At 42.8% G+C, this 480,662-nt stretch overlaps 8 protein-coding genes and 1 long non-coding RNA gene across 28 annotated transcripts; 4 read left to right on the top strand and 5 right to left on the bottom strand.

Annotated features, from left to right (window-relative positions):
* Positions 1-10,104: 10,104 nt before the first annotated feature.
* On the top strand, positions 10,105-90,477 carry fer1l6 (fer-1 like family member 6; the record flags this gene model as incomplete). Its single annotated transcript, XM_080903106.1, has 44 exons — positions 10,105-10,226; positions 11,611-11,665; positions 11,839-11,970; positions 12,084-12,146; positions 12,255-12,333; positions 41,571-41,727; positions 49,201-49,387; positions 49,674-49,775; positions 49,919-50,009; positions 50,103-50,220; positions 50,387-50,609; positions 52,813-52,921; positions 53,067-53,313; positions 54,407-54,527; positions 55,829-55,929; positions 59,862-59,964; positions 60,303-60,422; positions 60,698-60,850; positions 60,949-61,120; positions 64,461-64,585; positions 65,519-65,653; positions 65,761-65,910; positions 65,987-66,094; positions 66,200-66,262; positions 66,388-66,486; positions 73,755-73,980; positions 74,534-74,682; positions 74,772-74,894; positions 74,994-75,036; positions 81,236-81,280; positions 81,780-81,871; positions 82,010-82,138; positions 82,231-82,371; positions 84,256-84,383; positions 84,458-84,628; positions 84,864-85,018; positions 85,410-85,552; positions 85,668-85,756; positions 85,842-85,940; positions 86,248-86,368; positions 86,476-86,596; positions 87,776-87,933; positions 88,028-88,128; positions 89,071-90,477. The coding sequence occupies 44 exons, from the start codon at positions 10,105-10,107 to the stop codon at positions 89,249-89,251; spliced, it is 5,550 nt and encodes a 1,849-aa protein (XP_080759232.1). The 3' UTR covers positions 89,252-90,477.
* LOC308410033 (uncharacterized protein) lies at positions 32,494-40,884 on the bottom strand. 13 transcript variants are annotated; one of them, XR_013974102.1, is made up of 6 exons: positions 40,700-40,884; positions 37,365-40,027; positions 36,070-37,130; positions 35,832-35,987; positions 34,717-34,809; positions 32,494-33,712 (listed from the first exon to the last, which is right to left on the bottom strand). XR_013974102.1 is itself a non-coding variant. In XM_080903108.1 (6 exons), the coding sequence occupies exons 3-6, from the start codon at positions 37,099-37,101 to the stop codon at positions 33,395-33,397; spliced, it is 1,599 nt and encodes a 532-aa protein (XP_080759234.1). In that variant the 5' UTR covers positions 37,102-37,130; positions 39,955-40,027; positions 40,700-40,858; the 3' UTR covers positions 32,494-33,394. The 13 variants fall into 13 exon arrangements, 7 of the variants coding, with proteins under 7 accessions (XP_080759234.1, XP_080759235.1, XP_080759236.1 ...); XR_013974106.1 differs by lacking the exon at positions 40,700-40,884 and adding an exon at positions 40,564-40,688; XR_013974107.1 differs by lacking the exon at positions 40,700-40,884 and adding an exon at positions 40,342-40,530.
* A 153-nt stretch (positions 90,478-90,630) lies between the features above and the next one.
* Positions 90,631-101,132, bottom strand: LOC308410036 (uncharacterized protein). Of its 3 annotated transcripts, none has more exons than XM_080903116.1 (10): positions 100,887-101,132; positions 99,732-100,221; positions 99,513-99,662; positions 98,780-99,009; positions 97,460-97,591; positions 94,213-94,297; positions 93,735-93,922; positions 93,531-93,617; positions 91,496-91,571; positions 90,631-91,031 (listed from the first exon to the last, which is right to left on the bottom strand). In XM_080903116.1, exons 2-10 carry the CDS (start codon positions 100,168-100,170, stop codon positions 90,841-90,843), a joined length of 1,578 nt encoding a protein of 525 aa, XP_080759242.1. In that variant the 5' UTR covers positions 100,171-100,221; positions 100,887-101,132; the 3' UTR covers positions 90,631-90,840. The 3 variants fall into 3 exon arrangements, with proteins under 3 accessions (XP_080759242.1, XP_080759243.1, XP_080759244.1); XM_080903117.1 differs by having other exon boundaries at positions 98,780-98,919; XM_080903118.1 differs by having other exon boundaries at positions 98,780-98,829.
* Positions 101,133-115,615: 14,483 nt separating this feature from the next.
* On the bottom strand, positions 115,616-333,877 carry ttn.2 (titin, tandem duplicate 2). Its single transcript, XM_080904000.1, has 247 exons — positions 333,662-333,877; positions 327,866-327,969; positions 327,590-327,793; positions 326,332-326,619; positions 326,082-326,161; positions 325,623-325,834; positions 325,463-325,538; positions 324,711-324,866; positions 323,179-323,412; positions 322,974-323,087; positions 322,218-322,457; positions 321,859-321,918; positions 320,876-321,134; positions 320,574-320,640; positions 320,283-320,480; positions 319,489-319,628; positions 319,235-319,383; positions 318,925-319,152; positions 318,398-318,639; positions 317,872-318,104; positions 317,609-317,773; positions 317,355-317,523; positions 315,572-317,268; positions 315,200-315,481; positions 314,850-315,116; positions 314,422-314,694; positions 314,063-314,326; positions 312,241-312,501; positions 310,856-311,116; positions 308,699-308,962; positions 308,338-308,598; positions 307,818-308,078; positions 307,306-307,566; positions 307,081-307,225; positions 306,784-306,952; positions 305,827-306,058; positions 304,376-304,660; positions 303,576-303,701; positions 303,038-303,226; positions 301,088-301,138; positions 284,535-284,813; positions 283,687-284,250; positions 283,170-283,451; positions 282,800-283,078; positions 282,436-282,717; positions 282,063-282,341; positions 281,555-281,842; positions 281,173-281,451; positions 280,775-281,056; positions 280,408-280,686; positions 279,960-280,238; positions 278,072-278,350; positions 277,698-277,985; positions 277,321-277,599; positions 276,749-277,030; positions 276,235-276,513; positions 275,872-276,150; positions 275,513-275,791; positions 275,138-275,425; positions 274,771-275,049; positions 274,179-274,460; positions 272,057-272,335; positions 271,660-271,941; positions 271,280-271,558; positions 270,768-271,055; positions 266,981-267,259; positions 266,415-266,696; positions 265,543-265,821; positions 265,162-265,449; positions 264,498-264,785; positions 264,073-264,363; positions 263,422-263,709; positions 263,163-263,273; positions 262,788-263,073; positions 262,485-262,668; positions 262,323-262,406; positions 259,189-259,456; positions 258,687-258,947; positions 258,113-258,322; positions 257,922-257,999; positions 257,791-257,817; positions 254,398-254,454; positions 254,189-254,227; positions 252,625-252,696; positions 252,408-252,455; positions 252,165-252,242; positions 252,000-252,071; positions 251,515-251,766; positions 251,086-251,358; positions 250,678-250,803; positions 250,335-250,433; positions 245,329-245,400; positions 244,982-245,089; positions 244,803-244,898; positions 244,337-244,381; positions 240,390-240,440; positions 238,489-238,884; positions 238,112-238,390; positions 237,506-237,775; positions 237,244-237,383; positions 237,020-237,146; positions 235,805-236,071; positions 235,409-235,675; positions 234,890-235,153; positions 234,201-234,340; positions 233,913-234,039; positions 233,549-233,815; positions 233,147-233,413; positions 232,661-232,927; positions 232,050-232,189; positions 231,810-231,936; positions 229,757-229,899; positions 227,551-227,674; positions 225,740-226,006; positions 223,584-223,681; positions 223,310-223,478; positions 222,526-222,795; positions 221,868-222,134; positions 221,165-221,443; positions 220,412-220,820; positions 218,825-218,949; positions 218,456-218,722; positions 218,013-218,282; positions 217,075-217,374; positions 216,109-216,411; positions 215,664-215,851; positions 215,242-215,356; positions 214,846-215,136; positions 214,594-214,745; positions 214,088-214,235; positions 213,607-213,906; positions 213,113-213,400; positions 212,736-213,032; positions 211,900-212,086; positions 210,051-210,166; positions 209,670-209,969; positions 208,422-208,721; positions 208,208-208,313; positions 207,776-207,972; positions 207,224-207,529; positions 206,986-207,139; positions 205,466-205,590; positions 205,252-205,370; positions 204,968-205,148; positions 200,257-200,559; positions 199,631-200,155; positions 199,219-199,521; positions 198,794-198,950; positions 198,525-198,667; positions 197,142-197,260; positions 196,852-197,029; positions 196,402-196,686; positions 196,024-196,317; positions 195,616-195,915; positions 195,149-195,457; positions 194,786-195,012; positions 194,371-194,685; positions 194,143-194,257; positions 193,700-194,008; positions 193,429-193,610; positions 193,109-193,238; positions 192,848-192,999; positions 192,458-192,605; positions 192,143-192,363; positions 190,579-190,675; positions 190,075-190,371; positions 189,291-189,590; positions 188,611-188,925; positions 188,225-188,373; positions 185,859-186,009; positions 185,490-185,771; positions 185,049-185,351; positions 184,258-184,563; positions 183,000-183,281; positions 181,400-181,587; positions 181,068-181,179; positions 180,823-180,961; positions 179,859-180,022; positions 179,621-179,772; positions 179,303-179,459; positions 178,908-179,189; positions 178,373-178,672; positions 177,818-178,111; positions 175,500-177,504; positions 174,679-175,366; positions 174,289-174,553; positions 173,780-174,106; positions 173,383-173,667; positions 172,959-173,258; positions 172,577-172,879; positions 172,161-172,436; positions 171,758-172,057; positions 171,371-171,673; positions 170,121-170,420; positions 169,748-170,035; positions 169,346-169,648; positions 168,761-169,063; positions 168,374-168,679; positions 165,806-166,093; positions 165,065-165,355; positions 164,640-164,927; positions 163,968-164,555; positions 163,537-163,641; positions 163,251-163,448; positions 162,811-163,107; positions 162,017-162,604; positions 161,351-161,653; positions 144,097-161,190; positions 143,707-144,003; positions 143,017-143,604; positions 142,595-142,897; positions 142,204-142,500; positions 141,786-142,073; positions 141,397-141,696; positions 141,063-141,214; positions 140,812-140,962; positions 140,424-140,723; positions 138,543-140,309; positions 138,101-138,394; positions 137,700-137,987; positions 137,268-137,567; positions 136,777-137,111; positions 134,870-136,601; positions 134,435-134,737; positions 133,735-134,046; positions 133,177-133,467; positions 132,793-133,092; positions 132,510-132,651; positions 132,244-132,407; positions 130,834-131,136; positions 130,458-130,739; positions 129,736-130,329; positions 129,348-129,638; positions 128,896-129,195; positions 128,269-128,571; positions 127,858-128,160; positions 127,468-127,736; positions 127,031-127,346; positions 126,576-126,881; positions 125,794-126,093; positions 124,925-125,500; positions 124,457-124,762; positions 123,847-124,229; positions 123,509-123,719; positions 117,604-123,381; positions 117,188-117,478; positions 115,616-116,947 (listed from the first exon to the last, which is right to left on the bottom strand). Exons 2-247 carry the CDS (start codon positions 327,954-327,956, stop codon positions 116,655-116,657), a joined length of 87,852 nt encoding a protein of 29,283 aa, XP_080760126.1. The 5' UTR covers positions 327,957-327,969; positions 333,662-333,877; the 3' UTR covers positions 115,616-116,654.
* Positions 333,878-342,058: 8,181 nt separating this feature from the next.
* LOC308410589 lies at positions 342,059-343,827 on the top strand. The gene is made up of 3 exons (XR_013974206.1): positions 342,059-342,705; positions 342,782-342,894; positions 342,980-343,827. It is a non-coding gene; the product is annotated as an uncharacterized lncRNA (long non-coding RNA).
* A 7,265-nt stretch (positions 343,828-351,092) lies between these two features.
* On the bottom strand, positions 351,093-376,615 carry LOC308410491 (uncharacterized protein). Of its 6 annotated transcripts, none has more exons than XM_080903831.1 (25): positions 375,286-375,335; positions 374,032-374,174; positions 373,463-373,621; positions 373,245-373,382; positions 373,082-373,159; positions 372,911-372,969; positions 370,866-371,031; positions 370,670-370,776; positions 370,100-370,471; positions 369,891-370,017; positions 367,694-367,831; positions 362,139-362,287; positions 361,866-362,015; positions 361,713-361,791; positions 361,165-361,242; positions 360,917-361,063; positions 360,726-360,835; positions 360,332-360,628; positions 360,124-360,251; positions 357,151-359,231; positions 355,143-355,262; positions 354,895-355,044; positions 354,327-354,377; positions 354,125-354,187; positions 351,101-354,046 (listed from the first exon to the last, which is right to left on the bottom strand). In XM_080903831.1, exons 3-25 carry the CDS (start codon positions 373,601-373,603, stop codon positions 353,819-353,821), a joined length of 5,157 nt encoding a protein of 1,718 aa, XP_080759957.1. In that variant the 5' UTR covers positions 373,604-373,621; positions 374,032-374,174; positions 375,286-375,335; the 3' UTR covers positions 351,101-353,818. The 6 variants fall into 6 exon arrangements, with proteins under 6 accessions (XP_080759954.1, XP_080759958.1, XP_080759959.1 ...); XM_080903829.1 differs by having other exon boundaries at positions 375,189-375,286; XM_080903830.1 differs by lacking the exon at positions 375,286-375,335 and adding an exon at positions 375,002-375,141.
* A 30,952-nt stretch (positions 376,616-407,567) lies between these two features.
* On the top strand, positions 407,568-409,486 carry LOC308409575 (uncharacterized protein). Its single transcript, XM_080902420.1, has 2 exons — positions 407,568-408,022; positions 408,974-409,486. Exons 1-2 carry the CDS (start codon positions 407,709-407,711, stop codon positions 409,356-409,358), a joined length of 699 nt encoding a protein of 232 aa, XP_080758546.1. The 5' UTR covers positions 407,568-407,708; the 3' UTR covers positions 409,359-409,486.
* A 21,157-nt stretch (positions 409,487-430,643) lies between these two features.
* sctr (secretin receptor) lies at positions 430,644-466,125 on the top strand (the record flags this gene model as incomplete). The annotated part of the gene is made up of 14 exons (XM_080902854.1): positions 430,644-430,677; positions 430,771-430,811; positions 430,948-431,056; positions 451,651-451,746; positions 452,438-452,538; positions 453,191-453,300; positions 455,549-455,681; positions 458,719-458,872; positions 459,028-459,088; positions 460,942-461,011; positions 461,699-461,790; positions 463,849-463,987; positions 464,251-464,292; positions 465,952-466,125. 14 exons carry the CDS (start codon positions 430,644-430,646, stop codon positions 466,123-466,125), a joined length of 1,356 nt encoding a protein of 451 aa, XP_080758980.1.
* A 9,934-nt stretch (positions 466,126-476,059) lies between these two features.
* On the bottom strand, positions 476,060-479,392 carry dbi (diazepam binding inhibitor (GABA receptor modulator, acyl-CoA binding protein)). Its single transcript, XM_080903156.1, has 4 exons — positions 479,258-479,392; positions 477,479-477,596; positions 477,036-477,098; positions 476,060-476,407 (listed from the first exon to the last, which is right to left on the bottom strand). Exons 1-4 carry the CDS (start codon positions 479,270-479,272, stop codon positions 476,334-476,336), a joined length of 270 nt encoding a protein of 89 aa, XP_080759282.1. The 5' UTR covers positions 479,273-479,392; the 3' UTR covers positions 476,060-476,333.
* Positions 479,393-480,662: the final 1,270 nt, after the last annotated feature.

The raw sequence follows: 480,662 nt of genomic DNA, 5'->3' as shown, positions 1-480,662 counted from the left end.
GAACCATCTAGGGTGAGGGGGAGGCTACCCTCTTCCTGACCAAGAATGTTTGACCCTTTGATCAGCAGTCCCCACACACACACACACACACACACACACACACAAACAAAGAGTACCTTGCCTGTGTGTGTATGTAGACGTCGTATGTTAATGAACCTATGCATATTCATGTAACCTCAATAAAAGGACAGTGATACGGGAGAACGGACGAGACCAACTGGAGTCAAGCGGTTGTCCGGTTCTCTCCCGTGCACGAGTAACATGAAGAAGTTTGCCTACTTGTGTCTTGCTTAGCAGTGTAATTATATTGTCTTAACGTTCCAGCGAATAGGTTCAAGCTACAAACCTAACAGTTAGTAGCTCCATTATGAGGGATATTATAGACACTCAGATTCATCCTATCAGTGATCATGCACCAGTGTCTATCTCCGGTGTCTGTCCTAGGAGGTGGAAATTTAATACATCATTCATCATCATGCATCAATTTCTGATGCAAAGGCTCCATTTTGGAGAACTTTGAACACACTCCTACATACACATTCACACTCACTCGCTCACACATGCACACACCCACACACTAAAAAACATTGTTGATTTATGTACCTGTGCATTTTTGAACTTTTGCGTTCCAGGTGCTAGAACTTTTTTTTTAGTAACTAAAATAACATGAATAGAAATGAAGTATTAAACAGGGCCATCTGCTGCGACTGACTGGAGTGAGGAAAAGGAGACAGGATAAAGACATGCTGTGGAAGAACTGATCTTGGAAAAGCCAAATGTGTTTGGCACAACAGTGCATTCACATCATAATTCAGACTCCAAAAGCTGCCAAACAGGACAAGATTATAGAAGGGAAAACAAGATATCTGTAATCTGCTTGTGGCAGGCAAAACCAATTAGACAAGAGTTTAGGAAGAGAAAAACTTGCAATTCACAATGAACGTCAGAAAAAATAAAACAGCACAATGTAATACCTCAATGAACATCACTGTGATAAAACTGCTATGAGGCTTAGATAAATGCAAGGGCATGAAAACATAAAGTGCTTCGTCCAGTAAGTTTGAACTGGCAGAAGTTTGGCACTTTCAGGACTCTTCATGTCAGCCAACAATGTTATAGATTGTCACTGTAATAATGCAGCTCCAAGTGGACCTGAAGAAAGGACAACAGAAATGAATGCATGTCAGCGGTACCACACTGTCCATCTGAGTCGATGACAAGGTCTATTAGGACAGTAAAATTCTGTCCTAATAGACACCAAGAAGTCTCCACCAGTAAGAGCTGAAACACTACATATGGTGACGCCTTTTGTTTTTCAAAGCTCAGTCTGCTCACATTCATTTCAAAGTCTTTAGTCATGTCATAGCCAAAAGAAGCCAAATGAAAACTCCATTTCTGTCCGTTTTTCAGACATTTATAACCACTGTGATGGAAACTTATTTTGCATTAGTGTATTGATCATGTGCTTTGACAATAGTATACAAATAGATGTATTAGGTTAGATATAAAAGATAGCATCATATATTTGTTTTATATTTTGTTCTGTTAAATTTCCCAATTCTTTCATCTTTGGGCTGAAGGAAGAACAACACTCGGTGTATAAATGCTCAATCAACAATCTCTTTATTCCATATTCCATACAACACTTAAAAAACGTCTAGATGGGAGATGTGGACAGGAGAGTGTCTCAAAGTGTCTGAGCGTTTCTCACATTCTTATAGCTTCAGCCGCCCTCCAAAGTCATAAAACCTAAACATCCACATTCTTTCTCTCTCAGTGAGCCTGAGTTCTGACCTCGGCTTCCTGTGCAGTATGTTCTGTTCTTTCTAATCAGACAAATAAGGCCATGATTCTCTGAAAACAGCATTTCTTATAAATCAACAGTATAATGCATCATAAAACTCATTCACAATAAATCAGCAGTCCAATGTAATACAAATCAGTCTAATAAATCTAATAGTTATCACCTTCTTCTAAGTAAGGAGTATAATGCAAACTAAAACTACATAATGATTTCCCAATCTTTACTCCAAGGCATAATGTGGCCTATAGCCATATAATGATTCAACAATTCTTTGATTAGAAGTATAGGGTGGCATAAAATAGTGTAATAATCTCACAGTTCCACACACAGTTATGTATTGTAAGTTAGATGTAGACTGGCACACCCAGGCACCATTAGATAGTAGAGATGTTAGGCAGATAGCGAGACCCCTCTCTAACCCTCAGGGAGGAGGGGGCCTCTGAAGCTAAATCTACATCTGACTCTTAAGAGGAAAACAAGGCTGTAGCTCGCTCTTATTGAGGTTGAGGCGCTGAGCTGGGAAAGTTGGGGAATGTTCTTTGTTTCTCACTTTGTATATAAGGAGCGACTGCAAGAGCTACTGTGCAGAGTGCAAGCTAGTCAGCAGCAACTCCATGTTTGGACCCAACAAGGTGACTGGAATTCGGTTAGCTTTGCTGGTGCTTTAACAATTGTGAGAAACGGAAAGCCATTCACAGATGAGGGGTATGCCAAAACATTCGTGCTTGATGTTGAACTTTAGAAATACAGTCTTATCCCTCCAACAAGCAGTTTGCGTTTGAAAACAAACTCTTCGTCGCCAACATTACAACAGGTCATTTATTACACTTTGAAAAACTGGGAGAGTTTAAAGAGGCATGCACAGCAAATGACCCTGCTCAACATCTTAATCGTCAGCAGCTAGCAGGCTTCACATTTAATCTCCTGCAGTCATTCAAAGTGTGCTTTGGAGAATTTTGTGAGCGCACTCGTCTTTTTAAGTGCATCACCCATCCACACAAGTGTGCAGTGGACAGCAAAGACCTGAGTTACATCCCCGGTGTCTCCGTCAGAGATTTTGAGCTACATGCTGCTGACCTGAAGGCCTCGACATGTGGGTGAATAAGTTCAAGTCACTTAATGAAGATTTGGAAACACTTGCACGACAGCAAGCAGAGTTGGCGAGCAAACACAAGTGGGGAGAAATGAAAAAACTTCAGCCAGCTGAATGTCAAAACTTGGAACGCGCTTCCCGTCACCACACACTGCAGCATGTGAGTATTGCTGTACTGACAATGTTTGGCTCTTCATATGCATGTGAGCAGTCGTTCTCACATCTAAAGAACATTAAGACCAACCTACAATCGTGTTTAATGGATGGAACTCTCAACGCCTGCATGAAGCTTAACCTCACCACGTATCAACCAGACTACAAAGCCATCAGCAAAACCATGCAGCGCCAGAGGTCGCATTAATGGTAAGAAGTACTTTATTCATCTTTGGGTAGCTGAACGGGACAGGCAAAAAGAAAAGAAAAAATTAAAAATTAGTACATCTGTTGGCTGAGCAGATTTACTAAGCTTAATAAATGTTTTTGCTAATACTTCATGTGTCACGGTCTGGCAGGCAGACCGTGGGGGTGTAGGGAAGGAGGACCCAGGCACGGTGCTCTGTGTGCGAACAGTGCGTTTATTTACAGTGTATGGTGCAAAACAACAATAAATCCCCGTGTTTCCCAAGACTCCCGTGTCGTGTCCTCCTTGTGCTCTCTGCTCCGTGTCTGCACTCCCGGTGCTCGCTGCCCTTCGGGCCTCCCACGCTCCTCCTGCGGGAAACAATAGCGGCAGCTGTCAGGACACGTAACAATAGCAGGCATGCACTAAACGACTAAACCTAAACTGGGTGACTAACGTGGAGTCTCACGCAATGATCCCGCGTCGGTGGGAGCTCCAAGACTCTCCTAAGTAGCTCTCCCGACGAGCCCTGATCAGCGGCAGGTGTATGGCTTCGGGTGTGGCCAGTCCGCCAACAGGGCCACACCCACCAGGCCTGAAGGCGCCCGCAAATCGGTGTTTGCAGAAACACCAGCATCCGTACACATACACACACACACACACACACACACACACACACACACACACACACACACACACACACACACACACACACACACACACACAGTGGCAGCAACACCAAACATACATATACAATACATATAATATGTATTGTCTAGACTGGGTCTAGACTGGGTCTAGAGAGTATTTTAAATTCAGGGAATTTAAAATAGAAAGTAGCTCGTCCACAGAAGGACTGGTAGCTCCCCTTACGATAAGGGTTCAGATCGCGCGAACAGGTGTGAAATGTGTGTGTTTAGTTAGTTTGTTTGTTTGCTTGTTTTAATCAATTTTAAATCATGCTTTTTATTTGTTTTTGTTTCTAATGTCTCTGTAAAGCACTTTGAATCACCTTGTTGTTGAATTGTGCTATACAAATAAATTTGCCTTTCCTTGCCTTGCCTAATATAACATAAGTCCATAGCTGCTCAGAGCTCCTGGGTCGCTCAGACCCAGGACCCTGACATCATCTTCATGAGAAACTGACCTCACTTGTTCTGTCAGTGGTGCTGGTTTCAGTCATTATGCAAATGCACTGTTTCTAAGGTTGGAAACCTGCAGTCAGCTGAGACGGAAGAAGAGTGAAAACGCCACGTCCAGAGGAACAGAATCAAATTTTGGGATTTCTTTTCCTGGATGATTGAGCATGCATCAAGACAACACTTCATCTTGAATTTTCATTTTTAATTCATTTTTAATATGTCCCTGTTAATATAAATATGTCACATAATACTCAAGTTAGCTATGTCCCATAGTGTTAAGGCTTTTTAATTTTATTCTTATGTAATTATATTATACTTTTTGAGATATTTGTGGTAATGCATAGGATGCATTACAGTAGATCAAAATAAGTTTAAATGAAATGGGTAAAATAATGATAATGGGAAATTTTCTAACTATATGTAATAATAGAAAAACATACTTTTATTTAGTGTATTTAAATGGGTAAAATTTTTCACATATAAGCACAGATCATATTAAAATGAGCAGACATTTGTTTCCCTAAAATCTGATGTTCTATTTAATAAAAGGCCACAGTGTAGAACATACATAACAACTACAAGGATTTCTTTGGCATCCAATATAAACGCACACATGCAAAATGTAAATAAAATGTGCTCAATTAGCATTTAGCTTAGTCCGAAATGCTCCAGCTGATATGTAAAAACATGACATGAGCATCTGTCATCATCTGGATGATTGCACTGACAGGGTGTGAGTTCCTCTGTTTACCATGGGTGGGTTTGTTAACTCTCCAAATATCATACATCCTGGTCACATGATTACAAGGTTCAGGATAAGCACACACATACAGTGCTAGATAAACAGCTTTGCTTATGTATTAATTTATTAGCCTCAAATTAGAGACAGTAACTTATTTTCAGGTGACCAGCAGATTAGATTATTTGACATCCAATGACAGATAAATAGAAAAAACAAATATTAGCACTGCTGTCAATAATACTACTACTGCACCTTTACTAGCAGTAAACTAGCATTAGTTTTGCTACAGCTTCAGGTACTTGTAGCACGATGTACGAGGTACATCTGCTAGCATTACTATTTAATGTAAAAACACAAATATTAGACCAAAGAAATTGGTAGGAGGATGCTTCTAAACTTTCATACAGGCCACCAAGGAAAACAGGATAATTCCTGTTTTCCTTGGTGGCCTGTATGAAGGGTTGGTGCGTGCATGAACCACATGCTCCCTCAGTTTTACAACAGAACTTTTTGAACAAACATTTCAACCACCAATCACATAATCGGGCTGCTATTCAATGCGTTGCTTCAACAGCTCTGACTCTGAGTCACCGAAAGCATATAACATGCAGTCTTGCGTGTCCAACTGACAAAAGTGAAGAGTGCGGTCTTGTGACTAACACTGGATCCCAAACAAAGGTAGGAAACTTCTCACTGCTGCGATGTTTAGCTTATTTGTCTTATTTGAAATTATGAAGCTTATTCTTGAAAATGGAGAGGATGTCTCTCCTGATCCATAGTAGATGGGCGTGAGAGCTAAAGCTCACATTCTAGTTTTGGACTAGGTCTATGGTTAAACCTCTGTTTCTATGATTATATATTTACTATATGCAAAGGAGTTAAACAGGCAACGATTTTTGCCTTGAAAGTTTGAGTTTAAATGACTTTTTTTTTCAGTGAAGCCACATTAAGCAAACACATCAAAGAGCAGTTTAATAGAAATGAATGATAGTTTACATATTTCAGCTTCTCGTGCTGCAGGAAAGACATCAAGCCTATGCTCATCAGTGGCTAAAAACAGATCTTAAAACTGAGTTATTTTACTCAATAAATTAACAATAACATACAATTATATGTTGCCAGTGACCTGTTGGATGTTAAAAGGTTAAAAAAAGGGATCAGACACAAAGATGTATCTGGCTTTTCCTTTGTCTGTGCTCTCATGTTTATTAGCTGACCTGCATTTCAACATAAAGATAAAGCTGATAAGGGTAAAAATAAGTCCTGACTACATGAAAGGTCTACTCTCCTGTGAGCAGAAATCCCAAAAAAATGTTTGGCCTGAAAGTGAAGAAGAAGAAGAAGAAAGACAATGAAGATCTGGTTCTGGCAAACAGGGGAGCCACAGGTAAGGCCTGCAACACACACACACACACACACACACACACACACACACACACACACACACACACACACACACACACACACACACACACACACACTGCCTCAAACACACAACATCCTTAAAAATATGATGTCGTGCTGTAGATGACCTTACATTAACATATATAAAGCATATAAACATCTTAGTGATATTAATGCAAAGTTTCATAAAACTAATAAATACTTAAAAACTGTTGAATGAAGAACTTTTCATGCTCATTATACTTTTTACTTGAAATCATGAATCCAGAGCCAGTTTGGTCCTAATGGGCTCCCTCACTCAAGTTACTTATATAGTAATTAGTTACTAATTACTTATTATTTCTCAAAGGAAGTAATCCTGCTACTTTACTGACTACTTGTTTTCAAAATTAATTAGTTATATTATTAAATAGTTACTTTTTAAAAACACGATACACATCCTGAATGTTATAAAGCAACCTTTAGCACAATTCTATTTATCAAGGTTTGCTGTGTGGCAGGCAGAGGTTGGACCCAAACAGCTTTTATTCACTGGCAAAAGCAAACTGAGAAACACAGCACACGAGCAGTAGAAATAAAACAAAAACTCAAACTAGGAAAAATGACCTAAAAAGTGAGGATATGACATGACATGATAAAACATGATGAGCGAGGAACACACAGCTAATGAGGATGTGACAAGAAACGGGGGAAGACTGAGGACTTAAATACACCGGATAACCAGACGATAGGGAACAGATAGAAACACCGCTGGGACTAATTGGACATAACAGGACAAAGGGGAAGCAAAACTTACATTCACCCAATGTATATACTACATATATATATATATATATATATATATATATATATATATATATATATATATATACATACATATATATATATATATATATATATATATATATATATATATATATATATATATATATAATGTTTTTCCTCTACACCCCCCCCCCCAGACAGAGGGTTTGAAAGAGGAGTGAAAGAAGCATCTATGTCCACTGTGAGCGACCATCTTTGAACAGAGGGCGGGGCTTATGACACCAACTGTCTGCCATCTATAATCCAGTTTTGAGATCCCTCCCCAGACGCCTTAACGCCCACTCACATCCTGGGCCATCTGACCTCAGGAATTCGCATGATAAGGTGGGGCCAGGTTTCACAATGAACTCACCCGAAACTCTGGCTGATTGTGACCCACACCCAGTTTCCCACCTTGGCTCAGGCGATTAGAGGATCATCAGGGGTCCTTTTGTCCCTCTGTGGGGGGAAACTCCCACTAGGTTTATATCTGGGACTCTCCACCATTTGACCTTAGAACTGAAGAAGCTTCTTGGATGAGAGGTGAAACGTCTTCAAGCAACTTAAAGAAGTCCAAACGCTTTTCTTTGCAAGCTCCTTTGACTACGATGACCTGGATGAGTCTTCACAGACTTTAAGGCTGTACACCACAAAAATATTTAAGGAAAGTAACTCTGAATTAGTGTGCAGACATTTTAACTTTGTAACTTTGTTATCAGCAAAGTCCTTAATGGGTGTAATACCTGCACCTTTGTAAGGTGACCATCAGAGTTCAAAGTAGAGGAAGGCAACGAATGATGATCTTGACTGGTGTAAAAGTCTCTCACAGCTGACACACGGACCCTGCTTGACAGGCTGCACTCATCTGGCATGGGGTTAGCAACTAGCCTTCACTCAGCGACTGAGTTTTCACTGTAGCAGTCCCCCAGACCAAGGAATATTTCCACTTCAAGATTCATTCAGAATCTAACAGTGCTGAGGTGTGCCAATACACCGTGAAAACTAAACAGAAATACAAAATACATCTTTTAGTTCCAAGGGCTGCAATGTGTTAATGTCGCGATAGTTCGGTATCACGCTGCTTCACGCTTCATTGAGAGCTGCCTACCGGCACATGTGCACCACAAAATGCGGTCTGAGCTTGAAGTGCAGCTTGCCACTAACTAAGCGACAGAGCCCTCTACTGGACACTAGCTGTAGCTGTACAGGCTTATATCAATAAACGAAAAACAGACCTTTACACATATTCCATTCAAGGCCATAACCTGCTGATATTTTTTATAAACTGTTTGATTAACACACATCTGAACATCACATTGTAAACACACTCACACGCAGAGAGACAGAGCTCAATAATTAAAAACGTGTGCAGCAGCTTTTGGTCTTTTATAAATAAAACAGATGCACAAACTCCGTTTAGGTTTCAAATTAACAATCAAATAAAATCCATCTCAAAACATGTTTCTTGTCTATTTCAGTACCATGACAGGCAGCTTTAAACTCAGTAAGTAGGGAGTTGAATTACTATAACAAATCTAGTGTTATGGTTTTTAACTCATTCACTGCCATTGACGTCTATAGCCGTCAATTGCAGTGAATGAGTCAATGGGTTTAACTCATTCACTGCCAATGGCTGGCAGTGAATGAGTTAATTATGAGGTTTTTTTTCTCCTAAATTCCTTTTTAAAAAGTAGTTGTCACATTCATGTTTCAGTTTCAGAATTAACTGTGTGTTACAAGTGGTTTGAGGAGGATTTCATTATCATCTGCTCTTCACAGTATATATCTCAGCTATAAATAAGACACATACACAAGCCAACATTACAGTGACTGATGTGTATGGTAGCACTACAATAACCACTGTCTGATGTTTACTCTCTTCTACTTGGAAATTCTTGTACTACTGTGACTTTTATGTGCGTATCTTTCCTGTCATCTTGCGTGCGTTAAAGATGGGTGATGGCTGCCTTCTTGATCCAGCATTAAAAAGAATAGAAAAGAAATATACTCACTTCACCTTTAGGAAAATCTAAATTATCTAATGAATCGTGGTACTGAGCTAATCCAAAAGTAATAGATTGAGTTCAAAATTTAAATTATTTTAAAATTAATTTAAAATTTGCACAATGACATGTCATTTTTCTTTGCCTCATATTCCTTCATTTCTTTGCCCTTTTCAGTTACATGCCTTTCACGATAGCTGGATCTCGCTCCTTGTTGCTCTGAGTCGTCAGCTTCTTCAGCAGGGTTACACATTTAGTTACTGTAATGTGTATGTTGCTCTATGTGATAACGTCTGGACTTAAATTTAAGTGAGTGTTACTTTAACTTTTGGAAACAATGCTCACATCAGACGTTTACACCATGTAAATAAACAGATTAGCACAACGTTACTTTCAAGAAGAATAAACCCATTTTAATTTTTTCACTTACATTTTGAACAGATGCAAAACTTGAAAACCTGAGACGTTTAAGATCCACAAATGAATTACAAAAATAAGAAGGAGTTGAAAATACCAAGAGGAGCTTTAGGGTTATTTTTGAAAAAGACTAAATTAATTGAATAATAGGCAGCAGAACTGAATCAAATTAAAGCATTACAATAAACTAATAAAGACATGTGGCCAGAGACAAAGGGGATGGGGGCACTCATGCAAAAACAGTATATGCGCATGGTTGCGCATTTTTCATGTACACACAATTCCACCAAACTATCACTACTGACTGGCCTTTAAGATCTTTTCAGTCAGGAAAGAATCCTGAAATTGTTTGTTTATGCTTATAGACAGTGAGGTGGAGGCCGCTCCTGAAGCTTCTCTCCTACTGGAGGGAGAAAACACTGACGATAAACCAAAACAATCTGCAGCAAGAACCAGAACAATCCCGAACACTAACAGGTACGAGTTTTCATGCTTACAGTACCAATCAGATTATCTCTGTCTACACAGGTGTTTCCATGGTAACACTTCTAGGAAAATATTATGCGTCAGTGGTGACTGGTGGTAACAACATTTTGGGGTTGGAACTGGGTCAATAAAAGAAGATGTTATGAACCCGACAATGGGGGAAATAATCCTTTCCTCTCCCAGTGAATTGATAAGTTAGCTCTCTGAGAAAGAAACGAACAGTCTCTAATTTTATGGTAGTTTCATTGTATAACATAAAAGTTATAAATTGTTGGTATGCACAGCGGTACAGTGTTTCTTGTAGTTGGTCACCAGGTTTGCATCCATCTCAGGAGGGGTTTTAGCCGACTCCTCGCTCTACAGATACTCTCTCCTGTAGACGTCTTGAAAGCTGCTGGACTGGACAACATTGCCCTCTCTAGCACCGCTGTTGGAGAGTCCAGCTCCACACTCCAAAGGGTTACTGTCCTTAAGGATCCGTTTTTTTGAGTATCTTAGTGACCCTCAATGTGCTGCCCAGCTTGCAACAGCACAGAGGATAACACTGGAGTCTTTTAGCCTCCATTTCAAGATTGATCAAAGACGTCCTACCAACAGTTAATCTTAAATATGATCAGCCTGTCTATGCTATCAGCTACGTACCACGGGCTTTCAAGCTGGCGGTAGTTAAACCATTACCTAAAAACCCATCGCTGGACTCAGGTCCATCCATCCATCCATTCGCGTCCGCTTATCCTTTTCAGGGTCGCGGGGGGCGCTGGAGCCTATCCCAGCTGTCATAGGGCGAGAGGCGGGGTACACCCTGGACAGGTCGCCAGTCTGTCGCAGGGCTAACACACAGTGACAGACAACCATTCGCACTCACATTCACTCGCACATTCACACCTATGGGCAATTTGGATTATCCAATTAACCTATCCCCACTAAGTGCATATCTTTGGACAGTGGGAGGAAGCCGGAGTACCCGGAGAGAACCCACGCAAACACGGGGAGAACATGCAAACTCCTCACAGAAAGACCCCGGCCTGATGGTGGAATTGAACTCAGGACCTTCTTGCTGTGCGGCAACAGTGCTAACCACTGTGCCACCGTGCTCTTAGCTAATTATAGTCTTACTTTACATTTATTTTTTTGGAGTTTTGGTTGATGTCCTTCTCCATCAAAATGAAAATACTATAAAAATTGAAAATTTTTAAGTTTTTGGAAGTAAGCCAACTTAAAAATTCAGCAGGTGATCAAATAATTATTTCCTTCACTGTAATATTTAATTGTAGAAACAATAGCCAACTAGAGAAGTAACCGTGTGCCTAAATACACCTGAACTGTGTTTCTCTACTAGCAATAACCTCATTTGTCTCTGACTCTCTTTCCATAGGTCCAAACTGAATACTCGCATTCAGGACAGTGAAGCGAAACCCCAGAGCTTCCAGGTAATCGCATCCACAATTCGCTGGTAGTCTACTAGATGTGTTTCTTTTAATGTACTGAGAAATGTGAGTGCTGGTATTTCATATTTTCAGTTGTATGTAAACTGGACAATTGTCTTAACCCTGATGGGAACACATGCTCTAATAACACATGCTATTGTTTATCTGGCTCATAGATTGCCATTAATATCACAGAGGCCAGACAGCTTGTGGGGGAAAACATTGACCCGAGCATAGTGATAGAGATTGGTGATGAGAAGAAACAGACATCAGTCAAGGAAGGAACCAATGCTCCTTTTTACAATGAGGTAAAAATAAAAATAAACAAAAAGAACCCATTTGAACCAGCTGTGCATCAGTACAATAGTTTACTGTGCATTAACACAATCTGTCACCCTGTCCTGTCATTTCTTTCCATCAGTATTTCGTGTTTGACTTTTTTGCCCTCAAAGATGTCTTCTTCGACAAAGTGATCAAGCTGACGGTGGGTAAAGACTGCAGCGAAACGTTTCTGGCATCCCTAAACGATTGGTTCAAAAATCCACAGTTTAGCTTTTAAGTAATTTTAATTCTGCCTTCATTCTCTCTCCAGGTTTTACACTCTAAAATGCTGAGGAGTTTCTCTGTCGGATCCTTTAAGTTAGATGTGTGGACAGTCTACAAACAGCCAGGTATCCTAAATTTTTAATATGCAATATGTTGCCAAACGTATCATACACACCAGTCCAAATAACGGAATTCAGTTATCAGCATGGAGACTACAAACATTAGAAAACAACTTAGAACAACCCGTTCTCAGTAAATTCCAGTGTGAGATGTGATTATCAATATTACTTAATTAATGTTATTTAAGAAAGTATTAATGTACAATATTAACACAAATGTTGCTGTTCAGTGCATTTTACCAAAGTTAGCTAAAGCTAATTTGCATCAGTATAGTCCCTTGTGAGGTCAGGTGATAGGATGCTACCTGTGCTACAAGTCCAGTCATGAAATTTCCTCACTACTAAATATTCCACAATTAACTTCAATTCAATTTTATTTATATAGCGCCAAATCACAACAAAAGTCGCCTCAAGGCGCTTCATAGATACAGAGAAAAACCCAACAATCATATGACCCCCTATGAGCAGCACTTTGGCAACAGTGGGAAGGAAAAACTCCCTTTTAACAGGAAGAAACCTAATAGGGTGATATGGTACTACAAGGTCATTAAGATAAGATGGGGCCTGATTATTTAAGACCTTGTATGTGAGGAGCAGGATTTTGAATTCTGGATTTAACAGGAAGCCAGTGAAGTGAAGCCAAAACAGGAGCAATCTGCTCTCTCTTTCTAGTCCCTGTCAGGACTCTTGCTGCAGCATTTTGGATTAGCTGAAGGCTTTTCAGGGAGTTTTTAGGACTTCCTGATAATAATGAATTACAGTAGTCCAGCCTGGAAGTAATAAATGCATGAACTAGTTTTTCAGCGTCACTCTGAGACAGGATATTTCTAACATTAGAGATGTTGCACAAATGGAAGAAAGCAGTCTTACATATTTGTTTAATATGTGCATTGAAGGACATGTCCTGGTCAAAAATGACTCCAAGGTTCCTCACAGCGTTACTGGAGGCCAAGGTAATGCCATCCAGAGTAAGAATCTGGTTAGATACCATATTTCTAAGATTTTCAGGGCTGAGTACAATAACCTCAGTTTTATCTGAATTAAGAAGCAGAAAGTTAGCGGCCATCCAGGTCTTTATGTCTTTAAGACATTCCTGCAGTTTAACTCATTGGTGTGTGTTATCTGGCTTCATGGACAGATAGAGCTGGGTGTCATCTGCATAGCAGTGTAAATGTATGCTATGTCTTCTAATGATGCTGCCTAAGGGAAGCATGTATAATGTAAACAGAATTGGTCCTAGCACTGAACCCTGTGGAACTCCATAATTAACCTCAGTGTGTGAAGAGGACTCTCCATTTACATGCACAAACTGGAGTCTATTAGATAGATATGATACAAACCACTGCAGTGCAGTACATATGGTAATACCTACAGCATGTTCTAACGCTCTAATAGGATATTATGGTCAACAGTATCCGCATGGTACGTGGCAGCTTGAGGCGAACGGACACAGGGTTGACAATGGAGTCTACGGGAAAGGGGCCAATGAACTGAGGTGACAGCTTCCTAGACTCTGTCCGTAACGGCACAAAACGGGTAGACAGCCATACCTGTTGACCGACGGAGTATTCAGGGGCCGGTGTCCGGTGGCGGTCAGCGAGGGCTTTGTTGCGCTCCTTAGTGCGGAGTAGAGCGGCCCGAGTAGCACGCCAGGCCCGGCGGCACCTGCGGAGGTGAGCCTGAACAGAGGGGACAGAGTGCTCACCTTCGACAGCTGGGAGCAGGGGTGGTTGGTAGCCCAGGGATGCCTCAAAGGGTGACCTGCCCGTGGCGGCGGAGGTGTGGCTGTTGTGGGCGTATTCAATCCATGGCAGCTGTTCACTCCAGGTTGATTGATTGTGGGAGGCAACACACCGGAGGGCAGCTTCCAACTCCTGGTTAGCCCGTTCGGACTGTCCGTTGCTCTGCGGGTGGAAACCGGAAGAGAGGCTGACCTTGGCTCCCAGCGCGGTGCAAAATTCCTTCCATACTCGGGAAGTGAATTGTGGTCCTCTGTCCGAGACGATGTCCTCAGGGATCCCGTGGAGCCTGAACACATGTGAGGTGAGGAGCCGAGCCGTCTCCAGAGCAGTAGGGAGTTTAGGAAGGGCGACAAAGTGTGCGGCCTTAGAGAAACGGTCGATGATAGTTAGTATAGCGGTGTAACCTGCAGAGGGAGGCAGTCCAGTGATGAAGTCTAGAGCGATGTGTGACCATGGTCGGGCCGGCGTAGGGAGAGGCAGAAGACGGCCCGACGGCGGTTGGTTTGACCGCTTGTTCTGGGCGCAGGTCGGACAGGCGGACACAAACTCCCTGACGTCCCTCGCCATGGTGGGCCACCAGAAGTAGCGTCGAAGGAAGGACAGGGTGCGGAGGACCCCGGGGTGACATGAGAAACGAGCAGTGTGAGCCCACTGGAGTACCTGGGAGTGGACCGCCGAGGGGACGAAGAGGCGGCCAGTCGGGCCAGTACCAGGATCCGGTTCAGTCTCTTGTGCCTCCTGAATGAGGGATTCAATCTCCCAGGAAACGGCTCCAACCACCCAGGCCGCCGGCAGAATGGGTTCGGGGTCCGACTCCTCCTCCGTGGTGGAAAACTGCCGGGACAGGGCGTCTGGCTTCACGTTGCGAGATCCTGGCCTGTAGGTGGTGGTGAAATCAAAGCGAGCAAAGAACAATGCCCACCTGGCTTGCCGAGAACTGAGACGTCTGGCCGAACGGATGTACTCCAGGTTCTTGTGATCCGTCCAAACAATGAACGGGTGAGCAGCTCCCTCCAGCCAATGTCTCCATTCCTCCAGGGCGAGTTTTATGGCCAAGAGTTCCCGATCCCGGACGTTGTAATTGCTTTCTGCGGGCGAGAGACGGCGAGAGAAGAAAGCACACGGGTGAAGCTTACCGTCCTCTTGTTGCGAGAGAACCGCCCCCACCCCGGAGTCAGAAGCGTCGACTTCCACCACAAACTGCCGTGTGAGGTCCGGTTGCCGGAGGATGGGTGCCGAGGAAAACCTCTCCTTGAGCTGGGCGAAGGCTCGCTGAGTGGCAGGATCCCGCTGAAAAGGAACCTTCGGAGAGGTGAGTTTAGTGAGAGGGAGGGAGATCCTACTAAAATCGCGAATGAATCTCCTGTAGAAATTAGCGAATCCCAGAAAACGTTGCAGTTGGCGGCGATCAGGAGGAACAGGCCATTCAACCACCACACGCACCTTTCCAGGGTCAGTCCGTAGATTTCCCCTCGCAACTATATAGCCCAGGAAAGCTACTGCAGGCACGTGGAACTCACTTCTCCCCCTTCACAAACAGCCGGTTCTCCAAGAGGCGTTGCAGGACCTGTCTCACATGCACCTGATGTTCCGCGAGCGTCTTAGAAAAGATGAGAATATCATCCAAGTACACAAAGACACAGCGATTAACAAAGTCACGAAGCACCTCGTTCACCATGGTTTGAAAAACCGCGGGAGCGTTGGTGAGGCCGAAGGGCATAACAAGGTACTTAAAGTGCCCCTGGTGAGTATTGAAGGCCGTCTTCCACTCATCCCCCTCCCTGATGCGAACCAGGTGGTAGGCGTTGCGCAGGTCCAGCTTAGTAAAAACAGTCATGCCCTGGAGCAGCTCAAAAGCAGAGGAAAGCAGCGGCAAAGGATACCTGTTCCTGACAGTGATCAGATTAAGGCCCCGATAATCGATACACGGGCGCAACGAACCATCCTTCTTGTCCACGAAGAAGAACCCAGCCGCAACCGGGGAGGAGGAGGGACGGATCAAGCCCGCAGCAAGCGACTCAGAGATGTAACGTTCCATAGCGACCCGCTCCGGCTGGGAGAGGCTGTACAGGCGGCTAGACGGCAACGGAGCCCCCGGAAGGAGATCGATAGCGCAGTCATACGGGCGGTGGGGGGGAAGGGACCGCGCCCGATCCTTGCAGAACACGCCTCGCAAGTCATGATAGACCCGCGGGACCGCCGAAAGATCCGGGGGGTCGGACGGCGAACCAGAGGGCAGAAGCGGAACGGGTGACGTGGCCGCCCGAAGGCAAGACATGTGACAATTCACACTCCAACCTAGGATGTCACCTTTCTCCCAGTCAATGTGCGGGTTATGGAGCACCAGCCAGGGGTGACCGAGAACCAGCGGGGTGAGCGGAGCCGTGAATGCAAAGAAACAAATCCTCTCCATGTGATTGTCCGAGAGAGACAGCGAAAGGAATTCCGAGACATGAGTGATATCGGGCAGGCGGTGACCAGAGAGCGCGTGCACGCGGAGAGGGCACGACAAGGGCTCCAAGGCGATGTTCAGTTTGGCAGCGAGCGAGGTGTCAATAAAGTTCTGCTCAGCCCCAGAGTCAATGAGTACTGAAAGCGAGTGAAAAACAGATTGTACTCGAAGTTTGGCTGGTAAGAGAAGTCTGGGGAGAGGGTTTTTACTAGACAGATCGCCCACCAGCACCCTCTCAATCACTGGTGAGCGCGCCCTTTTGCCAGCGTCGGGCACGAGGAGACAGAGTGACCCTTACAGCTGCAATAGACGCACTCACCGGCGGCCAGACGGCGCTGGCGCTCTGCAGGCGTCAGCCGCGAGCGTCCAAGCTGCATGGGCTCCTCCTCATCACAGGTGTCGGAGTCGCGCGGCCCGCGGCCGGCAGGAGAGGCCCCGTGATACTCCAGTGATTCCTGTCCCGTCCGTGTGTGTGCGCTCCGGTGTGCGCGCACGCGGTCATCCAACCGGACGCACAGAGTCATAAGCGCGTCTAGGGAAGAAGGCAGTTCACGAAGCATCAGTTCTTTCTTTATTTCTTCGTTAACATTAGAAAGCAAAGTGCTCTTAGGAGCCTCCTCCCCCCACATTGTCTGTTCAGCCAAGGTGAGGAAGTCAATAGAGAAATCAGCCACACTCCGCTTGCCTTGTTTGAGCGCGAGCAGGCGCTGGCCGGCTGTGAGCATGGTGGATTTTCTGTCGAAGACGCCTTTGAACTTATCCAGAAAGTCAGAATACGTTATTTCAGGGTTGGCGTGAAGCACAGCTTGAGCCCAAATCAGAGCCCGATCCTGGAGTAGCTGAAATATACAGTGGGGCAAAAAAGTATTTAGTCAGCCACCGATTGTGCAAGTTCCCCCACCTAAAATGATGACAGAGGTCAGTAATTTGCACCAGAGGTACACTTCAACTGTGAGAGACAGAATGTGAAAAAAAAAATCCATGAATCCACATGGTAGGATTTGTAAAGAATTTATTCGTAAATCAGGGTGGAAAATAAGTATTTGGTCACCTCAAACAAGGAAAATCTCTGGCTCTCACAGACCTGTAACGTCTTCTGTAAGAAGCTTTTCTGTCCCCCACTCGTTACCTGTATAAATGGCACCTGTTTGAACTCATCATCTGTATAAAAGACACCTGTCCACAGCCTCAAACAGTCAGACTCCAAACTCCGCCATGGCCAAGACCAAAGAGCTTTCGAAGGACACCAGGAAAAGTATTGTAGACCTGCACCAGACTGGGAAGAGTGAATCTACAATAGGCAAGCAGCTTGGTGTGAAAAAATCAACTGTGGGAGCAATCATCAGAAAATGGAAGACATACAAGACCACTGATAATCTCCCTCCATCTGGGGCTCCACGCAAGATCTCATCCCGTGGGGTCAAAATGATCATGAGAACGGTGAGCAAAGATCCCAGAACCACACGGGGGGACCTGGTGAATGACCTGCAGAGAGCTGGGACCAAAGTAACAAAGGTCACCATCAGTAACACACTACAACGGCAGGGAATCAAATCCCGCAGTGCCAGACGTGTTCCGCTGCTGAAGCCAGTGCATGTCCAGGCCCGTCTGAAGTTTGCCAGAGAGCACATGGATGATGCAGCAGAGGATTTGGAGAATGGTTTCATCTGACCACATGACAAAGTAGAACTTTTTGGTATAAACTCAACTCGTCGTGTTTGGAGGAAGAAGAATACTGAGTTGCATCCCAAGAACACCATACCTACTGTGAAGCATGGGGGTGGAAACATCATGCTATGGGGCTGTTTTTCTGCCAAGGGGACAGGACGACTGATCCGTGTTAAGGACAGAATGAATGGGGCCATGTATCGTGAGATTTTGAGCCAAAACCTCCTTCCATCAGTGAGAACTTTGAAGATGAAACGAGGCTGGGTCTTCCAACATGACAATGATCCAAAACACACCGCCCGGGCAACAAAGGAGTGGCTCCGTAAGAAGCATTTGAAAGTCCTGGAGTGGCCTAGCCAGTCTCCAGACCTCAACCCCATAGAAAAGTTGAAAGTCCGTGTTGCTCGGCGACAGCCCCAAAACATCACTGCTCTCGAGAAGATCTGCATGGAGGAATGGGCCAAAATAGCAGCTACTGTGTGTGCAAACCTGGTAAAGACCTATAGTAAACGTTTGACCTCTGTTATTGCCAACAAAGGTTATGTTACAAAGTATTGAGTTGTATTTTTGTTATTGACCAAATACTTATTTTCCACCCTGATTTACGAATAAATTCTTTACAAATCCTACCATGTGGATTCATGGATTTTTTTTTCACATTCTGTCTCTCACAGTTGAAGTGTACCTCTGGTGCAAATTACTGACCTCTGTCATCATTTTAAGTGGGGGAACTTGCACAATCGGTGGCTGACTAAATACTTTTTTGCCCCACTGTATATGCAATCTTATCACCATCATTAGCGAAAGCTTGCGGTTGCTGACGAAACTGAAGGGCACATTGAGTGAGGAAGCCAGCACACTTATCAATTTCTCCGGAGAAAGCTTTCGGTGTGGGTAGAAATCTGTTAGATTGGATAAGTGAAGAAGCAGGAGGTGTGGCACTTACTGCGGAGGCCGAGGCTTCCTGGAGAGGAGCGACGGCAGGTGGAGTTGCCGGCAGGGGTGTTCGTTGGGCCACAGCCTGAGTGAGAGCAGCGATCTCGCCACGGAGATGAACAAACATCTGCTCGTGTCGCTCCAGCATAGCTGCCAGGGTGGCGAGAGTGGGAGTGGAGGCCGCCGAGTCTGCTGAGTCCATTTCCTGGCTGGATGATTCTGTCACAAACTGAAAGCAGGGACTCAAGCGCAGAGCAGGTTGACGTATCAGAACACGATTTATTTACACACCAGTGCAATACTATATACAGTGACGGGGAAAGTCCAGGGTTCCAGGGGATTAGGGGAAGGCTCTCTCTCTCACGCTCGCTCACGTCCTCACATCCGACTCACACACGTCCGTACCGCGGGGAGGTCACAGGTCCGGGAAGATAAACTGGAATAGGGAAGGGAGAAATCACTCACAAATCACGAAGGTAGGGCGTAAAGGTATAAGACCAAAAGAAAGACTAACGTCAGTAGCTCAATCATCCAGCGATGAGAGGATCTGTGACCCAGCCTCAAATAGTAGATCGGTAATCAGCCGATCGCCAACAGCTGTGTGAGCCAAGGGTGGGAGCCAGCTGTGAGCTCCGCCCAGGCAGAGAGGTAGGGGAGAGAGAGAAAAAGCAAAAACACAAGTGTAGCCTTGTGAGGCCGGCTGGGCAGGCACAGGGACCATGACAAATCAGGCCCCATCTTATCTTAATGACCTTGTAGTACCATATCACCCTATTAGAGCACTTCGCTCTCGCTCTGCAGGCCTACTTGTTGTTCCTAGAGTATTTAAAAGTAGAATGGGAGGCAGAGCCTTCAGTTTTCAGGCCCCTCTTCTGTGGAACCAGCTTCCAGTTTGGATTCAGGAGACAGAATCAGAATACTTTATTCATGGAAAAAATCCAGGAAAAAACAACGAAAATACACTACATGAGGTAAGAGGAGGAGAAAAAAAAACTCCACTCAGACTGAGCTCCTAGTGGGAGAACAGTTTGATAACTGAAAAAACACCTCAGCACAAAGCACATGACTATCAATACACCATAGAAACACAAGACAAGCAACAGGGGCGGGTAAAGGGTAAGAGAGAGCCGGTGTAGACAGCGCATCCGGTCCTGCAGCATCTGTGCTGGTCCAGTTGACTGCTATCTTCCCCGGTAGGGCACAAGCATCGAAGGCGTTTGGAAAGGGAGGGGGGATGAGTGAGTGCTTATCAGTGTAAGTGTGTGTGTGTGCGCGTGTCCATAGTTTAGCTGAGACAGTGTCCTTTGGCCTATCAGGCTAAGTAAACAGTCCTCCAGCCAATCCAGGTGTCCTTGCATGGGATGGGAAGAATAGCCGTAACACAGTCATTATCAGGGAGTGATTGTTCGGCTCCAGCCTTGGGCCTGCAGCTGGCGCCGTGATGGGGATCCGCAATGTTTATGTTGGTTTTGTTAATTTCATGCGAGCAGCCCAGGAGAATTTTTCAGGCTGCTCTTTAACACTCCGACACTGGCCTCTCGATCTCCCGTTGGAGAGTCGCGAGCCTCCCCATGATGGTATCAAACTTCTGTTCCATGGTGTTATCGTTCTTTTGATTCTGAGACCTCACAACTGCAGTGATCCGTTCCGCGATGTTTTCCAACTGTCGCTCAAGGGTCTCATTTTGAGCAGGCCTTTCTCTGATGTTTCCCCTCATACGCTCAATGGTGTTGTTTTGAGCCTTCACAGCAGCTGCAAGCGTCTCCAAGGTGTTGACCATATTACGTTCGTTGTGAGAGGTTGCGCCTCGTTCCATTTCGATCCCAGACAGACACTATCTCTACTTTTAAGATTAGGCTTCAAACTTTCCTTTTTGCTAAAGCATATAGTTAGGGCTGGACCAGGTGACCCTGAATCCTCCCTTAGTTATGCTGCAATAGGTGTAGGCTGCCGGGGATTCCCATGATGCATTGAGTTTTTCCTTTCCAGTCACCTTTCTCACTCACTATGTGTTAACAGACCTCTCTGCATTGAATCATATCTGTTATTAATCTCTGTCTCTCTTCCACAGCATGTCTTTTATCCCGTCTTCCTTCTTTCACCCCAACCGGTCGCAGCAGATGGCCCCGCCCCTCACTGAGCCTGGTTCTGCCGGAGGTTTCTTCCTGTTAAAAGGGAGTTTTTCCTTCCCACTGTTGCCAAAGTGCTTGCGCATAAGGGGTCATATGATTGTTGGGTTTTTCTCTGTATCTATGAAGCGCCTTGAGGCGACTTATGTTGTGATTTGGCGCTATATAAATAAAATTGAATTGAATTGAAGTATTACAACATTATAAAATATAAGAAATAGCTCTAATATATACAAGTAGCTCAATTATAAATATCCAGAATATTACAGAGATTAAATATGTATGATTCATATTTTTTTTTTATAAATTTTATTTTCAGTCACAGCAGCATGTTAACAACAAAACATTGAACATACAGTAGTTTGCTGTTCAGTATTTACAATACCCCAAAAGATAACAGAAATAGAGAAGGAAAAAACAAACAAACAAACCAAAGAAACCCCTACAAAACAACAAAAAACAAACAAACAACAACAAACAAATAGAAAAATAAAATGTATAAGGGACATTCAGCGTACAGTTAGCTATGATAGCGATATAGAGATATGGTATCTGGTCATGATAAGGTGGTCATTTTAAATGTTTCCATGTACATCAAGAATGGCTGCCATGCCCTAAGAAATTTGGTGGTTGAACCTGCCAGTGTATATCTCATCTTTTCTAAATGTAAAAACCTCATGAGCTCCGCAAGCCACTGTTCATGTGTGGGAGGAGCTTCCTGCTTCCATCTTAAAAGTATAAGGCGCCTTGCGATAAGTGAAGCAAAGGCAATAGAATTCGAATAGCATTTTGGCAAAGTGATGTCTTGAGGTATCACCCCAAAGATAGCCGTTAGAGCAGAAGGATCATATTTAACGTTATACATCTCTGACACAGTGTTAAATATAGACACCCAATAGATATGAAGATTGGGGCATGTCCAAAAGGTATGAAGGAGCGAACCTGTTTCTGCTTTACATCTGTTACACAGAGGGTCAGCTCCTGGATAGAACTTGGCTAACTTTTCCTTGGAGATATGTAATCGGTGTAGGACCTTAAATTGAAGGAGCCCATGCCTGGCACATATCGAAGAAGAGTGTACCCTCTGGAGAAAAGATTGCCAGAGCTCATCTGTTATAGTCATCCCAAGGTCTTTCTCCCACTGTGCTTTAAGGATGGAGAGAGAAGGAGATTGAAGATCTAATAGTATAGCATAGATTTCTTTAATCGCCCCTCTCTTATGAACGTTTATATTAATAATTTTATCCAAAGAAGTTTCCTCAGGTAGTTAACGTTAAATTGAAAACCTGAAAATGAAATCTTTCTGGCTATAGAGTTGACACAGAGAAGTTCACTTTTATGCAGATTCAACTTGTAACCTGAAATATTACCAAAACATTCAAAAATGGCAAGAGCACGGGGAAGAGAGCATAAAGGCTCTGACATATACAGCAGGAGGTCGTCAGCATATAAGGATATTTTGTGCTCCTGGTCACCTCTGAAGATGCCCTTAATGCAACTGTCAGCTCGCAGTTTAATCGCCAGTGGTTCAATTGATAATGCAAAAAGAAGAGGGGATAAGGGACAACCTTGTCTCGTACCACGGAGAAGTGGGAAATAAGAAGAGAATAACGAATTTGTTCTAACACGTGCCATAGGTGAGGAGTAAAGTAACTGAATCCATGAAATGAAATTAGGGCCAAATCCAAATTTATGCAGAGTATAAAACAGATAATCCCACTCCACCCGGTCAAATGCCTTCTAAGCATCGAGTAATAAGGCAATTTCAGGGGTTGTAGTTGACTTGGTGTGTAATATGTTTAAAAACCTGCGCAGGTTGAAAAAACCATGCCTACCCTTCACGAAACCTGTCTGATTTGGAGAAATTAACAATGGTAGATATTGCTCTAGCCTGAGAGCAAGTGTTTTTGACAGTATTTTTAAATCTACATTTAAGAGTGATATAGGACGATATGATGAACACTCTAATGGATCCTTATTTGGCATGCAATAGGAGTGAGATGGTCGCTTGTCGAAGCGTTAGGGGAAGACATTTTGAAACCAATGACTCAATGAACATGTCTCGTAATAAAGGTGATAAACTGTCTTTAAAGGTCTTGTAAAATTCAACCGGATACCCATCCGGACCCGGGGATTTGCCATTCTGCATTGAGCTAATCGCCAATTTAATTTCTTCCACTGTAATTTGCTCCTCCAATTGGTCTCTGAATGCCGAGGTTAAAGTCGGAACTGTCATTCCATCAAAAAAAGCCTCAAACAGTCCAGGCGTGTTTAAAGATTCAGAATCATAGAGACTGGAATAGAATACTTTGAAACTCTCATTTATTTTTTGTGGTGTAGTGGTGACATGTCCAGATTCAGTCCTAATTTCAGGGATTATACGAGTTGCTTCTGATTTACGAAGCTGATGTGCTAAAATTTTAGATGCTTTTTCTCCGTGCTCATACCATCTTCCTCTAGATTTAAGAATCATAGACTCTGACTGCTGGGTTGAGATTAAATTAAATTCAGTCTGTAACGTTAGTCTTTGTTTATACAAAACTGGAGAGGGGGTTGTAGAGTGTTGCTCATCCAATTGCGAAATAAGGTGTATCAATTCAGAAAGACGTTTCTGTTTCTGTTTTCTAGTATATGAACAGTATGATATAATATGGCCCCGTAAGAATGCTTTTAAGCTTTCCCAAACCGTACTATAGGCCATGCCAGGCGTAATGTTTGTTCGTATAAAGATATCAATTTGTTTGGAAAGATATTCCACAAACTCCTTATCCGACAAAGAAAGAGGATTGAGTCTCCAGGAGTACACAAAGGGTTCATCCGGGAAGCCGAGTTCCAAAACAAGTGGACTGTGATCAGATATTACTATGCTATTGTATTTACAAGTCTTGATATTGGGAAGCAATTTTTTGTCAACAAAAAAGTAGTCTATACGAGAATACGTTTGATGCACTGCAGAAAAAAAGGAATATTGTTTAGTGGAGGGGTAGAGAAATCGCCACGCATCAACAGCCCCATAGGTTTGTAAATAAGACTGTAACACTAATGAGGATTTAGGGAGTGGAAGTCTTTTATCTGAGGAGCGATCTAGTACTGGATCCATAACAGTATTCATGTCACCTCCAAGGATCAATTGGTGTGTATTGATCTGTGGAAGGGAATTAAGAAAGTCATTGAAAAAAGTTGAGTCATTCCAATTCGGAGCATAGACGTTTGCTAAAATAAGTGAAGTATTAAACAGGGACCCTGTCACAACTACATAGCGACCATTTGGGTCAGCTATTGTGTGAGAGACTATAAACGGAGTATTCTTATTAATCAAAATTGCTGCACCTTTGGCTTTACCATTGAATTTGGAATGAAAAATTTGTCCAACCCAATTTCGTCTTAATCTGGCATGATCTGTATGCTTAAGGTGTGTTTCTTGAAGAAACGCTACATGTACTTTAAGATAAAGAAGATGAGAGAGTACCTTATTTCGTTTCACTGGGTGGTTCAATCCCTTCACATTCCAACTAATAAAGTTAACATGGCAGCCATTACTCACAGCAGTTGAAGTGTCATCAACAGAAGTCATCACCATATAAGTACATGATGAAAAAGGCGGTTCCAAACGCAAGTACCAATCCTATCATGGGTGCACACTGAAATGTTGTTGTTAACAATAATCTGAGCAAATAATATACAACAAAAAAAAAAAAAAAAAAAAAAAGGAAAAGAAAAAGTAGATAAGTCCCTCCCACCCACCACCCCGTGTTCAGTGTTGTCCCCAAACGACACACACCAATTTCCCAAAGCTCCCCTGCTTCTATTAAGAGTCCCAATCACCTTATTCATAACCACAGCCCCACATGAGCAGAAGCATCTGAACTATGAATCACACATGTAGTCCAAAACATATTCAAATTAGAAAGTCACAAAGTCCAACACAATAGAGTAAAATAATTAAGAGAAGGAAAGAGAAAAACTCCCACGTCGCATTTACCCGTAACCGAAAAACGGACCTGTTTCACTTCTCATCAAAGCTGACCCCGGAGTCCCTTTTAAGTGACAAGTACTGGAATATAGTTAACCTCCCAGGAAACAAGGGCAAACTCACCAACATCTGAGATTTCTAAATGAACATTGAACATGAAACTAAGCTAAACCAAAGATCGTCCGTTTATTGATTGACAAAAATATAGTCACGATGGTATGAAAGTCCCGGTGGTTCTTATGAAATGTCATTCGGGAGATGACTCAAACTTGGAGTCAATGAAATCTTTCACTGCTTTAGGAGAGTCGAATACCTGTGTTTCTCCATTAAACGAGATCCGAAGCCGGGCAGGATAAAGAAGACCGTAGCGAACTCCGTCTTTTTTCCGTAGTAGTCCCTTCACCTCGCTGAAAGCAGCCCGGCGTCTGGCCAGGTCTGCGCTGTAGTCAGGAAAGATGAAGATCTGCTTCCCTTGAAACTCCAGCCGGCCTTTCTGTCTGGCTAAGCGCTGTATCCGCTCCTTTTCCTGGTAGTAATGAATGCGAACAATGAACGGCCGCGGTCGCCCTCCCTCCGTGGGCAGCGCAACCGCCGCCCGGTGAGCTCTGTCCAGGATCGGAGCCTGCTCCAAACCGCCGGGACCACCCAGTACAACGTGCAACAGATCAGCAACAAATTTAGTGGGATTCCCTTGTTCGGCTCCCTCCAGCACTCCTAATATACGCAAGTTGCATCGTCTTCCCCGATTCTCCAAGTCGTCAGTTTTCAGCAGCAACTTCTTGTATTGGTTACTCAGATCTGCGAAACATGTCTCCATAACTTCTAGCCGCTTGTCCAGATTATTCAAGCCTTCTTCGTGTTCGCCCAACTTCTCAGTACATTCGTCAAGAGTGGTTTGGATGGGCGAAATGGCTCGTTTAATTTCGTCCCGTAGGTTGTCATTTTCCTCTTGAATCACTTCTTTGACAATGTCGCGGAAAGCTAGCAGTGTCGCTGGGTCAACGGTAGTTTTGCTAGCGGTCCCTGAGCAGCTAGCCTGCACTCCTTTAGCAGACTGCTTAGGAGGCATTTCACTTCGAGATAAGGCAAAAAGACGGAAAGAACAACAGCTAAAACAATGCTGACTTTCTTAATAGAGCTTAAGAAATCTCTGAATTGGGCCACAATAGGTGAACCATAAAGTAATTTAACAGATAAATGGGACCTCGTGGTTTGCGCGTCTACTCCATAACGCGCCCCCTAGCAGACCCCCCTGTATGATTCATATTTTACTATAAAGTGTAAAACCTAATGAAAAAACATCATGGAGTAGGTGCGAGGCACTCTCCAGCACCTGGACAACATCCGCCTCTCCAACACCGCCTTAAAGGAGTCCAGCTCCATGCTCACAACATTACTGGCCCTGTGGATTAGTTTATTGAGTCTGTTAGCAACTGTAACCCTCAACACTCCTAAACCCTGTGGAAAGCTTTCTTACAAGAGTTGAAGCTATTGTAGCTGGAAAGGTTGAGCAACATCCTATTAACCCCTGTGGACTAAGAGTGAAATGTGCTTCTGGAAGAATGTTCCAGAAAATTCACACAAACACATTTCTTCTGGAAAGCCTTCCCAGAAGAGCTGAAGCTGTTACAGCTGTAAATCAAATCAAATCAAATCAAATCAAATCACTTTTATTGTCACATCACATGTGCAGGCACACTGGCACAGCACATGCGAGTGAAATTCTTGTGTGCGAGCTCCACAAGCAGCAGAGATGTGCAAACACAACAACACAAACGAGCAAAATACAAGAATGGCCAACCTGAAACTAATAAATATATGTACAATATATAATAGTGTATGCATTTCTGGATGTGTATACTAAATATTTTCCTACGTGTGTGTGTGTGTGTGTGTGTGTGTGTGTATACACATTTTTACAAATTAAATAGTAAAAAAAAATAAATAAATAAAAAAAATAATAATAATAAAATATATAAAATATACAGAGTTGAATATGTGCAGAACAAGTGGCATTTATATACAGTGTGGAGTGCATAATGTTGAAGTTCCAGTAGTGAAGCTGAGGTGTCTATGACGTGTTCAGCAGTCTGATGGCCTGATGGAAAAAGCTGTCTCTCAGTCTGCTGGTACGGGACCGGATGCTGCAGAACCTCCTTCCTGATGGAAGCAGTCTGAACAGTTTATGGCTGGGGTGACTGGAGTCCTTGATGATCCTCCCCGCTTTCCTCAGGCAGCGCTTCCTGTAGATGTCTTGGAGGGAGGGAAGCTCACATCCAATTATCCAATCAGAGCACCGCACTACTCGCTGGAGAGCTTTGCAGTTGTAGGCGGTGCTGTTGCCATACCAGGTGGTGATGCATCCAGTGAGGATGCTCTCAATGGCACAGTGATAGAAGGTCCTGAGGATGCGGGGGCTCATGCCGAATCTTTTCAGTCTCCTGAGAAAGAAGAGGCGCTGCTGCGCCTTCTTCACTGTTTTGTTTGTGTGTACTGACCACGTAAGATCCTCAGCCAGATGTACTCCAAGGAACCGGAAGCTGCTCACTCTCTCCACAGCAGCGCCGTTGATGGTGATGGGGGTGTGTACTTCTCTGCACCTCCGGAAGTCCACTATCAACTCCTTTGTCTTTGCGACGTTGAGGGTGAGATGGTTGTCTTGACACCAGTGGGTCAGGGCGCTGACCTCCTCCCTGTAAGCCGTCTCATCACCGTTGGTGATAAGACCCACCACTGTAGTGTCGTCCGCAAACTTCACAATGATGTTGGAGCTTTTAGTGGCTGTGCAGTCGTAGGTGTAGAGTGAGTACAGGAGAGGGCTCAGTACACACCCCTGTGGAGCACCAGTGTTCAGTGTGATGGGGGATGAGGTGATGCTGCCCAGTCTGACCACCTGGCGTCTGTCAGACAGGAAGCTAAGGATCCAGCTGCAGAGGGAGCTGCTCAGTCCTAGATCCTGCAGTTTCCTGTCCAGCTTCGAGGGAACGATGGTATTGAATGCTGAGCTGTAATCTACAAACAGCATCCTCACATACGTGTCTCTCTTCTCCAGGTGTGACAGGGCAGTGTGTAGTGTCAGGGCTATGGCATCATCAGTGGACCTGTTGTGGCGGTATGCAAACTGTAGAGGGTCCAGTGAGTCGGGTAGTGCAGAGCAGATGAAGTCCCTGACCAGCTTCTCGAAGCATTTGCTTACGATGGGGGTCAGGGCTACAGGTCGCCAGTTGTTCAATGAGGAGATGGTGGAGGATTTGGATTTGGATTTTCCCTCTAAAGTCTGTGATCGTGTTTAGTCCCTGCCACATACTCCGAGGGTTGTCAAACTGTTGCTCCACCCTGTCCCTGTACTCACGTTTGGCTGCTTTGATCGTCTTCCGGAGTTGGTAATGTGCGTGTTTGTAGTCCGATGTGTTCGCGGAGGCAAAGGCGGTGTTCCGTGCCACCAGTGCCGCGCGAACATCCCCGTTAATCCAGGGTTTTTGATTTGGGAAGGATTTGACTGTACTGGATGGGACGACATCTTCCACGCATTTCCTGATAAATCCACAGACTGAGTCTGTGTATTCATCAATGTCTCTGGCGGCCACGTGAAACATTTCCCAGTCCGCGTGATCAAAACAGTCCCGCAGCGCAGACTCCGATTGGTCCGTCCAACAGTGCACCGCCCTCCGGGTTGGAGCTTCCTGTTTCAGCTTCTGCCTGTAGGCGGGCAGGAGCAGGATGGAGCAGTGCTCTGATTGGCCGAATGGGGCGCGGGGGAGGGCTTTGTACGCATCCCGGAAAGAGGTGTAACAGTGGTCGAGTAGCCGATCTCCACGAGTGTTAAAATGGATGTGTTGGTGGAGTTTGGGTGAGACTTTCTTCAGGTTTCCCTTATTAAAGTCTCCGGCTGTGATAAACGCTGCCTCTGGGTGTGCGGTTTCCTCGCTGCTGATCGCGCTGTACAGTTCCCTGAGTGCACGGTCAGTGTCGGCTTGTGGGGGAATGTAAACAGCCGTAATAATCACTGCTGTAAATTCCCTCGGTAGCCAGAATGGCCGGCACTTAATCATCAGGTACTCCAGGTCCGGTGAGCAGAAGGATTTGACCGGGTGCACGTTCGCATAATCACACCAGCTGTTGTTGATCATGAAACACACACCACCGCCTCTGCTTTTCCCAGTAAGATCCTGTGACCTGTCTGCGCGGTGCACAGAGAACCCCGGCAGTTGTATTGCGGAGTCCGGTACTTTGTCCGATAGCCAGGTTTCTGTGAGGCAGATCACGCAGCAGTCCCGCATCTCTCGCTGGAATGAGATCCGTGCCCGAAGCTCGCACAGCTTGTTCTCCAGAGACTGCATATTAGCCAGTAATAAACTGGGTAACGGTGGTCTGTAAGTGCGCCGTCTCAGTCGAACCAGAACGCCAGATCTTCTCCCTCTGCGTCGGCGTTTGCGGCCTCCAGGGCCAGAGAACAAAGGCGTCTCAGGTGAGATGAATGGGGGGTCTGCAAACGGAGGGTCCGTGTTGCAAAACTTGAACTCCGGAAAGTTATAAGAAGACCGTCTTTTATGTCCAGTAAGGTTTGTCGGTCGTACACAAGGAGACAAGTGCTGCTCGTGAAAAAATAAAGGAAAAGTAAAATTAAACACAGAAGAAAGCCGTTGCTTGGGGGAGCTCGCGACGAGGCTGCCATACTCGGCGCCATCTTGAACGTACAACGTAAATGCTGGGCCAACACCACATTAAGCCCTGTGGTTTTAGAATGGCATGTCTCTCACTTTAGGGTGGATGTAGCTCACGCGGTAGCACAGATGATTGACTTTAGGGAAGGGTGGTGTTTCATTCACTGGCTGCTCAGGTCTTCATGCCAAATATCCTTGGGAACGATACTAACACCAAGTTGCTCAGTGTGTGCGGATGTTAGATAGAAAGCACTTCAGCACAGAAAAAAGTGCTTGTATGAATGGGTGAAAAACACATGATGTGTAAAGCTCTTGGAGTGCTCCGAGAGAGCAGGAAAGAGCCATATAATAATCAGCAGAGGTGTGGACTCGAGTCACATGACTTGGACTCGAGTCAGACTCGAGTCATTAATTTTATGACTTTAGACTTGAAAAAATGTTCTAAGACTTGTGACTTGACTTGGACTTTTACACCAATGACTTGGGACTTGAATTGGACTTGAACCGGTTTACTTGAAAAGACTTGATATTTCACCCCAAATATAAAATTTAACATGCATATTATATAGAGATTGAAAATGTGACGTCATTCACGGGTAGAACCGCAAAGGATTCTGGGAACTTGTGGCAAGCGGTACTAGCGCATGCAGGCTTTCAATTGAAATCAGTCACACAGCGATAAAAAGAAACACAAAAATGGCAAGAAGCTGTTGTATTATTAACTGCAATAGCTGGTCGCATGACAGCCACGGGAAGCCGACGGGTAAAGAGATCGGTTGTTATCGGATTACGTCGCTGAAGAGAAATTGTTCAGCCATGTTTCCGAAGTAACAAAGACGCGACGGATGGCCTGGATTGCAGCCATTCAAAGATCAAATATAACGTCCCAGAACACTCCAGCTCACAGGTTAGTCTGCTCCAAGCATTTACACGAAGGTCAGTGTTTTTTAGTAGTTAATACGTCATTTTCATAACATAATTAGTGATATAGGTTACAAGCAAGTCTGGCGCTGAACAGAAATTGTCGCGCTATGCTCCTTTGTTTATTGTGTTTATTGTGCATAAATAGTGAATTGTCCTGACACAATATTGTGTTTCGCTTCTGTTATTATGGTACATTGACAAAAACATATACGTTTATTCACAGGATAAAACAGGTTTTTTGTATCACTAATTGCCCAGTACGATTACAGCATACAGTATTATTGTCACTGCTACATTTCTGTGATGGGTACCAGAAATTATTTCCACTACTAATTAATTACCGTTGAGCTCAAAGGTCCTATTAATAAACGGTTAAGGAATGTGTATTTATGACGACAATTTGTGAGACTGGTAAACTTATGATACGTACGATGGTCTTTCGTTCTACACGGTGCATTTCAAGGTCCTGTACCCATCCGTCGGTAAACTGTACCTGGGCTTGTTGCAGTGACCTGAAGTTACTAAACTTCATGAGTGTGTGCACTCACTCCAAGAACCGTATAATTATAAATATGCATATAAATATGCTAAGATGAGATAGCTGACTTCATCTAACTAGCAAATGTTGTCCAGGCTACGTTGGTGATACAGTTTTTTTTAATGTGTATGATATTTTTGTCATGCGATTTTAAAGCTGGTCCTACAACCGCATCCAAGAATAACATGCAGCTTACCTCAGAACTGTCGGTGAAAATTATTCTTGGAGCTAGGTTTAATTGAGCTGCATTTTATAGAGGTGCAATTTCACAATTTGTGTATATTTTCTAAGTTCACTATTTTGTCATGTGTTGAGAAAAACACAGATTTTAAAATTACATGGTCTAATATTTACATTTAGCATATAACTGCAACATTATTTTTTCGTTTTTTTTTTTTTAAAGACTCGAAAGGACTTGAAATTCAAAGTTTCAGACTTGTGACTTGACTCGGACTTTTACACCAGTGACTTGAGACTCGACTCTGACTTGCCTGACATTACTTGAGACTTGACTTGAGACTTGAGGATAAAGACTTGAGACTTACTTGAGACTTGCAAAACAATGACTTGGTCCCACCTCTGATAATCAGACCATTTACTCAAGTTCATACACTCAAAAAAATAAAACATTAGATTTACTTAAAAAAGTTATGTCAAGTGGTTCCACACAACTGCTTTAAGTAACTTTTAAGAAATGTTGTTACTTAGTTTGAACTCAATACTGTTAAGTTAGATTTACGTAAGTGTATTGGCTAAATGTAACTTAATTGCAATGCTTAGCTGATACTTATCTTTGTTGCTTTAAGCCTACATAACTTGTTTAGGCAATATCTTTGTAATACTGTTACTTAGCTGGTACATAACTTTTCTGCTTTAGAAGGACATAACCTGGTTAGGTAGTATCTTTGTAAAACTGTTATGTAGCTGCTACATAACTTTGTTACTTTTGAATTATATAAAATTGTTAAGTAATTTCTATTCAATACAATTACAAATAAATCATTTACACTGGTTACTTCCATACAAAATAGCAAAGTTTCTTAAAAGTTACTTAAAGCAGTTATGTGGAACCACTTGACATAACATTTTTAAGTAAATCTTAGGGAGATCTTTTAGGAAGAAATGAAGACAGCACCCAAATTATCAAACACAATCCTGCCTTTAATAAGCACATTCAGTGCATATAAAATACTTTTTTCCAAGCACAACAGCTTAACACAAAGTGCAATCAATGCAACTTGTTACAAATTCCAAGTGAATATTTTGTGCAGAAAATGTAGATCAGTATAAAGTGCTAACCAACTTGTCGTCAAACTAAAATGATTAAAAAAAATGATCCAACAAAGTCCTGTCTTTACTAAGCACATTCAGTGCATATTAAATACTTGTTGACAGACCGAAAAGACTGTAGAGCCGTAGCTTAACACAAAGTGCAATCAATGCAGACAACTTGTTACAACTTTAACTAAATACTTTGTGCATAAAACAATATTTTACTTCAAAGATCAGTGAAGTGCTAACCAACTTGTCTTTCAACTGGTCCAGAAAGCATCCAAATTATCAAAAAAAAATCCTACATTTTACAGGACGTTTCAGGAATTATTTTCAAACACTGATAAGCATGAAAGAGCAAACTAAACTCATTTAAAACAGTGAAAATTGGCTGTTTTGTTCAAAAACTGTACTGTAAAACAGTGCTACTCAGTTTTTCAAGTTATGGTTACATCCCAAGTTGCAGACAGCTGCCAAATGTCACATTCTTTGAAATATCAAATCACAGCGGCCTAACCGCTAGAACTTTTTAAAATGTCTGTCATTTTCTGTATGTTGTCAAGTAGCAGTAGAAGAAGTGCAACACCAATTTTTTAAGTAACAGTATTTTGCTAAAATGCAAATGAACATTATTGTTCTCTAAAACTGGTGAATGTTCCCAAGAAACAGTACTGACAATGAAAAAAAGTGTTTATGAACAACTTAACTATACCTGAACGTAAAGCATTCAAACTAAGTTAAGCAATAAGGGCCTCCCGCTTCCTCCTCTTTATTCAAGGAGTTTGTTTCTGAGCACTTGAACTTTGTTTGATAGCTTCTTAGCATCAAGTCCCATCAGTACTTTCTGAAAAAACTCAAAAGTGTACCTGAGGTTGGATGGGTAGCTCATGTTTAAAGTGTAGATCAGGCCGAACAACAACACAACAGCAGTGGCAACATCAGGAAGATCTCTGAGCACAGCGACACCCTCAATTATGATACCAATGTCTTCTGCCGGGTCAAGGTCACGCTCTCCTTCTGTTTTGATGACGTAGATGCCAATGAGCGTCTTCTCCATTTCACTTTCGGCCTCATGGAAGTCCACATCCTAAAAAAATTAATAAGTAAATAAACATAATACAAGTTGCAGGGTTTCATATCAATTAAAGGGATATTCCACCCAAAGTGGAAATTTGTCTATTACCATAAATTGCCAAGAGTTAGATAAGTGAGAAAAAAGCATTTTGTAACCAGCACAGTACATTTCTGATCTTATACCCATTGTTCCTGGTGAGCTCAATAATCATGTCGACTGCAAATGAAAAGTAAAAAGTAACACGACGGATTTGCAGGAGGAGGCGATTTAGACTTGGGCCTACATTACGGTTACGCCAAAGCACCCTGTAACCCGCCATGGCATAGCACTTGGATACAACAACAGTGGTTGAAAAAGCCTCTGGTTTCCATAAATAAACACATATTCGAATATCCATGCACCATGCAGCGGCGGCTTACAGTGTTGTATGTGGTAACCATAATGTATTCCCAAGTCTAAATCTACTCCTCCAAATCCTTCAAGTTACTTATTACTTTTCATTTAAAGTCGACATGATTATTGAGCTCACCAGGAATAATTCGTACCATTAAAGAGTCATTTGCAACCAAAATGCTTATAGTTCCCATTCACTCCATTTTTTAAATGCTAGGCAAAAGCAAATAGACTGCTGCCGGATCAGGAGAATTATTGCACTGGTTACAAAATTATTTTTTCTCACTTATCTTACTCTGGGTAATATGGTAATAGACCAATTTTCACTTTGGGGTGGAATATCCCTTTAAGCTGCAAAACAGTAGACAGCTCAGAGCGAGATGAGAGGTGTTGGTCCATCATCTGAGTACACGGCAGAACAACAAAGCAGAAAGACAGTACACTCAGCCCACATTACACCCCAACTGTAATGGCAAGGGTCACTCCCGCATAAGCTTGTGCTTTTATATCTCCAATAATGTTCTAATTTTAACTTTTTGTTATAATCTAATGAATGTGTGTGAGGAAAAATTACCGTCAGTTAAATTTTTATTACTGGAAATTGTTTCTATTTGATTACTTGCCTGATATTCTTTGATCAAGCTGTTCGGATCTTCATTGAGGTAGACTGCAAGTCCTTTCAGCGTACACACTCTTCTCATTGCAACTGTGTCGTTCTGTAAAACATAAAAGCAAATTTTACTTAGCTAAACTTTAAAGACATTTTCAGTTAACTTCAGCAAAATAAATGTATATAATGCTTTGAGAAAAAAAGTCCATGACACACTACAGAAGAACAACAAAATTTAAAATAAAAAAAATTAAGGAAAGAAGGAACATTATCATTTGAAAAAATGTGACGAGCAAAAAAAGGTAACCACAGGATCCCAAAAAAAACAGAAACCAGACCAAAAACAGCAGCATGAAGAATCCAGTGAGGAAGAGGATGAACAAGAGGTCACACCAAAGCCAGCCTGAACAGAGGATTTTTTTTTTAAAGTAAACCACTGAGTCCACTGATCTAAGGCTTAGGAGGAGAGTTCCAGAGTTTGGGGGCCACAGCAGCAATGATCTGTCACTTTTGGTCTTTAGACTGTTGTGCACTACCAGGCTTTGATCACTGGACCTCAGGGACCTGCTGGGGGTGTTGGGACTGAGAAGATCTCCATTGTATGATGGTGCTTGTCCATGTAAGGCCCTAAGGACCAGAACCAGGATCTTGAAATGAACCTTGAAGTTGACCAGCAGCCAGTGACGCTGGAAGAGAAGCGGGGTGACGTGGGTGTGTTTGGAGGACTTGAACAGGAGGTTTTGCAAGGACAAATGAAAAAACAGTTGTAGTACTAAGCTCAGAGACCTCCCTTTATCCCGTCTTGGTTTGAAAGGTGCCTGATGGCAGTTTATTCTAGCTTCAGCTTTTCTACTGTAAATGCCAAAATTCTCCCCAGGGAGCCGCGGCAAATCCCGTTTTGGAAACGCTACTGTCCTGTAAAAACAGCTTTTAATTCTGGCAATTTTTTTTTATAAAGTATCCAAATCAACTTAAAACTTTATTACTGTGACAACACTATCATGAAAAAGACAAAGAATAAACAATCCCATAATACCAACATTAAACTTTACCTTACAATAGAAGGAGACAACAAAATCATATGTATTAAAAGAGGGAATGAAGCATTGAAAAAAATTAATTCCAAACCTCATCAATTGCAGCCATGATTTCTGTGATCTTGCGTCCAGATGTTCCTCCCTTGTTTCTGAAGACTTTGGTCAGTTTGGTTGTGTTGTTGTCCAGCTGTGCCATAAATGTGGATGTTAGCGGGATCGTAGTGATGCGCTGGAATTCAGCATTTATCTGTAAAATAAACAAATGTTTAGCGTGATGGGTTTAAAATATTGCATGTGGAGTGCATTTGCAGATCAACTGATTCAGTTACCTCACGTGGAGAAAAAAGAGCTGGCCATCGGCTTTTAAAGTCAGCTACGAAGGGCATGTCCTGAAGAATTTCTTGCCTCCGGTGAGGAAAGGTTTGGGCCATTTTTGCTTTGATGGTTTCATTGTTGTTCTTCTTCTTGAACTCTGAAAGCAGCACCAACCTTTCTTCTTCCTGACTCTCTCGGGTTTCTCCAGCTGGATAATCAGGGCAGAAATTCACCTCTGCTCTCCTGGGTTTCTTGACTTGGTTGGGATGCACATTACTGTTCCCTCTTCTTTTGAGAGAATTGATGACCAACTCACTACACCCTAAGTTCTTCAGTTTTCCACGATAGTTTGACATTTTATACTTCAAACTGATCTTCCATGCAGAAAATCCAGTTTCTGAACCCTTCTCTTTCAAGCATGGATGCTTTACAACCAAAGCTTGGCAAACATCACTAAGATTGCTGTCTGAAGGGTAAGCTTTGTACTTCATAATTTCTGAAGACAAGCTCTCTAAAATGTCAGACTTGAGCTTTGGTTTTAGGGTTAAAAGTGTTCCATTGGCTTGGAATTCCTGGTTGCCTTTTGTCAATTGCAGCTCTACATCGAAGCTAAACTCAGGTATGCGAAAGTCCAGTGGCCAGGCTTCTGATCGCAGCGTGGAGTTTGCTGAGCTCGAGGAGCTTGATGACCTGGATTCTGGCGATGACAGTATATCTGTGTCATAATCAGGGTTGTGGCCAGAGCAGGGGCTACCCAAGTTAAATGAGGACACACTGCTTTCATTACTACCAGTGGATGTTTCTGGAACACCTGTTTTAATCACTTTTATTTTGTCCATGTCTTTTAGATCAAATGTGGATGTCATGTTAAGGAACTGATTAAAATCTGTGTCCATGTACTGCAATCTGAACTGTTCAGAAACTCCGCACTGATTTTCAATCTCCGCTTTGAGCTCGTTAACATTCTTTGGTATCCCCAAAGGAAGGGTTAACTTGAGTGCGTTGTTCTCCCCCAGGATTATCAGAAGCTTTGTTGGGGCTGTCATTTCTGATGTCCCAATCTCCAACTGTTACTCTAAAAAATAAGTGCAAGAACATGAGCAGGTGGTTCCCAAACTTCAGTACATGTTACATTTTTTTAGTGGTATTCAGAATTTTGCAGCACAATTTTTTTTCTAGTATTTTTACAAGGCTTGAAACATATCCGAGTAGATTTAAGTTCTGGTCCAACTATTTTTAAGAACCAAACTTTGAGAAGTACTGCTATACAGCACAAAAATTAAATCGGCAACATGGACATTAAAATTACCTGAACAGTGTATGTATCTCTTTAATGTAACCATGCGAGAAGCTCCGACTTGGTAGTCACAAAGTGGATAACAATCCACCAGATCCTCATGTGCAACAAGAGAAATTTCCTTTGGAGATGGGTCAATTTTGAAGGATCCATAGTGTTCAGTGTACCACGAGCTCAGTTTTTTTTACTATAAACACCAACGAATCTGCCAAAATACACATCTGCAGGATTTCAGCAAACTCTGGCAGACCCCCCAGTGATCCATGTACTATTAACATGCCCTTCCTGTAGTAGATGCCTGCAACAGACACACTCTGGGCAAGGCTAACTACAGCTGTGTCAGGGTACTTTTCAGCAAGACAATGTGCAATTTCACGTTTGAGAAGTTCTACTGGGACTGCCGAGACTCGTGAAACCTCAAAAGTGGCTTTGCTACAGCCTGATGAATGCATGTAATGGCCAATCATGAGCTGGTGTTTGGTTGACAAAGACAGGGTTATGTTTTTGAAGCAGTTTGTGTGTCTAGCAACTTTTTTAAAAAAATGTGTGCTTTGCCTCGAATCTGATTGTCCATAATAAGGCAAGTGGACCAAAATGGCGAATTATTGAGGGATAATGAGCCAGAAAGTGATGTTTTGGCAATGGTCTTCTATCTGGGCATACTTCTTTGTACCTTTGATGGTGGTCTAAAATCTTACTCTCCAGGTATGCAACTGAGTCACTGTTATGAACAGGACACACAACAAGCTCAACAATATCCTTCAAATCTAGTAGAAGTTCCCAAGCTGGTTCGTTTTCAGGTATGTGTTGTCCAATAATAAGTGGCAGAAGTCTTAGTAAACACCAATTTTCATGTGCATTGCCACCAACAGTTTTTTTACTAAGAAAATTGTGAGGCAATTTCTGAGGGCGATTAGTCTGATCCCCTCCTTTGTAGGGAAATGACTGAACAAGTCTATTTAGATTTTCAAAAGTGATGTACTTCTTGCCTATTAGTATTCGAAGGCACTCAGCTATCTCAAAAGGCACAATACCTTCAAAAAGGTCATGTGCAAGATCAGGGGGGAATCCTGCAGTGACCTTGAAGAAAGACAGACTGTCTGCCAAGACACACGAGCTTTTCACACCACAACAAGCTACCCCTGTCTCACGTGCAGTTGCTATGTGTACACGATGGAGCTCCTCAGTTCTCAGAGAAAAGTCACTATTTGTAGCTTTTGATTCAATTTCTGAGCGTGTAGCAGTACAAAACCTGCAAAAGTAATCTCCAGAAAAACTTTCCACAAAACCGGCCAATCCATGAGCTCCGAGGCTGTCTGCCACTACATATTGGACAGTGCCTTTAAAGTTGACCCCTAAATTGTCAATGAACACTCCCTGCTGCTCTAAAATGACAAGGTCTTGCAAAAGTGGCTCAAATATTTTTGAATAGCCAAAGGTCCTAAGGTCCTCACTTTTGCACAAGAGAGCCAAATAAATAGAAGAGAGGGATGAATGACTACCTGGTGGCAAGTTACCTAAAATCCAGTAAACTGAGCAAAGTTTATGCTTTTTCCGTGATGTCCCCAATGGATTGCAAATTTCGAAATCATCAACATAAAGACAAATAGAGATTCTTAGTTCACCGCCTGAGAAAAACTCATTATTTTGAAAATGTAGACCATCTTTATATGATGTATACTTTTCCTTATTTACAAAAGGATTCTGATTGTGGCTAGTGACAAATTTGTTCAGTATGTTTTCTTGTTTAAATATCTGCTGTAATGATTTTAGAATAGGAATATACTGAAAGGTCCTCTTGCTTTGGGAGTCGAGAATGTATTCAATTGGATCAATTACTTCAAAATGTTTTCTGTAATACTGTCTGCGTTTGAAGGCAGTGGCAAGTGTGCCGTCCTTTTCTATGGCTTTTAACAAAGGGTTAAAAGAAACTGCCTTTGTCAGTTCTTCAATAACAGGCTGGTCTAGACAAAGGTTATGATTCTTGAGTATGTCTACAATTACTTGATTTGTCAAAGGCACTGATGCACAGCTTATCAGGTAGTGCAATTCTGAAAGCAACTCGTCAATTGCTATGCTGGGAACATGAAAATAGTTTTCCAACTTAAGTAAAAGAGATGCAAAATTAAGTTCTATTACATTTGCCAAATCTTCAGTCTCACTTGTAGTTGTATCGTGATCAATATTTGCACTTATGTCCTCTTCTACAATAGTGTCTGTACTGTCATCAGCTGATGTTTGGCCTACAATAGTGTTAGCAATACCGATTTTGAAGTCTTTTAAGGTATAAGGATTGTGTTTCCTATTTCGATGAGACTTGAATGTACCATAGATATTTGTTTTGAAAGAACAACCCTCAAACATGCAATGCACAGTCTCGTTACATTTTAGATGGTTGTTAATGTGAGAAAAATACTCCTGCTCCGAAGCTATGTTGCAGCAGGAACACAAATGGCAGTTAAATGTTGCCAAACTCACAGACTTGTCTAGAGTTCTTTGGGTATGTGATCTGCTTAAGTGGCTATGTAGAGCATTCCATGTTTTGAAAACACAGACACAATCAGAATAGGCACATGGATACTGCTGTCTACTATGAACTAACCTGTAGTGTTTTAATAACAGAGCTCGTGATGACACCACTTTTTTGCACAATTTGCACTGCCACATCAACGTATCTGGGGGAGAAGCACAAAAGACATTTTCATTACACTGTCCCTGAAAAAACTAAATAATTTGCACATTGTTAATGTTTCATATTAATCAGTTTTATTTTTAATATTGTATGCTACAACAATGAATTTATTGATCTACATCATCACCACTGCATATTGTGTAAATGTGTGTGTAATCTGACATTAAAAGTCGAGTGAGAAATCCCATGGACATTGTACAACATTAATGCAGTTCATCTTACACCAGCTTACTAAATGCTTTCTGCAAGCTACATCAAAACGTAAGCTGAAATATTAGACAGAAAATACACCCTAACCTGTCTGCTAGCGAGGAGCGCTTCTCCACTGTTGTTGGCTAAAGTGCAACGCAGTCAGGCGTCCGAGTATAAACTTGGCGCGAAAGTGCGTGCCGGACCGAATGCGCTGCCTGTACCGACGCGTACCGACGCATACCGACGCTAGCGCTACACTACATTTGGGCTGAAAACAGAGCTTTGCTATTGCAATGGAGTCCCCTCCAAAATCATTTGGAAACTCACGTGCAGCAAGTCCACGTTAGCAAACCTTTACCGGGCAAAACCCTGCCTGTACTCTTTTCTTAGTAGCACTTGCGACATTAACTGACGTGTGAACATATATATGTAGACGGGCTTTACAAGAAAAATGACTTCTTACCTGATTTTTGGACAAAAATGCGGCTGAACCAGTCCACATGGCGAAGAAATAGCAAGCTTGAGAAAGAGGGTGGTGCGCATGCGCATTGGCCCTTATTTAGGCGGGCTCTGCACGCAGCAGTATGTGCAGAGGGACAAACCTGTGAATTTACTCAACAATGTTACGTTGACACAGTTCAATGACTTTGTGTAACAACAAAAAGTAACAACATTTCATTAAATTTGCACAAACACTTTAAGGATTTTTGCAAAATCGAGTTTATTAAGAACAAACAACAAAATCTACTTTAGTAAAAGCAGAGATAGGCTGAGTTCATTTTTTTGAGTGTAGGTGTGTGAAGACAGACGAGGGAATAATTTTGGCAACATAGCGTATGTAAAGTAGCTTTTCTAGTGGAGAGTTTTAGCAGATTGGTCAAGATAAAGGCAAAGCAGCCTTTGAAAACTGTTTGCTTTGTGACGAACTCTGACCTGTTTGACTGTCACAAAAAACAAACCAACAACAAGACTCAGTGCCAAATTCTAATGAAGTGATCTTCTACAGAAATGTGTTTGTGCCAACTTGGCACAGACTCATGTCTGGTTATAGTTCGGGGCGATTGTGGCTCAAGAGTTGGGAGTTCGCCTTGTAATCGGAAGGTTGCCGGTTCGAGCCCCGGCTCGGACAGTCTCGGTCGTTGAGTCCTTGGGCAAGACACTTCACCCGTTGCCTACTGGTGGTGGTCAGAGGGTCCGGTGGCTTTGGGGTCCTTAGGGACTAGAAAAGCACTATACAAATACAGACCATTTATTTCTCAGATTATTGATTTAATTTCATTTATTGAATTTACCTGTTCATAAATCACACTAGTGTCTCTTCCTTACTCCTGTAGGTCACCAGTTCATCAATAAGTGGGCAATGCTAACCGAAGGTGGTGACATTAGCACTGGGGTCAAAGGTTATATCAAGTGTGACATCAGCCTTTCATCGAAGGGAGATACCATGCAGCCAGGACAAAAAGCAAGTGATGCCGAGGAGCAGATAGACAAGTATGAACCATCTTTTTAATGTCATTCATAATTTAACTGACCCGATGTTTTTGTAGATTTCGTAGAAAGAAACATAAATTGTCTGTTTGTTTGTTTTCAGTCTAGGATCCAGTTTTCAAGATATCATTTTCAATATGTCTGTGAAGGTTCTCAGTCATCCAGGTCACGGTAGTCTAAGGAGCTTGGAAAGAAAAGTCAGGACTTTTTAAAATAATAATGCACATAATTATTTTAGATTTCCATATCACTCCCATAGGGCTTACAGTTTTTTCTGATTGCTTAAGCACATTTTTTGTAACTATTGGCTAATTTTGCAAAACTCTTCACACAAATAAGAAAACCTGTCACCCAATCATCAAAACATTGTAGTTCTCTTGCAAAAGCAAACACAGCTAGATTAACTCTTCACACCTTCATAAAAATGGTGTTTCCGTATCAAACAGTACACACAAGCCATCATCTACTAAGCACACAATGCGCCAACTGCACACTGATGGTATGAATACAAAACACATCTGGCTTTTGCTTTCTCTGTGCACAAGGTAGGCTATGTCAGTTTGAGCTCATACTTCTGTCATAGATCCATAAGCATAGAGGGATCCAAACTTCAAGTACTGGTGTTTATTCACACACATCAAAACAAACACAAGTGTTTATTTCCAAGTATAGGATTATTTGCAATCGCCATAATGACTATATGGGTTACTTGGTCTGCAGTGAACATGCTTCCTCTGCCCCCAGCATCTGGTCATCTAGCAACTCTGTAAAGTAACAATTTCAGTATTTTTACATCAATGGTATTGGTGTGTTTCTCATCAGCATACGGCAGTGCTACAAATCTTTGTGCGAAGTGACTGTACTAACCGATTCTTATTTCAAGATGTCCTTATGGTGCTTGCTACAGTGTAGCGGCTCGAGTTAGGCTGGACCCGTTGGCCAGCTTCCCTCAGGGTCATTCCACGGTTGATGACATGGTCCACTATTGTAGCTCTGATGTCATCAGCAATTCTATTTCTTACTCTTCCTACCCTTCCTCTCCCCCCTCCTCATCTTCCTCTCCCTCCTCCTCGTCTTCCTCTTGCTCCTCCTTGTCCTTGTCGTCCTCTTCATCCTACTTCTTCACCTCCACGTCCTCTTCCTCGGCCTCCTCTACTTCTCACTCTTCCTGCTCCCTCCATTGTACTCCGCACACACAGCTTACCTGTATTATAGTGCTTAGGCTGATTGCAAAGTGAACTGATTATCTAAAAAAGTTTTCACATGTGAAAGTGTGCCAGACAGTTGGCAAATTAGTGTTAATGATAGCCATACATGTGTATACTTTTGCTAGGAGTGTGTTGGAAATTTGGTAATTGAGTGTTGTGCAGTGAATTGTGCCTACAGTTTTGCAAAGTGTGTGTTACAAAATTGCAAACTGAGTGCAAAGCAGTTTTTGTGCTTTTAGTTTTGCAAACTCAGTGAGTGGTTTTGCTATAAGTCTGAATGGTTTTAGAGATTGTGCTACAGGAATCACAGTTAGGGTTTAAGCATTCAGAAAAAACTGTAAATCTGGGACTCTCCACCATTTGACCTTAGAACTGAAGAAGCTTCTCGGATGAGAGGTGAAACATCTTCAAGCAACTTAAAGAAGTCCAGACGCTTTTCTTTCCAAGCTCCTTAGACTATCATTTTCAAATTTTGTGTGATGGTAGATGCCAGTACCAGCTCGAACTGATTAAATTTTTCTGAAAACCAGGTTAATGTCAAGGCCACCAAAGATTTTACATTACCCACAATTTTTATGAACATCAAAACAATATACTATGTTTTGATGTACATGAGTACCATTGGTTGGCAAAGCATTTGATCTTCACCTTTATTATAAATGCTAAAAGTCAAAGTAGACCTATATTGAATAATATATCACATGACAGGGCATGGAGAAAGCTGCAAAACACCTCCCAGTTCATTGTTCCTTCAGTGGGCTGGTTTCAGTCATTATGCAAATGTACTAAGATTGAAACCTGCAGTCAGCTGAGACTGAAGACGTCACCTGATGATGACGAAACGTTTCTCCCACAAAACGCTACGTCCAGATGAACAGAACCAACTTTTGGAGATTTACTTTCCTGGATGATTGAGATGCATCAACACACTTTTTTTCAGTACAAAGCCCTACAATGTTACAAAATTCCATGAATATATCTTAAAGTCTAAAGTTTTTACTGCTTATAGAAGCTAAAGATTTCATTCAAGTTGCTCCGATCATATGAGTAAAAAATGACACCTGTTTCATTTTCATTTTAGAATGTAACGCTTCAAAGTCATAGGTAGAAGCTCCAGGTCAGACGAATTAGGAAAATCTTTCTCTTGAATCATTTCCAAACGTTAGAGCAATATATTTATCATTAAGGGACACATTTTTTCAATACAACATTATTTAACATTATTATTTGACTTCATAATGACAATTAATTGATATATTACTCTAAATGTCCATGTTAACAATGTTTCAGTTTCAGTTTTCAGGTTTTTTTTGTCATATGCAAGTTAGCACAGGGTCAACATTGCAATGAAATGTGTTTATGTGTTATGTTGACATCACCTGATCTATGAAAATAATGCACATCATTATTGGAGATTTCCATATCACTAATACTTACATCAGCATAAAACATCAAGGTCTTAGTATAGTTGTTGTATAGTATAGCACTTCTTATCCTCCCGTACTTTCCCGTATTGAGACACATTTTTTAATGTCATTTATGTAAATAAATCAGTCAAGGAGATGCTGTGAGCACCACTGTGCTTACGTGAAAAACAAACTTGACTGTTGTCCACATCACAATGAAAAGAAATATTGTTCTTCTGGAAAATAGTGCCAAGTGGCACCTGGTACAAAGACAAAAGGTGGTCCAAGAATGGAAACTTATGTTACTCCTCAAGGGAGGGAAGCAGAGGTGCAGCTAAAACTATCAGTGCTGACACAGAAACTTATCAGAGAGGAAGGACCTAAACCATTGGAGAGCTGAGGCAGTGATGCCCACCCACCAGTCATGATCCACAGTGTCAAAGGCATCAGTAACATGCAGTGGCATGCAAAAGTATTCGGCCCCCTTGAACTTTTCCACATTTTGTCACATTACAGCCACAAACATGAATCAATTTTATTGGAATTCCAGGTGAAAGATGTTACGAAATCAGTTTCACCCGGTTCTTTTTATTCCTCGAAGCATCCAGAGATGGCACCGGAACTCAGTAGTCATTCCACAAAACCTTTATTCATCTTCATTTAAGCATGCATCTTCTAGAAGGGAAGACGTGCCAGGCCGGTGTCCCTCTGCAGAATCTTCCACCTCTTTGTTAGTTACAGCCAGCTTTATAGAAGTGACCCCATCATGAAACCCCCATGGTGCGCTGCAAACCCTGTGTGTCTGTGTTTATGCACGAGCATGTGAGTGCCTGTGTGTGTGCATACCCGCGTGTCTATGTGAGTGCACGTGAGTGACTGTGTGCGCGTACCTGTGTGTATGTGTGTGTACGTGAGTGAGTGAGTGTGCATGTAGGTGTGGGTGTGTCGTAACAGTTAAAGCACTGTGTGTGTCTCTGCATACGTGACTTCCTGGGGGTCATAAAAGTAATCTCCTCACCCAAGCTACACCAAATTCCTCTACACAACATAGAAAACAGAGTTAACATATTATAAACACTGAGACCCCCACTCTGCATCCACTGGGTCGTTGGCCTCTTGTTGTCTTACATTTACAGATAAGCATGTGGAGAGTCTCCTGCAAACCTACTTCTAAGTTTATAACAATTATGAGTTTTTATTAAAGGTACAAGCATCAGCATCAGCAACCCCCAACTGTAGCTTCCTGTCTCCTGGCAGGCAGGCAGACCCCCAGTGTCCATAAATTCCTTTCTCTCTAAACAATTACACTCTCAGGCTACAGCTAAGCCAAACTGAAACACAGACCAATCCCTCCTTATTCCTCTGATCTAAACAAATTTAACACATCATATTATAATAATTATTTTCTTGTACTCCCAAAGACCAACACAAAGTGGTGTACACGTGAGAAGTCATACATGACTCCAAACATGTTTTACAAATAAATAACTGCAGAGTGGGGTGTGTGTAATTATTCAGCCCCCTGAGTCAATACTCTGTAGAACCAGCTTTTGCTGCAGTTCCAGCTGCCAGTCTTTTAGGGTCTGTCTCTACCAGCTTTGCACATCTACAGACTGAAATCTTTGCCCATTCTTCTTTGCAAAACAGCTCCAGCTCAGTCAGATTAGATGGGCAGCGTTTGTGAACAGCAGTTTTCAGATCTTGCCACAGATTCTGGATTGGATTTAGATCTGGACTTTGACTGGGCCAGTCTAACACATGGATATGTTTTGTTTTAAACCATTGCATTGTTGCCCTGGCTTTATGTTTAGGGTCGTTGTGAACCTCCGCCCCAGTCTCAAGTCTTTTGCAGACTCTAAGAGGTTTTCTTCCAAGACTGCCCTGTATTTGGCTCCATCCGTCGTCCCATCAACTCTGACCAGCTTCCCTGTCCCTGCTGAAGAGAAGCCCCCCCAGAGCATGATGCTGCCACCACCATATCTGACAGTGGGGATGGTGTGTTCAGAGTGATGTGCAGTGTTAGTTTTCTGCCACACATAGCGTTTTGCATTTTAGCCACTAAGTTCCATTTTGGTCTCATCTGACCAGAGCAGCTTCTTCCACATGTTTGCTGTGTCCCCACATGGCTTGTGGCAAACTGCAAACGGGACTTCTTCTGGTTTTCTGTTAACAATGGCTTTCTTCTTGCCACCATAAAATGGTAAATTACCATAAAGGCCAACTTTGTGCAGTGCACGACTAATAGTTGTCCTATGGACAGATTCCCCCAGCTTCACTGGGTGAATGGGTTAAATGCAGAGGAACTATTTCCCTATGGGGACTAACACGCACACTTTTTTTATGAGCTGTAGATCTCTGCAGCTCGTCCAGAGTCACCATGGGCCTCTTGGCTGCATTTCTGATCAGCGCTCTCCTTGTTGGGCCTGTGAGTTTAGGTGGACGGCCTTGTCTTGGTAGGTTTACAGTTGTGCCATACTCCTTCCATTTCTGAATGATCGCTTGAACAGTGCTCCGTGGGATGTTCAAGGCACACTCAGTGCTGTGGTGAGTATTAAATATCACTTTGTATTAGTTCTGCTGGGTTATGCAACATGATATCCGGAGGCAGTGCCGCTGTGCAGCATTTCTGCAAAGAGTGTGGCCCAGGTGCTGTTTCAGGTCATCTCCCGAGTCGTTATCCCGAAAGAGGTACTAGTTGACCAGAACACATTGTTCATTGTCACACTAAAAGAGCTGTACGAATTATTGAGTAGTAAATATGTTCGGACCAGCGTCTGCCACCCTCAAGCTGACAGGTTGGGGGAGCGGCTGAATAAGACTATAAAATCCATGATTAGTAAGTTCTTTCATTTGGATGGACACAATTGGGATCGCTGGTTAGACCCTCTGTTGTTTGCAGTGCAGGAGGTGATCCAGGCGTCCACGGGATTTTCTCCTCTTGAAATGAACATCTTTGAGCCAGTCCAAGGGCTGCTCGAATCAGAGATATCAGTACAGGGAGTGCAGAATTATTAGGCAAATGAGTATTTTGTCCACATCATCCTCTTCATGCATGTTGTCTTACTCCAAGCTGGAAAAGCATTTGCAGAGCGGCTTGGATTATAAAGAATTAATAAACCACTGAAGGTTGTATCGGGGGAGCTCAAGCTTCAATCGAGATTCATGTTACTCATGCTCAGTGCTACAGACAGATGATGTACAGGGAGTGCAGAATTATTAGGCAAATGAGTATTTTGTCCACATCATCCTCTTCATGCATGTTGTCTTACTCCAAGCTGTATAGGCTCGAAAGCCTGCTACCAATTAAGCATATTAGGTGATGTGCATCTCTGTAATGAGAAGGGGTGTGGTCTAATGACATCAACACCCTATATCAGGTGTGCATAATTATTAGGCAACGTCCTTTCCTTTGGCAAAATGGGTCAAAAGAAGGAGTTGACAGGCTCAGAAAAGTCAAAAATAGTGAGATATCTTGCAGAGGGATGCAGCAGTCTCAAAATTGCAAAGCTTCTGAAGCGTGATCATCGACCAATCAAGCGTTTCATTCAAAATAGTCAACAGGGTCGCAAGAAGCGTGTGGAAAAACCAAGGCGCAAAATAACTGCCCATGAACTGAGAAAAGTCAAGCGTGCAGCTGCCAAGATGCCACTTGCCACCAGTTTGGCCATATTTCAGAGCTGCAACATCACTGGAGTGCCCAAAAGCACAAGGTGTGCAATACTCAGAGACATGGCCAAGGTAAGAAAGGCTGAAAGACGACCACCACTGAACAAGACACACAAGCTGAAATGTCAAGACTGGGCCAAGAAATATCTCAAGACTGGTTTTTCTAAGGTTTTATGGACTGATGAAATGAGAGTGAGTCTTGATGGGCCAGATGGATGGGCCCGTGGCTGGATTGGTAAAGGGCAGAGAGCTCCAGTCCGACTCAGCAAGGTGGAGGTGGAGTACTGGTTTGGGCTGGTATCATCAAAGATGAGCTTGTGGGGCCTTTTCGGGTTGAGGATGGAGTCAAGCTCAACTCCCAGTCCTACTGCCAGTTTCTGGAAGACACCTTCTTCAAGCAGTGGTACAGGAAGAAGTCTGCATCCTTCAAGAAAAACATGATTTTCATGCAGGACAATGCTCCATCACACGCGTCCAAGTACTCCACAGCGTGGCTGGCAAGAAAGGGTATAAAAGAAGAAAAACTAATGACATGGCCTCCTTGTTCACCTGATCTGAACCCCATTGAGAACCTGTGGTCCATCATCAAATGTGAGATTTACAAGGAGGGAAAACAGTACACCTCTCTGAACAGTGTCTGGGAGGCTGTGGTTGCTGCTGCACGCAATGTTGATGGTGAACAGATCAAAACACTGACAGAATCCATGGATGGCAGGCTTTTGAGTGTCCTTGCAAAGAAAGGTGGCTATATTGGTCGCTGATTTGTTTTTGTTTTGTTTTTGAATGTCAGAAATGTATATTTGTGAATGTGGAGATGTTATATTGGTGTCACTGGTAAAAATAAATAATTGAAATGGGTATATATTTGTTTTTTGTTAAGTTGCCTAATAATTATGCACAGTAATAGTCACCTGCACACACAGATATCCCCCTAAAATAGCTAAAACTAAAAACAAACTAAAAACTACTTCCAAAAACATTCAGCTTTGATATTAATGAGTTTTTTGGGTTCATTGAGAACATGGTCGTTGTTCAATAATAAAATTATTCCTCAAAAATACAACTTGCCTAATAATTCTGCACTCCCTGTATATGCAAAAGCTTAAGCTATTATGAGACTTGCCTTTGTGCTGCTCATCCCTCCACTTGTTGCTCATAATTCGTAGCAAAAGTGTATGGTTTATTGTCATCCTCAGGAACCTGTTGATTCCAGAGGGGTTTCCTTCTGAACGACCATGGGCTCGTTTCTGTGTGAAGGTGTATCGAGCTGAAGGCCTTCCCCGCAACAACTCCAGCATCATGGCTAATGTCACCAAGGCCTTCATAGGAGAAAACACAGCACTCATAGACCCATATGTTGTGGTCAGCTTCTTCAAACAAGTGGTTGGTTAAATGTCATTTATTAGCAGATAAGTCTGATCATTTATATTTAGAAATTAAACATAAAAGCTACTTTTCACTGCCTCCTTGTTCTGAGGGTCACTGGGGCTGGTATCTCTGCAGGTGATTTGGGAGGCTTTTACACTAGAGTGTAAAATTATACATTTATACAGTGTTTTACTATTTACATCATAAGCACTTTGCACCAGGAGCCCCCTCGCAGTGAAGTGGCAGTACTCGCCACTGTGCAAATCAATATCACGTTCTAATCATTTACTCGTCCCTTCAGGGTCGGACGTCAACACAAAAGTCGACAGCAGATCCAGTGTGGAATGAGCAGATTGTCTTCACTGAAATGTTTCCTCCTCTGTGTCAGAGACTGAAGATCCAGGTATGAACGCAGAAGTGCTCACTTCATGTTTGTATGTAGTTTCACTGTAATTTACACTTAGAAAGAGTCATGTTTTAAGTCCATAATCACTGACCTCATATCAAACTAATGTTTCTAGAATTCTGGCTTCTCTTTCCTCGTAGGTTTGGGATGAGGGAAGCATGAACGACGTTGCCATTGGAACCCATTACTTTGACCTGAGATGCATCTCCAATGAACAGGATGGTGACAGAGGTAGGAAACAAAGTCCATGACACAAGAATTACTGAGGAACTGTTAGTTGATCTGTGGTGACTTTTATATCTCTTGTTTTTATTATTTCTCCAGGGTTTTTACCAACATTTGGCCCTGCTTGGATCAACCTGTATGGGTCTGCTCGAAATTTTTCTTTGGGTGATGACACAGGGGAGCTTAATGAGGGCATTGGAGAAGGTGTGTCGTACAGGTAATATTAAAAGTTCATTCTGAGAAAAACTTATTTTGGGGTCTTTACCTTACAACATAAAGTGTCTGTTGTTGTGATTTGGCACTATGTAAGTAAAACTGAATTGAATGGAAAGGAACTGAATTAAACTGAAACCAATGAGCTGCCCGATTTCTGTTGGTATCAGGGGCCGACTCTACATGGAGCTGGCTGTTGAGATTCTGTCGGGAGGGACAGGGTCAGACTCCAAACTTAGCCGTATTATGAAGCCAATAAAAGATGCTAAAGCAGGAAAAGCTGGAGGGAAAGATGGGAAAACCCCTGCAGGAGGAGCAGGCACAGGTGGAGCTGCTGATGATGACAAAGGAAGAGCTGCAGCAGAGGTCCTGCCTGTGGATCCTCCTCCTGTGGTAAGAGGAGTGTGTGTGTGTGTGTGTGTGTGTGTGTGTGTGTGTGTGTGTGTGTGTGTGTGTGTGTGTGTGTGTGTGTGTGTGTGTGTTCCAGTATTTTATCAGTATTTACACACTGAGGTTAATTATGGAGTTCCACAGGGTTCAGTGCTAGGACCAATTCTGTTTACATTATACATGCTTCCCTTAGGCAGCATCATTAGAAGACATAGCATACATTTACACTGCTATGCAGATGACACCCAGCTCTATCTGTCCATGAAGCCAGATAACACACACCAATGAGTTAAACTGCAGGAATGTCTTAAAGACATAAAGACCTGGATGGCCGCTAACTTTCTGCTTCTTAATTCAGATAAAACTGAGGTTATTGTACTTTAGCAATGGGTGCCATTTAGCTCAGTGCATTGAACAGGCAACCACATGTCGTACAACTGAAAGTGGCCAGCCCAGGTGTGAGTCCAACCTGCCGCCCTTTACTGCATGTCTTCCCCTCTTTCTTTTCCTCTGCTTTCCTGCCATTTCTTCACTGTATCTGTCAATAAAGTTGTAAAAGGCCCCAAATAAAAAATACAAAAAAACCCAGCAATATGATATACAACCAGGTGCCTACTCAGCATGGCATTACCTTGGCCTCCAGTAACACTGTGAGGAACCTTGGAGTCATTTTTGACCAGGATATGTCCTTCAATGCACATATTAAACAAAGAATTCAAAATCCTGCTCCTCACATACAAGGTCTTAAATAATCAGGCCCCATCTTATCTTAATGACCTTGTAGTACCATATCACCCTATTAGAGCACTTCGCTCTCCCTCTGCAGGCCTACTTGTTGTTCCTAGAGTATTTAAAAGTAGAATGGGAGGCAGAGCCTTCAGTTTTCAGGCCCCTCTTCTGTGGAACCAGCTTCCAGTTTGGATTCAGGAGACAGACACTATCTCTACTTTCAAGATTAGGCTTCAAACTTTCCTTTTTGCTAAAGCACATAGTTAGGGCTGGACCAGGTGACCCTGAATCCTCCCTTAGTTATGCTGCAATAGACGTAGACTGCCGGGGATTCCCATGATGCACTGGGTTTTTCCTTTCCAGTCACCTTTCTCACTCACTATGTGTTAACAGACCTCTCTGCATTGAATCATGAGTTGTTATTAACCTCTGTCTCTCTTCCACAGCATGTCTTTATCCTGTCTTCCTTCTCTCACCCCAACCAATCACAGCAGATGGCCCCGCCCCTCCCTGAACCTGGTTCTGCTGAAGGTTTCTTCCTGTTAAACGGGAGTTTTTCCTTCCCACTGTCGCCAGAGCACTTGCTCATATAGGGTCATATGATTGTTTTGTCTGTATTATTGTAGGGTCTACCTTACAATATAAAGCACCTTGAGGCTACTGTTGCTGTGATTTGGCAGTATACAAGTACAATTGAGTTGAATTGAACCTAATTCTGAGAGCTTCCACCAAAGCTAAATATATCAATTACACAAAAGATTTTTCTAACTGGGAACCATAAAACCATTGCGTTAACAACATGCTGAAAAAGCATCTAATGGGGCAACATCATGCTGCCTTTTTCTAAAGTCAGATAAAATTCCAGGACTTTTGGCAGGACTTGCAAACAGTTCATGATTTTAGTAGTTTTACTGACCTGCAATGTCTCCCTCTGGATGAGAGCATAGTGAAGCGTAAGAATGCATTTAGTAAAGTAATTAAGTATGGTTGAAATGTAGTCATACTTTAAATATTTCAATTTTATGCTGCTTTCTAGTTTTCTTCATTATTGTACTTCAAACCACTTTTTAATTGTTTAGATTTCTCCTTTCATGCAGATTTTAAAATATGGTTCTAGTGATTCTCTTTTGTGTCTGGGGATTCAAAGCGCTTTATGCAACATGCAGCATCCTAATAAATAGCCTAATAGCATCTAATTATGATTAAAAAGTGTAAATACATGTTTTACCATTTGTACAGTGCCACTTTTCATCTATTTTTCTATACAAAGGCACATGAGCTTGAAAATTAAACACAGGTTTCACATTTTTCTACACGCTTGTACCTGGTACTTGGTCCCTCGTGTATCACCTCACTGAAAAATTCTGGAAACCTCCGTGTCTCCAGATGGATAATTACTTTCTCCATTTAGGTTGTGCAAAAAGAGTATTGTGCAAATTTCAGAGAAATGAATACATGAAGATGTTTCTGTGTCCAGCTTAATGCAGACGACAATGAGAGCTTCCTGCTGTTTGGTGCGTTGTTTGAGGCCACCATGATTGACAGGAAAATTGGAGACAGGCCTATCAGCTTTGAGTTCTCTCTCGGTAAGTGGATGTGTGGAGTGTTAAGGAGTTTAGTGTCCTGCTAATCATTTAGTCACATAATCCAAACATGAAGAATAATACCAGTCTTGCATTTATGTGGTTAATATATAATGAAACTATCATTTACTATTCCTCCCACTATCAGGTAACTATGGTAACACCTTAGAGTCTGCCCCTCAGCCCACTATCAGTTTCACCAGTCCTGCAGTCCCTCGGAGGATGCCAAGAGTGCTGGATTTCCCAGACACTAGTGATGTGTTCGGCTCGTTCTCTCTCAGCACCTCCCCTAACAGTCCTACTTCCCCCCTGCTACCCAGAGAAACTCAAGACGCTGCCATGACTTCAAAATCCACCACATCTCCAGAAAAACCAATCATTGTGGAAGGAAACAGGTTGAGTCACTTTGCTGATCCTTTGAAAAACATTAAAGTTCTTGTGGATGTCAGAAACTCTGTTCTATGCACCAAAGACAGCACGTTTAATTTTCATTGGACAGTCATTGCAAACCGTGGATTTCTTTTTAAAATTTGCAATAAAACATAAACAGTGCCTTTATTAGAAAGCACAGATAGACAGATGGAAAGAGAGCGGGTGAGTGACATGCAGCAAAGGTTCAGCCAACAGGAAGTCACGCATCATAAGCTGTCAGTGTACTAGTCGAGCTACGTCCCTACCATTACCTAGGCTCACGAGCTTTGTGCAGGGACTAAAAGAACAAGATTTCCTATACAAGTAATGGTAATGGATTGGATATGTATAGCGCTTTTCAAGGCACCCAAAGCGCTTTACAATGCCACTATTCATTCACTCTCACATTCACACACTGGTAGAGGCAAGCTACAGTTGTAGCCTCAGCTGCCCTGACAGAGGCGAGGCTGCCATATCGCGCCATCGGCCCCTCTGGCCATCACCAGTAGGGTAAAGTGTCTTGCCCAAAGACACAACGACCAGGACAGAGAGCCTGGGGACCGAACCGGCGACCTTCCGGTTACAGATGCGCTTCCCAACCCCCTGAGCCACGGTCGCCCCCCCAAGTATCCGAAATGAGCTTTCTCCTGGCCTCTCACTTACTGACAGGGTGAGGAGTTCAGCTTAGAGTAGAGCTGCTACTCCTCCACATTGAAAGGAGCCAGTTGAGGTGATTCAGGCATCTGATTTGACCTCCTGGTGAGGTGTTCTGGGCGTGTCAGCAGGCCTTTTATCGCCTCTGTGATTCCTCACATAAGCTGGAGGAGGTGGCTGGGGGGGGATGGAGGTCTGGGCTTCTCCCCTGTTGTTGAATAAGAGGTTGCATGGATGGATGGATGGATTAGGTTACTGGTGCTAATGATGTTAATAAAGGAGAGTCAATAATATTTAATAATAATAAATCACTCCTAGCCAAACCTATTGATATTAACAAATCATTAACAGTAGTGGACTGAAACAGTATCATTTTTTTTCTTTTTGTAAAGTTTCAAGTTTACAGTGTGTGTGTGTGTGTAGGTACTACATGTACTTGCCTCTGGAGAAGCAGAAGCCATGTATTAATGTGCTGAGTCACTGGGAAGAAAGAACCTACCGAATGCACAACTCAAACATGCTGGACAACATAGCAGTTCTTCTTGTATGTATACACACACACACACACACACACACACACACACACACACACACACACACACACACACACACACACACACACACACACACACACACAGAGCGAAACACATCTCATCTCTTTCAGTGTTAGTTCCATGATTGTTAGTATGCAAATTCTTATTCTTGGGATGTAGGCAGTGACAGTTTCTGTATATTCCTGAAAGTCTGTGGTGTTGTCGTGTGTGGCGGCCTGTGGTGGAAAAGCAGTGCCTCTGAGGACCCTTCTGGCCACACCTGTACCTGCTTACGAACTGGTTTGGTGACTTTGACCAGGGGCCTGTGGGAACCCATGGCACACCTAGATTTCTGCCTGTACTGACCCTTATGCAAAATAGGTGGAATTAAGACACAGTTCCAAAAGCAAACACAACTGATCAGTGCTGAGAGTGGTCCTGTTGCTGAGGTTGGGATGATCCTGTAATCTCTTATGAACGACCTCCAACGCTTCTATGACTGGGATGCAAGTGAAGACAGATGTAACATCTCTCACTGTACATGTACTGTTTATAAAATTAGGGAAACATAACCTGCACAAACAAAATAATTTGCAGGACAAATGGTTGACATCAATTTTGTTCGATTTGAAGAAGGTAGGGGGGGCAACTTCACTCACATGTGTTTATAAGGTTGGGGAAACCTACAGTCAGCTGAGACTGAAGAAGTCACTTGGATGAGTGACGAAACGTTTCTCCAACTGAAAATGTCCAGATGAACAGAATCAACCTTTTGGGATTTACTTACCTGGATGATTAAGCACGCATCAAGACGTTATTTTATTAAACATTTTAAAATGTTAGCAGCACAAACAAACATTTTTGCAGCACAAACCAGCACAAATGTTTGACATCAATTTTGTTTGATTCCATTAATATGGGGGGGCTAGTTGACCTCTAGAAATTTTTGTTAATATCTTTAAAATAATAGCGGCACAAACAAAAATTTCTGCAGCACAAACCAGCACAAACCAGCACAAACGTAGCACAAATGTTTGATACCACTTTTGTTGGATTTGAAGAAGGTGGGGGGGGGGGGCAACTTCACTCACATCATATCTTAAAGAAATGGACTGTCAACAACTGATGTGTGTTGATGAGTGTGTTAAAACTTCATTCTACTGTATATTAAGACACAGTGACACTTGATACATTTGTTAAAGTGAAAAAGTGACTTGGCTTTGACTGACCTGATAACTGTGTCAACATATCACCTACACTCACCTACACTCACCTACACTCGTGAGAGAAACTTCATCTTCATGTCTTGCAGGAGGAGGGGGTGACAAATGCATGGGAGCTCCACAGAAAGTCAGATCCTGCAGCCGAGCTGCTGATGAAATCTGTCCTCCAGGACTTTTGTGCAGATGCCAGGTAATCACAGCAACTCTTTACAGTTTTTACCGAATGCCTAAACACTAACTGTGAATCCTGTAGCACAATTTCTAAAACTAGTCAGACTTATAGCAAAACCACTCACTGAGTGTGCAAAACTAAAAGCACAAAAACTGCTTTGCACTCAGTTTGCAATTTTGTAACACACACTTTGCAAGACTGTAGGCACAATTCACTGCACAACACTCAACTTCCAAATTTCCAACACACTCCTAGCAAAAGTATACACATGTATGGCTATCATTAACACTAATTTGCCAACTGTCTGGCACACTTTCACATGTGAAAACTTTCTTAGATAATTCGTTCACTTTGCAATCAGCCTAAGCACTATAATACAGGTAAGCTGTGTGTGCGGAGTACAATGGTGGGAGCAGAAAGAGTGAGAAGTAGAGGAGGCCGAGGAAGAGGACGTGGAGGTGAAGAAGTAGGATGAAGAGGATGACAAGGACAAGGAGGAGCAAGAGGAAGACGAGGAGGAAGCATGTTCACTGCAGACCAAGTAACCCATATAGTCATTATGGCGATTGCAAATAATCCTATACTTGGAAATGAACACTTGTGTTTGTTTTGATGTGTTTGAATAAACACCAGTGCTTGAAGTTTGGATCCCTCTATGCTTATGGATCTATGACAGAAGTATGAGCTCAAACTGACATAGCCTACCTTGTGCACAGAGAAAGCAAAAGCCAGATGTGTTTTGTATTCATACCATCAGTGTGCAGTTGGCGCATTGTGTGCTTAGTAGATGATGGCTTGTGTGTACTGTTTGATACGGAAACACCATTTTTACGAAGGTGTGAAGAGTTAATCTAGCTGTGTTTGCTTTTGCAAGAGAACTACAATGTTTTGATTATTGGGTGACAGGTTTTCTTATTTGTGTGAAGAGTTTTGCAAAATTAGCCAATAGTTACAAAAAATGTGCTTAAGCAATCAGAAAAAACTGTAATGCTACTTTGTGAGCTAACTGTCTCACGTGGTTCACTTCCTGGGAAAATAAAGGCCAAACAATCAACTTAAATAATTAATTTAAATTTGAATAAAAATGTATTATTTTATAGCACAGAGCATAGCAGCAAATGTGATCTGACATTACAAGTCAATAAATACTGAGAACAGAACTCCTACAGCAAAAACAGTTTACTTAATAGTTGTCATTGTTCTAATTTTAGACATTCAAACTCCATTGTCACATTTTAAGCCATGACAGACTTAACAGACATTAACTTTGTCCATGGAATTGAAGCTTAGAATGTCTTCATAATGACACCATCCTTCCATGCTGGAGACCAAACTCCTGCAACGCTTGTACGGGGACTAAATGGCCCATAACCCCAAATTCCTGAAACACACAGGGGGAACGTCATCCACCCCAGGGGCCTGGCCACCAAGGAGTTGTTTAACTAACTCAGTGACCTCATCCCCAGTGATGGGCAGTGATAGACGAATCAGCCCACTCCACTCATCTCCAAGTTCTGCTTCCTCTACAGAAAGGATTAAGGAGTTCCTCGAAGCATTCCTGCCTATATAAATTGCATTTATTACTTCTAGGCTGGACAACTGTGGGCTGGACACTTAGACAGTATGGGAGGAATTACTAGAAATTAACGAACAGAATATCCAATTCGTACATTTGAAGCAGGATTTTTATCCACTGGAGCTACAACAGATGGAAGAGATTTTCACCATTTCCCCTCTGTGGCTCCAGAGACGGAGGAGACACCGCAGTGAGAAGTGAGGCAAGCGGAGCGCCTTACGTGCTAGCTAACAAGCTAACCCATACAGACCATCTCTCCCCATCCTTTTTGTCGCCAATACCAGGACCCGCGCTAACAAGCCAGACCAGATCCAGCTGAACAGTTGTGTTGTGATTGTCACCGAGATAACAACATCCCCGACACTGTGGTGGAGCTTGAGAGCTGCTCTCTGTTTGATTACCTGGATACCATGGATCAGGGACTTTCTCACCAACCAGCCTCAGGTGGTGAGAGTAGAACAGAACATCATCCACCCTGGTCCTGAATAGGACCTCACTTGCACAAGTACTTTTACAGAGCTGTGATCAAGAGCATACTCTGCCACGGCACGACTGTGGGGTACGGCAGCCGCACAGCCCAGGACAAAAAAGACTTGGCCTGGTCAAAATGCCCAGTGGATTGTGGGGGGACAGTTAACAGACCTCAGTTCAGTGTCTTGATACATGCTCAATCATCCTGGTAACCTCCGTTACTGGTAATGGGCACAAACACGCTCTCAGAATGGTTGACTGGTTCACCAGCTGACATTCCAGATAGGATATCCACCACCTCCCTGTGGATGCCTGGCTAAGACAATCGGGCCAGGACTGGATCCGGAGTTTCGTCATATCCCATGTGACCAGACATCAGGTTATAATGAGCCAACTGGAAAAAAGTTTCCCAGCAGACTTTTGACATAACTGGGTGTGCTCTTTCTGTGTAGTGGTGTCTCAATACAGTCTTTCCCTAATAAACACAAAATGTGAAAATGTCAGGGTTATGTCAGTGCACATCATTTGACCATCAATTTTCATCGCTTGATCGAAGGCTGAGCTTAGAGTGTCGTCACAAGACCGTTCTAGTGGGAAATCTTTTCTGGAGCGAATCATCGCTTTTCATCCTCCACAAGGTCGGTGTCGGACAAGCTCACATCACCGGTGAGAGCAACACAAAGGTCTGATCCCTCGGTCCCATTTCCAGAACTGATGGCAGTGGTCTTCAGGTGAGGCACAGCTGGTCCAGGGCTGCCCAACAGACATCCGGGAATCACTTCCTTGCTGTCAGGCTTGCTGAGTGCTGACACCTGGGTCTCCCCTGACAGCTGCCACAGCGACCATTCCCCCACAGGACACCGGCTTTCCTGTGCCGTGACCGAAACCATTCTTGGAATGACTGGGGCAGGTGTTATCTCCTTCCCCCATCTTGTGGAGCCTCACTGCAGAGCCTGGGTGAAGTGGTGGCACTGCTAGAGACCCAGCATGAACAATTAAATTTTCCAGAATTTCTGTCTGGCATTTGGCCTGGTCCAGCTGCTGCTGGTGCTCCTCCACCTACTCCTGATACATGGCAGGCAGCTCCACCATCATCTGCGCCAGCACCTTTAATCCGCTGCTTCTGACGTCTTTATTAATTCAGGCTACCAAGTACAGCAGTTGAATCTAAAGTGGATGTACAATAGAGGTTAAAGTCACTAGCACATCCAGAAACTATTCACAGTGCTTCACTTATTTCACATTTTGTCACATTACAGCGTTATTCTAAAATTGATTCACATCCAGCACCCCAGCCATACTGGTCACATGTAGGTGGCATCTATTTTTACTGTGACTCGGGAGGTAGAGCAGGTCATCTGCTTATCAGAAGGTTGGTGGTTTGATCCTTGACTGCTTCAGTCTGTATGGCAAATGTCCTTGGGCAACATACTAACCCCAGGTTTCTCGCCAGTGGATCTGAGTATGAATGTGTGTGAATGTTAGACAGGAACTACTTGCATAGAGCAGATAAATGCTAAATAAGAACCAGTCCATTTACCATTCACCCTATGGTTCTGTTTTTGTTGTCCTACCTTGACCAGTTTTTTGACTGGGGAAATAACAGCAATGTTTCAGGCAGGTTTTCCAAGTTTACCACCTTATTAAACAAAATGCAAACGATACGATCCTGAGCTTTTTGAACTACGGTCTCTTTGAGAAACTTGAGATCTTCATTACAGACTTTTCTCTTCCTGTCAGCACAAATGTTCTTTTCTTTATTTTACTTTAGTTTTGAAAGCTCAGTAATTGTTAACATTTTGCAGCAGTCTTAGTCAACACTGCAAACTAGAGAGGGCTGGAAAAAATTTGGAAAAAGAATTTTATTCTGTTTGTGCTAAATATGTTTTTGGCTGTTTGTCAGGAGTTTCATTGAAGCAGCGGAGGCTAAGTTGAAGGCTGAGCTGAAGTCGACTTATCTAACACAGCTGGACAAGAAACGCCTGACCATGTGTAAACAGGAGCTGGTAGGAAAACTAAGTACAATTCTTATCACATTCCTTTACATCTCAATTAACTTTTGTCTGCTTTTACCTCAGTACCTATGCAAAATGAACAACAAGCCTCACAGACCACCAATTATAATACATTTCAATCACATTGCAGACTTAAACTGTTTTGGATATTGATGTTTGTTGGCAAAAATGTCCAGTATGTAAGATATTTATTTACAACTCCTGGGCAGGTGCGACCAGATTTGCAGTTTAGTATTCCATATGCATAATGTGCATTACACAATCTTAACAACAGCATACACAGCATTTATACAACACCGCATACAATAATGGATGTATGTGTATTGCAGGAAAGTATGATAGGGGAGGCACAGTCCCTGGTAGGGAGGAAGAAAAATGCTGGTGGTGTGAAAGAAATGCTACAGGACGCAGCAAAACTCACACATAAACTCCGCTTTCTTGTGGAGGAGGTTTGTATCTGTTAGTTGTCACAGGGATTCGTCTGATGGTTCTGGTTCTCTCACTGACATTGCAGAGTGTTTGTCTTGTGATATAAGGAAACTTCAGATGACTGATGCTGTGAAGTTGTATTACTGTATATAAGTAAAATAAATGGAAAAATCGAAGTCAAAATTGGGATGCAGGCACAGGAAAAAGTGTGAATTTTGAAATGTCATTTTTTTTTAATTTGCCTTATATATGACAACTTTTCTCATTCACACATGTACATCCTCACAATCTCTAGCCCCAGCACACAGTTCCAGACATGTTTGTGTGGCTGCTGAGCAACAACAAGCGTGTTGCATACGCCCGGGTTCGAACCAGAGACCTGCTGTACTCCAGCAGGCAGGAGGCCCGAGGAATTAACTGTGGCAAGGTCATAACCCTGTTTCTCAAGGTAAACTCACATACGCAGAACATGTCTTATCCATAGGAAGGCTTCCAGATGAAAAATAATCTCTGTGTGTGGATGTGTGTGTGTCTGTGTGCACGCAGCCTCCAGGTAAGCGTGTTGCAGGCTTATCAGTCCAAGCGAAACTGGATGTGTATCTGTGGTTTGGAGCTTGCAGGGACTCTAGCCACATGCTGGATAACCTGCCTGCAGGATTCACTCCAGCTACAGGGGGCGCTGATGCCAACAGCCCTCCCACACACTTGCACTGCGAAGGTGAGACTGAAGCTAACTTTTGCAGTGTCTATTTACCTTGTTTTATCTATTGTGCTTTTGCAGTGTACAGGCTTTCCATTTCTTTTGATCACTACCTAGAACCAGAAATCAGTCCATACTGACAAGACAGTTTCCTGCGTTATGATATGTAGAGACATGGAAAATATGTACATAGTTTCCAGGTCTAAAACGTGAAACCAGTGTTTCAAATGGCTCATAGAATTCATTAAAAACACAACCCTATAATTGTCACGGACTCAACTCAACTTAAATAAAAGTGCTTAGGTGTAGAAACAAACACACTGATAAGTCACACCAGTCAGCTCAGGGCAGCCCCATGACTCACCAAGGGCTACTGGGCCCTTGAACAGCAAATACACATCATACCCCAAAACTTTCTGTTGTACTAGGACAAGGACATCTCATCTTGCATATGAAGCAGAGGAATAAGCTTGGCAGCTAAGAGACCATGGCCATAATGATGACAACTTGGTCACACCTAAGAAACTGGTACTATGATATGACTATATTTCAGTTCCCTGACAGGAGATTAGTCGACACAGAGTCTGAGTCAAGACTCAGCAGTAAGTCCAGGTCTACACAGCTGGTGGTTAGGTACTTCTTCTTGCGCCTATGTTGATGGTGAAGGGACTGAAGCAATCAGCACGAAGACCAGAGCTGTTTTGTCCAGTAGGCAACACTTCACCCGTTGCCTACTGGTGGTGGTCAGAGGGCCCGGTGGCGCCAGTGTCCGGCAGCCTCGCCTCTGTCAGTGCGCCCCAGGGTGGCTGTGGCTACAACGTAGCTGCCATCACCAGTGTGTGAATGTGTGTGTGAATGGGTGGATGACTGGTTGTGTAAAGCGCTTTGGGGTCCTTAGGGACTAGTAAAGTGCTATACAAACACAGGCCATTTACCATTTACCATGAATTTCAGTAATTCAAGTTTCAACAAAGACTTTTTAACAGCAGGACTCAGACCAAACCAGCACAACAGTATAATCGGTCTGCAGTGGTACCATGAGCTCACTTTTGAGAGTCTTAGCCACCTGTATTCCAGTCAGAGCAGCACCGAGCCCGAGAAGACAACTTCGTTTGAGATGACGGAGACACGGGATCTGGCCATCACGGGTGAAGTGTGAATATTTCCATGGAAACATGTGATCCTCAGATAAGTTACAGATTCATTAGTTTTTTCTGTGTCACAGAACACATGCACCTCAAAAGTGAGAGTTGGTGACTCTGTAACTCGTGGCATATTTCACCTTGGTAAGGTAGGTCCTGTCGGCTCCTTCTTCTACTCTGTTCAAGTGGCAAGAAGGGTACTGTGAGAGGTTCATCCCAGCTAGTGTGGCCACACTGGCATGGTGTAGAAGACTGGGCAATGGTTATAACCCAAGGTATCATTGGGACAATCACTGCGTAGCCCAAGCATTGACTTTCATCATTGGCTTGATTAAAGAGTCAGCCGGAGCTAATGTGGTTGTAGGCAGGAAGTTGAGCCACAGGAAGTTGAGCAAAGGTCTTCACATACCTTACACCTAGGAATGAAGGCTAAGTGTACTGCCTGGTAGTAGGAGGCCATTTAGGGGAGTCATGGTGAGTCACATGGTGAGGTTTGAAACAACTCCTACTAGTCTACCACTCGATACTGGTTAGCACTCTAACTAAACTGGAAAGATTTAAAGTAAATTTGGGATGAAATATGGCAGAGAAGCTAACCCTAGAAGCTAACGGTATAACGAGTCAAGTGGGCTCACTGCCCCCTGAGTCGGCTGCACCAACCCACCACGCCATGCTTTTTGACCCGGTAAGTAGTCCTGTGACGACACATCGTTTATTCAGTTCTTTGGTCTGATGCAGAGCAGCCTGTGTTGCCCTCCAAAGTCATTGACACCTGCAGAGATGGTGTTCAACAGAAGGTACAAAGAACTCACCTTCAACAGTTGAAAACAAAGGCGGCTGATACCCCAGGGAAGCCTTGAACGATGAGAGCCCTGCAGCTAGCTGGGAAGGATTGGAGGACACCACACACCAGCTCGCTGCTGGTCTGCAGGGAAAACCAGAGGAAAGACTAGCCAGGGGTCCCGGGACAGTGCAAAACTCTTTCCATATACTGGAGGTGAACTGGGGACCACAATCCGACACGATATCGATGGTTGTTGGTGTGAGACAATCATTTATCGTCTGGATCTTTGCTGGGTCAGCCCTAATTTGTCCTTTCTCAACAATGTAGCTTAAAAAGGAGACGGAGTCAACGTGAAACTTTCTCTCCCTCCACAGATAGGTTATCTAGGAGATGCTGCAGCACCAAACGGATATGTGACTCGTGTAAAGAAAGAGATTTGGGAAAAATCAGAATGTCATCTAAATAAATGAAAACAAACCTATTGAGGTAGTGTCTTAGCACGTCGTTGAGCAGGGCTTGGAAAACACTCACCAGCTGAGCTTCCTGTTGGACAAGAGAGTGCTGAACGGAGTCCAAGCACTCTGTCATAACCTTTGAGCAGACGGACTCAAAAGCGAGACCCAGGATGCCAGTTCAGCGAATTTATTTACAGTGAAGTGCAGGTACTATTTACAGTGTCTATCAAAAGGGGAAAAATCCACAGTCTCTATTTACAATAGTCCGGTAGATTTATCCTCCGTCTTCAAACAGGACCGTGAAACGGGATCCTCTCCTCTGAACAGAACCGTCCACGAGACAAACATATCAGTCTCCTGGACAGAAGAAAGGATGGATGAGGAAAAGGGAACATGGAAATAGGTAAACAGACTTACAGATTGGAGGTGAGTATCTACTGCAGTTGGTTTAACGCTCAAGCGATGGCTGAAAGAACGTCCTCTGTATTTAAAGGAACGTCAGATGAGGAACAGGTGAGTTGATTACTGCAGGTGTGTCACTGGTCAGAGGGAGGAGACCCAGGGGGATCGTGCCCCTGGAAGATGTGGTGTGGTTATCGCATACACGCACATACACAGAGAGAAAAGAGAGAGCCGAGGGAGAATCAGAATCAGAATCAGAATACTTTATTGATCCCTGGGGGAAATTATTTTTTGTTACAGTGGGAGAGATGGCAGGAGTACCAGGAGGAATGCATGATCATGACAACTCAACTGCATTGAATTAAATGTTTCCTTCTGAAAGCAAAACTCTTGTAATACACATGGAAATAATTCAACTACAGCAATTTATGTGTACCCACCATTTAGAGACAACGTTGACATTGCACCTGTAGTAAACCCTAACAATAACTTTTTAACAAACTTTCAGTTTTGTTCTGGACCAGGCAGTTCATCCTTAAGGTTTTACATTTCCAGCTGTGTCTGTGTGTCTGCAGAGCAGCATCAGTTCCAGTTGAGGTGCCACATGTATCAGGCTCGTGGCCTGATCGCTGCTGACAACACTGGCTTGTCAGATCCCTTTGCTCGAGTCACCTTTCTGTCACACAGTCAAACCACCAATGTAAGTGTGTGTGTGTGTGTGTGTGTGTGTGTGTGTGTGTGTGTGTGTGTGTGTGTGTGTGTGTGTGTGTGTGTGTGTGTGTGTGTGTGTGTGTGTGTGTGTGTGTGTAAAAAAAATTAAAGGAACACTTAGAAAAAAGATCTCCGCAGGGAAAAATAATGTGGTATCTACACTAATATGCACTGAGTAATGTGTTAGTAACAGCAAGATGCCACGACCTACAGAGGGCTGATTTCAAAGACCCCAAACACCAAAGTAATAAAAGGAAATCAAAACGATGCAACAGTTCTGTAAAGGTTCTCAATCATGCAGGTCGTGGCGATCTAAAGAGCTTGGAAAGAAAAGCGACCAGACTTCTTTAAGTTTCTTGAAGATGTTCACCTGTCATCCGAGAAGCTTCTTCAGTTCTAAGAGCAATTGGTAGAGCGTCCCAGATTTGGCACCATGAAGCCCCAGAGGCATTTGCTGTTTGCATCTAGAGACTGATTAAAAAGTATTCCTTTAATATTTTTGAGCAGTATATTTTGTCTGTTTATAACATGTGTTTCCATTTGTGGAAAGATGATAATTAGGTAATAGATGATAACATGGTTCATTATAATATGTCCAAATGGTGGTCAGACGGTTAAAAGTTTAAAATGGACACACAGTGCTTTACAGATGTGTATGGGACTATGTAGCCATAAATACTCCTTCATGGCAGCAATATGTCCTGGTTGGCTTCGTTCGGTAGGTTAATGTGCCCTGCCAAATTGTAAATGTCAAATTCAAGTACCCCAGTCTGACTCAACATTTGAGGATATGCTGGAAAAGCAGTTCTGTTCCATGAAGGTCCAACTTGGACCTTCCTGGACTTCCAGAATTTGCTGCTTTTGTTTGCTTTCAAGCTGGTCGTGTCCAAGTCTGATTTGCTTGGTGATACTGTGTTGTCAGATTATCAGTCAGACTCTCAGTCCTACATGGAATCAGTGTTTGCCAATGAGCCATCTGCTGCTGAGTGGAGATTTGCAGTATATCCAGCGAGAGCCACCACATATCCTCATAGAGGTGTATGATGACGACGCATTGGTAATCCCTAATTCAAATAAAAGACTCAATCAAGTTATTTGAACTATTATTTTTAGCTATGTTCCTGCCTGACTCTCCCCTCTCTGAGCTCACTCTGGTGTGTGCAGGGAAAGGCTGAGTATCTGGGTGCCACAGTGGCAGTGCCCGAGGTCTGTCTGTCCTCTGCTCCCTACACACCTCCAACTCTCCAGTACAACGCTCTGCACTGTGGCAGCCAGCCAGGGGGAGAATTGCTGGCTGCATTTGAATTGCTGCAGGTCAGTCTTTTAAATAACCATACATGCTCCATCATAATATTGCATGAGTGACTCCTGACTTATTATGATTGTGTAGATCTCACACTCTGAACAGCAGAGTCTGCCAGACTTAGAGGAACAAGATGGAGGCATCTACACAGTTCCTGCATATATCAGGCCTGTCCTCAGCACCTACAGACTAGAGGTTTGAGTACATGAATGTGTGCACGTGTCTGGATTTGAGACTAGTAACCCTATCTTTTTTCTCACCCCCCCAAATAAATATATAAAAACTGTATTTTTTCAATAGGTATTATTCTGGGGTCTGAGGGAACTGAAGAAAGTCCAACTTCTGTCTGTGGATAGGCCACAGGTACAAACACAATCTTTACAATGTACCTGTGTTCTCTCTAGGACCTGATATGCTGGTGTCCAGGATCACAATATGCTTAATTAATATCTGCCAGATATTAATACTTAATATCTGCCTTTCTCTAGGTCATTATAGAGTGTGCTGGTAAGACGTTACGCTCTTCTGTTATTCAGAAGTACAAGTCCAACCCAAACTTCACCACACTCGTTGATGCCATCGAGCTGGTAAGACAAACAGATCTCTAACATTTTAAAACTGGAGCCCAGCCATTACCCAGGGCTGCTACTGATTTTCATTTTGCATCAATGATTTTCAAATAATCAAGATGTGATTGAAGTTCAGACTTTCAGTATTATTCAGTAAACTAATTAGGAATTCGATCCATTTTAAACAGTACAGTGTAGTGTGGGTTATAGTATCTCAGTTTATATCAGCAAATATAGCACAAGATACAAAACTGTTTGACGTCATTACTACACAACATGATCTGGTTGACTGCTGTCCATTTAATATCATATTGTTTTACTCACTGCTTACTTTATTTTTTTAAATAACTCTGTAATTACTTAACGTGCATTACTACCTTCACAGTAAACACAGGTGAGACCCAAGTGCTGCTACCAATGCCACAGTCAGAAAGTAGTTCAGCTGGAAGGTCAAGTTTGTGACCTCTACCGAATCCTGGAGAATTAACTTCTGACAGATTCATTCTTCATTTCGAAGCAAGTCGTGTTATTTCCGTTCACAAAGAGGACACATGGTCCAAGTTTTGGAGCCAAGTCTCGAGTGCACACCTGTACCATGCAAACACTTTTTCTGTAACATTTTTTCTAAAATCAGAACACAATTTGGTAAAAAAGTTATTTCATTTAGTAACCATCAACAGCTCTTTAGAGACTGGCATTTTTCTCTGAAATGTACTAAAATCACTCGACTACTCAAGAACAAATAATGTAGTCGTAGTTATAAACTTTTTTTTCCAAAATATTTGGACAAAATATATAACTGAATTAATACTTAATAATCAACTGACTGTACTTGTGATACGTAACCATCTCAGGACCTGTCATGCAGTCATTGAGACTTTCAGTCTTAGTTCTACTCGATCTCACGGCTACTTTTAATTTCTATCACAGAATTCCACAACATTTCTTTATTTAGCACATGACCCTTTAAAGTCTTTAAAGTCTTGCAAAAACTAAAAGGGAAATGCGACACATATGGCACGATCCTGGGTCTTATGACCCAGCGGTTTTTCTTGTGTTTTGTCATTTTGTATTGAGTCCACCTTGTCAGTTTACAGTCCTTGTCCCTCGGTGGATATGTTTAGCTTTTGGTTGTTAGATCTCCCTGTGTCTTTGCTCCTGTATCTTCCTCTGTGTATCTGTGTTCATATAGCTCTGAGTTCCTGCGCCTTGTTTCCCCTCGTGTTTTATTCCATGTTTCCCCAGCCGTTATCTCTGTGCCCTCTCTCTCTGCATCTCTGTGTTCTTCCTGTGCTACGTTTAAGGTCCACGTACTGGGTCAGTATTTTCAGTTCCGTGTCCTTCCTGTCTCGTTGTGCGTAATTGTCCTCAGCTGTGCTCGCCGTGTGTTCCCACATCCCTCATTACCTTCTGTGTATTTATGTCAGAATCTCCCTCTGTTCTGAGTCGCGTCGTCCCTCGGTGTTGTGTGCATTTCCCCGTGGTTTACCCGTGCCTCCTTGTGAGTTAGTTTTAGTTTGTCCCAGTATAGTTTCGTATTGCCCTTTGCCTCTCTGTTAATAAAGTTTTGTTTTCCGTTTACGAGTTCAGCGTTTAGGTCCAATCCTGCCTGCCTGACAATATACACTGATACATAGGAACATTTACCCATATCTAAGAACATAACAACCAAGCCGTTATCAACCGTCATATATTCATGTTCAAGCTGTCTTCAAGTGAATCCATGATCATTTTCAAGTTTTATAGCTGCAGCTTTTTGAAATTCTAACATCCTAGAAATCACAAGACTTTCCACATTCACTGCATCAGGACAAATTCAAGATTTCATACAAAATGGAAATCAACTTGTTTTCCGCAGACACCCACATGTTCTTATTAACCCTCTCGAAGCAGTAGTTAAAAACTAACAACCTGATTACCCCACATACATAATGTATGAGTGTTTTTTTACTCAGAAGTACCACTTCAGGACTTGGTTGTGTATTAGCAACAAAAAGTTTAATTTGAGCCTGAGAGGGTTAAACATATTCTCTGTTATATCGAGATCCCTCCACCCTGTTACATATTCCGTATGTATGGGGTAGGACCCCCCCTGGGTCCTGGCATGTGGATACTTCTTTAAGACACTCTGGCTGGCCTGGCCACGCCCACAGCTTACCTATAAAACAGCTGTGCGACCTGAAACCGGTGATCATTTGATCTGCACTTATCCCATACACATGGAATATGTAGGAGTGAAGCCTCTGTTACTCAGTGAACCAAGGTTACAGAGTAACCGTACGTTCTCAGGTATCTGTGATTATTTCCACATGATGTGGCTGTATGACTAATATGCCCTGCTGTATATGTAGCCCTCAATGTAGCCACATACATAGCTAATAATAACAATAATACTAAAAATAATATTATTATAAGATTTTTTAGTAATAGGATTAAATTTGGAGCCTCTATTCTAAAGAGTTTTCTTTTTATTGTTGTGTTTTTAGAAAAAACAAATTAGACAGATTCAGATAGGATCAGGCCCAGAGTTTATTTCCCAGCTCATGCTGTCTGGATCTGTTCATAATCGCTTCATTTTTCCAGACACAGTCTGCTTACTACACTAAAAATGTCTCATCCTCCCAAAACTAAAATCTAATGTTTAAGATCTCTAAAACCTAAGACATGTCTCAGGCTCATGTCTCATGGCTTCACTGATTAACAGAGGGGGCAAAATTAAAGCCATAGTGTACTTAAGAAGAAGTACAAATACTTGTGTTTCTTAAATAACTAATCATTTGATTCAGGTGTGTTGACCCAGGGTAATGTCTAAATCCTGCAGGACACCGGCACTCGAGGCCTGGAGTTGCCCACCCCTGCTTTATGTAATGTAACTCTGACCACGAACACCACAGACACAATAAAGATGGGTCTAAAAATCTATATTATTTATTTATTACTGATGCTCATTAGGGAAACAAAGACAGTAGACACTATTAGAAACCTTTCGTACAGAAAACTCAGGGTTAACGCTGAAGTAGCTCAGAAAGAGAAGATACGAGATGACGTTGGAGGAGCAGAATCCAAAAGAGGCTGAACAAACCTGTTGTCAACTAAGCAAGGAGTTAAAGGCACATCCATCCATCCATCCATCTTCATCCGCTTTATCCGAGGCCGGGTCGCGGGGGCAGCAGCCTAAGCAGAGAAGCCCAGGACTCCTCCTCCCCAGCCACCTCCTCCAGCTTATCCGGGGGAATACCAAGGCGTTCCCAGGCCAGCCGAGAGATATAATCTCTCCAGCGTGTCCTGGGTCTGCCCCGGGGCCTCCTCCCGGTGGGACATGCCTGGAACACCTCACCCAGGAGGCGCCCAGGAGGCATCCTTGTCAGATGTCCGAACCACCTCAGCTGGCTCCTTTCGATGTGGAGCAGCAGCTGCTCTACTCTGAGCCCCTCCCGGATGGCCGAACTTCTCACCCTATCTCTAAGGGAGAGGCCAGCCACCCTTCAGAGGAAGCTCATTTCTGCCGCTTGTATCCGCGATCTCGTTCTTTCGGTCACTACCCACAGCTCGTGGCCATAGGTGAGGGTAGAGACGTAGATCGACCGGTAAAATTTTTATTTTTTTTTTATTTTTTGTGTCCCGTTTGGATCTTTAGCCATCAGAATTGTTGTCTTAAGGCCAAGAAAGATGCCAAGCGGATTTATTTTACCAAGTGGATCATCATGGCCTTGCCATATTGGTCCATTTGATTGACCTTTATTATAATTATGAATTTATTTTATTTTCAGTTGCTACAAACGGGACAGACATGACTGGGGGATAGGACAGGGAGAAAGAATGAAAGAAAGAGAGGGAGAGAAAGAAAACCAAAGGGGAGAAGAGACGGTGAGAAGGGGGGGAAGAAAGAAAAAAAACAAACAAACAACAACAAAAAAACAAACACCTGGGTCACCTGTATGGAGAAAAAAAACAGAAGAGAAAGCAAACAACAAAGAGCAACATAATAAAAAACACGGCACCATCACAATAGACTAGCTAGCAGTAGATATCAGTAGATGCTAAGTAATAAACGATATTGTGCAGCACGCAAGATAGACAGCGTACAATGTGCTTTGAGGCAGCAGCCAAGAAAGCTGTAGTCCGCGTCTGTGAAGACCCGTGTGTACACCTGTGTGGATCAGCATGCTTGCATTCCACAGGTTTCTCCATGTAATGATCTGCTAGGGAGTGTGGGGGAGCCACAGCCCCGTCCTCCAGGGCATGAAGCAGGTATGGAGGAGATCAAAACTCCAGACATCCAGAGGCCCCCAGAACACAAGAGACCAAGGAAGACCAACAGAGGGGCAGCCGCGCCACTGTCCCAGAAAGAGCTGAGGAGAGTCCCAGATGAGGGCTCACTCAGCAGCCGCGGAGCAGAAGGCAGGGGGAGTTGCAGTGACGCGCCCGTGAGCTCCGCCGGCAGCCAGCCGTGCCTGAGTAACTGAGCCCCAGGCCGAGAGGCCGGGGGCACCCCACCTCCGAAGTGGCCCGAGCGAGCCCCAGGCTCCAGGCCCCGATAAGCGGCCGCCAAGGAGTGAGCCGGTGTGTACCCGGACGCCCACCCCCAGACACAAAGAACCACCAACGCACCGACACCTGAGGGAGTCCGCCACTGGCAGGGGAAGTGGTGGTGGGTGGAGATAGGCCTCCAAACCTTGGAGGGCCTGAGATGTCCCCAGAGAGGTGGCGTCTGACACCCAACCTGACATATAGACACAGACATACAGGCACACACAGACACAAACATCCATTCCCACCCTCATGCTCTCATATGCACTTACTCCACACTCAACCAACGTGGAGACAGACATAAAGAGACGCTGTACACACGATCACACTCCCCAAGCGTACTCTACAAACCGGGTCTAGGTACCCTTGCCCCTGGAGGGGGGAACTGCACCCAGACCCAGGTGGTGTTACCCTTTTCCCTGCAGTGGGGAGAGGCAGACCGCCCCGACTCCGCAGCAGCAGGGAGGCCCCACACTCCAGACCGCAGTCGGACGGCCAACTCCTCCTCCTAGCCCCCCCGCTCCAGCAGGCCGCAGAGAACGGGGGTGAGAGAAGACTCCAAACCTCCCTCCACCCGCTCATTGTAGTGTTGATGCATGTGTGTTCTAAGGTGCATTTAAAACCCAGGAGGGCATGGAGCTACCTGCCAGAGAGCAGCAGGTGAGCGCATAGTCCCTCCTGCTAGCCCTCAATGTCTACGTGTATTCAAAATTGAGAGGTGGGCAACGACGCCAGGGGTGAGGTGTACACCCTGATGGTAATTTGGATTCCGTGCATCGTGCCCACCCCCAAGATCCTATATGTATGTGTAATGAGAGTGTGAGTAATGTGAATGTCTAAGTTGTGGGATAAAATTGAGGCAGAGGCAGCCAGAAGGGGACAGAGGGGGGGGGGGGGGGGGTAGCCTCCTCTGCACCCTGGTGACATACCCCTACTCCAAGGTCCTGCATGTGTGGGTGGTTGTGGTGGAGCGGGAGGAGGGAGGCAGCTGGAGATGGGGAGGGAAGGAAGGGAGGGGCAGGTGACCCCTCCCTGGGGCCAGCTCCCCCGCTGACCCCAGTAGGCACTCCCATACTCCGCGACCCGCCAGGGAAAGGGGGCCCGGTAAATTGAGAGCTTCGCTTTTACACTCAGCTCCCTCTTCACCACGACGGACCGGTGCAGCGTCTGCATTACTGCAGCTGCAGCCCCAATCCGTCTGTCGATCTCCCTTCTCCCATCACTCGCAAACAAGACCCCGAGATACTTGAACTCCTCCACTTGGGGCAGGAACTCATCCCTGACCTGGAGTGGGCACTCCACCCTTTTCCGGCTGAGAACCATGGCCTCAGATTTGGAGGTGCTGATCCTCATTCCCGCTGCTTCACACTCGGCTGTGAACCATTCCAGTGCGAGCTGGAGGCCCTCACCCGATGAAGCCAACAGAACCACATCATCTGCAAAAATCAGAGATGAGATTCTGAGGCCACCAAAGCGAAAGCCCTCCGCCACTTGGCTGCGCCTATAAATCCTGTCCATAAAAATTATGAACAGAACCGGAGACAAAGGGCAGCCCTGGCGGAGCCCATCACCCACCGGGAACGAGTCCGACTTATTGCCGGCAATGCGAACCAAGCTCTTGCAACAGTTGTATAGGGATCGAATGGCCCGTAGCAATGGGCCAGATACCCCATATTCCCGCAACACCTCCCACAGGACACCCCGAGGGACACGGTCGAATGCCTTCTCCAAGTCCACAAAACACATGTAGACTGGCTGGGCAAACTCCCATGCACCCTCAAGTATCCTCGAGAGGATAAAGAGCTGGTCCAGTGTTCCACGACCAGGACGAAAACCGCATTGTTCCCCCTGTATCCGAGGTTCGACTAACGGACGAACTCTCCTTTCCAGCACCCTGGCATAGACTTTCCCAGGGAGGCTGAGCAGTGTGATCCCCCTGTAGTTGGAACACACCCTCCGGTCCCCCTTCTTAAAGATGGGGACCACCACCCCGGTCTGCCAGTCCACAGGTACTGCCCCTGATCTCCACGCAACATTGCAGAGGCGTGTCAACCAGGACAGCCCTACAACATCCAGAGCCTTCAGGAACTCGGGGCGGACCTCATCAACACCAGGGGCTCTGCCACCAAGGAGTTGTTTAACTGGCTCAGTGACCTCGCCCCCGGAAATTGGCGGGTCATTCCCCTCATCCCCAGACTCTGCTTCCTCCTCGGAAGACGTGTCAGTGGGATTAAGGAGGTCCTCGAAGTATTCCTTCCACCGCCTGACAATTTTCTCAGTCGACGTCAGCAAATTAAAGTTAAAGGCACAAATACAAGGAATTCAATTCAGTTTTATTTATGTTATGTATATAACAATAATCCCATCAAGGCACTTTTATTGTAAGGAAAGAAACTACACAATAGAGTGAAAACCCCAACAAATGACTCCCTATGAGCAAGCACATAAACACAAGGTTAAATTTCAACAGCACATAGTAAAGAACCACAATGGTCTAAAATACAGAAGAAACCTCAAATCTCAAAACCTGGAGCCAGAGAGCACGACAGGACTGTTGGGTTTTCTCTCTATTGTTGAAGGGTATTTACCAATATAAAGTGTCTTGAGGTGACAGGTGGTGTGACTTGGTGGTCTGTAAATTGAATCAGCTATGATGAGGAAATACTGACCTATTTCTGCATCGACTGAATTTGTGAAAAACACAACCGTGTAACTGTGTACAACTTAAAAACCTGCACTCTGTTACTGTTCTGTAGGAGTTACCAGAAAATGAACATCTCCATCCTCCGCTCAGTATCACGGTTGTTGACTGGCGTGCTTTTGGTCGCAGTACGCTTGTTGGGAACCACATCATCAACAACCTCAAAGCTTTCAAACCGATTCCACTTCCAGCCCTTCCTGCACCCATACAGACACACAAACCACCCAAAGACATCAGCACCCCTGGACCTGCCATGACAGTAGAGCCACACAGTGCTGAGGGTAATGCTAGTGTGTGTATTTGTTCATTACATAATTATTGGTTATGACATGCATATTAATTCAACTAGTTATGATCCATATGCATTATGGAGAACAGTGGCAGTCTTGCAGAGGATGGTATTTTGCTGAGACTTTGGAAAAGATCACCTGACACAAAAGTACATAAAGAATACAAATGAACCACAAAATGACTATAAAGAGGTAAAAACAACAACAACAACAATGCAATTATTTCCACTGATGGCTGCAGAGGGTCAAAAGCAGCCACTACATTTTCCTGTAGAACTGACCATTCTTGTACAAAGCACGCATTGTGCTAGATTAACAACTTGCTTAATGAATAATTACTTAATTCATATTTAATTAAAGGACAATTAGACTGTGGTTCACGTAATAGAAATACCCTTTTTGGTCAACCTAGACAGACTGAATTACCTGATGTGTCCATGTGCCGTTTGTCCGATTCCCTCCTTCCACAAAGATTTTCTTTTGAGGATATTTCCAATAGTAGGTTCACATGACAGCATCCTAAAAGCTGCCTCTTGTCCACCAGGACGGTCACAGGATTCTCCAGAGACTAGTTCGGCTGTAGCAGTGGCTAACCAAGATTTCCGGATCACTGTAGAGGATGAACCCCTACCACCCGCTCCACCACCTGCTCCACCCATTCCTAAGCAAGAAGCCAGGAAGAAGAAGATGATAGTTAGTTCACACAATAAAAAATGTTTCTGTCAGTCACATAAACTGCTCTCTATACATTTTTCAAATATGTATACATGTTTTAAATCCAGGAGAGCAAGGCAAAGTCCACCCGTAGTCGTTCCACCAAACGCAGGAAGCGGACTATCGCAGATGAATCAGCTGAGAGTGTCATCGACTGGTGGTCCAAATACTACGCCTCAGTAGAGAGAGAGGTATCTAAGATTGCTGGGCTGTTGTCTAAAAAGATCAAACAATTATTTAAGTAATTTTAAAATGTGATGTGAACATATGCTTCCCTGATTATGTTCCAGATCAAACGACGGGACAACTCTCCATTTTCTGAGGTCTCCAAAGGTACATATGATCAGTGCTTTTTGAGCAGCTGCTTGTGTTTTGTTCAGGGTCAAGGGTCAGTATTAGAGGACCGGCTCCCTATTTTGCAAGGTGTGAGTGACACAGTTTACAAAATTTGGGAAAATTGAAAAATCTGAAATTATCAAATTGGGTAAAAACTCAATCTTATAAGATACCTCTCCTCTCTCCCAGTTTGGATTCAGGATAATGGTATCCAGATTTTGCATAAAAAGCTTATAGTTGGGGTCTGATCACTCTTTTCACTTTGCACATGTTTACAGACAACTTCTGGACGTTTACATCGATATTAGTAATTATTAAACTGTCTCTCTCCCATAGTGTGCCTTTTGTCCTGCCTCCCTCTGCTGTCTTCTCTTTCCCCTCATCCCAACCGGTCGCAGAACAGAGCTGCCCCTCCCAAAGTTCTATCAGTGCTTCCTTCCTGTTGAAAAGGAGTTTCTCCATCGTTGCTAAGTACTTGCTCATAGTTGATCGTCTGAGTGTTCAGGTTTTCCCTGGAGTATTGTAGGATCTTTACCCTACAATAGACGAGGAACAATTTCAGAAATGTGCCTTGTGTGAACTGAATAATGTGCAGAAAATAGCCTCTAACCACTCTCAGTCATTCTTCTTGTGATTTGATTGTGAGAAAAAGTATTTTTGACCCACCATCTTAAGTGTCTGGACCATATATAAAAAATGAGAACACAAAATTGAAGCCAACATTTTCAGTTTCTAGGTGCTACCATGTTGCATTTTTGGAGTCTGCACAGTGGGGACTTGAGGTGGAGTCGTGGAACTCTTTATGTAGCCTGGTTACTCCGTTTCCAGTTTAATCTCAATTTAAATTTGTAATGCCTCAAAAATCCTAAAAGTTCTAACAAAATATGACTATCAAATTCAAATTCAAATTCAAATTTTATTTGTCACACACACACAACCATACACAGTATGACATGGGGGTGAAATGCTTGTAGCTGTACAATGCCCGACCATTAAATGACAGAAGAAAAGTTTTACAATATTTACAATTTACAGTTTACTACAAAAATTTACAAATTAACTTAGGAATTTACAGTAAAAAATGTGCAAATAGCAGAAGAGATTATAAAGATAAGGATTATAAATTATAGGAATTATAGGATTATAGGAAATGTGTGGTGGTGCGTGTGGTGATGTGTGGGAGAGTCCAGTCCTACACCTGGTTCAGGCCCCGAATAGCCTGGGGGAAGAAGCTCCTCCTCATTCTCTCTGTTTTGGCCTTAAGGGAGCGGAAGCGCTTCCCAGACCTCAACAGTGAGAAGAGTCCATTGTTGGGATGGGAGAGGTCCATCATAATCTTCCTAGCTTTGGACTTGCACCGCTTGGTGTAGATGGACAGCAGGTCAGGGAGCTCTGATTGAATGATGCGTTCTGCCGAGCGCACCACCCTTTGCAGATCTCGTCTGTCCTGCTTGGTGCTGTTCCCAAACCAGGTGCAGATGTTTGCCGTCAGGACGCTCTCGATGGTGCAGGAGTAGAAGTTCTTGAGCACCTTCAGTGGCAGATGGAAGTCTCTAAGTCTTCTGAGGAAGAAGAGACGCTGACGGGCTTTCTTAACCAGGGTGTTGATGTGACAGGACCATGACAGGTCCTGAGTGATGTGGACACCCAGGTATCGGAAACTGTCCACTCTCTCCACTGGCGTGCCACTGATGATGAGGGGTTTGTAATTCCTCGCCTGCTTTGTAGTGAAGTCCACGATCAGCTCCTTAGTCTTGCTGACGTTTAGGAGGAGGTTATTCTCCTGGCACCAGGTCTCCAGGTTCCTAATGTCCTCCAGGTAGGCCGTCTCGATGTTGTCGGAGATCAGGCCCACAACAGCAGTGTCGTCAGCAAACTTGACAATGGAGGTGGTGTCGGATGTGGCTACACAGTCATAAGTGTACAGTGAGTACAGCAGGGGGCTTAAAACACAGCCCTGAGGCACTCCAGTGCTGAGTGAGATGGAGGGGGAGACTTGTTTTCCCACCCTCACTGATTGGGGTCTGTCTGTGAGGAAGTTGAGGATCCACTGACACAGTGATGAGCTGAGTCCTAGATCCGTCAACTTGGTGAAAAGCTTAGAGGGAATTATTGTGTTGAATGCTGAACTGTAGTCCACGAACAGCATCCTAACATAATTCCCTCTGCCAGTGTCCAGGTGACTCAGGGATGTGTGGAGCAGGTGAGATATGGCATCGTCTGTGGAACGATTAGTCCGGTAAGCAAACTGAAGTGAGTCGATGGTGGGAGGAAGTGAAGAAGTGATGTGATCTCTCATCAGTCTTTCAAAACACTTCATCACAATTGAAGTCAGTGCTACTGGACGGTAGTCATTGTGGCAAGCGGGCTGTTGTTTCTTTGGAACAGGGACAATAATGGACCGTTTGAAGCACGCGGGAACCACAGCTTGGGCCAGGGAGAGGTTGAAGATCTCCGTGAACACCGGTGCTAGCTGGTCAGCGCAGGCTCTAAGGACCCGGCCAGGGATTGCATCTGGTCCTGCTGCCTTCCTGGTGTTCACCCTCCTGAAGGTGTTCCTCACGGCATGCTCTGTGATGACGAATGCATTTTCTTCACTGGTGCACTCCGAGCGCGCGCAGCCGTTTGTTGTTTTAATTGCTGCGGCGTCGAAGCGAGCATAAAACGTGTTCAGCTCATCAGCCAGTGAAGCATCTGCATTCATCATTGAAGAAGCTGGTCGTTTATAGTCCGTTATAGTCCGCAGTCCTTTCCACAGGCTCCTAGAGTCGCACTGTCGTAGCTGTGACTCTAATTTTTCCCCGTAGTTCCGCTTTGCCTTTCGGACCGCGCTGCGCACGTTGTAGGACGCAGCCTTGTATAGGTCCATATTACCGGAGACAAGCCCTTCATTGTAGGCAGCGGTGCGTGATCTCAGAGCGTCGCGGATGTTTTTATCCACCCACGGCTTCTGGTTGGGAAACGTTCGGATGATAGTTCTTTCTGCTGTGTCGTCCGCTAGTTTCCCGATAAATCCCACAACCGCTTCCGTAAACATGTTGATGTCATCAGAGCTGCGCCGAAACATGTCCCAGTCTGCGTCATCCAGTGCGTCCTGCAGCGCGGCCACCGATTGGTCCGTCCAGCGAGCGACCTCCCTCCTGATTGGTGGTTGCTGCTTTAGCTTTTGTTTGTAAGCAGGCATGAGGAAGATGGCAGAATGGTCCTATTTCCAAATGCCGGCAGGGGCTGAGCCTTGTAACAGTTCTTGAACGGGGTGTAGCAGTGGTCTAATGTCCTCGTGCCCCGGGTGGGGCAGTTGATGTGCTGGTGAAGGTTGTGAAATGTCCGTTTGAGATTCACTCTGTTAAAATCTCCCATAACAATGAGTGCGGCATCTTGGTGAAGTGTTTGTTGATGTGTGAGAGCCTCATGTAGCTCACATAAGGCAGTGTCCGAGTCCGCGTGAGGCGGAATGTAAACAGTGCAGGCAATGACCGCGGTGAATTCCCGAGGGAGATAGAAAGGGCGACACTTAACGATCAAAAGCTCCAGATTGGGCGAGCAAGAGCGTGTGAGTGGGGAGATGTTTGTGCTGTCGCACCATCTGTTGTTCACCATCAAACACACTCCACCACCTCTTTTCTTCCCCTACTCCATTGTCCTGTCCATGCGGTAAACCGAAAAGAACCCCGTCGGCTGCACGGCGTGGTCTGGTATCGCTGGGTTCAGCCAAGTCTCAGTGAAGCAGAGGAGGTTGCAGTCCCGAATGTCTCTCTGGAACTGTCATGGACCCGGGCCATGTGGGCCCGGTATTCTCGGTTTTTGTATGTTTTGTATTTCATCCCCTAGTCATGCCTTGGTTCCTAGGTTCTTCTGTTAAGATGTTCCTTATTTGGTTACCTCCTGTGTGCCCCTGTGTAACTGTGAGCCCTCGTGTTTTATTCCATGTCTTCCTCAGCCCGTTATGTCTGTGTTTTTCCCCGTGCTCTCTCTCCTCCTGTTTGAACCTCTGTACTTCCTGTTTGACTCTGCCTGTCTCCCGTCAGTGTTATGTTCACCCCGCCCTGTCTCGTTATGGTTATCTGTGTCAGCTGTGTTCCCCGTGTGTTCCCACTTTCCTCGTTAACCCTCTGTGTATTTCTGTCTGCGTCTCCCTCTGTTCGGAGTCGCGTTCTCCCTCATGTTGTGTGTGTTCCTCCCTGTGTTTCTTGGCGAGCTTTGTATTTAGTTTTCCCAGTTTAGTTTCGTATTTCCTACGTTCTGCCTCTCCAGCATTAAAGCTGTAATTTTTGAGTTCATCCCCGTGTCTGTGAGTTTTGCATTTTGGGTCCTCCTCCTGCCTGCCACACAGCGATACATGACAGGAACTTGATTCTGGCTTTGAGGTCATCAAGCTTGTTGTCGATGGATTGAACATTGGCTAGCAGGATACTGGGCATGGGTGCGCGGTGTGCGCGAGCCCGTAGCCTGTTCCTGATGCCGGCTCTTTTACCTCGAGGCCGTCGCTTAGGGCCGCGTCCTTTGTTCTCTCTCAGGATCTCCTTTGGCCAGTTTGGGTCCGGAGTTAAACATGGTGAAATGTTCACGTATTGCAGACCAATAGAAACCAGAATGTCTCTACTGTAGCGGATTTGTGTGTTTTGCATGATGCCCATGCAAGATTATCGCAGATATAGCAAAAAGTGACGAAAAACTGCAAAAAGTGGAGAAGTTAGGGCAGAGCATCCAGCACGGCAGCCGACCTCACCGGCGCCATTTTACAAGTAGACCATTATAGCAAATGGTCCACTTGGGAAAGTAAATCTGTTGGGCATTTTTTGACCTTCAGACAACAATTCTGACACATTTCCGGACAGGAGAGGGGAAAAAACCCAGCAGCTGTGCAGGCGAGGAACCAGACCACGTGAGGTTTGCCAACACTTCTGTTCGACGTGATGCCTAGTCCAGCAGTTTCTCCAGCTCCCTGCACCTGCTCCACCATCTGTGCCTCCATCATGCCAAGACCAAACGCTCAGCAGTTAGAGAGCAGTTAGAGAGCATTTTGACATGATATCTCCCAGTAATAACTTACATCTTCTCAAATCAACCTCAGAGAGGAGGGTTAGGCTCTTGTCTTTACCAGGTTTAGGTAACAGAGTCATGATACCTTGTTTCATGGTTGACATCAAATTAATGTTTTCTATACTTTCATTTAGGGCATTAAATAGTAGTTTTTTTAATGTCCTGAATTTATTTTTATTTTTTTAATTTGAGGTTAAACAAATTAAACTCATAGAATCACTGAGATCTGTTGACTGTTAATGAACCATGTATAATGCAAAAGTGCACCTTCGTCTTCATCTTTGTTGCTTCCTGCATCTGAGACCACAGAGCTTCTCTGGCTTGTTTATCTGCCATGGTAAGATCTTCCAAAGACCAAAGTCAGGATTCCTAACACTTCCAAATCTTCACCCCTGTATTGTTGACAAACTGGATGGTGATCTGACAGGTTTCTTTTCTCCTCTTTCTTCCCAACTCGGTGTCCACTACCATCTTGAAGCAGTATGTGCTACAGTCGGTCTGTGGGCCGCTCTTGTTCCTAATGTTGTTGGTCCGTGAGCCAGCCATCATGAAGAGAACGAAGTTATACCATACTAAGAGCTGAAGTGAAACAAAATATTAAAAACAATGAAACGTGTGAACTGCAGCTAAGCTGCTGACACTGATTTTGACTGATTTTAAGCTGTGTGCCTTTTTAAAAATAGTTGCGATAAAACCAATAGCAGAAATCATTAAAACTGGAGCAGCCAGGCAGGGGCAGGGGTTGTGTTTGCAGTTACGTCCGCTGGGTGGGAGTTCAACACAGCAACTCCACCTCAAGTCACTAGTGGACAGACTCTGGCTCCAAAAGTGTAACACGGTTGGCCCCATAAACTGCCTGTGCTTCAGGGGCAGAAGCTTATCTTTGTATCAGCATTAGCTAAATTCTCCCAGCAGCTGAGAACTGTTCACATTCCAGCTTAAGCCATGAGACCGGGATCGCTTTGTGATACTTTATAATAACATAAAAAGAGACAAATAAATGATAATGTGTCAAAGACTTGGTGTCAAAGTATTGTTTTCTGCGATAACCTAAATATCATGAAATTGGGAAATATCAATTGGTACGCACTGGTTTTAGAAATAATCACCCCTTTTCTCCCCACTGACCCACACACACTGTTGTGCATTGCAGCTTTGTTGTACCACAGCTTGCTCAGCGATGGAATAGAATCTTTGGGTAAGGATTAAGATCTGCAAAAAAAGAGACAAAAAGATTTGAAAAAAGATACAACGCCGTGTCATTGAGGGTCATTTTTACTTTCTGGGAGTTGAGGTTCTGGGAACTGTCTGGTTTTGGTGCTACGATCCTGCAGACAGGTTTTAGCAGCTGTGTTTTGGCTAGTTTATGATGTTACTGGATGTGGTCCTCTCACTGCATGATCTGATTGGTATGACTGGATATTTAAGATGGCAGCATTTGAAAGATTTGACAAGTTCTTCTGAAAAACCCTGCAAGAGAATGACTGCAAATGTCGTTAAATAACAGACAACTTTTGAACTGTTGCTTCTGGTGAATAGGACAGTTCTGAGCTCAGGGCATGGCACTTCTTAACTAAGCTCGGTGGCTCACTTTGTTACCTGCTGTTAAATACTGTAGTCACATTTTCAATATGATTTCTGCTGTGTTTGGGCCTTTAGTTTTCACATTTGAAAATAACCCTTGTCTATTTCATCAGTCAGCAGCCAGTCCGATGGAGATAAGAAGAAGAGGCAACAGAAAGTAAAGGGAACGAGCATCAGCCCTCATACCAAATTAGCTACACTCAAGGTAATTTTTTTCAGAGATGATACAATTCTTGTACAGGTTTACTGGGCCCTGTTATGCTTTTACTGTCCAACCAAAGAATAAAAGGGGTACCATATGCTAGAAAGAAAAGCTTGAGTGAGTCTGATCTTGGCTCTGCAGCTGTACAACAAGGAGTTGGAGTCAGAGTTTGGGTCCTTTGATGACTGGGTGAAAACATACGAGTTGTTCCGAGGGAAAGCCAGTGAGGAAGAGGGATCAAATGAGGAGAGGTTTGTTGGAAAATTTAAGGTGAGATACTAAGTAATGTTCTTTGCGGGTACTACTTTGGTACTGCTCAACAACTAGCATATCTACACATAAATCTTCATGCTGTCTCTTAGGGTCGATTCTGCCTCTATAAGCTCGCTGAGGAGGAGGAGGAGGACTGGCATGAAGCAATAGACGCTGGGAGCTTTAGAGTCAACAGAGGAATCCCTCCCAACAGCTCAGTCCAAGTTCTCATACGGGTTTACATTGTCTGTGTGAGTCCTGCTCACATGGGAATTTTCTGCTGAGTTCTCTTTGGAATGTTTTACTTGAAAGTTGTAGAATAGTTTTCCATTGTACTGAGAAACAAAAAGAGCAGCGTTTAGTGAGGCTGACGTGATACAGCAGTTAGTACATCGCCTAACACCAACGTTAGAGGTTTAAACTGGTCTAGCTCCTTCCTGTGTGGACCTGATTGAAAGCACTTCCTGGATGTGTAGTTACACGTCTGCCTTCGCTCTCAAAGTGCTTCTGCAGACTTAACTATGTCAAAAGTCGCATGCAAGAAAAAACATAATGACAAGCAAATTATTATTAGTATTGGTCAAGTTACTTAGAAATAGTAATTACTTACTAATTACTTCTCCAAAAGGTATTCCCATTACTTTACTGATAACTCATTTTCAAAAGTAATTAGTTACTTAGTTACTTTTAAAAAACATGATACACAACCCGAATACGTAATAAAGCAACAGACCTTTCAGCCCAATTCTATTTTTCTGCATAATCCATCGTTTGCAATGTAATCCAATGAAAAAGTCTCCTTTTAAAAATTGTTTCATGAGTTTTAATCTTTTACCTTTATGCACATTGCATCAAGCAAAAATGTAATTATATGCAACAGTCTTTGACTTGAAGAAATTTTCTAACATGTAAACCTATTTTCTGCATATTCCAAAAAATAATTTTTTGTGTTTACACTCTTTCAAATAGATGCAAGTAAAACACAGCAAAAATAAACCAATTCAAACATTCAGCAGCTCTTAAATCTATTGTCTATTGGGGTGGGTGGAGGCTTGCCAACAGCGGTCATGTCAGTGGGGGGGTCCGGGGGTTTCTCTGTGAATGTCACATTCCCGTGGCAGCGTGCTCGCTGCTCGCTCAGATTTGAAGTTTAATTTTTCTCTGTAGAAGGAAGTTTTCTTCCCACACAGAGTGAACATTACCTGAGAAAAGTAATCAGACTGCCCATCTCTGATTGCCACACAATTAAATTTAACTTCCTGGAGAACTCAGCAGCCTGAGTTTTCAAGGAAGCCATCACACATGTGAGAGCCTGCTGTGCGAGTGATGCCAGAGATTCAGGCTCTCACATCAGCTCTGTTCTCAAAGCTTCATTTTTCAAACAAATGCAGTTTAAAACAGCGCCTATGTTACTCCTGCAGCCTAACTCCATTTAACACTGAACCCGTCCATCACAGAGCCTGTGGTGTCACTGTTTTGAAAGTGACCAATCACATTAGGACCTCTATTCCTTTAGGCTCATTGACTAGCTGCACCACTCTGTGATGGAAACTGGTATTACACAAAAGTACCTTCGTTAAAACTGTCACCACATTTGTTAAACCCATCTGGTCTCATATTCAGAGGCCAAATAACATTCAGCACCAAGCTCATTAAAAGCTGTAGCAAAGCACTTAATTACATTTCAAACGGAGCTTTTCGTAAGCAACCAGTACTTTAATATAGGCTGTCCTTACAGCCCAAACAAGCACTGCAACACTTGACAACCACAAAAGCCCGACTGTGAACACCACAGCGAGGGCGGGAGGATGTCTCGCACAGTCTTCCTCAAGATTTACACTCAGACAAAAGGTCAATCCCTGATTCCCAGTCCCTTGTTACCTAAAGGAGGACTGTACTCTCCCCTTCCTGTGCATGAACATCTCTTACACTTGCCTGTTGATCACGCTTTGGTGACCTCTAAAAGGAGCAGCTGAAATAATAACATTAAGCAGTAGACATCTTGAACTATAGCATATTTTATAATGGAAGGTTTTAAAAAAAAGTAAACAGAATAATTTACAAATAGTGCCGTTAAAAGTACTAGTTTTAGTCCTTGTTTGTGAGTTCTTTTATGATACCCCTTCTCTTTCCAGGCCTCTAACCTGCACCCAGCTGACCCGGATGGGAAGGCGGACCCTTACATTGTTCTACGACTTGGCAAAAATGAAATCAAAGACAGAGACAACTACATTCCCAAACAGCTAAACCCTGTTTTTGGAAGGTAAATAACTGGTAAAGCTTCTCAGGAATTGTCTCACATTTTAAATATGACTTCTTCTATTCTCCTTCTTCCAGATCTTTTGAGATGCAGGCAACACTTCCTCAGGAGTCTCTGCTGTCAGTGTTCATCTATGACCACGACCTGGTGGGAGGGGACGATCTGATTGGAGAGACCCGCATTGACCTTGAGAACCGATATTACAGCAAACACAGAGGCACCTGTGGACTCCCTGCTGAGTATAGTCTGTAAGCCTGGACGTTTGAACTCTTTCAGATCAAAGTCCGAGTTATTTATTCCATTTGGTCACTTCAATAAATTACTATCCTACCTCATAGTTACATTACTTTTTTTCTATTACATTAAACTACCAAATTCAACTAAAGGAGTAGAAATTCCAGGCATTTATATCCATCTACAACTCTGCATTCTATGAATCCCTCGCACTGAAGCGTTTCCTGTTCCTTCCTTGTTGTCTGTCAGTGAGGGTTACAATGCCTGGAGAGACTGTTTGAAGCCATCAGAGCTGTTGGCAAAGATGTGCAGAGAGAGCGGTTTGGACGGTCCTCACTTCAGTCCAGGACGCATCATTGTGTCAGAGAAGGTTTTCACTGGCAAAACGCTCTTCATGCATGAAGGTAGATATAGGGCATTCTAGATCAGCTGCATGATTATTTTTTTAACTTAACATTTAGAAACAGTATTCAGACATTTACTGCATGAGTCCACGTGATACCTTTTAATCAGGTGCAATTCCATCTTTGTAGTCTAAAGCACTTGTCTGTCAGTATGAGTAGGAAAAGCGCTATATAAAATGTAAGTACAACACAATGTGAGAACAGTTGCATAAGTAATAAATATCCCCATCAGTAGCTGGAGATGTCATTTCAGTTTTAGAGAGAACACCAACAATCACTCGATCCCTATGATCCAACACTGTGGGGAAAGATAGTATAGATCAAGAAAATATGCTGGAGCTAGAACATGTATATAGGAGTCTGATTTGTCATTGTCGTGTGTATCCCTCAGACGAGCCAGTGGAGTCCTATGAACACTTGTCACTGAAGATCCTACACCGCTGGGCTGAGATCCCAGGTGTAGGATGCACACTGGTACCAGAGCACATTGAGACCAGAACTCTGTTTAATAAGGCCCGGCCTGGAATGGACCAGGTATGTTTGAGTTTAGTATTCTGGTAAAAAATAATCGTTATTCATGCATTTACAACCTTTAAGCTTTTTGGGTTTTCTGGGTCAACTGCCTACATCTGTGTGCATGTACATGTAGGGTCAGGTCCAGATGTGGGTAGACATGTTTCCAATGGACCTGCCACATCCAGGACCTCCAGTGGACATTTCACCTCGAAAACCAAAAGGGTGAGACTTACCAAAACGTAATAAAACAATGTCTGTCAACGTTGTTTTGGCATGCGGTCATTCAAACTCAGATGTGTTTGTGCAGATACGAGCTGCGTATTATCATCTGGAACACAGAGGACGTCATTTTGGAGGACAGCCACTTCCTCACTGGTCAACAGTTCAGTGATATTTACATCAAGGGGTAAAAAAATCTATTTGTTCCTGGTATTTTTTGGCAATATAAATATTTTTTTTAGCTTTGGAAATAATAATTCCAAAACTAAAGTGACGTTTGCTGTCTGTTGTGTAAGCTTGGCTGATTCCTTATTGAACAGCACATTGAATGTACTGAATATATCTCTGTTAGCGAGTTAACGTGGATCGTGTGAGGGCTGCACGGTGTCAACACGTTAGCGCCTTGCAGCCCAAAAAGCTAAACTAGCTAGCTAAACCTTTATATAAAAAGCACTGCTAGAAAATCTCTCACCTTACCAAATCTACCGTTGTAGCTGGCTGAAAGGTTTAGAAGATGACCGACAAGAAACTGATGTGCATTACAACTCTCTGACTGGAGAAGGAAACTTCAACTGGCGCTTCGTGTTCCCCTTCAGCTACCTGCCTGCTGAAAAGGTACTCATATTTGTGTGATCTTTGGTCCTAGGAGCTCCGGCTCCAAGCCTGATGTAGATAAAATAGCTGCTACAGAATCACATCGTTACCAACTTTACCTCTGACAGGTAGTGGTGGTGAGGAAGAGAGAGAGTATTTTCTCTCTAGATAAAACAGAGCAGAAGATTCCTGCTATCCTCATTCTGCAGGTCTGGGACTTTGAGACACTCTCCTCTGACGACTTTCTAGGTGGGTATGCATAAGTGCCTATTCACACGGAGAGGCAATTATACACACACATTTCACTGATGAACATAAAATACTAAGGTGATACAGTGGTTAGCACTGTTGCGTCACAAAAAAGGTCCAGAGTTTGACTTCACTATGCTAAACGGACTGGTTATTGGACAGATAGGAGAGAAGAAGACAAGAAAGAGCCTGCAGTAAGGTTCAAGGCCGCGAAAAGGCTGAAAGTTGCGAGTCTCCCTGTGGTCGTCACAAAGCACCTCCCACACAGTAGACTCAAAACAATCTTCTAGAGCCTCCTCGCTCTCCTCCGACTATCTCTGCACTGTGCGGGTGGCTGGTGGCTCCCTGTGCACCAGGTTGTGATCAGATCTTTCCAGGGGTGGCAGAAGTGATAAACTGTATGCCTCTTTTGCGTTGGCATACAGTAAGTCCAATGTTTTATTGTCTCTGGTGGGCCATGTCACATACTGGGTGAAGGTGGGCAGTGTTGAGTCCAGTGATGCAATATAGTCCCCAGATGTTCAAAAAGGGCTCTCAGAGATTGCGTTTGCAGTCTGCTGACCACAGAGCGGAGTAAGAGGCTGCATCCGCATTGGCTGAGGGGGGGCTACGCTGTTATCGCGATAACATGCGAGAATTCCCGGGGCAGGTAGTACAGACACATTTTAACGGCTAACAGCTCAATGTCTCTGCTGCAGAGCTGTTCTTTCACAGTGATGTGCCCCGATGCACCTTTAGTTCACAATCACTGAAGAATAGAAAGTGTTACTGCATTGTGTTCAGGGAAATGCTGCTATAATGGCATTAAATACAGGGACATATTGCCAATTTGAACGTATAAGGAGCATGCTTGAATCATTCCTGTGGAGGACAGGAAACAGCAGAAATTCAGGAAGACTACTCCTGCTAACTATTAACAATTACCCCCAAAACCTGAAGATGGTGCTAAATGTTTAAAGCACTGAAAGCAGAAGAAACATGAAGACATGACAAACCTTCTAAGACAATCTTTAATGGCAAAAAGTATTAGAAGTCGCACTGGAGAGTCAGGATGAATAATGGAGATAAAATGTGCATGACTTGAATGAAGGCAAAAACAACTTGACAAAAGAGATTCAGAGATTCTGGTGTTGGCTGCATAAAACACGGCAGTGCACCTGACTGACTGTGTGTCTGCAGGCACACTAGAATTAGACCTCCATGGATTTACTCGGGGAGCTAAAACAGCCAAGTTGTGTAAGGCGGACATGCTGACAGATGGGACTGAGAGAATCTCCATCTTTCAGCAGAAGAGAGCACGAGGCTGGTGGCCCTTCACCAAGTCAGGAGAGTTGACCGTAAGTACACAGTAACACACACATGCAGTGTATAAACAAATGTAAAAATAAAGTCAGGCAAATACAGATCATCAAACAATCGATCTTCCTCCAGGGGAAAGTGGAAGCAGAGTTCCATCTTGTGACAGCTGAGGAGTCGGAGAAAAATCCTGTTGGCCGTGCCCGCAAGGAGCCAGAGCCACTACCAAAACCAAAGTAACCATAACCACACAAGGCTCTGTTTATCTGTCAGAATACAATCTAATTTATGTACGAAAAATGCGTCAAAGGAATACAGGGACATTTCTGTAAATCTGAGGTATATTTACACATTTTCAATAACAATATTTGGGTAGCCTGGGGGTCCTTACTGGATACAGAGTCAACCCCCCAACCTGGAGCTATATCTATGTGTGCATCAATGCACACATAGATATAGAGAGAATAAACGGCCTGTTCCCAAAGATCAATCCAGGTGTAATCTCATTTACAAGAGAACAATAACACACGGCCAGACGCTCCCAGACCAGAGACTGCACAACACTAGATCCACATTTTACTCATTTACTTTTTGGTGCAGTTGAGGATATCATATTACTTTCTCTTATGTATTCTATTCTTTTCTATTCTATACTTTTTGATGCTCGAGTCATTTATCTTTTTAGTAATTTTTGCTCGGGTTTGTTTGGTTTTTTTATTGTCTGGGAGCAGACACGATGTCTGTGAGGCTGTTATGGTGGGAGAGAAGCTGCAGAGAGGTTTCTGGTCCAAATGAAGTCATGTGTTCAGGGGTTCACAGTTTGGTTTCTATAAATGAGAGCTGCTCCATTCAAAGTTTTAGTCTTATTACTCATATGCTTTAATTTTCAGACACAGGAGATTCACTGGTTTAATGTGCCAGAATAAAATCCCTCTCCCACTTGAGCTGTTCCATTTAACCTTAGTATTTAATATGAAAATGCCGTCAGTTTATAATGCACATCATCTGGATGCACCAGGACGCCGTTATGATTTCTGGAATCACGTTTTTAATGTCGTAACATTAGACACTTTCTCAGGTGACCCATTCAGGGTTGCTAAAGCATCGTAATCATCTCAGCCTGTAAGAATCTGTAATGAACTAAACCACTTCATTTGCTTTTCTCCTCTTTCCCGCAGTCGTCCAGACACCTCCTTCTCGTGGTTCGTTAACCCTTTCAAATGTTTCTTTCACTTGGTGTGGCGAAGCTACAAGAAGTACATCATCATCGGCATCATTCTGCTGATCACAGCGCTGTTCCTTGCCCTGCTCTTCTACACACTACCCGGAGCCATCTCCAACAAGATTATCAGCGGCTAAACGGATAAACTATGTGTGTGTATGCTGCAGCTCTACAGCTTTTCCAAATGATCAAAGTCTCCATTTTTTGAATATTGAAGTTGTGTAGATGTTTGGTCTCACTTTTTAAAACAGTCATTTACATCAACGGGAATAAGAATGAAGGCTGGCCATTTGCTTTTAATTCGTTCTGTGTCTGAATAAATGTTTTCCAAATGTTACTAACCAGTGAAAGTTAACATATTAACATTTTAAGATGATGAAAATGGAAAACAAAATCTGTTTAACCAGAATAAATAAATGTGAGTCAATAACACGTCTGGATTTCATACCTTCATTTATCAGGCACACGTCATTCAGCAAAGACCGAGTACAAACACATTATTACTTACAGTAATTACTTCTGTAATTACTTTACATGTCTTTGAAGTCCTACCATTAACTAAAGCTTCAATACTGTTGACCATGATATATTATTACAGTGATAAGAGCATGCTTTGGGAATTAAAATACTGTGCTGCGGTGGTTTGAATCATATCTAACAGACTCCAGTTTGTCCATATAAATAGGGAATCCTATACAGACTCCACAGGGTTCTGTACAAGGACCAATTCTGTTTAAGTTATATATGCTTAACCTAGGCCGTATCATTAGAAGACATATTTTCACTATGCAAATGATACTCAGCTTTATCTGTCCATGAAGACAGATAACACACAACAATTAGTTAAACTACAGGAATGTCTTAAAGTAATTAAACACGTGGATAACCTCCAATTTCCTGTTTCTAAATTCAGTTAAAACAAGGTTATTGTCCTCTGTCCTAAATAGGATGTTTAAAAGAAGAATGGGATCAGGCTTCAGCTTTCAGGCGCCTCTTCTGTGGAACCAGCTTCCAGTTTGGATTCAGGAGATGGACACCCTCTCTACTATTAAGATTAGGCTTCAGACTTTCAGTTTAGATAAAGCACGTATTTTGGGTTGATCAGGTGACCCTGAGTCCTCTTAGTTATGCTGCAATAGGCCTAAATGTTTCTTCTTCACTCACTTTTTGGCATTGATACGCCACTTTGCATTTAATCATTACTTATTAATCTCTGGCTCTCTTCCACAGCATGTCCTTTGTCCCGTCTTCCTCTTTTCTTCCCAAACTGGTCGCAGCAGATGGCTGCCCACCCTGAGCCTCATTTCCTCCTATTAGAGTGGTTGCTTAAAGGGATCATCCTACTGTTGAGGTTACAGTATTTGCCTTACACTATAAACACTGTTGTGATTTGGCAGTCTTGTATCAGTTGGCATGATCCAGTCTAGCTGCACGTTCAGTATTGATATGTTAAAGGATACAGTGAAGGTTTGTACATATAAACACAGAGATTTGATGAAAATAACAATAGTCCTCGTGAAGGGTATGGCAAATGTTTATTGTGTATTTAACTGTGTGATGGATGTTAGTTTAAGGATTTGGGGCTTTCTGATACTGACAGTACCGGATTACAACATTTAAGACAAAATGATCCATAGTGGCCGCTGCAAACGCTGACCCGAAACCTTGGTTTCCTTACGTGTCGAGTAAAGATAAACCTGAGTTCTGTGAATGGAGCAGTGTTAGCTCACTGTAAGATAGTGTCTGTCAGAGAGAGTCTCTGTGGAGAGATGTTGCCATGGGGGTAGGAAAGTGCCACAGCGTGCTCATGTGGAGCCATGTTGGGGCCTTTCAGAACCAGGGTGGAAGTGGATGTAGACATCCGTGGGATGTTATTCGATGCCGAGCTCTGTCTCTGCTGAGTGCTGGAGGTGGAAGCTGAAACACAACATAGAGCAGCTGGTTGAAGTGACAAACGAAAAGTGTAGCACCACCTGCTGAGCCTCACTGAGCAGACAGTGAGCTTTACTGGACTTATATACGGCTGGCTTAGAAAGTTTTCTCTGTGAACATGACTTCTTTTACAGTTTCCATCTGGCAAAGTAAAAGGAAGGGTTGACCATCCAGGCTCCAGTGTGCAGTACATCTGGAAAGTATTTGGAGATTCAACAGTTCCCATTTAGTCATACTGCCTTATTCCAAAATGGAGAAAAATTCTCACAAGTCTATAAACGATACCTCATAATTACTGTAATTCCTGCAAATTTATTTAAAATAAAAAGGAAAAATATAACATGAACATTAAATATTCACAGTTTGGAACTTGAGCTCCAAAGTGTGTTTTTGAGGAGCAGCAGGCAGTTTGAAAAGATGTGTGAAAAGTCATCTGAGCCACAACTTACCACAAGCTGATCTGGGCTGCTGCTGACTGCTGATGGCAAAGCCAGTCTGAGAAAGACCTTGAGTGTCTCCAAAGGCCTGACAGGGAACAAAGCAGCAAAGGCGTGGCTGATTGGTAAGCAGCTTAATTATTCAACTTTAAACAGACAGAGAGAATGGGTGTGAATTTCAATTTGCCAAAGAAGGTTTCTAACAGATCTACAACTACAGGTCAATAACCAGCGAGACTGAGAGGCTCTCTGAGGGTTACAGTTACAGAAGGACAAAGAATAACAATTAACTGCATGTCTTTGGACTGTGGAATCGAACTCAGGACCTTCTTGCTGTGAGGCTAATCGCTGCACCACTGAACTTCTAATGTGAATTACAAAGTGCCTGATTCTCCTTTTGCTTTCGACTGAGGAGAAACGTTGAAACTGGAGTTAACAGCAGAGGTGGAGGCCACTCCTGTTAGTCTCACGCTCCTATATTCAATTCTGAAAATATCATAGATATACATATAAATAATAAAATAAACTATATCTCTACACATACATCTCTCTCTAACCACATACATACATGATGTAGAGAGAGATGTATGTATACATCTACATCTATATCTATAGCAGACAAAGATTTTAGTATCAGAATAATGTGATGGAAACCGGGTGGAGACAAGAGTCTGTGAGGCAGGCAGAGACACTGTGTGGACACAATCAAGAACAAATATATGCAGATCACACAGATGATCAAATCAAACAGCTGGCTACGTTTTCTCGGCACACCTGTTAAGGCAGCCACAAACTGATAAAATGATGATAATCTCCAAAACATGAACGGACAGGTCGTCAGATATGGACTTGAGTTTGTGTTGCTGAATGTCTCTGTGCCATCTTTGTTGTCCGTTGAAAAACAATGCAATGAAAACAGAAAACACTCCCTTTGAATCCAGGAATCCAAAGCAGGTTGTGTTTCCCACGGTACAGCCCTCACATTCTCACTTACACTACTTTATGTTAGCAGCTCCAGTATGACAGATGAAAGATGGATTATGCAGAAAAAACAGAATTGGGCTGAAAGGTCTGTTGCTTTATTACGTCTTCAGGTTGTGTAACACATTCATAAAAAGTAATGAAACTAATTACTTTTGAAAATAAGTAATCAGTAAAGTACCGGGATTACTTTCTTGGAGAAGTAATCAGTAACTAATTACTTACTAACTTGAGCAACACTGGATATCACAGACACTAACACTCATCACTGTCAGTGATCACGCAGCGGTGTGTCGCTGACACAGACAACAGTCACACGACCAACTCGAGATTTAATACCTGCCAGGAATGTATGTTCGATGGCAGGGTCTCAAACTCCGGTCCTCGAGGGCCGCTGTCCTGAAACTTTTCCATGTGTCCTTGTTACAATTAGCATGTCATTAGCAAGACTCTATAGCACTTGGCTGCATGCTGAGGTGGCGACCCCTAACCCTACTCAAGTAAGTTGAAGTAAGTGTTTGGAAAAATGTCCTTCTAAAAGCACTTTTATTGTTCATTCACACATGAGCTGCTGTAACATGAATCAAATGGCTGAGCTGCCACCTCAGCGTGCAGTCAAGTTCTATAGAGTCTTGCTAATGACCTGCTAATTGTATTCAGGTGTAGAAAGTTGCACGACACCGGAGCTCGAGGACCGGGGTCCGAGACCTCTGCTCTACACTGAATAGTTGTGAACAGTCCACACCCACTGAGGTAAACAATACTCTGGCAGCTACCAGAGAAATGCCTCCCAAAGCATTCAAGGTAACTTTGGGTAAAAATGAAAAATATTGTGAAATTTCTTTTTGATTGTCATATACACGTTTTAAATTCTTGATATTACTGAAATACGTCAAAAATAGTTTGCAAAAATGTTTTTATTCACTGACCACCAAAATCTCCATGCAAATGTTTTTAATCAATTTCCACCTTAAGCCCTGAGAGATGGAGATCTCATTCATGAGAAAGAAACAGACCATTTCCAAAAGAAATGTCTGAGTGCAGAGACTGTGGTGGAATCACCGACCTGCATCTGGTTAAGGCAGGCCTGGAGTTTCCGTTTTGCCCTCCACCTGGCTACCCTCAGTCTGGTCTTCTCTCGACGCTCCCGCACCTTCAACACAAAATCACCTTTATTTTTCAGGTTCACTTGATGCCTTTATAAATGAGGCACTTTTTTAACGTAAATATGCAGAAACCTTCTGTCCTCAATAATTTGAGGTGGACTGACCAGATCTGCCAGCAGCGGTTGAGGTAACGATTTCTCCAGTTCTCTGCGCTTTGTCATGTTTCGGCGACGAAGCTCACTCCTCCGCATTTTGTATTCTTCATAAAGACTAAGGTCTTTAGCCCAGGGTCGCACGGCTTGGCGAGGTGGGACGCCAGGTGGCAAGATGGCAGCTGACTGAGGTGCTGAATCTGAGAGTGCACACACAGAAAGCGCCCACTCTAAGTTCCAGTTGTGAGGCTATATTAAGCCACGTCACAGCGATAAACCTCCTTCATCACTTTGTTCTCGAGCTATAGCAACCAAAAACTCGAGTGTCAACATCACCTGGAAACCCAGCAGGGTGACGATACCATCCCGAAAGCCTTTTACAGCTGAGGGATAAAAGGTTTTAGGACAAGTCCCAGAACTTTTTATCATATCTAGTAAAATTAGACTAGAAGCATACAGACATGGTCGACAGTTATTCACATCAACTCACGGGTGCTTCGTCCAGCTGAGCTGAAGGCTGTAGTATTTCTTTGGCTTCCTGCAGCACTTGGGCACTCTGTCACTGACGGTTGAGGCTGAGCACAGAGATGAAAGCATTCATTGTATTCGATAGTCTGCAATAACAGGATTCCACGAGAGTTTTCCAAAACTGTCCTTCAGTCTGTTGTTGAGCTTACAACCATTTGTTCAGTCCAATGACATGCACGTGCAACTGGTAATGCTAAAATGGCCGTAGCTGTGGATATGTCATAAAGTAACAGTGGCACGTGCCTGAGTCAAAGTGTTTTGTAGTGTAAACTGCTTTAAATGGTCAGACACACAAAAAGAAGTACAGTGGTGTGAAAAAGAGTTTTTTTGAATGTTTGTCACAGTAAAATGTTTCAGATCATCAAACAAATGTAAATATTAGACAAAAATATCAGAACTAAACACAAAATGCAGTTTCTAAATGAAGGGGGAAAAATCCAAACCTACACGATCCTGTGTGAAAAACTTACTGCCCCCTAAACATAATAATTAGTTGGACGACTCTTAGCAATCAAACATTTGCAATAACTGGCAAAGAGGTTTTTTACAGCGCTGTGGAGGAATCTTGTTTGTGATTCAGTCACGTAGCAGAGTGAACAGCCTCACATCCCAGCACCTCAGGCAGATTCAGGTCAGGACCAGGCTCCTCAAACGTCTTTATTTTGTTTTTCTTAAGGCAGCAAAACAGCCAGAGACCACCACACTACCACCACCACAGGTTGCTGTGATGTTTCTTTTCTGTGCTAGCCACGTGTAATGCGACTCAAACTGAACAAAAAGTTCAGCTTTTGTCTCGTCAGTCCGCAGAGTATTTTCCCAAAAGTCCGGGGCATCATCAAGATGTTTTCTGACAAATGTGAGATGAGCTTTTGTGTGTAGCAGAGGCTTTTTCCTTCAACTCTCCCATGTAGGCCATTTTTGCCCAGACTCCTTATCAGAATCAGAATCAGAATCAGAATACTTTATTGATCCCTGGGGGAAATTATTTTTTGTTACAGTGCTCCATTTTAAACCAACATTAAGACAAGACAGACAATACGCTAACTAAGAATAGTACAATATATACATATATATACATACATACATACATACATAAGTCACTTATAAATAAATATTTGGAAAAGAAACATGTGTAGTTGTAGCAGCAAACAGTGTGTTAAGTGGATGCGTTGTACAGGGAGCCACAGGCAGGAATGATTTCCTGTGTCGTTCAGTGGTGCTTTTCGGTAATCTCAGTCTCTCACTGAACGAGCTCCTGTGACTGACCAGCATGTCATGGAGTGGGTGGGAGGTGTTATCCAACATTGTCTTTATCTTGGACAGCATCCGCCTCTCCGACACCACCTTGAGGGAGTCCAGCTCCATCCCCACAACATTGCTGGCCTTACGGATCAGTTTATTAAGTCTGTTGGCATCTGCGACCCTCAGCCTGCTCCCCCAGCATGCAACAGCATAGAGGATCGCACTGGCCACCACAGACTCATAGAAAATCCTCAGCATTTTCTGGCAGATGTTGAAGGACCTCAGTCGCCTCAAAAAATAGAGACGACTCTGGCCCTTCCTGTAAAGTGCTGTGGTGTTTTTAGCCCAGTCCAGTTTATTGTCAATGTGTACTCCAAGGTATTTATAGTCCTCCACAATGTCAACACTGACCCCATGGATTGAAACAGGGGTCAAGTGTTTCCTGGTCTTCCTGAAGTCCACGATCAGTTCCTTGGTCTTTGCCACGTTGAGCTGCAGATGATTCTGCTCACACCACGTGACAAAGGAGTCGACCACAGCCCGGTACTCTGTCTCATCATCCCTGCTGATGCATCCAACCACCGCAGAGTCATCAGAAAACTTCTGAAGATGGAGGTCTCTGTGCAGTGGCTGAAGTCTGTGGTGTAGAGGGTGAAGAGGAAGGGGGAGAGGACAGTCCCCTGTGGTGCCCCTGTGTTGCTAATCACCTTGTCAGACACACACTGTGGGAGACGTACATATTGTGGTCTTCCTGTCAGGTAATCAACAATCCAGGACACCAGAGAAGCATCCACCTGCATCGCTGCTAACTTATCACCCAGGAGGGTCGGCCTGATGGTGTTGAAAGCACTGGAAAAGTCAAAAAACATGACCCTCACAGTGCTCGCCGGCTGGTCCAGATGGGTGTAGACACGATTGAGCAGGTAGATGATGGCGTCCTCTGTTCCGAGACGAGGCTGATAAGCGAACTGAAGGGGATCCAGATGTGGTCTTACTATGGGTCGCAGCTGGTCCAGGATGAGCCTTTCCAGGGTCATTGTTGAATCATTATTGTTGAATCATGAACTCTGACCTTAACTGAGACACGTAAAGCCTGCGGTTCGTTAATGTTTGGTAGGCCGGCCGCACTCCTGGGAAGCTTCACCACATTTGTGTTTAATGGCTCCCAGTGTGGTTCAACAATGCATTTGTAACCTTTTCAGATGTCAGTGACTTTGTTTCTCAGGTGTTTCTTAGATCTCGGCATGATGTGTGGCTTTTGAGATGAAACATGTAGAGTCAGGAAGGGGGCAAACAGTTTTTAACACCACTTCATATAAATGTCAGTGCACTCGCTCAATGTTTGGTCCTTTGACGTTTCCTTATCTTTTTTGTTTGACCATCTTTCAACGTCATGAATTCCAGCAAAGCTGTGAACGAGCGTTTACTAAGAATCCTTTAAAAGACCTGGAGCGCTCAGACAATCCAGCTTATAGAAGACTTCTTCACAGCGTGGTGTCAGATAACGGCTGGGATTAAACTACAATGGTGCAAAGACTGACATCCAAATGCTCATCGTCCAGGATGCAACTTATGGAGGAGAAAAAAAAAAAAAAGGAGGGGGAGATGATCTTTCCCCCAAGAAAATGTCCCATGCATTCTGTCTTTGTCTCTGCTTCATGCAAGCTCTTTAGATAAGGACATCCTAGCTAAAAATAAATATTTAAAGTTAGAACATCTTTAAGGTTGAATAAAGTGGCTGTCACTTTGAGATTAGCAGCTGTTTATCAATATATTCTCTTTGGTCTTTGACAGTAGATGGAGAAAAGGAAGAACCACTTGTTAAACCTTTAAAACAAATAGAGACTTGACCACGATGGGACATGTACTCCCCGAGTGCCCTACAGCTCTTAGATTAAATAAAAGTTACAGTGAACACAAATGTAACTTATGTTCTTGAAAATTGTGCCCCACAACTGTAACCTCACCTCTGACTCTGGCTGATGACCCTGCTGTTCGTGGCAGTCAAGCAGCAGGGTGGCCATCACCTCTTGCTCTTCCTCTGGCTCCTCTTTTATATAGATCACCTCCTTCTCTTCTTCCTGTGCCTCATGCTTCACCTAGTTTGAAACAGGAGACAAACTGGAATTTACAAGTGCATTAGCTTGGAAATTGAAAATAAAAGAGCCTGTACTTTATTAAAATACCTACATAAGGCTTAATAAAACTGAACTGAAAAGAAAGTCTAAATATTTCTGTGTTAGAATGTAAAAATACAGTTTTAGGAACTGTATTCATTTCAGGTCATTTACACATGCATTCATTTCTGTAGCGCATTGTCTCATACGATATAAACCTTGCCAGCAGGATGAGATCGAGCCCTGAGGCAAATGTTTTGACTCTGTGCCATTACACTTTTCTGCTTCCATGCTTCCTGACAAGCTTCAGTGTAGGGCTGTGCGATATGACCAAACTCTCATATCCCGATATAAAACATCTATCGTCCCGATAACAATATAAATCACAAAAAATTTAACATTTTCTGTAAATTCTGTGAATCTCGGGCAGGTGAAGTGTTTCCAGCTGGGTGTCGTGTAGCTGGAGTCGAGTGTTTTAACGATGCATTTTTAGACAGAAGTTGTAACGGCGTCGTTTCCTTTGTGAGTATTTCTTACACGGCGTGCTGCGGGGAGAAGCCTGTTCTAACGTTGGAGTCTAAGGTTTATTTTTTAGCACCTGGCGGCTCTTTTTTACTTCTCATCCGTAAATACTCTGCATACTTTTTCATGTGATTCCATTTATTTTGAAAAGTCTCAACAGGATCTAGAGCTTTATTGTGAAAGGTTTATGTGGAAAATAAACAAGCGGACATGCGATGGTTTTACTGTGGTTGTTGCTAACGACAACGCATAAAAACAGGCGCTTGTCCGTCCGTAGTGTGGTGATATTAAATATAAGAGAAAGAGAGAACTTTAAGAAATTAATAATAACTACAGTGACATCAGAACCATGAAAAAAATATTGCTGTAAACAGTTTATTTTGCGACACCACAAAACAAACGATAGCGTAAAATGAAACGATAGACGTTTCTATATCGTCATCCGATATATATCGTTATATCGAACAGCCCTACTTCAGTGACTCCTGACAATATATCCCTGGTTTCCTTTTTACCTACCAGGATTTCCTTTAATACTCCAAAAACACGTTTTATCAGGGTTTTTTTTTAAAGAAATGTAAATTAAAAAACAAAACAAAACCTTGTGATATATCAAATCTGGAAAACTTGATTTGAATGAGCTGTTACCTCTGGAACAGAGAAGAGCAGCGTGGAGCTAGCTGCATAGGTGGCGCCATCTGGAGACAGAGAGGAATCCCCTGACTGCTGCCCATCATCTAAATTCGGAGCCGGGGCAGGAGACGAGGCTATGGCACTATCCATGCCTTCTGTATTAGAGTGCAGAATGGCCCATTCACACTCATCCACCTCTTCAACTTTCTTACACTGAACTGGGTCTGAGCTAGGACAGAACAACACTGTAGAAACAACATGTACTTAGTCTAACATATCAGTGTAAGGCAGTGGTTCTTAACCTGGGTTCGATCGAACCCTAGGGGTTCGGTGAGTCTGTCTCAGGGGTTCGGCAGAGCCTCAGCCGTGATATGCAAGGCTCATTTTGTGCACCAGTAAAAAATATATGTATGTCTTGAATTTGAAAAAAATCCTATTTTATTTTTCACTAAAGAGGGGTTCAGTGAATGCACATATGAAACTGGTGGGGTTCTGTACCCCCAACAAGGTTAAGAACCACTGGTGTAAGGCTACATTGTGTCACAACATGCCAACCTACATTAAGCTCATTGCCTAAGGGCTTGCTACTCTCCTAAGTAGCAACACCCGCCTTGAGTAAACTGCTGCTGTGATGCAGTGCTATATAAATAAAAAATAAAGTAATAGTAAAACTACGGTAATGTTCATCTAAAGATTTAGTGATGTTCTCAGTGATGAGAGAGAAAACATGTACGCACGCACTGTGTACCTGTACTGCTGTCCAGAGATTCTCCAGCCACATTCAAAGTGAGTGAAGCAGGAAGCAGCAGATCAGATGAGTCAGCGTGGGCCACGTTTGAAGGGCAGGACACTCTGACTTTTTGCCTGTTCATGCTGTTTGGTGAGGTGCATTCTGGGACTAGAAACATAAGAAAGAGTACAGTCAGCACAAGAGAAACCAGGACTCAAGCATTTCATTGGTACGTACTGTTGCTGTTCCTCATCAACGCTCCCTCAGCAGTCCTGGCCTGAACTGAGAACGATGACAGGGTCTTTGTTGGGGAAATGCCAGATCTGCTTCTCTGTGTTCGTGTTAGAGTTGGTGGCTGAATCCAGACTAGGGTAGAAGCAGAGGCTCTCTGCTGCAGCTCCTCCTCCACTCCTTGCCTGTAGTACTTTAGCTTCAGCTCCGTGTAACGCAGCTTGGCCCGAATGTTATCGTTCTCCTTCTCTTTTTGAGCCTTCTCACTCTGCAGCGTCATCATGTCCCTCTTCATCTGCACCACTTGAGCCTTTAACTCCTCAAATTTGACTCCGACCACTTTAAGCATCTCGGCCAGCACCGTCTCGACCGCTCCATTTACTGCTCGCTCGACTACGGTCCCCATCTGGCCTCGAATTAGTGATACAGCAATGCTGACATCCATTGAGAATGAGTTCGGACCGAGAAACTGCAGGAGATGGTTCGTGCGTTTTACCTGCATGCACAGAAGCAGTTTAAACACGTATATTACGTTACGTTACAATAGTCACGTCCACATTTACGCAAACGTTTTCACAGATAATTTAGCTCAGGTTACAGTACACTTTGAAATAATACTGTTAACACTCAAAAAAGCCCCTTGAATGCAAGAATGCAAGAGTCAATAAGACCCTGAACTCAAAGCTGGGTAATCGGAATTACAGACACGAGAAGCATGGACAAAACAAACAAACAAACAAACACTACTTCATCTGACCATACCACATAAATGCAAAAGGAGGTGCTGGATGTCTCAACCATGGACCAACTTGTTTAGTTTCAGAGACTTTATGCCGACATATACCAGTGACTGTAGCATTAAAGACTACAAGAGAACGACGTTGTACTTTACAGCAACTTTAATAAGGTGACTATGAATGGGTTCGAAAGAAAGACAGTGTACAAATGTTCAGTTAAGTTTTAGTTGCGTTGTATTGACATAGACGCCACACTGTGTATGGGAAACAACATCGAACTTGACAGATTCTGGTAACATTAACCGCCGCTATAAAGACTATTTCTCTGTATCCGAGGCTCCTTTCATTGATAAAAGCGCTGATTTGGGCGTTAAATAATTCTATTTAACGCCCAAATCAGATGGGAGACAAACACACCACTTACCGTTTACTCTCGCTATTAGCCCGGTTAGATGACCGTTCAGTTATCTTAGCTGCTATCAGAACTTATACGAGTAGACAGCTAACTAGCTTAGGTTATCGTTAGATTTCTTAAATGGCTGTTAATGCTAACTTCCAGTTAAAGCTTAACAGACAAACAGTGTAACAGAAGAAGGTTAAACTTGTAAGACCTGGCATGCTCTGAACATTTTTTATGTGTAGCATAATTTTAGCAACAGAAGCGGATGCACTTTTGTTTCTGGCAAGTAGCATTATCGCCACCTAGTGCTATGGAGTGTGAATGCCAATAGTGGTATTTGGAGCATTCAAAAATTAAAACAGTCAAACGCAAACAATTGAGTCCAAGATGCTGCAATATAACTTCTTAACAGTGAAGGTATGGGTTTTATTACATACTTGATATCTATATATTATTTTCTAAAATCCAGTCTTTGTAAAAGGACTAATCAGCTGTTGGGTTTCCAGTTGTCCGTGTATATGTCCACAACGGAGCCTAATCAAAGCACATGAAACACTCTGACGACAGACTTTTCCAGCTTTCCTGCTGAGCTTTATCTGCAGTGGATTGCTCATTTTATTCCTATATCTGTTAATCTTTTTACAGGGAACATGGCGACCCAGTTCATTTACTGTATTATTGTGAGGTCTTTATCTCAGAATATAAAGCACCTAGAGGCAAATTGAATTGAATTAAATTAAGATCAGCAGCATACTTTTGAGACTGAGAGTCGTCAAATATGTGAAAATGAACCAGCTCTGTAATGTGTTTGACATCATCATACAGGCCACCAAAACTAGTTACAGCATGAGTGCAAAAACTGAAAAAGATGTTGACATTATTTCTAAGTGAACCAGAGGTTTAGTGCTTACAAAGCAAGAACTACAGATCTTATTATTGCAGTAAGAGAATGAAATTTATCTGGCTTTATTTGAAAACAAAAAAAACTACTTTGGTTACTATATAGTTCTAAACAAACACTCACACTATGTGTTTGCCAATTGCACAGAGTCTGTTTCTTAAGAAAAAAAGAAACACTTTTAAGCTATTTATGTTCATGCAGTCTACATCTAAGTTCTGACTCATTTGTTGCAGGGTGAACTCGTCAGAGTGTTATGTATCACTTAAGTATCACTTCTCTGTTCCAGATGTCAGCATCATACACTCTGGGATTGAATTAGTTAGGTCTGAAGTCACTTAGTTCTATGACATAAAGAACAATTTTCTGTCAAGATTTTTTTTTATAAATACTTGATAAATACTTGATAAAGAGATAGTAGAAAATACTTCTTAACAAAAAATTGTTTTTTATCTTGTTAGAAAGTCTAACAAAAAGATCTGAAGAGTTACTGTAAGTGTAACATATGTTAACCATTCCTCGCCGTCAGTCCCCTGACCGTGGTCGGGAGACACGAGGGGAGATGCTTCCTCCAGGGCCGAAGTTTGTCCTCCTTCGGGGTTAACTCCCTTCACTTTTGTGGAGTAGTGAGGCAGACAGAAATCAGCCGAGGCACCGGAGAGTACTGAAGAGATGAGGCTTTAATAACAGTACTGCACACTTCGGAAACACACTGCATAGCCTGTAGCCCGTTAGAACGCTGCTCCCGGTCGCCCTCTCTACCCATGACACACTCTCTCACTCTCTTTTCCCTCTTTCGCTCCCCGCGTTTCCTTCACGCGCATGCTCACACACACATTACATACACTCCTTACTGCACCCAGTCACACACAAGACAGCAATTCCCGCAACACTACCCCCACTCTGGATGGCAATTAAACAATAATTCCACTCCAGCATTGTAATGCATAAAACTGGTACACAATCCCCTTTACCACTTGGAGCCCACAGGAGATAAAAGTGTTAGCCATTACCGCATAAAAGGTGAGGTATAGTATCAACGAGTGCACTTCAGTGACAAAGAGGTTGGCTCAAGTAAGGTGTACATACATGTGCAAAATAAGGCACAAATACAAATGGATAAGTGCATGTAGATAACCCCGTAGGTCCTTCAGATACTTTTTTTTAAATGTAAACACTGGAACAATGAAAAAAATATAACTCTTTTAAACCATTGTAGCTAACAGTATAGGAGGCTGAAACGATTTAAACTTGAACCGAATCTTCAGTCCTACTTGGAACTGTCCATGGTAGGTAAACCAAGTTAAGTGATCCACACTCCATACCGGTCTGGAGCTCTGCGCCGACGAGTTGGTCGCTGAAACTGCTGGCCCGGGTGGTCTGGCTCACCCACCACACCCCCACCATTCTCATGGTCTACATGGGAAGGGGACGATGGGACAACCACAACCAGAGCGGGATCAGCTGCAACTGAGACAGAAGGCTGAGAGGAGTACTGCCAGTTGCAGTAGAGAACAGACTGTGCAGACCCAGATCACGGTCTGCTGGGTCATCTTCTAAAGCTGGTGGTGGGACCTCTGTAGGGGACCACTGATGAGCCTGATCAAGGACCCAGGTATTGTCCAGTGGCTCGCGGCAGCGATAATGCTTTAGCTGGTCATGGTGGACAACTTTCACTTTAGACCTTGGGTTCTTCTGGATCCGATAAACTAGGTCATCCAATTGTCCCAGGACAAAGAATGGTCCTTCATACGATGGGAGGAACTTTCTGACCTTGTTCTTGACGTGACGTGTTCCTTTGATGAGATACCACACAGGATCTCCAGTCTTATACTGTGTGTGGCAACAGTTCTTGTCATATTGCCTTTTTGCGCGCTTGACTGACTCACCCAGGGCTTCCCTGGCGATGAGGTGGGCCAGCTCCAGCCGCTCACGCATTTGCTGCACATACTCTGGAACTGAGGGTTGGTTGCCTGGATCAGGAGGTAGACCTGCGACAAGGTCCACTGGCTCACTCAGTTCTCGGCCAAACATCATGAAGTTCGGGGTGAAACCTGTAGCACTGTGTTTGGTCGCCCTGTAGGCCATAACAGCGTACGGGATCATCAGGTCCCAGTCCCAATGACAACGCTCTGCTGTGGAGGCCAGGATCTTCTGGAGAGTGGCATTGAAACGTTCAACCTGGCCATCTGACTGGGGTTGGAATGGCGTGGTATGAGTCTTATCTATGCCAAACAAACTGCACACCCCTTGGAACACATCAGATTCAAAATTGCGTCCCTGGTCACTGTGTAGTGCTTGAGGTATCCCGTAGCGGCACACCCACTCAGATGCAACGACCTCGGCAACGGTTGCAGCCCGTTCATCTGGGATAGGAAAGGCTTCAGTCCACTTTGTAAAGTAGTCTTGTATCACAAGCACATATCGGTTTCTGCGCTCTGTCTCATTCAGTGGTCCCATAATGTTCAGCGCAACGCGCTCCATTGGGGCTCCTACCCGGACAGTTCCCATCAGAGCTTGCGGTGTCTTCTGGGGTCGGGCCCTGGATGCACAGCTGGTACAAGTATGGCACCAAAGAGCGACGTCTTCCCTCATGTGATACCAATAGAATCGGGTTCGTAGTCTGGCCACAGTCCTCTCGACACCAAAATGTCCACCCACTGGCCCTTCATGCATCTGGCCCATCACTTCTGGTTGTAGCTTGCGTGGCAGTACGATTTGGGGATAGAACTGGGTCTCGTCAAGGCAGTAGAAGCGACGGACCAGAACTCCATCTCTGAGGTAGAGCCGTTTCCATTGAGCCCAGTATGTCTTAGTGGCTGGGCTGCATGGTGAAACGATAGTCCATGGGGGGCGCTCACTGCTGGCCTCCATCCAGGCGCGTATGGGTGCAATGTCTGCATCAGCGTCCTGGGCTTGGCTCAGCTTCCCCATGGTCCAGCCATGAAACAGAGAAGCAGTATCTTATCTTATCTTATCATATTATATACATTTGTACTTATGTAAATATGTATATTTTTTATAGTTTTTTCCTTTCTCTTAGTTTAGGTAAAAGTTTTTCTAGTATGTTTCTCACAGTCGGGGGGAGTATTTTTTAGCCAGGAAAAACATTTCACTGTATGTTGTACTAGCTATAACTACATGTGACAAATAAATAAAGAATGAATGAATGAATCTTCAGTATCAAGGGTTTTAGCCACATATACTTTCTCGGTCAGCTTTACAGTGTGTGTATTAGTGGACATGTTCTGGTGTGATATGTCTGTTCTAGTGTGAATTGTCTGTTCTGAGATGTCTGTGTTGATAGGAGTGTTTTGACATGAAATGTCTGACTTTGTAAGAGCAGTTTGGTCTAAAGTCTTTGTTTCTGGTGTGGTGGTGTTATGACTTATCCCCACTAGACACACCGCTGTAGTAGCCGGTTGTCCCTCCACCCTCACCGGACTCAGCAACAGGGAGCTGGTGTCAGAGTCCAACTCGCATTGAACTGCCTGATGACTGGTCCCCCCGAGATGCTTGGGGGGGTTCTGCACTCTGCATGGACAGGACTGGCGACAGGGTCTTCTGGAGAGGCTATCAGCATTGGTGTGCACTCGACCTGGACGGTGGATGATCTCAAAGTTGTACTCGGCAAGCTTCTCGAGCCATCGAGCTAATTGTCCCTCTGGCTCTTTCATTTTTGTTAGCCACCGTAGACTGCTGTGGTCTGTGCGCACTTTGAAAGGCCGTCCAAGGAGGTACTGGCGAAAATGTATGGGCAGAAGTCTGTGCCATCAGAAACTGAATTTGAATAAGTTAAATTTGAATTTGAATTGCTTAGATTGAATCTGAATTGTAACTTGAATAAATGCTTTTGAAAACTGAATTTGAATTAGTCTAATTTGAAATTGAATTTATGGTTTGAAAATGATCATCACTAAATTGAAATTGAATTTTATATTTTGAAAATGAATTGATTTGCTTTGAAACTGCATTTTATCCTTTAAAAATTCAGCTCTCGAATAATTTCGGTTTCACTTCTCACCATTCAATTTCAGTTCCAAAATTCAGTTTTTTGGAACTTACATCCGGTTCCGGTTCAAGCGCAGATTAATAGAACTACGTTTTACTAGCTGACCGAAATTGTTACCGACGGGAATCTACAGCGTCTTGAGCTGAATTAAGACTTCAGAAGTCATTCGTCATGTCGAATGACCAGCGGATAAACTCTCAGGATGGTAATAAATGTATTACATGTATAAGAACAAGCGTCATGTTAACAAATGATAGCCGTAAGGTAACTTTTATGCTTATTGTAGCTGTTAGCTAAAAACGCTAATTTAGCATAGTTTGCCCTGGATTCAGCTTTGACAAATATGATCGACTGTTTCTAGTAGAATTCCTAAGTTGTCATCTTAGACCCTCTCAGAGTACCCCCTCTGTATGCTTGCAGAGACCCCTACAGTAGGGAAACATGCAAAACGGTGTCCAAACCTTTGTGTTTTAGCTTTATTTATGTCTTACACAGCATCCCAACTCTGTAGCTAACTTAATAACTTTAGCTAAAGTGAATAGTTAGTCTAATTCATTAGTGCAGCATTACTGGGTCACCTCTGTTTGAAGTGATATAATATGATATACAACTATCAGTGTTTAACTACCATAATAATTCTTAGGGTACTGAGTGCATGCTTAATTAGATTTTTTTTTAAAGCATACTGCTCCATTACTATGTTTGACAGGGTGAAATTATAAGAATGTGTTATTTTGCAAAGTGCTCTCTAGGGTTCCTAAATAAAATATGGCATTGAGGTCATTTCTTTTGAATTAATCCCTTCTTCTGAAATATAAGAACCTCTCCTGGTTTTAATGGCACTTTGGATTTCCTTACTTTCTGTTCCACTTCCAAACCCAAATAGATGCTGACAAGCTGACACAGTAACATGGAAGAGGGAAAGAAGTTGGAAAGGACTAGTACAAATAAACCCAATGCCTAACAATGAAAAATGTAAAATAAGAACAATAATAATAATAATAATAAAGATAAAAGATGAAGTAACAAGTTTTTAGTTTTGTTTATTCCAAATGATCATCCAGATGTCTGTGACATGTGATGACAAACACCGTAATGGAAGGCCTTAGTCATCACATGCTTAAACTCATCATATATTTTTGCATATGCTGAACAGGCAGTCAGACATGCTGTAACTGTGGGGTGGAAAACAGCATGAACACCATACGGCAGGGGTCTCAAACTCCAGTCCTCGAGGGCATGGAAAAGTTGCATGACACTTTGACCCTTGAGGACTGGAGTTTGAGACCCCTGTCATATGGAATATGACAGGTGTGGTTGAACTGCATGAAGACTCTGAAGTTTCTCTTCTCTTCTGGCAGGACAGGAATGTGGCCTTGTCCTGTGAGCCACTGTAAGGATGTACTTAGAGTAGAACTGGACTGTCACCGGCCTCAGGCTCTTCACCCTTTTCAAAGACAAAGCAGTCATTTAGATAAAATATTAGATATTGTTTACCTGTAAATGCACAAAGAGAATTTAGAAATGTAATTATTGTCAAGAATGAACAAGCACTGATAGTGTAATCTACAGCTGTGGCCAAATGTTTAGAGAATGAGAAGTGTTGTTTGCTTATTTACAAAGTTTGCTGTTTCAGTGATATTTGTATATCACATTATACCACTTCAAACAGAGGTGATCCAGTAATGCTGCACTAATGAATTAGACTAACTATTCACTTTAGCTAAAGTTATTAAGTTAGCTAAAGAGTTGGGATGCTGTGTAAGACATAAATAAAGCTAAAACACAAAGGTTTGGACACCGTTTTGCATGTTTCCCTACTGTAGGGGTCTCTGCAAGCATACAGAGGGGGTACTCTGAGAGGGTCTAAGATGACAACTTAGGAATTCTACTAGAAACAGTCGATCATATTTGTCAAAGCTGAATCCAGGGCAAACTATGCTAAATTAGCGTTTTTAGCTAACAGCTACAATAAGCATAAAAGTTACCTTACGGCTATCATTTGTTAACATGACGCTTGTTCTTATACATGTAATACATTTATTACCAACCTGAGAGTTTATCCGCTGGTCATTCGACATGACGAATGACTTCTGAAGTCTTAATTCAGCTCAAGACGCTGTAGATTCCCATCGGTAACAATTTCGGTCAGCTAGTAAAACGTAGTTCTATTAATCTGCGCTTGAACCGGAACCGGATGTAAGTTCCAAAAAACTGAATTTTGGAACTGAAATTGAATGGTGAGAAGTGAAACCGAAATTATTCGAGAGCTGAATTTTTAAAGGATAAAATGCAGTTTCAAAGCAAATCAATTCATTTTCAAAATATAAAATTCAATTTCAATTTAGTGATGATCATTTTCAAACCATAAATTCAATTTCAAATTAGACTAATTCAAATTCAGTTTTCAAAAGCATTTATTCAAGTTACAATTCAGATTCAATCTAAGCAATTCAAATTCAAATTTAACTTATTCAAATTCAGTTTCTGATGGCACAGACTTCTGCCCATAAAAATGGGACGTGAAATCCACGACGGCTAGTAGTTCACGTCGTGTGGTGCAGTAGTTTTGTTCAGTTCTTGATAGCTTACGACTGCCATATCCCAGCACACGTTCCACGCCCTGTTGCACCTGTGACAGCACCGCGCCGATGCCAGTGTCGCTGGCATCAGTGTCTAGTGTCATTTCTCCATGGTCAAGTGGATAGCCAAGAACAGGGGCAGAGGTGAGTCGACACTTCAGCTTGTCGAAAGCTGCTTGGTGCTCAGCATGCCACTGAAAATGTGCATTCTTCTTCGTCAGGTTGTGCAGGGGTTCGGCTATAGAGGCAAAATCTTTCACAAACCGGCGGTAATATGAGGCCAGGCCGATGAAGCGTCTGACCTCCTGGATGGACGTAGGTGTGGGCCACATCTGAACCTTTTGAACTTTGCTGGGGTCGGTAGCCACACCATGCTCCGATACCACATGGCCAAGATAAGCAACTTCGCGGCGAAAGAGGCAGCATTTGGCAGGTTTCAGTTTCAAGTTAGCTTGTTGAAGTCTATAGAATACCTGGCCAAGCCGTTGCAGCATCCCCGACACGTCCTTAGCCAGCACGATGATGTCGTCTAAGTAGACCAGGCAGGTCTCCCACTGCATACCAGCCAGGACGCGGTCCATCAGCCGCTGGAACGTTGCCGGGGCATTGCATAGTCCAAATGGCATGACGTTCCACTCAAAGAGGCCTGTCCTAGTGCAGAAAGTGGCGGCCCTGCCTGCTCTAGGCGTCAGCTCAACCTGCCAGTAGCCAGATGCGAGGTCTAATGTGCTGAACCATCTGGCAGTTGAGAGTGTGTCCAGCGTGTCCTGGATGCGGGGCAGCGGGTAGGCGTCTGTTATGGTGCGGTCGTTGAGAGCCCTGTAGTCAATGCAGAGACGGTATGTCCCATCTTTCTTACGCACCATAACGATGGGCAAGGCCCAGCTGCTGCAGCTGCGTTGGGCGAGACCGCTCTGTAGACTGTTGTAGATCTGCTGATCAGCATTTTGCTGCTTTTCCCCTGCCATTCTTCGCGGATTTTGTTTGACTGGGGCACCAGGACGGGTTATGATGTCATGCTGCACCAGGCTGGTTCGGCCCAGGTCAGCAGGCCCTGTAGAAAACACATGTCCATAAGTGCAAAGCAAGCGTTTCAGTTGGAGCTGTTCATAGTCATTGAGGTCTGTGGAGCTCTGGGCATAGAGCTCCTGCAGGTGCAGAGGAACCACAGGAGGGCTGGTCAGAGAGTCTGCAGCTGGAGAGACCATGGAGGGTTCCACGGCCTCAGCTGGCTGGAGGAGCCCGGCAATGGATCCCGCCTTAATTGTTACTGCTTTATTGCCAAGGTTAAAAAGGCGAAGTGGGACAGCTTTAGAAGGCTGTGCGTTGACTAGGACTCTGGCGATAAGTACTTTGTGCTTCTCAACAAAACCTTTGGTGGGACTAAGCATCATGTCACCTCGAGCTGCTGCACCAGGATGCACGTTTCCTTTCACCATATACTCTTGCCCCGGTTCCACCACCACAGTTCTAGCTATTCTCACTGCGTGTGACTTTGTACTGGCTTCGGTTTGGTAGTAGAGCACCTCTTCACCGAAAAGGATGATGCGGCATTTGCCGAAATCAAGACGTGCTTCAGCTTGAGTGAGGAAGGGATGCCCAAGCAGCACCTCATTTCCTGCTATATCTGCCACCAAGAAATCAACATCCACCTGTCGATTGTTGATATTGACAGGTATCTGGGCTTCACCAACACCGGCACGTCCCCAGGTCCCACACCAAGCAAGGTCTCAACAACTGAGGGCTGTAGTGGTGGTCTCACGTCTGGGTGGATGGAGTTGTAGTAGGGCAGCGGCAGCACGCTCCTCCGGGCTCCACTGTCCAAAACAGCACATACCTCCACTTCGTAGAGGCGCATGGGGATACTCATTTCTTGGCTTTGGCACTTAAGGTGGAGTACAGTGGGTTTTGGGCTGTCCCAAGGGCTACTGTTCAGTGTTAAGGCCTTGGTGGTTTTGTGAGGGGAAGGGCACTGCTTTTGGACATGGCCCCAACCTTGACAGTTATGGCAGCAAACCCCACTCCTTTTGAAGTTTCTGTGATTGTTCGGTGTTGTCGAGGGTGTGTGTGGGGCAAAACGATTCGGTGAGGGGCTAGCTGCAGGTGCATGCTCATGCTCAGCAACAGTCTCATCTTTGTCTTTTTCTCTGACGACGGCAGCTCGGGGCCGGCGTTCAGCTGCGTTACGGGCTCCTTGCTGCATGGCACTGGTTACATAAGATGCAGCCCTTTTAGTGGTTTCGTGTCGGTGGGCTATTTCGTATGCACAGGTGAGTGTGGCTGGGTGCCTCTCTAGCAACTTCTGTACTATTTCTGCATCACCCAGCCCATTGGTGAAAACTTCAACAGCTATAGAGTCTTGTTCAATCTCTGCTCTATTACCATATGCAACAGCCACTTTTCCATAAATGTCATCTCTGAAAACATGCAGGGCCTCACCAGGTTTACGCACTCGCTGCCTCAGTTCTACAGCAACAGCAGCTGCATGGTCAGAAGAAGGGCCATATGCAGTTTCCAGTTCGTCCACCAGGCGGCGGTAATCCCATTTGGATGAGCGGGGATTTCTGTGGATAATGGCCCCTGCTGCTCCAACTAGGCAGAATTTAAGCTGAGTTGTCATTGTTTTTTCTGACCAATAGTTAGCTTCAGCGCAGCTCTCAAACCTGTGCAGAAATTCCTTCCGTCATATTGGCCCGGACGTAGGGTGGGGACTCTCTCTCTAGGATCACTGTCCTCTTCACTGTCAGATGGGGGCTGACGGGGCACACAGCGGGTCTTGCCTGGTTTCGAGCGGGGTTTATGCTGTGCAGTGGTTTGCCCATAGCTTATGGCTTCATTAAGGCTACTGGAAGGCATACATTGCATGGGTGTATTTAACATTGCGTTAAATTGAGCCGGTGTGCTGTGTACAAAACTGTCCATGTGAGCGGAGGAAAATGGGTTTGAGTCTGGATAGTGGATTTTCATTTGGGGAGTAGGGACTGGATAATAGTTCATGCTGCTGCCAGTGTTTCTCTCACGGCCGTAGCTGCGGCATTCAGCATCAACGAAGGGATTCGTGCGGGAAAACTGCGGCTGGGCAGGACCATCGGGCGGCGCGAATACACCCTCTCCATTAGCATGCGTGTTAGCACAACTTTCGGCACACAGGAATGGGTTCATATATTCACATTTAGTCACAGCTCTGTCTCTGTTAGCTTCCCTAATGCTCGCGGCACCCTCGGAGACACTGGTCAGCGACATGAACGGGTTGGAGTAATTGGTCTCAAGTCCGTACTTTTCGGGAGAATGGCGAGCAGCGGCCATCGCGAATTAGCTTAGCTGCGGGCTAATACACTTGTAATTACAGTCACTCGGCTTTATCGTTAGCCGCTTTAGCCTGTCGGTTTTTCTCTGTGCTCACCACTTCTTTAACAACGTGAGAGGGTCCCTTCGTGGTCGCCAGTGTTAACCATTCCTCGCCGTCAGTCCCCTGACCGTGGTCGGGAGACACGAGGGGAGATGCTTCCTCCAGGGCCGAAGTTTGTCCTCCTTCGGAGTTAACTCCCTTCACTTTTGTGGAGTAGTGAGGCAGACAGAAATCAGCCGAGGCACCGGAGAGTACTGAGGAGATGAGGCTTTAATAACAGTACTGCACACTTCGGAAACACACTGCATAGCCTGTAGCCCGTTAGAACGCTGCTCCCGGTCGCCCTCTCTACCCATGACACACTCTCTCACTCTCTTTTCCCTCTTTCGCTCCCCGCGTTTCCTTCACGCGCATGCTCACACACACATTACATACACTCCTTACTGCACCCAGTCACACACAAGACAGCAATTCCCGCAACACATAGTTTAAAAAGGTTCAAGTTAATCCCACTAAATGGGACAATAGCACCACCTACTGTCACAAATGTCACCCTACATTGACTAAGAAGGGCAAAGAATTGTGGGTAATCCTCAGAGTAATGGAGGATTCATGCTGGTTGTCCACGAAAATTAACCATTCTATGTTGTTGCCTTATAAAAGGGGTTGTTGGTACAAAAGAAATTTAAAAACTGGATTATAGATGGCAGACAGTTGGTGTCATAAGCCCCGCCCTCTGTTCAAAGATGGTCGCCCACAGTGGACATAGATGCTTCTTTCACTCCTCTTTCAAACCATCTGTCCTCTCTGTCCAAAAATGTGAACATTGGCATCCTCGAAAGAGTGTCCTTTATCCTTAAGATGCAGATGGACTGCTGAGTCTTGTCCTGTGGAGGTGGCTCTTCTGTGTTGTGCCATGCGCTTGTGAAGTGGCTGTTTGGTCTCTCCAATGTAGAGGTCTGAGCATTCCTCGCTGCACTGTACAGCAAACACCACATTGTTAAGTTTGTGTTTTGAAGTTTTGTCTTTGGGATGAACCAGGTTGTGTCTGAGCGTGTTGCTGGGTCTGAAGTAAACTGGGATGTCGTGCTTGGAGAAAACTCTCCTGAGTTTTTCTGAACACCGGCTACATAGGGGATGACAATGTTGTTGCGTTTGTCTTTCTTTTCCTCCCTCGCTGGTGTCTGATCTTCTTTTCTGTGCCTCTTTGCTGACTTGATGAAAGCCCAATTAAGATAACCGTTAAGATAAGCGTTTCCTTTACATGTGTGTGTTCCTTCTTTTTTCCTTCAGGCTTAGAGGGAACATTTTCTGCCCAGTGATGCAAGGTGGTGGGAGTAAAAGAGGTGGTACTGGTCCATGTGTGTGGGCTTCTGGTAAACTTCAGTGTTGACGTTTCCATTCTCCTCAATGTGCACAGCACAGTCCAGGAATAGCAAACAGTTATCCTTTGTGTCTTCCGTGGTGAACTTTGTTTTTATCCACAGCATTGATGTGAGCAGTGAGGGATTCCACTTCTTGTGTCTTGATTTTGACCCAGGTGTCGTCTACATATCTGTACCAGTAGCTGGGTACTCTCCCTTTGAAAGAGCCAAGAGCCATTCTTTCCACTTCCTCCAATGGCATGTCCTTTCTTGGCCTTGTTGGCGATAGAATGAGGAGTGTTCCCCACAAGGGGCGCTAGGATGGTGGCAAGGTGTTTGGAAATGTTGTAGGTGGCTGAGTTTATACTGCTATCAATGGGTCTGAGTGGGACTGTGGATCTTTGGAAGATTTTACAAAATACAGCGTATAGATGATGGTATGTTGAGCAGTCAATGACTTTATCCTTTTTAAGTTCTTGTAGGCAACTGATAACTTTCTTTTTGTTGATATGGTGATGTTATAGTCTTTGCTCAGGGATGTAACGGCCTTCTTTTCTTGTATTGTGATGTTAGACGGGGTAACTTCAAGAAACTTAAAGAAGTCCAGACGCTTTTCTTTCCAAGCTCAGACTACAATGACCTGGATGACTGAGAACCTTCACAGATGCTGAAGAGTTACCTCAACAGTATGTTGGCCTAATAGTCACAGTTTTGGTTCGGCTTTCAAAATTCTAGGACTAGAAATTTTTTTAAAATGCCACCCGATGATTGTACAGTGTTAAAATATTTGTTGGGAGGTTCCATTTGGTTGTTAGGACATTAGGATTAATCTTTTATCACAAAAGTGCTTCTGCTCCTAAGAAAATAGGTGGATGGGTGGACAGATGGGTATTAAAATATAGGCAAAAAAATCATAGGTAAGTCGTGAGGACTAAGGGACATGGTTAACTGTCAACAGGGGGATTAAAAATATTAATGAAAAATGAATACATGATATATTAGCAAAACAGCTGGTTGAACTTTGCACATTTGGTCAGATTTCAAAGAGAAGTGGTAGTGGTTGAGCCTGCAACTGATCCACATGTATTTATTTAAAGATTGGATTTGACATTCCTCTACATCATCAATGCTTTCTGTGTCAAAGGTGTTATTGAAAACTCTTCCACACTGCAGGAGAAAACTTATCTGTTATAATGACACAGGCATGTCTGTTTTGCCCTGTTTCCACATAAAGTGCATCTCCTAACTGATTAGTTAAAAGCATAACCAGTGTTAGCTTATCCAGCTAATCTCCCATCATTCTCTCATCAAAAGAGTGGAGGTTTATCCACATTCCACAGGCTGGAAGCTTTATGACAGAACACTGTTTGATATGAAAAGAGAGATCACTTTCACTTTGGTACAGTTTAAATTAGATATGAAAAGTAGACACCTATTAATGCTAATTTACACCATGGAGCCCCACTGTAAAACAAAACTGTCATAGATTTAACACTGTTATGAAGCTGGATTTAAGAAGTGTTTAAAGTTTTTAGACACAACTTTGTTCCAGTACAGAATGTGGAACTCTCTAGACTGGCTGGTTGGTGGTTGCAGTTAATAGACTTACATTAGTCTATGTTAGCCAGCTAGTGACAGAACTAGTAACTCAGTGAATATGGAAACTAAAACTAAAGAGCAGAACATTTTAAAATACCTTAAATGATACCATGAAAGATCAAATGGCAACCTGTGATGAACCTAAAAGCTTGGAGGAAATTATAACTTTGGCCATTTTGGCCAATACATAGGGAAAGACACTACAAGTCCCGACCAACTTCCAGTTATAGCCCCATTTCTGCTTCCAGTGGTTGATTCTTCTCATCTTTTTGTTGTTGTTGTTTTTTTACAGTCCCCCAGCTGCTAACACTGAAGAGCCAAAGCAGTTGGGGAGAGCTAACTTAAAATCAGAGGAACTGATTATATTTGCGTATATTGTGGTTAGCCACCAGCCTGCATCCCAATAATTAAAGATGGGGAAACTGGCAGGCAGGGTCAAAACTTCCCCACATTCAACGTTCTGTCAACATAGGGCATGATAATTTGAGGCCTGAACAAAACTGTCTGGACAAACAACTAATTCACCAGCTTAGAATTGCCCTCGAACCTCTGGATTTACCCATGGTTGTCACAGCACATAATGGTCAATATTTTACCACCAGAACTCACCAGAGAGTGCCAGCTCAGCTGATTCCTTCACCTAACCACTATAAAGTGATCAGATTCTTTGTGTTCTTTGTTCTACCCACAATCCCAATTTTCTGTGGCTCTCATGGTTAGAAAAATCCTCACATAAACTGAGCAAAAAGTCACAATTACAGATGGAGTCACTTCTGTTTCTCACATTGCGTGCAGCCTACCTCGCCACCTACTCAGTGTGCTGTTGAGCCACATGTCATATAACTCAGACACTTGCCCCTGAATAACAGGTTAATTCCTGAAAATAGAAACCTAAATGTGTTCAACGATGTGTTTTAATGTGACGAATAACCACAGCAGAAACATACTGTAGTGCTGATAATCATGCTTTATTAAAGAAATAACTGGAGGAAAGACTCAAGGAGGGTGCGAAAATAGTCAAAACTACAACTCAAACTTCAATCAAACCCTTAAACTGCAGGGCGACATGTGGGACTTGTTGTTGAACGCAGCAGTAGGTGGTTTCATACATCTGCTTTGCCGCACCCACCTTGACTGACAGGTGAACTTCTAAAAACTAGCACACAAACACACTGCATACCTCCGAGAGACAGCTCTGTTTCTGCAAACAAGCACAGGAGGGACTCTTATTTAAAGTGATTGGCCAGGTTGGTGGTACAAGTGAAAAGTCTCATCAGTGGTTGTTTGCCAGATGCAGAGCACAAAATATAAAAGAAACACTTGTGCTCAGGGAGTGCAGGCCGCTTGCACTCTGAGCACGTCAGTGAAATAGCAGTACGACAGAATCAGTCGGAGTGCGAGGTCCAGTCATCCTGCTTACATGAGGGTAAATGCAAACAGCATTCAGGATCTCACACTGCTTTCACAATGCTAATGCACTGCTCTCTAAAGCAGTGTATTCATAGTTTTGTCTCTGATTGAGTTAACATCAACAGGGAGCCTCTCTACCTGTTGAGGCAATCTTAAGACTTCAACTTATCGTTGAGGCACAAAGTTTAGTTTCTTAGTTTAACAGAGTATTCGTTCCTGTTGGAACTTTCTCCTGTTAAACCATATACAGTTTCATTTTGTTTTAGTTAATATTATTGTCATAAATAACAATGCATACACTTCCCATAACCGGTAAATTCGGCTATATACATTATGTACATGTCACAGAATAATGGATCAAAAATCCTAAGTCACAGTTATCCAATATGGTACATTTTATAACACCTTTAGACTTTAGTCTAGTTTGGCAAAAATTAATGTCAAGATAGTTACAAAAATAGTTCATATTTACAAGAACAGAAATCCAGATCTTTATCAAGTAGATTCTTTTGCTTGATTAAATAAAAACGCATGAGAAAAGGAAAAAGGGGAAGTTTTGAAGAGTTGTTTTTTTTTCCTTACACCGATCGAATACTAATGTGAACAGTTGCTGTATCAGATCCCAGCTCATTTGACAGTTTGAGGGTGTAGCTTCCAGCATCCTCCTTCTTCACCCCAGTGATAATGAGCGTGGTCAAGTCCTCAGTGGTCTCAATATGGAAGCGTCCGGCAGCAGTCAACTCAATCCTTTTGCCGTCGTGCGACCACTCAATGTGTCTGGCATCACCAGAGAAGGCACAGGCGACTGTCAGGACTTTGCCAGGCTCAATGCTGATGTCCTCTGGCAGAGCTTCAATCCTTGGAGCAGAACCTGGAACCCATGATATATGCACAGAACAAGAACCTTTTTTTCATTTAGAGTAAGGCAGGCACACAATTTCACAACAGACACAAACAAAAAAATGTTATGACAAAAAAGCATGTTTTGCTAATTGAGCTTAATTCAGCATCTTTATGAGGTTTCATTTCAAAAGAAGGATAATTGTGTTGCTGGTGGATGCAAGGAAGCTAAGTACAGTTTTACAGATTACCAAGAGTCTTATGATCTTACCAAGAGCTCTAAGTGATCCCTCCATGTGGGAGGCCATCTCCATGAGGCTACTGGAGCTCATGGCATATGCCTCAGATGACACGGAGGACATGCTGGACATGGACATGGTCTCAAACTTCATTTCAGCTGCCATGCTGCTGAAGGAGCGGGAATCCGTCATGGATGACATCACTGCCTGCTGGGAAGTAGAAGAAAAGGCAGACGACTCCTCCATTGTATGGATTTCTTTCTTCATCATCACCGATGAACTCAAGGATGACGATGACTCCTTTTGACTCATCAATACTGATTCTGGCAGAAGAAACGATAACACACATGTCATTGTTAAGAATGACTTCAATGTTAGGGCTCTGTTATAATTTCTTTAAAGCATTAAACTGGATCAGATTTTCTGGATGGTGATAGAAAAAGCCTACCTTGAAGTCCCAGCTGCTGTTCACAATAAGCTGTAATCTTCTTGCGAATTGACTGAAACACTTGTCCAGTGAAGTTGAAAGAAGACTTGGATACTCCTCCTTCTGATTTCATCTCACAGATGTACTCTCCCTGATCACTGTCTGTTAAATTATGGATCAAAAGGCTGCAAGAACCCTCAGAATAGTGCATCTCTAGGCGACTGCTTTGTGAAAGCCTCCTCCCATTCACATACCATACCACCTCTCTGACGGAGCTCTCACAAACACAGGACATCCTCACTGACCCCTCACAGGCTTCTGCTGTTAGCTGACTCATGACCTTGGGGGGTTTTGGGATTGGGGATTTTACGGTGGGTGGAGATACAACTCTCTTGGGGGACATGGTGGGAGGAGGAGACTTCATTCTAGGAGGTGATTTGATCCCTTCAGGTTCAGGGGACTTCAGTGCCCTTGGTGATTTGATGCCTGCTGGTTCTGGGGACTTGATGCCTTTTGGTGTTTTGAGTCCAGGAGGTTCTGGGGACTTGACACCTCTTGGCATTTTGATTCCTGTAGGTTCTGGAGATTTGATACCCCGGGGTGATTTTACTTCCTCAGATTCCAGTGACTTTCCAGTCCCCAGGGTCTTAGTTGGCGGTGGTGACTTGAGTCGTGGCTCAGGAGATTTTAGACCTCGTGGTGACTTAGGTCCCTCAGGCTCAGGAGATTTGACACCTGGAGTCGGTGATTTTAAGCTCGGTGCAGGAGAAGGTGCAGTTGGTTCAGGAGACTTTATGGTCTTAGGAGACTTAATCCCCTCGGGTTCAGGAGACTTCACACTTGGTGTTGGGGACTTCACACTTGGAGCAGGAGATGTTGCACTTGGTTCAGGAGATTTTATACTTGAAGCTGGTGATGTAACTGAAGGCTCGATGGATTTGGTGCTAGGTTCTGGTGACTTCACACTGGGAACAGCAGAGGTTGTGGAGGGAATAGGGGATGTGGCTGAAGGTGCAGGTGACTTTACACTGGGAGTGGGTGACTTCACGGATGGCTCAGGGGGTTTGACTATTTTAACTTCCTGCTTGGGGGTTGCTCTATGGATGGTTAAAGTAAAATGAGCTTCCTGTCTGCCTTCTGAATTCTCTACCACTACTGTGTAACTGCCCTCATGGGAGGCTGTCACAGAGGAGATTTCCAAACTGGATTTATACTGAGTTGTGGTGACCTGAATGTGGTGGGATGAGACAATGGTTCTGCTCTCATGTATCCATGTCACAGTGGGTGCAGGCTCACCATCAATATCACAGGTAAATCTGACAGTCTCTCCCTCCTCAACTGTCACAGACTGAGGCTTAGTGAGGATTCTAGCTGGAAGAGAAAGTTTTGCCTTCTGGACAGAAACTTCCTCATCACCAGCAGTGGTAGAGGATTTCAGTTTAGCTTCAGATATGGTGTGTTTCCCACTCAGAGAAAATTTGTCAGATGAATAAGAGGAACTAGATGACAGGTATTCAGCAGAAGCATACTTGATAGATGAGTCATACCTCTCAGCAGAGGAGTACCTTTCAGAGGAGGCGCCATATCTCTCATGTGTGAATACCTCATGTGTTTCGGTTAACTTAGATTTGGTTTCTTCTACCTCAAAGTGGGTCTGTGAAGCATAGCCAGCTTTGAAGTGGGAGATGTGGTAGTGGTCTGTTCGAGTGACTTCAGGGACATATGCTTTGGGAGCTTCCTCATCCTTGCGGCGAGAAGAGAAAGTTGTGTAGCTACCACCTGACACCTCCAGGGTAGCATAGTCTGAAGCCTCTCCCTTAGAGTTGGAACATACACAGCGATACGTGCCACTATCCTCTTCCTGACAGTCCAGAATAGTGATGGTCAAGACACCAGTCATGTTGGTAAAGATGAATTTCTCACTGGATTCAGAGATCGCAGTTCCATTGTGGAACCACGTGACCTCAGCCTCTGGTTTAGCTTGTACATTTAGGGTGAATTTTGTATCTTGACCAACTGGGATACGATGAGAACGCATCCTAACAGTGACACGCGGGGCATGGTCCAAACTGAAAGGTGTCTGACTGACCAACTGATACTTCCTTTCAGATTTCAGAGCAGCCTTTCTGGCCTCGTAACGGGACATGATATCAAAACGGGCAGACCGCTCAAACCTCGAGGAGGAGCGTGAAGACCTTTCAACTGACTTGATGGGGCTGGGGGAACGTGGTCGGGTCCTCTCTGGGGTAGGGGACCTCCTCCCCACAATCTCTCCCTCTACTTCCACAGGATGCCTAGCATGTGGTTGTCTTATCAGTTCTGAAACTGGACGCATTAGCTCAATGTAAGTGGGTGACAGTGACCTTCTCCTCCTCATATACTGAGAGATGGTACGTTTCTTCTTTGTCTCAGCAACCTCAACGGTTTCATGTCTACCTTCCTGCCTTCTTTCTTCATGCTCCATGGCACGTCGCTCAATGCGTACAGGGCTGCCAGCAGGTGAGGCAGAAAAGCCAAGCTCCAGTTCATCCTCCAACATCATTCCTTCTTCTTCCTCTGTTCTCATCAGCTCCTCATCGCTAAGGTCTCCCAGAGATCTCCTCCTAGATCTGAACAACGCCTCTGACACAGGACTGGGAGAGCGGCGTGCAGGTCTGACAGTCTCCAGATCATCTAGAGTGAGTTTTGGAATACGCCATCTTGGCCTATACTGGTCAGTGATTCTAGGAAGGGGCATGACGTAGAACTGTTCCCATCTGGACAAACGAATACGTTTCTGTCTCTTCTGCACAATCCTCTCCATCCTCTCTGAAATCTCATATTGATCTTTTAGCTTTCTGTACCACTTCATATCTGACAGAGGTACAAACAGTTTGATACCTTTGTTCTCATCAAGAACTCTGGGATCATGAACCACAGGCTCAGGAATTTCATAGGGCATGAAGATCCTCCTCTCCTCCTCCAACTTCTTGGTCTCTGACTTCTCCTCTTTGATGTCAAACTCACCCTCGACATTCTTCGTGCTCACTGCTGGCTTGTAAATCTCTGCAGCATATTTGAGAGCTTCTTGAGCAGTGGGATTAAGCGGTACAAGCTCCTCAGTAGCAACGATTTTCTGAGCCATCTTGTTGGTCTTTTCAATTTGTTTCCTTATGTGCATGTATTTCTCTTCCTCACTCCTATATTCTCTCCTTGTATAGGTAAGGCGGTCCACCTTCAATGTTGCCTGACAGCTGGCGGTGCCAGCAGAGTTGGTTGCAGTAACTTTGTAAACACCGGAGTCCTCAAGTAGAGTCTCTCTAATGTGAAGGACATGAGAGTCAACGTCCTCCTGTATGACAACCACCTTGGGACCAAACTGTAGTGGATGACCATCCTTTTGCCATTTAAGAGTAGGAGGTGGTACACCTGAGACTCTGAGCTCAAAATGGACACTCTGTCCCTCCATGCACTCAACATTAGCCAGCAGGCGTTTGAACATGGGCTTCATAGTTTCTTCTGTCACAGGATGTGGTGCCACAGTGAGACGGGCCTTGCAGCTGTCTTCTCCAAACTTGTTGTGGGCCATAACGGTGTATTCAGCATCATCAGTCATGTCCAGGTTATGGATCATGAGCTGGTATAGACCCTTATCACTGGTGAACGTGTACTTGCTGTCATTATCACCTGGCTTGATTTTTTCACCATTCTTAAGCCAAATTATGCAAGGCTCTGGATGCACAGTAACAGTAACACCAAAACGCACATCTTCGCCAATGAAAGCGGTGCGGTTGTAGAGAGGCAAAGTGAACTCTGGTGGTCTCTGCAGAAGCTTAGTCTTGTCAACTCTCCTCCTTAATTTCTTGATGGAGCGGCTAAGATAGTACTCTTTGATACTCCTCACTGTCTCGACAAAAAGCTCTCCATAAGCACTGTCTTCTCCATCATCACTCAGCACTTTGCATCTGTACACACCATCATCACTTTCTTCAATGTCCTTTACGTAGATACTGGCAAAGCCATTACTATAAGTAATCTCATACTTGTGGCTTGTGTGTAGCTGGCAGTTACCAAAGTACCATGACACCTGTGTACTCTTGTCATGCTTGGCAATGCTGCAAGTGAATCTTGCATAACCACCTTCTTCAGCTGAGGCATGCATGACTGGGCCAGCACGGAAGCCATGGCACTCAGTTCCAATCTTCACTTTACCAACAGCCAATCCCCTCTGGTTCTTGAAAGCACCACCATAGGCCACACGAGCTGCTGATACAATAGTATCAACCCTCTTTACCAGAGTCTGATAGTACCTTCTGTGTCTCAGTGTCCTGATAGCCTTGTTGCTAATATGCTCTATTTTCATCTTGAGCCATGGGTGCTCCAGAGCCTCATGGGCTGTCATACGAAGCTTCCTGTCCTTGACAAGAAGTCTGTCAACAAAGTCCATAGCCTCCAGGCTGATATCCTTAAATGCTTCACTGTCGAAGACATACTCACAGTTGGTGATATTCTCAATCATCTTTGTGGTAGACTCTGCTGCAAATGGATTAAGGCCACTGAGTAGAACATAGGCCATAACACCAACAGACCACATATCTGTGGCCGTTGTGACCAAATCATGGCGGTGGACCTCTGGGGCGCAGTACTCCGGTGCTGAAAAGAGCATTCTGATGTTTTCTCCCGGCACCAGAAGCCTAGCCTGGCCCATCTCAATGATCTTTATGTTGGTACTTTTCCTTGTAGTGTACACAATGTTGTCTGGGCGGATATCAAAGTGGCCAAAGTTGTGGGAATGCAGGAACTTGAGAGTAGAGCAGACTTGTCTAAGGTACTTGACAATCTCCTGCTCTGTAAGCTCAAAGTTGCTGGTGCCAAGCCGCTCAAAGATGTCAACTCCAGAAATGAATTCAAAGATAAGGATGATCTCCTCCATGCTTTCAAAGTATTCATGCAAGTAGATGATATTCTTATGCCTTCCCACATTAAGAGCTTCAATTTCCCTCAAAACCAACTCACGATCAGTTCCTTTGACTTTGATAAACTTGGCCATGTAGGTTTTCTTTGTGGCAATCTCAATACAACGGTGAACCACACCAAACTGGCAGTGAGCAAGCTCCTCAGAGATAATGTACTTTGAGGACAGCTCCTTCACCTTGTAGAAAAGAGCCTCCTCTTTAGTAATTTCTCTTGTTTCGTCCACTTCCTCATCATAGTTCCTAATTACAGACTTGTCTTCCTTTGTGGTGATAGGCTCAGTTGGTTCAGATGGTGGGCTCAGACCAAACTGGTTCTCTGCAATAACACGGAACTGGTATTTGGCCTTTCCAAATATGTTGATGATAGTGATACTACAGTCAGTCGTTTGTCCAGCACGAATCCACCTATCACTGGTGGTGGGGCACTTCTCCACAATGTAGTTAATAATGTTGCTTCCACCATCACTGACAGGGGGCTCCCAGACAAGAGTGATAGAATCCCTTGCAATTTCACTAACCACAAGGCCTTTTGGAGCTTCAGGAATGTCGGCCACATTCACCTCGATGGTTTGCTTGTCCATTCCAAACCTGTTCTTTGCAGTAATAATGTAGTAGCCAGTATCTTTCCTCTGGACTCCCTTCTGGAATACCAGGGATGTGAAAGACCTTGTGGTGATGACTTGGTGATAAGGAGAGTTGGAGAGGATCTCCTGACCTTTCTGCCAAGTGATTGTTGGCTCAGGTTTGCCAGAGATGGGGATCTTGATGGTGATGTGATCACCACGGACAGCATGGACTGCGCCCATTCCTTGGAGCTCTTGAGGCAGATAGATCTTAGCAGGAACTACAATAAAAATGACCAAAATCATGACTTATTCTCATGAATGTGGGCTTTTTTAAAATCAGGAATTGGAAAGAAGATATCATGCATTTAGTGCATTCTAGAAAATATTTGGAAATTATGATATTACCTTCCACCTCCAAGTTGGCTGTGGTAGAGATGGATCCTGAGGAATTAGTTGCTCTGACTTGGTAAACTGTGGCATCATTCTCATCAGCAGAAGTGATGACAAGCTGATAGTAGCCTCCCTTGAACTCCAGCGCTTTGATCTTAGTTCCATCTGCCAGGATCTCCTTTCCACTACGGTACCATTTCACAACAGGCTTTGGATAGCCCAACACCTTGTTGGAGGAAAAAGAGACAAAATAAATAACTGGTGTCCACTGAACAATGATGTTATGATTGTATTTTTGACTTAAAAACTGAGAGATTTTAAAGGAATAAGCAATGTAGTTTTAAAAAAGGTACCTTAGTGACAAATGTTGCACTGGCATGGTATTTGACAGTCATGTCTCTGATCTCCTCCCTGAATGTGGGAGTGCGAGGAGGCTGGTCAGACTTGGGGATGATGGGTTCAGAAATCTCACTCCATTCGCTCTCACCGCCCATGTTCTCACATTTGACACGGAACTCATACTCGAAGCCTTCAATCAAGCCTGTGACCTCATAGTTGGTCTCTGCAATCTTCTTGGTAGTTACTGACATCCACTTGTTCTGTTTCTTCTCACGTTTCTCCAGGTAGTAGTTTGTGATTTTAGCTCCACCATCGCTGCTTGGAGGCTTCCAACAGACAACACAAGAGTCCTTTGTGGAGCTGATAATGAAAGGCTGCTGTGGGATGCCAGGTTTTTCTGAAAAACAAATAGGAAAGTTACTATAGTGCAGAAGTCCCATATTCTATGCAGTGGCAGATCTTGAAAACTAAATACGCTCCTTACAAAATGAACACATTTAAGTTTCTAGATGGTACTCTATAACTTATGCAAATAGGAGACGGTCGAGTAGAAGCTGTGGTTGATTTGAGACAGAATAAGCCATCTGTGAAGAGGACACCAAAATAAAATATAAATAAACTTACCAAATGGACTCTTGATTATAACCACTGATGGGATCTCTAGAGGCTCGCTGACTCCATATTGATTCTGAGCTGAAACCCTGAAGTAGTAGCCAGCATTCTCCGTCAGATTGAGGACACGGCAGGTGGTTCCAGACAAAGAGGAGGACACCAGGTACCACTGTTCCCCTTCTTTGGCCTCCCGTTTCTCCACAATGTAGTTGGTAATCATTGATCCTCCATCATCCTTGGGAGCCTTCCAGCTGATGACAACTGAGCTCTTAAGCAGGGCTTCAACAATTAGGGGCCCCTCAGGCATGCATGGCTTGTCTAGAAACACACACACACGCGCATATATATATGAAAGATTTGTAGACTGAAACTGAAAACTCATGCAAAGGGCTTTCATTTGTAACTTTGATTTTAAATTTATGGATAGATGGATGGATGGATGTGGAGCCCTTAAGCAATTTGTTTATAGTTTGATCTCACCTTGGATTTCTACACGAAGCACAGTGTCAATAGTTCCAAAGAAATTGCTGAGCTGCACCTTATAGCGACCAGCGTTGGTCTTTCTCTGAACATTCCTCACCACGAGGTGGGTGTAGCTCTCTGTGTTTTCAATGATCACATTTTCAGATGGATTCAGAGGCTTCTTGCCATAGAACCACATGATCTGTGGGATGGGACGGCCAATGTATACGACATGAAGGCGGAGACTGGTGCCAGCCCCAGCAAAGTATTTTTCCTTCAGGGGAAAGCCAGGGTGAAACTGGGGAGCTGCCTGTAAACGCAGTTTACCACTGCTCTCGATCTCTCCAGCCTCATTGATTGCCCTACAGGTGTACAGGCCCTCATCTTCCTGTTCATCTGTTAGAATGCTGAGGGAGTGGTTTCGACCATCTGAGCTCATTTTGTACTTGCGGCTCTGGATCAGTTCCTTGCCAAAGCGGTACCACTTAATCTCAGGCAGAGGTCTGCCAATAATGCCACAGGTCAGAGTGCCAGACTCGCCAAGTTTAGTTGTTACATCTTGGATGTCTTCTGTCAAAGCTGGAGCCTCACCAACTGCAGAAAGACAGCAATGTTTAATCACACTAAATGTATTTAATTTTTACTTTTTGTTGTAAATTGAAAGGAATTACAAATAAATTGGTTGTCTTTCCCTTTAAACATTAGATTTTACATGATTTTGACTTTAACATTAAATCTTGGTCAAAATTTGGTTCTAAGATATATTTTTCTGTTGTCAGTTAAACAACATTTGTATTGAACTTGCCAGATATGTTATACATTGAATGTCAAATTCTACTGCAACGAGGTCATTTGTTTTGATAGACCTCAATCCTGCAACAGCTTACCACTCAATTTGGTCTTGATGCCCATAGGTGTGCGACGAGGTCGGCTGAGTCCAGTCTCGTTCTCAGCAAAGACTCTAAACTCATACTCAGTGGCTTCCATTAAGCCACCCATGGTGAACTGACGATCCTTCGAGCGCTCCTTATTGCATTTTTTCCAGGCACTCTCTCCAGCCTGCCTGAACTCAATCCAGTAACCTAGGATCTCCTTGCCACCATCATGCTCAGGCCTGAGCCAGTGGATGGTGATACAGTCTTTAGTGACAGAGACAATGTCAATCTCTCCTGGTTGGTTAGGTTTGTCTACAGGAAAACAGAAAGGAAAAGGGTCAATAATCTTGGATAAATTCATTCTAACATCAATACATTCTAAAAGTATTTTAGAATGTATTGATCTCATACGTTTCCCTTATCAGCACAGACTGATTTAGATTGATTGCAATGAGTTGGCAATCTGTCTGCATTTATAAATTAGATAGCAGTTATTTGCAAAATTTCATCAGTATCTCTTAAAGTAATTGCAGTCACTCTGAGTTGGACTGTGACTGTTTGGAGGTGGTGTCACCTCCTACCAGGCGACCTGTGCAATCACCTTGCAGTCAAAAGTGGTGACACAGAGGTTGAGGGTGTTACACGTTCAATCTCTGGGTGACTAGTCACCGTTACTACATGCAAATGGTTGACAAATGCCAGTAACTTAAAAATTAACAGTCACTAAGTAAAGGAAGAGTTGCAAGGAGGTTGTTGCCCTATTTGTACTCTAGTGTGACTGAGCCATAACTCACCAAATGGATCTTTGCAGACTACAGATTCAGAAGCAGGACCAGGTTCGCTCTGTCCAATGTCATTTTGTGCGACAACTCTGAACATGTACTCTGCATCAGGGATGAGACCAGTGGCATTGAACATGGTGGTGGTGATGTGGGTCTTGTTGTGGCGGACCCACTTCTCTGTTGAAACCTCCCTTCTCTCAACATAATATCCAGTGACACGAGAGCCTCCATCGTCGCGGGGCCTGGCCCAGGAGAGAGAAACTGTGGACTTGGTAACATCCATGATCTCTGGTGGGTTGCTGGGAGGTTCAGGTGGGCCTGTGATAAAGGATGGTTTTACAAATTAAATTATCAGAGTTACAGTATGTTCAGAGTGTATGATTATCACAACAATAGGTTTATTAAATACAAAATTTTCCCAGTTCAACTGAGAAAGTTGGACTAATAACAAATATATCACTACTCACAAAGTGGAGTCTTTGGTGTGACAGACTCTTCAGATTTTAAAGCTCTGCTGACACCAAACTGATTCTCAGCAGCAACCCTGAAGTGGTACTCCACATTCTCCTTTAGGCCCTTCACCACTAGAGAGTTCCCAATTACTCGAGCATCCACTGTATACCAGGCAGCCTTGGGTACCTCCCGCCTTTCCACTATGTATCCCAGGATGTCTGCTCCACCGTCATCTGATGGTGGCCTCCAACTGACTCTTACTGATCGGGCCTGAATGTCGTCAAATTCCAGAGGCCCTTCTGGGACATCTGGGCGACCAATCACTTTCACCTACAGAGAGGAGGTACAGAGAGTTCGTTTTTAAGGCTGCAAATATTATTAGATTTTATACAATATATGTTTTCATTTCATTAGCCATTCTTTAATAAAGTCTTTCAGACACGCTCCCCACCTTAATATAAACAGCCTTCCTGCCACATTTGTTTTCCAGCACCAAGTCGTAGGTACCAGTGTCATCTTTATGCGCCTCTTTGATGACCAGCTCAGTGATGTCATCATGCGTAGCAATCATGGCCCGATGGGAGATGTCACGACCATCCTTGGTCCACTTGCATGTAGGGATGGGTTTACCCTTAATGGGTACAGACAGGTGGATGACACCACCTTGTCTGACCACATAGCCCTCTTCATATTTAGGATCCAGCTCATAGTCAGGATAATCTGAAGAAGACAGAGGTTTGATTTTTTTTTTAACTAAAGCTAAAAATGCCAGGATGCTATATGCCATGCCACCAAAAAACTGAAGTAAAGGATTTATAAATATTTCAAATTCTTTCTTTACCAAGCATCTCCTGGACTTTAACCACTCCAGGAATCTCAGCAGCTTCTCCACAACCACCAGCATTGCAGGCGATGATCCTAAATTTGTATTCAGCCCCCTGTGGCATGTGGGTGATGATGTACTCGCACATCTTCGTGGGAGTTGTGTTACACAGTGTCCATTCCAGCTGGTCTACCTTCTGCATTTCAATAAAGTAGCCAGTAATGACAGAACCACCCTCCTCTTCTGGTGGAAGCCAAGCTAGAGAAACAGAAGTCCTGGTAGTGTCTGTGACTCTGGCCTGAACTGGAGGACCTGGAGGTTCTGTTTAATAACAGAGAGAATAGGTAAAGATAGTGACCCCACAGTGGTATGGCTAATTTAAAACAGAAAAGCAGTACAACTGTTACAGTGATCTTTTGCGGGACATACCAATGGGGTCTAAAGCGATGGTAATGACAGAACTCTCGCTGGGTTTCCCAGCCCCTCTAGAGTTAATGGCTGTGATACGGTGTTCATACTCCAGGCCCTCAATCAGTCCGGAGGAACGGTACCTGGTCATAGTAACAGGGTTTTTGTTGATCCTCAACCACCTGTCAGAATGGGCCTCTTTCCGTTCTATGATATAGCCCGCAATAGTGGAGCCACCATTGTCCTCAGGTGGTTTCCAGGTCAGGGTCATGCCCTCATGGGTGACATCAAGCACTTCTGGCCTGCTTGGGGGTCCGGGGATGGCTACATAGAAAAGAAAAACAATCAGAGATGAATAACAAACAAGACATAGTACCATATAGTTCAGTGAGAATAAACAATCCACAGTTTAATAGGATTTTTAAGTTTATATATCAAATCAGAACCTGTCTACTTGTAATTGTATACAGTGACCACCAATAACAGTGTGAAACTGAAACTGTAAAAAAATGCTTCAGAAAGAAGTTGGACTTGTGGGCTTGAAAAGAACAAGAAGAAGGTTTTCAAAGCAACAGTGCAAGTTATCAAAGGCAGCACAATTCTCATTGAAGGTGCATATGAAGAACATCTTATGGAAAGAGAACTTACTCTTGGCGCTCTTGCATTCCACCACATCAGACTGCAGGAAGCCACCAATGCCAAAACGATTCATGGCTGCAACACGGAACACGTACTCAGTTCCTTCAGAGAGCCTAGTGAATTTAAAGCAAGGCCTTGTCACAGACTCGGAGATGGTGGTCCAGCCAGGCCGGTGGGCATCACGCTGCTCAACAACATATCCGCTGACATTGGCACCACCATCATTCTCTGGAGGTAGCCAACTAACTGTCACTGAAACACCGTCGACTTCCTCGATCTTTACTGGACCCATAGGAATACTCGGTTTGTCTGAACAGAAACAACAAGGCAGCTATTTAGGAAGACAGTTTTTGTCTTTTTTATTTCTTTGTCTTTTGATTTTTCTCTGAAGGAAAAATACACCTTACTAAATAAAAACTGAAAATATAAAACATTCAGTTTAGTAAAGAATGTCTGCTTACCCAGGATGATAACCTTGATAACTTCAGTTGCCATGCCTATGGTATTCTTCACCTCTAGTGTGTAGTCTCCTGTGTCAGAGATGGTCGTCTCACGGATGACGAGATGGGTATATTTGCTGGTGCTGTCAATCTTGATGCGGTCCAGGGTGTCCTTCAGCTTCACACCACCAAAGTACCACGAGCAGACTGGCTGTGGTCTGCCCCTTATTGGGATGTTGAGGTCAATGGGTTTGCCGCAATTCACATGAACTATCTTCTGAGGGATACTTGTCATGTCAATCTTGGGCATAACTGCAGTAAACACAAAATTTTTCATATGACTTATGAAAGCTTTTCACAGCTTAGTAAAAACAGAAATGATGTGATGATTTGTGTTTTGATATCTTACCCTTGATCTCTTGGATGATCACTGGAGTGACAATGTCAGTGGATTCACTGGCTCCCCTGCTGTTCGTGGCGCGGATTCTGAACAGATACTGGTCATTTTCTGTCAGAGACTGGATGGTGTGCTGGGATACTGAGGCCTTAACTGTCGCCACAGCACTCCATCTGTCGGAGCCTACTTTGCAGGCCTCAATAATGTAGCCTGTCAATCTGCTGCCACCATCATGCAAAGGCTTCTCCCAGTGCAGGGTGACAGAAGATTTGGAAACATCAACAATCTCAAGCTTCACAGGCACTGAGGGCACTTCACACACCAGCACAGCCTCCGCTGTCTCACAGGGCTCACCGACACCATAGATATTCTCTGGCAGGACTCTGAAAAAGTAGTACACACCCTCCTCCAGTCCACTGATTCTGTACAGTGTTTTCCTACACTCAGTGGTAACAGTCTTATAGGACTTCATGTTGGCCTCACGCTTCTCTATAATATAGTTGCTGACATGAGCACCACCATCAATGCTTGGGACATCCCAGGTGATCACAACAGATTCCTTGGTGTAGTCCTTCACTTTCACTGAACCTGGAGGACCAGGAGTGTCTGACAAAGAGAGGCAAGTAAAAAGATCATATTTCGAAACTATATTACTTTACTAACTGTATGGTGACTGTACATATTTGATATCCAAAATCTTTTAACAAACTCTGTGGAAACTTTGGTTGACATACCATAGACTTTAACAAGGATGATGGCAGTCTTTTTTCCAGATGGGTTCTCTGCCTCTACAATGTATTTTCCAGAGTCGTAGCGATCAACCTTCTCTACTACCAGTGATGTGTACTTGTCAGTAGTCTCAATATAACCACGGCTCTGTAGTTCCACCCCCGTCTTCCTCCAGGCCACTACTGGCGTCGGACGACCAGTGACAGACACAAATAGGCGCAGAGTACCTCCAGCGCGGAGGCACACTGTTTTCTTTAGGTCATCAGCCAGCTCCAAATCGGGTATTTCTGAGTGGATGGAGCATAGTTTACATAGAACATTAAAAAGTTCAGATGTAGTTCAAATATTGATTTTTTTCAACAGAAATCTACACCTACTTACCAATTTTCTCAAGTGGTTCGATTTCAGCACTTGGTTCACTGAACTCTCCAGTCCCATTGCTGTTAATGGCAGCAACCCTGAATCTGTACTTCTTATTGGCAGCCAAACCAGCAGCCACATACTCATTAGTCTTGAGGGCTTTGGCAGTGGCACGGTACCACTGCTCAGAACCCTCCTCTAGGATCTCCACAATGTAGCCGGTGACATCTGATCCACCATCATACATGGGCCTGGTCCAAGTCATGGTGATGCTGTGTTTCGTTGTGTCTGTGATGCGAGGCACTGATGGAGGAGCTGGGGTGTCTGTAGATGAAATGGAATTTTTGAAAATGTATTTTGTCTAAACAAATATGTTGTAAAATATGTTTGGGGTGGTGCTTTCAGCATTGGTATCACTTCCTCATCCTGTTGCAAAGCACAGTGTGTGCCACTTGATTAACAACAAACATAGTGACTTCATCTGTTCACCTGTTAAATCCAGAATTCAAAATTCTGCTCCTCACATACAAGGTCTTAAATAATCAGGCCCATCTTATCTTAATACACTCTAAAGCCAGGATTTAGAGTGTATCACAATATAAATATATCACTAGTGAAGGTTACAGATGATCAAATGGCCTCTGTCAGTACTTATCTTGCTGTGCAACTACACCACAATGTGGGGTTCAATAGCACTGTGCTATGTGCATGTAAATGGGGAGTTTTCTTCGCACAAAAAGGTTAATTATGAAGTTCCACAACTAGTTAAACCAAAGGCATGTCTTAAAGACACGAGACCTGAAATACCTCTAATTTACTACTTTGTTCATTTACTAATTTCAGAGAAAACAGGGCTTGATGTACTCAGGCCTAAAACAACATGGTGGAGACATCGAAACATGGTGTCTAACCAGATACTTACCTTGGCCTCCAATAACACTGAAGAATCTTGGAGTCTTTTTTAATCAGCATATGTCCACATTAACACTGTATGTTGGACAGCCTTCATTGCCTACTGTATTAAATCTTTAGTAAATATTAAACTCTGCCTATCCTTTAGTTTGCCTTTTTCCGGTATCTTTCTCCTCTCTTTCCCCTTACTCCCAGCTGTTCGTGGGGATTGCTGCTCTTCCCCTGAACCTGGTTCTGATGGAGGTTTCTTCCTGTTAAAAGTTTCCTTCCCATTGTTGCCAAGTGCTTGCTATTAGTGGTTAGTATGATTGTTGTGTTTCTTTCCATCATTTTAGCATTTTTACCTTACAATATAAAACACCTTATGGTGACTTCTGCTGTGAATTGGTGCTATATAAATAAAAGTGAACTGAATGGAACTGAAAAATATTAAATAATATCACTTTTCTCTTGGCATTAAAAGGACAATGTCTACAGTTTTCTTTCTTTCTTTCTTTTTTTTAAGTAAAAATGTCTTACATGTGGGGTCTTTACAGAGGATGTATACTGAGGTGTCACTTGGCTGGCTGTATCCAGCAGAGTTGACTGCTGTAACTCTGAACTGGTACTCGCTTCCCTCCAGTAGGCCTGTGATCTTCAGGCGGGTGTCATAGATGGTGTAGGTCTTATTCACTCGAGTCCACCTGGTCCAAACAACAAAACAACATCATGAAAGAGAAGGATAAGTATCTTTATTTAAGAAATGATGTCTCAACATCTTCAGTGAATCCAGAATTTGTTCTGACCTGCTACTGTTCTTCTCTCGTTTTTCAACGATGTAGTTTTTGAGCTCGCTTCCTCCATCACTCTCAGGCTTCAGCCACTCGATGATAACGTGCTCCTTACCCACTGCAGTCGCCTCTGGTGTGCCTGGCTGGGAGGGGATTGCTGTGGAAGAGTGGGAACAGGTCAGAGTCACGCAAACACATCTACATTACGTTTTCCCTTTCATAAGATGTAATATAATCCATAACACCTAAATCCAAAATTGAAATTGTAAGTAAGACTTGGAAAAATGCTGCAGCTTACTGTAAGCGTTTCTGGCGATGATGGGATCAGATTCCAAAGGAACTCCAGCCCCATACTTATTGACACCTCTAACCCTAAAGATGTACTCATTGTTCTTGATCAACCTAGTGCTGACACATGACAGGGTCTTGCACTCAGTCTCCATGATGACCCAGTTGAGGCGGCTGGTCTCACGACGTTCCACAATGTAATGGGTGACAGAGTCTCCACCATCCTCCAGAGGTATCTTCCAAGACACTGTACATTTTTCCTCTGTGACTCTGCTGATTACAATCCTATCAGCTGGAGCTCCAGGAGTGTCTAACAGACAGAAAGCAACATTTCAATCAGAAAGTTCAAACTATTACGACACACTAATTAATTAGTGTCCTTTTGGCTGCTCACCTAGAACTTTAACGCTGACAGCTGCCGTCTTAATTCCACTGGCATTCTTGACAGTTAGAATGTATCTACCTGTGTCGTATCTGTCACAGCTCTTGATGACAGCCATGGCTCTAGTGGCAGTGTAGGTCAGTGAATATTTTTCTCCAAGTTCTAAAATCTTGTCACCCTTTGACCAGTACACTGTAGGCTCTGGTTTACCACCCACAGCACCGTCCAAGACAAGGTCAGAACCAGCAGTAACAGTGACAGTCTCACCTATCAGTTTGCTGTCAAGTTCAGCTTTGGGAGGAGCTGCAAAAAGTAAGGGATGATTAGTGTTACATTAAAAAATAACAACATATACCAGTATAATGAACTGAACCCTGAAAACAATCTTTGTTTTAGTCATTTTTATTGATATTCTGCCTGGTACACCAAGCAGGGGAGCTTTTTTTTCTTTAAAGTTACATTCATTCATAGTTATTTATTGTTTCTAAAATAACAGGAAATGTAGATTAACTTATTTAAATACTATCAAGGTAAAAAAAAAACAAACCCAAACAAAACCCTTGAACTTACAATATTCATCCTTGCATGTGACTGGTCCAGTGGTCTCTGAAGGGACACTTTGAACACCTGCAGCATTCTTGGCAACGACACGGTATTCATAGGTCTCTCCTTCACCTAGGTTTGTGATGGTGAAGTAGTTCTCTGTGATTGTGGTATAGTTGCACTTGAGCCAGCGGTTGTCATCCCACTCATCTGTGCTGTAGACTTTTCTCTCCACCACATAACCAATGATCTTACTGCCACCATCATTGAAGGGCACTGTCCAGCACAATGACACAGAAGAGCGGGTGATGTCTGTCACCTCGGGTTTGCCAGGAGGATCTGGAGGGTAGAAATGATCATAAAACATTTATATAAGTTTATTCACACAACGTCAGATATTGTTAAAATTTGTGTAGGTTCTCAGTCATTCAGGTCAGAGTAGTCCTAAGGGCTTGAGTTGAAAAGAAGTTCTTGAAGATGTTTTATCTATCATCCAAAAGTGTTCTCTAGCTTCAGAAGTTCAGAAAAAAGAAGTACAATTGACTTCAACTCAAACACTTCCGACTATGCTCTTAAAGTCTCCATTATGCATTTTAGTTGGGCAATATCAACAGTAATAACAATAGATCTGTTTTTAGGACCTTAAGCAAAATTGAGTATTGACCATCTGTCATTTCATAATACATCTTCATAGTTAGGATGAATGTGAATGTGAATATTTTCTTACCAACAGGATTGAGTGCCACTACAGGTCTGGAGGCTTCGCTGGCTTTGCTGAGCCCAGCAAGGTTCATGGCATACACCCTGAACTGATACTCTAGCCCCTCAATCAGGTTCGAGACCTTGTATTGGCAATCCAGGCAGGGTAGCTTGTTCTCCCTCACCCACAGGATCGTGTTCCTCTCCTTTTTCTCAATCCAGTAGCCTGTCACCTTGCTGCCACCATCAGCATATGGAACATCCCATTTGATGCTAATGGCATTGGCAGATATAGATATCACATCTGGGCGAGTTGGAGGACTTGGTGGAACTATGAAAATCAAGTGGAGATGAGAATATGGTTTGTTTAGAAGAAATCCAAAGCATTAAAAAACAAAACCAATGTTGGCACACACATATATAAAATCAGGATCAGATATTTAAACTGTTGGACAGCACCTACCAAATGGATGCTCAATGACAACAGGGGCAGACTCAACGGACTTGCTGACTCCAAACTTGTTCTCAGCACAGACTCTAAATGTGTACTCCATGTATTTGGTGAGATGTGTGACTTTGATGGTGGTTCTCTTCACACTGGAGTTCACCACTTGCCAAGAAGCAGAGCCAGATTCCCGTTTTTCTACAATGTAGTTGCTGATGTCAGTACCACCATCATCAGCTGGCTCAGACCAAGAAAGGGTGCAGGACTCTGAAGAGATTCCAGAAATTTCTACTGGTCCTGTGGGTGGACTTGGTCTGCCAACTATGACCACAGTCACTGTGAATGTCTTCACACCAGCAGCATTCTCCAGTGTCAGGTAGTACTTGCCACTGTCGCTTCTCTTGCTGTCTTTCACTACCAAAATGGTTCTTTCCTTTGAGGTCTTAATGGAGACTCTGTCAGTCTCCTTCAGCTTCATCTCTTCCAGTTTCCAGGTAACTTTAGGTGCAGGTCTGCCACTGATAGGGACATCAATTGTGAAGGTGTTGGAAGTCTTGCAAGTGATGAGCTGGTTGGTGATGCTGCTGAGATCAGCAGTTGGTTCTATGCAAGGCTCCTTTATGACCACAGAGCTAAAGGTGCCCTGAGGTTCGCTAATTCCAGCATCATTCTTGGCTTTAACTCTAAAGTCATATTCTGTGTTCTCAATCAGACCCTCTACCAACATCTTCTGAGACTTAGTCTCTCCACTAACAACCCAGTGGTCAGTGCCCTTAGCCCTGAATTCAACAATATAGCCTCTAATGCGGCTGCCTCCATCATGCTCGGGTTTTAGCCATACCAGTGAGGCTGTGGAATTGGTTGTGTCAACAACATCCAATCTCTTGGGTGGCGCAGGTTCTTCTGTGGCAATTATAGGCTCAGTCATCTCTTTTGGTTCTCCCTGGCCATAATGGTTAACGGCAATCACTCTGAACAAATACGGTACACCAATTTCCAGACCAGTTACTCTGATCATCTGCCGTGAGCACTTGGTGCTGACTTCTTGCCAGGCAAGGCGGCTTGCTTCACGCTTATCCACAATGTAGTGGTGGATTCGGGATCCACCGTCAGTGGCAGGAGCGTCCCACATCACTGTCAAGGCTCCGCGAGTAATATCTTTGAAGGTTATGGCTCCTGGAGGTCCAGGAGTATCCAGTACTTTAACAGTGAATGTGATGGATTTGCGCCCACTGTTGTTCTCCAGGGACAGGGTGTATTTGCCTGCCTCATACCTGGTGCAGTTCTCTATGGTCAGAGTGGAAAATGAATCTGTGGTGTTGATATCAGCCATTATCGGAAGCTCACTGTCTAATTTAGACCACGTGGCTAGAGGAGCTGGCTTTCCTCGGAAAGCAATATGTAGGGTTATAGTGCCTCCATTCTTCACAATATGAGTTTGCTTGAAGTCAGGACCAAGATCAATTTCAGGAGATGTAAGTCTGTCCAAAGACTGAACAGGGTTTGGCATCACTGATGCTTCGCCCTCTCCTGATCCATTTACAGCACTGACTCTGAACTTGTAGAGTTCTCCAGGTACTAGACCTGTGACAGTATACCTGGTGTGAATACAAATCTGTCTGTTGACTCTGTGCCACTCCTCCAGACTGGCCTTACACATATCTATATTGTAGCCAATTATTTCCATGCCACCATCAAAGACTGGCTTGGTCCATTCCAGGGTGACAGAGGACTTAGTGGAGTCAATGACCTGATGAACAAAAAGCATAGTTACAATTTTTTTAATGCGTTTTGTTTCTACAATCTAATATTGAGTTGAACTCAGCGTTCTTCACTACAATGCTGCACCTGTTTTGTATCCAAATTGCCTCTTGTGTATGAATATGAAACATGTATAATTCAATGAGTGTTACCACAAGATCTACCTTGATTACAGTGGGAGCACTGGGAGCACTTGTTGGTTCTCTGCATCTGAAGAGCCTGGAGGTGCTGCTGGCTGGTCCAACACCAGCACCATTTTCAGCCATAACACGGAACTCATACTCATTGCCCTCAGTAAGTTTGGTCACACGGTGCCTTAACTCTGTAATGGGCCTCTTGGAGGAGACCTTAACCCAGCGCAAGCTCTTCTTCTCTCTCCTCTCTAGGATGTAGCATTTAATCTCATTGCCTCCGTCTGACCGTGGCCTGGTCCAACACAGCGTTATGCTGTCTCCAGTAACATGGGTGGCATCTGGTGTACCAGGGGCATCAGGAACAGCTGAGTAACAGAACAAAAATATAATTTTTTTAAAGTAATATCTTTGAATGGTGGAAAGCATTTCTTCCATTAGTGCTTATGTTCAATAGAAAATTCAGATTACTTTTAAGAGTTTCCCAACAAGTCAGACAGACAGCACTGAGTAACTTTACTTACTGTATTGCATCTTCGCAATTATAGGATCAGAGTCCAGTGGTTTTCCGACACCAAACTTGTTGACAGCAGAGATTCTGAACTGGTACTCATTGCCTTTGATGAGGTTGGTGGCATTATAAGAGCAAGCTTCACACTTGGAGGTGACCAAGGCCCAAGTGATCCTGGATGTCTCCCTTTTCTCCACCACATAGTGAGAAATGGCAGCACAGCCATCGTTCTCTGGTGGGCTCCACCACACAGTGCACTTCTCAGCTGTGATGCCTGTGAAACGGATTGGGCCCTCGACGGGTCCAGGGGTATCTGCAAGGAAACAGTTGATTGAGGAGACTTGTTACGGTAAAAACATTTGTATCACTTGTGTCAACAGAAACAGATTTGTCTAAAACAGTGTTTTTTAACAGATATTATAACAAATTGCACACATTTACAAACCTTGGACTCTAACGTTAATGTCAGCTTTCCTGGTTCCAGAGCTATTTTTGGCCTCTACAGTGTAAATTCCACGGTGGTTCCTGTTAGAATCGCGAATAAACAGACTACTGGTGCCAATGCCAGTAGTAATCTCAATGTCAATCATAGTCCTCTTGTCGATCTCTTTACCCTCCTTGTACCAAAGAACCTGTGGGACTGGACGTCCGGTGATTTTGCAGCTGAGACTGATGTTATCTCCAGCCCTCAGGGTGAGCACCTGGTCTGGAGACCACTCAATCTCAGGAGCAACTGGAGATGCAGACAAAAAAAATTATGAATCAGCATCAAGTAAGATGTGATTAATTAAAAAACAATCAACGATTTGCGTTCTTCTAACATGTTTTTATATTAAAAATACTTACTGCTCTCATCCTTGGTCATTATGTATCCAGAGGAGTTGGATGGTGGGCTGACTGTGCCAACAGCATTCCTGGCAATCACTCTGAACTCAATTCTTTCTCCAGGTGAGAGACCAGTTACAGTGAACTGGGTCTCACTGATATCAGTGAAGTTGCACCGTAGCCATTTGCCTCTGCCTTGACGCCTCTCCACACTATAGGCTACAATTTTGCTTCCACCATCCCTCTTGGGAATGTCCCATTGGAGGGTGACTGAGTCTCTGGTTACATCAATGCAGACTGGGGTACCAGGTGGATCTAATTGAGGGAAGAAAGCAATTAATCCATAATAATTTAGATGTAAAGAGTAACTAAATAGGACAAAATGAAAGAATCATAATGTCTAAACAGTAAATACAAAACAACTCCTAAATATAGACCGATGTACTGAGCAACGTCTACTTACCAACAGGGGAGATAGCGAGTGCATGTTTGCTCTGCTCACTGCAAGGGCTGAGTCCGGCATTGTTCTCTGCATAGACTCTAAAGGAGTACTCCAGACCCTCCACAAGACCAATTATCCTGTACTCTCTGTTAGAGATGGTTGTGGAATTCACTTTCTGCCATAAGAGGCTGTTCCTGTCCTTCTTCTCGACATGATAACCTAAGACTGGGGAACCCCCGTCAAAATCTGGGGCATCCCACTTTATTGACATACCATCACTGGTGATGTTGTAGGCAACTGGTTTTCCTGGAGGACCTGGAGGTTTGTACTGGTGCTGGGCAACAACATCTGAAGAGATGAGTGGCTCACTGACCCCATACTTATTTTCTGCACGGACTCTGAACTGGTACTGAGTTCCTTTGACCAGGTTAGGAATCTTAAAGGTAGTCCTGACAACACTGGAGCAGACCATCTTCCAGTTGGCCTGGGAGGTTTCACGTTTCTCCACACTGTAGCAGGTGATCTCGCCACCTCCATCTTCCTTCGGCTCATCCCAGGAGATAATAATACTCTGAGCTTTTATCTCATCAAAACGGATGGGGCCAGTAGGGACTGAAGGGGGTCCCAGAGTGATCACATTGATGTCAAAGTAGTTCTTAATGACTCTGTTATCCAGAACCAAGGTGTATTGTCCAGCATGTTCTTTCTTAACCCCTCTGACTGTAACTGAAGTCTTGTTGTCAGTGGTCCTAAAGCGAATCTTCTCACTTTCCTTTAGTGGGAAATTATCCTTTAGCCAGCTGATTGTAGGTCTTGGTTTTCCCTTGAATGGTAACTCAATATGGATGTTTTGACCTATACGAACAGCAAGCTCTCCATTGGGATAATCATTCAGTTTGGCTTCAGGTGGAATGATGAGGTCCATCACTGTGATCGGACCAATTTGGGAGAAGTCACTGTTGCCTTTCTCATTCTTTGCAAACACTCTGAAATCCAGGATAGCATTTTCCTTGAGTCCCGTCACTTCACAGCTGCACCGCTTGCATTTAGCAGCTAAAGTCCATTTGACTTCATCCTGGGCTCTCTTCTCAATGATGTAGTCAGTGATGTGGCTGCCACCATCGTGGTCAGGTCTGCTCCACTGAAGGGTGACAGAGTTCTTTGTGGAGTCCACCATTATTAGGTCTTTAACAGCTCCTGGAGTTTCAGTTGCTCGGACAGCATCAGTGGTTTCACAAGGGTCACCCACACCAAACTCATTTTGAGCAGACACACGGAAGAAGTAAGCTATATCTTCCTCCAGCCCTGACACCTTGTAACTTGTATTTAAACACTCATCAGTAATCACTTGATAAGCTTTCATAGTGGAGGCCTTCTTTTCGACAATGTAATTAGTCACAGGGGAGCCACCATCTATGAGCGGAGGCTCCCAGCTTAGTGTCAGCTTTCCTCTTGTGACATTCTTTATCATCAGTTTCTGGCAGGTGGATGGACTGTCCAGAACCTTGAGGGAAACAGTAACTATCTTAGGTTCTCCAACACCATTCTCAATTTCCAGCACATACTTTCCACAGTCATCACGGGTGACCTTGGGGATGAGGAGTGTGGTAGCTCTTTCAGTGCTTGTGACTGTGTAGCGGTTATCACCAGCCATGTTACGGTCACCACGGCGCCAGGTGACATTTGGTGTAGGACGACCCTTCAGGGGGATAAAGACTTCCACATCACGGCCAGCCTTTGCTGTGTATTGAGTTGTCATAGCAACATCCAAGTCCAGATCAGCCTCCTCTGTTGGACACAAATGTCATACAAAGATGGAAAAGAATATTAATTTTGATTTTATTATTGATTCGTCTCAAGACTAATATCTTGTACTATAAAGGGAACTATATCAATACTAACCTAAAATATCTTTGGCTTGCACAGGCTGGTACATTTTGATGTCTTCTCCTTTGCCTTTACAGTTGACAGCAGATACTCTGAAGAAGTAGTAGATGCCAGGTTTGAGGTGGGACACGACATACTCACATGTCTTGACTTGTGGGTTGGTAATCACCCATTCTTTGTCCTCTGTATTCATCTGCTCTAAAATATAGTGTGTAATTTCGCTGCCACCATCATAGACGGGCTTCTCCCATCCAAGTGTGATAGATGTCTTTGTAGAGTCAACCACACGCAGCTTAGTGGGTTCACCTGGTAGATCTGGAGAAGAAAAAAGGAAAATGTAAACAATAAAGGAATTCCTCAAATGCTGACGAGATGAGGATAACTGCAAATTAAAGTCATATACCTATTGGGTCATAGGCTTTATAGAGCTCAGAAGGTTCAGAGTAGTTCCCTGCTCCAGCCTTGTTGACAGCACACACTCTGTACTGGTACTCATTGTTCTCCACCAGGTTAGCCACTTTCTGCCTGGTGTCTCTGATAGTGCCCTTCACCACCTTGATAAAAAAAAAATGGATGTATTAAAGCTAACATCTCCTATTCATTGGTAGATTTTCTTTATGCTTGAACTTTTTAGATTTGGGGCAGCAAACAAACCTTGAACCATTGCAGACTCCTCTTCTCCCTTTTCTCTAGATAGTAGCCATCAATATCACTGCCTCCGTCCAATGCTGGTCTTTCCCAGATCACTGTCATGGTAGACTTAGTGATCATAGTAACTTTAGGCTTAGATGGCTCGCTGGGAGGTACTGTGCAAAATAAAAACGATAAGGTTAAAGCTTTTAAGTTTACCATTGTAATTTACCACTGTCTATAATGAAAGTTGATATATTTTCAAACATGAGAGCAAGAGAGAGAGAGAGAGGGAGAGATACACCTCATCAGTCACATATGGGGTGACTGATGAGGTGACTTTATTCTATTTGCTTACCAAATGCATTCTTGGCAATAATGGGCTCAGACTCCAGTGGCTCTCCAATGCCATACTTGTTGACTCCACGGACTCTAAAGATGTACTCATTGCCCATTATGAGTCTGGGCACATTCACAATGCAGTCAACCAGTTTCTCTGAGACAATCGACCACATTACCCTGCTGGTCTCCCGCTTTTCTACAATGTAATGTGTCACCATGGCACCACCTTCATCAGCAGGTGGTGACCACATGATGGTGATGTTGTCAGCTGTCACCTTCTTAAACTGAATCTCTCCAGCAGGTGGGCCTGGCTTATCTGATTAGACAAGGAAAACATTTGACTCAGGGTGTATACTGCATATATGATACATGTTATACAATGAAAAATAAATATTAAATAAATACCTTGAATGAGCAGCCTGACAATGGCACATGAAGATCCGAGGGAGTTCTTCACCTTGACTTCATAGGTTCCAGAGTTAAGACGAGTTGTTTCCTTCACGAACACACTTGTGGACTCGAAAGTGTGTTTAAAAGAGAGCTGAGAAGTAGGCTTAAGCTCTCTGCCATCTTTAAACCACTCAATACTGGGAGCAGGTTTGGCTCTTATATTAAATTTGAGTTCCACATTAGAGCCAGCCTTGTGCTTGACCTCATTAAGATACTCCTGAGGTATTTCAATCTCTGGGGCACCTGGACCAGAGATGGTAAAACAAGTCAGGATGTAGAATATGTAGGGTGTGGAATAAATATCTTAGAATACAAGACAATGCATAATTGCAGAAAAAAATACACAAATATAACCCAACATGAAAAGACCTACCATAAGTGTCCACACATGTGGCTGGCCCCACAGTGATAGACGGATTGCTCACTGAACCAACTGCATTCTTTGCCATGACTCGGAACTCATATGTTTCATCCTGGGTGAGGCCAGTAACAATGAAGCGGGTGTCTGTGATATTGGTGAGGTTAGCTTTAGACCATTTGGGGCTAACACCCTCTCTCTTCTCAATGATGTAACCAGTTATTGGGGATCCACCATCATAGTCAGGCTTCTGCCAGGCCAGACTAATGGAGTTCTTAGTGATGTCAGTTATACGCAAGTATAGGGGTGGCTCTATAGGAAGATACAGTGAGGATGATTTTAATAAATATTGCAGAAAATCTTAAGTCAAAGAATTTTTCATGCATTTTATCGACTATAAACTCACCGCAGGCATCAATAGCCAATACAGCATCAGAAATCTTGCTGAAGGCACTAATTCCAGCAGAGTTTTCTGCTGCTACCTTGAACTCATAAATAAGTCCAGCATTTATGTTGGTGACTTTAAAGTGTGTGGCACGGATCACTGTTTTGTTGACTCGCTGCCAAAGGATGCTGTTTTTGTCTTTCATTTGGAGATGGTAACCAAACACATGGCTGCCTCCATCTGACTTTGGCTCCTTCCATGCAACGGTAATGCTTTCCCTGGTTACAGCAGTAATTTCTGGAGTTGATGGCACATCTGGTATAGCTGGAGGACAAGAGGCAGAGTTTGAGAATTTTGGCATGCTCACATAGTGAAGGTGTAAAGAATGAGTAGCAAAATTATTATGTTTATGTATAATAATAAGAAAAGCAAAAACTTCTTACTGTAAGGAAGACTGACAGCGACAGCTGGGGAGTCAATATGTTCACTGATTCCATATCTGTTCTCTGCCCTAATTCTGAATTGGTACTCCAGGCCAGTGGTCAGCTTCATAATTTTCATGGTGCAACGGGCCACAGCTGAAGACACGTCCATCCAGTTGGCTGTAGTTGTCTCTCGCTTCTGGATGATGTAGTTGGTGATGGGACTGCCACCATCATATGCTGGTGGGAGCCACTTTAAGCTTACACTGTCTTCTGTGACATCATACAGCTCCACTGGTCCAAGTGGGACACTGGGGCGGTCAAGAACCACAATATTTACAAAGGACTTGGTGGTTCCACTGGAGTTGGAGGCAATAATATCATAGCGGCCTGAGTCTCCTGCAATGCTCTCACGCACACTAATCTTGATACTGTCAGGAGTGACTTCTGAGTTAAACCTCATTGTTGATTTGAGCAGCACATTATCCTTGGACAGAGTCACTTTAGGTAAAGGCCGGCCTGTCAATGGAATCTCACATTTTAGGGTAGATCCAGCTCTAACATATACTGTATTGTGGGGGAAGTCCTTCATGTTGATCTCAGGAGATTCTAGAACAGAAAAGTACCAAAGAGTTACAACAGGAGAAATTAGGTGTAGTCTCTACTAATTGCATGGCATGTTCTGATTATTATAACAAGCTTGTAGTTTACCAAGCTGGTCTTTGACCACTACAGGAGTAATCATTTCCTTAGCATCACTGAATCCAGCATAGTTCTCAGCTCTGATTCTGAAGAAGTACTCCGCATTCTCCCTCAGACCAGACACTGTGAAGTGGATGGACTTTGTTGTACCACATTTAACCCACTTCTCTTGTCCATTCTCCAGTGCTTCTACTAGGTAGCTAGTAATTCTGCTGCCTCCATCATGTTCTGGCTTGGCCCATGCCAAGGACACACTTTCCTTGGTCACATCCGTTACACCCAGTTTTGGTGGTGAACTTGGTTTTTCTGGAGAAAGAAAATATGTCTTTCAATTAAAACAAATTTTGATATATATTTTCTGTAAAAATTAAAAAAAAATACCAACTCAGGATTTAATACCTGTGATCTTGGTCCCCTCTTTGGTCTCAGCAGGAACACCAATACCATATTCATTCTCGCCTGTCACTCTGAAGTAGTAGACTTCTCCCTCCTGCAGGTCTGCCACCTTGTATGTCAGTCTGTGGCATGTGTCAGTCAATCTAGTCCAGCCTTTCTTGCTAGCCTCACGGTAATCAATAAGGTAATTCTTGACTGGTCCTCCTCCCTCAATCTCAGGAGTATCCCAGGTTATAGTAGCAGAGGTCTTTGTGACTTCCTTGACCTCTATATGACTAGGAGGCCCAGGTGAGTCCAAAACACGGACAGTGAGCGTCAAGGAGGAGGTACCAGCTACACTGGATAGAGTGACAGTGTATTTTCCAGAGTCATTTCGAGTTGCTTTTTCTAAGGTGATGGAAGTAAAGGTATCTGTGGTGTCAATTACAGCACGAACTCTAAGGTCTACATCAGGCTTAGCCCAAGTAACACTAGGGATGGGTTTGCCTTTGAAAGGAACTTTCATTGTGAAAGAGCTTCCATCCTTTACAATAAGAGTCTTTCTCATTTCATTGCTAACATCAAAGGTTGGCTCCTCCTCTCTTTCTTTGGCAACTTGTTTGTCTGACTCAGGACTGGGCTCACTCACTCCAATCTTGTTAATGGATTTGACAACAAACACATATTCAGTTCCAGGTGATAATCCCACCACTGTAAATTCTGTGTTTTTGGTGTTCTGTACTCCAACAATCCATTCATCATCTAATGTCTTCCTGTATTCTACTCTGTAACCAGTCACAGGTGCTCCACCATCAAAAAGTGGCTTATTCCATGACAGGGTGACTGTAGTCTTTGTGGAGTCAATTATCCTAGGCTTAGCTGGAGGTGAGGGTAAAAACTGTGGGTCTTCTGCCCTGGTGAGTGGGCAAGGAGTGCTAGGAGCACTGAGGCCAGCAGTATTCTCTGCAAAAACTCTGTATTCGTACTCACAGCCCTCGCGAAGGTGTGAAGCTTTCACTCTAAGGTCATAAACAGGTTTCTTGTTGACACGGCACCAGCGGAGGCCAGTCTTCTCTCGCTTCTCAATTACATAGCCAGCAATACTGCTGCCACCATCAGAAACAGGTCTTTCCCAGCAAATGGTCATTGCCTCACTTGTAACAGAGGTGACCTGGACATTAGTGGGAGCTGAAGGGACAGTGAATGGATCAGTGGCCTTTGTTGGCTCACTCTCCAGGCTTTCACCATCTCCATATTTGTTGACTCCCCTAACTCGGAAGATGTACTCATTTCCTTTGAGCAGTTTAGTCACTTTGCAGGTAGTTGCCTTCATGTCACCATAGACAAGAGTCCAGGCAAGACGACTGGTCTCACGTTTCTCAACAATGTAGTGCATAATTTCAGCACCACCATTTTCCTGAGGTGGTCCCCATGACAGGGTGCATTTCTCTGCTGTGAGACCAGAAACTGTTAAAGGTCCTGATGCAGGTCCAGGTCTGTCCAGAACCTTACAGTTGATAGCCACAGATCTGGTTCCAGCTACATTGTGCAGAGTAAGAACATACTGTCCAGAGTCCCTTCTGATAGCATCTTTGACAATGAGCGTGGTTGTGAAGTTAGTGGATGTGATTTCACATCTAGCCTTGGCCTCAATCTCCTTACCATCCTTAGACCATGAAACAACTGGGAGTGGACGCCCAGTAATTTCGGCATCAATTCTAATGATTTCTCCAGCCTTAATGACAACCAACTGTCTGAATTTATCTTCCAGTATAATGGTGGGAGGATCTACATCATCTTTGACAGTGACGGGTCCAGTGCTTTCTGAAGGAGCACTCAATTGCTCTGCAGAATTTTTAGCAATAACACGGAAATCATACCGGACATCTTCTGTGAGACCAGTGACATCGAAGTAAGTGTCTTGAACATTGGTGAAGTTGCATTTCAGCCAGCGACCATTGGGAAGCTCTTGACGCTCAACAATGTAGCCAGTAATTTTTGCACTGCCATCATATTCAGGTCTTTCCCAAAAAAGAGAAACTGAATTTCTAGTGATGTTTGTGACTCTAAGGTTATGTGGAGATTCACATGGATCCCTGGCTGCCACAGGGTCACTTGCCCTAGTGCATGGACCAATTCCAGCAATATTCTCAGCATACACTCTGAACTGATACAACAGACCTTCTTCCATTCCTGTCATCTTAAACTGGTTCTCAGTCACCAGACCTCTGTTGACCTTGGTCCACAAGATGCTGCTTTGGTCTTTGCTTTCAATGTGATAACCAATAACAGGACTTCCACCATCACTTGCAGGTCTGCCCCATACCACGAGCATCCCAGTTTTGGTGGCATGGACAACATGAAGTTGGGTTGGAGGGCCAGGAGGCTCAAATGGATACTGAGCAACAACAGGAGCAGAATCTATGGCAGGACTCTTCCCATAACGGTTCTCAGCTGCAATGCGGAACTGGTACTCTGTCCCCTGAGTAAGTCGAGAAACCTTTATTGATGTTCTGGCCACTGTGGCTGACACGATTTGCCATGTTGTAGTAGTAGTGTCTCTCTTCTCAACTACATAGTTGTTAATCTGACAACCACCATCATAGGTTGGAGGATCCCAAGACAGAGAAATAAAGTCAGCGCTCACCTCATCAACCTTAATGTTACTAGGTGGTCCAGGTTTATCCAGGATTATAACAGAGATTTCAGCTGACTTGGTACCAACTGAGTTAGTCAGGGTAATCACATACTTCCCTACATCCTCCTTCGTGGCATCCTTGATGACAATCTTAGATGAGGTTTTTGAATTGAGAACATTTACCCTGGTTGTCTGCTTAAGCACTTGGCCATCCTTCTTCCAGCACACCTCAGGCTGTGGTCTGCTTTTGAAGGGAACGTCAATCTTCAAATCATCTCCTGCTTTTACACTGTATGTGGTGAATAACAGGTTGATGATGGGCTCCATCGTGATGTCCCTTACCACCACAGGAGTAGCCAGAGGCTTAGCATCGCTTCTACCCTTATCATTCACAGCAGTTACCCTGAAGGAGTATTCCTCTCCAGTTGTGAGTCCATCAATGGTAGCTTCAAGTGCTTTGACTTCACTGCACACCGTCCATTTGTCATCTCCCTTGGGCTGCATCTCCACAATATAGTTTGTAATCTTACTGCCTCCATCATGATCAGGTTTCTCCCAAGAGAGTGTAACAGCATGACGAGTAATGTCAACAACCACAATCTTACCAGGAGGCAGAGGAGGCTCAGACACCTTAACTTGATCTGTGGATGCAGGCAGACCTACTCCGAGTTCATTCACAGCTAACACACGGAAATAGTATCGGCCTCCTTCCTGCAGGTCTGAAATAATGTAGGAGTTTCTGACGCAGTTAGTGCAAACACTGGTGAAAGCCATTCTCTTCTGTTCTCTCTTCTCCACTATATAATGTGATATCTTAGCCCCACCATCAATTAGAGGAGGCTCCCAGGAGAGAGAGACAGAATTTCTTTTAACATCCTTAACTCCGAGGTTAGTAGGAGCACTAGGAGAATCCAGAACTCTGACATTGATAAAGGCTGATTTAGAGCCACTGAGGTTTTCAAGGGTCAGCACATATTTGCCAGTGTCAAATCTGTCAACATTCTCAATCACCAGCATTGTGTAAGAGCTTGTGACTTCTATCTGGGCACGTTCATTTAGAGTGCCATCAGCCTTTGACCATCTGACTTCAGGCTCAGGCTTCCCTCTGGTTGTCACAAACAGACGCAAGGTAGCAGAGGCACGGACGTTGACCATCTTTCTTAGGTCACAATCTAGTTCAATTTCAGGAGCCTCCAGCTTCTCTGCAGCAATCACAGAACAAGGCAAATCTACATGTTCTCCTACTCCCTCACAATTAACAGCACTTATGCGGAAGTTGTATTCCGCATTCTCCTTAAGTTTCTTTACTGTGTAGTTAGTGGCTTGGACGCCAGTGTGTGGTGTGCTAATGATCCATTCATCATCTGTTGCCTCTTTCATTTCAATAATATACCCAGTGATCTGTGCACCACCATCATATATAGGCCTGGACCATGAAAGGGAAACTGTGGTACTTGAATGGTCAGTGACCTTTGGATTATTTGGGGGTCCAGGTGGATAAGTGGCATCACAGGCCTTGATGTACGGAGTTGGTGCACTAGGCTTTCCTACACCAGCAGCATTTTCAGCCGAAACCCTGAATTCATATGAGTGGCCCTCTGTGAGACCAGTGCATCTGAATCGCAGGTCATTCAGCCTCTTCTTGTTGCATTTACTCCATCTGATACCATCTTTATCACGTTTTTCAAGGACATATCCCTCAATCTCTGCACCTCCATTATCATTGGGCCTCTCCCAGGAAAGCACCATGGAGTCCCTAGTGATGGCACCGACCTCAAGGTTTGAGGGGGCACTGGGAGTGGTGAAAGGGTTACGAGCAACAACAGCTTCTGATTCTAAAGGCTCGCCAACACCATATTTATTTACAGCAGTAACTCGAAAGATATATTCATTGCCAGGCAATAGTTTTGTGATTTTGTGGCTGATTGCCTGAATCTTGGGCTCAACCATAGTCCATGACAAACGACTAGTCTCTCTCTTCTCAATGATATAGTGAGAGATGCCAGCTCCTCCGTCATGTGAGGGATGATTCCAATGCAGATAACATTTCTCAGCTGTGACCCCTTTGACTTCTAGAGGTCCATCTGGAGGCCCAGGTCTATCCAGAACTTTGACATTAACTGGGATCATCTTGACTCCTCCCACATTAATAAGCTTGAGGACAAAGTGGCCACCATCCACTCTGATGCAATCCTTGACTGTCAGGATGGTACGTGTAAGGGTAGTCTTGATTTCCATTCTTGGTGTGGCTTTGTCAATCTCTTTTCCATCCTTTAACCAAATGACCTCAGGCAAAGGTTTTCCAGTATAGTCAGCATCAATGACAAATGTCTCACCTGCGTGAACAATAGTCATATCCTTGAATTTCGAATCCATGGTGGCTGCTGGAGCCTCAATTTCATCTTTGGCAGTAATTTCCCCTGTGCTCTGAGAGGGTTGGCTCAAAATCCCAGCACCATTTCTGGCAATGACCCTGAACTCATACACACAGTCTTCAGTCAGACCAGTAAGTGTAAATTGTGTATCAATGATGTTAGTGAAGCTGGCCTTCATCCAGCGGGTGTCTGGGTGCTTCCTTCTCTCAATCACATAGCCAGTAATTACACTCCCTCCATCATACTGGGGCTTGGTCCACTGGAGTGTCACATGGTTTCTGGTGATTTCAATAGGCTCAGGAGTTCCTGGTGAGTCACAAGGGTCCCTTGCTACTGTGCTCTCAGACAGCTTGCTAGCTGGGCTGAGACCAGCAACGTTTTCAGCATAAACCCTGAATTCATACTCAATACCTTCTTCAAGTTCTGTAGTTCTGAAACGTGTGTCTGGGATTAGAAGCTTGTTTAATTTAGTCCACAAGAGGCTATTCTTTTCTTTTCTCTCAAGGTGATAGCCAAGAATTGGACTGCCCCCATTGTTGGTAGGAGGTTTCCACTCAACGACCATGCTATCCTTGGTTACAGAAGAAATGACTGGTGTTCCTGGGGCCACAGGCTCACTAAATGGATACTGAGCAATAACAGCAGGAGAGACAATTGCAGAACTCTTCCCGTATCTATTTTCAGCTGACACTCTGAATTGATATTCAACACCAGTCTTCAACTTGGTGACTTTGATGGTTGTCCTGGCAATAGTAGCAGAAACAATCTGCCATGCTGTGGTGGTAGTATCTCTCTTCTCCACGATGTAATTATTGATGGGACAGCCTCCGGTATACTCTGGTGGCTCCCAAGAGAGAGTGACATAATTAGAGCTCACCTCTTCTATCTTTACAGGGCCCGTGGGTGGCCCAGGCTTATCAAGAATAATAACAGTAATCTCCTCTGTAGCTGTTCCAATGCTACTGGTGGCTGTGACAGTGTATTTGCCAGAGTCGTCCTTATTTGCATCTTTGATGTACAGCTTAGTGCATGACAATGTGCTGGAAACATTAATTCTTGTTGTCTCTTTAAGAGCTTGTCCATCCTTCTTCCATTCAACCTTGGGAACAGGTCGTCCAATCACTGGAATCTCAATCTTCAAATCCTCACCGTGCTGTAAACTATAAGTGTTAAATTGAATCTTGAATTTGGGTTCAATGGTTATATCTTTAGCAGTGACTGGCGCAGCCAAAGGTCTAGGGTCACTCTTGCCCTTCTCATTGAAGGCTAAGATTCGAAATAGGTACTCATGTCCTGCACTGAGGCCTGTGACAGTGCCTTCACAAGTTTTGCATGTGGCAGCTACCACCCATTCCTCTGAGCCAACAGGCTGCATCTCAATGTAGTAACCAATTATTCTGCTACCTCCATCATGATCTGGCTTCTCCCAGGAGAGTGAAGCAGTTGTTTTTGTCACTTCGGTCAATGTGACCTTACCCACAGGCAGGGGGGGCTCAGATGTTTTTACTGATTCTTCTGTCTCAGCTGGCTGTCCCACACCAAACTCATTCTCTGCTAAGACTCTGAAATAATATATAGTTCCCTCTGTCAGGCCAGTTATACGATAGCTTGTCTTTGTGCACTTGTTGTCCACATTAGAGTAAACCTTCCTTGTGGACTCCCTCTTTTCAACAAGGTAATTCTTGATTCTTGCACCACCATCAATAAGAGGAGGCTCCCAGGTCAGAGTCACACTTTCCCTCTTGATGTCTGTTACTGTTAGGTTTAAAGGAGCCCCTGGAGTGTCTAGCACCTTAACGGAAACAAAAGCTGATTTGGTGCCAGCACTGTTTTCTAAATTGAGCACGTACTTTCCAGCATCATATTTGTCACAGATTTCAATTGAGAGCTGTGTGTAATCTTCACCAGTCTCAACCTGAACTTTACTGGGTAACTCTCCATCCTCTTTGGCCCAGTTTATCTCAGGAGTAGGACGGCCTTTGAATGGAATGCAGACTCTCATCGAGCCTCCTGCACGGACAACTATTCCCTTCCTGAGCTCTGAATCCAGAATCACTTCTGGAGGGTCAATTTTATCCATAGGTTTGACGACTCCCTGAATCTCAGTGGGCTCACCAACACCCACCTTGTTGATGGCACAAATGCGGACTTTGTATTCTTGGTGTTCAATCAACTTTTTGATAGTAAACTTGGTAGCATTGACTCCACAAGGTGGGGTGCATATGGCCCATTCCTCCTCATCAGCCTTGGTTATTTCCACAGCGTAGCCTTGAATCTCACAGCCACCATCATAGATAGGTCTGTGCCAAGCCAGACAAATGGAGTCTCTAGTAGTGTCTACCACATGGACATTGGTGGGACAGCCTGGCTCGAAGGTGGGGTCACATGCTTTAAGATAGGTTGTCGATGGACTTGGCTGGCCCACTCCAGCTGCATTCTCAGCAGATATCCTGAATTCATATTCATGGTCCTCAGTCAGTCCTGTTACTCTGAAACGCAAGTCTGTCACTCTGCGTTTGTTGCACTTGGTCCACCTCACTCCTGCTCTGTCTCTCTTCTCAACAATGTAGCCAACAATGTCACTGCCTCCTGATGTCTCAGGACGGTTCCAACATACAGTCATAGAATCCCTGGTGATATTTGTGATCTCAAGATCCTGAGGTGCTCCAGGTGGAACAAATGGATTTCTCATGATAACTGGTGCTGATTCAAGCGGCTCACCTGTGCCATATTTGTTGACAGCCATGACTCTGAAGATGTACTCATTTCCCTTCAGTAGTTTTGTAACTTTAAACATGGTAGCTTTACAATCACTGCAGACCACAGTCCATGCCAAGCGGCTAGTTTCTCTTTTCTGAATGATGTAGTGAGAAATGCTGGCGCCTCCGTCATGCCTGGGTGGCAGCCACGACAGTGAGCATTTTTCCTCAGTAACATTGCTGATAGTAAGAGGTCCTTCTGAAGGCCCTGGTCTGTCCAGAACCTTCACACTGAAGGGGATAGTCTTACTTCCTGCCACATTTGTGAGAACCAGAGTATACTGTCCACCATCAACTCTGATAGCATCCTTTACAACAAGCAAAGCTTTAAAATCTGTGTTTCTGATCTCCGCTCTTGCTGAGTTTTCAACTTCAAGATTCCCCTTGAACCACTGAGCAGTTGGAATAGGCTTTCCTTCCACACTGGCCTCAAGATTGAATGTCTCTCCTGCATTTATAACAATGGTCTGGTTGTACATAGGATCTGTCTCACTCTTAGGTGGTACAACTTCATCCTTAGCAGTTATGGATCCTGTGCTCTCAGAGGGCTTGCTAACGGCACCTGCAGCATTCTTTGCAATTACTCTGAAGTCATATTTGCTATCTTCTGTGAGGCCAGTAACTGTGAATTCGTGTTCAATGATGTTTGTGAAGCTAGCCTTCATCCATTTTCCTTCAGGAAGATCACGTTTCTCTACTAGATAACCTGTAACTAAACTCCCACCATCGTACGCCGGGGGGTTCCACTTGAGTTTCACTGAGTGCCTGGTCACAATCACAGCCTCAGGACGGCTAGGAGGATCACATGGATCACGGGCAACATAAACCTCAGACACTTTGCTACATTCACCAATGCCAACAATGTTCTCTGCATAGACTCTATACTCATACTCAATGCCTTCCTCGAGTGGAGTAGATTTGAATCTACAATCTTGGATGAGCATTCTGTTTATCTTTGTCCAGAGGATACTGTTCCTTTCTTTTCTTTCCAGATGGTAGCCCAAGATGGCACTGCCACCATCACTTGGGGGTTTATGCCACTCAACTACCATGTAGTCTTTAGTGTATGAAGAAACAAATGGTGTTCCTGGTGGTCCTGGCTCCTGGAATGGATACTGTGCCACAACAGGCTGTGAATCAATTGCATAGCTCTTTCCATATCTATTTTCAGCATAGATTCTGAACTGGTACTCAGTGCCTGTCTTCAGATTGCTGACTTTTAGAGTGGTTCTAGCCACAGTGGCAGACACAACCGACCAGTTTGTTGTGGTTGTGTCTTTCTTCTCCACCACATAGTTTGAGATTGGACAACCACCTGTGTATGTAGGAGGTTCCCAGCTGAGGGTGATGCTCTCAGCACTGATATCCTCCAACTTTACAGGGCCTGTGGGTGGGCCTGGTTTGTCCAAGGTGATCACCTCTACAGTGGCATCCTTTGAACCAAGGTCATTGGAGACACCGATAGTGTACATACCTCCATCTTCTCTGGTAGCATCCTTTATGGTAAGAGTGGTAGTTTGTGCTGAGTCGGTGACATTGACTCTGGTAGTCTGCTTAAGGGCTACGCCATCTTTGGTCCAGGTGATAATTGGTTTAGGGTGACCAGCGACCGGGACCTCTAACTTGAGGTCATACCCCACCTGGACACTGTAAGAACTTGCCTTGGGTCTAACAGCAGGTTCAATAACAAGGTCCTTTGCTACAACAGAATGAGCCAACTGTCGTGGGTCACTTTTGCCCTTGTCATTTACAGCAACAACTCTGAACTGGTACTCCTCTCCCTTGAGAAGGTTTGTCACTAATGTTTCCAGTGCTTTCACACTAGCACATATAGACCAAGCTTCACTGTCCTTGGGAGCTAGTTCAACTTCATAGTGGGTGATTCTACTACCACCGTCATGCAGAGGCTTTTCCCAAGTTAAAGTTACAGTGCTGTGAGTAACATCAACAACACTGACCTTGCCAGGTGGCTGAGGTTTCTCAGATATCTTAACTGGTTCTATAGTTTTAGCAGGGAGACCCACACCATATTCATTCTCAGCCAATACTCTAAAGAAAAAGATTCCACCCTCTGGAAGAGGTTCAACTTTCCATGACATCTTGTTGCATGTCGTGATGGGAGAGTACACTTTCCTGGTGCTCTCACGCTTTTCAACAATATAGTGCTTAATCTTTGAGCCACCATCCAGATGTGGAGGCTCCCATGTGAGAGTGACAGAATTCTTGGTAATCTCTTTCACCACGAAGTTAGTTGGTGGACTAGGGGAGTCCAGCACTCTGACACTTATGAAGACTGATTTTACTCCACTAGCATTCTCAGCAGTCAGGGTGTACTTGCCACTATCAAATCTGTCAACATTCTCAATGACAAGTGATGCATAGTTGCCTGTATTGTCAATCTGAGCAGTCTCCTTAATCTCACCATCAGCCTTGCCCCATTTCACCTCTGGAGCTGGACGACCCCTTACAGGAACAAACAATCTGAGCGTACTTGCTGCTCTGATGTTGATCATCTTTCTCATATCTGCATCAAGATCAAGATCAGGTGCTTCAAGTTTCTCCTCCAAAAGAATTTTTCCAGGAACATCAGCATGCTCACCAACACCAACCTTGTTGATTGCACACACTCTAAATTGGTACTCATGCTTTTCCAGAAGTTTTTTCACAGTATATTTTGTGTCCATGATTCCAGTTGGTGGAGTACACATAAACCACTCATCAGATGCACCATTACATGCCTCTACAATGTAAGACTGAACCTCGCAGCCACCGTCATAGATGGGTTTGCCCCATGTTAGAGAAACAGTGGATCTAGATGTGTCTACCACCTTGGGGTTGTTTGGTGGGCCTGGTTTGAAGACAGGATCCAGTGCTTTGTAGTACACTGTTGGTGCACTAGGCATGCCAACACCTGCAGCATTCTCAGCAGCAACTCTGAATTCATAGCTATGGTTTTCAAGAAGCCCGGTAACTCTAAAGCGCAGCTCACTAATATTGCGCTTGTTGCATCTAGTCCATCGCACACCATCCTTGTCACGTTTCTCAACAATGTATCCCTGGATTGGGCTGCCACCATCATTAGTTGGTCTCTCCCAGGTCACCACCATAGAGTCTTTGGTGATTGTGGAAACTTCCACATTTGTTGGTGGGTTGGGAGTGACAAATGGATTCCTGGCAACCATTGGCTCAGATTCCAGTGGCTCTCCAACTCCATATTTGTTAACAGGAATCACTCTGAAAATATATTCATTACCAGGAAGTAATTTGGTGATCTTCAAGTTCAGTGTCTGAACTTTTGGTTCAACTACAGTCCAAACCAATCTGCTGGTTTCCCTCCTCTCAACAATATAATGGGAAACATCACTTCCTCCGTCTTGCAAGGGAGGTTTCCAGGAAATTGAGCATTTTTCATTAGTGACACCATAAATGGATATAGGGCCTTCGGGTGCACCAGGTCTATCTAAAACCTTAACATTAATGTTAACAGATTTCTCTCCTCCAACATTCTTTACTAGAAGTATGTACTGACCTCCATCAACACGGATGGCTTCTTTAACAACAAGACAAGCTGTAAAATCTGTGTTCTTAAGCTCTAAGCGAGCTGCTTCGGTGATCTCCTGGCCCTCTTTCAGCCAATGAATTGTGGGTACAGGTTTACCGTAAACAGCAGCCTCAAGTTTAAATGTCTCTCCAGCATTAACTACCACAGTTTGGGAGTATTTAACTTCCAAGTCAATTTTGGGTGGATCCACCTCATCCTTGGCAGTGATGGCTCCAGTAGAATCAGATGGCTGGCTAAAAACACCTGCTGCATTTTTGGCAATGACACGGAATTCATAAGTCTGATTCTCAATAAGTCCTGTGACAACAAATTCTGTTTCAGTGATGTTAGTGAAACTGGCCTTCATCCAGCGACCAGCTCCCTCCTTCTTCTCAATAACATAACCTGTGATCTTGATTCCACCATCATATTGGGGTTTTGTCCATCTTAGTGTCACTTGGTTCCGTGTTACAATGACAGCTTCTGGTTTTCCTGGTCTGTCACAAGGATCTCGGGCAACTTGTATTTCACTCACTTTGCTGGCTTTGCTGAGGCCAACAATGTTCTCAGCATAAACTCTGAACTCATATTCAATACCCTCCTCCAGGCCAATAACCTTGAATCTAGTTTCTGGGACAAGTTGTTTGTTCTGTTTCACCCACAATATATTGTTTCTCTCTTTTAGCTCTAAATGGTATCCCAAAATCTTGCTTCCACCATCATTGCTGGGTTTTTCCCATACAACCACCATACTTTCCTTGGTGGTTGACTGAACGGTAACAGAACGTGGTGAACTAGGAACCTCAAAAGGATACTGAGCAACAATAGTATCAGATAACAGGGCTGAAGATTTGCCATATCTGTTCTCTGCAGCAATCCTGAATTGGTACTCAGATCCAGTTTTCAGACGTGCTGCCTTGATAGTGGTTCTGGCTACTGTAGCTGACACAATCTGCCAGTTAGTGGTAGATGTGTCTCTCTTCTCAACGATGTAATTATTGATGGCACAACCGCCATCATACTGAGGTGGATCCCAGGACAGGATCACGCTATCAGCAGTGACCTCATCTAGCTTAATTGGGCCAGTTGGAGGGCCAGGCTTATCTAAAACAATAACACTGATATCTGTAGATGCCTCTCCAGCTGTGTTAGTAAGTTTGACAGTATATGTTCCCACATCATCTCTGCAAGCCTCCTTAATAACCAGGAGAAGATTTTTGTCTGTGGCATCTGCATTCACTCTTGTCGTCTCTTTGAGAGCAACACCATCTTTGAGCCAAGTTGCTGTAGCCTTGGGATGGGCAGCATATGGTACATCTATTTTCAGATCATCCCCTGCTAGCACACTAAATGTGCTGAAAAGAAGTTTGAAGGTTGGTGAGATGACCAGATCCTTGGCAACCACAGGCACATTGAGAGGGCGGGGGTCACTGACTCCCTTTTCATTAATGGATGAAATACGGAATGTATACTCCTCTCCCTGTGTAAGGCCAGTAACATGAGCTTCATTGCTTTTTACAACCATAACCTGGGTCCACTTCTCACTGCCTTTTCCCTGCATCTCAACTATATAGCCAGTGATTCTGCTTCCACCGTCATGGTCAGGCTTTTCCCAACTTAATGTGACACTTTTGCTGGTAACTTCACGGAGAGACACTTTGCCTGGGGGAAGAGGCCTCTCTGATGCTTTAATTGGTTCAAGAGTCTCTACTGGGAGGCCAATGCCATATTCATTCTCAGCCAAAATTCTAAAGAAGTACATCTTTCCCTCCTCTAGGTCTCCAACTTTCCAACTTGACTTATGGCAGCTGGCACACACAGTTGAATAAGCCTTTCTGGTTGATTCACGCTTCTCCACGATGTAATTGCGGACTCTGGAACCACCATCAATGACAGGAGCATCCCAAGCAAGAGAAACTGAATCTCTAGTGACCTCCCTGACAATCAGATTCTGAGGTGCTCCAGGACTGTCTAGCACTCTGACATTAACAAAGGCTGTCTTACTTCCTGAGGCATTCTCTACAGTCACAATGTATTTACCCCCATCAAATCTGTCAACATTCTCTACCTGAAGAGTGGTGAATGATGAGGTGATTTCAATGTTAGCTTTATCTAGAGATTCCCCATGCTCTCTAGACCATTTTATTTCAGGTGCTGGTCTTCCCTTGATAGGGACAAAAAGTCTGAGTGTGCTGCAGGCTCTGATGCAGACCACCTTACGTAGTTCTGCTCCAAGTTCAATTTCTGGAGGAACTAGTCTGTCTTCAGACTTGGGTGTTCCAGGAACAGCTGCAGGCTCTCCCACTCCTTCACAATTAGTTGCAGAAATATTGATTTTATACTCTTGGTTTTCCCTCAAATTGGTGATGGTGAAAGAAGTGGCAGTCCAACCATTCTTGGGAGTGTGAATTGTCCATTCATCCTCCTCAGGCAGGCAGGTCTCCACTATGTAACCAGTGATTTCTGAACCACCATCATAGACAGGCTTGTTCCATGCAAGTGTGATAGAAGACTTGGTTGTGTCCAGCACTCTGGGGTTCCCTGGGGGTCCAGGTTGGAAGATGGTGTCAATGGCTTTGTAGAATGGACTGGAAGGACTGGGCTGACTTAGCCCAGCATTATTCTCAGCAAGAACTCTGAATTCATATTCATGCCCTGGTGTGAGGCCTGAGACTTTGAATCGCAAGTCAGTTACAGTCCTCTTGTTGCACTTCACCCAGCGCAGGCCAGTTTTGTCCCGTCTTTCAATTATGTATGTGTTTATTCTACTGCCACCATCATGTTCAGGGCGATCCCAGCAGACAACCATAGAGTCCTTGGTGATTATGGTGACTTCAGGTTGCTGTGGTGGGTCACTGGGTACATAGGGGTTGGCACAGATGACAGGTTCCGACTCCACAGGTTCACCCACACCATACTTGTTAACAGCCATAACTCTGAAAATGTATTCATTGCCCTTTAGAAGCTTGGTGACCTTGAACCTATTAGCTTGAAGGTCTGTGGCCACATTTGTCCAAGCCAACCTGCTGGTCTCTCGTCTCTGAATGATAAAGTACTCAATCTTGGCACCACCATCATGTGTTGGATGGAGCCAATTAAGGACACATTTCTCAGCAGTGACATCTGTTACAGTGAGGGAGTTGGGAGGTCCTGGTCTATCTAACACCTTGACATTGTATATGAACTTAGCAAAGCCACCAGGATTGCTGGCAATCAAAGTGAAAGCACCACCATCCCTCCTGAGCGAATCTTTGTTTGTTAAAGTTGTGTGGAACTCGGATGTTTTTATCTCAATTTTGGCTGTATCCTCAAGCTCCTTTCCTTCTTTGGTCCATACCAGAGATGGGATTGGCCTTCCAGTTACACTGGCTTCCAGCTTGAATACCTCTCCTGCCATGACAACAACAGTGCTGCTATATGATGCATCTACATCAAGCCGGGGCTCTTCAATGTCATCTCTGCACAAGATTGCTTCAGATGACTGGGATGGAGCACTAACAGCACCAGCTGAGTTCCTAGCAAACACACGGAATTCATAGGTTGCATCTTCAGTTAGACCACTGACTGTGTAGATAGTTTCCAGAATGTTGTTGAAGTTTGCTTTGAGCCAACGTCCATTGGGCATCTCCCTCCTCTCTACGGTGTATCCAGTAATAGAAAATCCTCCATCTCCCTCTGGCTTGGTCCATGACAAGGTCACTTCATGCCTAGTAATATTTAGTGCTACTGGCCTGCCTGGTGGATCAACTGGGTCCAAAGCATACATGGGCTCAGAGGGTTTGCTGGCTTTGCTGAGACCAGCCATATTTTCAGCAATAACACGGTGTTCATATGCAATTCCATCAATAAGGCCCGTTGATTTAAACAGATTTCCAACAACAAGGGCTTTGCTGATCCTCTGCCACAGAATACTGTTTTTCTCTTTCCTTTCCACATGATAGCCCAGAATGGCACTACCTCCATCAGAGGATGGCTCATTCCAACTAAGGGTCATAGCATCCTTGTTGAAAGAGGTGACCACGGGAGTGCCAGGCTGGCTTGGTACATCAAATGGATAGACAGCTACCACTGGTTCAGAGATAATGCTTGGTCCAATCCCATATCTGTTCTGGGCCTTGATGCGGAACTGATACTGAGTTCCTGTAGTGAGTCTGGCTGCCTTAAATGTGGTGCGGATGACTGTAGCTGCCAGCTCTACCCATGAAGTACCAGTGGTCTCCCGCATCTCAACAATATAGTTGTTAATAGGAACACCTCCATCATTTTCTGGTGGGTCCCAGGACATCAGCACATAATCACATGAAATTTCTTCCAGCTTAATAGGACCAGTTGGAGGTCCAGGAATGTCATGAACCAGGATTGTGATTGTCTCTGTCATTGCCCCCAGCATGTTTTTACCAGTCATAGAATACTGGCCTCCATCTTTCTTTTTTATCTCATTGATGTTGAGAATAGTTGATGTTGGTGTGGTTTCAATGTTGAGTCTTTGTGTCTCCTTGAGCACTGTATCTCCTTTCTTCCATGAAACCACAGGCCTTGGTTTGCCCAACACTGGAATCTCCACCTTCAACCGATCTCCTGCCTTAGCAATGATCGTTTTCTGGTAGACCCCACGCAGGTCAAATGAAGGAGCAGAAGTCTGCTCTTTGATAACAGCTGGTCTGCTCTCACGGGGATCACTCCTGCCTGATGCATTGACTGCCATTATACGGAAGGTATATTCAGCACCCTCAATTAGATCTGTAACAGTATAATCCAGAGCCTTAATGGTGGCCACATGGACCCACTGATCAGTGTCCTTCTTTTGAGCCTCAATGACATACCCAGTGATCAAGCTGCCACCATCATGCAAAGGCTTGGTCCATGCAAGGCTGGCACTATCAGAGGTAACATCGGTGACATACAAATTTTCTGGGGCAGAGGGGGCCTGGGATACCCTGATTGGCTCTGGGGTTTCAGCTGGCTCACCCACACCCAGGTCATTCTCAGCTGAGACACGGAAATAGTAGTAAGCTCCCTCCTCGAGGTCTGGAATCTTGAAGGAACACTTCTGCCATGTGGTGCTAAGCACTGTGTAGGCCTTCTTAGTGGCTGCTCTTTTCTCAATAATGTAGTTACGAATCTTAGAACCACCGTCAATAATGGGAATTTCCCACTGTAGGGTGATGCTGTTCTTCGTGATCTCTCTAGGTTTGAGATTGACTGGTGGTCCCGGTGTATCCAGAACTTTCACATTAACAAACCCAGTCTTCTTTCCAGCAACATTCTCTAGAGAAAGGTGGTATTTTCCAGCATCATATCTTGTGCAGTCAGGAATAACCAGAAGAGTGTACGACTCTGTGTTGTCAATATGTGCACGTGTTTTCAGGTTAGCATCATCTTTACTCCATGTGACTTCAGGGACAGGACGACCCTTGATAGGAACAAACATACGGATTGAAGCACGAACTCTAACTACCAGAGTTCTTCTGAGTTCAGCATCCAGCTCAAAGTCTGGCAACATCTCCTGGTCCACCAATTCAGTCACTTTCTCAACCTCTGCAGGCTCGCCTATTCCCTCAGAGTTTACAGCACTAACCCTGAAGTGGTATTTGCCTCCTTTTTGTAGTTTACCAATCACGTATTCTGAAGCTTTCAGTGGGTACTGTGTCTCTGTCTCCCAATCATCATGTCCTTCCTTTTTATATTCAACAATGTAGCCCTCTACTTCAAGACCACCATCATAGTGGGGTCGGCCCCAGGTGAATGTGGCTGAGGTTTTGGTGGTTTCTGTAATTCTAGGGTTGGATGGGGGACCGGGTGGATCTAATAAACACAAAAACAAAATATGGTAACAAAGTTAATATAGGTAATTATGTATTTGACAAAGCTTGATTTGTATTTTCTAACTCTCCTGCATTGCAGTTTTACAGTTTTAAAATACAATTCACATTGCCGTGAGAACATTGCTGTGAGTTTTACTTACACACAATATCTTTTGTCATGACAGGGCGCGATGGTTCACTTGGCTCCCCAAATCCAGCCTTGTTCTCAGCAGTGACTCTAAACTCGTACTCTACTCCCTCACTCAGGCCTTGCACCTTAAACCGCAGGTCAGGGATAGTCCGCTTACAGGCTCTGACCCATCTCAGTCCTTTTCTCTCTTTCCTCTCAACACAGTATCCCCTAATGTCACTTCCCCCATCTCGTACTGGTCTCTTCCATGAAATGGTGACAGCATTCCTACTAACATTATCAATCTCTGGGGTTGAGGGCGGACCTGGTGGTGCTGGGGAAACAGAAACAGGAAGGACAAATCAAATCAAATCAAATCAAATCACTTTGACTGTCACATCACATGTGCAGGTACATTGGTACAGCACATGCGAGCTTCACAAGCAACAGAGTTGTGCAAAATACAATAACATAAACAGGCAAAATATATGAATGGCTAAATCTGAAACTAATAAATATGTGTACAATATATAATAGTATATGTAAAAAAAAAATTTCTGGATGTGTACACTACTATTAGACATGTCTATTAGCTATATTTTTATTTTAAAGGATCTGCAAGATCCTATAGCTAAGTTGCTTTTATTGTTTAATTATTAATACACAGATATAAACCACATAAAAAATATAAACTTACAGAAACTATCAACCATTTTGACTGGAGCAGACTGGGTTGAATCTCCTGTGCCATACTGGTTCACAGCAGACACTCTGAAAATGTATTCATTGCCTTTAATCAGTTTGCTGACTACGTGTCTGCAATCCATGACATTTTCAGCTAGCTTGGTCCACTGTAGTCGGCTGGTTTCTCTCTTCTCAAGGATGTAGGATTTGATAGTAGAGCCTCCATCCTCCTCTGGTGGAAGCCAGGTCAGGGTACACTTTTCGGCTGAAATGTTACTGGCTTCAACTGGGCCTGGAGGTCCAGGAACATCTAAGACCTTCACCTTAACATGTTCTTCCTTAATGCCAAAGGGGTTGCTGGCAGTGATAGTGTACTCCCCTGTGTTCTTCCGACTTGCGTACTTAATAGCCAGAGTAGAGGAGGTTGGGGTACTGGTGATGGTGACAATGTCAGAAGTCTTCAACTCACGTCCTCCCTTGGACCACGCTGCAGTAGGTGGAGGTTTGCCCACAATTTTAGAAGCTGAGATTACAATTGTGTCTCCTGCTCTGATGGCTATACCATCTTTCATTTCTGGGTCAATAGTGATGGTTGGGGGCTCTGTAGAGATGACAAAAAAAAAGTTGTATTTTGCATTGTAGACAGTTGTTGACATTTTAAACGTTCAACAACTCAAAATTTCAAACTTTTGACAAATATTTTTAAGTCCTAACTGTACATATATACATAAAAGGGGGGGGGGGGGGGGGAATCAATAATCTACAGTCAACTCCAAAACGAGTCAAACTGTTTACTACTTAGCTCACCATATTCATCCTTGCAGGTCAAAAGCGGAGTAGGCTCTGAAGGAATACTGATGGCACCTGCAGCATTCCTAGCTCTGACTCTAAATTCATACTGGGATCCTTCAGTCAGGTCAGTGACGGTAAAAGCACAGCCCTGAATGTTGACATGATTTGCTTTCATCCAGGCCTTACCACTGGCCTCAAGTTTCTCTATGATATAACCAGTAAGCTTGTAGCCACCGTCATATTTGGGAGCTGTCCACATCAGAGTGACTGTGCTCCTGGTGACACTGATTACTTCAGGCTTGCCAGGAGGATCTGACATGACACAAAAGAGAAGACGGTTGTAAAACATTTCAAAAAGAGACATGGTTGCCATAGCTCAGGTAACAAGTACTGTAAACAGTACATAGTTGAATAAGATTAGAGCAAAAAAAAGATTCCAGTAACAGTGGACTCACCAATAGGATCCAGAGCAACCACGGCCTCAGTTACTTTGCTAGCCTTTCCCAGGCCAGCCATGTTCATGGCCATTACCCTGAACTCATATTCTAATCCTTCTGTCAGTCCAGTGACTCTACATTCTTTTACTCTCAGAGGAGTATTACTCGCCCGTTTCCACATCAGACTGTTCTTTTCCTTATACTCTATGTGATATCCTAGGGAAAACACAAAATTACTTGATCAGACTGATTGTTATTTGCTGTTTGCTCATACTTAGCATGTACATTGATCACTGTTTGTTACCAGTAACTGGGGCACCACCAGTGTCCTTTGGATCAACCCAAGTCAGGATGGCTGATTCATGCCTGATGCTCACAATTTCTGGTGGAGCAGGTGCCCCGGGAACATCTGGAGGAAGAAGAGAAAGCGAGAGGAAGACATTAATATGTGTAATAAAATCAGTTCAGTATAATGCAGATGATGTCATTACACGAGAAAGACTGATTTAAAAAATCCCTAAACAAAGCTATAGTTTCATTTCATTTACTAGTATTTTAAAAGTACATTTGTAAAACAAATACATCAGGTCTTATAATGAGCACTAAATGTTATTACTAGAGATAATTTTGCCCTTTTTCAAAAAAAAATTAGAGACAATGTCTTGACAAGACAAAAAGATCTGAAGTATAATCAGTTATAAATTAACAGTGGTAGTAGACAATGGCCATACTTACTGAAAGGATGCTGGGCAACGACTGGGTCAGACCTCAGATGTTCTCCAACCCCATACTTGTTCTCAGCAAACACTCTAAAGATGTATTCTATCCCGTCATGGAGTCTGATCACTCTCATGGTGGTCTTCTGGATGGCAGAAGCCACTGTAGTCCACTTGTTATCTGTTGTTCTCCTCTTCTCCACAATGTAATTAGACACCTCTGCACCACCATCATCTTTGGGTGGTCCCCACTCTAGTGTGATGGCATCGGCAGTTATCTCATCAAACGTAATGGGTCCAGTGCAAATACCGGGTTTGCCAACCACCTTCAGCTGGAACTTGCAGTCCTTTGAGCCAGCACTGTTCCTGACATTTATAGTGTAGGTGTCAGCATCTCCTCTCTGGCAGTCTCTAATCAGTAAGGTGGTGATGCCCTGAGATGCTTCAACACACATCCGGCCAGTATCACCCACTCCCATATCGCCCTTCTTCCAGGTAGCAGTGGGGTTTGGAACTCCAGTGATGGGGATGTTAATGCGTGTTGTGCTGCCCTCCTTAACCACACAGCAGCCATCGTGCAGATCACTTAAGTTGCAGTCGGGTAGCACTGAAGTTCAAAAGGATAATCATCATTAAAAAGTTCAACATTATAATTTTAGTATAACTAAGAATAGCATGAAGGCATTTTTACCAAATTGGTCCTTTGCAACAGCAGTGAGCTCAGTGGGTGGTCCCTCTCCAGACTCGTTGAGTGCCTTGACCCTGAAAGAATACTCCTTGCCTTCTGTCAGTTCTCCAATAGTGTGTGAGGTATTCTTGCCTTTCAGGATCTGCTTCCACTTCTCCTCGCCTTCACCCTGCTCCAAGATGTATGCAGTAATAAAACTCCCACCATCATTGATGGGCTTCTTCCAGGACAGGGTGATAGAGTTCTTTGTAGTCTTCTGAGCTTTGAAGTCTGTCACTGGACCAGGTTGCTCTGCACAGGAAGGACAAATGGACGAAGGTTGAACGTTTGTGTTTTTTTAGCTACATATATAGTGTCTGAGCTCATGAATGCAGTGGCTATACAGCATGAGTATATTTAAATTTAAGTATCAAATATCTTGTAACTACCAGAGGCCCTGATGCTGCCTGGGGTCTCACAGCCTTCTCCAATGCCGTATGCATTTTCAGCTAGAACTCTGAAGCAGTAGGCCTGTCCTGCCTCCAGGTTGGTGATCCTGAAGGAAATCTTAGGACAATCTGCTGACACACAGGTCCAGGCTTTCCTCTCAGCCAAACGTTTCTCTACGATGTAGTTCTTAACTGGACTACCACCATCAATCAGTGGGGCATCCCAGGTGATGCAGGCATGGGTTCTGGAGGTTTCCTTCACAGTCAGGTTTAAGGGTGGGCCCGGAGAATCTAAGTGGGCAAGAGAAGCAATTTCTTTGCCTTATAGCTTTCAGAAAGTTATACAAGCACGAGTACAAATGCATGTCTGAAGTGAAAGCACACATTAGGCCTATGTGTGCACTCTATATTTATTTAAAAAAAAACATTTTCTTTCTTCATGCTGATATTTCTGATATATCTTATATAATCATATATATGTTCTACTTTTTTACACATTTTAAGGTGAAAACTAGGTTCGACTCCATTTAATACATTTAATGTTTAATTTTTAAAACCACCATTTCAAGAATTGTATTTCAGCTCGATGCAGGTTAAGAAAAACCTCTTGATAGATTTGAACTATAAATCAGTGAAAAGGTTTTTCACTTACTTGGTTTCATTTACATGTCTACATTGCATGTGACAGTACAACTCACTGGAGTGTGTGTACTCAACATTTTATATGCCAGAAATTCTTACCAAGGACCTTTACTACGATGGTGTAGCTCTTAGAGCCGCTGCTGTTCTCCAGTGACAGAACATATTTGCCAGAATCACATCTGTTAACATCCTCAATCATCAGTAGGGTGTCCCAGTCCGATGTCTTGATCAGTAGTCCTTGCCTTTCCTTCAAATTAGCATCAACTTTAGTCCATGTCACCTTCGGTGCTGGGCGTCCTCTCAGTGGTACATAGAGCCTCATGGTTACTCCAGCTCGCAGAACCAAAGCTTTTCTCAGGTCAGCGTCAAGCTCAGCATCAGGAGCAACTGGAGGAAACAAAGGGTGGGTCATTAACAGTGTTGGATAAGTTACTTTGAAAAGGTAATTAATTATAGTTACTAGTTACTTCTTCAAAAAAGTAATTGAGTTAGTAACTGAGTTACAAGATTCTAAAAGTAATAATTACTTGAAAAGTAACTATTGTGTTACTTTAAAAAAATCCAGGGTATAATTGGCCATTTTAACTACTTTTGATGTTTCCTCCACATTTCACCTTTAAAAACTATTTACTTTGTTTGGTCTCATCCTTTTCAGCACAACCTCACGTGTCTGAATTTACAGTCATGTTTTCATTTTGACAAACTGTATTAACACAATTGATCTAAAATCAGACAAAAAACATAAAATCAGAGTAGAAAAAGTTATATTTTTACTGTAACAACCACAAACATGTTTAATGAATCATATTTCATAACTTTAAATGCAAATATAAATTGTCAATGTTTAAATCATATGCACATGTTTTACAAATAAAGTTATTTGCATCCATTTACCTTTTACCCTCTTTTTAATAACCATTTCAAACTATTTACAGAACAATCAGCTGTTCTTCAATAAGATGCCACAAATTATTTGTGCCACTGCAAAAACAACATTTCTGTCTACTATAAAGGAAACATCACAGCCTGATACCTGCAGGTCTGACAGCAGCAGGTGTATCACTCCTGTTTTACCTGGAGACAGCAGTCGCCTCATTGTTCTGACACACAACACAAAACTACACACTAACTACACAAGACAACACATTAACTACACACTCCAAACACGCTAAACGTCATAAATCTCTCACATCTCAAAACTCTCTCTCTCTCTCTCTCTCTCTCGCCGTCACTCCTGAAACTTCCGCCTCTTCCTAAACAACCAAATGTCATGTTGCCATATCATTTTTTCATTGGTCCACATGGTGCATTTTCCCACCAACACAAACGGGCAGTTTTTGTTTTGTTTTTCTTATTGTTTGCTCATAAGCAGAGAGTGTTCGTTGTGCTGTCCTTAGACAGTAAACGTGACAAAAGTATTGAGGAAAAAACGCTGCGTATATATAGTTTATCATGACTCTGGTTTTACGTGGCCTTGTCACCTTGTTGCTTTGTCTTTAAGTGGTCATGTGATTGACCACGACTACTTTATTCTTCCTCAGTCAAACAGCAGCACTCATGCCATTGTTTTGCCCCCTGTGCTCCAGGTGTTGTGCCAGACAGTGATCGTGATCACCATCCGCGGAAGCGCAGCTGCTTAAAGCTGCAGCGCCCAGATTACTTACAGCTACTTCCTGCAGCTGATATAAGATGCGGTAAACTGAACACAGCTTCAACCGTCTGTTTGTTGAAATAGTAACGGACCGCATTTTCTTGTTAGTAACGGTAACGGCGTTGTAACGATAGGAATAGTAATTAGTTAGATTACTCGTTACTGAAAAAAGTAACGCCGTTACTTGTAACGCCGTTACTTGTAACGCCGTTATTCCCATCACTGGTCATTAATCACAGTGACTAACTTAACTGTTATGTCGTCTGTTAGTTGCCATTATTTCTTCTGTTAATCTGTCTTGCCCATTTGGCAGTACTCTCTTTTTGCTAATTTGTCCTCCTGAAAATATTAAGTGTTAATTTTGGCTAATACCAAGAAAGTCTTAGTTTATCAAGTTCACCAAGAATGATACTAATTATTGATAATATGTTTAATTAATAAAGTTAATTCGCTAGCGGAAACAAGTAATATAATATATAGATTAAAAAGATAACCACAAAGGCCAGACCAGCAATTTCAATTACGCTAGCAAATTGCTGGTTGGTCAAATTTTTCTAATAGTTGGACTTGATATGAGAAATTCTATGTTGGATTAGGTAAATGGTTATTTCATTTTCTTCGATTACCACTGAGCCAGTTAGTAGTCATACAATCTGATCTCCATAATGTCATATGCACTAAAGTTATTTAATGAAATTGAGTTCCTCTTTCACAGTGATAAACTGTGATATAGTAATGAGAGATAAGGTGTACTACTGTATTTGCTGACACAGTCTCTCCTTCAAAGCCAAGCTAACTTGATTGATTTTTATATTGCCTCTTGATTTAATTCTTTTTTCTTTTAGAGATTCAGCAATAGCCACACGTATTCATAACAATGATTTAGACATAAGCTGTTGATCTCCAGTGGAAACACCCCACAGAAAACCATTAAATTAAACCAGTAAACTAAACAATTTTCCTTTTGGAAATTATTTATCTAAATAGTGTTGAATCAGAGACAGCTGGGAACATACTTAGAATATCCTTAGGCATGTAGTTTCCAGGCACCTCGCTGGGCTCACTGTAGCCAATCTTGTTAACAGCCGTGACTCTGAACTGGTACTCAGTGTTGTCCATCAGGCCTGTCAGCAGGAATTTCGTGGCCTGGAGTTTCTTCGGCACATTGCATCTTGTCCAGCTCTCTGCATCAACTCGCTTGCACTCAACCAAGTATCCAATGATCTCACAGCCACCATCGTATGCTGGTTTGGTCCAGCTAAGGCTAACTGACGTCTTGGTAGAGTCCACCACCTTGGGGAAGGCAGGTGGCCCGGGAGGATCTAAATAATTATTTATGAATAATTAGTTGTCTGAAGCGTTTTACTTTCATTTAGAAAGTGTGTTTTAAAGCAGATACTCACAGACAGGGTCAATAGCCAGGGCACCATTTGAAGCGTCGCTGGGTTTCCCAAGACCAGCCTTGTTTATAGCAATTACTCTGAACTCATACTCAGAGCCCTCAGTCAGTTGAATGGCCTTGATGGTCCTATCAATGACTGGTCGGCGGTTAACCTTAGCCCAGCTCAGCTCAGTGGCCTCACGTTTCTCCACCATGTAGCCAAGGATGGGAGACTTGCCATCATTGGCTGGGGCCTTCCAGCTGACTGTCATGGAGTTCTGTGTGATGTTGGTGATGACAGGTGGCTCACATGGACCAGGAACATCTGACAAGAGATAATGTTTTAATTCTCTGATGGGCTACACCAACTTTGATCAACATGGTGTTATAAAGGAATAAAAAACTTACACATTAGCCATGTCACACAATTCACAATTTGAAAAATTGAATTTAAGCAAAAAAATGTCAAGATATATATCAAATCACAGTAATTTTAATGATTTAAACATGGTCAAGCTAATATGAGACTTTATGCAGTCAGTAAAACATGCATGCTTTCATTTTTTCATTTCATTCTCCTCAAGTAGAATACAGTGAGTTTTCTTACCATACGGATTCTTGACCGTGACGGCATCAGTCATAATGGGATCTCCCACACCATACTGGTTCTCAGCACTGACTCGGAACTGATATTCGTGTCCTTCAATAAGTTTCTCCACTGAACAGTCAGTGATGTGTCCATGGATGTTTGAGGTGACCAATGCCCAGTTGGCCCTGCTAGTCTCACGCTTCTCAATGATGTAGTTAGTGATTTCAGAACCGCCATCTGCAAGTGGTGGCACCCATCGCAGCTTAACACGGTCAGCAAACACCTTAGAAATTTTCACTGAGGCTGGAGGGCCTGGTTTGTCTGTGGTAGAAAAAACACAAGGATAAGCTTTTTTCTCTCAAAACATGAAACGCTAGCTTAAGCACTACAATAAAATGAACTAACATAACTTTAGCTTACCGAGTACTTTGACCTTTATGGTGGCGTACTTGGTGCCATTGACATTTTCAGCTGTGATAGTGTAGTCCCCAGTCTCTTTCCTGGTGACAGAGTATAGCTCCAGCAGATGAAGATGTTTCTTTTGGGACATCTTCATTCCCTCAGCAAGGACCAGAGGTACTCCATCCTTCTTCCAGCTCACTTTGGGAAGTGGTTTGCCAAAGACCTCAGCATCCAGGAAGACATTTTCTCCAGCTTTCACCACAATCAGGTTCTTCATGTTAACACCTAATTCCACACGAGGAGCAACTGCATAGAAGAGGAAAAAACCCCTCATGATTATTTGTATATGACTGTATTTGTGTATCACTTTCGTTACTATGCAGAGTTGTACCATTCTCTGCGATGACAGGAATAGGGTCAGACAGCTCAGATGGAAGGCTGCTGTTAATTGCGGTCTTGGCGATGACTCTAAACTGGTATTGTTGACCCTCCTGTAGGTTAGTCACCACATAGTTCTCTGTCTGGATGTTCATGCAGTTGGCATTGCAGCGAGTCCACTTCTCTTCTGGAAGCTTTGTATATTCCACGTAGTAGCCAATCAACTTGCTGCCACCGTCATGCTTTGGACGGCCCCACACTAATGATACAGTGCTCTTGGTCACATCCATGGGCTCGGGTTTTCCTGGTGGGTCTAGATAGAAACAAAACCCCCCACAAATGAACAGTTGTAGACGATACAGTTTAAATAACAAAGAATGAACTTGAATGCAAAAGAGTGCAAATATATATAGCAATATATCCTGAAATTAAAAAGAAAATATATTAACCAGAAAAAGTAGAATTTGAATCATTCTGATATGAGTCAAAGACGATTGTGAGTGGGGAGTATTGTGTAGGTGATTTTGACATGGAATAATTAAACTACTGATTTTATCATTGAATTGCAGCATCTGTAATCATTTAATTGCTTTCTCCTCAGTTTTTGTGGGTATTAAATCAACTACAGCATGTTTATTTAAAGGAAGGGTTCCCTAGCTTTACTGTTATATACTTTACTATATTACTGTTGAGTTGACATTGATTGATTGATAATTAAAAAAAAAATGTAACTGATTGATCAACTGATAGACAGAAAAATAGAATTCACCACTTTAATGTTAGGGCTAAAATGGGCTTCTGTATTTCAGATGTGTTTGGTTAGTTAACTTGTAACGGAAGTAGGTATTTTAAAAATAAATTTCCTTATCTTTTTGTTTGACATGTATTAAAGGGCCTGGGGCTGCTGAACTGAATCACTATTAAATATTTAGCCTTGGTACATGGAGCACGTTATCTAAAAGGGGAGATACATTTTTATTCCGTGGTTAAAAATAATTTTTAAAAAATCAAATGTTTGCTAGCTTCAACAAACTGATCGGGAAATGTTAAAAACAACAGAGGGCATACATAAAATGATGTATATGATATTTTTTCCAGTTAATAAAAACATGAATGACATAAAAGTGCAGTTGTGTTGTGAAGAGCTCTTTGAATTTAAAGTTGTCATTTTTGTGCTATTGGTTTTAACTGAAATTTACCAACAATATGGTGAAATGGTGAGAAAAATTATGATGTTTTTCTAGTTATAAGAAGTGTTCATACCGACAGCAGTCCTGGCAGTGATGAAGTCTGTCTGTTTACAAGGTTTGCCCTGTCCGGCCTGGTTTTGTGCTGACACCCTGAAGGTGTACTCCAGGCCATCGATCAGGCCTGTGCAGGTGTACTGAGTGGCTTTGACCAGAGTCTCATTAGCCTTCACCCACAGAAGGCTATTCCTCTCCTTCTTTTCAATGCAATATCCACTGATGGGGCTCCCACCATCAGAGCTGGGACGCTCCCATGATAGGATGACGAAATCCTTGTTGATCTTGTTTATCTGCAGGTTTCTGGGTTCACTCGGAGGATCTTTGTGGAAAAAAGCCATTAACACATAATGTTATTCTTGTAATGTTGGGAAGCTATGATACATATTAGAATACAAATGCTCACCAAATGGATATCTGGCAATCATCTTCTCAGAGTAGGTAGGCCCAGAGACGCCAAACCTGTTTTCAGCACGAACACGGAAGCTGTACTCTTTGCCAGGTGTCAGTTTGGTCATTCTGAAGCTCGTCTTTGTGCAAGATGTAGAAACGGTGATCCAATCACCCTGGCTAACATCACACTTCTCTACAATGTAGTTGGTGATGTTGCTACCACCATCCTCCTGTGGCGAGTTCCAGAGCAGTGTGCACGCATCCATGTCCAGTTCAGTGATCTCCAAAGGAGCTTCAGGGGGTCCAGGGATGTCTGAGACACAGACAGCACACATGTTGATAATGGAAGGCAGGGCAAAGCACTGCTGATGTGTTTACAAGAACCAGCGGTGTAAAAAGTCTCCGTTCTAACTTACCCATGACGATGACTTTGAGGATCTGATTAATCTTGGCAGTACTGTTCTCAGCTGACAGGCTGTAGTAACCACTATCCTTTCTTGTGACATTCTTTATAATAAGTGAAGTAGTTGTCAGCGTCTTTACAATGGACAGGCGATCAGAGGTTAGCACATCCTCATTGCCCTGCTTCCACTTGCAGACAGGAGCAGGTTTACCTGCCACAATAGCCTCAATCGTCATCTTGGATCCAGCTCTGACTGTCACAATGTCAGGCATGATTATCTTCGGAGCCACTGAGAGGAAGACAAAATATCAATAGTTACTTCTGTATTTCATGATGATTTAAACTTTTTGATTGACCTACATAAATGACAGTGTCTCAGTTACTATTATCCATACTAGTATGAGGAAATGTTTAAACTTGTCTACTCACTGAGCTGCTCCTTAACTTCAAACATTCCCTCAGCCTCTCGAGCCAAACTGACTCCCACTGAGTTCCTAGCAGCCACTCTGAACTTATACTTCTTTCCTTCTTTCAGACCAACTACCACGATAGTCAGGTCTTTGACCACAGAATATGGTGTCCATTTGTCCTCAGGTGCACCCTCCTCCTGGTAATCCACCACATAACCATTGATTTTGGCACCTCCATCCCTGAGTGGTTTTAGCCAGCCCAGTGTAGCACTATTCTTGGTGATCTCTAACACGTCCATCTTCTTTGGAGGGTCTGGCTCACCTGAATCCAAAACAAAGCAGGGATTAGGAACAATTAACAAAACAGACTAAATTCAGAGTCAGAAGAACACGGAACTTACTGATTGGGTCAACAGCCAAGTAGGACCTGGGTGAGTCCTGAGGAACTCCAATGCCATACTTGTTGCAGGCCATGACTCTGAAGTAATACTCAATGCCAGGTGTAAGGTTGGTGACCTTAAAGCTAGTCTTCTTCAGGTCCTCTGTGCACTTGGTCCAGGTCTTCCTATCAACCTCTCGTTTCTCCACAACGTAATTGAGGATGGGGCTGCCTCCGTCATTCTCTGGTGGCAACCAGGAGAGTTGAGCTGTTGTTTTGGTGATGTCAGTGGCATCCAGGCTGCCAACCGGACCAGGTGTGTCTGTGGACAAAATTTTTTAAATCAAAGACATGACAGCCTCCTCATTAGTGACCAGTCTTTTTAAACGGGTTTAAAAGTTATTAAAAGAAAATACACCATTTGACATTCGTTTTTTGTTTCTCACCAAGGACTTTGACACGGACAAATATTGCTTTCTCTCCAGCTGAGTTGGACAGAGTGAGTGAATATTTTCCAGAATCCTCTCTGGTGCTCTCAGGGATAACAAGGAAGGACATGGTGTCAACCTGGTCCACGTGACCTCGGCGGATTACATTGTCCACACCCAACCGCTTCCACGTAACCTTGGGGGCAGGCCTTCCTCTGATCACGGCGAAAAGCCTTATAGGACAACCAGCCCTCACAGAAAGGCCTTTCCTCAGACTGGCATCCAGCTCAATTTCTGGAGCCTCTGTTTTACATGAAAAACAAATGAATGTTTAGTGTCATCAGCTTTTGGAAAATTTACAAGACTACTGTACTATAAAACATTTATTGAGGCACAGAATCTGATGACTTCTTACCCAGGATCTCCTTGGGAGACACTGCCTCCTTCAAATAAGCATGGCGTCCCCAGCCCACCTGGTTTTGGGCTGACACCTTGAACTCATACTCCTGCTTTTCATCAAGCTGGCCAATAGTAAATTCTGTGAGCACCAGTGGTCCATGAGTATCAATTCTCTTCCAGCCCACTGTGGGATTCTCAGGGTCCGCCTCACTTTTCAGCCTCATGTCCAAGCTATAGCCAATAATGGGGGCGCCACCGTCATAGACAGGTTTAGACCAGGACAGAGTGATAGAGGTTTTTGTGCTGTCGGCCACCTTCAGGGCTGCAGGGGGACCAGGTGGCTCTGTAGGTGGAGACAGTGAAACAAAACTTATTATGAATGCAGAAATAAAAGACGAAGCTTGTCAAATCTTAAACCCCATTGTCTGGCATTTTACATGTTCTTCAGCTCTACCACAAAAAAACAAAACAAAACAACCCCCCCACTTGAACTTCTTAATAGTAAAGTTGTGACAGCAAACTCACCAATAGGATCTTTGGCTGCAACTGGTCTGCAGGGTTTACTGGGATCTCCCAGACCGACATCATTCTCAGCTCTCACTCTGAACTGGTACTCATGGTTTGGAATCAGGTTGGTTACTTTCATGCGTCTCTCAGAGATTGGGCTCTTAGTGCAGGGCACCCAGCGCACTGCCCTCTTCTCCTTCCTTTCAAGGATGTAGCCAGTGATTGACTTTCCTCCATCATTCTCAGGAGGAGCCCAGACCACAGTCATCTCATCTTTGCTCACCTTTAATCACAACCAATTATTATAGCTATGTTAATTACTATGTTATAAAAGCTTGAAGATGTTGAAATGTTTTCCACGAGACACAATTTGAAATAAAACCGAGTAGAGAGTATACAAAAATTTACCTTGGTGACTTCAGGGGCATCAGGGGGTCCAGGTTTGTTGAACTGAGTCTTGACAGTTATAGGCTTACTGTCCATGGCAGGGCCAGTTCCCATCTTGTTTTCTGCCCGCACTCTGAATATGTATTCATTGCCCTCCACCAAACGAGTGACGTTGCAGTATGGTGTGACCACAGAGGCTGAATATGTGGACCAAACCATCCTCCTGGTTTCACATTTCTCTAGAATGTAGCTGTCCACCTCACAACCTCCATCATCCTCTGGAGCATCCCAAACCACTCTGCACTTGTCAGCTCCAATGCCAGTAATCCTCAGGTCTCTCACTGGGCCGGGAACGTCCAGGACATTAACATTGGCATATGCTGTGAAAGTCCCACCCGAGTTGGTGGCAGTGATAATGTATTTTCCTGTGTCACTACGCTTGGACTTAGTCATCAGAAATTTTGAGTAGTCTGGGCCAGTTTCATAGCTTATTCTGGGATTGTCTCCAGTAGCCTTATCTTTCATCCATTTAACCTCAGGCTGGGGCTTTCCTCTCAGAGCAGCCTCCATCCTGACTGACTCTCCAGCTTTTACTGTCAGTGTTCCAGCCAACTTCAGGTCAATGACAGGCTTCTGGATCTCCTCCCTCACCAGAATATCTGCAAGTTTTACCCAGGCACTCTCACCTCCTTCACTGACAGTCTGCACTCTGGATAACAAATTGTAAAAATAAAGGTAAATAAAGGTAGATAGCTGGATAACCCTTACAGAACACAATTTCTGATCAGATAAACACCCAACAAAACAATCAGTAATTACAAATTAGAAATGAAGTAACCTACCTGAAGGTGTACGTCTGATTTTCCACACATTTATCAGCCAAAAAGAAGGTGTCTGTGAGAGTAGTGGTGTTGAGTTTTTCCCACTCCTCCGCATCTTTAGTTTTACACTCCAGGTTGTAGGAGAGATGGGGGCTTCCACCATCATAGTCAGGCTTCCGCCACCTCAAATTGACATAGTTCTTACCAATGTCAATTGCTCTGAAGTTCTCAGGCTCGCCGGGCTTGTCAATAGGGTCCATGGCCAATGTAGGAGTTTTGATCTCCACGGAGGGTCCTGGTCCTATTTTGTTCTCAGCACAGACACGGAACAGGTACTCATGGCCTTCCATCAGCTTTGCCTTGATCTTACGATTAGTGCAGTGGGAAGAGATCATAGACCACATGCTAATACTAGGCTCTCTGCACTCCACAATGTAGTTGGTGATCTCGGATCCACCATTGTCCTTAGGGCTCTCCCAGTTGATCATGCATGAGCCCTTAGTGACATAGGTCACATTCAGATTCTGGCAGTGGCTGGGTCGGTCTAGAACATTAACTGTGATTGTGCGGGAAGCCTCACCACCTTCATTTGAAGCTTTCAGAATATATTTGCCATGGTCATTCCTTGTAGCTTCCTTGATCTTTAGGTGGACTAAAGGAAGATTCTGCAGGATGGTAACACGTTTGCTGTTCTCTAGAATAGTCTCTTCTTTTGACCAAAAAACTTCAGGATCAGGGCGAGCCTTGATGTAACCAATGATGTTGATGTTGTGTCCAACACGCACAGTAACACAATCTCGACAAGTGGCCTCCATCTCAATCTCTGGAGGTATAAGAATATCCTGAGCAGTGACTGATTCTGGGATTTCTCTTGGCTCCCCGTCTCCAATCATGTTTGAAGCAAAGACTCTGAATCTATAGGTCACACCCTCTTCCAGACCCTTCACCCTGTAGGCACACTGCTTGATCAAGTCATCCAGGTTGACTTTTTTCCATTCTTCAGCGCTAGCTTTCTTCATCTCCACAGTGTAACCAAGGATTGGGCTGCCTCCATCTTTGGTAGGTTTGGTCCACACCAGGTCAGCAGTGGCCCTGCTGTAATCTTTAACTTTAGGATTGACAGGGGGACTCGGGACAGTGATGGGCCTGCAGGGCTTGCAGGGGTCGGAGACTGGGGAGGGGCCACTAAATCCAGCAATATTTTCAGCAAACACTCTGAACTCATACTCGCTGCCCTCGTAGAGGCCCAGGACTCGGTACCTCAGGTCCTTGCAAGGTGTCTTGTTGACACGGATCCACTTTCCTCCCTTGTGTCTGCGCTCAATGATGTAGCCAGTGATCTGACTGCCACCATCAGTTAGGGGCATAGTCCAGCCAAGTGTAACAGCATCCTCTGAGGTATCATAGGATTGTGGCTTACCAGGTGCACTAGGGGGCATGAATGAGTGCTCAGCAACAGTGGGCTTGCTCTCCAGAGGAGCACCAATGCCCATCTTGTTCTCAGCACGAATGCGGACTACATATTCTACTCCTTTCTGAAGGCGAGCGATCCGGAGCTGCGTTGCAAGACTACCAGAACTCACACCTCCCCATGTCTCTTTGTTGGACTCTCTTTTCTCCACAATGTAATTGGTTATAGGGCTCCCACCATCATCTTTAGGAGGACGCCATTCAATTGTCATGGAATCTGGCATGACCTCCAATATGTTGACAGGTCCAATCGGAGCAGCTGGAACATCGAGTACAGTGACATTTAAGGCCACCGTCTTGGTTCCTGCTGGGTTGGACACAGTGAGCAGGTAGGTTCCAGTGTGGTTTCTGGTGCACTCATTAATGCTGAGAATAGTGGAGAAATTATCAGTGTCAATCTTAATGTTGCCCTGGCTGGTGATCTCCTCTCCTTCGATGGACCACTTGGCAGTTGGGACAGGGATTCCTCTCATTATAGCTGGCAGTCTGATGGTAGTCCCGGCCTTCACAATGATGCCTTCAGTGAGTTTAACATCAACTTCAACAATTGGGGGCACTGTGCAAAAAGAGGTCACCTCACATTACTAGACTCATATGAAACAAATATGAAACAAAGTTAAATTATTCAAACTTTACCAGTTTACCAGCCTTATCAACAGTTTCTTTTTTTCATTAAGATCATCTGCCTCCTCTAATTCTAAGTACTCACTCGAGACACTATCATGGAACACACATCTGCACCACAATTCCTACACTATTAAGTAAATATCTAATTTCAGGTGAAAACAAACAACTGGAACACTAATTTCATGCTATTAGTTATATGTGAAATCCAATAGGGGTCATGCAAATACTGTCTTCTGCCCTACCTAGTTTCTCCTGGCAGAGGATAGGCACTGTGGTATCAGGTCTGCTGAGGCCAATGGCATTCTCAGCCCTCACTCTGAAGCGGTAGGTTTTTCCTTCCTCCAGACCAGTCACATGACTCTCAGGGATGCTGACAGTTTTCCATTCATACCACTCTTTCTCTCCCTCTTCCTGGTACTCAACCAGAAAGCCTATGATTTCACTTCCTCCATTGCGATCAGGCCAGTTCCATGCTAACCATACCTCAGTCTTGTCCACATCAACATGATGCAGGTCTTTGGGAGGACCAGGAGGGACTGGAGGGATGAAAGCAAAATGAGAGCGATTCAGGCTTCAACTACTCACTCTTTGTGCAACACAGTTTTCTTTGGTGCTTAAGGAAATTTATTTTTAGTATCCCAGAAAGTTGATTCTGTTCATAATCTGGGAATAGCATCGCCAGAAAACCCTACGCCAGGTAAGATTTTGGATGATTAAACAAGCATCTGTGGAATTTTCCAACACCAAAATAATATAGATGAATTTGAAGGATAAATAGTCACTGTGTTGTTACTCACAGAGTGGGTTCATTGCCTTGATGGCCTTTGGTGTCTCGACATATTCGCTGCGGCCGAACTGGTTTTCAGCGGCAACTCTAAACGAGTAGGACGTGCCCTCCATCAGGTGCTTCAACATCATACTGCGTTTCTTTGATGTAGAGCAGACAGGGACCCACTGAGTGGAAGCTGTGTCTTTCTTCTCTACCACAAAGTTAGTGATGCGAGTACCACCATTATCCTCTGGATCTTTCCAGGACAGGTAGGCAGAGTCACTCCTGACATCAGACACACGGAGGTGCTGTACAGGACCAGGTTTGTCTGAAGAAACATACAAAGAACATCACTAAAGTCTGATCCTTCATTAGGGGAAGACACAAAAATGAAACTGACTTTGTATCACAGGGGTGATGGCTCACAAAAATAAAATGTGCTTAATCACAGTCACTTTTTCAAAATTAAAAACCACACAGATGATTCAGCTCCAGATGTGTCCCTTCAAACCACCACTGAATTTTAGTTAATAATCCAATTCTACAAATAATTCCGTACTTACCAAGAACTAGCACAGTGCAGGTGACAGTCTTGGTTCCTGCTGGATTCTCCACAGTTAGGGTGTAATCTCCACAGTCACCACGATGGCAGAACCTCATCTCCAGCTTGGTGCCTGTCTGGTTGGTTTCGATATCTGCCCGAGGGGGAACTTCTGCGTCATTCTTCTTCCAGGTGACAGTGGGAAATGGGACACCTTTGATGCCGGCTATCAGAGCAATATGAGTGCCAGCCATGGCTTTAATTTCTCGGGTCATTCCGGCATCCAGAATCAACTCTGGAGGCTCTGAAAGATGTAGAAGAAGGAAGTGAGAGAATTAATGACTACAAACACTATAGTACCTCAACACACATATGTAGCATTATGTAGCATTCTATGATACTGAAATAACAACTCACCAAGTCTGTCCTGTACTCTAATCGGCTCAGTAAGGTTGGCTGGGTTGGACTCCCCAGCAGCGTTGACAGCCATGACTCTGAAGCGGTACAAAACACCATCTTCCAAGTTGATAACCTTAAACTTGGTTTCTTTGCAGGAGTCTGGAGTCTGGTTCACCTGTTGTCCAAATTGACAAAATTCAGTGAAATAAAAAAGAAAGAAAGAAAGAAAGAAAGAACATTAGAATTGAAATGAAGAAATTAAAAGGTTAAATGTAGTTGTAGGGGTGGTCTACATGTTATATCTCTCGCCTCAATGGCTCAAGGTAACTTCCTCACCTTGAGCCATTCCTCCTTTCCAGCTGCCTGGAACTCCAGCAAGTATCCAAAGATTTTTCCTCTGCCAGTGTCGGTGGGTGGCTCCCATGACAGGGTAACTGACTCTTTGGTAAAGTCGATAGCCTTTAGATTCACTGGCGGACTAGGTTTCACTAGGGAAAAGAAGAAGGAATATTCTTGTGCTGCATTTACATCCACTAATAATAACATGGAGTGTAATTGTAAGAGAACAACTCACCAATGGGATCTTTGGCAAAGACCGGTTTAGATGGTGGGCTTGGGTCTCCAGCTCCCACTTCATTCTCAGCACTGACCCTGAACTCATACTCGCAGCCTTTCAGGAGGTTGGTCACCCAATACTCCACCTTAGGATGGATTCTTTCTGTGTTGCAGCGAACCCACCTGAGAAGAGAAACATAAAGGCTGATGTCTTGATGCATGTCAGCTAAGTAAATTCCAGAAAGTTGATTTTGTTCATCTTGACGATGCGTTTTCAGTTGGAGAAATATTTCCTTGCTCATCAACGTGACTTCTTGGATGAGTTTCTCCCACTGAAAACGCTGAAATCGAATGGAATGAAATGAAAATTCAGATGAAGTCTAACAATTTGTTTGTAAGAATGCATTTATATAAATATAAATAACATAAATTTTTTTAACTTGAGGAATAAAGGAAGCCAGAGTACTCAGAAAAAAACAACAACACATGGTTTGCATGAGAACATGCAAACTCCACATAGAAAGACAAGGCAGGCAAATAAACTCAAACCTGGGTCCTTCTTGCTCTGGGGTGACAGAGCTAACTACCACACTGCTGTGTTGCAACAGGTTTAATCTCAGTTTTCTAAAAAAGTTTGATTTATTAGGCATTGGGCTGACTGTGGCATCAGAGTTTGTGAGGCCACACACACACTGGAAGAAAGAGTTTGACATAGCTCCCACAGACTGGTGCCCACCACACAAGACCAGTGGTAAAACATTACACACTCACAGAGCAGTAGTTACATTATCAGCAACTAAAACAAATAACTTTAACAACTAGCTGAAATGTGCTGTTAATAATTCATAAGCGTGTTACAAGTCTGGATTGTGTACTTTGACATGCCAGTCATGGCTGTGTAAGTACACGAAAAAGCAATTAGAAGAAAAGCCTACAAACATTGCCTGGGCCCTAAATTATTAGTGTTATATGTATTTATGAACCTGTTGGCCATGGTCTCCTTCCTCTCCACAATGTAGCCTGTGATTGGTTTCCCTCCATCAGCAGGTGGCTCCCAGCTGATTAGGGCAGAGTCATGGTAAACTTCCTTCACCAGAGGCTGCTTGGGAGCATCTGGTGTCTCTGTAATAGACACAATGAAATGCAATTACATGCTGTTTTTACTTTATAAACACAAAAGCGGATTGCTTGCTGGCTTTGTGTGTCGTTCTCTGTGAATATCACTTACTGAAAATGTCTCTAGCTTTAGTCTCTGTAGACAGAAGAGGGTCACTGATGCCATAGATGTTTTGAGCCATTATACGAATGATGTACTCCCGGCCCTCGATTAGCTTTGGCACCTGAAAGGATATTAGTAATCAAAGCCTTTGTACTATTGTCTTGATAACAAAAGAATAAAAAAACAGAATGGTAAAAATTCAGGCATTTCAAACAAACTTTTTTATCAAAGATTTTCACAGGATCTTCTTACATATAAGGTGCATACTAAAAGTCTGGCCCAGATTTGCACTTCTCGTCACTGTTTCCAACATTTTCTGTGCTTAAAATATCTCTACTCACTCTGCAGGTGGTTCTGGTACAGGATGAGGTGACAGGCATCCATAGGTCTCTGTTGGTATCTCTCTTCTCAATGATGTAGTTGGAGACAGCACAGCCTCCGTCATCCAGAGGCGGCTTCCAGGTGATTACCATGTAATTCCTGTAGACTTCGTTGAACTCTACGGGTCCCTCTGGTGGCTGAGGACGGTCTGACAGGAAAATAATTTACAGCGATCAGCAACATGAAAATCTTCATTTATTTTCACGCCTTGGCTTATAAAAGGTTATAATACTGGGATACTCAAATGTAACATTTATTACACATTTAAACAGTTACTTGTTCAACATGCTAAGTAAAGGAAAATATCTAAAGTCTAAAGCATTAGTATTTCTGCAGTATAGAAACATTCTGTTTCAGAGTAATTCTAAAAAACAAGTTCAAGCCTTTTTTACTTCTAGGCTCAGTTACTGTAGTTATCAGGTTGTTCTAAGTTCCCCCAAAAGCCTTCGCTTGATCCAAAATAATGCAGCAAAAGAAACGAGAAAAGAAAACTAGAAAAAGAGGCTATAATGTTCTCATATTAGCTTCTCATCAGTGGCTCCCTGTTAACCCCAGAATCAAATAAAAAACTTTCCTCCTTATATACAAGTTCTCGAAAAAACCAGGCCTCTTCTTATCTTGAATATGTTGCACATTGCCCAAACAGTACGTCACCCTCAGATTGCTTATTTTTGTTTCCTATAGTATTTAAAAAGAGAGAGCCTTTCAGGCCCCTCATATGTGGATCTGTCACTCATTTTTCCTGATAATATACCATAAATCTCTCTTATGGTCCATATTGCAGCTCCAGTATACTTACTACTCTAATTTTCTGTCTGATTTTGATGTGTTGTGTATCCAAGTAGTCTAAAAAATCTTGACTTTTTCCAGACTACACGTGGCCATTCGGTCTTAAATGCTCAGACCAGAGCGTTCTCACTCCCGAGGCGTAACATGTCGACGTTTTGTCACGTCCCGCGGCGTTCCTGAGGAACGTGAAAGGAGACCTTCGGCGTTCTTATGGTACGCGGCAGGTTATGGCTGGAATCCAGTGCAATGACGCTCCCGCGGTAGTAGACGTTCCAGCCCTGTATTCCAGCCCTAAACCTAACCTTATCCCTAGCCCTGACCATAACCTTATTCCTGACCTTAACCAGGACTTTAATGATGTTAAATAGCGTGTTTCTAAGCGATTTGAAGAAAAAGAGCGAACATGTGTAGGTTCAGTCCAGACGGTTCTCATATTTCCTCTTTTTCCGAGGTCGTCATTTAGGAACGTGGTGGGTAGCCGAAAACGTAATATGGTGACGATTTGTCACCTAGCGTAAAATGTTACGCTTTGGGAGTGAGAACGGGTTGCTCAGACAGACAGAGGCACTGTTTTAAGTGCCTTTTCTGAATTTTAGTTTTTAAACCTCTGATTTGATTTTGAGTCATGTACAAGCAGCTGATTACTCATCTCGATACATCCATTAACATATCCTTCATTTCTGGTGTTAGGTGTTGGTTCGGATCAATGCTACTTTTGTGTTGTGTTAGTTCCACAGCTGGTCAGGTCATTAGCTCTTTGCTGTGACTCACCGACCACAGTGATGGTGCAGATTCCCGAGCGAGTGCCAGCAGCATTCTCCACGCTGACACAATAGCGGCCGCTGTGTTCTCTCTTGGCCTTGCTGATGTTGAGGCTGAGGTGGTGGGTGGTGCTGTGGAGGCTGATTTCCTCATCTGCCTTCAGGTCCTCATCATTCTTTGCCCAGGTGATAGCAGGGGCCGGTTTGCCACTGTAGCGTCCCGACAGCATGCAGGTGTCTCCCACCTTTACCATGAGCTTTTCCCTGAAGTCCAGGTCCAGAGTCGGTGGCTCTGCAGGGGTAACAGTTAAGCTAGTTATTATATCAGCTGAAAATCTTCCCCTAGATCATTTTCTCTGATTTAAAAGACCATTTCCACACCTACAACAGTTATAATGGCACATTTTGTCACATTTTCTTACTTCATATCAAATTATTTAATCCTGTTTATTGTATTTCCACAACAACCACGAAGATCAAGTTCCAGTCCATGTGTGTTGAAAATCATACAACAGATGCATTGAAGCCTTTAAAAATAACTTAAAATAAAAATATATTTACAGTTATTCTGTATGAACAAACATAGGCAACAGGAATGTTCACACATACTGTAGCTTAAACCCCACAATCTGTACACATGAAGGTGGGGTTCAAAAATGAGTGAATGTCATCAGTTCAGTATCTAACCATATTTGGACTTCCCTTCATTTGCTCAAATACGACCTAGAAGAACCTGACCTAAAAATGTATTTTTACACATGAATATGACCTTTTGAATATAAAATGTCATAATTTTGTCTTTTCACATTATTTGGAGAAGCAGGGTTAACACAAGACTTCCACACACACTACGGTGAGACTCTGCCATTTAGATATTTGTATTAAATTTTCTCATAATTAGCAAATAACATATTGGCCAAAAGTATGTTTAGTGAGATTAAGGTAACCGTGATCTTTGACAATCAGAATCTAATCAGTTTATCCGTGAGACCAGGAAAACTCAAGTTATCTCCATTATCAGAATAGAACGGCTGAATAAAAACATACAAGCTCTGGCCTTTGCTGACAACTGAAGCATTAAAACATCTCTTTATGCCATTACATGGCAAAACACTGACAAACCTCGAATTACATCCCAAAACCAACTTGCTGAAACAACTGTTATACCTCATAAGCAATGTTGAATCATAGTTACCATCCTTGGTTTTCACATTGGTGAGTCACTAGTTTTTATGATAAAATTAATGTTGTCATGTTGTGTCACTTACCAAGTTCATCCTTGCACTGCACAGGTTTGGTGGCAAAAGATGGTTTGCCTTGTCCCACCTGGTTGACAGCTGAGACTCTGAACTCATGGCTTGAGCCTTCCTTCAGCCCAGTTAGTGTGAACCGTCTGTCCATCAGCTTGTCCTCTCCGCCTACTCTCACAAAGCTGTCATGGCCTATCATTCGGGACTCAAGGACATAGCTGGTCACATCTGCACCACCATCATATTTGGGTGGTCTCCAGGTGATGGAGATGGAGTCTTTGGTAATAGCTGTGATGATTAGATCCTCAGGACGCTCTGGGACAGCTGCAGAAGATACAAACACAGAGTGCCAGCAGTTTTTTTTTGTTCTACCCAAATGACTGTCAAAGGGTTTCGTGCCTCACGAGCGGTTGTTGTTGTTTTCCTGTAGATATTCTGCACAAATTGTGAGGAGTTGACTTGTAAAAAAGATTTACTTCCAGGTTATAATTAACATTCAAATTATTGAAAGTATATAATTGAAAAACTATTTTTGCGCTTCCATAGATTTAAAACAAATTTGTAATAATTAATTGATGAATTAATTAATTTTTAAAACGACATAAAATCAGCGTCTTCTAGATTTCATGCCTAATAGTTGCAAATTTGAAATGAGGATTTAAGAAAAAACTTTGTATATAACAATTCAGTAATAACTCCTATTATGTTTTTTCTAGTTTGGTGATTACCCTTAAAATTGTAAAGAAGTTACAACTAAAATGTTAAATAAGGGACTCTTTTCCTTTCAGGTTACTACATGTTGGACTTACAGATGGGATCTTTGATGAGAACCATCTTGTCGGTCTCGACGAAAGGTCCCATGCCTATGATGTTCTCAGCTGCAATCCTGAAGAAGTAGCCCTTGCCATCGATGAGTCCTTGTACTACAGCATTGTTTCTTGTCACTGTGTAAGATACAGAGGTCCAACCCATGCGGTCTGACTCTCTCTTCTCAATAATATAGTTGGTAATGGCTGAGCCGCCATCATCCTCAGGGGAGTACCAGGTCAGCTTGCAGGAGTCATTGGTCAGGTTCTCTCCAGCGAAGGGAAGACCAACTGGTCCAGGAACGTCTGTAGAGATAAGGACGGAGTCAGACTCTGCACATAAAGCTTCCATATTCTACTTGGATACGCGGTTAAGAAAGTGGATGGGACAGCTCTTTATGCATCAGCATGTTCAAATTGTTTGAGGTGAATGTGATTACCCACCCAGGACCTCAACAATGACCGCCTTCTTCCTCTCTCCGCCCTCGTTCTTTGCACTTAGTGTATAAATGCCCTGGTGTTGGCGTCTGCAGTTCTTAATGACCAGTGAATTAGAGATGCCTGTCGTCTCCACCACGGCCTCTTTGGGCACCTCACTGTCATCCCGGCACCAAGTGATCTGTGGGGCAGGTTTGCCGGACACGTAGGCGATAATGCGGATGGTGCCACCGGCATGGACTACGATTTTCTCCTTCACTGAGGCGTCAAGATCCATCTCAGGAGGAACTGCACGAGACGGGGACAATTTTTACGTTTGTGTTATTAACAAAAAATATTGCTTTGCCAGATGTTAAAGTTGGATCTGTATCTTACTTGTTCTGTCTTTGACCTCAATTAGCTCAGACACTAATCCAGGGTCTCCTACTCCAGCAGCATTCACAGCTCGGACTCTGAAGCGGTACAGACCACCTTCCTTAAGGCCAGCCACCACAAATTTAGTTCCTCTGATCTCAGTGTCCTTTGCCTGGGCAGAGGCGAAATGCAAATTAACGTTCATTTAATCATGTTAAAAACACTACATACTGGATCTTCATTGGCTTTGTGGAGATGTCTCAAATCCTGAAGTCAACATTACAACATTAAAGATGAGTTCAGAGCAACTGATGTCACTCTGTAAAGTAAAGATGTGGGTGGCTGTAGCTCAGGTGGCAGAGCAGGTCAGCCACTAATCAGAAGGTCGGTGGTTCGATCCCAGGCTGCATCCTGGCTGCATGCCAAATATCCTTGGGCAAGATACTAACCCCATGTTTGCCTACTGGTGGTGGTCAGAGGGCCCGGTGGCGCCAGTGTCCGGCAGCCTCGCCTCTGTCAGTGCGCCCCAGGGCAGCTGTGGCTACAATGTAGCTTGCCATCGCCAGTGTGTGAATGTGTGTGTGAATGGGTGAATGACTGAATGTAGTGTAAAGCGCTTTGGGGTCCTATGGACTAGAAAAGCGCTATACAAATGCAGGCCATTTACCATTTACATATATACACAGATTACATTATTTTACTGCATCATTACAACCATAGTGCTCTATCTCTTCATAGATTTAATGCATTGGTGTCTTATGTTAGTCTTTTCCTCTTTCTCTCTCGCTCTACCGCCCTCGCTCTCTCCTGCGCAACTAGGTTAATTGGGAACCCTCCTGCATATTGATTGCAGGGTGCTGTCAGCCCGTATAAAGCTAAGCCGGTGTTTTTCTGGATCGTTCCTCCCGTGCGTTTGGCGCAAAGCAGCAGTAAATGCTGGCACACCGCGACGGATTGATCAGCAAGCGAGTAGATCATATGACAGCTACAGGTAGTGATGGTGAGATGAACTGAAGCTTCCATCCAACCGGTCGACTCATGGTTCGAAGCATTGTGATGCTTCATTTGCTCTACTGCGCCATCAAGTGGACGATTCAAGTGAAACGGGCTCTGTGATTATAATGATGTGATGTGTAAACCTCTAAACTGAATAAATTGTTTTCATGGTTATTTATCCTGAATATTGTCTCAGTATCTCTGATACAAAAGAGAAAGTGGAAACTATCAGGACAGAGTCTTGGTATGACTGTGTAACTGTTAGCCTCAGACACTCAGTCAATAGTATAATTCAGATCATAGATCAGTACATTTACATATTTTTATAACCATAAAAAGGAAGCTGACACTTTCGAGACTTTATCTAAGGTGTGAGCATCACAGCAGATGCCTTTGTGTCAACGTAGCTGAGGCTAAAACAGAAAAACGATTTTACAAAAATATTCTGCAGTAGATCAAAAAAGAAGGAAGAAAACTATTAATCAATAAATGAACATTACCTGATGCTGCTGAACTGAAGCAGAGCAAATTACAGAGGTTTTATTAGAGACACAGCTGAGCGTTTTGCAATTTTGCATAATGTTAAAAAGTTTACATTTGTTCAGAAGCCTATTGAACTGCAGAAATTAGGTTTTCTTTTCGGAAGTAAGTAGTAGTAAGTGGGAAATCAGCTGTGTTTTGCTGCCCATTTTATTTTGAACCTGGACAATTACCACCAGCACGAGTTGTAGTTTGACTCGTGGGGCGCAAGCCTTCCAGTTTGGTGTGTGTGTGTGTGTGTCTTTTATTAAAGTAATCACAGTTGGTTTTAGTTTTTATGATCTGTAGCGAGCCTGACGCTCAGTGTCCTTTTATTCTTTTAACGTATTGCTCTGTGTTGTATTTCAGTGGACGGAGGACGTGCCAGTGGCCCTGGGACCTCAGGTGGGGGGTCGTTTTCACACTTTCTTTTGCACAGCACCGGGTGGGCTGTAGTGATTTTCTTTTTGTGTGATTTTCTTTTGGGTCCACGGCTGCTGGTAAGTCCAAGTTCCATGATTGTTTTATTTTTAACTTGAGGACACTGTCAACAACGACGCTACCTTTTGCTTTCTAATATTTTATTTATTTTAACCGTAAATAAAACTGTATTAATATTGGAGCCAACCTGCCTCGGTGTGCATCCTCGAATCTGTGCGGCCTCTTTTTATTCCTTTTATCTATTTTTCTTAAATGTATATTTCCTGGGGGTGAAATTCCCCTAGGTGGCGTTGTCATTTTTCGATTTCTTTTATAACCCCGCCGAACACCTGGTCACAATCTGTTTCTCTTTTTACCTTCTCCCAGGCCTCTTCAGTTTCTGTTTCCTTCTCCTCTTCAGCTACACTCAGGAGTAGCCTCCTCTGAGCTTTCTTCTCCTCTTCCTCCTTGTTCACCTCCTTGAACTCCACAATGTAGCCTGTGACTTTTGACCCTCCGTCCACCAGAGGCGGTATCCACTCGAGCTCAACTGTAGACTTTGTCCAGTCTGTTACCTTTGGAGTGGGCGGTCCAGGAGGCTCTGCATGCACAAATTGAAATACTGTAAAGCTCCAGTTTCTGCTAAATCACAAATGTGATTAGAAGCATACACAATGGTAAAACATGTTTCAGCACCAACACAATTTGCTGTCTGGAGTTTGACATTTCATTTGGGATCATTTATTTTAGTTTTGCTCGAGAATCATTTAACAGGATCTAATCTCTGTTGCAATGTTGCTGCTAACATGCTTTAACACAATAATAGCTTCTGTCTTACTGATGGGGTCTCTGCAGAGTATGGGGTCAGAAGGTATACTGGGCAGTCCACAGCCAGCAGCATTGACAGCAATGACCCTGAACTGGTATAGGGCCCCTTCCAGTAGCCCAGTGACATCCCAGTTGTTGCCCAGTGGCAGTGCCCTAATGGGCTCACGGTTGACACGGATCCAGCGCTTGGCAGTGGTCTCCTTCTTCTCGATGATGTAGCCAGTGACGGGGGACCCGCCATCGTACTTGGGTTCTTCCCAGTTGACAGTCATTGACTCCAGACAGACTTCGGTCACAGTGGGCTTCTCACACCGACCGGGGACAGCTGCAAGAGGACAGGGCTGTTATCCACGATCCACCCATAATCAATACATCATTTGTCTATGAATTACCAGACAGACAGATCAGAATCCTCTAGAGCTGTGGGTGTTAGTGACACAGTGTAATATGTAATATTGTCTATGTTTGGCCTGTTAAAGGCCAATTTCTTTTTTTAATGTATCCTGATATATAAAACCATAGAACTGACAGTAGTTTTTTTAATATTAGAAAATGATGACGGTAAGTTATGCAGTAAGTGGACCGTAAATAAATAATTTAACATGTAATAGATAATATTAACAAAGTGTAATACAAGTTATTTGTCCTCATTTGTGTAATGAGGGTGAAGACGTGATGGTCTAAACTCACTGAAGAGATTTCTGGCCTTCTCTGGATCACTGACCAGTGGTGGGCCTACTCCAAACTTGTTTTGAGCCATGACTCTGAACTCATACTCATGGTTCTCGGTCAGCCGGGTTACCACATAGGTACACTCTTTGGGATCATTGGAGACATGGACCCACGATTTCCTGTTCTCCTCACGCTTCTCAACCACGTAGTTGGTGATCTTAGATCCACCGTCATCGATGGGAGGGTTCCAGGCGAGGCCTATTCTTTCTGCAAACACCTCCGTGAACTTGACTGGTCCGACTGGGGGACCGGGAGGCCCTACATAGGGAGGGAGGCTGAGTCATATATGTATATCTGAAGAGACCTGGAAATCACTTCAACCAGTGATCAAACCTGCTATCACCTGATAATTAAACTGCTACGAGACTTTTAACCTTGATTTGAGAACATCACACAATTTGAATAAACTGAGTCTCTGTTTCAAAATACAAGTGGACAAAATGACATTCTCATTCTCTCTGAAGATTGCTGTTTTTAATTGAACATTACAAACTTTTTTAGACAAAGAACTTTGGATACTGCAAAGGCTTTGAGTCGGGCATAGCGCTGTTGATTTGAAGGTGACACAGCGCTCTGCCAGGCCAAGCGTCTGGTAATGAAACTTGTACTGCTGTTGCCTTTAAATTAAATTATCTGATGAGAAATATGGTTTGCTGTGATTCAGCTTTGTTGAGAAATAAAATCCAAATATTTTTTAAGAGTTGAAAAGACACATGTAACATCTTTAGGTTGAATTTCTTACCAAACACTGAGAGCTTGATGCCCTTGCAAACAGTGCCCAGACTATTAGTGGCGGTCAGGCTGTAGAGTGAGCTGTCATGCCTGCTGGCTTGCTGTATTAGAAGGGTGCACTTATCCTGGGTTACTAGTTTGTTGATGTGTTGGTCATACTGAATGGCAGACTTCTCCTCAGGTTTGTCCAGACTGGCTTTGTGCCAAACGAGGCTGGGGAACGGACAGCCGCTAACTTTTGCGACAATGCTGATGTCACAGCCCTCCTCTCCCTCCATAGCCTCACGTAGTTCAATAGTGGGCGGACCTGCAGAGAGATGATCCGTTTGTTATGATCGACAAAACAAACTGTTTGTTAATCACCATCATAAAGTTAACTGAATGCAACATTCTCAGGCACCCACAGATGTTCGTGAAACAGCCCCTATGAATATTTGACTGAAAAAACAAACGTGCTGGTCAAATAGAGTGGAATATGAGTAGCCTGTCATTGGCTGAAGAGGCTGTTGCTCACATGTCTGATCCTTGATGACCATGGGTCCAATGGTGGCAGAGGGTCGGCTGGGTCCAGCAGCATTTACAGCTTTTACTCTGAACTCATATTCTCCTCCCTGTAGATTAACAAGACAGTCAACACAAAGTTTGGGTAAAATTCCAGTAGAAATTCCCAAATCACTGTGGAAAGTGGGCTGAAAGCTCAGGTTTTATCCTCTCCTGTTATTTTTTGTTGTTAGTTTTTTTTGTAAAAAATATAGATGTCCTTCAGAAGCAACTCTCTCTGCAGGATACATTTTGGCTTAATTCTCAAATTTTGTGTTGGAGAAATACAAGTTAAAATGACAGTAACATCGCAAAGAGATAGAGTGGGTTAAAGATTATGCACTAAATATTAATCATCTTAAAAAACTTTAAAGTAAAAGAAGCAATCTTTATTGCATTATATCTTAATGCATCCTTGATCATCCAGCTAAGGAAATCCCAAAAAGCTGATTCTGTTCATCTGGAGGTAACGTTTTCAGTGGGAGAAGAGTTTTGCCAAAAATTGGTCCACCCCAAGGATCGGGTCCCCCGACACAAACAGAGTAACATAGTGTACGCTGTTACGTGCCAGGAGGAATGCCAGGATTTATACATCAGGGAAAACAAACAACCTCTGGCTAAGACAGGGGTGGGCAATTCCAGGCCGGTGTCCCTGGAGGTTTTAGATGTGTCCTTGAACCAACACAGCTGATTTAAATGGCTAAATTAGCTCTTCAACATGTCCTGAAGTTCTCCAGAGGCCTGGTAACGAACTAATCATGTGATTCAGGTGTGTTGACCCAAGGTGAGATCTAAAACCTGCAGGACACCGGCCCTTGGGGCCTGGAATTGCCCACCCCTGGGCTAAGTGGATGGCACAACACAGAAGAGCCACCTCGTCAGGCCAGGACTCTGCAGTCTATTTACACCTACAGGCCAGTGGACACTCTTTCAAGGATGAGGATGTAACATCCTGGACAGGGAGGGACGCTGGTTTGAGGGCGGAGTCAAGGAGGCCATTTACGTGAAAAGGGAAAGACCATCTCTGAATCGAGGAGGGGGCCTAAGGGTACATCTGTCACCATCTTACAATGCTGTGATTGCAGCCATTCCCCAACTCTCTGTGAATGGGACTCATGGCCATTGATCAGTGGTCATGAGAATTTGCATATTAATGATCTTGAAACTGACCATTTTTCACTGGTGGTGCTTGTTTCAGTTATTGGGCAAATTTCCTGTTTATAAGGTGGGAAACCTGCAGTCAGCTGAGACTGAAGACGTCAGCTGGATGAGTGACGAAACGTTTCTCCCACTGAAAACGCTACACCCCGATGAACAGAATCAACTTTTATTGCATTACATTTTCATCAGTTATCAGTTTGAGTTTTCTAGAAATCATCTTAAATAACTTCCAGAAAGAAAATGATCAATCTTAAAACTAGGACAAAAAGTGACATTTAAAATATGCCTTTCTCCAGCCATGTATTCATAAATGTGATTCTAATTAATACAGGAAACAAGCAGTACATGGAGGAATACTTTGAAGAGGAAAGCCTGACCTCTTTGAGATCCTCCACCACGAAGGTGAGCTCTTCCACATCTCTCTTGTTGCACTGTTTCCAGGTCTCTTTCTCCTTGCCGGTGGTGTCCCAGCTCAATCGTTCAATGATGTAATGCTTCACAGGAGAGCCACCATTATTTTTGGGAGCCTCCCAGCTCAAGGTGACAGTGTTCTTTGTCACCAGGTTAACCTTCAGCTTGGTGGGGGGGTCAGGTGGGTCTGAGAAAGAGGATGGTTAATGTTAGGGCAATTCATATAAACTTTGGAAGTATGTGCTGCATATCTGGAGCTGAAATTCCAAACAAGTCCTCACAGATGGGGTCTCTGGCCCGGACAGGTTCAGTGGTGACAGTGAACGGGCCGAATCCCAATCGGTTCTCTGCTCGCACTCTGAACAGGTAGTCCTGACCCTCTAGCAGTCCTGGCACCACGTAGGCCTGGCTAGCACAGGCTACATTAACCTGATAACAAAGCAAAAAACGCAGCTAATCAATCACAAACAGCAGAATCTTAAAGTTAAACTTAGCTGTTATATCTAGTGCTTCTGAGTCATGGACATATTAGAATCATAGAAGCAGCTTACTATTTAGCCTGGGAGTCTCTATCCATTCCTGCAACATCTAATCAAAGGGACTATTTCCATACATTACTTTTGAAACTTAGCAAAATAGAATAGAGAAACTGACAACAAGGTGATGTTTACCTTGGTCCAGGCCTTGTCGGTCACAGATTTCTTCTCAATAAAGTAACTCTTGATTCGCTCTCCTCCATCTGTATTGGGGAGCTTCCAGATCAGCCTCATGGTTGATCGGGTGATGTCAGTAATCTTTAAGTCCTTTGGAGGTCCGGGAACATCTGCAGGCACAAGCACAGTAAAACATTTAGGACACAGGAAAAAGATGCCACTCTGCCATTGCTAGTCATCTATAAGTATGCTTCTCTTAAAAAAAAGTCACAAACATACCGAGGACAATGACCCTGATGTTGAGGTGTTTCTGTCCAGACTTGTTCTTGGCTGTGATGGTGTAACGTCCAGAGTGAGTCCTCAGACTGACAGGTATAGTCACAACAGAAGTGGTGTCTGTGGACTCCACCTGAACAAGCAAAACAAAAAAATATTTAAAGAATTGTCTTATGTATTTTGTAAGATATACAAACACAAACATAATAATGCAATGGTTTCATAAAATTGTAACAGACAAGTGAAAAATAAGGGAAAGAAGGGCAAGAACTCTTCAGAAAGGTGATTTTTTTTTTCCTGAAAATGTGGTATTAAGGTCTCACCTCAGAGTCCACAGGCAGTGTGTGGAGTTTGTTTTTCTTGTGCGACTTGGCTTTGCCGTCAAAGTCCCAGGTTACCTTAGGAGTGGGCCGGCCTTTGATGGTGGTGGGGATTCTAATGGGATCTCCAGCACGGATGGAAACCAGGTCATCTGCCATCACATCAAGTGTGATTGAAGGTGGAACTGTTGAGTAGGAATTGATAAACACATCAGTGGATGAAATACACAGTATCTACTTATTGTAGGGAAAATTACTTTAAATTCAGACATACGTTGGACATCCTCAATAAGAACTTCACTAGTGCGGGGGCTGGGATCAGACTCTCCAATGTCATTGACAGCAATGATCCTGAACCGGTAGCGCTTCAGCTCGCGGAGGCTTGGCACTGTAAACTCAGTAGTGGGGTGCAGGGTTTCAGGATCATTTACTCTCACCCAGTCTGATGTCCCCTCATCCTGTATCTGGATAATGTAGCCCTTGATGGGACTGCCACCATCACTCTCTGGTGGTTTCCAGGAGAGTGTGACATTGTGTTTTGTCTTATCGGCCACCTCGGGAGCAGCAGGCATGCTTGGAGGAGCTGCAGGGAAAAGCAACAGAATGTGAAAAAAGTATCCAAATTCTATCATTCATCATCCCCCTGAATCTGGTGGCCAACACCAGACTTAAGTAAGCTGGTGGGTTTTAAAAAGACATGCATTGTCCTTTACTTACTGAGAGGGTCAACAGCAAAGGCAGAGTCAGATGGTCCACTGAAAGGTCCGGTTCCTGCTGAATTACAGGCTGCGACCCTAAACTCGTACTCTGTTCCTTCAAACAGACGTGTCACCTGAGAGACACATAATGCAACAGTATTCAATTTCTAAACAAGGAGTTGTACACACCGAGGCAGTGCTTTCCTTAAAATAAATGCTAAAATTACTAGAAAGCCCCACAGCTCACCTGGTACTCCCAGCCTTTCATGCCCCTCTTTGTGATGGGCATCTTATTGACTTTAGCCCAGTAAGCAGTACCTTTCTCTCTTTTTTCCAGCCAGTAACCAATAATCGTGGAGCCTCCATTATCTCTGGGAGGTTCCCAGGTTAGAGTCATGGAGGTCTTGCAGTACTCTGCAATTGTTGGTTTCTCTGGAGGGCCAGGAAGGCCGAAGGGGTCTATAATTTGAACTTCCTCAGTTGTGCAGGGATCAGATTTACCGTAGCGGTTCTCAGCCCGTACCCGGAAAAGGTAGGTCTTTTTGTCTTCCAGGTTCCAGACCTTCAAAAGATGTAGGTGATGTTACCATTGGAAACCAATTGGACTACATTTATTATTATTAATATAACTTGTAGTTGGTGCTACTATTATAAAGACATACCCCATATTTTCTCTCAATTATACTATTTGTAACCTCCTCCCACTGCGGTTCAGGTGGAGCTTCCTGTCCCTCTTCCACCTCAGGCACCTCTGTTACCACTTCCTTCTTCTCAATGATGTAGTTGGTCAGTTCACTTCCGCCATTATCAAGTGGTGCGTCCCAGTTGAGGTAGCAGGACTCACCTCTGATATTGGTTACTGTCACATTCCTTGGTGGAGTTGGTCGGTCTGAAGAGAAGAGCATGAGTTCAGTCAGGACACTGTCAGCTGGTTACTCTGATACAAACAGAACTAGCATAACTAATAACATAACACCATATTTTATGTTATAAAGTACCACCACAGTGACATGATTTCAACTCACCAAGCACCATGACATAGACCGTGTGCGTGGCTGAACCCATGTTGTTGGAGGCAGCCACAGTGTAACTGCCACGGTCCCTCCTGTTGGCTGCTGGGATGGACAGCATGGTCTTGCAATTCATTCTGCCAGTCACATTTGTCTCCATCAGTAGAGTCTCAGTAGGCTTCTCGATCACTACGTCATCCTTAGACCACTCAATCTTAGGGATGGGGAGTCCCAGGACATCAGCTGGGATCTCGATGGATTCACCCTTCTTCACAGTAATGGTGTCCCCTTTGAACTGCTTCAGCATGTGAATCTCAGGAGACACTGAGAAAGGCAAGACAGAAATCAACCAAATCAGAATGCATGAGCCATGAGCCAAGTTATTAGCGTCCACCAGGGTTGACCTCTTTATTTTATATACATTTCTCTGGAGAAAACTCTTCCATCCATTACTTGAACAAGTAGAAGTTTTCAGGCTTTACCTTCATCATCTTGGATAACCACAGTCAGTGGGATGGATGGCTCACTCTCTCCAATAAGGTTGGCACACTTGATTCTGAACTCGTACATCCAGGCATCATCCAGGCCCTCCACAGTCATAGTCATGTTGGGACAGATCTCAGTGTTGCAGGGCTCAAAGGCCTGCTGGTCCTGCCTCTTTTTCTCAACAAAGTAACCAATGATAGGGCTGCCGCCATCATTACGTGGTGGTTTCCAGGCGAACGTGATGGAGTTCTTTGTGCGTTCAGTGTAGTGGAACTTCTCAGGATATGATGGCGGGCCTGCAAAACCACACAAGAAACTTGTTTCAAATACACTTCCACATTTCACACTGCTTCTAAACACAAAATCCCCAACATCCATAGAATGAAAATAAACGTAGCACTCACCCTGTGGGTCTACAGCCTTGATGGGTCCTAGCTCAACAGGTGGGCCCAGGCCATATTTGTTCTTGGCGATGACACGGAACAGGTATTCTTGTCCCTCCATAATGCCCACACACTCACACTTGGACGAGGCGGTTTCAACAGGTTGCCTCCATGTGTGCATCTTGGGATCTCTTCGCTCCACGAGGAAGCCGGTCAAGTCACTGCCTCCATCGTCTTCAGGGTCATCCCAGTTCAGAAAGATCATCTTACGAGTGACAACAACAGGCTTCAGGTCTGTGACAGGTCCCGGGACATCTGAAAATAAAACAATATTATCCTGTTTGATCATTTGTTCAACTAATTACAAGTTCAGACTGAATTCTAACGTCCTGGACTCACCCATGACCTCCACTCTGGTCCATGCAGACTTGATGCCACTGGGGTTGCAAGCGGAGATTTGATATTTTCCGCAGTCTTTCCTCTGGACATTCTTGACTGAAAAGATGCTGTTGTTGTCCTCAGTGAGGATCTCCGCACGGTCTTTGTCGGGTTTGCCATCATCCTTGGTCCAGGTGATGGCTGGGTAGGGTTTACCTGTGACTGTAGCAGGTATAAGGAGGTTTTCTCCAGCTCTGATCACGACGCCATTCTTGACAGACAGATCCAATTCAATTACTGGGATCTCTGTTAGTGATGACCAGCAAAGAAGCAAAGAATGAAAAACAAACAAATAAAATACAAGAAGAAGAAGATATACATCAATACGAAATTAAACAAGATTTGATCTAATTGAACACTGGTTCAAATTTCTACATTTTTAAAAAAAAATTTCTGAGTTTTTCAGCTAACCTGCAGGATTTCTGACGAATACAGACTCTGTGAATCCTGGTGTTCCCTCTCCAGCAGCATTACAGGCAATGACTCTGACCGTGTACTTTGCTCCCTCTCTGACTCCATAAACAGTGAAGTTCCGAGTCTTCCACGGACGTTCCGTAGATCTTGACCAGTCCTTGGTACCAGCCATAGCCTGAATAACACCACAAAACAAACAAGAACATCCATCAGGACTGAAATCAACTTCTAACATGACAGAATCTCAAAAACAAAGTTAAAAACCTATGAGAAGTAACTTTTTTCACCTTATCCACATGATATCCCAGGATTTCCCCACCTCCATTGTCAGCAGGCGGGTCCCACTCAACTTCGATGGAGTGGTCAGTAGTTGCTGCCACTCGGGCAACTGGAGGACCTGGAGGCACTGTAGGGTCAAAGTAAACACAGATGAATCTCACCCTATGATTGACTATATTTCAGTGAGAATAACTATACCCAGATGAGGTAGGAAGTAATTCAGTTCGAATATTATACTAAAACAAAAAAACACTTGGAAATCATCTAATCTAATGTTTTAGATCATCAAACAAATTGTATTTAACAAAGACAACATAAGTAAATAGAAAATGCTGTTTTTTTCATGATGATTTCATTTAGTACAAGAATCCAAACCTACCTGGCCCTATATGAAAAAGTGAACCTAACAGCTGGTTCTACCACCTCTCGCAGAAAGAACTGCAATCAGGTGTTTGCAATAACTGGCAATGAATCTTTTATATTGGTGTGGAAGAATTTTGGTCTACTCTTCTTTGCAGATATGTTTGAATTCAGCCATATTGCCCTGTTTGAAGTCATGTCAATCCATTTCTATATGTTTTAAGTCTGGAGTTACTCTTGGCTACTCCTAAACCTTCAGTTGGGCTTTTTAGGCCATCCAAACGTGAACTTGCTGGTGTGTTTTGTATCATCGTACTGCTCCATAACCTGGGTGCGCTTGAGCTTCAGGGCACAAAGTGATGGCTGAATATTCTCTTTCAGGATTTTCTAGTAGAGAAGAGAATTCATGGTTCCATTCATTTGCTCATTTTATGCCAGATGCAACAGGACTCTTCAAAATGTTAAACTGTAACCCTTTCCCTCCACGGCGGCGATGTCTCATTCGAATGCTTGCCATATTAACTTTCGATGGCACTTTATCTGCCTGCCATGTTTGACCACAGATAATGGGGAATCAGGGTTCGATTCCAGAGAGAACCTGACAAACGACTACCACATCCAAGGAAGGCAGCACACGCACCAATGATCCCCTCCCGACTCAGGGAGGTAGTGATGAAAAATAACAATACAGGACTCTTTCGAGGCCCTGTAATGTGAATGTGAATGAAATAATCTTTTAAAAAATATTTTCTATTTACTCAGGTTACCAATTTCTAATATTAAAATTTGTTTGAAATTTTATCTGAAACATATAAATGTGACAAGTATTAAAAAAACCCAAAAGAAAATCTTAAAAGGAGCAAATAATTTTACCATAACTTTTTCTTCTTCATACTTCTAAATTCTAAAAATTGCCAGTTGCTCATTTTTCAAATATTAAATAAATGTTATAGATGGATATAACTAAGAATAAAACATTTAGTGACAACTCACAGTTCTGTCGAACAAAGGATTTAGAACAGTTTACGTACAAATTGCTGGCTGGGCAGTCTTGGGTTCAGAGGGAACACTGAACTTTCCAGGGCCGGCCTGGTTTTCGGCAGCAACTCTAAAGATGTAAGTCAGCCCCTCGATCAGACCTTCAACATTTAGCTCAGGGACAGGGATGATGTTCCTGAAGACCAAAGGTACCATGAAGGCTTTGTTATTACCCTCACACAAGCCAATATGCACTTTCATGTGTCTTGTTGCAAATTGGAAAAGAAAGAAAGAAAATGGTTACATTGTATGGTTTTCTCACCTATTTACACGTGCCCAGTGTGAGCTGTTGATCTCACGGCGCTCCACCCAGTATCCCAAGATGGGGCTGCCATTATCATTTGGTTCATTCCATGTGACCAGCATGCTATTGGCTGTGATGTCATCAACTTGTGGTTTATCAGGTGCTTCGGGAGGTTCTAAGGACATACCGAGATGAAATAGCAGAACAAAAATAAGTGGTATGTTACTATTGTTTATATACCTTTAAGTTCATTAATAGCACAGTTATCTGTTAATTAATCTACATAATGACATATATTTAATTTCAGTTGACCTTTAATCAGTTACAAACATTTTTGTGCTTTAAAACTTTACAAACCAAGCTGAAAAAAACAACAAACAAATAAAACAAAACCAAAAACTAGCTTACAGCATAGACCAGAATAATAATAAATGCACCCATACCAAAAGGATTCTTGGCAATGACCGGTTTGGAGACACAGGGTGGGCCTGCACCATACTTGTTCTCAGCCACGACCCTAAAGATGTACTCCTTCTTTTCAATGAGTTTGGGCACCAAGTAACGACATCCTTTCAATATTGCGGTAACGGTGCTCCAACCAATCTCCAGCTTGGAGTTGTCTTTCTGTTCCAGGGTGTAGTTGAGAATCTCGCTGCCACCATCATCCAGAGGGGGATCCCACTTGCAGATCACAGAGTTCTTCCTCACCTCCTCGAATCTAAAGTTTACGGGAGGCCCGGGAGTATCTGTAGACAGAATAAATGTTCAGATTTGAACTTTTTGTATCTTTTTTTAACACATGATTAGCTTTAAAGTATAAAGCTTTGGTTATAGAAAACACAAAAGAACTCGCACCGAGTATGTTGACCTCGCAGGTTGCCGAGGCAATGCCATGGTCGTTCTCCACCTTCACCATGTAGACACCATGATCAGGGCGAATCGAGTCCCTGATAACGATAGAGGATACACCCTTGTGGCTATTGTCGATGGCCAGGCGTTCATTTATGGTGGGGTAGTCTGGCTCCTCGACCTCTGGTTGTGGAACTTCCTCCTCCTTTTTCACCTCGCCTTCTTTTTTCACCTCGCCTTCTTTTTCCTCAGGTTCTTTCACCTCTCCCTCCTTCTCCTCTTTCTTCTCAGCTGTCCCCTCTTCTTTCTCCTTTTCCTCCTTCTTTTCCTCTTCCTTCTTTTCCACCTTCTTCTTCAGGGGTTTTTCAGGTCTCTTCCGGAGTGGCTCAGGCTGAATTGATTGGTTGTTCCAGTACCAGGTGATCTGAGGGTACGGAGATCCTGAAATGTTGGCATCCAGGCAGATCTCGTAGCCTCGCTTCACGGCGAGACCAGACTGCAAGCTGCCACTCAGGAAAACCTTTGGAGGATCTAAGAGAGAAATAAAATCAGACAAACCGAAATGCGTACCTAGAAATAAAGAAAGTGAGAGATAGATCGAGAGAGAACGAGACCACACAGCTGATACATACCAATGGTATCAGCGGCCTTGATAAATGGCGTGTTGCGTGATGGCTCACTGATCCCAGCAGCATTTTCAGCTCTGACTCTAAAGGTGAAGTTCTTTCCTTCAATCAATCCTCTGACGGTGTAGGATACTACAGGCACCAGGAAGTCATTGCACCTCTCCCACTTGTCCTCTCCTTTCTGCTGCTTCTCTAGGATGTAGCCCATGATTTTGGAGCCACCATCATACATGGGAGGCTTCCAGGTTAGAGTAACAGTACTGGATGTTGGGTTGTGGGTTTCCACATCCACTGGTGGGTCAGGAGCATCTGGAACAAGATTTTGCATTCAGTTAGATTTCTCTTGGAAGCAAAATGTCAAACATTGAAAACTTAGGAAAACTAAATATTCATTTTCATACCAACACCAACTAGAATCTTGATATAAATGAGTAACAGTAGGTGGACATTAGGTAAGGCTGCACTTTTTGCAGCGATCTCGTATAGAAAACTATTCTGCGCATATATAAAACAGGTCCGTGGCTCCGAACTGTAGTACAGGGACCTCTGGCTGATACGTCGGGTTCGTGTCGGGCTCGTAGCTGAAAACGAGCTTTACTTTGTTGTCTGGGTCAAGTTTCAGACAGAGAGGCGTTGAAAGGCTGCTCCAACAGAACTTATTGTTTCAGAGGAAAACAGGAACACGGTGTACAGTCGAGTCTTAATAGCTTACTTACAGCTGGGCTCGTCAGGCTGCAGTGGTTATTATTATTATTAACGGGCAACCGTGGCTCAGGGGGTTGGGAATCGCATCTGTAACCGGAAGGTCGCCGGTTCGATCCCTGGGCTCTCTGTCCGGGTCGTTGTGTCCTTGGGCAAGACACTTTACCCTACTTGCCTACTGGTGTTGGCCAGAGGGGCCGATGGCGCGATATGGCAGCCTCGCTTCTGTCAGTCTGCCCCAGGGCAGCTGTGGCTACAACCGTAGCTTGCCTCCACCAGTGTGTGAATGTGAGAGTGAATGAATAGTGGAATTGTAAAGCGCTTTGAGGTTCTCGAAAAAGCGCTATATAAATGCAATCCATTATTATTATTATTATTATTATTATTATTATATTTACATGCTTCCAGCTTCCGTTTCTGCTCGGTGACAAGCTGAAGAGGAGACATGGGCCCATCCTCCCGCAGGCCCACCACCCGCAGGAGGCGCCATAGGGGTCGGGTGCATTGTGTGCCGGGTGGCGGCCAGGAGCGGAGGCCCTGGCGGACTGACCTCCGGCTGCCAAGACTGGCAATAGGGACATGGAATGTCACCTCTCTGGTGGGGAAGGAGCCTGAGTTAGTGCGTGAGGTTGAGAGGTACCGGCTAGATATAGTCGGGCTCACCTCTACACATGGCTTGGGCTCTGGAACCAGTCTCCTGGAGAGGGGCTGGACTCTGTCTCAGTCTGGAGTTGCCCCTGGTGAGAGGCGGCGGGCTGGGGTGGGTATTCTAATATCTCCTCGGCTTGCTGCCGGTACTTTGGGGTTTTTCCCGGTGGACGAGAGGGTTTGTTCCCTGCGCCTTAGGGTCGGGGAACGGGTCCTGACTGTCATCTGCGCTTATGCGCCGAGTGGCAGTTCGGAGTACCCAGCCTTCTTAGAGTCCCTGGGGGGGGGGGTGCTGGAAGGTGCTCCATCTGGAGACTCTGTTGTCCTGCTGGGACACTTCAATGCTCACGTGGGTAACGACAGCGAGACCTGGAGGGGCGTGATTGGGAGGAACGGCCTCCCTGATCTGAACCCGAGCGGTGCTTTGTTATTGGACTTCTGTGCTAATCACAGTTTGGCCATAACGAACACCCTGTTCGAACATAAGAGTGTCCATAAGTGCACGTGGCACCAGGACGCTCTAGGCCGTAGGTCGATGATCGATTTTGTAATCGTATCACCAGACCTGCGACCATATGTTCTGGACACTCGGGTAAAGAGAGGGGCTGAGCTGTCAACTGATCACCACCTGGTGGTGAGTTGGATCAGGTGGCGGGGGAGGACGCTGGACAGACCTGGTGCACCTAAACGCGTAGTGAGGGTGTGCTGGGAACGTCTAGCAGAGGCCCCAGTCCACGAGGTCTTCAACGCACACCTCCGGCAGAGCTTCAACAGCATTCCGAGGGAGACTGGGGAAATTCAGTCCGAATGGACCATGTTCAGCGTCTCCATTGCCGAAGCTGCTGCATTGAGCTGCGGCCGCAAGGTGGTTGGTGCCTGCCGTGGTGGTAATCCCCGAACCAAATGGTGGACACCTGAGGTGAAGGGAGCCACCAGGCTGAAGAAGGAGTCCTATCGGGCTTGGTTAGCCTGTGGGACTCCGGAGGCAGCTGACAGGTATCGACAGGCCAAGCGGAATGCGGCTCGGGCAGTGGCTGAAGCAAAAACTCGGGTGTGGGAGGAGTTCGGAGAGGCCATGGAAAAAGACTTTCGGACTGTCTCGAAGAGATTCTGGCAAACCGTCAGGCGTCTCAGGAGGGGAAAGCGGTGCTCTACCTGCACTGTGTATAGTGCTGGCGGAGCGCTGCTGACGTCGGCTGAGAAAATTGTCAGGTGGTGGAAGGAATACTTTGAGGACCTCCTTAATCCCACTGACATGTCTTCCGAGGAGGAAGCAGAGTCTGGGGATGAGGGGAATGACCCGCCAATTTCCGGGGGCGAGGTCACTGAGGCAGTTAAACAACTCCTTGGTGGCAGAGCCCCTGGTGTTGATGAGGTCCGCCCCGAGTTCCTGAAGGCTCTGGATGTTGTAGGGCTGTCCTGGTTGACACACCTCTGCAATGTTGCGTGGAGATCAGGGGCAGTACCTGTGGACTGGCAGACTGGGGTGGTGGTCCCCATCTTTAAGAAGGGGGACCGGAGGGTGGGGATCACACTCCTCAGCCTCCCTGGGAAAATCTATGCCAGGGTGCTGGAAAGGAGAGTTCGTCCGCTAGTCGAACCTCGGATACAGGAGGAACAATGCGGTTTTCGTCCTGGTCGCGGAACACTGGACCAGCTCTTTATCCTCTCGAGGATACTTGAGGGTGCATGGGAGTTTGCCCAACCAGTCTACATGTGTTTTGTGGACTTGGAGAAGGCATTCGACCGTGTCCCTCGGGGTGTCCTGTGGGAGGTGTTGCGGGAGTATGGGGTGTCTGGCCCATTGCTACGGGCCATTCGATCCCTATACAACCGTTGCAAGAGCTTGGTTCGCATTGCCGGCAATAAGTCGGACTCGTTCCCGGTGGGTGATGGGCTCCGCCAGGGCTGCCCTTTGTCTCCGGTTCTGTTCATAATTTTTATTGACAGGATTTATAGGCGCAGCCAAGTGGCGGAGGGCTTTCGCTTTGGTGGCCTCAGAATTCATCTCTGATTTTTGTGGATGATGTGGTTCTGTTGGCTTCATCGGGGGCGGGCCTCCAGCTCGCACTGGAACGGTTCGCAGCCGAGTGTGAAGCAGCGGGAGTGAGGATCAGCACCTCCAAATCTGAGGCCATGGTTCTCAGCCGGAAAAGGGTGGAGTGCCCACTCCGGGTCGGGGATGAGTTCCTGCCCCAAGTGGAGGAGTTCAAGTATCTCGGGGTCTTGTTCGCGAGTGATGGGAGAAGGGAGCCAGAGATCAACAGACGGATTGGGGCTGCAGCTGCAGTAATGCAGACGCTGCACCGGTCCGTCGTGGTGAAGAGGGAGCTCAGTGTAAAAGCGAAGCTCTCAATTTACCGGTCGATCTATGTCCCTACCCTCACCTATGGCCACGAGCTGTGGGTAGTGACCGAAAGAACGAGATCGTGGATACAAGCGGCAGAAATGAGCTTCCTCCGAAGGGTGGCTGGCCTCTCCCTTAGAGATAGGGTGAGAAGTTCGGCCATCCGGGAGGGGCTCAGAGTAGAGCAGCTGCTGCTCCACATCAAAAGGAGTCAGCTGAGGTGGTTCGGGCATCTGACAAGGATGCCCCCTGGGCGCCTCCTGGGTGAGGTGTTCCAGGCATGTCCCATCGGGAGGAGGCCCCAGGGCAGACCCAGGACACGCTGGAGAGATTATATCTCTCGGCTGGCCTGGGAACGCCTTGGTATTCCCCCGGATAAGCTGGAGGAGGTGGCTGGGGAGAGGGAGGTCTGGGCCTCTTTGCTTAGGCTGCTGCCCCCGCGACCCGGCCTCGGATAAAGCGGATGAAGATGGATGGATGGTAATAATTAAAAAAAATATTTCTTCATGTCATTATGCAACTAGGGGTGACATGGGCCGCGAGATTGAGACAAAGACATTAGAGCCTCCTAATGCGTGTTTTGTTTGGGTTTCCATCGGCGTGGAATCACCAAAATAGAGAGGGCATAGCCTAACATATGAAACAGGAAAAAAACGCTGTGTAATCCCTTTACTTCAACAAAGTAACTGTATTCTAAATACCACCTTTTTAAACAGTAACTGTAATGGAATACAGTTACTCATATTTTGTATTTTAAATACGTAACGCTGGTACATGTACTCCGTTACTCCCCAACACTGAGTACAAGTGCTATAAAACTTTAAGAAATAATAATCAATCTTAAACTGGGAAAATCACACAGTATCATCTGTGCTGACTCCTGCTGCTATCCCTCGAATGGTTAAGGGTGAATACTTTAGCTAATCTCCATCTCCATCCCAAGTGATCATATTCTCTACTGGCATTCTCACAGCAGGAAGTATAATCCTTGTATGACATCACCAGATTCGATTTCCTTACGTTTCTGGTCCTCGGCGATGACTGGGTTGCGGAGCTCGATGAACTCTCCTCCTCCAATCTTGTTAACGGCCTGGACCCTGAAGTAGTACTCTCCATTGTGGATGAGATCTTTGACCACCCAGCTCACCTTGCACTCTCCTGACATTATGTTGACGTATGTCCTCCTGCCGGCCTCACGCCGCTGTGCGGCACCACAAAAGGAACAAATGAAAAAACACATGAGCATTTTATTTTCACTGTCAGATTTCTAACGTGATCAGTAAAAACACGCTGCCATCTCAGACCTGCAAGACATAGTGAAGAATTGGACTACCACCATCATAATCTGGTGGATCCCATGAAACTTTACAGGAGCTCTTTGTGATCTCAGAAGCCACAATTTCCTTGCAAGGACCAGGAAGCCCTGAACACAAAGACATAGAGACATGAAAAAACATCGGCTCCAGGTTCAGTGTGTCTCTCCAGTGATGTACAAACTGGCCATGTGTGTTTAAATACCGATGACTTTGACATTGATGGTGGCACTGGCACTTCCCAGCTTGTTTTCTAGTGTCACTTTGTACACTCCAGCATCGGCATGAAGACTGCTGTCAATCTCCAGGTGACAGGAGGTATACTCCTTCCTGTTGAGCACCAACCAAGAAAGAAAAGACACAAAGCCATTTTAATGGAGCTCATGTTGGGCTTTTTCCCAGCAAAAAAAGATCAGTTTTCTACTGTTTGTTTGAAGAGTAATTTCAATATAGTATTCTTTAAAGAATATGTTCTTCTATTATATCAGTCATTCCATCTCAAATCAGTACATCCATGAGGGTCTGAAAGGCGTCTATAAATAAAATGTATTATTATTATTATTTTATTACATGTTTGGTAACATTTCTACTTAAACAACTCCAATTTTCTTAAATGTTTTATGGTCCAAAGTTTACCCATATATAGTGAGTGCTGTGAAATTTTAGTTTTATACATTAGAATTAGTGCTGTCAGAGTTACTCTCGTTATAATGACGTTAACGTCATAACCGCATTCACGCGGCAGATCTCTGTTAGCACGGATTGGCCCATGTTAGGGGCTGCACGGCACTAACGCGCTAACAGGCTAACCGTGCTAACACTTTGACGCTGTGCAACCCTAAAACATGAAATTTTAGTTTTTGACATTAAAATTAAAAAAGAAATATTTTTTAAATGGTCACTTTCAGACCATTGTTTTGCTAACTGAAATATAAATATATGTGTCAAAAACTAATAAAAACTGGTCTTTCTAACAGCTGAAATAGATCAATTTGGGACAGATACGCACATAAAAAAATTGCCTACTAACCCCTCTGACCCTAAATCCCTAATCTATCCCTAACCCAACCCTAAACCTGGCATGACTTCTACAGGTAAGCAGAGATCAGGCATGTAAATACATATAAATTCCCCATTCTTTATATTCCCAGATCGGGTGCTAGTAGAGGCTGGGAGTTTGAGGGTGCTGCTCAGTTTCTTGGACAGCACTCTTCTACCTCTTAGTATATTTTAAACTTAATTTTAAATATCAGACTGAATGCATTAAGTCTCAAACTGTTGGGTAGAGCAAGTGTCAAAAATGAAAACTATGAATATGTTTTAACAACATTATTTTTCAGTTATCACAAAAAGCAATACCTGGATACGCTAGAATTTTTTTCTATATTTTTCTTACCTTAACTTGCCACTACTCAGACATTTACACATCGGTCCCAAATTAAGGATCTTGATGCATTTTGATGGTAAGAAAAATGAAAATTTTAGACTCAAATATTCATGTTCAAACTTTTCCTCACATTTAAATGTGTGAAAAATGGCTTGAAAGTGGGTGGATTGTAGATTTTTATTTATTTTTTTGTTTGTTATATTAGGATTAAATTTCACAGCAAGCATAAAGTTTTTATGCAAATCAGAGATGGATGAGTGTAAGGCCTGTGCTGGTGTGAAATGAAATAACCGATATGACAAAAGTTCTAGATGAAAGGATTCGCACAGAACACTCACCTAAAGCCAAGGCGTTCATCCGCCTTCAGCTCTTTGCCATCTTTGTGCCAGGTGATTTTAGGTAAGGGGACTGCTCTAAAGGGAACTGGGATGTGCAGCTTTTCTGTTTCCACAACAACTAGATCCAGAGTCTGGAATTCCAGAGTTGGGTTGCCTGAAAACACAGAAAAACAAAATCTTTCTCAGCCACAAATGAAGGGCACCGGTGACTCTCAGAAACAAATATGAAGATTCTTACAGTCAGAGTCTTTGGCAAAGACATTTTCAGAGATGTCCGACGGTTCGCTCTCTCCGATAGCATTAACGGCCCTCACTCTCAGAATGTACTCCTTTTCAGGGGTCACACCCTCCTCTACACGGTACTTGAGCTCCTTCACTGGACGGGAGTTCACCCTCATCCACTTCTCAGTTCCAGCCTCGCACATCTCAATGTGGTATCCTCTGACAGGGGCACCGCCATCTGTTTGTGGAGGTTTCCAGGCAATTGCCAGGAAGTCTCGGCTGGCTCCAGTCACGTGTAATTCAATGGGTGGTGATGGGATGCCTGGAGGGGAGAATATAAACTCAGACTCTCCGCACTTTAAATTGTTTTTACTGTTACAATATAATTATTAATGAATTGAAAGCCTTTATTGTCATTATACATAGTATAACGAGATTAGAAACAGCTCTATAAAAGTGCACACATGCTTATAGCATTTTATAAAAACTATACAATAATTTAACTATACACTTACTGTAAATATATGAAGCTTATTTATTTATTTTTTTATCTATTTCCTGAGCTGACCTGTTGGATCTTCTATGGTGAGAATCTCGGTGGGTTCACTTGGGTGTCCACTGCCAGCCTCGTTCTCAGCTCGGACCTGGAACTGAACCTCTGTTCCCTCAATGACGTCTGTTACCCTGTACTTACAGTCTGGACCCGAGGTCTTCCCACATTTCACCCAGCGAGTTCCAAGCTTCTCTTTTTTCTCAATGGAATACCTGAACAGCCAATGGAATACAAGGGAAATAGACCTTTATACATACTAGGTCGAGGAAACAAATCTGCTGCTTCTGCTGCAGGTGCCATTTACATGGTGATCTACTAAGTGCCTATCCTGCATGAGAAACGTAAGGAAATCAGTTTTGCAGAAATGTTTAAGTTGCACGGGACTTAAGTTGTGCAATGTCACATACAGGGTACAAGATAAAATGTGATAAAATGGTAAAATGTAACCTGAGGATGGGTCTTCCACCATCGTTTTTCGGTGCCTCCCACTGCAAGTCCACATATCTTTTGGTCACAGCACTGACAGCGAGAGCGTAGGGTGGGCCAGGAGTACCTGGAAATGAGGAAACATTATCGTCGTTCTTTGACAGATCAGCAGTGAGGATTTTCATTGCCTTCAAATTGAAATGATTTGTGCGACTGCGCATCCTTTCTAACTTACTGAAAGTGTCTTTTGCCAGCACAGAGTCCTCCATCTCACAGAAGGGTCCGACACCCACAGCGTTCTCAGCAGCAACACGGAACACATAAAGCGACCCTTCATTGAGCGGTTTCACGTCGCACTTCAGCTCTTTGACTGTGGTGTCCACAGTCTGCCAACCTTTACGCCTCACATCACGTTTCTCCACAATGTAGTTGGTGATGGCTGAACCTCCATTGCGCTCAGGAACCGCCCATTTCAGCTCAGCACTGTTCCTGCTGATGTTGACAACCTCTAACCAGCGTGGAGCTGAGGGAGGGTCTGGGGAAAGGAAGACAAACCACAGTTTTAATCTGTCGGTGTGACCTGGCCAGCTTCAGAGCACCAGCTGTCGGATGTGTCGCCCATATACCATAGTGTACCACGCTTATTCTCTACCAGTTTGTCTTACAGGGAAATGTTTTGACTGTTTAAAACTTCAAATATTCCAACAATTAAAACTAAATTTAAACAATTAAACTCAATTTAAGAAAATGCGAAACTGTGCTTTACATGTCACATCATTCGTCTTTTCCAGATGAAAAACACATTTCATCTAAAAAACCTGTTTAATTCAGGGTGAACGTACTCAGAGTTTGAACACTGATCAGCTGTCCTACAACAGTAAATGCTGAGCTGCCAGTCTGAGAGGTCAGCTGTTGAACGGCCCTCCTGTCTTGTACTCCCCACATAGACGTTTTCCCGAGGGCGTTCCATTTTTACCAATTATCCAAGCGTGCATTTAAGTTTTGGTTTTCAGTTTTGGTACTGAAGCAATGATATATCCCACTGTACTGATGCTCATGATTGGACATAGATTTAAAAAACAAAAAAACCCACCCTGAATAAATGCAAAATTTTAACCTTATTTTGAACATAAAAAATAATAATCAACCCACCTCTGTGTATTTTTATGGCAGTTTTATTAGCACTCTGAGAGGCTTATGTGGGAACCTTTCTCAGAGAACCCCACGTATGCTTATTGTACAGTTAACCGTTTGTGTTCTGGACATTTGTTTTTATTTCATGTTTGTCTAAATTGTCTGACAGCACCTGTGTTATAGAACCACACACACTAAATATCTATGTTTATTTGTGTGTGTGTTATAAATTGCACATTTTTTTAAGCTCACCCCTCTTGTATTATGTGGCAGTCAGTGCAGAACAGATCATTGATCTATGTTTTACTCCAGTATGTTTTTCTGTTTTTAGATCATGAGTTATTCTTACTGAGTCTCTCTTTGCAGAGCACTGGGTCACTGGGTTCACTGGGTTCGCTCTCTCCAGCCACGTTAACAGCTCGCACTCTGAACGAGTACTCCTGCTTCTCCATCAGGCCCTTTAGGAAATATTCCAGCATGGGGATGTTCTCTGCCACACGGATCCAGTCCGTGGTGCCGGTCTTTAGCATCTCAATGACATAGCTATCAATCTTTGCTCCGCCATCATGCTCTGGTTTGGTCCACATTAGGAAGCATGACGTCTTAGCTACGTCCTTCACTGTGGGTTTGCCAGGGGGCCATGGAGGGTCTGGTAGGAAAAACAACCGTGACATATTTATCTATTCTAAACAGATTTAAAGTGCTTATAGAAGTAAGGGAAATTTAGTACCAATAGGATCTTTAACAAGGATTGGATCTGTCTCCTTGCTGGGTTTCCCAGTTCCGGCCAGATTCTCAGCAAGGACTCGGAACTTATACTTCTTCCTGGTTGGAAGACCTTTGACCCTAATGAAGAAAAGTACACTGTAATCTACCAAAGAAGCTTAATGCAAGAGTCAGTTTTGAAATTCGACAGCAGAGTAGCTAGGCTAACCTTTTTTGTGTCTTTGACTGGTCAAAAAAGTTATAGCATATGAAAGTTCTCTTTTTACCTGCATTTTAATGCAAATATAAAAAACTTCAATAACGTTTTGTTTTTCAGTTTATACTGTTGCCTCATTTCCATTGTCAGATGTTGAATAATAGAGATGATGCATAATCTTAGTTTCCCATATGCTTTTACACAAATCAATTGTTTTTAACTTTGGGAACCATCACAAGTTGCAGTGCATTTCGGATGAAGACTCAGTGGCCAGTATCAACACTGCTGTGTTGCTGCTGTAGTGTTGCAAATGTGAACGATGGAGATTGTTGTGGAAGTTTTCCATTAAGTAAAGCCTGCAGACGAGCGGTGAGCGGTAGCTAACATTCTTTAAAAAAAAAAAAGCTAACATTCTTTAATCACAAACAAAGAACAGAAAACCAAGCTTGGTGGAGCCTGCATGATCGTGGGGCAGACTCAGCTAAATACCGTCTCCAGGAACTAAAGGCAGTACACAGCTGTTTCACAGCTTAAGGTTCGCACTCCCTTGCTACCTCCCAGAGTCCTCGAAGAGACAAAAGACTCTTCCTGTGGAGTTGTCTGCTTGTCTGCTTCCCCCCAACTTCCTTACCAGACCCCCACCATTTGTCTAAGTAAGTAAGTAAAATTTATTTATATAGCACATTTCACAGATAAAAATCACAAAGTGCTTTACAATAAGATCAGACATACAAGTTTAAATTAATTAAAAGCCTGTTTGTATAAAAAATGTCTTCAGCTGCTTTTTAAAGGAGTCAGTAGAGTCTAGACAGCGTAAAGACAACGGCAGAGAGTTCCACAGCCTCGGTGCCTGAAAAGCCCGATCCCCACGTGTTTTAAACCTAGTACGTGGGACCACCAGTAGCCTCTGACTTGAAGACCTAAGTGCTCGGGATGAAACATGAGGTTTCAACAGGTCAGAGATATACTGGGGAGCTTCACCGTGCAGAGCTCTAAAAGTTACACCTAAAATTTTAAAATGAACCCTAAACTGCATGCTAAAGAGACATGCTAAAATCCAGGGATTTAATTCATCAGATCTATTTGCCAGACAATTTTTCAGCTCGGTGTAAGAGACTGAAGCACAGCTGTGACGGCTGTATGAATTGATTGCTTCAGTCAGCCTTTGTCTGTTGGAATCAAAATCACTGAATTAACTTTTTTTCTAATAGGTTAACTTATGGGACAGGTGCTTTGTGAAAACAACAAAAGTAACCAGATCAGTTCAGTCAGTTTCAGTCTGGTGTTACTAAACCACACATTTGTCCGTGTACAGGGGTCGCTCATAAATTAAGTCTAAAGTTCTTATCTCCAAAAATGGATTTGATCCAGAGAGTCCTGGATAGAAGGTGAACCTGGTAACAGTGAAAACCTTTTAGATGCTATAACTTGTTTTGACCAGCCACCTATCCCACGTAGTTGTACTGTGTTTTTATAGTTAAGAACACATTTCATTTCAGTGAAGTATCAGAGAAAACAGAAAACATCAGGAGCACCAGTACTTTTTCTAATATTCCTGAGTTTAAACTTTTCTGTTGGAAATGTACATCAGCACACTAATCTACCAAAGAAGCTCAATGTGTAAACATCAGTTCTGAAATGTGACAGCTAGGCTCACCTGTAGTTTGTGTCTTTGACTGGCAGCTTGTTGCATCTTATCCACTTGTCATGGTCAGCTTCGTATCTCTCCACCCAGTATCCAGTAATTGGGCTTCCTCCATCCTCATCGGGCTCATACCAGTTCAGATTCAGAGAGTCCTTTGCAATATCTGAAGCCTCCAGCTTGTAAGGAGCCCCGGGAGTATCTGAGGACAAGATCAGATGCATCAGGTTAGTCCAAGTCATGAAGACTTGATGTACTTGACCAACTAGGGACCTGAAAGTAAAAACGCCTGATTATGATAAATGTTCCACACTAAACTCTTCAGTTAGCTGAGAATCAACAAGAACAAGAATCTCTCACAGGATCTTATAAAAAAAAACCTGTACGATTAAGCTGTTTTTCCATCTTAACCTCCTAAGACCCGAACTCTTCCACGGCAGCATTTTTAATTTCTCTTTGATATTTGGGCTGATTGGGACCTGATGAATGTAAAAACAAAGAATTACCAGATTATTTTTTTTACCTGATTTTTGTTTCTAAGAAAAATGAGAGCCACAAATGAGGATATTCGTTTAAAATTTCATTAGAACAGTAGCAGGATAATGTCCTCGTAAGTGGATATCAGGCCCTTGTAGAGCAAAATTGAGTATTATGGTCTAAATAACCCAAAATGTGATGTCCACATATGTGGACGCAGGTCCTAGGAGGTTAATGCTGCATCAGACATTTCAATCCAAACAAACAGAAAAAATACTACTGTATATGAATCTATACATAAAAGAAAACTGGAAATGGACTCATCTACAAATGGAAATTTCTGTTTCTAAGATATTAGATGTAAGGTAGCCTACCAAAGGGGTATTTAGCAGTGATTGATGGGTGTTCAGCAGCTGGACCAACACCAAACTGGTTTTCAGCAAATACTCTGAAGATATAGTCCTTGAACTTGATCAGACTGGTAGCTTTGTATGTGGTCAGCTTCACAGTGGAGGACAGTCTGTGCCAGATCTCACTATCAGCAGCTCGCCGTTCAACAATATAGTTGGTAACTTTGGAGCCACCATCATCACGTGGAGGGTTCCAAGCCAGAAAGCAGGACTCATTGGTGATTTCAGAAATGTCAAAAGCAGCAGGGGGACCAGGCTTATCTGTTTTGAAGAGCAGATTTAAAATTGTAATCAGCAGAAACGGAGAATCTGTACCTTTCTCGGTCGTTAATTGATCTTACCAAGGATGTTGACATCCACAGTGGCAGTGGCACGACCGCTGCTGTTGGTGGCTTCGATGATATAAGTGGAACTGTCATCTCTCTTTGTCTTGGCGATGGTAACCATGGAGTGTCCTGGCTTGGTGTCGATGGACACCCTGTCGTCTGGTTTGAGGACCAGGTCGGCTTTGGTCCACTTGACTCGTGGCTCAGGCTTACCTGTCACATCAGCAGGAAGTTCAATCTTGCTGCCAGCCTTAGCAGTCAGACCAGCCAGAAGCTTGGCATCCAGCTGGATCTCTGGAGGCTCTGCATAGAAATTAAGGACAAGAAGTCAGTCAGTAGGTGGGCATTGAGATGCCATAGTCACAATAGAGTAAAGAGGACAGCAAGCTCAGTGTGACCACATAAAACTAATGGCTTGCTTATACGGAGTTTATACGAGGGAATAACTTGTAACGTTGGATTACACCATATGAAATTTCATGGTCCTAAGAGGACTACATCACAAGTACCTTTAGGATCAACAGCCTGGATCTCATCAGTGGCTTTGCAGGGCCGGCTGGCTCCAAGTCGGTTCAGGGCTCTGATTCTGTAAGAGTACCACTGACCCTCAATAAGATTCGTCACCTGGCACTTCAGCTCAGGTACCAAGTCCCCACAGGGCTCCCACTTATCCGTTCCTCTCTGACAGCGTTCAACATTGTAGCCCCGGATGCCGCTTCCGCCATCATACTTTGGCGGCTCCCAGGTCAGGAAGATGCCACTGGCTGACTTGTCCCTCCACCTCAGGTTTTCTGGAGGGTCGGGGACAGCTGGAGAAAAAAAACAGTTGGAGCGCTTAGAAAGTTTCTCAGAAGCAGTTTAATCGAAAGGAAGTCTCGTGTTGTTCTGACTCTACGTGTACGAAGAATGTGTTTAAGTATTTTGATTAATAGAGACAGCCAGTATTGTCATTAACATCAATGTTACACATTGAACACTGCCTTTACTCACTTGCAGGAGAGGAGACGTTAACTGGCTCGTCAATATACGCTGGCTCTCCCGGTCCACATTTGTTGCAGGCGGTGACTCTGAACAAATACTCCTTCCCTTCAACCACGTCAGTAACGGTGAACTCCAGATCCTGGATCCCTGTGGTCACCTTAGAGAAAGAAGAATTAACATCAGGCTTAACTGGTCCTTCATCACCATGTGCAGTCCAGCTAAACATTTCTTCATGACAGGCTGGGGCCATGGAAATAGTATGAGGGGAGATATTATTGAGTGGGTGATAATACTGGAAATGCACTATACGAGTGCCAGTCAGCAGGTGTTGTTACGATTCGGCTGTTACTTGTTCATGAATACCCAGAGCCAGCTAATTACAGAGCACTCTCTCTCTTACACGTGTGTGTGTTTTAAAATATAAAATTACACTTTTTTAATTTAAATATTAGATGACACATTATGTAGTGATCAGCTGGTTCAGCACACTCTGAAAGCCGATGTCACTGTTGTACCTTGACCCAGGTCTTGCGGGACACGTCTCGTTTCTCCACCTGGTAGCCAATCAGAGGACTTCCTCCATCATGCTCTGGAGCCTCCCAGCTCAGGTGGACATGCTGCCGAGTCACCTCAAGGACCTTGAAGTCCTTTGGAGCACTGGGTGCAGCTGGAGACACAAACAGAAATCCGATGACACAATTTTAACAAAAATGTAACATTTGTCAAGGCTCTGCTCAGTTTTTTTAGGGAAGATTTTTAAGGTGTACCAATAACATTGACTTCAATCTCTCCAGAGACCGATGTGACATCATTCTCCAGATGTAGCGTGTAGATGCCTTTGTCTGGACGGACACTCGGAGTGACCATTAGTTCTGTAAATGTTGACTTTGTCATGAGGAAAACCCGCTCATCATGCACGCTGGATAGCTCCTTCTCTCCGAAGGTCCACTTAGCAACAGGTATTGGATATCCAGTTATGGGGACTCTGATGGTGAGAGGCTGGGGAACAATCACTTCCAGGCCATCTTTAAAAGCACTCAGGTCAAAGCTTGGACCAACTGGAGAAGAGACAGAGGTTTTAACGTGCCTGCCTTTGCCAAGGATTTTACTATGAAGGAATAGCATATGAATAAAATAACTATGAACTAATTCATTAATCTCACCATGTGGGTCGTCAGCTAGCAGAGGTCCGATGATGTTTGAAGGCTCAGAGACTCCGGCAGCGTTTTCAGCAAACACTCTGTAGTTGTACTTAGTCCCATATTTCAGACCTGACACCTGAGGCAAACGTCAGTGAGGGATTACAACAAAGAAATGTCAAACTTTTAAAAAACCTTTTATTTAAAAGACTTTAAAAGACAGTTTTGGGAGGTTTTTACTTTGAAATAACTGGTATGCCTTTTTTAAATGACAGGTTTTTTTAAACCCTCGCTGGAAGGCTTGTTTTGTCAATTATCTAATGACACGCTTTTAGCCCGAAGCAGCTGATAAAGGGCTTTTACTCAAAGGTTGTTTTTGGTCACAAGACACTGAACATCAACGAAACAGCTACTCAGGTTTGCAGATGATTTTCTTTGATTTGTACCTTGTAGAAGAGGTCAGGGCAGAGACGGGCGTTGCAGCGGAGCCACTTGTCAGAACCGTCCTCACAGCGTTCAATGATGTATCCGGTGATCATGCTGCCTCCGTTCTTCAGTGGAGTCTCCCAGGTGAGCTGCACTGAGCTCTTGTTCTGGTCCTGCCAGGACAGGTTCAGAGGGGGGCTGGGACGCTCTGCAGGTGATCAGAAAACACCAATTTTAAACCTGTTAAGTTAGAAGTATCCTAGGGTAAACCAGTGTGTGTGTTACGTTTTACCAGGCAAGAAAGGTTGACACTGAACTAGTTAAGTTGCTTTGGAGTGCTAGCTTCTTTCTGTTCAATATTGATTTTCCCTGATTTTGAGGGACAGACTAACCTTATCTAACCATTAGATAATCATTTTCTTACTTGAAAGGGTAACCAATCATCTTTCCATGAGCCAAACTCACCGATTGGATCCATGATTTTGACGGGCTGTGAGGCAGCACTGGGTTTGCCGACACCGGCTCTGTTCTCAGCTTTCACTCTAAAAATGTACTCTTTATTCTCAATGACATCATTAATGATGGCACTGAGGTCATCAGGTTTGGCCACCAGGACAGGAGACCACTTCACTGACGTCCTGTCGCGGAGCTCAATGATATAAGAGGTAATGGGAGAGCCTCCATCTGATGTGGGAGGCTCCCAAGACAGAGTGCAGCCAAACTTGGTGACGTTTCCCACGATCACATTCAGAGGAGCTTCAGGAACATCTACAGAGATAAACAAAATATATTTTAGTGAACATGTGTTCAAGCATCCAAGTATTAAAGTATATATCAAGTTAAATTTGCACCTCAAAGATCTTGAACTTGGAAGTTTGGGCTACTTTTGTCCACTTAACTAGACTGTTTAATTTCCTTTCATCAAAATATCAATGCTTCTGTTTAATCTGAAACATCCTGTGGCTCATAAAGAAGCTAAGAGAAAGTTGGTGGCTGTGTAAAGGAACAGTTTAAAATAAAATATCATGGGTTATTTTGAACTCTAACAGAGTAAAGATTTTAAAAAAGAAACAAGGATATGAGCAGAACAGGTCAACTTAACTTCAAAGATTTGGCATGTTTGTTATATTAACACCATACTCACCATATTCAGATAATTTGATTTAGCCTCCGTCTAATTCAGTTACGAGAACAATAAGCTAAGATATCAGTTCATGCACTACAAATTTTTATCAGTATTTTGCAATATAAAGTCTCTATATTTATAAAGTTAAACTATTGTTTGTTTTTATTTTACCTAAAAAAGTAACATCTCTTCAACTTAGTTTTATATCTTTTTTGTTACCTTAAAGTGAAGCTTACTGTCTAACATCAGAACTACTTTACATCATTATTTAAATGTGTGCAAAAGATAAATACAGTAAATCTCACCAAACTTGTTCTTAGCTTGCACAGCTTCGTCAGTCTCCACAGTGGGTCCGCTGCCAACCCGGTTTCGGGCACAGACTCTGAATAGGTACTTGGACTCCTTCTGGAGGCCGGTCACTGTGTACTCAGGACTTTCGGCATGGTCGGTGGCCAGTGTCCAGGTCTTACGTTTCTCATCACGTCTCTCCACTATGTAGCCGATGACTTTACTGCCGCCATCGCTCTCAGGCTCCTCCCATGCGAGGCTGATCTCACCATCTGCAGTGTCAGTCACCTGGAGGTTCTTCACAGGTCCTGGGACATCTGGAAAAAGAAAATCACATTATAGGATAAGATAAGCAGCCTATGGACATCTACACTACAGTATCAGCTCTGAATGAAGAGAAACCCGTTCTAAAGTTTATTCTTAATCACAGAAACAGCAGATGTGAAAATACCACACGACACCCATTATTTTGTTGTTTTAAGTATGACTGGTGCTTTTAAAGTTCACTCGTTATTATGGGATTTGAGAATTTTTATGCTTTTCTTTTTGACAATTAAAAATAATGTTTTGCACCTTTTCATGCTGCTTCAGCTACTTTTGAAGGAAACAACCTGCAGATTTAAGTAACATTCATTATGTATGGGGTGAGAAATACTGAGGCACTATGTATCATCTGAATTAGATTAATATAGCAGAACACAGCTTTTGACGACGTGTTGTCCAGATTTGGCTTCACATTTAACATTAATGATCCCAATAGTGGTCAGACTATTTAAAAAAACTAGCTTGTACTAGTAACTATTTTATCTCTAATATCACACGTAATTACTATAAAATCCTTGTGGAAGCTGCAGTTCAGTGTAATTTTAATTGTAAACTGTCTTAACACTAATTTAGTATAATTTTGTTTACTTGTAGTTAACCAGCTGCTTCTACATAACAAAGGAGACCTTACCAATGACATTCAGGTTGATGAAAGCTTCTCCCGCTCCATGTTTGTTTTTGATGATGATCTTGTAGGAGCCCTCGTCGACCTTCTTGGGGTTCTTTAATCGGTACTCTGTGTGCTCAGCTGAGGTGTAGATGTTGTCTTTTTGCAGACTCAGGTTGTTGTACAGCCAGTCAGCTTCAGCTTGTGGATAGGCACTGTAGGGGACGACCATGATAACAGGCTTTCCAACATCTGTGACGTAGTTCTGGTCAGTGGTCTTTATCTGAGGCACAGCTGCAAGAGGTGAGGAATATCATCAGTAGCACATGTAGCAGGTACAATAACTACTGAACACAACACTGATTTTTCTAAGTAACCCATGGCTCACTGGACAATGCCTTGGACTTGGACTGCAGTAGCAGTGACTGCAGTGACAGTTATTGTATTTTTTGTGTCTGCACTCTCACCTGCCAGTTCCAGCCTGGCCTTTGCATCTTTATCCTTGGCAATGACTCTGTACTCTCCCTGGTCCCGAGGTCTGATCTCACAGACCTGCAATCTGTGGACTTTACCCTCGCTCATCATCTGGTATTTGTCTCCCTGGACAACGGTCATATTGTTCCTCAACCACTTCACCTCCACTCTGTCTTTGTTGAGCTCCACCTCAAATACAACGTCCGAGCCTGGAGGTTCAAACACGTTCTGCGGGGGTCTGATGATTTCCACTGGGGTCTCTGCAGGACAAAATAACATTTTTAAAGCGGTCACACCAAGCAGGAACAGAAGAGGAACTACATTCTACTGAAAACTCTTGGAGGCAACACTGAGGATTTCACCTTCAACAAAAAGCCTGGCCCTGGATTTCTTCTCCTCCACACCACAGGCATATTCACATTCATCATCAGGTCTGCATTCCTTGATGCGCAAAGTGCAAATCTTTCCATCTCGTTCAAATATGTATCTGAGACAAAATAGTGAATTGTTTAAAAGTAAAGAAGGAGACAGATTCCAAAACAGTAAAGTGTAAAAACGGAGGACACTGTTCATCAGGAAGAATTCTGTGTGGATACAAAAATAAACTTTTGTTTTTTCTCCTTTGTAAATGTGTAAAGTCATTAAGTCTGGGAGTTACTGCAGTTTGTGATTTGGGGGTGCAGTGTAGCTGGCCATGCTAATTTGTCCTGCTCCGATTACGGCTGCTAACTGAGAGTAATTGTGCAGGAACGTGTGTTCAAAAACAGTGAAATTACTGAGGGCAACTTCTCCCTTTGTTTTTGTTGATTAATTTGTATTTATACAGTACCATGCAAAAGACTCAGCCACCCCTCATTTCTTTATCTTTTGTTATGACAGTGGGAAACAGGTGTGGTGATTTATTAAAACACGTGCACACATGTATGGATTACAGTATGAGGAAAAAAGCTTCCCTAAGGACTGGAGGTCCCTACATATGTATGTCTAAAAGTTCACTGAACTTGGATCTGCACAGAACGTTTTCCTTCATTGTGTGGTTGAACCTGGCATAGCTGTAGGCTTCATTTCTATTGGCTGAGCAAAGGCAAGTCACAGGGTGCAGCGGTCAACTGGTTTGAACTGGGTTTTTTTGGCCTTTTTATTGGCTAGACGGAGAGGCTGAAGGGAAAGCAGATTGAAAGAGGGAACATACAGTAAAGGGCGGCAGGTTGGACTCAAACCCGGGCCAGCCACACAGCATATGGTTGCCTGCTCATCCCAGTGAGCTAAACCAGCGTCCAACTTGCTTAAACTTTGGCCGTGGCATGCAGGAGTACTCCTTGATGGCGTGCATGTGCTTTGCCTTTCTCTGCAAAGTGGTAAACCGTTATTGTGTGGTGCAAGTAATAGAAATGATTGCAGCACTAAATGGGACGTGCTGTAAAGGATGCCCCCCTGGGTGAAGTGTTTCGGGCATGTCCGACTAGAACGAGGCCTGGTGAAGACCCAGCACACGCCAGAGAGGTGACATCTCTGTGAACTCCTTGACATTCCACTTATTCAGGGTTTACCCGGCCCCGGATAAGCAGAAGAAAATGGATAGATGGACAGATGGAAAATGGACTGGGCTGAAAGTGAGTAAAAAAAAGCAGCCAGTGCTCAAACACAAACAATAAAAAACCTTCAGAAGGCCTGGAGATCTATTGCTCAGGACTACTTCGAACAATAGGACATAGTATGGCTCCTTGGAACCAAAGTATGAAGAAATAAGGGGCGGCTCGAGACCTTTGCACAGTACAGTATATATTTAGTACTCTGTATTTACTTATAATATAAATATAATAAGGTTCTATAATGAAATATATTAACAGTGAAATCAGTTTGGTCTTTGTTGTGTTGGTCACAGTTTAAAATTAAATGAACAGAGTGTGTTCACATCATTCACAGAGAAAAAGAAACGTTTCACACACCTGGGTCCTTCTCTGATCTCTCGGCCATTTCTGTACCACTTGACTTCAGCTTTCTCTTTGGTCAACTTGCATGTAAATTCTGCGTCCTCGAACTCGGTGATTGTTTGGTCTTTTAGGTGCACGTTGAAATCCGTCGGTGCCTCGCTGATGATGAGCTCTGCTGTGGCTTTGTCATCTCCGGCTACAGCTGTGTATTCACCCTCATCGGCCAGGGTGCAGTCTTTGATGGTAAGAGTATGCTTGTCTTTGTCAACTCTGTAGACAATGCGTTTGCTGAGGGTAATCTCCTCACCGGCCTTCATCCACTTCAGAGTAGCATTGGGCCTGTTGACCTTACAAGAGAAGCTGATGGTCTTCTTCTCCTGAGTGTCAATGTCCTCCGGGGGAACCACTATTCTTAGACTCTCCTCTGAAAAACACAAAGTACAGTCATATTTCAGACATTAATACTGTAGGTACTTTGGTACTTTGCATTTATATACTTTGCTAATAATACATTGGACATCCTACAATTCTCCTTCTCATGCCAAAGGTGATCTACTGGACCAAGTCTGAGGACTGTTGTTTGGTGAACCCATCATCATGTTAGAGATGATGTGAGTCTTATAATGTGATACATTAAGTGCTCAAAGTAGAAATCATCAAGTGATGTACATGTTCAGCAACAATACTCGGTGATGTTTCACTTTATGTGACAGTGGGACTGCAAACACAACAAAACATGCAGCCATGCTGCTGCCAGGAACCACTCACCCCTGATGGTCAGGCTGCAGTTGCTCTTGGCATGCTCTCCTCTCTGATTGGTCAAGTTGATGCTGTAGTTGGATTCGTCTCCCTTCTGGACATCTTTGATTCTCAGGGAGAAGACATTGTCTCTCTGGGTTATTACGTACTTGCTGCTCTCAAATATGGTGTCGTCGTTCTTCAGCCACTTGGCCTTTGCTCCCTCTGTGTTGACCTCACAGTTCAGGACGACCTCCTGACCTTCTTTGCCCTCTGTGTCTTTTAGAGGAGTGATGATTTTCAGTCTCTCTGCAGAAAATAATAGAGCAGACACCAATGAGAATATTTCTGGGTCATCTGGACAAAAGACTTTAATTTCAAACGGCTGAACTCCTTGAGCCGGGGAAGAAACAAAACCCAAAAATGACACCTTCCTGCACTGCAAGTACTTCTAGCTAATATTACGTTTCAGAATGTGTTGCCAAAAATATTATTAATAAAAAAAGATATACATTCAATATGAAAAAGAAATTTTACTTCAATAAATTCCTATATTTTGCTTCATGCTGCCAATGTTGAACAAGACTGATCTCGAATGTAAATTGTTAAATACAGATTCAGGGAAAATGCTTAGTGTACTTGAAAAACAAACTAATTTAAAACTTCATTTGGTCTCCCGGGAGCAGGTTTTCTTCCCATTAACTGAGATAAACTTAAAGTGGGCAGGGCTTACCGAGCACAGTAAGGTCGGCGCTGGCTCTAGTTGGTCCAATCATAACTATGTATCCACCCTCATCTTTAAGTTCACAGTCCTTGATTTCAAGGATTCGTTTCTTGCCATCGGTGACTATCTGGTATTTCTCTCCGGCCTCAAGCTCCACGTCATCCTTCATCCATTTGACTTCATAGGTCTCCTTGGATACGGAGCACGTGAACGCTGCCTTCTCTCCTTCCACCACTTCTAGGCTTTGTGGCCTTGAGATGAATTCAGCAGCTAATTCTGCAACACAGGAAGCATTTCAGAGCTTAGAGATGGGTTTATTTCAGTGAGACTAAGGCTTAGAATCGGGTTTCTTTTAGCCACATGCTAAAAACGAACATTTCCTAGAGGCTGTCACATTTCAAATCAAGTCAAATCAATCAAGTTATCTGAGAAAAGGTTTGTATTTAGGTGCTTCAAATTGTAAAATATCCTATAACAATGGCCTGAAATTAACCAAAACCTAACCTTTACCCAAGATGGGTTGCAAATGGAGTGATATATGTTGAAAGGTAAGGGTTTAAAATAATAAATCCTGATTTTAGATTTATTTCTCTGCATTTTCTTTGTTGTGTGTGTTACTGCTCTCGCTGTTACTTTGTTCCAAGTGCCTTTAACATTTTTTGCGTACCATTAATCTTGAGGTTTCCTGAAGTTTTGTTGCTGGAACTTAGCCTGCAGTTGTACTCTCCAGCATCAGACATGTTCAGATCCTTGATCAGGAGTATCCTTCTCTTCCCATCTACAATTTGCTCATAGCGGCCACCCTCTGGCAGCTCCGTGTCTCCTTTGTACCAGATAACGTCTGCGCTGGGTTTGGAGACTTCACAAATAAGTTTTACACTGTCAGTCTCAGTTCCCTCCACATTGAACAGGTTCTTGGTGAACCTTGTCTCCTCCTCTGCAATGAAAGGAATCCTCCATTAGTTGCTTAAAACCTTTTAATACATTTTTAACAACATATATTTTAGCAGTAAACTGCCATAACTGCTATCATGCTCACATCATTTATATCTAATTCATAAAACTCATTCAGCTTCAGCAAAATTATGTTAAATTATCAAATCAATCTGTCCACTTCTGCTTATCCAACTCATATTCTAATTTCACTGACTGATCTCCAAATCACAAACATTTATTGGTCACACAAATGTAAAATGTGCTGTTTTCCTTGATTTATTTAATTTAATCCAACTAAACCAAACTGAAGAAAATTGTAATTTTCTGTTCTTGTGATGGTTCAAATATCTGAGAAAAACTTTACTTTGAGCATCAGAAATTGTCAAATATTATCTTTAGCTTTGAAGAACTGAACAATTACATCTAACGTTAAATAATAAAATCAAGTAACCAAACACATTAATACGTGTATGAAGAAAGAGGCTGTGATCGAAGAAGAACTTCTTGATTCTTACCAACGACAGTGAGCATGCCAGAGGACTTTGAGGTCTTTGCATCACATTCGTATTCAGCCTCATCGTCAAACACAGACTTGTGGATGATGAGGATGTGCTGGCGACCTTGTGCAATAATTTCGTATTTCTTTCCCTTTCTGATTTCATTTCCGTCCTTAAACCAGCGGACCTGTGAGATGTGAAGGAAGAGGTCACTGAGAGCAAGATCAGTCCAAAGAAAACATGAAATGTAACCTTTACTGTAAGCTCATCTGGCAAAAGCGTGTGTTCTCACTTTGACGTCTTCTCTGGACACTTCACATTCAAACCTGGCTGATTCCTTCTCTACAACCTCGACGTCGTGGAGTGGCTTTGAGAACTCAATGTGTGGAGCTATTCAGACAAAGAGAAGAGACTCGTTAATACACTCAGTTTACCACCTCCTGGAGGGGAGGTTACCTTAATAGAAGAGCAAGGCCAATGTATCCTCTGGGCTTCATGTGGAAGTTTCTTTACTGTTTTAAAAGGCACTTTAACTTTTGTGGGGAGTTTGTGATTTGTGATTTGACAAATGAGTATGTATACAGGCATGCTAAAAGTAATTTGATTTTAATTTGGACCAGCCGGCGAGCACTGTGAGGGTCATGTTTTTTGACTTTTCCAGTGCTTTCAACACCATCAGGCCGACCCTCCTGGGTGATAAGTTAGCAGCGATGCAGGTGGATGCTTCTCTGGTGTCCTGGATTGTTGATTACCTGACAGGAAGACCACAATATGTACATCTCCCACAGTGTGTGTCTGACAAGGTGATTAGCAACACAGGGGCACCACAGGGGACTGTCCTCTCCCCCTTCCTCTTCACCCTCTACACCACAGACTTCAGCCACTGCACAGAGACCTCCATCTTCAGAAGTTTTCTGATGACTCTGCGGTGGTTGGATGCATCAGCAGGGATGATGAGACAGAGTACCGGGCTGTGGTCGACTCCTTTGTCACGTGGTGTGGGCAGAATCATCTGCAGCTCAACGTGGCAAAGACCAAGGAACTGATCGTGGACTTCAGGAAGACCAGGAAACACTTGACCCCTGTTTCAATCCAGGGGGTCAGTGTTGACATTGTGGAGGACTATAAATACCTTGGAGTACACATTGACAATAAACTGGACTGGGCTAAAAACACCACAGCACTTTACAGGAAGGGCCAGAGTTGTCTCTATTTTTTGAGGCGACTGAGGTCCTTCAACATCTGCCAGAAAATGCTGAGGATTTTCTATGAGTCTGTGGTGGCCAGTGCGATCCTCTATGCTGTTGCATGCTGGGGGAGCAGGCTGAGGGTCGCAGATGCCAACAGACTTAATAAACTGATCCGTAAGGCCAGCAATGTTGTGGGGATGGAGCTGGACTCCCTCAAGGTGGTGTCGGAGAGGCGGATGCTGTCCAAGATAAAGACAATGTTGGATAACACCTCCCACCCACTCCATGACATGTTGGTCAGTCACAGGAGCTCGTTCAGTGAGAGACTGAGATTACCGAAAAGCACCACTGAACGACACAGGAAATCATTCCTGCCTGTGGCTCCCTGTACAACGCATCCACTTAACACACTGTTTGCTGCTACAACTACACATGTTTCTTTTCCAAATATTTATTTATAAGTGACTTATGTATGTATGTATGTATATATATGTATATATTGTACTATTCTTAGTTAGCGTATTGTCTGTCTTGTCTTAATGTTGGTTTAAAATGGAGCACTGTAACAAAAAATAATTTCCCCCAGGGATCAATAAAGTATTCTGATTCTGATTCTGATTCTGATAAAATCACAAATCTCAGAGTGCCATCTATCTCTTAAAAAGGGTTCCTTAACAAAAACAGAGACTGTTTCCTTAATGACCAACACTACTGGGCCACACCTCTTAATCTTTGAAATCCGGTGCTTTCAGTCCCATTGCCACAGCTGTATAAAATCAAGGACCCACCTTTACCAACATTTGTGAAACAATGGGTTGTTTTGACGCACCCACAGATTTCAAGTCAAAGGCTCTCACTGACTGAAACTATAAATGGTATTTTTGCAAAGTGGAAGAAACACTGCAACTCAGCCATAAAGTGACAGAATGGGGCTGCTCAGTGCTGAGATTCAAATTTATGAGCATTCAGCTCAAAACCTGTGGCTTTCCAAATCTCTGCCAGGATTAATATCAGCACAGATCTGGAGAGTCATAGGATGGGTTTTTATGACGAAACAGTTCCTTGAAGGCATAGAGACAGTCGGCAGCTGGCCCAGTACTTCTGTCCCATTTTGGGCCCATTAGTTACCGTGGGGACCCCTTCTCATTGAGAGGGTTGTTTTAGGCCAATAAGGGGTGAGTCACAGTCTAATTGGGGTTCCTTTTCATGCCTAATAACTTCTAACTTAATTTTCTTCCCATTTCACAACTATACTTACGTTCAACATTGAGGAAGCATGAGGTTTTGAAGTCTTTAGCATCACAAGCATATGTTTTTGAGTCGTCCAAAGTGCAGTCGTGGATGACCAGCGCTCGCTTGCAGCCGTCAACGATCATCTCATATTTCTTTGTCTTGCGGATCTCCTGTCCATCCCTGAACCATCGCACTTCTGCATTTTCCCTGGAAACTTCACATTCGAGTGTGGCCGTGGCCTCCTCTTCCACTGTCTGGTCCTCCAGAGGCTTAGTGAACTCCACTGGTGGTTCTGGATGAACAAAGAAACAGAGAAGACAGCAGTTTGAATTTCAGTGAAGTAGAAACTGAACACTAAAGATCAGTTTATTTTTCGTGGGATTTCATCCTGGCCAATAAAATAAGGCTGCAGTGATAGTCACATATTGTGGTTGATTTATCAGTGCAACGTTTCACCTCTTCTAGTCTTAAAATGCCCACAGAAAAATGTAAGTTAACAATGTAAAGTCTCAGTAAGCTGCAGTAAGAGAGTAGCTGCGGTCCAAGCCAATTGTGTTTTTTGGCGTTAGATGGGTAAGTGCAAAATAATCTTGGGGATTTGATAATACACCTGTGCAGCCTCCACAAGTAAAGTTTATACATTCATAATGACCTTTTTAAATAACCTTTTTTTTCATATCTCACAGTATAAAGTTTTCTTTTTTCTGTGAGATATGTACCTACCCAAATTACAGACCTAAGTAAAACAATCAGCAATACAAATGATAAGGACCTGTGCCAGTGAGCTGTCTGTGATCCTGAGTCATGTTTACAATCTGAAACAGAAAACTTACCATTGTAGTGGAAACTACTTGGACCATGCACTGACAAAGTCCCTCCCTGAGCCTGGTTCTGCCGGAGGTTTCTTCCTGTTAAAAGGGAGTTTTTCCTTCCCACTGTCGCCAAACTGCTTGCTCGTAGGATCATAGGGTCATATGATTGTTGGGTTTTTCTCTCTATATATCATTGTAGGGTCTACCCTACAATATAAAGCACCTTGAGGTGACTGTTGTTGTGATTTTGCGCTATATGAATTAAATTGAATTGAATATCTTAAGTGCATTTAACAGTATCCATCCACATTGACAAACAAACAAATTGAACTGGAAGACCAACCAACACAACCACTGCATGCTCGATTTTATAAAGACACCAAGATATATCAACTTGCAGAGTAAAATGCTGGAGATTTTCTATCAGTCAGCTGTGGCAAGTGCAGTGTTCATTGCTGTTGTCTTCTAGAAGGACACTAAAAAAGCTGGTGACATCAATTCAATTTAATTCAATTCCATTTTGTTTATATAGCGCCAAATCACAACAACAGTCGTCTCAAGCGGCTTAACATTGTGAGGTAAAGAGCCAACCATAATACAGAGAATCCCCAACAATCATATGACCCCTGTGAGCAAGCGCTTTGGCAACAGTGGGAAGGAAAACCTCCCTTTTAGCGACGAGGAACCAGCAGAACCAGGCTCAGGGAGGGGCGGGGCCATCTGCTGCCACCAGTTGGAGGTGAGGGGAGGGAAACAAGATAAAAGACATGCTGTGGAAGTGAGCCAGAGATTAATAATAACTCATAATTAAATCTGGAGTGGCCTATGAACACAAAAGGGATGAGAGGAGAAACAGTCAGTGCATCAATGGAAGGCACCAGCAGCCTAAGTCTATTGCAGCATAACCAGGGTGGATTCAGGGTCACCTGATCCAGTCCTGACTATAAGTTTTAAGCCTAATCTTAAAAGTAGAGAGGGTGTCTGGAATTAAGTTAAAAATCCTGAAATAGTGTTGTTGGGTTACCTTTGACAGTAAGACTGGCCTCAGTCTGGAAGTCTTTGGCTGCGAGTTTGATTTGTCCGGCTTCGTTTTGCTCGACATTGCGTAGAGTCAGGGTGTGGACTTTACCCTCTGCCTTCAACACCACCTGCAACAGAGTCGATAATCACAGGGTTTAATCTGTCCTGTATACTTCCTGTCAGGTTGATAGATTCATTCATATTTAGTATTTTCCTGCCCTGAATGTCACAACATGTCACAGGTTTTAACTTCTCTGAAGATCTTATATCAAGTTTAGAGATTCAGTTTTTGTCTGTATAAATCTTATCTCACTAAACCAACTCACTAATTTCCAATCTAATTTGGATTTTTCTGTTTTTTTTCCCAGACTATGAATGAATATATGACATTAAACCTCATTGCTGCAAGGATTAGGTATTGCAGTGTCACTGAACATTGCCCGTGAGGTTCAAACCCTGGTCCTCCTCCTCCTGTTAGCAAAGCAATAATTGCTAATGGTAAGACAGGTTTATATGTGATCAACAGTCTTTGTTCTTTGGAGGTTCCTTTGTTTCTCCACATCTACAGAATGTGAAGCACAGAGATTTTCTCGGTTAAGCCTGGACGGCCAAAATGAATATAGGCACCCCTCCCCCTCCACCCCTCCCCATTTTCCCAATTTAAACTACACGACCTATAACACCCAACAGCTGCTTTTACCACTGTGTCCTGCATGTGACAGAGCTGCCTCACAACACACTCACAAATGAAACGTGCAGCATTTCTTTATCAGACTAACAAAATAAGCACAACTGAAATTTATGTGACATCAAATGAACTTGGTTCGATTTTTCATTCCTAACAATGATATTTGTCAGAACCGTTTAAGATGAAGGTACAATGATATTTTTCTGTGCTGTGTGCATGAAAAGACACATCAGCTGTCAACAAGTAGACAGTACATTCATGTGTGGAGGATAAAGTGGCCTATTAGTGTCATAGTTAAAATGCTGCTTGATCAGAAAAACACTTTTGCTGATAAGCAGAAATGTGACAGAAAAAGTAAAAACAAGACAAACTGATAATAAAGTTTATTTAGCTCTATAAAAAAACTTTATTTGTAACATCTTCAGCTGAAAACCTGCATATTTTTTCTTCAACATAAAAGATAAGATTAGATTAATTGGGTTGTCATGTGAGGCCTGAAGTACTTTTCTATAAGAAGAAAGACAAACTGCTGCTTTTTTATCAATTTTACTTTAAACTCTTTGTGAGTTTATATCTGCCATAACGCTGTAACATTTGCTTTGACCAACTCTAAACCTAGATTTTTTTGGGGGTGTTTCTTCCTTTGGTTTTAATTTAGAAAGTTACATGTTTGCCCTTCATACTGACACTTTTATGAATCTTAACTGAACTCGAGGAAGTGCAGTTCTTCATAATCTGCTACCACATGTACCAACGACACTCTTCTGTTTGTTTGTATTTAAATGCGCTGCTGAACAAATCAGCCACTTTTGGTATTACCCAAGAAAAACACGCGCTGAGATGGAAAAGCTATTCATTGAGCCCAAGGAAACATTCAGCTTTACATTCTTCTGTGCTTCAGCTACTACTGTGGCTGAAACCTCCACCTATGCTAAACATGCAACATGCAGTGCAACCGAGAAGGAGGGAACGATTCATAAGGACCACGCCGTTCTCGGGTTACTTCAAACTTTAAACACTTGGATCTGGATATGACTCGATTTCATTTCAGGGCCTGGACTATTCACTGTTCAACTCTGAATTACAATGTGGAAACAGCAAGTGCATCAGCTCAAGCAAAACACTTATAGCAGTCCATGTGTTTTGTACCTGTAGCTGTCATAGCTCTGCTGCCACTTGCCCTGCACCTCAGCCTCCTTCAGCTGTTAAAAATAACCCTGCAGAAACGCTTGTGGGGCAGAAAAGCCTTCCTGCCTATGTTATCTCAAAACCAGGAATCCCAAACCCACACCAGCAGAGCCTTATATGAAGCCGGAGCAGTTCATTGGACACAAAAAACGAACATTGTGTACAAATGGAAAGGGAAATTCTGGCTGTGGGACACAATCATGAGGCCTGGACTTCTGTAGTGGTTTGTAACTGAATGTTAATGGGTCTTGTGTTTCAGGAAGCGAATCTCCTAGTGATCCTGTCCGCAGTAAAGAAACATTGCGTGGGCTCAGTCAGATGTGTTGAGACTTACTCTATCGCTTGGCTCCAGCTTTGTACCCCCCAGGAACCACTCAACAGCGATGCCTTCGTATGACAGCTCGCACTCAAAGGTGGCAGTCTCCCCAGCAGTCACGGTGACATCCTTCAGAGGCCTCTGGAGGCCAATCACTCGGGCTTTAGATTGGGAAGAAAACATGGTTAGTGCCCCTGACCGAAAAACAGGTCAATGAAAACCAAAAAACGCCCAGAGAGACATGGCTAATCCTCAGTGGCTATTCCTCATGGTGTTTTGAGCTGAAGGCTGCTGGTGCAAGACCTTGGACAACTGAAACAAGCTGCCCTGAGACTTGGCATTAGGTGTCCAAGCTCATTAGCATGAATCCTACTGTCAGATGTAAACGGCAGGCAGAGCCAGTGAGAGTTGGGGTTCTACCCTTCCCCCCTGCCAATCACTGCAACCCTTCTCTAGATAAGGAATGTGGCTTCAAAAATAACTAAGGAGCCTGATAGGCTGAGAGCCCACATCTGCCAAATCCATTGAGGGAAGCCGGTCTGCTCCTGTCAATCACAAGATTGCAATTTCCCAGGAAAAGGAGAATGTGAATGTCCTCACAGGAGTTACCCAACGTCACACTACTGGGGAGTTTGGTAACATGGGACATACAGAGCTCTAGGAAGTCAGTGTGGATTAACAAGCCACATCAATTATTTATAACAGGCTTCTTCACATGCCTGAATTAAGGCCCCTTTACAACCTGTTGAAATGCACTCTGGCAGCATGACAGCTCATGCAATCAGAAAGCTGTCAGTCTGAAGAGTTTGCAGTCTCACCATCAAAATGACTCATCTATTAAAGTTAATTCACATTTAAATCCCTACACTCTGAACAAGAATGACTGTTTATGATTGTGTAGCTGGACTGCTGAACTTTCTTTTATTTCTGAACATTTACTGATTTGATAAATCTAAAAGTGAGAGAGAAGCAAAATATGAAATAGTTTTTAATTCTAGAAACTTGTAAGCCTGCGCCATTATAGGAGCTTTCAATCAGTCGCTGAGTTATTTAAATATTGCACTGAATTAAATTCTAGTTCAGAGACAAGTTGGAACAAGATCAATCAAAATGAATCATGTGAAGGGAAATATTATTAAAACAACTGCATCACTAACTTTTAATTATTTATTGAATTATTAAAAACAACAAATTATCATCTGATCAAATAGTGCTCCTTGTGTTAATTCTATTACTGAAGAGGATCACGGGATGGGTTGATAACTCAAATCAAGAGGAGGAATTTCAGGAAATTTTAGGCTACGTTCACACTGCAGGCGAACGCGCATCAAATCCGACTTTTCTGACCCTATGCGACCATCTATCTGATCATGGTGTGACAGTGTGAACGGCACAAATCCGATATTTTCAAATCCGATCTGGGTCACTTTCGTATGTGGTGCTGAATCTGATACATATCTGATGTTTCAGAAAGCGACTGCTGTTTGACGGTCAGGTCGCATTAAATCCGCCTTTTACGTCACCGACACAAGACAGACGCCAATTATCAGCGCCGCAGAAGACGTCGCGAACACTTCCTGACCATCCAGTGTAGATGTCAGTGAAACTGTTGGGAAGACAACGTGAACATTTTATTTGTCCTGTATAATCTGCAGATTCTGACAGAAATCTGCTGCTATCCTTTGAAGCAGCGCTCCTCTAAAACAGCAATAAGGATCATTATTACATTATTATGTAAATAACAAATAACAAAATAACTTAAAGCAAAAATTGGGAAACGTAAAGTCTGAAGTCTTTATATTAAGGGCCATCAGTCAAACAATAGTTTGGTCTGGGTCTAAACAGAGCGCGTTGTGTCTGACATCTTCTTTTGCGCATGCGGCCGCTTTGAGCGTTCACACTAGAGCGCGTTTGCTGTCGCATTTTATTTGTAGTGTGAACAAGCAGACAAAAAAATCGGAATTGAGCATCAAGACCTGCAGTGTGAACGTAGCCTTAGTTTCATACTAGCAAATGTTATCACAGACATTTCAAAAATCGCTGTGATTGACTTCAGACTTGTTTCAGTCACCTTTGACCCTGAGCTGAGCTGAGGATTTGGCATTCGCTGCTGCAAAGTCAACACTTCCAGCCATGTCCATTTTGCAGTTATAGAGGATCAATAAGTGCCGGGTTCCTTCCTCCTTGATCTCCACATTCTGAGAACAAACAATGTGCAAACCAACAAGAGATGAATGTGCCAGTTCAAAACATTTTCATGGAATTTCCAACAAATGTGTTGAAATTATATTTTATAGGTGTAAAATCTTACAGCAGACGGATGAAGTGTCTCGCCCTTCAGTTTCCAGGTGGCATGAAGGTCCTCCTCAGAAATCTCTGTCTCAAACTTTGCCATCTCGGTCTCTGTAACTTCCACGCTGTACAGTGGGCGGACGACCTTGATGTCACGTTCTGTAAAGTTTGTTAAAATATGTTAGCGAGACTTACAAGTGAAGGGAAGCGAACGGAAACGTATTAGACGACATCTGTGAAAAGAGTTTCCCATTGTCAGATACAGTGTAACAGATGAACTAAACATAGGACAAGACGGGAGAGTTAAAATCAGAAGACAAGCTTACAATTTGTGTAAAAACAGAAGTTGAGGAACGCTTGAGAATAATTAACCCCATAAAACATTTCAAAGTATATCCACATCTACACATCTACAGATCCATAATACCATGCACTGTAAGATGTGCAAGGTTGAATTATTCTCAAGTATTATAATGATAACTTTTACAAGCATTTAGAAATAAAGTGGAAGCTGCAGTAGTGCAGGACAAATGGAGATAACAGGAGGCGGGGTTTGGTGAATGCTGGTGGGCGGGGCCTGTCTCTGCAGTCCCGGTGGAGTCTGAGGGGCTGGATCACCACAGGTATTACCTTCGATGTTAAGGTCAGCGGTAGTTTTGTCAGTTCCACAGTCGCAGCTGTAAGCGCCCATGTTGCTCTTTGCTGCCTTCTTGATGACCAGCATATGTTTCTTGCCATCAGATTTGAAGGAAATGTTCTTGGAGGGAAAGATTTCTTCGCCATCTTTGAACCATTTGACCTCAGCAGCGGCCTTACTCAACTCGCAGGACAAAATCACCTCATCTTTCTCAACAGCGGTGTAATTCTGGAGCTTCACTGTGAAGTACAGGTCGCCCTCTGTGGGCAGACACCAGGATTATATCAGCTGAAAACATTCACTGGCTAAAGTCATGGCAAGTGCAGCGTATACATTCACCCAAAAATGTCACACGTTAATTCCATTTTAATACAGTAAGGGGAAGATGCAGTTTTTTCATGGCAACAAGTACACGAGTCCTGCACTCAGTACATTCTTTATGGAAATCTGGATGCATCCCTCTGCGGGACGATACTAACCGAGAACGGTGAGCATGGCCTCTGAAGTCTTGGCCATCGCCTCCACTTTGATCATAGACGTGTCATCAATTGTGACCTCCTTGAAGGCCAGCGTGTGCACTTTTCCTTCCTCGGACATGTGCACCACTTTGCTGGGGTGCAAACGGACGTCATTTTTGTACCAGACGACTGGGATTTTTTCATGAGAGAGTTCAACGCTGAACTCTGCAGTTTCACGTTCCTTTACGGTCACATCTCTTATTGGCTTGATAAATGCAAGGCGAATACCTGACAAGAAATGTGGCGTTTGTCGTTAAAAGGCTTTTGGCATACAAAGTTTAGCGAGCACGCAAAAGAAGAATTCAGCCACGTACCCAAACAAATCTTCTCCTAAAAACACTAAAGAGATCCAACTTTGTTTACCTTTGATAATCAACTTTCCGGATGTCCTCTTATCTTCAGCCTCGAACATGTATTTACCTTCATCTTCATATCTGGCAGATTTTACAAAAAGACTGTGTCTCTTTCCTTCCACGTGGAGTTCAAACTTGTCATCTGTTGACAACTCTTGAGATCCCTTCAGCCAACGGAAGCTTTTGGGCTCCCGGGAAATTTCTAGTTCAAATTTCGCTTCATCCTTTTCATACACATGTACATCAGCCAGAGGTGTAATGAATGACACTGGGACCTCTGTTGATTCAGACAGATAGTTAATAAAAAAATCAAAATATCTGAGTGGGCAGAGACTTTCCACGCTGACTCAAAAAAAGGAAGGTGGAAAGCTCACCCTTCACTTTCAGGTTAGCAGAACATTTGGCATTAGCAGCAGTGAACATGACCTCGCCGGTCTGAGGTACTCTGCAGTTGTACAAGACCAGAGTATGTTTGGCACCGTCCTCCACGATTTCAACATCCTGCAGATGGCCAACAAACGTTTTCAGCAAAATTGTGAGAGTGAAAGAAACGTGATGAGGACACAACTGCGGTTTATCTCTACTAGTGTATCGACATCTAGATTTAAGTAAAAGAATGAAACCACAGATAAATGAATATCTGCTGAGATGCAGTGACATACAGTGGATGGACTGAGGAGTTCCCCATTCAGTTTCCACTGGCCATGGACATCGTCTTCACTGAGCTCAACCTCAAATCGAGCTGTCTCTCCGTCAAACACCTCAGCGCCATACATCGGCCGAACCACCTTTATGTGACGAGCTGACGTTTTGAAGAGGGGACAAAGAAATCATAAACATATAAACATATACAAACATGTACACACAATGTACACACAAAAACAAGTCAACATCAGACAGACACACATACAGAAACCAGTGCCTCGTGGTCCCGGTAATAAAATGTTGTGATGATTTGATCCAGTTTGAAACTGTGTGATTACTAAAGTGACAAAGTGCTTCAAAAGACAATAAGTGATGTGTTTTGAAAAGGAAATCTCATAACCAGAAGTCAGCGACATGACAACGACACCACAGGACTGACACATAGATTCGAATACAGTTTAGCTTCTTGGAAACTTTAAATCTTTTAGTTTTTAGTCTTCCAGTTTCTGCTGTTAATGGAGAGAGACGGAAAAAAAAACAGTAAACGCTGATTGGAAAGTGAAGTGCTTCAAGTAAAAAATTGCAAAAAAGAGTGAGCGATAGGACGCGATGCACGGGCTGTGCAAGTGAAGACGAGTATCAAGAAGGGAAGGAAGCTGCCTCAAAATGACCGAATATCAAAATCAAGAGATTTCTGGGTCTTTACCTTCAATGTGAAGAGTCGCTGTCGTCTTGTCTGTTCCACAGTCACATAGGTACTGTCCTTTGTCTTTGTCCCCAACTCTCTTGATTATGAGGACTCTGCGTTTGCCTTCAGCTTTAATGTTCACCGTCTTAGAAGCTTTGATCTCGGCCTCATTGTGGTACCACATGACATCGACATCTTTGCTGAGCTCGCAATCTAGAACCACCTCATCTTTCTCCACTGCAGTATAGTCCTGCAGCTTAACTGTGAAGTACGGATCTCCCTCTAGAATGGGAATATTTTTGGGTAATTCCACAATACACCACAAATATACAGTGCACAAAACACGACAGTGAAGACACACGAGAAACACAAATGAAAACCACAAAAAATGATTTCGTATATATCACAGAGACAAGGATACAGTACTTTTGTAGACCCAGACAGACACAACAATGGACAAAGTGTACACAAAGCTGTGGGAAGGACGACACACTTGACAATAAGGACAGAAAGGACAGGTCGTTATTCTTGGATTACCTATAACTGTCAGGTTGGCCATGGAAAGAATTCCTTTGGCCTCAGCCTTAATTTGGCAGATATCATCTAGAGTCACTTCTCTCATTTCTAGTGCGTGCTTCTTTCCATCCACGTGAATGACAACAGTTCTGCTCGGATGAATTTTGTTGTCGTTCTTGTACCAGGTGATGGGGATGTTCTCGTGAGAAAGCTCCAGCTCAAAGCGAGCTGTTTTGCCTTCCTTTACAGTTTGATCCTTTATTGGTGAGATAAATTTCAGCCTGATACCTACAATTACATTAATAAAACAGGGTCATATGAGTTAGCTCATATGATGGTGGGGTAACCAAGACAATGAATGCAGTGAAAACAATCGTGTTCTGGCCTTTTTTCCAGTAAACGTGGACCATTACTTACCCTCCACTGTGAGTCTAGCTTTTGAGGTTTTGCCTAAAACTTCAATCATGTATTCGTCCTCGTCATCAAACTCACAGCAGTTTATAATCAGCATGTGCTTCTTTCCGTCGTCGATGATGTCATATTTTTGGTCTTGGGTGATGATGTCAGCCCCTTTATACCACATGACTTTAAAAACATCTTTTGTGATGGTGCATTCAAACTTAGCTTGTTTCTTTTCTGGCACAGAAACATCCTTCAGCGGGACAACAAAGTCCATTTCGACTTCTGAGATAAAAAGTGACATAGGCACAATATGTCAACAGCAGAACACAACAACAGGACTGGAGTCTACAGCCTGAGGTCGCTGTACCTTCTGTATCTCTTTAAATGTCCCTCTAGCTGTATAATTACCCCGAATCAGGAAGCACGTAGTATCAGGGACTATTAAAACACTAAGTTACTTCTTGCTATTGACTAAACTGAAGATCACTCCAAAGTGCTTAAAATGGTCAGTAAGACAACAAAGGTGCTGTTGCCAGCTCACAGTGTTCTTCCCATCTTGAACTACATCAGTCCTCTTTCTCACAAGGTGTTGAAGGACCTCCTATATTGAAGTTATTATTAAGGAACACCATGTTGTTAGTAACAAGAATTCAAAATATTCACATTCAAGTTTTGCCACAGGGTAGAAAAAACATCTTCTGAACATAGTTCCCAGAGAAGGCAAATAAGAGGTGTCTTCTGTCCACTTCTTAAAGTCTGCACTCCAGCAGATGTTTGCCAGGGAAAATCAATGATTTGTTGCAGAACTCCACTGCTGTTGTTAAAACCAAGTCCCTTTCAAATTGAGTCCCGTAACACATTCACTAACATGTGCTAACTAATAAACTGTCCATGTCCACAGATTTAACATAGAACATTTAATCATAAAAGATACAAATAAACTTTAGAGGGAGACAAAATCTGACACATTTATACTTTATATTTTCCAGTACAAGACTTTACAACAACAACAGATACAGCACACCAATTCAACCAGTGAAAATAGCTAAGATCCCACACCAGACTGATATAGTGGCACAAATGATCAAGTTGAGTTGTCGATCCTTTTCAGTAAAGGTGTAAGGTCCACTCTCACAGGACGCCTCGGTTAAGACCTCACACCTTTATTTTTACAGGACACTTTTACAGCACACAGAATTTGCAGTTCTTGGTTACAGGAGTTCCCCTTACCTTTGACATTAAGCATGGCGCTGGTTATGGCGTTCAGAGCCGTGTAGGTCACTTCTCCCGCCTGGTCCAGCTGGCAGTTTTTTAGCTTGAGTCTACGCACTGTACCCTCCATTTGGATGTCGCATGTCTAGTGAAAACATTACAATATACTCGCGAATAAAGAGTGAACATACAAATTAAAGACTACATGTGCAGCAATATAAGACAAGCCCTTTGTGCCTCACCGGGGATCTGGTCAAAACCTCTCCTTTGAGCTTCCATTCCCCAGGAATGTCGTCCTCAGAAATCTCAGTCTCAAACATGGCATCTTCCTTCTCAACCACCTCGACGCTGACCAAAGGCTTTAGGATCTCAGCCTCCCGCTCTGTGAACACATTATTAGAAATTAGTACTCAATATTAAATCTTATGCATCAGCAACAGAAAACTATTGCAATGATTTAAATGATTACAGTTACTATGGATATAAGTAAGTAAATGGATGAACCTCCAAGTGTTAGCTTGGCAGTGTAGATGCGTCCTTCCACCTCCAGCGCATATTCTGCTACGTCATCAGGCTGGCAGTTCTTAATGACAAGCGTCAGCTCCTTTCCTTCCTTCTTGATCTCAATCTTGTCAGATGGCTGGACTTCATTCTCTCCTTTGAGCCACTTCCAGTTGGGAGTTTCCTTGAAAAGCTCGCATTTAAATGTTGCAGCAGCCTTTGGTTTTACATGCTGATCTCTCAGTGGTTTCACTATCCAGTCTTTGACAATTTCTGTTGAATTTTGAGAGTCAATGACAATCATATGTTTCAGAATTTGCACAAATAAAACATTGCATGACAAAATCAGCTCAGTCTTAACGTGGTTAAAATTTTAAGCGATACTCAGTTTGAAAATTCCAAGGATCTCTATTTAATGTCCAAGCTGTGGAAATAAATCACATTTAGCTGCAGGACACTTTGCGGCAATCTTTTTCAATAGGATATAAAGATGCATAATAATGTTATGATATTTATGTTTGTTTAGGCAAACTACAAACAAGCCACAAAATTTGATAAAAATGTGTACTGAGACATGTAGGAGCGTGCAGCACGTCTCATTCTGCTTACCAATCACTTTGACGTTTGTTGTAGTCTTAACGTCTTCCTGTCCAGCCACTTCACATGAGAAAACACCGGCGTCCTCCTCCGTGGAGTTCTGGATGGTCACCGCGTGCTGCATACCAATGATATTGATCTGAATCTTGCCCTCCTTTTTCTTGAGGACCTCACCATTCTTCTTCCATATCACATCCCTCTCTTTGTTCAGCTCGCAGGTCATATACAGAGGCTGACCCTTGATTGCTGATGTCTCCTCTCCCAGTTCTTTGATCCATTTCACAGGTAGCTCTTTAACATGACAAAATAGCAGAGACATCACACATTATTTGAGGGGATTCCAATGGTTACATTTTGTGCATCTCAGGACTGCCAAAACATTATTATACCTTCAACGATAAGCTTGGCGGTGCAAGATATCTCTTTGCCAGCGTTCTTGGCCACGCACGTATATTCCCCAGTGTCAGACAGCTGGACATCAATGATGTTCAATTTGCGATCTTTGCCATCCGAAGTGAACTTGTGCTTGGGGCTCTCACGGAGATTGCTACCATCTTTCATCCAAGAAGTAACAGCAGTGGAAGGTGAGACCTCACATTCAAAGACAGCAGATGAGCCGATAGACTCGGCTTCCTGCAGAACAATGTTCTGAAGCTTTTTGATAAACTTCAGCGGGACAGCTTTGAGCTTGAACCCTGCAAAAGGTTCCTCTGGTGGTGGTGGTCCTTTCCCACCAGGCCTCAGCCCCCGACCCCTGCCCTCTCCAGGAGATGGGGTCTGCTTAGCTGAATAAACAAATTGAAGACCATCAATTCACATTTCATTTGAAAATAGAATGGCATGCTCACGTCATCATATCTGTATCTGCATCAGTAAAGTATTCACAGCGCTTTACTTGTCCCACATTTTGTGATGTTACAGCAAAATGGATCCATTTTTTTTTCACCTCAAGGTTTGACACAGAATAACCCACAAAACTGGCAAACTGACAAAAGCTAGAAACTTTTCTCAAGTTTCTTAAAAACCCCCAACAATTTACATCAAAGTATTTATGCTCAATACTTTGTTGAAGCACCTTTAACAGCAAATACAGGCTCAAGGTTTTTTGAGTATGATGCTACAAGCTTGGTACACCGATTTTTGGGCAGTTTCTCCCATTCTTCAGGTTACTTGGGTGGTTCACAGCCATTTTCAGATCTCTCCAGGTGTGTTGTCCTGTTGGAACATGAACCTTTGCTGCAGAGGTCCGGAGCGCTCTGCAGCGAACTGTCATCAAGGATGTCTCTGTACTGTCTTTCCTGACTAGGCTCCTGCTGCTGAAAAACATCCCCCAGCATGATGCTACCACCACCATGCTTTACTGTAGTGATGGCATTGGCCAGGTGATGAGGGATACCTAGCTTCCTCTAGACATGACACTTGGCATTCAGGCCAAATAGTTTAAAGTCTGGTTCACCAGACCAGAGAATTTTGTTTCTCGTGGTCTGACAGCACTTCAGGTGGCTTTTAGCAAACTCCAGGTGGGCTGTCATGTGCTACCATCTACCATGCAGGCCCAGTTGTTCTTCTGGAAGTGGTAAGAAACATCTGGGAGGTGGTCAGGATGCACCTAAGCTCAAGTCTGAGTGCCATGGCAAAGGCTCTGAATACTTATGTACATGTTTTTGTTTTTCAATCTGAATCAAATGGGAATAATTCAAAGCAACCTTTTTTACTTTGTCACTATTGGGTACTATGTGTCAAATTTTAAGGTAACAAATTAATTTAATTTATTTTGACAAAGGCAAAACAAGAGCACAAAGACATTCTTCTCAAAGAAAACACTGAAAATGTAACAGTGCATTTAGCAGGGCTAAATACCGATTATTTATGCACAACTCATTAAGTTTAGCTTCACGAATTGAATCAATTTCTCTTTCAAAAAGTTTGCTGTGCATACAGATGTCTAAAACGACACATAACGTCTCACGTGCTCACTTACCAAACCTTAACTTTGAGTGCATGAATAGCCTGATGCACACAGATTACGTTGCATGTCCACGTGAGGTTTTGAGACAAATTGCAGGCTGCCAGCAGTGTTTCAATGTCCCAGTGTAAAGCTGGGACATCTGGGCTTTGTCATTAAAGTGTACTGGGTTCAGATTTTTAAGTGAACAATGAATTTAATCCATTTTTGAATAATGCTGTCATGTGACAAATTGTGAACAAATGAAGCGCTGTGAATCCTTTCTGGATAAACGGTAACATTGGTTTTGCTGGAACACCATTGTTTTATCAAGGTAAAACTTACGTTTCAGCCCTCTACCTCTACCTCTTCCTGCTTCCTCTGTTGGTTGTCCCTCTGTTCAGGAAGAATATAAATTATTTTATGCTCACAGGCTAATCATACATACTTATCATGCTAAACATGCCAGGGTAAGGAAATCCAGTGTAGTGAATGGACTGGGGATTATGAAATGGTTCTGATGGTAAGTTTATGAAGTATTGACACTCACATGGGGGTCGACAAAAACACGATGAGGAAGACGATACATTAAAATTAAAATAAATGGAAGAACAAAGACGAATGCAATGAGTGGGGACAATACATAATGGAGAATGGTCAAATAGCAGAAACATAAACGACATAACAAAAATGAAACAAAGTGGTAAACGTGACCGGCAGTCGGACACGGAATGATTACACAAGTCTAAGGAAAAGATGAAGAAATCGCATCACACTTAAAATACGATGGAGGGAAAATGAGGTTATGGAAGCGAAGATGAGTGGATATTATTGATGGCAGGGAGGCAGGGTTTTTTCTTTTTTGGTTGTCACCGAAGATGCCACCATCTCACCTCTCCTGGCCACCCCTGGAACCTTCACAGCACCTTCCTCTGCTTCACCTTCCCAGTCCTCTAGCTCGTAACTCTCCTCTGGAACCAGCTCCCAGCCCCATGCCTCCTCTCCCTCTGGCACAGCCTCATTCTCAGCTTCAAACTCCTCTTCAAATACTTCCTCCTCTGCCTGAGTGGCAACCTTCTTCATCTCCACGGCTCCAGGAGAGACTTCCTTTACCAAGGGAAGCTTTCCTTCATCAGGCTTTGCCGGTTCCTTAACCTTGGCTTCCTCTTGCAAAGGCTTCTTTGGGACTTTTTTTAGAATCACATCCTCAATAGATTCTTTGGGTGAAACAGTTTTAGGAAGCTTTTTGAGTTTGTCAAGACTTGGCCTTCTCTCAGCTGCAACTGTCTCTGCTTCTTTAAGTTTCTCAACTTTCGGGGAGGGAGTCTTTTTGAGCTCTACCTTCTTGAGTTGCTCTACAGGTTTTAGAGATACTTCCTCTTTTTCCTTTGATAACACTTTTTTCTTCACTTGCAGAGGTTTTTTCTCCTCGAGAACCTTTTCAGGTTTCTCAGCGGGGGCTGGAACAGGAAGTATGGTCTTTTCCAACGGAGCTACATCTACCTTCTCCGGTTTCACCGGCTTCTTCTCTGGAGCTTCTGGGATCTCAGGTTTCTTTGGTTTAGCCTGTTGTTTCCGTTCTTCAGGGGTCTCAGCTGGACTTGTGTGACGTTTTGGCAGATCATCAGTTGGCCTCCTTTCTTTCTCCTCTGCGGGTTTCTTCTCAGGCTCTGTAGCCTGTTTGGCCAGCCTGTCAAAGGGCTTCAACTTGACTGTTTCTATCTCTGGTTCCACTGTTGGAATCTTCTTCACCTTTTTTGGCCTTTTGTCCTCTTCAGGCTCCTTCTCTGGAGATTTCTTTTGGTCTCCTGGTTTTGGCACCTTGGCTGGTGGCTCTTTTACTTCAACAGGTTCTTTCTCAGATTGCTTTGGAGGTTCTGTGGTTTCCACCTGTCTGGGAAGCCTTTCCCCCTTCTGAAAAGGTGACGTGTCCTTCTCTGGCCTCTCCTTCTTGTCTTTCTCTGGATCCTCTGCTGGTTTAAGAGGCTTCTCGAAGGGTTTCAGTTTGACTACTTCTGGTTCCACTTCATCCAAAGGCAATTTTTTAACTTTCTTTAGGGCTGTACTGGGTGGGGCACTTTCCTCCTCCTTAGGTGTCTTGGGAGTTTTCTTCAGAGAAATGGTATCTTTGGGTTTCTCATCTTTTGGGCCAGGCTTCTGCCGGGTCCACGCATCTTTAGGAGTCTCTTTTTGTTCCTTTGCTTCTTTAGGTTGAATAACTTTTGGCTTTTTCACCACATCTGCTTTCTCTTTTAGCTTCTTCTCCTCCTCATATCTCGTGGTGACAAACATAATCTCAGCAGCTTCTTCTTTATGTACCATCTCCTCAACATTAACAACTGTGGTCTTGGTGACCAGAGGTAATTCCTCTTGTTCAGGCTCTTTTTGTGGAACTGATGGGATCTTCTTCAATATGATAATCTCTTGTTCTTCTTCCACCTCTCTCATGACCCTGGTTGTCTTTCTCAACGTGGGGATCTCAAACGTCACATCCTCTTCCAATTTGACCTTTTGACCTTTTTTGTGTAGAACTGTTTCTGAGGCATCAAACGTTTCATATTACTTGGTTAAACATCGGCTGTATGTATAATACAGTTTAGTGTCAGTAAACTAAACTCATATCACAATTTGTACAAACAAAGAAAATAGCAACTCGTGAAAAAGAGTATAAATAAATAAATATTAATATACAAGGGATAAAAATGTAATCAGGGATTTTAGGAAGATAACTTTGAATGATTTAAGAACAACAAACAAAAGATGACAGGGACATTTCCAGTTTCTCCAACAAAGGACAGAAAGTTTAATGTTGCATTTAGTAGAGCTAATAGGAAATTTGCAAATTAGTGATCAGCTTAATTAAAAAAAACAGTGTTGGACTGATGACTGAAAAGTTACAGATATAGGAGGTATACATGCATGGTTATATACGTGCATTTGGAGACAGGTTTCAAAAAAGGCTACAAATGCTAACTTTTGAGACCTCATGCGAGCATGCTTCAATCCACAAATACAAAGCAATTTGACCACACCTCCAACTATTTTACAAATGCCTGCACCCAAACCTGAATAAATACTGATCATTTACGTTGTGATTACGTTTTGCTTCACAAATTGGATCATTTTCTCTTTCAAAAGCTCTCTGTGCACACAAACATCTAAAACTAGACATATCCTCTCACTTGCGCACTTACCAAACCTTAAATTTGAGTGCATGAATCGCCTGATACGCAAAGATCATGTTGCATGCCCACGTGAGGTTTTGAGATAAATTTCAGGCTGCCAGCTTCTCACAGATCGTTCAGACGTCCCAGTGCAAAACTGGGACGTCTGGGTTTCCTCTGTATTACTTGAAGTGGGTGTTTCTTTTCTAAATAAACAGAACAACTCATCACTAATTACAGACACAACGCAGTAACCTATAAAAGGTAATATATCACTTAAATAAGCTGCTGCTACATCCTGAAAAGTTAAGAATGAGTCATTAAGCTAACATTAATGTTAACCTACTGTTATTAGAGAATGGTAGGATTAACATGAAAGTGTTATTCCACATTACCTGGATTATATGATTATTTAAAATATACAGAGATTATTTAGCACATACTCACTCCAGAGAATGATCCACAGTGATGTACAACCATGATGTCCCCCCATCTGCAGCTGAGCACTGAATGAGTCTTCCCAGCAGATTGTCCAGCATGTAGCAGCAGCTTATTTAAACTATTAATATTTACAGGCTACGCTGTGTTATCTGTAATCTATGTTTGCTAGCAGAGGGGTGACAAGTTGTTCTGTTTATTTAGAAGAACAATGACCACTCCATTTGAAAAAAAGAACAAAAAGGACTATAGAGGATGTCCCTGTTTTACACCAGCACGTTGACAGCGCTTGTGTTTGTGGATCCATGTGAAGCTGGCAGCCCACATAGGCATGCGGCGTGATCTGTGCATATCAGGTGATTCGTGCACTCCTACTTAAGGTTTTGTACGAGTGGGAGCTTTATGAAAGACAAACGTATCCAATTTATGAAGCTGAACTTAATAAACTGCATGCAGATCATTACATTTATCCAGGCTTGTGTATTTGAATTTGTGTTTTTGATGTGTGTTCAAATTGTTTTGTACGTGTGTGGACTGAAGCACACACTTGTGAGTCCTAAAGAGTTACACACAAATAATTGTACACATTTATACATTTAAGTGTAAGCTTGTGGATCACACCATTTGTAACCCTTTTGAGACATGTTTACTCCATACATGCTAGTAGCTCTATACTGAGTGTACTCCTACCTTTCTTGACTCCTCCTGGTGCTTGGACTGGCCCCTTGGATTCATCTAATATAAAAACATAGTTCAAAAAGTTGTAACTTAATGTGGAGGAGACACAAACACAGATGTGACTCATGTGCAGAGCAAAGAATTCACTGTGCTATCATTTAGATGAAGAGCAACAGAAAAGAAATAACACCGTAAATAAACACAAAGAATGAAATGAAGTTAGGCTGAGTACAAGGACACAGTAGCTTATGTTGAATTCAATCACCAACAGACACAAACACTGCAACAACAGACAGAGAGGCTTTACTTTGGCTAAGGGTCCTATCCTCCAACATAAGAAAGACTCATAGCAACACCAGTACACATACACAGTGGAGTATAAATAAAATTGCTGTTATCAAACAAGAAGTTTAAAAAAAGAAACTGGAACAGACTAAAGACCTTAAACAAAGAGAACATTTCCATCTCAATCCTCTACCTGTTCCAGGTGATATCTTTTTTGTTAGTGGTTTTTCCTCCTCTGCAATCATCTTAGTTGGTTCTTCAGCCGCCATAACGGGCTTTGTCACGACCACTTTAAGTATAAAAAAGAAAGAATTGATGTATAATCACCAAAGCACGTAATATTTCTCAAAGCTGGAATCACTGTCTGAATACCTGGCTTTTCTTCTGGTGGAGTAATTGTCTTTTTCAACTTGGCATTATCAGTGACTTCAGGCTTTTTGGCAGCTTCTTGATCTTTAACAGCAGCTTGTGGTTTGCTCACTTAAAGTAAAAAGTATACAGGAATTTCAGCAACAGTGCTCTATCTAATCTACATCATCCTACACAAAGAGAACCAGAAGTTCATGTTGCATTTTTTCTATAAACACCTTGTTTTTGTCTATTTTGTTTCAAGACACAGTCAAAGATTTATATCTGCATAAGAGTGGCATTCTTTTCTGAATGCCTTAATAAACCCTCCACAGAAACACAGAAAGAGCTTTAAAGAAGTGGCTGGGTACCTTTTTGTGGAGCAGCTGGCTTTACCAGTGATTCTTTGATTTCTGGCACCAACTCCTTCTCCTTTACAAGTACTTGAAAATGAAATCACAAGACAATTAGCGCCTCACAAAGACAGATGTGGGAAGCATGAGACCATTTAAAGACTAAAACCACGTGACACTGCATAGAAAGCTGGATGACTGAGTTTCAACTCCATATGACAGCTGGACATTTGACCTCACCGTCCAAAACTATTGATAAAGAAATATTCACTTCAAATACAGAACTAGAAGTAACTGAAACAGCATTCAGTAGAAACCTTTTGTGATTTAACTGTAGTGATAAGAAAGCAAACAGCATGACGAGCAGTTTGTGCCCAGATGAAATGGCTAATATGATGAAGACGAGGAGTTATGAGTTCAAAGTCTTTTAAGAATCAAAACAATGACTGGCTCTCATATCAAGAGTGTTTCTTTTTGCCTCGATACCTCTGGAAATTTCCTGAAGGAAGAGTTTCTTTTCTCTCTTCTATTTCCAGTGTCAAATCCATTTGTCTGTAATGGAGTGAATCATTCGAGCTTCTCCCTTCTTTCTGGTGATGGCTTGAAGTTCATGAGGAGACATGCGTCTAGCAAGCGGGACTTCCTGCTTACATTCTGCTTACATCTTCTTCACGTCTTTTTTAGCTGACATACTTGTTTGCAATGACTTTTTCTTTGAGTGATTCCATTTTCACATATTTTTCAGGCCTGTCATCTGCTACATGTGATTGCTAAGACAACACCGGCGTAACTTTGGCTTTGCTTTCAGTGTCTTCTTCACTTTGACTGAATTTCTCCTATTATTACCTTTGATTTATCATTTTCACCAGATTTCTGCTGTTCATCTTCTGTAGATTTGCCTTTCATATAAAACTCACTTTTACAGTATCATCTGGGAAAATATATTTTACTAGAGGCTCTAATAAAAACTCGTGCTCCTCTGCAGTTAATTGTTTTGCAGATCCATTGCAGGGATCATTGAACCCTTTCTTTCCGTTTGTTGCTGCTTTGTATTAATGGTGATAAAATTGTCTTTTCACATTCAGTTTAGACTGGATGTCTTTGCTGTCCTCGGTCTTTCAAAGAATCTGGTTTCTTTGAAGATGTATTGAACTTCATTCTTAGACTTCGTCTTCCATTAAAGGCCTAAACATGAGGTTTCTCTCAGTGTGTTTCTTTGTTGAACTGGTCTTCTTCAAGTTTAATTCCTCTAATTCTGTCCTGTTTTTCATTGAAAACATAGAAAAAATATCTTCTGTTGTTTCAGTTTATTGAGATTTTGCAGATGTTTCACTAATTCCAGCCTGTAACGTTTTCTCTCCTTGGTCATGTGATCTTTTCTGGAGATGGACTTTTTATTAACTGACAATTTTCTTGTATTTTTCACCTTTTCCTTAGTTTTAAGAATAACTTAATTTGTCTTCAAACCATTAGTGACAGAAATGTTACCATGACATTTATTTTATTACCCTGACACTTTGTTGGGTTCTTGTATAGTTCTTAAAATCTCCTCTTGCCGTACAGAAACAATATCCTTGCCTACAGTGTCGTCATTATCTTTGTGGTTTGTTGCTTCCTCTTCTCTTCTTTGTAGAAGATGTTTTCTCGCATTGACATTGAGAAATTTAAATGGCGTGAAGTGTAGTGGTGCAAAGAGATCACAGTAAAAAATACAGACACAAACATTTTTAGTTAAGTAAGACAGACGCTGCTGTAAAAAGGAATATCAGGAGCTGAAAAAAGATGTGAAATGTGCTGCGACTTTACCTCTCTCTATTCTTTCTGTTTTAGCTGCAACTTGTGTTTCAGGCGACAAAGCATCAGGAGCAGCAGTGAGAATCGTGTCTTCTGTTTCTTTAAAAAAGAATCAGTTCTTATTCAAAGGAAGGCACGAGTAGATTTTAGTAGAATAACAAAGGGCAGGAAAAAAGATTTTAAGAGGAATGAAAAAGACCAACTATGAACACGTGACATGAAGAGAGGTTTACAAACTGAGGTTGATGATGAACTCAGTCCGAACACACACCAGAACAAAGACTGCAAACATGGAGTCGAATGACACAGGTACAGATTAACAATGCAATAAGAACGGTACGTTTGGTACCTCTGGAAGACTTTTTTGAAGGAATCCTTTTCTCGTCTGGCTTTAATGGCACTGAAGGAACTGTCTGAAGAGGATCCTCGGATAAAGATTCTTTTGTTTCCTTTGTCGTCTTGTATTTGAGTTCAGTTTTTGCAGAAACAGATTCAAATTCCAACCCCTGTTTGATCATTTTTGTCACGTCAGTATCTGTTACTGAGGGTTTTACAGCAACAATCTCTGTTTCTGCATAAAACATTTCCTCAGATTTCATCTTTTTCTCCGTTTTCTTTTCAAACACTTTGTGTGCACTTTGCTCACGTTCAGGGGTGACAAGTGCTTCCTGTTTTCTCTTTTCTTCCATTTTCACTGCAGTGGGAACCATTGTTGCTTCTTTACCTTTAACTGTGTCTTCCCTCAGCACTCTTGTCATCTCTGAAACTTCATTGCTGTGTTTTTCATGTGGAGTCACTGATACGTCACGATCAACTGCTTCCTTAAAGGTGACTTCAGCTAAAGCCTTTGTTTCAGCTTCCAGGTTTTCAGTCAGTTTTCTTGCTTCTGTGGTGATCACAACCGAGGAAGGTTTGGTTTCATCTGCCTTTGTCACCACCGTGACGTCTTTCAGTGTTTCCTTCTCTTTGAATGAAGTAGGCTCCTCGGATTTTTCTTTCGCGCGTCTCTCTTTGCTTTCTGTTTCAGTGCTCTTCGCTCTCTTTTTAGGTTCAAAGCTGGCTTCGTGTATGGCGATAGCTTTTTTGTCTTGTTGGTGGCTAACAGATGCACTGTCTTTCCTTTCATCTGTAATTTCTTTGCTTGGTGACTCAACTGCTTTGACAAAATACTCTGTTTTTTCTTTTGAAGGTTTATCTTGTAGTATTGCGAGCTTCGATTCAGAGTCCTGGGCTAAAACTACAGCTTGGGGTTTTTTCGGGCTGATTCTTTGTTTAGCCACGCTGCTTTCCTTCCTCTTTGAAGTATCAGTAGCAGATAGCTCACCTCTCACTTCAGACCTGTTATCTTGTTGGCTCTGTGTTTCTGTTGTACTTAACACATCTGTTTCTACCAATACCACCACTGCCCTGTCCAGTGGAGCCACATCTTCATACCAGACTTCAGCATGTTCTTCTACTACTTGTTCACGCTCCCAGACAGCTTCTGTAAAAGGTACTTGTTCTGTCACATAATACATTTCCTGTATCTCCTGAGCTCCTTTCCTTTCCCATTGTTCTTCTTCAGTCTTCTCAAAACTTGCAGCTGTGAGATGATTTAAGAGGTGTAGAAGAAGAGGCGTCATGTGGCGGCGCCAAGATTTGACAGCAAAACACAAAGACAATCATCAGTGTTAGGAGACAACACAGAAATGAAGAACCACATGCTTTAGGTGACAATCCACTTGTTTCAAGCATTAAAGAATAAGATGTGTTTAAGATCCATGTAGTACCTTTTTTAGTAGCATAAATTTTTATATCCTGTTCAATCTCTGTGTGCAGAATCCTCTCAATCTTCTTAGCTTCGGTTTCTTTTAAGCAATGAATCAAAATTGATTCCAAGATGGTGTGTGGTGAAGAAAACAATTTGGAAAGAGAAAAATGTAGACAGTCAACAAACACATGTCAAATAACACAAACAAGCCAAGAGATGGAAGATGTTGACAAAACCTTGTGGCAGCAGTTCAGTCTGAACTCAATGCACACATTTAGTCAGCTGGAATTTCTTACCACCAATATTTGATGACACATCGATAGATGTCACATTTACTGATTCTCCTCACCACTGAGGCCAAATGAATTCAGCTCTGATAGCATTTTGTTATCTTGTTGCATTAAAGACGGAAATGTAACAAAGAAAAAATAATTTCTTTGCACTGAAAACTTTAAGTGATAATTAAGAACAATAAAGAGATTTCTTTTTACGTGATCAAAAGTTTTTGAATATTAAACACTCAAATAAAAGAGCATCATTTGATAACATTTAAGTGATTGTTGAGATTCTGGCTTCAGTTCAAATCTTGGCAGTCCTCATGCTCAAACATGCATGATGAAGATACAAAGAAAGACAAAAACAGCTGAAGTCTGCTGTACCTTTAGGAAGAATTTCTTCTACCTCTTGTTTAGGCTTGGCCTTAGATACAATATCAGGTATTGCATCAGGGGCCTTTACGTGAACTGTTTTCTCTACAGAGATCTTCTCTGTTTGCTTCTTTGAAATGAGCTCAACTTTGATTTCCTCAGTGCTTACAGATGTCTGCTTCTCAGTAATCAAAGCTTCTTCAACCACCTTCTGAGGAACCTTTACAGGCTTCCTCTTAGGAAGAGCCTCCTCTGGGACTTTTTCCTCACGTGGTTTTTCTGGTACTTTCTCAGGTAATTTTTCTGGCTCCAGCTTTGGAATTTCCTTCATGGCTTTCTCGGGTTTCAGCACTTTCTCCAAGCGTCTCTCGGGTACTGATTCAGATATTTTCTCAGGAAGCTTCACAGGTTCAGGCTCCAACACAGCAACCTCATCAAACACCTTCTGATAGCTTTTTTCAGGTACAGGTTTAGGTTCGAGCTTCAAAGCTTTAAGAGGGTGTGACACAAGAACATGCAAAAGACATGACAATAAAGAACACAAATGTGCTTTCACACAAGAAACAAATCCTTTATAAGTTCATGAAGTCATTTAGACACAAAAGGGTCACCCTGTGGAGAATAATATATGACTATGTGTTAAAAAGGAAATCTCATAGAGTAAAGACATTGAAAGGCACCTCTAAATGTACATTTTGGATATAAAATGAATAATTTGAGCTGGGTATGAGTATATATCATCATAGCATTTCTTTACTTAAAGAGACTCAAAAGACAGTGAATGAAGTCTGCCCCTGTATTAAAGAAACTTCATATGTGAAATAGAAATGTACCTTTCTCTTTCCTTGTTGGTTCTTCCTTTGGTGGAACGACAGCAGGCTCTGCTTTCTTGGCTGCTTTTGGAAGCTCAGTTATTTTTTCCTCCACAGGAACTTTAAAGAGTATTATTGGCATATATTAAAAGTCTTTTAGCAAATTCAAGTTGAAGAGTTTCATTAGAGAACAATGAAACACTCTATCGAGTGCAAGACAAGAACAATCACAACATGCAGCAACAAAATGAGAGAGGTTAGCCATTATAAAATAATATGCCACAGAACCTGAAGAGTTTAGGGTTAGTATGAGAGTTTTGGTTTTAGTTAGAAGTTTCCGGATGACTGAATTAGCTTCAGGTACCTTTAACTGCCACAGGTTTCTTCTGTGGCACTTGTTCCCCTGTCTCAAACTTTTCTGGTTGTGCAAGTGAAGGTTGGGGTGGTTGGATTGGAGCTGAAACCTCCTTCTTTGCTGGTTCTTCTGATGCTTCAAAATAAAATTCCGTTTACTATCATTATTATAATAATAATAATAATTATTATTATTATAGTTAGGTAAATATGCAGTCGGCAGATATCAACATCAAAATGTACTCACAGATAAATCCCTGAAAAGAATCTGTGGTACTCAAAGGTTAATACGAGATTTGTTCGCACTACCATCAAAAACACTAATGTGAAGACACCTCAGATGAGTTAAGGTTGGACAGTGGAGTTAAGAAGATTAAAGAAAAAACACCACATTAAGAAAAACTCCACAGCCATTTACCTTTTTTTGCAGGTTCCTTTGGTGCAGGAGTTGGTTCTGGTTTGGTCACTGGGGGTTCCGGTTTTGGCACCACAGGCTTTGGTGCTGTTATTTCTGCTGATTTTTTCACCACAGGTTCAGGCTTGGGAACCACTGCAGGTTCTTTTGGTTCTGGTTTTGTTAGAGAAGGCTCGGGTTTATGAGCTTCTGGTTTAGGTTTGTCTGGTTCTAGCCTGGTTTCAGCTGGCTTGCGCCTGGTCTTTGATGGATCTGGTTTTGCAGCTTCTTCAGGGACTAGCAACATTTAGATTTGTTTAGATAAACAAAGACAAAGACTTCGCTTCCACTCTTGAAGCTAAATGAACAGTTTGAAGATCTTAATACTAAAGACAGAAGCATACACAGTAGACTACAAACTCAACACAAACATCCAAACAAAACAGGAAATACCTTTGGATGGTGGCGTCACCATTTTCTTTACTGGTACTGGTTTAGCTTCAGGCTCCTGCTCGGGGATTTGTTCAGGTTTAACCTTGGGTTCTGCTTTGGGTGTAGGCACTGGCTTTGCTTCTGGTTCCGCTTTGGGTGTAGGCACTGGCTTTGCTTCTGGTTCTGCTTTGGGTTTGGGCTTGGGCTCAGCTTCAGGCTTAGCTTCAGGGGCCACTACTTTGGAGTCTGCTGGCACCTGAGGCTTGGGTTCATCTTTAAATGGGTAAAAACATTCTTTGTTAGGATTACGCAGCAGGAGAATCTATAATTTTGCAAGAAGTGCTTCAGAGAATGAGAAAATCACCAGAATCGTATATAGAAACAGCATGACATATAAAACAGATAAAGGTTTCAATGAAGCCAGACTGACTCAGCGTGGTGGGAAACTGTATAGTGTGGCACACAGTTGATAAGACATCAAAGAAACATTAAGCAACATGAAGTACCTTTCTTTGGCACTCCAGGCTTCTCAGTAGGTGGAGGTGGGGAAGCAGTCGGCCTTTTAACTTCCTCTGTTTCTTTTAAGGAAATATTCAAACATATAATAATCAAATGAGACAACAGATTGCCCTTAGCAAAGATGTTCTAAAGACATTTGTAGGAATCCCTACCTCTGGGAACAGGAACATCCTTTTCTGGGACTGAAACCACAGCAATCTTTTCCTCCACTTGCTTTCTGGCTTCAGGCTCTTCAAATGTGCAGTTAAATTAAGTGAAGGTCAAGCAACATTAAAGAGGTTTAGGAAGTAAAAGATCAAACAAACACAAAGTATAGTTGAGATAACAGTAAAAACAAAAGAAGCTAGAAATGTAATTAATAAATTTACGTGTCAACATCAACAGTTTGTCAGTACCTCTCTGTGGTGATGCTGGTGTTGGTTTCTCTTCAGGCCTTTCCTCAACTTTGGGAAATTAAAAAAAAACACAATTAGGTGAAGAAGAGAAGTGCAGCAGAATACACGGCGCCATTTTAAAAACTGAAAACGCCACTACAGTAGATAATGTAATAAAAGAACAAAAAGACACAGTTGTAGGATGAGGGAAAGCAGAATATGCTCAGCTCTGCTGTACCTTTTGTTGGGATTTCCTCTCTCATTTGAACTTGTTTGGTCTCCATTGTCTCCTCAATGGCAACTCTTACAACTGCTGGAAAAACACATGCACAAAGGAACACATCCAAGATCGAAGGTAAGTGTCATAAAACATAAACATTCTTAAGTCTTCATAAGTCAAACATGGAATCCAACACTTTTAATTATTTTTTTTTCTTTTAAGCTCATAATTTCTAGATAAGCTTTTTAAGCATTTGAACATAAGTCAGTACAATCTAAAGCATTTGGTCATTAGTGTGTGGTGTGTTTTAGACGGGACAAGAGAGGTCAAAAGATCAGTGCAAACCTAAACTGTGCAAAGCACTCTGATAGGAGCCAGAATGATAATGCAGAACAATGTATTTGTGATAAGAAACTAAAAGATTCAGAAGCTCGACAGTAAGCAAAACCAGATCATCAGATATTAGGCTGTTACTGAACCAAAAGTGGTTATTAAAAAAACAAGCACACAAAGGCTGGTAGTGAAATGAGGGATAAAAAAGAGAGACGTATGCAAGCACAAATATATAAGATAAGAAAAAACATACATTTAAAAAAAGACAAATGTCAAGATAGACATGAGTAATGTGGCTCAAACGCACACAGGTATTGCTGTGCATGCTCTCGACATTGTGCTGACAAGAGCATGATGAGCACATCATACAAAACTGCTGGCCAGTCAAAGGCCTCAAGCCCGGGCCAATCAATACCCTAACACCTGTACAGTCTGATGTTAAAGAAAAAAAGAGATAAAGCCGCACATCTTTGAGATGCAGGACAAAAATCTACATTTTATTTGTCCTCGTTTAAAAACAGAAGTTGAACTTCTTAAAATCTTCAAACTGGAACGACTTTTTTAAAAAGCTCTATTCTTAGTGATCCATTACACACCAAACACCATTTACAGGCATAGAAAAAGCTAATACAAATGTGTGTGTGGAGAGGGTCCATATATACTTGTTGTTGTTCAGCTGGTGGAGATAGAACTCTTACCTAATATTGTACTTTTCTTACTAAGCCTAGCCAAAATCCAAAAAGTGTAAAAGCAAGAGTGCAAAATGTATTTTAGTGTGCTTAAACCTAATGGAACAGAACTGAACACAACGTATTTTATGTAATAAATCTCATCCCTAAAACCAGACTCACACACTTTTAATGTTAAATGTTGGTCAGAGGGCCCGGACACTGGCCCGGTGGCGCCAGTGTCCGGCAGCCTCGCCTCTGTCAGTGCGCCCCAGGGTGGCTGTGGCTACAATGTAGCTGCCATCACCAGTGTGTGAATGGGTGGATGACTGGATATGTAAAGCGCTTTGGGGTCCTTAGGGACTAGTAAAGCGCTATATAAATACAGGCCATTTACCATTAAATGGCAAAACATAAGTAAAAGTTAGTGAGTGTGGCATCAAGATGGAAAACTGGATTAAAGTTACAAAGTGACAACAAAACACATTCAGAACATTAGGCACAAAGAAAGAAAGAAGAACAGATACAAATTAACAGGAAAAAAGACAAAACGCAGGAGCATAAAAACAAATAGTAAATACCTTCAATCTCTTCTTCATAATGATAGAATTCATAAGATTCTTTAAAAGACAAAAAACATTTTTATTCCATTTCATTGTTAAATTCAGGTAAACATTGTCTTAATTCTATGTGGGCCACAAAACTACTATGAAATTTCTATAACAGAAACTGCTCTGTAAATTCCCTGATGTAATAAATGGAACAAAGTGAGCTGCTTATGATGCCTTACCTTGAATTGCAACTGACGTAGGCACTTCAGGCCTCTGAACAGAGGAATCTGGCATATCTACAGAGTATGGTACCAAAAGTTCTGTTTTGGTTAAGTGGTTAACTATTGGTTAACTATTAAAAACAAAACAAAACCACTGTGTGAGTAGAAGTGTAGGACATTTTGGAAAATCCTCTTGCTTGGTAGCATTTGCCAGTTACAAGATAAAAAGTATAGATAGGCATATTTCAACCATAACATCAATTAAGTACAACCAGCTAGCGTAGTCCTGTAGTAACACAGGCTAGTGGGTACCATACCTAACCACCTAACTTGAAACTAGTAACTCCATATCCGGCCCTTTAGGCCTGGAGCTTAAGTTCAACATTTTAACAGCTTCCCAAAAATAAGCTAATTGGTTTCACTTTTATAAAATCATAGATAATAGTGTTATAGGTAATGGAAAAATGCATCTGGTCCTAGAAGGTCTTAAATTTGGTCAAATACAACCTCAGATGAACAACAATATACATTGTGTCATTACATATTTAACAAACACTGAGCAAAAAGGCAGACACAGTATGAAATACCCCTACTTCCTTTATAGGAATAAAGCATGTAAGTAACAGAAAGTTGCTGCTGCTCACATTCAATAGATTAAATGATGATCGACACAAGTGTGTCTACAACTGTAAAAGCAGAAGTGTTAGCAGTTTGCTAATCTGATGCATTGAGGTGGAATTGGAAAGCAAGTGGAAAATCCCATGAGTGGACATCAAATTCCCCTCAAGGACAAATGACAAATGGCAATGACATCCACCCACTGATCCATCCATGCCCAGACAAGCCCAGAGACTCCTTAGCCACCACCTCCAACTCTTCGGGTGGGTGACTGAGGCGTCTTAAAGACAGGCAATTTGTCCTTGGTCTTCCGCCAAGGTCTCCTTCCTGTGGTAAATGGCCAGGAGACCTAATATAGCAGGCAGGAGGTATCCTACTCACATGCCTGAGCCACCTCGCCTGGTTCCTGTGTGCAGAAGTTGCCACAGCTTCTCTGAGCAGAGCTGCTCTTTTGAGTCCCTCACCCTGTCTCTAAAGAAGGGCCGAGCTACCCTTTGAAGAAAGCTCATTACCATCATTCGTTATTTAAGTCACTACTCAGAACTGCAATAGGTGAGGGCAGTAACATAAATTACTAGTCAACACCTTCAGCTCTCAGTTCACCACAACAAATTGGTAATGACTCCTAATAACTGCTGCCACGCCACTCGTTTCTCGGTTACTGTAGGAACACGACCCTGAGACAGACCCTTTCTACTTGGGACAGGAACTCACAGTTTTCCAGATAAGAAAAACCTGTAGGTTGTAATTCTCATTCCCACATCTTCAGACTCTCCTGTAAAACAGCTCAGTGCAGGCTGGAAACGACCATGTGATGAAGCCAAGAGAATCTCATCATGCAGAGAAACATAGATGAGTCCCTGAGGCCACTGAAGTCAAAATTTGCTTCTTAGCTATGTCTACAAATTTTGTCCACAAACATTATGTACAAAATCACTGAAAAACCACTAACAGAGTCCAACAGCCAGTGGGGACAGGTCTGACTCATTACTGACAATACAGACCTTATGTCATGGTCCCCGTGTCTCGCCGGCTGACTCCGTGTCAGGGGACATGTTTGTTTTTGTTTTGCTCTCTCTCCCTCTTCCCTCCGCCGGGGTGGTGCTCACTGCAGGCTCCCGCCCTGGGCCCACGCACCTGCACTTGTCATCACACCTGCTGCCACGCACCTGCACTTGTCATCACACCTGCTGCCGATTCCAGTGGATTAAAGCAGTACTTAAGATGGCGGACCTTTGCTATTCTTGGTTTGTTGGGCTATCGGCATCATCCCTGAACCCGTTTGTGACTGTGTTTGGACGAGTGAGATAGAGGAGCGGCGAAAGAGAGGTGTTGGACTTTCTGGAGAGAGAGAGGAGCGTTTTTGACTCATCCTCTGTGTCCCTGTGGACCCTGGAGCCCCGGACTCCTTTCCCCTGGCACTCTGTATATATATATTCACCTGGTGTTTCCTTCACTGTAAATAAACGCACTGTTTTCTTGCCAAAGAAATCCCTGGTCTGCGCCTGAGTCCGTTTAAGGAACCTTGCTCAGGGAACCATCGCTCTAGTCTTCTAATCTAGAGGCATCACCCCACAGTGCCATGCAAAGTTGCAGAAGCGTGTCAATCAGTGTAGTGCCACAACATCCAAAGCCTTAAGGAACAAGGCAAATCTCCACCCTGGGGGTCTTACCACTTACAAGAAGCTGTCTTATCCCAGTAAACTCACCTCTAGTGATTGCAAATCATCCACCTCATCCCCAGACTCTGCTTCCTCTATGAGGAGTATTTGTGACGCCACAGGCTAACCAAGTCCACTAGGAGTCCCTCTAACAGCTCTCTTTAGCTCCAGTGTCCACCATCTGCTATGCTTGCCCCAATGGCTCAATGCCCTCAGTCTCTCTCGGAATGTATTCAAAGTTATGCCAGAAGTGGAAATTGACCAGGGCTTCGGCTAGATGCTCCCAATGCACCTTCCCCATATATCTGGGCGTGCATGGCCAGCATCCTTTGCTCTCACCTCATCCAACTCACTACCAGGTGGTGATCAGTTGACAGCTAAACTCATGACACAGATATGAAATTAATCACCAACCTGCAACCTAGCGTGTCCTGGTGTCACCTCCACCTAGGAACACCCTTATACTTGAACATGTGTTCGTTATGGACACACTGTGATTATCATAGAAGTCCAATAACAGAACACCACTTTAGATTGGGCAGCCTTTTCCTCCTAGTCAAACCACACCCGGTCTACCAAATCAAAGCCAAACACATCATATCAGAAGCCGTGATCATTGTTTGGCGCTAACAGGACTTGGGCACCTGGCAGCCATGTGAGTTTAACATAGACTCCATGATTAATGGTGGCTCAAATGAACACAGGCATTGCACACAGATATTGTCAAATGTAAAGCCATTTGGCTAAAATTGGGTCATGCAACAGGAGATTCACCCAGAACAATGTGAGAAAATAGTTCAAAAAAGTGGTTCTACACGCTAGTGAATCACAGTGTGGGCTTATTTTTTCACACATTGGTCCTAAATTTTGCCTTAAATCTTTTAAATACATTATGACATGATGTAATATGTCATGTGATGCTATTCCTCTGAGGTTGCATTTGCCTAGTTTTAGAACCTGGTAAGAGTCAGATCATTTTTGATTGTGTCTGAATTCGTAAAAACCTGCAGTGGTGAACTAGAGTGGTGGACTGTGTCCATATCTGACTGTGATAAAGAGGGCAGAAAGAGGTTTTCCAAAGATGTTCCTGAATGATTAAAGTCATCGAGGGTCTTGAAAATAAAATACCTACCAATGGGGACCATTGCTAATTCAATTTCTGTAAAAAAAAAAAGAAAAAGAAAATATAGAATAAACAGAGTGTTAAACACTTCGATAAAAGGTGAGCAGAAGCATAAAAAGTGTTGCCTGACTGAACTGTACCTTTGCCAGACAAATAAAGCTCAGCTGTGCTCTTAGCCTCTCCCCTGGGTTCCAACCTCACAATTACTGAGTACACGCCTATAAGGAATTAGTAATGAAGATCTTTTACACTCAGGTCTCAACAAACAACGAGGAAAAAAATCTACAGGACTTTGTGACGAGCCTTTGTAGCTTGATGGCACACTACACACCTTCGTCTTCAACGGTCACGTTTTGAATGACCATGAAATGTCTTCGGCCCTCGCTTCTGAAGTTGTACTTAGGGCTCTCTTTCAGTTCCCAGGTGTCTTTGTACCATGAAACAATGGCATTGTCAAAGGACACTTCACACTCAAAGGTGGCTGACTGTCGCTCATTGACTTCGATGTTGTGGATGCGTTTGGTGAAATGAATTTGTTCAGCTAAAAAAAAGATAAAGACGGGAATGGGTAAATGGCATCACAATTGGGAGTGTATGACAATAGCTAAATGGTCATTTTTCATCAAAATATCATCTAGATGGTTAAAAATGATGATCATCGTTTATGGGACAGTTATCAAAATGCATGTAAAAATACAACAAGTGGGACAATGGGGCATGCTTTTGGAACACGATCATGAAGAAAGTTACGAAAGAGAAGGACAAAATCAAAGAGGAAAAAAGAGGGCAATCTTCAAATTGCCAACATTATTTTAAGAGTTTGATAATGGAAGTCAAAGAGGTTAGTAACTGGGAACTACGTAAAACATGTCTATAAGTTTGCAGGATGGGTTCCAGGTACAAACCTTCCACCCAGAGGTCTGCTGAAGACTCCAGCTGTTGGTACTTGCAGGTGTATCTTCCTTGGTCTTCAGGCTTCAGGTCTCTGATCAGTAGCTTCTGAACCTTGTGTTTCACCTCAGATGTGTACCTGTCCTTCATTTCTAACTGCTTTCCATTTTTAAACCACTGAGCCTCTACATTAGGGATGGACATCTGACAAGACATAGTACATGACTGGCCTTCCTTACCCATTGTGTCCTGTAGATGTTTCTCAACCTCCACCTCTAAAGGACAAAACACATAAAAACAAAAATGAAGTCAAAAGAAAATAGTTTATTTAAGATAATCGAGTTTTTACTGTAAGGAGGCTTTGTTCTCAATCAGCCAAGAAGACAGAACATTTACAACCACTTAAAAGCTAAAGCCTCTAAGCTAAACTAGACAACTGCCGAGGTGAAATGCTAATTACCCTTTATCAAACAACAGATACTTTTTAACAGATGCAGTAAAGCTGTCAGTACTGACCCATGACACTGAGCTTGGCACTGGATATGTGGGGCCCGCACACCACCCTGTAGTTGCCCTGGTCAGATGACTGGCAGTTCTTGATCCTGAGCAGATGGCGGTCGCCGCTGATGGTGATATTGTACTTGTCGCTAGTATCAAGTTTCTGTGTGCCTTTGTACCAGGACAGCGTGATCTCTAGGTAGTTGATCTTGATCTCACACTCGAACACTGCTTCTTCATTAATGAAGACAGATTGATTGGAAATGTCCTTCACCACAGTGACAGGCTGCAATAATGACAAAGAGCATTATGAAGTACATGCCAGACAAACAGTTTTTCATCGTTGTGATTATTTCTATTAAGTGTACACTGCAGTAAAGGAAAGATTCTCTGATGGCTCAACAGCTTTTTCTAATAATGTTTATGTGCACAACATATGTTAAGGACCAAAGAAAATAAACTGGGTCTATGGCTACAACGTAATTGATCACTTGCAATGTTGACCCTGTACCAACATTAGTTTTGTTAATTCAGCAAAAAAGACCATTGCAACGATTTCAGAATAAAGTTGGACTGATATAAATGCTAATGCATCCTATAACTGTTGACTGACAAAAACACATCAACGGCACATCAACCACTGGTCTTATCATTAATAACAAAGCCAATTATCCTTTAAATATGCTTTGAGGATTTTTAGCCTTCAGCTGTAAAAGGCTTATAAGGTATTGTCGCCCCACCCGCACACCCTGCCGGGCATGTGGGTGTGTCACGTGGATACCCAAGTTTGTCAATGCAAAACCTGAGAACAAAACAAGGCGTAGGATTTACAAATTAATACCACAGGTGTATCTACTATCGCTGATGAGTTCAAAACTCAGTGACCTTGACCTCAAGGTCTGAGGTCATAGGTGAAGTTTTCTGAAAATCTTGTGCTTGTGATAATTCTAGAAGGAAGTCCATTGATTTTCTTCCGCTTATCTAGGACTGGGTTGCTGGGGCTTCAGCCTAAGCAGAAAAGCCCAGACCTCCCTCACCCTAGCCAGCCAAGATATATAATGTCCTTAGCTTGTCCTGGGTCTGTCCCGGGGCTTCTTCCTGGTGGGACTTGTCTAGAACACTTCACCCGGATGGCTGAACTCCTTCCGTCGCTTGTATCCATGATTTCAGCCACTACCCAGAGGTCATGACCGTTGGTAAGGGTAAGGGTGTACATTGGCCGGTAAATTAAGAGTTTTGCTTTTACGCTTAGCTCTCTCTTTACCACAACGGACTGGTACAGCGACGAGATTCTGAGACCATCAAAGTGGAAACCTTCCACCACTTGGTTACTCCTAGAAATCCTTGGTGGCAGGTCCTCTAGGGCAGCGGTCCCCAACCCCCGGGCCTCGGACCGGTACCGGTCCGTGAGTCGTTTGGTACCGGGCCGCGAGAGTTGAGGCTCAGGTATGAAATGTATGGTTTTCAGAGTTTTTATCGGTTTTCAGCGTTATTTTGTTATCGTTTTTATCGTTAACTCGGTTTTCCTGGGTCTTTTCACGTGTGTTATGAATAAATCTTCTCTTTTTCGGTACCGGTACTAGTTTTATTTTGTTCTATTTATCCGCAACACCTTAAAGGCCGGTCCATGAAAATATTGTCAGGCATAAACCGGTCCGAGGCGCAAAAAAGGTTGGAGACCTCTGCTCTAGGGTGTGTGAGGTTCACCATGAGTTCTTGAAGGCTCTGGAAGTTGTAGGGCTGTCTTGGTTGACCTGAACGTCAGAGGTCAGGTTTTCTGAAAATTGTGTGGCTGTAATAACTTGAGATGGAAGTCACCTTTGAAATTGGTGAATATGCTAAAAATATCAGATGAGTTCAAATGGGGCGTTCGTGGCTCAAGAGTTGGGCGTTCGTCTTGTAATCGGAAGGTTGCCGGTTCGAGCCCCGGCTCCGACAGTCTCGGTCGTTGTGTCCTTGGGCAAGACACTTCACCCGTTGCCTACTGGTGGTGGTCAGAGGGCCCAGTGGCGCCAGTGTCCGGCAGCCTCCCCTCTGTCAGTGCGCCCCAGGGTGGCTGTGGCTACATGTAGCTGCCATCACCAGTGTGTGTGTGTGTGTGTGTGTGTGTGTGTGTGTGTGTGTGTGTGTGTGTGTGTGTGTGTGTGTGTGTGTGAGAATGGGTGGATGATTGTGTATAGTGTAAAGCGCTTTGGGGTACTTAGGACCAAGTAAAGCGCTATACAAATACAGACCATTTATCAAATCTCAGTGACCTTGACCTCAAGGTCAAAGGTCAGAAGTCAAGTTTTCTGAAAAACTTGTAAATGTGATCATTTGAGAACAAGGCAACGTAGGATTTTGAAATCGATACCATAGGTGTATCTACTAAAAGGCTCAGGGGAGTAAAAAGAAGTTAGCTGACTAACAAAGAAATCAGTGAGAGATTTCTAATTGCTGCTGGAAAACACTTTAGAGAGCTGTAGACACCCAGTTCACGATCACGATCAATAAGCAACTCTTTCCGACCGTTGCAAGTAAAAGCTTTACTCAATAAAGTTAAATATTAATTGTACTGTGATTCAACTAAAACAAAATGTAAAACTTTGGATTCTACTGTGGGCCTAAGAGTATTACGGTGGCCCAAGGAGGGCAAACGGATTTAAGAAAACACCAGCAAATAGGAAAACGCTGCAAAAGCACACAATACACAATGGAAACAGAAAAAAGACAACGGGAATGAAAGAAACATGACAAAAACTACAAAAACAAAATCAGAAAGGAAAACAGAAGTGTTTCAGGGGACACAATAACTTGACGGAAACATTTCCGTTTTCTTTCTGATTGTTTTCTGTATTTTCTTTATTGTCTTTTTGTCTGTTTGTGTTTTGTGTGTGCTTTTGCAGATGCTTTCAGTCCGTTTGGCCTCTCAGGGCCACCGTAAGATTCAGCTTCAGAAAGATTTTGTAAATTGATGTTATTGGTGAATAAATCTCCTTTATTTTTATTTTTATACTGATGACCTGCACAAACAAAAGTTATATTTACCTTACTGCATCTTCCTCTCTGAAATCCATTTCTAAATTCTTTACAAACATTATGAAACGATGAATTTCAAGTTGCATTAACAGTAAAGCTTTGGTTTTCAAAACGGACTTTGCACATGTCCTGACCTCAGTCCGTTCCATCCTCTTCTGCAGGTCAGCCACCAGCCTGGCCATGTCCTCATCAGACTCTCTGTCTCCACGGTCTACCTCCTGTCAGCAACACAAACAAGTGCATTAGACATCCACAGATTCAAAATCATCGGACCAAGTGATTGTGGAGACCCTTACTTGTCTTCCACTTTCTTCAGCTCTCTCTTTTTTGAGCTGCTCAATTGCATGCAGTAGACCTCGGTAGTCAGTGATACCGTACATCCGGGCGTATTTCTCATACTCTTTCGGGTCCACGTTTCTCAACAGCTCAACTATGTCAATGTCTTTTTCCTCCTGTGGGCTCTTTTGCTTTGATGGAGTTCTGAGAACAAGGAGATGTCATACATTTTTAAAGATAAACAAAATGACAATGACAAATTGAACGACATTTAAACAACATTTCAGTCTGAATGATTCTGTGTTGTCAGATTCTAAACTCACTTCTTCAGTTTAGCGCGGAGGTCTCCCTCAAGCATCACTACGTCCTTCTTTTCCTCTACGTGCATGTCAGTACTGCACTCGATCTCGCCATGTTTGTTGGAGGCGACACACCTGTACTGACCAGAGTCCGATTTCGTCACTTCTTTGATCTCCAGTTTGGCCTCTTGGCCCTTCTGTTCAATGGAGATCCGGCCACCATGGGTCACTTGCCTCCACTTCCCTTTCATCCACTTCACACTGGGAATGGGGTCACCACCCACCTTTGCGATGAAGGTGGCGGTTCCCTCTGTGAGCAACAGGTAGAGGAGTTAGATCAGAAATGCCTACGTTTTTACACATTTGGATTGTGCATTGTGCAAATGTTGAGACCCTCACTCTCGGTAACGTGTGCAGTTTTAGGCTCTTCAATGAAGAACAGATTGTCCAGTTTTTTGGATGGAGAAGCTGCTGGAGCTTCAGCAGGAGACAGAGCTGCTCCAGGTTTCTCTGCAAGATGACAAACTACAAATGAAAGATTCTCAAAAGCAACAAAAATCTGAATTTTTCAACTTTTGAGAAATAAAAACAATTACAAATAAATAAAATCTTAGAGTACAGATCTGAGGGGATTTAACCTTTTTTTTTTTTTTTTTACCTTTGACAGTGACTTTGGCTTTGCAGAATTCGCTGCCAGCCTCATTGGTAGCCTTGCAGAGGTAGTCACCAGCATTGAGTTTAGAGACTGTGCTGATCTCCAGACATGCTGTGCCATCAGAAAAGCTGATTCTAGTGCTGCTGGATGGTGTCAACTCCTTCCTGTCCTTCATCCACTGGATCTTCAGAGGGGAAGATCCACAGACATGGCACCTGAGAATTAGCTTTTCGCCGTCATCCACAGTTGCTGGTTTGAGAGGTACGTCAAACACTGGGGGCTTCTTGGCCTCTGAAAGAGAGATAAGCCAGTCTGATTTATCTGACTGTACTGCTGTCAGTGCTCAGATTCAGATTCATAAACACATCTGAAGACCTTTAAACAAAGACTTCAAAGTAAATTCGAATAACAGGGTTAAAAAGCAAATATACATGAAGAGAAAAAGTCTGACTTGAAGCCTTCATTAGTTGACAATTTAAGCAAGATGTTTAACCAACAGTCCAAATCATCAAAGATTATAACAATGGAATAAAGAAAACCAGAGACTTCGATAAACATACCAAACCACTAAATAAGCTCCGTCATTTTTTAATCATTCCTGCTAGCTGTCATTCTGTGAGCATCAATTATGCTTCGACTTTAAATCAAACATACCTGAGATGCCAACAGTGACATCACAGGAGGCTTTCCCAGCTTCATTAGAGGCCTGGCACGAGTACCTTCCGCTGTCAATCACTTGGCTGTTTTTAATGCACAGCACTGCCACATTACTCTTAAAGCTGATGTCATACTTGTCAGAACTCTGTATCTCCATGTCATCTTTGAACCAGCTGACTGAAATGGGCTGCGACCCGGAGACTCGGCCCTCAATCTTCACCAGTTTGCCCTCCATGTCCTCGATGTGCTCTGAGGGCTTTTTGGTGAACACTGGAGGATTTTTGCGCTCTGAAATCAAGACAAGAAAGTAAGAATGATGAGAAGGGGAGCAGCTTTCAAAGACAAAACAATGTCCTTCGAGAGACGTGAATGCTTTAGAAGAGAGAGCCGAGATGGCATGAGTGTGCCCCAGGTTCAAATACCTTTGACAGTGATATCAGAGGAACAAGAGTCCTTCCCCATGTCATTAGAGGCGTGGCAGAAGTACCTCCCTGTATCTGATTTATCTGCCTTCAGAATGGTCAGGTGAGGTGTATTATCCACACAGCTAATCTTATAATTCCCCCCAGAGCGAATATCTTTGTGGTCTTTGGACCAAGTGACTTTAATGGGGGTAGAACCAGTCATGTGACATTCCAGCTCAATGCTGTCACCCACTGTCACCTCCTGTAGTGACAATTTCCTGTCAAATACCGGAGGGTATCTGGGTTCTGCAGAGTGGCGAATGAATGAAAGGAAGATAAAAGAACAAATCTTTAGATGGACACGATTAAACAGTTTGGGGCCTTAAACAGCCCAGCACCATCTGACCAAAGTGCTGTCAAAAATAATAAACAAAAGACATTTAGAACGTCTAGAACGTGAAAGAGAAAGGTGGTTAAGTACAACAGAGTGGGGCATTTTCAGAAACGTGAGGAGCAGTGACCAGAAGTCATGAGGTCTCCTAACACAGTTTCACAATAAATAGAAGACTCGTTTTTGTCTAGTCAGAATCAGTAGGTGACGGTGAGATATCTAAACGTTACACTGTTTGCTTCATAAGCATCCAGTATTAATGAATCAACCATCCAATCATGCGTCACACACCTTGCAGAGTGAGCTTGGCTCTGCATGAAGCTGAGCCCACACTGTTGGTGGCCACACAAGTGTACTCCCCAGAGTGCCTCATCTCACTGTTGTTGATCTGCAGAACAGCTGTGTTATCATCGTACAGCATGGAAAACTCCTCCCCCTGACTCAGAGGTTTGCCGTCTTTCAGCCAGGACACCTCGATGGGCAATGAGCCAGCCACGCGGCACTCAAAGCGCACTGGCTGGCCCTCAGTTTGCTGCAGGCTGGTGATCTTCTTTGGGAATGATGGTGGCGTTTTAGCTTCTGTAAAAGATAAACACATGGCAGACATTAGTCTGAAAAGCCAGTGATTTTTACAAAGGTATAAATTCAGTAATCTGGAAAACTAGGTTTTACCTTGCACATTGAGTCTGCAGCTGGAGGAAGCAGAGCCAATCCTGTTCTCTGCCTTGCAGGTGTACTCTCCGATATCGGACTTGGTGGCTTTACTTAGCTTCAAACAGGCAACACCCTTTGTGTACTCCAGCTTGCAGGTGGGGCTAGACCTGACTTTGCCATCAGCCTTGAACCAGGACACCTTGATCTCAGGTGTGCCTGCAACCTGACATTTCAGACAGACAGCATCTCCAGCTGTCACCTCCATGGGCTCCAGTGACTCAGTAAAATATGGTGGCTCTGTGTGTGCAAACGCCAGAAAACATAGGGACACACTGTAAATTAAATCAGATCTGCAGGCTTTGGGACAGCTACACATATAATAAGTCTTGCTTTGAGTGTGGTTGTATGTATTATTGCTTATAGATTAACCTATCAGGCTTTTCCTCATCATATAGTCTTATATGCAATTTTACTGAATAAAAGTGGGCGACTGTAACATCCATAATGCAAAACCTCTGGCTTCTGTATGTTTGAGGTTTCCATATTTTTATACCTTTGCAATGTGCTGATATCAGTTTGTTACTTATTACTGCAGGTTTACAACCACTGCACACTGCTTCTAAGTAGAGTCTCCTGATTTGCCTAATCAGAAGGAAAGACTTTGTTGAGGTGGTCGGCTCTGAAGAGAGTATAAAGTTTGACTCTCGATTATTACCTAATAAGGGGCATTTTTCATTCTTTTAACTATTCAGTTTGTGTTGCTCTTTCTATCTAACATTCACACACATTTGTACTCTGGTGGATGCATCGGACGCTTGCCCAAGAATATTTTGCAGGAACAAATCAACAAATGAACCCAAACAGAGTGGGTTCAGTGATCTTGTACTAACCGAGGATAGAAACCACTGCCTCACACGTGTCTTTCCCAGCATCGTTGCACACTTGGCAGCAGTATTTTCCTGCAGCCTCCTTGTCATCAGTGCTGAGACACTCTAAGATACAGGAGCTTTCTGTTGTGGTAATGTTGTATTTGTATGAAGCAAAGATCTGCTGGCCATCTTTGTACCAGCTCACAGTGATCATGGGGGTGCCCGTGTATGTACACTCCAGGGTTAATGGTTTGCCCTTCTCAACTGATATGTCCTTCAGCTTCTTTGAGAAAGTTGCTGGCTCTGAAAAACACAATATGTTATTAAAATGATTGCGTTAGAAGAAATTTATAGACAAGAAAAACCTAAAGTCGATTGCATTTAACTAATTAATGTTGCTAGCAGAAAGGTGTGTGGTGCCACTGAAAAGATATTTGCCCCTTTCCTGATCTTAAAATATCTGTCACATGTACGTGTTTTAATATTAACCAAAGGTAACAAAGTTACCCAAACCTTACCTGGGATTAACCACATTTTAAAAATATATATTTTTTAGTGAAATAAGAAATAAGTTCTTTCTGGCCAACCTTTGACAGTGAGATTCACTGGATAGCTTTCTTTTCCTGCGTCATTAATGATCTGACAGGTGTACTCTCCAGCATGAGATTTGTCCACGTTGTAAAGCTCTAATAGAACTTTGTTATCATCCAGGGAGAAATCGTAGCCATGTCCAGCTACGATCTCTTTCGTCCCTCTGAACCACTTGAGTTTGAGAGGGGCGCTGCCTTTCACCATGGCTGAGAACGTCACATTAGAGCCTGGCATGGCCTCCACTGGCTGCGGTGGCACCACAAACGTTGGAGGTTCTGGGTCCAAACAGAAATATCAAACATTTCTATCAGACATAGAATTGTCAGGGCAATAACAGAACGGGCTAAAACGATAAGATGACTGCATTACAATCTGAATTGTTGCCAAAAACTGTGATTTTTGCCTCAGTGAATAATAAAGGATTCTGATTCTACTTCTATCTTAACTGTTTAATAAAGGTATTGGGGGGCAGGAGGTGGGGCCCGTCACATGTGTGGGCACCACAGAGGACAGGTGGTCTCCTGTGGGGTGCTTGTATCTTTTCCCAACCTGGTTGGTACAGTGGTCCAGACAAGTCAAACACCTTGCAACCAAAGAAAACATCAGCAAGTAGAAAACTGCAAATTAATGTTCACAGTGGAATAAAACAAAACCTCACAAAAACAATATTGATTTAAAGGAGACAATAATGTGACGGAACAGCTGAGAAGGTGACTGATAGCAAATGTGTATCTACAGGATTGCATGAATCATGTGTTGAGCACACACATTACTCCAACACTTCTTTCAATCCACAGCTCTTGTCTCGCCTAAATAATTTTTAATGTAATTATATTTCCGTTTGTTTTGTGTGCTTTTGCTGCAATTGTCTATTTGCTGGTGTTTTCTTAGGTTGCAGTGCATTTGAACCTGCAGAGCCACTGGGAGTGGGGTCTGCCAGTAGTGAACACTATATTTTAGGGTCTTTACCTTACAATATAAAGCACCTTGAGGCAACTGTTGTTATAATTTGGTGCTTTATGAATAAATAAAATTTTATTGAATTCTGTTATTGTGAATTTTGATATAAAACACCACCTGTTACGCCTGAAACCGTTTTCTAACATTCTAACAACAGTCAAAATCCAAGAATATATCAGATACATTCTGCATAAATATAGATTTTTACAAGTTTATCAGTTCACTATTTTTAACACATTTTTTATGATTAGTTGTCATAAGTACAAAGACAGTAATCAAAGAACATTGTCACTTTAGATTTGATTTGTGATGTTGCAGAGCTCTGTGTGCATACTCTGATGAGAACAGACACAGATGGTTTTGTGCATGGACTGTAGGATTTATTTGTCACAGAACTGTTTTTCATTGTAAATGGTAAATGGCCTGTATTTGTATAGTGCTTTATTTAGTCCCTGTGGACCCCAAAGCGCTTTACAGTCAGTCATTCACACACTGGTGATGGCAAGCTACATTGTAGCCACAGCTGCCCAGGGGCGCACTGACAGAGGCGAGGCTGCCGGAAACTGGCGCCACCGGGCCCTCTGACCCGTAGGTAACGGTGAAGTGTCTTGCCCAGGGACACAACGACCGAGACTGTCGGTAAAGTGTGTTGGAGATAACCTCACAGGTGACACACTTGGCGTTTTTTTTGCTGGCTTGTCGGTAGCAGCTCCTGAAACGCAAGTGTGGCACACATCTGTTCGACCAAATCCAGTTAATCTAAGCGCCAGTTAACCTGGAACAGCGGCCGCCGGTCCGAGTGTCAGGTGAACTGAACTTCAGGTAAGAAGTTATGACCTGCAGTCTATCTGGGTCAGATATCAACCAAGTTTAGGTGGAGTTCATTTTCCTTGTGCTGACTCTTTACAGTCAGTTACAATAACTCGTACTGCGTGCTAGCTAGCATGACAAACTTTTTATACAGCTGGGTGGGTGCTATGATGTTACTGATAGTGAACTTTATTCATAAGGTTAGTTAGTAGAGTTGCCAACCGTCCTGTAAAAATGAAATGGTCCCGCATTCAGAGAAAATGTTACGCGTTTCGTATTGAGCTGAGAAGAGACACAGTTTTTTTCAGCTATAATGAAAAAAAGACACAAAGTTGGATTTATTCTGTCTTTATGCTGCACAGCTGCCTCTTCTTCTCTCATTCTCTCCCCCGCCCTCTCCTGTTCCTACTTCAATCATGAAACTGATCAATGATCAGCTGATCGGCTTTTCTCTCTTGTTTGTTTATCGCCCACTTTGCGCCAGAAAGAGGAAACCAGCGGATGTCGCGCTAAACAACAGCAGCACGTTTAAGCTTGATCAGCTGTTGTTAGAATGTGTTTAATATTAATTTCTAGTATCAGCTGATGTTTGCTGGAGCCACAGCTGTAAAGCTGCTGGTCATGATGTCGGTTTGGATATCCTAAATGGTCCGTATTTGTATAGCACTTTACTAGTCCCTAAGGACCCCAAAGCGCTTTACACATCCAGTCATCCACCCATTCACACACACATTCACACACTGGTGATGGCAGCTACATTGTAGCCACAGCCACCCTAATGAGAGGGAAACATGAAGGTGAAACCAGGAGATGTCCTTACTGAATCATCAGAGCTGAGCAGGTGATGGTTTACCTTTTAGGTGACAGGAATGAGTTGAAGGGAAGTTATGAACTGTTTCTGAGAGACAAATAACACCAGGATCCTTTTCTAAGCAGCTGACAGCTGGTAACTGCGCAGGGGCGGGTCTAGCAAAGTTTTGCCAGGGGGCCAGGTAGGGCATTAACAGGGAGAGGGGGGCACAAAGAAATACTTTTCTTTCTTATTCTCATTTAAAATGTCTAGCTTTTATTAAATAATTATCTGAATCTTGTGAACAAAGTTTTTATCTGACGTAAAATGTATAGAAATCATACATATACCAAAAAGATATCAAGTGTACATCACTGTCACCACAACGTTTGTTTTCAGTCAAAGGCTTTATGGCTTTAATACCTGGTGGGTCGGTCTGTAGTGAAAATGCCCAATTTTTTTGTCCCAGTCCAGCCCTGCAGGTTAATACTGGCAGTGTCACCATGCCAGCTGACTGTATTTCATCATCAGCCAGTGTTGTTCTTGATCAATATTACCAAAGTTTACCATAAGGCAGCATAGAAAGTATTTACTTGCTTTCAGGTTTTATTCAAATGTTAGTCTTTTCATTTGTTTCCCCACTTTTTTCCTGTTTCAAAATCAAACATCAGTTTGTGAGAAGATTATCTTCTGTTTCTAATAAGCAGATAAAGTTTTGCATTGGCCAATATGCCAATTGTTTGTTACAAATGTTCGTATTTTAATATTCAAAAATGTTTTTGCCCAAAACATATGTGCACTATATGTCAGTAAAACTACTATGCAAATATTGCTGTCCTTGAATGCTGAGTAAGCACTGACAAAGCACTGATTGTATCTCTTGTACTTTATCAACGCAGTATCTAAAAACTTTGCACCGTAGTGGTTAAAATCTCATTCTAATAACAGTTAAAAGCACATTCGGATTTTTAGGTTTACAGGGTTATTGAATTATGGTTAATGGTTGGTAGACATTTTTTTTAACATTATCTGCCAATTACATCTGCCACCCTTCTCCAAATATGTGCCCCTTCTTGGCCCCCCCAACAAAAATTTTCTAGACACGCCACTGCTTTTCACTGAATTAATTGGAGGCAGCTCAGAGAAACGGGTGCTGAAACATTCAACAGACAGCAGCAACATAAAGACTTCTTTGACTGGGATACTGGGATTGGGATACTGACCTCGAACAACCAGGAAGGCTGTAGTTTCTGTGGTTCCCGCCTTGTTGACAGCCTTACATTTGTATGCTCCAGAGTCAGCCAGCTTCAGCGTGAGCACCCTTAGTGTACAGTTGTTGTCACTGAATGAAATCTCATAATTTGGCCCACTCTTTATCTCCTCGTCATTGTGGTACCATGAAATGGTAAAAGGAGATGAGCCTGACACTTTGCACTCCATTTCTAAAGGTGTTCCAACAACAGTGGTACAGTCTTTAAGTTTCCGTGAGAATGTTGGAGGAATCGTCTTATCTGTTTCAGAGGGAAACAAACAATGCTGTTAAAGAGTATCCATTTGTCAAGAAAAGTACCGTAATTTTTGGACTATAAGGCGCACTTAAAATCTCCAAAATCGACAGTGCGCCTTATAGTCTGAAAAATACGATACTAGGGTAAAAGTACTTTCAATGAATCCTCTTCCCTCATGAACACACTGATCAGCATATTCCAGCTCAAGGTACGAAGACGTTACCTACCTAAAACCGTGAGATTGATTTTACTCAGGTCCTTCCCAACTTCATTCATAATCTCAAATGTGTATTCTCCAGAGTCAACTTTCTCAGCAGACAGCACATTCAGGCTCGAAATCATCCGGGAAAATGAGATTTTGTATTTTCTCCCAGAAGCCAGCTCAGCACCATCTTTGAACCACTTGGGTATGAGCTCTGGGGTTCCACACACTTTGACCTCCAGGGCAGCCATATCACCTGCCGTCACACTCAGAGCATCCGGCTTGTCCACTATTTTAGCAGGCTCTGGAGTCAACAGAGAGGGAGCAGAAAATACTTAAAATCACACATTCAGGCTCCAGGTAGAAAAACAAAACAGAAAGAGAGAGAATTATATGATTACAAACCTAGAACAGTCAAGTTAGCGAAACACTCCACACTCCCAGCATCGTTTCTGAGTTGGCAGGTATATTTGCCTGCCGTAGTTGCATCAGCGTTAAAGATTTTAACTGCCACCTGGTTGTTTTCATAGGTGATTTTCCTGTTGTCACTGTCCCTGAGAATGTGATCCTTGTCTTGAACCCAGGACACAGTAATGGGTTCAGAGCCTTTAACAGTGGCCACAAGGGTCACCTCCCCTCCCAGTATCACTGTAATGTTTGACAGTCTCTTCACAAATGATGGTGGCTCTGAAGAGAGGAGAAAAACAGCGCAAAGGCAAAGTCAGCAAGGTGACAAAGTCATTTGAAAATCTAATTTTATTTTATACTATTTTAATTTAATGCTATCGCGATTTCTACTGACCTCTGAGTTTAATTGATGTCTGGCAGGTATCGCTTCCTACACTGTTTGACACTTTGCACTCGTATTCGCCGGCGTCTGAGGGCTCTATTCCAATGACATGCAGTGTGGCTGAGCTGCCCTCGCTCACCAGCTTAAACTTCCTGCTCTCCATGAGAGGTTTTCTGTCTTTAAACCAGGTGATCTGGAATGGAGCTGTACCACTGATCTCGCAGTACAAACTTACGTCCTTACCCTTCAGCCCTTCAACAGGCTGGGGTATTTTGACAAAAGATGGGGGGTCTATAGAAAGATGATGGAACCGTTAAAGAGGAATACACGAGGGAAACAATTCATATCTAGATCTTAAAACTGGAATCCATAACTGTTGAATGAAGCTCAAAGCTGCCAGTGTTGAAAACGTTACTATAGATTAACGGGTGGAATTTTTGTAAGAACATTAAGTCTTAGAAAAGATTGTATATTTCATGTGGAAATTTTATGGAACAATTTGTCATGGTCCGTCAGTCCTCGCTGGTCGAACTGCTTTTAATGTTATGTCATTTGTATGGTTTGTTTTTAGTCCCCTGTTTCTGTACTGTACTGTATTTATTCTTATTGTATTCTAATTTTTGCTTCATAACTTTTGCACTGTCCACTTCCTGCTGTGACAAAACAAATTTCCCACGTGTGGGACTAATAAAGGTTATCTTATCTTGTCTTATCTTTCCCTCTGTGTGCGTTTGTGTGTGTGGCCAGTGTGCCGGTTCTCGGGCAACACCAGGCTGGTGGCGTTCCCGGGCTAAGAACAGCCACACCTGCTCTTCAATCAGGATCCATCTGCTGCCAGCGATCCTCATCAACTGTCTGCTATTTAACAGTGTGGCTGGGCTTCGATCAACGCTCTATCGCTGAGTGGCAAAGTTAGCACAAGCCCGGCTCGCGGAAACTGAAAGCTGTCTCAGGCCATCGTCTGGTGAAAACGTTTACTAAATCGTTACGTCTTGTTTTGTCAGGTAATCACGGGAATTTTGGAAATCCCACTGTTTTGAACACTTTTTGCTTCTCACTGTTTATTCTAATACTGTAAATAAATTCACAGTCGCTACCAGGAAAGTCCTGAGTTTGGGTCATGTTCCTAACACAAAATTGGAATGTGGAATTTTGCTGGGGTCTTAGAATTTGTTGGAACTGCAATTAGAATAGCAGATCTCTAAGAAATGTGGAAAATGAAGTTGGAAGTTGTAGTGACAGCAAATGCGTAATTTAAGTGTGGTTTAAGTTCAGTGGAAATTTTGGAATTGTTGAAATTTGTTACGGAACTTGGAATTTTTCTAAACTGGTGTGGAATTTTGGGGAAAGTGAATTTGAACTATGATGCAGATGAGCTGTTAGAGTTGTAAACACATATTTGGTATGCTGCTGCGCAGTCTGCTGGAAATACATCTGAGACTGTGTCATTTTTGTTCTATCGTTAATTAAAATAAGGGCTTGTACGAACTACTGCATTCTGTTTTTATTGACATTTTACACAGTGTCTTATCTTTGATGGAACTGGAGTCGGAGTTTAGAAATGTACCTTCAAATATTTTTATACCAAAACGGTTGATCTAAGTACAAATGGACACAGTTGTAAGACTATTGAGATGTGTAGAGATGTTATGTTATCTTGCACTGCAGCTAAGATCATGGAATGATAGAAATGTATCAGAAACTACAACAAGCCAGCACGTTTGTGGAAAAAAACCTATTTGTTGTACTGCAGACAGGATGGTGAATTCCTTTAGAGTTGTAGAAGTTCAAGCATATGTTGCTGGAGCTACAGGTAGAATGGCTTGGATTTTAACAAAGAGCATTACAGTTAACTTAAACGGTTCCATCTCGGTAAGCGTGAAGCGTTATGTAAAATGTATTGGCTCAAGTGAAATGATCTGTTTTGACTTGCAGATTAACATTTTCAGCGGTACAAGAAAGGGAAAAGCCTCAGATGACCCTCGACCATACTGGATTGTTAAATAAAGTAGTGCAATCAGTTATGGATACCAGCTTTAAGCAGTGGAACACAGCTATATAACCCACCAATACACTGAACAGCCACTGTGATCAGAATAATAAAATATATTTCAGAAGTCCACGGGATGCTAACCTTTAATGGTAAGTGTAGTGCTGCAGCTCACACTGCCAGCATCATTCTGAGCCTCACAGGTGTAAACTCCATCATCCTCAAAACTAGTGGAGACCAGTGCTAGCACTGCTACTGAGTCAACAAACGACGTCCTGTAGTTGCCACCGTCTGTAACTTTGGTGTCGTTTTTGTACCAGGTAATTTTCAGAGGGACTGTGCCACTGACTTTGCACTCCAGGCGGAGTGACTCACCCTGCTTCAAAAACTTATTGGCAGGGAGTTTCAGTAGAAATTCAGGTGGTTCTGGAAAGCCAAAACACAGATATGTTATCAGCTGAGGAAACACTCACCATTTAACATGGTTAAGATGGGCAGGAGATGAGCAGATGAGATAAGCCAAGAATGACGGGTTAGAAGGAAAAGCAAAATGGCTGCGTGAATGCCATACAAATGCTAAATATATTGCTTCATAGAAAACGCAGCAGTGGAAAAGCTGTACATAATAAACAAAATGCTGCAAAGCTACACAAAATGTAACTGAAGGATTGCCAGCGATGAAGAAATGAGATAAATACATCTCTGCAAGGATTGATTTAAAACATGTAAATCCAACCTTTTACTGTCAGGTTTGCACTACAGTGTACGGAGCCAGCATCATTGCTGACTTGGCAAGAGTAGACTCCACTCTGTGTGACGCCCACTGAATAGAGCTCTAAGAAACAGGACAGCCCATCAAGCCCTATTAAACAAGTAGGCCCAGTCATAAGCTCTGTGTCGTCCTTAAACCATTTGACTGTGAAGGGAGGAGTTCCCTTAAAAGTGCCTTTGAAGCGTGCAGTGGCTTTGGGTAGAGCTGTCTGCGACTCGGGCACTGTCACAAAGCTTGGAGGTTCTGAACACAAGATGAACAAGGTTAAAGATGTACTCACCTTTGGTTTAGGATCATATGACCAATCATGTTAAAAAAAGCAGTGTCTGACCTTTGACCACGATGGACCCACTGCATTCACAGCTTCCTGCTGCGTTAGTCAGTTTGCAAGAGTATAACCCTGCGTCAGCTCTCTCTAGCTGTTCAATTTCAATGGACACAGAGTTGTCCTGCTGAATGAGCTTGTGCTTTAGACCACTAGAGATTTTGGTTCCATCTTTCTTCCATTCCACAGAGATGGGTAGAGAACCAGATATTTTGCAACATATCTGAACAAAGGACCCCAATATCTCGTGCATGTCTACCAGGGGTTTGATGAAGCTTGGGGCAATTACTTGCTCTGTTGCCAAGAGAACACCAAGACACAAGTTAGACTTTGTGAACATATTATTATGTATAGCAGCAGCGGCGTGTTTTTGAAACTAACCTAATACAATTAGCTTGACTTTGCAGGTACAGCTACTGATGTAGTTTACCACCTCAAAGACATACTCTCCTTCATCCTCTGTCTGCGCAGCCTGAATCTTTAAGCTGCTGATATTGTTCTCAAAGATCAGCTTGTGCTGCCTGATGGACTTAAGCTCCCTGCCATCTTTCATCCATTTCACCCTGAGTTCAGGGGAGCCTGTAACCTTACAGTCCAGACTGACTGGATCTCCAACTGTAACCTTTACCACCTCAGGTTTCTCTGTGATCTGCGGAGGCACTAAAATCCCAAGCAAAGTCAACAATTCAGAACGTTTCTGAGCCAGAGTGTAAAAAGATTTTATAGCTGCAACTAGTTACCTTGCACTGTGAGGGCGGCAAAACACTTATCCTGCCCAGCCTCATTTACCACCTGGCAGGTGTATTTGCCACTGTGTATCGCCTCACAGGCAGGGATCCGGAGTGTAGCCACATTGCTTTCAAATGTTCTCTGAATCTTTGGATCCTCCAATATCCAATTCTCATCTTTTTTCCACTGTACAGAGGTGATGGGAGAGCCTTTCACAATGCACTGAAACTCTGCCATTTTACCCAGAACAGTAGCAGTGTTCTCAATTGTCTTGATGAATGTTGGTGGTTCTATTAGGAAAGAATGAAATATTAAAGTTTAAAGACCTCACCTCAAATGAAAATATGCAGAATTATTCTTCTGCTTAGACCAACCTTTGAGGCTTAGTGTAGTCTTACAAGTACAGCTTTCCACCTCGTTAGCAACAGTGCATTGATATTCACCAATATCTACAGCATCACATTTGTGCACTTCAAGACACACAGTGTCATTTAACTGAGAGAAGGCATGTTTAGCACTGGGTTTGAGCTCCTTTCCATCTTTGTGCCATGTTATCTCAAAGGGACCCGTCCCAGCAACTTGACACTCTAACATGGCAGTGGAGCCCTTCACAACATCAGCTCGAGCCAGTTCTCTAATAAATGATGGCGGTTCTGAAATGAGGGAGAGCAAACGGTCATGAACCTATTCTACTCCAGCAGGTCCATACTTGCTGGTCCAGAGGTTTACAGTTCATATAGGTAAAAATATTGGATAGCCCTGTTGTTTATTTTATGTTTAACTTAAATCAGATCAGTCTAGCTCTTTGTTTGAGGGAAACCACTGCTTTGAATTCAATGCTGTTGTAATTCTAGCACAATGAACATCGTGTACTTTGATTCAACACACCTTTGACCTTCAACTCCATGCTGCAGCTCTCACTGCCAGCTTCATTACGAGCTTCGCAGTAGTAAAGCCCACTATGTTTAACTTCAGCCCCACAGACTTCCAGTGTTGCCACAGAGTTGACAAAGGCCATCTTATAGTGATCAGTGGGGCTGATTTCAGAGCCTTCTTTGAACCAGTAGATGTCAATCTCAGGTGTGCCGGTCACCTGGCACTCAAAAACCTTACTCTGACCAGGACAAACTACAGACACACGGGCTGGGATGTGTGTAAACTTTGGAGGCACTAAGGAATAAAAGAGAGTGACTGATAAACCATCAGATGAACAACATGGGGGACACATTCACAAAGTGCATGTTTCCATCCAAGTGTTGATAACATTTTAAGCAAACTCATAGCAAGTTTTGGGAACTTGCAAGGGGGGTGTTTTGGAAAATTTAGGTACGAATTATCAGTCGAAAGTGGAGATTTAATGTGAATCAAAGGGAAAAGGTCAAATATAATGTGAGAAAAATGTCTCCAACAGATGGCTGGAGGCATACTTGGCAACTCAGTTTCACATAAAGCTTAATAACCTTTGACAAAGAGTGTTGCTTGGCATGAAGCGGAGCCAACATCGTTCTGTATTTGGCAGACATAGTCTCCAGAATCTGTGGTTTTTGCGAAGAAGAGTTCCAGTGTGCTCGAGGTGTTATCTTTGATCACTGACCAGTCAGCACTGGACAGGATCTCTTTACTGCTTTTAAACCATTTGGTGGTGAGTGGTGGTGTGCCAGAGAACAGTACACTAAATTGGACTTTTGAGCCAGGCAAAACATTTATGGATTCAGGTTTTTCAAGAATGCACGGGGATTCTGAAAGACAGAGACAAAGCAATTCTGGGTAAAAATGCTTCTAACTATATTTCTTTGTACACATCCATCTGCTCAATGGTACAAAAATGTGTTCAGACCTTTCACAAATAAGACTCCAGAGCACTGGACCGTTCCTGCTTTATTTGTAGCAATGCAGGTATAATTGCCACTGTCTTTAGTGTCAAGATTGGAGATTTCTAGAAACGGAACATTTTCAAAGAATGTGCATTTGTGTTTGTCATCGGTCTGGATCTCTTTCTCATCTTTGTACCACTGTATGGTTATTGGAAGAGAACCAGACACGAGACACTCCAGATGTGCAAATGATCCTTTGACACCCTCTGTCTGTTTCAGTTTTCTTGTAAAAGACGGAGGAATTATTTGATCTAACATGGACAAAAGAAAAAGGCGAGTGAGAAACAAAGCAAGATTAAATTAAACAAAACTAAGGTGACAGACATTAAGAACAGACCGAGAATGGTGAGTGTGGCATCACACGAACTTTGTCCAACATCGTTTGAAACCTCAAAGACATATTCACCACCATCACTTTTCTGAGTTTTAATAATCTTCAACACAGAACTGGTATCTTTGCTCTGTACTTTATATCTCTGGCCTGAGGTCAGCTCCTTGCCAGCCTTTAGCCATCTGACCTTCAGGGGTTTTGTGCCTGAGAACCTGGCTTCCAGAGTAGCCGGATCCCCCTGAGTCACACTGATAGACTTTACCTCTTCTGTGATTTTTGCTGGTTCTGGGGTGTCCCAAAAAAAGAAAAACAGTCAGCAAAGATCTTAAAGCTTCCTATATTACAACACATCAATTACAAACCTCAACCTGAGCCTCCAGAACACTAAAGATTCTACACTTTGGTTCTTGTCAGCTTACAAGGTCACATTCATGTAATTTCAAGCATGAATGAGTATAAAAGTCATCAATGTTTCAGTCAAATCTCATTGTCTTGAGTGAAACTTCCTGCTAATATATTCAGATTTTAGAAAGCCATGTGAAAAAAAGTACACCTTCATTCTAAGGTTCCACATATCAGGACATTCTCGCTTAACTCAGTTTACTGATGTTTGCCAGCATTTGTTTATGCATAACTTTCTTAATGTCCCACCAAACTATTTATATCAGATTCCTGTTTCTGCTTTACAGTAGAATCTGTGTGACAATCACTTTGAAGTCTCTGTGTGCCGAGTTTCTTTTTTGCTTTTATTGTCAGCGTTGTGTGTTCATTTCTGAAGGAAAGAGCGTATGTTTGCTCTCATTAGGACAGAAATGTGTGTTGGTGTGTGGAACTTTAGCCCGATTTTTATATTCTTAACTGGCATTAATGAGACATTTCAGGGCATTTTACGAGGCAACAAGAAAGTAATGGAAAGAGTTGTGTAACGAATGACTTTCTCCGGTGAGTAATTAAGTAATGTGATGTCTCTGATATGCTATTTAGTGACGAGAGCCAATGAGAGCGAAGCAAGAATCGAAGAGAATCAAATTGAAATGTGAAGAAGATTGATAAGTGATATCACTAAATTCTTATCTTCTGATTTCTGGACTTTGACTAAGCCTTTGCAATACCTTTATTTTCTTTTTCGGCCATGATGTTGTAGTTTTGCTGGTGTACTTGGGAATACTGACCCTTATTTACTAATATGTGCATGGAAATGTTCCTACTTTGTGCAAAAAGTCTACATGCAAAATCACAGATGATGATATAAGTAATTTTTAATTTAAGACCATTTAAAATAAGGAATACTGTTATATGTTTAGATTAAAAGGTAAAAGCCTGCATCCTTACCTTGAATATTTTATATGCTTTACATGTATTTTTTTTAATCTAATTGTAATTCTGAGCACTTTGTGTCTTATGGTGTTTGAAAAAAACTGACTGATGACCAATAATTACATTATAATCATTATAATAATAATTAATATTATTCAAAGTGTGACATGGACACGCTTGCAAAAGTTGCAATATGTTGCAGTAAGCTGCCATGCCAGCAGAGGGAGACATTTTTTGCAAGCCAACATAATGATCACAGGAACACGTTTACATTTAAATATATATTTGCTGCTTAAATTAATAATTTCTGCCAATTAGGGACCCTGTAATGCATTCATACCTTCCTTCCTGACTGCTATTTACCCCGGTAATTCCTATGGTAATTCCTAATTTTAAGACCTACTAAGGGCCAGTTACATTTTTATTATGTCCAAATATGTGGACTCTTAGAATTGAAGGAGGGTGCACTTCCCATTTTACAGGACTGCAAGAAAACAGTCAAGTTTATCAACCTGTGAAGGCATACAAAGATTTTAATAAGGGTGCAAACAAAGTTGAGTTTAATATCTTAACCAACCTTTGACTGTCAGCACAGCAGAGCATGTCTGGCTGCCAGCCTGATTCTGCACCTGGCAAGAGTATTTACCACAGTGACTGCTCTGTAAGTTGGTGATCTGCAGTAGAGCAGTCTTGTTCTCATATGTAATCTGAATGTTTTCAGCCTCTTTGAGCTCATGGTTGTCTTTTAGCCAGGCCACAGTTATGGGCTCAGAACCTTTCAGACTGCAAATCAGAGAAACCTCGCTGCCAGCCAATGAGCTGAGGTTCTCCAGCTTTCGAACAAATGATGGTGGTTCTGCAAAGAAAAATGTAAAAAGCTGAGCAATCTCAAGTAAATTCCTTCTGAACAAAAAGAGAACTGTGCTTGCTAAGATTTCAAAAATATGATACAGATTAAAATGCAGCCTTTTGAAATGTAAGGAGAAGAGCTTACGGCAGCTAACAACAAAAGCACCTAAACTAACCTTTTAGCGTTACGTGACAATCACAGGAGGCCTTTCCCACTTCATTCTCAACACTACACTGGTACAAACCAACATCTCCTGTTTCTACTACCAGAACCTGAAGTGCTAGCAGGTCATCTTTCACAGTAATCCTGTGTCTTTTGTCGTTCCGAATCAATTTGGAGTTTTTATGAAATGACACAGTAAAAGGAGCAGAACCAGAGACTTGGCACTCTAGCATCAGCTCAGAACCTTTCACCACGTCCCTGTGCTCCAAGCTACGCAGAAACAATGGCGGTTCTACAACAAAACAACAGACATGTAATATAAATAGTTACATCACCAAGAAAAGAAGAAGTAAAATCGTTAAAACTAACACTAAACCAACCTTTGACTATAACTGTGCAGGTGCAACGGTCACTTCCAGCCTCACTTGATGCCACACACACATAATCTCCAGTGTCCTCTACTGTACAATTAGCTATTTCTAGAGTTGCCATCAAGTCGATCAAGCTCATTGTGTATTTAGTACTGGCACTGATCTCCATTTCATCCTTGAACCATTTGAAACCGATGACTGGGCTGCCAGTTACTTTGCACTCCAGCCTGGCAGAGTCACCACTGGTGATGAGCTTGGTTGCCTCGGGTTTCCTCACAAACACGGGAGGTTCTGATAGAAGAGGTTAATATTCAGTATGAGACAGAAGAGATTTATGGTTAATATCATATCAGTGGCATAATCTGAAGTCAGGTTTATGAAGTTGCACATGATACTAAAGACTGCACCTTTCACAAAGAGGACTACCGTGCAGTCTACCTTCCCAGCATCGTTGGATACTTCGCACGTGTATTTCGAGGTATCAGTGGGCTTTACAGAGTGAAGCTCCAAAGAGCTTGAAGAGGCATCTTTTTTAATGAAATAAGTGCCTCCTGTAATTATGTCTTTTTCTTCCCTGAACCACTTCACAGTTAAAGGAGCTGTTCCAGTGAATGCTGTTCTTAAGGAAACTGTAGTTCCTGGAATAACATCCTGGTCGTGTGGTTTCACTGTGAACGCTGGCGGTTCTGGAGGCCAATAACACAAATTTACATTTTACGTTAGTATGAAATGATTCAGAGATTACACGTAAAAAAACCAAATGCATAAGATAAGCCAAGCCTTCGTGACCTTTCACATAGAGCGTGCCACTGGTTTCTTTAAAGCCAGCTGAGTTGGTGGCTCTGCATTTGTAAACACCAGAGTCAGCCTTTTCTAGCCACATGATTCTCAGTATAGCAGAGCTGTCTTTAAATTCAGGCTGGAATTTGTCTCCAGAAACAATCTCCTGGTCGTCTTTGAACCAAGTCACGGTCATGGGCTGTGACCCAGACACCTTGCAATCCATGGAGACAGGATTATCAATGTTACCGTCAACTCTTTTCAGCGACTTGGTGAAAGCTGGAGGCATTATCCGATCTGGACGTTAAAGAAGAAAAATCATTTATTTGCAGTTTCACACTGACAGGAACCACTGAGCAAAATCCAAAAGCAAATAACATTGTACACACAACATTTTAGGGCTATAGCATAATGCATTTCCCAAAATGTATGAATACAATGTGTTTTCCGTGTAAACACACACAGCTAAAACAAAGGTTTTAAGAAATTTCAGAAGTAGCTGAAACCAGCAGCCAACCTAAGACAGTGACTGAGCATGTGCACTGGTCTGTCGCGACTTTATTTGCCACTTCCATTTTATACTCTGAAGTATCTCCTTTTTCTGCAGTAAGAATTTTCAGGGTGGCAATATTATCCTTCAGAGTCATCTTATATTTACGGCCACTAATGATCTCCTTCCCATCTTTAAACCATTTCACTTTGAGATCTGGGCTTCCAGAGACCGTGCACTCCAATGCGGCTGAGTCCCCTGCCGTCACACTAATGGACTCTGCAGGTTCTACAATCCTGGCAGGTTCTGGGATAAGACAGTTTTTAAGACAAAGAGTTTAGACATAAAAACCTGTATTACAATATGTAAAGGCATCGCTGCATCAAAGATGCTATCTGACCTTGCACAGTCAAGATCGCTTCACACTTTTGTTGCCCAGCCTCGTTCTCCGCTTGGCATGAATACTTGCCACCATGGCTGATGGCAACTGTTGTTATCGACAAACTCACAACACCGTTCTCAAAAACCATCTTGATATTTGGATCATCATCTCTTAGCATCTTGGAGTCTTTCATCCATTTCACAGTGATGGGAGTTGAACCTTTAATCATTCCTTGTAGTTTTACTGTATTTCCCAAGACTGCTGTAACACTCTCAACCCTTTTTGAGAAAGTTGGTGGATCTACAGAAACACATTACAAGTTAAAAATGGACAGAATTAAATCTGATTCCGCAACTGCTGTGATGGGCTTGAGTTTACTAACCTTTAAGTTTAGCCATAGCCTTAGTGGTGACTTTTCCCACATCATTTGATATGACACACTGATAATCTCCAATATCTGTAGTGTCAAATGTTTGAATCTCCAGCCTTGCTATTGAGTCTTGGGAAATCAATTTATATTTCTGATCACTGGTGATGGGTTTCTTATTTTTTACCCAAGTGATTTCAAAAGGAGCTGTTCCTGTGACCTCGCACTCCAGGTGAGCAGCTGCTCCCTTCACTGCCTCTACTGTCTGCAGGTCTTTTCTAATGCACGGTGGCTCTATGCATCATAGGTAAAGTAAATGCAGTTAATGCCAAAGTTTGTTTTTTGTCTGAACTGAAGTAAATGTAAAGTAAATCCTTGGACAAACCTTTAACAGCTAAAAGAGTACTGCAGCTTTCACTCCCAGCATTATTTGACACCTCACAGGTGTATCTGCCACTGTCTGTGACCAGAAGGTTCATGATCTCCACAGTAGCAACTCCACTCTTGAAAGATATTTTATATTTGTCTCCATTATTCAGCTCTCTTTCATTCCAGAACCAGTGGATGTGAAGTTCAGGCGATCCTTTGATTGTGCACTGTAAGCGTGCAGCTATGCCCTGTTTCCACGTGAGCTTAGATTCCATTTTCTTCACAAAGGCAGGGGGCTCTGAAAGAGTGTTTTGTTCAAAAACACTAAGACTTTTTATACATTGGTGAAATATAGAAAAAAGTCAACCAAGACATAAGAAAGCAAAAAAGAATGCAAAAAAGGCATAAGACAGCAGCACAGTATTAGTATCAGCTTGGAGCTAGCTAAAAACTCTTGTCAACATTGACCTCACTTCAGGTAAATGCATAGGTTTTCATCACAGCAAATGGAAAGATCACCGTTACGATCTTACCTTGAACTGTTACCACAGCCTCACAGGAGGAGCTGCCAGCCTCGTTTGCAGCTGTGCACACATATTTCCCAGAGTCCTTTAGTTTGGACTTGGGGATCTCCAGAACAGCGACCTTGTCCTCAAAGGACAGTTTACTCTCCATACTCTGGTGGACTTTTTTGCCATCCCTGGTCCAGGTGACAGCCACACCAGTGTCCTCATTCACGTGGCACTCCAGCCTCAGTGGGTCATTAACAGCTGCAGATACTGGCTCAATGACCGTAACAAACCGGGGCTTGTCAATAACCTTGAGCTCTACTGCAAAAGTAGCTACACCAACACTGTTGGAAGCCTTGCACAGGTACACTCCCTGATCAGTCAGTTCAAGACTTTTAATGTGAAGGGAATACTTGTTCTTTTCACATTTCATGACATAGTTCCCTTCAGAGGAAATTGTTATGTTGTCCTTGTGCCAGACAACTTCCATAGGCGAGGATCCAGTAAGTGAGCACTGGAACACAGCTTGTTTTCCCACATATAAAGTCATTGGGTCTGGTTTTGATACAAATACTGGTGGGTACATCTCTATGGAGAGCAGGCAGAGCACACAAAAAGTTCAACAGGTTTAAAAAACCACCATTAAAAATAAACCTGTGCAACTCAGTGATCAATATGACATGGCAACATTTTGCTTCTTAATAGTGATATACTGCCAAATAATACAGCAGCTTAGCGCTATAAACTAAGCATACCTTCCACACTTGACCTTGATAATTCACAGTACAACACAGTGTTTGTATATAATTCTCTCTCTCTCAAACACATATATGCATAGCGATAATTTAAATGAGGTCCTTTTGGGATCTTACCGGTGACAATGAGCGAGGCAGTGCAGCTGTCTGTGCCGTGTTGATTTGAAGCTTTGCAGGTGTATTCTCCACTATCAGCTTTGACAGGGTTCAGGAGCTCTAAAGAGGAACTAGTGTGGCGGCTGACGATCCGATACTTTTCACTCTGTCTGATTTCGGTGCCAGATTTGTACCATTTGAACGCCACGTCCGGAGCTTCTTCAATCTCACATTCAAACTTGGTGTGACTGCCGACATTTATCTCCAGAGGTGTGATTTTCTGCCTAAAGACAGGGGGCACTGTTGCAGACACAGACAAAAAAAGCACATTTTAGTAATGAAATTTACTGCTACTCTTTAGGTAAAAACAAACAAACAAAAGATTAGGAAAAGGAATGGTGGAATGTACAATAATGGTGGATGGCAAGCCAAGGTGACTGTGGAGAAAAACAAAACCAAAAAAATGCCAGAACATTAGCCCCATGGTTTTACCAAAAGCAGCCTGAAAGAAGATGATATCAGTGTACGTGATTTTCTTGGTTTGTGAAAGATGAGGCAATCTGAAGCCCTTAAAACATGCAGAGAGACATTGTGGACGTGGAGAATGGCGACAGATCATGGGAAAACACGTTTAAAACAAAGCAGTCTGGTGCCACTTGCATGCCAATGTAAACATCCTAATGGCCAGATCATGACAAACATTATAGCAAGAAGCTTATGCACTTCAGAAATAAAATTACATTACGACTGCGATGGTTCTGGCCTTTAAGGAAATACTGACCAAGATGATGTGGAAAAAAGAAGAGAGTGAGTTAGTACCATCCAGTGCCCTGCTTAGACTGCTCATGCCAAGCTATGAAATGAATAGAGGAACCAAGGTGACAAATGCATATATTCATGTGAAGACAAAGGTTTGGAATGATCCACTGAATGATTAGTTGCTGTCAAAGAAAATGAATTGGATGAATGAGTGAATGATACATAGATTTGTCCTGTTATCAAACCTCTTGAGACCACAGTGAGCCTTGAAGATGTTGTTGTCCTGCCGGCTTCATTCTCAGCCTCACAAACATATTCTCCTTGATGCCTCTCCTTGACAACTTTGTTGATAACCATTGTGTACGTGTCATGGTCTTTGGAACACTTGAACTCTTTGCCAGATTGCACCAATTGCCCATTGAAAAACCAGTTAACCTTTGTGACGTACTTAATGGTAGTGCTGAAGGTTACTCTACTATCTTCTTCTATCAGTATGTCATTGAGAGAATTAACAATTACAGGATATTCTCTCGGTTCTGGTCTGGATACTTCGATGCCCTCTTTGGAAATGCTGACATCCACTGCCTGCTCAGTGGTAGTAGAAGTGGTAATGATAGACACTTCTACATCTTTTTCTTGACTTGTAATGATTGTTGACCTCACCTCCTGTCTTGAAACTTGCTCTGACTGCTCAGAAGCTATGTGAGCTTCAGTTTGACTTTTGATATGGGATGACCGTTTTACCTTTGTGTCCATGGATTCCTGCACTACAACCTGTTCCTCCAATGTAGCATGCTCAACTGCCATTTTAGACTCAGTTTGAAGCGATGCAGAATGAGATTTAACAGCAGTAAAATCCGCTGTGCTCTCTGTCACGCTCACAGTCTTTACCATGGATGACACTGTTTCGCTAGAGCGAGCTGAGGTGGCTTGTGCCCTCTGAGGTTTGTCTAGTTGCATAGTACCTTGCTGTTCTGAAGTAAGAACATGGGCCTCCTGATACACCATGGAGTGAAATGCTGCCTGAACCTCAGTCCTGAGGTCAGCTGTCTGAGGGTATTCACCCTCAAAAGCTAGAGTGATCTCCACAGGGGCACCTGTTGTTGTGATCAGATATGTGAACATGGCCCACTTGGGCTCTCTTTGAACCTTGACTTCCTGTACTTCTACAGCGTTTAGGTATCCTACAACGTCAGCCAGTAACACTGGCTGTTCACTGGCTACAGCAGACTGAAGAGCATCTCTGAGCTGACGCTGTATATTTGAAGTGGATGATTTAGGGATCTGGATCACAAATGTCATCTCTTTAGGCAGAGCTGTAATATCTTTAGATTCTGGTGCCAAAAGGGACAACTTTTGCTGTGCATTAACAGCAACTTTGGTGGTCTCAGACTTGGTGATCTCTTGAGAGAATTCACCTGTCAGCACTCGCTTCTCGTCCATCATTACTGACTGCCTGACTGACTGACCCTCTTGGATCTGAACAGCAAAGTCCTGTTCTGCTGCCTTTAGAAAGACGCTACTCTCAGTGGAGATCTCTTTCTCCTCAATCTGGATTGGCTCAGTGGGTACTTTTGGCTCTACTGTTGTCTGACATGTGAATCTGTCTATAGCTGTTAAATGATCTGTGTGGCCCTCCTCCAAAGCCTGTTCATCTGTCACAGAAGTGACATGCATCACGTTCCAGCGATCCTCCTTCTGTAGTAGAGCTCGCTGATGCTTGCACTCTGTGCTAACTGGTGTCTCTTTTGACAACTGCACAGGCTGGTAGCACAGTTGGAGGATACTTTGTGGCTTGGGCTCAGTTCGAGACTGAGACTGAACTCCAGACAAGGACAAATCCAGTTCTGAGTAAAAATCAGCTGTGAGCTCTGGTTTCTCTTCTGAAAGAGCTGCATGGCTTCTTGCCTTTTCTTGTTTCTGCATTGCCACCAGCTGGTCAGGCTTCTCAACTGTGAGAATGCCCTCTTTGGGTAGGACCTCCACAGGCTGGGTTGACTGGAGATGCAGCAGGGTAGGGGCCTCTTTCTGGTGCTCTATGGTTATAGTGTCTGCCTTGGAGTCAAACTCTGATGTAGCCTCACAAACTACTGTTCTCTGCTCATCCTGACTAACAGTATGTAGCAAAGTGGGACTCTTTCTGGTCCCTGCGTGCTCTGGTGTTGGTTTTTCATATGTTAGTCTTTTCTCAGATGGAAGGAGGTCCTGTTCTGTTATAACCTGCAGGTGTAGCAACTGCTTTCCTTCTATCTGGGACTTAATGGACATGGCACTGTCTAGATTAGGAAGCAACTGTGTGGACTCACCCTGCAGCATTCGTGTCTCTTCAGCAGTTAGAGCTGCTTTCATCATCGTATCTTTACAGGTATGGGCTGCTTCCTCAGCAGGCCTCTGAATAGAGAATTCTGACTCCTTGCAAAGAGTTTGCTTAGACTCGTTCACTAAAGCTGTGACAGGTGGCTTATGTTCTTTTCTAATTGCAGACTTAACAGCAGATTCTGCTGTTGCTAACTCAGTTGTGTGACCCTCTGCAAGCACCTGCTTTTCTGTGGACTGGGCCGAATATAAAATCTTAATACCTTCCTTAACCTTATAACCCATCTCTTCCTGTGGTTTGGGGATCTCTTGAGACTCCTCCTTCAGGATTGACAGTTGTGTTTTCACTTGATGACCACTGACTAGATGTTTAGGTTCTGAAGTGATTTTAACAGTAGCAGACTTCCTGTCACCCAGTGGCTCTGTGCTAACAGCAGAAAGTGGTGTGAGCTCCTCGACAACTGCTAACTTCTGTTTTGACTTTTTTTCACTGACTGCCTGAAGCTCAATGAGATCTGGCCTTTGAATGTCATCACAGTGCTGCTCTGTGAGGTCCTGACTCTCTTCAACAGACGATGTGAATGCTGCCATGTGAAGCTGTTTCGCAGGAACAGCTGACACTTGGTCTGGGTGAGTAGGAACCACAGACACCCGTTCCTCTGTCTCATGTGCCTGAAGTATTGCTGCCTGGTGGGTAACCCTCTCACAGTACACGGTGGCAGTGGAGACATCTACTTCTCTAAGGGAGCTCACTTGCTCGCTGGGAATGATCTGCCGATCTTCTGTGCCGATGGTGTAAACCATCTGATCTGACTTAGCTTTATCCTGGCCTGGGAGGCTGACCTGGTACAAGCGTGACTCTGTTGCTTGTTCTGTCACTAAAACCTTGTAACTTTTCTTCTGAACGGCTGTCTCCTGTTTGTGAGAAGCAGAGACTGATTCTTTGAATACAACAAGCTCTGCACTACAAGCGGTCTCACCAAATTGGTTGGAGGCTTTACATGTGTATAAGCCACTGTCCTGTTGTTTGACATTCTTAATAATGATGAAACCAGATCCATCTGAATTGGTTCTAATGGTACAGTTTCTACTGGGCTGGATCTGGAAAGGCCCCTTGAACCACTTTATATCAGGGACCGGATCACCACTGACTTTGTAATTAAAAGAAGCCTCTGTTCCTTCTGAGCACCTCACGGGTTGTATCTGAAGTGTGAAACTAGCAGGCTGACCTGTGAGCTTAAACATCTTCTCAACCCATTTCTCTGCCTGGCTGGCTTCAGGCTTTTTCACCTCCAGGTATGTGGTGCATGTCGTCTGGCCAAATCTATTCGTGGCAGTGCACGAGTACTTGCCCTCATATTCAGACGTGACTTGGGTGATAACCAGTGTGTACTCATCCTTCTCCTCTATCAGCTTGTATACAGAAGAGCTCTTTACAACCTTTCCATTGTGAGACCATTGCACAGTTGGCTTTGGAAAGCCAGATACTCTAACTGTAAACCTGGCGGTTTCCCCCGTGTTTACAGCTGCTCCGGAGAGCTGAGTAAGGAAAACGGGCTTTTCTTTTCTTTTCTCTAAAGTGGAAGAGTAAAGTTTAGAATCTGGCTTGAGTTCAAGTGTTTTAGCTTTTTGTGGTAACTGGACACCAGTGTAGTAGGTTTCCTCTTGTTCTTCCACAGTGGTGATGGTGGTTTCCTCTGTCAGGAAATATTGAGCAGGACATTGGATAATAATATCCAAAGACAGCAGCTATGGTTTTAGCACTTCATTCACAAAATCAGATATTAGGACTGTCCTCATGTAAAACAAATCTCAGCAGAGAGGACTTTTGCAGTCAGTTGTTGAGTTCAATCCGTATTTTGCTTTGTAAAAGTGAAAGCAAACATATCTTTATATTTAAATTACAATAATGAAAAGTCTTATAATAATGTCTCAGTTTAAAAACATTAAAATTTTGCTTTAGCTGCTGAAGTAATTATGAGGACAATCCTAGGACATGTGACAAAACTACAATAAGCACATTAACTATTAACAATTACATGAAACACAAACGCTCTGACCATTCTGGTTTGTTTTTGACTTCCGACCCATTTACAGTGTTAATTTATCAGATCACCACCTAGTGCAAGAATTGTGTCACAGCTGCCCTTAATTAGCAGAACTAGTATCAATTTTTTATAATTCTGAAATTTGTTTTATGTCTAAAATTTCTTCTACGTATATTCCGTATATATTTTATTTTCTTTGATAATTGATATTCTTTTTCTCTTTTAGCTTTTGTTTTTTAACCACTTATTCCACACTAAATTCTGCTCTGCATGGTGTGCACACAGTGAAGGTTGGGGAGGGCCTGGTTGCATTAAGAGATTTGATTGGGCAATGCAGTATCAGTAATGAAAATAAATGAATGGTCAAGTCAGTACTTGTACGGCTGGTTAGTAGCGGCCCTTTAATTGACCCATCGGCTCAAAAGTGCACGGCCCATTGGGAAAATACCCAATATTTCAGATTACCAGTTAAGCCCCAGTAATGCTTGATTAATGTCTGATTTCTCACGTAAGTCCAGTGTGCAGCTTGAATTTGGGAATAAAAATATTAACTCAGTGCATTGAATTCAGTAAGTTTTTTAAATACTTTCTTTGATTTTTATTGACAATTAGTCTGTATATAATTATCATCTGTTACATTCTTATTCATGACATATAAGGCAACTGTATTTCATGCATTTATATTTTCTTGAATATTTTTGTCTTTCATTCTGGAATGTTGCACAGAATAAAGACTGTTTGGTATGACTCCCAGAATCAGGAATTTTCAGCAAACTTTTCTACAAAACATCACTTTTAATGACTTAATTTTCTCTTTTAATGTTCATAGTGATAAATCATCCATTTGAAAGCTGGTTTAAAAAAGCAAGCTCAGACTGCATCAGAAATTTTATTATATAAACTGAGACAAACCAAGATGACAGCTGTACATATAAATGAAAGATTTCAACCTTAATATCAGAATCTTGCATTTTACTGGGTAAACATTCATACACCCCTAAAATTACACATATTTACAAGATGCCAAACTTATATTTTGTTTTTAAAAGGTTTTTCACAGTATTATCTATTTTTAAAATAAGTTATCAAGTTGCTCTTCTGTGACATTTAAAAATGCTTCAAAAAGCCATAAATTTCATTTAGAAACAGCAAGAACTTAGAATCACACAAAATCCACAAAAAGAAAAACTCTGCTAGAAAAACTTCTGTCTCATCCAAACTAAAGAGCTTCAAGTTTCCAAATTGATTTGTGATAAGATCACTGCTTAAAATGTGTTGTCTTAGCGTTGTTAGGGCTGGGACGAACTCACCGATGCACATCAGTAATATTTTGAAGATGATGTTTTATTTGTTAGTTATTCATAGGTGCTGCCTTTGAGCAAACACACAGGTTTTTGTATTTGTGATATTTGCCTGATAAAAAGAATTTGCCTAATACAAATAATAGTGTTGTTGCTATCATCTCCATTAGTGCAAATTTCTCTTAACACCAAAATAACAAAAAAAAACAGGCTGCTAACATTTTTAGATTTTGGATGCAACACTTTGTCACTGAATTGTAAAGACATTATGGCAATAATGTTGCTTTCAAAGAGTTACCGGAAAATAGAGAAACACATAAAGCCATGTTTTTTGAACAAAAGTGTAAAGTATCACATTACCGTCACTGACACGCTAAAAGAAACATTTACTACATACATACTCAGTTATTTGAGCGCTAGCTTTGTTCTTAGACATGTCCTATATGTACGACAGGTAACCATATTATTGTTAGCCACAATCCTAAACCAGTAAGAAAATTTTAAGAAACTAGTTAGTATGAAAACATTCTCTTTTCAGAGAAATATGACATTTTTATGCTCTCTATAAAAGCTCTCTATAAAAATAATGTTTCTCCTTCATCCAACCTCTATCCAGTCTTATCTGGAAACTTCTAGAAAACTTACGCCTCATGTACTATATATATATATATATATATATATATAGTATAGTATAGATAAATTGCACAGACGGTCTCTTTGAATATAAGCTTTTCCTTCACACTCTGTTTTTCATTCATTCATCTTTTTCCTCCCCAAATCAAAATCTAATTCTACTGTGAAAGCAAAATTTAGATACAACACAAAATATGAATATATGACCTGTCCCAGCACCTTTACCCCTAAAACACCTTCAGCAGTGCTGCAGTTTCAATGCAGCCAGCTGTGTTTTGGATTATGCACTTGTATTCACCAGCATCACTCTGGGTCACGTTAGTAATGAGCAGATTGAAGTGGCCTGCAGTTTTCACCTGGATTATATACCTGCTATCTGTGATACGGTCTCCGTCTTTGTACCATTCAGCAGTGGGGTTTGGCTTACCATTAACCAGACACTGGAGAATGACAGGTGTCCCTACTGCTGCCGTTACATCAGTCAATGGTATGATACATTTCGGGGGTGTCTCAGTCACCTGAAACTGGAAGCTACACATATCACTGGACTTACCTTTAAATTCTATCTTTTCATCTTTTGCTGTGTCAGCAAATACATCAAAGTCAATGCTGACATATTTCTCTCCCTCTTCACTTGTTTTATTGTCAGTGTTGGCCACCAACCTGACTGCCCGCTGTGACTCATCAGCTTCTTGTTCAAAATCAAACTCCAGCTCAATTTCTGACACCTGTTCACCATCAAATGATGTGTTGCCAACCATCAAGTCAAACCTCTGGGGCTGGACTTTGGCACTGCCGAGGGACACAGCGGTCAGCTCCCTGCCCCTGGTCTTTCCCGAGAAATCCTTGGCACTTAACACCACTAGGGAAGCCCTACATAGAGTCTCTCCGACAATGTTGATTGCCCTGCAGGTATACACGCCACTATCCTGTGTTGTGACTTTGCAAATCTTCAGGAAATGATTGTCACTATCAGAAAAGTGCAAGTATTTTTTGTTATTTTGAGGAATTTTTCTATCACCTTTGAACCAGGATACGATGGGAGATGGAATTCCCATAAGTGAGCACTCAAACATTACAGTGGTGCCTTCTGGGTTTTCCATGTCACAGATTGGATTGATGAACCGTGGGGGCATCTCGGTGACCTCAAATGCTATTTTCAAGTCATCGTGCTCCTGGGTGACAAAGTCCACAGCACCCTCCTCATAAATACTTGGTAACACATTCAGAGATATGATCATACTCTTATTGTCAGCTGTGTATTCAGGTATGGTGATGATCTTCACCTGTTTCTCAAATTCTTTGACTTCATTTTCATCCAGCTCTACTTCAAGCAGAATCTCTTGAGGAGATGGTGAACGAGAAGAGTCATCTTCCTCCACATCAAATTTCATGACGTGCTGATGGGAGACAGCAGGTGGGATGGGTGTAAACCTTACTTCCTGTGATACAACGATCACTACAGCAACACTTCTGGCTTCGCCAACATAATTCACAGCTTCGCAAATATACTCCCCCTGATCAGCTCTAGTGACATTTTGAATTGTTAGTGAGATGCTGTCACCATCCCGCTCTATAGTAACTCTGTCATCCGCTACCAGCTGGGTTTTGTTGCGGAACCAATTCACCTGGGGGGAAGGTAGGCCAAACACCTCAGCATAAAATGTTAATGTGTCGTTCTCAAACACGTTTTTCTTCATGAGAGGTTTTAGGAAGGCCGGAGGGATCCCCTGCACTTTCTCCTGCAGGGTTGACAACCCCAAAGACCCTCTGGCCTGGCTGAGGATTTGATTTTCTTCCACATTCATTCCAGATAGAGTTTTTTCGATGCCCTCGTCAGTAGGAGAGGTTAGGAATTGAACAGGTGAGAAGAACCTCTCACTTGAGTCTTCTGTTGATGGTCTTTTGTATTCTACAGGGGAGAATGGATATTCCTGAGGGGTCTTAAACCCACCAGATTCATCAGAACTTGGAGTATGAAAGAACACGGGAGACTTCGGAGTGTGAAAGGACTGTGCAATTGGTTGTGAGACTTCAGTAGAGGAGCCTGGGGTGTAGAACCTCTCAGCTACCTCAACTATGTCTTCACTCACAGTGCTGCCAATCTCTATGGACATCTCAGACTCAGGGGACAGCGGCCTCCCCCAGTCTGGAGGAGGACTATAGTAGTTGTACACTGCACCAAAAGTGACCTCCTCTTCCTCTATGGAGCCAGCTGCTGCTGCTCCCCCAGCTTGATCTGCTGAGTCTCTTTCCATACTATCTCCTTCCTTTCCACGGTCAGCAGCAGCTCTAGACCGACCAAGTGGGTTTGCTGTTGTGAGTACTTTAGGCTTGACAATAAATGTTTCTGGTTCTGACTTCAAGCGAACCTCAATTTTCTCATATTCACCCTTAATTTGTGTAGGAGACTCAATTAGATCATCAGCCACTGTGTTTTCTGATACTTCTCTCTTGTCATCCTGGGATTCTAGCATACTACCAAAAACACCGCTGTCAATAGATACTTCTGGGAATGAAATCAGCTCCTCATTATGAGCTTTGTCCTTAGTGGGCTCCTGTATGGAAATAAGCTTATCGCCAGAAAGTTCACCCTCCTTATGCACATACTCTAACATTAAATCAAATTCCTCTTCTAATCCTTTCACATCACGCTTCACATGTTTTTCTACTTCTTCTAAAACCCCCCCAACACTAGTATGGTCAGAATAATTTGCCGTACGTGAGATTTTAGCCTCACTTTCTACAGAGCAAACCCTTGGAACTGCACTTTGGCTTGCTGGTTTTAGAGATTTAGAAATTTGTTTGGGCTTAACAGTTCCTTCAGGTTGAGAAGAAAGTGTGGGAAGGCAGCTTCCTGCAGGTACTTTCTCAGACTCGAAAGCAATGTGGCTGCCAGTTTTGTCAAATGTTTCCCATCTAAATCTCTCCGCTTCACCCGCCTCAGTGTGTTGAGGGAGTAGGCCAAGTTCCTGTGACCCTGGTCTCACCACCTCTGGAGACTCCCGCATTTCCTCAAGAAACTGTTTAACTGCACCACAACTTACTCCTGAAATAACTTCCTTACTGACATCAGTGACCTGGGAGGTTTCAAAAGAGACGGGCTTGTTGGATTCTACTGGAGCATGAGAGGCTTTGTAAGAACTTTCACTTCTGGTTGTAGGTGAAGCAAGCTGAACACAGCTCTCTGTATGCATAGTATCAGGTTTATGTGGCATTACCTCTTCCTGCTGGTTAAGAGACATGGTAACAGACGGTATAAACTCCTCTGGGAACAGTGTTTTCTTTCTTTCCTCTTCCAGAGAAAGATTTTCCGTTAATCTAATTGGTGATGTTGATTCGAAAGTCTGTTTAATCTGAGAAACTTTAATTACAGCAGCAGAACCTTGCAGACCACAGCCGGATATAACCTGAGGCTCTCTAGAGAGACTGGGTCTGGATACAGTAGTTTTGACAGGCACGTCTGTTGGAGCTTGTGAACTCGGAGGTTTAACTTTTGGCAGCACAACACTATCCTGAGCTTTTTGGAAGATGTCAGGTTTCTTGAAATCCTCAGTTAAGCCATAAGGAGACTTCCTCTCTGTCTGCGATGGGGTGAAATCAACACCTGAAAACTTCTTAGGTTTTTCAACTTGATAGGAGACTTCAGAGATACTGGTTACCTCTCCCAACTTATTTCTAGCAACACATTTGTACAGTCCAGCATCAGGGTATGTAAAATTGCTGATATACAGCATGTACATTTTATCATGTATCTCAGTACTATATTTTCCAACAGTGGCTTCAAGGCAAATATGGTCATGATACCATGTGACGTCTGGAGCAGGTTCACCAGTTATAACACACTTCAAGACAGCTGTTTCACCCTCGGAACAGGTTATATTCTCTAATTCAGTGACCACACAGGGAGCTTCACCAACCACATCAAATGAGAAAGTAAATTTGTGTCTGACGGTCTGGGATGCTGCTTCACTACTCGGTCCAGATGACATTCCCTCTGTAAAAACCTGAGGTTTGTCCACACGAATATCCTCAGCCATCTCAGGGATGGGGGTGGCAGCTGTAATTCGAATTTCCACGGGTGAGGTGCTAAAAGATTCGTCTGAGCTGCGGCGTTTAATGATCTCCATCCGAGGCACCTTTAACGTTACCTTTCCTGAATCAGTGTAGGTCTGAAACTGCTCCTCAATCAGACTCTCCTGGTTTTCCTCCTTCATTGGTGCTTGTATTTTTACCACATCCGGTGTGACTCCTGACACTTTTGGCACCTTTTTGTTAGAGATTTCAAGAGTAGCACTGCAGATGGATTTGCCATGTTTATTGGTTATGATACAGTCATATGTGCCCTCGTGATCTGTTGTTGGATAGAATATGGTGAGCTTTGAGTTGTTAGATTTCTGTATGATATCATAGTCAGGATTGTGGTCGAGTGGATGGCCGTCTTTGAGCCAGTTCACAGTAGGTGGAGGATCACCTTGGAACTGGCAGATAAACTCAGACATCTCGCCAACTTTTACTTTAAGTGAAGATATTTCTTTAACAAATACTGGATGTGAGCCTCCCAGACTTCCAAGATCTTTTATGTTTAACTCCACATTTTCAACTCTTCTCTCTTCCTTCTTTATAGCACCTATTTCAGTACTCATCTCCTTACCCTGTGTAGATCTCAGATTTCTCAAATCTCCACTTCTTTCATCCCTCTGTTGTTTCCATTCAGTGTTTTCTCTTGCAGTTCCCATCTCCTTTTCCATAGCTCTCTCTTCTCTTACTTCTGACTGGAAGTGTTGCCTGCTGGATTTATCAACATGCATAGCATGCTTCTCCCTTCTAAACCTCACCACTCCCTCTCTTTCTGAATCATCCTGTCGACTAAGGGATGGGGAGCTTCTCCTGACTGGGGAAGGCTCACGATGGCTTTCATAAGAGGCAGAGGTAAGTTCATATTCCTCATAAGGACGCCCAGTGAGCTGGGTTGGAGAGTATTTCTGGACTGATGAAGCCTGAGAGTCCTTTTGATATCTTACAGGGGCATCAGGTGCACCCACATGGTGTAGCAAACTAGCATCTGCAGCAGGGTGCCTGGCCATAGAAGCCTCAAAAGGAGGTGACAGGTCACACTTTGCAATGGGCTGAAAAACTGACGGTTTTTCTGCTGAAAATAAATGTGGAGGCGGGGGTTCACTGGGGTGGGCTTCATGAGACATGCCACTATGATGGGGCTCACAATAAGTCAGGGGCAGTTGGGGCCACTCAGACTCAAGCTCAGCTGTATCCTCTTGTTCTACTGCATCCTGTTGCCATTTTAATATGCGCTGAGCCAGTGCTTCTTCCTCACTTACAAAGTACTCACTGTCCCTCTGCAGCCTTGTCACACGGCCCTCTGTTGGCAGTTCACCAGCCAGAGGCCACTGCAGAGTTTCACCCTCCTGGTCTTGGAAACCAGCAGGAGCAGACTCACTAGAAACACATTTCTCTCTGACTGTGTTTGCCAATTCTAAAGCAGAGGCCTCTGCGAGATTTGTTCCTGCCTCAGTGGTCTTCCCTGCCTGGAAAGGTGAGTAACCTTGAAGTTCTGCAGTCTGCTCTTGTTCCAGTAAAACATCCTGTTGCCACTTTCTTATTCGCTGAGTCAAAGCCTCCTCTTCACTAATAAACTTCTCACTCTCACTCTTCAGGTCTGAGATGTTTTCCCTCGACAGCTGGAGCTCCTTTTCTGCTCTCGTCTTCTCAAACAGCATCTTCTCTGCTCTAGCTTTTCTTTCAGATCTAGACTCATATTCAGCTTCTGCTGCTTTAGCTTTAAATCTCTGCAATTTTTGTTTCTCATGTTCCAGTTCTTCTACTTTTGTTTTCATTTGTCCTTTGACCAACTGGGCAGATGTTTCAAGCTGCTCTGCTACACCTTTGACTTTAGGTGCCATAGGCATTGGCACAGGAGCTATCTTTTTCTCCATTACTTCTTGTGGGGTGTGAATGTGCTTCTCACTCTCCTTGTACTGTGTGCCTGCTGGAATAGGCAGATCGGTTTCTGAGTTAAATGTCTCCTCTTCTGATATTCTCATGCCTTCCTGCCTGATCCCTAAGGGAAGGCGTTTCTCTTCGCATTCAGTTCCTCCAGTTTCTAGCTTCTTCTCATACGGAGCTCTAAAAAACTTGCCTGCAAACTGATCACATGGCTCAACCTGTTTTTCCCCTTTGCTGTCTGGTGTTTGTTTTTCACTAATAAATCTCTCTGAAATTCTGAATCTGTCCTCTGGCCTTGGTCTTGTTCTTGGTGACTTTTGGGACTTTTGCATCAGTGTCTGTGGTGCTGTGTCTTCTTCTAGCCCAATTGTCACTGTGGAAGCTTTTGTACCCACAGAGGCAGACCTTTCCACCTCTCTGCTTCTCATCTTTATTGTAGATGTGGGTGTTGATTGAGCCATTCCTTCAGGATTATCTTCCCATGCCTCTTTTTTGAGTGATTCATGAAAAGAGGAGTGCATGGCCTCAGTTTCCACAGTTGCTCTTTTCTCCTGCTGGTTGTAAATGTGCCCTGTGGGCTCTGTGGACTTTGCCTCAGGGACAATGGGCAGATCAGTTTCAGGATCATATGTCTCCTCTCCTGACATCCTACTCCCTTGCTGCCATTTCCTGATCCTCAGGGCAAGGAGTTTCTCCTCACAAGCTATTCGTTCAGCTTCCAGGCTCTTCTCGTAACAAGCCCTCAAATCCTCCCCAGCAAATGCTTCTTTACACAGATCAGCTGTTTCTGTTGCTGCTGTGTCTTCTCTAAGAAACCTCTCTCTGGTAGATGTGACTGACTTTGGCATGGTTGACTGTATGAGTAATGTTGCTTCTTGAGAAGGCAGACTTTTAACACGTTCCCCACTTTCAGTGTACATTGTAGCTTCTGGATTAACCGCTTTCTCACCGAGCGGTCCTTCAAGGTTGCATGCTGTCATCCCAACATTTGTAACCTGCACCTTATGGTCATCAACCACATCTGCTTGTATTTCAACAAAACCCTTGACTGTTTTATCCTCTAGTTTCTCTGAATGTTTGTCGTCTGATGTCTTTTCTGTTTCTGACACACTTGTACTGACCAGCTCACCTCTCATTAATTGGATGGCCCTGGTTCTCGACTGAGGCTCGAATGAATGTCTAACACAAGGCTCAGCGGGATCCCTGCTAGAGGTTTTACCTTGAAACTCCCTGTACGTCTCACCCAAATCAAAGGGTCGATTGAAATGCTGAACATCAGGCAGAGAAGCAGGCTTGACCCTAAGTCTCTCGACATAATCTGCATAGCTTGACTCGCTGGCGACAGATTCTAACTCAAACTCAGAGGAAGACATGGTGGAAATAGAAAGCCTCTTTTTCTGTTTGACAGCTTTTTGGAGTGTAGTAAGTTTTGTTCTTACCTCATTGTGGAGACTCTCAGTGTCACTGAACCTCTCACTGTATCTGTCACTGCACCTGTCACTGAACTTATCACTGAACCTGGTGCCAGTGCGTCGGTCACAGTAGATGTCACTGAATCTGTCGTTGAAGCGCTCAGATCTGTCAAACATCGGGGTAGGAGACAGGGCACGCTCAGAGGCAGTTTCTAACTGCTTAGACTCCTTTTCTGGTTCCTTGTCTTCTGAATGGGAACCAGGCATGAAGTACACAGTACGCACAAGAGCACTCTTAGATCGAGATCTACCCTGATGGACCTTGGACATTTTGTCAAAAGGAGACCCGACATATCTGAGGTCAACCCTAAACTTCCTCTCTTTCCTCTGCTCTGCCATGGTATCGATGCTCTCGTGGGCTTTAGCAGTGCGTCTAATAAAGCCAAGATAGTTAGCAGACTGCTCTTCCCTCAGTGACACCAGAAGTGATGCTGTGGATTCTGCAGAACCCTCTATGTTTATTGCCATTACCTTATAACTGCCCGAGTCCTTTTCTTTGACACCATGAATAACTAGACTGGTAGTGTGAACATGCATTTTGCTGTCAGTGTAGATCCTGCGTCTATGCTCTTTAGGTATAGATCTGTTATTATGAAACCAGAGGATAGTAGGAGGAGGGCAGGCAATCAGTTTACATTTGAACTCTGCTGCCTCCCCTTCTAAGACGGACTGAAACTTAAGTTTCTTTGTGAAAGATGGTTTCATGTTTTCTGTCCATGAGCTGATGGATGAAGTCCTGCTGGAGCAACGATTGGCTGACACCAGGCCATGATCTATGAAATCCTCAGTGTCGGAGAAGGCTCCTCTAAGCTGCCAAGTGGCAGTGAGTTCTGTGCTGCAATGCACAGTTTCTTCTTTTCTTTGAGGACAGAACAGTTCTGCAAACAGAAATGGACAACTGTCAGACCAACACAGCTTCCAGGGGTAAAAACTGCAAAAAGGACTTGAATGAATCATTAATGGAAATATTAAATGCATGCAAGGACTCACAATGCCATAAGAAAATTCACTCACCATATTTGTTCGAATAAACGCAAGACTTGATTCTTTTTATTAGAAACCTGCAGGAAGTTTTGATCCTTCGTCTGTGGAAATTTCTTCAAAACATATATTATTTTGTTGTGATTAAAGAAGCATATTTTCAAGATGGACTGCTACCGTTTGCGTGTTTTAGTTCTTGAAACTTGTTTTATGCTAGAATATTTCTTACCTGACTTGCAGACAGAAGAATAAACGCCCTTTCTAATCCTTAAACTTAAACAGGGAATGAAAGATGCACACGTATGAGATGCAGAACTCTCTAAAAACAAATATTATATTCCAAAATTAACCAATGAAGCAGCAGAATTTGGTGAGACGGCGTTTATTCGAACTAATATAGGTTTACTGGGGTTATTTAGAAAGCAAACCACAGGAATCACATTCCACTATCTGCAAGCCAGGCTAAGAAATATTTTGCAGGAGGAAGGTATCAGTTCCAGATTCGGCAATCCTCCATGTCTTTAAAAAATACAGACCCGCGTTTTTCTGGGAAGAAAATCAGATGAACTTTCATGCCAAAGATAAATAAACTTTTGAATGCAAACTGCTCAAGTTCAACAAATTCTCACCTGAGGGAAACCACACAACATTATCAAAGTAAGACCAGATGGAATATGAAAGATAATTTAGAAAGTGTTTATACATATATATGTATATATATATATATATATATATATATATATATATATATATATATATATATATATATATATATATATATATATATATATATAAAGATGTCATGCAACTGTGGAGGGTCAAAGTTCATCCTGAAATATAGAAATGATGATAAAAGCATGGACGCATGACAAGTACGATCCAACACAAAGCATCCACTCATGTAGCGGTTATCACTTTGCTCTCACAAACAATTTATCTGCTTCAGTGAGCCACAGCTTGGAGTTATCCAGTGACAGACTACTTTCAAATCAAAATTCAGTTGAGAGAAATCTGCTCCAGCTGTAGTTTTTCCACTCCAGCCATGATGGAGCAATGCTCTCGCTCTAATATGTGGTGAAAAGTTAACTTTATGACCTTACCTTTGACTTCCAGCTCAGTCTTGGTTTCAGCCTGCTCTCTCACGTGAGTCACTGTGAAGAAAGCCATGACATTTATTCCCTTTTCATCAACACACTGATCCCAACATGGGCAGATGTAGACACACATTTCTTTCACATATAATGTACATTTACATGTGTACTGACAGTTTTCTACCCCTCTTAATGTCTTTCCCTACAGAAAGTATTGCTTCCATATCTTTATTCTGAGCAGGTCTCAGAGTGTTTGGATAATTTTCTATTTTTTTCTTTTCTGTTTTTAATACTGCAGTGCGCTCAAACACACTCAAATGAATGTAAGTCTTACTGTAGCTGCCTTGAAGCAAATTCACATTCTGTATCTGAAAATGAGTCAGGTTACTAACTTCTGTCAGTTCCTGTTTTGAGGCTTTTTTGTTAAATTTTTCTGATTGAAAAATAATTTCAGAGAATCAAACCCACTAGTAACTAATGTGACAGTGAATGTTGCACCTCAGTTCAGGACATCCTCTCAAGTTTTGCTTGGAGCTAATTAGGACGGGTTACCTTCTTCGTTTATGGTGAGTGTGGCTGAGCACCTGGCCTGTTCAGCAGTATTAGCAGTCTTACAGGAGTACTGGCCAAATCATCCACTACGACGAGAGTGTTTTCATCAGACAGTGTTTTCATTCTTGTTAGGCTAAACCGAGTGTTGGTTGTGGAACCAGCTTATTTCTGATTTTGGCATGCTAGCTACACACAGATAAAAGTGGGCCTCCCCCCATGTGGCACTGTACAGCTTGTGATTGGTTGGATGAAATTGGCTTTTGGCAAATTGAAGGTATCGTTAGGTGAGTGATGTTGGTGGTGGCTGATCTGTCCCACGTTTGCTTTTGCCCTGAAATAACGCATGTTCATTGGCTCAGTGTACTTTGTTCTATTTACATCCCAGTAAGCACCATTTGTGTGATCTGTCAGGAGCTGGGAATAAGGGAATATCTTCTGTCCTTTCACAGCATAACAAAAACTACAAACTAAACTAACTAACTACAAAAATACTCAAAACAACCAAAACTACTTGGACCAGAGCAAATGATCCCTCACTATCATGGCTGAGCGTCCCCACTAGCATTTCAAATCACTAAACTGAAACTGACTGAGGGCTCATGAGGTCATATTTCAGTAAAGAAAGCGTGGATAAAAACTTTGACACAGAACTCAGGTGAAAAAGGAAAAGGTATACACAATGATATTTACTTGTTTGTATTTTTATGAAAGATTGTTCCCTGAGCCTTGGTCACCTTTCATTGCATTCCTATATAACTATAAAACACATTGCAATGGGAGTAATTTTACAAAGTTAATTCTACATGGTTAATAAACACTTCCAACACAAAAGCCCACATTTTTCTCATTTTTATTATTATTCATTTTATGATCCTCCAATGCCACCATAGGCAGTACGATGGGTTCTTTCCGGGTACTCCAGCTTCCTCCCACAGTCCAAAGTGATGCAATTAGTAGTGATAGGTTAATTGGTAACTCTAAATTGTGAACACCTCTAAAGGTGTGAATGTGAGTGTGGATGGTTGTCTGTCTCTATGTGCTAGCCCTGCAACAGACTCGCGATCTGTCCAGGGTGTGCCCTTCCTTAGACAGCTGGGATGGGCTCCAGCCGATGGATGGATGAATGCCATCATTACACAGGCAGATTTTTTCCCTTTTTCCTTTGCCCACTGTTGTTGCTGTTGAGATTCACTTTAATGTATAACTTAATCCTAACCTCAAAGAACAAGTTCTGAAAACTGAATGTGCAGGATTTGTTATCGCCAGACAGCACAACACCAAATCATAATCTACAGATTCAGTGAGAGTGTGTTGATCTGAAACCAGCACTGCTGTGAGCTTCTGTTAGTGACACTTCAATTGTCTCAGAGTAAGAAAAGCAGCCTTTCTTTTTAGTAATAAACTCACCGTCTAATGTAAGAGTTGCAGAGCAGGACACCGTCCCTCCATTGTTTGTGGCCATGCAGGTATACTCGCCCTCGTCCTCTGGATAAACCCTGGAGATCTCCAGCTGACAGCTGTCATCAAACTGAGATATCCTGAAGAATTCGGACTGTTTGATTTCCTTTTTCTTGTGGAACCAGCTTATCTTCACATCTTGATGGTTGACAAAGGAAAAAGCACGGCTTGTGTAAATATACTGCAGTAAATTTGCACTGTGGGTCAACAGCAAGAGTAAATAAGTCAGAAGGTGGTTAATTAGTCGCGTGCCATAATCAAGTTTCAGTGAAGTCCCAATGGCTTCAAGAGAAGACCAAAGGACACACTACTACTGAAACTTATGCGTAGGTAGGAAATTCCATTCACAGGAAGTGGCCACAGGTTTGAATAAAGTTTCAACTTAAAATTCTGTGCAGCGTAACTACCAGGAACTGAGCAATACCATCACTTTGTTTCAGTATTAAAAAAATCACAGCATCACTCAATAAGAAATTGTATTTTTTACCATCTCCACGGACTTTGCACTGGAAGCAAGCTGGTGCGCCCTCGCAGGCTGAAGTGCTGGCCATGGGTGAGATGATGACAGGGGGAGCAACAGTGGCGGGGGAGTCTGGAGAAACCACCTCTGAAACTGCAACACAAGAACCTGAATCAGTACAGATACAGCCACTTACAATGTCTGCCTGGACCCTGGCAGGGCAATGGTGGGTCCTCGGCCAATCCTTGACTGGTCTCCTTGACGGTTGCTATATTGCCGCCTGTGACGTGGACGACACAACTATGAGTAGTAACGCCCTTAATGAGCAATCAGTGGTAAAAGCATGTGTATCCACCAGGGGGAGCAGTGTGGAGGCTCCCTGCAGGCTTGCACTGCATATTCATACACTTTCTAATTAGCTGGTTGGTTAGCGATGCAAAAACTCCACACGCTGTCAGGTAAGAACACTCTTATACAAATAGTCTTCTTCTTTATCTTTTCCAAAACTTTAGGAAAACTTTTTTCTTTTCGTATTTTAGTGCTTGTTGTTCTGCTGCCCTACATCATTTGCATTATATTGAAGCTATCATCACCTCTTAATGATCACGTTGAATTAATAATAAAGTGCAACTTAAAAATATGCAGAAGTCATTTCCACCTTCTGGTACGATCTGACCTATTTCTGGTGGAGAGTTGTGTCCATGAAAACTGTGATGTTGGGCTAATGGCGAGAGCATGCACTCTACTCAGGAAAAAATGCCGATTTCAGCAGAAACCAACAATCTGTTTTATACAAAACTGACTATCAAGTCACATCCATGTCTCACCTTCAACATTGAGTGTTGCAGTGCTTGTGGCAGTGCCATACTCGTTCTTGGCCTCACAGGTGTAGACAGCAGCGTCTTCAGGAAAGACCTCGATGAGCAGCAGTGTGTGCTCGTTGCCATCGTGCAGGAACTTGCACTTGAAGCCAGCGGAGAGAGCCTGGGAGTTTTTGTACCAGAAGACCTGAGGCTGGGGAACACCGCTCACCTGGACTGAGAAGCGAGCTGGTTTTCCAGCCTCCACCGACTGGGGCTCCATGTGGCGAAGGATCTGAGGAGGCTCGGGGACTGAACGAGGCAGAATATTTTAGAGGTAAAGTTTAACTGGAATATACGGATATTCTTGCTCCATCCTCTCATGTCACTTCCCCTGTATTAAGTTCATGTGTGTCTATGTATTTGGTCACCATATTTCACTTCCTGTGTTATTTGGATTCTTTGTCCTCTGTGCCTTGCTTTTAGTTTTCTCATCATCCATTTCTTTTCAGCTGTGTTTTGCTTTCATCACATCTCCACTTTCCTGATTGCTGTTCTCTGTGGGTGGATTTAATTTTCCCTTTTGTGCTTCATGTTTTGTTTCCTGGACCTTTTGTGATGTAATATAAATTGCTTTCTTGTGTCCATCCTTCCGTGTCTGCATTTAGGCCTGCTAGAACCTTCAGCTGCGTGTACAGTGGTCCCTCGTTTATCGCGGGAGTTACGTTCTAAAAATAACCTGCGATAGGCGAAAGTAGCCAACTTTATTTTTTACAATTAACGTAGATGTTTTAAGGCTGTCAAACCCCTCACTACACACTTAATACACTTTTCTCTCTTATTTAAATATTCTCAAAGTTCAGGCCTTGTAGAAAAATAAGTCCAGTATTACAGAATGAAACCAAAGGGACCTGCAGGTGACGACGTTTTCAGCGTTGTTGTGTTTGTTGGGGAGAAAACTTCACGTCAGAGTCACGCTGCTAGCAATCGAAGATTTATGTAAATTTGACAAGCTGAACGCATTCTGTACTGTACAGGAGACACAGCACGAGATTAATTGACAATGCGCTGTAAAAAACCCAAAAAACTAAATTGCACCAAAAAAAATCTGCGAAACCGCGAAAGGCGAACCACGTTATAGTGAGGGAGCGCTGTATATACTTGAGCTTGTACATATACGTTTAACCCTGTGATTAGAGAAAAGTCCTAAAAAAATTCAAACCCAGTTCTAATTTTATTTAAATCATTAAAGATATATGCTGAACAGACATTTTACCCTTAAAAATAGCAGCTCAAAGAAATAATTATAAAGCCAAAATGGTGAGAATGATGAGTGTATGTAACCTTCAAAGCACAATTGTATCACTGATGAGAAAGTTTGAAATAAATGGCCTTTTTAGAAACAAACAAGAAACAACCAGTTTTTATGTGTTCATACTGTACATCATTCTTTCTGTGTGACGTCACGCTGGACTTACTGTTTATTCGAAGCTGCATGGTGCTTCTATTTTTGCCAGCGATGAAGGTGTACTCCCCAGCATCACTCCTGTAGGTCTCTGAGATGGTGAGGCGATGCAGCTTCCTGATGGTCACGTAGTTAAATCGTTCTTCCATCGAGAACTGGATCTCCACACCGTTCTTCAGCCAGTGACCCTCCACATCTTCTTCATTCACTTCAAACTCAAAGGTTGCACGGTGTTTCTCCAGAACCTAGGAGGGGATAGTGAAATATTTACATTTCTATCTCTGTTCAATTCAATTCAGTTTTATTTATATAGCGCCAAATCACAACAACTGTCGCCTCAAGGTGCTTTATATTGTAAGGTAGACCCTACAATAATAGAGTTAAGGCCCTATTTTCTGTTGAAAATGTCAGTAAATACAATCACCAAGCACCCAAAATTCTACTATTTAAGTTGCTTTTTAAAATGTGAGTGCAGTAAAACATGCTGTGGGGGACTGACAAACCTGAGCGGGTCATATGTAAACATTAATAGTTTTTTTTTTTTTTTATGGCCAATCGTCACTGCTTCCACAGAGAGAACAGAATAATATCTAAATATTTACACACTGTTTCTAGTGTATCTTTATGCCTTATTACTTTAAGGCATATTTCTAAATAAGAAATAAAAGAGAAATAAAAATGTTAATGTCAGGTTCAGTATCTGTAAACTTCGCCCGTGTCTTTCCAAGCTAAAACATATAGATGCACCAAACTGACACTAACTTCTCTGCGTAACGCCTGTGGTTGTGAAACAGAGCAGCTTTGGTTGCAAAAGTTAACTTAGGATTAAAATAAGATGAAACTCATTGCAATTAAATAAATGAACAGTCTTAAAAAACAGCGAATCACCTTTAATCCTCAAACTGTGATTACCTGAAAGACAGAAGTTTTATTCTGAAACATCAGTAAATGAACTTTAAAACCACTTCACCGTAATTTCCCGCTCAGGAGGTTCCGAGATCCGAATGTCGCGACCCTCCACTGTGAGCCGGGCCTTGGAGACGCTTGATCCAGCTACCACTGAATATTCCCCAGCATCAGACATTCGAACCGTCTGGATCATGAGGCGGTGAACATACTTCTCTGCTGTCACAATATACCTTTGGATTCAAGGCAGAAGATATCCAACTCACAATTAACCTCTAAAAGCTTTCATTGTCCAAAGGAGACGCTGGGAATAGTGATTTTCAGATTAAGTGTGGCCAAACTTTGACGAGCACTGACAGACCTTTCCTCAGACATGTCCATCTCCTGACCGTCCTTCATCCACATCACCTGGATGTTTGGCTCAGAAACCTCACACTCAAAAATCGCCTTCTTCTTCTCTGTGATCTTTATGTCCTTGATCTTCTTGGTGAATTCAATCACACGAGCTGAAAGAACAACATTTTCAGAGACGTTTCGTAGCATTTCTCACCTCTACAGACTGTAAACGTGCTCAGCACCAGGTTACCTTCGACAAAGAGATTAGCAGTGGTGGCAGCAGAGCCGGCCACAAACTTGTACTCTCCTCCGTCTCCAAAGTGAACGTTTCGGATGGTGAGGGAGTGCGTAAGCTGCCGACTGCGGACCTGGCACCTGTCCGACGACTTCATTTCCACGCCGTTCTTCAGCCATTTGTACGTGATGCCTTCATAGTTGACGGTGACCTCAAAGGTGATAGTGTCTCTCTCTTGGGCATTCAGGTCCTTCAGCATGGAGGTGATCAGAACCGCTGGAGGACGAAATTTGAGGGAAATACAAAAAGACACATTCACTGTGTTTGCTTTTGAAGAATTTCAGCTATTACTGTATGCAGTTATTCAGATATGCAGCTCAAATATATAGCGAGAATTCTGAAACTTTAAAGCTTAAAATATGTTAAATTAGGTGATTATATAATTTAGAAATTATTTTAACCCCCCTTTTGAGTCTCATTCTGATACAGTATTTTCATATCACGTTGTGGGAGGTCAGAATTCTTACGGTTGACAGTGAGTGTTGCAGACACTTGGTCGTTGCCACAAATGAAGGTGTACTCTGCAGAGTCGTCCCTGCTGGTGTTCATGATCTTCAGCTGATGGAGTTTTCCCTGAACCACAATCCTGAACTTGTCACTCATCTCAATCTCCACTCCGTTCTTCAGCCAGGTGGACGGCACATTGAAGTGGGAGACTTCACACTCGAATGTGGCCACTTGAGTCTCTGGTACCTCCACACTTTTCATGGGTTTAGTGACCAGCAGAGCTGCATGTAGTAAATCAGGTCACAAGACATGGATAACAAAAGATTAGACAAATATTCTTCTCGTCTCAAACACCATAAACATTCTTTATATTCTTCAGTAAGTGGATGGACTGCTTTTCACTCTACCTGCAATCCGTGCTTAAGTGTTTTTGATCTAACATTCATACTCTGATGGATGTGTCAGAGAGCAGCTTGGAGTTACTATCTTGCGATCTAAATGCAAGACTTCACATGCAGTTTGTCTTATAGTGCTACATACCCTCCACGGTGAGTACAGCACTGCACTGCAAGTGTCCAACCACAGCCACGTACTCTCCTGCATCGCTGCTGTCCAGATTCTTCAGGATCAGTTTGTGTGCTTTCCTCTCAGACAGAATCTTGCACTTCTCACTTGACTTCAGCTCCAAACCTTTAAACATCCACCTAACAGGGATGTTGTCATGTGAGAGGCTCATCTCAAAGGAGGCTGTGCCATCCAACAGAGACGTCGCATCTTTTATCTTCTTCACAATTTTGATTTCTGCAGGAAAAAAGTAGCAGATAAACCACTCATGTGATATGATGATACCTGACAACATTGTGCACAATTCTTGGTTATGCTGATAAAATCTGACACTTACTCTCTACGTTGAGTCTGGCATTGGCAGAAAGTTTTCCAAGTTTGAAGGAGTAAACAGACTCGTCCTGTATGTTGCAGTCCTTGACCTTCAGTGTTTGGACCATGCCACTGGAGACGATCTCGTACTTTTCGCTGTTTTGCAGTTCCACCCCGTTCTTAATCCACTGGGATCCTTTCACATCGGGGTGTGTGAGCTCCAGTGTGAACACTGCTTCCTGGGTCTCCGTCACGGTCTGGTTCCTCAGAGTTTTCTTGATCTTCACTCCTGCATATAAATATAAAGCTCTGCTAACTTTAATGTATACACACGGAGGTGATTCGTTAGTTTTGGAAGCATTTTAGTTCTGTCAGGAGAGGTGGGACAGACAGAGACTGAAGTCTCCCCGGCTTACCTCTCATCACATCTGAGAGTACAAGTTCTTAACATCCAGCCTCTTATGTTAAAAGTGATGCAGAGCGCTAAATGGAGTCTATCTGTATGTGCTTTTACTCATAAATCATCTTTTTTTTAAATCAAACATACAATAGAGATATAAGTCTAATTAATATGAGGAATGAAACTTATTCTAATGTGCAGATATTATCCAGCTTCATCCTTGGCACATTGGTGTCACACATGATTGTATGATACATGAAGTATGTTGCAAGTGTTAAACACAGATTAACATGAGGGGATTTTGCTGGTGGTTAATCGTGTTTCGCTTCCTAATAGTGATCAGAATATAATCAGGTATAAATTTAACCAACATACAAATAAGAAAATATAATCTATAATAATGATTCTAGGTGCAGGCCTCTCACTGAGTGTGTGTGTGGAGATGACCTCAGAGGCTGTGGGTGTGTGTGGGTGTGGAGGATGGGAGGGGGAAGTGAGCGAGCCGGAGAAGCCACTAATCTAAAAGAACGTCTGATTTTAATGTGCAGGATTTAATAAAAGAAATCATATTGAGTATAATGGGACAAATGAACAGAGTTATGAAGAGAAAAAGTGAGAAAATGAATGTGTTAGGACAGATGAGGTGGCAGTAATGGTGGATGGATGTCACAGCCACTGTTATTGAGGTGAAATTATAGCAAGTAACACCAGAGGAACAACCAATGCCGACACTGTGGGCTCACTAATTGGATTTAGGATTTTTGACTTTTTCTCTACTTATTTTTGCCGTTTGAGATTATAAATCCAAGAGGATTGAGATTTCCATTGTTTCTGAATGGGATGCAACTTCCATGAACTTGGCTCTATTTCTATTGGACAATATCCACACAGAGATGAGTGTGTCTGTGGCCATTCTCTCCTCAGACCATCTCCTCTCAAAGATTCTAATAAAATCAGCATTAACTCAGAATCAGTTAATTAGGTAAGAATAATTCAAGTAATTTGATTCTGTAATAATTATTCTAATTTACTTTGGCTTTTGCTTTAATAAAATACGTTGTATTCAAAAAGTTTCATTTGTGAACCTTTTTAAACTTTCGTGAAACAGTAAATGTAAAAACCTGAGGATGAATCCATATTAGTATAAATAGCTCCTATTATTCTTAGATTTACAAGCTGCTAAGTTACTGAGGGCTCCCATTTTTTTTGTTTGTTTGTTTTAAATGAGAGGAGCCATGGTAGTTAGTACTTATAGAGGGATAGTTATTACTGGATGAATCCCCTCACCCATACGCTCCATCTAAGATCTGCTCCGCCTTCTGGGTAAAACTCATAGGATCAGAGATTAGGATTAATCCCGACTTCCAGTATTGGAGTACTGGTCCCATGGATCGACCGTACAAATATAACACTTATTATAGTTACTAGAGCTATAATATGTATAATAACTACTGCAAATATTGTGATAGTGAGTCTGTCTGAAACTATCATAAAAGTTTAAACAAACATTTACCAAGTCATTATTTTTTGCGACAAATGAACAGGACATTCCCAGATAACCTTTAGAGCTGTATATAACAGACAAAATCTTTCAGTTTTCAGCACTCACTTTGCATTTTTCCCACAAAATGTTAATTTTTAAATTTTCTTTCAATAACTACTTTTATTTTGATTGTCGTATTTAATTTACCTCAGTATGTTCCCGGTAAATGTCCTGTTTTATTTATCTTGGTTATGTGAACACTATGTGTGTGTGTGTGGTAGTGGGAAGCTAGTACTTACCCTCCACCCTGAGATTAGCTGTAGTTTTGGAGTTGGCCACCTGGTAGGTATACTCTCCGACATCCTGTGGCCTGGTAATGTTGATGATGAGGCGCCTGATGGCTCCGTTCACCTCACTCACCACATTCTCATTGAAGTCAATGGGCTGGCCCTCCTTAAGCCACTTGCCCTCAGCATTGGCATTTGCAACTTCACACTCAAGCTCAGCAGTCTGAGACTCCGCCACTGTCACATCCTGCAGGGGCCGTGTAATGGCTCCACCTAATGGCAGCAGAAAGTAACATTTCTGTTTCACTTCTGACCACATGTCCTAATCACAGAAACAGCAAATGCCAACACACACAATCTTCTGTCATAATAAAAAAACAGCTGCTTTAAAATAATCCACGTTTTTGTCAAAGATGGGTATGGGTAGGTATAAATGTCAGCAAAATGTGAAATGTGTACCAACAATTAAGTAACAAATTATCATCTAGTGTGTGGATTTCCCTTATCTGAAGTGGCAGGTCAAGGAGCAGCAGTCTGAGAAGAGACCAAACCTTCTTCTTCCCACCCACTTCCTCCATCCAAGGTTGCACCAAGTAATTCCCAGGCCAGCCAAGAGACATAATCCCTCCAGCATGTCTCGTGTCTACCCTTCCTCACCCAGGAAACATCAGATGCACGAACCACCTTACCTGGCTCCATTCTATGTGGAATGAATCCCTCTCAGATAACTGAGCTCCTATATCTAAGCCTGAGCACAGCGATCCTTCAGAGAAAACTAATTTCTGTGCCTTGTTGTTAAGATCTCATTCTTTTGATCATTACCCAGAGCGTGTGACCATAGAACAGAGTAGGGACGTAGATCAACCAGTTTATCAACATCTTTGCTTTTACACCCACCTCTCTCTTCATCACAATGGAGGGTTACAGTGTCCAAATCGCTGTAGTCGCTGCACTAATCCATCAATCCCCTACTTCCCTCTCCTCTCACTCTGAACAAGCCCAGGATTCTTAAATTCCTCCACAAAAACTCATCTCTGGCCCAGAAGCAAGCAAGCAATGGATACCCCATGTTCTCGAATGCCTTCTCCTAATCCACAAAACACTTGTAGAATATGCTTGAATATTCTTGAGAGGATAGAAAACTTGTCCAGCTCTTTACGTTGAGGAATACAACCACGTTGTTCATCTTCAATCTGAGGTTCAACTAACTGATGTATTCCCTTCTCCAGTAATCTGGCATAGATCCTCCCAGGGAGGCTGAGGAGTGCGATCTTTCTTGAAGATGGGCACTACCACCCCAATGTGCCAGTGAGTCTTTTTTAAAATCAGTGATTGTGTAAATGATTTCATCTGAGTAAAACACACAATATCCATAATATCTTAAAAGTTAGACATACCAGAGACAGTAAGCTTGGCACTAGATGTCTTTTCACCAGCATGAAACATGTACTGGCCCTCCTCATCTTTCATGGCGTCAATGACTGTCAGAGAGTGAGCCTTTCCCTTTGACTCAATCTTGGATTTGGGTCCAGGTTTGATTTGCTGGTTCCTGAATGTCCAGACTGAGTCAATTCCAGGGTGAGAGACTTCAACATTAAACGTCACATTCTGGGACTCTGAACACACTTTGTCCTCCATGTGTTTCACAATGTGTACCTCTGTAAAAATGAAATGGTTAGAGTATGAAAGTGAGACTGGAACCTAAAAACAGTATCACGCTGAAAGTACAATGCTGTGAAAAAGTATTTGCCCCCTCCATGATTTTTTTGTATATATTTTTCTCACACTAATATTTTCAGTCAGCAAAATTTACACTAAGTTTAGACCAAATGATAATTTAATTCTTTAAGGAAAAAAGGTGCCTGAACTTACATGGCTTTATGTGAAAAAGTAATTGCCCCGCTTGTTAAATCATTAATTAACTGATTAGCCACATATTTTGGAAAGCCGAGTTCAATAGTCACACCCAGAGCTAATTACCAACAGACCTGTTGACTAGGGATGGGTATCGGTTCTAACATAAACGGTAGTAACCACACCGAAAAGCAGCGCACATTTCGGTGCTTTATTTCGGTGCTTTTTTTTTCCTGAGCTGTGATACACTTTAGATTCTAGCCAATCATTTTACGTTTCCGAGGATAGTAGGCGGGCCCAGGTACGTACGTTCTTTTAGAGCAGAGCTACAGATTAAAAATGCCCAAGGCGAAGCGGTCAAAAGTCTGGCTGTACTTCACAGCAAAAGATGCAAACTCAGCAGCCTGCAACAAGTGCTTTAAGCTGATACTGTGATACTGTCAAAGGAGGTAACTCCTCGAATCTGACGACGAACCTGGCGACGTATAGCATTTTGTTAAAAGCCGAGAAATGCGCCGTATTTGATAGCTTGCTAAACATGAGAGGTTTTTGGACAAAGTGTGTGTTCTCCATTCTTTAAGCACCGGTTCAAGCACCGTTTCAAAAGTACCGGTTTGGTACTGGTATCGTATAAAACCTAAACGATACCCATCCCTACTGTTTACAGACTCCAAAAAGGCACTGATTACTCTTCCAGGAGGTCACAAAAGAACCCAAAACAACCTCTAAAGAACTTCAACCTTTTACAGCCACAGTTAAAGTCAGTGTTCATGATTTAACAATAAGAAACATAAGTGCAAATATGGCATCCAAGGGAGACGTTGACTACAAAAGACACAGTTGACCAAAAGGCAAAAAACATTACAATGATTATACACCCACACGGTGATCTGAAGCACTTTAGCATATCCACCTTTAAACTGGTCAAAAAACAAAATAAAGGTTCAGGAGTCAGTCAAATCCAGTTAAAATCTGGACTGGGATCCTGTTGTGATGCTTTGGCGTGACTTTAAACAGACCGTTTATGTTCAAAAACCCTCCAATGTGGCAGAGTTAAAACAATTCTACAAAGACGGCAGACAACATTCATACACAGTGATGTGGAAGATTCAATGTTTCATTGCAGTTCTTCCTGCCAAGAGTGGCCTTACCAGTTATTTGGTTAGGATAGGCCAGATAGGTTTGGATAGCTTTTTGCCTTAACAGATAAAATCGTCATTTAAAAACTTTAAAAATTTTTGCCTTTACTTGGGTTATAATATTAAAATGTGTTTAATGATTTGAAATATTTAAATATGAGATATATGAAAAACAAAATCCAGAAGGTTACATATACTTTTTCACTGCACTAAAAATCTTTCTTACCTTCAACCGTCAGGCTACAGCTGGTGTCAACCTTGCCAACAACTAGTTTATAGTGACCCTGATCAGATGCAAAGGTTCTGGTGAAGACCAGCCGCTGCTTTGCTCCCTTTGCCACCATTTGGATTCGGTCACTGGGTGTCAACAGTTTGTCATTATGGTACCATTTGACAGAGCTGATGTCCTGGGCAGAGATCTTAGCCTCCAGGACAGCCTTTGTGCCTTCAATAGAGGATACATCCTTCAGTGGCACTACAATGTCAATAGCTGTAAGAAAGAGCAACAAGATGACAGTCAAAAGTCACAATTTTTTTTAACAAAATATTTTTAAGTTTATATTCAAACCCAATTCTAACTCTTACTTTGAACACTGAGTTTGCCTGAGGTGGAGATGTCCTGGGCAGGAACCACAAAAGAGTACAAGGCAGCATCTTCTGTGCTGATATTCTCCACCAGCAGCTTGTGAACCATCTTGTCAATGACAATGTGGATACGTTCCGAGGCAGAAATGGCCTGGCCGTTCTTCATCCAGGTTCCCTCAACATTCTCTTGGGAAAACCTGACCTCCAGCTGAGCAATATCACCCTCACAGACTATCAGATCAGTCAGGGGCTGCATCAGTGTCACTGGACGCACTGAAGGCAGAGGTAAAAACATGCAATCAGACAATTACCCACAATGTTTTTCAACAGGTTAAAGTTGTGAAACAACAGAACGCTGTTGAAATACACTGATGAAAATTCTCTTGTTTGCCAGCAGCAGTAACATGCACTTCACATTTTAAGCTTACGTTTCATTTTTAGTGAGGCACTGGTCTTCAGATCACCGCATACAAAGGTGTATTTTCCCTGGTCCTCTTTCCTGACATCCTTGACAGACAAAGTGTGTCTTCCTCGACGTGACGATATGATGTATTTATTGCTGGGTGAGAGAACTTTGTCTCCAAAGAGCCAGCTGCCCTCAGCATCTTCACGAGATAACTCGACCTCAAACTCGCCAGCATAGGATTCTGGTACCTCAATGTTCTCCATTTGTTTGATGAGCTCGAGAGCAGCACCTGGATACAGAACAACATACCGAACCATTTTTATGTAATTTACAGGAACAGGACAGTTCCGGTGGATATTCTAGATAAATTACCTTCCACGTGAAGCCTTGCACTCGTTCTTATGTTCTCATCATCTGCAATCACACAGGTGTATTCTGCGTCATCCCTCATTTCAATCATTAGCACAGATAGGAAGTGGACTTTTCTGTCAGAGTGCATTCTGTATTTGTCTCCTGAGAAGATCTCCGTGTTGTTCTTAAACCATTTGACTCTGACGAAGGGTTCATTGGTTTCACACTCAAAGGTCACCGTGGTATCCTTCTCCTTGGCACTCGTATCCTCCAAGTTTTGGGTAAAGCTAACTGCTGTCTTGGCTGCAACAGCGAAATGAAGAAGACAAAAACAAATCAAGACAAAGAAAATTTAGCATGGCGCAGAAATGATTTTAGATGAACTTGCTTTACCTTGTACAAGCAGGAAGGCATGACTTGAGGACTCCCCAGCAATATTAATGGCCTTAACCATGATGCTAGCAGAATCTTGTGTTTCGACATCTCTTATGACCAATTCACATACATTGTCCTCAGGCCAGTACCAGTAAATACGGTCAGACTTTTCCAGCTGAATGCCATTCTTGAACCACTGACACTCAGGTTCTGGTCTACCAACTACTCTGACTCTGAAACGAACCTCATCCATTGGAGCAACAGTCTTGCTTGCAATGCGTTCCAGGATCTTGGGTGCTTCCATGCTGGGAGAGAGCAGGACCCGTTCAGGTTTTATTGTGGGGATAGTGAGTTTACCCTCTTCCTCCATCCTCTTCCTTTCAGCTTCTTCTTTCTCTTTCATATGATGGAGCAGCTCCTCTTTAGTCTTCTTCAATAGGTCTTCATAAGAGTCATCCCTCTTGCGAGACTTAAGCTCTACAGCCGAGATAGACTCATAGAAACCCTCCTCTGTTCTGCGCTTGAACTTGCTCTTCAGTTCTTCAGACTCCTCTGAAGTTTTCTCATGAAGAATTCTCTGTGTCTTACGCAGCTTAACCACTTCCCTGTCTTGTGAAGCCTCACTAGGTCGGTCCATCTTCACAATATCAAATCCAATCTTGCCAGGCTCGTGTGTAGCCTCTGCAAGTTTTGGTTCTGGTGCACGACGCAGGACAGATCTAAAGTCTTCCCTCTGCTGGATCTCTAGCTTTACTGTGTGCTCAGCTGTTCCTAAAGGATTGTCAGCAACCACCCTAACCTCTCCTGAGTCATAGGACTTGATGTCAACAATCTCTAAATAGTAAATACCATCATAACGGAGTCTATATCTCTTGCTTTTGCGGATAAGTTGTCCGTTGAGGTACCAATTAACCTTTGGTGCTGGATAACCAGTTACTCTGCAGCGGAATCGTGCAATGTTGCCTTCCAGCACTCTTGCTGGTTCAGGAAGCAAGACAATATCAGGTTTTGTCTTTTCAGATTCTTCATCAGCGCCGACTCCTGCAGGTCCTCCCTCATGAGCCATGCGCTCAATCTCATCCATCCTATATGCTCCCTTCCTGCCTTCAGGAAGTTGTGTTTCCTCAACAAGTCCCTTCTCATCCTTGACAATCAGGGTGGCTGAGGTCTGGTCAACTCCACATTTGTTTGTGGCTCTGCAAGTAATAACACCACTGTCCCTAGCATAAGCAACTTCATAATCAAGGCTGCAGTATCCAAATTCATTGACCATATGCAACCTATTAGCAGCAGCCAGAGGTTTGCCATCATGCAGCCACTCCACTACCATATTGGGGTCACCAATAGGAGTGAGTCTACACTCAAAATGGGCTGGTCCAAAACACTTCATTCTGATAGATGTCAACTTCTTCTTGAATTGTGGTTTCTGTTGCTTCTCCTTGTCATAAAGATCACCCTCCTCCCACTGCTCTTGGCCGTATCGCAAATGAAGCGGCTCCAACTCGGGTGCTGCAATCTCTTTAGCTTTGTAGGTTCCTCTAGGAATAATGAGCTTCCTCTCGGTTTGAGGGGCAGCAAAGTCCACCTCAACATTGACTCTGCAACGAGTGGTGTCTCTACCAGCCTTGTTGATGGCTGTAGCAGTGTACCAGGCGCTGTCTGAGCCTGAAGCAGATGGAATCTGGAATTTGGCTTCTCCTTTGGTGCCATCAATCCTGAAAAAGTAAAAGGTCACATATACTGAAGAAAGCACTTTTATACTGCACTGAAAACAAAATATAAAATACTAGATATTACATACTTTATCTGTGGATGCTTGTGTGGGGTGATGATGTCACTGTTTTTCAGCCACACAATGTCTGGCAGGGGGTTTCCAATGGCTTTGACAGCCAACTCAACCAGAGTGCCCTGCTTTACAGTGATGTTTTTCAGCTTTTCAACAAATTGAGGACGTGCCAGGGTTTCTTGAGCTATAGATAGCAAAAAACAACACAATGTCTAACAATATGATCTTTTGGTTAACTAAAAAGTTCAAGAGTGCTATATATCACTCACCATCAACAGTAAGAGTTACATTGAGAGATGCCCGTCCAGCTCTATTCTGAGCAACAACCGTCCACTCTCCAGAGTCTTGTGGTAGGGCTGGGACAATGATCAGGGACTGAGTACCATCCTCTTTAATCACTATCTTGTGTGTGTTATCATTGATCACTTGTTGTCCTGGGAAAAGAAGGGCAAAATGAGTTGACTGAGAGGCTGAATCAGAAAACAAAGGTAGACATCAAGAAATTTTTCTCTGCTACCTTTTCTGTTCTTACCATTGTGGAACCAGTATGTGTCAGGCATTGGCCTGCCAACAACTTTCAAATCAAATCGGGCAGTTTGCCCCTCAGAACATTTTATTGAGGAGGGCTTCATGACAAATACAGGTTTGTATAGTCTTTCAAGCTGAGCCTCATCTGTTTCGTCAAATCGACGGGCAGGAGACTGGCGAGGAGATCGGCTGGAAGAACGCCCTGGGGAGCGGCTCAGAGAACGAGGAGATGTCGATCTGAGAAAAAAGCAGTGTCGTCATTTGACATGGCTGCAGTTAAACAAAACAAATTTTAATGTAAAACATGCAGTGGATAGAAGCTTTGAAAGCTTTCAACCTGATATTGTGTGCTTATTAAAAGTGTGTGTATTATTAGTGTATTATTAAAGCACTACTATTATTCTGCTAGTCACCAATATTGTCTGCCTTTTTTAAAAGCTAAGCTATAAGCCAAAACATCCAACGTCCAGTTCTCATGGCGATATGTGATTTTCTTAATTTCTTTTTTAATTGTGCCATCATTAGATTACCTTATCCTCTGTACTGCTGGCTGTGGTGTGTATCTCTGCGGCGTTACAGCTTCGGATGGCTCCACATAAAGCTTTCCAGAGCTGACTGCATTTCCCTTCATGTTTGTGGCAAAAGCAGTGTACACGCCTTCATCCTCTGGCAGCACCACAGGCAGACGAAGACTGGCTCGCCCATCTTGAAGAACTTCAATTTGGTAACGCGCACTGGGCCTGATGCGCTGGCCATCTTTGTACCAGGCAATCTGGCACAAGATGACAGTAGATCAACAAAGCTGGCTAAACGCTATAAAACTGTGAGAGTGCGATGACTCGACAGAAAGCATGAAACATAGCTGTTTGTTGTACTGTCAGATTTAAATGTTTCTCTTTACAGCAACGCTGGAATGGTATTTACAAAATAATAAATAAAGGCCAAAAACCTATATTTCTTGGCAAACCAAATTATTTATTATAAAGCATCACTCTGATATACCCAACTTTGGTTGGATGAGTGAAAGTTGTTTCACTATATGAATGTGTCTCAATACCTTTGGCAGTGGTTTTCCAACCATCTTGCAGTGGAAAGTGACTCCCACTCCCTCCATGATCCTGTAGTTTTTCACTGGTGTGTCAAAGGCTGGCTGCACTGCCTCCTCATCTGCTATAGTCACTACCAGCTCTCCGTCCTCTGCCACAAGCTCTCTGTAAGTAATTGTCATGATACACAGTTCGATCTTCTGTATTATCCTCTCCTCAAAGGCTGAAATGAGGAATTCCTGCAAAAATGATGGACATTAATTATGAACCGTAGATTGAGATCTGTTATCACAGCACTGCAAATGTTTATAGCACAAGTACCGTTTCTGAGACAAAGCTCATCGGGGTTATTGTCCTCCTCTGTTCCAATTCATACTGACTCACGACCACGGAGGGTTCCTGAACCACTGACGTAGTCACTTCAGTTTTATATGTTACATCGTGCTGCTTCATATGTGCTTCATATTCCTCTGTAAACACAGATACGGATACGCAGATAAAGCCAGACACATCTTTTCAAAGTGATTTTTAAAGAAAGTTTAAAACTGCAAAAAACAAAAAAAGGATGCTAGTACCTTCCTCCAACAGGCTGGTGGAAGCTGAAGCTTCTCCGTGGGGATTTTTAGCAAAGATGGAGTATTCTCCGGCATCGTCAGCAAAGGTCATCGAGATCTCCAGTTTACATTCTCCAGTTTCCTTGTAGGCAACTTTGTATCTGATAAGAAAACCAAAACAAGCTAGTGCTTCATCGTCACAGCATGATTTCAAGGCTCAATAACAAATTGTTCTACCTTAATATTTGGTTTGTCACTGCCATTACTTACAAAGTAAAGTGGATTTTTATTTAAAAAAATAAAAAAACGATATGTTAGAGAGTGTACAACGTACAAAAGACAATGATAGCTAGCTCCAGTTAAGCAAATCCACAAAAAACATTGGCCGGTGATGTAAATATGTCTTTTCAAAGACACTAACCTGCTTTGCAATGACATGGTCATCAGAGGACCACTGTTAAAAGGACCTCATAAAGAAAATATCTGAACTGCTAAACACACGTAAGTTACCTACATGTTAATAAAGATCATTATCACAGTTGTGGTAATTTTTAAGGTCTGATCTAAAACATTAAAAATATTGCAAACATTACAAAACAGCTGACTCATAACGGAGCAGGACTATAACTGTTCCTGTTTGTTCCACAGATAGGAGATGAAATCAAAGAGATCAAATACTTATTTCACTCAGTGACATGCAAATCAATAGATTTCTGGTTGATATCTGTCTCTGTTCATTTCTTTGCAAGTCAGCAAACTCAGATATTCAGCAGGGGATCCATTTTTTCCTGTATGTATTTTATAATCTGTATCACCTGTATCCAGTGGTAAGCAGCACGCCATTCTTCTTCCAGATAATGTGAGGTCTTGGATTTCCTCCAACCTGGCATTCAAACACAACACTTCCTCCCTCCACTAGCTTCTGCACAGTGGGTTTCTTGATGAAGAACGGAGCTGCAGGTTCTCCTGCGCTCAACTCTGTCACTGTCTGCAGCTTTGTTTCAGCTGCAACACTGAAGAGGAGCAATAGCTTTATCAATTCTGCAGCTTTGGATTCTTACATGACAATAAATCTGCAAAGAATGAATCTGACTTTTACAACTCACGTTTTTTCTTGTGTGATTGCAATTTCTGTGACAGCTGTTTCCTCTCTGCTTTCGATTTCTTCTGAAACTACAAGAGAAAGTGAAAGTCAAATTAGTTTGTATAAAACTTGATGATCTGTAGTTTAACATGTTTTAGCATGTCCACAACTTGGACATTTGACTCTGTTGTGTTCATCAATTTTCAAGTGTACCAGGTGACCGCAGGCTCGTGCAAAAATCCAGTTGTTTTTCTCCTCTACAGTAAATTCATTTCCATACAAGCTTGTCAGCTTTACTTTGGCTTATCATTCCAGTATAGATACCTTTCACAAGCAGGTAGCAGGAGGTGCTCACAGTTCCTGCTTCATTGGTGGCAGTGCAGGTAAACCGGCCACTGTCTTCAGCAAATGCCTCACGAATAATCAGCCTGGCAAATCCGTGCTCGTAGCTGATCTGGAAGTCAATGGAGCTCTCGATCTTGTAGTCCTCCCTGAACCAGATTATGACCGGGGAAGGGTGACTGCTGATTTTGCACTCCAAGGTCACTGACTCACCTTCGGTCACAGTCAGGTTCTTCAGTCCCTGAAATAGTCATAAAGAAGTTTATAGGATGTACGGCAATTTTACATCACATTTATATTCTGAAGACAAAAAGGCCTACTAGGAGTAAATAGTGATCAGAATACGCTCTTTAACTCACACGTTAAAATGTCCTCGTCTTGTAATATTGTCAAAATTAAACACATGCTGGAAACTAGTTCATGCATTTGTTACTTCTTGGCCAGACTAATGTAATTCCTTATTAGGCTGTTGTATAAGCTCTGTTAAATGGTTAAAAATCGATCCTACATGCTGTAGCGAGAGTACTAAGGGAGAGAAAGAACGATCATATTTCTATGTTGTGAATTGTTTTCATGTTCTCGTACATTATTGGGTTCACTCAGCAAAAAATGTAAAAATATATTATTCCTTACATTGAATGTAAAATAGATACATTTGAATCACAAACTGTAATTATGTAGTATTATTATGAAAACTGATGACAGGAAGAGCTTTAAATGTTGCTACCTTCAGTGGCTGTTATGAAGTCAGATGCAGCACTTTGTGAAAGGATCAGTTATCTTTTAAAGTTTTCACTACAAAACATGTTACCTTACATTCATTGGGTCTTTCCTTTTGATAAAGTGTATGTTTAGGGCTGGATCAGGTTTTCTCTCTGATATTTAAGGTACATTCTTGCCAACTAGCTCTTTATAAATAAGCTGAATTTAATTGGAAACAGGAAGCAGATAGGAAAAGTACTCACAGCAATAAGAGTGGGTGGAACAACAGGCTCCTGGGATCTTGTAGGCACTGCAGCCACCTCCTGCAGAAACCAACAAGACAACTTAAAAAATTGTCCCCCAAAAAACAAAGTATGGGGTTCTGTTAGAATAAAGGGAGAAAACAGGTTAGAGTAGACAAAAAACCATATAAAGAGGACAGAGGGATGAAGGTGAAGCAGCAAAGACAGGAATAAGAGGAGGAGGATTCTTCATGAGGCAGGTGAAAGGCAGCATATCAGTTGCTGCTGCGTTAAGATAGGTAGAAGAACTCAGGTGAACATCCACACAGGATTAAGTTGAGGAACGATAGGAATGATAGCAGTGAGGACATCAGACCAACCTGAGGCTCCCATTCCTCAAATTCTTCCTCACTAAACGCATAAGCGCCTCTGCTGTCAAGTTGAGTCTTATATCGCACATCTCTGAACGGTGGTGGGAAGGGCTCAGGTATCACATGAACCTCCACCGCCGCCTGTCGAGACGGACTGGGAGATTTGACTGGCTTGATGATCTTTCTGGGGGTTGAAGGGGAGGATAGCTCTTTGTGCAGTGTAGCGATGGCAGAGCCAGCAAGGGACACCTGATCAGCCAATGAGAACAGCATTAACCATCACACACAGATAGTGAGTCCAAATTCTGCTGGGGATTAGTGAGCAAGAGACACTGAAGCTAAACAGGAAATCTAAACCAGCTAAAAATGGACTAAAACTGAAACAGGTTGAGAAACAGCAACTGTTTCTTTGCTGTGACTGATTTAATCCGTGAGGTGGGATTATCTGATGATAGCTGATTTAGATGGTTTTTCCACGAGGTGACTGCTTCATCTATTCTACAGACTACTACTCTGAACCAAAACACAAAGTCATATCTAAGAAAAAAAAACAGTGTTACTATTGCTGTTATATAATAACCACAAACTATAGCTAGTGGATGTTATGATGGGGTAGTCCTCAAAAGAAACAAATGCTGTGGTAGGATGGATGATACTGTGAGGACGGGATCAACGGGGATTAGACTGAAGGAAAACTGTATGTTAAGATGTTCACATTCAAATGAAGGTTTTGGGACGACGATGGCCTCAAGCTGTTCTTCTTACCTCATGTCTAGGTTCATGTTTAGGAACAGAAACTTTAGAAACTGTGAAATGTGGAACTGGGGGCTGGACGACACCAGTGTCCACACAGGAGAAGATTTCTGTTGTTCTCTGAATCTGGAGTAATCAACAGAGTGTGTTAGGATAGTTGATGCTCCATATCATTAAAATGAGACGTAAGTAACTGAATTCAGGGAACTCGTCCAACCTGAGAGACCTGGACTCTGTGCTGCTCTGCAGACACAGCAGGCTCAGTAGGAAGTGTTTTTGTTGCAATAACTTGTTTCTCTGCAGTTGCTGCCGCCTGTTGCTTTATCCTCAACTCCACATCCTCCTCTTCCTCTTTCCGAACACCCTCCCCATGCACAGGCTTGAGGACACGAGCAAGGTCAACAGCGGCCACCACTGTAGCCACTGCCTCAGCCTTTTTTTCTCCCTCATCCTGAAGACACAACAAGCAGCACACACATCTCAGAGAAGACAATGCTCCACCAAAAGCCTTAAGGACTGAAAAAAACACGACAAATAAAGCATCCATAAAGTCACGCAACACAGAAGTGAAATATCACGCAGTCTTCTATCCAAGATTCACAACTTGAGGTTCAGTATCTTGTCCAAGGATACTTGGCATGCAGATCGGAGCAGCCATGGATCAACTCATCATCCTTCCAGTTATTAGATGAGCTGCTCTACCATCCTGATCTGCAGTCACCTGATGAATTAAATGCATAAGGTGGCTGTGGGAAGACACAAACCCAGGGCACTGTCGCAGGAACTCGAGCCCTCAGTATGTGGGTCATTTTCTCAACAATGTGACCAAACACTCTCTCTTTATCCTGAGCCAAAAACTTCTTATGTAAATGATGCAGTGCTGGCTATTTTAATAATTGTGATTTGTACAGCACTTTGTGATTTTTTTGCCTGTAAAAAGTGCTCTATAAATAAACTTTTCTTATTTACTAGAATGTCAATAAACCTGCTGTGTATGGTTAAAATGGGACCTTCCTTTTTTCTCTTATCATTGCTGACTAGTGCAGCGCACTAGTGCAGTATATATGTGTGTGAATGTGTGGATGACTGAATGTGGTGTAAAGCACTTTGGGGTCCTTAGGGACTAAGTAAAGCACAAATACAGGCCATTTACCATTTATGCCTACAAACTCAATTCTAAAAGATCTCACAGAAACGTCTTGTTTGCAAACTGATTTAGAATTTTTCAGCCACACCTTCTTAAAAAGAGCTTTGTTTTTTCTTTGGATTGAACATACATTTTTCAAAACTGACCCTTTTGCTGCCCAGAGCTTGATTGTTACTGATATTATCTCTATGATGAGTTCAATTCGATAAATATGATTTTAAGGTTATGAGTGAATTCAAAACAGTAACAATGTCCTGAAGAAAGACTGGGTCAAAATGACAAAGAGTCACACTCTGGCAAACAGGATAATCACATTAGAAGCCACAGCTAATAACCAAGAAAGGACAACGTTGCATTAAAAGAAAAGAAAAGAAGAAGACAGAAAGAACAGAAAATAAATGCATGTTCACTTTACATCCAATACATCGGCACAGCTGGGCCAACATGTTCACAACATAAAAGTTAGTGATGTCAGTTTAAAAAGCAAAATTAAAAACAGAGTATTTGTCCGTGTTCATTCTGCAGTCACAAACAAAACGCATGTCAGGTTGGATGTACTGATTGAGTTGAGTTAACCAGCATGCAGGCTGTACCACTCTCACCTCTCTGGTGGCAGCCACCTGCTGCTCCCAGTGCTTCTCCATGTGAAGCTGAGTGGTGCTGCTGACAGCGGTCATGCTTGCCATGCTGGTATAGCTCGCCTCAGTCGCGTAGTCTCCCTGTTTCCAGGGCGGCAGAACCTCTGCAGAGGTAGATACCTGCAAGTAGTCGATTGAGGTTACGCTTTATCTAACACACGTTCAAAAAATGAAGGTCTGCAGATTTTAACAGCAGTTGTTGTGTGTGTGCTTCGAGAGACAGATCAAAGCCACTTTATGAACCAGTTTTCAAACTTTATTCATTGTGTTTTATTTTTCCTCTGTATCCTGATGTTACATGTGATCTCCTGCAGATTTTCATGTTGCCTCTAAAAATTGTTATTACTATTGCCAAATGCTGTAATTTCAGTTACATCATATATACATATATACTTTCTAACAGTAACTTACACCCTGCATCTCTGCAGGAAGACAAGAACAACAATACCAGAGAAAACAGGACTGTTCCATCAGTGATCAATAATATTTGTACAAAAACTAGCTGGTATTCAAAATCAGAGTCACTAATTGTGTTGCTACCCCACACCTGAAGATGGCACTAATACAGTTAAATACATGGAATATGCAGCGTTTCATGTTTTTTTTTGGTATTTGCTGATGAGCAAACTGAAAAGCCAAACAAACCGAGGCATGTACACTAAGTCACTGTTACAGCATCTTGACAGTGAAAGTGGACTCCAGATAGATGCTCTGACCTGTTTCCTGGTCATGATGGGAGACTTGACTGGTCGGATGGGAGAAACAGACAGTTTGGTGGATGGAGACACTGGTCTGTAGACGACAACACGTAGATCAGTCAGTTCATGTAGTCAATTTAGATGACCACCTGCCTTCACTGAGATCACATTTGCATACCTGACAGGTGTCGGTGTTGGCCCTTTCACATGTCTGACAGGCGAAGGGGACTGCTGACGTCCTGCCGTCACCTTGGAAACATAGGACGGCGGGGACTTGGAGGTCGGCTTTGGAGGAACCCGTGGGGGGGTTTTGTGAGCCAAATGCTGAGTGATCATTCCTTCTCCTACATGGATCTCCCTCTTAGTGGAGGCCTGGAAACTAGTCTCCACCTTCAAAAGGGGAACATTTTATATTTACTAAGAAATGAGATATGAACATGACCTTTAAACATTAATTCCACACTCTGTTTCTTTTTCATGCATTTTTTTTAGCAGTACTGTCACCATAACATGACAATCAGGCAGAAGTACCTGAATAATACTGGGAAAAGACATATTTACTATTTAAGAACTATGCTTTCTACTTTAATCAACTTAAACTCAGATAATTGTTCCCTAGAACACTTGGTTATCTCACCCTCTGTACTCTGCTCTGGGAAGCCGATATTTGGGATGTGGAAACAGTCTTCAGTTTCTTAGCTGGCACAGCTTCCTCACCTGCAACAACAATAAAAATGAAAGTTTAGGTTGATTAATTATGGTAAATTATCATTTAACACATATTAAAAACTGGAGTATTCAATTATTATGAGGATTATGCGTGTCCACATAAAATATTTTGACCAAACTTGACGTATTTGAAGAATTAATTAAACTGTGGTGCTTACCCTGAACTAGCAATTCGGCAGTGGAGGTGGCCCGTCCGCTGTTGTTGGTGGCAGTCACAGAATATGTCCCAGAGTCCTCTGGGAAGGCTTCAGCGATCAACAAAGTATACAGGTCTCCATCTTGGAGGATCCTGAAGTCGGCCGAGCTCTGAATCTCGGCCCCTTCTCTGTAGAACTTCACAGCTGGTGTTGGGATTCCTGTCACTCGCACATCCAGCCTCACCTGGCTGCCTTGTCTCACTGTTAAACTCTGAAGTCTTTGAAGGAAATTTGGAGGCGCCGTCTCCACTGCAGAGATAGAAGATTAGCTTGATTTTAATGCTGACCTGCCCTTACCAAGCAGTAACCTAACTAAAAGCACCAAAGACTAATAAACAAAAATGAAGAGTTCTAATCTGGTAACTGCAGTTTACATCCATTTCTGTGCAGATAACAAATCTGCTATAACGACGTGATGCTGTCGTGTCAGTGTGGACCAAAAACACCTGCTATCTCATGAAAAACTGAAAAATGGAAAGAAATTGAACCAGCCTGGTACCAGAAGTGTCTCTGTGTACATAATAAAATGAGTCCTGATGTCTTTTATATTATCGTTAATAAATTAAAATCAACGATTCAGACCTCAGTGGGTTTAAGTTTGTTAATAACTTTATGCAATGATGTGCTGCAACAGCTGCATCTATGCTGAGTTTATCACTGGATTAAGTTACACGACCCCCCCCCCCCCCCCCCCCCCCCCCCCCCTGTTAAAGACCAGCAGGATACATTTAGACTGGCACTAACCCACAGAGAGTTTGAGGATCTCATCTAAGATTCACTTTACTGTAGCGTATAGCAACATTAATGATTTGTTTTTGGATGTATTTGTGCCTCTGTTGCTTTTGATGGTATTCCTTTATAATACTGCCATGCTGATACAGCAACGAGCAAGCAGGCAAACTGCAAACTGATAATGGAGATGATGGAGATTTGTACTAGAAAGGTAACGTATAAGAAATGAATGACTTAAATCACGTTGTTCTTGGGCTTTTGCATTTCCACGGTTTTAGAAAACTTGGCCTGTCGGACCTTGAGGTTGAGGTCTGAGAGCAAACCATTCTTTCACGAATGTTTGTAGAAGCAGCCTGAATGCTATAGGAGCCAGTGACTATGTAAGTGATTGGAACGCCTGAATTCAGTGATTTGAATGGGAAAATACTTCAGTGTATTTTTCCTGTGTTTTCCCAGGTCACCGGTGTCCCAGCCTCCCTGCTCTCACCTGTAACGAGGAGTTCAGCGGTGCTTGTGGCTTGTCCAGCTCCGTTCGTGGCTCTAACAGAAAACCTTCCGCTGTGTGCAGCCGTCACAGCAGGAATCCTCAGAACAGCGCGGCCATCGCTGAACAAGATCTGTATACCTGGCAGAGTGGTGGTGGAAAGAACCTGGCCATCGCGGAACCAGCTCACCTCGGGAACTGGAGAACCTGTGGACGACAGAACAGTCACAAATGGTCGGGTTCAACATGTGAGTCGGTTCAGTCTGGAAGCTGTCTTACCACTAATTTGAGCCTCAAACGTCGCGGCACTACCCTCAAGTGCCACGACGCTCTGTAGCGGCTGTGTGAATGTCGGTGCTTGTGTTGACATGTTGGCTGGCACCCTACACACAAATAAGACAAAGACACAGTCAGTGGACACGTCAAACAACATCAACAAATTAGTGCAGCATAAAATGAAACGTCCTTTCAAAGAATTGTTGGCATTACCCGGCAGCACATATCAGTATCACTCCACATCATGCTGATGGACATCAGGAGTCAGTCCAGAGAGATAATAAGGTCTACTCTATAAGACTGCTCCAGTTCAGCTCAGCAGTTTTCAGCCTCTAACTATTGTTGTGAGACCTTTGTTTTTAGCTTTTTACAGTTTGGGAGAAAATTAAGGAGTCGTCTTTAACCCTGTAAGACCCAACCCATCAAAAAATAGCCAGCCATGTTTATTAACCCTCATAAACAAAATCCACAAGTGTATTTATTTTTTGCCAAATCATGTTGTGTATGATATATTTTGTTCTATATTTATTATATATTTTTATCGCATGTCATATATTGGGTGTTTTTGGCAACTTTTTGGTAACAACAATGTTAGACAAAAAAAAGAGTTTTGTCCGTAACATTTTGAAATTATGGCAAGTATTGATCATGCTGATGAGATCGAGGTCTCAGAAACTCATTATAGGGTTAAGACTTGAGATTTTCTTAGTTTAACTCACGAGTCCAGATGATTTTTAGAAATAGGCTCTAACTATTTTTGTTTATAGACATAATTCATGGTTTTTACCTTTTTATTGAATTGTCCACAGAGACAGGGCTGTAAAGCACAAATCTAAAGCTAACTTTACCTTTACATTGGAAACAGCAACAAAGGGAGATGACTTTGGGTTTTTTCATGCTGTCAGTCAAACCAGCACGACTTCAGACAAGCTGTCTCTTCCAAAGTTAGTAAGATGGCTTTTACTTCAGTTTGGACATCTCAAAGGGAATCACCACTGCAGCAGAGTTTTACCCAATAATGCAGTGACAGGAGTAATACTGTAACCTTCACATATGAGTCCTATGAGTTTAAGGTGCATTGTGGGTAATATAGGTGATATGAAGAAAGACACATTTGGATGTGCAGAACAACGTTACAAGCATTACGTTCGTCTATAACAGTGGTTCTCAACCCGGGGTCGATCGAACCCTAGGGGTTCGGTGAGTCGATCCCAGGGGTTCGGCAGAGCCTCCACCGTGACATGCACGGCTCATTTTGTGCACCAATAAAAAACATATCTATGTCTTGAATTTGAAAAAAATCACATTTTATTTTTCACAAAAGAGGGGTTCAGTGAATGCGCACATGAAACTGGTGGGGTTCGTTACCTCCAACAAGGTTAAAAACCACTGGTCTATAATCTGAGTGAAAAATATATTTCAGGATGAACCTTTGCATATTCTGTACCAAATACATGTCTTTATATTTCTTATCTGCAAAAATGAAGACATCTTCCTGTGTTTAGGTAACGACCACAGATGAATTAGATCATCTCCACTCAGAATGTCATACAGAGTTTGCCCATCAGACAGTACACAGATACACAGCATCAGTTTTTAAATATTCAGATGTGACCACAACAAATATCTTTCAGCACTCTATGAAACTACACTATCTTTGTCTTCATTAAACTGCATCAAATATCCCACTGCTGCTCACTCCAGTAAATAAAACATATGTAAAAACACAAACAGCTGCATCTGAGGCTCTGTAGATGTTGTGTCCACAGCTTCTCTTTGATGGTTAGTGTGCTGACAGGAACTCTGCTGAGTTTATTTTAGGAGCGACATCCCCAGATGTAGTCCAGGCTCCTCAGAGTCTGGCTGATAAACCACTAGCTGATCAGGCAGATCAGAACACCAGCTTAAAACTGGGAAACTGCTCTCAGGTTTCAGTTCGTTCAGTAGACTGGGCTGTGATTTTATGATAGTTTGCTTTTCCTCAGGGTTTTTATCTAATAATTGAACTTTTTTGTAAAAAATGAAATTGTAAAATTTTACATGTTTACTTTACATATTCTTAAAGGAAAGCCACAGCAGTCGCCTCAAGGTGTTATATAGTGTGAGGCAAAGACCCTTTAATAGCAGTAAAGGCTGTATTTTACAAATGTGACTCTAGCCATTGCTATCAGCCACTTGCATTAACAGGAAGTTTGAAATGAGAAGTTTCTTAGTGCCACTTTCAGATTAATAAAGGCATCTTCCAGCCCACAGTCACAGGCATTATGTCTGAGTTCATGTTTGTAAGGGTGGCTAGCTCACTTAGCATTGCTTCGTCTTGGATTCTCATTCACGAGTGGTGGGAGAGTGGAAGCAAAACAGCTGCTGGTAGTCACCAAACGAATACTGTTGCTGATGCCTGCATTGGAAATGAACTTCTAAACTTCCCGGGCTCAAAAGGAGCCAAATTAGGCAGCTGTTACGTATGACTGCATCCTGCACGTTTCTCAGGTTTATGTCCAACCAGTGGGAAACCCAGCTGGGGGCACCAAGGGGGGCTGGTGCCAATCCCTGGACGGATCACTGCCAACAAAGAGACAAGCAGCAGTTCACACTCTTCCATGATCTTATACTTATTTCCTGAACACGTTTGCTCCAGTCTGAGAATCTTGAGCTGCTTCTGCTCAGCTGTGCTGAGAATCATTAAAGTGATGGTTGGGACCTTCAGTCAACCAATCAATTACCTATTTTAAGTGATATCGACTTTAATAGCAGGAAATTAACTAGGCAACCCCCCTCCCCCACACACACATATTTTTCAAGTAACCTATATTTGACAACAGCATAATAAAACTGAAAATTCTGTTTTTGCTGAGCCACCCCCCATGTGGCCACCCCTACGGAAAAACTCTGCAGGTGCCCCTGAACCAGGCTAGTCCCGGATCACGGCAGAAAGTTTAGGAAAAGCACTGAAACTACAGAAACTACAGAGAAAGTGTTTTTCACAGCACCACTCATCAGTCAAATATTACTCTGCTGCTTTAGGAGTGCCTCAGTATCCTTCTGAAGAAGCTAGTAGAAAGAAAAAGTCACACTTACACGAACAACATGGTAAGAATTACATTTGTTTGTCTAACCTGGCTGAATACATTTCCTATTTGAGCTTAATTTTCTTCACATTAATTATAATTAATTCTGTTTCAGGCAACATCAGAAGATGAACGTCAACGATGTGCTTTATATTATTTAGAAACTGTTCACACTATTTAATGAACTGTCAATAAATCAGTAGACTGGAGTCAGCGAGGGCAGTGAAACTTGACCTAGTTTGATTGATCAGCGACATTCCCGTCACACAGGAATTTGTCCCACTGCCTGAAGGGAAAACTTATGGATTTTGTTTGTCTTTATCAGTGTTTCATTCGTTATCAGCAGCATTCACTGGCACTGCTAAGCTCTGCCGGGCGTCTTACTGGCCCTTTTTGGTGAAACTGGCTCTGAGTGGTCTTGACTGGCACTGGAGTCCTCCTGGATCTGGTCCAGGCCACCTGAGAGTTTTGTCAACTTTACAATGCACAAAGACTGACAGCTGTTGCTGTTGGAGGCATGAAATAACTCCCACTCTGGTTATTAAGGTAATTCAGCTTCAACTTAGCAACTTCAACAGTTGCTGAACTGCAGAGCTGCTTCAGTGACAGACTGCTGCATCCTCGATGCATGAAGGAGTGTTTCTGCAGGTCCTTCCTCCCTGCAGCTGTCAGACTGCACGATCAGAACTGCTCCCAACAAACACAGATGTTTACGTCAGCGCTGTAACTGCACTATCTTATCAACCGGTTCACATTATAACCTGGTTTGCCTCTTATCTGTATTTAATTTTATTTAATTTAATAACGGTACAGCAATCTGTTTTTGGTAACCACTGTCCTCGATGTAAATATGTAAGAAAAACTGTGTATGTTTCTGTTCTGTGTCCTGTGTACTGTTTGTTTGTATATGTGTCTTTCTGGCTGCTGTTACACCCAAATTTCCCCTTGTGGGAAAATTAAAGGATTATTCTATTCTATTCTATTCTATTCTATTCTAACTAGTCGAAAATCTCAAGAAAACAAAAAATGGTGAGCTTCAAATCAGAAAATAAAGAATCATTTCAACATAAAGACATCAATAATTTTATTTGAGATGTTATGATGTGTGGAATTATCTTATTGCCGTAACCATGGAGCTAAAATTCTTAATCTCACTTTGTAAGGAGAATGGGCCATTAATAGAATTAATTTTTAAATGTTTATCTATTTATTTTTTATTTAATTTCATTTCCAATTGTAAAGTTTCATTTGTTTCCTTCACGCTAAAGATGAACATTCGAATATCTGACAGTTCATTCTAATTAATCTGATCTTTTGAATACCATAAAATTTACTCTCCATCCAGAGAATCACAATGTTAATATTTATTATTTTAATAACCACATTAATAATATTATATATAAAATCATATATGTCATCATCATAAAACAGTATATATATTTTATTATTTTAATTTTTTTTATTTAAAATTAGTAAATAATTAACAATTTATATTAATCATTGTGTAATAAATAACAAAAAGGACTATCATAAGCCCCTAAAAACATTATGTGAATAAAAACATAAAGACATATATTTTTTACTTTTAAATGATTAACATGAGTTTTTCAACATTTTTAAACCTCTTAAGAAACATGTTCTCATCTTTATATCATGTGGAGTAATAATATCATAACAGTTATGATGTGGGACCTACTGAACAATAACAGCATGATATAGCTAAACAGATGAAATGAAACACTGAACATGCACATGATGCACATGATGTCATAGTTCAGAAACTGAGCCCGAGGCAAAGCAAGGGGAGCGTTTATAACACATTAGTTACACTCTCACCCCTCCAGAGTTCAGACTGTTTGGACTGAAACGTTCGTTTGCTGCTCAATTATAATAAGCATAAAAGCAATAATAATGTAAACAATGAATTATTATTATTTTGCAATCATTTCAGCTTTAGAAGCAGAAATAAGATGACTTGCTAATAATTCTTAGGATTATTACGTTTTCTGTGAAACCTGAGTCCTGCTTTCTATTTAACTTTATTCATTTGTATTCATATTATATGCTTTTTATAAACAGTTAAAATAAATTACTTTCCAAAGTAAATATATTTAATGCAACAACAAAACACTTAACTCAGATTTTATGTACTTTTTAAGATTGCAAATCAATGTTCTTGGGCTGTTTCGTTATAGGACACGTCTGGAAACATCTTAAAAGCAATGACAGCGTAAATGAGCCAAATGCAAGAACCTCCACTTGAAAAATAAAACACAAGCTCAAAACATTATATTAACTAAATGATATTAAATTTATTGTAAATACATTTAATAAAACTAAAATACAAACTCGGCTCAGCTGTTGACTATTCTCAAATCTAAAATAAAAGCTTCCTTGAAGTGTTGCTGCAGTCAGTCACCACCACCCCGTGCCCGGGGGTTGGGCGCTAAAGCCAACGACTAAAAATATCACCACCTCCAACCCAACACATCTCAGTTTGATTGACAGGCACCATGTGGCACATATCTGGAGGGGCAACTGATAGCCCTGCTGCTGATTCCCTTAAAAAGCCATCAGCCACTCAGCTGGGATCCAATCTGATGTTCTCAGCGGCTATTCTGGGATGCCCTGCTCTAACCTTCAGCTAAAAAAATATAAAAAGATCACTTTGTCTGGTTCTCCGTTGGAGCTCATTATTCACAACAGTTTAAAAAACTTTAAAGACACTTACTTGTCTGGACAAGGATGCCTGGGAAGCCCAGATTTGGGCGCTCAGCAGGAAATCTAAAATCTTTATCCAGAAAACGGAGTCAGAAAATCCAAAAGGGGAACAGTTGAGCCTCAAAGGAACCCCAAAGAAAAAAACAAAACTACAGGCCTACGCCGCCGTGTAGTTTTGTAGTTTTCCTCGTAACAGCAGTCCCTCCAGCCGAGGCGTCCAGGCTGGGAACGCTGACTCTGCTCAGGGCAGCTGGTCGGCCGAGTGAGGCCTTTATACTGCTGTGACATCACACAGGGCACCACATGACATTGGTCAGCTCTGTACAGCAATGCAGGGGATTGTGGGAGGAAAGGCAGACATTTTGTGCAACTCGTCACACCTGTCAGCTGCTTTACTCAAGGCAGCCTCTTCCTCACTGTATGTGCTTCAAAGAATCAGGAGATTTGTTTGAAAGTTGAGGTGTTACCAAAGTCATCGATAAACTCAATCTGATCATCTGATCAATGCCAACCTTCCACGTTTCTCTGCAGATAGGGTGGGGGCTCATCTGATGGTGACTCAGTAGTATAATACAACGTTTGCTCTTTTATCTCTCGCTAACAAACACCTGGATGTTGATTTTTCTTATCACTATGTGAATGCATTAATGTACTCCACAATCAGTTGAAGAGGCTTTTCAAATGTATTGTATTGATTTTATCTTTGATGTTAAGAATCTCCACCTGCCTAATAGAGTTATTAACCTGGTGTTAAAACTGAGTCTAAAACCTGCTAACGACTAGGATCACAAAGTGAATTTCTTCTTTTTTGTTTCTCATAAGTGAAAGTGAAAATGGTCCGAGTGCGAAGATGCAGATTAGGCTGAAGGGACAGACGACTTTACAAACTAAGAAAAAACTGACTTAAGTAAGTTAGTTGTACAAGTAAACTTGCCAGGTTACTATTGGCAATATTGGCGATTGTTGAGACTTGTGTATTGATTGTTAGCTGTCTGAAAATAATATTTAGTACATGTAGATCAGCGGTCCCCAACCTTTTTTGCACCACGGACCGGTTTATGCCCGACGATATTTTTTGCACGACGGATAAATACAACAAAATAAAACTAGTACCGGTACCGAAAAAAGTAGATTTATTCATAACACACGTGAAAAGACCCAGGAAAACCGAGTTAACGATAAAAACGATAACAAAATAACACTAAAAACCGATAAAAACCCTGAAAACCATACATTTCACACCCGAGCCTCAACTCTCGCGGCCCGGTACCAAACGACTCACTGACCGGTACCGGTCCTAGGCCCGGGGGTTGGGGACCGCTGATGTAGATGATTCCTCCTCTAAAAAAACCTCAAACAAAAAAATAAGTCATTTGTAAAAAATAGCAAACATGCAAACCACAAAGTCAGTCCTATCCACTCTTAGGTCTAGAGTAAATAACTGATTTATTGTCATTTTTAATGTGGATCCAGAGCCTCCTTTGTTGAATCTGGTAGAGCTTCGGACTACGTCCAACATTTTACTGAAAGTTCTGCAAGTAAGAAACAAGAGTTAGAATCAAAATACTGTTGACAAGTTGTAACACTGTTTTGTATCTTTTATTTAGTACTGTGCAATTTTCATCCAGTATCAAACACACTCTTGACATTCTATCACTACACGGCAAGTTCTTGTTACATTTCTCTATAGCTCACCACTTTATATACAGGGAGTGCAGAATTATTAGGCAAATGAGTATTTTGTCCACATCATCCTCTTCATGCATGTTGTCTTACTCCAAGCTGTATAGGCTCGAAAGCCTACTACCAATTAAGCATATTAGGTGATGATACAAAATGGCGCCGGTGAGGTCGGCTGCCGTGCTGGATGCTCTGCCCTAACTTCTCCACTTTTTGCAGTTTTTCGTCACTTTTTGCTATATCTGCGATAATCTTGCATGGGCATCATGCAAAACACACAAATCCGCTACAGTAGAGACATTCTGGTTTCTATTGGTCTGCAGTACACGAACATTTCACCATGTTTAACTCCGGACCCAACCTGGCCAAAGGAGATCCTGAGAGAGAACAAAGGACGCGACCCTAAGCGACGGCCTCGAGGTAAAAGAGCCGGCATCAGGAACAGGCTACGGGCTCGCGCACACCGCGCACCCATGCCCAGTATCCTGCTAGCCAATGTTCAATCCATCGAGAACAAGCTTGATGACCTCAAAGCCAGAATCAAGTTCCAGAGAGACATTCGGGACTGCAACCTCCTCTGCTTCACTGAGACTTGGCTGAACCCAGCGATACCAGACCACGCCGTGCAGCCGACGGGGTTCTTTTCAGTTTACCGCATGGACAGGACAATGGAGTCGGGGAAGAAAAGAGGTGGTGGAGTGTGTTTGATGGTGAACAACAGATGGTGCAACAGCACAAACATCTCCCCACTCACACGCTCTTGCTCGCCCAATCTGGAGCTTTTGATCGTTAAGTGTCGCCCTTTCTATCTCCCTCGGGAATTCACTGCGGTCATTGCCTGCACTGTTTACATTCCGCCTCACGCGGACTCGAACACTGCCTTATGTGAGCTACATGAGGCTCTCACACATCAACAAACACTTCACCGAGATGCCGCACTCATTGTTATGGGAGATTTTAACAGAGTGAATCTCAAACGGACATTTCACAACCTTCACCAGCACATCAACTGCCCCACCCGGGGCACGAGGACATTAGACCACTGCTACACCCCGTTCAAGAACTGCTACAAGGCTCAACCCCTGCCGGCATTTGGAAATAGGACCATTCTGCCATCTTCCTCATACCTGCTTACAAACAAAGGCTAAAGCAGCAACCACCAATCAGGAGGGAGGTCGCTCGCTGGACGGACCAATCGGTGGCCGCGCTGCAGGACGCACTGGATGACGCAGACTGGGACATGTTTCGGCGCAGCTCTGATGACATCAACATGTTTACGGAAGCGGTTGTGGGATTTATCGGGAAACTAGCGGACGACACAGCAGAAAGAACTATCATCCGAACGTTTCCCAACCAGAAGCCGTGGGTGGATAAAAACATCCGCGACGCTCTGAGATCACGCACCGCTGCCTACAATGAAGGGCTTGTCTCCGGTAATATGGACCTATACAAGGCTGCGTCCTACAACGTGCGCAGCGCGGTCCGAAAGGCAAAGCGGAGCTACGGGGAAAAACTAGAGTCACAGCTATGACAGTGCGACTCTAGGAGCCTGTGGAAAGGACTGCGGACTATAACGGACTATAAACGACCAGCTTCTTCAATGATGAATGCCGATGCTTCACTGGCTGATGAGCTGAACACGTTTTATGCTCGCTTCGACGCCGCAGCAATTAAAACAACAAACGGCTGCGCGCGCTCGGAGTGCACCAGTGAAGAAAATGCATTCGTCATCACAGAGCATGCCGTGAGGAACACCTTCAGGAGGGTGAACACCAGGAAGGCAGCAGGACCAGATGCAATCCCTGGCCGGGTCCTTTGAGCCTGCGCTGATCAACTAGCACCGGTGTTCACGGAGATCTTCAACCTCTCCCTGGCCCAAGCTGTGGTTCCCACGTGCTTCAAACAGTCCATTATTGTCCCTGTTCCAAAGAAACAACAGCCCGCTTGCCACAATGACTACCGTCCAGTAGCACTGACTTCAATTGTGATGAAGTGTTTTGAAAGACTGATGAGAGATCACATCACTTCTTCACTTCCTCCCACCATCGACTCACTTCAGTTTGCTTACCGGACTAATCGTTCCACAGACGATGCCATATCTCACCTGCTCCACACATCCCTGAGTCACCTGGACACTGGCAGAGGGAATTATGTTAGGATGCTGTTCGTGGACTACAGTTCAGCATTCAACACAATAATTCCCTCTAAGCTTTTCACCAAGTTGACGGATCTAGGACTCAGCTCATCACTGTGTCAGTGGATCCTCAACTTCCTCACAGACAGACCCCAACAGTGAGGGTAGGAAAACAAGTCTCCCCCTCCATCTCACTCAGCACTGGAGTGCCTCAGGGCTGTGTTTTAAGCCCCCTGCTGTACTCACTGTACACTTATGACTGTGTAGCCACATCCGACACCACCTCCATTGTCAAGTTTGCTGACGACACTGCTGTTGTGGGCCTGATCTCCGACAACATCGAGACGGCCTACCTGGAGGAGATTAGGAACCTGGAGACCTGGTGCCAGGAGAATAACCTCCTCCTAAACGTCAGCAAGACTAAGGAGCTGATCGTGGACTTCACTACAAAGCAGGCGAGGAATTACAAACCCCTCATCATCAGTGGCACGCCAGTGGAGAGAGTGGACAGTTTCCGATACCTGGGTGTCCACATCACTCAGGACCTGTCATGGTCCTGTCACATCAACACCCTGGTTAAGAAAGCCCGTCAGCGTCTCTTCTTCCTCAGAAGACTTAGAGACTTCCATCTGCCACTGAAGGTGCTCAAGAACTTCTACTCCTGCACCATCGAGAGCGTCCTGACGTCAAACATCTGCACCTGGTTTGGGAACAGCACCAAGCAGGACAGACGAGATCTGCAAAGGGTGGTGCGCTCGGCAGAACGCATCATTCAATCAGAGCTCCCTGACCTGCTGTCCATCTACACCAAGCGGTGCAAGTCCAAAGCTAGGAAGATTATGATGGACCTCTCCCATCCCAACAATGGACTCTTCTCACTGTTGAGGTCTGGGAAGCGCTTCCGCTCCCTTAAGGCCAAAACAGAGAGAATGAGGAGGAGCTTCTTCCCCCAGGCTATTCGGGCCCTGAACCAGGTGTAGGACTGGACTCTCCCAAACACGTCACTATAAGACTGGACTCTCACACACATCACCACACGCACCACCACACATTTCCTATAATCCTATAATTCCTATAATTTATAATCCTTATCTTTATAATCTCTTCTGCTATTTGCACATTCTTTACTGTAAATTCCTAAGTTAATTTGTAAATTTTTGTAGTAAATTGTAAATATTGTAAAACTTTTCTTCTGTCATTTAATGGTCGGGCATTGTACAGCTACAAGCATTTCACCCCCATGTCATACTGTGTATGGTTGTGTGTGTGTGACAAATAAAATTTGAATTTGAATTTGAATTTGATGTGCATCTCTGTAATGAGAAGGGGTGTGGTCTAATGACATCAACACCCTATATCAGGTGTGCATAATTATTAGGCAACGTCCTTTCCGTTGGCAAAATGGGTCAAAAGAAGGAGTTGACAGGCTCAGAAAAGTCAAAAATAGTGAGATATCTTGCAGAGGGATGCAGCAGTCTCAAAATTGCAAAGCTTCTGAAGCGTGATCATCGAACAATCAAGCGTTTTATTCAAAATAGTCAACAGGGTCGCAAGAAGCGTGTGGAAAAACCAAGGCGCAAAATAACTGCCCATGAACTGAGAAAAGTCAAGCGTGCAGCTGCCAAGATGCCACTTGCCACCAGTTTGGCCATATTTCACAGCTGCAACATCACTGGAGTGCCCAAAAGCACAAGGTGTGCAATACTCAGAGACATGGCCAAGGTAAGAAAGGCTGAAAGACGACCACCACTGAACAAGACACACAAGCTGAAACGTCAAGACTGGGCCAAGAAATATCTCAAGACTGGTTTTTCTAAGGTTTTATGGACTGATGACATGAGAGTGAGTCTTGATGGGCCAGATGGATGGGCCCGTGGCTGGATTGGTAAAGGGCAGAGAGCTCCAGTCCCACTCAGACGCCAGAAAGGTGGAGGTGGAGTACTGGTTTGGGCTGGTATCATCAAAGATGAGCTTGTGGGGCCTTTTCGGGTTGAGGATGGAGTCAAGCTCAACTCCCAGTCCTACTGCCAGTTTCTGGAAGACACCTTCTTCAAGCAGTGGTACAGGAAGAAGTCTGCATCCTTCAAGAAAAACGTGATTTTCATGCAGGACAATGCTCCATCACACGCGTCCAAGTACTCCACAGCGTGGCTGGCAAGAAAGGGTATAAAAGAAGAAAAACTAATGACATGGCCTCCTTGTTCACCTGATCTGAACCCCATTGAGAACCTGTGGTCCATCATCAAATGTGAGATTTACAAGGAGGGAAAACAGTACACCTCTCTGAACAGTGTCTGGGAGGCTGTGGTTGCTGCTGCACGCAATGTTGATGGTGAACAGATCAAAACATTGACAGAATCCATGGATGGCAGGCTTTTGAGTGTCCTTGCAAAGAAAGGTGGCTATATTGGGCGCTGATTTGTTTTTGTTTTTGAATGTCAGAAATGTATATTTGTGAATGTGGAGATGTTATATTGGTTTCACTGGTAAAAATAAATCATTGAAATGGGTATATATTTGTTTTTTGTTAAGTTGCCTAATAATTATGCACAGTAATAGTCACCTGCACACACAGATATCCCCCTAAAATAGCTAAAACTAAAAACAAACTAAAAACTACTTCCAAAAACATTCAGCTTTGATATTAATGAGTTTTTTGGGTTCATTGAGAACATGTTTGTTGTTCAATAATAAAATTATTCCTCAAAAATACAACTTGCCTAATAATTCTGCACTCCCTGTATACTTAGGTACCAACTCAGCATTGTTTAAACATTTCTGTGTTTTTCTTGCATCATGATGAAATCATACTGAATTACCTGCTGCAGGTTTTCTGCAAGTCATTCACCAAAGGGTCACGAGGTCACAAGTGCAGTCTGTGAGCATATTTTCCTTTGGTTCTTTCAATTTCATTGTAGGTCTTTTTTTGCTTGTCCAACATTTTTACTAACACTTCCCTAATTTTTCTTGCCCGAGTCCTGCACCTTTCTATCAGTCTTTATTTATTTTTTATTTTTCTAGTAAAAGATCAAACATTTTAATGGCTACAAGAAGGAAGAAATAAAAATGTGTGTGGCAGGTTGTGGTTCTGTTGGTTACTGCCCAAGAAACTCCAAGTTTCAGTTTTCAGAATTTAATGATTGGACTTGTTTTCCAGCTTAATAACTTATACCTCAGCCTCCTGATCGGTTATGGGGTTTCATAGGGTTAATGTAATGTAAATCATTGGAGCTATTAGTTTTGTATGTTCTACTAAATAGTAGAGTCAGATAATTCATTTTTTAATTTCCTCATATTGTTTTTAGATCGTACAGGCCGAGAATGATCTACAGCTGCAAGATGCAGTTGCACAGGCAGCCAGCTTGATCAGTCTTGCTGGTCACAATGTTTGCATAACACTTCAAAACAAACAAGAAACTGCTCACTGGTATGTCCTTCAACGGACCCGTGCACCTTTTGAAAGGCATGTCTAAACACATACTGTCATGGTAAAAAATTAAGCCTGTCAAACTAAAGTCATTGTGTTGTGAAACAATGGTATTAGCCTGTTTGGGTGGTACAGGTCTGTAGCGCTCCATTCTAGTACAGTTCATAACAAAACAGATATCTTTCATTCATGAGATTAAAATTCACATAAAACGTTGTATCTGTGCCGATGTAGGCATGTGTTTAAATATGTAAATAAAAATAGATTCAAACTGAGTAGCATTTGGGTTGACTGCAGACTGACGGAAAAGGTATAAGATAAGATAAGATAAGATAAGATAAGATAAGATAAGATAAGATAAGATAAGATAAGATAAGATAAGATAAGATAAGATAAGATAAAACTTTATTAATCCCTCGGGTGGGTTCCTCTGGGAAATTCGGTTTCCAAAAAGCACAGCACCGACAGAAGTTACAGAGTTACAGAATATTATATATATACACACACACACACACACACACACACATATATAAATACAGAGACAAATATAAATAAAATATACGAAGGGGATAAATAGAATAAATAGGAATAAAAATAAAAATAAAAATAAAAATGCCAATGTATGCCAATGGAACAAGAGACCAGATGTATTTGAAAGCAATGTGTCACTTTTACTCCAGTTCATGACAGGTCCCTGTGTGTCATGTTTCAGCTCAGTTGCTCCATGTATAGGCATTCGTTATCTGTATCTGAGACAGTCTGGCCCTGTAAGGGGGAAAATGTTCTTCACCTCTGATACAGCAGTCCACAGGGAAGCAAAATGTAGTTAGTTCAGAAATTTCTCTTAATAAAACCTCAAAACCTCTTGTTATGATACAGGTTCCAAATCCCATCAAATACAAATATAATAATAGTAATATAAAATACAATTTGATTTTGTTTTATTTTGGCTAGGTTCAGAGATGGCTTGAGGTCTGTAGCTCTCCTAGATGCTCTACAGACATACCCTCTTCAGATGAAGTGCCTTTTCGTGAAAGCTGGAATGGCTCTGAGAGCAACTGATAGGGAGAATCTATTCCAGATCATTCACTCCGATCGAGGGAGTAATGCACTACGAGTGCCGGACTCTGGCTTTCTGGCAAGACTATCTTCAGGGCCCTGTTTCAGGAAGCCGGTTTAGTGGAAAAACTGAGTAAGTATACCCTGAGTTAACGAAAACTCTGGGTTTTCGGTTTCACAAAGCGAGTTCAGCTGAAGCCTGAGTGAGTCACTATGACGACACACGCCGTGAAGCTAACCTGCCCCCTAGCAGGTTTACTACAACTAACCCTGACTGTCTCCGCCCCTTTGTCGGAAACCTGACAGTAGGAAGTGTCAGACATGGCGTGTCCCTTCCTTGAAGAGCCAGTAGATCGTGAAGCCCAAATTCTCCGCAGAGCTCTCCGCCGGGAGAGAGTGATCAGAGCGCGTTTGGACATTTTATCATTTCCTGATGATTGTCTGTGCGAACGTTACCGTTTCTCAGCACAATCTATAATTTATTTGGATAACATCCTCAGGCCATATATTACGCATGTGACACATCGCGGACATGCTCTCAGTTCTGTACATATTATTTGTATTGCACTTCGGTTTTTTGCAAACGGGAGCTTTCTGTATAATATTGGTGACGCTGAGCACGTTTCCAAGGCTACCGTCTGTCGGGCAGTCAGGAATGTTACAGTTGCACTGAAACGTCTCCTGTACACGTTTGTGGTGTTCCCCGGTCATAGACCCACAAGATTCATCAAAGAGGGATGCCACAAAATTGCAGGTATCAGGATGAACAAAACTTAATTTATGATGTGGTGATACTTGAACTACTACTTAAATTTCACATTTATTTTCAGGGTTCCCAGGCGTGATTGGCTGTATAGATGGTACTCACATTCCAATCATTGCTCCTTCAGTAAATGAAGGAGACTATGTGAACAGGAAGTCTTTCCACAGCATTAATGTACAGGTACATAGTTCCCTGTAGCATGTCAAACTAACAAATTATTTCATTATAGTAATGGATGCTAATTTGTGTTCTCTGCACTGTGAAGATCATATGTGATGCTGCCAACATTATCACAAATGTGGAAGCCAAGTGGCCAGACTCTGTCCATGACTCACAAATATTCCGTGAATGTACACTGAGCACAAAATTTGGACATGGTGAGTTGAAAATACTTTAAAATATATAAAGACCAATTGCTTCAGGGACATTTGAACTGAAGTGTATCCTTCTGTCTTAGGAGAGTTCACTGGCTACTTGCTTGGTGATAGGGGGTATCCATGTTTACCCTATTTGCTTACCCCTTACTCTGACCCTGAACCGGGCCCACAGCAGCGATATAATCTGGCTAATTGCAGGACAAGAGCCAGAGTTGAAATGACTATCGGAATGCTTAAGGCCTGGTTCCAGTGCCTGCAAAGACTCAGGGTCACCCCAGAAAGGGCATGTGACATTATTGTGGCATGTGTGATTCTTCACAACATTGCCACAATTAGAGGAGAACACTGTCCTTCTGAACCAAACATCAGCAGTGATCCAAACCATGAACATCCTGACCCTCCCACGGACATACAAGATGGAAGAGCAGTCAGAGACACCATATGTCACAATCATTTCTTTTGACCCATCACCTCAACATGTTGAAAGAAGAATAAACAGATTTTTTGTTCAACTGGCTTTATTGGTCACCTGTGTTTCCTGTACACAAAGTATTAAAAGATGTAAACCTCATAAAGTGTCTCTGTTGCTTCCTCCTCTGTAACAGCTGTCAATGTTTCTTCATTATTTTCCTGTAGTAAAGAAATAAACAACATTGCTGTTCTACTGTAAACTCATATAATCTGTGGAGTATTACTCACAACTGCATGTTGGTCTGGCTCAACAGGAGGCTGCACCAGATGCAGTACACCACCACCATCAACTGTTAGAATATGAGGTTTACACAGGTCACTTATAACTTACAAGGGACCAAATGGCAATTAACAAACATACCAAGCACCTTACACTTCATTGTCATTATGCTCTCAAAGACAACCAAGACTGAGGGAAGGCAAAATCAGTAGGAAAATAACTTCACTACAAAATAATTCATTATGGTAAAGAGTTTATCAAATGAATGTGTCGCACTGCAAAGGTGACTGTGAAGAAAGGATGTATGCACATCATGTATTATTTTGGATTTACCCCTTATGTAGGCACTTGTGTCTTGCGGGGTTATTGACTCAGAGGATGTCCCCGCAGAGATGCCTTCAGCCACAGGGCGCCCACTGTTTTGGCTGAGGGCCAACTGCTCAGCCTCTGTGAGTGGTGGTGGAGGACCCCCACCTGTTTTTCGGGCCTCTGCTTTTTTTCTGTTGGCTATAACGGGCCACATTTGAGCATACAGAGTAAGCAAATATGTACTTGTAATGTGCTCAGATAATTTCAATAAGTGCTTACAGACAGAAAATTAATGTAGCCTCTAACTGCAATTGATTTACATGGGACAAACAGACCAAGCACTATGGCTCATAATACAATTACACCTTACCTGTTTGGACTATATTTTTATATTTCATTTTTACTTGCTGCCAGGAACGTTTGGGGCCTGTTGGGTTGCACCTGCGCTCACATCACGTCACAAAATAAAATGTATAAAATAACAAATAAAATAACATATGATAAAATAACGTGTTAAATGGGTGGAAATCCCTCGATCAATGTTTAAATTAACACTCACGCATTGACTCTGTCGGCTATGTTTTGCCATGCATGCTCACTTTCTTTTGCAGCTGTCGCTGTGTTACTTTTTTCCGCGGAATTTGCATGTTATCGGCATATGCTGCCATCAGAATTTCGGCCTCAAGCGCTGTAAAATACATTGACCGCGCCTTCTTTCCCTCCGTCTCCATGGTGACTCACTTAATCTGTGCTCCACTGATCAGGGCTTTATGTATCCTCGTCCGCGCGCTTCACTTGGGGTTAAAGCAACTCCGCGTTGACTGAACTACTTGTTATCAGCCTTTCTGAAACCGAATATTCCGAGTTGGACAGTTCGGGGTTACTCAACCCTGCGTATCGTTTTTCACTCTGAGTTTTCTAAACCGGCTTCCTGAAACAGGGCCCAGGAGGCAGAATGTGAGTTTACTATTTGGCACATTGTTTGACCATAAATCAAAATTCTCACTTTTGTGCAGCAGCATCATGAAATCACAGACATAGACGCCATAACAAAAAAGGTAGATAGATGGTACCGATGCAAGTGCTGGGTTTACAACATTGTATCCAAATGTGATTTCAGTTTGACTTCAGTGTATTAACAGGATAAATAAATAACAGGATAAATAGGAGGATAACTAAATAAATAAATTATTACCAATCCTGTGTACTGAGTACTAATAATAGGCTATTTCTGCATCCACGTACATTTAATGTTGTGGTCTTCACTAACTTCTTTTTTTGACATTGTGGTTTTACTGTATAGCCTAAATAAGCTTCATGTGTGTCTTTCAAATTACAGTTTAATTTTAAAAAAATATACATGTTTCACTTTTGATTTAATCTTTTGGTAATTTAATGTATCTGTACATCAACATCTTAGTCAGAATCTCATTATCATTTTGTATTTTTCTATCTTATAGTTGAAAGTGATGTCTCTTTGGAAGATATTCTTGTTTTCTGCACTGGATGTGACAGCATACCAGCCCTGGGTTTCTCTCCAAAGCCAAGCCTTGAGTTCGTCACTAACTGCAGATTTCCAGTGGCCAATACTTGTGAAAATATCCTTCGTATACCAGTTCATGCAGTGTACACTACTTTCAAATCAGACATGGATTTTGCAATACGGAATTCACCAGGATTTGGAAGAGCATGATGTGTTTTCTTAAGGATTGTTGACATGATGAGGATTTGGGTTTTTTTTTCTATTTTGCATATGCATTTTTTATTTTCCTTTTTTTGTTAATGTTGTTAACCCGCATCAGAGTACACCCTGGACAGCAGTAGGACTGTATAGCCTAAATAAGCTTCATGTGTGTCTTTCAAATTACAGCTTAAATACCAGTTCATGCAGTGTACACTACTTTCAAATCAGACATGGATTTGATAAGCCGAAGAGAATGGATGGAATAATTTTGTTTCAGTTTATACATGTGAGGCATTTTTTGTTTTGTGATTGTAGTTAATTAGTTTTCCTGCTTATATGGCATGTTTTGTCTCTGATATGTAGTTCTAAATAAATTCAAACGGCATTTAGGACGTTTTTTACTCACCTTATGTCTCTACCACGATGCTATTTCTCTCTCCAACAGCGTAGGTTACAATTACATTAGCATGACCAATTATGCAAATTAGGCGATGACGTCATTTGGCGACTTCTAGCGACTTTTAGGACAGCCAATAGCGATTTTCCTTACTGAGGAGTTGGCAACACTGGGTGGAAAGACAGTATCTCCAACGCTGGCAGCAAAGTTGTCTATAAATGTGACAGACATTGGTTTGGTCAAACCTGGTTATGTTACAGGTTGAAATGTGAACATTATATCACACTATATGACATTACAATCTTATCAAATTATTATATGTTGTCAAAGTATTATAAACAATAATAATAATAATGATAATAAACATAACCTGGTTTGCAGGGAGTGTTTTAAGGATTTTGTTTGCATATTTTACTATACTACTTGATAACACAGGCTCATTGTAGATTGTTTGGGTTTTTTTTCCCCTCTTTCATTTGTGTTTTTTTAAGACCAGCCCTATTACTGCAGAATATTATTTCCTTCCTCTGGGTACTAGAAATACACAAATGAAGGGTTCTGTGTTCCTACTTTTTATGTAATTTGTGTCTTTAAAAAAAAGAGTTTAAAGAGTTTAAAATGTGTAACATATTTTATTTAATGAATGAATCATAATTCCTGTTTATTAACAGATAAATTAGTACATCATACAATCATATGTAACATATACTGTAACATTTTGTATTGTGACAATTATGGTTTGTCATGAAAGAAAAGTGTAGTCTAAACACTTTATTTGTCTACTTTTATGATTTAAATGGCACAAGTGAATATGAAGATAAAACCAGTCTTTTTACCTTACTTTTACCTAAATAATAGTCTTGGACCCTTTTCAGTATCATGATATTTCACAATTTTTAGTGTCTGGCACTCAAATACATTTTTTAATTAACACAAACAAATTTACTAATAACTTAACTGAAGCATGCGGCATGCTGTCAAAAAACTTCTATCCCATGATTTCCATCGTCACTCAAGGGGTCGAGCTGCCTCTAGTCAGCCGTCAACTGCTGGTGATGGTAAGAAGGATGTTTGAAGTGCACTTGACTGAGACTCTGTGATGCTGAGGAAGTTGCAACATTCCAACAGTCCACAGCTGCAGCGGGGAGTGATTTTCCATTGTCCTTAAGCTGTGATGGTTCCACTCATTTACAAATTCATCCACAGATCTGTTCATTCTTGGAAGATATACATGGTGAAGAGCCCTAATATGAAATGGGTCAGTGCTATCTAAAATCCCAACATTTTCCATAAAGAGGAAAAGGTTTTTAAAGTATGCTGACACAACTCTGTTTAGTTCACCCCACAATCTTTCAATTCTTTGATTATGCACACTTCGTCCAACCATAAAGCTTCCTTTGTTTGGCCCTCGATGTTCAATCATAAACCGTGCAATATCAATATTCTCACTCATCACCCCTGACACGTTGTGGGAGGCCAAAGAGATCAGCACTCTGGAAAAGGTGCACAGCAGTTGATGCTCTGTTATCTGTGCAGCATCTCATGTAGTTAGTAGGTAATGCAGCGACTATAGCCGCATGTAAATATATAAACACCCAGCACGCCCCTGCGGGCGGTTTATCCTTCAAGCTCGGGTCCTCTACCAGAGGCCTGGGAGCTTGAGGGTCCTGCGCAGTATCTTAGCTCTTAGCATTATATATATATATATATATATATATATATATATATATATATATATATATATATATATATATAATGCAGGTGTTTCTAAGTCCACAATAAAAACTCAAATCTGCAGTCGGTGATGCACTTTGACATTTATTTAACAGGCAAAAGGACACAGAAAAGCTTTTAAGTGTTTTCTTAATCTTATTTTTATTTTTTAAACATGAACACGATCATAAATTGATGATCGGTACTTAATACTTATTTTTCCCACTGTATATACATAAACATATAATAATACTACTGCAGTGTATTTTTCATCATTCATCATCAGCAAGAAATACTAAAAAAAAAAGAAGCCAGTGTAATCTATCAAGTTTCCCAGACGAGTCACAGCAAAGATTCAGCTAAAAAAATCATCTGATGTGTTCAATAAACTTATTATCAGATAGAAACATCCTGAATCCTGCGCTGGCTTTCCGTACCACTGTCACCAGATTCGAGTATTTATGAATCATAACTGACCACCAACGTTAAGGCTGAAGTTAATATCATGATTGAATGCATTAACATGATTGTGGATTACAGTAATCAGGGATTTCCTGGCTAAAAATGAGCTTCTGAAGGGTGAGAATGCAAATCACACACTTTTATTAAAGATAAAGATTTAGACAATATTGCAGTCAGCCAGTATTATTATGGATGACTGTGTGTTAGGAGGCAGCTGTCTGCTATTCAGTGGTCACCACCAGCCAACGTGGGGAAGTAGCAGCTGCACACTGAGCGTCTCCCACATGACCAAACTCTTACCAAACTCATGATACGTTGAGCCGGCTTTCAGAAGTTCTGTCCCTCTTTTTCTAAATCTCATTGCTTTGTTGCTACCCACAGTTTGTGGATACGGTGAGGTCGGGAACATAGAAGGGAAAACTGATGAACTCCCACTTTGAGCTGAAAGTTTCTGTCCAACTTGGACTGGGGTCTCTGACATTCTCTGGCTCAAAGCTGTGGATGGAAATTTGGAGGACATCAATGAAACCAGCAGCACATATTACATGAAAAGCAAATATGATGCTTAAATAACTGAAGCGTTCACCCCTTTGACTGTCCCACGAAATTCTATCCAAGAGATTGTGAATAAGGTTAGTGAGAAACAGCTGCCCTGGGGCTGTTTTTTAATCCAGTATATTGTTTATCACATTTTGTGTTATAACTGCTGGGCTTTGGTTATAACTGCTTTCTTGGGGTTTTAACCAGCCTGGTGTTAGTGTAACTGAATATAGTTTTGGTAAGATTATTTTTAGAGTCGGAGGCTTTAACAGCAGCCAGACATGTCAGCCTCTCACAAGAGGAACAGCAGTGTCCAATGACTAATCCGTCAGCTGAGGACAGCTGAAAGAGTAAACCCCAATGAAACAGTGTCACCCATTAGGTGAACAAATGGACGGGTTAAAAAAAGCACAGCATGTAACAGAGGAAATGAAGGCGGAGGTTGTTGCTTAAGAAGTGTATATTGCTATATTTTACTTAGTGTTATTTAAAAGAATTATTCAAACAATGTGTCTGTTGAGGAACAGATTTCTTGAAGTGTTCACCTTTTAAACATTAAATTGATGCTTTTCTGTAGGAATCACATGATTAAGCCGTGCTGACATTGTTTGAAGGGGCAGGGCTCAGAGTTAAAAAGGGGCAAACAGAACCAGGCTGAAACACAACAACCCACATTCATCAAGAATCTAATAATCAGATCACATCATACTATATCATCATCATCATGTGGGGACAGTGTGAAGCAAACGAAGCCGATGTTTTACCTGATGGGTACAATGTTGCTGCTGCTGCTGGTGGTGCTGGAGGGCAGGGCTGTGCTGATCTCAGACTGGAGACATTAAGGAGTCCACAGGAGAGATGGGAGCTGATTATGAAAATATTACCTCCCAGCTGTACGAGCTCGCTGCGTGTTTTGGAAGCTGCTGCGCTCTTCACAAATAAAGCTGGAAGCAGCTCAGACTGTTAGAACTGAGCCCTGTTACATTTATACAGTGTTAGAGCAACGGCTGCAGCCTACAGCCTTTAAACTAGCTGATTAAAATGCTGACAGTAAACTCGTCAGTCCAGATGTTACCACATTACTTTGTGGTACTTAGTTTAACAGAACTGAAACAGGCTGATTAAAATAACAGCTGTCAGTTGTCTCATTCCTTGTATTATCTCCAGTCTTAGCAGAGGGCAGTTACACATCACACATGACCCCGTGCTGCGTCATGTGTGATGCGTCATCATACGAGGACGTTACATTTCAGCTTTTCTGCATCTTGATTCTGCTCAATTAAGTGTTTTAAACTTGGACAAAATATGGCAGCTTTGTGTTGTGCTGCAAGTTAAACCCAGTGTCCTCATGAACACAGCATCGAACAACTTTCCTTTAAAAAATCGATTGAATTTAACTGGACACACTGGTTTTCAGTGGGAGAAAGATTCATCACTCAAGCGTGACACTGGAGAAGTCACCTGGATGAGTGATAAAACTCTTTTCCATGGAAACATCCAGAGGAGCTAAACTTTTGAGTATGTCCTTGCCTGTGTTTCAATCAGCAAGAGTTTTATGTATACGTCTTTTTTCCTCTTGGCTTAATTTCAGCCTCAGCAGCATCTCTCAGAAGAAAACCGCTGTAAACTTTCTGCCAATCATCAGACAAAAAAGTAAATATATCATGTTCATTCTTTCTAATCATCTGTCCTTATTGCTTCCGTATGTTTTTTGCCATGAAACGACTTCCACAAACTCTGGGCTATTTTTGCTGTTCAAATTTTAAAATATTCTGCTCCTTCCCTCTATATCTTTTGGTATTTATAAGTTCTATACTTGTTAAAGTATTAAGCTTTTTATGACTCTTTTTCTGTCGTCCTCTCAGATTTTAAACTTTTTTTTCTCGTCATATCTCTGAGATGGATTATTGTAGAACAAGAAAATTGGCATGATTGTTCACCGTCAATGAAACAGGCCTTTCAGAATGAACTGCTCATTGGTTTCCATTTCATAAATCACATTTTAAAGTTTAACTGCTTACAACATCTGTCAAGAACAAAAACAAACCCTTCGTATGTGCGTGCCATATTACATTTTATTTTTTAAGAAAACATTTTCTTAGATCCAGATATATACAAATACTCTCAAGTACAGTCAAAGTCAAATAAAATAAGAAAAATATGAAATCTAAGGTTTCTCATTGGAAGGCTTTGAGTTTTTCTACATGTGTTTCTGTGTGTTTAAGTGAGTTTGTGTCTGTAAGCCTTTAAAGGAGAATGTGGAGGCTGCAGTGAAGAGAAGGGAGCATATCAGCATCCTGGAGTTTGCCCTGTGCAACGTTTCTGTGCTGCTGAAAACAAGATGTTATGATGGTGTAGACTTTAATTAATATTAATAATAAACCACTCAGGTCAGAGGCTCAGTGTTTTACCAGTCCGGTACACTTTTATTGGCTTGTGAAAAAAGCTTTATTTTTATACTTTAAACATTGATTCTATTTAATTGAGACGGCAATTTAAATCATTTCACTTGAAAAAGGTTTGAAAACCTTGAAGTAAATACGGTCTAGTACACCTCGTGCCCCCCTTTAGACTCAGCCCTGTTCGCTTCAGCTTTTAGAAACCCTTATAATTGAAACATGGTATCAAAGTTAACAGTTCACCAGAGTATTTTAATACAACTTCACGTCGTTTGTTGATCAGGTGCTTTGATGAAGGACTCCTGCGCGCTTTTTCCCAGTAAAGGTTTTAATGGTGATCACAGGGACAGCACTGCTGTTTCGCCCAGCTTGACATCAGCATCTCGGTCCACCCTCTTGCGCTCCACGTTAAACTGTTTCAGTACTGCACTGCAGGTCCGGTCAGGTGCTGAATCTACATCCACACTGTTTACAGTCCCAGCGACAGATAGCGAGAGGTGAAGCATGTAGAGGCAGGTGTCCCGTACTGGGCTCCGGCTCTGTCTTCCTAAGCCAGGGGATCAGCAACCTTTGAGCCCCAAAGAGCCATTTGGACCCGGTTTCCACGAAAAACAAACAAACACTATTAACATGTTCATTTATTCTGATTTTCTCACACTGGTATCTGCCACCGCGTCCACTTTGGAAACATTTACAAGCTTTTGTTTTTTCTGCTGCTTAAAATATATTTTTGTAAAAAGGTAACAAAGAAAAATCCAAATAGCATTTATGATTTATTTCAGTATCATTCTGTGAATTCAACAATCAGACAGCATAAAATGTTTGACAACTTTAGAATAATTTTATTATAAAATACAAGTAAATAACTTTTAAAAGTAGCTGTTAAGTTCAAACTAAAGCTGTCCGGGCTGTGCATCACACCTGAACCTCAAACTAATGTTCAGAACAAAGTGTCTGCAGCTGCATTTTAAACCTTACTTCACACACGTTCAGTGTTAAAGTCATTTTAGCCTCATGTTTACATCTAAGATGCAACTGTGACAATTTTCCATCAGTCAGCTTATAAGACAAATCACTCAAGATTAATGTGTAACAGAAAATGAGACGAGATGATGATGAATATGTGATGTAATCACCGTCTCCGCTCTTATGTTGACAAATGAATAACTATAAAAACAGCAAACTATCATAAATCTGGGATTTCAGTGTTTGTAAAAATGTAAACTTGTACAAGTTAATTCGCTGCTCTACGCACTGACAGTGATTTGATGAAACAGGAAATGAACTGGAGGGCGCGTCAGCTGATTCAGGTGCAGCTCTCAGATTTCAGGGTGTTGTCTAAACCAGCTTCCTCCCCCCCCCGGGACGCTTCCTCGAGCTGGCCGCACATATTTACACACAAATACACACCACGAGTTGACCTTTGACTTCAACATGAGCCTGTGTAAGCTCAGACTGGAGGACTGTGGGAAGGCACTGCAATGTATTTCAGGGTTGGAGCAAACATTTAGTGGCACTTCCCCTCAGACTGGCCAATTGTGACACTTGTTCTGCATTAATCAGTGTCCAAGCATCACAGCTGCTGTGAACATTGCATCCATGATCCTTCAGTTTTGCAGAGTGACAATTATTTTATTAATATTAGTACTCAGTATAAATGGGTACACCTTACACCTGTGCAATTCATAAATACATCTTGGTAATCAGGGTGGCCACCTTAATAAGGTAGTGTTAAAAAAATTGTCTCTTTTGGATCTAGAAAAGACAACATGATGGCCCAGACTCACCTGAGCCACTGACTCAGGTGAGTCTGGGTTTATGCTCGAGGAAGAGCTGCGCATTAAAACAAACAAATATAAATAAGCGGCATTGTTGGACTGTAAACGTTTATCAGCTTTTTAAGCTTCGTGGCTGTAAAAAGTGCTGTTGTTATTACATGACTGTATACAGAAATAATGGTACTAAAATGAGACAAAAGTATTAAAGTGGCAGCATGTGAAACATGACCAGTATAACCACAGAACAAAAACAGAAGAATAAATATGCAGAAACACTGACAATAATTTGAAAAATAAGAATTTCTTTGCTTTGTGTGATGCAGAGAAAAGAAACCATGAGGTCACAGAAGAAGACCAAAGTAATGTCTACGATGCAGCAATAATCACCAGAACTGTTATTAAATCGTGTTAGTTCTGTGTAATTCTAACAATGCAGAAAAGGTTGTTTTGGCTTTAATAGCAAGAAAAGCAGGTGTATGTGCATTATTTCCCTTTGTATTCTGATTGGCTGGTTTTAATTAGTTGCTTTGAATCCTCTGACAGGAAGAGCTCTATTTGGATGAGTACGAGGCAGAGCCTATACTTTCTATTGTAAATGAGACAGCAGGTCTCAGTGGGACTGCCTGTATAAATAAAGGTTAAATAAATAAACATGAGGTAAAGAGCTCACAGAGAAGAGACCTGAATGTTCAAGACGGCTCTACCTCTCAATTTAATGAGTGTAAAGTAATTAAGAACATTTGGTCCTGAATTTTCACAGCTGGCTGAAGGACATTCTGAGCTCCTCCTCCCTCATGCTACGATCCAATCGCTGTGTCTCAGACTCTAGGATGGATGGGATTGGATGTTGTGTGATAGTTGCTAGTGAATCACTGAGGTCAAGTCTCAGAGAGAGCACTGACTGGCTGTTTCGGGAGGACTGCTGAATGAACTCTGCCCTTTGTTGCTGACCGACAGCCAGTGCAAACTGGAGCTGCTTCACCTGGAGGAGAGGAGAGACATCATCAGCACCCACCTGACATCAGAACACCAGGAAGTCTTTTTGGTACTTTGCACTCACCTGGTCCTGCAGCTCCCTCACTTTGCTCCTCAGTTGCTGCTCTTCTGTGGTGGTTAAAGACCCCTAAAACACACAATAGGTTTGCAACCACACGTGCCTCTATTGACATTTGTCACAAACACACACCTCATAGTCTGGACAAATGCACTTACACTAACACAACCTGTAATTATTACTGTAATAAGGGAACTGTGTGTCTCACCTGGATGCTCTCACTCAGCTGCTGTCTGAGCCTCGAGCGCTCTTCCTCCACCTGAAATACACAATAATGTGTACTCACGTCAGTGTGTCTGCTGTGTATCTGGATACCTTTCTTAGTGTTGTGTGCCTCAGTATGCCAAGGTGGTGTCTCTGCATATTGAAATCTGTCTCGTCCTAGGCTCACACTGGGTCTGTGACTCAGACTTCTTTTGCCCTTTGTTTACACCAGGAGCAAATATGGTGACCAGATTATACCCTATATCAGAACATAGTTTGACCAGATTCTCTGTGCTGCTCCTGGGTCCTAGTTCTTGCCACTTTACCTTGCTGTGTGCAACTCGACACTTCTTGTGTTAAAAATAGATCCAACACTATTTTACGTGACGTGGAGCAAAGACACGGCAACGTTTCTTTAAAGCTCCGCGGCACATCTGCTGGGATGTGGTTGCAATCAACTCAGGTCACTTAAGACAAACTGCATCCTGCTGTGTACCTGTGGCTTAATGTAGAAGTGTACACGGCGTCTCTCTGGGTGCGTGCACGTGTACCTGTCTCATTGTTGTGTATACCTGTTGCAGCGTCTCTCTCAGTGTGTGTGTCGCTCTTTTCAGTTTGTCTTTCTGATTTTCCAGATGAAAGTTTTTCTTGTTCAGTCGTTTCTGATCCAGTTCCAGTTCAGCCACCAGACTCTGCAGGACCGTCAGTCTCTCCTTCAAACCCTGCAGACACATTTTCCCCACACAGCTCCACTTTACAACCCGTTTCCTGTCGATGCACTTTGAGTACAGCTGCACTGACAGCATGACCACAAACTGACCTCTGTATCAGATCTCCTTTTATAGCCCACCAAAGCTGCATCTGTTTGCTGTGATCCAGCTAATCCGATTCCATCCCGGTCCTCCTCCATCTCCTCTGTGCTCTGACTCGGAGTGTCCACCTGCACATCAGCAATAAAAACAGTTACATTACAATGTCAAATTAACAGAACAGCGTCATAGCGATTACATGCAACCCATATACAAGATGACGTTATTTATAATAATGCTTAAGCTCAACCCCAGATCTTTGTGAACTTATGTAGCACGTTTTCAGCTCAGAAGCATTTAACACCCTGTGATCAACTTCAATAAAATCCTTGATAACACAAGTTTGAATGATCAGTGTAGTGGGGCAGTGCTATTATTCACAGTTTGATCTGATAGCAGAGTTCAGGCATTGAACAAACACTATACGAGGACTTACACACGTTTTAGGCTTCAGTTAGAGAATTCACTCATTAACAGGTATAACCTGTTTCTTTGTTACTTCTTGTAAAGAGTCTTGAGATCATTCCAGGTTGCAAAAAACAATATCTGGATAATCTCTGGGTGGACAGCTGGAATCATGATGGGTGGGGCATGTGGTTTTCACTGGCACTGTGTCACTGGTGTTTGTTGCTGTGACAGAAGACAGGGACACGGGAGAGTGCTATAAACTACAGATCGACGACCCAAAACTGTAAAACATGGGATCCCAGCCTGTGAACCGCTTCAGCACAAGCTGGAGGTCGCCAAGGCGACAGAACCACATCGTCCACAAAAGCAAAGACGAAATCCTGAGGCCACCGAGGGGGAGACCCTCCACCACCTGGCTATAGCTACATATTCTGTGCATAAATATTATGAACACAATCATGACAAAAGGGAGCCTGACAGAGTCAAACACCCACCAAAAATGAAACCGTCTTACTGCCGGCAATATGAACCAAGCCCTCACTATGGTTGTACAGGGACAGAGTGGCCCGTAACAACAGGCCAGACATTTCATACTCCCAATAGGACACTGCCCAAGAAACTGCCCAAGTTCTCCAAGCCAAAACCCACACGTGTGCAAACTCTCCTGCACCTCAAATATCCTGAGAGGATAAAGAGTTGGTCAGGTGTTCTGAGACAACAGTGAAAACCACATTGTTCCTCCTGAATCTGAGGTCTGACTAATGGATAAACTTTCACGGGCTGAGAAATGTGCAAAATTACAGACAAAGTCCTGGCAGCCTACTGCCCAGACAGTCCTTTGGTTTTTAACTGCAGTCGTTCTACAGCAGAAAGTGAAAAACAAACAGTTAAAGTTCAAAATTTCTGCTCGTGCTTGTTTGTGGTGAGAAATCAAACAAGTTAAGAATTAACAAATGGCTTCAAGCACACAGACTCATCCAGACACCCAGTGTCACTGAAATGCAGCCAGATGTTTGCTCATTGCACGTTTTCACGCCTTCCTTCACTATTTCCCAACACGCTTGCTCTCCCGTCTTTCTACGTACCTGTCCTGTACACCTACACTTGGTGTCTTTTGGAAAGTCAAACCATTTGAGATTCCATAAGACTGGTAATGGTATGATCCCAGTTTGTCTGTGCATCTGATTGGCCACATGGTGAGCCTATCAAAATAAAGTCCCACCCCTGCCTGCATGGATTCTCAGCAGTGATGACGATCAGGCTCGCTGACGTGTGAAATCGTCTCTCAGGCTGGATGTGATTGTACATCCTGTGTTCAGTCATGCAGAATGCTTTAGTCACAATAACTCCAGCGTTCAGTTCAGCGTACAGACGACAAACAGTGAGTACACGAGGTTTACTTTAACGACAGCACGTTGTTCTTCTTACTGATATATGGTTCGTGTTACTGCTGGAGCTGACAGAATACTGGCCCGCGGGCCGTATGTTTGACACCCCTGCTACAGAGGGTTCAAGCAGTTTGACCTCAGGCTGGTTTCTTCAGTTCAAGCAGTATCACTGTCAGGATGACTGTGTTTCTACAGTGTTTGTGTGACTGACAGACTGAAGTACCTGCAGGGAGTTTCGCACCATCACCTCCACGCTCTGCTTCACTCCTCTCAACTCCTCCTGAGGAAAGTCATCTTTCGTCTCTGTCAGCTTGTTGTTTTCCATCTCCTGCACTTCCTCCTTGAGAGCTGTCACCTCTTCCTCCGTCCTCCGTAGCTTCTCCTTTATCTGCTCCTTCTCATTTTGTTCTTTTTGCAGCTCTTTTTTAATAACCAGTAACTCCATCTTAGTCGTCCTCAGCTCTTCCTGCGTCTCCTCTCCCCACACCTCTCTGAGATATTGTGCTTCTTCTCTCCATTTTAACAGCTCATCTTGTGCCTCCTCCTTCCTTCTTTTCTCCTTTTGTACCGCCTCCCTAAGCACCGACATCTCTAGATTGCTTCTCTCCATCTCCTTCTGCACTTCCCTCCTAAGAGTCCACGCCTCCTCCTCCTCGGTGTCCAACAGCCTTGCTTGCTGCTCTTTGGCTCTCATTGGTCCATCAGCTTCTTTTCCCATCTCTATCGATTTATCCTGCAGACGTTTCTTCTCTTCCCTCAGTATCATCAGCTCATCCATTTCTCCTTTCGTCGTCTCCTGAACTTCCTTTAGCGTGTTCTCCAGTCTCCTCTTCTCCTCCACCGTCTTCCTCAGCACCTCTCTTTGGTCCTTCATGTCACTTTCTACTTCAGACAGTTGTTCCTCCAGCCTCTTTGTCTCCTCCCCAGCTCTCCTAAGTGCTTCTCTCTCTTCCTCGGCCTCCCTAACTTTCTCCTCTAATCTCTTCTTCTCCTCCCCGACCTCCATCAGCTTACTTTGCAGTCTCCTCGTGTTTTCTTTCTCGGTTCTACTTAGTGCCTCCCATTCTCTTCTCTCCTCGTCCTTCTCCTCCAGTATAGCTCTTAACCGCTGCACCTCCTCCTCTTGCTCCACACAGATATGGTTAAGCTTTGTAGCCTCACTCTCGCTGTGTTCTGCCCTCTCCTGCCACTCCTTTATCTCCACCTGCAGCCTGTCACGGGCTTCCTCCATTTCTCTTACTCTTTTCCTTGCTCCCTCGCTCTTTGTCTGTCCCTCCTGTAGCTCCCTAACCTGGGAGGAGATCGTGTCATCTTTTTCCATACCTTTCCTACTTCCTCTCACCTCCTTTTGCTTTAGTCTGGCATTCACCTCTCGATGGTCCCTCTCTCCTTCCTCCTCCCCCTCCTTCAGATGTTCCCGATGTTCCTCCCCTACTTCTTCTCTCTCCCTCACCTGTAATTCCAGGCTCTGCTCCTTACATTTCGCCTCTGCCTTAAATTCATTAAACTTCTCATTGGCCACATTCAGCCTTTGCCTCATCAGCTCTGCCTCCGCCGCTTTCTCCTTTAGCTTCTCGAGCAGCTTTGCAACCACCTCCTCCTTCTCCTCGAGCAGTTTGTCTTTCTTTCTCCTTTCATCCTCTTGTGATGTTGAGATTTCTTTTTTCAGTCTGTTAATCTCCTCCTCTTGTTCTTCCACTCTCACCCTCCATCTGTCCCTCTCAGCTTCTGTCCTCAGCTGGTCCACCTTCTTCTCCCTTTCCTCCTCCCTTTTCAATCTCTCCATCCGCTCACAGAGGGCTTCCACTTCTCTGTCCCTCTGCTTCGTCTCCTCTCTTCTCCTCTCCTCCCAAAACTCCTTCTCCTCTCTCAGCCTTTCCTCTGTCCTCCTTACCTCCTCTTCCAGTTCCTCCTTCTCTCCCTCTAATCGCTGTACTCTTTCTATCATGAGGTTGATTCGAGTCTTCATCTCTATTACCTCCTTCCTCATTTTCTCCTCTTCTCTTTGCCTCTCCTCCACCTCCTCAGTTAATCCCTCAATGCAAATCCTCAGCACCTCAGCTCCTTCTCTTCTCCCCGAGTTCTCACTAAAGAAACTCCTTTCTTCCTGTTCGGTCTCCGTCTCATCCTTCCTCTCCATTTCCTCCCTCCTCCTCCTCCTCAGCTTCTCTATCTCCTCTGTCATCCTCTCCATGTCCTCTTGCAGTGCCTTCCTCTCCTCCTCACTCATCTCTCTCCTCTTCTTCTCATCTTCTGCCCTGGACATCATCTCCTCCAGCTCGCCTCTCAGACACTGGATCTCCCCTTTAAAAAGACAAAAAAAGTTTTAAATACAACTAAAGTACTTTACATGAAAATCACTGTTGTTCCTATTAATGTCAGCACAACTGATATGTTTCACTTGAGTGTGTTCACTGGGATGACTTCATTCACACTGCATTTAATCAGAGTGTGTGTGGACGTTAGAAAGTTTGAGACATGTTGTCCTCAGAGCTATCGAGTCAATCCTCACAACTCTGTCCGAGGAGGAGAGCAGCTGTGGTCTCGAGACAGGCTGCTGGGAACAGTGGGAGACTGGAGGGAGACAGGACTGTGATCAGCACACTCAAGCCTGCTGCTGTCTGAGGAGTCTAAACCTGTCATGTTGCTTGTCCCGTGGGAAAGCTGCTTAGAGGAGGCTCAGGAAAGAAAGAGGGGAAATAAGCAGACGTGGTAGCCAACTGTTGGAGGCAGGGGTTAAAGCCATGCTGCAAACCTGTGGAGGTGGGGTGTAGGGGCTCTGGGGCCCAGTCACTACAACGAGTCCTGTGAAGCAATAAAGCCATCGAACATCTGAGAAGCTGGTTGAAGAGAGGCAAGTCAGAGCTCGGTCACCCTGGGAGAGAGCCTCTCTAAGATGTCTTTTAATACTCAATCATGTTGCCAATTAAGCTAAAATCTCTGGTGCTGTTTATTTTTCAGCCTTTTGATGCCACCTTTGTTGAGATGTGTTACCGACTAATAGTGGTCTTAAAACAGGCCCATTTTCTCAGTTCAAACATGTTTAATGTTGTGAATAAAATGTTGGTTTATGAGATCTGCATTCTGTTTTTATATCTTCATCACTTTTTTGGAATTTGGTTTGAAGTGCCACATTTATATGTTTTCATTATTCTTAAAGGTTTGATATTATGACTTTAGGCGTACTGTCACTGACCATGTAAGGTGTCTTTGGCCTGCTTCAGAGTGTGGACGTGTGTGTTCAGCTGACATTTTTCCACCTCTGACTGTGAGAGACGCTTCTGCTGCTCACTGAGCTGCTGGTGGGCAGACAGCGACAGAGACCTGCAGGCAGAGAGAAACAGGATGTCAGTATGATGCGACCCGTACAAACAAACCCTGAGTTTATTTCGCGTGCTCAGCACCGGATCTCCTGCAGATCAACTTCGAGCTGCTCCTTGTGCTTCTGCAGACTATCCAGCTCCTCTTGTAGCCGCCTACTCTCTCCGAGCTGCTCCTGCTGTTGTATGCTCCCATTTTTCACCTCCTGCATTGCGTGCCCCAGCCGGTCCTGCACCTCCTTCAGCTCCTCACACATTGCGGCATGCTGAAAGGACCAGTCATCCACCTGCTGTTCACCCACAGAGGGAAAGCTCCCGTCTTCCTCTGGCTCTCGTCCTCTCAGCTGCTGAACAGCATCTTCCTCAGCCTCTCTCTGTACTCTAACAGACACAGCACAATTCACACTAATTATTCAGGATTGAAATCAAATTAACTTTACTGTTCTGGCCTGACGACTTGGGTGCAAACTGACCTCACCTGAGCTTGCTGAAATCCATGTTTAGGGTCTTGACTTCCCTCTCCAGGGAACTGACTTGTGACCTTTGAGCCTGCAGCTGTGATTGGCCCTCTGACAGCTCAGACTCCAGCTGGTAACAGACACGTGAACTGACTTACATGATGTACACTAAAGCTGGAAGCCACAGAGAGGGGCATGTAGGGAGGAGTACCTGCAGCAGCTGTTTGTGCAGCTCTCTCTTGTCTGAGGCCAAAGAAGAGTTCAGGGTGGACAGCTTGTCTAGCGCATCCCGTCCCTCCTCCACCTCCCGTCTTAACGCGCTCTCTTGCAACGACAGACGCGACACGCACTCCCTGGACTGATGAGACAAAGATGGCAGCCAGAGCGTCATTCTATGCAAATGACCAAGCTACGAGTCTTCCTCTGAGGACAGACACGTTCTCGGTGTCATGTCTGTACCTTCTGTAAGGCATCTCTCATATCAGAAGCGTCTTCCTCGGCTCGCTGCTTGTCCAGCTGCTCCCTCTCTAGTGCTCCCTGCGAGAAAAGAGGACGACGACACCAGAAGATGTTCAGCTGTTTTAAATGATGCACTACTTATTTTAGTGACAACAGTTTCTGAAGAGGACCATTTCCTGCTGTGTGCTAAATGGAAGAAAAGCTAAATCGCCCACAATACGATAGTTTCACAATATATGATTGTGATTTTTAACATTTTGCAGTAAGCGTAGTATTTGAATCACATTTAATGTGATTTATCACCTTTTTCACACAGCCAGTCATCAGTCTGTAACTGAACGGGGTCCGACTGGCAGGTCTGTCATTCTATGCTGGATGGTTTTTGTTGATTTATGCCACGTTTGCTGGGCTAACGTTCTCTCAGAATGGTGACGCAGGAGTTTATTATGCTTTTCATTGACTGATATTTGGTCTCCACGTAAAATATCACATCACTGCTCCGTCTCAGTTCAGGTATAAAAACTGCTTGAGTGACTGAGCCTGTTTACCTTCAGACTATACATTTCTGCTTGGGTCAAAGTCTCCCGCTTTGTTAGCTGGACGTTCTCCAACACCTCAGTCTCAACTCTGAAACAAAACCAGTGCATTGCTGATGAACCAGTAAAGCACAGTGCAGTGCAGTGGTGACCTATGCTGAGTACCGTCTGCGCATTTCTGTCTGCAGCTGTCTGTTCCTCTCTTCCTGTTCGTCTTTCTCCTTTCTCAGTCTGTGATGTTCTCTCCTCAGCTCTTCCTCCCTCCTCTGCAGCTCCTCGACCTGCAGACGCAGGAAGGACGCCGTCTCCTTCTCTCTGTCACACACATCGGTAAATACAGAGCTGTCAACTCTGTCAGTGTCGTTCACTAATTCATTTACAAGCATGAATGACACAAAAGTGTAGCAAAAAATCTGAATTGATTTTCTCTGTGTGAACCTGCTCAGTACGTCCATAATGTGGCCGAGCTCCTGCTGCTGTTGTTGTTTGTGTGTGTGTAGCTGCTGGTTGTCGTCCTCCAGCTGCTTCAGTCGCAGGTGCAGGGCTGATCTCTGCTCACCGAGCTGCTGCAGAGATCGCTGTGCCCCCTGACACACACACACGCACACACACGCACACGCACACACACACGCACACACACGCACACAGTAAGGCTTTTGACTAGCACACACATAACCATACTGATTCAGACTGCAGGCGTGCGTGTGCTGCTTTTTGACTGTATAATGAACATCAGGCTGAGTAACTTTAGACATCTAAAATACATTTGCAATATTTTAAATGTGATAATGATTTTTTATTTCATGTAATTTATTTAAATTGGTTAAAATTAAGGAGCTGTCCTACAACAAAATTACGCTTTAATACAACATTAAGGGAAAATTGAATTTATCAGAAATGTGTGAAAATGATCATTTTCAGTTACAATGTAGCCGTCCGTACTTGTTTGAAGCGCTGTCATGTCACTTTAGGATCAGCTGCACAGCGCTGTCCACACAGACTTGTTTTGTCTGGGAACCATGAACATCAGTGTAACACACTACAGCAGAGTCTGGGCCTAAACAGACAACTCCTTAAGATGATGGACTAATCCTGGCAGTTTGCACAGCCAACACTCAGTAACATGAAGTTTTGAACAGTATACACAATTTTAACTACTTCAGTACTTTGGTGTTAAAACCTGCACTTTGAAGTATTTCACATGACAAATACACACTTTCCAACAAACTGGTGTGAAACTGTTAGCAGAGCTGCTCTGTGCAGCGTTATGGCATAATAATTTTAAGGGAGAATAAAAAGTCGACACACATATCTCATTCCTGACGGAGGACTCTCCCACTACACTTCTCCAGTCCATTCACAGAGTCGTTGCATGGTAAGACATGGATAGGAAGTGGGCGGAGCCTTTTACTGTCATTTTATTACGACGCAAAGTACAAACACCTGTGGACACACAATCCAACACCCCCACTTGTACACAGGTTGGGGAAAAACAATCCTCCGGAAAAAACATCTTACATTCCAAACACAAATACAGAGAATTTTTCTAATTTAGACTTTGAAACTGGTTTCGTCATCATATCTGCTACCATTGACTCAGTTGTTCAGTAATCAATGAGCACTTTCCTTTCATGTACAGCTGACCTTATAAAATGATATTTCACATCAATGTGTTTACATCTTTGTCTGTTCACTGGATTTTTTGACAAAGCGATTGTTCCCTGATTGTCCTCCAATATCATAGGTATTTCATACTCAAACTCATCAAGATCTTGAATCAAATAAGTCAAATACATACACTCCTGAATTGTTGCTGCTAATGCCATGTATTCGGCTTCACATGTTGATAGTGCTGTAGTTGTCTGCTTTTTGGTTTTCCATGATATCAAAGGACCATTTTCATTTAGGCTTACACAATAACCTGTCATACTGCGTCTATCAGAAACATCGGATGCCCAATCTGCATCACTGTATGCTTGTAGACCTAGTTTTCCACTTGAACGTTTCCTAAAACACAGTTCTTTTCCTCGACTACCTTTTAGATACCTCAGAACATGTTTCACTGCTGTCCAATCATCAACAGTTGGCGCATTGAAATGTTGTGACAGTTTGCTGACAACATAGCTTAAATCAGGTCGCGTACAATAGCTCAGATAAATAAGACATCCTACCGCTTCACGATATCTCCTCACATCTGGTAATGTCTCGAATTTATCAGAATGAGTCCATTTCTGTTCACAGGGTGTTAACCTTGGCTTACAGTTTTGCATGTTAAATCTCTTTAAAATGTTCTCAATATATATTTTCTGTGACATTCTGACACATTCTTTTTCTTGAAGAAAATCTATTCCTAGAAAATGGTTAAGTTTCCCCAGATCTTTCATTTGGAATTTAGAAGAGAGCATTTCTTTCACGCCTGAAAGCACATTTTCATTGTTAGCTGCAATGAGTAAATCATCCACCCACACTATGATGATTACTTTTTCACTTTCAGTTTCTTTTGAATACACACAATGATCAGCAATATTTTGTCTAAATCCACAATTGCTTAAATAGTCATGTAAGGTTTGATTCCAGTTACGACCCGATTGCTTCAGCCCATAAAGTGATTTCTTTAATCTGTACACCAGTTTATTAGTCTCACTTGATTCTGTCTCAAAACCTTCTGGTTGTTGTATATATATTTCTTCATTTATTGGTGCGTGTAGATAGGCGGTTTTTACATCCATCTGGTGAACCAACATATCATCCTGAACCACTTTCTGCATCAAAACTCTCACACTCGATAAGTTAGCAGTCGGTGAAAAAGTCTCCTCATAATCAACTCCTTTTGTTTGACTAAAACCTTTAGCCACAAATCGAGCTTTATATCTGTCTGATCCGTCTGAGTTCTTTTTAACGGCATAAACCCATTTACCCCCCACTGCTTTCTTTCCCTCTGGTAAAGTGGTTAAAGTAAATGTGTCATTCTCCTTAAGGGATTGGATTTCTTCATTCATCGCTTTTTCCCATTCTTTTGACTCACTTGACACAATAGCTTCGCTAAATGATGTGGGTATTTCACACAACAATCTGTAGCAATAATCAACACTGGTTTGCATCTGTTCATTTTCACACGCTTTCACATCCGTGATATAATCACTCAAATAATCAGGTCTCTTTCTGATTCTGGATGGATAACGTGTAGCTCCAGCATCTACTTTATCATCAGTTTTAACCTCGGACTCAGTTTGACTGCTTTCACTACCATCTGGAATATCCTCATCCTTCGTCTGTTTGGGTTCACCATCTTTTCTGGATTCATAAACCTCATCTTCATACATCTGATCACTCTGTGTTTGTTGATCCATTGTCGCGGGATTTAGTATTTTTATCAATCTGTGCTTTTCAACTTTCCCGGTTTTTGGGAAATAGATCAAATATGCTGGACTATTTTTGTCATATCCCAAGAAAACACCTTTGTCGCATCTTGGATCCAGCTTTCCCCTATTTTGTTTATAAGCATAGCACAATGATCCGAATTTTTTCCATTCTAGAAAGATCAGGTCTTTTTCCAGTTAACATCTTATACGCTGTCTGACCTGTGCGTTTGTTAAAACATCGGTTCCGAATCACTCCCGCGGTTTGTACTGCATATGGCCATAAAGACTTTGGCAAGTCGCTCTCAACTAACATGCATCTCGCCATGTCAAAAAGTGTACGCCAGTTCCTCTCTGCTGTTCCGTTTTGATGAGGCGAATATGGCGCCGAAGTTTCCTGCCTAATGCCGTGTCTACTTAATAAATCTCTGAACTGTCTGCTTGTAAATTCAGTTCCATTATCAGAACGAATGCACTTGATTTTCCCATATGACGCCACCTCTGCAATAAATCTTTCAGTTGCTTGAGTTGTATCACTTTTGTGTTTCAGATTATATACAAATGTTGCACCTGAATAATCATCAACAAACGACAAAACATACTTAAACCCTTCTTTAGAGTTTGGCGTAATCGGACCAGCTAAATCCGTATGTACCAACTCTAATGCTGCCCTGGCCTTTTCATCTGGTTCTCGGTTCCTAGTTTGAGTAAACTTCCCTTGTATACAGGCTTCACATTGCATATTTTTGTTGATTTTACCCTTAATTTCCATTCCATCAACGACATTTTGCAGATTTTGAACATCCTCATAATTACAGTGTCCTAGAATTTCATGCCACGTTTGCATATCAAAACATCCATTACATTTCTCTTCAAACTCTTGCACAGTGTTTATAAAGAACAGTCTCTCGTGTTCATATATAGGGAATTTTGTTCCATCAACATGTTTAAGAAAACTGTCCCCGTGTTTGAAAACCACAGTGGCTCCGTTACTAGTAGCTGCTTTTACTGACAAAATGTCCTGTGGAAACGATGGAATGTAGAGTGCTTGTTTCAATGTTACCTTGTGACTGCGTCCTTTACTGTCAATCATACTTATCTCAGCATCTCCTCGCCGCTTTGCAGCTCCTCTGCTCCGCCTTCCGTCAGCCAACTCTACACAATGAGCCTCGGGTCGAAATGTGTCATCAAAAGTCTTAAAACTCTCGATCTTCGTAAAGATATGTGACGTCGCTCCCGTATCCACCAGTAGCTGGTTATTCAGCATCTCTTGGCCGCCGTCCGGGACCCTCTGGGGTTCGGAGCCCGTCTTGAACGCGTAGTCCTTCTCCACAACCCCTCTCGCTTCATCCCGTCTTAGCTTCCTTCTACAGGTCGCATCTTTGTGTGTACTACTCCGGCAAAAACTGCACCATACTCTGGATCGGCACGTTCTTGCAGTGTGTCCCTTTAGTCCACATTTAAAACACACAATCTCATTATTCTTTGATCTTCGGTCATCTGCTCGCCATGAAGTAGAATCCTGGTCTAATTGCACTTTTGTCCTCATTACGTTGTCATCAGTTACAGCCGCACGCATTCTCTCGGTTTCTTCATAACTTCTGAGTTTTACTTTAAACTCTGAAAATGTGGTTTTTGCTTCGCTCTGTGTAACGTGCACAATCAGGGGTTTAAACGTCTCTGGTAGACCTCTCATTATCATTGCGATCAGAAGTCCATCAGTTAATGACTCACCCGCATTTTTTAACGCTGTGATAATTGCTTCTGCTCGGATAATATAGTCCGTCACACTTTCATTCTTTTCATTTGTGAGAGAAGTAAGTTCGGTGTACAGACTTATGATCCTTGGCTTGCCCACTCCTGCATAATGACCTCTCAAAATTTTTAGGGCTTTCCGTCCGTCATCAACTGCATCTCTCATAACTAACGATAAACTTTTGTCATCCAGAAATTGTATCAACTCTGCATATGCTTCTGCATTTTTGTCATCATCTTCACCATCGGCTTCTTCATCACCCTCAGCCTTTAAGATGACATCTTTCAAACCTTGTAGTCTGAGATGACCAAGGAACTTCGTTTCCCATATCTCATATTTCCTTTCATCTCCATCAAACTGCAAACGGGAATATCGACTGCCCGACTCTGCCGTGCGTCTGCTCATGATGCACAAAAACGCTTACTCACTCAATCGTGCCAAACTTTTAACACCTGCCGGTAACTTGCGGTTTCAGGAAACGCTGCCCTTCCTTTGGCAGTTACAGGATCTCTTTACTGCTGCTCTGGGCCCATAACCTGTTAGCAGAGCTGCTCTGTGCAGCGTTATGGCATAATAATTTTAAGGGAGAATAAAAAGTCGACACACATATCTCATTCCTGACGGAGGACTCTACCACTACACTTCTCCAGTCCATTCACAGAGTCGTTGCATGGTAAGACATGGATAGGAAGTGGGCGGAGCCTTTTACCGTCATTTTATTACGACGCAAAGTACAAACACCTGTGGACACACAATCCAACAGAAACTGTGAAAACCTGTAGACAATCAGGGATCAGGAGGCAGATATTGTGGCTACACTGACACAATCATAAAAACAGTAGTGACTTTGCATATAAGAACTATATTGTGTTGTTTACCTGTAATTCCTCATTTCTCCACTGTAGGGCGCTCTCAGTCTGAGACAGGACGGAAAGCAAGCAGGACAGATCCAGGCTAAGGACACCCTCTGAGGAGATGTTCAGCGACTGACTGCTGGCTGAGGTCAGGACTCTGGACTGAACACAAAGTAGAACACAAGCTAATTTCAAATGCTTCACTTACTGCTGCTGACAGAGGCTCTTAGGGCTTCATGTAGACCAGCCATCAACACGAACTACTGCAAGAATTCAATTATATTGCTATAGTGCCAAATCACAACAACAGCCGCCTCATAGACTGTATATTGGAAGGTAAAGACCCTACAATAACAGAGAGAAACAGCCAGAGATTAAAAATAACTCCGTTAAATGCAGAGTGGTGTATAAACACATGGTGAGAGAAGAATGCTCATTGCATCATGGGAAGTAGAGCCATGCATGGGGCTACTTTACCTCTGAGCATTACCCTCCTGTCCGTTTGTCACTCCCACAATATTTGTGTCCAATCCTGCCCACACTCGCAGACTCGTCATAGCTTCCACGTGACATCAGAGCTACTGGGACACGCCCACCTGGAGGGCAAAACGGTATTGCATCCTTTGCCCTCCAGGGATCCTTCAAACATCTTTTAGTTTAAAATAGCAAAAGTGACAGACAGCTGCTGAGCTGGTGGATGCACTAACTGACGCTCGTTTACAGCTGCCAGAGGGAACACAGAGTATGGCACCCGTATGTGAACACAGCTCTCCTAACCCCGCCTTACGGGCCAAATCGCACCGATCCCTGCTTCTCCACAGCAACCCTGTGGTGGCTCATTCAAACTGCAGGAATGATTTACTGACGTCGGAAAAATACTCTGTCAACTTCACTGTTATGACACAACTTTTCTAACCCTACACAGTAAATATCAAAGTCAACTAAACGTAAGACGAGTGCGAGTTCATTGAAGCTAGCTATGTAGCGCTAACCTGTGCTTCAACAGTGAACAACCTCTTGTTCTTCGTCTCCTACACAGTGGCATTGTTTACCCATCTAGGTCGAAAACACACAGCTGTACACACTTTGAAAGCTTTAATCCTGGCATCAATATAAGGGGAGCGTTTCTCTACAAGATACAGGTAGATGTCCCTGGGAGAGACGTCATCACTTTCAGGGATTTAAATAAAGCTGGGTCACCTGATCCAGCCCCAACTTCAAGCTTTGTCAAAAAGGCCTAATCTTAAAAGTACAGATGGGGTCTGTCTCCTGAATCCAAGCTGCGAGTTTCTTCCGCAGAAGAGGGACCTGAAAGTTCAAGGCTCTGCCTCCCATTCTACTTTTGAACATCCCAGGAACCACAAGTAAGCCTGCAGTGTGGGAGCGAAGTGATACAGCACCCTGAGGACAACCTCATGGTGCTCTCCCAGTGTGGTGGCAAGATTTCCACGTGTAAGGTCTCTGGAAGTCTCTATGCCTATAAATGGTGAGTGTAAACTTTAGTTTGGTCAGACAAGACCAAAAATGAACTCTGTAGATGCCGTAATCCACCATGTTTGGATGTCAAGGGGCACCGCATATCAGCCCCAAAACCCCAAACCCACAGTGAAGTCTAGAGGTGGGAACATCCTGTTTGTGGGCTGTTTTTCAGCATACAGCACTGGCATGCTTCATAGAGACGAATATATAATAAATAGTAAATTGTTTTAGCAAAACAAACAGCTGAGGACGGTGAGTTGGTTTCAGAGATGATGTTACAGCTGGCCGGCCAATCAGCTGACCTGAATCCAAATGAAAATCTCTGCACTTGAGTTCTTTTTACAACCTTCAGGATTTAAAAAGCTGCTTGTAGAACGCGTCAAAAATCCCACCTGAGCAATTTCTCCATACAAAAGGTGTCTTGAAGCTGTCGTCACCAACAAAGCATTAAATACATTTCAGTATTTAATATTTCCCCCTGTGTCATTTCTCATTATTACAGATTAATGTATGAACATCTATGGTTTGATGTCTTTGAATATTGGATGGGCTGTTACTGGTTGTTACTGGTTGTTACTGGCCAACACCCCCTTCAGAAATAGACTGACTGATAAAACTGGTGACGTGTTCAATAATAACTGTACTCATGTAACAACAGCAGTGATCCAGTTTCTATTTGACTTCGTTAAACAGGACAATAGAAACGCTGTCCTTGGACATCTCACCAACATAACACACTCACCAGTTTGATCACAGCATGGCTCACAGACTGCAGGCTTCTCTGTATTACTCTATGTCTCTCGGCCTCCCTCTCGCTCTCCTCCCTCAGACTGACCTCGGTCTGCAGTGAGCCAGTGAGCGCCTCAATCCTGGCAAAGAAAGGAGAATGATCGAGAGGAGAACAGAGGGAGGTGCAGGATGTGTTTGAACGTCTGGTAGAAGCTAATTTACCTCTGCTGCAGCTGTAAAACTTGAGTCTCCTGAACAGACTTCACCTCTGAAGTGCCTTGCTCGTCCTCGTCCCTCCTTTCCTCATCCTTCTCCTCTTTGAGTTCCAACTCTCCCAAAGAAAAGATTCGCATTGTGGATGAGAGGAGAGGAGGTGCAGAAGAGTTCGGAGGACAAAGGGCCAGATCGGAGGACGGAGGAGGAGAATAGAATGAAAAGGGAGGAAAGTGGGAAGCGAGAAGAGGGGGAGAAGCGGAGAAGGAGAGAGGATTAATGTAAAGTGTGCTGAGCCTCAGAGAGGAGGAGACAGAGTCACAGCTGGAGAGGAGAACGGATGAGAGGCGAGAAAACTCGGCCTTCAGCTGCCACAGGTCCCTGCAGACACAGACAGGTGGGTCAGCATGTTTACAAGCTCAGGTTGGTCATTTTGAAAACGGTCTGAACCCTGTCCTCTTCTAAAGTTCTCTCTTCTTTAGGGTCTTTGAATTCGTCCGAATGCTGATTGGTGGTGCTAATAACTGGACCAACTGTAGAGACGGTGCTCTGAGTGAAGCAGCCTCGCCTCAGACGTACCTGTCAGCAGCCGTTTTCATAGCGTGGCAGTCCCGTCTCAGAGCAGCCACAGATCTCCAGATAGACAGCAGCCAAGCCTGCTGCTCCCCCACAAGACACAGCCGACGCTACACACACACGCACACACACACACAAATATAGAAACACAATAACTGCCATCTGAATGGTCACTTTTAAAATCAATTAAACTGCAGACCTCTCGCTCTTTCTGCAAATCAGCCTCTCGCTGCTCTGCCTCTTCCACAGCTGTCATCCAATCATTCGTCAGCTTCTGGAGGTCCTCCTTCAGGGCGTGGTTGGCCTGCTCTGATTGGACAAGTTGCTTGCAAAGGAGACTATTGGTGTCACCTAAACTGACTGACCTGAGGAGGGAGACAATAATTTATTAAATCAGCAGCTTCAAATAAAACCACAAACTTCTTTTTTAAACTGTCATGAAAAAACTGACAATATTTGTGTAGAACAATCACGATTATAAGTGAACTTCATTAAATGAAACAGCTATAGCAGTAATTCTGGCTCTGGGTTTGATAAAGCCTTTTTAAATACAATAAAATGATGTTATGACTTTTGGCCACTAGAAGAAAACCTGTAACAAAGATGAAGGACTGCAAGCTTCAGTGGATGGATGCACCTTTACTCAGACAAAGCTTTGGAGAACTTCAATACAAATGGTTCCTGTGTTTGCTTTTCAAATAAACAGACGCATGAAAGTGGAATTTCATTCATGTTTCAGGAGGAGAAGCTCCTCCAGTGACCGAGGAGCAGACTGACAGACACGAGACTCTCTTAGTGTCCTTATGCATGTAGCAAGAGGATTAAACAAATGTTTCCTTAGAGTGAGTAACAATACACGTTTATGTAAAATAGCAAAAAGCTACATTTAAATATTGTAATATTTTTGTGACTGTTTAGTATATGTACTGTACTGTAGGTGTTTTAATAACCCTAAGAAATAAAATCATTGCATTAACTCTCAAACGCTGATTCAGCCTCCTATCAAGAGCTGAATTTACCACATGAACTTTTTTCATTCTAACCACACAGACGTGTATAAAAACTACACTGAACTATATAATAAATGTGAACTAACATCAGGCTGGTCCTGACAGCTTTGTTCCTCAGCTTCTCTGTACTTTGACATCGCTTGTTGTGTTCTGTAAAATTCAGTATTCAGACCAACATGAACACTGATGAACACATAAATGTACAATGCCTGAGGCTGGCATGGAGGAAGCAGCAAAATGATTTGACAGTAATTAGCACTGATAACTTTGCAGAGTTTCACTTTTGGTGCACAGCTGCATGAAAACGTTTGCACAATTTTGAAATGATGAGAACTTCTGAAACATCTTAAAAGCAAGAACAATAAATAGTTGTTGATGCTGCCCTGCTTTTATCCTCTGGGGTCAAAATGATCCCAGTTATTTAAACTATACAGTATAAATTGTTAATGCTGTGTTTCATGTTCTTCTCGTTTTGCAGTTTGGGGCCTGCAGACCTTCTACACAGACACCCTGTTTTTGACTGAAAATAACAGGAAATACTTTGACTTAGCACAGAGTGGTGTATGCTGAACCTTAGTCAGAATGCTGTTTTTGAATAAGCACATAATCACACTCTGGGGTCAAAGTTCACCCCATCACACCATTTCTTTAGTCCATTTTACATGTAAGGCCAATGCGACCTCTTTTACATTAACTTACTTTTGAGCAAAAATGAATAAAATCATAAATGATTCTGATTATAGTTGACGATCAGAGTCAGATCAGCACAGATGGATATATGCCACAGGTTAGTGAGGATGCTGTTTTTAAACGGCAGCAAATGATGACACCTGTGGTATTTAAAATGATCCCGAAGACGAACGAGGGCGGGGCAAGTTCGGGCTTATTCCTCTGTACTGTTCCCACCGTTTGCTGGTATGAAGCAGAGATTGTCACAGGTGATTATTTCTTCCCCTGGAGACCTGCTGTAAGGTGTAACTCGCATGTCTGACTTTTTCTGAGCCAGCACACACCTGCAGCTTAAAGAAGTCCAGACGCTTTTCTTTCCAGGCTCATTAGACAAACTACACAGTACTTTCTACATACTGACAATGCACAGCACACTGTGGGAATCATAGTTTCTAAGTTCTACATGCTTTGATTTCCAAACACAGGCGTGTCACCAGAACTTGAGGGTCTAAATTCATGTGGTCACAGCAGGTCTAACCCAGCACAGACAGACATCTCCACTTACCTCTGTTGTTCCTCCTCCAGTCTGAGAACGGCGCTTTCCAGAGAGTCATCTATGATTCTCTGTTAAAGCAAACACACAACAGCTGTATGCCGACACTCACTGTGGTAGTTTTACTGTATCGTAGCAGACAGTGTGTTAGTGGTACTGCAAATACTATTACTTGAGTCTGACCTCGGTGCTGAGCATCTGTGTATGATTATCCTGCAGCCGAAGCTCCAAATGCTGACATCGTTCTCTGTATTCCAACACCTACAATAAAACCACAATCAGTATATTTTCCATCTCCCACTGCATCTACTCCAATTATGAGTACAGCACTACTGTTTGGCCTCACCTTGTTCTGGAGCCTGTGGATCAGCAGGGCCTGCCTGGCCTCCCTCTCTCTCCCCTCCCTTACCTTCTTCTTCCATTCCCTCTGCTCACCCTCTAGTTGCAGAGAGAGAGCAAGTGAGGGAGACAACGACCGCCACAGCTGGTGGGAGGATGGAGAGAGAAAGATGTAAAGGCTTAACTTCGTCTAATGATCAGCAAAACTCCCCTGCCCCTTCTCACCCTGTCCTTCAGAGCTCTGTTCCTGGATTCCAGCTCATCTTTTTCAGCATGACTCTCTGCCAGCTCCTCCTGCAGCCGACACACCTCCTGATTAAGATGCAGCTTCTCTTCCTGCCAGCCTATCAACAACTCTTCTTCCATGTTTGGAAGTCCACCTGTCTGCAGTGCACCAGGAGACACACATGACTTTAGCAAATGAGTGAATTAATTACTTTTTTTTTTTTTTTTTTGGGGGGGGGGGGGGGGGGGGACACACAAATAAACAATAAATTTTTTTTGGCAAAAAAAAAAAAAGGTGCTTTCTTATTCGACCGTGTGTGTGTGTGTGTGTGTGTGTGTGTGCGCGCGCAATGGGGCAAAGGAGAAAAGGCAGCAAATCTTTTGTGCTGTATTTTGTATGGTCTTCACAGATCTCCATCACCCACTCCTCCTCATGTCTCTGACATAGCTGGAGGGACACAATCAGTTCATTCTGTGCAGAACTAAACTTACATGTCTCACACAGATTTTATGCAAGTGCACGCAGAGACTGAAGCAGGAAATATGAAAACCGCTGTTGTAAGACCCACCTGCGATTTCAGGTGTTGACGAGCCAGCTGATCCAAACTAGCTATGCTGAACTTACTTCATGGTACAGCCCTCAAAGCTGAGATGCCTCCAAAACTACATACTAATGTCACACGACTGTTTGGCGTTTGTGTCCAACCTTGAACTGAAATGAAACACAATCAAGGTAAATTATAAACACACAGCGCTGACTTGGCTGATGCAAATAGGGCATTTAAAAGTTACACACAACCATAACAACTTTAGATTAGGGATGTGCACAACCAGTCAACTAATCGTTGCTATTGTCACTAGAAGTTAACTGGTAGTCAGTGCTGGTGCGGTAACAACCCTAACTCTGAATTTGGACCATTCGCTGAACTTGTGCCTTCACATATTCAGGTTTCCGTGCACATGTTGCAAACACCGGCACTGCCGTCTGGCTGCGTGCAGTCTGTTCGGTCTGGGTCGAGAGCTTTCGGCCACATCGTCCTGCAAACCTTGCTGCACTTCCTAACTGCTGCTGACAGGGTGAGGAAACGGTTTTCTTCTGACTGCCTCTGTTTTATTGAAATGCTTGGCCGTCAATTATTGTTACAATAAAGAAATAACTGAGAAAACACAAATTTCTTTACATTTGTGCTGAATGTAAATAACCTGCCTGGGGTACCAGGATTAGCAACATCCACGTAGCTTTTGGGAAGCATTAACGCTCACATCCATATTTGGCGTAGCAGCTGACCGGATGGAGACGTATGTGTACATTACGTTATTGACACTGGGTGTCACGATCAACGTACGTCGCTTAACGGTCACCGTGTTTTAAAGGTTATGAAGGACTTTTGAGGCGTTTAATCGTTTTAAGCAGGTTTTATACTTATGCAGCGTTATTTCCAGAGCAAAATAAAGCGGAGGACGTTTTATAACAGAGGTTGGTCTCTCTGCAGGTCTGGCGTGATTTCCTCCTCATCATATGAGCTAGCTACTAACTACCTGACTGTTGAGCAGGATGTTCGTTAACGTGGAAGCGCAGTTTTCCCCTCTGCAGGTAGCTGCTCGGATATAATCCCAGAGTCTGACTAATATGGCTCCAACAATCCGTTTCGTCCTCTGACTACGGGGAGCACACTTCTTCTGCCAGCATGCTAACACCAGGAAACATACATTCATTCGTTCGTACCTTAAACTGTTGCCTCGTTCAGAAAATGTCAGAAATAAAACATTAAGAGTGTAAACACAAACTGGTGTTGTCAGCGTATTCAAACCAAGAACCTCACCTCTCACCCGGACATAGACAGTCATGTGATCCCACCGAAACGGAAACTTCCGCTTTGAGCGACACCTGCTGGCAGGAAATATTTACTAGTGATGATACCACTGATTTCCTTTCCGATCCGATACCAAGTAGTATTCAGGATGGTGTCGACGATACTGATCCGATACCGATACTTTATACAAAAACTTATTTTATTTATTGTATTTCAAATTATAGCGTCATCATGATCACAGGACATCAGATTACTTGTTCTTATCACTTAATAATGCAGAGTTCATCATATAGAAATAAAAAACTGAAGTTGTGCTATTTGAACACGTTGCCTGCCTGCAGCACTAAAGCACTCTGTGAGAGACGTCTGTCTCGCCCCAGCAGCACCTGTCCCTGTCCTCCTCTTCAGTCTCAACATACGCTCGTCATATTCTGTGATATGATTTACTCTGAGGTGTTTGACAAGGTTAGTGATGTTGCCACAACTATACATGCCAACCCTCCCGATTTTTCCGGGAGAATCCCAAATTTCAGTGCCCCTCCTGAAAATCTCCCGGAGCCACCATTCTCCCGAATTTCTCTTGATTTTCCACCCGGACAACAGAATTGAAAAACCATATTGCAGAATTCATAGCGCGGCCCTGCCAATTCCAGTTTCCAACAATGGCGGCAGCTACTTAGTTTTAATATTACTCTTATTTCTCTTCCTGGGTCGCAAAAAAACTTTTCAGGTGAGAATGTAGCTGTGTGAACTTCAAACATCTGAGCCGACCGACACATCGTCTTCAAACCCCCGCGGTCTTTCACCACTCGGGTTAAACATGATGTACAAGTCACTTTGATAACTTAATGTTATTGTTTGGCTTTTTCAGTGTTTTATTTGTTCGTGAGTAAATCGGTTTGGCTGAGATTAAAGTTATTAGATTAGATTAAATTAATTGTAACTTTATTATTCCACACAGCTGAATAAACGTCAAACTGAAAATGATTAAACAGAAGTGAGAGACGGTGGAGAGTTTACGTCAGCGCCCGGTTATATTAGAGAGCAAGGAGCAGATGGCAGAGTTTCACTCCACCGAGGAAGCGCATGACGTACCCCGGCTTTCTTTAGACCACGAAGGCCGAGTCCTCAGGTGGAAGCAACCTCTGAATTTGGACACTCCTGCTGTTTCCAGGCCGGTCAATAATAACGGTGACAGCCCTTTTGAATATCTCCATAATTCTGAGGTCTCAAGGTTGGCAAGTATGGCCACAACACCTCACTCTTGGAGCACTTTTTTGCCACATGTATCGCAAACCACGTCTCAGCTGTTTGTGGAGGTAAAATACGTCCACAGATGACTCCAATTACACTCAGCCATTGTTGTGAGTGCGCACGCCAGCGGCTGCAAGACATTTATACAGCCGTATTTCGCCCATAACTATGAAAGGCGGAAGGGGAAGTAGTTCCTTTGAATGTAGAAAATCCGAATGTTATAGTTTCTTTCCACTGTGTTCCTGTTAATGATAAACTACAAATTTACCCTAAATTACTAAAATATCGATATTTTAATGTGAGAATCGATTCTAGAACATAAATGATTGGTATCGGAGGAATCGATATTTCAGGATCGATCCGCACATCACTAATATTTACATTTCTCTGTTTATTCTGCGCTTTGTCAGCGCGTTTGCAGCTGCCTTAAGACGTACATCCTTCAGCAAACACTATTTTCACCCTGTTAACATATATTAGGTTGTTTAAATTGCTTAGTAATTAAGCACAAAACACTGCTTGTTGTGATAACAACAAAGGTTTGTAGTTGTTTGGGGGCTGGGTCACCTTAGTTTGAGCTTTCTGGGAGTTGTCGTCAGATTTGTTTTACACACTAACAAACAAAGCTAGAATCACGCTGTTTTATTTTTACAGCAGTGAAAATAAATGTGAATTCCCCTTTTTTACCAACTATAGTCTTGTGTAAAGACATTATCAAGTTTACTGTTAGTGCAGAAAATGGAACTCAGCCAAGCTGGCTCTTGAAACTGTACATGGTGGCAAATTCAGTTGTGTAAATCCACAAAGAGCAGTAGGTCAGCGGATTACAGCATGTACACAAAGAAAATCTACTAGAGCTCACATTAGAAATTATGGTTAGTTGTGACAAGACTACAGTTTCCCCCACATGGCAGATCTCACTTTAACCCTGTACCCATTTTCCTGTTTAGGTACTTTGTCACTTTTACTTGCATAAAGAAGTTAATTCAGTAATTCAACTAATACTGCAGTATTTTTTTAACACAGGTACCTGTACTTCTACTTAAATACAGAATGTCTGCACTTTTCCCACCTGTGGTTATGAGTACCATTCACAGAGAGGTGGGGAATGACTACAATCACAGCAGTGTAAGATTGGGAAAGATGTACGCTAATATGTACCTTCTCCAATATCAGCATGGAGGAAACGAAGGCATTCACATTTCAGTGGATGCACTGTGTATATGTATAGCAAGCAGTAAGGTATTGAGGCCTCATGGTTGTTTTAGATTATGTTTATTTTAAGTACTTATTTCTCTGTATTAGGTTTAAGAAATTAGCAGCAGGAAAATAAGTTCATGTCCAAATATATGTTACATTACATGTTTAGCAGATGACGATCTCTTTATTATCTAATTTATTTCTTGTTGCACTTTACATAGAAACAGGAGCTGAAGTGTTATTTGCGCTTAATTTCAATAAAGGAGCTGGATTCCAAGCCACATGTTTTATGAACTGGCAAATCTACTCTGAAACATGAAGAGTGGGTCTCCTCTGTTCAGAGAGGGTAAGAGGGTACCATCTTACAGTGCTCTGATTGCAGCCATCCCCCAACTCTCTGTGTATGGTACTCATAGTCATAAGCATCATGACCTCACAGGCCATTGCTAGTCAGTGGTGTCAGTTTCGGTCATTATGCAAATGACTGAAACTGGCTATAAGGTTAAGGAAACCTACTTCCAGCCATCCATTTTTCCATTATCAGCCTGTTTCAGTTTAAGCGATGTTTTCAATAAATTGAGTGCTGAAAAAATATGTTTTGTATCACTAACATTTCTTCTTGTTGCATGTTGAAGCTCTAGTTCAAACCTTGTTAAGAACCAACCATGCAAAATATGATTTTCATGCCATTTTTCAAGTGGTCTCAAACTTTTGATTGGGACTGTACCAGATTATTGTAGTAAGTAAGTAATTAAATACTTGTTGATGGAGGAAAGCTGGAACATGGACTTGATATAGGGTTTTATGGGGTAGCTGAACTACGTTGTAAACCTTATCTTCCACAAGAATGATTTTTGAGGTAGAATTTTCTTTCATTTCCACAATTTTGTCATATAGATTTTGGACAACAAAAATATTCCTGGTGAGTTTTCTAAATGTCCTCAGCAGTGATTTTCAGAAGGGTAGTGTTTTGTTTTGTTTTGGAACAGAGTACCATAGCACAGGGCTGTGACTCATCCATATAAGCTCTAGAAAGACATAGTCAAGGCATAGTGTTAAACCTGCCTTTTTTGTATTCCACTGTAAAAAATCGTTGTAGTGCAGCTGTACGTCATTTCGTGGCAGTTTGCTGCACAGTCGTATTCTAAAGCGAGTGGCTGTTTTATGACATGGACATATTCCCGTCTCTTCACTTTTCTGAAACAAGCAGACAAGAACATTACAGTAATATGTAAGCTATGTCCTGGGGAGAAAAAACTATCGGCTGCTGTTAATAGCACGAGTAATCTACTGAAGCGCCTGACACAGAGCATAGACCAGGGGTCGGCAACCTGCGGCTCCGGAGCCATATGCGGCTCTTTAGTCCTTATACTGCGGCTCCGCGTGGTTTGGGAAAATAAATGAGAAGTATTTAGCTGAAGCGTATTTTATTTATGTTAGTTATTTTTTAACTTGTAGTTCTACATTGGAAGATTATTGTGATATTGAAATATAAAAATTAAGTTATATTCTATTATTTTTTCATCGCTCAAAATAAGCGTCACACTCGCAGAAGCCGGTGTTACCACGCCAGATCCGCGGCCCCGAACCGTAGTAAGGAAACCTCTGGCAGTTACTTGAAGGTTCCGTAACTGACTCGTAGCCGGCAACAGCTTACTATACAGGTCAACTCCGCTAGCAAAAAGATCGAAGGAGGCGTAGGAAACTGCTTCACCGAACTTTATTTCTTCTCCAAGGCACGAACACCGCGTACAGTGGGCTGAAACAGTTTACTCACAGCGAGCATCGCCGACACAACTCTGGCTGTCGAGGGAGTTATTATATAGGAGTTATTATATTCCTTTTATTTATTTTCTCTTCGTCTCTTCCGTAGCTAACCGTTACTTTTTTTCCTTCTCCCGCTACACACATCCCGAATACATTTCCCATCAGGCTTCATCCTTAAAGGGCCATGCCTTTTAACACGACCGAAATCAATGTCAGAATCGCTTCCGTCGAGCGCTGGAGGAGGCACCTCGATAGGTGCTGCCTGGTCGGAGTCTTGGAAGACCCAGCTGTTGTCCAACGGCGTTCTTGAGTGAGTGATAAGGCTTGAGTCTGTCGTGATGAACCACTTTAGCCTTTGCTCGGGGCCCCTTTTTAATGCAGTAGACCAAATCATCCAGCAGGCCCACTACGAAGTAGGGGCCCTCATAGGAAGGCAGAAACTTGCGAACCTTGTGCCGCACTCTCTTGATCCCTTTGATCAGATGCCACACTGCAGCGCCGACTTGATTCTGAACTTGGCAGATATTCTTATCGTACTGTTTCTTAGCACGCTCAACAGATTTCCCGAGAGCCTCCCGTGCCAGTTGGTGGGAAAGCTCCAGCCTTTCCCTGAGTTGCACCACATACTGTGGTGCAGTGCAGTTGGGGGTGTCGTCGGCCGGCAGACCCACGACCAGGTCAATAGGCTCGGTTATCTCTCGCCCCAGAAGCATCATGTTTGGGGTCAGTCCTGTGGAGCTGTGTTTAGTTGCCCGATAAGCCATGACAGCATATGGGATCATTATAACCCAGTCCCAGTGGCAGCGCTCCGCGGTGGTGGCTAAGGCCTTCTGAAGGGTAGCATTAAAACGCTCTACCTGGCCATCGGACTGTGGATGAAAGGGCGTGGTGCGCGTCTTTTTGATTCCGAACAGTTCACACATCCCCTGGAACACAGCTGACTCAAAGTTGGTGCCCTGGTCACTATGCAGAGACTGTGGGGCTCCATATCTACACACCCACTCCGCAACAACCTTTTCGGCCACCGTGGGTGCTTGTCCATCGGGGACTGGATAATTATTTGCTTTATATTCATTTTATACATTGTGGGCATGGTCATCATGCCAACTGTGTTTCATTGATAATATCACTTTACAGGTTGTTATCCTTGCTATTATTAATTTCAAATACTCTAAAGATAATTTCTACTGTAATTTTCCCTTTGTTTATCTTTATTTCGTACTTTTTATATTTATATCTACTCAGTGGGGTCTGTTTTCAACCCTTTTAAACTACCTCAAACTACTTTGATCTCTAGTTTTCACTTAATAAGGGATTATTAAGTTCTTCCTGATATGGGTGGTGCTGCAGATGCGGCTGCAGGAATGAGTGATGGCTTTCTAAAAGGGTTGTGGGAACTGCACGGTGTCTCGTCTTCTGGTTTTACTAAACTGGCAGTTGAGTTCTATTCTTCTGACTGTTTATATTTTGTTTTCTTAAATCTCTCAGTTTACAGACACTGTTTTTGTCCGGCGTCTGGACTTGTCTTTTCTCACCACTGCTCGTCAGCAGGAGTGAGTTTTAATTTCACTTGCTTGATTACCCATCTTATTTATGTATTTACTTATTTTTGTTTAAGTAATATATACACAATACAGCTGCTATCACCTTCGCTGGTATTAGAGACGAGAGTGGTTGCTCACACGCCCTTCTACTTTCGGACTATTTCCAAAAGCGGTGTGAACTTTACGAGACGGAACTCGACCGTTCTCTCAACTCACCAGCACGTCAGTGAATAGCAGTAAAAGAAAAACACAGTAGGAGCAGCTCAGTCTCTTATTGGACCGTGAAAATTCAGCTTGCTCCGTTAGTTACAACAATACACACACATACATTCACATTCACACTTATTCGCGCGATCGGAACCCTTATCATAAGGGGAGCTGCCAGTCTTTCTGTAGACGAGCTACTTATTCCCTTGACCCAGCTGGGGGAGCTACCCAGAGCTCCAAACCTAACCCACAAGAGTGGGGAGCTTCCAGTCGACGAGCTCCAAGCTACCAGCCGACGAGCTACTTTAAACCCACAGAAGTGGGGAGCTTCCAGTCGCGACGAGCTACTTTCGCTATTTTAAATTCCCTGAATTTAAAATACGATTTTACGCAAGATTGTGTCAGTGTGTCTGTATCTACCTGGTCAGTGTCGCCGGGTCTGGTCCACCTCGATCGGGCCCCACCACCGTGGGTCGCTTTCTAAGAACGTTGGCCAAGACTCGAATTTAACGCCCTTGGTCTTTGACCACACACCTAGTGTGTGGGCTGTCGACAGACGAGCAACGTGGACTGGTCACGGAGATGGGACACGATGGAGGCGCTCCGGCTCCGAAGGACCAAGAAATGTTGGGGGAAAACTCTGTAAAAGACCCAGGAGAAATAAAGACACAATGAGACAAAGTTACTTTCTTTATCAAACGTGTACACGGGTGAGCTGCTAAGGACAACTCACACCATGCACAGTGGCTTGGTAATTTTTATAGGAAAGACAGTGAGAACAGGATAAGAAAATACAAAACAAATAAAATAAACAACTCCATATGTGGCGCTAGTCTCGTCAGCAGAGAGCTGGGAGAAGGCTGTGAGAGATAAAACAATCTAAAACAATATGTCCCAAAACAGTATGTCTTTGCTGAGAAAGTCTAAAAAGATAATTCTGAACTAATCTAACCATAGACAAAAGGGCATGCTTGCACATTTAAAAGAAGGTAAAGAAACATAGAAACATTTTTCCTGTAACAGGGGTCAGTCCTGTGGAGCTGTGTTTAGTTGCCCGATAAGCCATGACAGCATATGGGATCATTATAACCCAGTCCCAGTGGCAGCGCTCCGCGGTGGTGGCTAAGGCCTTCTGAAGGGTAGCATTAAAACGCTCTACCTGGCCATCGGACTGTGGATGAAAGGGCGTGGTGCGCGTCTTTTTGATTCCGAACAGTTCACACATCCCCTGGAACACAGCTGACTCAAAGTTGGTGCCCTGGTCACTATGCAGAGACTGTGGGGCTCCATATCTACACACCCACTCCGCAACAACCTTTTCGGCCACCGTGGGTGCTTGTCCATCGGGGACTGGATAAGCCTCCACCCACTTGCTGAAATAGTCTTGTACCACCAATATGAACGGTTATGCCTTTCTGTTTCGTTCAACGGTCCCATCAGATCGACTGCAATCCTCTCCATGGGGGCGCCAACACGTACCGTGCCCATCGCTGCCTGGGGGGTTTTTAGGGGCCGCGACCTTTCAGCACAACTGGTGCAAGTGCGGCACCACAGGGTCACATCATCTTTCATGTTGTACCAGTAGTACCTATTCTTCAGGCGTGCCAGGGTCCTTTCTGCCCCAAAGTGGCCACCCACTGGGCCATCGTGCATCTGCTGCATTACGGAGTAACGATAGGCGTGAGGCAGAAGGATTTGGGGGAAAAACACATTATTTTCTGTACAGTGGAATTTCCTCACCAGTACTCCATCTTTTAGGTACAGTCTTTTCCACTGCGCCCAGTAGGCTTTGGTTGCGGGGCTGCATGCCGCTACATCAGCCCAGACTGGCCGACCTCCCCCTTTTTCTTTCCATTCCCAAACTGGGCCTATATCCACGTCGTTCTTCTGGCTAGCCAGGAGCTGTTCTGGGGTCCAGCCACTGAACAAGCTAGTGTGATGTGACTCATCCACCCGGTGGATATTTGGGCGGGTGTCGTGGCTACTACCGGAACAACAGTCCACTGCTGCTACGGGTGCACACTCTGGTCCTGCTACCCGGCTTTTCCCATTGGTACCATCAGGCCCCACTACCCCCACTGGGGGCTGCCCTGGGGGGGTTATGCTGGTACAACAGTCCTCTAAGTTACACTGCACACCTTTATGCTCGAACCGGCCGCTGTTGATGGTGGGCTCTGGAAGTGTGCACGGGCATGAAGCGCGGCAGGGTCTCCTGGAAAGTGCATCCGCATTCTGGTGGTTTTTCCCAGGTCGGTGCAGCACCTGGAAGTTATACTCTGCCAGCTTCTCCAACCAGCGGGCCAGCTGGCCCTCGGGCTCCCTTAGCCTGGTCAGCCAGCGGAGGCTGCTATGGTCAGTCCGGACAGTGAACGGCCTACCCAGCAGGTACTGTCTGAAGTGGGAAGTGAACGCCACAACCGCCAGAAGCTCTCGCCTGGTCGTACAATAGTTTTGTTCGGTAGCTGACAGCCGCCTGCTCCCATAAGCCAAGACCCGCTCTTCGCCCCCTTGCACTTGGGAGAGAATTGCTCCGATCCCACAATCGCTGGCATCAGTGTCAAGGAAGAAGTCACCCTGGTCCAGTGGGTAACCCAGGACAGGGGCTGCTGTAAGCCGTTTTTTTAATTCCTGGAATGCTTCCTGGCACTCAGCAGTCCAGTTAAAACGGGCATACTTCTTAGTGAGTTCGTGGAGGGGTTTGGCTATTGTGGTCCTCCACGAACCGGCGGTAGTATGACGCTAAGCCAACAAACTGACGCACTTCTGTGACGGTCCGCGGTGCAGGCCAGTCCGTCACCTGCTGAACTTTCTTGGGATCTGTGGAAATACCTGCAGCAGAGATGATATGGCCCAGATAGGCCACCTGCTCCCGAAACAGGCAGCATTTAGATGGCTTCAGTTTTAGGTTGGCTCCACGCAATCTGATGAACACTTGCTCGAGCCGCTCCAGCATCTGGGTGCTATCCTGACCCAGGACAATGATGTCATCTAGGTACACTAAGCACGTCTCCCACTGCAGCCCAGCCAGGACTCTGTCCATAAGCCTTTGGAATGTGGCCGGTGCATTGCACAGTCCAAACGGCATCACATTCCACTCGAACAATCCCTTACGGGTACAAAATGCAGCTGCTTTTTGGGCTCTGGGGGGTCATCTCTACCTGCCAGTACCCTGAAGTCAGGTCTAGTGTACTGAAGTACTTGGCAGTGGAAAGCGTGTCAAGGGTGTCCTGGATGCGTGGCAGGGGATAAGCGTCTTTAAGGGTTCGCTCATTTAATGGTCTATAGTCCACACATAGTCTGGGACTCTGGTCTTTCTTCTTCACCATCACAATTGGAGCAGCCCAGCCGCTATTGCTAGGTTGAGCTAGCCCAGCCTCCAGGCTCTGCTGTACTTGCTGGTCGGCCGCTATTTGTTTGTCCCCTGCCATCCTGCGCGGCGGGTGCTTAACTGGTGGCCCTGGCGTGGTCAGGATGTCATGCTGGACAACAACAGTGCGACCAAGGTCATTTGGGCCAGTGGAGAAGACATCACCATAGGACCTCAGCAGGCCTGCCAGATCGCAGCGGGCAACGTGAGTCAAACCGGGGCTGCTCTCGGCGTAAAGGGCCTGCAAATGGCTCGGCACAGAAGCAGGGGGAGTACCATTAAGCTCGAGGGCTGCCAAGACCCTTGGTGGGTGACTCCCCGACCCCTCCAGGACCTGCACCGGCTGAAGAACCCCTGCCACGGCACCACGCTTTAAGGTGACAGCTGCGGCCCCAGGGTTAAAGACTCTGATTGGGATGCTAGAGGGTTTACGAGGTTGCACAACTGCGTGAGCCACCAGTACTTGGTGCTTCTCCACAAAGCCCTTTGTGGGGCTTAGCATCATGTCTCTATGAGCGGCACAATGGAAGCTGGAAAACCCGGGGACCACATACTCGCAGCCTGGTTCCAAAACCGTAGTGCGTGCCACCCTAACAACAAGCACCTGGGGTTGAGGGCACAAGCCAAAGCATGGTATCTTTTCATTAAACAGGGTTATCTCTTGGCGGCCGTAGTCTAAGCAAGCGCACGATTGTTGCAGTAAAGGGTGCCCCAGGATAACTTCAGTGCCCTCAGCCATGTCGGCCAAAAGAAAGTCTACATTTTTAACACCGCTCCCCACATGTACAGGCAGGATGACCTCGCCCAGGACGGCCAATCCCTCTGGACCAATGCCTTGTAGAGTCTGAGCAATGGATGCCTGCACCTGGGGTCTTGACTCTGCGGGGATGGTGTTAAAATAGTAGAGGGGCAGCACATTCCGCCGTGCACCAGAATCCAGCAAGGCCCGTATTTCCCGTCCTTGTATTACTATCTGGACACACATCACATCTTGGCCTCCGTTGTGGAACACTGTGCCTGGGTCAGGGGCTGGGCCTCTAGTAGCTTTTACAGGCTTTTGGGCAGGTGAGCGAGGAGAGGGGCAGTTCCTCTGTAGATGTCCTATGCCGGAGCAGTTATGGCAAACAGCCTCCTTCCTGCTTGACTTGTTAAATGTGCTCCAGCTTTGGCGCCCAGGCTGGATAGGTCTTTGAGCTCTCTCCGGTGGTTCATAACTTAGCATATGAACATTCTCCCGTAATGCAGCTGTTCGGGCCCCCTGTGCTGCAGAGACTCGTGGCCCTGGCTGCATAAGCTGCGTGAGTGCCCTGGCGGCCCTTTTCGTTGTCTCGAACCTGTGGGCGATTTCATAGGCTCTTGCCAGGGTGCGTGGTTGTTCTTCCAACAATTTCTGGACCATTTCAGCATCTGCCAAAGCATTAGTGAAGATCTCTACAGCAATACAGTCCTGCTCCAGCTCAGAGCGGTTGGCATACACAATGGAAACCTTCTCATATATATCATCTCTGAGGGTGTGCAGGGCCTCACCTGGTTTCCTGATTCTCTGCCGTAGCTCAATGCCAATGGCTGCTGCATGCTCTGAACACGGCCCATAGGCAGCCTCCACCTCCTCCACAATCCTCCGGTAACTCCAGCGAGCAGATTTGGGGTTTTTGTGGATTATGGCTCCAGCTGCGCCCCTCAGGCTGAATCTTAGTTGGACAGCCATGGTCTTCTCCGTCCAGCAGTTGGCCTTTGCACAGGTCTCAAACTGATAGAGAAAGTCTTTCCATGACCCTGACCCATCGAACTGGTCTGGTTGTAATGTGGGAATTTTCTCCTTGCCCCTCGTCTGTTCATCAGCACTACAATCTGCAAAACCACCGTCTTGCACTGCACAAGGAAAACAGCCGCGTGGCACTGGCGTGGCTTGTTTTGAACTGTGACCCTGGCCATGCTTACAAAGCCCACACCCCCCATCTGGTGCTGGTATTACCATGCGAGGTGTTGGGGAAAAATAGCCCTGAGCTTGCATTTCATAGCTGTATTGCGCAGGTTGGGGTGTACCCGGCATAATGTGTAGCTTCGCTGGCTCAGTAAACTGTGTTTTTCTAGGGACACTGCAGGTACAGTTCATGGCGGTGAATGGCTGGCTGCATGGCAGGGATGAAACAATCCGAGATAGGTGATCATGTGTGCCATGCTGTCCCACTGTAATCGGTGTAGATGTAGTGTTACCAGGGCATTCGCAGTCTGAGCACTGAAACTGCTTAAACTCACTGCACACTGCATTCTGCTTTGCTATTGGTGTTAAGAAAGGGTTGGTGTGAGCTGAAGGTGGTGGGGTGAGATGCCATGCAGCCTCAAACTCTGTCGTATCGACTGCTGCTATGCTCGCCGCTGGCGTTAACTCTATGTCTGTGATGAAGGGGTTGCTGCTGTGGATTCTATTGTTTACATAAGTGGCACGGTCCACATTAGCTGTGCCACTCTCTGGGGTTTCTGACAAAAATGGGTTGCTGCTCTTACTGAAGTACATTACCATGTCATCCCCTTCAGCATCTCCCGGAGCTGCCATTTTCTCTGTCGTCCGAGGGAAAAGAGAAAAAAAAAGTTCGCTCCCTCTCTCTCGGCACTTTGCGGAGTTTAATCCCGGAAAAGAGCCCCCAGTGTTACCGCGCCAGATCCGCGGCCCCGAACCGCAGTAAGGAAACCTCTGGCAGTTACTTGAAGATTCCGTAACTGACTCGTAGCCGGCAACAGCTTACTATACAGGTCAACTCCGCTAGCAAAAAGATTGAAGGAGGCGTAGGAAACTGCTTCACCGAACTTTATTTCTTCTCCAAGGCACGAACACCGCGTACAGTGGGCTGAAACAGTTTACTCACAGCGAGCATCGCCGACACAACTCTGGCTGTCGAGGGAGTTATTATATTCCTTTTATTTATTTTCTCTTCGTCTCTTCCGTAGCTAACCGTTACTTTTTTTCCTTCTCCGCTCTCTCTCGCACACCCACCAGACAGTCCCGCTACACACATCCCGAATACATTTCCCATCAGGCTTCATCCTTAAAGGGCCATGCCTATAACACCGGTGTACCCACCGAAACGGCGTGCATTTATCGAGACTTTCAACCCCAGGTAGGCCAATTATGGATCTTGGGATCCACATTATGTCAGCAGCTGTTCTCCACTGTGAACTATGTTAAAACAAACACGCCTCACAGACGACAGCTTACAGTCCTGTAGAGATGAAAGTCACTTCGTACAGCCCCGACCTGCAGACGCTGTGCGCAGAGCAGAAGTCCCGTTGTAAACATATCATGGCAGACCCGACGATGTTTCCATGAACATCCTTTTCCGCATCTCTTTATTGACCACTTTTCACACACGGTTGCTGTGTGCACACAGCCGGCTGTAGCTTTTCAGCTCACAGCCCGACACACATCAACAACAGCAGAGAGAGCACAGAGATTAAGGCGGTGAGGCGTGATTGCGGGTGCCGTTCAGGTGCGTCCGCCTCCCCTGCAGCGGTGCTGCAGATCACGCCCCGCCACACACCTTAACCAGGTAAAATACATATTTAGGCAGAATTTTGCAAATATCTATTTTTCATTTTTTAGCAGCATCGAGCTTTTTTCCAATTATTTTTTTAAAAGTCAGGTCAAGGCTCCAAAAGCCCAAAGGCGATATGAGGGGGGCGGCTCACAACAGTTTTTGTTTGCTGGATCATTTTAGTTCAGCTTTCCTTTTGTTATATTTCTTTAAGAGTTCAAAATGTGTTAATTACATAAATAAAATGTAATTTTCTCTGTAGCACTTCATGGATTTCATAAGCAACACACCTTAGTTGTTCACACAAAGCATAAAGGTAAAAAAGAATATATACAGTGTTATCTTCATTTTAGATGTCAAAAAGTATTTGCAGCTCCCAGAGTTTTCTGGAAACCGGATCCAAATGGCTCTTTCAGTGTTAAAGGTTGCAGACCCCTGGCATAGACGAACACTTCTGAGTGATTCTTGTTCATCATCCATGGATAACACCGCGGCAACTCCTGCTAAGCAGGCTGTGGCGGAGGTGTGGTCCCGGGTGCGGCTGCAGGGGAGGAGTGGTGCAGTGAGCTCAACGGGGCGGTGCTGGAAATGCAGGTGAGAACAGCTGATGGCGTTTGGACTGATGATGGTTTCCTTCCCTTTTATAGTGAGACGGGAGAGGAGCGGAGGGGAGGCTGGAAATCAGCTGAGACTGGAGCTGTCAGACTGTGGACTATCATAATAAATGAAAACTAGAAATAAACGTGGCATCTGGCGACAAACAACTGTGCGTGTGTGTGCGTGTGTGAAGTGCATTTCACACGGGCAAAACTTGATTTTACTTCAGCAGCGTCTGAAGGTGAGCTTAAAAAAATGATTGCAGCCTATACTGTGGAAGAGATGCTGCCGCTGCGTACTGTACAGTCTCCGTCTTTAAAAAAATATTATTTAAAGAGTTTAATTTCTATTGTTTGTCCACTCAAGGTTTAGAGGGATTTTAAGAAGTATTTAGTTAAATTACTTATTGAGTAATTAAGTTACTTTTCAGACACAGTATTTTAAAGTATTTTAAATACAGTATTTTAAATACAATATAAAATAAGTATTTTAAATACAATATTGATTAAGTAATTAGTAATTAATTACTTTTTTAAAGTAACTTACCCAACACTGCTCATGCCATTCCCAGGAACACCTGCAGCTACTTTATGTTTCAAGGAGAAGGGAAATCTTCTTTTTCAGGATTGTTCAGGACCCACGTCCACCCTTGAAGAAGAAACGGTGTCCCAAAAACCTAAGGTAGGTCCAAAAAATTGTCATTTTGACAGTTAACTTAGATTCACATAGTTTATCCAGGACAGCATGGATGTCTGAAGTATACTGTTCCAGAGCGGGGGAGTAGATGATAATGTCATCCCCTTGCAAATCCCCAGAAATATTTCCATCAGTCTCTGGAAGTCAGCGGCTGCATTCTTGAGTCCAAATGCCATTACCTCGAACTGATACAAACCAAAGAGACAGATGAAGGCCGTTTGATCTCGACTTTCCTCATCTATTTTCACTTATCAGTAATCATTATTCAAAACTATTAACTACATTCAATTAGGGCTGCTCGATTATGGCAAAAATGATAATCACGATTATTTTCACTGAAATTGAGATCTCGATTATTTAACGATATTTATTTAACCCTTTAAGACCTACCATAGAACCAAGTCCGCCAGAGCTTATATTATTTTTTTTTACATGCTGTAGTGCCATTTTTGGGAACATTTCAAGTTGCTATACATCAATACAACTGTTATAGCCCATATTTTAATAATATGTCTGCATTAAGTCCATAGTAACTACATTAATTGCAAAAAAGTGCAATAAACTACAAAAAAATTGAAAAACTTTTTTTTTGTTTTTTTTTTACATACATTTCTACTTGGAGAAATTTAAGGGTTTATCCCTCAAAACTTTAAATACAAAAAAGTTGCAAAAAATAGTTTACAACAACAGGAAATTTATTTTGAGTGTCTTCATAGTTTTATTTTGGAGATACAGCAATTTTTATATACTGCAGGAAAAACAAAAAACAATCCTATGATGCAAATTTGCAAAGAAAACAGCAGGTGCATCAAAATAAACTATTTCCAGCTGTGCAATTCGAGTTCTAAGCATCCCAGAAACTATTCAGAAAAGTATAAAGAGTCAAACATGACTTATAAAAACACCAGTATAGGCTCTTAAGGCCTACAAGTAAAAAACTACATTTTCCGTGAAAATGACGTCACTTCCTGTTTCGGCCAGGAAATGGCGGACATGCGATAGTTCGCGTTGACTTCTTTTTCAATGTGAGAAGTGTTACGAACAGCTGATCGGATCGGCAAAGCGTGTTTCTGGAATATTGTGTTTTTGTTCCTGCAAGCGCTTTTTATGTAATTTTTGCAAAGCTATATGTGGAAGGAAACCGTGACCGAGGACAAGCTGATGGCATCAGATGTAAGTACAACTCCTCTGGTTTTATATGCAAAACAAATTATTGCGCTAGCTTATGTGGTTCCGGTTCTACAGGGATTTAAAAATAGTTACGAAAACGGAGCGTGCTGCTCTGACCGGCTTTAAAGGGTTAACAATAACAATGTATTGAATAATGACTTTAAAAAAATAATATAAAACAGTGTGCAAATACTGATAACAGTGCAAATGTTTGCAATATAAAAAATAAATGAAAAATGTAAACATCTATGTTTAGTGAACTGTGCAGTGTTGCTCTGTGGTGCAGCTACGACACCGTAGCAAAGTTTACACACTGTGTCTACTTGATCCACGTCTGACTCTGTGAACCATAATGTTTCCACACCACTGAAGTTTTTTTTTTTTACCTCTCTTTTCAACCAACGGCAGTCACTCTCCTCTCCAAATAACTTCTGCTTAGCTTTCCGAGCTTCCCTCGGGTCCTCTTAATTGTTGTGACGCATGTTCGAAATGCAGAGAGGTGCGCTCGATTTGCCACACAGAGCAGCGCGAGCGTAAAGCACGAGGGAGGGGCTAATAATCGGCTCAGTCATTTTTAATGATCGTTGAAAGCCCAGATCGTAATCGTGATTAAAATTCGATTAATTGAGCAGCCCTACATTCAATACTGCTTGCTATTCTCCCAAGCCAGCGTCCCATCCGGGATGCCACTTTGTTATGTGCCCGTTTGCTTGCCAAGGAGGTTCGACAATGAGTTGCCTCTTCTGTGGTGCCAATCAGGTTTCTCTGCAGACACATAAGATGAACCCTAGTTTGTTTTGCAAACCATGCACAAGGGATGCTTGAGCTCTTTCAGACCACTCTAAACATTAAACGAAATCCAGCTCAATATACTTTGTAACCACCAAGCGATTTATTTAACACTGAAGTTCTCAGCTCATTACAGGCTCATAAATCTCAGTAAACAACACAAAACAAAAGAAACAAACAAACCAACAAAAGATTTTCAGTCTGGGTTCCCTGTCAATCCCTTAGTTCATTCTAGTCAGTTTAAAGCAGAAGAAAAATACACATAAACTCCTCTTCAGATGTCTCACTCACCATGAAGCTCCACCAGGAAGTGGAGATCCTGTAGAATAGTTTGTAATTCTTCCCATTGTTTAAAATCTTCATAACAATAACCTTTTCAATCCGCTATGTGTAGACATAGGGAAGACTTATGGCACCGAGCTGAAATGAAACATTTAGGTGCAATCCGACTGTCACACACTGTGTGCCAATATGCTTTTTTAAATACATTTGACCAAAGTTCTGCGTAAGTCTCTAGATGCATTTGACCCAGTATTTTGTATTTTTTCGGTCAAGTTTATTCTGTGAATTATGGTCTTCTGTTTGTATTAAATTTTATAGTTGTTAAGTCTCTGTTCTGTTTCTGTCCTACGTCTCTGTGTTCCCTCCCTGTTGTCTGTGCATACCTGTTGTATTTCCTATTTTACTTTGGTCGTCCCTGTCCTGTGTATAGTGTGTCTGGTTTTGCTTCTCCTTGTCTCGTCAGCTCTGATTTTTCCCAGCTGTGTTTCCCTCCTGTCTCCCATTCCTGGATTGCTCCTGTGCGTGTACAAGTTTCTCCCTGCATGTCATTCTGTGAGTTGCGGTTTCTGATTCATTTGTAGGTTTTCCCAATTTAAGTTTTTCATAGTTCCTGTTGTTCCCATCGCCACGCCAGTCTGTCTCCTCAACTTGTGAAAATAAAGTCTGCTCACATCCAAGCCAGTACCTGCGTTTGGGTCCTTCTCTCACAAACTCCACACGTTTGCTACTGCATCTGTGACAAAATGTATATTTATTCATTAAATAATTCTGAAGACTAAACAACAGGAACCACAATGGAGAAAGGATTAAATAAAATTCAGGGAATAAACTATAAAGATAACTACAAGCAGAAACAAAAATGCAAAAGGTGATAAAAAAAAAAACTAAGATACCCTTAAAGTTGTTCTCTATCATATCGAGACTATCTCTCCACGCCGTTACATATTCCATATGTACGGGGTATGATGCCCTCCTTGGTCGTGGCATGTGGCTCAGCCGTCCTCCACCACACCCTCCCTCCTGACGTCTCTTGGAGCCAGGTCACCCAGCCCCCCTCCCTATCTACAGAGCAGCACAGGGTGGCTTGATCAGCCCTGGGGGTGGACACTTGGGTTATCGCCTGGTTATTGCCACCATGACCCAGGGTTATCGCCTGCAGTTTTGCCGCAGACCCCCTGTAACTACTGTCCCGACCTTCACCTCTGTGGGTGACCCAGAGCAGGCCCTGGTGCTGCGGAAGGAACTGGCGACACTTCTGGCAAAGAGAGCCATACAGGAGGTAGACACTGGGGACCGCCAAACGGGGCTTTTCTCCCACTGCTTCCTGAAATAACAATTGAAGCCTCTGAGGTCCAGAATGGGACGAAAACCCCCGTCCCACTTGGAGACCAGGAAGCAGTGGGAGAAAAGCCCCGCTGCTGTCTGCCTCCTCTCACCCTGGGATACTGACGGTCTCCAGGGTGCGTCAGGCCATCAATGCAGGGGATTGATTTACCACGATAAATATGAAGGATGCTATCAAATCCAGTTCTTTGATATTCTTTTACTGACAGAGAAAGAACCAGACTCAGTGTGGTCAAAGCTCAAAAATCATCTTTATTCTACATTTCCGGAAAAGGAGAGGTGCATACGATATACATACATATGCAACTTTGACATTAAAAGGTATAAAAACAAGTACAAGATATTAACAATAAGCAGACCTCAGTGCAAGAAAGAGTCTTTCCAACACTGATAAGCACAGAGGCCAACTTTGACATTAAAAGGTATAAAAACAAGTACAAGATATTTACAATAAGCAGACCTCAGTGCAAGAAAGAGTCTTTCCAACACTGATAAGCACAGAGGCCAACTTTGACATTAAAAAGTGTAAAAACAAGTACAAGATATTTACAATAAGCAGACCTCAGTGCAAGAAAGAGTCTTTCCAACACTGAAAAAGCCCAGAGGCCAACTTTGACATTAAAAGGTGTAAAAACAAGTACAAGATATTTATGTAACCCGGGTTAAAAAGATGCATAAATAGTAAAAGATAAGTGAAATCTGAGAATATAAATATCAAAGAGTTCATTTATTTAAATTTTCTTGTATATTTAAAAAGGTAAGAGTTCATGTAAAATGATTAAAAACATGTTTGCATTGTTTAAAATAAGTTATCTTTCTTTTCTTGTGAATTGTTTGTGAGAACTGTAATTTCCTACGGGGGTAAGGTCTGTGAAGGTAACACAGGGTGGAGAAGGAAAAGGAAAAAAGAGACGAGAGCGCGAGAAGAGAGGGCGGTGGTGCGTGAGTTACACGGAGCATCCGGAGAAGTTAGCTTGTTTTTATGTACTAAGAGTAAGTGTGTTTTGACTTTTCGGACAGATAAGTCACAGTGTCGGTAGACTAGTGACATAACACGTAAAGTTTCAGCGTGAGTCTGCTGGACTGTGTGCTTTGTTTCTTGCGGCCGTGCACGCATTAAGTTAAAGTGAGGCTAACCCAGCCGTTCGCTAATAAGGACTACTGTAGGCTGCCGTTTCGCTGTAGTTGTGGAACGTAACAAGCTGCAGAGGATCGTTACCGAACTGGATAACGACGGACACACCCCAGATAGTCACTCTGAGTGCCCGCGTCACTCAGAGTACCTCTGGCAACGTGGGAAGCTAAAACAGGTAGCTTGTGGAGCACGTGGAGATCACGGACCTTCCTCATCTTTGTGCTGCTGCATTCAGAGCGGAGTGTTTCTGACGGAGCTGAAGACAACTTGTTACCTGGATTAAGCTGGTGGGAATTGCACGTCTCACAAGGTACTGAGTTTATTTATTTATCTTTTGCTCATTGAGTGAAGAACTTCCGGTTGGGAGATCGTTTTGGATTTATACTGGATCAATACAGGCCTGCAACTTAGGGTTTATCTCTGCCGGCTTTAGGTTTAGTTTGGGACTATAATTGTTTTATCACTGGTGGTTTACACTGTATGTGTGGAGATTCTGTGTACAGTGGGTAAATTGCTTGTGTGTGTTTTTGGTTTGCCTGAATACTGAAATCTGCCATTTTATTATTTTCTTGTTTTCATTGTTTGGTAAATTAAAGGAGGGTTGCAATGCTCTACTTTACATGGTGTATGACATGATTTACTGCACTATAGACACTAGTGTTAATTTTCGCGTGTAGTGCTACTGGTAAGGAATAAGCTTCATTGATCCCAGAAACAAAAGAGAAGTTAATTTAAAAACATCGTACGAGAGTACACTAGAAAAAGAACCCAAAGCCCATTTATTTAATGGTATTGAGTAAATGAGGGCTACATAAAATGGAGGCACCGCTGGGATGTTTTTGGGTCTCATAGAAGTATTAACAGAGCCACACACTAAAAAAAAAAAAAAAAAAAAAAAGAGTTATAAGTTAACCTACAGTAGCTTGTTTACATTTCTTAGTATTTTTGGCTATTATGAGTATGGCAGACCACACCGTGCTTGCTGAAGAGGTGGTGTCGGGGTGAAGGTTTGGAGGAAGCTAAAGCACCCTTGGTTCTGGTTCCAGAAGAAGTGGAAATAGCCCAGATAGAAGAAACCTTGGAGACTATTAAGTGTCTAGGGCGAGTCCGGGTTAGAGGATGCTTGTTCCACACCCCCTTGAGCTGCCTAATGGTTCTCTGCGAGTGCAAACAAAGTATACCTAAAGATAATGCACCCAAGGAAGTGCTGGACCAGCACAGTGGTGAGAAATGGCCGATAGTGACTCTTAAAGAATGTGCAGCTCCTGACGATTTTGCTGTGAAGTTGAAGAGTCTCTTAGACACTGAGGGTAGGACTATGGAAGACATACAAAGCTTATTTCTCAGCTTTGCTCCTCCGCAGCCCAGCTCTGATCCTTCCATAAACTCCACTGAGTCTGTCTTGCAAGCGGTTGGTGATTTTTTGGAGAAGGCACGTAAACCACAAGCTGAAGGTGGTTATCGGCGTTTGAGGCTGTTTTCAGGGAACTTACCAGTTCCCCCTAGTGAAGACCCCTTTGACCATTGGCTTGAGCAGGCATGGCTCATGGTAGAGGAAAGTGACTGTACAGACAAGGAGAAAAGGCGCAGGCTGATGGAAAGTTTAAAGGGGCCAGCGTTGGAGATTGCCAAATCGGTCCGTGAGTCAGACCCTGAGGCAGGCCCTGTTGAATACCTGGAGGCTTTGGAAAGCGCCTTTGGCAGTGCTGAGTCTGGGGATGATCTCTATTTTGCTTTCTGCTTAATGCAGCAACAACCAAGTGAAAAACTGTCTGATTTTCTGAGGCTTCTGGAGAGGGCCCTCAGTAAAGTTGTTCAGAGAGGAGGATTTCCAGCTTCTAGCAAAGACAAAGCTCGCCTAGAACAACTTCTGAGAGGGGCTGTTGTTTCCGATCTCATGCTAATTAATCTGCGCCTGAGAGAGAGAAAGTCCAAACCCCCAACTTTCCTCCAACTCTTAAGTGAGATTCGCACAGAGGAAGAGTATGAGGCATCAAGGAGGAAACTAAATACCTCAGTCCAGCATGTACAGACAAAACCTTTAGGGACTGACAATACAGAAATACAAAGTCTCAAAGCTGAAGTTAAAGAGCTTAAGGCCAAGTTAGCCACCTGCATGACTAAGTCCCCTGATGTCAAAGAGAAAGGCTCGTCCTCAGTGCAGTCAAGTGAGCCCAGTGACACCAAGGAACTGGCTGCTTTGAAAAAAAAAGTGAAAAGACTGCAGCAGAAAGTAGCCCAAAGAGATACTGTTCCAGACTCCTCTTTAAAACTGGCTACCATGGCAGCAGTAGAGGCTAACTCAAAGACAAGGACCCCTTACCAGAACAGAACGCCTTTGGATGAGCAGTTCTGTTACCGTTGTGGGGAAAAGGGACATTTTGTCGCAAAGTGTCAAAATCCTGAAAATCAGAGCAAAGTTATTCGAAAGCTCATCCAAACTGTCAAGACACTGAAAGAAAGTTCAGGTACTTCAACAAGTAATGCCCCTGACACTGACTGTCATGTCAAGCAGGGTCTTCTGACTTCTCCCACCCCAGCTGGAATTCCGGAGGGACTGATTGGGCCCCCAAGTATTGTGCCACTTAAAGTGAATGGACAGCCCTGTGATGCCTTATTTGACAGTGGATCACAGGTCACCATAATATTCGAGTCCTGGTACAAAGCCCATCTGCCTTCCACCCCAGTGCATCCAGTCACTGGTCTCAACATTTGGGGTTTAAGTGAGTCCAATGTCAGTTACCCCTACCTCGGCTATGTTGTGGTAGATGTTGAGTACCCGGCTGAAGTGACTGGCACCAAACACACAGTACCTGTCCTTGCCCTGATCTGTCCAAGCCCAAAAGAAGAGCAGATTCCTGTCATTGTTGGCACTAACACCAGCCATGTCCGCAATTTGGTGCAGGAATGCAGAAAAGAGGGGCGTGACATAACCAAAAGCCTGGGCATCCAAATTCACAGGGAGTCGCTACCCACTTTCACAGACTCCATCACCCTAGGCTCTCAAGATGACCAGGTTGGCTGTGTGACTTGGCAGGGTTCAAATCCCTTGTCCTTACCCCCTGGAAAAGACTTGCAAATAACCTGCAAAGTTCATTTTCAGCAGACAGTTGGCAAAGAGATCTTGATGTTTGACTCTTCTCCCTTAGCTCCTCTGCCGGGTGATGTCCTGCTTCAACCCATGGTTGTGCCCGCCAATGCGGTACAAGTTAACAGCTTCAGGATCCTGGTGCAGAACCAGTCCGCCAGGGAAACCATTATCCCGGTTGGAACAGTCATGGGTCACCTTTATCGCACCGAAAGCGTCATCTCCATGCCAAGCAAAGCACCAGAGACGACAGCATTTGACAGCAGCCAGATCGACTTTGGTGACTCTCCTGTGCCTGAGGAGTGGAGGACCGGCTTAGACAGAAACTAGCGGAACGCTCCCACGTGTTCTCAGTCCATGAATGGGACGTTGGCCTTGCAAAAGAGGTGGAGCACACCATCCGCCTGGCTGACACAAGACCTTTTCGGCAAAGATCACGTCGTCTGGCACCTGCAGACATAGAGGATGTAAGAAAACATCTGCAAGAGTTACTCTGTGCCGGCATCATTAAAGAATCCCGTAGCCCCTATGCCTCACCAATTGTAATAGTTAGAAAGAAAAATGGCACCATACGGATGTGCATAGACTACAGGCTCCTTAACAGTCGGACCGTGCCAGACCAGTACACGACCCCCTGCATTGACGAAGCACTGGATTCTTTGTCTGGGAGCAAATGGTTCACAGTGCTGGATCTGCGTAGTGGATACTACCAGATTCCAATGGCAGAGGAAGATAAAGAGAAGACGGCGTTCATCTGTCCCCTAGGCTTTTTCCAATTTGAGAGAATGCCGCAAGGAATAACAGGAGCACCTGCGACTTTCCAGCGTCTAATGGAAAAAACAGTCGGAGACATGAACCTCCTCCAAGTCCTGGTTTACTTGGACGACCTGATTGTTTTCGGAAAGTCGCTGGAGGAACACGAAGAGCGGCTCATTAAAGTCCTAGATCGTCTTGGAGAAGCAGGACTAAAGATCTCCCTGAACAAATGCCAGTTTTGTCAGCCACAGGTGAAGTACCTCGGGCATATTGTGTCTGCCCAAGGTGTCTCTCCTGATCAGCAGAAGATTGAGGCTGTTACCACCTGGCCTCAGCCCCACGACCTAAAGACTCTGAGATCGTTCTTAGGTTTCTGCGGATACTATAGGCGATTCATTGCTAACTATGCTGCCATTGTGAGACCTCTCACTGAACTGACCAAAGGTTATGCTCCGACACAAAAGAGCAGGAAAAAGAGTCCAGACATCAACAAGTCCTACTTGAAAGAGTCAGAACCCTTTGGAGATCGGTGGGATGACGCCTGCAGCAAAGCCTTTCAGCAGATCATCCACTGCCTAACCCATGCACCAGTATTAGCCTTCGCTGATCCTACCAAGCCCTATGAGCTCCACGTGGACGCAAGCTTCAAAGGATTGGGGGCTGTCCTATACCAGCTACAAGAAGGGGACCTAAGGCCAGTTGCATTTGCCAGCAGGAAGTTAAGTCAGGCTGAGAAGAGGTACCCCATACATCAGCTGGAGTTCCTGTCATTAAAGTGGGCTGTGGTTGATCGCTTTCATGACTATCTGTATGGGGCGCGCTTTACAGTGCGAACAGATAATAACCCCTTGACTTATGTTCTGTCTACAGCAAAGCTCAATGCCGTGGGACACAGATGGTTAGCTGCTTTGTCCACGTATGACTTTGATGTCCATTACAGACCAGGCAAGCATAACATAGATGCAGACATCCTCTCCAGAAACTTTGACACTGATGCTGAATGGGAGACTATACCAGAAGCAGCTGTTAAATCCATCTGCAAAAGAGTACAAGTTTCAGAAAGCTCAGGGTGTCCCACCAGATGTGTCGACCAAACCGGGGCTTCCCCGGAATGCATCCCTGACATCTATGCATTTCCTCTTACAATGGAGTTACAGTCACTGGAACACGTCTCAAAAGCTGATCTCGCTAAGGCACAGAAAGAGGATCCAGTCATTGGTCCAGCGGTCAAAGCTGTTCAACAGAATTTATGGACAGGCAACACTCCGGAGCTGTCGCTCCTAAAAAGAGAGAAAGATAAGCTGACCCTGCTGAGTGACGGTCTGCTCTATCGCATCACCAAACGTCACTCAGGGGAGGAGGTCCATCAGCTAGTCCTGCCAAAGGTGTATCATGATGTTGTGTTGAGATCAGTACACAATGACTCAGGACACCTGGGCATAGAGAGAACTCTGGATTTACTCCGTCGAAGGTTCTACTGGCCAAGAATGTTGCAGGACACTGAGGACCATATCAAAAGTTGTGGTGAATGCATAACACGCAAGACTCCTGCCCAGAGAGCCGCACCGCTTCACCAGATCTCCAGCAGTGGACCTATGGATCTGGTGTGCATTGACTTTCTCTCAATGGAGACGGATTCCAAGGGCATGAGAAATGTTTTAGTGGTCACAGATCACTTCACGCGCTACGCCCAGGCATTCCCGACCAAGAATCAGACGTCTCAAACAGTGGCCAAAATCCTAGTGGATACGTTTTTTGTCCACTATGGTCTTCCGGCTCGTATCCATTCAGACCAGGGGCGAGACTTTGAGAGTCGTCTGATCAAAGACTTGTTGAAGAACATGGGGATACGGAAGTCGCGCACTACTCCGTATCATCCGCAAGGAGACCCTCAGCCAGAGCGGTTCAATCGAATGCTGCTTTCTATGTTGGGTACTCTAAGCACAGAAAAGAAACGTCAGTGGAGCCAGCATGTCCCTTATTTGGTCCATGCTTATAACAGTACAAAATGTGATGCAACTGGTTTTTCGCCATACTTCCTAATGTTTGGCCGTGAAGCCAGACTGCCAGTGGACTTGTGCTTTGGGACCACAATTGACAAAGCTGAGGAAAGTCATTCACGCTATGTGTCAAAGCTTAAAGAAGATCTCCGTCAAGCCTACAAGCTAGGATCCGAGACGGCAGACAAAGTCCATCAGAAGAACAAAAAGGGCTATGACAAGAGAGTTTGTTTCCAGTCTCTAGAGATAGGAGACAGAGTCCTACTAAAGAACTGGGGTCTCAAAGGGAAGCACAAGTTGCAAACAAGATGGAGTCCAATACCTTACCAAGTTGTTGGAAAAATGCCTAACCTTCCTGTCTACCAACTAAAGAAAGAGAATGGGAGTGGTCGTCTGAAAACAATCCACAGAGACCATATCCTTCCTATTGGCCAACATGTGAAATTGCCAATCCCTGAAGAAAGCAATAACTGTTGTGACAGACAAAAACCAAAGGGCAAGAAACCAAAGCAGGCCACAGTTGCGTCTGACCCTCAGCTGTCACAGGATTCTGATTCGTCCTCAGAAAGTGAATACTATGAGCCTCAGAGATACTACTACACTCAAGAAAGAGTGAGAGAAGCATTAAGACAGGCTCTTAGATCTCAAGCAGTGCCACAAGAGGATTGTGCAAGAGACCAGGATGACGTCAGTGATGAAACTGATTCTGATCAGCGCAGTGAAAAGGAGGAACTGCCACTGGAGGATGAAGACGTTAATCGGGACAGTGAGACTGAGCCCGACCACATGGTGGATATTCAGGAGGAGTCTGACCAAAATGAAGAAGATGATCAAGATTCTGCCCCAGAACCTGATCTGGATCCCATAACAGCCCGGTCTGCCAAAACTCAGAAACCAAATACACACCGTAATTTGTTGGGTGACACTCCTAAACTAAGGCCTAAGAGACAGATTAAACCAGTAGTTCGTTTAACCTATGATGAGCCAGGAAAAGCTAAAGATCAGCCTATCACTATTATACATAGAGGGGTTGTTATCACTATAGGCAAAGACTAAGAGCCATAGTACGTAAAAAGGTCATCCTACTTCCCAAGTTCTTGTAGTTCTTTGGTAGTCTGTTGAGGACACCAGACATTTAGTGGGGGGAGGGTGTAACCCGGGTTAAAAAGATGCATAAATAGTAAAAGATAAGTGAAATCTGAGAATATAAATATCAAAGAGTTCATTTATTTAAATTTTCTTGTATATTTAAAAAGGTAAGAGTTCATGTAAAATGATTAAAAACATGTTTGCATTGTTTAAAATAAGTTATCTTTCTTTTCTTGTGAATTGTTTGTGAGAACTGTAATTTCCTACGGGGGTAAGGTCTGTGAAGGTAACACAGGGTGGAGAAGGAAAAGGAAAAAAGAGACGAGAGCGCGAGAAGAGAGGGCGGTGGTGCGTGAGTTACACGGAGCATCCGGAGAAGTTAGCTTGTTTTTATGTACTAAGAGTAAGTGTGTTTTGACTTTTCGGACAGATAAGTCACAGTGTCGGTAGACTAGTGACATAACACGTAAAGTTTCAGCGTGAGTCTGCTGGACTGTGTGCTTTGTTTCTTGCGGCCGTGCACGCATTAAGTTAAAGTGAGGCTAACCCAGCCGTTCGCTAATAAGGACTACTGTAGGCTGCCGTTTCGCTGTAGTTGTGGAACGTAACAAGCTGCAGAGGATCGTTACCGAACTGGATAACGACGGACACACCCCAGATAGTCACTCTGAGTGCCCGCGTCACTCAGAGTACCTCTGGCAACGTGGGAAGCTAAAACAGGTAGCTTGTGGAGCACGTGGAGATCACGGACCTTCCTCATCTTTGTGCTGCTGCATTCAGAGCGGAGTGTTTCTGACGGAGCTGAAGACAACTTGTTACCTGGATTAAGCTGGTGGGAATTGCACGTCTCACAAGGTACTGAGTTTATTTATTTATCTTTTGCTCATTGAGTGAAGAACTTCCGGTTGGGAGATCGTTTTGGATTTATACTGGATCAATACAGGCCTGCAACTTAGGGTTTATCTCTGCCGGCTTTAGGTTTAGTTTGGGACTATAATTGTTTTATCACTGGTGGTTTACACTGTATGTGTGGAGATTCTGTGTACAGTGGGTAAATTGCTTGTGTGTGTTTTTGGTTTGCCTGAATACTGAAATCTGCCATTTTATTATTTTCTTGTTTTCATTGTTTGGTAAATTAAAGGAGGGTTGCAATGCTCTACTTTACATGGTGTATGACATGATTTACTGCACTATAGACACTAGTGTTAATTTTCGCGTGTAGTGCTACTGGTAAGGAATAAGCTTCATTGATCCCAGAAACAAAAGAGAAGTTAATTTAAAAACATCGTACGAGAGTACACTAGAAAAAGAACCCAAAGCCCATTTATTTAATGGTATTGAGTAAATGAGGGCTACATTTACAATAAGCAGACCTCAGTGCAAGAAAGACTCTTTCCAACACTGATGAGCACAGAGGCCAACTTTGACATTAAAAGGTGTAAAAACAAGTACAAGATATTTACAATAAGCAGACCTCAGTGCAGGAAAGAGTCTTTCCAACACTGATAAGCACAGAGGCCAACTTTGACATGAAAAGGTGTAAAAACAAGTACAAGATATTTACAATAAGCAGACCTCAGTGCAGGAAAGAGTCTTTCCAACACTGATAAGCACAGAGGCCAACTTTGACATTAAAAGGTGTAAAAACAAGTACAAGATATTTACAATAAGCAGACCTCAGTGCAAGAAAGAGTCTTTCCAACACTGATAAGCGCAGAGGCCAACTTTGACATTAAAAGGTGTAAAAACAAGTACAAGATATTTACAATAAGCAGACCTCAGTGCGAGAAAGGGAGGTGGGGAGGGGGTACTCACCTTCCACTTCACTGACACGCATCAGCATCCAGTTCTTCATGAGAAGAGGGGGAGGATGAGAGGGCGATGTACTCACCTTTACTGACACGCTCGGTATCAGTGTCCCACGCTTCATCAGAAGAGATGGCGCTCAGGAGACTGTCATCAAGGATCCTGATGACTTCAGAAAGGTCTCGTTCTTGGGATGTTCAACAATGTAGTCAAGACAGCCTGTAAGGAAACAAAGTTTAAAATAACAGTAGGAATGTAGTAAGCACCCAGTGCTAAAGCTACAGGCTACATTCATATCAGACTGAATGACACTTTACTTTACTAACTGAATTGTTGTCTTTAAATGTTTTTAAAACTAAACTCAAAGGCCTACAGGCTGCCTCAATAATGTGTAATTGTTTTGTGTAATTTTAACTAGGGCTGGGCCATATTATACCGTTCACGGTAATACCGGTATAATGTTAGGCAACGATAGGAAAATGAAATATCGCGATAGAATGGGAGTAAAACGCGCATGCGCAGTGCCTTTGTTTTCATACGCACATGGCCGATTGTTGAGTGAAACAGATGAACCAGAATTGGTTTGTAAAAATGGTGCAACTTCCGTGATGTGGAACTGGTTTGGTGTTTGTCCGTCAGATACACAACAAAGCACATTTTTTTGCAGAACATGCAAGCGGCCGTTGTTATTGTCGTATTTGTCGGACTAAGATGCTCTTAAATCTGGGAGTAATCTGGGTCCTAAGCTCCGTATGCTTCAGGTCAAACAACACTGCAGCATCACTTAGAGTTAAAAACTGTCTAAATTATTTCATCTTTAATAAAACGATCAGCATTGCTGCTTTACCAGGTGTAACTATAAAGTTTAACTTCCAGGCATCCATGAAAACAAAAGTTATTACATTTAACGGAGTTAGAAGTTAGCAGGAAGCTAGCGGAAGTTAGCTCGCTAGTTTCGCTAGTTACCTAAGCATGATATTGCATGTTCTGACTGAGAGATTTCTGAAAAAAAATCAAACGTACAGCTCTGCTATCACTTCCAACATAAACGAAGACAGGAAACTAAACAGCAGTGACGTTTGTAGGGTTACTGAAGTTGGGCTAGCTGGTATATAATGATGTGCTATGTGATCGCTAGCGACACAGCTATGTTAGCATAACATAAACAGTGAAGCTGGAGGACGAACGCTAACACTTTTCCACTTATAAAAAGTTAACGTGAAGGTTCTTCATGGTTAGAAACAAATGCAATCGCATGGCAGGATACTGTAAACGGACCAAACTTCAGTCAGGAGAACAACTGAGATAATCCATCCACAATACGAGGTTAGTCATTAATATACTGCAACAACATGGGAATAGAGCAACTGCCAGAGAATTCAACATTAATGAATCAATGGTACAGAAGTGGAGGAAGCAAGAAGAATGAGTTTAATAAAGTTTGATTTATCTGACTGCTTTGTTTCGCTTAATGTGCCTTATAATCCCGTGCACCTTATGGTCCGAAAAATGCGTACTGCACACTGCAGTTTAATGTTGCAAAGCACCTCTTTTTAACTTCAGTGGATATTATACATGGTTATGCTCAGGATATGTCAGCCCATTTCTACTGGAAATGCCTTTGGTTAAACTTTCAGCAAGGAATTTGCATTTGCACTGTTACATTTTTATAAAGCTTTAATGTACATAAAAACCAGCTTCTTGTTTAAGTGAAAATAAATGGAAGGTTGTCTTTTTGCGCTAGTAATGTTGTGGAGTTGTATTTTGTCTCGCATCAATTATATCGTCGGTTATATCGTTATTGCAAATTTTCAAATATATATCGTGATAAATATTTTTGGCCATATCGCCCTGCTCTAATTTTAACTTTGTTTGTTCGTATGTATTTGTCTTGAAATGTGCTGCCTCTTGGCCAGGACTCCCTTGAAAAAGAGGTCTTTGATCTCAACGGGACATTCCTGGTTAAATAAAGGTTAAATAAAAAAAATAAAAAAACTTGTTCATGTGAGAAGAAAACAAGATTTCAACTATGTCCACAATCATTAAGTGAAGCATCCAAATCTCTGCCAAGGCAGCTCACTCTGTGCACACTACACTTTTAAGGTAACAATATTGTATTTTGTATACATTCATTTTGTTTATTTGTTCTTTTTAAACCTTTATGCAAACACTACGTTGGACTAGGTCATGGATAATAGGTACTGATTTGTAAAGAACTGGACATGAATAGCATACTGCAGTAAATTCATAAATAATTTAGCAGCTCATTCTCATATTTTTTTTAATTCTTTCATTAACGATGTAAAATATAACGAAACATTTAATCTCCCCATGTACCAATTCCATGTCCTAAATATTGCTAATACAAAAAAGGCAGTAGAACTCCACACACAATTTTAAAAATAAAACACATTTTTGTAACAGTTTGACTTCATGAATATTTTTTACTATGATTGATGTTTTCAAAATTCTTTTTTATATTATTTCATTTTATTTTATTTATCATCGCATATGTAGCTGGGAAAAAGTTATAGTTTATTTAAATGAAGCCTTTGATCCAGAGAAGAAAATGATGTCAGGACCTACAGGGGACCTGGTGTGTTTACTCCTATATGTCCTAACATTGTGAGGAGATGCTGTTACCATAGAAACCGATATACACATATACATATGTATATTTGGGGAGGGGGGCATTTTACGAATTTTAAGCTAATTTTAACCATTTCATTGGAAAAAAAAGTGTCAAATTTGAAGGCTTCAAATCAAAGTAAAACCTTTTTTCACATTCATACACCAGTCGGTAATAAATTCTACACCTCTCCTGGAAAATTTAAAGCATAAAAGCGATTTGCCAGGAAAAGTCTTAGAACACACTTATTTTGATCACATTAAAACGTGATATTCACACTGGAACCTGTAAAATTACTATAGTCATCTAGTAACTCTTGAAATAATTGAAGAAATTTTGAAATGTACCTGGTGGCTGTCGACGAGTCGGGGTCCACGATCTTCAAGCTTTGCTGTTATGATGAAACACAAGTACAAAAGATCCAAAGATGCAGTAGTTGTTGTCGCTTTGTAGTAAAATCCGCTTTCTGTAGAAATATTCTCCAAGAAGTATTAATAACATGGAGGAGATAGTAAATGGCTTTAATGAATTCTTCGTAAACATAGGGCCAAAACTGGCAGAAGAAATAAAGGTTGATGGAATAGAAAGGGACACTGGTGAAAATATTGAAAGGAATAGTAGCTCAATGTTTTTAAGAGCAGTGGAAGAGAAAGAGATTTATGACATGGTTAGAGGACTTAAGAACAAAACCAGTACAGACTGGAATGATATTGATATGGTAACGGTAAAGACAGTTATTGATGGTATCGTAAAACCATTAAAATATATATTCAACTTGTCGTTTCAAAAAGGAGTTTTTCCACAAAAAATGAAAGTTGCTAAAGTTATTCCCATTTACAAAACCGGTGAAAGACATAATTTTACAAACTATAGACCAGTGTCAATACTCTCCCAGTTCTCTAAGATACTGGAAAAACTCTTCATAAAAAGATTTGACAGTTTTGTGGAAAAATATGAATTAATGACAGATAGTCAGTATGGGTTCAGAAACAACAGATCAACAGCTTTGGCACTGATAGATTTAATGGAAAAGATAACGGAATGTATGGATAATAAGAGGTGTGCGCTCGGAGTTTTCTTAGATCTAAAGAAGGCGTTTGATACTGTTAATCATGAAATTCTATTAAAAAAACTGGAAAAGTACGGGTTTAGGGGAGTGGTTTTGGAATGGTTAAAAAGCTATGTAGGGAATAGGCAACAATATGTACAAATAAATGAATATAAATCTAATTTGATGGATATAGCTTGTGGAGTACCTCAAGGTTCAGTACTGGGTCCAAAAATGTTTATTATGTACTTAAATGATATCTGTAGAGTATCGGCGATTTTAAAGTTTGTAATATTTGCAGATGACACAAATATACTGTGTGCAGGTGGGGAATTGCCACAGGTTTTGGAAATGATCACATAGGAATTAACGATATTAAAGAAGTGGTTTGATATAAATAAATTATCATTGAATCTCGATAAAACCAAATTTATGTTGTTTGGAAACCAAAAGAAAAACATCGAAGTAGAAATATGTGTTGACAATGTATATTTAGAAAGAGTAAATGAAATAAAATTTCTTGGGGTGATCATTGACCACAAGCTCTGTTGGAAGCCACACATTACTTATGTTCGGGGGAAATTGGCACGGGGCATTGCCGTCCTGGGAAAAGCAAAGCATATGTTGGATCAGAAAGCACTGCACATTTTATACTGTGCTTTACTACTGCCATATATGAGCTACTGTGTAGAGGTCTGGGGAAACACATACAAAAGTAACACACAAACAATAACTATAATACAGAAAAGGGCCATTAGATTAATAAATAATGTAGGGTACAGGGACCATACAAATGCACTCTTTGTCAAAATGCAAGCTATTAAATTCCAAGACTTGGTGAAGCTTAAAACAGCGCAAATAATGTATAAAGTCAGAAATAAATTGCTTCCCAAAGAAATCTGTAAATTGTTCATAGAAAGAGAAGGTGGGTATAACTTAAGAGGGAAATGGAATTTAAAAATAAAAAGTGCTAGAACAACTTTAACGGTGTGTTCACACCGAACGCGATGGACGCGAATAAAACGCCCCAAACGCCCCTAATTTGACGCGTGTACATTCGCGTCTCAACGCGTGTCCAAGAAAAATCCATCGCGCGTGAACCGGAAATGTGGGAGTTTCCATCTTTGCAAGATGGCAGCTGTCGAGCTAGCGCTTGAAGAGAGAGTCTCCCTTCTCTATTTACTGTGGAGAGCAGAGCAGCAGCGTAAAAGACGTCCTCGCCGTACCTGGGTCCATCAAGTCCTCCAGGCGCGTGAGCAGTTTGGTGAGTTTCACCATTTGCTCCAGGAGCTGCGCCTGGATGACGGCAGATTCCAGCGATATCATCGTCTGTCACCCGGCCAGTTTGAGGACCTGCTTTCCCGCGTCGGTCCCAGAATCGCCCGCCTAGACACCAATTACAGGCGCTCAATCCCACCTGCAGAGCGCCTGTCCGTCTGCCTGAGGTTAGTAAAAGTGGTCAATACGGTAGTCCTTTATTGATACCTGTGCTAATATATGCTAAACCATCCATTTATACACTGCTAACATGGATGTGCTATGCTAACAGTGAATGCTGTCGGCGTTTACTGATGGCATAGCACATCCATGTTAGCAGTGTATCGTGTATACACTGCTAACATGGATGTGCTATAACAGTGAATGCTGTCGGCGTGTATAAACTATCGTTTATACACTGCTAACATGGATGTGCTATGCTAACAGTGAATGCTGTCGGCGTTTACTGATGGCATAGCACATCCATGTTAGCAGTGTATCGTGTATACACTGCTAACATGGATGTGCTATAACAGTGAATGCTGTCGGCGTGTATAAACTATCGTTTATACACCGCTAACATGGATGTGCTATGCTAACAGTGAATGCTGTCGGCGTTTACTGATGGCATAGCACATCCATGTTAGCAGTGTATCGTTTATACACTGCTAACATGGATGTGCTATGCTAACAGTGAATGCTCTCGGTGTTTACCGATAGCAAACTGGTACTGTTTATAATATTTCTAGTGATACTCAGATGGTCTCATCAAGTCCCGATTTAATTCGATTTATGCTGTTATCAGTGGTTGAATGATAGCATGGCTGTGGTGTCATAGGTATGCTCTCGGTGTTTGCTGATATCAAACTGGTATTAGGACCACTGTGGGTTAATCTTTGTAGTGATACACACTCCTTTTGTTTATTTATACCTGGTTTAATTTCTGGGATAGTTGAATATTTGTATATAATCACTGCAGACTGTTTTAGATTATATCAAATATATATCATGTAATTATCCTTATAATTACAAAATGTTTTATGTAAGATTTATGTTTTGGAATTTGTAATTTTGGAATTTCAATAATGTATTTTGTAACTGCAGTACACATAATACACATTTTAAACAATTTTGTCCAGGTTCCTTGCCACCGGGGACTCCTTCAGGACCATCACGTTCAGTTTTCGAGTCGGTGTGTCCACGGTGAGCCAGATCATCCCCCAGGTAGCGACGGCCATCTGGGACTGTCTAGTGGACGATTTCATGGCTGTGCCTTCAACTGAAGACTGGCGGTCCATCGCAGAGTGTGTGAAGGCAACGTGTGTTCTCCACAATTTTCTGCGCTGTGTGGACGAGAGAGGGGCACCTGCTGTGAGGGGTGTGGCACCTGCTGTGGTGGAGCCGTTGCAAGGCCTGGGTCGTGTAGCAGCAAACAACTCCTCCAGAGAGGCTGTCCTGGTGCGGGAGAAGTTCATGGCCCACTTCTCGGCAGAGGGAGCTGTGTCTTGGCAACCAAAGGAGTAGCCTGTTTGAAGTCTGAGTGACTTCCCCACAACGGCTCTTTTAAGAGCCACCCACAAACCTCTAAAGAGTGTTCCTGTCTTTTTAAAATTTTCTTAATAAATGGATCTCTACTCCAAAATAACCTAACCTCTCTTTATTCTCTTAAGTAACTTGTCTTCACTATGTTCCTATAACCAGTGTGATGCAAAAGTTTGAGCAACCTTATTAATAGTCATTATTTTCCTGTATGAATCGGTTACAGTAAAAAATGTCAATTACATATATCATATAGGAGACACACACATTGATATACACTACATATTTATGTTATTTCTCTTTTTATGTGTTGCCAATATATGCACCTGCTTTATTTAGTGTAAAGTTATTGCACACTTTCTGTAAATCCAGTGAACTGCATTTCACTTCTCAAATATCACTGTGTGTGTCTCCTATATGATGTATTTAACTGACAATTTAAATTGTGACAAATAACGATTTGTACAGGACAATGATGGCTATTAACAAGGTTGCCCAAACTTTTGCATCCCACTGTATCAGTATATTTTGTCATTAGTATAATATGAAATAAATTCTACTTGTGTCAAGTCGGGTGCCAATATTTGCTGTGTAGTAGAACAGAGACATTTGTCATTATAAATGTTTATTTGATAAAATATATAAATTCAGTAATAAAAAGATTCAACATAAATATATGAAATTTAACTATTTACAGAGAGACAGGAATAAAAAGGACCCAGCTTGGAGTGGAAGAGCCTCAGGGGAGAAGGAGGAGAAGAATAAGAACATTGTTTCTGCCCTGGAGAGCTGCTGCCTCATCAGAAAACTACTGATCATTAGGGTCCAATGTTTCCAAATTTAGCACAGCTGTGCTGTTGTCAAAAACTAATTTATGAATTTGGAATTTCACGAATTCTCGTGTCTGAGGCGGCATGCTCTCCAGAGCAGGAACAAGGCCGAGGAGGAAATACTCTGTTGCAGACGGGCGTGGCCTCTTTAGGGACTCCAGGATAGCCAGCTCCACCGCCGATGGACCATCCTGGGACCCTTCCCTCGACCGCCTTCGAGCTCTCCTCCTCTGTGGGCCTGTAAAAAACAGAACAAAACACCACAAAGAAATGAGAAGGCTGCTACTAGATTGTCATTTTCAAAATTGAAAAAAACCAGGATATGAACAGATTGGTTGTAGATATTTAGTAAAGGTGATCACAAGGGAATCCAAGCAAGTAAAAAGCTATCAGTGCTTGATGTTCATACCTGTGGGTGCAGCAGCAGGAGTGGAGGGACCAGGGACTGGGGAGTCAGGAGAAGCAACAGGGGAGGACTCTGCTGCATGATAACTTGACTCTATCAAGACAATATTAAATGTTAACAGGTTGAAGACAATAGTCATAGAGAATATTATATTATTATATACTTATTATTATATACAGTGGTCTCCCATTTATTGCAGCACATGAACAGTAGTCACAGTTCTCACAAGTTGATTCTCAAAGTGCAAACCTTTGTCGATTTTAAAACGTAAAAGTATTATGCCGCGCTTTTTCTCCGTCTGCGGCGCCACTTTTGTGCGCCTTTTTTGCTCCCGGTGCAGGTGTCTATTTCCGAATGAGGGTCATAGTTATGAGTGTTTTTGTGCTGTTTTTTTCTATTTGAAGTGATGGTTATCAAAACCAAACATGATAAGTTTGGCAAGCGCAGGAGACACGACACGGAGGAGATTTGTCATTTGGGCTGCAGAATGCAATGCGCATCGTTGAAAGCTGTACGGTGCAATAAAAAAAATCAGCGAAAAGGCGAGGCAGTGACGGATGAACAGCGGGACTACTTTATACTGTTTATTAATAAACAAAATATATTCCTGTATGACAACACGCATAAATTAACTGCCTACATTAATTAATTGTAAACATACCTTCTGACTGACACTCCCCTGCTGCCTCTTCGGGCTGTCCCTGGTCCTCGGGGGAGAAGTTCTCCACGGTCCGCACCATATTACCGCTGGTCTCCCGCGGGGTGAGGAAGGGGTCCAGAAACCCCATGACCGCGAAGAACTTCCATCTCCTCCCCGATCCTGCTGCAGACCCACTCCTCTTCTCCTTCTCTGACCTCTTCTCCTTATTATAGGTGTCCCTGAGGCTCTTCCACTTTCTCCTGCAGATGTCCTCTGAATAAACGCATTATCTGGTTAGCGGAAAGGTATTTGTACAACAGTGGGAAAATCGCGGGACAGTAGGCGCGCTTGCTAGCTTTTGCACGGCTTCATCGGGTCAGTCTGAAAATTAAAAAGAAGAAGGAATGAACTTACCAGGTTGCCCGATCTCCTCACTTATGTGTCTCCAAGCTAGGTCCTTTTTATTCCTGTCTCGGTAGAAATAGGAGCTGGCATCATATAGCTCGGGGTGGTTAGCCACGGCGCTGATCAGCTTTTCCTCCATACTGAATGAGGAATGAAGGGCTTTGGCTGGATCTGCCCCTTTGACCTAGGTCAGAGCCACGTCACCAGGCTCCTGATTGGTTGTCGCGGCGCGATTTGACGCTGGAGTTCAGATTTTTCCAACTCGAGCGGTAGACGCGAAACGCGCGTATGCACAAAGTGCAACACAAAAACTCATGCGCGTGGTTTTATTCGCGCGTCAAACGCGCCTGACGCGCTACACTGACGCGCGTTTCGCGCGTCAAACGCGCCTGACGCGCCTGACGCGCTACACTGACGCGCGTTTCACGCGTTTTGGCGTTTTCGCGACGCAAATCTGCTTCCGAATTTTCGCGGGACCCGCAATCGCGCGTCATCGCGCCTTTCCATTGACTTTACATGTAAACCTGACGCTCTATTCGCGTCCATCGCGTTCGGTGTGAACACACCGTAAGAACTATGTCTATCTCAATTGCAGGAGTTAAATTATGGAACAGTCTAACAGAAGAAATAAAAGACAGTCAAAACATAAAACAGTTTAAAGTAAAATATAAAAACCTAATTTTAAATAAGTATAAGAATGAAGAAAACGGGGTTAACCCAGGACGGTAATGTTGCTGGTAATGGTGTTGCGGTTCTTTTTTGGTTGTTTTTTTGTTTTGTTTTGGTTTGTTGTTTTTCCATAACTTGTGTATCTGCAAATATACACATTCTGTATTTTTCATATGAAAGAAACTATACTGTGGTGGGGCTTGCTAATTTCTTGTTTTTGATTTATGTATGTTATGTTTTGTTTTACTTCATATGTTTATATGTTTCATATGTTGTTTGTTTAATTTAAGACAAAAAAAAATTAAATGAATGAGAGGTAAAACTTGAGGGGGTAGGGACAAATAAGTAAATACTTCAGCCTACTCCTTTTCAAACAAATAATGGAATGATATTTTGTAATGATTGTGAAGGCACATGTTTGAAATGTTTGAAATAAAAATGAACTGAACTGAACTGAACTGAAGTTATCTTTCCACAAGCTGAGCTTGGAGCAGGTCAAGACAAATCCAAGAGCAAGTGTAAAGGAACAGCTGGAACCTTGCGCAGCATTCATATACCAACAGCCTGCGTGGTTACGGTTGCTAACATGCGTGTGCACGTGATATAACTATATGAACTGAGCCCATCAGTGTAATTTACAGTAAAGTTATGGTCATTTATAGTTACTGCCTTTGTCACCCTTTATGTGGGATGTCTAATAACCATGTAGGTATATCCAGAAATAAACACAGATATTAGAAAGCAGTAAGTCAGTACCTGAGATGTTTGTTTCAGTGAATAACATTAGCATAGCTCATGCTAATATTACAGCTTCACATTTTTCTTTTCAAAGGTAACAAAAACTTAGCGTTCTCGCTACTTACCATGCTGTAATACAGGTATATGCTAGCAATGACAACATTTAACAGATGTTTTTTAAATGCTAGCCGTGCTAATTAGCCTTAGGATCGCTTGAGGTCTTGTTTCCAGCTCTAGTTGTCATAAGGGAACTTAGGCCTGTGCGAACCTTTGGCACGAAAATGAGTCTCGTAAAGCTCACTATTAAACTGACAAAAAGCCTTAGAACCTAGAAACTATTATTCTTACAACTGTGCTGTGTTTATGTTATAACATATAGCAAGAACCTATAACTATAATTGACATTTGACCTCACTGAATGATTATAGCAGCTGTGTGTTATGTCATGGCATGTTTTTAAAATGCCACCTGAAATTTAGGAGGGGGGTTCTTGAGAGTTTTGTACTTTCATCTGATAACACATACTGTTTATGTATATTTAACACAACAGGCAAGGGATTGTGGTATAATTAGAATTAACACAGATTGTGTAGTCTTTAAATAGACGAGCATTTTTAAAAGCACACATATTATTTGAACACTTCCGTAACTTATTTTTAGCTTTGCTGCACATAAGTTGAATGCAATTAAATCTCATTACCTTTTATTATCCTTGAACTTATTTCATTACACGTAATATAAACACTGCTTATTTAGAAAATAATAATTAAAACACTCCTTGTAATGCGTTAAAATCAGCCCAACTTTTATTTTCAAATTTAAAGCATTTCAGCCAACATACTGGACACTGTTCTGCTGAACAACACACATATTTCCAATATTGTAGCTGGTGTTACTTAATAATTTATTATTTTATTTGTCACATACTTTAAAACTTTAATAACTTTTCAATGAAACAAAGTCTCAGATTTAATTATTCTGAAACTAAGTTTAAGCTTCCCATAACTTTTATTGCAAGTTACATTACTAATATAATAAATATAAAATGTTTTTATTGTTCATCCACAAGTGCAGTCTCTGGCTCAAACAACACAGAAGCTTGGTATGTTCGTTTGTCAGTCGAGGCATTACTGCTTGAGTGCCTGTCATGAATTTAGCTCATCCAAATGCAATTGTCTGAAGAAAGTCTTTAACATTGTCCCAACTTCCCTTAAGTACAGTGGCAGTAGATGTGGGCTGGAGATGCAATGACCTTGAACCTGCAGGTGACCACACCATCTGTGATGGAGGGCTCATCTCTCCTGGTGTCCTGCAAGGAAACAACAATATTCTTTAGAACACCAAGTTATATTTGATCTACTTATTTCACTTATCTGTGGCCGGGTTGTGGGGGCAGCAGCCTAAGCAGAGAACTCCAGACCTCCTTTTCCACACCCACCTCCTCCAGCTTATCTAGGGGAACTCCATCATGTCTTGGGTCTGATTCAGGGCCTCCTCCTGGTGGGAGCTCGTCCAGTACACCTCACCTGGGAGACGCTCAGGAGGAATCCTTGTCAGATGCCAGAACCACTTTAACCTGCTCCTTTTGATGTGGATGAGAGAAAAATACAGAAAAAACCCAATAATCATATGATTTCTGATGAGCATGCGCTTTGGCAACAGTGGGAAGGAAAAACTCCATTTTAAAAGAAAGAATCCTCCAGTAGCACCAGGCTGAGGAAGGGACAGCCATCTGCCACAACCTGTTGGGATGAGCAGAGGAAGACAGGACAAAAGATAAAACTGAAGGCTCTGCCTTCCATTCTACTTTTAAATACTCTAGGAACAACAAGTAAGCCTGCAGTGTGAGAGCGAAGTGCTCTAATAGGGTGATATGGTACTACAAGGTCATTAAGATAAGATGGGGCCTGATTATTTAAGACCTTGTATGTGAGGAGCAGGATTTTGAATTCAATTCCGGATTTAACAGGAAGCCATAGTCTGTCCCCCAGTGCATGTAGCAGGCATGGAGGAGATCCAGGCCCCAGACACCCAGAGGCCCCCAGAATGTGAGAGCCCAAGGAGGACCATTGGAGTTGCAGCCATGCCACCCTCCTGGGAAGCGCTGAGGAGAGCCCCAGATTAGAGGTCACCCAGCAGCCACGGAGCAGAAGCACAGGGGGCCCGTGATGTGGCCGTGGGCTCTGCCGGCAGACAGCTGTGCCAGAGTGACCTGAGCCACAGGCCCAGAGGCCAGAGGACTGAGAGCCCCCCACCCCCCGGAAGTTGCCTGACGGAGCCACGGGTGCCAGACCCCGCCAAGCAGTCACTGGGAGTGAGCCGGTACATACCTGAGCGCCCAGCCCCGGACACCAGAACCACCAACACACCGACGCCTGAGGGCATCAACCAATGGCAAGGAGTGTGGTGAATCGAGATAGTCGATGAAGTCCTACCCCACCACCCTCGGGAAAAAACATACGTTACTTATGTTGTTTCTTTTTATGTGTTTTACAACTGTGAAAGATTCACTGACTCTTGCTAAATGACCTCACACAGTGCCTAATTTCTAAAAAGGATTTCACACTAATAGAAACACATCGACTTCTCTTTTTCTCAGAGAGAAACATGTAAACCTGCACTCACACTGTATTCTTTTTGTTAAACCGTCACTGGCTCCTTCACTGGCCTCCTCATGTTTGGGTGACACTTAACAGCTAATTACTGAAATGTTCTCATTGCATGTTTGTATATCAACTAACGCACGGTTGGATCACCCAGAGAACTTTCTACTCACACGAAACATTTTTGCAAATGCATCCTGACGCTAATTTGACCTGCAGGCTTTCAATTGCTCCTCTGTTGTAAACCCCACAGCAGCTTTTTCAGGCCAAAAGAAGGTTTTGCACTAGCACAGAATCTGACCCTGAATATCACCATGATAGCTCTGACCACTTGATTTCTCGTTCTTAACTTTATCAAATGAAACACTCTGAAGATGACAGCTGAATTCCAATCAATTAAACTAACTCTGCATATTGTATTCCTGTCTTGGGATCAAAGTGCTGGAGAGGTGATCCGGTGAGTTCCTGCAGGACAACATGATGTGAAAAATTCTTGTTTGGTTTGAACAACAAAACTGATGAGTTGCTGACTGTGAGCTGCAGCTAGTGTAAATCATGCTTTTGATGGATATTTCTCACTGACACACTTTTTGACCTCCTCTAATAACAAATGTTACCTGAGTTCAGTGTGCACTGCTTTCGTGTCAAGTAGATATGTGTCATATGTCATATGTGTTCTTGATTGAACCTCCTGCTCTGGTTGTTTCATGCAGGCTATACTTATGTTCTTGATCAAAACCGACCTCAAAAATAATCAGAATCAGAATCAGAATCAGAATGGGGTTTATTGCCAAATGTTGAGCAGGTTTACAACATTAGGAAATTGCTGCGGTGCTTCAGTGCAAACATGCTGTCATAAATAGCACTTAAATAGACATGGAAAAAAATAAAAGTAGGGATAAGAATTAAAAGTGCTACGTGGAAAGATATGTGCATGAGATATACATGAGATATATACATGAGAATAAGAATTAAGAGTGCTACGTTGAAAGATATATACATGAGTGCAGGTGGTGATCAGTGCCAAACATAGAATGATGCAGTGACACAGCGTAGGGTCATGTGTTAGTGGCGGGTACAGTCATATGGTTATTGTTCATGTGTCCAACAGCAGAGGGGAAGAAACTGTTCTTATGGCGAGAGGTTCTGGTGCGAATGGACCGGAGCCTCCTGCCTGAGGGGAGCAGGTCAAACAGACTGTGTCCAGGGTGAGAAGGGTCAGCTGAGATCCGAGCTGCACGCCGCAGTGTCCTGGAGGTGTACAGGTCCTGCAAAGATGGGAGTCTGCAGCCAATCACCTTCTCAGCAGAGCGCACAACACGCTGCAGTCTCTGTTTGTCCCTGATAGTGGCTCCAGCGTACCACACGGTGATGGAGGAGGTGAGGATGGACTCGATGATTGCAGTGTAGAACTGCATCATCGTCCGTGTTGGCAGGTTGAATTTCTTCAGCTGCCTCAGGAAGTACATCCTCTGCTGGGCTTTCTTGATGACGGAGGTGATGGTGGGCTCCCACTTCAGGTCCTGGGTGATGGTGGTACCCAGGAAGCGGAATGAGTCCACAGAGGTGATGGGGGTGTCAGTCAGGATGATGGGGGGGAGTGGAGCTGTGTGCTTCCTGAAGTCCACAATAATCTCCACTGTCTTCTGGGCATTCAGCACCAGGTTGTTGTGGCTGCACCAGGACACCAGACGTTCAACCTCCCTCCTGTAGGCAGACTCGTCCCCGTCCGAGATGAGTCCAATAACGGTGGTGTCATCTGCAAACTTGATTAGCTTGACAGACTGGTGGGTGGAGGTGCAGCAGTTGGTGTACAGGGAGAAGAGCAGAGGAGAAAGAACACAGCCCTGAGGGGAGCCGGTGCTGATGGTCCGGGAGTCCGAGACATTCTTTCCCAGCCTCACATGCTGCTTCCTGTCCGTCAGGAAGTCAGTGATCCACCGGCAGATGGGATCAGGCACATTCATCTGGGAAAGCTTGTCTCGGAGATGGTCTGGAAGGATGGTGTTGAAGGCAGAGCTGAAGTCCACAAACAGGATCCTGGCGTAGGTTCCTGGGGAGTCCAGATGCTGCAGGATGAAGTGTAGGGCCATGTTGATGGCGTCATCTACAGACCTGTTGGCTCTATATGCAAACTGCAGGGGGTCCAGGAGGGGGGCCGTGAGGGTCCTGAGATGGGAGAGAACTAGGCGCTCAAAAGACTTCATGACCACAGATGTCAGAGCCACGGGTCTGTAGTCATTTAGTCCAGTGATCCTAGGTTTCTTGGGGACAGGGATTATGGTGGAGGACTTGAAGCAGGCAGGCACATGACATGCCTGCAGTGAGGAGTTGAAAATGCCAGAAAACACTGGGGCCAGCTCGTTTGCACAGTGTCTGAGGGTGGCAGGAGACACACCGTCTGGGCCGGGAGCTTTCCGAGCATTCAGGTTCTTAAACTGCTTCCTCACATCTGCTTCATGAATATGAAGAGTTGTGGTGGGAGGAGGTGGTGTGAAATCCTCTTTTGTGTGGGGTGAGGAGGGGGGTGTTGTAGGTGAACGGTTTGAAGGTGGTGATGGCTCTATGGAGGGGGGAGAGGTGGGGGAATTAGTGTCCAAAGTGTCTCTATTGTTGGGGCCGTTGGAGGTGTGAAGGCTGCCTGATGGCTCGTCAAAACGGCAGTAAAAGTCGTTAAGGGTGTTGGCTAAGAGCAAGTCATCAGTGGAGTGGGGGGTTTTAGGCTTGTAGTTTGTGATATTCCTAAAACCTTTCCACACAGAGGCCGAGTCATTCTCTGAGATCTGCTGCTGCATCTTCTCAGAGTGCTGATGTTTAGCAATGTCCACTTCTTTAGTGAACCTGTACTTGGCCTCTCTGTAGCAGTCCCTGTCTCCGCTTCTGAACGCCTTTCTCTTTTCCAGCCACAGCTTTTTGAGTTTAGGAGTAAACCAGGGTTTGTCATTGTTATAACTCACCCTGGTGCGTGATGGCACAATGCTGTCCTCACAGAAGTGGATATAGGAGGTGACAGTGTCCGTAAACTCGTCCAAGCTGTTAGAAGCAGCCTTCAATGTGTCCCAGTCTGTAGACTCCAAACACGTGCGAAGCTCCTCCACAGCCTCGTTGCTCCACAGTTTTTTAGTCCTCACGACAGGTTTGGAGAGCTTCAGCCTCTGTCTGTACGCGGGGATTAGGTGGATCATGACGTGGTCAGAAAGTCCGAAAGAAGCGCGGGGCACTGCGCGATAGGCCCCGCTGATCGTGCTGTAACAGTGGTCTAATGTCCTCTCCTCTCTGGTCGGGCATTTAATATACTGCTTATATTTTGGAAGCTCATGGCTCAGATTGGCTTTGTTAAAGTCCCCAAGAGCAATGATGAGAGAGTCCGGGAATGTCCGCTCCGTGTGGAGAATCTGCTCCGCGAGTGCGCACTGAGCTGCCTGCGCATCTGCGTCTGGCGGGATGTAAACAGCGGCCAGGATGAATGAAGCAAACTCCCGCGGAGAATAAAACGGTTTGCAGTGGATAAAAAGATATTCCAGAGAGGAAGAGCAGTGCTGAGCAATCACTGTCACATCTGTGCACCAGCCACTATTGATGTAGAAGCAGAGACCTCCACCTTTGGACTTACCGGAGAGAGAGGCCTGCCGGTCCGCGCGCAGCAGATGGAAGCCCTCCAGCTTGAGCGCGCAGTCTGGGATGTTCTCACTGAGCCACGACTCCGTAAAACATAAGACACAGGAGGAGGCAAAGTCTCTGTTCATGCTTCTCATCAGGGCCAGTTCGTCAATCTTATTCCCGAGTGAGCGTACATTAGAAAGGAAGATCCCAGGAAGAGCAGTTCGCAGTCCGCGTCTCCTCAAACGCACGAGTGCGCCGGCTCGCTTCCCTCTAAATGATGTTTATCTTAAGATAGACACTCAGTGATGCTGCAATAGCAGGAACTGACCTTCAAACCCTCATCCTGCCCTGCACCAGTGGTCACAGTGGGAGATTGAAGTAGTTTAAGCAGTTTTGTCCTGTTGAAATCATCTTTAGTGAGCCCCTCTGATAAATATTTAGACTTTCACACATTTCAGGTTGTAGGAGTGGGCTGATTAAAGTGTCTACTTTCTTCACTTTACAAGCAGCTTAAATATCGTACAAGGACATTGCTCAAAATGTTATAACACATCTGTTCTGCTATCCCTCCTGTCAGCTAAGCACAGAAAGCTGAGGTTACAGTTCATATGGGTTTGGAAAATTGGGAAACAATGCTGAGTCTCAATTTCAATCTTGTTGTAAGACAGATTATATTTTTCATGAATAGAGTCAGCCAGGACACAGCCTTCCCCTGCACCCGTACCTACTCCTAATACCTAATACACAGAAGAGTAAACACAGTCAGTAAGTTTGTCACTTACTGAACTCATCAGGAATCAGAAGACTGCAAATCCTGTAAAAGAGTTAAACATGCAGCGTTAAGAGCATATGAGCTGGCATTATGGTTAGTTTATTGAAATTTAATTTTACACTTTTTTATTTAACAAGCTTAGGAGCCCTGGCCAGTGTGAGTGTAGAATAATCAAGTCTCCTCCTCTGATAAACCTCCATCTGTATTACTGAAAACAGTTAATGAGACTGAGTGTGAACATCTTCTATATTATGTGTCCTAAACTGACATACATGGCCTGCTACACTAAACCAAAGGAATCCCAAAAAGTTGGCTCTGTGCATCTGGATGTAGGGTTTTCAGTGGGAGAAACGTTTTATCGCTCATCCGAGTGACGTCTTCAACCTCAGCTGACTGCAGGTTTAATCAAACTTATACAACAGTACATTTCCATAATGACTGACACTAACACCACTGGAGAACAGTTTTAGCCATTATGCAACAGCCCAGCCACAGTTCACCATCAAGTTAAACTGAATAGAAATTCGAAGCTAACCTCTAAGAGAAAATCTTTTCACTTTGTGCCATAAGTCTTAATGCAAGCTGAACATTTAAAAGTCTTTCCTGAAAACCCTCTCTTATCTGATCATTTTCTAATAACAGTTTAATATACAATAAATGATTACACAGCAGTGGGGAGATTTCATCACAGTGAATGTCTTCATATGTCTTTCTGAAAGTGCTGTAACTGAGTTTAAGAATATAATTCACCCACTGTTATCATCTTCAATGCTTTGTACCAACAAAGAGCAGAGCAGCTACCTGAACGCTACTCCACCAGAGGTCGATTAACTTGTTTATAATTTTACCTCCTTACTACATATGACACTGGATACTGTAGCTCCTGTGAAAAAGAGAGCTTCAAAACAGAAGTACTTAACTCCCTGGTATAACTCTCAAACATGTAGCTTAAAGCAGATAACTCGTAAGCTGGAGAGGAAATTGAGGATCACAGATTTAGAAAGCGAACCGTACAGCTCGAACATCTTACTATTCATTACTGACTGAAGAAAATGAGAACAACCCTAGGTTTCTCTTCAGCACTACACTGCACTTCAGCACAGCCAACCATTCCTTTAACGTTAAGTAGACCGGGCAGCACGGTGGTTAGCATTGTTGTCTTCCAGCAAGAAGGGCCAGAGTTCAATTCCACCATCAGGCCAGGGTTTGCATGTTCTCCCCGTGTTTGCGTGGGTTCTCCCTGGGTACTCCGGCTTCCTCCCACAGTCCAAAGACATGCACTTTGTGGGGAAAGGTTAATTGAAAAATCTAAATTGCCCATAGGTGTGAATGTGAGTGCAAATGGTTGTCTGTCCCTGTGTGTTGGCCCTGTGACAGACAGGTGACCTGTCCAGGGTGTACCCTACCTCTTGCCTTATGACACCTGGGATAGGCTCCAACACCGCCCGCGACCATGAAAAGGAGAGATGGATAGTAATGACTTTATGAAATTCCTCACAAATACAATTTTAACCATTAGAGGAAAAAAACACTCATAATCATGTAACAGATGTAACATTATCTACAGCCACTTTCATTCATTGATATTCATTTAGAGATCTTTCTCCAATTGATCTTTCTGAGTTAACTTCAATAATTACTTCCTCCAAACCATCAACGTGTCTTTTAGACCCCATTCCTACAAAACTGCTCAAAGAAGTCCTGCCATTAATTAATGCTTCGATCTTAAATATGATCAAACCCTCTCTAATGATCCACAGGCCTTCAAGCTGGCTGTAGATAAACTGTCACTTAAAAAGCATCTCTAGACCCAGCAGTCTTAGCTAATTATAGGCCAATCTCCAACCTTCCTTTCATATCAAACATCCTTGAAAGAGTAGTTGTCAAACGGCTAACAGATCATCTGCAGAACCTTTCTTGTGAACCTTTTTTGTCTTATTGGTCAGTTTCATTGCAGGGTAAGTGTTTGACGGGACATATCACCGATCTCAGGATGTGTGTGTGACATGGCTTATGAGTGATCGCTGATTGCAAGGCGTTTCTGTGACGTAACTTATCAGCGATCACCGATCGCTGGGCGTGGGTTTGACGTGACGTATTAGCGATAGCAGGGCGTGGGTTTAATGTGACATATGAGTGATCACCGATCAAAAGACACGAATCGCAGGGTGTGTGTGTGACATGACGAATCAGGTATCTCAGGGCGTGTGTGTGATATGTCTTTTGAGCGATTGCCATTTTCAGTTTGTGTCTGTGACATAACCAATCAGCGATACACCCATACAAACATACACGCACATACATACCTACATGTAGCTGACCTTTTCCACTCCTGCATCACTGTACCTCTTGGCCATTCCCTGGTACATGGGCTCCAAGGACCTTTCCGTCTCAGACTGAACCATGACCCATGAAACAATCAGCCAGTTTTCATTGCGGGTGGCTGTAGCTCAGGTGGCAGAGCAGGTCAGCCACTAATCAGAAGGTCGGTGGTTCGATCCCAGGCTGCCTCCTGGCAGCATGCCAAATATCCTTGGGCAAGATACTAACCCCATGTTTGCCTACTGGTGGTGGTCAGAGGGCCCTGTGGCGCCAGTGTCCGGCAGCCTCGCCTCTGTCAGTGCGCCCCAGGGCAGCTGTGGCTACAATGTAGCTGCCATCACCAGTGTGTGAATGGGTGAATGACTGAATGTAGTGTGAGTCCCTTTGGGGTCCTTAGGGACTAGAAAAAGCGCTATACAAATGCAGGCCATTCATTATGGAAAATCTGGACATGACCCCAGATGCCAGCATGACTTTTCGTGCCACCTTCCTGGTGTGGTCAGACCTGTGGATGTGTCCAAAAGTGCCTTGGAGGAGTTTGGATATGGCTGGATGTTGACGCCGGAATTCGTCGAGCAGGCAGTCAGTCAAGTAATGGCTGGACACAGAGATGCCACACCAGGCATGTGGGTCTTCCTAAGACCTGAAATCCGGTGGCTTATTTTCCTTCCTCAGGAACTTCCCAATGGTCCTCTGTCCATGGGCTCCTGCCTCAGAATCCCAGACCGATTCTGTGGCATGGAGGTACGCCAGGGGAGCTCGCTCGTACTTGAGGTGCATGAGTTCATTTATTTGGTTTGCCATGTCTGCTGAGATTTGCCAGTCCTCCTGAGCTCATTCATAACAGACTTGGAGATGGCCTTTTTGTATGTAAGAAAAGCAGGGAGAAGGTTTGTAAACCTTTTGGGCAGTTTCTCCAGCCATCGCGGATTGTCAGCAAACCAGTTCCAGCGACTCGTGGCCTGCCCACACCAGCAGAGACTTGTGAACGAAAGCAAACATGGAGACATGGCAAGATATAATTGTTTCTTAACCTGACCATGATAGCTGTCATGGCTGTGTGTAGGTAGGCAGGAATCAAGGACCCAAAATGCAGTACTCAAGGAGGTGGAAGAAACTCAATACACAGCTTTTTAGCTGGGATGAAGCAGAACAGAAAAACACTAACTAAACCGGGAGTACCGAATAACTAGACAGGTTGGCAGGCTGGCGAAACAAAACAAAACACCAGGAGCACAAGTCCAGATATACAAAACAAAACTAGACCATGAGTCCACGAAAAAGTTCGGGGGGTCAACCCGAAGGTAGACAGCACGGGGCCAAAACAGTTCAGTTCCGGAGGCCGACCGCACGGTCGGCAACGGCAGCGGCGTGGAAACAGTTCAGGGGGCCGACCGTGCAGACGGCAACAGCGGCGACAGAGGCTGGACCAGGCGAAGCTGAAGCCGATGCAGAAGCTGCTGCAGGCGGCGTGGATGAAGCTGCTGCTGCAGGCGGCGTGGGTGATGCAGGTGGTGGAGCAGCTGGTGGCTGGACGGGCTCCTCGGGCCCCCCAGCTGACGAGGAAGGTTGCTGGACGGGCTCCTCGGGACCCCCAGCGAAAACAGTCACAGAACCAGTGGGCACCAGGGCCCCTGGCACACACAGGGCTGAACCAGCAGGCACGGGGGCCCCTGGCAGGGACAGAACAGAACCAGCAGGTGCACAGACCTCTGGCAGGATTAACTCTCCCAGGCTCTCAGCGGAGAATGATGGCTGAGAGGTCTCAGAGTTTTCAGGTAACATGAGATTTGCCAGCTTCCTGGTTTCCAGGGGTCCAGAGTCAGCTAAGGGTTGGAGCTCAGCCTCTGGGGAGGCCCTGGAGAGGGTAGCAGTCTTTATGAGTGCGTCTTCCTGTTTAACATGAGTGAGAAAAGGGGGCGGCTCAACAAGAGACGGAGCTGCTAAAGACTGAGGTGGCAGTTGAAGTGAGAATGAAACTGGTGGTGGAGAAGATGATTGAGCTACAGGTAATGAGGACACTGGAGGCTGAACTGATGATAAAGTTAATGATTCTTCTACCAACTGAGGTACTGCCTGGGCCATGGACTGTAACAAAGTTTGTAGTAAGTCTGGCTGTGGTAGTGACTGAGCTATGGGAAGTGAGGCTGAATGTGGTGGAGGTGGCGACTGGGCTTCAGGCTGGGCGGCTAACTGGGCTGAAGGTGGCTGAGTAGCTAACTGGGTTGCTGACTGAGCTGAGGGCTGGGGAACACAGTTCATTTTTAACAGAACCCTCAGGACCCTTCGTTTCAGTTAGTAGCTCACAATCATCTGATACAAAAACAGTCTTTGGATCTTTGGAGTTATTGAGCACAGAGACACCCATCTTCCTGGTTTCATTGATAGGCTCAAAAGGAGCAGGAGTGACACAGTTTGTATGGCTAAATGAGTCGGGATAACAAGCAGTCCTTTCATCTCCAGTGCTGCTTACACAACAAGCCGGCCCGGAATTAACAGTTTTTATTTCAGCAGGAGCCAAAAGAGTAGCCCCACCACTCACCCTAGCCGGCTGTACAGAAAGAAATCCAGGCTCCCGCTGGAGCTGTGAACGCTGGCGGGGTGTCTGCCGCTTCCCTGTTGAAGAGGGAGCAGGGCAGGCTGAAGGTGATGTGAAAAAACCCGGCTGCTGCGGTGGCGTGGACAAACTCTGCTGCGGTGTGGAAATGTTGGATACACTGGGGGGAACAATGATAATCTCCAGCATCTTATAAAACGCCTGTGCTGGTGTGAGCCGGCTGCTCGCAGGTTCATAGTATTCCTCCCGGTGCTGCCTCGGGCGCTTTCCTCGAGTCCGGGTTGCAGGCGTCGACAGTGGGGAGGAAACGGAAGAGTGAGTAGAGGGGTTAGTGGCAAATGAAGGCGACCGGCTACACGGAGGACCCCCAAGAACCAGCCGGGTCCCATCAAAAGCCGAGCGGTGCCTCCTCACTGAGTCTGCTGGATCCATTTTGTGGTCACGTCGTTCTGTCATGGCTGCGTGTAGGTAGGCAGGAAGAGAGGACCCAAAACTCAAAATACACAGCTTTATTGCTTGGATGAAGCAGAACAGAAAAACACTAACTAAACTGGGAGTACCGAATAACTAGACAGGTTGGCAGGCTGGCAAACAGAACACACAGAGGGCTTGAGGGCAGAAGACATTAACAATGCGACGCTGAACACTGGAGGACACGCACTATAAATACTGACGCAGGAATAAGAGGGAACGAGGAACAGGTGGGAACACAGCCGAGAGAAATTACACTTAACGAGACACGGGGAGCAAAGCTAGACACACAGACATAAGACAGGAACATGAACCTCCAAAGTAAAGCAGGAAACAAGACACACTTTACTAGGACACGGACTCGACAGAGTGAGGCAGACAAGACACTGAGCTAAACCTGCAATAACAACCAAATACAACCCGAACATTGATCCTAATACAGAAACACAGATTCATAATACCGTACTTTCTGGACTATAAGCCGCTACTTTTTCCCTAGGTTTTGAGCCATGAGGCTTATACAAAGGTGCGGCTATTCTGTGGATTTTTCTTCCACCACTAGGGGGACTCTAACCAGAATTAGAATAAAAAACAAGATAGATGAAAAATCAATGCAAAGAAGAATACACTACTTTTTCTTTAGCAGATAGAACACGCACAACAAATTACCAACTGGTAATTATTTTCAAATCCTCGCCCCTTCATCATGGAAACCACACTAAGAAGTTCGTATGATGCAAGTTTTAAGTTGAAGGCCATCGATCTTGCTATCCAGGAGGGAAACCGCGCTGCTGCACGCAAGCTTAGCGTCAATGAGTCTATGGGGAGACGTTGGAGGCGGCAGCGGGAAGAGCTCATGCAATGCCAAAAGTCGAGAAAAGCTTTCAGAGGACATAAAAGCAAGTGGCCTGAACTTGAAAATGTCCTGGAGGAATGGGTGTACACACAGAGAGCAGGTGGCCGAGGTGTATCCACTGTACAGATCCGACTGAAAGCCAAAACAATCACCCGCAAAATGAATATTAAAGATTTCAAAGGTGGGCCGTCATGGTGTTTCAGATTTATGAAACGTAAAAACCTGTCCATCAGGGCACGGACCACTCTCTGTCAGCAACTCCCCCCTGACTATCAGGAAAAAGTTGAAAACTTCCACAAATTCGTTGAAAAAAAGATACAAGAAAACTCCATCGGACCAGACGATGCGAAAAGCATCCTTTTCTGATGTCTGTCAGTGGATCCTAACAGCGTGGAGTGCTGTGAAAGAATCCACCATCACCAATGGGTTCCAAAAGGCTGGACTGCTGCGCGAAGAGAGCGGCGCACCTTCAGAGCCAACTTCACCGGAGGATGACAGTGACACGGAGAGCGAGACTGATGGAGGCAGATGTGATGAAGCTCTTCTGAGCCTGTTCAACTCTGACACTGAAGAAGACGACTTCATGGGTTTCAGCGAAGATGATTAAAGTGACTTGTGGTTTCAAATACAGGAAAAGTGGAGGTAAATAAATAGTGGTTATTTTCTCTTGGTTCTGTTACGTTTTAATCAGCAAAGTTGCTGCCATGTTAAAAGGCATTGTTCGGAAAGAATCTGTTCAGGTACATACTTGTACATTTGCAGTACAAGATTGTTCTGTACATGCAGTAAATATCTATTTTTTCATCATAGATATCTGCGGCTTATAGCCGGGTGCGGCATGTATATCTTTTTTTTTTTTAAATTTTTAAAAATAGAGCGGATGTGGCTTATATACAGGTGCGCTCTATTGTCCAGAAAGTACGGTAATAAAAATCAAAGCACCAGAGAAACATAAAGAACAATCCATCATTCAAAAATAAACCAAAACATAAGGAACTCAAAATGCTGGGTCGAACCGACCCAGAACCATGACACTATCAGGATTGGGTAGTCGCCAATATCACTAATTTTGCATTCCAAGTTTCCAAAAAAGGGGGGGTCGTCAATGTTAGGTGCATAGATGTTGCTTAAAATCATCCTATGGCCTTGAATCTCAGCCAAGAGTAGCAATGTGGGGGGGGGCTTCTTTGCCTCCCTCCTGCTGTGTGCCCAGCCTGGAGGCTGCGGTCTGTGACCGACTCCACGTGCAGACGGCTTCCTGTGATAGTGTTTCCTCACCTGGCTCATGTGTGCCCTGCCCAATTTTACTCTTGTGTGTGTGTGTGTGTGTGTGGGGGGGGGGGATACGTCCGTCCCCCCGACGGACGTATCCATGATCGTTTATGTTAATGAGAGTGTGGGGAGTGAGTTGGAGGGCGGGATGGGGTGGGCTGCTTGTAACCATGTAAAACACTTTGTGCTACATTTTTGTATGAAAAGTGCTTTATAAATAAAGATTGATTGAATGTCCGCCCATCTTCGTCCTTAACCATCCGGATGCATTTAAACTGTAGCTGCTTATGAATCAAAATTGTTACACCCCTACTCTGACTGCTGCCACACAAAAAAAATACCTGACCCACCCAATCACAGCAAAGTATTTCTGACTCTTGGGGAGACAAGTGAGTCTCTTGAAGAAAGACAATGTCAACTTTTTTTGATTTGATAAATGTCATGATCTTCTTCTTTTTAACTGGATAATTAAGGCCCTTTACATTCCAGGTCATTAAGGTAAGGGCCCTTTGGTACTTACCTTAATGACCTGGAATGTAAAGGGCCTTAATTATCCATGAGTTGGTCTTAATTATCCATGATGGCGAATAAGGGCCCTTTGGTACTTATTCGCCATCATGCAGTATGTATCAGACATATAACAGTGGAGTAACTTATTATTAAAACCAGGAGTTCAATACCGAGTGGACAATATTTGGAAGGCTGGCTGTAAGTACAATAGGGGGTTATGGAAGTAAATAAAAATAACAGCCGATAAACATTTAAACAAATACGTCTGAGGTGACCAAGAACACTAGTCACCCTCAGGTGGGCTATGAGCCCCAAAAAGAAAACATAAAGTTTATGGTCCGTGACTCAGTGACCAGTCGAACAGTCATAAACAGGACCCGTCACCAGCAGCAGCAGCATAACAAGTCAATGTAATATGAGGAGAGCAGTCATTCTGGCACTTAGCTACCTGAACACACCTCTATGCAGGTTGGTTAGAACTGTCCCCTGACAATCTAAGAAGGGCTTTATGACAATTGAATTACTAAAGGAGGAATTTAATAATCTTAGTGAGCTTCTCTACCAAGCAGATTGTGTCGTATTCTCAAAAGTAGCACAACTGAATAAATCAAATCAAACCGCGAAGCCCTATAATATTGAAACTAAACAGGAGGTGCAAAGTATATCGTGGATAGCATGTTAATTAATGCTAGGGCAAAAAAGGGTAGTGTTTAAATCCAAGCCTTTGACTGTAAATAACTCCCTTAACCTCCTAGGACCTGGCATCCCAGAGCATTCTCACTCCCGAGGCGTAACATGTCGACGTTTTGTCACATCCCGCGGCGTTCCTGAGGAACGCGAAAGGAGACCTTCGGCGTTCTTATGGTACGCGGTGGGTTATGGCTGGAATCCAGTGCAATGACGCTCCCGCGGTAATAGACGTTCCAGCCCTGTATTCCAGCCCTAAACCTAACCTTATCCCTAGCCCTAACCATAACCTTATTCCAGACCGTAACCAGGACTTTAATGATGTTAAATAGCGTGTTTCTAAGCGATTTGAAGAAAAAGAGCGAACATGTGTAGGTTCAGTCCAGACGGTTCTCATATTTCCTCTTTTTCCGAGGTCGTCATTTAGGAACGTGGTGGGTAGCCGAAAACGTAATATGGTGACGATTTGTCACCTAGCGTAAAATGTTACGCTTTGGGAGTGAGAACGGGTTGGGCATCCACATATGTGGACATCACATTTTGGGTTATTTAGACCAAAATACTCAATTGTGGTCTACAAGGGCCTGATATCCACTTATGAGGACATTATACTGCTACTGTTCTATCGAAATTTTAAAGGAATATCCTCATATGTGGCTCTTATTTTTCTTAAAAACAAAAATAAGATAAAAAAAAAATCTGGCAATTCTTTGTTTTTACATTCATCGGGCCCCAATGTGACCAAATATCAAAGAGAAATTAAAAATGCTGCCGTGGAAGAGTTACGAAGAGTTTTCCTTTTAATGCCATTTGGAAGTAATAGAAAAAGTAGCTCATATAGACAAAGTGAAAGGGCTTTTACTCTGAAATGCAAAATCAGACAGACTTGATATTAACAGGATACCACTGAGGTTGTGTGGTGTTGATATGCACTGCAATTAGCCTGTGGAAACAGGAATCTTCCTTTCACCAGCATTCCTAAGTCACTAAAAGAGTAGGTTATATATGGGCAATTTCAAAGGGCTTTTATTTTGGAAGGTAAAATCAGACTGACTTGATATTTACATGGAACCATCGTGAAGTCGTATGCTGTAAATAATTGCAATTATCATGTGGAAACATAATGTTTTCTTTTAAAAGCATTCTGAAGTCTTGAAGCGATCACAGGAAAAATAACCGCGGGTGAAGATAAGCTTTCAGGAAGTTAAGAGATTATCAGTACGAGTGAAGAATGTGTCAGATTGAAATTCTGAGAAATACAGAACTGCATATTACACATTCAAATGACAAATATTGGGAAATACCATATTAATTAATGTTGTCACGAAAATATTTCAACTTTAATCACTAAACTAGGCCAGGATCTAGATCTAGAGCTCAGCCCCAGATATCTTTTTGAATTCAGGGATGATGTGAAGGGGAAATTATGGTTCAGTGGTGGAGCAGTCTAATGGAGGCTGCTCTTGTTCCTCAAAAACTGGAATGCTCCATTTCATTTTGCAAACAGTAGGGTGATATTTTCCCAAGTAATTCCTGTGTGTTGATGTTAATTGCTGTAGAAGTGCAATCTTGTACGATATAGGTTAGAGAAACAGAATACAACTGTTGTAGCTCACTTTAGAACTAGTTAGCACATTAGTAAATGTATTTGTACCCCACGCCTTCGCCTACAGGAGAGGCGCAAGACTGTTTTTGATTAAAACAAATTAAAACAATATTTCCACACCGGAACGTTAATGTGTGATCGTCCTTCCCGAGGAAGGAGGAGAGAAAAAGGCAGACGCGGAGAGTGAGCCGTGAAGTGTATCATGTGAACCACCCGCATCAACACAGACGCAGTCAGACGCTTTGGGGAGGTGACTGAAACACTTTGTGCTGTGTTTGCGAAGAGGACGTCCGATTTGTATCCTTCCTTTAAACGAGACATAGATGTGTTTGCTTTTAGAAACGCCGCGTAAAACCGGTCAATTCCTCCTTTAACATTTTTGTATTATTATTATTTTTATTTCTGTTATCAGGTGGCTCATCAGGGCACTCTCGATGGGAATCTCGACAGAAATTACAGTTATTGCACTTCTTCTGCAGCGCTGTCCCCATGTGAGCAGATATTTAACCCCCCCCCACACACACACACCTTTTAGTAGGGTTTTTAAACACAAAATAGCAGTAATGGCAGTTTTCGTCTCTGCCTTAGGGCATATCCAGCGTTATAGGTCTTTCAGTGTGTTTACAGGTTGAAGCTGTTCGTCCTGAATGCGACCCAAACTACATTTTGCTCCAAGATGAAGTGTCCTGTTTGGAGCTGCTCAACAAGACTTTCATCAGCCAAGGACAACAACAAGGCGAGTACCACATTTTTATCTCGTAATAAGAAAGAAAGACTAAAAATAAATAAAAGAACTTGTATTTTATATTGTAATGAAGATTTCACCATGACCTGCCCCAAACATATCTGTTGTAATGTGGTTTTAAAAAAACAAATATGAACAAACCACTAAGCTTGATAAAAACATCTACTTTATGCTATTACTGAATACATTTGTATTTTGCAACAGAAAGGCAGCTATTGTGCCTTCTTAATGGTGGGCAATCTCAAGACAGTATTTTTTCTTCTGTTTATACAAACTACTTTAGTATTTTTCCAGTAACACATGTTTGTTCTTTCATAAATTTTGCTGCCAGTAAATTTACTGAATTTATTTACATTTCTTACTGGGAATTACATGACATCACATTTGACCTCGCAGATAATAAACCTGAAAAAGGAGCAAAACCAAAAAGTACAAATAGCGAAAGTGAAACTGAGGCTGTTCACTCCAGTAGAATCCAGCATTGTGATATAAACTTCAGTTTCACAGCTAGTTTGACAGAATGGCTTAAGATTTTCTTGTTGTCATTGTAGAGGTATTAGAGCTGAACTGAAGTCTTTTCCTATGGTGTTATTTTTGTGCCACTATTCTGAGCGCACGTAAAAAAAAATTTGCAGGTGTTGCATTTTGAGGAGAAATTTATTTTCAGCGAAGAAAAGCTAAATTTGAGTGAACAAAATTCATTGCTGCATGAAAAAACACACACACACACAACAGCAGCCCCTGTCGCTCAGTTTTTGCACTTGCGCTCGCTCGCCTCAACATTTCTGCCCGTGCGCGCTCAACCCTTTCTCTACACCATTATATTTGTGCCACAAAACCAGCCAATCACAGACTTGGATGCAAAAAAAATCTGATTGGCTGTTTTGGTCTCCAATAAGCTCGAAATGATGAAATGCAATATCCCAGAATCCATTTCGTCCAAAACTCAAACGAGGCAGTGGCGGAGGAACGCAGAGTGGCGGAGTTTGAAATATTACTCTGTCTGGGTCACAAAATAAACTTTTAAGATATTTTCATGCGAGAATGTTTCTGTGTAAAATATCACATATTTGCATAAGTGCTCTAACGTTCCCGGAGATGCCTGTTACCAGCTGACCGGGTGGTCACTCCGGTTAAACATAATATAAAAGGCTGAACTGACAAAAAATCACCGACTACACCACCAGGTATTACAGGAAAAACCATAAAGCCTTTGAACTACAAAAAACGCTGTTATGACAACACTGTCTTGTTGGTATACAGTGGGGCAAAAAATTATTTAGTCAGCCACCGATTGTGCAAGTTCCCCCACCTAAAATGATGACAGAGGTCAGTAATTTGCACCAGAGGTACACTTCAACTGTGAGAGACAGAATGTGAAAAAAAAATCCATGAATCCACATGGTAGGATTTGTAAAGAATTTATTCGTAAATCAGGGTGGAAAATAAGTATTTGGTCAATAACAAAAATACAACTCAATACTTTGTAACATAACCTTTGTTGGCAATAACAGAGGTCAAACGTTTACTATAGGTCTTTACCAGGTTTGCACACACAGTAGCTGGTACTTTGGCCCATTCCTCCATGCAGATCTTCTCGAGAGCAGTGATGTTTTGGGGCTGTCGCCGAGCAACACGGACTTTCAACTCCCGCCACAGATTTTCTATGGGGTTGAGGTCTGGAGACTGGCTAGGCCACTCCAGGACTTTCAAATGCTTCTTACGGAGCCACTCCTTTGTTGCCCGGGCGGTGTGTTTTGGATCATTGTCATGTTGGAAGACCCAGCCTCGTTTCATCTTCAAAGTTCTCACTGATGGAAGGAGGTTTTGGCTCAAAATCTCACGATACATGGCCCCATTCATTCTGTCCTTAACACGGATCAGTCGTCCTGTCCCCTTGGCAGAAAAACAGCCCCATAGCATGATGTTTCCACCCCCATGCTTCACAGTAGGTATGGTGTTCTTGGGATGCAACTCAGTATTCTTCTTCCTCCAAACACGACGAGTTGAGTTTATACCAAAAAGTTCTACTTTGGTTTCATCTGACCACATGACATTCTCCCAATCCTCTGCTGTATCATCCATGTGCTCTCTGGCAAACTTCAGACGGGCCTGGACATGCACTGGCTTCAGCAGCGGAACACGTCTGGCACTGCGGGATTTGATTCCCTGCCGTTGTAGTGTGTTACTGATGGAGACCTTTGTTACTTTGGTCCCAGCTCTCTGCAGGTCATTCACCAGGTCCCCCCGTGTGGTTCTGGGATCTTTGCTCACCGTTCTCATGATCATTTTGACCCCACGGGATGAGATCTTGCGTGGAGCCCCAGATCGAGGGAGATTATCAGTGGTCTTGTATGTCTTCCATTTTCTGATGATTGCTCCCACAGTTGATTTTTTCACACCAAGCTGCTTGCCTATTGTAGATTCACTCTTCCCAGTCTGGTGCAGGTCTACAATACTTTTCCTGGTGTCCTTCGAAAGCTCTTTGGTCTTGGCCATGGCGGAGTTTGGAGTCTGACTGTTTGAGGCTGTGGACAGGTGTCTTTTATACAGATGATGAGTTCAAACAGGTGCCATTCATACAGGTAACGAGTGGGGGACAGAAAAGCTTCTTACAGAAGACGTTACAGGTCTGTGAGAGCCAGAGATTTTCCTTGTTTGAGGTGACCAAATACTTATTTTCCACCCTGATTTACGAATAAATTCTTTACAAATCCTACCATGTGGATTCATGGATTTTTTTTTTCACATTCTGTCTCTCACAGTTGAAGTGTACCTCTGGTGCAAATTACTGACCTCTGTCATCATTTTAAGTGGGGGAACTTGCACAATCGGTGGCTGACTAAATACTTTTTTGCCCCACTGTATATGTATGATTTGTATCACCTTCATGTTTCCACACCGATATCATGACCAGCAGCTTTACAGCTGTGGCTCCAGCAAACATCAGCTGATACTAGAAATTAATATTAAACACATTCTAACAACAGCTGATCAAGCTTGAACGTGCTGCTGTTGTTTAGTGCAACATCTGCTGATTTCCTCCTTCTGGCGCAAAGTGGGAGATAAACAAACAAGAGAGACGATCAGCTGATCATTGATCAGTTTCATGAGTGAAGTAGCAACAGGAGAGGGAGGAGAATGAGAGGAGAAGAGGCAGCTGACTGGCCAGCTGATAGTGTCAGGGCAGGCAGATCGAGCAATCGCAGACTGTGAATACACTGAACTGTTTATCATTAAATAGTTCTTTATTTACAGTCACCAGGTGCAATATATGAAAGTGGGGCGGGGGGGCAGGGATTCATGGGACAGTCCAGAGAAAACAAACAGGTTCTTCTCACTTGCACCTCGATCACTGTTCCCCACGCTCCACTTCCTGCTCACTCGTTCCACTCAGGGAAATTCCACTTCTCACTGCCTATACATGCCAAACTGCCAAACACTCAGGCTTAGATTTCCAAGATACAGGGGTTACAGGACAGGTCCAAAGAGATGAGATGATCACAACCAGAAAAGCACGAAGAAACTCAGAAAGTCACGAAGCTGGGATTTACACTGACGTGTTTTACTCAATAGTCCAGCGACGAGAAGAGAAAGGGTGATGAGCCACAGGTGAGTGATTAGTTGCAGGTGTGTGCACCAAAGCCGGGAGCCTGTTGTGAGCTCCGCCCAGGCAGTGATGAGAGAGAGAGAGAAAGCGAAACAAAAACACATGAGGCCTTGCTGGGTTCTTTAGGAGAAGGTTCCAGAGCCTGAGCTGTGCACTGTGCCTGGCTCTGTGGGCTAAGGCCCACTGGGTGTTCTACATTGAGCTCCCTTCCCAGGCCCAGCTCCAGGGAGGGCCTCTGTAATCCTATTCTGGGCAGGGTACACTGATTCCTCACTTTTCCCTTTTTTTATAGGGGTAGATTGAATCGCTTGTTTTCTGGCCCCTCAACCAGGATCAAATTGCCTTGGGAGACCCTACAAGGGGGGAAAGCAAAAGCCCCCCGACAACATAGTTCCTGGGTTCACAGGGGAACACAAGCTCCACCGCGGTAAGGTGGCGATTCACAGACCGAGGCCTTATTCCTCTTAGCTAAATTTCCTTTAGCATCCATTTGAGTTCATTGGCTTGAACCATGACATTTAGTATTTTGATCATTTTTTAATCAGTTTAATTTTCTTTGCAACACAATGCTGCAGAAAATTGTTGATATTTTGATTTATTACACAGATCTGTAAAATAAACCATTTAATTCAAGTTAATTATTTTTCACTGAGTATACTATTAGTGCTGCTGTAAATTTAAGGGTGACCTGTACATTAGAGCACTGAAACATTACGACGGATACATTTGAACATTGAATAGCACCGAGTCAATGGCTTTAGGTTGTCAGTAGATCAAACATAAATAATTTTTTTTAATTGAATTGATATTCATGATGTGCATTCTGTGTTCTATTAGCTACAAATCCAGTATGGCGCCAAAATGGCGCCGGTGAGGTCGGCTGCCGTGCTGGATGCTCTGCCCTTACTTCTCCACTTTTTGCAGTTTTTCGTCACTTTTTGCTATATCTGCGATAATCTTGCATGGGCATCATGCAAAACACACAAATCCGCTACAGTAGAGACACTTTGGTTTCTATTGGTCTGCAGTACACGAACATTTCACCATGTTTAACTCCGGACCCAACCTGGCCAAAGGAGATCCTGAGAGAGAACAAAGGACGCGACCCTAAGCGACGGCCTCGAGGTAAAAGAGCCGGCATCAGGAACAGGCTACGGGCTCGCGCACACCGCGCACCCATGCCCAGTATCCTGCTAGCCAATGTTCAATCCATCGAGAATAAGCTTGATGACCTCAGAGCCAGAATCAAGTTCCAGAGAGACATTCGGGACTGCAACCTCCTCTGCTTCACCGAGACTTGGCTGAACCCAGCGATACCAGACCACGCCGTGCAGCCGGCGGGGTTCTTTTCGGTTTACCGCATGGACAGGACAATGGAGTCGGGGAAGAAAAGAGGTGGTGGAGTGTGTTTGATGGTGAACAACAGATGGTGCGACAGCACAAACATCTCCCCACTCACACGCTCTTGCTCGCCCAATCTGGAGCTTTTGATCGTTAAGTGTCGCCCTTTCTATCTCCCTCGGGAATTCACTGCGGTCATTGCCTGCACTGTTTACATTCCGCCTCACGCGGACTCGGACACTGCCTTATGTGAGCTACATGAGGCTCTCACACATCAACAAACACTTCACCGAGATGCCGCACTCATTGTTATGGGAGATTTTAACAGAGTGAATCTCAAACGGACATTTCACAACCTTCACCAGCACATCAACTGCCCCACCCGGGGCATGAGGACATTAGACCACTGCTACACCCCGTTCAAGAACTGTTACAAGGCTCAACCCCTGCCGGCATTTGGAAAATCGGACCATTCCGCCATCTTCCTCATACCTGCTTACAAACAAAGGCTAAAGCAGCAACCACCAATCAGGAGGGAGGTCGCTCGCTGGACGGACCAATCGGTGGCCGCGCTGCAGGACGCACTGGATGACGCAGACTGGGACATGTTTCGGCGCAGCTCTGATGACATCAACATGTTTACGGAAGCGGTTGTGGGATTTATCGGGAAACTAGCGGACGACACAGCAGAAAGAACTATCATCCGAACGTTTCCCAACCAGAAGCCGTGGGTGGATAAAAACATCCGCGACGCTCTGAGATCACGCACCGCTGCCTACAATGAAGGGCTTGTCTCCGGTAATATGGACCTATACAAGGCTGCGTCCTACAACGTGCGCAGCGCGGTCCGAAAGGCAAAGCGGAGCTACGGGGAAAAACTAGAGTCACAGCTACGACAGTGCGACTCTAGGAGCCTGTGGAAAGGACTGCGGACTATAACGGACTATAAACGACCAGCTTCTTCAATGATGAATGCAGATGCTTCACTGGCTGATGAGCTGAACACGTTTTATGCTCGCTTCGACGCCGCAGCAATTAAAACAACAAACGGCTGCGCGCGCTCGGAGTGCACCAGTGAAGAAAATGCATTCGTCATCACAGAGCATGCCGTGAGGAACACCTTCAGGAGGGTGAACACCAGGAAGGCAGCAGGACCAGATGCAATCCCTGGCCGGGTCCTTTGAGCCTGCGCTGATCAACTAGCACCGGTGTTCACGGAGATCTTCAACCTCTCCCTGGCCCAAGCTGTGGTTCCCACGTGCTTCAAACGGTCCATTATTGTCCCTGTTCCAAAGAAACAACAGCCCGCTTGCCACAATGACTACCGTCCAGTAGCACTGACTTCAATTGTGATGAAGTGTTTTGAAAGACTGATGAGAGATCACATCACTTCTTCACTTCCTCCCACCATCGACTCACTTCAGTTTGCTTACCGGACTAATCGTTCCACAGACGATGCCATATCTCACCTGCTCCACACATCCCTGAGTCACCTGGACACTGGCAGAGGGAATTATGTTAGGATGCTGTTCGTGGACTACAGTTCAGCATTCAACACAATAATTCCCTCTAAGCTTTTCACCAAGTTGACGGATCTAGGACTCAGCTCATCACTGTGTCAGTGGATCCTCAACTTCCTCACAGACAGACCCCAATCAGTGAGGGTGGGAAAACAAGTCTCCCCCTCCATCTCACTCAGCACTGGAGTGCCTCAGGGCTGTGTTTTAAGCCCCCTGCTGTACTCACTGTACACTTATGACTGTGTAGCCACATCCGACACCACCTCCATTGTCAAGTTTGCTGACGACACTGCTGTTGTGGGCCTGATCTCCGACAACATCGAGACGGCCTACCTGGAGGACATTAGGAACCTGGAGACCTGGTGCCAGGAGAATAACCTCCTCCTAAACGTCAGCAAGACTAAGGAGCTGATCGTGGACTTCACTACAAAGCAGGCGAGGAATTACAAACCCCTCATCATCAGTGGCACGCCAGTGGAGAGAGTGGACAGTTTCCGATACCTGGGTGTCCACATCACTCAGGACCTGTCATGGTCCTGTCACATCAACACCCTGGTTAAGAAAGCCCGTCAGCGTCTCTTCTTCCTCAGAAGACTTAGAGACTTCCATCTGCCACTGAAGGTGCTCAAGAACTTCTACTCCTGCACCATCGAGAGCGTCCTGACGTCAAACATCTGCACCTGGTTTGGGAACAGCACCAAGCAGGACAGACGAGATCTGCAAAGGGTGGTGCGCTCGGCAGAACGCATCATTCAATCAGAGCTCCCTGACCTGCTGTCCATCTACACCAAGCGGTGCAAGTCCAAAGCTAGGAAGATTATGATGGACCTCTCCCATCCCAACAATGGACTCTTCTCACTGTTGAGGTCTGGGAAGCGCCTCCGCTCCCTTAAGGCCAAAACAGAGAGAATGAAGAGGAGCTTCTTCCCCCAGGTTATTCGGGGCCTGAACCAGGTGTAGGACTGGACTCTCCCAAACACGTCACTATAAGACTGGACTCTCACACACGTCACCACACGCACCACCACACATTTCCTATAATCCTATAATTCCTATAATTTATAATCCTTATCTTTATAATCTCTTCTGCTATTTGCACATTCTTTACTGTAAATTCCTAAGTTAATTTGTAAACTTTTGTAGTAAATTGTAAATATTGTAAAACTTTTCTTCTGTCATTTAATGGTCGGGCATTGTACAGCTACAAGCATTTCACCCCCATGTCATACTGTGTATGGTTGTGTGTGTGTGACAAATAAAATTTGAATTTGAATTTGAGTAGTGTAAAACAGACTTATCAGGCGACTAGAATCACCTAAAAAAACATTTATACATTTTCCAAAGCACCAAATGAATACATGCATATTCTTGTGACAGTGCAGTTCATTCAGTGGTTTAATCAATAAGTGAAAACTTGCTTTAGAAGCTTTCTCATCTTGATGTCAATGGTCAGCTTATTATCCAAGCAGGGTATTTTTCGTCACATCCGTATTGAATTCCTGCTGAGGGCTCATACAGCCTGTTGATTTTGTATAGTTCTAGGCATTCCAGGATCCCTACATGAGGCATTAATCAATAGGCCTTCTGGTAGTCAATTCAGGTGGTGTTTCGTTCCACTGCTGTTTAAGAAAATATCTTTATGGGCCCAACTCATGTATTGAGCTAATAGTAGGATGGGATCGGAGCCTTCTGGGAATCTTTGGGGATCAGGACTGCCGGGCCTTTGGTTAGCGCTTCTGGTTGCATCTCTTTCATTAGCAGCTTTTTCATTTGTGCTGCCAGATGTTCATACAGTGCAGTTAGCTTCTTTATCCACTATATGTGGCTCATGTCATGGTCTGTGCTGTACAACTCTTCATCATAGGTGAGACTCTTTCTTAGATGTCTGCCACTGTGATGGTCACTGGGTCCTGCTTATGTGTTGCATCCTTCCATATGCTTTTCCAGTGTTGCTCCCTCTCCACCCTTGGCAGTGCTGTTGTCATAACATTCCCCTCCAAATCTTTTCTACGGGTAAACTTGGTTTATAGTTAAATAATATCAGTTAAAGGCTCCTTTACTCCGTGCAAAGACTTTAGTGAAGGAAACCTCTGTGTTTAGATCTTTAAATCCAGGCTTTCCCTGTCTATTTAAACCCAAGCTTCAATTCAACAGCAGGTTTGAAGATGAAAGAAGATTGACAGAGTAGATGGTATTGCAATGCTGTATGGTGAACTGTAATGATTTTAACTGAATGTGGTAACTTGAGAAGAAACCCAGCATACTTTTTCCCCATTACTGCAGCAGGTAATAGCATGATCTGTCAGCTAACAGCATTTGCAGTACAAAAAAATCTTGTGTTGCCATGGTTTCCACTCCCAGGTTGGTTCTGGAAACGAGAGTACTGAAGAGAAATTACATTAGCTGTTCTGTTGATAGGTGGATTCATAGCATACACAAGGACATCACACATTTTTAGAGTTCCATAGGGCCAAAGGGCATCATGTAATCTCCAGTAATGAATAACAGACACATCCTTCATGTTAAATGTTTTTAACAGTAGTCCTGCTCTGTTGTGAGATATCGACACAATTTGGCATCCCTGGCCTATTTAAAGAATAATACTGTAAACATGGCTGAAAGTTCTTTTCGGCTTCTCCGATATGCGTATTGAAGTATCCTTTGAGTAGGTACTGAATCCTGAGTTGCCTTTGATATTTTCAGAGTTTTTAGCACATGCATGAATGTGTAAACAAGGCAATGAGTAATAGTCTGTTTTACCATTTACCTGTTTACCACAGCAAACATCTTAATGAAAAACATAAAGATGTTTGTGACTGTGATGGGTAGACAGCGTCATAAAAACTGCAGGCATGGTTATTATCGTTCGAAACGAACAAAATAATTAAAACTAGAAGTAAAAAACATTTGAATAACTGAAAAAAACAATTAGCCTTCACAGAATTTTTTTTTTACTGAAACTATATTGAGCATTCACAAAACTGACTAAAGTCAACTGAATTTATAGAGAAAATGTGTGGGTTTTTTGTTCGTTTGTCTTTTTTTTGCGGGGGCGGGTGGGGAGATCATATGTTAATCTAGGGTGAATATGAAGTCCAGTTTCTGGTTTGTTTTCTTGCTGTGCTACTTTATGCCAGCAGATGGAAAGTCACGTCGTCTGTGTTGCCGATCTGTCCACACTGAATGTGACTATTCCCAGTCTGCCCCAGTCCTCATGCCAAATATCCTTGGACAAGATAGTAACCCCATGTTGCTCTCCGATGCATTGGAGTATGAATGTGTGTGTGAATGTTAGATTGGAAGCTTAGAAAAAGTGCTTGTGCGAATGGGTGTGATTTGGTAAATGAACGAGTTTTGTATAACCGCTTTGAGTGCTCAGAGTAGAAAAGTGCTATATAAGAACCAGTCCATTGACTATGTTTCAGATAAAAGTGTCATGTAGTGGAACAAGATCAAATATGTGGGACATTTCTAAAGGCAGAAAAATCCCATGACCCTTAAAGTCCACCTGAAAAGCTTGCACAAAAAGCCTAACCTGGCTTACCTGGAGAAGATAAGAGAGCATGCCCTACCCTCATCCCCAGAAACAGAAGCTAACCTCAGGCAAGGAAGCATGATACATCCCAAGACAACCTCACAAAAAACATTTTGTAGTACTTTCAACAGCGATCCGATACTGGTTAGTCACATCCCAAGTGAGAGGAATCATTGGTGAATATGTTTATTGAGACGGGGATATCCACACAACTATGTTAGCACTTCACTTGATGTAAAATTGAAAACACCCACAAGGCTCATCATGTCCAAGATGAAATGTGGATGGAATCTGAGTTGGAAAAGTCAGGAAAAGTGTGAGGAGAGTGGAGCTCACTGCTAGTGTCGTGATAGGAGCAAATACATTGTTGTTGTTTTTTCTTTTTACTCATATAAATTAATTCACAATTCAACAGCATTTACAGCTAATGTGAAAGTTTCCTTTGGCTTTTCGGGTGGATATGAATATATAGAGAAGAAATCTACTTCTCATTCACTGCAACTATGTTACAGAAAACATAGATGTTTGTCACCTTCCTGATTTCCTATTTTTTTGTATGTTTGGCACACGTATATGTTTCATATCATCAAACTAATCTAAGTATCAGAAATGACAAGTAAACTCAAAGTGGCGTTTCTAGGTGTTTATTATTTAGGGGAAAAACCTACCAAACCTACATTGTATATCACTGAGGTCGAACAAGATATGTTTAATGAGCCATCTCTGTATCGCCCTAAAAGTTTTTTAATTAAATCTGGTGTTGCATAATAACTGACATATACAAAATGTAGTGCCGGTGATAGTGTTTGACAAAACAATTAGCTGAATTATATAAAAGTGAGATATTTAATTAAATTCGTCACATACACAGTACAACATACAACAACACTAGTAATAATATTGCAATAATATTGCAGTTCTGATTTTGCAATGTCCAAAAAAGTGCTGCATATATTTATATTTTATATTTATATTAGTAATTTAATGGGGAATGACACCAATTTATTATGAATAAAAATAATAATTAATATTTAGTTATTAAATCATTTGACTGAACAGCAGCTTTTTTATATATTTAATAAAATTGTCTTAATTTATTCTGACTGTGTATTCAGCTAGAGGTTAGAGAAAGTCTTAGATAGAATTTAATTAGGGAAAAATGTCTATTTTCTGAAGTATATATTGCTAGAGAAGGAGTAGAGTAACTCCTTCTGCACTGGTGAGAAAAAGTTTGAGGTTGATGGAGAGGAAAGCAGTCTAACAGTAAAGGCACTATTTAGTAGTCAAGCTGTCATCTTTTGTTTGGTTTAGCTTGTGTTTAGAAAATGTCCTCAGTCGAACAGGCAGAACACAAGATGAAAACTGACAAATACTGAGAAAAGGCACACAGACTTCCACCTCCAGTCTCAACAAAGCCTGTGAGGGCTTAGACCACCACCCAGCATCTGAGGACTATTTAGAAGACATTTGAAGCCCTTTATGCACACTTTCCTTAAATTTGTGCACATCTGCAAAGGCGGTCTAAGGGCACACAGTTGTTAGTAAGTGAAAAAGATGTTTATGTGTGTAGTTGTGATTCCTTTCATTTGGCCAACCAAACATCCAACAGAACAAATAGCTCCAACAATGTGCAATGCTTTTTCATTTACTAACAACTGTGTTTTTGAAAAATAAACACTGACCAGAATATATGTTACAAAAATAAGAGGAATAGAAGGGCATTATATTATATTCCTAACTGAGTTGTTAACCCAAGATTGTGCTTCGGATTGGCCCATTGCTCCAATACAGGAAGTTTGGATCAGCTCGCTATTTAAAGGGTCCAAGTCTTTGATTCCAAGGGGTATTCCCCTATATGGATTTTTTATATAGCACTTTTCTACTCTACCTGAGCTCTCAAAGCAGTTTATACAACTTGCCTCATTCCCCCATTCATACAATCCCATTGTACACACATTAGTACTGTGATGGATGCAAGCAAGAGCAAACTGGGGTTCCTATCTTGTTACTATCCAGGGATATTTAGCATGCAGGGATCAAATCGCCAACCTTCTGATTAGTAGATGACCATCTCTACTTCCTGAGCTTCATCCAGAGCACAATGTCTTGACCTGCCTATAACCAGATGTCGACGTCAATATTAAAATATTAAAATAGTAAAACACAGCAAAACATGCACAATAAAACCCTAGGTAACGTGTCCCTTTCAGTGTTGGTCAAGTTACTTGAAAAAAGTAATCAGTAACTAATTACTGATTACTTCCCCCAAAAAGTAATCCCGTTACTTTACTGATTACTTATTTTCAAAAGTAATTAATTACTTAGTTGCTTAGTTACTTTTTAAAAACATGATTTACAACCTGAATAGGTGATAAAGTGATAGATCTTTCAGCCCAATTCTACTTTTTCTGCATAATTCATCATACAAAATGTAATCAAGTGGAAAAGTCTCTTTTTAAAACTTGTTTTATCAGTTTTAACCTTTTAACTTTATGCATCAAGCAAAAATGTAATTATATGCAGCATTCTCTGACTGGAAGAAATTTGTTTAATATTTAAACCTATTTTCTGCACATTCCAGCGCATAAAATAAAAAAAAATTTGTGTTTACACTCAGTCTTTCAAATAAATGCAAGTAAAACACAGCAGAAAATAAATAAAATCAAAGACTAGCGGTCCTGTTGCTCTATTTTCACCTGTACAGGGAGTGCAGAATTATTAGGCAAATGAGTATTTTGTCCACATCATCCTCTTCATGCATGTTGTCTTACTCCAAGCTGTATAGGCTCGAAATTAAGCATATTAGGTGATGTGCATCTCTGTAATGAGAAGGGGTGTGGTCTAATGACATCAACACCCTATATCAGGTGTGCATAATTATTAGGCAACGTCCTTTCCTTTGGCAAAATGGGTCAAAAGAAGGACTTGACAGGCTCAGAAAAGTCAAAAATAGTGAGATATCTTGCAGAGGGGTGCAGCAGTCTCAAAATTGCAAAGCTTCTGAAGCGTGATCATCGAACAATCAAGCGTTTCATTCAAAATAGTCAACAGGGTCGCAAGAAGCGTGTGGAAAAACCAAGGCGCAAAATAACTGCCCATGAACTGAGAAAAGTCAAGCGTGCAGCTGCCAAGATGCCACTTGCCACCAGTTTGGCCATATTTCAGAGCTGCAACATCACTGGAGTGCCCAAAAGCACAAGGTGTGCAATACTCAGAGACATGGCCAAGGTAAGAAAGGCTGAAAGACGACCACCACTGAACAAGACACACAAGCTGAAACGTCAAGACTGGGCCAAGAAATATCTCAGGACTGGTTTTTCTAAGGTTTTATGGACTGATGAAATGAGAGTGAGTCTTGATGGGCCAGATGGATGGGCCCGTGGCTGGATTGGTAAAGGGCAGAGAGCTCCAGTCCGACTCAGACGCCAGCAAGGTGGAGGTGGAGTACTGGTTTGGGCTGGTATCATCAAAGATGAGCTTGTGGGGCCTTTTCGGGTTGAGGATGGAGTCAAGCTCAACTCCCAGTCCTACTGCCAGTTTCTGGAAGACACCTTCTTCAAGCAGTGGTACAGGAAGAAGTCTGCATCCTTCAAGAAAAACATGATTTTCATGCAGGACAATGCTCCATCACATGCGTCCAAGTACTCCACAGCGTGGCTGGCAAGAAAGGGTATAAAAGAAGAAAAACTAATGACATGGCCTCCTTGTTCACCTGATCTGAACCCCATTGAGAACCTGTGGTCCATCATCAAATGTGAGATTTACAAGGAGGGAAAACAGTACACCTCTCTGAACAGTGTCTGGGAGGCTGTGGTTGCTGCTGCACGCAATGTTGATGGTGAACAGATCAAAACACTGACAGAATCCATGGATGGCAGGCTTTTGAGTGTCCTTGCAAAGAAAGGTGGCTATATTGGTCGCTGATTTGTTTTTGTTTTGTTTTTGAATGTCAGAAATGTATATTTGTGAATGTGGAGATGTTATATTGGTTTCACTGGTAAAAATAAATCATTGAAATGGGTATATATTTGTTTTTTGTTAAGTTCCCTAATAATTATGCACAGTAATAGTCACCTGCACACACAGATATCCCCCTAAAATAGCTAAAACTAAAAACAAACTAAAAACTACTTCCAAAAACATTCAGCTTTGATATTAATGAGTTTTTTGGGTTCATTGAGAACATGGTTGTTGTTCAATAATAAAATTATTCCTCAAAAATACAACTTGCCTAATAATTCTGCACTCCCTGTAAAGCAGGAGTGGGGTAGGCGGAGGTTTACCCTGGTGCAGGTGTGCCGCGGTCAGTGGAAGAATCCGCGAGTTTCTCTGTGAGTTTCCCATTACGTCGTAGCTACTCGGTGCTTGCTCGGAAGTTTAGGGATTTTTTTCGCTGTAAAAAGAAGTTTTCTTCCCACGCACAACGGACACTAATGTTTTTGTCACTTTTTATGGAATCAAACTCAAAGTAAGGTCAGTACTTCCACGCTTTAAACGCTGCACGCTCATACTTTCTCCCGCACTCGATATATGATCCATTGTTGATCTGCACACAGCTGTTGTCACTAACGTCGCACTCGCTTACGTCACTGTCGTGAGACATTCTGGCAAAAAAATCACGGTTTTAGTAACGCAGTAACGCAGCGTTCCTACGGGAAAGTAACGGTAATCTAATTACCGTTTTTGCAATAGTAATCCCTTACTTTACTTGTTACGCGTTACTGCCCATCTCTGGTCCCTTTCCACCCCATGACATCATCAGTTGTCTGCTTGATGTTTATTCAGCTGTGTAAAAACTATAACTTTACTCTCAGCCAAACCGATTTACTCAGGAACAAATAAAATACTAAAAAAAAGCCAAACAATAACATTTGTAAGTTATCTAAGTGACTCATATATCATGTTTAACCTGAATAGCGAAAGATGGCGGTGGGCTTGAAAACGATCTGCCGGGAGTCCGGTGTTCTCACGGCTCTAGTGAGCCTTGCCCCCGGCTAACTATCGAGCTAGTGGGTAATAGACGTCTTTGAAAACGTCGGAGCGCTTTTGAAAATATGTGGTGTCTTGATAAACTGAGCAGATATTTGAGGTTTACACAGCTACATTCTCGCCTGAAAATATGTTAAACGTTTATTTTGTGACCCAGAAAGAATAATAAGAGTAATATTAAAACTAACTAGCTGCCGCCATTGTTGGAAACTGAGCTGGGCCGCGCTATGAATTCTGGGACACAGCTTCTTCTTCTTCGGGGTTTAACGGCAGCTGTCATCCTTCTTCATGCAGTGCTGCCATCTTCTGTTTCAGTCCTTTATTGCACTCTTAAATCCTGCTACTTATTCCTGCGTCTTTTGTGATCTTACAAAGCTTCAAACGACGCGTCGACTATTAAATTAGTCGTCGACGATTTTGATAGTCGACTAATCGTGACTAGTCGACTAATCGTGGCAGCCCTACTCAGAATACTCACCAACTTACAGGGAGTGCAGAATTATTAGGCAAATGAGTATTTTGTCCACATCATCCTCTTCATGCATGTTGTCTTACTCCAAGCTGTATAGGCTCGAAAGCCTACTACCAATTAAGCATATTAGGTGATGTGCATCTCTGTAATGAGAAGAGGTGTGGTCTAATGACAACAACACCCTCTATCAGGTGTGCATAATTATTAGGCAACGTCCTTTCCTTTGGCAAAATGGGTCAAAAGAAGGACTTGACAGGCTCAGAAAAGTCAAAAATAGTGAGATATCTTGCAGAGGGATGCAGCAGTCTCAAAATTGCAAAGCTTCTGAAGCGTGATCATCGAACAATCAAGCGTTTCATTCAAAATAGTCAACAGGGTCGCAAGAAGCGTGTGGAAAAACCAAGGCGCAAAATAACTGCCCATGAACTGAGAAAAGTCAAGCGTGCAGCTGCCAAGATGCCACTTGCCACCAGTTTGGCCATATTTCAGAGCTGCAACATCACTGGAGTGCCCAAAAGCACAAGGTGTGCAATACTCAGAGACATGGCCAAGGTAAGAAAGGCTGAAAGACGACCACCACTGAACAAGACACACAAGCTGAAACGTCAAGACTGGGCCAAGAAATATCTCAAGACTGGTTTTTCTAAGGTTTTATGGACTGATGAAATGAGAGTGAGTCTTGATGGGCCAGATGGATGGGCCCGTGGCTGGATTGGTAAAGGGCAGAGAGCTCCAGTCCGACTCAGCAAGGTGGAGGTGGAGTACTGGTTTGGGCTGGTATCATCAAAGATGAGCTTGTGGGGCCTTTTCGGGTTGAGGATGGAGTCAAGCTCAACTCCCAGTCCTACTGCCAGTTTCTGGAAGACACCTTCTTCAAGCAGTGGTACAGGAAGAAGTCTGCATCCTTCAAGAAAAACATGATTTTCATGCAGGACAATGCTCCATCACACGCGTCCAAGTACTCCACAGCGTGGCTGGCAAGAAAGGGTATAAAAGAAGAAAAACTAATGACATGGCCTCCTTGTTCACCTGATCTGAACCCCATTGAGAACCTGTGGTCCATCATCAAATGTGAGATTTACAAGGAGGGAAAACAGTACACCTCTCTGAACAGTGTCTGGGAGGCTGTGGTTGCTGCTGCACGCAATGTTGATGGTGAACAGATCAAAACACTGACAGAATCCATGGATGGCAGGCTTTTGAGTGTCCTTGCAAAGAAAGGTGGCTATATTGGTCGCTGATTTGTTTTTGTTTTGTTTTTGAATGTCAGAAATGTATATTTGTGAATGTGGAGATGTTATATTGGTTTCACTGGTAAAAATAAATAATTGAAATGGGTATATATTTGTTTTTTGTTAAGTTCCCTAATAATTATGCACAGTAATAGTCACCTGCACACAGAGATATCCCCCTAAAATAGCTAAAACTAAAAACTACTTCCAAAAACATTCAGCTTTGATATTAATGAGTTTTTTGGGTTCATTGAGAACATGGTTGTTGTTCAATAATAAAATTATTCCTCAAAAATACAACTTGCCTAATAATTCTGCACTCCCTGTATATGGATGCAGCATTGAGAGTATTCTGTCCGGCTGCATGACGACCTGGTATGGCATTTCTGGTGTGGGAGCTCAGTCTCTTTGACAGCTCTTGATGCATCCATTGGTATGTGCATGATAGTTTATGCCTTAAGAACCTGTAAGAAAGTGTTTTAGAGGCATAGTATAAAAGTGTTGCATGAATAGATTGTAGTAAAAGGTCCTTATGATTTCTCAGTTTAGCTATAGACAGTAAGTACCAGTGGATTTATTTTTTGCACATTCTTTGACACAAAAACCTGGAAGATGTTCAGATAAGGAACAATTTTAATTAACAGGTGTCTGTACTGTACATATTACACATTTTCCTGACTATTATTATTATCTATCCCTCCATCCATCCAAATACTTTTTTCCATCTCTCCAATGGTGCCTTGTGGGGGCAATTCAATTCAATTTTATTTTATTTTTACAACGCCAAAGGCACCTGTTATTGTGATTTGGTGGCAGCAGCAGCCTGAGCAGAGAAGCTCAAACCTCATTCTCCCTAGGCCCCTTATCAAACGTATCCCCCGGAGCACTGAGATATATCAGGCCATCAAAGAGATACAATATCTCCATTGTACCTTAGGTTTACCCTGGGGCCTCCTCCCAGAAGGACACGTTTGGAATGCCTCACACGGGAGGTTTCCAGGAGCCGACCTAGTTGGAAGGCTGAACTACCGCAACTGTTACCTTGCGATCGTGATGTGCGATACCACTGATTTCCTTTCCGATCTGATACCAAGTAATATCCAGGGTGGTATCGACGATACTGATCCGATACCGATACTTTGTACAAAAACAGATTTTATTTATTGTATCTCAAATTATAGCATCATAATGATTACAGGACATCAGATTACTTGTTCTTATCACTTAATAATGCAGAGTTCATCATATAGAAATAAAAAACTGAAGTTGTGCTATTTGAACACGTTGCCTGCCTGCAGGACTAAAGGACTCCGTGAGAGACTCTCACCCTAGCAGCACCTGTCCCTGTCCTCCTCTTCAGTTCGCCTCAACATACGCTCGTCATATTCTGTGATATGATTTACTCTGAGGTGTTTGACGAGGTTAGTGATGTTGCCACAACCATACATGCCAACCCTCCCAATTTTTCCGGGAGAATACCACCTTTCTCCAGATTTTCCACCCAGACAACAAAGTTGAAAAACCATATCGCAGAATTCATAGCGCGGCCAGCCAATTCCAGTTTCCAACAATGGTGGCAGCGTCTTAGTTTTAATATTACTCTTATTTCTCTTTCTGGGTCGCAAAAAACCTTTTAACATATTTTCAGGTGAGAATGTAGCTGTGTGAACTTCAAATATCTGAGCCGACCGACACATCGTCTTCAAACCCCCACGGGCTTTCACCACTCGGGTTAAACATGATATATAAGTCACTTTGATAACTTAAAAATGTTATTGGTTGGCTTTTTCAGTGTTTTATTTGTTCGTGAGTAAATCGGTTTGGCTGAGATTAAAGTTATTAGATTAGATTAAATTAAATTAAACTTTATTAATCCCTCGGGAGGGTTCCTCCGGGGTTTTCACACAGCTGAATAAACGTCAAACAGAAAATGATTAAACAGAAGTGAGAGACGGTCGAGAGTTTACGTCAGCGCCCGGTTATATTAGAGAGCAAGGAACAGACGGCAGAGTTTCACTCCACCGAGGGAGCTCGTGACGTATACGTGACGACTTTCTTTAGACCGCGAATGCCGGGTCCTCAGGTCGAAGCAGCCTCTGAATTTGGACACCCCCGCTGTTTCCGGGCCGGCCAATAATAACGGTGACATTTAACGTATTTTATCCGATAAATAAACACTGTAAAATATATTTATCCCCCCAAACAGCCCTTTTGAATGTCTCCCTAATTCTGAGGCCTCAAGGTTGGCAAGTATAGCCACAACACCTCACTTTTTTGCCACATTTATTGCAAACCACGTCTCAGCTGTTTGTGGAGGTAAAATACATCCGCACAATTACGCTCAGCCATTGTCGTGAGTGCGCACGCCAAGGGGCTGCGAGACATTTATACAGCCGTATTTCGCACATGACTATGAAAGGCGGAAGAGGAAGTAGTTCCTTTGAATCTAGAAAATCCGAATGTTATAGTTTCTTTCCACTGTGTTCCTGTTAATGATAAACTACAAATGAACCCTAAATTACTAAAATATCGATATTTTAATGTGAGAAATGATTCTAGAACATAAATGATTGGTATCGGAGGAATCGATATTTCAGGATCGATCCGCACATCACTACCTTGCGATGTGGAGGAGCAGTGGCTCTACTCTGAGCCTGTCTTGAATGAGCCACACTGAACTATTCACTTTTCTTTCTGTTCTAGAGGAAAGCCCAGCAAAAACTTTGAGGAAAATTAATCTCCCCGACTTGTTTTTCGGTCACTATCCAATCCATCTGTCAGGATCTCTCACTCATGATCAAATGAGATACCTAAACTCCTCCACTTGGAGAAGAAACTCTTCTCTTACACGAAGTGGCTACTCCAGCCTTTTCTGGCTGACCGCTATGAACTCAGACCTGATTCTCATTCCCATTCTCTCACAATAGACTGCAAATCGCTCCAGTGTGAGCTCGATGCTCACACTACCTGATGAAACCAACAGGACCACATCATCTACAAAAAAAGGGACAGATGAGACGATGAGGCCACCAACGCGCAAGCCTTCAGTCACTTGGCTTCACCTAGAAATTCACTAAAAAGGGCACCTCACCAGAAATGAATCCCTCTTATTGTTGGCATTTCAGACAAGCTCTTGTCACAATTGTACACGGTTGTAGCTTGTAACGGGCCCCATAGTCCTTAAGCACCACCTAAGTATACCCCAAGGGATGCTGTTGAATGCCACCCCCAAGTTTACAAAACTCATGTAGACTGGATGGCCAAACTCCCATAAACACTTGAAAATGTGTGAGTTCAATAAAGAGCTGGTCCAGCATGAAAACCAAATTGTTCTTCCTGGATTTGAAGTGCGACTAATGGACAAACTTTCTTTTCCTTTACCCTAGCACAAACATTCCCAGGGAGGCCGAGGAGAGCCGTCTCCCTCTAGTTGGAGCACACCCTTTCAGTCCCCCTTCTTAAATATAGAAACTATCACTCAAGTCTCTCATTTCACAGGCACCACCCCAGATCGCCATGCAACATTGCAGAGGTGTGTCAACAAGACAGTTCTACCACAGCCAGAGTGTTAAGGAACTCCGGGAAAACCTCATCCAGGGGCCCAGCCATCAAACTACCTCAGTGACCTTGACCCCAGTGATGTTTGAGTTCTTCTACAGAAAATGTGTCAGTGGGATTAAGGAGGTCATCAAAGTATTCCCTCCACCATCCAGCTAGTTGAAGTCAGCAGCACTCCACCTGCACCAGAATTGCCTCAAGCCAAAAGTCTGTTTCCATGGCCTCACCAAACTCCTCCCACACCCACGCTGTGCTTTAGCAATCACCTGAGCTGTGAACAAAGTGAAATTTGATTTTCTTTGAAAATTTGATTTTCTTTTTTTGACAGAATGCAGGGGATGGTGGGACCATGTTAACTGTTGGCCCCATGCTGCAGTTGGAGATGTTGTGTCTCAGCCATGTCCTGGATTTCTACACACCACTGGTTAGTAGTAGGGCCATACAGTAGTGCATATTTTTAAACTCATAGCTTGGCTATGTTAGTCACATGATTTGATATCCCTGTGTTGCTGTAGTTTCTACATCATAATAATAATGTAAGTCTAGAATCAGTATCACAATTTACCAGTGATGCTGTCTGAGCATTCAGTTAGCATTAACCAAGAAACAAGCTAATGTTATTAAAAGCAAACATGAACAAACTAACATAAGTTTAATATAACAGCACAACCAAGTTCACAATATATTTATTATATGTATCATAAATATATTAATATATTGTATAAATTAATAAAGAAAACACTTGAAATGCTTACTATTTCTACCAGAAAAGAGTTTTCTATAAACAAGTACATTTTCCCCCACATTGCACAGTAATGGCATCACAAAGACATGATTGTTCAGTTGCAATGTTGATCCTGGACCAACACTCCTGACAACAAAGAAACAACAACACAGGGATGTTAGATACTGTAGGTCTTACCTTGATGTCCGTGGTGAGCTGGAGTGAACCTCTTGGATTGTGGTATAATTAGATTCACACACTCATTGTCTCCAGGGGGTTGAACTAGATTAACCTTTATCCTATATATTACAAAAAAAAACCTAAATTTCTGCTATTGTTTTTTATGTGTTAACAATAAAACACATTGTATGTATGTGTTCCATTTCTGTAGGGCAAGTTTTCAGGAACTGCACAGAGCTTGGCTGGACTGATCCCTACCCTCCACATGATATAGCATGCGAGTATGGCTTTAATGAAAGCCTTCCTCTAGAAGTAAGCCTCTTCCTTCTTCCTTTCATGCTGTAGCACTCAGTCACCCATCGAACTAACTGAACGGGGGGCGGTAACAAAACCTGTCTCCCCACTCGGTTATGTCCCCATGTCTGTTTCCTCCCAGTCCTTGTGTCAAGCCCGCTTCTTAGTGTGTGTCTCATGTTTCCTATTTTTTTGATAATCCCTTGTCCTGTGTTCAAAGTGTTCAGTTTTGCTTCCTCCCTTTCTCGTTGTGTCCGATTAGTTCCAGCTGTGTTTTCCTTTTGTTTCCCATCCCCTCGTTATTCTGTTTTTTTGAAAATGGAGATTTTCCGTTTTCAGTGACCGAAAACGCCGTTTACGAGGGGACAAAAGGTGCAAACGCATAGAAAAATCTGCGTGTACGTGTGAACGTAGCCTTAGTCTTCTGTCTTCCTCTGCCTCTTCTCACACTCTCCGCACATAGAAGGAACGTGCAGGAACCCTGCAGATGCAGGGTGAGGGCTGCCAGTTCAGTTTGAATTAATCCTGTTTACATGGCAGTGTTGTGGCAGTGTTGAAAGTTATGATACCAAAAATATTCTTGCCTTTCGTCCAATGAGATAAATAGATACATAGTCATGCAAAAATCTGCTGCTGCTGAACTCACTGGATATATTCATGTTTTTCCCAGGTGCACAGCTCCCAGAGGTACTTCCTGTTTGTGAGAATCATGTACTCTGTGGGTTACAGTGTTTCCCTTGTCTTCCTCATCACAGCTGTTGCTATTCTCTCCCTTCTGAGGTCAGTGATGAGAGAATTAACAAACAACAATATCTGCGTACAACACTGTCTGTTACTTTACCAACTGTGTGTGAGGCACAATTATTACAGATGTTATTAGAAAGTAGTTATTTGATTTATTATAAGACATTTACATTATAAGAGCTATTAGGCCCATGACTAACTACCCTGTAACTAAATGTAATATCATTTGAATTTACATGAATTTTAAAAAACACCTTATATTGTAAGTAATTTGTAAGTAATTTTAAAACATCCTATGTATTTTTAAGTGCGTGTTGATTACTTCATAATTTCATGGTAATTTCTGGAAAAACAAACAATACTTCCCCATCTTACACTGTAAGTATGCTGTACTGGGGTGCAGGCTGTATAACTTTGAGGTATTTTTCAGGACACAAATAGCACTGCAAGAAATTTAAGTACAGTGTAAGTAATTTAAGTACAGTGTAAGTATTTTTAACTCATAAAATGACTTATGCTATTTGTCAATGATGTAAGTATACTGATTTGTTAGCACTTTTTTTGAAAAAAGTTTTGAAAACAAGAGCATCAAGTGATTTATGGAGATCCTTAGCAGCTAACTCTGGTCTTAATTCATCATTTAAACTATGAACACAGCATCCTGGAGGTTCCTCTGCTCTCATCCCATTTGTCCAGCCAAAATCTAAAAGTCTATAGAAAAAAAAGAGAACCTGTATCTGTGGCTGATTTTTTTTTCTAACTTTCAACACCACCTGTGCCCACTTCAACCTCCTAGGACCTGGCGTCCACATATGTGGGCATCACATTTTGGGTTGTCTAGACCAAAATACTCAATTTTGCTCTACAAGGGCCTGATATCCACTTACGAGGACATTATACTACCATTGTTCCATCAAATTTTAAAACGAATGTCCTCATACGTGGCTCTCATTTTTCTTAGGAACAAAAATTGGGTAAAAAAAAAAAAATCTGGTGTTTCTTTGTTTTTACATTGATCGGGTCCCAATCAGCCCAAATATCAAATGGCATGCCGTGGAAGAGTTCAGGTCTTAGGAGGTTAAAGCTTTAAATGATAAGAGCTGAACCATGAAAACAATTTTAGCATGTCTGGTATATGGACTGATTCTTATATAGTGCTTTTCTACTCTCCCAGAGCAAAGTGCTTTATACAACATGCCTCATTTACCCATTCACACAAGCACTTTTCCTATGCTTAAGTGCTTCTTATCCAACATTCACACACATTTATACTCTGATGAATGCATCTCACCTTTTATGCAACTCACTGGTAAATGCTTCAGGCAAAGGTAGATTTGTGAAGCGTTTGTAGAAAAAGAGGGAAGAGTTGGCTGAGTAGTACAGTATTCGAGTCTGCAGGCTTCAACAAACCTTTTAGCTTAGCACAATCATTACAGATCACAGTTATAGATCCAGAGGGTAGATTTATAATCCTTAAGTTATCTATACTTTACAAATGGTTATGTACTGTAAGCATATATGGCCCAAGTGTTGATGACTGATTTTTGCCCTTTTAGTAAAACTCAATATAATTATTTTCTTAACAATAATTTTCTTTTAATAATAAAACATGTAATTAAAGGTCCAACTACAAATCGTCATTACTGTGAGTCAAACATTTGCAGCGTTGCAAAATAACACAGTGCTGCATCTGAATCTCCACTTTATCTGAAATGCCACAAATACGATGAAGAAATAAAGAAATTTTGTTGTTGGAGAAATGAATGCAACATAGGGAATTCCTCACAATATATTTTTATTACAATATATTTGATCTATGAACTGATGACTTCACTAAGAAGAAGAAATTAGCACGTTTAATCACTCTTAAATCATGAAGACTTCAGTTGTCACATTAACCGTCTGAGCTCCAAACCCTAAACTTTTGATATCTGTTGCAGAAAAGCAAAGAACGTTTGTGGAAAAATGTAAATACTCGATAAGTGTCAGTTAATAATTGTCAATAATTACTGTTTTTTTTTCTTTTCATTGGAGTAGAAGTAGAGCCCAAAAGGTTACAAACAAAAATGTAACTTTTTTGTTATGGTAAGGTTTACCAGTGACGATGACCTTAGAGGGTTAAATAATCTATTCTCAATACATAATTTATAATTTAACATGTATATATTATCACCACCAAATATATGCATGTATATACACATTTACATTATCTATGATATACATGTTATCAAATAACATGAACGATTATAACATTTGATCCATGTCTGTGTCCCACAATCCTCAGGAGGCTCCACTGCACACGCAACTTTATCCATGTCCAGCTCTTCCTCTCCTTCATCTTCCGAGCCGTACTCATCTTTATTAGGGATGCAGTTCTGTTCTCAAATGAAGACAGTTTTCACTGTCACATCTATACGGTACTTTCTGTTTTTGTCTTAACAAAGAGAGAGAGAGAGGGCACATGCTATGTTGTGACTTGGTAACGTGAGACGTTTAACAAGACAAGACATTAACATTTAACATGTGGGGACAGACACATTCAGATAATGCTGTGCCACTTTTTTCTTCAAGTTCTTCAATTAATGCAAGTGGGTGATACTGAAAAATGAGTTTACTACTTCACAGCATCAACTGTTGATCCTGTGATCACTGCTGTGCCTCAGGAAGTAGAGCAAGTTATCCACCAATCATGGCTTTTCCCCAGTTTTTATCTACTGTGTTTGTGTCATAGATAAAAAGTGTTTAATGTAAATAGATTATGGATTCAAGCTCTGCACCACTATAGTGACCATTTCTGAATGGTACATCGCTGAAAAGCATTTAATATGAAATTCTTGGATACAAAATGAAGAACATGACACTTTTATTTCATTTTCATGCTGACTGAGCAAATATGACGCGTTGTATGGCAAAAACAAAAATACAAGTAGATGGAACAAGATCGTGGACTTTTATAAATCAGAGAATAATTTTGTTAAATGTTTGCGTGTTTTTCAATTTCAAGACCTTCAGTCTCAGATTTTTAGAAGTTTGTTATAATGATTGTTTTTCATTTTAGAATGATATCTTATAGTTTTTAAGATATACTTTTTAAAAGGTTTTCACACTTTCATGCTATTTTTTCTTTTCCTTTTTTTGCAAATTGAAATCTGAGGCTGAGTTTGAACATGAACATTTTGAAAACTACTAAAGATAAATGTGGGTTTTATGGAGTGATGAATCCCAAGAGATCAGGAAAGAGGCACAACAGTAAGAGTCATCTGTAAAAGATAGTGGACGCTGTGCCGTGGTTGGTTCATTTCAGACTGGGGTTGTTGGGGATCTTGTCAAAATTTAGGGAATTATGAACATAGTACTGTCAGATTTTGATCCACCATCTGTTTCCTTGTAGAAAGAGTCTGATTGGCAGCAAGTTCATATTTTAGCATGACAATGATCTCAAACACACTGCCAACACAAACACACAATGAAAAAATATCAGTCAGGGTTTAGCCTCCCCGGAGCGCAGACCTCAACATTATTGAAGTGCGATCATGTTTAGAGAGAATGGAGCAAAAGGCAGAAACATGCAAAGAAGAGCTTTGAATCTCCTTCAAGCATGTCAGTGAAGGACATTCAATGTCAGTGACCTCCCCCCCAGTCATAAGTGAGTCATCGCAGATCAGATAGGCCGTTTCTCTCAGTCACACTCCCCCCAGATCACACTATCACTTCCCATGTTGGTGACCCTGCAGACCCCCAGCAGAACAGCGGAGTCCGTGGATTAGAGTCCTTCACACAACAAAGCCACTCTAAGAAGCCTGGGTACAGTGAACCATCATTTGGCACAGAGGAAAAAACAACATGAGGACCCACTCCCTGACTCTGAGGTGCAGGGAAGCTACCCACTTGTCCACCAGGGAAAACCCCAATATGCATGCAGCGAATCCTGAGGAGCCCACCACCTTTCACATAGGGGATCTTCAGTGGAAATAAGTCCCATCCCTCTCCAGAAACCTTGTTCCACAGCCAGAATTATGCGCTGAGATGAGCCCAGCTATATATAGTCGGTATCTCCCGACCTCACACACCAGCTCAGGCTCCTTCCCCACCAGAGAGGTGACGTTCCCTGTGCCACAGGCCAGTTTTGGAAGCTGGGCATCAGAATGCCAGGACCTCTGCCTCTGACTGCCACCCAATCCAAAGAGTATCAAACCCCTATAGACTCCTGTGGTAGTGGACCCATAGGAGAATGGACACAGAGCCTGGTCAGGCCATACGGATTAAGGCTCAGTCACCAGACCCTCACTCTGGAGCCTCTACGCCGGGCCAAGCTCCAGGGTAGGGACCTGGTGACCCTGTCCCGGGCAGGGTACACAGTGCAATAAATCAAGCCTCCAGGATTGCTCTTTGTCTGGCCCTGTCACAGCCAAGGTTTTTGGAGGAAAATATTAAGATGAATCACACTAAGATTAGCTGCACTGATCAGTTTTTCGCTGAGCTTTTTCCTCACCTACAGTGTTTAGAGCTGAGCATCGCATATTTCTGGCATGTTTCCGAAGAACAGTTGCACACTCGCCCATCTGTGTCACAAGAAAAACCTCTGACAGCAATGATTAGTGTAAGAAGGAGGAGACGAATCCTCAGGAGATGATGCAACAGCTATAACATTAGATTACACCAGCACAAGTAGATAAGTGTTGGAGGAAGAATTCAGATGCAACATATAAATAGACCACAAGTCCAAGTATTGCAGTGAAAATGTCAGCAAGCTGTACTTCTATAATCCACTGTATATAATATAATCACTATATGATTATATAATGCCAATTTAGAATCACCAGTTAAAACTAGCATGTATGTCTTTATACAACTGATTCACGTCACCTGTGGGAGATCTAACTGATAATGTAATTTGGGGAGTTACTGTTACACTGTATTATATTTTGGGTCCACGTACCACCTAGCATAATGTGTGTGGTGGATTAAAATGGGCAATATTCATCTTCTACCACAGGTCAGAACTCATAATACAACAGAACTCGTTTGTGGGTCATTTTTGGCGAGAGTCGAGTTTTTGGCAATATTTATCAGTTGTTACCAAATGTGTTAATGTTTAAAATACTGTAGAAACACTAATGTATCAGTGAATAATGTTTCAGCTGTCATCTTTTCTTTTTAAAATCTAGTTTTAGTTTAGTTTTATGTGGCCATGATAACCCTCCAAAAGTTGATTCTGTTCATCTGGACGTAGCGTTTTCACAGGTTTTCACAGGAGGCTGACGACGTCACCTGGATGATGACGAAATGTTTCTCCCACTGAAAACATCCAGATGAACAGAAACAACTTTTGGAGATTTACTCACCTGGATGATTGAGAATGCTTCAAGATGACCATGATAACGCTGAGTTACACTGTGTGCACTGTGCCAGACACCTGCTTATCTTCTCTCTGCCCTCTGCTGCCCCCTGAAGGTCAGTTGTAAATTTGCCACTGTGCTGTCTAACTACTGCATCATGGCCAACTACAGCTGGCTGCTGGCTGAGGGCTACTACCTGTACAAACTTGTCAGCGCCTCGCTGTTCTCTCAGAGGAAACACTTGTCGTGGTACATCATCCTTGGCTGGGGTATGACAGCTCAGTAGCAGTCACTGTTACTATTCTTTATTATTATTTTTCTTTGTTTCACTCTGTTTATTTGGATGTCAGTATTTTGCTGATCTATATAGTCCTCTTATTGATAATAGCAGAAGGTAAACGCTAACGTTTCTCTCGTCTTCCAGGTTCTCCAGTGATTATCATGAGTGGCTGGAGTTTTGCTAAGTACCTCCATGAAGATGAAGGGTAAGCTCAACACATATTAAACTGTATAGTACAAACAGTACACATGATCACATGTTTTTGGACATTAAAGGAATAAATGTAAAATGATTACATGCTGGGAATAAATACCTCCCTTTCTTCTGATTCCTAGGATTTCTCTTCATTTCAAATATCAAACTGTTATTTAAAATACAGGAGTTTATGGCCATATTAAGTGCTGTCATTAGCAACTTTGAGTGAGATGGTGATGAAATTCAGAATGAAGATTGTTACATGACCCATCTCTCTTGTATGAAGGAATATTAGCACCACGTCAATAAAAATATTTGGTAGCACTTTCTATTACAAGTCAGTAATAAAGAGGTAATAGTAGGGTAACAAGGAGAAACAAGACTCTAATAATGTGGTAATTGTTACCACTCAGTTACCTTTGGTAGTTTCTGTGTAATAGGCAGGAAACAGAGCTGCAGAACACAAAGCTGGCTTTTTAAATTTTTAATAACAAATTAATAACCAGGTAATAATCTTTTCAATTCAGTTTCACTTCAATTTTATTTGCACAGCACCAAATCACAACAACAGTCACCTCAAGGCGCTTTATATTGTAAGGTAGACCCTACAGTAATACATACATTTGTGGGTCAGCTGCCCGCTTGCAAAATGAAAAACTTTAGGTTTTGAAAGAAAAACAATGTTAAAGCAAGCGTGATGTAACTGGTAGACCTTTGAGCAACAATGTCACAGATACAGACTGTCCTATTAGAAAAATGCACCGTCATAATTTGTGTATAAAGTAAAATCATTAATTCATCCTTTTAATTTTCTGCCCAATATAACATTTTGGAATATTTCATTTAGAAATAAACCACTACAAAGTTTACTGTGGGTGGATAGCGCTATTCTGAGTACACCCTCACCAATTGTTGAAAACTGGAGTGCTCAATTTATGGGTAAATACATATATAAGTGCTAAAACAGGAATAATTTCCCTTCTTGTTACTATAACTGATTCTAAAGTACAATTTTACTAACCCAGAGGAACAACTGTAATCTTTATTTTTAGATTTTTTTCCCAAAATAGTATTTCAACTTTTTTCTCATAAGAGATTTTTGATTTTAATCTCCAAATTTTGAGTTAATTCTCAAAATGATCTTGTTTTTTTTTTTCTTAATGTGGCCCTCATACTCCATCGTACGTCTGAGACAGGATGCATCTGTATCAGCAACAGACTAAATTGGAAGATCAGAAGCTTTATACAAAAAGGGGACGAGTAGAAAAGCTGAGAACCTTCAGTGTTTGTAAAATTATGGACAATATCTATGACTAATTTATGGTCTGCATAGTGTACAGTCCTGGGAGAGCAACACTGGAGCTGCTGACATCAAGAGACTGAAAAAACGACTGTCCCTGAGTCTCATCTGTCAGATTATTGTTGTTGTTGTTGTTGTTGTTGTTGGTGGTGGTGTTGTTGTTGTTGTTATTGTTATTATTATTATCACCATCATCATCATCATCATCATCATTATTATTATTATTGTTATTATTATTATTATTATTATTATTGTTGTTGTTATTGTTATTATTATTATTATTATTATTATCACCATTATTATTATTATTATTATTATTATTATTATTATTATATATCCCTTTAAAAGCAGGATACTCAATGTTATTCTCCACAGTTAGGGATTGATTGGATTGGGTTTGGGAATGTTAAACTACCACATATAGGTTGGTGGGATCAACTGTAAATATTTTGTGTCTAGATATTTTTGGCCATATATTTAATTCAGTAGCTTGAAATCCTGACCAATTACTGTGATCAGTTACTGTCACTGACATCGTGTTTGTTTATGTTTCCTCTCTTAAGTTGCTGGGAGATGAGAAGGAGTGAATGGATCTGGTGGATTCTCAGACTTCCTGTTCTACTCTTCATTATAGTCAGTTCTTCCTTATGTTGATCTTTCTGTAAAAAAATGATTGCATGCTCTGAAAGCTTCCTTGTGATTGTTCTGGACACTAGCAGGTTGCTAAGGAAACCAGAAGTTCATGCAAACTTCTGGTGACCATAATACAAGGACCTACAATCTACTGACCAAATGGTATTGGAAGTGCAAAGAGTGCAACACAAACCAGAAATGGAGAACATTCGCCTTCACAGTACAAGTTGTATCTGTGAAATGTGTTGGTCACAAACTTCAGGTTTCACTATAATTCCATGAAAATGGAATGGCCAGACAAGTCAGGTTCTTCCTTGTATAAGGAGAATGTTGGTGTTCTCCGGCAATCACTTGACAGCCATTCACAGAAAGTTGTGGTGGATCTTTAGTATTAAAATTTCTGTATGGCTGTAAATACTTAATCTTTTATGATAAGCATAGACACAGTTTCACTTTAAGACATTATTAAAACTGTGGGTTATGATATAATTAACTATTGGGCCAGTGATTTAATGGTTCCAGAAATGAGCGCAACAGGAAACAGTCACATCAAAAACAACAAAGCAGAGATCCAATAAAGAGTGTTTACACTGTAGCAAGGCAGCAGTTTCTAATAATTGTGTGAAAGCATCATTCATCCCAGGGAGCAGCGCCTGAAGCTGAAGCTCTGCCTGCTTTGTTTTCCAGGTGAACTTGTTGTTCTTCCTGTGTATCCTAAAAATACTGGTGGCCAAGCTAAGGACACAAGACATGCCCGGCAATGAATTCAATCACTACAGGTGAGTGACTTACTTCAGTTTTCTATTCCACAGAACTGTGAAATGGCCCCAGTCAAAGCTAACCAGCTATTATGTGAAAGAGACTCTGAAGCGCCTTGAGGCAATTGTTGTTGTGATTTGGCACTACATGAATAAAATAAAACCGAATTGAATTAAAGAAGCTGGGTGGTGCAAAACGTTGTTTCAATGAAACCTTTTACTCCAACGTTTGTTTGCTGAAGGCAAGAAATGAGATAGAGGACATACAAACTGTATGTGTGGGGTGGCTGTAGTTCAGGTGGTAGAGCAGGTCAGCCACGGTCAGTGGTTCGATCCCAGTCTGCTCCAGTCTGCATGTCAAGTATCCTTGGGCAAGATACCAACCCCATGTTGCTCTCCCAACATGGGGTTGGTGTATGGTGTAGAGTGTGAATGGTGTATGAATGTTAGATAGAGCACTTAAGAGCTTAGAAGAATGTGTGATTGGATGAATGAATTAGTTGTATAAAGCGCTTTGAGTGCTCAGACATTCTTCACTGACGTGTTGAAGGCAGAGAAGTTGCGGTGATGCATTTTATGAGTGTATAAAGATTAATCTGGCTTTTATGTGGAAGAAGTAATTGGTTTCAGCTCACCTAGCAGAAAATAAGAAAAGCCTCTTTTATTCAAAAAAATGCTCATAGTTCAGTAACATTGATTAAACAGGTCCAGTGTTCGTATCACTACTCAAATAAAAGTATGAAATATTACTCATATGTTTTAAATTTGCATTTAAACACCCATGTGATTTACTGATGTAGAAAGTAATTTGTGAATCATTACATTACCTTTACTTTGTAATAGTACCTGGGCACTTGCAGTTAACAGTGTAACACTAAACTTTTCAAATGCTCACAAATCTTTTTCTTTTTAGTACCTTAGATCTTAGTAATACCATAAAGCTTCCACCTAAGTCAGAACGCTCGGAAAACGTTATGGTGACAAGAGGAAATGTAATTACACCTAAGCCTGCTCTAGGTTGGAAAGTAGCAAATGGACTGACACTTGGAGAGAAAAGTTTGCTACAGGCATCATTCACCCATCCACACACATATTTGTACTATACTTTATTCTGTGGCTTTAAGTGTTTATTAACTATCTATGCAACTCCAGATGAACACAAAAGCAGCAGCAGCACTTTTTTTTTATTAGTAACTATAATGTGATTCCTGAATTTAGTATTTGTTATAAATTTTTACATTGTAGACAAATGCAATATGATTACAGTAATGCATTACTTTGAGGGTTTATACACCACAGTAAGCTCACCATAAAAGGTGAGCTACTTCCCCACTTAGCTCTAGCTGCATGTGTATAAGATAATCATTCAGGTCCTACTTGACTATGTCGGGTTTAACCACTGTAGCAATGGAAGAAGTGTTTGAAAGACATGAGTTAGCCACTGGATTCCTTCATACTCCTGTCACAGTAATAACATTTGTGCTTTGTTGTTTTTTTTTAAAGTGGGACTAAGTGAAATAGTTGAATCTGAGCAATATGAACATGAACTTTATCCATTGGATACATCTGGGACATTATTATGTCCCGGATGATCAGATCATGTTGTTGGTGTTGGGGTGGAGGTGGAGGTGAGACTGCTTCATAACATAGTCAGATCAAGCTGCTGAGGTGAATTTGTGCAGCTGAGCAGTTACGCCCTGTGTTGCAGTTTGCAGCTAGATGTGTTATTTTATTTAAAATCGAATGCCCTGACTCACAGAACCTGGAGAAGAAAACACATGTACGTTCATCCTTAACATTCAGGATGAATCGGTGTTGTGGAGTTTCTGTGTCACTCAACCTTTTGATCAAAATTTTAAAAAATGTTAGCTTATATTCTAAAAATGGGCAAAAGGGCCGACATCTGCTTCAGTTTTGATTTGAGGTCCATTTGTGTTTAAGTTTGCTCTTTTTGATCACAGGTTTTTATTTTTTCCCAGTGGTCTGTGTATTATTATTTGTCTGATATTTTCAAAGAGGTTTGTAGACTTTCTCACTTTAATTCTAATGGTTCATACACTGTTATTCTTCAAACAACAGGAAACTTGCCAAGTCATCCTTCCTCCTGGTGTCGCTCTTTGGCTTACACTACATTCTCTTTGCTTTCCTTCCACACAAAGTCCGCGGCAGGACCTATAAAATCTGGAACTTTATTGAGCTGGCTTTTTCTTCTACTCAGGTACAGTAAAGCCAACTGTAAGCTGTTGTCTAATCACCACCTTTAATTTTCTCCTAACACAGAAGTCTATTTGTACACGGCAGGAACATTGGTGTGTATTTGAACAGTGCATTTGTTCCTGCAGTAAAGAAAGTGTTCTTTAAAGAATCATTTGCTGCATTCAGCAGCTTCATTGTATGAGAGACTAGAACAGGAAGCTTCTAAAAATATCCACATGCACTAACAGCAGCCTGTCAGTTATGTTTCTGTACGTGTTGTTTCAGGGATTTGTCGTAGCGCTTCTGTACTGTTTCCTGAACGGGGAGGTAAGGTTTATTTTTCCCTTTATACCCATGAAACATTATGTTGTCATTTCTAGATGTAAGCTTACTGTTCACATGCAAAATTACAGAAAATAAACTTTTCAAAGTCTAATTAGCAGTGTGGTGGTTGTACCATCCATCCTAGAAACAACCTGGAAATAGTCCAACTTTAAAAATGACTGAACACATTAGGTAAACAGCTGGCACAGAAACAAACATTGCATTTATATTTAATTGCAAAAGATTCCTAGAAGAAATCACTTTGATTTATTCAGTACAGACCAAATAAACAGTCGTCCAAGTTTTTCTTAAAGAGCTTACACAAAGGCAGGGCAGGCCCAGATCTGTACAATAACAATATATGAGATCTTCACTATTTGTAACAAGTGTCACTTTGCCTGGAACCACTGCATGTGTGGACTGCAGGCTTCATAACATTTTTCTAAAAGCCTGCTTTTAGAAAAATATGAAATAAAAACTAAAATTGCCCAAACTGGCCATTTAATAAAGAATCACAAGGTTAAGGTTCTTTGATAGTCCTGGTCCCAGTGTTAATTTTTCTCAGGCTCATACAACATCTTTCCCCATGTACACCCAGGAATTTTTACAGTTTCAATTCAACTTACTGTTGAACCTCCTGGAGTTTTGGCACTTTTACACCAATCAGTACACAAGACATTGCTGACGTGATTAGTTCTTGAAAAATCAAATGGAAAATAATAATAATAATAATAATAATAATAATAATAATGATAATAACAACTAGGGCTGTGTGATATGACCAAAATCTCATATCCCGATATAAGGCATTTATCGTCCCGACAATAATATATAATAACAAAAGTTTTACATTTTCTGTAAATTCTGTGAATCTCGGGCAACTCGACTTGCGTGACGTGTTTTCAGCTCAGCGTGTGTATCTGGACCCGAGTGTTACATAAGTTGTAACGGCCTCAATTCTCTTTGTGAGTATTTATTCCACGCGTGCTGCGGGGAAAAGCCTGTTCTAAGCTTCTAAATTTGTTTGTTTTTAGCACCTGACGGCTCTTTTTAGCTTCTCTTTTGTAAACACTCTGCATTCTATGTCATGTGATTCCGTTTATTTTGAAAAATCTAAACAGGATCTTCAGCTTTATTGTGAAAGGTTTATGTGGAAATAAACAGTGGACGACAGAGCCACGCGATGGTTTTACCGTCGTTGTTGCTAACGACAACGCATAAAAACAGTCGTTTGTCCATCCGTAGTGTGGTTATATTAAATATAAGAAAAAGAGAGAACGTCTTGAAACTCCACAGTGACCATCAAAACGATAAAATAAATATTACCTTAAACAGTTTACTTTGCAAAACAAACAATAGCGTAATTTGAAACATAGACGTTTTCATATCATCATCCGATATATGTGGTTATATCGAACAGCCCTAATAAAAACAATAATAATAATAAACCCATATAGTAATTAATATGTAATATCTGGGAAAGTAACACTTGGCTTTTAATTTTATGGCCAAGAAGTGAGGAACTGGTGCAATTTAAAAGTTTAAATCCACAGAAAATATTTCTTCTTTATCACCATTGTGACTGTGTTTAATCTTAAAATATAACTGCGAGCCAACTTTTCCCCAGTGTAGCAATAATTAATAGCAATAATTGTTCTCCAGGTGCAGAACGAGATCCAGAGGAGGTGGCGGAGGTGGAAGATGAAGCACCGCGTGCAGTTGGAGCACAGGAGGAAGTGCGGCAGCATGAGCCAGAGCGGGGGCTCTGAGCGGGGCCCCACCAACATCACTCTTCTATTTAAATCAGCCTCCACACCCGAGTCTGGTCTGGTGTAGCATGATACGAGGTTCCTCAGCGAGAGAAATACAAGATGATGTCTTCTCCATTTTAGACACAAATGTGTGCAAAGAAGGCAGAGCAACAAAACTAAGTACACTTTTCCAAATGTATCTGAAATATATATACAATCCTCATACACTCACATGTTAAAATATCCAGGTAAATGCCTCTGAACGGGATGTTTGCATCATGACACAACAAATGTAGTACTATACACACACACACATATATATACACTCAACAAAAATATAAACGCAACACCTTTGTTACTGCTCCCATTCCCCATGGGATGGACGTAGAGACCTAAAATTCATTCCAGATACACAATATAACCATCCCTCCCAAACAGTGGTCACAAATCAGTCCAAATGTGTGGTAGTGGGCACATCTGCTATATTGAGATAATCCATCCCACCTCACAGGTGTGCCACATCAGGATGCTGATCTGACATCATGAGTAGTGCACAGGTGTACCTCAGACTGCCCACAACAAAAGGCCACCCTGGAATGTGCAGTTTTGTCTCACAGCAAAATCCCACAGATGCCACAAGCAATGAGGGAGCGTGCAATTGGCATGCTGACAGCAGGAATGTCAACCAGATCTGTCGCCCGTGCATTGAATGTTCATTTCTCAACCATAAGCCGTCTCCACAGGCGTTTCAGAGAATATGGCAGCACATCCAACCGGCCTCACAACCGCAGACCTCGTGTAACCACACCAGCCCAGGACCTCCACATCCAGCAGGTTCACCTCCAAGATCGTCTGAGACCAGCCACCCAGACAGCTGCTGGAACAATTGGTTTGCACAACCAAACAGTTTCTGCACAAACTGTCAGAAACCGTCTCAGGGACGCTCAACTGCATGCCCGTCGTCCTCATCGGGGTCTTGACCTGACTCCAGCTCGTCGCCGTAACAGACTTGTGTGGGCAAATGCTCACATTCGATGGCGTCTGGCACGTTGGAGAGGTGTGCGCTTCACGGATGAATCATGGTTCACATTGTTCAGGGCAAATGGCAGCTGAGAATGTCCCAGTTCTTGCATGGCCAGCATACTCACCGGACATGTCACCCATTGAGCATGTTCAGGATGTGCTTGACCGGCGTATACGACAGCGTGTACCAGTTCCCATGAATATCCAACAACCTCGCACAGCCATTGAAGTGGAGTGGACCAACATTCCAAAGGCCACAATTGACAATCTGATGGACTCCATGCGACGATGTGTTGCACTGCATGAGGCAAATGGTGGTCACACCAGATACTGACCGGTTCTGGGTCCCCAGACCCCCAATAGCGCAAAAAACTGCACATTCCAGGGTGGCCTTTTGTTGTGGGCAGTCTGAGGTACACCTGTGCACTACTCATGATGTCAGATCAGCATCCTGATGTGGCACACCTGTGAGGTGGGATGGATTATCTCAATATGGCAGATGTGCCCACTACCACACATTTGGACTGATTTGTGACCACTGTTTGGGAGGGATGGTTATATTGTGTATCTGGAATGAATTTTAGGTCTCTACGTCCATCCCATGGGGAATGGGAGCAGTAACAAAGGTGTTGCGTTTATATTTTTGTTGAGTGTGTGTGTATATATATATATATATATATATATATATATATATATATATATATATATATATATATATATATAGTTATATAGTTTCCCATTCATAACTGTACAGTGTGTAAATGATGAAACAACATTATTTGGATATTGATAAGTATCTAAATAATTCTCTTCAGTGTCAGCCAGTTTCTGTTGGCTCGGTCTGACCTCTGCTAAAGCAGGACACTGAGTGGACCTCTCCTGTTTGTTGTTTGAATATTTTAATTGAATTATCTGATGAATGATAATGCTGCTGAATATGAAGTCAGTTCTGTGGTTTTAGGAAGTAGAATTCTAGTATTTTATCTTTCTTAGCACTAGTTATATATAATATGTTGCAACATGCAGGATCTTGTTAATGTTTTATGAGAACTTGCAAAATAAAATGTGAGAATGTGTAAAACATGTTGAAAAAAATTAAATGCTAATGTAACAAGTGTCACCTGGCAGTTTGTTGCTCTCTGCCAGGTGATTGGCTGAAGAGCTGTGAAAAGGTACTGGGTGTGTGGGGTGAGGTCAGCGCTCTTCTGTGGAAAAAACCCAGAGGCGATTAATTGACTCGGGTGCGAGTGGGTCTACTGTCGGTAAGAGACTTTTGCCATTTTGTTTGGATCATTTGTTATTGTAGGTGCTGATTTTTGATGTGTGTCGTTGGACTTTTTTAGTGTGACCACGAGTTTTAATGGAAGAATTGATCAAGCCCTAGATCGACTGCGCGCAGGGAGACTGATCAGTATTGTAGGTATATTGAGTGTGTTTTAGCTTTTGAATGGTTTCATAAAATTGATATTTTATTGGGTAATATTTTAATCGATAGTGTTGTTTGTGTTTTTCAGCTGCGCTGTCTCTGATGTCCTTTTTTTTTCGTTCTTTTGATTGATTTGGAATTTTGTTTGTGTTGTCCGTCCAGCTGTAAAGACGGTTATTGATTGGGAGTGAGTTGTGTAAGGGCGGACTAACCTCCTTCTTTGTTTTTTTGTTTATTTGTTTGTGCCACTTCCCTTTATATTCCAGATTACAGGTCATGCATAGCGCTGCTTCCCAGCTGTGCTGAGACCCGAATTATTTGCAGAGCGTGCCACAGGTGAATCGATTGCAGTGTCGCTAAACGGGGTGTAACGCTTTGCAGTGTTGTGTAATTTTCACACCATTTGTGTGGTAAGTCTCATGTGCAGCTGGGATATCAGCAGGATGTGTTGTAAGTCCGGTCTGGAAATAACTGGGAATTTGTATGTTTAATTAATGTAATAAATAAATTATTATTGGCTGTGGCTACAATGTAGCTTGCCATCACCAGTGTGTGAATGTGTGTGTGAATGGGTGGATGACTGGATATGTAAAGCGCTTTGGGGTCCTTGGGGACTGGTAAAGCGCTATATAAATACAGGCCATGAGATGGAAAAAGATAGTGTGCACTCGCCAGGTTGGAAAGTTATTTCCCAATATCTAAGAATCTGGGATTCAATTCCATTTTATTTATATAGCGCAAAGCACAACAACAGTTGATTAAGGCGCTTTATATGGTCAGGTAAAGACCCTACAATGACACAAAGCTCACCTTAAAGAGGAAGAAACGTCCAGCAGAACCAGACTCAGGGAGGGGCAGGGCCATCTAACTGGAGCAGACTGGAGCAGGACAGATAAAGGGATGTGTCCGAGTCTGTTGTGGTGAACAGAGAGCTAATCATTAAAGTAAGTCTACATAGGTAGACTGTAGGTAGTAAAATGTTCCAGCCGTGCCCTACTGGAAGGAGACTGGGGCAGATCCATGACTAGGGATGGGTATCGTTTAGGTTTTATCCGATACCGGTGCCAAACTGGTACTTTTGAAACGGTGCCGGTGCTTAACCCTTTAGAGCCGGCCGCTCTGTTTTGCGTAACTATTTTTAAATCCCGGTAGCTCTGCAACCACGTAAGCTAGCGCAATAATTTTTTTTGCATATGAAACCGGAGGAGTTGTACTTACATCTTATGCCATCAGCTTGTCCTCGGTCACAGTTTCCTTCCACATATAGCTTTGCAAAAACTGCATAAAAAGCACTTGCAGCAACAAAAACATAATATTCCAGAAACACGCTTTGCCGATCCGATCAGCTGTTCATAACACTTCCCACGTTGGAATAGACGTCAGCGCGAACTTTTGCATGTCCGCCATTACCTGCCCGAAACCGGAAGTGACGTCATTTTCGCGGAAATGTAGTTTTTTTTACCATCAGGGCCTTATGAGCCTATACTGGTGTTTTTAAAAGTTATCTTTGACTTTATGACTTTCTGTGTCTTTTCTGGGATGCTTAGGACTCATATTGCACTGCTGGAAATAGTTTATTTTGATGCATATGCTGCTTTTTTGCAAATTTGCAGTATAATATCTATTTTAGTTTTTCCTGCAGAATATAAAAATTGGTGTATTTAAAAAATAAAACTATGAAGACACTCAAAACAAATTTCCTGTGGTAGGAAACTATTTTGTGCAACTTTTTTGTATTTACAGTTTTGCGGGATAAGCCTCTTAAATTTCTCTAACTAGAAATATATGTTAAAAAAAAACATTAACGATTTTCAATTTTTTTGTAGTTTATTGCACTTTTTTGCAATTTATGGTATCCCTCTTGGCTGGAAGCAGTGCTTAAACAATGGAAAAAACACAAACTTTATCCAAAAACCTCTCATGTTTAACTGTTTTCCACTTTTTCTTTGGTCATTTTAGCCTTTTTGGCCAGGGTGAAGGGAGTATCTGCCATCAAACAAGAGGACAGCTGCATGTAGCTATGAAGGTGTTTGCTAGTTCACCTTACATGCATTAATGTAATAACGTGGTTAGCCTACTCAACGCGAGTTACACACGAACAACATTAAGCTACTCACGCAGAGAAGAACGGCTGCTGCTGCATCATCATCCTCATCATTTCTGCTACACTGGCAGGGCTAGGGGCCAGGACTCTCCTCTTCGGGTTCTCGGGGGATGTTGCTAACTCCGGGTCCGATAACAGGCACCACACCCGCAGTAGATGTGCTCGGTGTGAGGTCTCGCAGCAAGCTATCAAATACGGCGCATTTCTCGGCTTTTAAAAAAACCGCTATGCGTCGCCAGGTGTTTCATCGGATTTGAGGTGTTACCTCCTTTGACAGTATCACAGTATCAGCTTAAAGCACTTGTTGCTGCTGAGTTTGCATATTTTGCTGTGAAGTACAGCCAGACTTTTGACCGCTTCGCCTTGGGCATTTTTAATCTGTAGCTCTGCCCTAAAAGAACGTACGTACCTGGGCCCGCCTACTATCCTCGGAAACGTAAAATGATTGGCTAGAATCTAAAGTGTATCACAGCTCAGGAAAAAAAGCACTGAAATAAAGCACCGAAATGTGCACTGCTTTTCGGTCTGGTTACTACCGTTAATGTCAGAACCGGTGCCATCATGGCACCGGATACCGGTACCCATCCCTACCCATGACATTACAACTTGATATGAGATTACAACTCTTGGCTGGCTTGGGAACTCACTGGGAGAGTAAGGTTTAGGTATCTCTGCTTAGACAGCTAGCCTTGCAGCTATGCAGCCCATTTGATTAACCCTCCTGCCATCCTTTAAAAAACTCACACCCATTACCCTAGGGACCATTCTCAGCCACGCCCAAAAACGCCATAAAAAGACCATATATCCATATTTTATTCCACTTTAAATTAGCCAACCTTGTAAAACTACTTCTCCCTGAAATATTCATGTAAAGTTTTAATTATATTTTCGTTGTTTTAACCCTTCAAATCCCAGTGTTATTACATGAGCGCCCTGTGTTATAAGCCCCAAAAAACAAAAAACAAAACTAAATATTTCCACAAAAAACCAGTTGAAGTAATATGTGATTGTCATTATAAGTAGGCCTTTAGATGGACCAAAGATTGGCACCAACATACATTTTGACCTGCCATTATTTTTTTGCATTTTTTTTTGCAATTTAAAAATTAAAACTTCAAGGCCCTGAGTCTTCATTGACATCCAAGAAAAGAAGAAAAAATAAAATCATATGATGATAATTTGGGGTTGAAAAATAGCGTTTATAATGGAAGTCAATGGGCAGAAAATGGTCCCCAGGGTGATGGGTGTGGGGATTTCTGCTGCTCAGCCATTTTAGGCTGATTTAAGGAATTCACACTGGAATATTAACATTGACAGGTAAAAACTATCCTGTGGCAAGTTTGGTTATATTCCACTGAACACAGTGGAAATGGCAGCCATTTAACACATAGCAGTGGCACAAAAAGGTCCCAAGAAGGCAGGAAGGTTAAAAACTTAGGGACTTATAACCATTTCACTATGAAATAACAACTTATTTCATAAAGTAAACTTCATGTGCTTTATCTATAACAGCTCTCCTCTTGGGTACGAGATTGTGGATACAAGCAGCAGCAATGAGCTTCCTCTGAAAAGTGGCTGGCCTCTCCCTTAGAGATAGGGTGAGAAGTTCAGTCATCCGGGAGGGAATAGAGCCGCTGCTCCTCCACATCGAAAGGAGCCAGCTGAGATGGTTCGGGTATCTGACAAGGATGCCTCCTGGGCGCCTCCTGGGTAAAGTGTTCCGGGCATGTCCCACTGGGAGGAGGCCCCGGGGCAGATCTAGGACGCGCTGGCGAGATTATATCTCTCGGCTGGCCTGGGAATGCCTTGGTGTTCCCCCGGACAAGCAGAAGGAGGTGGCTGGGGAGAGGGAGGTCTGGGCTTTTCTGCTTAGGCTGCTGCCCCCGCGACCCGGCCCTGGATAAGCAGAAGAAGATGGATGGATGGACTCTCTTCTGAATCACCTACTGATTATATTCACAGTATTTGTTCACTGAACAAACACTTCTTTAGGGATTTGCTACCTTAGCTTAGCTCATAGTCAACTCGCTAGCAAGATGGCCTCATTTTCCTGCTCAGTTTGGCAGATTTTTAGCTACACTTCGGCCTCCTTTTGTAATAATATAATAAATGTACCATTTTTACAGTTCTGCTCACTGAATTGGAGAATTGGAAAATACTGTAGCTAATCAGGCCCCTGTAGTCAGTTTGGACAAACGTAGTTTAGCCACCATTAGCTTCCCCCCCAAGAGATTGTCCCAAGCAGCCAGGAAAACAGGCTGGCTGGATTACGGTGAGGAGGAAGCATAGTCCTAAACAGAAGCCCCTGGTACACCACCAATCTATTCATCTAATTGTTTTTGCCCACTAGGAGAATACTTTGGTTATTTGCAATTCTATTTTGAGTCTTATGAAGTTAGCCATACAGTAAGGATTGTGCAAGGGGCGAGAGCAGGAAAGACTGAATGAAATTACAATTTACATTTTCAGTAATGACATCCGGTTACATCCATCAAAGTTTGCTAAAATTAATAATAATCAGTGTGTGTAACACTTGTCAGTTACCATGGAGTCACTGCCAAAGGTGGGAAGTAATGAAGTACAAATACTTCGTTACTGTATTTAAGTAGAATTTTCAGGTATCTGCACTTTACTTGAGTAGTTTTTTTCTGATAAATTTTTATAATTACTCCCTACATTTTTACACAAATATCTGTACTTTCTACTCCTTGGATTTTCAAAACAGGCTCGTTACATTTGTTTAATGCATCTGAGGGGAGTTATTATTTCAGCATTCAAACCTCAGAGTGATTTGATCCTAAACAGTAACATGTTCATGTGTTAATCACCAGGGGATGATGCATGAAAAGAGATGAAAGAGGCAAAACTGTGTGCCTTAGTCAGTCTCCATCAGCGTAACAAACATCAGCAAACACACAAACTGTTTGTGCGCAGCCTGTCGCACAATGTGTTGCTAGCTAAAGGTCCAGCTGCTGTATTTTAAAGAAAGAACTAACTTCACTCAGAGATGGAAGACGATAAGAAAGATGGGACAGGAAGAAGAGAGCTTAGATTTAAAGGTAAGGGCTGCTCAGTGGAAATGTGAAGCTTACATGTTAGTCCTTAAATCAAATATTGGGCCTGTACATGAAACATTGTGTTTTTTTATATTGCGAAACACAGTTGCAAAACAATCTCAGCAAGACTAACTGTGTTATTTAAAGGTTGCATGAAAATCCTCTGCAGGTTAGTGCAGGATAAACAGGTCAGTTTGCTGCACTGTGATGGATTTACAGTAAAGAGCAGTGTGTGACTGTTTCATGGTCAGAGTCAAGTCACATCAAGTCCTGCAGGTTTGAGGGTTTCCCCACCAGCTGAATCCCACTCTAACCCTTTCCCTACTCATTTTCCTGTTTAGAGGCAACGTCACTCTCTACAATGTAGGCAACAGAAAATAGAGCTATTTTTATTTTCCTGATGTTCTGCTTAAGTGATTCAAGCTGAGTAGCTTTAATTAGAAACAGTATTTAGAGTGAAAATAAGGTTTGCATTCAATATTATTTTATTATTACATTAATATTGCACAAGGTTCAGTTAGTTTGGCATAGAAATAGGTGGTAGAAATGTTCATCATGGAGCTGTTTCTTACTTTCTTACTTTCAGTATATTTCAAAGCCAGTGCTTCAACTTTTACTAGAGTATTTTGAACTCTACTATAGACTAGTATAGAAGGGTAAACCACGCTATAACGTGGTTTACCCTTCATGGCCTCGATGATGTTTTTGTTGTGCAAGTTTGCATGTTTTTTTTTGTTTTTTTTTGACAGGGCATTGTGTTCTGCATCAGAGAAAAAAAGTAAAGAAAAGCATCTCTGGGTCCAGGCAGGAACCAGAGATGCTCTACAAACTGTTTTGTTCCCAACTGACACATCGTTAGTTGTGTGTCTTGATGTCTTTGAGCCCGAGTCTATATCTGCCCATAGCACAAGAGGACCCATGCAGTGGGCAGTCCTCTTCAAGTGTCTCTGTGTCAGACCTGTAGACATCGAGCTCATTGAGTCTTTAGATAATCCAGATTTAAAAATGCATACAGAAGGTTTATGGTGATTGGAGAACCAGTGAAGTACATACACCCTAATATGGGATCTTCCAAACTCACACATGAGGTGCACATAACATTGTTGGTTGCGATCACAGCCATTGTGAACAACTGACCACTTCTGCCTGTGTCCAGGGATCCTACAGATTCACACCTGTTTCATTGCTTACTCAGAAAGTAGATCCATGTGATCCAAGTTTGACCATAAAGACAAAAGTGTCACAGGGTCCAAAGCTTGTCTCTTACACTCAAACTGTTCTATGACGTCATCAGAGACTATTACCTTGTTCCTCTTCTTAGTTCTATGAAGCATCTTGAGGCATCTTTTGTTGTGATTTGGCGCTATATAAATAAAACTGAATTGAATTAAATTGAGTTCTTCTTCACCACAGCCATTAAGTTTTTTTTTTCACAAAATCCACCACATCCTGTCATTCTGCATTTCTGTGTAGACAATTGTTATCCTTTATTTATCCACGTAAACGTCTCAATGAGATTGAAATTGTTTTCATACCAAAACACACAGATAAGCAGGAAACAATCCAAGTAGAGTTTTATAGATATAAAAAACAACCAATGGGGAAGTCTCTGGATACGCAAAAATAGCCACTTAGCAACAGGACACAACAGTGGTTTACATTCCACAGTCAGTAATAAAATGTAAGGCACAAATTGTTATTAAATTGTTAAATTTGGATTACACAGCATTCATCACGGTAAATGTCTTTCTGAAAGTGCTGTAACTAATTAGAACTAATGCTAAACCACATCCAAGTCTTTATGGCCTCTAATTTTCTGCTTCTACTTTCAGCTAAAACTGAGGTTATTGTACTCGGCCCAGTATGGTATCCAATTAGATTCCTGCTCTGGGTGGCATTACCTTGGGTTACTAATAGCCTGTAATTTGTAATTATCAGGACGTCCTAAAAATCTCCTTTATCTCTGATATTTGGCTTCTCTTCATTGGCTCCGTTAAATCCAGGATCAGAATTTAAATCCTTCCCATTACATAATAATAATGATAATAATAATCAGGCCCCATAACTTTATAATACTTTATCACCCTATTAGAGCAGCTCACTCTTAGACTGGGGGCTTACTTATGGTTTGGGTATTTTAATGTAGAATGGGAGGCAGAGCCTTCTCTCTGGCTCTCTTCCACGCCTTGCCTTCCTCGTCTTCCTCCACTCAAGCCTGGTTCTGCTGGAGGTTGTTTCCTGTTATGGAGTTTTTCCTTCCCACTGTAGCCAAAGCTCATGACGGGGTGTTCTCTCTTTTCTTTGCAACATAAAGTGCCATGAGGCAACTGTTGTTGTGATTTGGTGCCATATAAATAAAATTAAATTGAACTGAACAAATACTTTAAAAAAAAAAGCTGAAGATCTAAAATCACACTTTCAGGTTACTGTTTATTGAAATGACAGGACTTTCTGCAGAAACACATGAATACTGAAACCTGATATATACACAGTTTAAATGTGTCCATCGGCAGCTACTTGGGTCAGTTTCTAGGACTAGAAGCCATCCACCAGGTGTTCATGTGAGCTGTTTACGGACACACTTGTTGAGTTTTAAGGCGTTTTAACGGTGCAGGGATGGAGACTGGTGCCAGTCACAGTCCACGGAGCAGATTTCCCGGCCAGTTGGTCGTCATCACACAGCATTATATTCCATATTTCTGCTTTAGCTCCTCCACCAGGCTGATGTACTCGTTCATGGCGTTCTCATTGCTCTTACCTTACAGACAAATTAAAAATGTGTTATGGAGGGAAAAAAAGACAGACAGACTAAATGAACAAGCTAGTCCTGCTTTTACTTTCAGAGACTCTTTTTCATAGTTTGTTGACATGAGGACTCAAAGCCCTGCTTGACAAACTCAACACTACAACAACTCATGCAGTCCTGAAAGGGGGCTGCATGCAGCCGAGTACAATATGCAATAATCCAATTTACTACAAAGGATGAGGAACGCACCAGCCCAACTTTTTTTTAATCAAATGAGCTGCACTCCTAACTCTGAGGAAATCATCCTTTATGTTTAAGGTAACATCAACTTATTCAGCCTTTATGCAATAAAATGTACTGAAATTGTACTTTTAGTAAAATAATAAAGGACAACAAGAAAACAAAAAATTAACAAATTTGTAATTCATTTTTAATTAATGAATATAAATAAACTTAACATTTATTTTAGGTTTATTTATATTAGGTCATGTTTTTAGAATTACAGCTGGATATATTTCAAGTAAGCGTTCACTTTAAACATCATTTAAACACATCCATTTCCTTCCATTTATCCGGGCCAGGTCACAGGGACCTGACCCAGACCCCCCTCTCCACAGCCACCACCTCCATTCTTACTCACCCTTCTGCTTCTCCCAGGCATCCCATTTAGCTTTCCCAGTGAAATCAAACATCCCTGGACGAGCTTCAAAGACAAACAAAGCAAATTAAACAATTTAGTGGAATCCTGTGTAATGCAGGTCAAATAAATATAGGACACATTCATTAAGGCCCAGCGTCTTCAGTACAGAGCAAAGGGCTGCATTACATTGCAACACAAAAACATAAGAAACACTACTGATAATTATCTAGAATATTTACATTTATGTGGAAATCTGAAAGTGAAACCACGATACACAGGAGCAGATCTAGCTCCTCAGAGAGTCTGTAGTACAGGTGTACGTCATGCATGTGCCAGTGGTTCTTATAGGGTGCATGTTCAGCGTAGCCAGTGTCAGACTCTTATCAACAGTTTGTGTGACAGCAGTAACAGTGCTGAGCGCAGTATCATTTGAAATTTCTCACCTGTGTTCACATCACCCACGGTGGCCTGCTTGAACAGCGAGTAGATCTGCAACATCTCCTCATCAGTCGGCTTCGCCTTCAGCTGCTTGACCTCTGCTGCTGCTTCATCAAACTTAGTCTGTAGAAGACAGGACGACAACGTTGGGACAGTGCTACGTGCAAAAGGTAGATTTTTTTCTTCCCAGCTGGAAGAGGAAGGACTTCTTAACACAGCTTTTCCACACATCCCTGTTTTACACTGGATGCTTATACTATTTTAATTTGCACACAGAAAGAAAAAACTAAATGTACCAGGGTCAAAATTATTAGACCTCTTGTGCTGAGAGACAAAGCGACTGTCCGGGCCCAGTTTGCTGCTGACTGCTTGAAATCAAATTGTCACGTCCTTCTTTCTTAATGATTCCTTCTGCCTGGAAGAGATTCTACCAGGTCCATCCCCACAGCATAAGACTGCCATCAAAGTGTTTCACTGTGGGAATGGGGTTCTTTGGGGTTGTACACCGCCCTTCTTTCATAAAACATCTCTATGACCAAAAGGGCTCTAGCTTAATCTCAAAGGATGTGTTTCCAGTACGTGCAATCTTACTCCAGATTGCCCATGGCATACTTCAGTCTGGACTGAAGGTGAAGTTTTTAATACTGCGAGTAAATAGAAGATAAAACTCTGTTTTAAAGTGGAAACACTTCATGCATGAAGGCTAATTTACCCCAGAGCCTTCCTCCTCGGCACAGTTTTCATTTATAAAGCTTTACAAAACCAAATATCACGGCTAACAGGTGGATTTTCCTGTGTCAGTGCAGCCAGCCAAACCACAAAGAACCGCTTACTGCTTAAGAGAGAGAGTGGAAGTCGACTGTATATAATTCCCCCTGACGATCAATAAAGTATTCTGATATCCTTAAATTCTGTAGACAAAACTGATTGTTACAGCTTGGGGAAATACAAAAGTGACCCCTTAGTCCCGCTGTTTTCCCTGAGTTATGGTTACACAGTTTCGAGAGCACGTGGTGCTCCATGGTGTAAATTAGCCTTTACACATGATGTGCTTTATGTCCAAGTTAACTTGATTTGAGTATTACAAAGCACATCAGTGAACACCAACGTTCAGTGCTATGGGTTAATAGAAAGGTCCGTTTTTGTGGGCTGACCTGGTCATTTTTTTTCTGAAATAATTTGTTATTGTGTTCAAAAGAAAACTGGGATGTTTATAAATGACATTTAGGAAATGCTTCACTTCCTCTGCATAAAAGTAAAATCAGGATAGAGAATCAGTCTAGTCCAACCAGACAGTGAAACACTGTTTTATAACTCGCAAGTGATCGGTGCAATAAAGAACCGTTTTACTCGGGCTTACATCACATTTGCCTTTACCCAGTTTGCTCACATGGTTGCGACATTGGAGCTGCCCCATTCTTGGCTAAGTGGGCTGAAGGGCAGACTGAAGAAGACGTTATAAATGCCCAGTGGGGTGATTTTTCTGAAGTCGTACTCCAGATCAGTCTGCTTCCTGCACAAACACTACAGACATGAAGAAAAGCTGCATCGGGACAATAGCTCCCCCGCAGCCATTGTTACACACCGACTTTTTCTGCGCCCTCGGGCTGCATGAGCTGCTCTGTAGCTGCTAACAAGTCGTTGAACAAAGACTCCGCACAGCTGTCTGGGATGCTTTCACTTCAGGACACACGGCCTGCAGCTAAACCGCTACATCAGCTAACGGTCTTCCTTAACAGAAGGCGGCGGAATATAAACCAGTAATTTTATTCTTTTATACAGACCTGGAGCTCAGCCATGCTCGGTTAGTAGACAAACATAAGCCGGGGACTTGACTGTCAAACCATTTCCTCCTTCACGCCCTCCTTCCTATTGGCTAAACCTCGGCCGTTCACTGGATGACGTGACCGCAATTGGAACCAATCATGTACTTAGAACCAGAGCAGTCGTGTCAGCGGGGTTCAGGATTCACGCTGTCACGTGATACCCGGAGACTTATGCCAAAAAGTGATCGTCCAACAACACGTGATTTCCAATGTTTGTATGATGTCTTTACTCATATTGGTAAATAGACTGCACTCAGCAGGATTTACAAAGGAGTTATATATCCAGTGTATAGCCAGTCCGGTCCTTTTGGCCACTTAAAATATGTTTACTAAACTCTTATTTTATGTGTTATCATTTCTGCTGCCCTCATGGCCAGATCTCACTTAAAAAATGAAGTTTTAATGTCAACGAGACTTTTTTTTAACTGCTTAAATAAGGGACACTGCCAACAGCTAATTGCGACTTCTGCCTTGTAACAGGAATGTTGTTTGTGGCTCAGATGGCTTGATATCATACACGAGGCATACATTACACATATGGTTCAAATATTACAGACTAACAAGTTATTTGTAGCATTTTAAATGCGAGCAATCAATCAGTTTTTGGCAGACGATCACTATTTGGTACAACACTAGCAGTGCTTTCTGGAAAAACTATTAATGCATTGATTTACAATATACAATACTATATACAATTGTGTATGTGGATGCAGCAATATATATTCACTTTAACAGTAAACTATGTGAGGATTTGCCTGAACAGTTACTGTTACAGAATTATTCTCTAATTCTGTAATATTGGATAAAACGCCAGTTATTGTCCTGCTAATGGTAACCGTGAACTGTACAGAACAAGTTCATTTTATCTGGGTGAGTTTTATTTTTAAACCTCTTATTGTCTTCAAGAGCACATCTCAGTCTTGTGTGCTGCTATATCTAGATTATATTGCTAACTTCAAGAACTATTGCAAGGCTACATAAAAACAAGGTCCATTATGGTGACTGGAGACCCGAAACACGAGACATGCATTTATCCCCGCTTGCCAGTACATGATCTCCAACACCCCCAGATGGTAAGACAGGCATTGAGATGCCACCTCAACAGTAAGCTGTAAATATATATGGCCTGCCAGATACCCAGCTGGAACAATAAGCTGGTCACAAAAGGACATAAATGCGACTTGAAAATTCTATAAAATTCATGGACTTCTCCACCCAAGGTCTAGCACCCTAAGACATATGAGCAACAGACAGAGAGAGAGTGAGGATTAGTGCGCGTCAGAGGCATGCATGAATACATCAGGAAGATGAAGCCCTGAGATGAACTGTGCCTCAGGGAGCTGAGGACAGACAGTGATAAGGA

Source organism: Rhamphochromis sp. 'chilingali' (genome assembly GCF_963969265.1).
Source record: "Rhamphochromis sp. 'chilingali' genome assembly, chromosome: 14".
NCBI classification, from domain to species: domain Eukaryota; kingdom Metazoa; phylum Chordata; class Actinopteri; order Cichliformes; family Cichlidae; genus Rhamphochromis; species Rhamphochromis sp. 'chilingali'.
This window is presented reverse-complemented; position numbering and strand designations above follow the sequence as displayed.

Excerpts from the sequence above, each read along its gene's own strand:
- LOC308409575 (XM_080902420.1), top strand. The coding sequence starts at position 407,709 with ATGGCAGCTGTCGAGCTAGCGCTTGAAGAGAGAGTCTCCCTTCTCTAT. Across the intron at positions 408,023-408,973 it reads CGCCTGTCCGTCTGCCTGAG|GTTCCTTGCCACCGGGGACT; the intron begins GTTAGTAAAAGT and ends AATTTTGTCCAG.
- LOC308410491 (XM_080903828.1), bottom strand. The coding sequence starts at position 375,178 with ATGAATGTATGTTTCCTGGTGTTAGCATGCTGGCAGAAGAAGTGTGCT. Across the intron at positions 361,792-361,865 it reads CAGACAGAAATGCGCAGACG|AGTTGAGACTGAGGTGTTGG; the intron begins GTACTCAGCATA and ends GTTTTGTTTCAG. Across the intron at positions 360,629-360,725 it reads ATGGATTTCAGCAAGCTCAG|AGTACAGAGAGAGGCTGAGG; the intron begins GTGAGGTCAGTT and ends TGTGTCTGTTAG.
- ttn.2 (XM_080904000.1), bottom strand. The coding sequence starts at position 327,956 with ATGTCAACACAAGCACCGACATTCACACAGCCGCTACAGAGCGTCGTG. Across the intron at positions 317,269-317,354 it reads CACAAGCATCCACAGATAAA|GATTGATGGCACCAAAGGAG; the intron begins GTATGTAATATC and ends TTACTTTTTCAG. Across the intron at positions 137,568-137,699 it reads CATTAACGTTAGAGTCCAAG|ATACCCCTGGACCCGTCGAG; the intron begins GTTTGTAAATGT and ends GTTTCCTTGCAG.
- LOC308410033 (XM_080903111.1), bottom strand. The coding sequence starts at position 37,101 with ATGACAGCCCCAACAAAGCTTCTGATAATCCTGGGGGAGAACAACGCA. Across the intron at positions 35,988-36,069 it reads CTCTTTTTTCTCCACGTGAG|ATAAATGCTGAATTCCAGCG; the intron begins GTAACTGAATCA and ends TTTATTTTACAG. Across the intron at positions 35,390-35,831 it reads TCATGGCTGCAATTGATGAG|CGTCACTGGCTGCTGGTCAA; the intron begins GTTTGGAATTAA and ends CTTCTCTTCCAG.
- dbi (XM_080903156.1), bottom strand. Across the intron at positions 477,099-477,478 it reads CGTGGGTGATGTGAACACAG|CTCGTCCAGGGATGTTTGAT; the intron begins GTGAGAAATTTC and ends TTGTCTTTGAAG. Across the intron at positions 476,408-477,035 it reads TGCCTGGGAGAAGCAGAAGG|GTAAGAGCAATGAGAACGCC; the intron begins GTGAGTAAGAAT and ends TTTGTCTGTAAG.
- LOC308410036 (XM_080903116.1), bottom strand. The coding sequence starts at position 100,170 with ATGGATGTCAGCATTGCTGTATCACTAATTCGAGGCCAGATGGGGACC. Across the intron at positions 97,592-98,779 it reads TGCTCTTCTCTGTTCCAGAG|GTGAAGCATGAGGCACAGGA; the intron begins GTAACAGCTCAT and ends GTTTCAAACTAG. Across the intron at positions 93,618-93,734 it reads AACCGCTGCTGGCAGATCTG|GTGCGGGAGCGTCGAGAGAA; the intron begins GTCAGTCCACCT and ends TTTGTGTTGAAG.